Source organism: Haliotis rubra, unplaced genomic scaffold (assembly GCF_003918875.1).
Source record: "Haliotis rubra isolate DU_JTF1 unplaced genomic scaffold, ASM391887v1 Scf8, whole genome shotgun sequence".
In the NCBI taxonomy this organism is placed as follows: Eukaryota; Metazoa; Mollusca; class Gastropoda; order Lepetellida; family Haliotidae; genus Haliotis; species Haliotis rubra.
Window position 1 is genome coordinate 3,671,473 of NW_025767523.1, and position 545,493 is coordinate 4,216,965.

At 38.8% G+C, this 545,493-nt stretch overlaps 4 protein-coding genes, 3 long non-coding RNA genes and 3 other non-coding genes across 15 annotated transcripts; 5 read left to right on the plus strand and 5 right to left on the minus strand.

The window, feature by feature from the left end:
• Nucleotides 1–12,667: 12,667 nt before the first annotated feature.
• Nucleotides 12,668–192,499, plus strand: LOC124261410 (voltage-dependent T-type calcium channel subunit alpha-1I-like). The gene is given in 39 exon segments (XM_046695727.1): nucleotides 12,668–13,766; nucleotides 108,694–108,939; nucleotides 128,167–128,264; nucleotides 130,796–130,964; nucleotides 133,280–133,563; nucleotides 133,867–133,955; nucleotides 134,950–135,745; nucleotides 139,255–139,449; nucleotides 141,987–142,019; nucleotides 145,871–145,992; nucleotides 146,769–146,920; nucleotides 147,802–147,987; nucleotides 148,253–148,367; nucleotides 151,201–151,264; nucleotides 151,267–151,355; nucleotides 152,025–152,187; nucleotides 152,840–153,099; nucleotides 153,361–153,397; nucleotides 153,400–153,604; nucleotides 155,998–156,021; nucleotides 157,932–158,268; nucleotides 159,041–159,129; nucleotides 160,220–160,343; nucleotides 162,995–163,063; nucleotides 164,045–164,229; nucleotides 164,586–164,712; nucleotides 165,288–165,422; nucleotides 166,123–166,212; nucleotides 166,511–166,727; nucleotides 172,913–173,064; nucleotides 174,234–174,343; nucleotides 174,745–174,875; nucleotides 175,671–175,820; nucleotides 177,300–177,421; nucleotides 178,087–178,242; nucleotides 180,246–180,347; nucleotides 182,116–182,253; nucleotides 184,546–184,690; nucleotides 190,840–192,499. Coding segments are annotated over 39 exon segments (7,419 nt in total). The 5' UTR covers nucleotides 12,668–13,506; the 3' UTR covers nucleotides 192,093–192,499.
• Nucleotides 192,500–194,564: 2,065 nt separating this feature from the next.
• LOC124261411 lies at nucleotides 194,565–196,020 on the plus strand. The gene is made up of 4 exons (XR_006894315.1): nucleotides 194,565–194,617; nucleotides 195,214–195,349; nucleotides 195,492–195,547; nucleotides 195,931–196,020. It is a non-coding gene; the product is annotated as an uncharacterized LOC124261411 (long non-coding RNA).
• Nucleotides 196,021–236,483: 40,463 nt separating this feature from the next.
• Nucleotides 236,484–465,551, plus strand: LOC124261467 (caskin-2-like). 5 transcript variants are annotated; one of them, XM_046695780.1, is made up of 20 exons: nucleotides 236,484–236,949; nucleotides 288,347–288,398; nucleotides 318,160–318,257; nucleotides 321,064–321,209; nucleotides 324,157–324,252; nucleotides 329,619–329,749; nucleotides 335,214–335,322; nucleotides 355,174–355,282; nucleotides 380,379–380,473; nucleotides 400,054–400,165; nucleotides 400,445–400,639; nucleotides 409,477–409,541; nucleotides 446,986–447,189; nucleotides 453,393–453,584; nucleotides 454,258–454,368; nucleotides 454,941–455,042; nucleotides 457,939–458,077; nucleotides 460,352–462,541; nucleotides 463,489–463,633; nucleotides 464,220–465,551. In XM_046695780.1, exons 1-20 carry the CDS (start codon nucleotides 236,850–236,852, stop codon nucleotides 464,329–464,331), a joined length of 4,503 nt encoding a protein of 1,500 aa, XP_046551736.1. In that variant the 5' UTR covers nucleotides 236,484–236,849; the 3' UTR covers nucleotides 464,332–465,551. The 5 variants fall into 5 exon arrangements, with proteins under 5 accessions (XP_046551736.1, XP_046551737.1, XP_046551738.1 ...); XM_046695781.1 differs by lacking the exon at nucleotides 236,484–236,949 and adding an exon at nucleotides 253,499–253,735; XM_046695782.1 differs by lacking the exons at nucleotides 236,484–236,949; nucleotides 288,347–288,398 and adding an exon at nucleotides 291,401–291,513.
• A 3,878-nt stretch (nucleotides 465,552–469,429) lies between these two features.
• LOC124261449 (60S ribosomal protein L18-like) lies at nucleotides 469,430–481,169 on the minus strand. Its single transcript, XM_046695764.1, has 7 exons — nucleotides 481,110–481,169; nucleotides 480,894–480,980; nucleotides 480,240–480,347; nucleotides 476,230–476,328; nucleotides 471,137–471,260; nucleotides 469,919–469,988; nucleotides 469,430–469,548 (listed from the first exon to the last, which is right to left on the minus strand). Exons 1-7 carry the CDS (start codon nucleotides 481,110–481,112, stop codon nucleotides 469,473–469,475), a joined length of 567 nt encoding a protein of 188 aa, XP_046551720.1. The 5' UTR covers nucleotides 481,113–481,169; the 3' UTR covers nucleotides 469,430–469,472.
• On the minus strand, nucleotides 470,995–471,060 carry LOC124261510. Its single transcript, XR_006894342.1, has one exon. It is a non-coding gene; the product is annotated as a small nucleolar RNA SNORD2 (small nucleolar RNA).
• Nucleotides 474,403–474,466, minus strand: LOC124261508. Its single transcript, XR_006894340.1, has one exon. It is a non-coding gene; the product is annotated as a small nucleolar RNA SNORD2 (small nucleolar RNA).
• LOC124261509 lies at nucleotides 480,106–480,169 on the minus strand. The gene has a single exon (XR_006894341.1). It is a non-coding gene; the product is annotated as a small nucleolar RNA SNORD2 (small nucleolar RNA).
• Nucleotides 481,170–507,280: 26,111 nt separating the features above from the next.
• On the plus strand, nucleotides 507,281–520,232 carry LOC124261456. Of its 2 annotated transcripts, XM_046695770.1 has the most exons (7): nucleotides 507,281–507,595; nucleotides 508,471–508,562; nucleotides 508,776–508,835; nucleotides 509,740–509,796; nucleotides 509,940–509,999; nucleotides 510,232–510,600; nucleotides 519,785–520,232. In XM_046695770.1, the coding sequence occupies exons 1-6, from the start codon at nucleotides 507,589–507,591 to the stop codon at nucleotides 510,304–510,306; spliced, it is 351 nt and encodes a 116-aa protein (XP_046551726.1). In that variant the 5' UTR covers nucleotides 507,281–507,588; the 3' UTR covers nucleotides 510,307–510,600; nucleotides 519,785–520,232. The 2 variants fall into 2 exon arrangements, with proteins under 2 accessions (XP_046551726.1, XP_046551727.1); XM_046695771.1 differs by lacking the exon at nucleotides 508,776–508,835.
• A 9,348-nt stretch (nucleotides 520,233–529,580) lies between these two features.
• Nucleotides 529,581–531,023, plus strand: LOC124261416. Its single transcript, XR_006894317.1, has 3 exons — nucleotides 529,581–529,644; nucleotides 530,775–530,831; nucleotides 530,975–531,023. It is a non-coding gene; the product is annotated as an uncharacterized LOC124261416 (long non-coding RNA).
• A 5,731-nt stretch (nucleotides 531,024–536,754) lies between these two features.
• On the minus strand, nucleotides 536,755–541,046 carry LOC124261406. The gene is made up of 2 exons (XR_006894313.1): nucleotides 540,715–541,046; nucleotides 536,755–537,998 (listed from the first exon to the last, which is right to left on the minus strand). It is a non-coding gene; the product is annotated as an uncharacterized LOC124261406 (long non-coding RNA).
• Between the last annotated feature and the right edge of the window lie 4,447 nt (nucleotides 541,047–545,493).

Consider the following 545,493-nt stretch of genomic DNA (forward strand, 5'->3'; position numbering starts at 1 on the left):
ATGATGACGACGACGACGATGGTGAAGATGATAAATACAATACGGAGACACAAAGTCATTGTTCATTTCCATAATATTATGTATTGTCATGATGATATATGTATACAGAACCGCTGAAATGTATACGTTGAACAGTAGAACTGGTCTCCAATAGTAACGCTACAGTAAGCTATTCCACCAGCCGTGTCCGTTATGCTCAGGTACACTCGATGCTTCCCTGAATATTCTTTCAGTTCGGATTAATGAAGCAGACCTACTACACGGGCTGGTGACATCATGCATTGCTTATGCTCGTAAATATTTGATCGAGTCATGTTACTGGTTTTATCAGGTACGTTTACGGGTTGCAGAAATTCCTCGGGCGAAAATGATATGTACGCACAGAGAACGCGTCTGTTTACGTTTCCAAGGGTGGGTCTGAACGCGCGCGGTATTTACATTAATAAGCATTGAACTTTCTCGAGAACTGTTTAAGGTGGTGGGTTAGCCTGATGGTATGAATGTTCGCTGAGGTTCCGGGTTCGATTCACTGCAATGAGGGAATGTTACTAAAAACGGCGTAAAACGATACTCACTCAAAGTTGCACTCAATAGTCGACTTGGATCAGTATCAGCGACAACAGTGAATGATGAATTCTTGCTCTGTTTAATTCCAAGACTATGGACACGTTTCTATGGAAACGTTACTATGGAACTGGTAAGTAATATATAGCGAGAAGCAATGTACTCCGCTCGATACTTGTTTATCATGATCATCACATTATTACAGTAATAAAATTGTAAATAATACCCTAACCCAGCTAGTAGCAAACTCAGTGATAACGTATTGTCACTTGTTTGTAATATTTAAAAAAGGTTTTAGACTTTTTCTGACTCCCTGTGGACGCGCTAATATAGTGTGTTGCGTTCACTGTCATTGTTTATGCGTATAGGACGCAGGGAATCGCGTCCTTTAAATCCCTGAACACGCATAACACTAGACTTTCCTTCCATCCCAATCTGAAACCACAATATAAGTGAAATATAGGTAGGGCAGTGTCATACCGAACCACTTTTCAAAACTCGTCGGGACAGAAGGGTGATCTAGTGGTTAAAGTGTTCGCTCGTCATGCCGAGGACCCTGTTTCGATTCAGCACATGGGTACAATGCCAGAACCCCATTTCTGGTGTTCGCCTCAATTATAGTGCTCATTGCTGAAATACTGCTAAAACCAGCGTAAACCCTCCATTATATATAGTGCTCATTGCTGAAATACTGCTACAACCAGCGTAACCCCTCCATTATATATAGTGCTCATTGCTGAAATACTGCTAAAACCAGCGTAAAACCCTCCATTATATATAGTGCTCATTGCTGAAATACTGCTAAAACCAGCGTAAAACCCTCCATTATATATGATTGCTGAAATACTGCTAAAAACCAGCCGTAAAACCTCTCCATTATAACTCATTGCTGAAATACTGCTAAACCAGCGTAAAACCCTCCATTATATATAGTGCTCATTGCTGAAATACTGCTAAAACCAGCGTAAACCCTCCCATTATATATAGTGCTCATTGCTGAAATACTGCTAAAACCAGCGTAAAACCCTCCATTATACATAGTGCTCATTGCTGAAATACTGCTAAAACCAGCGTAAAACCCTCCGTTATATATAGTGCTCATTGCTGAAATACTGCTAAAACCAGCGTAAAACCCTCCATTATATATAGTGCTCATTGCTGAAATACTGCTAAAACCAGCGTAAAACCCTCCGTTATACATAGTGCTCATTGCTGAAATACGTGCCTCCGTTAAAACCAGCTCATTGTAAATACTGCTAAAACCAGCGTAAAACCCTCCATTATATATAGTGCTCATTGCTGAAATACTGCTAAAACCAGCGTAAAACCCTCCGTTATATATAGTGCTCATTGCTGAAATACTGCTAAAACCAGCGTAAAACCCTCCGTTATATATAGTGCTCATTGCTGAAATACTGCTAAAACCAGCGTAAAACCCTCCGTTATATAGTGCTCATTGCTGAAATACTGCTAAAACCAGAGTAAAACCCTCCGTTATATATAGTGCTCATTGCTGAAATACTGCTAAAACCAGCGTAAAACCCTCCGTTATATATATATTGCTGAAATACTGCTAAAACCAGTGCCCTCCGTCATTGCTGAAATACTGCTAAAACCAGCGTAAAACCCTCCGTTATATATAGTGCTCATTGCTGAAATACTGCTAAAACCAGCGTAAAATAGTGCCTCCTGTTATACATAGTGCTCATTGCTGAAATACTGCTAAAACCAGCGTAAAACCCTCCGTTATATATAGTGCTCATTGCTGAAATACTGCTAAAACCAGCGTGAAACCCTCCGTTATATATAGTGCCTCCATTATATATAGTGCTCATTGCTGAAATACTGCTAAAACCAGCGTAAAACCCTCCATTATATATAGTGCTCATTGCTGAAATACTGCTAAAACCAGCGTAAAACCCTCCATTATATATAGTGCTCATTGCTGAAATACTGCTAAAACCAGCGTGCTAAAACCAGCGTAAACCCTCCATTATAGATAGTGCTCATTGCTGAAATACTGCTAAAACCAGCGTAAAACCCTATTCACAGTCCCGTCTTTTGTTACATGTTAGAATCAAGACACACACGGCAAACCTGGAATGGCGATGGCCCAAAAGCTCTTCTACAACACATGTGTCTGCCTGCGTTTCAGTATCAGTGCTACAGTATTCACATGGCAATAAGCTACTAACATGTTAAACAAAGAATAAAAGATTAATGAAGCCATGCACTGTGTCTCTTGAAGTAATGCTTCTCTCGAGGCACTGTATTCCGATAGGCCCAACCTGAAATTAGCAAGAGAGCGGACGGGCGAAAATGAACTTTTAAAATTTGAATTAGTTGTTAATGGTCTTTAAATCAAGTTACGATTTGATAGATTTGCTTTGCTCCAGAAACAAGTTCATACAATCAATTACAATAATTGTGAATAAAGAAAAATAAAACAAACTTTTTTCACGTTTTGCAACGGTAAGTGTATATTTTTCTTCACATCAGGGCATACATTTCTACAACGACGGGGATAATAATTAGAAGGAAACCTGTTGGATAGCAGGATAAGTAACACAGAAAATATCGGGTCAGCATTAGAGAAACAAATCACTCCTCCTAAACAAGTGGAATCCTTTCATTCTGGAACCATGTTGATGACGTCACGCTAATGCCCCTGCTGTTGAACCAAGTATACGATAGCCATTTTGAACGAGCATTTTAACAGGCAAAGCTAATGCAGCTATAGATCATTAAGCGTAATCACAGAGAAATTATATATCAGCCATATAATAGTTTAAGTCGGAGAAATCTCTCGAATCCTATTCTGAAAAAGTATCAACACGCCCATTCGGTGCTCGTTGATTCTTCTTGAATCAATAGATTCTAATGATTCTCCATTACCAAAGACGTTCGAGCTGATTATAATCTTTGGCTAGTCACCACTATAGATTTTTAAGGATTAATTTAGTGGCTAAAGCCTCAATTTAGGTCTTCTCCTGCGCTAAGCCGGCGCATTCTGACTTAACCGAAACATTATTCAATATTGCATTTGTTATTTTGAAGTACCATCATGGATATTGCTGGGTGCGGCGTTAAACAACAAACCAACCAACCAACCAACCATTGTGGAATTCGGGGTGTATCATTGGTCCCCGTTTACAAAGCTACTTAATGGATCGGGTGGTCGAGGCTTTGTCGATCGTATGTCACCGTGACCCAAAATGCGTGGATCGCTGCTCGCATTATCAGTCACTAATTTGTATTTCCAGACTTGAATATTTTCACAGAGTCCGTCATGCAGCTCTGGTATTGATGAGTGGCGTCAAGCAGCAAACAGATCTTTGAAGCATTTTTTGTGATGCTCATGAAGCGCTTTGTTTCCTCCAAAGCACCATATTGATTCTGTTTGAAGAATTTAATGCTTCTCGTTAAATACATACGCTGCTTTCCTCGAACCTGGGCGATGTTTTTCTTGCAGCATTGTTTCCTTTTCTTTGAAGTTGAAACATGATACGGCTTCTTTCTTAGTTCTGAATGCGATTTCTCTCCTTGGAAGGGGAGGTGGAAGTGGCTTCGACGTTAAAGAGTTCCCTCGTCACGCCTACGGTCTGGGTTTGATTCCCTGGATGACTACAACACGTGACGCCCTGTATGGTGACCCATGTAGTAGTATTGCTGGAAGAGTACTGAACGCGGGCGCGGTGGGGTAGCCTAATGGTTAAAGCGTCCTCTCGTCACGCTGAAGACCCGGGTTCAATTCCCCACATGGGTACAATGTGTGAAGCCCATTTCTGGCGTCCCCCACCATGATATTGCTAGAATATTGCTGAAAGCGGCGTAAAACCATACTCATTCAATCACTGACCGCGGTGTAAAACGATGGGCAATCACTATAGTGATAACTAAAACAAAGGAATGCTCCTCTCGACTTTCATTCTTCATCTATGTATAGAGAAATTAGTAAAAACTAATAATTTCCTAAACACATATCTTGTATATATCTTTGGTATATTCAGGGACCCTTAAGGATCAGAGGTGTACTAACGGGATCGGTGTGTCCCAGTCGCGCACCAGGTTGATGAATGCCACGTATCCAAATACGTACATCGATGTTCACGTCCATCACTGGATTTTCTGGTCCAGGCTTGATCTTTTTTTTACGCGACCATCATATAGCTGGAATATTGCTGATTCAGTTAAACAACAAACATAGGCATGTTCAGAGACATGGATAATATGGATTTATAAATGCGATACAAAGCCAATTAATGCATATTTTCACACAAACAGTACTTCATACCTGAACAGGGCGGGGTAGCCTTGTGGTTAAATCGTTGGCTCGTCACACCAAACACCTGGGTTCGATTCCCCAGATGGGTACAATGTGTGAAGCCCATTTCTGGTGTTCCCAGCCGTGATGTTGCTGGAATATTGCTAAAAGCGGCGTAAAAGCACACTCACTCTCTCATACCTGAACATACACTATACGCTGGTCTAGCGACATGAAGACGTGGGTTAGCTACAAGCGTAGAGTAACGCTTGGTCTCTGAATATATATATAATTTGATAGTAACAAATAATCACATTTATATTGAAAAGAAGCCCCAGTGAGATTCAGAACCTGAGGAAATCTAGACTTGCCTCATTTAGCATTCCAGGGTGGGCTAGGCAGTAGGGAAAATGGGACAGTTTCTGGGACAGTGAGACAGACTTCTACAAGCGCCGCGTTGTTGATTCAATACATTATATAGTGAATGAGTGAGTGTGGTTTTACGCCGCTTTTAGCAATATTCCAGCAATATCACGGCGGGCGACACCAGAGAAATTGGCTTCACACATTGTACCCATGTGGGGAATCGAACCCACGTCTTCGGCGTGACGAGCGAACGCTTTAACCACTAGGCTACCCCACCGCCCCTTCAATACACAATAACTGAAACACTCTTATATAGTTGACCACGGTATCTTCCACGTGAGAGGGTCTATTAGGCTTTCATTACATAACACTATCATACCGCAAACCTGATCATGTCTTGGGACGTAAGTAAATGTAGCAGAGCGATGAAAACCTATAAGCAAATGGCGAGTCTCGTAGAGACAACCCATTACCCAGTACTCGGACCGGTCAATTTATTAATTGACCAATGGCGTGGTCATTTCATCAGCTGTCTTATTACATTTCTTGATATCACTGGACAGTAATGCCCAGGTGCAGCGGACAGAGAAGCTCTAAATGACTTGCATGTCAAAGTGTGAGTTAACCGCCTCGATGCGGGTTAAGAGCGAGGTTTGTCTGCCAATGAAACTAAATGATAAAATATTTAGGCTTTCTTCGCCAAGGGATCAATTTTGTATCGTCGGAGTGTGAAAGTTTCGGCTGTATGGACCACAAGCGTATTGCAATTTGTATCACGATTTGTAATTTGATTGGGATCGAAATACTGCTGGCCAATCTTTTGTAATGATACCAGCTTGGGGATCAGAATGTAAGTGCATTGGGGTTAGCCATGTGTTCGTATTTACTTTGTGTACTGAGTGATTTTCAATGTTGGTGTTTAAAATTTGATTTATTTCAAGACTGGCTAATCTCGTATCCCGTGTAGAGACTTTTCATTCAATTTAGCCCTGATCTGTGCACAGTTTTTGTTTCTTACTTTTTCCGTTCTCTCTATCCCAGGCTCCGGTGTCCCAACACAGGGTTTAGCCCTTACCTTTGTCTTACCCTCCATCGTCTTCCCTTCTCTCTTCTTGTCTTCAAGTTCAGACTTTTCATTCAATTTAGCATGATTTGTACATTTCTTCCTCCTTTCTTCCCTTCTCTCTGTCTTGGCACCACTGTCTTCAAGTATGTGAGGTGAGGTGAAATTGGGTTTTTCGTCGTGCTTGAGAATATTTCGCTCATATGACGACGTGCATGCGTGTATATGTGTAGGTGCGGCTGCTTGTACTAGCCCAGACTTAAGCTGGTTTTATAGTGCTAGCCCACTGATATACCATGCCGCAGTGAAGCATGAATACCCCACTCAGACACATTATACTGACTCCGAGTCGACCAGTCCTTGTTGTACCCATTTATGCCGAGCGCCAGGCAGGGACCAACAAGTACCCTATTTTAACGTCTTTTGGTATGACGCGGCCGGGGATCGAACCCGCGACCTTCCGCTCTCCGGGCGCTTCAAGTATGTAGCCCTGATCGATGAATTTGTTTCCTCCTTTCTTCTTCCATTGTTTTTCTCTATATTGTAACCAGTATCCAGTATCATCAGTAACCGCCCCAACACAGCTCTTATCCTTCTCTCTTGCTCTCTTTCTCAACTCATTCCTTTATCTCTGTTCCTGTTTCTCTCAAAATACACTGTTCTCTGCCTCCTCGTGTTTCCTTTCAACCGTTTCTTCTAGTTTAATATTTACTCATCCCTTCTTTCCATCATGTCTCGCTGCAAGTCCATCCATTCTGGGTATCATCTTGATAGTTCTTTTCCTTCAACGTTTTTCACTTCTCCCCTTCTACCTGTTCAAGTCCCCGTCATATTGGAGTTGACCTGAGATGTACACACAAAGCCATCATTTCCTCGGTGGAGAGGAAGTGAAAAAGACGACATTTTCATGAAATTGGGCACGTATATGAAGCAATTGGTTTCCAAGTGCTTTGGGCATTTAGATTTTCGAATTAGAGGGTTGTTTTCTTGGAAACAAGAACAAAAACGTCTTAGAACATTTTCGCTTCGTTTCCGGGATTCAACACATTTAACGATAAAGACATATTCATTAAACTGAGTCCCCATATCAACAAAAACGTCATCTGGTGTTTGTTGGCACAGGCGGTTTGAAATCACTGCTAATCTATGATGTTCTGATGTATTCGTGGGTTCAAAATCAAATACATCTGATAAAGAGACAATTTGTTTTCGAAGAATATTTCATCGATAGCTTCATGAACTTGGCTCACCCAATGAGTATGGTGTGGAGAAGATCCTTTTGCTACTTACAGAGTTTTCTTTCATGTATCTTTGGGGTTTCCATGGAAACAGAACAAATGACAACAACAGGTCAAAAATCGTTCAAGGTATCGATTCAACCGGTGCATGATGTTTGCGCACCAGGATCGCGATCGAGGGGACGTTTGCTTTGAAGAGTAGTGTATCTGGATGCTTCTTCTTTCCTCATGTTCCAACATTTAAAAACATGGCGAGAATATTAGAGCTGTTGCCATCTTGTTTACACGGCTTTATTACTTTCTCACTCTTTATGTTATCGGGATGGTCGGATAGCCAAGTGGTTAAAGCGTTTGCTCATCACGCAAAAGGCCCGGATTCGATTCCCAAAATGGTTATAAAGTGTTAAGCCCATTTGTCGTCCTCTGCTGTGGTGTTGCTAGAATACTGCTATAAAGGCGGCGAATACTGTATTCACTCACATTGTTCTTATTTCCATAGGGGCGATGGGATTGCCTCGTGGTTAAAGCGTTCGCTCGCCACGCCGTAGGCCCAGGTTCGATTCCCCAGTTTGGTACACTGTGTAAAGCCCATTTCTGGTGTCCTCCACCGTGCTATTACTGGAATATGGGTTAAAGCCATGTAAAACCATATATTGTAAAACCATATATTGTAAAACCATATATTGCTTACTTACTCTTTTTCTACACTATCTCGCTACCATTCATTTTTATCTGTTATTTAAAATGTCTCTGCTCCTATCGTTTTAATGTCTTTCCGAGTTTTTGGGGGCTTTGAACATTCCACGCATTCCTACAGACTGGCTCTGAATGTTTGCCACATTGATTACTTGGATCATCTCAATTTTGATGCATCATCTAGGTACCCATACCTTGTTAAATTTCAAGATTTTTCATATGACCCGTTGTGACAGACGGTACTTCGGTAATTACATGACTCTGCTGACTCAGCATTCCTGACGTCCATCTATAACAAATGTTATTCCAATCTCCAGACAACTCAAACAAATATGCAATTGGTGCCATTCGCAACCCACCCAATGAATGTAGACAAGACAACAGATGCGCCAATGAAATGGGGCGTTTCAAATGTTTTTTGGATGCTGAAGAATGTTCTTATCCACCTCCCCCAGATGTGGCAGCGTGTGTCTGCGTGTGGCTGCCGGTGTATGGTGTGTACATAGCTAGGGCGTTTGTTCGCTTCCCTCCCGAGTGTCAGTCATCACGGTGATACCGAACGATGTACAAAAATATGACGAGTAACAACAGTAGATTGTTCATTTCTTGCTATAAGCAAGAAATTCTGGTGATAGAATTACAGGAAGAATGTTCCTTCTCGATTTTTTTCTAAATACGTCTTATTAAAATTAGAAAGGCTGTTCTAAGTAAAGTGCAAAGAACCGCGTGAGACGCATGGGTGGTCCAGTTGTCCAAGAAGTCGACTTGTTGCTCTATGGCTGCTGCAGTGCTGATACGACGTAGAAGTTTAACTCACCCACTCACTCACTCTCACTCAAGGCACCGCCTCGTCGCTTCATGGCGGAAGCAATGCTGATACGATGTTGAAGTTTAACTCGCCCACTCACTCACTCTCGCTCAAGGCACCGCCTCGTCGCTTCATGGCGGAAGCAATGCTGATACGATGTTGAAGTTTAACTCGCCCACTCACTCACTCTCGCTCAAGGCACCGCCTCGTCGCTTCATGGCGGAAGCAATGCTGATACAATGTTGAAGTTTAACTCACCCACTCACCCAAGACACATCCTTGTTGCTACATGGCTGAAGCAGTGCCGTTACGACATTGAAGTTTAACTCACTCACTCATGATCACTTACTCACTCACTCAAAACACCGCCTCCTCGTTTCATGGCGGAAGCAATGCAGATCACGGCGATCACTTTCAATTCACTCACTCACCCAGGACGCCGTTTTTGGGTGTGCCGAGTTTCATCCCTTGGGCATGCTAGAACCTGTGACAGCGGGTTCGAACCTCGGTTTGCCCTTGTTATGTTTCGTGTTGAACGCCATAGCTGTCTTTGTGAGTTTCACTGAGTTTGTGAGGGTCTGAAACCTGCACCACTTCGATCTTTCCTCCGACATTAACTTGGCATGCCTCGATACAGCTGGATTCCTGTGCAAAGCGGCTTTGAACCCCACTCAGTATCACAAAGCTGTAAGAGCGTTAGGGTTTCAAGCCATTGTCAGACTTCAGCGGCACCATACTACATGCTGGTTTCTCCCAAGTGTTTTCCGACATGTAATACGTGGGTCTTCCCTTCCACGTTGTCCCGACACAGAACGTGAGGTAAGAGCGTTACAGACATAGACCTACTGGTTAGTCTGTCTCACAATCCCTGAACCACATTATTTACCCTAATGCCTAGCCCTCCCGGCAATGCTAAAGCACTACATGAAGCAAGTCTAGATTTCCTCATGTTCAGATTCAGGGCCTAGATTTTCGAAGCTCTCTTAGCGCTAAGATAGTCGTAAGTGCCATACATTAACATTAACTTACGACTATCTTAGCGCTAAGAGAGCTTCGAAAATCTTGGCCCTGGATCCTATTCAATTTAAATGGGTTTATTTGCTACTATCAAACTTTATACATGTATATATATTCAGAGACAAAGCGTTAGTCTACCGATAGTTAACGACTTGCCCAGTCGTTTAAAGCACCACTAACGGCTCTGCAAAGTTCTTCACCCAGTTTACCATTACTCGTTTCTACGTTTGTAAGCACCATACCCTGTCTACTCTACCAAATGGGTAGTCTCCTGTCCCATGCATCGATTCGGGCTTTCGCAGCGGAGTTTGATCGATCATGATTTGATCATGATGTTGATCACCGGATTGTCTGCTCCAGTCCAGTCATTTACAGACCGCCGCCATATAGCTGGAGTATTGCTGAGTGCGGCGTGCGTTAAGCAATAAACAAACAGCGGCTTTTAATCACCTCACTGACGTTATATATCTGAAATAGTTGCGTTAAAATCCAAATTAACTAATAGCGCTGACTAGGATGGTAATCGTCATACTAAACAGTTCTAAACAGAAGAGAGATCAATGTTCGAAACGTTCGATTACTGATACATTTTAGTAGGAAACATTGCAACAAAGCTGAGCTCATTTTCGGCAACAAAATTATTTTCTGTAAACTTACTGTTTATGTTTACAGTTATGTCTGTGTAAACCTTTAGGATGGGTGTACCGTACTTTAAACGGGTATTAAAAAGCATTACATGACCTCGGCATCAGTTATACGACCTGTGTATGTGACCTCTCTTTTCAGTTTGGCAGCACGGCTGACCTGTGCCAAGAACCTGTGTCCAGAACCTGTAGCCTGAGTTGTGTCAATTTCCTGCATGGAACCGCGGTATTCTGGTGAATTATAAGCCTTGGTGAGTAGAGAAGTTTATCCATGCTTAAAGGTGGACCATTTGATATCTGGGGATAAAAACAATGATCGTCCCAGAATGTGCTTCAGAAAAAGGATAACGCTTCAGACTGAAGAAAAACGATTGTCTGCCACAAAGAATAATTGTTTCAAAATTTAATTGGTTTTTATAGTTTTTCATGTAGAGTCCTGGTATCACTGAGAAAAAATATCTAGTTTTGTATATAAAAAATATCTTTACTTCGTATAAATCAAAAACACGTACAAACTCTCATTCTTTCAAATAAGAGTCCTTGAGACGTGAACTGCTAAGGCGGTGATTGGCTAGATGAAAGTAGTGACATCACTTCCGGAGAACGCCAAGTCACTGACCCAGCTCAAGGCATGTATCGTGAAGGAATGGAGATATACCACCCTGGATTATCGAAGATGTAAGCGTGCCTTGACCTGCTTCTATGCTGGCTTCCATCTATATTGTTCTCACATATAATGGGATTATGTTGCTAAATCTTATAGGCGGCATGAATCCCCATAAATCCTCACAATTATTTTCATATCCGATATGAGCTGACCTTTCATAATCTGTCTTGCAAGAGTGAGTGAGTGAGTATGGTTTAACGCCGTTTTTAGCTATATTCCAGCAATATCACGGCGGGGACACCACAAATGGGCTTCACACATTGTGCCCATGTGGGGAATCGAACCCGGGTCTTCGGCGTGACGAGCGAACGCTTTAACCACTAGGCTACCCCACCGCCCCTGTCTTGCAAGAAGTAACAGACAATGTAATCATGATGCATGTGCAGTTAATGGTTCTTCAGCAATTCAGACTCTGCCTAAATATATCATCATCACATATATTATCATTTAATTATTGGTTGGTTTGTTGTTTAACGCCGCAGTTATAAGGCGGCGGTCTGTAAATAATCGAGTCTGGACCAGAGAATCCAGTGAACAACAGCATGAGCATCGATTGGGATACGATGACATGTGTCAACCAAGTCAGCGAGCCTGACCACCCGATCCCGTTAGTCGCCTTTAACGACAAGCATAGGTTGCTAAAGACCAATTCTAACCCGGATCTTCACGGGTATATCATTTTAATGTAATATTGTGGTGGTAGTGGTGGTGGTGGTGATGGTGATGATGATGATTATTATTATTAAAACTAGAACAAAACATAAAGGTAAACACTTCATCCACTTACTACAGCTGAACATCGATTATCCGGACTGAGGTTTTCCATAACACACGTCTTCCCGGCACGTGGAATCACCAACAGGTGTTCAACGCAGACACTCACGTGTTTACTATAACAGGGAGTGTTTAGTCTTCGATATCAGATTAACGGATTTTAAGACGCAAATTAAAATTCCACTGCGATTTGTATATTTTGTAAATAAAATCCTTTTACACGGGAACTAATATTAATTTACATACACGTGGATCGCGATGGGGAAAATATTTGTTTGTTCACAGTGTTTCGTTACTACTTAACGATGACGTTTCGAAGATCTTGGTTCTCTCCATGCCAAAAACGCATATATCTGTGTTGAAATAACAGGTCAGGCAACCCGCATACAGGCAGTGGTTCTTGTGAACCAAGCACGTGCACCAACCAGCGTTTGTTACCGTTGTGTTCATTTGCACTTGGTATTAATCGCGTTGCATTCGCAGATCGATATGGTATAGGACAGCTTCTAATTATCATGTTTTCTTGTATTACAGGCTGATACTCGTCCAAGATTCCGGCAGAAACAGTAGCGGAAAAGCAACACATGACAATTAAAACGCCACAAAATCCATATGGGATATTTTCCCAACAGGAGCGAAAATCTGTTTGCACTTCAGCAACGGCAGCATAAGCATTCCACCTTCATATGTCCATCGACATGAGATGAGGGAGCCGGTGACAAGCTGTGCGTCGCCATGTGCAAACGAGATTTGCTTTTGATAAGGTCACATGACCACTACCACGGGATTCTGCGAGTAATGTAAATGAATGGTTAGAGGAGCGAAAATGGAAGTTGTGCCTCGCGAAATCCGTGATTTACAGCACGGGGGAAACTTCAACGCTTAACTAACTGGATAATTTTTCGTTGAAGATATGTTTTTTTTCGCAGGGCTATTGTCGCATGTGTATTCTCCGCCGAATGAGTTCTTCCCGAACAAACCGCACGCGTAGCGGTGGTATCGATTCGCAAGGCTCGAGTTTGTAGGAAATATTCCATTGACAAGCCGTCTCGCTGGGAAGTCAGCTGGCTGCTTACCGTAGACCTCCGCCGTAACTTTACTTCCAGGTAGTCTTCACGGAGCTGCTGCCGAGCCCATTGGTAAAGCCAGATGGTGTACGCCGCACCGCCAGGCAGTTCCTCCACGCTGAGGTACGTGATTTAGGCAGGTACGCCTAAAATGGATCTCAGAAGGCGTGTTCACCTATCATTCATCGCGGATCTTGGCACAGCCACTTCTGAGTTGTCTAATTCACAACTCTGTTGCCGTACCATTATGTGAGAGAGTACGAGATATACCAAATTGCTTTGTTTCACCTGTGCATGGGAATATTGGATAATATGTAAGGTTAGGCTGTGCGGCAAGTATGGCTGAAGAATCTAGTGGTCTCCGACGCCAGCTGAGCGTCAAGGAACGAAAGAAGGAAGAAAATGAGAGGGAGGAAGAAGAAGAAAGTGATGAGAAGAAAAGTAAAGATGTGGAGGCACAAAACAATTCCGATGGTGATGATCGGGAAGAGGAAGAGGAAGAGGAAATACCCTTTCCCGGATTTCCAGCGAAATCATTCTTAATTTTCAAGCAAACTAACAAGCTTCGCTTCGTCTGCCTGAAGACCATCACAAATCCATATCCTTTTATCTATAATATTGTTCGTCATTTTGGGATTATATTTCCAATTTCATTTCGCTCATACATGGATATTGTGCGTTCAATTTCGAGTTTCAGCTGAAGTGGTTCAACGGATGATTTCCTATCAGGTAATGTACGTTATATCATTGTTGGCCATTTTATAGTGAGCATTGATGACTAGGTATCATGATTATCGATTTAAACACCCATATGCGCAGAATGCGAGTGATGTTGAATGCGCCATGATTCATCGATATTGCACGATCCACCGTCTTAAGACACGTCTTGCATAAGAATGTCATGTTTCATCTTGTTTGGTGAAAAACGTCCTTACTGCGTTCTGTCATTATTCAACTAACATTCAAAGAGGGGTTGCTTAGCGTCATGTAACGGAGAATCTTTATCAGCTGTTTATCTGTTTGGGGAAAAAATGCACCAGTCGTGATGGAATAGATGTACATTTCAAACAGAATGATTAATGCTGGCTCACATATCATGGAAATGAATAGGCGGATAGTGTGTCGGGTGTTTTTTACTTCTTATGACGAGGTCGGACGTTGGTGTTTGTATTGTTTTTAGAATCAACATATGTATTGGATTTCTTTCGTCTTTTTCTGGATGACGGTTGTAAATAATTTACAGAAGGATTGATCAGTCTGTTTTCATCGTCCCTAAGCGTATGTAAACGTTTAGTAGTGTACATTGCTCTAGTGTAAACAGACACCTAGCTCTAAGACTGGTATACATGAACGCCAAGGTTTCAGATGATGAACTGAACATCCACATTAGATAACATGTTTTCTGAAATGGGAATTATATTTCCCACACTATGTTTTCAGCTGTGATGTATATTAATCATTAGTCTATTGTTTGTATTGATCACATTTGCCCCCTGAACCATGAACACAATCTAGTCATTGTTAGGTTGTTTTAATTATTAAAAGTGCCAATTCCCATCAGTTGGTTCAGTTGGGTAAACCATTCTGATAGTTGGTTTAGTGCCTAGGTTTTGAGAGAAATTATTGCCACATTTAATTGTAAATCTTGTTTTGAGCAGGTTAAATTGTTAACTGTAATCTGATCTCATCAATTTCAACCTGACTGTCAGAAGAGAAATGCATTTCACTGCAAGATGTAAACAATGACATCATGACCATGAGCAACAGCTGGTAGTTTCATCAGCTGTTAACAAAATTGAAACTGAAGTACAATTAAAATGCTAAGATGTTTATATCTATAAATTTAAAACATTAACTATTAAAGTTGACATTTGAATGTGGGTGTAAACAAACCAAGCAGATATATTTTGCAAGAAATTGTTGTTGAAGGTTGAAGAAGTTGTTGACAACAGCTCCTGCTGTACATGTTAAGAGTTCCCAGTGACCCTGGATGAGGTATTTGGTGATGAGTAGCCTGGGGTTTGGATTTCACTGATGTAGATTTCAGTCATGAAATGGATTACTTGATGTGGATTTCACGACTAATGAGTCCCTGCCAGGAACTTGTATTAAAATGCAATTATTTACATATATGATTGTTGTCGCGCTGTGAGAGCTCTTCTAAATGCTGTGTTTATTTGGCATTTGAGGGTTGTCGGCTTGTAGATTTCAGTCATGATGATGAGCATTGCTGAGGGAAGCATCTTCACAAGAAATGGGTATTGTTTAAAGCTCTGATAAAACGCACCTTCACAATCTGTGTAAAACACATATACAATAGCAACCTCATAAAAAATGCCTGCATTCTCTTTTCAACATGTGAAAGCTGTGGTGTACATTTCAACACAGATGTATCGGTGCTTAGAAAGATCCCTAGAAGATAATGGCATTGTTTTAACAACACATCTATGTATGTTTGGGTGGGATTAGCAATCGCTGTCCTTTTTGCTAATGAAAATAATCTGTTGAAAATATATCAAATCATCTTTAAAAGAGTTTATATATTGGGTGTGTACGTGTTTCATTTTTTTCCTTTGTAGCCTTTAGAGAGGGAAGGGTAAAGGTTCCGTTTTGTGTTCTTTTGGAGATTATGATTACAAGATAGTTGTGGTTGTAAGAAACTAAACTGTTGGCATTTTCCTGAAATGTTATCAGCAAGGAAGGTCTTGGTGTCCCTTCTGATACTGCGAGGCTCTATACAAGGGGTCCTGCTTTCCCAATTTGTTCTTTATCATCTCTGTACTAACATGAGAGATGAAAAGACGCATTCTGAAAACAAGCTTATCATTTTAACTGAAAGTTTGGAGAACTCAAAGTTAAGAATTTCAGCATATTACAAGTACATTGTAGGTCACATGGAAACAAAATTTATTTGGTTTGATATAGAAAATTTTGAATAAATTTGATGAATTTGGATGTGCATATTTTGGCATAGATATTAGAAATTGAATATCAACTATTGTGTGAGATTGAGTCTGATTAATATTAAATGAGCCTGTCAATCCCCCATTCCTGGAGCCCCTCAAAGGCCCAACACAGGCGCAGCACCCATCCCAATACTGCACAGTCCGACATAGTTGAGGTTCCTGGAAGTGCTAGCAGACCAGCTGGGAATAGTCCGGCACTGTAAGAATGGTGGAATTCCTGCACTGGGTGGGAGTAAGGTGGAAATGCATGGAAGTGGGATGGTGGGGACTTGTCAGGGGATGGGTGTGGTTCAGCTGCTGAGACAAGGGGATTGAGGGAGTTAGGATTGGTGGTACTTGGGGAGCAACACAGGGGACATTTCCTGACATGAAACAAAGTGTGTATCACTAGGACTGTAACAATGCATCAAACTATCGATGGATTGCAATTGTTGAGTCTCCAATAGCAATTAATCGCTGGTAGAAACGAAAAACTATCGATGCATCGATAGTATGTGTGACTATCGATCGTTTAGTAATTGACTTCCGTTGATAAGTGCTCAGGGCAAATTAGTTATTTCCAGATTTGTTCACTTTGATTTAGAGTTATCTGCCCCTGTTCCTTGTTAACTGTTAACTTGATCTGAGTTTCAAGTTTCTTGTCAGTTTTTAGAAGAGACTGAAACTACTTCAACTTGTTTTTATTTCATATAAACTATACATTCATTTGGAAAATGACTTCAAATGAGACAATTCAAGGAGAAAAAACTATTGCAATAGTAGTGCAATAGTTGGTCACAATAGACTATCGCTATCACAATAGTATGTTGCAGTAGACTATCGCTATCACAATAGTATGTTGCAGTAGACTATCGCTATCACAATAGTATGTTGCAGTAGACTATCGCTATCACAATAGTATGTTGCAGTAGACTATCGCTATCACAATAGTATGTTGCAGTAGACTATCGCTAACGCTATCACAACAGTTGTACCACAATAACAGTCCCCTCAATAGTCACCCCAAGTTATCACATCCCCCTGTACAGATTCTGGGTTTGAAGAAGTCTCCCGCAACCAATGAGTTCCACCAATGAGATGGCCTGATGGTCGGGTTCAGTGACTTGATGTATTGCATGTCATGATACCCTGACCGTGTGGATTGTTGCTGACAATGTCAGTGTCAGTATTGTCCAGTCCAACTTTGATCATTTCCTGGCTGCTCAAACATAGCTGAAATATTGCTGAGTGATTTTAACAACAAACAAATCATGGTGAGCTATGACTAGAAAAATGTTCTTCCAACCCAATTAAAAAAAATCCAAATGAACCCAGAAAAATTCTTAATTTAAGAGCTGAAGCAACTAGACTTGCCAAATCATTCTCGACTTGAGATGGTTCTGTTTTTTGTCAAAATATGATGGTGTCCTCATAGTCTGTTGGGATCAGTCGGTCTCAGTTATAAGAATACATAAATAAATGACAGAGAAGTAGATAATTATATTTTAGATTAAATATGTATGGTATTTGTGTGAATTCAATGATGATAAAATACCTTAAATTGTGGATCTTCAGGTGAAGTTATGAAACAAAGAGCAAGTACATTGAATTAAACACATTTTATGTTTTGACAGTCAGAAATATTAAAAGAATGATGAAAACAAAAAACAATGTCAGTTGTCAGAGTTTCAAGCATGTTTTGATTTGAACGGACTGTAAGAATTTAACAATCAGGATGTAGATTTTGTCGTTATTTTAAAGGTTAAAGCACAGAATATTACACGTAATATGTACGGTAATCCTCGCAAATGGTGCAGACAGCACCAGGAAGTGCCAGAGTATTACATGTGCATCACACACTGTTAGGCATCACCCAGATGTACAATCGCTCTTCACGGCAGGGAGTCTATAAGGGAAATACCTAGTAGCACCAGTGGTCTATCAGATGGATAGCAGACAGGTTCCACTTACCCTGACCCTCCCCCACCCCTCCCCCTCCTGTGCAGGCTGGGTCAACAGCTTCACCTTTGATGTTGGTTATCTGCTCTACAGTATGGGTCAGTACTGGCAGGGTCAAAGTTCACGGAATTCATTTGGCATGTGCTGTGTCTATGCTGTGGTAATGCTATCCACACAACCGCTTCCCTCCATGAGATCATGTTGAAGATATCTGCCTAATGATTAAATTTATCCAAAGGGCTTGGTTCTGATCAATTAGCAGATGTAGCAAATCGTCCCAAAATTCGATTTTGCCTTGTCTGCTAACATTAGTTTTATGAGGCCCGGAACTGTACTTGATAATGATAACTGTAATACTCAAAGACATTCACTTAATTTCACATTGCAATATTAAGGCTCTACATGGTGATCTGTTTCTCAGTCCCAAACCATCCCTTTTCCTTCTGCCGACGACTTACTGCTAAAGCGTAAATAAAGCAGGTTTTCCTGTGCAGAGTTTCATCTCATTGGTATCTCATGTTTAATTAGCATGTAGTTGTGTGTTACTTTCAAAGTTGTATGTATTTAGAGACTAATTATTAGTACAGACATAGATACCAGCTTCTTCCCTCTTTGAGCTGTCATGGTGTCTTGTTTGCAGTGGGGCGGTGGGGTAGCCTAGTGGTTAAAGCGTTCGCTCGTCACGCCGAAGACCCAAGTTCGATTCCCCACATGGTTACAATGTGTGAAGCCCATTTCTGGTGTCCCCGTGCCATGATAAAGCTGGAATATTGTTAAAAGCGGCGTAAAACTGAACTCACTCACTCACTTGTTTGCAGTGCTGAAACTTTGGATGTTTTAGATTTAGGGTGGTGGGGTAGACAAGTGGGTAAAGCATTCACACATCATGCCAAAAACCTGGGTTCAATTCCCTAGATTAGCACAAGCATATTTTGGGTGTCCCCTGTCCTGATATTGTGGGAATATTGCTAAAAAAACCAGCTTTGAACCATACTCACTAACTTAATATTTGTTGATTTTGAGCCGAAGCATTTAATACATGATTGTGATGTTTCTGTTAGATTGAAATGTTTCACATGCTCATTTCGGAAACGCTATTATCTAGGTCGATCTATGTAACCAGCAAAGCATGTTGATTAAGAAATTGATGTCCAATAGCAACATATGGCCAGCTGATGGTAACTCTCATAGTCACTTATTAAATGAACAATACCCGTCATTGAAAACATGTAGCATGTCAGTCTCACAGTTGATGAGCAATCAGGAAGGAAACACCTTGACTATCTAGCAAGTCTTGCTGGTGTACATTGCATAATGATGCTTGTTCATTTCATGTCCATTTCAGGCTCGCTGTTAATAAGGCCCTGGATATGTGCTAGGTGTGCCCTCATTGCGTAATGGCATCGGTCAGTTGCTAGTCAGTACCGACATTTAATCAGCAGAGGTTATGTCACAGCACCACCTACTGTGCTAATGACTGTATGAATCAGCATTTGTTCAGCAGTTCTGTTAATCAGGTTGCCAATAGCAATATTGACGTCTATGGCAGTTACATAAAATATTAGATATTTTCATAAATGATTAACTTACAATGAAGGAACTTGTCAATGTTACTAACATGTCCAACAGAACCCGGAACCTAGTGTTCTGGCAGTTTTAGAGGTTATAGTGATGAATATCCGGGTTTGATTTCGACATTGATCTGATTTTGTGTGAAGTCATGTCTAAAATTCCTCAATCACTCACTAACCAGGATGGGACTTGGGAATATAAATGCCAGAAAATAACAAGCCTTTACTATCTGATGAAACAGATTCTGTTGGAGGTTAAGGGCAATACAGCAATAAAATATTTGATTGTTTGAACATTTTCAAACCAAAGTCAAACATTGCAAGACAGAGGGTTCTTAAAGTGATATTTTAATAATATATAATTATAAAGTCTTTCAAATGAAAAAAAATATGATTAAAAGTGTGTAATCCAAGAGTGTCCTTTAAAAGGTAATCACCCAATTTGTATGTTCTTCAAAGCCATAGTTTTGCGGTAATTTCCTTCATTACACATAGTAAGTCTTTGCCAGGACGCAGATTTGGCTATTGACAATGTTATTGATGACTCCATGTTTTTATACACAGTCTTCTCTGGTCTTTTAGGCTCTAATTTGTCTCGGTAGCCGCGAATTACCCAATGACGTCAGTCGGACAGTGTTACGGTCTCAAAATAAAGCCCATTGTGGCAGTGACAACTAGTCCCCAGTCATCAGCTTCACCTGATAAGGTAGATATATTGATCTGCAAACAGAGCCGTGCCAGCCTGAAAGACTTGACATTACGGTGAAGAATGCACCACGATATTGCAAGTCACAGGCTCATAATTGGTGATATATTTGAAGAGAGCGAATGATACAGTTTTCAAGGGAATCCAGTTATCAGGTGTTCATGTAAATTATGAAATTCTACAAATGAACATTTGACATTGCAGTGACATATTCATGTCCTATATGATCTTTGTTCTATATGACCTTTGTTGTACAAGTGGAACTTAATGTGAACACCTATCACATAAATATACATTATTCAGACAGTGTTTCAAATTCTCAAAGTTCAAGTCATTATATATTTATATTAACTATGATAATCAGCTAGCATGCTCCGATGTAGATGAACAATGATTCTTCTTTCACATAAGGAAAGAAATTGTAAACATTTACAATCCAAAATGTTCAATACATTGGAATAGTCTGAATCTTATGATGCTGTTTTAATCACTCTCTGCTATATATACATGTATCTAATCATATCACTATAATTTATGTCAGTGTCGGTTTCATGATACTTCTTGTTCTAATAATGGCTCAATTACCATAGCTTGTAGCCCTTGGCAACAAAGATTACGTCAACTTCTGTACCACATCCAGATATAACGCTTCCAATCACAGACTCAACTTCGAACCAGAAGCAGTGCAGGTAGCAAGCAACCTTATCCACATGTGGGTGATAGTGTGTCTTGTCAACTGAACATTTCAAGAAAATTCCAGAACTTCCTACTAAAGACGGACATTTCTTGGTAGAATGTCAGAGAAGATACTTATCACCCGATCAAAATGAGCCTGAAGTAGTTTGTCTCAAAATCACATATAATGAAACTAATGAAAAATGATTTATATAGATTTCATAATAAAGCCTGTTATTGCTCTGTATAAGTCCAAGCTAGACAACCAGATTCCTTTGTTCCTCACTGCGATCTGTGAGTTCCGTGTTATGGGATTGTTGAGCAAATACAGTGGAATTACTCACTTAAAAGACACAGGGAAATAGTATGTCAGTGGAATAGATTAACATTTGTTGAAATTGACACTTCAAGGCGATGTGTCCAAGGTATGTGTGTCTGGCATTAGAATGGGATAGTAGTATGGATAATGGTACTATTGTGATGTCACATTCTTCAGAGGAAGGTGCTAATGTTTGAATTGACCATTCCATAAACCTATTTGCTCTGTCTGTGTAAATAGTGGTGTACATGTTGCAATTTCTTCGTGATTTAACCACCAAATATGTTTAGTATGGTAAAGACCACATAGTCATGTTCTTCATGATGTGGACAATTCTCTTATGATTTCAAGAGCCATCATTCCAACCTTGAGACCATCATCATCATGGTTTTCATCAGATAAAAATGAATAAATGCAGGACAGAAGGTTAGGGTGATCTTGGCATGATTAACTCTGGGCCAAGAGACAGAGCAACACTCTGCTAGGAACCACTACCTTGTTGAACTCACCAAGATCTCTTTGGCAAATGTGAAGACTCCTCAACACTGCAGCCTTCTGCATTACCCAGATTACCCAGATTACCAGAAGGACTGTGTTCACAACAGCAAATTTGGTAATCCTCCCCATGTCAGTCAACAAACTGGGAGGTACCAAACCCTAAGGCACCAAGAGACGTGAGGAGTTGGACAAACTGGTTCTTGGGATGCAAGCATGACATCTTGTAAGACACTGATGAAAGGATAAGAAAGTCTGCAAGCTCCAAAACTGGACATCCACTGACAATATGTTGGATAGTCTCATTAAATGCCTATCATATCTATATGTATGAAGATTCTCCTGCATAAGGGAGGTGGTGTAGCCTAGTGGTTAAGGTGTTCACTCATCATGCCGAGGACCCGGGTTCGATTCCCCACATGGGCACAATGTGTTGAGCCTATTTCTGGTGTCCCCCACCATGATATGGCTGGAATGTTACTAAAATGGCGTAAAACCATACTCGCTCACTCCTGAATAATCACCCTTTCATATATATATTTGGATGCATAATCACACATTGATGGCATTAAGTGGTAAGTAACTTGTACTAAGAACCAAACAGAAAGACTTTCTGTTTCATTTTCACCCAAGGGCTATGGTTGCTGTTCTCTTAAAACACTGTTATGCAGTGATCGTTCAGAGAACCTTCCCTTGAAAACATGGGCCTGTGCCATCATACCCCAATAGTGTTGGAACAGTGGGGTAGACTAGTGGTTAAAGCATTTGCTTGTCAAGCCAAAGACCAGGGTTCGATTCCCCCATGGTACAATATGTGAAACCCATTTCTGATGTCCCCCATCGTAATATTGCTGAAATATTGCAAAATCGGCGTAAAACTTAACTTAATTACTAAATCGATCAATAGTGACAATCATTTTCATGCTTTAAACTCTGAGTAAGACTGGATTATTAATAGGCCACCATGATACTGATGGACTATAAATTTAAACTGTACTCATTTACTCACTCACCTGTCAATACAAAGTGTTAAACATGTGAGACTGCAGAACTCCCCCTATAGTGTGTATTACCCAGCAATCAATTGTAAAGTAAAATTGCGAAACCTGTTTGCAGAAATGTTCAATTAAGTGTGTGTATAAGCTAACAATCACTCAGTTTAAAGAAAAATCGTGAAACATGATTGATGGCAGACATGGCCAACTAGGTGTGTGTAGTACACAAGCTGTGTGAGTGTAACATTATGGATTTTCTTGCATCCATAGGCTATTATACAGGCACTACCATATGTTCAATAAATCAACGTGAAATGCAGGAAATGCATGATGCTTCACTGATGGGAATATCCAGTATGAACTTTGGCAGTGGCACACTCGTGAAGAGACCATGATTTTTATAATAGAATTTATGAAACAGGAAAAATGAATATAGATGCACATATGTTGCTGCTCAAAAAACGTACCCATTTTATTACCTGGGTTTTTTATCCAGTTGTATAAAAATGATAGGACAAGAACATGTTCCTTGTTGTACTCCTGTGACAAACTACCAAATCATTTTAAATAAAGCAAAAGATGATATTGTGGTACAAATGTGATATATGGAAATGTAGTATCCATATTCTCAATAATAACAGATAAATGTGGGATTTATGATAAGTCTGATATTGGTTATATAAGCAATATTTCAAGCAACATAATGGTACTCCAAACATTAATCATAACAATGTCCCTAATTAGGTTCATGTTTGTTATCCAATCTCATTTAGACATTTGGCTCCTACCCCTTATAGGCTATCAATAAAATGGTTCAGCTGTGGGCAGGGTAAGTGACCTTAGCATTGATATCTTGTACATTGCACATAAAATACTCCACCACACATAATGTCCCAAGGAATACAATGCAATTATTTTGCAATGAATGACACACATATCAACATTATTTGACCATAAACGGGCAACTCTGAGAGAATAGGAATGAATTTGAGAGATATATTGTCATTTAGAACACATTCCATCTTAGTTTGTAAGATTTCCATCTTAACAGTTTGAGATATTTACTCCAGGGAGGGTTATTCTTGTTCTGTCTGTGAACTTTATTATTACCAAGCTTCAGTTACTTTCATGATACAGATGAAGGATACTGATAATAACCAAGTGGGCTGAAATTGAAATAAACAAGCACAACATATTGAAAAAGGTTTTAGGTACTGTTTTGTTGATTTCCAATGTACTTTTATCAAATATTTGTGTATATTGGAAATGTTTTTTGGGGGGCAAGATACAGAGTTTTTTTAAATATTGGATGTTTTTTCTGTTGGAATTTATCAGTTTCAAATTGATATGAAAGTAAATTTTCCCTAAAACTACTGACAGTTGTGAAGGCAAAAAATCATTCCAAATGTACAGGAAATTTATTTGTGTTTTTTTATTTAATTATGCCAAGTTTGGTCTTATCCCAAATTCCACCGAAGAAATTTTGTTTAAAGCTTGATGTTAGTTGACTTACAATGTGAAATATGTCAGAGGTGTGTGTTAATCAGATAAATGCAGGTTTTACATTTCCCCCCTCACCCTAACTTGTCTATCTACTTTAATGCAGTATTTCTTCAAGAATATCTTCCCCACAGCTGTTTTAAATCCAGTAAATTTCTTGATGATAAACAAGTAATGTGTAACGGGTAAAAATATGTCAACACCTAAAGTATGTTCATGCACTCCAACAGTGAAGAGGCACAAGGGTGGCCCAATCATCTGAGGTTCTGTATTTTCACTGTTCTCCCTTGGGTATGCCAATCATCTGAGGTTCTGTATTTTCACTGTTCTCCCTTGGGTATGCCAATCATCTGAGGTTCTGTATTTTCACTGTTCTCCCTTGGGTATGCCAATCATCTGAGGTTCTGTATTTTCACTGTTCTCCCTTGGGTATGCCAATCATCTGAGGTTCTGTATTTTCACTGTTCTCCCTTGGGTATGCCAATCATCTGAGGTTCTGTATTTTCACTGTTCTCCCTTGGGTATGCCAATCATCTGAGGTTCTGTATTTTCACTGTTCTCCCTTGGGTATGCCAATCATCTGAGGTTCTGTATTTTCACTGTTCTCCCTTGGGTATGCCAATCATCTGAGGTTCTGTATTTTCACTGTTCTCCCTTGGGTATGCCAATCATCCGTCCAATCATCAGTTTCATCCTAATTTGTCCAGAGTATGTTTCTTGGTATCTCAGTGACATAGCTTTGCTCATGGATTTCACCGAAGTGGTAATGTACCCCATCATTTGAGGCTGATACAGCTGAATTATTGTACAAAGTAGCATTATTCCAAATCCGCTCGCGCTCGCTCGCTCACTCACTCACTCGGGTGATGGGGTAGCCTAGTGGTTAATGTGTTTACTCATCAGGCTGAAGACCCAGGTTCGATTCCCCACATGTGCACAATGTGTGAAATCCATTTCTGGTGTCCCCACAGTGATATTGCTGGAATATTGCTATAAGCAGTGTAAAACTAAACTCACTCACTCACTCAGCTTATGTGCATTAGTAATGTATCTTGATGTCCATTATTTTAAGGACTGGTTATTTTGATTTTTCTCAAAGGAATAGAAGAACCCATAGTCATTAATCCAGTGTACTTTTGCAAATGGATCCATGGAATGGATTTATTATGATCCATTCCTTTCAGCCCATTTCCGACAGTAGGTGAAATAAACAAGACCCATTTCTCTTCTCACAAACATAACAAAGCATTTCTCACTCATGAGCTTGAAATTAACTACCAAAGTGAGCCCTCGAGGTAATAAAATGACTCACAAGACTGTAATAAGTGATTTTTCAACTTGAGGAGACGTTTTCCTAAGAAAGACAGTTAGTGAAGTCTTTATTCTACAATTCTACAAGCTTGTATCGGTTGAGATGATGTCCGGTGAAATCCCTGCTCATTGAAATCATAGATGGAAATCTACTTTTAAATTTGTGGGTTTTTTTTTTCAAACTGGGCTCAAAATAATGCTGAGATGGAGGATGGTTCCAGGGGTTGTAAGATACTCTGGGGAGTCAATAATTTTAGTAAAGTTGGCAAGTCTGTTTTCAGGGTATGAAACTCCCAAACTTTTCAGCCAGATCACAGGGCTGGTTAGATGTAAAACTTGCCAGCCCTTACCAAAACTTACCTGCCCGCAAAATAATTTAGGTGCGACAAGCGACGTAGTTTATCATCCAATTGGAATTCATCATTTATGTTTACGAGTGAATTATTAATGATTTATTATCATGTCTAAATTTTAACCTGACTGCCGGTCAGGTGAATTTGAGAATCTGGCAGTCCATGTTGAAAATAACCCGCCCCGGCAGTCGGTCAGGCAGGTATTTCGAACGCTGCTGTTTTATGTTATCATTAATATGTTAAAATCTTTATGTGATTTTCATCGTGAACACTTTTACATCAGCATAAAGGGAAAGTCTTTTCTATGTTCTATCATCATTAGAAGCGGTTTGTTGGAGAGGTCCAAATCAGGAACAAGAAGGTCCCAGGAAAGCACCACATGGCCTGAATCACATAAGTACCATGAGATGTACAGACTTAAAAGCATTATGCAAGCTCAGAAGCCTTAAGCCTTGCATTGACTTGGATGTCAGAGAAACAAGGAAGAACATGATCCATTCATACCAAACTTCCAGAACATCGAGCCAGACTGGAAATGTCAGATGTGTATAACATGTGTCTGTAATTATGATGACTTTTAATGATTCATACACCCACAGTTTTATCATTCCACAGGACTTGCAATGCAAAATATTTGCAATATTTTCAATGGGTACGCATATAACATGCAACACTACATCGTTGGATATTCTTATCTCATATAGTTTAAATATTATCATCTGTAATGAGAATGAGTAAAGCAACAAGAGTTTTTGTATTATATAGTATGCTATATAGTATGCACTAGGCTAACAACTAGTCTCGGAAATAAACATATTTTACAGAAAAAAAACAACAGTTAATGATTAAAAAAATACAATATAATGAAAAGGAGCCCTGAGACTTTCTTCATTTTCAGAAACTCTGGAAATCTAGACTTGCCACATAATCTAGACTTGAATGGGCTTTCTTGGATATATTTGTTTCAGGGTTTGTATGACAGAGCAGACTAAGTATACACATAAGACACAATATTAAGTTGTTGGATATTTTTTCCTAAGTTTGTTGTTTTTTATATATCATCTTTAATTAGGAAGAGTAAAACAACAAGAGCTTCAATGTTTCAGTAACATTTAGTATGCTATATTGTAGGCACATCTATTTAGTTGTTGGTTATTCTTTTCTAACTGTATTGAATTTGAAATATCCTTAATTAGAGTCAAACAACAAGAGGCTCTAGGTTTATGTAACATTTAGCATGCTGTTGATTAGTTCATGTATTCATCTGAAATCAACAAGGTAACTGAACACATTTCCTGTTTGGAGTTCTCGGGAAAAGCAAAGTCATTATACCTGAACGTTTGCATAATTCATACAAATCAAATTGATCACCGCATTTGTAAAGTTGCCATGTCTAGAAGAGTTCCCAAAGGCATACACAATATTAATGATACATCTTGTCCAATTAAGTCCCAGACCTGTTCGATCACTCAAGGCAGTCATCTGTTTGTTTTGTCACCCACAACAACAAAGTATCACCTGGCTCAACCCTGACAGATCCACCACACTAAATTTTTCAAAAAGCTTCCATTGTTTCTTGTAATGATTCCCCATCATTGGCACTCTTGTATGTGAAGGTGTAGCTCTGATGTAATTGTCCATTGATTCCAACATGTGATAGCAGATGTACATTTCCGTGTGGCAGTATGTTGAAATGAACTCCTTTGTGATGGCTTTTAATATTGATGTGCTTAAAAATTGTAACCATGGATACTACAAGTGAAAAATGTAAAAGCCTACTTTTTTTTATATGGAAACTAAATAATCTTTTTTTATTTACTTCAGTTGAGCACTACACACACAAGCAGAGGCTATTGCTAGCCAGCATCTCCAGTAGTTTGTGCTAAACCAGTAGTTAATGCCTGTTTATATTATGAATTTCTGTATGGGAATGAACACAAAAGTTTTATTAATTTCAATTTTTATTTTTATCAAAACATTCTGGGGCAACACACTGCTCTGAATTTCAATAGCATACAATTCTAAATTTGAATAAATTTAATGACCTGAGGGTTTTTGCCAGCACAAACCAATTTACTTTTTCAGTTTTTAAACAGTTTCTTGTTCAAAATAACCAATGTTACAAGAGGCAGGAGAAATAAGACAAAGAAGTGTGATGAACATTGAGCTAAGCTTCATTTTTAATGTTGTCAAAAATACCTAAGAAAGTATAATAAATACCAACATTTTTTATCTTTATTTTCAAAATGTTGGACTTGCTGGTCTATTAAATGAGTAATCTGGCCCTGACTAACCAAACATGGTTATTTCAAAAATGTTTTGCCTTTTATTTATCAAATTATCAGATAACCAGCAAGGCAGTCCTCCGCTCAACCTCACCTCTTTGAAACAGCTTACTATATTTATCATATTTGTATTCTAATTATAATTATACAACCATCTAAACATTTCAGAATTGTTTCGGTTTCACATCAATAGAATAATTATGGTAATCTATCAACTTATCAGAGCATTAAATATAATGAATAACGAAAGAACATTGCTTTCCACTGAAGTTAACATGACATGCTTTTTAATATAAGCACAGATGTTATATCGGTACTTAGAATTTTAAATATTGAAAGCAACACACATTACATATGGTATATTAACTGTAAATATATTCCACTGAATATTTATCTGCAATATTTCTGTTCCGGATCGCATGTAGAGAAATGTACATATGTTTATATGAAATTGACTCATGTCCTCTTCAGGTTTAACATAGTTACATGAATGCACTCAGCAGTAACTGCTGTAATGTACATGATATAATACATATTGACTCAATTCATATACAATCCCATAGGGGAAGGCATAGGTAACTAACACATGGCCAGGGAAATTGGTGATAGGCAAAATGTACATCCCAACATATGCTCCTAGTTTCCACACAACTGTTTAACAGTCTGGATCATCCCAAGGGCTTCAATTAGCATGTATATAATTTGTATACCATTTTGAAGTGATTGCATAATTAAGTATCGCAGCTCACTAGGTATGTTCTTGTATATTTGGCAAGTGTTGTGAGTTGTCTGTAATATTTTAGCTATTCCCTATTTTTGGTTCGGATGATGAGGGTTATTTGTGTACTTTAGATGGGAAAACGACCCAAATATGTGTCAGAACAGAGAAAGAAAACACTTTACAGTGTTCATTCTATCATAGCAGTTTAATTTCTATTTAAATTTAAATTTGAATTTACAGTCATTATTAAAAAGTATAATTCAGATAACAAATTTCCCTAAGTTTAAGTTTAGACAACATGGAAACATGCTCAATTTCAAGAAATATTTGCCTCTCAATATCAATTGACAATACCAACATTTTCAGACAAATATTTTAGAAATGTATCAGAAAAGCATGACAAGTGTGATTAGGTTTTCATAATTTCTAATCTAGTTATTTCATTCATTCTAATTTTAACCAATACATTTTTCATTAAAATGAAAACCAAGTCATTTCACAGCTACACTTAAGAGTGTTTCCAAAGATGAAAAAAGCCATCAATAGCATTCCTTCCTGTTGTTCAGTAACAGTAACCTAGATTTTCATAAACATAAATTGTTTATATCAGAGGAAACGTCTCTGATCACCTCATGTTGTATGTTGGAATGTTAGGCACCAGATAGCCAGGTGATGGCTGAAGCAAGATGATTTCATTGCCGGAGAACATGAGTTATGTGAAACGGAAGCAGCTCAGGCCAATTAGACCATCATGAGACTCGTACATTGCTTGTACATTGCTTGTACATTGCATTTCCCTCAAACACTTTCTAAGTGTGATATGGTTTATAGACAAGATAGGAAGAGGGAGGCTACAGATACAGTCCTGCTAGACCCATCCTGGCCGGAAGTTTACAGATTCAGCAGTGTTACTTAGTACAGTGACTTGACGCTACTGCTGGGGAGCTGTGCCTGTTTAGATATAAGGAATTCCTCAATCAGTATTCAAGGCATGGATGAATATGCATGATATGGTTGGGCCTGCTTTGTGAAATGGTGGAATCTTTTGTAAAGTTTTGGGGAAAGCTAAATGTATGTGATGTAATTGTTGGTTCACGTAAGAATCTTAAATATTCTACTACTGTTAGTGTTAGTCTTATCTATAAAAACTGTTTGATTTTGAAGCCATGTCTTTTCTAATCAGCCTGATACTGAAACGGTGTCAAGGCTGATCTATTTCAGATTGAAGTGATTTCTGTTCTAATCAATCTGCTATTGTGAAGCCATGTTTATTACAATCAGTTGGTTTGTGAAGCTGTATCTATTCTAATCAGTCTGATACTGAAGCAGTGTCAAGGCTAATCCATTTGAGATTGAAGCCATGTCTGTTCTAATCAGTCTGATATTGTATTCATATCTATTCTAATCATTCAGTGGTGAAGCTGTGTCTATTTCAGTCAGTCTAATGGTGAAGGCTACTCTAATCACACTGATATCGAAGCTGTCAATGCTAATAATATATATGAAAATACATCAATTTACCCAGGTATTGATAACCCCCAATGCCACTCACTCTGGGTACACTTACCCCATGTACAGATTACCCTTTACAAATAAACCAATAAACAAACAAACAAATCCCCAATAAACAAAAATCCCCAAATTGCCAGATGCAGTCAAAAACTGTCATGTTATTTTTCTCAAATCTAACAGCTGCAGTTTACATATTATAGAACTGCATTTCAATTCAAATTTATCATGACAATTTAGAGCTGAAGAATCAAAGTTCCCTGACTTTGTTGACCTATCTCTAAGGGCTGTTGGTGTTGGTCGTGTGATATGCAAATAACGTCCACCTGTGACTGGTGTGACACAGTACTGATACAATCAACTCATCAGTCACTGGCGGCATGTGACACTCAGTACCTTCAACACTAACACACAGTCACTGGCGGCATGTGACACTCAGTACCGTCACTGGCATGTGACCCTTCAACACTAACACACAGTCACTGGCAGCATGTGACACTCAGTACCTTCAAATCACTGGCCACACAGTCACGTTGGCCACATGGGTACAATGTGTGAAGCCCACTCACTCCACTTGCATACTAGTATTGCTAAAAGCTGCATAAAATTAAACTCACTCACTCACTCACTCATATTTGCAGGTAGGGGCCAACTCAAATCCTGTCAATCCATTTTTCAACCAAAATGCATAGTGAGGGAGAAATTTATTGATGACAACTTCTGTAATTAATATATGTGTTCCTCATATAACATTAGTTCACATCCAATATTTTCCCCCTCGATGTGTTTCAACACCAAATTCCACTCAATGTATATATATATATATCTGTGAAACTGTGCTTGATAAGAGAAGAGCTGGAAGTGATGTAGATCTGAAACATTTATGACTTACGCGAAACCCACAAGTTTAACCATTAGGCTACCCCATCGAGCCCGCGTTCAGTACTCTTCCGGCAGTATTACTATTGTACTTTAACCACAGATGACAAATCAAATGTATTCCTTTACAAATGGCAATATAGCCAATATAGTACCGAAAAACATAGATGCCTAAATACAATAGGTTGTAGATATGAGCTGGAAATGGGAAGTTAATTTTTTTATCTGTACATATTGCCCTCTGTTTCAATAAATGGTTAATTTAAGGTCCACATGTATCTTTAAATATCAGCCATAAAGTTTTGAATAATATTCATAACCATCAGCATGCTGATTCATTAGTTGCCACAACTGTTTAAACATTGAAGGCTTGTGCTGCATGAGTGGTTGCAGTGTTGCAACACTGATGTCACGTGCTGCTGTAGTACACTGACAACTTCTGCTGTATTAGTTGACTTAACTGTTGGTACATTCATGGCGTGCTGCATTAGTTGACTTAACTGTTGGTACATTCATGGCGTGCTGCATTAGTTGACTTAACTGTTGGTACATTCATGGCGTGCTGCATTAGTTGACTTAACTGTTGGTACATTCATGGGACCCGTGAAGATCCGGGGTAGAATAGGTCTTCAGCAACCCATGTGCTTGCCATAAAAGGCGACTATCTTGTCGTAACTGGTCAGTTTAAGCTGACTTGGTTGACTTTGTCATCGGTTCCCAATTGTGCAGATCGATGCTCATGCTGTTGATCACTTGTCTGGTCAGACTTCGATTATTTACAGACATGCTAGCTGGAATATTGCTGAGTTAAAACTAAACTCACTCACTCACTCATTCATGGCGATGCGGCATTAGTTGACTTAACTGTTGGTACATTCATGGCGTGCTGCATTAGTTGACTTAACTGTTGGTACATTCATGGCATGCTGCATTAGTTGACTTAACTGTTGGTACATTCATGGCGTGCTGCATTAGTTGACTTAACTGTTGGTACATTCATGGCGTGCTGCATTAGTTGACTTAACTGTTGGTACATTCATGGCGTGCGGCATTAGAGGTCGTAGCTGTCTGTACACTACATTAGTGGTCATAACTGTCACAACATTGATGACTTGTGCTGTAACTTTAGTTACAGTAGTAGATTCAGTACATTGAAGACTTGTGTTGCTTCAATGGTCATCACTTTCAGTATATTGAAGTTACCCTCAGCAATAGTGGTATTACCTGACATTATACATCTGCATTAACTATCACCTGCACGTCCATTTTGGGCAATAGATAATGTCCTTCAACAAAAATCTCAATTTCATGATTCTATCTTTCATTTACAGAATGGATCATGGAACGTTTAAACACACCTAATCATTCGTCATAAACTTTCCCTGCAGCCTTCAGAGGTCAGAATCGGTGTCTGGTCTGTGTTAGAAATCAATTGCATTGCCTTTTCGGTGGGACAACTGTCAATACATTTGCTTTGGCGATTTTATCCATTGACTTCTTTTGCAATGGCCATGGCTGATGGAGAAATCGGTTGCTGAATTTAGGCCACAGCTTGTCCAAAAATCAATTCCACTTGTCCCAATTAAGAAAACGTAGACAGGAAAATGTAGGTAATGATTTGAAATTGATGGAGATATTTGCACACTGACCGATGCTGGCTCCCAGTTTAATTGCTGTTACCAATGAGTAATCTGATATTGATAGTTTCAAGGATGAGAAAAGTGATCCCGTTTGCGAAACTGGGGGAAATAAGATGTCAGTTTAATATCGACACATGGGTACTTTGTGTTTAGAAATATTATTAATATGCAATATTTCTAGTTATTTTTCCTGATCTGTTTGGTTTCTAAGTGGAATAAATGTTATCTGTATAACTTCATTCAGTTCAGGAAATAAATGAGATATCATTTATTAAGAGAACCATGTAAGACGTATGTATATATCCTGAAATGGAGTCACTTTTGCCAATGTATATATTGACACTCTGTATATTGACACTCTGTATATTATCATATTCCGCTTTTTCTTGCATCATAAATTAAATACTACTATATAAAACCGGGTAGTATATTCCCCTTGAAGTAAATGTTTCACAATGGTCCCTTTATTTTTTTACATAAGTATATTATATTCATACAGTGATTCAGTGAGTTAATATTTAGCATCACATTGGTGCTATTTCAGCCACATTCTGTCTATATCATGAGTATGTATTTGTTTCAGCAGTATTATAGCTGTTCAATGTTGTTTGTAAACAATCGAGTCTGGACCACACAATCCAGTGATTTTCACCATGCGATAAAACTTTGAAACAATTTTTTATTAAAAAGGCTCAATCAAATCAATTTGTTCAGCTTTAAAAGTACCTGCCCAAACACTGTTTGTGAACTTTCCAAATCAGTTGGCGTTACATGCGATCCGGAGTTATATATAGAACCATCAATACAAACATCTGATATAGATGCGAAATGTACGAGTTGTTAATAAGATTAATGGTGAGTCCCTGCACTGGTCATCCTGACAAGCTGAAACTAACATGCAATAGATCACCGAATGTCACATCTCAGATTATTACAATGCAATATGACAGGAGGAAATACATATCGTAGACAAGTAGGTCACTCAGTCACTGCCAATCAATCTTTTAAGAATGCTTATATCATCTTCAAACAGGTACCAGGTTTTGTAGTTAATATTAAACCTTTAGTCTACAGTTTGTGACAATTTGCTTTGATCGGGGATATCACGTGAGCAACCATTAGCTAAAGGAAATGTCCCTATCATATATATTGCTTTGGCCAATCTAGTAATGGCACCAAGATCTTCAGTAATGGGCATCCTTTATGGGTTCCAGAGAATGATAAGTGGGAAAAATTAATAGTCACCGCCTTGCCGAGGCCAAATTGTGGCGCACTAGTACTTCCCATTCACAGACCATACCAGTCATCTGTGGTACTTCTGAGTTAATTACACTGATGGCTACTGATAGAATGGCACAAATTCGACAGTTATTGGTGGAAATAATATCTTTTCATTATGGTAAAGTGAAAATAAGTATAGAGGTTTGGCTTGATTAAAATCTTGAATAGAGACCAGACAGACAGAAGGACATTGCAATCCATGTGAAGAGTTAAGTCCCTTACGTGCACCAGAAACCTGCGTTAGGAGGTTCAGACCTGAGATTTTCTCGATTTTTCGGTTTCCTCCCTCTTGACTGACATTAAGTTCCAGAAATGAAGTTATCTTAAGTGATATGTATCTCAAAATATAAAAATAAACCAAAAGGGTCCCAGAACTATTCTTAATTTCAGAAATAATTTACTGGAGTTGAGGCAATCTAGATTTGAGCTGGGCTCGTTTAATTAATTTCTTGAGTCTTTGAGACTGGCTGTCATCCACATCTAGTTGATAAGCCGATATATAACTGATATACTACACTATCTCATTATCTACACCAGCTTGTAAGCCTGATAGTTTGTATACATATGCTATGTATATCAACAACTTTTAATGTTTTAAAGTATCAAAGTTTATTAGGGCCGGTGGATTAGCCTAATGGTTGAAGCGTCCGCTCGTCAGGCTAAATACCAAGGTTTCATTCCCCACATCGGTACAATGTATATAGCCCATTTCTGGTGTTCCCAGCCGTGATATTGCTAAAACATTGCTAATAGCAGCGTAAAACCATGCTCACTCACTCACTAATTTACTCACTCTCTCACTCACTCACACACTCAGTTTTTTGTAGCAATGTTACAACCATTGTTATTTTCAGTTTCAAACATTTGCCTGTATGTTCAGAGCTACAGATAACTTTTTGGGTCATTGAGTTATGTACTCACTTGTGTTTGGGTATCCTAATTTTCCTTTGAGTAACCAAATATATTGTACCCACCTCAATCCAACTGAATTGGGTATTTTAGCATTTTCCATAAATTTGTACCGGTTTACGTGTTTGCTATTCATATTTGATCTGTAATATGAAAAACGATAAGAAAGACTGCAAGTAGCCAAGTTCACATGTTGAAATAAAACCTCTCAATATACCTCAGTTATTTTATCTCACCACCGGTACGCAAGCTAAAATGTGACATTCATGTGTGTATGCATGTAAGATCAAACTTATTGAGTATTTTCAAAAATTCAAGCGTACTTGTACGCAATAGACTTAATAGGAATTGCATTTTCATATAAATATTTGCGTAATTTACGCAGATACGCAGCTTATCTGTACCTCCGATGTTAACAATGTATGTAAAATAAATCTCATAACAGAGGGAATATCATGTTTGCATCACATTTTCTATCCTGTGGAAAATGTATATTCTTTAAGAATTCCATGTTACCAGCAAATGTCAAGACAATCAAATAATCAAATACAATATGGATGTTTTAGGGAATAGATGTGAAATTTCCATCCCATTTGTTTTATTTGGGTTTAATCCACCTTAAACTCAGAGCCATTCCAATCTTCACAAGAGGGGAGTCAGCTGCTTATTGGTTGAGGTAATGTAAAGTCGCACAGATCTCTTGATATTTCAAAAAATCTGCTGAAAATCTATACTCCCTGAGTTGTAAAATAGCATCACAACCAGTAAATAGCTACACCTGAATTACCAAAATTCAGTTTGGCAGCAGGCAAACCTCGGGAGATACAGAACATTTTATTGGTATCAAACGTTTGATGAAGTGTAACTAGTGGCAAGGAAAATATCTCGGAGCCTGATCATGCTGAGCAGTAAAGCTGGAGAAAATCCCAGCAGATGGGACTCTTACTGTTATGTCCCTGTGGGGAAACTGCTTCAAAATTCTTCATTTAATGGTAAATTGGACCAGTTGTGGCGCCAATAGGCATTGCTCTCATGCCATAGGGTTTTGATTTTCTGTTTTCATGAATGAGTTAACTTCCTAAACACACATTCACAAATACTGAAGTAAAGGTGTCGATGAGCGTGGGGTCATTGTATCTCAATATGATTATGAATATGATGGACTGGTTTTGGATTGGAAAACATGCAAAGATATTCAGTCAAAGAGTAAAGCAATGAGCTATATTTAAAACCTCAATTTGCATAATGTCACTTTCTTTCCCCTTATTTGGAAGTAGTATTTTTTGGGGTGTGGTTAAAATGCCAGAAAACTTAAACATTCCCATTCTTAGTGCCAGTGATGTTCTTCTAGGCCCCAATGACATGTTCTAGCAGAAATTCTGAAGAACTAAGCAAGGCGACACGTTGCTCAACAATTAAGACACCCAGAACAAACATGCAAGCCATTTAGCTCAGTTTGTTTGAGTGAGATGTAAACAGAGAATTTTTTCACCCTTTTAAGTGAACTCCTGTATCTTTTAAAGCTAGTAACTTCAGCACTATGACATGCTTTGTTTATATGATAGGAGCTTTGTACAAGTGTAGGTTCTGAGGTGTATATCGATGGCACATCTATACCTTGACTTGGCAAATATGGTGGAAGGCATTGCAAGTCTGTGTGTAGATCATCCTTAAACCATTTTGTATTACAGACTTATTCTGAGTTGAATTGATCGCATATACAAACACGTGAACATGTGCGTGATATCACTGACGCACTCAGAGTGTGGAATGTCGCGGGTTCGATCCCTGGCCCGCGTCATACCAAAAGACGTTAAAATATGGTACTTGTTGGTCCCTGCCTGGCACTCGGCATTAATGGGTAAAACAAGGACTGGTCGGCTCGGAGTCAGTATAATGTGTCTGAGTAGGGGTATTCATGCTTAACTGCTGCATGGTATCTAAGCACTATAAAACCAGCTTGAGTGTGGGCTAGTACAAGCAGCCACACATTCACACGCATGCACATCGTCATATGAGCGAAATATTTTTAAGTACAACAATAAACCCCTTTTCACCTCACCTCACCTCACCTCACCTCACCTCACCTCACCTCACCTCACCTCACTCACCTCACCTCACCTCACTCACTCACTCACTCACTCACTCACTCACTCACTCAGTACAGAGGTTGTAGTCACACTGATATATTATCATCTGATATATGATCAATTCAATATTTCACATATTTATTATTAACGCTAACTGTTGTAGCATACTTTCAAATGTAAAGATATTTTCTGCCTGACCTGTTTCAAAATATCACCAACTGGATATTATTAGGACCTAGTTGAACCTAATATAGACACCATTTCAGAGACAGACTTTGCTGATGCGGACAAAGGTTCTTCGCCTCCCATCAGCTACCAGCATATTACAAGCCATGTGCCGTTCTTTAACTCGGCATGACGTCATTAGTTTGGGTAGAACTGTGGTATGGCAACCACAGATTGCCAAACAGCATGGAAGTAACTAAAAGCAGGAAAGCCTAAAAGCAGGGATAAACATGGATGAATGTGATCTGGTGATGGCCAAGTTGGCCTCCTTAACAATGCATCACCTATGAAATAACTGGGCAGAGCTGTATCTGGTCAGGAGATTTCATCTTGTCCTGTAACTTTTTGTTTATCTCCGTTGATCATCCACATCATGTATTGCCTCATCAGTGAAAGAAGATAACAAACATGGATGCATAAGTAATATCTCATTTTTAATATTTCCAAATTGTAAAATTATAAAACTCAGAATAACATGTTTTGTGTTCTGCACTAAGTGGCCTTATCAATTGTCATTAGCTCTGTTGGTAGATTTCAATTCCTTGTATGATGGCATACATTTCATTATGGAGCTTGTTCATTGCACTCAATCATCCATGCTTGATGTACCTTCTCTAATAGACCGCCTCCGTGGTGTAGTGGTTAGAGGGTCCGCCCGGAGAGCGGAAGGTCGCGGGTTCGATCCCCGACCGCGTCATACCATAAGACGTTAAAATATGGTACTTGTTGGTCCCTGCCTGACGCTTGGCATTAATGGGTACAACAAGGACTGGTCGGCTCGGAGTCAGTATAATGTGTCTGAGTGGGGTATTCATGCTTCACTGTGGCATGGTATCTCAGTGGGCTAGCACTATAAAACCAGCTTCAGTCTGGGCTAGTACAAGCAGCCGCACATACACATACACACGCATGCACGTTTCATATGAGCGAAATATTCTCAAGTACGACGTAAAACCCAATTTCACCTCACCTCACCTCACCTCACCTCACCTCACCTCACCTCACCTCACCTCACCATTGGCCATCAGTGTTCCTCCTGTAATCACTAGCTGTGTCACTGTTGGCGCATTGTCATTTTCATAAACAGACCTGTAAAATCCTGACTACATCCTTCATGGAACATCTAAAAAGCATCTATCGATCTCCTGTAGTAATGAAAGATCTTTGTGAAACTTCAAAGTGCCTCATTGCCATAGTAACGAAGCTAGTTGACTGCCATCTTTTAATTGGTTGCATAGTTACCGGGATGGATTTGGGGAAAATTTGTCCAGTATCGATTCATTAGTATAAATGTTTACATAAGAATATTTCTCTTCTGAGTTCTTCTTGAGCTGGATCAATTTCACCAAGGTTATGGCTTTCTCATTGTAATTACACATTTGCTCGGATTCAGTCTAGTTAGAAGGATTTTAATGGAACTTAATGCATATTTCATTTCAATTTTAATTATTTCCTTCTGGAATCATTTGAATGGGCATATGTGCAGATGTTTATGAAATGTATAAAAACGTCTTTAGTTTAAAAGTTTTATCAAGAGTTTTAGAGAAAATATGAAATCTATCAATGAAAACATGAAATTTATGCTTGTTGGCTGTTTTTTGTTCAGCACTGCAACCAGTAATATTTAAGCTGTGTGATGTGGGGTGTTATATAATAGTCTGAACCAGATGAACTGATGACTGATGTCATGAGCATCAGTCAGTGCTTTCATGTATCAATCACGAGAGTCTGTCCACCTGTCCCCTTTAGTCACAACAAGAATATGCCACCACTTACACTGAAGACCAATTCTCGCATGGAGTTTCGTGGCTCAAAATTTACTAACTTATTGTTGGAGATTTACCACATTGCCTCTACTGAATCCATAGGGCAGTTATTTTATTTGTTTAATCACTTTCCTGTATAAAACAGCTTAAAATATACCTCTTCTGCACATAAAAATGGGAAATATACCTGTATACCTGCACATAATGATGGGAAATATACCTTACACCTACACATAGATGGGAAATATACCTGTATACCTGCACATAATGATGGGAAATATACCTGTACCTGCACATAATGATGGGAAATATACCTGTATACCTGCACATAATGATGGGAAATATACCTGTATACCTGCACATAATGATGGGAAATATACCTTACACCTACACATAGATGGGAAATATACCTGTATACCTGCACATAATGATGGGAAATATACCTGTATACCTGCACATAATGATGGGAAATATACCTGTATAATGATGGGAAATATACCTGTATACCTGCACATAATGATGGGAAATACACCTGTAAACCCTGCAAATATAAATATACCTGTACACCTGCACACATAATGATGGGAAATATACCTGTACACCTGCACATAATGATGGGAAATATACCTGTATACCTGCACATAATGATGGGAAATATACCTGTACACCTGCACATAATGATGGGAAATATACCTGTACACCTGCACATAATGATGGGAAATATACCTGTATACCTGCACATAATGATGGGAAATATACCTGTATACCTGCACATAATGATGGGAAATATACCTGTATACCTGCACATAATGATGGGAAATATACCTGTATACCTGCACATAATGATGGGAAATATACCTGTATACCTGCACATAATGATGGGAAATATACCTGTACACCTACACATAGATGGGAAATATACATACCTGCACATAATGATGGGAAATATACCTGTACACCTGCACATAATGATGGGAAATATACCTGTATACCTGCACATAATGATGGGCACACCTGCACATAATGATGATGGGAAATATACCTTACACCTACACATAGATGGGAAATATACCTGTACACCTGCACATAATTATGAAAAATATACCTGTACTGTGATGAAGTAATTTTTGCCAAATGCATTTTAATGATTGGTTCAAAATGTAATTACTCCTCCTGAAAGCAAAATAATGGTGTATTTGAATCCAAACTTGTTGTTATTGGAAGCATGATGATTGCGCACACGTAGCCTGATGCTGTCTCCATTTTACTGATTCTCATGGTAGACAGCAGCTTGTAATTTTTCATAACTGACGCCAATGTCACAATGTGTTCATGATGTTTAACCATGTGTAAATTCAACAAGAGACATCTGTAACATTATTGATTGTTTTTCCAGTGTTTTCCGATTCACTCAGTAAATTTTCACTTTCAAAAAAAGACATCCTGCACTTCAACAACAAGTGTTTATTCCTGTTTTCTTTATTGTACCATAATATCATGTTAAAGCTGAAGTATGCTAGTTTGCCCACGTCCTATGAAATGTCATACCGACCACAAGTGAAAATACAAATTCTGTCTCATACTGATGGAGTCCATGTATAAATTGGTTCCGGTTAAGAATAGGGATAGGCTAAAATACAAGAGCAACCAAACCAATTGATATGAGTGTTTTAGCAATATTCCAGCAATATGACAACGCTGGACACCAGTAAAGGGGTCACATTGTACCCACATGAAGAATTGAACCCAGGTCTTCAGCATGATTAGCAAGAACGGTTTAACCACTAGGCTACCCCACAACCCTTAACAATCATGCAGTAAGGCCTGGTGACTTAGCTGTCTCCATGTGTAACCTTTTGGTCACAGGATTGTCTGATCCAGACTGGATTCTTTCCAGACTAATGTCATATAATTTCTGATTGTGGTTCAAATCACAAATATACATATGTACAATGAGGAATAGCACAAACACATATTTTAAAATAAAAAATAAGTTATTTACAGCAGTGAAATGATAACACTATGAATTTTGAAAACCCTTCAAGTCTTCTTCATGCAAATGTTTATTTACAAGTCAGGCCAGACCAATTTTATTTCTTGTTTTACGGATCCGCCTGTCATATTTTTTCAAGAATAAGAAAAAAAAAAAGGAAATGAATTTTCCCCACTCAAAAATAAAATCCCATTGTTTTTATTGGCCAAAAATGTAGACATACAAGAAATTTTGTTTTTACATTGTTTTTGCCCCATACACACTTCATAAATTGCCAAAAGTACCATACTTTGAGTATTTAAAAAGAATGTTACTTTGACTGGTGATTTTATGTTTATTTGTTTTTCCTCTTGCCTTCCGTAAAACAAGAAGTAAAATTGGTCTGGCCTGAACATGAATTCCAATGTGTTTGTGCTCCATTTCTTACAAAGAAACTTAAAATTATTTTCAAGTCTATATGTACTACACTTTTGTACATGAGACATGGAAGTGCTTCTGTTTCTCTAGTAAAATATGTACATCAGAATTTTTCTAAAATTATGTAAACTTTTGCATGATAAAAGTTTCTTGCCTCATATTATCAGTGTGCAAGCAGCTGGTATTATCGGTTTATCAGAGTTTCGACACGCATGCACTTTTTCACCCAATTTAAGCCATTGCATGTCGAGAGAGATCAGGTAAAGTGAAGTTTTCTATGGTGCCGAGACGCAAAATCGATAATCAAGGCTGGCACTCCAGTGTTAGCTGTCACTTAAGGATTTCGGATTAGAGTATAATTTGATAGGAACAAATTTCAAGTTTTTTTGGTTTATTTGCTTGAGAGCCTATAGATGTTGAGGATTCTAAGAGCTGAAATCAGGGGTGAGGAGCAGTCACTCAAGGTTGGAAGAAATTCCCGAGTGATTTGTCAAAATAGGCAACATTTGTTTTCATTGACTGAAAATAAATGTTACCAATTTAAAAAAAAATCTGAACAAGAATTGAAATACTTTCAGACATTTATAAGTCAGCTTTGTTCAGACATTGAAGTTAAATATCTGAGTTTTGAAAAATTCTGTTAATGACAATTTCATTTTAATCCTTAACATTGTGATTCTTTTTTTCCCCAAAGATTTGTTTCATAATACAGAATTGTACAAATTCACAGCGTTGGAAGTCAATATTCTTAACCTTACTGTTTTGGGTACAAGTGATTGATCCTACAGACTTACACTGTACACATGGCATACACACACTGTATAAATATATACATAGGTTTAAATATTTCAGAAAGGTTGACTTCAATGGCATCCAAGGATCAAAAAATATATTCAACATTCAGCAATCCATGATAATGTCAATACATTGAACAAGATACTTTGTGATGCAAAATGTTTCATCAAATAACTCAAAACATATTTTCTGAAAAAACAAGAATATTCTTTAAAAATATATCAAACTTTTGATAACATTCTGTACATGCTGCTATAAAAATATAATAAAGCTTAAAATGTCTTGCTCTTTCATAATGGAAAAGGTCAAGGTTGCTGTCATGGTATATGTTTGGATTGTCTCCTATTCCGTGTTAGTGCCCAATAGTCTGGCCTTGCCAGCGTTTGGCCTTATCATGACCTCTGAGTGTTTTTCTTCTCATCACTGCTTATTTCCAAGTATCTGCAACAATAACATTTGAGTGTGTTAAATCCATCAGAAGGGAATTATGTTTGATTGTATATGTAGATGTTAGTGCTCTCATCGGTATAACTTCCTTTCTGAAATGTTCATCAGCAGCTTGACATCATTCGGCCATGATGTTTGGTTTGCAAATTGCCATTATATTTCTGGATATGTTTTTCATGCTTTCAATAATGACAGGACTTTCAAGAAATGTTGCGTTAAATTAGTTTTAGAAAATCTTTGAAAATCTAGAACCATGTGTTATCAAATCATGCCATGTCTAAACTTGCCGAAGATGATTTGTGCTGTGGTTTTTATTTTTGATGTTATATGTGCAGAGTGGTAGCCTAGTTGTCATATTGAAGCTGGTTCAATTCCTGACGCTTGAACAAATAGTCTGTCTCACAGTCCCTGAATCACAATATTTTCCCTACTGCCTAACCGCCCCTACAATACTAAAGCCCTAAATGAAGCAAGTCTAGATTTCCACAGGTTCAGGAATCTCCCAACTCACTGGGGCTCCTTTTCAATTTAAATGGGTTTATTTGTTCCTATCAAAATTATATACGTTCAGGGACTAACCTAGTATTGCTGAAGGGGTCATTGTCGGCACAGGTACTACAGATACGTACCCTAGGTACGTTTCTGTATACAGATATGTACCCTAAACAAAGTCAAAATACAGAAATGTACCCGGTACCCTAAAAGGCGGACGAGTCCATATTCCGCAATCCAAATCCGAAACATATGTAGTTGTTCCCGTTCAGCTGATTCCGGGTGGTATTATGCATCGCGAAATATCCGTTACTGTGTATTCTCATTACTTATACAATGCAGTCAAATGTATCTAATACAACAGTGTGACGGTTTCCGATCAAGAAAACGACACAGTGCGGAATGGAATCGTCCTAGGGTATGTTTCTGTATTCTGATTATGGCCAGGTTACGTTTCTGTGTACAGAAATGTACCTGGGTACACATGTGTAGTACCCGTGCCGACAACGACCCCTTCAGCACCAGTATTGGAAGGATACCTTCAGTAAAGCATGAACCCCTATTCACTTCTATTACCATTTTTCAATGCATAAAATGTTATAATTACCATTATTTGTTCCATTATGAGGATGTTGCCATGGATATTTTTTTATCCACACTAGTGATGTGGGTAGTGATTCTTGAGTATGTGCTGGTTCATAAGTATAAATCAGGGACTCCAGAGAATAATCAGTCTTGATGCCAAAACAGATTCCATAGGGCATAAAAGACAAAATAATTATGTAAATTACCTTACTGGATCACAGAAAATCTGTGATGACACCAGATGCTGATGCAAAGTGAAAACTTGTCCTGCTACACTGGTAACCAAGCCGCTTACACACATTATCTTTCGAAGGTGCAAGGTTATAAATGGCTTTTTAAAGGAATTTTTTTTCATAAAGATCATTCCGATAAAAAGTAATCCTTCAGCTAAGACCACTATCTAATCATGTTCATGAAATGAAACCCATCAAACAGATTAGCTATGTTGGTTGCTTTTCACTCTTCTCTTTCTCACATACCTCATGAAATTGTATTCATCATTCGACTCTCAGGAGATAGGTTCATTCTTATCTCCTGCCAAATATTCCAGAATTCTTCCATATGGGCCAACATCTTCAGCATGGGGAATCTCCCCTAATTCATAATCTCCTGTGATATTAGAACTGGCCTTACGACTGTAACACAATCTGGAACAATGTACATGACTACCTTCTTCTCCAGGGAGTTCCTTCAGCTCTGGTAGCTGTGTTGTGGGCAATATCAACAAGCACTTATTTCTCATCTATTTCACATTAGCACAAAGCGATGTTGAATAACGCCAGCTTTACCTGTGTATTATGTCGTGTGTAGTAAAACGTACATAAGCGCAAAGAAAACAAACAGCTCCACTACTGTTTGTGTTGTCAATAACATCTTCACCAGAATCAGCCCACTGACGTAACATTGTCAGGCTTGTGTCAATTTCGAATGATTATGCATTAATTTCATGGAGGTAAATAAGCATGTGGGTGTTTGTATGTACAGAGGGATGGAGATACACGTTTTTTCTACTACACTAGGTGGTCTGGGAGGCTGATTGATGCTATCAACATGTTCCTTCATCTCCATAGCTTCACCAGTTTACTACCAGCATTGATACCATCATGAACCCTTCACAGTTGTAACAGTCAAGGCTAAAGGTCAAGGGCAGGACCTCACTTTGGATTTTGGCATTTGGCATTCTGGTTAACAGAGGGAAATGTCTTGTTCAGATTATTACATTTTCATTAAACAAATATGATGGGGTGATAAATTCATATTCGCTTTGTGACATTTTTACAAAAATAAACATGCCATTCGTGGCCTTCAAGATGGACTGAAAGGCAGGACCATATATTTTAACAATTGATAGTGTATCCAGGCCCGGGTGAAAACATTGTTGAAAAGTGCTGTTTGAGTTAGCTTGCCTTGCTTTATTTTTTGTGTCCTTTAAATTTTGTCAATCTTTTTCAGATTTGACATTTAGTAGGATTTTATGTTTGGTCTGTATTGACAGTTGTCCACAAAACTAATTTTGTTATTGCAATCCACATTCCACTGACCGAAGGAAAGTAGCTCTGATTCCGATCACATCCTAAATCAAGCTGAAATCCTTGCACAATATGGCTGCCGTTGGCGTCTGCCACTGATGGGCTCAAGGGACACCACATTGAAGGCTGGCCATCATAGAAGCAATCAAAGATTGTCCAGCAAATTGTTAGTTGATTAGTTGAGGTCAAATCGAGGTATCAATCTTTGATTAGTTGGTGAGACAAATGTATGATAGAATTTTCTGTTCAGCTGGCTTTCAGAGGCTGCATCGGTTTGTGGTGAGATGATGGAAGTGGTTTTATGGAAAGTAGTTTCTCTTAATTTCCTTTCTGCATGAAAGTTGACAGTAAAGATACCCTTTAAGTATGATTGCACAGAAATCAAACTGGAAATTTTGTAAAAATGATGTACCATGTTCTTGAGTTTAAAATTGCTTGTGAGATTTAGACAGGTCTGGGAAGTGAATTGTTTTGTTTCAGTTTCAAATTGGATACTTCATATGATAGAAAAGTGCCGGCGTTACTGCAATATTCATTTACGTCTAGTCGTGAATGCTGGGGTGAAATTGCTATGCCATTCACAGATGAGATTTTTGACAAAAGTTCTGAAGTGTTTATGCTCAAAAGTTGGGAAAAGAATTTTGAATATGAATGGACCAGAGTTTTGACTGATTTCTTTTCATACTTGTGAATGTCAGACTCTATAAAACCCAGGAAATAGAACTCCATTAAGATGCAGCGATATTCTACATATTTCTAAGCCTTTTGAATTTTCAAATTTTTGTTTATCGTTTTTAATACTTTTTTTCTGATTTATGCTTATTTTTCATTCCATTTCATTTTTTTTCATTTTTTTAAACACAATTTAAAGCAACTACCTACAGCATATGCACCACAGCGAATATGTCAGAACCAACTGGCCCAATTTACAGGCTTCAAATGGTGCTGTGTCACATTTCAAAAACAATTCCTGTATTTCTCGACTGAATTTTCTTCATAAAAAGAATACTGTTGGATACCAGGAAAGGTGTTTTACATTTTCCAGTACTGAAAACTTGCCAAACTCAAATTATACAGAGGAACAATAATCCTTACATCCTATTAACATAGTCAACATTTACTGTTATATCCCTTCTACAGATGTTATTTGTTTTGAAAGGATATATTGTGTATGGAGTTATGTACATTTCAGATCAACAGATGTCAGTTTCACAAATGTCATGTTGTCCTATTACATCAGATTACTCGGTGATAAATATATAGTTGTCACTGATGCAGGATTTGTTACATTGTAAACAGAAAACAGATTGACTGGAAAATGTCTGTGTCATGGTCCTTTTGGAACATTTAATGTTCCTGGTTGAACATGTCAATTTCTTGGTCGAACGCATCATGTTCCTGGTAGAATGTGTAATGTTGCATTGCACAGGTTCTTAGATTCATGTCTACCTTAGTGTTGTCAATAGCATTATTTAAAATGTCAATCCTTGGTTATGTGGGTTTTATTTTTGTATTTACTGTCAAGGCAATGCTATTTTTCCCATTTCTTAAAAAGAACTCATTACTATATTATGTCATCCCTTATTGTATCTCGGTATAGAGATGTGTGGCAGTTGGTTGATGTCAGTAGCATGTCTATAGCGTGTTCTCAACAGGATCTCTAGGTGTACATTTCAAGACCATTAAACTAGTATTGTACTTATGATGAGATTTTGCCAATTTCATAAGGTGATAATTAAAACTCCCAAGGCTATACATTTATGAATATGCCACTAGTTTTCTCATATAGACTATTACTGATATTCTAACATTGAAATTCAATAACTGTAAAGGTCTGCAGTCATATGAAGATTAAAAGAATCCATTTAGAATAATGTTTAACCCAAGAAATAAAGTACTTCATGATTTTAAATATTTATCTACAATTTTTTTTTAATATATCCAAACAGAGCACATAACAAGCTACAAAATCATTCAAGACTTCGGTTGCAATCATTTTTAATTTCTGGTCTATTTTTCTATTATCCATCCAATCAGGACATATTCTAAACCTCCAATTTTGTGCTAACAAAATGGCCATCTGTTTAGAAACTGAAGTATTTCCAGAAAATGAAGTCCTTCTGAACCTTGACATTAAGTTCAAGCAAATGCAACTCACAAACGACATCTTTGTACTGAAACAAAGGTATGTGAGATCAAAGCAAGACAAAATTAAATGTCTACCATGACAAGTTGAAAGCAAGACTGGTGACACAAGCTGTTGAATTGTTGGTCGGGCTTGTCAACTTGTCAGTGATGGATATGCAGCTATTATGTGATAACGTCATGTACACTTTTTCACTTCCTGAAAAGCAGCCATCATTGCAGATTCAGTGTCCATGCTGCGCGCACAGCTGCTGCCCAGGGTAATACGACCAGCGGAATCGGCAAGTTGTACACATGATGGACTCGCGGTTGTGTCTCATGTAACACATGCCTGAACACTCCATCTCACAGTCAGTGAACTGCATTTTCCCTTCCGCCCTACCGACCCTTTCTGCAGTGTGAAAGGTCTAAATGAAGCAAGTCCAGGTTTCCTCAGGTTCAGGAATCTCTGAGCCCTCTGGGGTTCCTTTACATTTTAAATGCAGTTATTTGTTTGTATCACGATTTTATTGAGAGACTAAGCATTAATCTTATGCTTGAAGAAGATGGAGGATAGAGGTCAGTGTTGCTTTGTGGGTCAGGTAGCAGACTGTTACAGCTGGAAGAGGAAGGGGATCAGGTGGTGGGGAGGGTTACATGGGGGTCAGGGATTTGAAAATACATGGTGTGGATGCATCAAGACACTGATCAGATATTGTAGTAGAAGTAACATGGGTTCTGATGTTGGATGGCGATACATGTCGGGAAGGAAGGTAGACTTATGCTTAGTCTCTGAATACATAATTTTGATGGTAGCAAATAAACCCTTTTAAATTGAAAAGGAGCCCCAGTGAGATGGGAAATTCAGAACCTGAACCTGAGGAAATCTAGACTTACTTCATTTTAGGGCTGCAGGGAGGGCTAGGCAGGAGGGAAAATAATGTGGTTCAGGGACTGTGAGACAGACTAGGAAGGCAGGGTGAAAAGGATTTGGTTGTCTTTGGGTCTGAAAGACTTGTCTGGTTGTGGGCAGGAGATGATATGAAGGTGCATAGTCTTTATGTGTTGGGAAAGAAGGGGAAAAGGTGTTGGTTGACTTTGGGTCTGGAACCATAGTCTGAATGACTTGTCTGAGCACTCTTATTGCATAATTGTTTAAAGTGGTTGCCTTCAGGAGAATGTCCTACTGGATGTTTTGTGCCTTTGGTCCTGATGCGTGATGACATCAGATGTAGTTTGGTTCAGGGAAGGAATCAGTTTGATCTCTCTTGGCCTTGATAAATAGTTCAGAATACTTCATGGCAGCAGAAGATGGATGTCTTTGAATGGACTGTGTAGATTCTGTCTGGTGGCATCAGGAAGTACATATATTGAATACATCAGACCATAGTATGACCTGGATGCATGGTCAAGGATGGTGTGGCATCAGTTCTGTTACAGTCTTGGAGGCAAAGGGATTATTTACATCCTGAGGCCTGGAGGAATGGTTCAGATGGAGGATGAATGCAAGGTTAAGATGGATGACGAGGATAAACCCCACAAATCAGCTGATTAGTAGGCTGTGCAGGGTGACAGGATAAATAGTTAGCAGGAGATAGCTGGAAACAGGATATCTGGCACTGAACTCTGGGAATGGCTAAACTGGCATACACAGTCGGGAGGATCTTATAGCCTGGATGTTCAATGATGGCTCATGTTGCGAGGGGCAGTTCAGGAAGCATGTTGATTTCTGAGGCAGCTGGGTCTGGGTGATTGGCACCATCATTTGTGATGTATATCCACTAAAAAGTCATGTACATGGTAGGAGCTTAAGTGCTATATTATCTTTAAGCTTAATGGCAGCCTGGGGACTTTCCCTTTTTGTAAGGGAATATGTAATCTCTGTTTATCAACCAGCAAAATCAAGCATGATTATACTCCTATAAAGTTACATAATTTTGGTATGCCAGCGCAGGCTTCCATCATGGCTTCTAATTACAACTGATGGCACTTCATGTGATGTTGACAGCCGAACATCACTTTTCCGAAATTGACATTTTCATCCCAGCTATCAACATGATCGGTGACATGTTCCTCTGAAATGCAATATCACACGTCAGCACTAATGTATACAGGTAATCTGAACCGTGCAAGCTATGCCTCGTACTGCCAGTCAGCTCTCCCCATTAGCGCCATAGGAACTACGTCAACGGTTGGTAGCGGTGCCGATGGCTTTGCCAGTGGCTGTGTCGTTGCCCGTTGCCCGGGCACATCCCTCCACAAGTGAAACAGACGTCCACTGCTGTCTCAGACATGTCACCCTAGGCTCAGACCAGACATACTCCTTTCGGATATTGATTGGTGCCAATTCATAATGTCCTTTTGAAACACAGCCAGTGGTGCTGGATTATTTTAACTACATGATGGTATGATTGTATCGCATGAGAACTCCACCTGTTTCATTTTGGCTAGTCTCTGTCAGAGAGAAAACAATTCTCCTAGAATTTACAATTGGTAATCGGTCATTCCATCTTCCGAGGTATTAGTGTCTGAAAACTTGGAACTTGTGCTCAAACAGAAAGAGTTTCCTCAGTCATGTAAACTATGTTTGCTGTGTGAGCTAGCTGCTGTATCGTGTTTGAGGATTAGACATGAAACATCCATTTTCCATTACCATCAATGCACGTTTTGATTTATGAAGCCATTGTGGATGCAGGAACGCCATCACATCTAGTACCGGCACCAGTAATGAGATTCCATACAATAATCCATCTGGTTAAAAACAAACACCTAAGTGGAAGATCACAAAAAACATCACATTGGGGAGCTTGTGATTTTATCCCCCATTTAATATGTTGACATCCTGTTTAAATCCCGAGGGGATTCCGTTTTAGGAATATAGATGGTAAATGAAAAATTCTTAATTGGTATGAATGGAGATAGATGTTGCAAATATTCAAGCACCATTCTTTTATTCATTCATATCTTTCATTTAAGAGCTAAATGTATTCCAATTAACTGCAAAAATTAATCCCAAGAGACTTTCTTGACCGTTGATGAGTGTGTAGTCAGTGATAGTATAAATAATCAGCAGAATGTTGGCTATTGTAATGTATTATTTACAGTAAAGTTTTGTTGAATAAAACATCAATTTTGAGAATTCTTTTAACAACAATTTTTAAAGTCGATTACCAATGTCAAAGAATTCTTGAAATATCAAACTTTAAACTTCAGTTTTCTCGAGACTTCTTTGTGGTTTTGAAGTCTTGATTTGTGTAAAATTGCTGTCAGTTTCTGCCACAGTGGAGATCTGCAATGGTGATTCTTTGCCAATATCTGGTGGCAATATTGGCACCCCAAAATTGGCACCAGATGCAAGCACGCCACCTGCAGTGTCCTGACTGCCCATTGGCTAGTGGTCAGTAGTCCGGTCACTCAAGATATCTGACGCCTTTACACAGTTTGTCAATTTGCTGTCTGAGCTGGGTCCAGCCAATTTGGCCACAATCTAACAGCTGACCCCTTCCATGGACGTCAATTTCCAATCTTGCGAAACATCTATCGGCATTGCTATGATTGCCCCAACTCATGAAAGAATCATAAAAGAGAAATTTGTTCACCTTCAGGTCAGTTTGGTTCTGCTGACATGGAATCCAGACAAGCTATATTTGCAGGAAAAAGTCATGCAAGTGAATCACTTGAAAGTTGAATGTTTTCCATCCTAAATGAGGTTGCGAACATAATTTACTGGAGTATCTCCATCAATCAGTTTAGGTTTAGTCAGTGCAAATAAGGTGCGGAGATAGGTCAATTCACTGTCCTTAATGTTACTGTGAAATTTCTAATCTTTAATAATTGTTTATTGATGAACATGTTTGATTGAACAGAGAATAAGTTATAGTTGTATAATGTTATTAAATATTGCCTTGTATTTCTGTTCTAAATGTTTATAATAGTAAGTTTTGATTTATTCTTTTAATTATTTATCAGTTTGTTGTCAAAATACAGGCACATCCTACCCTTTGATCCTGAAATGCACAGCTCTCTTTAGATGCTAAAGCATCTTACCAAAACGTGCAGCCACAAGAAAATTCCTCTGTCAAAGTTTGTAAGATAAGGTAAACTCAGGGTTTAAGAAGTTTTGATAACTGACATTATGCAATTATATACAAGGGGGCGGTGGGGTAGCCTAGTGGTTAAGGCGTTCGCTCGTCACGCCAAAGAAACAGGTTCAATGGGTACAATGTGTTAAGCCCATTTCTGGTGTCCCCCGCCGTGATATTGCTGGAATATTGCTAAAAGCAGCTTAAAACCAAACTCACTCACTCACTCATCACGCCGAAGACCCAGGTTCAATTCCTCACATGGGTACAATGTGTGAAACCCATTTCTGGTGTCCCTTGCAGTGATATTGCCGTAATATTGCTAAAAGCAGTGTGAAAACAAACTCACTCACTCAATTATATACAAGATAGTTATACCACATGCAACAAGCTCTTGCCCAAAGACCAGCTTCTTGGTATAGTGGATAGTGTCTACCCAGAGAGTGAAAGGTGGATGGTTCAATTCCAGGTCATGTCAAAACAAAAGATTTAAAAATACAACACTACCCTTACCCTGTCTGGTGTTAGTATCTAGCCAATGAGAAGGGCCTGGTCATCTCAGAGGAGCTCACACATGTGCATGTATGTCAATATATAACAATAATACTAAATGTGACATGTGATAAAATGTCTATGGGCTTTCCTCCCTCTCAGAGGGGCAGTGGGGTAGCCTAGTGGTTGAAGTCTTTGCTCCTCACGCCGAAGGCCCGGGTTCGATTCCCCACATGGGTACAATGTGTGAAGCCCATTTTTGGTGTCCCCTGCCGTGATATTGCAGGAATATTGCTAAAAACGGCGTAAAACCATACTCAGTCAGTCAGTCCCTCTCAGAACTAAAACTCAGGACTGAAACACTGTCCAAAACTCCCTCAGCCCAAGCTCCACTCGCTCACTCACTCACTTACTCACTCACTGTATTAGTGAAGAGTCTGTAACAGATCAAAACATTCCTGAAATATTCAGAACTCCTATAAACCGACCGACACACCTGGATTTGTTCAGGTGTTTTACCTGTCTATGTACCTGTCAGTTTATTATTACCTGTGGAGACTGTTAAACAAACACTGATAGGAAGATGTATTTTCTTCATTATACTCAGTACTGACCTAGAGCTTTGTAAGGAAATACCAAGTCCGGTGTCAGTGTTCTACGGTGTACTTCCTCAATGACCCCTACGACCTGCAGATTTTCAGGTGGTTGGTATTTCCCGTAATGATGCAAAGATAAGATTATGTTAACACCTGTTTTGGCTGCCTAGTTGAATCCCAATCATCCTGCCAGAAGTAATTTGGAAATGAGTTAACCCTAAAAGTGCTGGAAATGAATGTACGAGTTGTTTTGGGAAAGCACTATGTTTTCATAGTTTACAGAATGATTTTCGAATCAGATGTTACAGATGTTAGAGGGCATGGTTGGCCCGATTGCACGAAGTACCAGACAAAAATATATGCAGAGTTGCATACATTGGACACAGCAGAAATCTATGTCTGTGGGTTTGGATCCCAGTTCACACTCAATTATGTTTCTTGGTTTGTTGGTGCCGAACCTGATGGTAAACATCTGAGGCCTCCCTCATTTAGGGTTTCTTCCAACTTGGAACAGACAAAACAAAGCACACTAAAACTGTATTATTACTATGTTACAGCATACTCACAATAAGGGGCGGTGGTATAGCCTTGCGTTCGCTCATCACACCAAAGATCTGGGTTCAATTCCCCATGTGGGTACAATGTGTGAATCTCAGTTGCGGTGTCCCCTGCAATCATCTTGCTGGAATATTGCTAAAAGCAGCGTAAATTCATAGTCAGGCCAGACCAATTTTATTTCTTGTTTTACAGATTTTTGTCCTCAGAAAACCTAAAGGCAGGAGGGAAAAAAAATAAAAATAAAATCACCAGTCAAAGTAATATTCCTTCTAAATACTCAAGGGGTGGTGGGGTAGCCTAATGGTTAAAGCGTTGGCTCGTCACGCCGAAGACCCGGGTTCGAATCCCCACATGGGTACAATGTGTGAAGCCCATTTCTGGTGTCTCCCGTCGTGATGTTGCTGGAATATTGCTAAAAGCGGTGTAAAACCAAACTCAGTCAGTCAGTCTAAATACTCAAAGTATTTACTTTTGACAATTTATGAAGTGTATATGGGTCAAAAAACAATCTAAAAACAAATGTCTTGTAAGTTTACATTTTTGGCCAAAAAAAACAGTAGGATTTTATTTTTTGAGCGGGGAAAATTCATTTTTACTTTTTTTTCTTATTCTTGAAAAAATATGATAGGCGGATCCATAAAACAAGAAATAAAATTGGTCTGGCCTCACTCACTCACTCAAAGTCAGAAAAAAAAAATCAATTTCAGAAATCTAATAACAGTAAGAATTGAATTTAGTCAAACAGATTAAAATGTTTTAAGTTGCAAATATTTAGATTTTTTATTTTAATAGGACATGAGCCAACATTATGATGGTTATAAACATATTCATGATCATCAATCAGTCACTTACATCATACGTGTCCATCCCAGCATGGGTGTGCTAGTCTATGCTATGTTTTGAAAGATGATATTTCAGGAAGAGAATCATCAGTGCTATATATTTCACTCTTGTAATTCAATTTTCAAATGTGAATGAGTTAAGCAAAATGTGTTTTCAGGAATCATTCCGTCCCATCAACACATTTGCAATACATTTTCATGAGATCTGAAATTGAATTTTGTGGCAATGTGGAATAATTGCCCGTTAGAGTAATTCTCTTTACAGTCCAACAACACACCATCATTATTACTCAGTAATGAGGACTATCAAGGGCAGTCAAAAACTGCGAGGTATGCATATTCCAGGCACCATCTAAGCTGCCTTGACATCGATATATCTGATTGCAATTCCAGGAATATTCCGAACCACCGGTAAGGTTAAGGGTAAGAAACATTCTCTAAATTCCTCCACATTCTCCAGCTAGCCCTCTAAGAGGCTCCATTCATCATTACATCAACAGACAAGATAATTTTTTGCCTTGGAGAAAAATCACCAAGCATGTCGCTCAAGCTGATGATAATGTAATTTGGGATGCTCTGTGCCCCTTAACAAACCATTAATCAGATGAAATTTGGCATAGATTTAAAGTTTGTTGAAAGACAGGTACGGGCTTAACAGATGTGGTCTTCCAAGATATAATGGAGAGAAGTATTGGATTATAAAGAAAAGGAGAGCCAAAACAAATGCAAGGGCATCTTTTAACAAATAGTTTTAACAGATTCACATGAAAGACAGGGATGAAAATGGTGAAATTAGTTCAGAGCTGTTTTTCTTTTCCTTTAAAAAATATAATTAGTAGAGATGAAATTTAGATTTAAATTCAATTGAATCTTGTTTTCAAGTTCCTTTAGGATAACTGAAGATATTTGATTAGGATTGATACTTTCTTTGAGGAATATGGAGGTCTATTGAAGACATGGGCTGTTATGAAATCAATATTAATTTGCAGTAAGACATTAAGTCCGAAGTGAGTTTTGGATTGTATTGAACTAGGCAGAATTTAAGTTAAAGAGAACAAGGCATGTCCTTGATAATTATAATGGGAACATTTTAAGGTCTGTGGATATCAATTTAGATTCCAGTGTATGAATCCATGCTGTCTAAGCCCCGTGGCACATTGCTCCACACTATTGTTCATCAAAGATATTCTTTAGAATTTCCAAGTAATCGAGCTCTTTTGTGGCACAATGGGCTCTGACATTACTAGGTGTCATCTTCCTGAAGATCTTGTCAGACAGCCAACCAAAGAGATTTCATATTTTCTAATTTTAGGGGTATTGCAGTCTTGAGTAAAACACTTTACTGGAGAATTTGTTGATGGTAGATACAAAAACTTGAATTCCATTTTCGTTTGTGTGTCCTTCCTAAATGGTATGTGAAAGGTTACATCAGTAATGTTGGTCCTTCAGATTCCTGCCCTGTTCCATACCACAAATGGAAGATCCAGGCACACTGCTTCTATTAAGACACTCTTGGTGCCACTAACTGAAGAATTCCATCAGAGTAGGTACTTAGAAGGTTGCTGAAGACATCATGCTCTTTTTTTGCAATTTCCAGGTGGCCCCGAACAGATAAAGTTGTTCCTGCAATTGTTGTTGACAGCAATGATGCTGTTCTTAGAAGACCTTCACCTTATTGAGCTTCCTGGTATTGCCCAGCATACACCATTGGCGCTAAACTTCCTGCATACCAGTTGCCATGTAGGATCACCATGTCAATTCATCAGCAACTCTTCAGGCTGAGAGATAAAGAGACCATATCGTCTCTGGCAACTCTATATTCACTAAGGGATGGGTGATGTATGGGTTCTCAGCCTTCTGCCGGTTGCCTGGGTCTCATCTGTTTTACTTTGAAACCCTCAAGGCAGTTGCCTGCTTATAAGAGGTCATTGTTTCCTGTAGACTTTACAATGATATATCAGGATTTGTCCCAACCTTTCAACTGATATCTGGGAGGCAGCAAGGCAGTGGGAGATTTAGGACTTTTTGAGTATTTTGTGGGGTATATACTCAAGAGTTTTATTACACTTTCAGAGTGTGGGGTCTGGATGGAATCTGTTTCTGGGAAGCTTGTTGGTTGTGACTCATTTCGAATGCATTTCAGTCTTTTCGCAGCAGCGTATATTAAATTGATGTTTTAATTATAACCATTTTGGAGAGTTATGGTACTTTAGATGGGTATTTGTGATTCATGACAATTTTTGATATTTAGATATTTTACTTGGCAATGGCTTTTGGGTGATAGTTTGAAATTGGAATCAGTTCAGTTCTTTGTGTTATTGTGTCAAACTGTTCCCTGGCTGTATGTTATCCACTGGATTTGTCTGATTCACAATCAATGCAGCTGCTCACATCATGCCTTAAGCAACTACTCTATCTTATATATCATTGGTACCAACAGCAATACTTACACCAACACTGGTACCAACAGCAATACTAACACCAACACTGGTACCAACAGCAATACTTACACCAACACTGGTACCAACAGCAATACTAACACCAACACTGGTACCAACAGCAATACTAACACCAACACTGGTACCAACAGCAATACTTACACCAACACTGGTACCAACAGCAATACTAACACCAACACTGGTACCAACAGCAACCCCAACAGCATTAACTAACACCAACATTGGTTCCAACAGCAATATCAACATCAACATTGGTACCAACAGAAATAGCAAAATCACCTTGGGTACCAATAGTAAAAGTCACATTTGTGCCAACAGCAATACAAACAGCATCATTGTTACCAATAGCAATGCTAAGAGAAATATTGTTACCAACAGCAATACTTGGACTACAATATTGGTCCCAATTGCGTAGATTGATATTCATGCTGTTGATCCCTGGATTGTCAGTCCAGACTCGATTATTTACAGACTACCGCCATATAGCTGGAATATTGCTGAGTGCAGCGTCAAACTAAACACACTCACTCACTACAATATTGGTGCCCAGGGAAACACTAACACCTACACTTCCAAAGTTTCAACAGCAACAACAGCAAACTTGACACCAGCTGCAACACAGCTGCAATATTCAACTCAAACAGCTTGAACATGGCTGTTAAGATCTGTTGTTTTTGCCTGAAATTCCCACTGAGACCACAAGAACAAGATTGGTTTTGACAGGTTAGCAGTTTTCTCAGGGAATCTTCCAGAATAATGAGAAGTTGAGAATGAGACTTTCAAACAATTAAAGATATTCTCAGATTTTCATGTAATTGGGAGGTATATTGTGTTAAAATCTCCATAAAGATTTCAGACATGAAAATCTCATTGTAACTTGACCGGAAAAAAACAACCAATTCTTTAAAAAAAAATACTTCATTGAACCATCTTGATTTCTGTTTACTTAATTCAATTCAACAACAACTGCCTTGTAGCATTGTTTGTTTAAGACATGTAAAACAAATAACATTGCGTGAGATCCGGTAGAGTTCTTCATCGACAAAATGTGTTTGAGTAGAATCAATGTCTAGTTGTCTAATGGGTAACATCATGCATTAGATACATCAGACTCTGATCAATCTATAAACACACTCCCAACAGGTTTCGGGAGAGGAAGAAGACTTAAAGAAATGAACAAATTAGGATATTTTAGACTGTTCTAAGAACAAGTTCAGGATAGGAATTATATATCAGATCTCAGTACCTTTTCTGACCTGTAGAAGAGGAGCCAGTATGCTATCAGTCAGTGTGATTTAAATGTACAGAAGAATTACATTCTTGTCAAATTTTGATAAGAATGATTTGATTTGTTCATCGATCAATTCCTTTAAACCTTTTGTTGATAAAAAAGTATTTGTAATATTGAATTTACCTTGTGTCATTTTGTCAAAATTTAGAGGCATTTTCAAAAGAATTTTGTTTCGTACTCGGGTTTTAGTTCTTCCTAACTTACACTTTGCAGTTCGAGATCATGTCGTAGATGTCTTAAAAACAAGTGGATAGAAACAAAAAGATTCTTGCACTGTTATTGCAAGTAATTTGGAGGAACTGATGAGTCCACTGCTTGTGATGTAGTTGTAATGTAAATATTCTTGGAGAGGGTTTTTTTAATTGGTAAGACCTTGTCCCCAGTCAGTTTACACTGAATATGTTTAAACGTTGAGGACACATACCTGCCTCAGTTTTCAGAAACAAGCATTAGTGCATTCAGAAATGCATGCTTGTCACACATGCACTGTTGCACTGGGTAACCTGCATCTAGATGAGCAGATACCTGCGCAGACAGATAGCCCTTACACGCAGACAGATAGCCCTTACACGGCTGAGCAAACAGCCTGGGTTTATCCTAGTATCTGACATGATAGTCAAACTGTTTACAATTTTGTGTCATTATTTATAAATCATGTTAATTTGCCAGGATGAGGTCAGTGACAAGTTGAGTTTCATCCAAGGTGCTGCATCGTGATGAGGGATACAGTTTGTTTTCTCATGGATCATCTGCACCAAAATATACGTATCAATCCAGTCTGTTGAAAGAATGTCAGATGGATTGATAATAGGCCTGATTTAGCAAAATGTGATTGTTTTCATTATGTTCGCAGGAAGAGTATGGATCAAACAGACTTCAACTTAGTTTATTTTGGTAAGGTCATCACAGTTGTTGAGGAAAATGTTGTTGTTTTTATCGATTTAATGGGTGGTAATGATAGTCGAAACAGTACAACCAACTCTAGCTGTTTGCAGAGATGGTAAATCAGCTATGCTTTTAACTGCGATTGTACAATGGATTCTGCTTTTAGCAGAGGTCGTACAATGGATTGTGCTTTTAGCAGAGGTCGTACAATGGATTGTGCTTTTAGCAGAGGTCATACAATGGATTCTGCTTTTAGCAAAGTTTGTGCAACGGATTCTGCTTTTAGCAAAGTTTGTGCAACAGATTCTGCTTTTAGCAAAGTTTGTGCAACAGATTCTGCTTTTAGCAAAGTTTGTGCAACAGATTCTGCTTTTAGCAAAGTTTGTGCAACGGATTCTGCTTTCAGCAGATATTGTACAATCAGCCCTGCTTTTTACTCTTTGTTCCTCCTTTTATTTCACCATAATTTTAAAATCCCAAATGCATAAGTTGGTCTGGAGGAATGATTTTGTTTTCTTGTAAGATCTTTCTGTGATTATAACTCATTGATGGCAGGTGACTGGTTTGGAAAAAAGAATGCACTGACGTTATTGACTGTTGAACTCTTGATTGCATGTCAGTCTCTAATTGACAATGGAAATAACATGCACTGCACATGTCAGTGTAATTGTGTTTTCATCAGTATGAGAGTCATTGCACTTATGTGTGCACTTGGTATCAGGGGATAAAAAGACATCCAACAAATTTTATGTTTGTATTTAACAAGAGGTTCATTTTCTTCAACAGAGAGAATGTTGCAGATTTAAAATTAGGCTCAGGACCAACCTGATTTCATGTTGATACAATGTATCATTTGATGAACACTGAAGCTTTGGTTCATCAACAGATGGGCGGTGGGGTAGCCTAGTGGTTAAAGCGTTGGCTCGTCACGCCGAAGACCCGGGTACGAATCCCCACATGGGTACAATGTGTGAAGCCCATTTCTGGTGTCCCCAGCCGTGATGTTGCTGGAATATTGCTAAAAGCGGCATAAAACCAAACTCAGTCAGTCAGTCAGTCAGTCATCCACAGATACTGAACAAAAATGTTAAGGGTATCAGGCTTAACCTCTTCAGTCATGTTGACAAGTATCCAACCTTGTATCAGAAGGTCCAAGATTTGAATTCCAGTACAGGAAAATGTTATGATCACTACAGCACCATGAATATGTTTCAGGGTACTTTTCTAATGAAACCTCAGAACCCAAAACATTTGTGATGTGTAACAATGGCCTCAATGCAGTACATGTGTCATGAATCCGATGAAGTTGACATTGTTAGTTGTAGCGAGATGATGAATGGACGACGATGTTCAGTAACTGGACTCTATACAGTTTCTGGGGATTTGCTTATGTCTCCTTTGGCTAGTGACCTTGTTCGAAATATGCAACTGTTTACCCAGCAGTGAGTGGGTACCAGGCAGGATGAGATGAAACTCTAACCTTCCAGCATACACCAGCTTGGGTTGACATTCATCTGTGAGGAAATGAACATTCAATAACTGATGTAGTAGTCATAGAAATTGCAGTAGCCGTAGTGGTAGTTGTAGTAGCCATAATGGTAGTTGTAGTAGGCATAGTGGTAGTTGTAGTAGCAATGATTAAAAACTGGACTTTGAAAAAAAATGTGATCTTGCATCAGTTAATGAATATTCGTGTCTTAAATTTCCATGACATTTTTAAAGGGCCTAATTCATGCAGATTTAATAAAAAGAAGAAGAAGAATTTTTTTTTTTTATTTAAGTGTCACACACTTCATAAAAGTGTCTGACTCTAAATACATATAGGACATGTTGTACATAAAAGTAATATATTAAAAGATTAATACTGTAAAATATAATAAAAGGTAAAAGATACATAAAATACAGTACAACCCAGTGAGAAGATAATGTTAAGTCTATAAATATTAAATGAAGTCTGCATCAATTCGGATTTTGGGAATATAATCCCCCATGACTTAATTTGATTTTTTTTTCATTTGCTTTAATTTCAAATTACCCTGCTGTTTTTCAGAAGCATACAATTTGAATAGAACCACCATGGCATGAAATCAGCAATGTTTGCCAGCAGGTCATGTTGATATCATGTCTATTTCAGCTTTTTGTGATTGATATCAAGTCTTGTTATTGGGCGTATGGGTAAAATGTTATGCACTTATGAATCAATTCTATCACCATTTCAAATTACTTTTGGCCGTTCCCTGCCTCTCTAAGGCCACAATTTGGCAATGGGGATCAAAATAGTGAAATATTTCACACTGCCAGTGAGATAGTTAATCTTTTCAGAGAAGGTAATTCATCATTTTATCACTCTGCACAGGGAATTCCATTTTTTAACGTCATTTTCAGAGATTATAAATTCTATATCTTGTCTTTCATCCTCTGAAACATATATATGTAACACACAGGGGTATTTTTTATTCCATTAGTAGCCTCACGGGAACAAACTTATAAATGGTTAAGGAAAACATCAACACTGATTTGTCATAAAAATGTTCTACTCTACTAATTATGATAGATAATTCTTATTTCAAAATAAAATTTCAAAGGGATGGGTACTTTTTATTGAAATGGATTTCCAACATGAGGGATGTAAGAGGTATAAATAACATTCAGTTATCAAAAGGAGTGTGTATATTTTTTGCCATTATGATTTATATACCCAGCATGACACGGTTCATAAGTTAATATTGATCTACAGTGTTCTGCCATCTTGATGATTTCCCACACAAGGGACGGTATATGGAAACTTCGTTTACGTCTTTATTAAATGTACTCATTGCCCATATAAGGCATGAATAATTGAACAAAAGAAATTCTTTTAGTGAATCCCAGGTGATTTTATTTGTATGGGTCTTTCTTTCCATGTAATTAACTACATCGGAGACATAACTTTGACAATAGCAGACCAATACACTTGGCCATTCTGTGAATGTCTTTGACAAGCAGGGTACCATTGGCAAATGGACCTGCTGGGAACACAGGACTGGGGACAACTAGTGTGTGTCATCTTCATCATATAATTGTTTCTTTCCACAGAGAAATCTCACCTGTGACAGACCTAGTAATGCTTCAGACTAATCGCTAATAGAAAATTCTTTAGGCAAGGCTGGAATTCCTTCTTTTGAAAATAAAGGTTCTTTGGGCTTGTCATGCACCTATAATGAAAACACCATTTAAATAAAAGGTTAAAAAATAAGAACAAATAACTTTATTAATAACAAAATAGCTACAATCTTAATATTTACAATAGCTTTACCTAGAACAGAAGTTTCCCCCAAACCACACTGAGTTCAAAGTTCATTAAGTTTACATTCATCTGTTTCTTTGTAATCAGTTGCTAAGGTGACCAAGTTGTCTGTGGTGTGATGATGTACTGGGCAGAGTTGTGTCCCTTAGGCATGTCAGGAACCTATGATTGCTTTGAATCCCAGATTCTTCCAGATTGTGCTTCTAGGTTTACCTGGGGCGGTGGGGTAGCCTAGTGGTTAAAGCGTTGACTCGTCACACCGAAGACCGGGTTCGATTCCCCACATGGGCACAATGTGTGAAGCCCATTTCTGGTGTCCCCACGCCGTGATATTGCTGGAATATTGCTAAAAGCGGCGTAAAACTAAACTCAGTCAGTCAGTCAGTCTAGGTTTACCTGAACTATAACATGCTCTACAGTACATATAGGTGGTAAACATCCAGACTTACATTACTTTGTGTTTTTGACAACATCAAGCTGACCATCTTGGTACAATTGAAATACTGAACAAAGTTTATTCAGTCCTATTCTTTCTAATTAAGCTCAAAATATAAACATTTCCTCTTTGAAAATATATAAAACGTGTTTAAATACGTACATGGCAGAAACTTTCCAGGTCGTTTGGAACTGTTCTTGATGTTGTCTATGTCGACAGCAGGGCTTTCTCTGTCCAAGTAAATCAACACTGGAAAAGATTAGAATTGTCTGAGAGTCTTTCCTTCATTGTGATGTTATGATGTTAAGTACTGTGGGGATCTCCATCTTAACTAGGGATTCCCTTAACCAGGATCACAGTGGCCAGGAAACATGTCATTATCACTGTGATTTATCATTGTTCATTACCTGGTGTCATGTTCATTTAGACAGGCAATAGATTACCCCTCATGTCAATGTCTGCATGGTGTTTTTACATAGGCTGATGAAATAGACCAGTGTAAATAGCAGTCTGCCACACAAGCGGTCTGGCCATGCTTTCGTTATGCTGTCTAGAATGGGGGATATATTTGTGCTTAGTTTGGAAACGATTGAGCTTGTGACTGTTTACATAGAATGGATTGTTTGAAGAATTGAGTACATTTGTTAAATGGATTTCCTTGGATGGTCACAGTTTATGGACAATGGCGATGTTGAAAATTGATGGTTTTATCGATGTGTGGGATTTGTTTTGAAATGTTGAGTATTAGAAGGAAGGGTCTTGAATGTCTGGAGCGAGCAAATTTGGTTTTACGCCGCTTTTAGCAATATTCCAGCGATATCACGGCATGGGACACCAGAAATGGGCTTCACATATTTTGCCCACGTGGGGAATTGAACCCGTGACTTCGACGTGACGAGCGAACGCTTTGACCACTAGGCTAGCCCACCGCCCCTTGAATGTCTGGAAGGGGTGGTGGGGTACACAGCAAAAATAACTTAGTTTCCGTTTTTGCGGAAACCTAACGGATACTGGGTAATGTAGGTTTCCGCTAGGTTTCAGTATCCGGAAACAGACAATGCGAGTTTCCGCATAGTTTACAAAACTGAAACTAACAAATCTAGGTTTCCGTCAAGTTTCTACAACTGAAACTATCATTATGCGTTTCCATTTAGTTTCAGTTCGCTGAAACATTCAAAGAGAAATGACTTTGTTTCCGCTATTGGATAATGGGTAATGTAGGTTTCCGCTAGGTTTCTGTTGGTTTCAGCTTAGATGAAATGGCAAACTTATAATTAGCTTTGTGCTGTTCCATTGGGGGACTATATTTACTTATTGTTACATTTGCAAGATAATTTCTGTTTACAGAATCCAGTTAGGGTCAATGCAGGAAGCAAAAGTACTGTTCGTGCCGTAGTCCCTAGTATGTTGATCAACCTTCAGGTGTTGGCAATCTATAGCTCATTTTTATACTGTACCGGTAAAGTGTTTATGGTTACATGCCAGTTTTAGTGTACATTTGTGATAGATTAGTTATTTTACTGTCCTTCGAAGACAGGTAAGTATATAAGTTTGTTTTTATTTCATGTACACATTTACAAATTTAGAGTTACGACTTTCATAGTCACGATATGTCTACCGATGTGACTATGCAACTCACTCACTACCATTCTGCATAACTTGTGAATGTACAATTTATTACATTGTACCCGAAAAACAACAAACACAGTGACACATGCACTGTTATGATTCATCTGTTTCATTATTGTGAATAGCTCACATTTCAACAGTACTCAACAATGTGTGTGTGTGTGTGTGTGTGTGTGTGTCTGTGTGTCTGTGTGTCTGGTCTGTGTGTCTGTGTGTCTGTATGTATGTATGTATGTATGTATGTATGTATGTATGTATGTATGTATGTATGTATGTATGTATGTATGTATGTATGTATGTATGTATGTATGCATGCATGCATGCGTGCCCATATCAAAAGGGAATTTTCAGCATTGGAGAAAACAAATTCTGTATGAATATGCAAATACAAATATGTCAAAACCCTACAACATTTTATGCATATGATGAAATGAGGTCTACTAGTGCAGGCATAACATATTTGCTGTGGTATTTATAAAACAGATTTCAAATTCAAATTAAAATGTTTATTGTATGAAAGGTCATGGGCCCATATACATATACATGAAGTGTACATTTGAAGCTGTCTCAATGTATCTTAACATATACACACTAACAATCTCACATAGTAAAGACTTGGCAACTTGCTTACAACCATGAAGCTTCTGTTGCACTCACACTGAGCAGCCAACAATCCTCTGATGTGGTACATATGACGCAGAGCCTTGAGTTGAGCCTGAGTTTTGCCACACAGAAAGGGGAAATATAACCAAGTTGATTACAACAAGGCTTGAACCAGTCCACAACCGCAAAACAGATGGTGTATGCTCTACTTAAGATTTGTGGGTGAATATGAAGAGTCCTGGTTGATGTCTGGCACAACATCGTTGCCATCCTTATCATCCCACACAGACTCTTCATCATCCTGCAAATACAATACATACAATGCTTAGTAAAACTGCAAAACAGCCAAAGTAACACATTTATACATATTCATAAACATGCACAGTGGTACATCTGATCACAATGAAATTATATAATTAGAGCGACTAATTTGTATATGTAACCAAAATATTTTTTTCACAATCACAAAGGAAAGATATGTAGTATACATGTATATTGTATCTTCCATTTGACATGTCACTTATTTTATTGATTGGTTGCCAGAAAATGGCAGCCAACCCAGTATTCTGAAGCAAATTGTTGTAATATTTATTACTGTTACTGTACTCATATTCAAGGTAACATCTACTACCAAATCGCCAATTGAAATCAAGCATATGTAAGCGGTACATACATATTTTAAATAGATCACAATTATGTTTAAACACTGAATGTAACACATAATTATATATGTGATCTTATTCAAATTGAAATGACCAACTCAACTGAGAAAAGCATACAAAACCTAACATTTCCCATGAATGAAAAATGCGTGGGTATTTCTTAGTTTTATCAACTCTCTAAGGAAACATTCCCAGCAATATAGTAACATAAAATATTATTTTTATGTGACCTTTAATTTAATTTAAAACTGTAAAATGTGTAACACAACTTATTCACTTTCAGTTACAGTTACATATCTGGTATACAATAATTACACTCTTGCTCGACAACGGTATAAGAATCCATACCGAAACGTCGCATCATATATAATAAAGAAGTTGTTATCCATAAACTCTCTTACTTTCTTATTTGTCACCAACTTCTAAATGCCAATCAAACAAATTACAATAATTAAATATATTCATTATTGATATATGATGGATATAAATGAAACCTATGAAGTGAAGTATTTTGGACTAACCTGATGAGAAACTGACGTCCATTCCAGACGATTCCTTGTTTCCTTGAAACAAACGACTGGCAGTGCGGACAGAAAACTGGGTCTTTTTCTTGGAACTGAAAAACATATCAACATATCTTAACTTATGAAAGTGTAATCCCATATATAACATATGTTAAACTTATGGTTACACTGGAATCCACGCACTGTTACATTTTGAGTGATTATATTTTTCACAAAGATAAAGAAATTTATTCTATGTATCTATTTAGTGTTTACTTGTTTTTGACTAAATGCTGATGAATAAAAATATTGTTTTAAGATTTCCTTTAATGAAATTAGGAGCATGGTATGGTGTAACTATAAATGATTACCAAGCCAAGCCTCTTGTCAATCTCCAACAAGTCAGTGGATCCACAATGCGTATCTGTAAATCAAATAATTGAAACAATGATTCTTTTAGAAATGTTATCATTGACTTGTGTCAATGCATTGTAAGGCTAAGAGGTTCAATAATTGATTACCTAAATTATTACACAAAGCTATGAGTGTAAAGTATATGTTATAATTGTTTTAATGGTAATAAAATGATAAAAAGATGTACTGGTATAATTGGATAAATACCGCCATATAGCTGGAATATTGCCGAGTGCGGCGTAATACTAAACTCGCTCACGTAGATATATTGAGCTGACATCACATATAATTAGATTAGTAAAGTTATAATACAGGAATGTACGTAGATCTACGTGTAGAACTGAAAAGAATGAACATGATATAAGCATGTCTAATACATGTGCATGTTTTGAGCTCAATAGGTAAATTACTTACCTGGTGAAGTTTACGTCCAGCAGAACGTATATTGCCTACTCCTGACAGGGTTTTGAAAAATCACCTATTTGCCACTAACACAATCTCTCATGAGTAGGACTCATGGAGCTCGATGAGGACTTTTAAAGTAACGTGAATATGTTTTCAGATTTATTCACTTCTCTAGGCCTACATGTTGATGCTTGACACTGAGGAGGAGCAATTAGTGCCCATAATGCGATGAGAAGACCCTTAAGCCCATACAAGCCCACTGTTGGGTACTCACATTCAATCTGCTCATTTCCACCTTTCACGGTCCCTTTGATGTCGGCAATGTAAACAAATAAAACAATGGCGACCGGATCACGTCCACGCGAGACTACCTAAATCATTATAAAACACACAGCTGACATTTTATGTGTATAGTGTATGTTTATTTTTGTTGTAAAACGCGGAAAGATATTGTCAAACTGTAATGTTAGATTTAGATTGAAAACAACAACAAAGTGTTTTTCCCGTGAGCCTTTGCGAGTCGCGATTTTCAAAGCCGCCTCAGTTTTCCTCAAAGCACTGAAAGAGAGAATTCGCTACCTGGAAAAGAAAGATGGAAATGGCTGCGAAAAACTCGCAGTACCACGACCCTGTCAGGTAAGACCAATTTGTTTTGTTGTCAAATAACGTTTTATGAATTATTTACTTTACGTACAGATAATCCGGATTGGTAATCAAGCTAATCTATCGAATTACAGCCAGTGGCCATAGGTGTTCGCCACTATGCATTATTCGACTTACATGTTAATTTGGTGCAGCTAGAAATATGTCTTGAATTTATTTGATATCCGTTTGATATTGTTTATATTTTGCACATGGGTTCTGAATCATCTCAGCTTCAAAGACATAATTTCCGTTTTATTTTCAATTCAATGCGTGTCATGGTTATGGCAATTTTTAACATGGCGGTCTATGGGGAAAGAATACGCAATGTTGTATATATGTTGCTCATGTAACTACAATGCGGAAAATTATGTATCTGTGACCAAGATTATTTCCTAACAGCCTGCATAATTTGACAACCAAATATGGAAAACTGAATTAATGAAAATTACATAGCTACACTAAAATAGCATGCAAGTCTATGAGAATTTTGCCGACTGACGTATATTTAAGTCCCTGACTGTATAAACAGTTTTGCACGAACTATTTTCAAAGGATGGTGAAGTAAAATAAGTGTCTATCGAAAAATATACTACAATTTTGAAAAATATAGCAAATAGATTGTATATTAATTGATTTGTTTTATCCATTTAGGCTGTTGAGAGGAAACGTGTCACGACCACTCCTGGAAGAAAAGATCACCCTCTCTAACTGAAGGTATGTGTTTATGGTACTATGAAACATAGACGTAATTTCACTTTGAATATTTTATTATTATGCTTCCCTAGATACATTTTCACAAAATGAACCATACTCAAGTTACATTTGCAAATGGATTTGAATAACCGGTAACTTAATCATGATTTCAAATTGGACCAAATAAACTTCACACCTGTGTGAAATGGCATTAAAACTGACCCCTTGATTTTACAATACCGTAATTACTCCAAGGTTATGTCACATGAGATAACTGAACTTCATTCATCGGGATGTTTATGTCAGGCCGTTCACTTACTCATTGCATAACCTTAAAGTGATAAATCTGTAGTTTGCTTGTTGGTATAAATGTCGTTGCAATTGTTTGGGGGTTTGTTAAACCTCAAATGAATGAATGGAGAAATGCAAAGAAAAGTAACGTGTTATTGTTTATTTTTTTCAGCTGATGATGAGTCTGCAGACTGTATAACGAATGACCAAGGATGGTCAGCTGAAACATGTGTGAAGGTAATTTTGACCTATCTGTAGTGACTTTCATTATAAGTAGTAAATTATTTCCAATTCATAGAGTAGAGACAAGGTTTATGGATGTCAACTCCTTTATTATGTGAAAACATGTTTCAGAGTGAATGCTTACCCTTCGTCAGGTGTAAGCATTCACTCCAAACATTGTGTTTTCACATAATAAAGACCTTGACATCCGGAAACATTCGCATCCTTGTATTATTCACTTCTAAATACACCTCAAAGACGTAATGGTGTAAACATACAGTCACTACTGGGTGAATATACTTGTGCCTTCAACAATACAACTGCCTGACTGAGTTTGGTTTTACGCCGCTTTTAGCAATATTCCAGCAACATCACGGAGGTGGACACCACAACGTTGATGAAAATCTATTACTAGTACCATTATTACTACATAGAAAATGCAATAAATGTTCAGATATTATATATAACATATTACTACCTCTGGTCTGGGAAGCATGTAACTCCAGAGCAAAGTTTGTATAGATTCTGTGTCCTCTTTAGAAAATAAGATATTACATTCGGTCAATGAAGTGTGATGAATTGCATAATTTGAGTTTTGAGAAAACTAGTGCAAAGTGTGATTGTTCAGTTTAGTTCTCTTTTATTCAAACTTACTTGTGGATTACTCATTTTAAATCATCCTTGGCATTGTCAGTTTCTTGTTGATTGATGTTTGTGTAATTCATCAAAATAACCTAGTTATTCGTTATAACCTGCCATTTTCAGAAACTTGCTGCTTGCCCAAACAGACTTGCATCTATTGATTGGCCAGATAGACGATAGAAAAGGTAGCGACAACACTCACCATAGACATGACATCACCAGTCGTTGAGTGACGAAGATGGCGTCAATTACTTGCATTCCGTCCCCTTTGTCTGTGAGTCCAGCAAGCTTATGGCATACACGGCGACACTGGACTTGGAAAGAATCTACACCTCCACTGCTCTCGTCCAAGGCCAACAGGAGGGGGCGAGGATGAGGCATCCAACCAAAGTAACAGAGGGATCTCCGCCCAGGGATGCCCCCTTACAGGGCCCACTGACCAGCTCTTGCAATTTAATTGAATTTATTTTCAATTTCATAATGTAATTTTTATTTTATTTTTGTATTGTAAGCTGTATGTTGTTATTGTATATCATAGTGGATGTTTGGCGATAGTTGTGACATAGAGTGTGTGGCTGAATGCCAAGGCGTGCAAATAAATGTCGATGCAACTATGTTTTATCACTGTGTTAAGTTGTATGTTATTGTTATTTTTCATCATTAGCCTGATTTTAGAAATAAATTTCGTATCTAACATGCTATTTCAAGATAATAAGTGAATGAAAGTTTAACTGATGAAAAATTACAACTTTGTTATAAATGATATATGATTTCTAAAACTGGATTGAGTTATGCCAACATGTTTTGCCCTGTTCTTTAGTGCTATATTACTAGTTATATGTATGATCTTTATATTTGCCTTAAATGCTAATCCATACCATGTTGAGAAAATAAAACAATGAATCTTATTATATATTCTGTTTTTCTTTTAGTAAATGTCATGATAATAACAAATTGCTTATATTGTTTTGAACAAGAGTTTATGATATAAAAAGAAGAATGTTTACATTTAGCTCTTTGAAACGCGATATGAAAACCCGTGAACCTGAAATTGAAACCGTAACTGAAACTATGCGGAAACCTTGTCAGATTGTTGGTAACTGAAACTATCGCGGAAACTATGTCGGATTGCTGGGAACTGAAACTATCGGAAACTATGTCGGATTGTTGGTAACTGAAACTATCGGAAACCTGTTGGAGTCTTAATAACTGAAACCTTACTGGAAACCTGATGGATTCAAAGTTAACTGAAACTCAACGGAAACTTCTTGGAGTGTGGGTAACGGATACCTTGCGGAAACCTGTTGGAGTGTGGGTAACGGAAACCTTGCGGAAACCCTTGGAAAGTGGGTAATTGTAAGTTTCCGTTATTGCGGAAACTCAATGTAAAAGAACGGAAACTCACTGGATTCTAGGTGGAAACTTAAGTTTCAGTCCACTTTCTACCAGGTTTCCGCATTGCGGAAACCGAGTTATTTTTGCTGTGGTAGCCTAGAGGTTAAAGCGTTTGCTCATGACACTGACAATCCGGGTTCAATTCCCCACATGGGTACAACGCGTGAAGTCTATTTTTGGTGTCCCCTGAAGTGATAATATTGCTGGAATATTGCTAAAAGTGGCATAAAAGTAAATTCACTCACTTATTTGGCAGATGACACTCCAATGTCTCTAAGCACTGCTGCATGGGTTATGGGTGGGTGTAGGGTTTAGAGGACAAGGGTTCTGATTCTCTGTTTTGAAGACCATAATCTGTCTGTTATCTGATATGTGTACAGAGCTCCATTATCAAATATGGACCATAGATTTTGAAAAGTCTTACATCTACTTTTTTCAATTAAATCAGCTTTTGATCGTGATACCAAACAAATGAAAGCTTGTTCAACCATTTGCTGAATCATTTTCAAACATTTAGTCACACTTTCACACTTAAATGACTCAAAGTTCAAAGAATATGTCCTGATAAAAGGCTTCAGTTCAGCCATATACAAAGTCCCAGTTACTTTACATGACATGTGGATCAGATATTTAACGCATAATCATATGTGAAAAGGGGCGATGGGGTAGCCTAGTGGTTAAAGCGTTCTCTTGTCATGCTGAAGACTGGGTTCAATTCCCCACATAGGTATAGTGTGTGAAGCCCATTTCTGGTGTCCCCGCTGTGATATTGCTGGAATCTTGCTAAAAGTGGCGTAAAACTAAACTCACTTACTCATATGTGAAACATTACTTAAAAGACTTAATCTGCCACAGCAATATTCCAGGAAATGTTTCATTGGTACAATTGTGTGCAGTGAAAATAACATACAAAAACATTATGGAGGTGAGGAAGCCTAGTGGTTGATGCATTCGCTAGTAATGCTGCAGACACAGGTTTGATTCCCAATGTGAGTACACTGTGTGAAGCCCATTGTGGTCCCCAACATGATATTGCTGTGGGGCAGTGGGGTAGTCTAGTGGTTAAAGCGTTGGCTCGTCAAGCCGAAGACCCGGGTTCGAATCCCCACATGGGTACAATGAGTGAAGCCCATTTCTGGTGTCCCCCGCCGTGATGTTGCTGGAATATTGCTAAAGTGGCATGAAACCAAACTCAGTCAGTCAGTGACTGTAATGTTGTTAAAATGAAACCATACCCTCAAACAAGATTGTGGTGTGAATTTCTGGCACCTCAGCACCAATTATGGGTACTTTGTTTTGATGAGTACTGTAGATGATAACATTCCTGAACTAAATCCATCAGTTTGTTTTTATAAATAGCCGAAGATACAATCTCAAAGTTATCAATCATGTCTATTTCATTTCCGCTCCTCTTGTCATTAAGCTAGGCAATTATCCATGGAAGTTATTAGATTTACAAACTCTTGCACCTAGTAAATCAATACTGGTATGAATTTTGCATCACTTATTTTGTCTACATATGATGAATGATATTTTGGGAATAGCCTTGTCATTTCCTTTCATAACTAGTTTTGCATCAGGTTGAGTTTTAGGTGGATTAGCGACCTGTTCAAAATTTTTTTTAGTTTTCCCAAAATTAAAATCAAGAGTTTATTCACAGAATAAAACATATATGGATTATTAAGATGAACTTCTAAGAAAGAGATTGAAACAACTGTGATCAATGTCATTGTTTCATATTGTACTTGTCAATTTCGTATACAAAACATACATTAAGGTATGTACATGAAAATATAACTCGGATGATGGTCATATCTCCTCACAATCTGACCTTTCAACAAAACTGATGAACCTGTGTAATTCTGAATTCCAGAATTCTGAAAAAGTAATTTATGTGATAACCCTGAGGTATTTCGGTACTTGTCTTGATTTGCTTCATGTTAGATTATCTTGCTATTACTGAGTCCGGATCTTGCTCCAGCTTTCAAAGACGAGGGGGAATATTCAATACATTTTTCCATAACTCATATTCATTATGGACATTGCTGTCAAGATACAAAGCAGTTGTTTGCCAAGTAGTATTTGCAAACAATCCGCATCGTCCCTGACACACATTACTTAAATCTTGGTTGTCTTTTTCTTTGGATGCTTTCATCCATTAAATCACATTTCAGCAGTTGTCAAAATGTTGATGTAAGTATCTTGTAGATTTCAGCGTTAGTTAATTTTTTTATGTTAGTATCTTGTAGATTTCAGCGTTAGTTAAATTTTTGATGTTATTTTATTGTATGTTAAAGTTTTCTGTAAAATTTTGATGTACTTGTCTCATTCATTTCTAATTCATTTCACACCCAAATGTCACGAAGGAATCATGTTTTGTGCTTGTCAATTTCATTCTTGTAAATTTCAATCACACGAAATGTCATGTATAGGCTTGACGTCACAGGCAGCTGAGAAATTAATCCCAATTTACCCGAGATTATTTCTGCATTATCGTTAATGAGTTGATTACTTGTTTTCATTAGCCTTGCTCAGCTAGTAATTGCACAAAATCAATGTAAGCAATGTTTTGGACAGAGCTGAGATACGACGTACGTATCAATGCATATTGACAGGCGGCATTGATGAGTCATGTTTCTGTTCCTCTGTGAGAGCATCTCATCTCTCGGTACATTTCACCGTAATTGGAACCTTCCTCCTTACAATATGTGAGAGATCATTCAAGTAAAAACCTATGTTTTCAAGTGCTTGCTTTCAAGTAATGATTATTTCAAAATCATTATATGATCAGCAGTAATTAATATGTAATGACATGACCCAGTATTAAAAATTATCACAAGTGTCAGAAATGTTTTTTTATGCATATATTTTATGTAAATTAGACATCTATTAATGTCTGTTTCACTTGTGAATATTTATTTTGTCCAAAGGCATGTCTTGCATATATTGTCCTGTATTTAAGAAAATGTCTGTCTTTTCCTGTCTATTACTCTCAAGCTTGAAATGTACATCGTTGATTTCATTCTGACAAATAGCCCCTGTTACACAAAGCTATCTTTTCATTTGAAAAAATATCCTTAACTACATGAGACATGTTAACAACTCTTTAAGGGACTTTTTGAAACTTGATCAATTTCGATTTGCCTGGTGTTTGCATAGGAATCAATTGCAAAAAAGACAATCCCCATAGATTTCAATGGAGATTGTGCCAGTATCCATACTGTGCAAATTATTGAATTGTTGTACCGGTACCTTACTGAAGTTATCAAGATGAATGTATATCAAGATGAACTGCTTGTCAAAACATCATCAGAAATGGATAAATTTTGTGATTTTCAACAAAGTTACCTCAAGTCCATAATTTCCTACAGACAATTAGGAGCTCCAAGAAATTGATGCTTTCGATGGGTTTCCTTTCAGAAGTTTTTTCCTGTTGAAAAGAACGAGGATAGAATTCAGTGGCAAAGGGAGGTATTGACAAGAATACTGAAATGGACATTCATCCTGGAAGATCTATGTCTCATCTCATAATGAAAGATGTCAATATAATGAGAGGTTCGCACAGAACACAACTACCAGTCTTTTCAAGGCTGTAAAATGAGGTGTACACCCTGAGCTTCAATTCAACCAAAGAAAACAAATTCACCAAGATTCATTCACCAAAAGATAGGATGTATACAGATATCTGATGAAAAAGAAAAGATATTTTATAAAATGAAAATCCATGTTGTAACATTGATATAACTTAAAATCTGAACTGCAAAGAATATATACAATTTGAGACATTAGTGACATTTCATCTGTTTAAACGATGTACACATATGGATAATAACTATTTCATAAAATACCAATAAGAATTTAATGTTTTTAAAAAATTATCTGTCGCTTCACTGAAAATGATGATGTTTGTATTAAAAATAGTTATAGCTGTTATAGTTATTGCAGTGAAAACATACCGATGAATTTCACTTTAAACAAAAAAGTAAATCAGATAAAGTGAAATTAAGATTACGAATCCTCAGAATTTTATCCTGCCAATTGAGCATTTAAATCACAGAATTTTGTTCAACGTAGGATAACATTTTTTTAACAAATGATCATAGATTGAAATCAATATTATTGATTTGTATTACAAGGGGGTATGCACATTAAATAAAACACCAAGAACAAGTAGGGTTGATCTAAGTTAACACTCATCACGCAGATTTGCTTCGCTATTCCAACAACTGCACTTACCCCCTTGTAATACAAACCAATAATAGCGATTTGAATCTATGATCATTTGTTAAACAACTTTTATCCTAAGTTGAATAAAATTCTGAGATTTAAATGTTCAATTGGCAAGGTAACATTATGAGGATTCGCAATCTTAATTTCACTATATTTCATTTACTTTTTGTGTTTAAAGGAAATTCATCGATACGTTTTCACTGCAAACAGACTATAATGCTTTAAGGGCCAGTAGCATCCTGTATATATGGTGTAAACTCTGTTAAATATCTTGAACTATTGACCAGGCTGTTTACTGCAAAGTATGTTTAAGAAGTTAAACCCTGGTACTCATCTGTTTCAGCTTGTTAACGTTGTAGACAGAATTAATACAGCATTATTAGGTGGAAAAATTATCCTGCGGTGAGGTTGATTCTTTTGTGTAGGAGAATATTGGCATGTCTGGGGATGTGAGGACACTGCTGGCCACTGGTCAGGGGTGGTAATTAACGACACCACAGCCAACCCCCTACAGAAATAGACGTGAAATAGACGCACGCTTATAGCGCCTTCAGGCAATTTGGTTTGGAAGAACAGTCTTAAGTTGTTGGACAAAGATTTATTTTGAACCATGTGATGAGTTTTGCGTGGGTTTCATGAAGTGAAAATCATTTTCTGTGTTGGAAAATTTGATGGACTGGTTTAGTCATATAGATTGAAAGTGTGTCAGTATGTATTGCATATATTTCTGCAAACATGAATTTGAAACCAACATGATTAATGTCATTTACAATGGAAATGATGTAAATGCATTTTAATGGAAAAGAACAAAATCTATTTTCAGCTATTTAGGTCATGCTTTAACATGTTAAGTGTACAATGATACCTTATGGATATCCTTGGTCAATGAATAGATTTCAAGTATGATTTAATGATTGGCAGACATATACATCACTCAACGTCAAACCCTTCTGAAATGCTCATTCATGATCCGTGAGGCATGAAATGTACATTTAATTGAGCATGAAAACACATTCAGTACAGGTTGTCACATGTGTAATGGTCGTAAGTAATTTTCATCAGAATATATTCATTTAAAAATGAAGCATACATATTGTACCTATGAATTGTTTACCTACATTTACAGCGTTCTCAGAAATGAAAAGCAAAAAACAATTGACTTTTTGGGGTTATATTTAAAAGGATGACTTCACTCCTATGCATGTCAAAAGTAAAATGTCCATGTACATTTATTTATACCGACAAGTAACAGTGTTAAAGTATGAAAGATATTAATGCTTTAATTCATATGTCATTTCCACCAAGCCGTTACCATGGTGATAACATTGATTGACTGCACAGAAGCAAGAACCCTGTGGCTTCCCATTGAGTAGTGTCTACTGGCTGGCACAAATGTATTTTGTTGCTTAAAGTAGAAAAGGTTTCATACAAAAGACAAAACAGCGAAGCTTAAATGCAGGACTCACTAAAATGTGTTTCAGACATCAACAAATCAAATGATTTTCATAGATTTTTAAAAATCCTAAAATTTATTAAAATTGGATAATTGCTATGATAAACCATCAGCTTGCACTTAATGAAAGACAGGTACAGAAACTGGACAGATCCAGACATGACTGGTTATTGGTATGACCATGCTTGTACTGAAAGGTCATTGCCACCAAGTCGAGTCTCTCACCAACTTGTCAACACCTAAGTCCCCATCAAGACTGTGTAATCTGCGGCATGGTTTTTAGTACGACAAATTGCTGAAATAAATTTGCCGAATGTCATTTTGCCAATGTAATACAGTCTAATTACTAGGGTACCGAGGGGGAAATGATTGAGGGACGCCTTCATAAACAGATATTGACGTCAGAGCCACGCAAGACACAAGCCCACTTCTATCTCAGGTGAAATATGTTTCTGTTCCTGGCTCATCGCCACTGATCAATAATTTGATGATTGAAGGGGTTGGTTTTAATACATGATTTAATCCGTCTTTTTCATTCATTTGCTCATACTGGTTTCACAGTAAGGCATTTTCTGGACCGGCATTGCTTTCCTATTGGTTGTAAAAGCCAATCTCTGGATAGTGACAAATTGTTTATTGCCCTAACAAGATGTTCATTTCTCATAAATCATTTATATTTCATGTTACTGCTTGTCAGTTACAAAATTCATTCATTTCTACTTTGCGTGTTGCAAGCCTGCTTATTGCTTATGTCCATTGCGTTTTGTCGATAGGCAATTGTTAACATGATAAATGGGTGGTGATTATGACCCGGGTTGTACATGGACAGAACTGTGTTTATTGTTGTTTATATGGGGGCAATGAAACATATGACACGGGTCAATATGACTGATGGAAAAATTGATTTATTTTGTGAACTGTGAAATGCTGTAGAGAGTAGCTGATTTCTTCATAATGGTTCTGTGTAAAAGGTGCTAAAAGCATATGGATCAAGTCATGACAAATATTTATTGCTTTTAGTTAATACTTGCAAGCCTGACCCATCTATGCATGCATTTACTCAGCATATTGACACGATTTATGAAACAAAACATGCATGATTTAAATCGACAATGCAGCTACAAAATAATTTCATCATTTCAATTTTGAAAATTATTTTCAGGAAAGACTGAAACATGCACAAATGTAGATAGAAGCAACAAAACCCTTTCTACATTCATAAAAAATCTCTTCTAAGGGACCGTTCATAATTTATGGCCAGGGGGGGTGATGATGATTTTTATGGAGAAGCATTTACAATGTGAATGACCCCCTTAAAATTTATGTACGAAGTAAGTGACCCCCCGCATGTCATGTACAAAATCAATGACCCCTCCCCCTTCCAATATTTTTTAAGCATAATTTTAAAATATTTTCATGTACAAAATTGCTGGGACCCCCCTCAAGAATCAGATGTACAAAATGGGTGACCCCCCTTAAAATCGTCATCATTTCCTCTTCTTCTTCTACCCCCCCTAAATTATGAACGGTCCCTATAAGCAGAGTCAATTGTACCAATGTGACTATCAGGAGCATATATTTGTATAACATTTGATTCAAAAGTAACTGAATTCTATAATTACTGAAGTAAATTAAGATGTCATTAATTATCAGTTTTTATATTTAAAACTGTGTATATTGTTGACACATCTTCATCTTCCTGTATGTTCATTTAGGTTGAAATAGCAAACAAAAAACTTGTTTGACATATGGGGGATTATATGAGCGTTGGAAGACACTCTGTCAAAGATGTCAGTTAGTGTGGAGTACATTTCACCGAGCACCATGTTCCTTGTGTGGAAGTAGGTTGAAATGACTCATGCCTACATATGATGGGGGTGTCCATTTCATGTGTTCCTGCTGATTACGGATTCAGTTATACATGCTGTCCTTTCAAAAGAAATCCTGCATCTTAATGTATAGCAAAAATATGATGTAATTTGCATATGTGATATCTGACAGGTTCCACAGAAGTAATCAAATGTCTGGCTCAGAGATACATCCATACACCCACGACAAATCACGTTGGTGCGCAGCCTGTACATACTTTGAACTTTGTGTGTAATTTAGATTGGAGATCTTGTACTGCTACAGAGATCTATTGCTGATAGGTGATAATGTGTAACTATGTTTAGGATTGCTGTAAAAATAGTTCATGGGTGATTTAGTCACTTAAACATTCCTCAGTCCCGCCTTGCCTTGTGGGTTTAGTAGAAGACATTTCTCAAGGTTTGGAATCAAATCGACATGTCTTGGAATTTATTCCACAAACTTATACAAAGCCAAAAAAATTTACACCTATTTTTGTCTATTTTGTTAATGAGTTTCATTTTGTTCAGGACCTTTCCAACCTGGTCTGTTCCTCCTCTATTAGGAATGTCCAGGACAAGGAATGTCTCGCCTCATTTAGGAATAATGTCATTCTGGTTGCTTTTTCTTTGAGGAATATGCCATATTGGGGTTGTCTCCCTTTTTAGGAATGTGTTACACTGGTTATTTCCTTCATTAGAAATATGCCAAACTGGGAGAATGTCTCCACTTGAACATATTTGTCACTGGTTGGTTTTGTCTCTGTCTATGAGTAACATCATAAGTCCATTTCTGGTATCTCCCACCCACCATTCTGCTGATTGAATATTGCTGGGGTGGGGGGACAGTCTGGTGGTTGAAATATTCCCTTATCGAGCCGAGGATCGGGGTTTGATTCCCCATGTGGCAGGGTATGAAACTCCCAAAAATTTCAGCCAGACCACAGGGCTGGTTAGATGCAAAACTTGCCAGCCTGACCAAAACCTACCTGCCCGCAAATAATTTAGGTTTGACAAGCGACGTAGTTTATCATCCAATTGGAATTCATCTTTTATTTTTACAAGTGGAATGATGATGATTTATTACACTGAAATATGATGAATATCTTCATATACATGTCTAAATTTTAACCAGACCGTCAGGCAGGTGAATTTGAAAATCTATCAGTCCGTGTTGAAAATAACCCGTCCTGGGCAGTCGGGCAGGCAGGTATTTCGAACGCTGCATATGGGTACCGGTATATTGTTAGGAGCCCATTTCTTGATGGCCCTGGCCATGATAATGCTGGAATATTGCTTAAAGTGGTATAAGATCTCACTCACTCACTTAAATATTGGTAAAAGTGGCTGCAAACCCAACTCACTCACTCACTTACAATATTCAGTTTATCATTTTAAATAACATGGGTAATTGTGTAAGACAGATGTGTGTTGTTATTTGGTATTGGAAACTTCATAGCTCTGCAGTTGTATAGGATTGCATTGAAACACAGGTGCAGTGTTTGGTGAAATGTACTCCACTTCCAGTATATCGAGCGTACAGCATGCATGTATATTGACAACACTGGGGAGAGTAATGCTCAACAATGGAACCAAATGCATTAGATTCCATGTTCAAACTATAATGATCACAAAGTAAAATATCATCTTGATGAAGATAAGTTAATCATTGTAGCCCAGATGTTATCTTAATGCAATTACTTGCAGGATAATGACTGATCTCAGAGAAGCCTAGAAACACAAGCCCAATGTAATTGAATTCTCATTGGATTTAAGTCTTTTGAGCTGTGGGGTTCAAATATCCTGCAAATATTAATCATATGGAGGTTCAGACAAGTACAAAGTAAACAACATTTAGAACATTGAATGTCAGGCATTTATTACAACATTGTATTGATATATGACAAGTTATCCATGTACACCATGTTCATTTCACGCATGTTGAAATGTACCAAGATGTCAAGGCATACCTCCAGTTTTTTCCAAACTTCTTGAGGGATGAGTGAATGTTTTTTGTGAAACATGTAAGGCAAACATCTGGTTAATCCAGTCGGTACCAGCCTGTATGCTTCCCAGAATGCTTCTGTGACATTGACATAAGCACCATGTGTTCATTGCATGCCACTCCCTGTTTCAACAGCTGGAGAGCGTTGTCCCTTTCGAAATGTACAACTACTGTTAGTTAATGATACAGCTTGGTAGGAAGATCAGCTTGGCAGATGTATATCACATTTAATAGCCTTGCACCCATTTTATTATGTGTTTTATTCAACCTTTTATAGTAGTGGATTCTGTTTTATGAATGTGGCACTCTGCATTTTGTAGATAAAATGTTTGTTTCCGTTTTTCAAATGTGTTTGACTGTACAGAAAACTATAGTTAAACCAAACTGAAGAGGACCAGTAATTTTAGTTCATTATGGCACTTTGGCTAAATATACAAGTAGCATGGTCCAAGCATACCATATAATGGGTCTCTGGTCCAAGGAATCAGTTCGTTATATCCGGCATTTCGTTATTAGTCTGTTTGTTGTAAACACAATTTACTGTACCGGTACATCAGTATCTGAGATAGATGTATTTGGTTAACAAAGATTTTTTGTTTTAGAATTTTTGGTAAATATTTTATTTCAGTATGAGTATAATCTTTCAAGATTGCTGATGCAAAAAAATACCATTCAAGGACAGATGTTTTGTTATTTAATGACTTCAACCTTTTAAAATGTTTTGCAAGACTTTATAAAACAAGTTGAAATTTGAAAGAAATAATTTCGCAGATATTTACTGAAATTGTCTGAATAATGATTTTTGCAAGTCTGAACATTTGAAAAAAAGATGGAACCAAAGTAGGTTGAACAGCAATAATTGATAGCGTTCACATCTCTGCTCCTGAACAAATTACAGTACAGTAGCCTTTAATAGTCTATCAGTGTCGTGTCAATTTCCTGAGAGTGTGAAATTCAATCAGCTTATTACTTTTCACCATCTTTGCCTTAATCAATGTTCCTTCACTACCTGTGGTAACCACCATCCTTCCACCTCTCATATCACCATGGTTACCGTAAATAAAAAAGATGAAAAGAATTTCTAATGTACATTTTTGCCTACATGGTATGATAAATCTGATGTTTTTCTGCAGAATTACACTATTATTCCTATGATTTATGTTCGTGAGTAATTTGATAATGTACCTCATGTCTCATAAAAAACATGTTTATTTCCGCATGAGACAGAACGCATTAGTGTATTTCATATAAAATAAATGAAAATTAGTGATATGTCTCGTGTTGATGCGAAGTGTGCTAACATCATACTGCCCAAACTTCTGCACCATCTAACATTTAAACTAGTTTTTAGAGGTTTTGTTTATGACTGTATTTTTTTCTGTTTCTGGGGCAATAATCTGTACATGAAGGGAAGCCAACTTTTGATGTTATTTAGTTTAAAGGAAAACGTTATCTGCCTTAAATGTTGTCATGTGTACAGTGCTAATTAAGTTTGTCAGTATTTTGTTTAACCTATGGTAGCCTGTTGGTCTTGCATTTTTAGTGCTTTTATATAAAACTAACTTTACATTCTTCAGAATAAGTAAAATGGTGCTTTTTTTCTACTTTTCATTTAATCATCAATTAGTCTACGAACTTTGTAAAAATCTTGTCAAGGGATAATCCTGTTTTATTGCTGAAAGCTGCATGATATTTTAACCATCGTCTGTTCATGAGATACCCAATACACATAGGGCCCCTCACATGGGAAGTGGGAATTGGGTGACAACAATGGCTGCTGAATAATAACTGGGGGAACTTGTTGTGATCCCAGGTTACAACTGGTCCCATCCAGTCGATACTGATCACATGATCACAAGTCAGGTGGCCATACTTTGTGACTTAAAAACTCAAGTTTGACCTGACTGGTTGTGACATCCTTCCATGATTTCAGGGAATCTTGCTCACAGTGTCAACCTCTAGCTTTGTTTCCATGTCAACAGGGAGTTGGGGTAGCCTAGTGGTTAAAGCATACATTTGTCACACCAAAAGCCGAGTTCAATTTCGCTCAAGGGTAGCGGTGGTGGGGTAGCCTAGTGGTTAAAGCATCGCTCATCACACCGAAGACCCAGGTTTGATTCCCCACATGGGTTCAGTGATGACTACCCAGTATTGCTGTAGTCCGAGACAGAAGCCAGTCTATAATGGATGATATGAGTGAATTCCATCAAATTATTGAGGTAGCTTGTTTCCAAAATGGTAATAATGTTTTTAGAGGGATTTACAGTTACCACTGACTCTGACATGGTGAAAGCTTTACATTGTAAGTTTGACTGGTGTTGTAAACTCAACAAATAGCAGGATATTGACAGTTTCATCTTTTGGTGAACTGGAACACAATTACTTCTTGATTTATCACATGATTATACATGTACTTCTTAAGTTCAGCGATCCATGTCTCTCCAGTTTGTGTTGAAACAGACAAGTGCATTTATGACTGAATGTATTATGCAGTCGTAAATAGACTATTTATGTCAGAGCCACCTGTAAAGAAACGAGTCATGCAAACTATTTTTGGATTGCATGATTAATCATCAATAACCATTATAATCTAAAATCAGATAAGTCATGTATTTAAAACAAGTATGGGGTGCTTGGGATCTATCATGTCTGGAATATCAACAATGTAAACTGACATGTGGTAACCAGGGGCAACGTACATATCACAGTGACTGACATATAGGTAACTTGACAAGTGCAGTGGCCAAGACCAATTAACATATCACAATGACTGACCTACATGAGACAATTCATTGCACAGAACATATCAAAATAACTGCTGTCAAATATTCGATTGATATTGCACTTGAAAATAAAACCCTTAAAGATTTAAACATAAAATCCCCACATCAAAGAATAACCAAAAAATATTTTTTCATCTTGTACCCAAACAAAAACAAGTTTATTCTCCCACTGGTGAATATTTGAAATAACTTATTATTGAAGTCTCCATCAGGGTTTGAAACAGAATCAAATTATATGCTTTGTGATTCACTTGACTTTTTTCCTGTTATTACAGTTCCAATAAAAGCATTGCTTCAGAAAGTTCTATAATTTAAAAAAATCATTCATTTCAAAAGTTTGCCCTTTGAAACAAGCATTCTTTGAACATGCTTGCTTAGCTCTGCAGACAAGCAAAAACTTCTCCTGGGAGTGAGGCAAGCATTTCTGGAAGGCACACTCAGACAAAAAATAGGTTCCTATCTATGTCCTAGGGCTGTCTCTCCAATCCTAAAGCATCAAGATCTCTTGTAGATGGTATGAAAAAGGTGGCTGAGAATTAGAAGACAAATATGTACCCAAGTTGTCTACAAGTGAAGAAAACTCTGAAGAGATTTCACGCACAAAGAAACATTTTGGAAGTCTTCGAGAGAAATTTCATTTGGCTCACTTGAAAATATCAACCAGAAATTGTGCAAATTGAACTTAGGGCATAACAGAATTGGCAGGGCAAACAATCATAGCTTTGATTGTGTGAGGGAAGATTGGGAAGAGTGTGTCTGTCGTCTGAAATTTGACAAAAATGAGGAAATTTCTGGTTGACTAGGAAGTACTTGATCATGAATCTGTCTCAGAAATACCAAGAATAACCTCCTTAGTGAGGAGTCACTCTCATCCTCGTTTTTAGCATCTGTGTCATTCCTGTAAGTATTGCTGTCTGCCAGACGATAAACCAAGCTTTTTTACACCCTTGCCATCCGAGGCGAAACATTGCTCATTGAAAGATTGGGAAATTTGGGGGCGGAAGAAAGGGAGAGTTTGCTTTTGAAGTCTGCCTTATCTGGCTGGTTATTTGAGCATTCAAATCTCTGCATTTTTAGCTTTTGTCAGATAGAAATAGACTTTTCAATTAGTTTTCATTCCTGAGCCACTAAACAGATTGATTTTGTCAAGAGGTAAGTATTTTTTGTTCATGTGGAGGTATTCGTCTAAGTGCTTTTCTTAAATGTTTTTCTTAGTGTGACATTTGAATTCAGGATGGGATTTGTGATTTTTGTGTCTGTCTATTTGGCATTGTCTTTGGTCATATTTATCTGATTCCTTCTTCAACTTGAAATCTGAAATGTTGAAAACGTAACCTTCCACTTCCAGAAGAATATAGCTCGAACTTTGGAAATTTCTTGCATACTTTTTCCATCTGTTTATCATATGAACATAAATACTCACACAAGTGGGTGCTATGTCAAACAGTCAATTTCAAAAGTTGCAATCTTTCCAAAAAATTGGCAAGAAACCCATTGGAAACAGATGCGGTACTTCAGAAGCTTTTATTAATGTGTCCAAAGCCCTTGTTAGCTGTCACCCAGCAGGGCTTATCATGTCAAAGATGATCTTGTGACGTCAGTCTTGATAAGAATCTGCAAGAAACCATGGAGAGATCTTCAAGGCAAGTGCTCACTTCATGTCCAGTGTTGGGGCTTGTTAAAGGCAGTTGATGCTCAGCTGATAAAACTGAAAAATGTAAAGCAAAGAGAAGGTTTTTTTGCCTGTAGTCACAGACATGTCTGAGTTGTATGTTAAACTTTATGGGTTGTTTGAGTAACCAGAAGTGTCGTATGTGTTGATTTGGTGATGGATGGGTTACATCTGCCATGATGTATCAGTACATCATGATAATGTTTGTTTCATCAGTGACTTTGCTCTTTCCAACATGTTTTTGTCGTGGATACTTGGCTCAAAGGAGGTACCCCAGGAGATGTGTATAGTTGAATACACATGTTCATTGTAACCAAGAATTTATTTCTTGTGTCTCTGTAATTGAGATATCCAGGAAACATGATCACTAAACTTAAAAATAAAATGAGAAATTTTCTATTCACCAACATTAATACATAAATCAACCACAATCACAAACATTAAGGAGGAAACTTTATTCAATATCAGGTTGAATGTTCATGGGAAAGTAGGATGTTGCACAATCTCACAAAAGGGAAGATAACTTTATTGAATATCTGGTTAATTGCTGATAGGAAAGCAGTGTGTGTCTGAAGATTTGACTTATAGTCACAAACAGTGACAGCTGGGAAGGTCATATAATTTGGAACAGTCATGAATAAATAAATCTCTACCAACTTAGCTGTAATAAATGACCATCCCTTTACCTGGATCCTTCATGCCATGCAACTGTTCACAACCTCTTCACCATCAGTCTCTCCCTTGTGGAAGTCCATTACGATTAAGGTTATGGGGGTCAAGAGGATATTTTGAGAGATTTATACTCTATGGAAGATGGAGAGAAAAAGCTGAAAAGGAAGTCCTTTGGAATCTGATTATTGTTTAGTTAAAAGGAATTACCTTTTTCCTTGAAGGAAGCAGGGCCTGGAGGTGATAAACAATGTCTTATCTCTCACATTCCATCACAACAGCTAACATTCAAACCACCTGAAGAAAAAGTACATGTTGCCTTACCACTATTACTACTTGGTGGAGTACTATTTTCCTACCACCATTTGCATCAGAGAGTATTTGTGTGACACCAACCAGCTACAAAAATGACTGTGAAATTTGCATATTTCCTCACAACCTCCAACCCAAGGGAGAAAGTCAAATGCGCAATCTCAAACAATAAGGAGAATGTACATGTGAATATACATGTTTCTTCCAGAAACCTACAACAAGGATATACATGTTTCCTTAACATCCTACAACACTACATACATGTTTCCTTAAACATCCAACAACACTAGGGAGAATATACATGTTTCCTTAACATCCTACAACACTAGGGAGGATATACATGTTTCCTTAACATCCTACAACACTAGGAGAGATATACATGTTTCCTTAACATCCTACAACACTAGGGAGAATATACATGTTTCCTTAACATCCTACAACATTAGGGAGGATATACATGTTTCCTTAACATCCTACAACACTGGGGAGGATATACATGTTTCCTTAACATCCTACAACACTAGGGAGGATATACATGTTTCCTTAACATCCTACAACACTAGGGAGAATATACATGTTTCCTTAACATCCTACAACACTAGGGAGAATATACATGTTTCCTTAACATTCTACAACACTAGGGAGAATATACATGTTTCCTTAACATCCTACAACACTAGGGAGGATATACATGTTTCCTTAACATCCTACAACACTAGGGAGAATATACATGTTTCCTACATCCTACAACACTAGGGAGAATATACATGTTTCATCCTACAACACTTATACATGTTTCCTTAACATCTACAACTACTAGGGAGAATATACATGTTTCCTTAACATCCTACAACACTGGGGAGAATATACATGTTTCCTTAACATCCTGCAACACAGTGTTTCTAAACCACTTACAACACTAGGATGTGTACATGTTTCCTAAACCACCTCAAACAGAGATAGAAAGTGCATGATTCTCAACCACCTGCCCAGACTTGAACCAGGGCCAGTGGATCCACTTGTCAGACAAGCCATTAATTTGGCTGCCCTGTAATAACATGGTCTGTGGCAGTGTGGGAGACCAATGGGAGGTAGGTGCTACCATCAAATCAGCACAAGCTGGTGCTTAACAGAGCAGTCCCTGCGATTACCCTGTCAGATATAATGGGTAGATTTAAGGTGGCCTACACTTTGTGTGGTGATGTTGCTTTCTCCTTGTCTGTACTATTCAATGATGTATGGAGAATGAGGCCACATAACTATGTCTTACTCCAAAGAGATCATTAGCACAGTATATCAGTTGTAGTGATGGGAATGGACCGTGTACACAAGATGGTTACTACAACAGCTGAACTACCTGTAAAACAAATGTCAAGTCACAGGTCTGAATCAATTACATTACATGGGATTTAAAATATTTTGACTTTAAGTTGGTATGACTGACCATTTTGATTGTATCATCTGTTAAATGATTAAATATGTACAGCATGAAATTTCTAAAAAAAATGTCAAAATACAAACGATGCCACAGACCTTTCAGTTGACTTATGCTAAGTCCCTGAATATATATTATTTTGATTGTAACAAGTAAACCCATTTAATTTGAAAAGGAGCCCCAGTGAGTTGTGAAATTCCTGGGGAAATCTAGACTTGCTTCATTTAGGGCTTTAGCACTGCAGGGGAGCTAGGCTGTAGGGAAAATAATGTGGTTCATGGACTGTCAGATAGACTAGCCTCCCAGTTGTCTGTGGATCAGCAATTTGCTGATCAGAGTTGCATCACTAACAGAAGGCTCGAACATTCTTGAAATGAAGAGGTGACCTATCTCAAGGTGCTACATTTTCACCATGCAAACTTGGACCAGCCAGGAACCAGTGATCATGGGTTTGATTCCCATTCTGTCCTGATTAGGTTTCTAGGTTTGTCCGCACCATTACCTGCATGTGGGTTCACTAAAGTGGTAAATATCTGACATGCCTCATTTCAGCCTTTCCTCACTCCAGCCTTTCTTTCTCTCCAGCCTTTCCTCACTTCAGCCTTTCCTCACTTCAGCCTTTCCTCACTCCAGCCTTTTCTCACTTCAGCCTTTCCTCGCTCCAGCCCTTCCTTGCTTCAGCCTTTCCTCACTTCAGCCTTTCTTTACTTTTCTCACTTCAGCCTTTTCTCACTTCAGCCTTTCTTCACTTTTCTCACTTCAGCCTTTCCTCACTCCAGCCTTTCTTCACTTTTCCCACTTCAGCCTTTTTCTCACTTCAGCCTTTTTCTCACTTCAGCCTTTCCTCACTTCAGCCTTTCCTCACTTCAGCCTTTCCTCACTCCAGCCTTTCCTCACTTCCAGCCTTTCCTCACTTCAGCCTTTCCTCACTCCAGCCTTTCCTCACTCCAGCCTTTCCTCACACAAATTGCCTGACTGTAGAAATGGAATACTGTTCATAGCAGCACCAAACTTACTTACTCAAAATGCTTTTAAGTGTTAATGTGTAGAATGACCAAAGCTGAATGGCTGAGAAAATATACTGAAATATTCAGGATGTATAAGAATGTGCATACCACAAAGGCATTAAATATAGTGGCAACACTGCCTCTCAACACGAACTCTCAGCCCTTAAAAGCTCTCTGTGGCCTGAGATGCTGTGACTGAAAACATAAAAAGTGCTTTAAACCAAGATGCTCTGGTCCTTGGCATTATTGACTTGAGTCGCCCTGGCTTGGCTTGAAGAGGTTGCAGCTGGAATAATGTAATCCTTCTGGACAGAGAGGAAAATGAACACACAGAAAAGGTTTGACCTCACCATCCACCAACATTCCCTGACCATTCACTGACCATGTATATGCCTGACTTGGCCAGAACACAAATCTCATTAGCACCTTCAGATTTATCATGCTTGAACATTAATATGGCTGCCATGATGGCCTATGGTGCCCCCACAGACACCAGGAACGAGTACTGCAAAAGCTCCCAGATGATTATGTGTCATGTATCATTAATTTGATGGCCATTGGGCTTTGGAAAGAATGGGAAACACTGGCCAAGTGTGAAACTGACCACTCATGTCTGCAGGGATGGACATAGGCATCAGCTCCAATAACTTGCAGGGTAACAATAAACAGGTCTACATTGGCTTTGGCGTTTATTGCGGATTTGTCGAAATTGATTTGTAATGGGCAAGACTATATTATCACTTATCATGCAATGCACTATTGTTCAAAGATGTATGTTTCATTTTGAGTTGTAATGGCACTTGAACCCTTTTCATAATTTGTTAGGTTTGTAAATTTAGAAAATATGGTTTTAGTAAAATGGAGTAAAGTCTAAATATGCATGGGCAACATTCCATCAGAGAATTGTGGAATGGATTTTGGTTTTGGTTGTGAATATTACTAATAACAAATCCAGATGGAAAAAAGGTCAATTTCCACTTTCATACCCTCTCTGCTGGAACTTGACAGGCATTGACACGCATGTTACTTTCAAAGCTATCATACAAAATCCAATTTGGCATCTGTTTTCATCTCTGTGCATTCATGATTAACTTGGCCAATGTCTTGAGACATGTGTGCCAGGGTTATAGTAGAGACATAGGGAGATTCAGAGCTCATTTCTTGCCTGTAGCCAAACATCTGTTCATGTCTCCACTCTGTAAATAGAGACGTGTTGATTGTAGCATTCAAGGATTTGAAATTGACAACTTTTGGTGTAAATATCATTGAAATTAACACTTTTCAATAGAAATTCTGCTGCATCATTAATTTAATGAACTCCGGAAGCAAATCTTTGATTGAACATTCCGTTTTTCCATTTTTGGGGTACTTTATGTTGCAACTTTATCTGACAAGTTTGAATGTGAGATGAATTGGAATAGATAGCACTTCTGACATGCAACCTGACAAGTACCCAGACACATGATAGTTCCAAGTGGAGGCACTTCAATGGAGGATAATCCCCCTTCAATGGAGGATAATCCCCTCCAGAGGTATTTAACAGCAGGAAGGTGCATAAGATCTTTGTTATCTTTTGGACCGGAAAATGTTGACAAAAATACTTGAAAGTGAATTAGATCTGACAAAATGACTTCCTTCGGCTGCCTCAACAAGGAGTTCACACCAAGATAGCCATGACACAGACTGCAAACTGGAATGGCGCCCTTTACCTTAGAAGAAGTCTGAGAATGTGTGAGTTTCCAGCCAATGAGACTTCATTCATCTCCACACCTATGTGCCAGGAATGTGCTGTAGTGCATAGATCAAAGATAGCTTGAATCCCAAACATGTATCTATATATTCCATTGCTAGAGTCCTCAGGCTTTAGTTAGTGTCCCTCGCTAGCTTTATCATGATGGCCCATTTTGTGGGCAACTGGGATCAGCTGAACTCGCCAGCTTATAAGTAGCATGTCTACTCTCTGTGCATGCAATTTTCTTTCATTAATTGTAACTTTGGGAAATTTACTTTCGCTCGTCCTGTAATTTTATCCAAGGATGGAATCTCTATCAGGTAGCTTTTGTTAATTCAATCTGCTACCTGCTATGAGGTCTGTTCATCAGATAACCCTGTGTGTTGTGTCTGGGTAATAGTTAATTAAGTAGGGCCTCTGATTAGCTGTGGATGTAAGCCTTTCACACGACATGCAACTCAGTTCCTTTGAAAATTCTTTCAAAGGCTTTTAAATGTTATGGAATGGTTGTGTCAAGGAAACTAATTACAACTTCGTGATTTCCAATTTGTCTTTCCTACAATGTACTAACTTTTTCTGTTATGAGAATCTGAACTGAGAGTTTTTTTAAATATTTATTTCAAATATGTATGAACATAGGTCAAGCTTTGACAATGATTCAGAAATTGATCACAATCGCTGCTTGATTGTATTCTGGTGTGGGTGTTAATGTTCACATTTATATACAGCCTAATGTGGTAAAGATTTCAACTTTGTGGCATGCTTTATGTGAACTCCAGTTTGGGTTTAATTTCCCCCACAGATAAAAACTCTTGTAGCGTGTAGGAAATGTCTGGCCAAGATATATCGCTTCATCATGGTTTACGAAATGGCACTCGTTTTCATTCATGTATTCGAGAAGACCGCGGACAAAGATTTACACAAATCTTCCCTCGCATGCCCACATTTGTTCCAGCCCATATTGATGGTCATCGCTTGCTCTCTTTCACAATTGAGGTTTCTCCAAATTGTGGAACCGAATTTGTGAATGGAAAGAAAATGAGTGCATCATCCAGTCGGCACTCTTCATTCACTGAAATCGCGTTGTCTGGTTTTTCTCGTTCATGCTGAAATTGGTGTCAGGGGTCGCTTCTTGGACAATTCCCATCAAGTTGTCTTTCATTTGCAGTATAAATTGTGTGAAACAGGGCTGAGGGACTTTCACACAGTTGACACAAAGGGTCCATGATTGGATCAAGCCTGTAATGACCTGCTTTCAAGGTCACCCTTGACATACAACCAATAAATTTAGCTGTTACAAGATCCTGGCTTAATTACTATCTCATTATGGTTCCAGTGAAATTAGTTGGTACACCAATACGGTTGAAGTGGGTTTCCTTTGTTGTTGTGTAATGAATTTCTTACGAAAGATTATCATACTGTTATCTGAATAATCAACTTGAAAGAATCTTTGAAGAATGTTTTTTATGTAAGTATTTTTTCCCATTATTTTGCTGTAGACATATGTAAGAAATTATCAATTAGATTGATGCAATATCAATTAAGTGAATTCGCATAGTGTACATTAATTAACCTCATATATGTTAAGTATTTTAGTTGCATTCTGAATACAAGTTTAAGTAAACTTTTATTTCGACACGAATATGTCCTCCTTTTCCATATTACAAAATGTTTCTGCATTCTAAACTTTAACATTTGAAATAGAATTAATCGTACAATGGATGTGCATCTCATGCTATTTGCCCAATGACAGGTTTTCATCACTGCTCTTGGCAGATTCTCTTTCATGATCGTCATGTTTTAATTATATCCAGAGCTGCCTCCTATGTGAAATCAGCATAAAACTTTTTTCACCTTCATCTATAAGGGAGTCTGGTCCAGCTAAATGTCAAAGCAAAATCTTCATTAATCTACGAACAGGGATAAGCGTCTCATGTGGGAACCATCAAGAAGCTAACACAGCCTTTGATATGTTCCCTGGTAACCATTTCCCTGTAATCCTTCCCTTTGTACTCTCTTTACAAATATATACTGTTTTCCTGAAAACTACTCTTACTGATTTTGTAACCCAGCAGACCTGACAAGAATCTGAATTGGGGATGTACTGACCATCATCTTACAAATTGGCGTTATGTGTGTTTATATTCTGTAAACTGTTTCAGATGATAGAAATGATTTTTTAAATGAATACAAAATCAGCTTCTTGTGCTGATTTCTTAAACACAGATATGAATTCATAACTGAGTCCTTTTGGTGAGCAAACATTTTACAGCCATGATAGAATGATTGTTATTGTTATTATAGCTGTCAGTGGATGTAAAAATAATAATGATATGATGTTATGATATGCACGCTTTGATATAGTCTTCTGATAGTTATGCATGACATATTTCAGTGATTCATTTTTTATGTATGGTTACCTCAAAACAAATCTTATGTTTACTCACAATTACTCATATTTCGACATTTCTATCAGTGATCAAGATAATGTTATGAAATGTATGTATGTTTGTCCCAGAATTCAAATTCTAAAGTAAAATTGCAATATGTGATTAACAAATTTTATGTGATCAAAGAACATGTGTAAATGTTCAAGAAATATGTTTATTCATCCAGTTTGTGTGTGTTGAAACTTTAGTTTTTGATAAAGAGAGACAATTAAAAGCCTCAGTGAAGCTTGACGATGATAAAAATTATGTCCAGTGCAATTCCCCATTGTGAGTTGCAGCATTTGTTCCCATGCTTTTGCAGGTGAACAATTTACTAGGCTTTGCATGTGTTTATGATCAGTGCTACTAGTTGCCAAGGATACACACATCTTATAGGGTGATGGGGTAGCCTAGTGGTTAAAGTGTTCGCTCGTCATGATGAAGACATGGGTTCGATTCCCCACATGGGTACAATGTGTGAAGCCCATTTCTGGTGTCCCCCGCCATGATATTGCTGGAATATTGCTAAAAGCGACATAAAACCTTACACACTCACTCACTCACCTTATGTGAACAGGTGTTATCACCACCATTTGATAGTGATTCATAAACACATACTGATAATAGTCACAACATGGAAGATTTCTTATGGATGTGACAGGGGTCTTAATTTTAGCATGTATTTTCAAGCTTACTTTTCAAGATCACAGTTTACAAACTGAATTCCCAGTTCTTTTCCAAAACACTTGACTCCCACAAACATTAACACACAATGACAGATGACACATTGTCAATTTCATTCTGGACATTTCGGCAGTGATTGAATGTATTGTGATACGATGGACAAGAATTTGATGAACCATTTTGGGAAAACATAAGGGGGTTCCAGGATCTGGCCTTCTATTCTATTGCCAATTACCCTTGGGATTTCCTCAATGGTGATCACTCACAGCTGGTAATGGTATCATTTGGCTTTGCAATACACTTGTCAGTATCACTGGGTTTCTCCCTAGTGTTATCAGCAACAGTTTACTGAATAAAACCATCCTGTGTCATATGGTGTAGTTTTGACATTCTTTATGTTAAGCTTCATTTATTTTATGTCCAGCAATGGGGATTTTGGCCAATCTTGAAAATGAACATAGCCCAGTGAGTTGATAAAGGACAGTGGAATGGCATTGATTGGTAGGGATTAATGAAACAGCTGCCTATAATAATGAATACTGATTAATTATCTGTGAAATGTAGTGAGCCCATGAAATTGACATCAAAATTGACATGTGTACATTTACAAGGAATGAAAGATTATAGATAGAAGGTATCAGCTTTTCAGACAAATTTCGTAAGAAATAAATGATATTGACTGAAACACACTATAAGTATGTTCTAATTCATGTCTCATTTTTAAAATAATTATTCCAGATCATTTTAACTTCATCAGGATGATTGTATCAAAATATATGTCAACAAAATGATAGAAATGTTTATCCACAACTATTTAAAGCTGGCAGCTGTATTTACACATCGAATACTACTTTCTTCAGAACACATTGTATGACAGTAATTCTCTGTGTCTGTATTTCATATCAAAATACCGTGGCCATCCCTTCATTTCAGATAACTTGGAAGAATGACAATGTTTGCAGCAACAATGCTAATTGTTCCATGATTACCTTCCATGGGTCCTTGTACATTTCAATTGATGACATATTCTTGATATATTGATTTAGTACGTGGTTTTAGTTAAATGCCTTTCCAGGATATGAGTCTGATGCAATTTCCCCCAAAACTATTTCAGATTGGCTATAAACATTTTTTATATGTTGTATAATGATATAATGATGATGATTATAATCAAATCAGAGGATGTTTTCATTTCTGAAAACACGCTATAAAAATTATATGTTGAGTTTGGTTTGCAGTAATATGACTACTGTTTCAATTTAGGAGGCAGTTTCAATTTTCAAGTAGAAAGGCTCTTTAATAGCAATGATTAGTCCGTGTAATGCTACCTGCTGTTGAGAACTGTTGTTGGGAGGACACTATCCCTGTCCTCAACGCATACACAATGCATTGATTTTCCCCAATAGTCGCATCCATCATGTGCCCAACGAAGTCGCTGTGATTATTAGCAAGACTTTACAGATTGTCCGAGAAGTCTATATATAGATGGTATGACGTAAAGAGTCATGCATTGCTTCTTATTTTCTCTCGTTCCATATTAGGTGCTCCTGAAATTGACAATTTGCTGGGGTTTAACGCACCTGAGTTTGAGCTTGTGGGGTTAGCTGTATTGACAAATGAAGTTTTTTCCGTATTTGTACAAGTTCAAAGTACAGTGACAAGTTGCCTTATGATATGAACAGATGAAAGTTTAAGAAAATAGACAATTTAAAATCTCTAATTTCAGCATTTTATGTTACATTTTAAACATAAATAATCATTTCAATTGTTCCTGTTACACTTTAAAGGTCATCTTTTGCAGAAGATTATAAGATTGATTATAAGATATTAAAGACATGGCTTAATCTGTAAGCAGTACAAATGTTTTTGTTTAATCTTACATGCCACAGATGTCTGTAATGGGAGATAACTCTTTTCTGTGTTGCCTCCCTTGAATGTTGTACACATTTTTGCCATGAGTGAGTAAGTATGGTTTTACTCCGATAATAGCAATATTCCAGCAATATCACGGCGGGGGACACCAGAAATGGGCTTCACACATTGTGTCCATGTGGGGATTCGAACCCGGGTCTTTGGCTTGACGAGCGGGCTCTTTAACCACTAGGCTACCCCACTGCCCCTTTTTGCCATGCTGCAAATGTGTACTTAAAGGTTTATGCCAGTTTTAATCCCAAAGTTCAGATCAACTAATAGATTGTATACAGGGAAGTATCTTTAAATAAATATATGAAAATCATGTCTTCTTGACTGTATTGAGTGGGATTTCAGATGAATATTTTGATAATTATACTTGGATGAATGTCAGAAAGAAATTCAGAATTCTTAGTCTACTTGGCCCATTCCTCTCAGAATCAAATACCAAGAATCAGTTTAGGGCATGAAAACACTATTTCCCCATTCAAACACTACCACAAAACTGTTCTCATGACCAACTGACCAACTCTTACTAACAACAGCAATCAACATTCTCCAAGTGGTACTGGAACCAGCTGGAGCCAACGCTGCCATTTGGCAGCCATCTTGAAGAAATCTGAAACAGATAAAGACTGTAAAATGGTGTGTTACTGTGTTGAGACAGACAACTGAAGCCTTCTCATAGATACACAAGTGGACCAAGGTGCTTACACACAATGGAGATATCAACCAGAAGCTTGTACTCACACACCTGGGGCTGGACTTCTAGCAAAAGGAAAGAGCTTGTATGGAACATGTACACTGAGACCCTAAACTCAGTACAACTACTTGTGACATCACTGTTATTTGAAAGACTTATATGTAGATTTCAAATTCAGTAGAATTGTCAGTTTTACATAACAATCTTATGGACTATTTGAATAGGTTACATTTTTATTTCAAATATTATTTGTCTTTTAAACTGAGCATTCATGTTTGGGAGATGGTTCAAAGGGTTACATTTAGAAGTTACATTCAGTACAACTGTCCTTGTGAACAATCTGAAAGGTATTTAGATTTCAATTTGTGTACTGTTGTTATTACAACTTCATCATAAGATACAACATTAATTAAATATTGGTATATTCCCCCAAAAGGAAAGTATTGCAAATTGTACCATCTCCAATACAATGGATAATTTGAATCAAACCCATGTCAGATATTTTCGACATTGAAGCCAAATTAAAAGTTTAATTGCTCTGAAAAAAATGTTTGGAAAGGTATGAGGTATTGTAAAATCAGATACCAGAAGTCAGAGTTATTCAGTAGTTCGGGGCCTCCAGCCCATAGTGTCAGACTGAACATGAATTATCAAATTGTAGCAAACATGAAAATGGCACCTTAATCTTAGCATTCAATCTCTCATTTCCATCATAGACAGGGCTTAATGTGAGTAAACTGTGACGACGCAATGTCTCAGATGTTTCCACATGATACTGATGGCTGGTTTTTCTTAGGGATAAAAAACAGGATAAAAACATGAGTAGAATCTGACAACACAACCTGAGTGTTTCAGACAGTTTCACATCAAATAGATTTTCATAGCATGGCAAACTTTTTGCACTAGCAGTTATAAAATTGTTGTATTGATTTTTCAAAATCCTTTTACACTCATGAAACTTCTTTGCAAATGATTTTCTTTAGCTGGACAACATGAGTCCTGGAATTTCCTGAGGTTATTAATATAATATCACTGTGGATCTTAAGAAATACATTTTGGAGTTCTTGGAGTTGTGGATAAATTAAATCGAGACTAAGTAACCATGGTAACATATTGTATTGAAAGTTTATTCTAAGGTCTTTGAAAATGAAGATTCAATGATGAAGGGGAACAATTAGTTTGGAATTTTAATCATCTCCATCCATACATTTTAGTCTTTTACTCCAAGAAGTTGAAGGGTTGAGTCAGTTGTCATGGTTTATGAGATTAGCGCCACAAAGTTAACCCCACTCTGTGTGATTCTCTGTTCAGTGATAAGAATCGGTTAAGCAAATCATGAGGCCTTCTATGACCATGGTCAATATTGACATGGTCAAGAAAATGGACATTGCTGTTAGTTACAAACCACTAACCAAACCCGAAAGCACAAATGTATTCCCATGCTTTTATCCTGATGTTTCTTCGATCAGATGGGGTCGGCCATTTTGTACCACGTTTCATTGATTAGGCAGTCTGATGATTAGATGAGACATTTTCCTGTTGTGGTCAGTGGAGCCATCAGGTGCTTGTCGGCAATAGACTTCCCACTGTCCATCAGGTGCCTAACGCCACTGGACCTTGTCCCCAGCAGTGGTCATCAGTAAGTGTACAACGATCACCACCTGTTATGGCTACTTGGAAAGGTATTGGCAGCAATGGTGGTTTTATCGGTACTTTTGCGTATGAAAGATGGTCTCTGAAAGGAGCTTTTAGTGACAGTATTTGACCATTGATTGTTTAGTTATTTAGGGGTGAAAAGGAAATGATTCAGTTGTATTTATGACATGAAATAATTTGTGAGTTTCAACATTTTTGTTTTAGACATGATAATTTTACTGAGATTTGTATCTATATATTCCAATTTGTTCATTTAAAGTGTTGTAATAAATTTGTGTTATGGTTATGAAATTGCACATCAGCGACATGAATTTTACAAATTTAATTGGATTAAAAATGGATAAATATAATGGTTTAAATGTGAAACATCCAACAAGATTTGACAAGACAAATTTGAAATGAGTTTGTGTGACTCTTTCCTCTGTTAAGGCGGTGGGGTAGCCTAGTGGTTAAAGCATTCGCTTGTCATACCAAAGACCTAGAATCGAATCCCCACTTGGGTACAATGTGTGAAGCCCCTTTCTGGTGTCGACCACAGTGATTTGCTTGAATAGGTCTAAAAAGCAGCATAAAACCATAGCAGGTCAGTCACTCACTCACTCACTCTTCCCTATGTTAATAATTATCTGCTTTTGTCTACACTGAAAAAAGACATTTACGTTTTCCTAAATTTTCCGAATACAGAAACAATCAGCTTAAATGAATTTTCTTTACTGCCAATGATTCAACTGCAATTCTGTCAACATTGTTACAGTTTATTTGGCCTATTTAATGCTAAGCAAACCCATTAAGGCACAACAAAATAAAGTTTAAGTCAGAAATTGACAATGGTTCATTTCAGAGTCACAATATGCAGTAAGACAAAAGGCAACAATATGACGTCTATTCTGATAATATTACAGCCCCACGGTGAGTATACCTCATGGGCAATACAAATGTAACATTTGCAAATTTATGGAATAAGTACGTACATTACATGACCGAGAACCAGTGAGGTATTGATCCTGCCCTATGTGGATTCATGGCGTCAATAGCGAAATTGACATGATACGTCATGTATTTCACAGCAGTAATACATGCCCAGAGTCAGGGTTTTTTTGCTGCAAATTTCGCCATATCTGTGCTGATCTCATGGCATCCTTCCGACGTGGTATAAATGCATTTTCTCACCATGTTAAGTCAATAAAACAATCCATGCTATATTGATTCTTCTTATTGCCTCAAGACAGCTGACAGAGTTTGATAGCATAAAACGATATCAATGTCAGACATATTACTGCATAAGATATTACATGCTTTGCTGAGAGGCGATTTGTAAAAGAAATACATACTCAAGATCTTTATGACTGCAAATTGAACTGTAGATTTTTAAAATATTTTTTCAATACATTTGGACAGTGGAATTGTCTACATAGGGTTAATCTATATTCTAACCTGAAAATGTAATATTATTGATTTTTACAACAGTTTGCTAACATTATGAAATGATGACTTTTCACAAAAAGTTACTACAGTTAAAGAGCATCTCTTTGGAGCATAACATCCGTTTCATATCTCCAGATACATTATTACAGGCATGGATGAAACAAACAAACAAACATCTGTTTGTTTGTTGGTGTCACACAATATTCCACATATATGGCAAAGTTCTGCAAATAATTAAGTGTAGTTAATTTGCAATCTAAGTAAACTTAAGCTCAGTATTATTTGTTACACTGCTATACTGAGTCTAACAAAACCTAGTAGAAGGTTCCGTCAGATAACCTTTGAGTGACCCATGACCATCCAATCAAACGCGAAGATGGCCGAACGGATTTAACCAATCAGACAACGACTACCTGTTAGGGTTCGGCGGGACTTACAAAGCGGTTTTGGGATTTTCTCTTCCCTGGTCGCTGACACTGATCTATCAACAAACGAAAATCCGCATAAAACACATTTGACATGCAGTATATACGCTTATGGGTTTCTAATGACATGGTTACTATTTGCTTATATTTTCGCAAGATGACATCCTTGAATATTGACAAAAACGCTATTTTCAGCGACTGTTTACTCATTACGTGTATAAGTCGGAAGCGATCGTGCGGAAAATAGCATTCGGAATCATGCGAGTTTTTGAGGTAAAGGTTCAAAGGGTATGTGCGAATGTTAACTTTCGCGAGTTGGTAAGCTGTGTTCTGATTGGTCAGTCCCAAAGGTTAGCTGACACGACCTTCTACTGGGTTTTGTTAGACTCAGTGTAGAAATGTATCGAATAATACTGAGCCTAAGTTTACTTTAGACTGGTTAATTTGGTGGTTGACATCAAGAGCATTGATTTGCACAGATGGGATAGAAGGACATATTCAGTGAGTCTGACCAACAAATCCCATTAGTCAAAATCTCTGTGTAATCTTTTATATAATCAATTATGGGTAATCATTAGCTTGTAGTTTAGTTTGATAAATACATTTCAAACAAAGTAAGGGATCAGTAATAGTTTGGGGTTTATTTTGTGTCATTTTTCATAATAACAAATTATGCCATAAGGTTTTAATTAGCAGACAAAGTAAGTTTGGATCCACTTGAATAAAACATGCATGGAATACCATCAAGAACATGTCCCTTTAAGAGCTATATAAGTAATGCCTGTCTCTTTTGGCGATTGAATGTAAATGACTGTCAGGCTATATTTACTCATGAAAGTACCGCAAGGAAAAGACCACAATTCATTACAGTATTATTCTCTCTAAATTACTATTAAAGGATTCTATATAGTACATTAGAATTCTTTCTAAAATATTTAATTCCTTGAAATCCTCTACCTCTGTTACATCATAGCAATAAATTCTGTTTCAGTTTTTCTCTCTCTTTAAAAATCTTCTGATTTTCCAACAGATATCCTTTTCACTGCCATGTGACTGTTCTAAAAATTATTTATGCAGCAAACAGTATCAAAATGATCTGATGCATCATATTTGGATTGTTACATTATAAACAGAATATGTAGTAATTAATATTTATGAAAAGCTTGGTGACATTGGTGGTGATGAGTGTCCTTTTAAACACACCTGTCCAGATAAGAGAGGTTATTAAAGTAAGAACCTTAAGGCTGCTTCTCAGGATGCTCAAGCATAAAGCATGGCTGAATCAGGATGCTGATAGTATCTGCATGTATGCAAAGGGCTTGAGACCAACCGCTTTTTGAAAAGGCTTACAAAAATCAATCTATGTAGAGAGATGGAAACTTGACAAGCCTGAAAACCATCAATAAGCAATTACGTCAGAAATTTGAAAGTGTTGAGAAAAATCATTACTAAATCTTAAGCCGACACTAATTATTGCGAAACCCTTCAAAATCAACTTGGTGCAACACTACTCATTTTGAAGGTGATGAAAATCAATGGCAGAAAAAGAGACCCCTAGTGGCAGCGATATTAAGTAGAAATGAGTGTCACAATTTAGTAGCACTCTGAAAGTAGGAGTGGACAAGGCAAGAAATTCAATCAGGAAAAACCTGGCAGATTGTTCTTCAAGGTTGTTCCATTTACTCCTCAATTTCCTTGTCGATTTCTCACATGCTGACCATTTTGTCCCACAAATTGATTGCAATGTCTGTTCATAAGTTCTTGAAGCACCTGTCCAAGATATATATCACCATCTGAAAATGAAAATTGTTATTGGTAATTTGGCAAGGATATAGATATTGCAATTATATTGTTTCTTAAAATTGTTATCAATCATAAAAACTGAGTAAAAATATTTTGGTTCTGTTAAAAGTTTAGCTGAAAGATGAAGTTTGAAAGAGATATAACTGTTTTCTGCTGAAAAAAATCCCATTGCTTTAAGCCTGATTGACACACCATTGCTGCAACTGACAGTGATAAGAAACGCAATGAACATGATCTTCACTGCAAACATAGTATCAGTTACCACACACAGATACAGTTCATGTAGATTTCATATGAAATCAACATTACATATATCAAAGTCAGAAGGTTGGACTCAGTAAATACACCTAGCTGATTGACAGTCCATTTCCTAATAAAAAAAATAGCATAATTTACTTTGTATTCTGAAAAATGACTCCACTGTAAATTGACGGAAATATATTTTATCATCTAAGTGATTTGACAAGGCTTTTAGTGAAATTGGCAATTGTACAACCCATGATTGGCCAAAGGCCCTTGAGTGGGCAATGGTCAGAACGGACTGGGGATTGGTAATGCAGGGATCGGAACTAGCCAAAACATACTATGATCATGTTCGAAGATAAATGTATTTATTAATACATTATTTCAAATCCTTTGATATTTGAGAAACTTAGTAGTTTACAAAAGAACCAACCTGGTAACGTCATGATCATATTACATTGCAATGTACAGATCATTGACAATATTTGAAGGTAAAAGTGTTTCTTTGCAATTTTTGACCCAAAAGAAATGATTATGTTTCCAACCATTATGTGGACTAATGATGATGTGCACTTAAGTGTGTTTTGGATAACTTTGTTCAGATAAAATTTCATTTAAAGTCTTATTATGTCCTAAAGTATCATTTGTACTCAACATCCTAAAATATCATTTTCACTCAATAAAACTTACTTGATGAAAATTGGGTAACTTTTAACAGCAAAGACAAATTGTTTGATTAATAATTAAAGACAACAGATTAAAACAGACGGTTTTTGAGATGTTGGTGTTTAAATATTTATCAAAACTAAATGTTATGAGGTCAAGGACAAGTTCTGGTAAAAGACAATATATGTTTTTGTTAAACCACTGCTAAAGCAATATGAGCTGTCACATCAAAGAATGTTAGTGGTTGTGTTCATTCTGCAATTTGGACCATAGGTTCTCTCTGTGGGGAACATAATAGTCTGTCATACAGACCCTGAAACAAATATATCCTAGAAAACCTATGAAAATGAAAAAAGTCTCAGGGCTCCATTTCATTATGTATATTTTTTTATTATGCATTTTTTTCTGTAAAATATGTTCATTTCAGGGACTAGTTGTTAGTCTAGGAGCATAATGAAATAGACTAACCATAGTTCAACTTATCAATAACTCTTGAAATATGAAAATTACTCTCAATACAGACATTTCCCAAGTGACACAACATTTCCTTTATAATAATGTTGTGGCAAAATGAAATGGCCATATATATAATCTATCCTTTGTATGAATTCATATCCATAATGATTAATCAGATTCCATGTCATGAGAAAACAAATGTTTGGAAGCGTAATCAAATGAATGTATGTGCCCTGTATTCAGGGCTGTTGACAAATTTGAGCAACAGTATTCTCAAAGTGTTATCATGTTTTCAAAACCAATGCACATATTTGCCAAGTGTGGAACGAAGCAAGCTGCCAGAATTTGCCTTTTGGGAGCCTGGAGGCGTAATGAAAGATGATCAAAGACAAAATATGTAGGATATTGGACAGGCCACTGCTCGGAGATGAGGAATGGGATGTAACTGGCAAAACAGATAATGGATACTGAAGGCAATAATAAAACCTTCATAGATCTGGCCGTAAATCGCTGAACAAACACCGGGACTAAGATGGCTCTTGAAGAAGGTTATGCCTGTGTTGAATAACTGTTAACGTAATGTCATACTTTGAGACTTTAACATGCCAGCAAAGCATGCTTATCTTCATCTTGAGACTCTTGGACTGTCAGAAAAACCAAGAGCTGCATCTTGCCATATGGGAGAAAGTAGTTTATGTGAATATCTGATTTTGGAAATGCTACAAGATGAGTCTTTGCAAGACAACATCAGCCGTTGAAATGGTTTTCGGGGTGAAATATTGCCCAGTGAATTATGCGTGATAACGCAGTATCAAAGTGCATGTGGTACATTACTGTTAGGGAGCAGTTGTGTGGTGTGTACACACTTGTCTGTGAATGTATTGCTGTATTAAATTTGACATGTATCTCCAGGGGAGGAATTCTATGTTCATTCCCTGAGGATTTTTTTGCAGTTTTACTGCTTCCAAGAATGGTTCTATTTCTCCATTAAATAGTCTGTTTACCCTCAAGGAACATAATGCTGAATGTCTGTTACTTATCAAAGGGATAGTTTTTGTTGTTTTTTTCTTTTCCTGTGAAATGGTCCTTTAATGGAATGGTCCTTTACTTCTCCTTGCAATGGCCTTCACTTCTCTTTGCAGTGGCCTTTACTTCTGTATGGCATTGTTAGTCCTTCCTAGAATGGTCTGTAGGTTACCCATGGAATGGTCTTTACTTCTCCTTGAAATGGAGAAGGTTCAATGGAATGGTCTTTTGCTTCTAGATGGCATTGTAAGTGCTCACTAAAATGGCCTGTATGTTCCCAAGGAATGGTCCTCACTTCCAAAAGAAATGGTCTTTTCTTTTCAATGGAATGATCTTTCAGTTCTTCATGACATTGTTTGTTAGTTATCCCAAGAATTGTCTATTGGCCCTTCCTGATATGGTCTATCACTTTTCTGTGAAATTGTCTGTGGCTTCTTCATGAATTCATTTTTCATTTTCATCATGATTTCTTTGATGATGATGATGGGTGATGATGGTATTGATAGTATTGATAGTTAATGCAAGGATATGATACCCATCTGCACTATTCACAGAAGGCTGGCAGTCACAATGGGACAAGATAATACTATGGTAAGAAGAAATTATCCAAAGCCTACAAATCAAGATTGCAATATATATCTCCTTCTTGTCAACATCCAAACACACTTGTAAGCAAATGTCTGAATGCTGTTAACTATTGTAAAAAAGATTCATATATCTCTTGCACTTTTTTGAGGGTAAGACGCATAAAAACTGGCTACGATGGCGTTGACAGACAGGTGTGTACATCGTCTGATGTTGCCATGTCGACAATGTTAAACAAATGCTGCTAAACACCCCTGACCATTTTGGTAAGCACTGGAATGTTTACATCCAGGTTTGTGGGCCAAGAAACCTACTTCTCAACATGAGCATGGCATCTGGCAGGACTGAAACGATTTTTGTGAGGGGCAACCTTTACAATTGGCAGATTGGGTTAGCAGTATGGAATTTGAACAGCATGCTTAGGTTGGGTCAAGTTGCTCTGTACTGAAGTGGTTTTTTGGATGGTCTCAGCGCCATGGTCTACCTGGCCAACAGTAGATGGCTTTAGTCACACACTGCGGTCAGTGTGGAATGTGGTCAGGGAGGCAAGGGTCTTCTCAATGGGAGGCTGTGTTTTTCTGAGGGTGGAATTAGTGGAGAGGGGAGGTAAAAGGGGGGTGCTTTAGTGGGATTTTTTTCTTGGGTTGTTTTGAAGCTTGGAGATGGGAACTGGGTGAATTATTGAGGACAGATGAAGGGGTTTGGAGTAGAAGCCTGTATCAAGAAATTGGTGGGGGGTGAGGAGAATGTAACTAAACATAGTTGGAAATTGTAATTACAAATTGTGGGTGGGAGTTTTAATTTGTTTATAAAGGGGATGTGAGGGAATTGTCATCTCGAGGATGTCGAGTGGAAATGAAGGGGTAGGGTGGGTTATAGACAACAGGGGTTGGGGTGGGTGAGAATGTTGTAATCAACGTACAGCAGTGGGGTGGGACTTGTAACTAACAATGATAGGGAAGATGTAACTGATGGGGTTAGTGAGGGACTGTAGCCATCAGGGGTGGGGAGGATATTGTAACTGATGGGGTTAGTGAGGGACTGTAGCCATAAGGGGTGGGGAGGATATTGTAACTTGATGGGGTTAGTGAGGAACTGTAGCCATCAGGGGTGGGGAGGAGATTGTAACTGATGGGGTTAGTGAGGAACTGTAGCCATCAGGGTGGGGAGGATATTGTAACTGATGGGGTTAGTGAGGAACTGTAGCCATCAGGGATGAATGATGAACATGATTTTATGGATATGTAACTTTTTTATTCTGTGGAGGGTGATCGTTTATAGATTCTAATGCCGCTGACAAGCAAGTGATGAACAACATTAGAATCTATGTCGAAACGTCACCTTCCACAGAATAAAATAAGTTGTATATCTATAAACATTGTCATCATTCTTCATCAACTAAAATGCCCATCAAAGAAGTAATAATAGGGAAGATGTAACTGATGGGGTTAGACAGGAACTGGAACCAACATGGGTGGGGAAGGTGCTGTAACTAAAGATGATAGGGAAGATGTAACTGATGGGGTTAGACAGGAACTGTAACCAACATGGGTGGGGAAGGTGCTGTAACTAAAGATGATAGGGAAGATGTAACTGATGGGGTTAGACAGGAACTGTAACCAACATGGGTGGGGAAGGTGCTGTAACTAAAGATGATAGGGAAGATGTAACTGATGGGGTTAGACAGGAACTGTAACCAACATGGGTGGGGAAGGTGCTGTAACTAAAGATGATAGGGAAGATGTAACTGATGGGGTTAGACAGGAACTGTAACCAACATGGGTGGGGAAGGTGCTGTAACTAAAGATGATAGGGAAGATGTAACTGATGGGGTTAGACAGGAACTGTAACCAACATGGGTGGGGAAGGTGCTGTAACTAAAGATGATAGGAAGATGTAACTGATGGGGTTGGTAGGAACTGTAACCAACATGGGTGGGGAAGGTGCTGTAACTAAAGATGATAGGAAGATGTAACTGATGGGGTTAGACAGGAACTGTAACCAACATGGGTGGGGAAGGTGCTGTAACTAAAGATGATAGGGAAGATGTAACTGATGGGGTTAGACAGGAACTGTAACCAACATGGGTGGGGAAGGTGCTGTAACTAAAGATGATAGGGAAGATGTAACTGATGGGGTTGGTAAGGAACTGTAACCAACATGGGTGGGGAAGGTGCTGTAACTAAAGATGATAGGGAAGATGTAACAAATGGGGTTGGTAAGGAACTGTAAGCAAGTGTGGTGGGGAAGGTGTTGTCACAAACAGGAAGAGAGTTATTAATGATGGGGATAGGAAGGATCTTGTTACCAGAAGGGGGGGGAGGATGTTGTAACCAACATGGGTGGGGAGGAAATTGTAACTGACGATGATGGGGAGGACTTTGCAACTGATAGGGGTAGGGAGGGAACTGTACCTGATAATGTACATCAGTTGTATCTAACCAGGAATGCAGTTGTCTCCATCACCAAGTTTACTTCCACACATGCCAGGGTCAATCACTGATTGACTTCCGAGTGAGTGGTCTCCATCAAGGGGTCATTACTCGCATCAGCAACATTACTAATTACCAGTGGGCAAAGATTAGATTGAGGTAGGCAATTATAGATTGTTTTCGCTTTGGGTGACTTCATTACACACATCCATTCCTTAATAGGAATAAATGTGAGACTTTTTCAAGGTTAACATTCTCAACTAACAATTACATCCAATTTATTTCTTGGCAGAGCTGGTCATTGAGGGGCAGGACTGACCAGTAGCAGTAAATAGGTCAAGCCAACATCTGAATATATAGCTCTTTATACTTCGCCATTACTTCAATCCTCTACACTTTCATTCTCATTGAATATTTGGTGCAGCAAACACAGAGATAGCATTCATAACATTACAAAATAAAGGCATGTTCTCGACAAAAGAGCCTGTGGGGTAGTCTCGTGGCTGAAGTGTTTGCTTTATCACACTGAAGATCTGGGTTCAATTTCCCATATAGATACAATGTATGAAGGCAAATATTGGTGTACCCCACTGTGTTAGTGCTGTAATATTGATAATAGCAGCATTAAATCATACTCACTCACTCACTCACTCACTCACTCACTCACTCACTCACTCACTCACTCACCACACTCACTCACTCACTCACTCACTCACTCACTCACTCACTCATGTTAAACAAACCACATATATGTATTCCATCAGAAAAATAATACAGGGTAAAACTTTTTAAATGACCATTTCATATGGTATCGTACAGAAAATTGTGGAGCAGTGAGGGTATCCTATATGGGTAAGGCATTCGCTCGTCCGGGTTCAATTCCCCACATGAGTACAATGTGTGAAGCCCATTTCTGGTGTCCCCCAACATGATATTGCTGGAATATTGCGGTGTAAAACTTAACACACTCACTCACAGAAAATTGTGCTGTTTTTTTCCTAGGTGTTTCTTTGAAAACTTCTTATCGTATTTAGCAAGGGAAGTCTTCTCTCTGTCTATCACTAGAGTGTCTTCATTGTAAACACAGGAGAGGTGCACTTGCGCTGTGCATTACTCACAAGTTTCTTAATGTGCTTCTGATATGGACAACCTGTATCTCATGTACACTGAGGTGCAACAGATTGAATTTCTTTCCAAAGACTTTCCATCGTAATTCCCGCTTGAGGTAAGCTTTTGCCACAAACAGCTGCCAAAATATAACTAAATGTGCCCAACGTCCTTCGAAAGAGAGGTTCTCATTAGAATGTTCCCATCTTGTTCACTTCATTGCGTTAGTTTGTGGAAAAATCGTTTAACGTTAATTTGAAGGTTATATATTTCACATTCGGATACCTGGTCACATAGTTTAACTTGAAAGATGGCCAAATATTTAAAGAAGTATGTGTTATTTTTGGCGCCATGTTGAAACATTGGACTCCATCTGCTCACCGTCTAAGAACAAAAGCTTTCTTGGAGATGGTGCCAGTGGAATATCCAGTTAGGGAATACCGTCTTAGTATGCGTTGGCACATTGTCATATACTTTACCCTGAAATATGCATCATATCTCTTTAGTTGTTCGTCATATCAAAATGAAACTACCGGTATTATAAAATTTTATTTTAACTCATAATGGCTGTACTGAATTTTTTTCAGTTTTGGATTTTTATATTATCAAATTAACTTTCAAACTTTTAGAAATCTAACATGATTCTGGAAATGTTTTTTGTAACTTTAGTTACATAATTAATATTTATTATTAATTCATTGAATTATTTGATTTAAATATCCGCAAGTCACAAACATTTTTCACATGATAACTTCAACATATTACATATTTCACTGCATGGTTTTTGAATATGAAATGTGTTTTTAATAAAATTGATAACATTGGAATGTTTATTACAATAAACCATGTTTTTAAGTTTTCATCATTTAGTTATATTCATCACTGGTAGCATATCATCATACCTTCATGGCTGATGCTTATAATATCAATCACTAGTTTGTATTTACTTACTTACAGGCTGTCATCATATATCTGGAATATTGCTAACTTTGGTGTCAAACAAAAAAAAAGGAAATGAATTATCAAGTTCTTATTATTTCACGAGTCCTCTGTGTCATTTTTTCAGAAGATTACTAGACTGATGCTCATGCTGTTGATCACTGGATTATCTGGTCCAGATTTCATTATTTACAGACCGATGCCATATAGCTGGAATAGTGCTGAGTGTGGTGTTAAACAACAAACAAACAAACATAAGATTACTTCATTGTCATTATTTTTGTCAAAACTATATGCATGCATTTGTCCACAAATAAACATGGTTGTCCTTAACTCTGATCACATGGTTCGAGCGATGCAGCATGATGGTCATTCTACTCAACTGTCTCACCCTTGGAATGTACAAGCCCTGCGAGGACCAAGTGTGCACCACCACCAGGTGCCTTGTTCTGGAGGGATTTGACCATTTCATATTCGCATTTTTTGCTGTGGAGATGGTAATCAAAATGATTGCAATGGGTGTTTGCGGAAAGGATACCTACCTTGCTGATTCCTGGAACAAGTTAGACTGCTTTATAGTTCTAGCCGGGTAAGGTCTTGTTTTCTATTCTCATTTTTTCAGAAACTCATTTCGAAATTCGTTTTACAGGGTTTTTTTAATAGTGTTCATATCATTAATCATTTTAAGTTAGGCAATAGGATCTATCTGTACTTCCCTCTGTCTGCTTGTATGTATTGATGCAAATCATCTGATTTTTAGAAGAGCATTGATAAAAATACTTGTAAAAGCATAAAAATGAGTACTTGATGGCATGTGCTCAATAATATTAAAAATCAGGTGAAAATGCAATTGATATGTTGTGAAGATGTGAAGAGCTTAATGCTAGTTTTATGACATAACCATATCTAAATATTCATCTTCATAGTTAAAAATGATGACTTTGCTAAGTTCTTTCAACATCAGAAATGTATGTGGTTATGCCTGACTGCCTATGATAATTGAATGGATAGACAGCATTAAGAGCTTCACATCACAAAACTCAAGTCAAACTCATTTTGTTGTTTTTAGGAAAACAAATTTAATTAAACCTGTCTTAGAGTTCTTTACAAATTTACAACAGCTTTATATTCAGTGGAAATATGTATATAAAAAAAGAAAATTCATTTGGCACCCATTCAGTGATAATTAACTATATTCAAAATGAAATTGAACATTCTTTATATATATATGAAAAAGAAGAAAAATGTTAATGATTAATTTAATTTGAATGTAGTTGATTATCACCGAATGATATCAGCATTGTTACGTGAGAAATATCAATAACTTTTCTTCATGGCTGTTTAGGTTTCCTGACTTCAAAATGATTTTGAACTTACAACTGTGGAAGTTTTGTGATCATGAATAACATGAGTTGTGAATCCCTGTTATGTATGTGACTTTGATGTTTTTAGTAACTGCCATTAGTTTCAGCTTCTTGCATGTGTGTTCCCATTGCTATTGCATGTCAACCAGGTCATCAGCAGTGGTTGAAATTAATTACTATAATCAGTGTCTCATCAATTGCCAGTCTGTCAGTATCTTGAAATTTAGAATTAGATCTGTTCAATCTTGACTCAGTTTCATATTGTTTTGAGTTTGGTGAATTTGTAAATAGAGTCCATAGTTGTCATCTTAGACCCGTTCCACAACAGCAATCTTAGCGCTAAGACAAGTCATAACTTTAGCATAGTCTTATGGCTGTCATAGTGCTGATATCTCTTCATGGAATGGGTCATTGGTATTGAAATATATGTGAATCATTTGTATTTATCTAGAAATCTTTATCAGATCATTTCAGAGAATATATGGCCTCTTAGTGTATGTATCATTTTCATTCCTGAACAAACTTTCTTTCCTGAAGTTAATTCATTTGACATTTCCACATATTGCTGTTCTAGTGAAACACATCGAGCTTGATAAGACACAGCACCACAGCATTGTGGAATGTAATTGTCATACTTTTCTGTGTCAGTTTTTCCATTCACAAATACATTTGTAAAACACAAAAAGATGAAAACATGTTTTCTTCATCAACAATTTGACTTTCATAAAAGTGCACACTTTCACATAGTTCACAATGAAGCATGCATTATTTTCAAATATCACAATTTCATATAGATGTGAATTCATTCTCGTACACATCACCATTGTTTCCCATTTTAAAAGTCATTCAGGTTCAAATTTGTGTGAATTTTTACCAGTACATTAAACTTTTCATAACATTGATTTAGAGAAATGAGAATTTGAGAAAATGATCTTGAATTGATGTTTGCATGTTTTATGAATATGAAACTACTTCTTGAAGGATTTACTGACATTCTGACAACATTGTTGTACTGTCATAACATTGTCCACTGCATGAGAATCATTGCCACTTCCAACAACTGAAGACCTATACCAGAACGTACCATTGATGTTAGAGTAAGGATGTTTACAATGAAGCACTTGCATGTCCTCCGACAGATGGAGAAGGAACTAGGATGTTCCAGAGCCAGTGTAGGGCCTGCCCACATTTTACGTAGCTATGCATGTCTTCATTTTCAGATGTACATGTCAAGATCGATTTTTCTCCTCCAATGCTTTGCCCCCAAACTGTCTCATCTCTGAGGTGCATGACTTCAGTTTGCTAAGTATTTCACAGTGCTGAAATAAGGAAACTAAATTGTGTTCGAATTTCAGGAATCTTGTCACTAGTAATTACCGGGAAGGATTGGATCTTGTTATTTATTGAATATGATGTTGCTAGAGTTAGACAAATCCCTGCAGTACTTAATTTAATTGTTGGGCTAAAAATATGTCCATGACATGCAGATTACTTGTATTGCTTGAAAAGACAAAGCAGCTTGCCTTCTCATAACTGAATTAAAGATCCTGAGACTTCTAATTCAGTTGAAATCTCTTTATAATTTCCTATGCAAAATAGTTTTAAGTGATGAAATGTATTAACAATCAAGATGCTAGCGAAAATGACCCTAAAATTCGGGTAGTGGTGATGTCTTCATATGCTTGGGTCTTTATATGTTCACAGTCAGCATCTTTTGTGTCCTCATGTTGAAGGTCAAAGACCTCCCTACTATATTCATCCCAAAAGCCCCATGCCTTATGAATCTCCATCCTTTTTCTTTGCATCAGATATATGTTTGACTGCTCTATTTCTCCATGACCAAATTTAGCCTTCTTTTCCCAATATCAGTGACCCAAATCTGATATTCTGATGTCCATTGCGAGTGTTTCTGTCCCTGAGCAATTTTCCATGTCCCTATGTCCATGACATAGGTTTCTTGTCCATTTACCATTTTGATGTTCCTACCTCCATGTCCCAGAGCCAACAATGTCAATACATGCACAATGTTCATGTCCCTATGTCCATGTCCCAGTCTTCATTTGAATTATACCCTTGTCCAAGATTTCATGTCCCACTGTCCATGATCCAACTTTAATGTCTCTATGTCCATGATCCACCTTTAATACCTCTATGTCCATTTACACATTTATGTGTGTCTTCCCCTGCCCCTATGCCAATAATGTCAATAAATGTCCCAATATTCATGTCCCAAACATAATGTCCCAATCTTCATTACCCTTGTCCAAGATTTCATGTCCCACTGTCCATGATCCAACTTTAATGTCTCTATGTCCATGATCCACCTTTAATACCTTTATGTCCATTTACACATTTATGTGTGTCTTCCCCTGCCCCTATGCCAATAATGTCAATAAATGTCCCAATATTCATGTCCCAAACATAATGTCCCAATCTTCATTACCCTTGTCCAAGATTTCATGTCCAACTGTCCATGATCCACCTTTAATACCTCTATGTCCATTTACACATTTATGTGTGTCTTCCCCTGCCCTTGTGACAATGATGTCAATATATGTCCCAATATTCATGTCCTTGTGTCCCTCTCTTCAATCCCATGATGGACTTGTCCAGCTGTTAAGTCCCTGTACACCTGACCAAGTTGTCATGCCACTGCATGTTCAAACTGCTTTGATATTTGTAGTCACCTTTAAGCATGGTCCCTGTTGCAAATGTCTAGTTCATTGATTATGTGATACTTGAGTTTTATGATAAGATCCCAAATTTCAACTCACTTCTTTTTTCTCAAAACGAACTTTGCTTTCATTTTGTCCTCCACAGGTAAGTGATATGGATGGTATCAGTTGGATTATGTGCTAATCAAGAGTTCACTGAAATATATTTATTCATACATAAGTATTTTTTCATGGTTTTGTTGAGGGGAATCTTGTTGTGGGGTTTTCTTTGCCAAGGTTTGTATATTCATACTGTCAGATAAAGAATCTGTATTTCACATTAATGGGAATGTTTGAACACTCAGTTGATCAGAAGAAAATCTTGTGGGGAACTTTGATCTGCAAAATGTTTTTGTGCAACTTTATGGTAAGTTCTATAATGTCCAGTAATGAATGATTGTAACACTGAAATTGACCACAACCTCTAAACACTTTGCCAAAAAGATTAAATATTCTATAAATAAATAAGTCAGGAAAAACTGATTGTTTAAATTTCAGAAATGTACTTCACACACAAAATATATTTTTGTTACGCAATTACAATGATACAAAGGAATAAAAAAAATTGATAACAAAAAGTACAGATTTTTTGTATCGTGTTTTTGCTAATTAGTACACAAAGATCAATAACAGAGGTAGAAAGACAAATGTCAATTATTATGTCAATGTCCTTCAAATAATACTTTAGCTAAAAAGGTGTTGTTGAGAGTCTCATGCTTTGACAGGAAAATGTTGTTATTTCAAAAGGGTAAGATGATTTAAGAGTGAAGACACTTACCATGAGCTTAACAAATCTGATCAGTTGACAAGAAGGTAGTACATTTAAGAGTAGCAGAGTCATAATGAATGGCAAGCTTGGATAATTAACTTGTTCAGAATATCACGACTTGTTCATTTCCTCAAGTATCAGTCCCTATTTCAGAGGAACATTTGAACTAACTATGTTGAAAGGTTTTTATGTGTGAAGGTAATAGCTGCTCTCTACTTCAGCTCATCTAAAAGGGTGGAGGGTTTCAAACTATTCTTGAAGGTGTTAAGTGGTTGAACGTCAAATAGGTTCAATTTTAGATCATGAAACGTTCAAAATACAGAGAAATGAAATGCATTTGGTGAAAATTAACCTAGAACTGCAGGAAAGTGTGTTATTGTTCGAGAGAGACACACTTCTTGAACCTGTTCACCACAGCATCCTGTCAAGACATTTTTACGAGTTTCATACATTGCATTGACTTTGAGTGAATGTAGTGAAAACCATGGCAAAATATCAGTGGAGTGCTTCAAATATATATATTCCTAAATCTGTAACTTTAAACTGGACAAAGAACAAGAACACACGTTTGTAACTTTTCAACAGTGATGAAAAAACTTAATTAGAAAACCTATGAAACTAATTACTAATTTTACATTGATGCCAATATTGTCAAGTAGAATTTCATTTCATTGTCAATTCTACAACAGGAGAACTTAGCTTTAACACAAGAACAATATGACATAGACCTCTCAAAAGAGGAATGTATTATTGAAATATATGTCCGCAGCATCAAATTTGAAAATATGAGTCATAGGCACTTCACGTGAAAAAGAAAAACTTTTCTTTCTTTTTTTAAATATTATAATTAAATCCTCTAAAACTCTCAATACTCCTCAAAAGGTGTACATGAATATAACCTGGGTTTTACTTCCTTTGCCAATCACTTAGAAGAAATGTTCACCATTTGTGTTTCCTCAAGGAAACAAAATAAAATGGAAATTGTGTAACAGGATCTCAAACAAATTCAAACAAAACTACAGGTGTAAATTTTTATTTTAGACATGTTGCAAGAACTGCAAAGTTTATATTCCAGCTGATGTGTTTATTCTCCAAGCCTCTGTACAGAAATATCCTCACAGAGGGCCAAGATGAGCAAATTTGCCACCTAATGATGAAAATGAACAAGAAATGGAAATTGTTTACTTGTTTACGTACTTGCAGCTTCTGCCTCAGACTGTTCTGTCAGTGTTTATTCAACCCCATCCTCCATGTATATAGACTTAGATGTACCTACACCATGTCACTGTCTCCCAGCGTCTTGTGCGAAATGTTGTCGCGATGCAAATTGTCTCTATATATCCCACGCCACTGTTCACACCTAGCTGTGCGCATACTGTGTCGACTACTCAATGCAATGAAATAGACATGTCACTGCTTGTGTTACCATGGCTACACGAACCTCCTGTTGCCATTTTCATCATGTGATGTAATTAACCTTAGTGACAAATATACATCCCAAAATGCATCATTCCTATTCCATCAGCCGATATGACCATTTTGTACTGTTGTAATGTAATCATACTGTGTACATCAGTAAGAGATGTAGAATGCAGTTACCATTGATGTTTTGACTGAGTATTTTCAGTTCTAGTTCAGACCAAACCTGTTTGCTTTCCACCAATTCCACTGGTAAAATTAGTCATCCTTGTTTTACATTTATGTATGACGTTTGTTTAAGTCATCGAATATGCTTATCAAATTTTGTCTTATGTTTTTTACATGTTCCATGACCGAATAGCATTGCAGAATATAGTGTTAACAAGTAAGCCTTTTGCCTATTTCTTGTGTTTAATGAGGGTCTGGATTGGGGTAGGCAGATGGTTCTTTTAATGAATTAACATGTTTTTAACTTGATTTTTATATTTTTTTTACATCAAATTATTTATCATTTCATGTATTGTCAATTGTTGTACTAACAAGACTGACAAGTTCTGTTTTAGAATATTTTATTTTATTTCAAATTAAGATTTATTTTATCATTCATATCATACCCCCTATCCTGACCCTCATATGATTACTCATGTTTACAGTTAATCCACACTTTGTTATTTGCATGTCTTGCATTTGATTGGCTGGAGCTGAATGCCCTTGCATTGGCTGTTTCTGTTTTGCATGTTAACTTACCATGGCAACCCAGGTTATGTTTGGTATACATTTCACAATATGTGTAGAAAGTGCACTTCGCTAATTTACTGAAACACCTACACCAAATTTTAGTTCTTATGGAAAAATGTCTTAAATCAAAATCATAGGTTGAAATATTTCAAATAATGTTCTTTCCAAAAGCAACGTATTTAAACCTTGGAAAAAAGCAATGACCTACATAGGTTAATTTGGAAAAAGACTGTTGAAATTAAGTATATTCAGTTCATAATATTGTTGCTTTGGCTGCCTTATCAAGCGACTCTTTGATATTAATTCCTTTCCAATTCTTGGCATCTTTATTTATCTTCTTTTATGTTTCATCAGCAAAAAGCTTTTTTTGCTATCAGAAACTCTGCTTTTGAGTGTACATGCATGATAGATTGATCACTTGCAGATTCACATCTAATATTTAGTTTTGAACTTTTTCAACTTTGAACTTGTTATTGTTCAAAGATTAGTAATACATTTACTTTAACCTTAAATTGAAATTAACATGTATTCATTACATTACTGGTCTTTTAAGTTGGTTATGCTCTCTAACAGGTAATGGTACATCTTTATTTTTCTACTTATTAATAAATCATTATTAGTTCTTTATTTGCATTTATTGGAACCATTACTTTCTTTTAAATATAATGTTCAGTTATTAATTATTTGATTAATATTAAAGTGTCAACCAATTTAACTAGATGGAATGTGATTGACACATAGGTTGCTGTGGTATATTGCATGAAGGTATTGGGTGTATATTTCATTTATTGCATGTTTGTATATTGCATTATCCTGCATGCTCACTGATGTGACACAAATTGTTCATTTCAGTAGGTGAAATATACAAATTTTTTAACTTTTTCTCAGAAAACAGAGTATGATTCTTTGGTATTGACTTTCTTTGATTATGTTGATAAACATGTTCCATATGCTAGTTTTTCCTAAAGACAACCATTACAACCTAACAGTCCACAAAGAATGAAAATTGTCTTCTCTTGTATTACAAACAAGCTATAACACACTAACTAAAGGAAACTAATTAGCATTGTTTTTATTCCTCATCTTCTCCACTTTGTTGTTAATTTCATCTCAATGTCTTCTTGAAATCTCTGATGTAACACAAATGTAGTGTTAATATCAATAAGTATAAATAATTCTCAATAAATTTCTGTGTGGTTCTGTGAAGCCATTAGTAATCACAAGTGATTCCTTTCGTCTTATAGGCCCATATTTTACCTAAATGGCAAACCAATATGCCTTGAGTCTTCTGTGCTTTGGGATTTTTATATTGCATGTTTACAAGTTGTGAAAAGTAAAAAAAATATACACATGTAGGTTTGATCATAATAGCCTGTACATCCTTGTCTAAAAGCTAATTTTGAAACTACCAACAGCTTTATGCATAATGACAATTTTTATCGTCTCATTAAGCCAGAATAGATCCCCCAGGCTTTGAAGGGGGATATTACCACTTTGCACCCAGTAAACACAGAACATGTGAAGACTACATTGCTCAAGAAAGCAGCTTCATCCACAAATCTGGTGCAAGTGATGATGAAATTATTATCTTAATGGCCTTTAAGAATTTATGGGAATTCTTGCACTGATTTATGTGAACTTTGGCCTTTGACCTGTTTGTTTCATGTTAAATTGGCAAGATCAGTAATTTAGTGTTAAGTAAAACATGCTTTAAGGTGCATTCATGCAGAAAAGTAGCTTGATGTAATTATTGAAGAAAGAAAGAAGTGTTTTTAAGTTGTTGATATTTACCTTTAAGTTTTGCAATGACTGAAATACAGTGAATATGGAAAGTGTATGAAATACTAACGAATCAATGAGGAATCAGTATGAATAAGGTTATTGAATTTCCTACGGAAATCTTTTTTTTAGTTTAGTTTGAGAAAACTCTTGATTTGCATATAGTTGTGGTGCACTCCTTTTATGCTTCCAACATTCAGATTGTTTGGTTATGGGTATTTGTTTTCAAAAATATTTTTCCAGCGTGAGGAATTCATTTTGCATATTTCAGGCAGCATGGAATGATGTGGATTTCTTGCTTTTATTTTCCATTTCTTTGTTTTATTGTTCATATAGGATAGACAAAGGACATTACATTGTCATTAGGGCTAGACATCAAGATACAAATATTTCCCCTCCAAGGCCAGGTTTTCATGAAGGCGAGACATGTAGGTGAGACATCAAGATACAAATATTTCCCCTCGAGGCCAGGTTTTCATCAAGATAGGCGATGAAGGTGTAGGTGAGACATCAAGATCCCAAGCAGGACATTGGTGAGACATCAAGATCCCAAGCAGGGACATTGGATTTTAATGAAGGCTAGACATCAAGATAGGAATATCTCCCCACAATGGACAATAACATTGTCATCGGGGCTAGATATCAAGAATATCAAGATCAAGATATCAAGAATATTTCCCCTCCAAGGACCTTTGCAATGTCATGAAGGCTAGACATTAAGATGGACATATTTCTCCAACTAGGACATTTGTATCATGACGTAGGCTAGATAACATGATAAACATATTACCCACCAAGGACATTAGCACTGTGAGGAGGGCTAGACACCAAGATAGGAATATTTCCCCTCCAAGGACCTTTGCAATGTCATGAAGACTAGTCATGAAGGCTAGATAACATTAAGATGGACATATTTCTCCATGAAGGCTAGGACATTTGTATCAACTAGGACATTTGTATCATGACGTAGGCTAGATAACATGATAAACATTGGAATATGTCCCCACCAAGGACATTTACCGGTACATTGTCATGAAGGCAAGACATTAAGATAGAAATATTTCTCCAACTAGGACATTTGCACTATGACATAAGCTGGATGTCACGATAGGAATATTATCCACCAAGGACATTTACTTTGTCCTAAGTATTTACAAGAAATGCCATTTATTCATATATTTGTGGATTATCCTTCCTTTCTTTGTGCAGGTTTACATTTCCTTGAGGGTGAAACACAAGTTTTTAGTTTCCACACATCGTTTTGCAAATGCAAACAAACTACCTTTGAAGAAAACATGGGAACCATAGATCCCATTTACTTCCTTTTAGTCTCAGTATGTGTAGGTGACATCATACAGAAATATAACATGTTTTTCATTATCCTATGAACATGCTGTTTAAAAGGCAAACAACATACAACAATGGCTCAAATGCAATTTTACCAAATGTTTTCTGTCTTGCTTGTTATGGAAGATTTACCTTACCTCAAGGATGATCCGTCTACATGGGCTGTGTATGTTTTGCCTCAGGTGCACGACAGTGCAATGGCACTGTTTTCATCTAACTGAAATGTTCATTTGAGATAAATGTGAAGCTTCTCATTTCTTTCCACCCATGAAGATCCAGGTTAGAATTGATTTTCAATAACCCATGCTTGTTGTAAGAGGTAACTAATGGGATCGGGTGGTCTGGTTCGCTGACTTGGTTGACACATGTCATCGTATCCCAAGTGTGTAGATCGATGCTCATGATGTTTATCACTGGATTGTCTGGTGCAGACTAAATTATTTACAGACCGCTGCATATAGCTGGAATATTGCTGAGTGCGGCGTAACACTAAACTCACTCACTCACTCAATCACTCTCACTCACTCACTCACTCACTCACTCACTCACTCACTCATTGAGATAAATGTGAGGCTTCTCATTTCTTTCCTATACTGATGATCTGCAACAACCCACTCCATGGTAATTCCAGGTTAGAATAAGTCAACCTGTGCTGGTCTGGAACTGTGACTTGATGGATTGGATGGTCAGACACTGTGACTTGGTTGCTTGTGTGTCTTCATACCGTGACAGCCTGTACTGTTGCTCACAATATCGACCACAGGATTGTCTTGTCCCGAATGTTATATATACAGACGGTGATATACCTGGAATACTGTCAGTGTGGTGTCACACAACCCTGTACTGAGTAGGGTTTTGGAAAAGGGGAATTTTCTGTACAGAGGCTCTGGTTGCAAGAACCTGTAGCGTTTAGTCAGCCAGCTGCTAGATGACACAACCAAGTGCATCTGTTGCATGTTTGTGGAATCTGGTCTGACTGATATCGTTGCATATTAATGAGTAAACATATGCCGTAGTGTCAGGTTGGGTTCATCAGTGCACTTGGTGCATGGATGTTCTGTATCACTCTTTAATGCAATGGGAATTCTAGTTGTTGAAGAACTTGCTTGTCATGCCAAAGGTCTAGGTTCATTTCCTGATTTGCTTGATGTGTGAAGCCCTTTCTGTGGGAAACCAAAATAATAATGATGCTATCGTACAAGGTTACAACCCTCTTTTTGCAGTATAAATTAATCATTTCTTTCAGATGTGTGTCTGTCATTCCATTTCATTAAAAGTAGCTGGCAGGGAAATACAATTTCAGCCTCCCTGTCAAATGGTACACATTAATTGTGTGTGAAATGCATTTAGAGCCAAGTAGTCTGTGTAATATTTTCCATCACTCTCTGCAACCAATCCTGTAGGAAAGTATTAATCAGGTGCCAAGAGTTACATCCCTTGGGCATGCCAGGATGCTATGATCTTGGTTTTGAAACCCAGATTCTTTCATTCAGATCATTGGATTGTATCTTCATGCTTGTGGGTTTCATCAAAGTGGTAAGCATGGATGATGACCTCCATCACTTGGGGCTTTCTCCCACACCAAGTTGTAATGTTGTTCAAAAACAAAATATTGTTCAAAGAAGTGTTAGCCAACTCACTCACTCACATTCTCTTCCCACAGAGGTTACTCAAGTCATATCTTCCCACGTAACCTCTGTTCTAATACGGCCATATTTCCCCTGTCGGCAAAAAATCACAACACGAATTATCTCCCTTCTTTCTATCCAATCAGAACACGTGTTACATCGACTTAGATCCAATATGGCGCCTGCCATGGAGTTTGTTGATCAATATGCGAAGGATAGATTCGGTATTTCATGTTTAACTGAAAACCAGAAACTAGCAATAGAAAGTGGGGCATGAAATATCCTTCCTGTGTCGATGACTTATGTTGATGTGACACACAAAGACATTTAATGGCTAGCTTGTCCGTTGTCAATGAGGGCGATAGAGACACCATTGATCAGCCATTACATGACTGAGTTCTGTCTAGAAGAAACGTTTGCGCATCGCGCAGGGGAAGAGGTGCTATTGTAGTTTTCCCGAAGCATACAGAACTTACAGAGGCCTTGCGAATGATCACTTTTGAAACAACGTCGCTGATTGCACAACTAAATCTCATTGCAACCAATCACGAATCCTGAACACTTGCACCATGAAAGGGCTGTATTAGAACAGAGGTTACTTGGGAAGATATGACTTGAGTAACCTCTGTGGGAAGAGAATGTCACTCACAGGGAAAAAAGAATATTGAATGTCAGAGGGAGACACTAAAACTGGAGTACTCCTTGTCAAAATATTCCTCCATTAACCTTACCATTTTGACCCGTGAAGGTCTGAGTTTGAATTTGTCTTCAAGCAACCCATGTTTGTTGTTAGGCAACTAATGGGATTGATGGTCAAGCTTGTTGACATGGTTGTTGCTTGTCATCATTTCCAATATGTGTTGATAGATGCTCATGCTGTTGATCACTGGATTGGCTGGACCAGGCTTGATAACTTACAGACTGCAATCATATGAGTGTGGCATAAAACTACAAACAAACAAAACTTCATCATTTCCATCATTTTCTAATTGCACTCAGATTGTCTGTAAGTTATCACAATAGAAATAGTCAGGGAAAAAGTTATTCATAATGAATTAAACAGTCTGTTACCTATCCCTCACTGCAAAACCTAAACCGAAACAATTCATCAAACATATGGCAGAAAAGTTACTACAGGACAGGTGTATCTGATGTATGTATGTGGCCATACACCAATTAGCAGCAGCCTTCAAAATCAGTGACTCACTGTGACTGTGACTGTGACTGTGGTTAGGTTGAATTGATGCAGTGAGTGAGTGAGTTGGGCTTGACACTCCTGTCAGCAGTATTTTATTCCATATTTTATATGGATGCTTACCAATTTGGTTAAACCCACTAGCACAGGTATGGCGCAGACAGAACCGTAATCATACTGAAGCTTGGATTTATATTCATGAAATTAAATCATGGGTTTATACTTTGCAACCAGAACTTGAATAACAGAAATGTACTGTACAGATCTTTTTAATTGTCTTGGAAGACTTTGCCATGTTACTTTACAGAATTTTTATTTGAATTTGCAAGAATATGAGGTTTCCAATTAATGCTGAATGATTACAAGTGGGGCCTGGGTCAGAAATATCAACTAGGGCTTCTTTTCCTTCAGAGGTTTTGTTTGGTCTTAATGTTCTGTCTCCCTATGTAACCTTATGGTCTGTGTTGCTCTGAAGAATCATGGTCTGTGTGTACCTCTCCATACTGGGTTCAGCTGGACTAAGGGGCGTGGGGTAGCCTAATGGTTAAAGCGTTGGCTCGTCACGCCGAAGACCCAGGTTCGATTCCCCACATGGGTACAATGTGTGAAGCCCATTTCTGGTGTCCACCGCCGTGATGTTGCTGGAATATTGCTAAAAGCGGCATAAAACCAAACTCAGTCAGTCGGTCAGTCTGTTGGACTAAGACTAAGTCTCTGAAAATAATTTTGATAGAAAGAAATAACTATTTTATTCAAAGAGGAGAACCAGTTAGATGGGAGTTTCTGAAGCTGAAAAAAACAAGACTTGATTCATTTGACTTCTACATTACATACAGGGTTGGGGAAATAATAAGTTTTTGGGAGTGTGAAACAGACATACGTACAGTACCTCTGTGTCTTTTGTATAGTCCAATGTGGATGATCGGGGGAATCTAGTGTGTGACCTGTTTGGTTGAATATGACTTGTATCTCAACACAGGTTCTGTTCATATTATCAACCACATGTTTTTGCTTGGCCCGACCTTGATTATATACAGGTCACATGATACAATAACACATCAGTAGCACAAAACAACCTTCATTAACTTGTTTTCCTCTCTAGTGTCACGTCATGTCAACTTCAGATTTGATGTTATGTCTACCATGGACATAATTTCTTCAGGAATATTACTGTCTGTCTGCAGAAATGTGGATTCCACAAGGCAGATTTGCTCTCAAGTACCTAAGGTACCTCAAGTGCCTAAGGGCTGACCGTATTAAGAGCTACCTAATGAGGAGAGAAGGTTGTAGTGTGACCTCTGTGTGTGTGTGTGTGTGTGTGTGTGTGTGTGTGTACATTGCTCATGACATCAACCACTGGTTGGGTGATACAGCAATCATATTGTTTTCAACAGTTCAAAACAACTTTTATCATTTGTCTTCCTCTCAGAAGTATTGTTCTGATAACTTCTGATGTGTTATCTACCTTGTTCCTTCTACTTCAAGGGTATCGTTTGTCAGTCTTTGATGTGGTTTGCATTGACCTTGATTGTGGTGTCCCCTTCAACCCATACCCGTGAAGGTCCGGGTTAGAATATTGATCTTCAGTAACCCATGCTTGTCATAAGAGGCAACTAACGGGATCGGGTGGTCAGGCTCTCTGATTTGGTTGACACATGTCATCGGTTCCCAATTGCGCAGATTGATGCATATGCTGTTGATCCCTGGATTGTCTGGTCCAGACTCGATTATTTACAGACTGCTGCCATATAGCTGGAATATTGCTGAGTGTGGCGTAAAACTCAACTCACTCACTCTTCAACCCATGATGCTCTCTTTGCCACTGTCATTGACTTAATGTTCTATTAACTTTTGACTTCTTCTTTAAAACCTCAAATTTACTGTCGTAATCACTTTTGACATGACAATCTGTCTACCTCTGATTTACTGTTCTACCCATGTTTGATATAGCATTCTTTCCACCTCTGATTTACTATTCAATCCACGTTTCACATGGCATTCTTTCAACCCTTGATTTACTGTTCTATTCCCTTTTGACATGGCATCCTGTCTACCTCAGACTTACTGTTCTATCCATGTTTGACATGGCATCCTGTCTACCTCAGACTTACTGTTCTATTCCCTTTTGACATGGCATCCTGTCTACCTCTGTTCTACTTACTGATTCCTTACTTTCTATCCATGTTTGACATGGCATCCTGTACACCTCTGACTTACTGTTCTATCCATGTTTGACATGGCATGACTTACTGTTCTATCCATGTTTGACATGGCATCCTGTCTACCTCAGACTTACTGTTCTATCCATGTTTGACATGGCATCCTGTCTACCTCAGACTTACTGTTTGACATGGCATCCTGTCTACCTCTTACTGTTCTATCCATGTTTGACATGGCATCCTGTCTACCTCCTAGATTTACTGTTCTATCCATGTTTGACATGGCATCCTGTCACCTCTGACTTACTGTTCTATCCATGTTTGACATGGCATCCTGTCTACCTCTAGACTTACTGTTCTACCCATGTTTGACATGGCATCCTGTCTACCTCAGACTTACTGTTCTATCCATGTTTGACATGGCATCCTGTCTACCTCAGACTTACTGTTCTATTCCCTTTTGACATGGCATCCTGTCTACCTCAGACTTACTGTTCTATCCATGTTTGACATGGCATCCTGTCTACCTCAGACTTACTGTTCTATCCATGTTTGACATGGCATCCTGTACACCTCTGACTTACTGTTCTATTCCCTTTTGACATGGCATCCTGTCTACCTCTGACTTACTGTTCTATCCATGTTTGACATGGCATCCTGTCTACATCAGATTTAGTTCTGTCTATGTTAGATGCGATGTTCAACCTACCATTGATGTGATGTGATGTTGACCACAGAAATGTTCTTCAGTCTACCTGTACTGTTCCCACCTACGTAAGGTGTTATTTTCCATCTTTGATTTAACATTCCATCTGTCATCCATGTATCTCTTGTTTCTCAAGTCCGACAGACCAAATTATTTAATTACGACACCGACACAATGAATCTTTTAAATTTAATGCTCATTTTTGAATGCCTTTTGTCCATATTTGAAAGCACTTAAATTTAGAACCAATCAGACAACATGCAGGTTTCAGATTTCCAGATAACTTGGCTCTGCATTGAAAACCATGTATAGTTGTATCTGTTCTGTCATGACAAGACTATTTGCTGTTCTTTGAAACTAGCAGATATAAGGATCAGGATGCCAGGATGCCAGGTAGGATGCCAGCTCAGCTGAGGAAGGATGCCATCTCAACTAAGGAAGCATTGAGTAATGTTTTTTAAATTAATAATTACTTATATTTTGTCAGTTTATTATAAGCAAATCCATGAGTTAAATATGAAATGATCCTTTGAAGGTTCTAATCCACACTGATGTTTTAACATCAAAGTATTCTAAAGAATTGTGACTTGATACATTGGACAGCACAGTCAGTCCAAGAACATCACTATCTGATACTGTCTGTCGAACAGGTTTGAGAAAGATCTTCATAATAGATGTGTCCTTCCACAATGATTCTGTTGCATGTGTCAGAGGCATGTGAGATATGAAGCCTCTGCTTAACAGATTCTAGCTTTCCCAAAATCCACATGCGAAGAACAGTTATTTCATTCTGCATGGTAAACAAGGTCAAGGTCAAATCCCAAACCCCCAGTTCCACCTAAATCCATAAAGTTTATAACCTTGTACTACATGGAACCACCTTCTCCTTCTCCTGCCTATTGTCATCCAACGCCCATCAGGGTCATGATGTTCAATATGTTCTGCAGCCCAAAATACAATCAGCCCTCACTCATACAGATTTTCCTGCATCAGTTCCAATTTTCCTTCTATGCATGCATCATGATCAATGTTATAAATGTTTTAATGGCATTTACAAATTGTTGTGTTACACATGTAGTTCTTTCTTTCCTTCATGCAACCTGAAAGTTAATTGCAAACTTATAAATGTAATTAAATAATTCTCGCCACTTAAAATTCCTGAAAATCATAATTTAACTATGGGACCATGCATAATTAAGGCCTATCAAAGACTGGCTCCGTTCATGTTCAATAGACCAACATTGGAATACAAACTTTCCACAGACAGAAATCAATCATACAGAGCATGAACCACATAAGGTATTCTTCGCATACACTCTGAGGATTGCATAAATATGCATTTATTGGCTTTTAATGAAACAGTTATTGGAGACATTTTTCAAACGGGTTATCAGAAATACTATTTCCTGGTATTTTCCTGTTTTTTCTAAGTACAGTCGATATTCAAACAATTGAATCAATATAGGTTAATAAGATGGGCGTTTTAATCAGTCATTGGGAAAGTAGCATTACATGAATGAGGAAATAGGACATGTATTGACTGGCAACCATATTGGTATGGGTGATTCCTGGAAGGGAGGATTGATTCACAGACTGATGCATCATAGAGACAAAATAAATATCTTGTGTTGTGAAAACAATTGTTTCATGCAGGTTCTTGCTGAATATTTTTAAATCATGACACCAAATAAAATTTTGTGTTTTACGATTGTGCGAAACATGTCAGGTCATCATCATGTTAAACAAACTTCTGTGGTTATAGTATGTAAGATTAGTAATGTTGATATTAGAAGAATTAATATTTGATGATGCCATTACAAGAATGGACTTCCATTGAGACCAACACCATATTGCTATTTCATCATTGGTATAAATGCCATCTACTCTGTGCATGCTGTGAATGACTGAATTATATTGATTTTGAATGACCAGTCCCCAGTTCCTTTGACAACGCTTTGCATGCGCTTTGCATGATGCCTGTTGCCCAGTAACGGAAAATTAACAATCACACAACTGAATTTAGTGTGGATTTTCACTGTGTTCCATTATGAGAGCATGCATTCTTCACAGAGGTATAATCGCCTGTTGATCTTCAGCTGATTGAATAGAAAGGTGTTAACGCGTTTGTCATTAAATTCCTGTGGGATCTTGCTGCTGGTTGAATCGAGGAATGCTTGGTGAATTCCAGAAGGTTACAAAGTCCTAACTGTGTTTATTTTCTGAGTAATCGACTGTTTAGAGGGAATTGCCAAACTCATCAAAAGAGACAAAGCCATTTTGTTTTACATTTACAGCTTTGTGTTTTGTGTCTCTCTTATGTCATCAATAAAGTGCATGTCATTATCTTCTACACATTTGCTGGTTATTTTCAGACTAAGTAAAACAGAATGCTTGTTAGAAATCTTGATTTCAGGCCAGATTTGTTCAGTGTGTTTAGAAAAGATTGTAATTCCTTGAAGGTACTGAAAAACAGGGCACTGCAAGTGCCAGATATTATGGTAAATCTAGTGTTTTAGGGTTGTTTTGCAATACTTTAAAATGTTTGCGGTTGATGTGTTCATCATGAGGTCAGGGATTGTGTCACAGAGGGTGTTTACCTCTGGCTAGGTGGTGTCAGGGGTAGGTGTTCACCTAGTCACAGCTTGTGGAAGGAGGTGTTCACCAGGTCACAGCTTGTGGAAGGAGGTGTTCACCACTGATTGACAGCAGATGTTCTGTCACAACCTGTTGGAATGGGTGTTCACCTCTGAGTCACGGCCTGTTGGAGGTGTTCACCAAGTCACAGCCTGTTGGAGGTGTTCACCAAGTCACAGCTTGTGACAGAGGGTGTTTACCACCGAGTCACAGCTTGTGATAGGTGTTCACCAAGCCACAGTTTGTGATAGAAGATGTTCACCACTGAGTCACTGGTTGTGTGAGAGGGTGTTCACCACCAACACAAGACTTTTAAGGAGATGACAGTTATTTACTGAGTTTACAGAGAAGGTGTTCACTAGTTCAAGATTTGTGGAAGGTGTTCAACACTGAGTCAGGGTTTGTAGGAGAAGGTGTTCACTTGGTCAAGGTTTGTTGGAGAGGGTGTTCACAAGGTTAAGGAATTCTAATGCCAGATCACACCTTGGAAGATAAGGGTGTTCATTGCTGGAGGTCTGTAAGTACCGGTATAGAGTGTCCAAGTCAGGAACCCGAGAGGGTACAACAGGGTGTTAAGGATTGACGGAGAAGTCAAATTTAGGTGAGAATGTAAAGCACGTTTAAAATGTTCAGAGAAAGAGCACTGACAGTTTTTTTATCATGTACATGTTATTGGGAAATGGAATCAACCATCATGCTCAAGAGGGATTGACGACAACCATAGGGTTGACAACAAAAGGATCCAACCATTGGATCAGTGGGGATCATGAGTCATGATTCATTTTCCTGACAGTGTTTGTTCTTCGGAATATTTCATGATGTATGCAACTGTTAGAGAAAAGATTTTGAAATATTGTGCAGACAATGGTGTAAGGGAGGTAACTGCTGTGACAGAGGTATATGTGTGAGTTCAGAAAGCAATTAAATGAATCCATAGTTTTTGTGATCCAACCATTTCAGTTGTTATGAATATTTGTATATATTTCAATTCAATTCACTTAAAACTTTCTAAACATGCCATTTTTAAGACAGTGTTTTATTTATGTGTTCCATGTTTTGACTTACTAAATCTGAAACTGGAAAATTTAGAGCTTACTGAATGGTTAATTAGCTTTTGAAAGTACATTCAGGATGTGATTTCAAGTAAACCTTTGTTCCATATGTAAAACTGCTTAGACAAACCTAAACCCAATGTTTATTCATAAGTATAAATGTGACTTAATTCTTCTTTTTCTATTCCATTATGTGGAGAGCACAACGCTGACTTGTTTGTTTCACAGGAATCTGATGACAGTGGTGTTGACAGTAGAGTGTGGATACGATATATATTTCATACAAGTGATGAAACACTTCATCTATTTCAGAGCTGTGGAATATGGCATCGATACAGAAAACCTCAGCATATCTGCAATAAGAACAATCCGTGTGCTTCGTCCATTGAGGGCCATCAACAGAATACCCAGTAAGTAGATGGTGGTGGTGGTGATGACGTTTGTTGTTTGTTGTTTAACGCCGCACTCAGCAATATTCCAGCTATATGGCGGCGGTCTGTAAATAATCGAGTCTGGACCAGACAATCCAGTGATCAGCATCATGAGCATTGATCTACACATTTGGGATACATTGACATATGTCAACCAAGTCAGCGAGCCTGACCACCGATCCCGTTAGTCGCCTCTTACCACAGGCATGGGTTGCTGAAGAACAATTCTAACCAGATCTTCACTAGATATTGTTGGATGTATAGAAATGCATTCCCTTTTGAAACCAGAAGGCCCTCAAACTTTGGCTCTGTGCCACATAGGGGGCTGAGTTTAAACAATGTGATGCTTTAAATAAGATGCATCTGTTTGGCCTGAGTATAAACTATAGAATTCCAAAAGATGAAGCATCATTTAGTGTCAGAAATTAATAATATGATCCCCTTAAGATGAAGTTATGGTATGCGTTTAAGCTACATTGTCTCTCAAGGTAAAGCTTCTTTTATGAGTGGGATTTGTAGTCAAATAGAGTGTCTGCTAGCTGCAGAGATATCTGCAACCTCCTCAGCTGGACTTCAACCGAAGGATCAGGAATATTTTACTGTGTTTCACTCACAAACAAGGATGGAGTACCCAGTGTGAATGTAGTGAACATCATCATCAAAATATTGGATCAGTGCATTGGACAGCACCAACATCGGTTTGTAAAAATGGACATTAAAACAGTGGAGGATAAAAACATCAAATTATGTCACAATGTTCTCAGCAGTTTGTTTTAATTAAAGACAAAAGAAAAGCTGAAGTGCACTCTCCCAGGCACTTGCGTTCAACTGGCATGTTTACATCTGGAATTTCATCCCAGCAATCTGGCAGTGAATCTGAAGCCAGTGCTATGTCTGTCTGCTGAGGTATCTGTCACTTCCCATTGACTAGTGCCAGAATGTTATTATGGATATACTGTACAAAACCGACACTTTGTCTTCGCTGTTCAGCATGGATGCAAGTCACCATTGGACCAGTTTATGAAAAGACAGTCCTGTTTGTTTAAAGATGCAGGATGCTTAGGAACTAGTTTGTGAGGGATTCAAGTCACTATTGAGTCAGTTTTTGAAAAATGCCAGCCAATGTAAAACTGTGCAGTGACTTATGCAATTGCAAGTCACTACTGAACCAGTTTGTGAGAAATGCTATCCAATGTAAATCTGAATCATGCAGGTCAATATTGAACCAGTTTGTGAGACGTTTCAATCATAATTGTCAAGGATACCAGCCATGACTGATTTTTTTTTTCAAGATTCAAGACACTATTTAAATGGTTGACAGTGCCAGCCATTTCTGAAACCATTGCTTAGAAATGCCACAAGCATTTACATTATGTTCAGAGAGGCAACAGCATGAGTGTTCTCAATGTCAACCATTGTTGATGGTCTATGGAACACCAGTAACAGCAATTTATCAGACCAAACTTCAAAAATCTCTTTTACACATATCGCCACCAAAATGATGTTTGGACAAGTAAGGTTTTGAAATGTCATTATGCTGTGAATACTTCAGAATATCCCCCGAAACGGATACATCATGAAAACTGGTCCCCAGCCAGATGTGTTGAGTGTAAAATGTGATGGATTAGGTGATGAAACTTGATGACATGGTTCATAACATGTACTTTGATGTGTAGATTGATGTTCATAATATCGATCACTGGATTCAATATTTCCAAGCTGGAATACTGCGGAGTGTGGTGCTAAAACAACAAACAAACTTCAGAATGCCATGGCAACAGGAATGGATCTGCAGTTAGCTGTGTAGTGTGTCAGATATCAGATGTTCGAATCCTTCTTTGATCTGATTATATTACTTGGTTTGTCCCTTGTTCATGGACTTCGCAATATCTGAGATGTGCATCACTTCAAGACTGGTAGACTGCTCAAAGCAGAGACAAACATGGACCACTCGGTTACAATACATGAACTGCCTGTTTCATTCTTCCCCAATGATGTGGGTCAGTTGTCAACTCTGGTTTATTCTGATGTACTCGATGATGTGGAAGTGGTGTGCCTTGCTGCAAAACACTCAGACACTTACCTGCCAAACATAATCCTCGCATACAATTACCTGCAATGCCTCTCTGATTCATATCCAGGGGCCTTATTCTCGAAACGTTCGTAGCCCTAATAATTCTTAACTTTGATCGTAGTCAGTGTGTTAAGAATGGGCTTAAGAAGTTTGTAGGGCTACGAACTTTTCGAGAATAGCTAGCCAGCTACTTGAGTGTATATTTTGTTTGGGAGCATCTCTGCCCTGCCATATAAGTCACATTTTTCATGAGTTATTTCCATCACTATTGTCTATAGTCTGTTTGTGGGTTTGAATCCATGATTCATTCTCATTATGATCACCAATGAGTTTCAGCTTCATTTGCATATTTATCTGAATTGCCGATATATTTCTGGAATACTGCTTAAAATGGCTTCGAACCCAAATGACTCACTAACTCTTCTTCCTGTTTCAGGCATGCGTATCCTGGTGATGCTCCTCCTCGACACCCTCCCCATGCTGGGGAATGTTCTCTTGTTGTGTTTCTTCGTCTTTTTTATATTCGGGATCATCGGTGTACAGTTATGGGCAGGGGTGCTACGAAACAGATGTTTTTTAGATATTGGGGAAAATATTACATATGTGTAAGTATGTCATTGATTTTTCTTGTCATGTTCTTTGAAAATGTTTTTTTTCATGTTGTGAGTTGGAAATACGCCTTGAAAGCAACTTGAGTTGTATTCTCCCCAGGGAGCTGGGAATGAAACAGAATGATTGGGATGTTTTTCTGTGCACTTTCAGCATGGTAGCAGGGCAGGGGTAGCGTAGTGGTTAAGGTGTTCACTTGTCATGTCAAAGACCCGGGTTCGATTCCCCACATGGCTACAATGTGTGAAGCCCAATTTTAGGTTCCCCGCTGTGATATTGCTGGAATATTGCTAAAATCGGCGTAAAACTAAGCTCACTCACTGAGCATGGTATCCAGCATAGGAAAGCTATTTAATTATCAATATTATATCAGTGTAGGAAAGATGTAGAAAATCTAGCCTGTCCACAGGACTGGCAGGTCAAATTTTTTACCAGTCCTGCCAAAATCCAGCCTGTCCTCCAAATATAAATAAAACACCTTCGGCAGTAAATATTCAAAAAGGTTATAAGCATTACATATATGTCATTGGTTTGCTAAAATTGACCCGACATGAGGACGGACTAGATATTTTTTTAACCCGTCCTCCACAAAATTTACCCGTCTCAGACGTTGGGACGGGCTATCTTTCCTACACTGATTATATACAACTTGTATTTCACTGGTAAGAGAACCAGTAGAGGAGAAATGCTTAGTTATACATTATGACATAAAATGCAAACTTAAAAGAACAATAAAATTATCAATACTTGAAAGAAAATGGTATTTTTACCATTTGCCTGACAAATTTTGGAATTCTCAATAAAAGAATTAAATGTGAATTTGGAAGAAGTATATTGACCAACAGTACAATACATTTAGTAGCAACGTGACTGTGAAGGACAAAACAGGGCCTGTGTGTCTCATGCATGACAATCATGTGTATCTTAACGTGGATCAGGTTAGGGACTGCTGAGTACATGCCTCTCTATTCTGATGGTGATCATAATATGAACCATTAGTTTGTATGATCCTGGCTAATGTACGTGCTTATGTGTGTAGAGTGATTGTGGTGTTAACAAACACAAAACAGCTCCTTTACTCATCCATCCACCCATTCACTCAAACATGTAATATACCACTCATCCAGCAATTCACCCACTCACTCAACCATTCACCAATCAAACCTCTCACTCACACATCCAACCATTCACCCATCCACTTACTCAACCACTTACACACTCATCCACTCACTCACTCATCCACACACCACCCAACAGGCTCACCCACTCACTCACCCACTCACTCACTCACTCACTCATCCACACACCACCCAACAGGCCCACCCATGCATCCACTCATTCAACCACTCACTCACTCATCCACACACCACCCAACAGGCCCACCCACTCATTCACCCACCCACTCATCCACACACCATCCAACAGGCCCACCCACTCATTCACTCTCACTCATCAACACACCATACAATAGGCACACCCACTCATTCACCCACTCACTCACTCATCCATCACACCATCCAACAGGCCCACCCACTCACATTCATCCCACTCACTCACTTCACCCACTCACTCATTCATCCACTTCTCATTCTTCCACACACCACCCAACAGGCCCACCCACTCACTCACTCACTCACTCATCCAAGCACCATCCAAAGGCCCACCCACTCATTCACCCACTCACTCACTCATCCACACACCACCCAACAGGCCCACCCGTTCATTCACCCACTCACTCACTCATCCACACACCATCCAACAGGCCCACCCATGCATCCACTCATTCACCCACTCACTCACTCATCCACACACACACCAACCAACAGGCCCACCCACGCATCCATTATTCACCCACTCACTCATCCACACACCACCCAACAGGCCCACCCATGCATCCACTCATTCACCCACCCACTCACTCACTCACTCATCTACACACCACCCAACGGGCCCACCCATGCATCCACTCATTCAACCACTCACTCACTCATCTACACACACACCCAACACACATCCACTATTCAACCACATCACTCATCAACTGCACACCCACCCACACATCCATTCATTCACTAACACACCCATCCACACACTCCCTCACTCATTCAACCACACATCTATTCATTCACTCACACACCCATCCACACTCTCCCTCACTCATTCAACCGCACACCCACCAACACATCCATTCATTCACTCACTCTCACTTCCCCTCACTCATTCAACCATACACCCACCCAAACATCCATTCACCCACTCCCTTCCAGGTTTGTTAAATCACAAAGCCTCTATATCTTCTCCTCTATTACAGACATAATCTGAACTGGTTTTACCAGCCTAAGAAGGGTGATTACATCTGCAGCAAGGCGGGAATGTCAGGGATGCGGACTTGCGGGGAAATACCGCCATTTGAATTTGAAGGATTTAAGTGCAATGGTACTGCCAAGGAATACAGCAATAACACGCCAACATCCGAGTCCTGCGTCAATTGGAATCAGTATTATTCAACATGTCAACCTGGAGACAAGAATCCATTCCGGGGAGCTATATCATTTGACAATATAGGATTAGCATGGGTAGCTATTTTTCAGGTGAGTCAATAGGAAGAGGATGTGACAGTGATAACATTTTTCTTTTTCATGATTGCATAAAACATATATTTATTTTTTTCATAATCATTGTTCTTTTTAAATTCCTAATTCTATTTTCCTGATTGTGAGTGTTTGAAAACCTTGAAAATATCTTTTTATGCTTTGTAAATAACTAAAGTGATCAGTTGATTATTTATTTACCCAGTTTAGAAAGCTGGGTGAATATCATGTACTATGTTCAAGATGCTCACTGTATGTTTCAGGTGATAAGTTTAGAAAGCTGGGTCAATATCATGTAGGTGATAAGTTTAGAAAGCTGGGTGGGTGAATATTATGTACTATGTTCAAGACGCTCATTCTTTCTGGGACTGGACTTACTTCGTTGCTCTCATTGTGGTAAGTGTGACATTCAGAAGGTTTCAAAATGTCCTTCTGCATTGATGCCAAAAACTGATGCTCAAACACGTCTGGCATTTTATAATGCCAGTTGATTAATCAGGGATGGCACGGGTAGCCTAGTGGTCTCAGAACCATCCTTAGTTATCCATAATCAACAAATCCTGGGTTCAAACTAAGATTTGCTGTGATCATGATTTTGGGTTTGTCAGCTGTTTACTTCACCGTACTGTTTACTCCACCTCGAACGCTACATGATATGTTTGGTAAATATCCATAAATACGGTGAAATATTATGACTTCCAACTGTAGGCAAGGATAGTTGGGATTTTCTTTTGTAGCAATAGCTAGATGGAATTTCCATTTGTAAGCATAGCTAGGTGGGATTTCCAAATGTAGGCAAGGATAGTTGGAATTTCCAATTGTAGGCAGGAGTAGTTAGGATACCCAGTTGTAGGCACGGATAGATGGGATTTTCTTTTGTAGCAATAGCTAGATGGAATTTCCATTTGTAAGCATAGCTAGGTGGGATTTCCAAATGTAGGCAAGGATAGTTGGAATTTCCAATTGTAGGCAGGGCTAGTTGGGATATCCAGTTGTAGGCAGGGATAGTTAGGATATCCAGTTGTAGCCAGGGATAGTTAGGATATCCAGTTGTAGGCAGGGATAGTTGGAATATCCAGTTGTAGGCAGGGATAGTTAGGATATCCAATTGTAGGCAGGGATAGTTAGGATATCCAATTGTAGGCAGGGATAGTTGGGATTTCCAATTGTAGGCATTGCTAGGTGATTTTTCAATTGTACTCAAGGATAGTTGGCATTTCCATTTGTAGGCAAAGATATTTGGCATTCCTCTTGCAGGCTTATTTAATTGCAATTTCTTATTAAAGGCATCGCTTGTTGTGATTTGTAGGCATATATGGTAGTTAACATACAAGATATCATTTAAAATTTATGATTTTCATTTGATTTTCATATTTAATTTTCATTCCAGATTGGCTCATTTTTTATGATCAACCTGTGTTTAGTTGTCATAGCAACTCAATTTTCTGAAACCAAGAAACGAGAGACTGAGCGGATGCTGCAAGAGAGAAAGCGTTACCAGTCTTCAAGCACTATAGCAAGCAACTCCGAACCAGGGGGCTGTTACTCGGAGCTCTTGAAACTTCTTGTGCATTACGGCAGGAGAGCAAAACGGAAACTTATACGATATTATTATAGAAATAGAGGCAAAAGGCAGCGAAAAGTTAACCCAGAAAAAGCTATATCTTTACGCAAGAAGAAAAACAGGAAGAAAGGTATTCAAACAGTGTATTTACATCAACCTCATCATCAACATCATCATCACCACCACTTGAACATCGTGACACCGGATATCTTCCCCTCTCGGGCCGCTTCTTTGGATAGTGCACAAGCTCCACGTGCCAGTCCTGAGGCTTCGGATGTGGATCCTATATCATCACCACGACGACCCAACTTCTTAATGTTACCGAGTAACAACAATAGTCTTAATCCTTCTTCGGAATCCTTAAACACATTGCCGTATGCAGCAGAGGCTTTGACACCGACGTTGTTCAAACCCCTACCCTCGCCCAACCACCTCACTGCCAATTATTCTTTGAGTCGAACATCGTCCTTTAATTGCGGGGCTATGGGTAGTGCCAAAAATATGCCCTCTCTCCCTGAGGTTCTCGATGCGCATGGCGCAAAGAACGCTGCCCTTGCCGCCTCAAATTTACTGCTGAATGTCGACACTGATACCAATAAACTCCAATCGCTTGTAGATAAAGGTGAGTTATCTCCCCTCCTGCTCCAGCCACATCACATGACCACACAAAAAGAAATGGAAGCTTGTGGAAATCCATTCAAAATTTGTGCAAATCAGATTTTAGATACTGCATGGAATTAGCATTTTCCATATTAGATTTGGAACTGTTCTGGAATGTTCAGGTCTTAGAATGTTGACAATAGTAAATTTCCAAGCAGAATATTAGTGTTTGTGCTTTAGAACATCCTCTGAATTCCTGAATGTCTTCCAAAGAAACATGAACATGAGTAGTTTTGAAATAGTTCAGTGATTTGGGTAGCCAGTAGAACAAAACTTGTTCAGAAACAGTTCTGCATTTCCCATTTCTTTTCATGATATTTGGAGCAGACATTGACTTCACATATGTTTCATGTTACAGGAATCATTTCATATTACTTTGACCTAGTTTCTACCATATACAGATACATTGGTTTAAATGATAGCGGGGTGATGTAATATTTTTCTAATTGTGTTAAAGAATATGTTTTCATGGTATTTTAAGGTTAAATGAGCTGAGCATTTGAATCATAAATATATCATTGTTGTGTAATTGTTAACTGCAGTGCTGAGACCAAATTAACCATCATAAAGACAATTCTAAGATAACCTCTGAAGTTAGTGTCTGTTCTGCAGGGCAAAGGTTTTCCAAAGACATAATTAACACTTTTATATTATATTAATACTTAATACTAGTAATATATTATTATTAATATTCATAATGGTAAGGAAATATTTTATGGCTTTCTTCATAGTATCTATTAACAGTAATTTATCTGAGTTCATGTGAAACAATGTATCATCTCTGTTGGTCTTTGGAAAATCATTGTATGTGATTCACACAAGCACTAAGTTGCTGCACATAATTATACATGAGTGATTGACAGGTCACTGTGACACAACAGGTAAATTTCAAAAACGGCAACACTGGGTTCTGGAGCCTATTCACCAGAAAATATAATATATTTTATTATCAACTTAATTCAAATAATTAACATAAAAGTTAAGATGATGATAACGCTAAGTTTTGGAAACAGTCCGTTTCCATGCATTAAAAAGACAGATTTACCTCAACCTCACAGAACGATTACAATTAAGATAAAAAAATATGTTTTGAGACTTGTGGGTGAGGGGGTTGGTGGAGGTGATGTGAAAATCTGATCTCCAAAACCCAGTGTGCTGTTCATAGTACAATTGCCTGGTTAGATTGATTTCTCTATATTTATTGGGATTTGGCATCAACTTGGCTGTCTGTCTGCTGCTTTGTCATATATCCAGTAGAGATTTCTTTTATAATGACACATATATACGCATTTCCTAGATCACAAATATAGTTTTAGGTATTATGACAATTGAATTGAATTTTACCTAATTTTTTTAAACACAGTCTCAGTTCATGTCATTCACATTTTTGTCTTGTATCCTGCTTTTACCACAGATGGAAAACATATAACCCCACTTTTCAGGTTTACCAGAAATCACAGACAACATTTATGTTTCTTTCAAATCATTTTTTCCAAATTGTTTGTTTTTTACCGTTTGTGGATTGGTTGATAGATGTCACTCTCTCCGTTAGTAAACATTAGTTTTAGAAGTAGATTTGATGTAAATACATAGTTTAATCTGTAATTCTCTAGCCATGGTACTGTGCTCCCTTGAAATGTGAATCTGTTTGTCTTTCACATAATTTCAGTCTTATGTTTGAATGAATTTCTTTTATACTGTCTATTACAATTTTGAGACTTCAATTTCAAATTTATCAGCTCAAGTGATTCTTCAGTTTTTCAAATTCATGAAATGGGAGCACTGTATCTTTTCCTACACTGCTTTTCGTTTGTGCACAGCATGCTTTCCTCAGCTTTTTAGCCAATCCAGTGGCTTGATTCACGTCACATGACAAGCAGTGAGGGCAGATAACGTTTACACTACAACTTCTCTTCACCTCCGAAGCCTCACCGTAGACCTCGAACGATGTCGAATTTCCTGTCGTTTATTTCTCGATGCGTGCATTTTTCTATCTGGTTGTCTTCATAAAAGTATTGATCTTGTAAAGTCCTGTATATTTTTTCTAATATTACCAGTTTGGTACCATTTTAATTTCTCCATACTTCTCCCATGCTGATCAGATCTTTTGATGATGATTTCAAAATATGAAGCATAAAATAGTAAATTTATGAATGATATTGTAATTATTTGGATTATTTGTCCAATTTTGAAAGTTCTGGCCAGCAAAAGAACAACTCCTAGTTAGAGCTCTCATATGTGGAAATGTTGCCAAACTTGTTTTGTATGATTAAAAACAAAATATTTTGATCTCTTTATTGAACATTTTCAAAAAAACAATATCGAAAAAAATAATTAAATTTCTATTAAAACTTGAACAAAAACAAGAGAACAACATTTCATTATTGACATTTCTAAATAATTCTTGCTTTTACAAAGATTATGCATCAGCAAACAAGCTTAATTCTGTCGAAAACAAAGAAAAGAATCATATGTTTTGATAAAAACAGAAACACTAGTTGTTAATGACTCAGTGATTAATTCTTGTTTGCTGATATTATATTGTATATGCCATACTTCCTCCCATCATTCGATAGTTAAAAAAAAATATCGCAATTATTTTATAACATGCAAAGTGCCTGTGCTTTTTGTAGAGGTGAGAGAAATTTTGGAGTCGTTTATGCCTGAAATCAGTATGTTTATTTTATTTTCATTTTGTGGAAGAAATATGGCATTTGTATGTAACGTGACTTGGTATGCTATTTGTACTTATTTGCAGAATATTCTCAAAGTTAACTATTGTCTTTTTGTATGAATAGGTAGGGAGCATGCATCTTTTTCAGTTTTGATGTAAAGTTAACGTGTTGATATCTCTCGTGTATTGTATTTAGTTCTGTAAATTTTAACATTTTTCATCACATCAGGTTAAAGAGGGCATCATGTCTTCTTTGTGAAAAAATGAACATTGAATATATTTTTTCCGGAACTTTTATAACTATCAGGTTTTTATTATTTTTTTTGAAAAGGATGCATGTTCTTTACAATTTAAATATAAGTTTTCATAACTGATGTGTATTTTCATCTGTCTTTTATATCCTTCTTTCAAAGTTGTTCTCCTTGATGGACGTAAATGTTTGGTGAGAGTGGAAGTAGACGAAAATAACCAAACGTTTCGAAAAGAATGATTATATACTTGAACATGGAAATAAAACCATGAAAATGGAATCGACATTAACCAACTGATGCTGTGGAAAAAGCAGGATAGAAGAAATAAAATTAATTTCCTATATTTTTGTCTGACTTTTGGAAATAAAATATTTCTTCAGGCTTAATGGACACTAAAGAAACTGAACCTTTTGAAAATTTGACGAAATCGTTTGATTAAGAATAGGGCATACAGACGGGCAGATGGTTTTCAGTGCTTTCCCTTTGGCTTTGGTTTGTGTTTTGTGACACTGAAAATCATATTTGAACTGTGATCTTCATTCACAGGCCTATTTGCAGATCATCTGCTTGTGGATATTGTTGGCGAGAAACGAGTGTCGTGCGTGTCTCAGAGTGAGTGTGATACCACCCATAACAGCCATACACACTCCGAGTATGAGTTGAGTGACAGCGAGAAAAATAACGACAGCGATTCGGATTTTGATTGGAAAGAAGAATCAGAACCAACCAAAAAACAGACAAGTAAGTACTATCATCGTCTTATGTTTCTATTTTCTCTTTGTATCGACTCTCTCCTTCTTCTTTCTTAAACTCTTTGTTTTGGGTCATGTCAGTTAAAATCAGTTTATTGAAATAAAGGTGATATCAATCTTATTACATAGAAATATAAATAATATTTAAACATTGCCAAGTTTAGAAAATGGCTGTGTCTTTGGAGGAGGGTTCATAGAGGATGTTAAAATATGATAGAAATGTAGTGTTTTTTCAGTGAAAGTTTGCTGAATCATTGCAAATTTAATTTTATGATAAGGATGATATTTACAGATGGTTTGATGCTATGTCCTTACTATAAATGTTAGGAATGGATATTCTTTGCTTTGTTGTATGCAGAGAATGTTTAAAGTCTATGTGATGTTATGATGTTTTACTAACATCATTTTATGTAAAACCTTCACCTGCTGATTTGCATATTGTTGCTGTCACAACCTCACACCTCAGTCTAAGATTTCTGAATCTTTTTGTGTAATTCATTGATCAGGTCATCATGTTTGGGTTGGGGTTACTGGTTAGTGTTAGTGTCAGAGTTAGGTTGTAGTAATGTTAGTGCAAGCAGTAGTGTCAAGTTAGTGTTATGTAAATGTTTGGTTATGTTAGTGTTGGGTAGGGCTAGGGTAAATTGTAGTGTTACATTAGTGTTGGGTAGGGCTAGGGTAAATTGTAGTGTTATATTAGTGTTGTTGTGTTAGTGTTACATTAGTGTTATAAGGCAAGTGTTGGAGGTAGTTGGGTAGCCTAGTTGTTAAAGTAGTCACGCCGAAGGCCGGGTTCGATTCTCCACATGGGTACAATATGTGAAGCCCATTTCTGGTGTCCCCCGTTGTGATATTGCTGGAATATTGCTTAAAACGGCATAAAACCATACTCAGTCAGTCAGTCCGACATTAGTGTTGGATAAGACAAGGGTTAGTTGTAGTGTTATATTACTGTTGAGTAGGGCTAGGGTAAATTGTAGTATTACTTTATAGTTGGGTAGGGCTAGAGTTACTTGTAGTGTTGTATTAGTGTTGGGTAGGGCTAGGGTTACTTGTAGCATTATGTTACTGCTAGGTAGGTCTTGGGTTAGTTATAGTGTTACATTAGTGTTGGGTAGGGCAAGGGTTACTTGTAGCATTATGTTACTGCTAGGTAGGTCTTGGGTTAGTTATAGTGTTACATTAGTGTTGGGTAGGGCAAGGGTTACTTGTAGCATTATGTTACTGCTAGGTAGGTCTTGGGTTAGTTATAGTGTTACATTAGTGTTGGGTAGGGCAAGGGTTACTTGTAGCATTATGTTACTGCTAGGTAGGTCTTGGGTTAGTTATAGTGTTACATTAGTGTTGGGTAGGGCAAGGGTTACTTGTAGCATTATGTTACTGCTAGGTAGGTCTTGGGTTAGTTATAGTGTTACATTAGTGTTGGGTAGGGCAAGGGTTACTTGTAGCATTATGTTACTGCTAGGTAGGTCTTGGGTTAGTTATAGTGTTACATTAGTGTTGGGTAGGGCAAGGGTTACTTGTAGCATTATGTTACTGCTAGGTAGGTCTTGGGTTAGTTATAGTGTTACATTAGTGTTGGGTAGGGCTAGGGTTACTTGTAGCATTATGTTACTGCTAGGTAGGTCTTGGGTTAGTGGTAGTGTCAGGCTAGTTATGTAAGTGTTTGCTGTCGTTATTTAGCACAACAAAGCAGAACATTGATTTTACAAATAAGTCACACTTCTCTGTAAAGTTTCAATATTTAAGGTTAGGCATTGATTAGGATCATTTTCACTAGGGCACAATGTGTGGAGCCTATTTCTGGTGTCCCCTGCCGTGATATTGCTGGAATATTGCTAAAAGCGGTGTAAAACTAAACTCACTCACACAATTTTCGCTAGAACATTGATATTTTGATATGACACATAACTTAAGTTCAATGAGGTTTGAGGCTGTGACTACAGGCAGCTGTGTGTATGTCTTCTGTGTGCCTGGTTTTCTAGAAATGAGTTGGTTTTAGTTAGAGCACATCTCTATCCCGCCCACTCTCATCTCCCCTTGTTCAACAAACAGTTGGTTTAAACAGGAATATGCTTAGAGGTTATTGTAGGTGTTTTCATTATATTTAGTGAATGAAAGATCCATCTGCAAAGCCTCTCATTTCTATCATAAAACAAAACTGAAAAATAAAATTATTTAGAAAGGCGACAAAATATCTAAGGCAAAATGTAATTTTATTGATATTTATATTCTATTAGTTACTGAACAAAATTCCTTTAAATCATATCTTGATATTCTCAAGGGAAATTTCTTCAAATGCAGATTTCATGTTTTTAAATATTCTGTACTCTGTCAAATAAATTAGGTAACCATAGCCTAAACATGACTCAAAATATACATTAAAAATATCACCTTCCAAATATGTTCATTTATGAATTTTATGGTTTTTTTCCAAATTGGTTTCACTTATCACCATGGCAACCCCCAGTGATATGACACTTTTTAACCCAATTTCTATGTTCCATTTCAATTTATTTCCTATAGATAAGAGGAAATGCAACATATCTTGCATTGCACGTGAGTTTGTCCATCTCTTTCTCCACTCTCCAGGCCTTTATGCCATAGTTGTCATTGTAACACACAAATGCTTTCTGTAAACAAAAGGTCTCATTTACCACCGAATATTGAAGCTGTAGAAGTCTGACACCTGCAGGACAAATTATTGTCAATATAAAAAAAATTTTTTTGTGGCAACAGACTCCAAGGACCTGTTCAGGAAGATTACAAGAATGCAGCATGATGTTAGAGTACTAAATGACTAGCTCAGATATAAGGGTTTTAATTGCAGTAATTTTGCTTTGGTTGTCTTTAAATGCTATGTATCACCATGTGTGGTTTTGTACAGGCTCATATTAATATGTCCAATAGATGCATGTGTTTTATTGAAAATTAACATTCAAATATTCTGCAGAAACTCACATGCAAGCTTCTTCACAATCCCAGAGCAAAAATATCTACTCATAAAAATTGCTTATGCCTTATTGAAATATGTTTATATGAATTTCATATATATCATAAATGTAACTGAATCTCATATATTTATATATAATGTATTATAAAGTGAAGCCAAACATTGTAAATAAAATAATATCAGTTCATTTTTTAGTCTGATAGCAGTATGGCCGTTTTGATGTTTGTCAGTCTGAACTGTACGTTCGAGCAGCACAGTCACACTTTTCATTCATATTTTTCATTGTGTCCTATTGCTGAAGTGGGCAGACCTTAAAAGGTTCTTGTTGATTTTTAGGAAATTGACCAATTTGAAACATGTAATGTGATGATTTTAGCTTAAAGTTACAATACTTCTTCCACTAAGACTGAAGTAAAGGCCTGGAATCCCCTGTATGTACTGAGAGTATGGTTTATGTATGGTGACATGGTGCTGGTGTAGTTTTCAACTTGGTGATAATCATGATGACTATGATCAATATAATGGCTGTCTCCATTGCCTCCCCATACCCTTCAGACCGATTGCCTGTTGACATTACCAGTGTCCCATAATCATAAGGCCAACATTATGGTCAATGCATCACTCCCTCAAACCTGTTCCACCTCCACAAGAATGCTAGCTTCAGTATGCCCCATCCTAGATCAGCATCTTGTGTTCCACCTCCACAAGTATGTTGGTTTCTCAGTCAGTATGCCCTTCTTCCCCATCCTAGATCAGCATCTTGTGTTCCACCTCCACAAGTATGCTGGTTTCTCAGTCAGTATGCCCTTCTTCCCAATCCTAGATCAGCATCTTGTGTTCCACCTCCACAAGTATGTTGGCTTCTCAGTCAGTATGCCCTTCTTCCCAATCCTAGATCAGCATCTTGTGTTCCACCTCCACAAGTATGCTGGTTTCTCAGTCAGTATGCCCTTCTTCCCAATCCTAGATCAGCATCTTGTGTTCCACCTCCACAAGTATGCTGGTTTCTCAGTCAGTATGCCCTTCTTCCCAATCCTAGATCAGCATCTTGTGTTCCACCTCCACAAGTATGCTGGTTTCTCAGTCAGTATGCCCTTCTTCCCAATCCTAGATCAGCATCTTGTGTTCCACCTCCACAAGTATGCTGGTTTCTCAGTCAGTATGCCCTTCTTCCCAATCCTAGATCAGCATCTTGTGTTCCACCTCCACAAGTATGCTGGTTTCTCAGTCAGTATGCCCTTCTTCCCAATCCTAGATCAGCATCTTGTGTTCCACCTCAACAAGTATGTTGGTTTCTCAGTCAGTATGCCCTTCTTCCCCATCCTAGATCAGCATCTTGTGTTCCACCTCCACAAGTATGCTGGTTTCTCAGTCAGTATGCCCTTCTTCCCAATCCTAGATCAGCATCTTGTGTTCCACCTCCACAAGTATGCTGGTTTCTCAGTCAGTATGCCCTTCTTCCCAATCCTAGATCAGCATCTTGTGTTCCACCTCCACAAGTATGCTGGTTTCTCAGTCAGTATGTCCTTCTTCCCATCCTAGATCAGCATCTTGTGTTCCACCTCCACAAGTATGTTGGTTTCTCAGTCAGTATGCCCTTCTTCCCCAATCCTAGATCAGCATCTTGTGTTCCACCTCCACAAGTATGTTGGTTTCTCAGTCAGTATGCCCTTCTTCCCAATCCTAGATCAGCATCTTGTGTTCCACCTCCACAAGTATGCTGGTTTCTCAGTCAGTATGCCCTTCTTCCCAATCCTAGATCAGCATCTTGTGTTCCACCTCCACAAGTATGCTGGTTTCTCAGTCAGTATGCCCTTCTTCCCAATCCTAGATCAGCATCTTGTGTTCCACCTCCACAAGTATGTTGGCTTCTCAGTCAGTATGCCCTTCTTCCCAATCCTAGATCAGCATCTTGTGTTCCACCTCCACAAGTATGTTGGTTTCTCAGTCAGTATGCCCTTCTTCCCAATCCTAGATCAGCATCTTGTGTTCCACCTCAACAAGTATGCTGGTTTCTCAGTCAGTATGCCCTTCTTCCCAAATCCTAGATCAGCATCTTGTGTTCCACCTCAACAAGTATGCTGGTTTCTCGGTCAGTATGCCCTTCTTCCCAATCCTAGATCAGCATCTTGTGTTCCACCTCCACAAGTATGCTGGTTTCTCAGTCAGTATGCCCTTCTTCCCTAGATCCTAGATCAGTATCTTGTGTTCCACCTCCTACAAGTATGTTGGTTTCTCAGTCAGTATGCCCTTCTTCCCAATCCTAGATCAGCATCTTGTGTTCCACCTCCACAAGTATGCTGGTTTCTCAGTCAGTATGCCCTTCTTCCCAATCCTAGATCAGCATCTTGTGTTCCACCTCCACAAGTATGCTGGTTTCTCAGTCAGTATGCCCTTCTTCCCAATCCTAGATCAGCATCTTGTGTTCCACCTCCACAAGTATGCTGGTTTCTCAGTCAGTATGCCCTTCTTCCCAATCCTAGATCAGCATCTTGTGTTCCACCTCCACAAGTATGCTGGCTTCTCAGTCAGTATGTCCCTTCTTCCCAATCCTAGATCAGCATCTTGTATTCCACAAGTATGCCTCTCGGACAGTATATCCAGATCCAGGATTTGTATCTTATATTAAGCCCCTACCATACCCTGGATCTGGTATCCACTCCTTCAGTTCACAGCTTTAGCCACTCAGTATTCCAAACTCTTCCTTACTGTTTCTATGTAAATGTCCAACCAAAGCCTGTGTAGACAGATCCCTTGTAGTTCCCTCGTTTTGTCCATAGATAGTGTAGGTAGCATAGTGAGATGTACTTGCAAGGTTCATTAATGCGTTACCTTGTGATTCTGATGACAGTCTCATTACATTGAACATGTTTTGTACCAGAAGAGTGATCAACAAACCATAAGCACAACCAATAGGTGGTTGTTGATTTGAAACATGCATGATATGTTGTGCTGTTGCATCGAGTAAATTTGTTCTTAATTCACTTTACAATTCTCTACAAATAACCAGCTTGCAGAATTCATAGCAAGTGTGGCTGGTGTAGTCTGAATATTTTTGTTAAGAGTTTTGCCCAAATCATTGACACATACTGATGGAAATATTTTTCAAATATGTTTAACTTAGTCAACAAAATGGCTACCTCCCTCATTTAAAGGGAGAGAACTCATGGTCACCTTGGTGTCAGTGATCTCCCTTAAGTTATTGTCACATCAAAGTTTAGTCGTTTGTAATGATAATATTATGAAATGGCTGTCTTTATATATTGCCACAGTTTGGAAATCCTTTCTTTTCTGAAATTTCAGATATAGGTGGAAGCATTAATTTTCTCATCTCATTCTGTGAAGTCATACACTCATCCAGTATGTTTTTTCTTGATGAAATATATTGTAAGCATTGTTAAATCTCAAGTTGACGCTCTAACAGAACGATATGTAATTATACTCTGGTTTGTTTCAGATTGGATCAACAAATTCACCAGTTTCATGGTTAAGTTTGTAGAGTGCAAATTTTTCCAGCGTGGCATCCTTGGGGCTATCTTGCTCAACACCCTCAGCATGGGGTTGGAGTACCACAAGCAGGTCAGTTGGTCTGAGCATGTGAACTTGTGTGGGTTAGTACTGTTAGTGAATCATTTAGTGAATGTGTGGAGGAACAGATGAGTGAGTGAGTGAATGAGTTTAGTTTTATGCAACACACAGCAATATTCGAATCTGGACCAGACAATCCAGTGATCAACATCATGAGCATTGACCTACGCAATTGGGATAAGATGACACGTGTCAACCAAGACAGCGAGCCTAACCACCTGATCCCGTTAGTCGCCTCTTACAGCAAACATGGGTTACTGAAGATCAATTCTAACCCTGATCTTCTCGGGTACAGTTAATGTGTGAAGGAACATCAGTGAGTGTGTGGGTGAATAGGTTAATAAGTGTGAACAGATTAACAATTAGACCAGTGAGTGAGTGTGTTTGTGTGTTAAAAGGTGTGTATGTGTGTGACAGAGAGAAAGAGTGATGAAAATATGCCACAGCATCCCAACTACAGAAGGATGGACATATCTGTCTAAGTATAATGCACGTTTGTTAGGATCTTTTATGCTAATAGTAAAGAATCAGGGGGTGTCTAACTTTTTTAACACAGGTGTTATTGATGTCATGTCGCACCGCAGACCCGGGTTCAATTCCCCACATGGGCACTATGTGTGAAGCTCATTTCTGGTGTCCCTGCCATGATATTGCTGATATATTGTTAAAAGTGGTGTAAAACTAAACTCACTCACTCTCTATTGACGTAGTGTGATATGTTCCCATGTTATCAGGCTGTTAATCATGAAAGTATTTTTGTCTTCCAGCCTGACGAGCTGACTCTGATACTCGAGTACAGCAACATCGCATTCAGCGTCCTCTTTGGTGCAGAGATGCTGTCCAAGCTGTTGGCCTATGGCCTGTATGGGTACATCAGCGATGGATTCAACGTCTTCGATGGGTTCATAGTCATACTCAGGTAAGCTATCAAATATGTCTGCAAACAGGTAGATACTCTGAGTTTCATATTCAGACATGTCAATGTTCCTTTTCTAGGGGGCAGTAGTGTTGTGAAGATGTTAAGACATGTATTAGTTAGCCAAATCATTTATGACATGTATAAAGCTCACTCACCAACTTTCACTAATGACAACATAATGTAGGTGTTTTCCCCTCTAAACTTTGACCTCTCTGTCTGTAATTCATGTCTTTCCCATCTCGTGTGGAGATGCTCTTACATATACCATATTGATGATTTGGGCATGGGTGCTTACCTGGTTGGCCTCGCATGGTTGGTAGGGGAGGTAACTCCATGTGGTGGGGGCCGTATAGTAATTAAAAAGGCTTTTTTATTTATTGTACAATATTTTATTAAATCATTGTTACAACTGTCACATGACATTTTCAGTCACAGAAAATGCATATATGTACCCCAAGGAAGATTCTCTTCAAAGAATTGAAAACCTCTACAGGTTTGGCTAAATACAACTGATTCCAAGGCATACAATTGGCAATATTCACTGCATTATAATTTCCATAGGCCAAAAACAATTTCAGCTATTCCCTGACTGCAGTTTTCATATTGCTTGATTAAAGTCTGTGTGGCTAATGTTGCAATTAAAAAAAAAAGTATGTTTGATGTATGATTGATGATTTTTCTTAAATCCTGGTAAAGAAAAGCAGATATTTTCATGATAAATTCTATGACAAAGAAACATGGAAACTAGCAACAATCCATGAAAATCTGTTTTAGTAAATGGGAGGTGTATGATTATGACATTTAACATGAACATTTACCATAAGGAAGTTGAAGTGGAATAGCCATCCAATCAAAGTACCACAATGTCTTGTCTTTTGCAGTATCGTGGAACTTGCCCAGGGTGGCGCCAGTGGACTGTCTGTCCTTCGTACATTCCGTTTGTTACGTATTCTCAAGCTAGTGCGCTTCTTGCCGGCACTCCGGCGCCAACTAGTGGTCATGCTACGTACCATGGACAATGTGGCCACTTTCTTTGCACTTCTTCTTCTGTTTATGTTCATATTCAGGTATTTATTCCACTTGCCATTGTCTTTTTTTACATCTATAAAAACATTTTAAGTAATGTTACAATTACTAATAATGTAAGATTTGTATGCAAAGTATATAACACAATTCTACATATTTTCTCAATTCTGAATTCTTTACTCTGTTAAAGGTTAAATTTGTTAATCTCTTGATCATGTCATTCTTATATCTATGCCTTTTGAACAAAGAGTTTCATAAATTATTTCTTTTTTTATTTTTCTGCTCCTGAAAAATTTACGACTTTAGCATCTTGGGAATGAACTTGTTTGGCTGTAAGTTCTGTACTGAAAAACAAGGCAGGCGACAATGTGATCGCCGGAATTTTGATTCCCTTCTCTGGGCGATTATAACTGTCTTTCAGGTATGGTGAGACACGTCAGCATGCCCAAATTACCTCCCAACTAACCTTTGAACCCTGTTCCGTTTAGCCCGGTTTTATTCCTCGAGTCCTAGAGAGTACCTAGCTATTCTGTTCTGCCATTCTCTTTACTGAAGTGGCAGTAGTGTAGATACTAGTCTTTCAGCTCTTTCATTGCCAAGGTAGTTAGTAGGCTTAACCAGCATGGTGCTGAGCCAATCCTTTTCAATATGGTTTCATTCGAATTTGAGGAATGGTATTTTAAGTTCTAAGTGTCTTAGCTGTGCCTGGTTTTATGTGGCAATTTGTGCAAAATGTTTCACTTTGTGCAAGGAATTTCATCAGTAGTTGAGTCGTATGAAGTAACTTTTGTTTTTTCAATTTCACTTAAGTAATATCCACTGCATGGTCTTACCAGATATTTCAATAGAATGCTTGTATATATAACACGTAAATGTATTTCATTTGTGTTTTACATAATATAACCAATCAAATGCTTGTTTGCCTGTTTTATTTTGTATCTATTTTAACTTATAATATTAATATCCTGTTAATGCCTCACATATAAGAGCATGCATATAAATATAATTTGTGTCGTTAATGTTTGTATGCACAACTGAATGAAAAATGTCACATGTTTGGGAAAAAGAATTGTTGGAAATTTGGTTTTGTACATTTTTGTGATGTGATTGTATATTGGACTTAACTTTGGCATGTATTACTGGTAATAATGGCTTAAATGAACTGGTAAAATGTCATTCCTCAGGCCTGTGAAACCATATATTAGTTTGTGTACATAGGGCTAGATCTAGGACAGTGCATGATTGATTGTAATACATGTGAAATGTACGTCCTTGTCCCGAAACTGACGTTTTGTCCAATTTGCGTCCAAGTATTTGTCAGCGAGTGAGTGAACTATCGCCAAGTCATGTGTTCATCCCTGCTGTTGAAAATGTCACCCTCACAACTCATGTCAAACTACACCATTTCTCGTCTAGTCCCAGGAGTGATCCCAAGATGCTTATTTCGAAATTTGTTTCATTAACAAATCTGAGTCTGTCGTGAGAAATATTTGGAATGTGAAGGAACTGACAGTTATAAGTTTGATATTCTGTCAATACTTGTCTTGTGACAAAAAAATTCAAACATTGAAGTCACTTTGACAATATGACAGAAATTGGTATAACTGTCATTTTCATTTAGACTTCACCAAGCTGTTGTGATTTCGTGATAAAATAATTGCCAAAATTCAAAACTTAATAAATGAAGAAAAAATGAGCCAAGATTTCAGCCCATTCATCTTAATTTCATGTCAATTCCATGTTAATTTCATGACGTCTTGAAATTGACGTCTTATATCTAAGCTAGTCCCTATCAGTGTGGTGTTGTCTATGTGACAATGACAACATGTATAGCCCTGTGAAACCTCTAAATGGTGTGTGTTTAATTCCCGTTTCTCCCCCTTACCGCATGCAGTATCCTAGGAATGAATCTGTTTGGTGGTAAATTTTGTGAGCGTGAGGACGGATCTTCCTGCACATGTGCAGATCTACGCAGCAATAACGTAACTTGCTTTTGTGATCGGGTCAACTTTGACTCGACTCTGTGGTCACTTGTCACTGTGTTTCAGGTAGAGTATGCTTCCAAATTGATAACTATTCATTACATTATTACCTTACATATTGCCATCAAATATAATATAAAAGTAATCTTAACTATCAGTCTTCGGTTGATGGCAAATGATACAAATTAATTTTCTCTGTGTAAAAGTACATGTTTAAAGCAAATTTTCACATAATAAATGTCTTAAGTAATTGATATATTTATTACAAAAATATTATCATCTGTGAAAAGTTTGTATAAGTATGTTTGTATAATATGTTGTATATTTGATTATGTGTAGAAGAAATGATACATGAGTATGAATACATGAGTTATGACAGTTAGGTTACAGATGATGTTAGTGTTATAAGTTTGTACAGTCCTTGGTACTGCATATCTGTAACCACAAACTGCATGGTGTTGAGGTATCTGTAACAAAGTCTACTAAACATGTGTTTGCTGTGTAGTTTGAAACACAACACCCCTGTTGACTCATACAGTGTTTTGTAATGGAATTAACTGTTCATTTATTAATACCTGATTCTGATGATTGTAATTGTATTTTAAAAATTAAAAATATACTACTTCTTTGACATAAAAGGCCAAATAAATAAAACATGAAAATTTTCAAAGGAATTTTGGTGACATATACTTTACATTTGAATAATGGTAAACAGTATATAGTACCATTTTGTTACATTGTATGTAATGGTAAATTCTGTATATTTCCATGTTAGTTACATTGTAAGTAATGGTAAACATTACATATTGCCATGTAAGTTACATTCTAGAATGTATGTAATGGAAGACACTATATTTTCATGTTAGTTTCATTGTAAGTAATGGTAAACAGTAATAGTACCATTTTAGTTACATTACAACATGTTATTTTAGTTACATTGTATGTAATGGAAGACACTAAATATTACCATGTTAGTTACATTGTATGTAATGGTAAACATTACATATTACCATGTTAGTTACATTTTATGTAATGGTAAACAGTACATAGTTCTAATTTAGTTACATTGTATGTAATGGTAAACAGTACATAGTTCTAATTAAGTTACATTGTAAGTAATGGTAAACAGTATATAGTTCTAGTTTAGTTACATTTTATGACATTTTAGCTATATTGTACATAATGATATGTAAGGATAAGATATGTACATAAAGAAACATAATGAAACATTGTTCCCATTGTTATGCTTGTTGACGTTGTTGTACATTTCAGGTATTGACACAGGAGGATTGGAACACTGTGTTATATAACGGCATGGATAAAACATCTCCATGGGCCTCCTGTACTTCATTGCTTTAATGACATTTGGAAACTATGTACTTTTCAATCTTCTTGTTGCCATCTTGGTGGAGGGATTTTCAACAGAGGTGAGAAAACAGAATGAGGGCAAAGTGTTTTTTAATACAGCTCTTACAATGAATGTGACTTTAGGAATCATGCTATAAGATTTTACTGAGAAGATAGCTGTGGGTTGTGAATGGGTCTTGGATTTTGATCATTGTTGTAGTATGGAGATATTGCAGGGTGTGGTCACAACATTGGCACCGAATATAACGGTTAATACGCTCTTATTAAATTTGAGTAAAATAAGTCTCAGTACCCTACTATGCAACCCAGGATGTGCCTTCTGTTGATGGGGAAGTATGTAGCAGGGCGTGGAGTCATCCTACAGATGAAATCCTGTAGGAGGGTTAACCTCTTTGATCATGTGGACAAGGTGTCCAACTTCGGATCAGGAGGTCTGTGGTTTTAATCCCAGCATGGGAGTCGGAATTTTTTTGCCACTTTAGAGATATGCTAATAGGTTAATCCCTCAGATAAACCGATATCACGCTTTTCTAAGTAAAGACAGAAGCTACAATACCTGCATATGCTTTTTCAATAAATCAGTTTCAGTTTGAGAAATAATTCCCTCTGATCATGCGGGTGTTTTAAAATGGGAATGGGAGTTACAATGTCACTTGGGTGATGGTGCTATCAACCACATGTTGGCTTTGTCACACTTCGTGTTTACTGACTACACTTGGGTTGTTCAGGACGACGAGAAGAAGAAGGATAAGGCTAAAGAAATGGTGGAACAAGAACTGGAGGAGAAGGAGAAACAGAGGCTGGCGGAGAATAACAACATTGATGATGCTCAAAAGGATAAAGACAAACTCAACAGTAGTGAGGTTGATGTCAAGAATAACAAAGAAAAAGGTAAGTCATCAGTGGCACCTATCTTGGGGAAAATACATCACTTTTGAATGCTAATGTTTCCATTTTACTGAATGATAGTCAGTATGATATTCCCATTCCAGAATATAAAGTAAATAGGGCTAGACAGATAAGCAGGAATATTATCTTGGAAACTGTCGATGTGCATTTTAATGCTTATTAAAAAAACATAATTATGTATTATGTCATTCTTTCCCCTTGAAGAATATATCTGTGGCCGTTGGCATACACATATTTTATTGCAATGAAATATTGAATTTAGAAGTACACAATTATTTTACATTATGTTACATTACATTGCAAGATGGTGAGGTAGTTTAGTGGTTAGTGTTAGCTCGTCATGCTGAAGACCTGGAATCAATTCCCACAGGAGTTTAAAGTATGAAGCCCATTTCTCGTGTCCCCCGCTGATGTATGCTAGAATGTTGCCAAGTGGCATTGTACCATACTAACTCATATTATATCACATTACGTTATATTATTGTGATCTGTTAAATAGTTGTTTGATCTTCTTCTTCAATTTTATGTGATCTACAAAGTATTTCTCTAAAAAATATACAAATTCACGTTTCCATGGAATTACACAAGATGAATTATTGTATTCTAAATGATGACATAATCCTTGTTTTTTTAGAGAAGAAAATGCTTGCTCTTCCCCCTCCTGTCGCAGTCACCAAGGAGGACAACACAGCACAGGTTGTGATGGCGGCGCCACCACAACCTGATGGCCCTCTAAATCCACCAATCATAACACACACTGCAGCCACGCCCATGGCAACACCTCAGGGATCGCCCAATGAGAGTGCTCTTAAAGACATCAACAACAAGCTAGCTGTATCCATGGGCCGTAGTATCCAACGTAGCACACTTTCAGTAGAATCCGAGCGAACATCGGTAAGTAGCTGGTCGTGTTCGTCATACGATTTTGTACATTACTATATTTGTATTCTGTCCCACTTTGCTCCTCAAAGCCAGTCTGCAAGTAATCATGATTAGAGCTGGTACTTATATGTCCACAATTCTGTAGCTGAATGTGTTTGAGAGAAGATTTGTTCAAATGAATTCTGATATGCAGGTTTATTTATCTATAATAGCTTTTTTTAAAATATCAAATATTATTACATGTAGATGTACTATTATGCCTCTCTTCCACAGACAAGCCTCAGTTTCCGAGGTTCTCCCCGACCCTCCCCAAACTTCGCCGGACCAGTAGCCGTGGAAGTCAGCGCAGCAGCAGCTGGCGCCTGAAACATCGGCGCCGTGACGCTGAGAAGACCAGTCTTGTTGTGGACAGCCAGTCAGACAGCGGAGACGATCTCGATGACGATGTGTTTACACTGAACCAATCTCAGTCCCCAACCTACACACCGGGAACCCCCAGAACCCCCAACAATCATGGGTAAATGTCTTTTTTGAAAATATGTCCTCGAAATTAGACTGCGTCAACTTCTCGGGTTTTCAAACCTTTTTTTCATTTGAAAACATTTTGGGGACAGTATACATGTAAAGATTCAGCTACAATCATAATTCCTTGGTAGGCCAGTTTGGTTTGTGAGAACATAGTAGTACACTATGCTTGATGTTAGAGCTGATCAACTGGGTTAGAACTGATCAACTGGGTTAGAACTGGGTTAGAATCACTTGATTGCCTGGTCCAGACTCAAATGTCCTGATATATCTGGGATATTGCTGAGTTAAGTCACTCATCATAGGTGACTAACGAGGATTGGTTGGTCAGACAGGTTGATTTGTTGAGATATCGGACTCCAGTGGCATGCATTATTGGTCTTGTTTTCAAGCACTGGTTTGTGTGGTCATGACTTGACTATTTTCAAAATGCTGTGATATAGCTGGAATATTGCTGACTGTGGCAGTCATCCCAGATCCAAACAAAATTTAAGAAATACATTAGTCTAACTTGTGGACTATACTGAATATTCATGTTTATGAAGAAGTGTTTCAAATAACTGCCCAGTCTATGATGGTTTACAGTATGATTGTTTGTAGGGTAGATTAGTTCATTCATTCCACTGACCGCCTTCGTGGTGTAGTGGTTAGAGCATCCGCCCGGAGAGCGGAAGGTCGTGGGTTCAATCCCCGACCTCGTCATACCAAAAGACGTTAAAATATGGTACTTGTTGGTCCCTGCCTGGTGCTCGGCATTAATGGGTACAACAAGGACTGGTCGGCTTGGAGTCAGTATAATGTGTCTGAGTGGGGTATTCATGCTTCACTGTGGCATGGTATCTCAGTGGGCTAGCACTATAAAACCAGCTTCAGTCTGGGCCAGTACAAGCAGCCGCACCTACACATACACACGCATGCACGTCGTCATATGAGCGAAATATTCTCAAGTACGACGTTAAGCCCAATTTCACCTCACCTCACCTCATTCATTCCACTAAAGAAATACAGCTTCTTTCAACATGTTGATGATAATCTATTTTACAGTTAGGTTTACAATCATCAGAAAGCATTGTTATCAACATGCAAATGAAAAAGGTTACATCAGAAATCAAACTGTATCAAAAACTACCTTGCTGCATAAGTAGAGAAGAATGAGATTACTTTTGTTTCAGACTCAGATGACATTGCTTCTTTTTGTCCAGTGTCCTGATCCACAAAGCATTCGTAGCATTATGACCTGTCGTAACTCTATAATTTACCTTAGGCTTACGAACATCGCAGCGCTACGAACGCTTTGTGGATCGGGACCCAGGATGTGATATTTATGTGATATTGTCAACGCCTCGTCCGTTCGTAATCATTTTGTTCCAGAGCATAACTAAAAACCATTCAATATTTTTCAACAAAAATTGGTAGATATATCAAACAGAATGTAAAGTGGTGCCTTTTGCTACTTACAGACTTTTGTGATTTATTATTTTCTCGGTTTCCATGGAAACGATCTTAATCTCAAAAGGAAAGGGGGACCTTCGTTTCCGAAGCACAACTCGAAAACCGATCAATTTCTTTCTTCAAGACTTGGTAGATATATCAAACAGAACCTAAAGTGGTGCTTTTTGCTATTTACAGATTTTTGTCATTTGTATTTTTCTTGGTTTCCACGGAAATGGGTTGAACTTAATCTCAAAAGGGAGGGGTGATCTTCGTTTCCGAAGCACAACTCGATAACCAATTTATTTTTTTTCAAGACTTAGTAGATATACCAAACATAACCAAAATGGTGCCTTTTGCTATGTGCAGATTTTGGGCATTTTTATTTTTCGCGGCAGGGGTGGGCTTCATTTCCGGAGCACAACTTGAAAACCGTTTAATAATTTTCAGCAGAACTTGGCAGATATGTGAGGCAGATCCCAAAGTGGTGCCTTTTGCTATTTGCAGGTTTTTGTCATTTTTATTTTTCTTGGTTTCCATGGAAATGATTTGGACTTAATCTCAAATCGGAGGGGTGTGTTTCGTTTCCGGATCACAACTCGAAAATCGTTCAATATCTTTCTACAAGACTTTACAGATATATCAAACAGATCTTGAAGTATTGCCTTTTGCTATTTGCAGATTTTTGGCATTTTAATTTTTTATGATTTCCTTGGAAACGATTCGGACTTAGTCCAAAAAAACAAGTTGGACTAAAAAAATCAAGTAACTGTCGGTTGATTTGTTCTTTCAAATTTATGGGGACCGGGAGGATTTGTCATCTTCTGATGACTCTTGTTTATTCATGTCAATATTCATTCTCATCAGTAGCCACTTCGCTCACCTCATCACAGTAGAGAATGTACATGTCAATCAATGCCTTGTCTATTGCATTCCATCATCTGTTCATTTCAGCTACTCTGTCACATATTTCTTCAGGTATTGAACTGCATGAGTCTGTTGTTGATAGCATGACCCACCTGTAGTGTGTCCCTGTCATTTGTTTATCAGCTGTAGTGTGCTAGGTTTCTGTAGCAGTAGAGCGTTTCAAGCGTCTTGGTGGACTGGACTGGGTAGTTCTTCTTGGGAGAGGTCCCAGTAGCTGTCTGGGCTGAGCGTAGTTTTGGCTAGGGCCCAGGGCCTTGATTTTAGAAGCTCTCTTAGCACTAAGATAGTCGTAAGTTAATGTTAATGTATGTATGCACTTACGAATATCTTAGCATTAAGAGAGCTTCGAAAATCTAGGCCCAGAGCTGGTGATAAGCTAGTCTGTATTACAGTCCCTGAACTGCATTATTTTCCTACTGCCTAGCCCTTTCTGCAATGCTAAAGCCCTAAATGAAGCAAGTCTAGGTTTCCTCAGGTTAATCTACCATCTCACTGGGGCTCTTTTTCAAATTAAATGGAAGTATTTGTTTCAATCAATTTTTGTTTATATTCAGAAAGAAAGCATCAGTCTAGTGATGAGCCTATAACCTGCCTGACTGTGTACGATCATCTAAACCCTATTTGGTTTTTATTCTGTAAATGTAATAATAATTGGTCCATTTCTAAATGATCACATTCTATTCAAGTGAATGCTGATAGCACTGTATTGTTATCATTTTGGGTGAGTTTAAACTATTCTCAGCTCCTTGGGGAGTATATATACTAAGCTGTCGTGAGTCGGTAGAAGGCATACTGTCAGATAGCTGAGCATCAAGCTGGGTGAACAAAGGCATATTAAGACCAAGTCTCCTATCTGTGGGGACCCCATCAGACATGTGGGGACGTGTATTGACAGTAACGTTTGAATGTTTAAAAAAAAAATAATATGTTAGATGTAACATCAGAAAATGGTGATGTGTAGTGTGTGTTAACTTCGTTTTATCCTATTATTTTCTGTCCAATCCTATTGTAGTTCTTGTTTGTGTTGTACAATCATAATTCTATGGTGGATTGTCTTGTGTTCCCCTCCCTCCTCCTTGTTTACAATCCCCCCCAATGGTGTGAATGCTAACAAACAAAGCCTGTTCTGAATAATCAAAGTTACTGATATAACTGTCTGCATCGTGTCTATGCTAATGGATACACAGAAATTATTTCTTCAAAGCATTAAAAAATTAAATTCCCATTTGCATGTAAACATACTAATTATTATCTTTACTAACATTTTTGTTTGGTTTCATGTTGAATCTAATCAATCCCATCTTCATTGAGGTTATCATAGATATCAGATTTTTCACCCATGTGTATTGGATGGACACAATGGGGTTAGGTGTCACTGAATGGCCATTGATCATTGGATATGTGTCCTGCTATCTTCATAAGATGTCGGTTAGAAACAGATTGTAATCAATAGCTTAATATAGCTGTGATATTGCTGAATGTATGAAGCTGAAATATTGCTGAATGTATGAAGCTGAAATAGTGCTGAATATATGAGCTGAAATATTGCTGAATATATGAAGCTGAAATATTGCTGAATATATGAGCTGAAATATTGCTGAATATATGAGCTGAAATATTGCTGAATATATGAGCTGAAATATTGCTGAATATATGAAGCTGGAATATTGCTGAATGTATGAGCTGAAATATTGCTGAATATATGAGCTGAAATATTGCTGAATGTATGAAGCTGGAATATTGATGATTATGAACCTCACATAAATTCACTATTATCGGACAGTATTATGGTGTTTAACGTAGCAGACTGCCAAGATAGACAACCACATAGCTGAAAGCATCTGAAAAGGGAACCGGTAAGCTGGTAAGAAATCTAGTTGGGTTAAGATTATTCTGATTTTTTATGATCTTTCTGAGTGTTGAGTTTTTGTGTAAAGACAATATGACCTCATCATTTTCAGTGATTGCAATGGCCACCCACCCCTCAACAACCAAAGAACACTTAGTCCCCAGAATTCAGTCAAGGGTCACAAGGCTCTCACGCCCAAGAACTCCATCAAGAGCAACCACAGCTGGAGTCGCAACAATTCCGTCAGTAGCAGTCGTAGTATTTGCAACTCCTTTGAACTCAGTAGACAGAACTCGTTCACAAGCCACCGAACTCTCAACTCCATGGGCAGTGGAGCCTCCAAGGAGGAGTACAAGCCTAACAACCTGAGTGATCCCCCTGAGGTCAAGGTCAGCTGTGATAAGGAAGACTTTGAAGGAGAGGAGGATCCAGATGCCATGGATGAGACTGTAAGTTTACTCCCAACACTGCTTCCTTCAACATGAGGGAGGGGGATGGTGGGGTAACCTAGTGGTTAAAGTGTTCCCTCGTCACACTGAAGACACAAGTTTGACACCCCATACAATGTACATGTAAAGCCTATTCCTGGTGTTCATACCATGATATTGCTGGAATACTGCTAAAAGCAGCATAAAACCATACTCACCCACTCCTTCCACTGGAGTGCTGGGGACCCTGTCATCAAAACCAACATAATTAACAGAGTTGCTTCCCTTATCATGCCTAGGATCAAACCTAGCATCAGAGGTTTGAATCCAAGTTGACCCATATTATTCAGTTTCCAGGTGTTCTGTACCATAAAGTGGTAAACATCGAAGACTTGCATCAGTTACTTTCTTCCCACATCAAACTGAGACACCATAATAATCTCTTACATATTCTTCAGAGTAGCATTACACCACACCCACGAATTATTAATAATAATATATTGCAAGATGGCTAGAAGACATTTGTTATTTGAGCTGACTCATCAGTTTGACTCGTCGAGTACTTTCTGTTGACTGTTCATGATGTAAGAGTAACATAAATCAACACTTCACAAATCGAAAAGATCTGTATTGCTGAATGTGCAGTAAACATGTGCCTTTAATGTACATATTTATTAAATTTTAAAACTATTCCTGGTCTCAAAATATGTTCTGTTCATAGCCCATTTGATTTGAAACATTCAGTGTCTTTATGCAAGTGCTTGAAGAGTTGTGGAATCTCTGTATTCTTCAGGACTGGAACTGTTCCTGGTTACCTGAGCCGAAAGGATGTTTCAAAACTCGGAGAGAATACAGCCTCTACCTCATGTCAATGGACAACTTGTAAGTATGCTCAGGTCCATGCTTGGGTCTGTGCCAGTGTGCGAAATAGGCACTGGCCCACTAGCCCGTTGCTAGTAAAAATCCACTCGGGCCAGAGAATCTCCACAGTCTAGTGGGTTCATTTTGTAAATCTATCACTCTCTCCGACTTGTTAAGTTATAATACACTTTTAAATCATGCAAGATTATGGCCTGATACAAATGTCCATCATATTAGCAGCTTAATGATGAAACCTGTGTCATGTCGACAATATCTTATTCTCATCTATTTTTGTAATCTTTTGCTTAGTTTCTACATTCAAATTTCGGGCTAGTGAATTATTTTGTGGGTTAGTAACAATCAGGCATAGCTAGCCCGACTGGCTAGCAAAATTTGGACACTATTTCGCACACTGGTCTGTGCAGTGTATTCTACTAACTACATAAAACCTCAGGCATTTTTATAGTAGTAATACTACACAGACTCACTGTAAACTGTGAAATGACAAATTATGCTTCATATCGTTCCAAAATATAATGGCCTGTTTTGACAAGTTAACATGTGCTTAGCAGAAAATAGAATTGTACACATTCAGTGGCACAATTACACAAATGGAACGAGTACTTTCCATACTAAATGAATACACCTTGTAGGTACTTAAGCATCTAGGCCCCATTCCTCAAAGCGATTGTAACGCTACGACAGTCGTAAGTCTATGTTAAAGTATGGGAGTTAAGATCACCTTAGCCCTACGATCGCTTTGAGGAATGGGGCCCAGGAAGGACCAATATTTTGAAGTTTTGTAATCCAGCTAAAAAATATTATTACATTGTGTTCTTGGAGAATAAACTACAAGACTTGAATATTGGAAATATCTTTTCTGAATGAATTTTGGGAATTGTTGGAAGGAACTTTCAAAAATAATTTGCGAAAAGACAGAAAATCCATAATGCCAACTTTCCAGGTTCTTTGTTGTCGTACTTATAGTCTTGTTTCTGAGAAAATGTTGTCAGTTTGACACAATGAGTATGAAGCACAAATTATGGTGCTCAGTGAGGATTACCGAAAAAAGATTGTCACCTGTGTATAATATTACATTCCTGTCTTTCAGCTTGAGGAAAATATGCCACCATCTGATCTCACGGAAGTGGTTTGACAACTCTGTGTTGTTCTTTATCGCTCTCAACTGCATTACGCTCGCCATGGAGAGGCCGGACATTCCACCAGAGAGTGTGGTAAGTAGCTGTCAGGATACCATCTCATGTCCCAAGTCCTCTTTGCCACACTCTCCACCCTCTGAGGTGGTCCAGTGGACCAGGCTGAGGAGTTGGTTAGTATAGTGGGAAAGGCTGGGATCCATTCCCATATGGGAACACTGTATAAAACCGATGTCTACGCCCCCCTGTCGTGATATTGCTGGAATATTTCTATCAGCAGCAAAAAACTCAATCACTTATGGACCATGATGACCTTCAACTTGCGTTGTGACAATTAATCTGAAATTTGTTACACACTCTGAACCTTGAATGTAAAGCAGTTTCAATGGGATGTCCTCAGATCTGTGTTTAGCCTTAGCAAGAACTAAAAATCATTTTCATGAGTCTGGGATGAATATTCTTGTCATTTGTTGGGGTGGTGAGGTAGATAAGTGTTTTTGGGTACTGGTTAAGGCTTTTGCAAGTCATGATAAAGACCTCAGTTCAATTCCCCACTTAGGTACATTGTGTAAAGTCTAATATGCTTTCAGTGTTTTACACAGGAACTTATCTGAAAATAAATGGTGTTTAACCACTGCGGGATACTGACTCCAAATCCAGACATTTTCCCAATATGCTACATCCAACTCACATCCCTACGTTAAACATTTATATGAAAGTTAAGTCGAGTTTCTCTATTCAGATGGCCATATTAAGTTACTAGCTATAAACATGTACATAAAACTGCTGAAAGAAGGTTCGTGAAGGCCAGATGACCGGCATCAATGGAACTGTTCACAAATGCAGAACAAGGCAGATATAGTTTGGATTTGATATTGTTTAAGTTCTGCAGTTCTATTTCGTAAACAGGTATACCATAAGTCAAATATTCCTCCTTTAGTTTGGTACCTTTTTTATAATAATGTCAATGTAATTCCATGAAATGTCCTGATTCTTGATCAAATATTTGAACACACAAAGAGAAGATAGAAGCAGAATAGCAACAATATAAACCCTGCGATTGGTCGCGAACCATTCCCTTTAACTCATCAGTTTGTTTCCTAATTTTGAGTGTTTCTGTTGCTTAACAGTTTCTTGTTTTTATGTGAATTAAAGATTATTGTATAACCGTTCCTATTAATTTCATTTGAAATCTTTCAACCCCTTGCTTTTTCCATCTGGTACCCTTAATATGACTTCCTTTATTGATTTGAGTGTTTATTAACGTTGCACCCTGTATTAAACTCTTTCAGGTTTCTTATGAGGTAAACACTTGCTAGATGACAGATTTGATGAAATGTTTGAAGATTATTAGTTTTGTAAATTTTGCAAACAGCTTGAAAATCATGCATGCTTGGATTGAATATTCTGTAGCTTGGAAAACCTGATCAGAAAGTTTTGGATTTGAAACCAGAAGATAATTCTCATCAGCATATTTAGTGGTAATGGTTTGTAGGATTAATTGTTATCTTGACACTCAAATTCAAACTCTTCAATTCAAGAGTTCAGCCATATTATTTTCATGAGAGCCAACTGAATCTTGCATTGTATGGTTACCATGGCTGCATTGAATGGAGGAAAACAAACAAACTCTAATCAGGGAGACAGACTGTTTGACATGGCAGATTGTAGCCACATTGATGTGGATTGTATGGTTACAATGGCTGCATTGAACGGAGGAAAACAAACAAACTCTAATCAGGGAGACAGACTGTTTGACATGGCAGATTGTAGCCACATTGATGTGGATTGTATGGTTACAATGGCTGCATTGAACGGAGGAAAACAAACAAACTCTAATCAGGGAGACAGACTGTTGACTTGGCCACATTGATGTGGATTACATCGTTACAATGGCTGCTTTGAATCCAGGCAACCCTAATCATGAAGGTGGGCTGTTTGACTTGGCAAATTGTTTTCATGTTAATGTAGAGAGTTGATCTTGCTTTCAATCACTTTTTTGCTTGGTCCAGGCTTCAACAGGCCACCATTATGTTCCTGGAATATTGCTGACCTAATCATTGCACAAGATTTATTGATCATTTCCTCATTCCACATTCCACATTGACTGTAGTGAAGCATGTGGACAAGTTGACATGAACGACTGGTATACATCTGTATCAGACTTGCCATGGCTTCCGTAGACTAGCTGGGTGACCTCTGGTCACGGACATCAATGTCTGCAGATTTATACACAAGTACATATAAATAGTTCACATGGTTTATTGTGGTTGTTCACAAATAGTTAGTGGTTTAATCCTTGCCTCAATCCCAACCTCAGTCCCAACCTCAATCCCCTATTCATGTTTTGGATGTGCAGCATTGATTCATGGTACCGTTTGGTATTGGTTCTTGCACAAACTATTTCCTTTTCACTGGTACTGTGCAAATGTGTGTTCCCAGGTGTGCCAGTTTTCACAAGTTTAAGACAAAATTTAAAAGAATGTTTTCATGTATTTTATTTTGTCAACATGAAGTCACAGAATTTTTATTTTCTTTTAAATATTTCTAAATCTATTTCAATAATTTGAAAGGAAACTAGTATAAGGTGAACTGGAAATGGACAACATTTGATAAAACTGTCAATAAACATTCCCTTGATACATTTTTCTGATATTACTATTGTTCTAACATACTGTAGGAATAAGTCATTATGTATTAATAATTGCTTTCTTGGTTTTGTTTTTCAGGAGCGTCAGTTTCTCACAATATCCAACTATGTCTTCACTGTCATATTTGCAGTTGAAATGGTGCTCAAGGTATGTTGACTTCATCGTTAATTTCATGGTTAATTTCATCATTAATTACACAGAGGGTTCTCTCTTGTATATACTCCATTATCATATGTATCATGAGCAGTTGATGAAAGGAACATATAACATTGTCAAGGATGTTTTTACGTCTATAAACACCTTTTGATATATCAAGCTTGGAAGCCACAATGGGGAGATTCTGTTTATCATCCAGAAACCTTCTTCCACTTTTCCATTTTATAAGAAGTAATTACTCGTGTCCTGGGTGTATTCAGTACAGCTAACGACCCCGTGAAGATCCGGGGTAGAATAGGTCTTCAGCAACCCATGCTTGCGATAAAAGGCGACCAGTCTTGTTGTAAGAGGCGACTGAAGGGATCGGGTGGTCAGGCTCACTGACTTGGTTGACACATGTCATCGGTTCCCAATTGCGCAGATTGATGCTCATGCTGTTGATCACTGGATTGTCTGGTCCAGACTCGATTATTTACAGACCGCCGCCATATAGCTGGAATATTGCTGAGTGCGGCGTAAAACTAAACTCACTCACTCACTCAGTACAGCTAACCAGCTTCAGTGGCAGAAAGATAAGTGATGTCGTTAGATTGTCGATGTAATGATCTGCAAAGATCTGGGATGCATTTTCAGTGAAGCAATACCCAGATAGCATTCAGACATTGCCAACATTGGCCCAACGTCCGAATGCTATCTGGGTATCTCCAAGGAGAAATCATTTAATCTCAGCCAATAATAAATAGCACAAGCCTAAGATCAGCTCCTGAGCAATGTAATCATACTTTCTTAATACTGCAGTAATGAATCCAGCTATTATAAATCAAAATGAGTACTTTAATGTAAATGCATTGTTATATGTATTTTTATGGTTTTTATATGTTTTTTCTCTGATTATATGTAGATTTAATCAAATTTAAAATGATTTTTATTGTTACAGCAGGCCAACTGAGTTACTAATGTATTACGTTTCAGGTTATAGCTAAGGGTTTCTTTGTGGGTAAGCATGCCTATCTAAAGAGTGGTTGGAACGTGATGGATGGCTTCCTGGTGATTATCTCCCTTGTCGATATCCTCATCTCTCTAGTTGCCAACAGCAGTCCCAGAATCTTTGGCATCCTGCGTGTTTTCAGGCTGCTTCGTACTTTGAGACCACTCAGGTTAGCGTGACAGGACGATACAAGTACAAGATCATTTGAGAAATGCATAAATATAAAAACTAACAATTACATTGTACTTATTTAATTTTACAGTTGAGAAATGAACTGTTTATCCCAAACACTTCAGAAGAACAACAGAAGCATGCTAGAATGTGCTTATGTTCCACCATCATATAGCTGGAATATTGTTGAGTGCAGTGTCAAAAAACATGCAAACTTTGTTCTTGGATTTTCTATTTCCTTTTTGGGTATGCATCTACATCATTCATTTTATTCTCCTGTGCGTCAGGATGTATATGACTTGTTAACAGTTACAAGAAAGCAAATCCCTGTATGTATTCCTTGGTTCATTTCAGAGTCATCAGTCGAGCCCCTGGTCTGAAACTAGTTGTACAGACACTATTATCATCACTTCGTCCCATCGGAAACATTGTTCTCATCTGTTGTACATTCTTCATCATCTTCGGAATTCTTGGAGTGCAAGTAAGGCATTTCATGAATCAAGATTGGTGAATGCAAGTCCATAAAGACTGAGTTTCAAGATTAAGTTCTTGAAAATATAAGCTCCTATTTGAATAATTATTATGCTTTGATAATTCTAAGTATGCTCTATGAGATTATGAACTGAGGATCATCTCAGCACATATATATATATATAAATATGTACACTACATTAGTCATCAGCCTGTATTAAAGGTGTATGGATATCTATTTGAAACACCAATGCCAAAGAGGATGACACCCTGTTAATCCAGACAATATCATTCCAGTGGTATGGATTATTGGGGTTTCACCATATAATGTTGTTCTTATTCATTAGGTAGTTTGTATTATTGAAAGCGAATTTTGAATAAGATTCCAAATGGAAAACTCAACATTGTAGCTCTTTTGTGGGCATTGTCATTTTATTTTCTGTAACCTGTCCTCTGGAAGTGATCAAGATGTCGAACTATAGATATAAAATGATGAAAATAGATGAACTTAGCTACTCAAAAATTGCACTGTGTGAGTTGGAAGGGCAAATGTTTGACAGTAATGGACTGTTGTCTGTGTTTCAGTTGTTCAAGGGCACATTCTACTACTGTAAAGGTCCACCGGGGCTTGTCAAGGACATCAGGAACCGCACACAGTGTGAAAACGACACACGCTTTGTATGGATCAATCGGAAATACAACTTTGACAACCTGGGTCAGGTAAACACAGATGTCATGGCAGTGTACAAGTTTTACTTGTATTCTTTTTCTGACTTCTCTGGATGGATTGCATTTGCTTTGAGAGTAGAAATGTCAACTAAACATGACATTCAATCTACAGTTGCTTCAAACATTCAAAGAGGAATAATTTTGAAACCCATGGGATTCAAAGTGCACATTATTTGGAACCATTCTCAATTTTAATGCATATATAGGTCCAAACCTATAAAGAAAGAGGTAATGCACATGTTCCTTCTCCTTACTCAAAAGGTAGACATTTAATCAAGATTAGTTGTGGCACGGCCCGTGAAGATCCGGGGTAGAATAGGTCTTCAGCAGCCCACGCTTGCTACAAAAGGCGACTATGCTTGTCGTAAGAGGCGACTAACGGGATCGGGTGGTCAGGCTCACTGACTTGGTTGACACATGTCATCGGTTCCCAATTGCGCAGATCGATGCTTATGCTGTTGATCACTGGATTGTCTGGTCCAGACTCATTTATTTACAGACCGCCGCCATATAGCTGGAATATTGCTGAGTGCGGCGAAAAACTAAACTCACTCACTCACTCACTAGTTGTGGCACTCCAGACTAACACTAACACATTTGTCACCCCATGTGGAAAAGTCAAATGCAATACTGGTAGCTGGTGACCATTTTCTTCAGCCCTATATCTATTATTGCATTACCATTATCACAGGCGCTGATGGCTCTGTTTGTTCTGGCATCTAAAGATGGTTGGGTTAGCATCATGCATACCGGACTGGATGCTGTCGGGATAGATGAACAAGTAAGTGAACAAACAGAACAGAGACAATATTTGTTAATTACCTTAACGATGTTCATAGCTGTACAAGACAAGGGCCCATTTCACAAATTATCATTTCTTAGAATACTTGTGAAACAGAATGACTACATTTGTCTTTCAATAAATGGCAGCATGTACATCTTTCTGATGATAGGTAACATGATTATTTGTAACTGCACTCACAGGTACTGACAATAGGGAGCAAACATCCAAATTATCTTACATTGTCTTTTGTTCTTAATGGATGTTGTTCATGAATTTTATTCACTTTGTATTGCAGCCTATAGAAAACTACAACGAGTGGCGATTATTGTACTTCATTTCCTTCCTGCTGCTTGTTGGATTCTTTGTCTTGAACATGTTTGTCGGCGTTGTGGTAGAAAACTTTCACAAGTGCCGAGAATCACAAGAGATGGAAGAAAGAGCTGTACGAGCTGAAAAGCGCCAGCAGAAATTGGAACGTAAACGAAAGAGTGAGGACCCTAAGAATCTCTCTGGTTCGTATTGTCCTACTGAGTCTGGCGACCACATTAACAAGGCTGATTTCACTCAATGTCATCACCATTTCATGATGAAACTGAATGCTGCATGCACACAACAAGTTTTCTCTCATGTATATATTTCATCAATAACACAATTTTGATTCATTACTAATTCTCTACTAATACCTGATACTTTACTAGAGATCCCTCATCTATATCCTTCCTTTTCTTTAAGAAAAAAAAATTCTAATGTTTGTTATAACTTGTCTGTTTATAACCTCAGACAGGTAATAACACTATCATATTTTCCTCTACCATCTCTGTTACTCTTTAAATCCTGACATTAAATTGTAGTTAGACTTACTCCTTGGTCTTCGACAAAGTTGTGTGCTGAGTCCTTATCTTTTACTTGCTGATGCAGACAAAATACCTTACCAAAGCCTTGTTATGTGTTTTAGTTGTATATGAATGCTTGCCTGAAGTAGAGTACTTGTAGTTTAAAGAACATATCTACCAGTGCACAATTTTATCACAAAATAGAACTCTACTCTCTGCACAATATTATTTTATGCAACAAAGATTTTAACTAGACATGTCTACCTTTCTAATTTATATAACTGCTGCTGTCAAATTTGTAGCACTAATTATCAAATCAAGTGTTCATCTTTCCTTTTTTTTAAATTTTATCAAATTGTATTTAAATAAACATTATGTTTTTAATTTTGGCAAGATGACAAAGATGTGTATAGAAAAGAATGACATGTCTGTTGAAGGCCAATCATCAACTCCAGCAAAATGTAGATGTATTTAGCGGAACTGTCAACCTCATTAAAATCAGATCCTTTACTGTGATACAATATCTGTCTCAAGAAAAGATATGACAAGCTATCCAAAGAAACATGTTAGATGAAGTTTCAGCCAAACATCACCAAGTCTTCTTAATTTTCAGTATAAATGAGCAAAACATTCAGTCCAGCATATAAAATAACAGTTGCAAATGTTCCATGAAATAAAATTGTTGTGGATACTTTTTACACTGTCATTTCTGATCACCATGGTGTCTTCACCAGGAAAGGAGTACCATCAAAGGAATATTTTGGGTTTTGAAAGATAATGAAGAAATAGAGCCGAATTGTTTCAGCAGATTGACATCTTATTGATTCAAGAACTGGTCCATCCTCATGTAGGTCAAGGTCAAGGGATGGTGAACTCAGGTTCACCTGCCAGAACCATCCAATTTAGGGCTGAATATCTTCAGAGACTGGTATCATCTCGGAGTACAAAATCTGATTTTACTGAGGTTGAGGTATTGCCATGATCTGTGAAAGTTGACAAGCTCCTACTACTAACACATCACACACCTTCACCCTATCATCATGTTTATTATTTCATGATTTATTTCTGTAAACGAATGAATTTTGTTGTTGCATTTTTATTTGATTAATCCTCTCTCTTTTTTTCTTTAACAAATCACATGAACAGTTTTAACACATGGTACTTATTTTAACACTTTTCTGTTTGGAGCAGGTTTTTTATTTGTTCTATTGTTTGATTGGCACCGACACTCCTTTGTTCTTGTGTTTCACTTCTTTGGTTGTAACATAACATCCTCCACTGACCTTTATACATTACATGGCACTCTATATGGAAAGAACAATGGAAGTCAGATGATAAATGACGTAACTACAACTCTTAGATCTTATCGTACCTGGGGTAGCCTAGTGGTTAAAGCATTCGCTTGTCATGCCCAAGACCCATGGTTCGATTCCCAACATGGGTACAATATGTAAAACCCGTTTCTGTTGTCCCCCACCATGCTATTGCCAGAATATTTCTAAAATGGGCATAAAACCCAACTCACTTATTGTCTAATGTACAATCAGTTAAGTTTACTGGGAGAAAATCATCCTCAAAATGTATACAATCTTTACAAATTTCAAATTTAAATGGGCTTGTTAAAATTGTATCTTAATATTTGAATCAAATATTATTCTTTATGGGCCACAATGCCCAATATGCTCTTTCCTTCATTTATACAAACTTTTAAACTTGGACTGAGCACATTTTTTTATTTTTCAAATTTTCTAAAGTTTGTTTAGAGGTAGGTTAGTTATTACTTATTAAACTTAAAAGCCTAAATATTCTGTATCTGAGAAGTCCATCTTTTAGTTTGATCTTATTGTCTACAAATTGACTTCCAATGTACTCATTCATTTTCATTTTCATCAAAGATGACCACATGATCATCTGTAACATAATTTGATAACCTGTGTGACTGTTCCATGCAGATGTTGTAGTGTCGACACAAGAATCTCAGAGCATGAACATCAGCAGAATATTGTCCTTGAGATTCTCTGACAAAAGGGTATTGAGATTACCTTATATGCATATATACGTTGTGAAAAACTGTTGTAGCTCCAGTTATCCTCTGATGCAATTTCTTGGTGCTTGAATGGTAATTTTCTGGAAAAAAATAATATATTCACATCCTCAAGATTAAATTTTGAAAAGTGTGTAATCAAAACCACAGAGAATAGATCATGTGTATGATCAAGTGTATCATATCTGTTTTATAATGAAGACCTATTTGCCACTTTGAATTTGTGTGACTGACAAAAAGTAATCATCTGATCGATTGTATTTTCCTGATTAAAACAAGTGGTGCTTGACACAGTCAATAGTCTGCCATCTCAAATACAACAGGGAATGCCTTAGGCATATCGGCATCCCTCCCCATGTCTTTATTAAACATTTTCACCGTTTATTTATGACAGTCTTTTGATCTGATTGGGGCAGTGGGGTAGCTTAGTGGTTAAAGTGTTCGCTCGTCACACCGAAGACCTGGGTTCAATTCCCCACATGGGTACAATGTGTGAAGCCCATTTCTGGTGTCCCTGCCATGATGTTTCTGGAATATTACTACAGGCGGTATAAAACTAAACTTACTCGCTCACTTTTGATCTGACTGACTGACTGAGTTTGGTTTTATGCCGCTTTTAGCAATATTCCAGCTACATCACGGCAGGGGAACACCAGAGATGGGCTTCACACATTGTACCCATGTGGGGATTCAAACCCGGGTCTTTGGCATGACGAGCCAACGCTTTAACCACTAGGCTACTCCACCGCCCCCTTTTGATCTGATCAAGGCTGAATGTAGATCTATGCCAAACTCAAGAGTTTTCAGTGGTGCTCTGTTTCCACTCATCTTCAAGTAGAAATCTAAGCACCTACAAATTAGTAAGGGTATATTTTTCAGTTTAGTAAGAAATGGCTTCTGATCCCTTAACGTCTTTGTCCTAATCTTTGATTTATGTTTGTCAGTTGACAAAATCTTTGTCAAGAATTCAGTGTAGGTGGTTAACAATATATATATGGGGTTTTTTATGTCCATCTTTGAAGTGCTATTTATGAAACAAAAACAAACCAACAAACAACTTGGCAAAAGATCAAAAGCTGTTGGATTTTAACTTCTTTTTGCCCTTTAATCTAATTGCAAAACAGTCTTCCAAAACACATGTTGTCAAAAGTATACATTTTCTTGCTAGTTTCAGTCTAGTTGTAACTAATATATATTATGAGACTTAAGTAACTTTGATCATTTGAATTTATTCATCCAAATTCATGAATTTGACTATATAGCTTTGCAGAAGTTTCTATTTTTGTACTCAACAAATAACCCCTCCTAAAGACAGCTGTGTAGGGTCAAATAGAAAGTCATACCTTTACATTAAATGTTCAACTCTAGGAGAAGAATGAAAGTAACATTTAAACTGTGTCAAGAGCATATAAATTACAAGGCAGAATTCAAAATGAGACTTTTAGGATAAAAGAAAAATCAAATAAAAGGAAATATTTATATAGGCAATCAGGGGTCTGTATCCAGGCCATTATGTACCCAGGAACTGTTCCTCCAAACCATAGTGGTAATGCACTTGTCTATGTTAAATTACAGGAGTACAAAATGTTTTATCATAATCGTCTGAAGAAAAGGGAAGATGTATACCTTTCAAAGAGATGTGTATGAAAAATATAGAATTATCACAGTTACTGTTTTGTCTGATTCAAAGCATAATTAATGTACTTTATAGATTCTTGTAATCTGTATCGAAACGTCACACTCACGAATAAAAAGACGTTATCCATAAAGTTTGTTCTATATTGTACTTCCCAACTTCTAAAATGCCACTCAAAGAAATTAATGTACTTGTTACTAAATGCATCACATGAACTGACAAGGGTTTTCCTGTATATAAGATGCTGAAGCTTGCATCCCTAGCCATATATTGATATTTATTATATTACAGTAGTTGCATTTTCTGGAATGCCCCCAAGTGTCTCACCCCCCAATGACATGTATCCTCGTTCATTCCCATCATTATACCCACCCCCAAATCTCAGCATCCAGTGCCCTGCTGTTCATCATTTGTACACAGATCTGCAGCCTCTCTTCCCAAATGTTCCCACACCAATACCAGAATGTTGTCTTGCACTGTTAGTAACATTAGATAGCTTGCATTGATACATCTTTGTGTTCAATAGTTGTAGAATAGAAGAAACCCAGAAAACACCACCACCTATCAGATTGTACTCGAGTTTTATTCTTCCAGAATTTATATTCTAATTTTTTGTTTCTCCTGGTGTCAATCAGTGAAGGAAACATTTTAGGGACAAACTAAGAATTTTGTTTATGTTTTGTGGTTATTTTTGTTAAACATTTTGTGGCTTTCATTATTATTATTTTTAAAAAGGTATGGATTTTTAGGGGTTTTTTAAATTGTATTGGTGATGGTGGAGATGGGTGCTATGCATTTAAGGCAACATTGGTGTTTGTCGTACCCCATCCTTTATATTCAATATTCCTCATCTAGTTGTCTGATGTCAAATATGCAATGGCTCTTTGTACAAATATTCCTGTCAGCCATTATGTATTTCAAGTAGATATCATACACATCAATGGATTGATTTTGAAGAATGAAAGTTTTTAGACAAATATTTTTGGAATTATATGGCTTAAAATTGAAGGAATTTGGACTCTCTTTTGGTTTGGGTTTTGGATATTTTTGCACATTTACAGTCTTGTTTGATGTCTATGAGCCTCCTGCATGTTCAATGAAGGTAGTGAGTAGTGTTTCTTGCATTGTTACAATAACCAGCCAGACTCAGTGTAGTGTTGTTTAGTGTTGTCTAGTTCCAACTGCCAATCCACGGTCGATTGACTGGTCATGTGATCTGGATTGACGAGTCATGTGATCTGGATTGACGAGTCACATGATCCAGAGATGTCATGTGACCATGAAGACGGGGATGTTCTGAAGAAGAAAAGTAGTATGTTGAAATGTGCTATTTCTTGTCCTCTAAAGAAATGTTTACAGAAGGGCTTTAAATCCCATGTTAAAACCCTTTGGGTAAATGCCATTTTTATGAATCAGTGTTGCAAGATTAGTTGTATTGTGTTTTTATGATATATAGATAAATGATTGTACAGATAGTGTTATGGAATTGTATGAATTGTATCTAAGAATCACCATGTAGATAACTAATCAATGTGAATGTAGAGGAATGTTGTTTCATCGCTGATTCATCATTTCCTGTCATAATCATTCTTCCATTCATTACCCTTTACAAACTGATATGCTGAATTTGCTTTTCCTATCGATTAAGTAAAAATATGTTCAAAGATTTGAAAGCTCACTTTTAAGTTCGATATATCTATTTTTCTTAAATATGTTCCTTAAGTTATTTGTTTTTCTAAATTCCTTGTACAATAGTAGTTGTAATGCAAGTGTGCTTCTTACACATGTTGATATATACTGCAGCTTTCGTCTCAGCTTCACTTACTCTTCACCTGTGCTTCAGTGCTGTGGCAAAACATCGCATCACACAGGAGAGTTATCAATGTCGCGTTCAATACTAGTCCCATTTACAAACAGGTCTGTTCATGTGATTTGTTAAGGACAGGATGGTAGTATCAAATATTAATAAAAGTATTGATAGTCTTTTATAAAATAATTTCTTTTCCAAATTCGATATTTTGAACATTTGTCCTTGTTGGGATGTATATTTCTCTGTATGTCACATATGCTGATAGTTCATTGGGGGTTGTATTTTAACTGATTTGATACAAATTTATTTCAGAAATTAAGATTTGATGTAATATGGTTTAGATTTTCATGTTTTTTGAATGACTGTTTCTTCAGAGTTGAGTGAACCTCCTTACTGGGCTCCATACTCTCGGCCACGTCTGCTCATTCATACTGTCATCAACAGCAAATACTTTGACCTTGCAATCGCTGGGGTCATTGGGCTCAATGTCATCACCATGGCAATGGAATATTACATGATGCCTCAGGTAATATTGGATGCATGATTTAAAAGAGGAATCCAGGGAGACATGTGATTTCCAATCTTAGAAGAATGATTCAGTAACTGTTGTAGCAGGGAGTGACTATACATTGTAAACTGCTTGAAAAAAGATTGCCAATCCTGGCAGAAGTCAGGTATTTCTTAAAAATGTCACTCACTCTTGCACTCATACTATTCAATTTATAGCTTCTAAGCCTTAGATTTTACTTCCAAGTTGTAATATAACTGTTAATGTGTCAGTAGGAAATCATTTATGCTGTGTTATTCTGATCTGGTAGGCACCCGTGAAGATCCGGGTTAGAATTGGTTTCAGTAACCCATGCTTGTTCTAAGAGGTGACTAACAGGATCAGGAGGTCAGGCTTGCTGACTGGGTTGATATATGCCCTTGTTCGTAGATCGATGCTCATGCTGTTGATCCCTGGATTGTCTTGTCCAGACTCAATTATTTACAGACTGCTGCCATACAGCTGGAATATTGCTGAATGGCACGTAAAACTCAACTCACCCACTCACTGATCTGGGGCACAGGTGACGAAATTTGTTGTACAGAATTGTGTCCCTTGGGTTGGAGTCCTAATTTGCCCCATTAATGGTTCCAGGGTGCTGTTGGACAAAACAACCTTAGCGCTAAGACTACCTTAAGTCTATGTTAAGGTATGGGAGTTACGGTTACCTTAGCACTAAGATAGCTTTGTACAACGGCACCCTGGTCTGCTGGCACCAAATACATGCTAACAAGGGCCACCAAAGAGGTGAAGGTCTAAGACCTGCATCACTTACCTTACAAACATGGCTGACAGGTCATGATATACCTCCATTACTGTATAAAAAAGCAAGCTCACACCAACTCACTGTTATGTGATGATCACAGATGAGTGAGTGAGGATAGCTTTACTCTGCTTTTAGGGCATCCAGGTTGTACCCGTTTGGGAAATCAAACCCAAGTTTTCAGTATGATGAGCAAATGCTTTAACCACAAGGCTACCCCGCCACACCAGTAATCATGAAAGCTGCTGAATATGTAAAATTTGCAATGATGAACTTTGTGCTCAGCAACCTCAAGTGGCAGAAACAATTTCAGTCACTGTAGTACTTGGTACAAACATTATTTACTGGCAGCAGCTGGCGTTATGTTCCATATCGATTTTTGCAGGAGCTGCAGTTTGCTCTGAAGATCTTCAACTATTTCTTCACCAGTGTCTTCATCCTTGAAGCTATCATGAAAATAGTAGCACTTGGATTCCTCCGATATATGAGAGACAGGTAAGTGCTTGGAAAATAGTAAGGAAATCAGTTGCTTGGAAAATAGTAGCATGTGGATTCCTCCGTTATGTGAGAGACAGGTAAGGAAATCAGTTGCTTGGAAAATAGTAGCACGTGGATTCCTCTAATATATGAGAGACAAGTAAGGAAGACAGTTGCCTGGAAAATAGTAGCTTTGGGATTCTTCAGATATGAGACACAGATAAGGAAATCAGTTGCCAGGAAAATAGTGTCAGTATTTTTTTCTTGATGTGTAAAATTGTCCATATTTGACCCAAGGGTTGGCAATGAATATGATGAAGTCTGGGTTGAATGGATGTGTTCTTGGTCATATTTTCACTCTGCTAAAGTGTATGTGTGTAACTGTGAACACATTTACCAAACTGGGTGTTATGTTGCAGATGGAACCAGCTGGATATGTTGATTGTCATCCTGTCCATATTTGGCATCATCCTGGAAGAGATGGAAACCTACATCATTCCAATCAACCCTACCATCATCCGTGTCATGCGAGTACTTCGCATTGCAAGAGGTAAGAATTCAGTCAGTCACCACAACCACATTGTTCAGTTGTCATTCACTCACTCATTATATGAAAAAGATGCAACAAAACTGTTGCCATAATCCTGATAATTTTCCTTGTATGATTCCAACTTCACAATTAGTGTATGCTAAGTCTTGCAGTGTTAGGCTATGAGGCTTGAATGTTATGGCCAGAAAAGTGTAGCAGGGCATGGATTCATCCCACAGATGACATCTGGGATTAGATTGCTGATGAGATTAACCTCTTTGATCATTTGGACCAAGTATCCAACTTCAGATCAGGTCCATGGTTTGAATCCTAGCACGGGACTCGGATATTTTGTGGCCACTACAAAAGCAACACCACCTCAGATTGAAATGTCCTGCATTGTTAACGATACTGAAGATTTTATGTCCTTTTCTCATTATGTTGTAAACCCTTTCTCCTGCAGTGTTGAAGTTACTGGAGATTTATGATCTTTTCTCATGATGTTACCCTTTCTCCTGCATAATTATAGATACTGAAGATTTTATGATCTTTTTTAAGGATGTTACCCTTTCTCCTGCATAATTATAGATACTGAAGATTTTATGATCTTTTTTAAGGATGTTACCCTTTCTCCTGCATAATTATAGATACTGAAGATTTTATGATCTTTTTTAAGGATGTTACCCTTTCTCCTGCATAATTATAGATACTGAAGATTTTATGATCTTTTTTAAGGATGTTACCCTTTCTCCTGCATAATTATAGATACTGAAGATTTTATGATCTTTTTTAAGGATGTTACCCTTTCTCCTTCAGTGTTGAAGTTACTGAAGATGGCCAAGGGTATCCGTGCCTTGCTAGATACTGTGATACAAGCATTGCCTCAGGTGGGCAACCTCGGGCTGTTATTCTTCCTACTGTTTTTCATATTTGCTGCGCTGGGTGTGGAGCTCTTCGGAAGGCTAGGTAAGTACTATGTGGTTTCAGGCCACAGTTAAGCTACATTTGTTGAAGGGGAATAGTACTATTTTCAGGCTATTCTCTACAGCAAATTCACTTGTTATAAACATTGTCCAGGTTGTGAGCCCTATGTGTAAAACATTTTCTATTCGTGGCCCTTGATGAGGTGTATGATTGCTCATGCTGTCAGATACAAGAATTGTCATGTCCATTCTGTAATTACCAGTAATACACACCACTAATAAACTGTATTATCCATATATTAGAAAATGTTGTCATGCTTGTTGACTGCGTTAACTGTGACAGCATCCTACGACATGGTACACATGAAGATCTGGGTTACAATTGTTCTTCAGTAACCCATACTTGTCGTAACAGGCGACTAACGGCATCCTGTGGTAGGCTCGCTGACTTGGTTGACACATGTCATCGTATCCAAATTGCATAGATCGATGCTCATGCTGTTGATCACTGGATTGGGTGGTCCAGACTTGATTATGTACAGACCACCGCCATATAGCTGAAATAATGCTGACTGTGGCGTTAAACAACAAACCAAACCAAATCCAACAACATGGACCTTGATACTGATCACTGTCTGTTTTGTCAGTGGTATGTAAGGCAGTGTAAGATGCCCGTGTAAGACGCCTGTGTAAGACGCCAATGTAAGACACCTGTGTAAGACGCCCATGTAAGACACCTGTGTAAGATGCCCATGTAAGACACCTGTGTAAGACGCCTGTGTAAGACGCCCATGTAAGACACCTGTGTAAGACGCCCATGTAAGACACCTGTGTAAGACGCCCATGTAAGACACCTGTGTAAGACGCCCATGTAAGACACCTGTGTAAGACGCCAATGTAAGACACCTGTGTAAGATGCCCATGTAAGACACCTGTGTAAGACGCCCATGTAAGACACCTGTGTAAGACGTCAATGTAAGACACCTGTGTAAGACGCCCATGTAAGACACCTGTGTGAGGTCATTCATATTTGTTTCCATGTTTTTCATCTTCAGCTTCAACTAGCTGGGGAGCGATCAGGAGAAAAATATTAGAAATAAAATACATATTGTCACTAATCACTTTGTAATAGTCCTTCAATTAATTTATTATGCAGATTGAGTTGCTTTGATCAGAAACATTTCTTTAAAGAAAAGCAGATGAAGAAAGATCAAGGTGACCTGATTTTAATTAGCGTGTGCATGGAGGAGTATTTTCTTCTATCACACAAGGGTATAATGTTCCACAGTGGCAGGGGAAATTGAGATAAGATATTTTTTTCTCCTCGAATGACATTTCAGGGCAGGATGCAGATGGGAAACACAGGAAATGTACAGCTTGATTGGCATGTCCTTTTTGTAGAGCAGGACGAGCTGACCCTAATTGTCGTCTCTATTTTACATTTTGCTTGATGAAATCTGTTTCAGTAGATAATCAAGGCTAATTGTTCTCTGGCACTGACATTTTGACATTTCTTTGGCAGAGTGCTCCCAGTTCCACCCTTGTGAGGGTCTTGGAGAACATGCTCACTTCCGGAACTTTGGTATGGCATTCCTGACACTCTTCCGTGTGGCTACGGGTGATAACTGGAATGGAATAATGAAGGTTAGACAGCCTCTTTCTGACCTCCCAATATATGAGTTCCCATATACTGTCCTCACATGAAGCAGTGGCGGTAGGGTAGCCTAGTGGTTAAAGATTTGGCTCGTCATGCCGAAGACCCAGTGTAACAGGCCAAACTTTCCCCCTGTCCAAACCTACCTCGGGGAAACCTGATTATGTTTATAGATTTGTCAGCTCCTTTCTTATGTTGTGGGTTTTTCCAAAATGGTTCTAAAATCTGTACTTTACTGAAAAAATGTAATCCAAAATATGTTGCATTTTACCACTTTCTATAAGGAATTGGGTGCGATGGGGGTAACCTAGTAGTTACAGCATTCGCTAATCACGCTGAAGACCCGGAATTTGATTCCCCAGCTCATTTCTGGTGTCACCCGCCATGATATTGCTGGAATATTGCTAAAAGTGGTGTAAAACTAGACTCACTCACTCACTATAGGGAATTGTGTATTCATCACTTACTCATGCATGCTGTTGAAACAGCTGAAATACTGTTCGAACATGTGTTAAAACATTCCCTTAAGATAATTTGACAACTGGTAGGTCAGCTATGGAATTCCCCGATGCTGTGGTTGTTGATTATTGTCAACCGAGAGTATTAGCCTTTCATTATCTCCAGATGTCAAAACTTGTTTGTTTGTTTGCTTCAGGACACATTGAGAGACAACTGCGACTCCACGGACAACTGTCTGCGGAACTGTTGCGTCAGTCCCATCATCGCCCCAGTCTACTTTGTCGTGTTTGTACTTATGGCCCAGTTCGTCCTTGTCAATGTAGTCGTGGCGGTGCTAATGAAACACCTCGAGGTACGTCGACTCCGTGAACATTCAGTCAAAAAAATACCTAAAGCCTGCGACTGTTAAACAAATCAAAATCCATTTATCTTAATTTAAAGTCGACAACATTATTTGAACATACATGCATACATGAATCTAATTGTAATTGTTCTGTATGAGATTGATGTTTTTATTTCGTAAAGAACATTTGCTGCTTATATGTGTTTTATGGAAAATGGTAGAGGTGAAGGACTGATGGATGGCTATGGTTTGTGTTCACAAGTTTCATGCATTTTAATTCACTTGGGTGTGGGATTTGAAATTTGTTGTCATTTTATGAGCATTTGTTGAAATTGAATTTTATTAATTTTGTGGTGGTGGTGTATTAGGATTGTGATCATGCTTGATATGACGATTATATTATTAATATGTTTGGTAGGTATATTCAATAGGAATTGGCTATGAAATAGCGGAACTATTTTGCTGTGCAGCATGATAATGAGTGCTGTGTCTTCACGCTAGCTGAACGAGTGTAGGAGTTGACTGTTTTGCTTCTGTATTGAATATTACATTTGTAGTGATCATTTCACATTGATTGATGACATGGATGCCAACTTCAAACCAGTGCATCAAGTTCTCATTCATGTAACAGAGCATATGTTTATAACTAATTGTGATTTATTTGGTCATTTTGAGTAACCTGATTTGGGCCCCCTTAGAAACATTATACATAGCCCAGTGTTGCAGGTGATATGATTCAGATTTGACTTGAAGGAGAGATGGGGTTTTCAGATGTAGGTGCTCTCAATAGACGCTACTGATACACTTCATAGCAGGATAACGATACTAGCGTCCTGACAAACATAAATGCTTATTAGATATGACAAACATTTATTTGATATTTTTACTAAACAACAGAGAACAGGATTCCCAATATACGCTCCCTCCGACTTGGAAGATGATGAGGATTTTTTTTCTCTGGATGATGACCATGATGATGATGATGTTGATAAAGAACAGGTCGAAAAATGATTGGTTTTTCTTCATCAAATTTCAAATTTTCTGAGTGCTTTTTGCCACATATTTCCTGACTATCTGGAAAAAAAAAGATCTGAAAATTTCAAGAAAAACATCCTTTTACTTTTTACCGCTGTCACCCCAGCTTCACATTTTGACTCAGGAGCACTTCCATGTGTGTATATATATAGGCACCAACTGCTCATTCAGCTGGCTATATCCTTATCTTCACATCTAACACAAGGTCTCTTTTATATCAGTGATTCACTTCTATTTATGACTTATCACAATTTGCAGTTTGAAATATTACACACCACAATTTTCATTTTTTTATTCTTACATTTTAAAACTACAATTACTGTGCCTTCATTTACATAAATTTATCATCTTTACGTGGCCTAGATTTGTGAATGACCTTGACCCAAAATGACCTACATTCATGTGTCACCCCATATGTAAGTGTTATTCAGAAAGCCATGTTTGTGTAACCAGAATGTGATGTAAGGGTCAACATACCCCAGGATTTGTTGTACAACCAGTTTGATTTAACCTTGACACCATTTTGACCCGACCTGACCTTGACCCCATCCCAGTCCAATACAGTGAAGTGCTGGAATATTGTTGCCCCAGTTATGTGCCCTTATTCAGCGTGTTATTTGGCTCTTGTTGTATGCTACAAGCTCTGCTCTCCTATATTGTAATGTCTTCAGGTATTGAATGGGTTTGAGTTTCTGAGAGTGATCATGTAATTTGTATGTAAACTACACCTCTTTTCCAGAGCATTTCATGATGTAAAATGACAGATTTTTCAAATTGAAATTTGAAAATTTGATTTCACATTTCGATATTTCCACTGAGTGTGTGATTTGATATCTCAAAGCAATCATTGCTTTTGAATATTCACTTTGTGAAAATGCACTGTTTGAAGACTCTGTCACTTGATTATTGCCTCTACCTATCCCACTTGCTAATGACGTCTGGCATGCATATCTTTCTCTTGTGCACGGCATGTTTAGGAGACGTACAAGTATAAAGAGTTGGATGACGAGGTTGAGGAGGAATTACGCCTTGAGATGGCAGCACGCAATGAAAAACTGGCAGAAATGATAGAAATGAAGGTGAGATAAGGGAGATAAATCTACTAAGAACTCTCCTGTTTTGTGGAGGTCGGAAACTTCTCCCAGGTGTCTAGTAGCCATTTTGTTTTCCATGTATTGATTTTATTTTTTCATTAATTAGCAATCGGTATGATAGAGGGATTTTATTTTGTACCTTTTACTTTTCTTTCTTTCCACCACATGTTTGAATTCAGTGTTTTCATTCACTTTTCTTCCACTTTGCATGGTCGCACTGACACAAAATGGTTGACTACTTTTTTGTCTAATTTTCACTTTTTGAATAGATTTTCAAAATTAGATTTCCATCTAGTTTCCATTTGACACATATTTATTCTTCACATTGTATATTTTTTCTATGATTTACATTACATGACATTGATATATTGGGGTATTTTCTCCAATATGCAACCTTTGTGGCGGATGCATGGGGGATATTGTATGCATGTTGCCTTAAAGCATGATCAGTTGCACTACCTCCAAGTCATCCATAAAATATTAAATTCTTCAATAAAGCAAATGAAAATTACAAATGTATAAGCTTTCAGTTATTAAAATATAGTGTTGTATCAAGTTCTATCAGTCCTGCAAATTAATGTATTATGATGTGTCAGTGATATTTATTGCAATGTTGATAAGAAAAATATAAGCGTTATGATGAATTTTAATCATGAGATGAAACATTTTTGCATATATTTCAGTATTATTATTTCATCACCCAACAGCTTGATGGAAACATTAGAATGATCAGCATAATTTATGTGCAGTTGTTCAAAGTGGGTAGTCTTTCTGTCAAAAGAGATGTGTTTTAAAATAATCCAGTAGAAATGAACAGACCATAGCTGGGGATGAATATTTTGTACCACGCAGCTTTAATATTAACTCACTTTATTTGAGAGGGCACAGATGGTGCTGAAATTTGCTCTTGGTCTGATTTCTTTTTTATCCCAATTATGGTTTTAGGTTGGCCGGTGCCTTACCCTGCTTGTGGGGTTCACCAAATTTGATAATCACGTGAGCCTGTATCACTTCAAGCTTTACTCAACATAAAGCTGACAAGTTGTGATATAACTTGAATACTATTCAAAGCAGCATTAAACCTGGTCCACTCACTCACTCTCTTTTTTTTAACTATAAAGAAACTAAACGGAATACTTCTATTGGTTGTTGGTTTGTGATCCTTCTCTACATTTCCTACTTTTTCATAGCATTTTCTAATCTGAACTCCCCTGATCATTGACCATTGTTTTATCCAATGTTACATATATGACCTTTGACATTTTGGTCTCTTCTCCAAAAATAAACTGACAGGCTTGTATGGCCAGACGTTATTTGAACTCATTAGATCAGTAGATCTTTGACCTAACTTGATATGATTGTTCTATTGCTGAAAGTAGTTTCAGTAAGCACATGTCAATAATTGGTTTCTAAGATTTAGATTCAGATCAACCAAAAACATTACCCTTGCAATAAGAATTGACAAACGCAAAGAGTAAAATCTATGTCCATCGAGGTTTATGATGTATTACTTATATTTATTAATACTTTTTACAACTCATATACTGCATTATTAATCATATATGCATATTCAAAATATGATCAATATTTATCTAATATTTAATATACTATTACACATACACCTTAGCCCTGTTAGGAGACTTATCTTTAGAGGCAATGATCTGTAGCTACTGTCTTGTCTTGACACCAAAGATTGGATTATTTTCTGGTAGCTGAAAGGAAGGTAATGTAAAATGTGCAAGTTGATTTGCAGGAATCACATCGCAACTTCACGGAGGAAGATGATGATGTTGCTGCCATCACTGATGGTGGAGTGCCAGATCAGAAGCTGGAAGATGAGACCAATGGTGACAAGAAAAGCTCAGAAAAAAGCTCAGAGGAAAATATTGAGGTTTGTGAATCATGACTTCACATAAAAGCATTTATGGAAAAAAAACTATCTTCGCGACATCTATGGTCAATTAATGAAAATAATTTACATAAAAAAAATCTAATTTGTATAGGGAAATATGTCCCCCTAAACCCAAACTTGTTTTGTGCAAATATTATAAAGATGTCACAGCTCAAAGACAGCAGGGCACCAGTCCTTATGAAAAGTTTCCTTGTCTGCACGGATAGAAATAAAATGTAATCAGTTTTTGGAATTGAATGTATAGAGAATGGCACCGTGGTTGTTTGCATGTGTCAAAAGAGTGTCTGTTGAAGTTGATTGTTGATCCAAGTTATTCAGTTGCCTCGCTAGCGGCAATTAGTCAGACAATTATTATCATGGGTTTGAATTCTAGATAAACCCTGATTTCTTGATTTGTCAGCTTTGTACACATTCTTATGGACTTTCCCAAACTTGTATACACCTTAGACCTGTAGCACTTCAGGCTTTTTTCCAGCTGAAGGGGGTAGTGGGGTAGCCTATTGGTTAAAGCGTTGGCTTGTCATGCTGAAGATCAGGGTTCAAATCCCCACATGGGTACAATGTGTGAAGCCCATTTCTGGTGTCCCACCATACTCACTCACTCACTCCTTGCAGCTGAAATGCTGGAAATAACAGAAATATTGTTCTAAGCAGTGTTAAAGCGAACTCGCTCTCTCACTTCTCTGAATTATCCATCAGAATATATCTGCTGCAGAAGAGAACTGGCTCCAGATAGAACCTGACATGCCACTATGATCACTTGTTTGGTCAACCTTTGTCAGAAAATGGAGGCATCCTCAAAATCATATCCCTATCTGACTTGTCACTCAGTTGCTCCTACTATCTCTATGTGATTAAGGGGCAGTGGAGTAGCCTAATGGTTAAAGCGTTCGCCCTTCACACCGAAAATCCAGGCCCTGATTTCTCGAAACAGACTTAAGTTTTTACTCAAATTTCAAACTGAGTTTGACAATTTGAAACAGCTGAATTTTTAACTCAACTGCATTTTTTAACTAAAAAAAAGCCCAAACAACTTAAGTAATCTATCCACCAAACTCAAATTGTCTGCTAAGTTTGAGTTCAATATTGATTTCAGTTTATTCTGGGAAATGCATTTTCCTGCGTTTTCTCAAATTTGAGTAAAAACTCAGACTTAAGTCAAAACTCAGACTTAAGTTTGTTTCGAGAAATCGGGGCCAGGTCCATGTATGAACCCAATTTCATGATATTGGTGGAATCTATGCTAAAAGCGGCATAAAACCATACTCACTCACTCACTCACTCACTCACTCACTCACTCACTCACTCACTCACTCACTCACTCACTCACTCACTCACTCACTCACTCACTCACTCACTCACTCACTCATTCTATCTGATTATCTTTAAATGTATGTGCAATTTATGTCCTCTCCGTCAAAACTTGAAGCAATGGTTTCCAATCAAACCATACCAACTAAGGCAGTCATGGTTGACACAAGAAGATACGTATGTATATTTCACGAGTCAGATATGCAAAGGATTCATGAAGAAGTATCGAGGTATTGATCAAGAACTGTATTAACCATGTTAGACAGAAAAGCACTCTGAGTTGACGTTTGTCCATAGTAGTGTCCATGTCCATAGATGTGTGTACATCAACAGATGTGTTAATGTTCATAGTTGTGTCTATGTCCTTTCTACGTCCTTTAGATGTGTCTATGTCCACAGTTACAGCTCGTTCAGCTTGACCTGATCAAGTGAATACTTATGCATATTACGTGACCATGTCACAACTGGTTGGGTCTATTATTGTGAAGGGGTGCATTGATTGTCAACATGTCCGAAACAGTCGAGACAAGGTCGCCGTTTGACACCTCAGTGTCGAGAAATCATCAGCAATGTCCTAATTTTCTTTAAAAAAGAAGCTTCAGATGGTTTATTGTTTCCGATTCGAGCTTTCGGGCAGCGGGCAGCAAAATTAATAACATTCTTTGCTCCCTTATTTAATGAAGTTAACTCGACCTGCTGTTTGTGCCGTTTGACCTCCCGGGTCATGCATATGTAGAGTAGCTCAGGTCAAGCAGAACAAGCTGTATGTCTACACCAATATATAGTTGTTTCAGAATCATCATGGTCTCTAATGCACCCTGGGTGACAAGTTTCATCAACGACCAATTAAATGCATATTACCCTGACACACTGTGACATAATACAAATTCTGTTTAATGTGGCCTTCAAACCACAAACCTTTAATCACTCACACTGATTGAATCCTGTTTTAATCTTCAGCAGTCACCAGAAGCACAGCCCCAGGATGAAGTTGAAGGTCTGACCGTTAAGATCCCGGACGACAACCCTGCTGTCACAGTGGCCCCGAGTTTCACCTTCAGTGTCCGGCCGTCCAGCGAGGAACAGTCACAGGCAGAAGATGACAGTATGTAGTTTTCACAACTCAGTCTAACTATTAAAAAAGTGATTACAATTCAGAAATCGAGCCAGCTGTCTTATTTATTGGATCCTGCATGGGGGATTATTTTTTGCATTTTGATCCTTTAACATATACTACTCACACTTTGCTAAGGATCACAAAAATTCACAACTTTACTTAAACATAGATTTATAATTTGAAATTGTATCCACTTAAAACTGGATAAATAATAATATGGTAACCCTTCTTTAGGCAAACAGCTTCTTTAATCTAACCTTTTGCTCTTGATACATGAGTAACAATTAAAATGGTTTTCATGGCACCAATCAACCATTATGCAAATCATGGAACGGGTAATTGACAAGTACACAATACCTGTCAATAGCAGGTATGGGATCCACAAGATGAAATGACATACTGAAACCTAGGATCCATGCTTACAAAAGGCTTAGATATTAACCCAAATTAGACCCCACAACATAGTTTTCCGGTGAATCAATGATTTGATCCTTAGCAAAGTGTGAATAGTATATATTGTGATTACTCTGTTATTATTATTTTTTTGTTATTTTTAAATCATCATCAACTCTAATACAATAACAAACGTATCACTCACTTTTACTGGATCAGTCATTCCTAGAGGATTCCATGCATAATTAATCTGGGATTGTGTCCCCGCCCTTTAAACACAGGCTACCTCCCTTAGTCTTCAGCTATGTATTCAGTTAAAACATTTAAGTTAAATATTGTATGGATGATGTCATTTTTAAAACCTTTTTTCTTTCCCCAGCTTCTGCTTTGGCTGAAAGTATCAATGATCCTATGTAGAAGTCATGTCTAATGTTAAATTTAGTTTTGTTTGTTTTGAAAATACAGAATTTTGCAATCAACACCTCATATCAGCAGGATAGCATAGATACTCAATCTGCTGTTGTTCCTTTAGACATTATAAACATTGAAACATTTTGAAAATGGGTGTTTTTAGAATGGGTTGTAAATTCATGAAATTTGATGAGAATATATCGCATAGGGAGGGGTTATTGCAGGCAAATGTTTTGTTCATGTTGTGTGTTATTATGAACAAAATACATCACAATTAATCTCAACAGGAATCCAAAGACTAATGCGAAGACTCCATGGCAACATTCCCAAACATTGGTGTAATAAAGATTTACTTCTAAGTCTGCAGCACATTTTATTTCTCCATTATATACCTGTAGGAGAACGTGTGGTGTTAGTGTGATGATATGCATGGCTGACATTTGCTGATAGATAGTCAGGCTGACAAACCTTCTATCCTGTGTGCTACTCCTACATGTTCCTACTCCATTCCTCTATGTAAACATACTTCCGAAGCCTTTTGTCAAGTATAGTGTACTATAGTACAGTTTTGCCCTGATTTTAGGGCCTGTAAGTTTCATGAGGCGCTACTCCCGATACTAAGCTGGTTCCTGGCTGCCTTTGCGAGCAACAATTTGCGATATGTGAGACGGGGCCCAGCTTACTTCCAGAACCAGATTTCTGGTGACAAGAACCAGTTCTAGTTCCAAATTGTGCGACCGCCAAATATGACTTTACTAGACCGGTCCAAGTGTACGTTGTTTGACGCTGGGAGTACTAAGGTCTCGTGAAGTGCTGTGACCTACTTACGGACCCTGTTACTGTTGAAGCATGAAGACACGTTCATGGAGCGAACTTTCTTTTCTAAAACACCAAATTTAGTACGTACTGACGATTAATCTAGGGCACAGAAACAAATGAAAAAAAAAAAATGATGTTGCTGGTGACCTAAATTTATATCCCTCATTCAGGGCTAACTGACGCACTGTTCTGTTGATGCGTCTGGCCCCTTCGTTACCAAGACAGCAAATGATAAAGTGTTTCAGGATGGTTTACACTCAGGTTAAACATGTTCTCTTTATTTTATCAATTTTTGTAATGATCATAAACAACATGGGACAATATGAAAGTCTCATCTTTACCTCCTGTATCAGTACTTCTAGATCAAACTGACTAGTATTGTGACATTTCACAATTGCATTGTGGGACTGTGGACATAGGCCTGGGTAGTGAAATTGCCATTGTTGCAAGTCGAGCTGAGGCATTTTTTCCATTGAAAAAGTTAAATGTTATGTTTCCACCAGTGATGTTAGCTGACTGAAGCAACTGCAAACCATGAAATGGGGTGCTAACCGAGTTAGTTACACTGTAAGAGACTGTACGAGGCAGTGACAACTGACGTGATTCATACCATAGGTTACCAAGGATACATCCTTTGATTACGAGGAGGCAGACAAGAATGGAGTAGTGACGGCAATACAGTGTGACGTCATGCAAAAAGTGTACTTTATCCCCTTTGATCTTTTAGTGAAGCATCTTAGAATTTGAGGTTCACCACCAATGTAAGGAATAACATTTATGTAAATATTTTGTTGTTCAAGGGACAGCGTATCAAATTTATTGTCTCTATTGAAAGAAAAGATGTCCAAATGGGTGTAGAGCCTGAGTATTTGTCAACTATACCTCTATGTCGGCCATGCAAGTAAAACCTAGATACCTGATTGTATATCCCATGCAGTCGCTTTACTAAACATGACCATATCTATGAGTTTATGATTTACTGTTTGAACAAAATGAGCAGTTGCATAGCACAGATCTTGTAGCTGCCCCTCACCATGAAACGTGTTGACTCCAAGCGTGAATATCTGCTTATAGATTCATGCCTTTTGCACTCAAACGACCTGTCCTTAACATTCTTATAGGTATATTTAGATCAGAACATATTGCACTTTATATGACTGTTTCGTGCAAGGTTCATAAAACAGCTGTATATTATTCTTGCAACAATTGAATATTATATGTCATAAATGTACACATTTAAAGTCTCGTATGTATCTACTGTGTTACATATCATAGATCTTGTATGTGGTCAGTGAAATGTACATGCTGTCGTCAGTATTTCACAGGGTTGTATGAACTATGTTCCACCATCACTTGTCAATGCATACGGCAGTTGCTGTTTTGAACCAACCAATCATAAAACAGCCTATTTTACACAAGAGAGTGAGTGAGTGAGTTTAGTTTTATGCTGCTTTTAGCAATATTCCTGCAATATCATGGCAGGGACACCAGAAATGGGCTTCACACATTGTCCACATGTGGGGAATCAAACCCGGGTCTTCGGCATGACGAGCGAACACTTTAACCACTTGGCTACCCCACCGCCCCTTTATACAAGAGAAAACCATTATGTTCTGATATCAGTGAGCACTCATGTTACCTCAGCAATATTTTTTGTGAAACAATATGGCAAACATCTTCTGCTTCAATATCCAATAACAGTGTTGGTCAGCAAATGTGAAACCCATTTCTGGTGTCCCCTGCCATGATTGCTCGAATATTGCTAAAAGCGGAGTAAAACTCAACTCACTCACTCATTATTCAGTAAAGTAGCACTCATTTCTTTCTGTGAGGGGGCGGTGGGGTAGCCTAATGGTTAAAGCGTTGGCTCATCACGCCGAAGACCCGGTTCGAATCCCCACATGGGCACAATGTGTGAAGCCCATTTCCGGTGTCCCCCGCCGTGATGTTGCTGGAATATTGCTAAAAGCGGCCTAAAACCAAACTCAGTCAGTCAGTCTTTCTGTGAGTAATACACTGCCTAACAAATATCCATCTTAAGGCCAGACCAATTTTATTTCTTGTTTTACGGATCCGTTGGTCATATGTTTTCATGAATAAGAACAAAATAAAAATTAATTTTTCATAAATTGCCAAAAATAAAATACTTTTGACTAGTGATTTTTATTTTTTATTTTTTTCTCTCCTGAGGACAAAAATCTGTAAAACAAGAAATAAAATTGGTCTGGCCTAATTTGTACATTTAAAAAGACGTGTAATCCCAAGTGTCTCATTCATTTGACAAGAATCCATACAAGTTCAAGGTGACACAGTTATGTACAACCTGTGAGGTTTTGAAGACAGGTACACGCATGCTATATATTGAAACTTTGATATTACATAATTGATTTCACCTAGATTATTACCTAATCTCTGAGACTACTAATCCATATAGATATTGCCCCGTGAAGGTCACCAACATAATCTGGTTGTAAGGATCACGCATGGCTTTGACAGTTCCGCTTCTTATTACCGTAATGTCTCCAGTAGTCACCCGTATGATATACAAATGTCAAATGTAACATTTTCTTAAGGCATTGTTTAGTCATACAAATGTTGAAGACTTTTTTGTAAACAAAGTAAAAGAATTATACATTATATGTTCAATAATGCAATGATATAGTTTAAAAAAAATGTTATTTGGATTGGATTTTTGTTGTTGCTTATGTGGTGAATTATGGTAAAAAGCAAAGGTGAACTGTCATATTAGAAACATTGACAGTACACAGACAGTGAAGTATGTTTTCATGGAGATAACTGCATCATTTAACACCCACCCACTGCACCAAGTTGCTAGTGAATTAGAAAGGCTGATTTTGCCCCCCAAAATGGATTTAATGTTTTTAAACATGTTTATAATTCTTTTTAAAGATGCCAGCCTGCTTTTCAAAAATTCTAGCATGAAAACCAGTCACTTGATTTTCATGAAAGATTTGCAAACATGAGTAAGCGGCTTAAAAAATTAATGTCAAAATGGCAAACTGTAACTTATAAGGGCACTAAACTTTGGTTTGTTAATCGAGTACATGTAACACATGTGACTGTAGTGTTCTCGTGATGCTCTGCTCACATGTTGTTACACCTCATACTGTGAATGTAGCGAACTCATTCCATACAAAATTGACATTTATTTATTTATTATTCCATTTCAAGTCTCAGATGAAATACATATGACATAAAAGACAATATATATATATAACATCAATGGTGTTTTGTAAGGTAATAACAAATACATAGATACATAAGATATCATTAAAGTTTCTGTAGAGGGCATATAAAATATAAGATTTGAGGGATATTTTTTATTCTTTTTATTTTTACTTGAAAATGAACTTTTAACAGTCTTCCTAAACTGTACATGTATGTTGCAAGAAACAGGTCAAACTAATAGTGAAAAGTGTTTAATCCACACTGCCATTTTTCTGCTGCATTGTACTGAGCTTACATTCCATAGACATATTTACATAATAAATATTTGATTCCCAGTTCAAACTGTTATGAGAGTGGGCACTGAGTGTTTGGTATCCTGGTTCTCCAGACCGTTGCTAGGCACTGACAGCATATCTCCAAGAAACAAATTCTTAGTCTATAACGGTGTCCATGGTGTAACGATCCTGTTGAAGGATCTCCAAACTTTGTTTTTCTACATGGAACCTATCTTATCAATATTGAGGTCATTCTCCCAGCTCTCATCAATTAATCAATATCTTACACTCAGTATTGCATGCAGGTGTATGTCAGGGAGCTTGTAGCTAGTTATTGGTCTAAACATGTCTACGAGGATGACATAACGTCAGCCGTGTTTACTTCCGAGGGTAATCTCACTGTAGTCCACAAAGCCCAGACACTAAGCAGATTGTGTTCAGTTTAGGTCGAAAAATTACTAGGAATGTCATTTTAACGTAAGTATAGCCTTCATTTGGTTGGAATGTTCTTTTGATATTAATGATTTTGTTGGCGGTATGTAAGATATACCATAAGCCTTGTTGAAGTATGTAGCCTACTTACGTGTTTATTTTTCAGTGTTCATTGTAAATATGTATCTTGCGAGTGACTGATCATATGTTATATAGCACACAGTGTTGAGGTGTTCTGTCGGGAATAGAGATGTGATCATTGTCGGGGTTGGGCTGAGGGAAGTTATACATGGGGAGGAACAGTGGGGCATACTGGTTTTAACTTTAGGTGCAGTGGGGCATACTGATTTTAACTTTAGGTGCTCAAGTAGATATTGTGAAGCTAGATATCATAATTGTTTGACTTGATGATTAAAAATCTACTTTGGAATTTGAAATCAAAATTGTTTTTGAAATATTTGTACTTTCAACTTTCAATTTACCCTTGGCTAAATGCCAATATTAACTCTCAAGGCATAAGATTATTCCCTTGTTCTTGGGGTCATTATATTGAATCTGAACCTAAGGGGAAGGTTGTGGTGATTTGAGATTTATGTTCTTCCTTTTGGTTTTCTTCAGCCCACAATTTGTCCCCTGCCAAAATTGCCATCACAGTGGTGAGCATGGAGCACCAGGTTGGAACAGTCCCGGCACCCATCATCGTACATCCATGTTCCCCGAGTAACCGATCTATCCTGGACAAGTTGGACTCACCGCCGATGATGAGGGCGAAGATCCCAAGTCCTCCTGTGTCGAGGATGGACAAGAGGTTGCTGTCAGATGGGAGGAATCTTGCCACATCTTCCCGGCAAGGCAGACGCCCACTTGTTAAGCAGTACAGTGTGGACATAGGTTCAGGGAATCAGCTTCATGGTAGTGTTCCCTCCGTCTGGCAGACATTCGAGGACGAGGTGAAGAAAGCCCAGCCCAAGGGTTTCTCCCAGTCTCATCCCACCTTGCCTGTGAAGCAGGAATCTCTGCAGCAGTGTCCTGAGCCAGAGTTTGATTCCCCGAAACATCGTTTGTTAAAAAAACACATGCTGAGAAGCAGAAGTAGTGGTGCCAAGTACAGTCGGTTCAGGGACAAGTATCTCCACCGAGCGTTATCGAGCTCAGACACAACAGGAACTGACACTGTGGCGAGTCCCTTAGTACGGACCTCAACAACAAAAACGTCAGACACGAATATCACGCACTCTAAGGATGAAATGAAAACACAACAGAGTAGTGGGGAAACTGGTTCTGACTTGGATGATTCTTTAATCAACGATTGGGCAGAGTTGGAAGCTGCTTGTGACGAGGAGGTGATGAAAATTACAGGAGATGACGACGACGATGATGACGTGAGACCAACATTGACTTCATTGAACTCGTGTTCCTATGCATCTGAATGCCAAGAAGACAGTTATCCATTTGATTCATCGAATTCAAGTTCAAATTTAGTCCAAGACTCTGAAAAAGACTCGCCATTAACTGACAGTGAGCAGATCGGTTGCCATTCCAATTTTAAGACAGAGGAGGACCCGTTGGTGGGTATCACCTCGTTATCAGGGGTCCATATACAGATGCCTGATTTGACTACTTGCCAGCCAGGCATTGATAATTCCAGTTTCGAACTGGGTGAGGGTTCTCTCAGTCCACCCAACGAGCCTTCCGTGTCTCAATGTACTGAAACTTTGTTATGTGTTCCGAGGATCATGCTAGATGGCGCCACTGTTGACACTCCTGACCTGTCCTCGGTTTCACATGACCATGTGGACGACAGGTCACATAGCAATGAACCTGAAATGTGCGAGCAGAGCGGAAGCTATGAACATCATGAATATGTTTGACGAATGTCAACTCCAACTTGTGTTTTTTGTGTGCCAGTTTTAGTGAGTGAATAATGTGTGAATTTGAATTACACATGGCATTATGTTTATGAAGATATATACATTCTTTCAAAACGATGGAGATTAACTCTGAAACAAGGTCGTGGAGAGAGCAGCGTGAAATTTTCATTTGACGGTTATGAAAATGATTGTTTGATTCCGGTTCAAGGTTGTATGATTGTCCTTGTACAAACAGTGTGATTTTTTATTTTTTATTTTTTTTTTTTTAAATGTTTAATTTCTTGGATGTGGATGCTGCATCGGTTCTGATGTGAAATGGACAATCGTATGTGTCATGTATAATCCTGATTGATGCCAGTGAAATTAACAATGTACAAGAAAAATAAATTAAGTGTGGTTACAATCACGACATGTCTTTCAGCTGTTTCCCAATATTCGCACACACATTTGCAATTGATTACTTATGTGATTGATGGCAGACTTGTTAAAAACACTTCTATGGTATTTCACCGTGTCTTTGTAATCCAAGAGTTGCAACACTTGGCTGTGCCTGGATCCACTGGTCGGGTTTGAATCCATAAGTCACCCTGACCAGGTCCATGGTTTTTCAGCTCCATCCAGTGTTTTGGGTTTTACCAAAGCTGTTGCGACCTATGACCTACGGCTTTATGCCTTCATTAGGCTGACTTGCTGTGATATAAGTGAATGTTATTTAAAACGGATGTAAACCCAATTCACTCACTCACTTTGTAAGTGAAATGTTTAAGAAAATAAGTACTGAAGCTCATTTGTTTTATACTAAACATTATGAATCACAGGTTAATAGTTATGTTTATAACAGTGATCATCAGAATGAAATTGACACTTAAATGTCAGCTATTGACAACTGTTTTGAACAAGTCTGTAGTGTCCTCATTAGAAATGCATCTAATAATGGCAACTTGTTATGATGTACATAAATGTGAGCAATTCTGCCAAAACCACAAAATGAGGTTTTTGTAAGATTCATATTTATATGATACTGGATGATTTTTCTGATTTTCACCTGAAATTGAATTATATTTGGGAAAGATATTTTCAATATTTTTTCCAATATTTGGTAAAGATTTATGAGGCATTTCCTCAGAGCAGTTTCACCATAGCGCCTTTACAACAAACTGATATTTTAATCATTATGAGAAAGAAATTCAATCCAAATTTGTCAATATAAAAATATGGTTTCTTTACACCATGTCTTTTTCTTTTTAGGACATAAACATTAATTCAAATTCTTATCTAATAGTGATGTACATTTGGACATTGTGATAAGTCACCTCCCGAAATAGGAGAAAATCGTAAGAAAAATTGACCAGTATGACTTCCTGATATTCATTTCACCTACACTGATGAACAGATTATTTTTACACTTGATGTATAATAAACATAATTGTAACATATGTATATAGACGACATTATGCACGTCAGTTTCATTATCATCGGCCATTGTTACTCCCGGTCATTCTTTCACATTTCATTGACTCTTGATGCACATCAAGTTTTTTGAGCTTTTGTGAATTCTTTAATACTGTTACCAGTTAATTTAATGCCTAAATTGTGCCAGCACAGATGTTTGCACAAATTTCAGATCTTGTAACCACCATAACTTACATTATATTATTGCATTCTTTTATGTGATCAGATTTTCCAGCAAATTGCAGATGTAAATACTATCGTTAAAGTCACAAAGAGAATGATTGGCACCTGATGGCTGTAGTCTCTTGCATTGTGGCTTGTTTATGTGCAAGCTTTTCCAGTTCTGTTTTCTTACACACTGACCCGTGCAATTGTTTTGTTTACAAACCTGCTGGATGAATTCTTTAAAACCTTTTTTTTTATTCAACTGAAAACAGTGATAATAGGTCTGGTTAGTATGTGTTATTGTTTATCTGTGATAGAAAGTAACTACTGATACATCATTATCAGGTGTGTTTACTGTTGAAACAGGGGTATTCAGGGGTAAGACATTTTAAAATTTGATTTAGTGATCTTGAAAAAAAACTAATTTAATGATCTAGGTGGGGTTGAAACTGATTCTGTTCTAGGTCTACTTGGAAAACAGGTTCAGGGTAGGTCTACTTGGAAAACTGGTTCAGGGTAGGTCTACTTGGAAAACTGGTTCAGGGTAGGTCTACTTGGAAAACTGGTTCAACGTAGGGCTACATGGGAAACTGGTTCAGGGTAGGGCTACATGGAAAACTGGTTCAGGGTAGGGCTACTTGGAAAACTGGTTCAGGGTAGGGCTACATGGAAAACTGGTTCAGGGTAGGGCTACTTGGAAAACTGGTTCAGGGTAGGGCTACTTGGAAAACTGGTTCAGGGTAGGGCTACATGGAAAACTGGTTCAGCGTAGGGCTACATGGAAAACTGGTTCAGGGTAGGGCTACATGGAAAACTGGTTCAGGGTAGGGCTACTTGGAAAACTGGTTCAGGGTAGGGCTACATGGAAAACTGGTTCAGGGTAGGGCTACATAGAAAACTGGTTCAGGGTAGGGCAACATGGAAAACTGGTTCAGGGTAGGGCTACATAGAAAACTGGTTCAGCGTAGGGCTACATAGAAAACTGGTTCAGGGTAGGGCAACATGGAAACTGGTTCAGGGTAGGGCAACATGGAAAACTGGTTCAGGGTAGGGCTACATAGAAACTGGTTCAGGGTAGGGCTACCTAGAAAACTGGTTCAGCGTAGCGCTACATAGAAAACTGGTTCAGGGTAGGGCAACATGGAAACTGGTTCAGGGTAGGGCAACATGGAAAACTGGTTCAGGGTAGGGCTACATAGAAACTGGTTCAGGGTAGGGCTACATAGAAACTGGTTCAGGGTAGGGCAACATGGAAAACTGGTTCAGGGTAGGGCAACATGGAAAACTGGTTCAGGGTAGGGCTACATGGAAACTGGTTCAGGTAGGGCAACATGGAAAACTGGTTCAGGTAGGGCAACATGGAAAACTGGTTCAGGGTAGGGCTACATAGAAAACTGGTTCAGCTGTAGGGCTACATGGAGAAAACTGGTTCAGGGTAGGGCTACATGGAAAACTGGTTCAGGGTAGGGCTACTTGGAAAAACTGGAAAAGAAAACTGGTTCAGGTAGGGCTACATGGAAAACTGGTTCAGGGTAGGGCTACATAGAAAACTGGTTCAACGTAGGGCTACATAGAACTGGTTCAACATAGGGCTACATAGAAAACTGGTTCAGGGTAGGCTACATAGAAAACTGGTTCAGGTAGGGCTACATAGAAAACTGGTTCAGGGTAGGGCTACATGGAAAACTGGTTCAGGGTAGGGCTACATAGAAAACTGGTTCAGGGTTCAGGCCTACATAGAAAAACTGGTTCAGGTAGGGCTACATAGAAAAACTGGTTCAGGGTAGGGCTACATAGAAAACTGGTTCAGGGTAGGGCTACATAGAAAACTGGTTCAGGTAGGGCTACATGGAAAACTGGTTCAGGGTAGGGCTACATGGAAAACTGGTTCAGGTAGGGCTACATGGAAAACTGGTTCAGGTAGGGCTACATGGAAAACTGGTTCAGGGTAGGGCTACATAGGAAAACTGGTTCAGGGTAGGGCTACATGGAAAACTGGTTCAGGTAGGAAAACTGGTTCAGGGTAGGGCTACATAGAAAACTGGTTCAGGGTAGGGCTACATAGAAAAACTGGTTCAGGGTAGGGCTACATAGAAAACTGGTTCAGGGTAGGGCTACATGGAAAAACTGGTTCAGGGTAGGGCTACATGGAAAACTGGTTCAGGGTAGGGCTACATGGAAAACTGGTTCAGGGTAGGGCTAACATAGAAAACTGGTTCAGGGTAGGGCTACATAGAAAACTGGTTCAGGGTAGGGCTACATAGAAAACTGGTTCAGGGTAGGGCTACATAGAAAACTGGTTCAGGGTAGGGCTACATGGAAAACTGGTTCAGGGTAGGGCTACATGGAAAACTGGTTCAGGGTAGGGCAACATAGAAAACTGGTTCAGGGTAGGGCTACATGGAAAACTGGTTCAGGGTAGGGCTACATAGAAAACTGGTTCAACGTAGGGCTACATGGAAAACTGGTTCAGGGTAGGGCTACATAGAAAACTGGTTCAACGTAGGGCTACATAGAAAACTGGTTCAGGGTAGGGTTACATGAATAAAATTGGTTCAACGTAGGGCTACCTAGAAAACTGGTTCAGGGTAGGGCTACCTAGAAAACTGGTTCAACGTAGGGCTACCTAGAAAACTGGTTCAACGTAGGGATACATAGAAAACTGGTTCAACGTAGGGCTACTTAGAAAACTGGTTCAGGGGTAGGGCTACATAGAAAACTGGTTCAGGGTAGGGCTACATAGAAAGCTGGTTCAGGGGTAGGACTACATTGAAAACTTGTTCAGGGTAGGGCTACATGGAAAACTGGTTCAACGTAGGGCTACATAGAAAACTGGTTCAGGGTAGGGCTACATAGAAAACTGGTTCAGGGTAGGGCTACATAGAAAACTGGTTCAGGGTAGGGCTACATAGAAAACTGGTTCATCGTAGGGCTACATAGAAAACTGGTTCAACGTAGGGCTACATAGAAAACTGGTTCAGGGTAGGGCTACATAGAAAACTGGTTCAGGGTAGGGCTACATAGAAAACTGGTTGAGGGTAGGGTTACATGGAAAACTGGTTCAACGTAGGGCTACATAGAAAACTGGTTCAGGGTAGGGCTACATAGAAAACTGGTTCAACGTTGGGCTACATAGAAAACTGGTTCAGGGTAGGGCTACATAGAAAACTGGTTCAGGGTAGGGCTACATAGAAAACTGGTTCAGGGTAGGGCTACATAGAAAACTGGCTCAGGGCGAGGACTACTTGAAACTAATGTTATTTATTCAGTTTTAGTACCCAAAAAAAATGCGTTTGGTTGTTGGACCACATGAAGAATTCATTCAGGGGTGGGACAGTTCGAAAGTAATTACTCTGTGGAAGGAATTCTATAGAAATTGATGAAGATTCAGTGATAAGACTATGTGAAGAAAGCAATTCTCTGGTAGTATTACATTTCCAACATGGACTCCAGTAAGATGTTTGATAAAAAATTATTCATTTGCCTGAGTGTACTAAAGGACATTTCAGTTTGTTTTGAAGAATTATCCAGCAGGTATAGATTAAATGTTTTGTTTTTTATCTGATTTATGGTAGTATTTCCTAAATTCAAATGAAAATGAATTTGTTGATAATCTTAATTCTAATGATCCTTGAAACAAATTCTTCAATCTTAAATTAACTATATGCACTGGACTGATCTTATTGTGGTATGAAAATAGCAAATATGCAAGAGATATATATTGTCATGAAATGTAAATTTTGTCAGAAAATTAATAAGGCTTTACTTTTTCATTTTTTCTAAGATTTTGTATTATTTAAATATATGTTACATGTGGTTTTATTTGCTTGAACACTGTCACATTAATCACTCTCAAGCACTGACAGAGAAACCAGGGTGGTATCTTAAAATAAGGTCAAACAAATCACAGTCAGATGTTGTAGACATGCAAAGATTTTATCAATATTTCAAAGAATAATTGATAACCATGTTGTAATGTGTGTTTCAAAAGTGTAAGTAATTTACACCATTTATACTACTCAACAATTGTCAGGAATAATGAGATGTGACAGATATATTCAGATATTCATTTACCGGTACCATATTCTGAGAATGTTTTTTGTATATCATGGAAAAATACAAAATATCTTTATCAACAATTGGGTAATATTTTATGTTATATTACACTTCAGGAAACATTTCAGACAGGAATGAATTTTTCTAAAATTTTCTAATTGATTAATTTTCAAGGTTGTGAGAGAACCTAACTCTTCACAAACAGTTTTGATGACTATTTCACAGTGTGGTAAGAAATATGACAAAAGTATTTCCTCTTGCTCTATGAGACTGTATTTTGGGTATACTCTGGTTCCAAACTGTAAACAATTTCCTATCACCTTTTTGCCTTGCAGAGTTTAATATGCATTTGTAAATTTCTACTTTGTCTACGTTGTTGTCTTGTGTGTACAAATGAGCTTTCTCACCACTCTGTAGACTGATAGTACAGACAGACCTTTTTTACACTTTATAAAATGATAAAAAGCTCAGTTTCACAAAATATTTCCATCTTAAAGATTGTTTTATTTTAAGTATTCAAATGAGAATGTCTTGTCCATTAAATACAAGAATGTGAAATGATGTAATATATATTTCAAGTTGCTTTAAACGTTGGGGACTTGGTACTAATGTTATGGTCAAGAGTATATATAAGTTATGTTTTGGACGGTGGGGTAGCCTAATGGTAAAAGCGTCCACTCTTTACACAAAACACCAGGTTTGATTCCCCACATGGGTACAATGCGGGAAGCCCATTTCTGGTGTCCCCGCCATGATATTGCTGGAATATTGCTAAAAGCGGCATAAAACCATACTCACTAATTCACTATAAGTAATGTTTCAACTTATGTGTAAAATGTCACAGATACAGCTCCTGATGAATTCTGTATTGAGTGTATGGAGGGACAAGGAAGTGTCTGTGGACACATATCTTCTGGGGATTTCAAATTATCTTTTCACATTAATATTTGAAGGTGTTAAATTTGTAGTTTACAGTTTACAGGTCGCTTTTCAGATTTACATTATTTAAAAATTATATGTATATAATATAAAATTTAAGAAATAGTTGTTCTTTGAATTGGAATTCCCAATAAGCAAAATATGTATACTGTTAGATATGATGGTAGATGAAAGATCAAATTTATATATATATTATATATACACGTTATTTATGGTACCAAAGTACAATGTCTGGTTTGGGGATTTTTTCACTGAATAGACATAAATGCCCACTATTTTATCAATTAAGTCAATGTTCCAATGCACTAGGACACCTGTTTATTGTTTGTTCATCTGACCATTATTTACTGTTCACGTATTGACTTTACGAATGGAAGTAAAATGTCCACTGTGTCCCTGTCCAAGTAAGATATCTTTTTACTGTAAATGGTAATGGGTTGATCAAGTGTCATTCAAAATCATTATGTTATGGTAAAGGTTTTTGGTATTTCTGACAAAATGAAAAATATGTATGTTTTTCCCCCGTCGTTGATCTGTCTTGAAGAACACTATTTATGGTTAATGTATAGAAATATGAATAGTGGACCTTTTATTTCAATGTTTTTACTTTTACACCACTTTTTAAGCCTTGAAGACACCATGTGATATGTTTACGAGTGCAATATTGTTTTTAAATTATTGAATGAAAAGTGGGTTGTCTCCCCTTTGATTGCATGAGTCAAGTCTCTCGAAGAACTCAAGTTTTAGATGAACATCAGTTTAGCAGTTAGTGCTTAGTAAATTACAAAGTCCGACATTACATGGCTCTCTTTACATTGTCAAGGGATACAATGGAGTATGGTTATGGAAAAGAGTACCCCTTTTCAGAATGATACAGAATTTCACTGTCATTACAAAAGTAATTTTAGTAATTTTAATTTCTGAAAAAGTACCTCTTCAAAAAATACCTAAAAAGGAAATATCATAATATTAGAGACAGGAGATCTGGTGGTATGTTTTTTCTACAGTTTGCTACAAAGTTTCGTTGCTTTAAATTAAAATGGTTTCTTCCTCAACAATCGCTCAACTCTAGTTACATGTAGTTTTTATAACCTCTGCTTAAATATGAGCGATGAAGAAAACCCATTTATCAAAATCTATTCATGACCGATATTCCACACAATGTAATCAGCTTACATCAGGTAAAAGGTTCTTGAGAACGAATGTAGTCCCTGTGACGGTTCAAGGGGAGACAACTGTTGTGTTACACATAGCTCACTTGTGATAGTTACTTCATTAACAGTAGACATACAACAGAAGACAACACCAAGCTTATATTGATTTGTTTGTTATTTATTTATTACTTATCTATTTACATATACCTCATTTAAGTTAAAAATATCAATTTTGCTTTATTTCATGCCTACATTTGTTCATGAAATGATTAATTTCCTGTTTTCAAATGTTAAATTTATTTATCAGATTATGAACTGCTCAATTCTAATATTACAAGGCAAACAAATTGTCATGTATGAGAAACAAGTGAGTACTACTTACATATTTTCAGTTATCTGTTAACACAATGACTTTGATCATTTCCTTGATTCAATGCATCTACAATGGCTTTAAGGTATTTGTGTATGTAATGGCTCTCAACTCCACTTCTATTTATTTTGTTTCTAATTTATTTAATATTGTGTTCATTTTCACACTTAGGTGTTTAGTGTTCGCTCAACATTTTAGCTTTGGTTTGGGAGAATGACGACAAGCTCACAGAGACCCGGTACCAGAATCCATGTTTGTTAAAGATTTGATAAGCCACAAATTCTTACATTAATTGTTTGGGTTCTTCAAACATTTTAAAATATTTTGGAATACCTTTTACGATAAAAAAATAAATAAGAAATTCTTAATGTTACGAAGAAAATGTCACATTAATTTTCAGCTTATGCCAAACTGGATTCAATTATCTCAATTCCAATTGTTTGATCATAAGAATATCAGTGATCATTAATTGGCTTACCAACACTTACTACTATGAGCTTGCTGTCTGATAATTTTGGCAACATATCAGTGTATTTTCTTATTTTGTGATTCCCATGCAAGCGACACGCCCAATCCTGGACAGCCTCCACGGCGATGGCACTCCTGTGTTGGGGGTGGTGTATGTGTGCGTGTGTGTGTCTGTATGTATGTATTTTGATATAGTTCACTTATTGCTCCAACTGATGAGTCTCCTCTTCAAACTACATCAATCAGGGAGTAACAGTTTTATATGAGAAATTAATAAAAAATGGGATTGAAATAACGTCTTTGTTGTTTGTATATTTGTTTGAAGGGACCTAGTTATGTGATTGTGAACAGTAGTGAGGTAAGTGGTATGTTTGGTTGCCTAGCTATGTGATTATGAACAGTGGTGAGGTAAGTGGTATGTTTGGTTGCCTAGCTGTGTGATTGTGAACAGTTGTGAGGTAAACAGTATGTTTGGTTACCTAGCTGTGTGATTGTGAACAGTTGTGAGGTAAACAGTATATTTGGTTACCTAGCTATGTGATTGTGAACAGTGGTGAGGTAAACTGTATATTTGGTTACCTAGCTATGTGATTGTGAACAGTAGTGTGGTAAGTGGTATGTTTGGTTACCTAGCTATGTGATTGTGAACAGTGGTGAGGTAAGTGGTATGTTTGGTTGCCTAGCTGTGTGATTGTGAACAGTGATGAGGTGAACAGTATGTTTGGTTACCTAGCTATGTGATTGTGAACAGAAGTGAGGTAAGTGGTATGTCTGGTTGCCTAGCTGTGTGATTGTGAACAGTGGTGAGGTGAACAGTATGTTTGGTTACCTAGCTATGTGATTGTGAACAGTAGTGAGGTAAGTGGTATGTTTGGTTACCTAGCTATGTGATTGTGAACAGTAGTGAGGTAAGTGGTATGTTTGGTTACCTAGTGATGTGATTCTGAACAGTAGTGTGTAAGTGGTAGGTACCTAGTGATGTGATTCTGTACAGTAGTGTGGTAAGTGGCGTGTTTGGTTACCTTACTGTGTGATTGTGAACAGTAGTGTGGTAAACAGTATATTTGGGTTATTGTTAACAGTGGTGAGGTAAACAGTATGTTTGGTTACCTAGCTGTGTGTGAACAGTTGTGAGGTAAACATTATATTTGGTTACCTAGCCTTGTGATTGTGAACAGTAGTGAGGTAAGTGGTATGTTTGGTTACCTAGCTATGTGATTGTGAACAGTGGTGTGGTAAGTGGTATGTTTGGTTACCTAGCTATGTGATTGTGAACAGTGGTGGGTAAGTGGTATGTTTGGTTACCTAGCTATGTGATTGTGAACAGTAGTGAGGTAAGTGGTATGTTTGGTTACCTAGCTATGTGATTGATGAACAGTAGTGAGGTAAGTGGTATGGTGATGTTTGTGAGTGGTGGGGTTAGTGGTATGTTTGGTTACCTAGTGATGTGATTGTGAACAGTAGTGTGGTAAGTGGCGTGTTTGGTTACCTAGTGATGTGATTGTGAACAGTAGTGAGGTAAGTGGTATGTTTGGTTACCTAGCTATGTGATTGTGAACAGTAGTGAGGTAAGTGGTATGTTTGGTTACCTAGCTATGTGATTGTGAACAGTGGTGGGGTAAGTGGTATGTTTGATTACCTAGCTATGTGATTGTGAACAGTAGTGAGGTAAGTGGTATGTTTGGTTACCTAGTGATGTGATTCTGAACAGTAGTGTGGTAAGTGGCGTGTTTGGTTACCTAACTGTGTGATTGTGAACAGTAGTGACGTGAACAGTATATTTTGTTACCTAGCTATGTGACTGTGAACATTTGGGTGAGGTAAACAGTATATTTGGTTACCTAGCTATGTGATTGTGAACAGTGGTGAGGTAAACAGTACATTTGGTTTCCTAGCTGTGTGATTGTGAACAGTTGTGAGGTTAACAGTATATTTGGTTACCTAGCTATGTGATTGTGAACAGTAGTGAGGTAAGTGGTGTGTTTGGTTACCTAGCTATGTGATTGTGAACAGTGGTGGGGTAAGTGGTATGTTTGGTTACCTAGCTATGTGATTGTGAACAGTAGTGAGGTAAGTGGTATGTTTGGTTACCTAGTGATGTGATTCTGAACATTAGTGTGGTAAGTGGTATGTTTGGTTACCTAGCTATGTGATTGTGAACAGTGGTGGGATAAGTGGTATGTTTGGTTACCTAGCTATGTGATTGTGAACAGTGGTGGGGTAAGTGGTATGTTTGGTTACCTAGCTATGTGATTGTGAACAGTAGTGTGGTAAGTGGTATGTTTGGTTACCTAGCTATGTGATTGTGAACAGTGTGGGGTAAGTGGTATGTTTGGTTACCTAACTGTGTGATTGTGAACAGTAGTGACGTGAACGGTATATTTGGTTACCTAGCTATGTGATTGTGAACAGTGGTGAGGTAAACAGTACGTTTGGTTACCTAGCTATGTGATTGTTAACAGTGGTGAGGTAAACAGTACATTTGGTTTCCTAGCTGTGTGATTGTGAACAGTTGTGAGGTTAACAGTATATTTGGTTACCTAGCTATGTGATTGTGAACAGTAGAGAGGTAATCAGTATATTTGGTTACCTAGCTATCTGATTGCGAACAGTTGTGAGGTAATCAGTATATTTGGTTACCTAGCTGTGTGATTGTGAACAGTTGTGAGGTAATCAGTATATTTGGTTACCTAGCTATGTGTTTGTGAACGGTTGGTGAGATAACCAGTATATTTGGTTACCTCGCAATATGATAGTGAACAGTTGGGTGAGATAACTAGTCGACCCTCTTGCCCACCAGCGAGATAGCTCCAAATCCGACGTCACCCTACAGCACAACCGTATTGCCTGCAACAGAACCTTCGACCCTCTTGCCCGCTAATGAGATAGCTCTGACGTCGCCCACCACTTCTACAATTGTCGGAGTAAATCGAAGCTCGTGCAGAGCAAACCGTGACGATGTAGGCTCATGCAGAGCAAACAATGACCATGTTGGTCGACATCTTGTCTAGGCTAGACGACAACTACAACAATTCCACTCTCGACGAACTCCACGAGGAAATAGAAAGTGTCGAGGAGGAACGAGAAGAGACCCGTCTGGATATCGAGAAGGTGGGACAGATGCTGGAATCAGCCCAAAAGTGGACCTAACCACGTGTTTCTATGGAAGGTCCTGTGGAAGACCTGGAAGCACAGCACACAAGCCAACACACTGGTCAACACACCAGCTGTCGAGAAGACAGAAACAGCCAAACCCGGAGACCCCTTCTACATGGAGTAGAAAAATATGTATATGTTTTTCGTGGGAACAGCAAGTTGACTTCTCGGTCGTCTTTGCTATTTGAAATGGGCGAGTGGCAGATTCTGCCAAGTCAACCCACCAATCAGAGGCGTTCTATTTTGCCAGCGTTTCAAACGGTTTCTCGTATCTTGTAGCCTTACACAGGAATAGTTTCTCCAGTCGACGAATCGAGTAGCAGCAACAATCTGTTCTTCCCTTTATATTTGCCTATGGCAAACTTTTTGAGTGTATAGATTCCTTCTATATTCCCTGCTTTTCGGTGTTCGTTGCTGCTGCTTCCATATCCTTGGGGCCCGCTGTAGTTGGGCAAGGGGGTATGCCAAATATTACCCAGTCCCGGTGGTGGGTCTGCTTTCGCCGCTAGCTGCCGGAAGATACATGGATCTTTCTCGTGCGGGCAACTGTCAATCAATTTGTCGAGGAGACGTTTGTACTGCAGACATCCGAGGAGGCAGGCGTTGTCGTACAGGTTCTCTATGTTCGAGATTCAGTAGGGTATTGCGGTTTCTTCTGGAACTTCGAGTGCGAGTCGCTCCAGGGGTGTATAGTCTATCTCTTTGTTTTTCCAGAGAACGCATTTCTTGCTGCAAATACAGCGGTCTATGGCACCGCACTTGCAAGTAGAGTTGTCCGGTTCGAATAGGGTGTGTAGTTCCGATATAGCGGCGAGGTAGTCAGTGCATCAGTTGTGTCTGTCCCTTGTTTCTTGGCAGTCGTCGAGAACGATTCAGAGTTTGCCTGCCTGCTCCAGGTCGAAATTGGTGTAGTGGATAGAGGTAGACAAAATCAACTATTTTGCGGTCTTCTACGAACTGGCAAAAGCACAGCAAATAGAGTTCAGAAACTGTCGAGGGATCTGGTATCGTTCGTAGATGGTGTGTCCCGATCGCTCCAGGATTTGTTTCTCTTTGTCAGAAAGCAAGACATGGGCACACTTCTCTAGCAGGGTCTCGAAGAACTCTGGCATGTCGGAAGTCTCCGTTCGTGTCTCGGGGTTGGGGCTGCCCCACGTATATCTGGTTTGCGATATGTGGTACTTCCTCTTCACCTCCCAAAGGGACAAACGACCCAATCGGATCTCGGCATAGCCTTTGCGCGGTTCCTGGCATTGTTTTATACCTATGTACCTGTATATCTCTAATTGGAGTGCACTTCCATCAGTGGCACTACTTTGTGTGTGTTTAGTGGGTTGTGGAAACCGAATTGGAGGCTCCTAGAGGCTGGGTGTACTTTTGGCTACTTTTTGTCTTCTGTGGCCGTGGGCTACATGTTGCCGTATTTTTCTGCATACGAAGAATGGAGGATAATTGGTCCAACCCAGAAAAGTAGTCCACCACGTTATATTTGTAGGCGCTGGGAGCCGAACTGGGTCGTTTGGAGCTCCTAGGCAGGGTGCACCTATGCTGGCACTTCACTACACTACACTACACTACACTACACTACACTACACTACACTACACTACACTACACTACACTACACTACACTACACTACACTACACTACACTACACTACACTACACTACACTACACTACACTACACTACACACTAAAGGAGGATGAGGACTATTTTATGGATATACAACTTCTTTATTCTGTATAGGCGACGTTTCGACATAGATTCTAATGTCGTTGTCAGGCGATCAAAGAAGATCAATGCACATCAAAGAAGTTACCCACTACACGACACTACACGACACGACACGACACGACACGACACGACACGACACGACACTACACACAAAGGACTGAAATGGACGAAATATACTGTAAGCCATTAAAAACGCAATTGGTATTTGTTGTCCTGAAACTCACAAAAGTTCTATTGAAGATTTTTGCCTGCGATACAGAGGATGTAGGGATAAAAGGCTGTTATTCTGGCCCATTTCGAGTTCGAGTCCCGGAGCATTCCTCTCACATGAACTTTGATACTTAAAACTGAACCTTTGACATTTCTCGTAAACACAACCACATTCATGAAACACGTTGTGCACATGCATTACCTGCACCCAGGCCCTGTAAAAGCACAAGGAATTGTGGAACTCAATCACTTTGAGAAAATGCCACACTTGACACAAGACGAAAGGAATCAGGTTATCGGTATGGTCAGCCAAGGTGCTTCAGATGTGATGATTGCCAGGCACTTTAATGTGCATCCATCCACTGTAAGTCGACTCAGACAACGTTTTCGGGCTACCGGAAGTGTTGCTGATCGTCCGCGACCTGGTGCACCACCTGTGATAACAGCTCGACAAAACCGCAATATCCGAGTTTCACACTTGCGAAATCGGTTCCAAACAGCTGATGATGAGGCAAGGAGGACAATTGGGACAAGTCAACGTCATTTCAGCGCCCAAAAAGGTGCAAGGACGCCTTGCTGCCTTCAACATCCGGTGTCGTCACCCGTACCGTGGTCCAACCTTATTGCATCGCCACAGACTTGCCAGACAGCGATGGGCAGCAAATGGGGCCAATCTTGGCAACAGGACATGGCCAGATGTCATTTTGTCAGATGAATCCAGGTTTAACTTATCCTTTGCAGATGGACGTCCACAGATTTATCGACGTAAAGGAGAAAGACTTGCGCCAAACTGTGTCCTTGAACATGATCGTTTTGGAGGGGGTGGTGTCATGATCAGACCACAGACCATCAGAGGCTGCAGACCATCCAACAGCTGTTCCTGAGAAATGTGTGTCTTTCAATGCCCCAAAGACTGCGAGCATGTCTTGCAGCGCACGGTGGACACACACGATATTGACTGCAAGTGACCCCCTCCTTTGTTTGATGTCGTTGTTGCGTCACTGATGTTGTTGTTGACTGGACATTTTCAGATGAAATTATTCACAGATGTTCACTTAAAACATATCTGCCAGTTAGGTTTATATATGTTGAAATTGGTGTGAGTAAAGAAAGTATGAATGTCAAATTGCGTTTTTTTAATGGCTTACAGTATAAAAAATATTACAGTCCCTCGGATATATCTGGAAAACTGTAACTGTAAAACTGTACACATTCATTCATAAAAGTCAAATTTTTAATCTTCATTTGAAATTTGTTCTTGTAATTATTCAGTAATAGCAAATATATGTTTATACTCCATATATAAAATTGGAAAGATAAAACCGTTTCTTCTCTGTAACCTGAACTCGAACAGTTTGATTGCACTGAATTACTTTATTGCAAAAGGTGACTTCATGATATTTAATACAGCTTCGAAGGTATCTCGATTCTGCACCTGTTGGCCAGACATTCAAACATTATATGCAGGAAAGAATAATTCACATAAGAAGTGTGGAATATTTTATAAATAAAGTCATGTTTGATATAGATTCGGCCTGTATCGAGAAAATTCATTTCTGTTTTTAAAAGGTTTGTTTCTTTCCATTCTGACAAATGTTTTTGTATATTTTACTCGAGATTCACAGAGTAATTATCAAACTTAATTGCAGACATTAATTTATTGTTGAATGCGGTGCGTTCTTGGAGCATTATATATTATGATGTCCTGTTCACATCCCACTTCACTAACTGCAACGGAGAATATCCAGTATATTATATGATTTTTAGGTTCTGATAAAGACCTCTGGTATCCTCCCGTTAGTTACCTCTTACGACAAGCATGGTTTTCTGAAGATTAATTTCACAGGTGCCTCACTCATTGAAGTTATTTGATTGGATACATATTTTGTGTTCCACTCGAGTCCGACTCAAAACAAGGGCAATATGTCCAGGGTATTTATATAATTACAACTACGGAATGGAGTCAGACATTGTGTTTGTTATACATTCACATGTGGCAAATTCATGTCAGACAAACATCAAGTCTCTTTAAGAGTAATATATACTTTGATTTCAACGCAAACATAAGCAAGATCAATGTTCATGAAATCGATATTCAATTTGGAAACAAATGCCAACCTGGTTAAAGGCACAGAACGCATGAATCAAAGAATGGAATTTGTATGTAATTTGGCTCAATACTGCACTGTTTGTAGTTGGGAAGCGCTCGTATAATCTCTTAACTGTAACCATAACTCCACGCTTAGTCTCTGCTATATATTTTTGATACTAACAAATAAACCCATTTAGGGACCGTTCATAATTTATGGCTAGGTGGGGTGATGATGATTTTATGGAAAGCATGTACAATGTGAATGGACCCCCTAAAATGAGCCCCCACCAGTATGTCATGTAGAAAATCTATGACCCTCCTCCCTTTCCCATAATTTCTAAGCATAATTTTAAACATATTTTTATGTACAATATTGATGAACACCACCACCACCCCAGATCCCCAGAAAAAAAATGTGACACCCCCACCCCACCCCCACCCCTTTTAAAATCAGCATCATCCCCTAGCCATAAATTATGAACGGTGCCATAAATTGAAACAGTGAGATGGGAGAACCTGAGGAAATCTAGACTTGTTACATTTAAAGCTTTAGTATTGCAGGGAGGGCCAGGCAGTTGGGAAAATAACGTGGTTCATGAACTGTGAGACAGACTACCACGACGCCTCAACTGAGACATGGAGTTGTGGTGAATTCGAAGAGCAGGTAAAATCATTCCATTATTCTGTTGAGTGAATGAGTGAGTTTAGTTTTATCACCGCGCGTATCACCGCGAGGGACATCAAACCCGGGCCTTCGGCGTGACGAGCGAACGGTTTAACCACTACCCCCATATTCTGTTGAACGTGGTTTCGAATTTGGGATTATTATTATTATGTTTTACAGATTAAAGATAATATGCAGCAGAGAGGGTTCGGGTTATCCTGTTTGTGCTGTACACAAGTAGTCTCAGCTCCAGCATCAGACAGTATGGGCTGAACCACCATGCATATGCTGACGACACCCAGCTATATCAAGGTTTCAAAGCAAGCGAAGCAGTCGATGCACTTGCAAGAACTATTGACTGCACTAAATCAATAAAAACATGGATGATGTCAAACAGATTAAAACTGAATGATGGAAAAACATTGACCCAGACTCCAACAGTTGAATATCAGCAGTGGCTGTGGGAGACTCTTTCATCTCGCCGACAAAGCAAAGAACCTGGTTCCCTGAAGCCCAAGTCAGGTGCCATCCTGCTACTTCCATCTAAGAACAAACCGCCATCTTATTACCAGAAGGTAGTCCAAAATAGGGCAGCAACAGTCTGTTGTATGGTAGTTGTGAGAAGGTCGTAGCAGCTCGTAAACCAAAAGATGCCACATAACACCGGTATTGATGTCCCTACACTGGCTACCAATAGAAGCCCGGATCCACTTCAAGATCTTGTGTTTTGCCTACCACTGTTTGAATGGTACAGCACCGAGTTATCTATCAGAACTGATCTCACCATACCAGCCTTCACGACGTCTAAGATCTGAAAACCAATGCCTACTTGCAGTACCAAACTCAAGACTAAAATCCTACGGCAACAGATCGTTTCAAGTAGCAGCACCTCAGTTATGGAACCCACTACCTCAGAACATTAAAGAATCCCCCACCCTTGAGACATTCAAAACCAACCTAAAAACCTTTCTTTTCTCTGCAGAAAGTTCTATCCCCATGAACTATCTCCTCCCGTGAACTTCTCATCTGTGACTATTGTAGCGCCTTGAGCATGCACCTCTGTGGATGGAACCCAGCGCAATATAAATAGACATTATTATTATTATTATAGGGTCGTACCATGGATGGACCTCGAGTCAAAACCACAGGCATGTCGGAGACGGTAGTAAAGCAACGAGCCATGCCATCATGTCGTTTAAGATATGCTGTTTGTGCCAAGGAAGGCATCCACTGACAAGGTGTTGGACAGTATCTGTAAATTCATTGCAAAGTCGACATTTCATGTTAATATTCTCTTTAAGAATCACATTTAGGCGATTGCGAGTGGGAAGTGACTGGTCCTGAGCAGCAAAAAGGAAGCCCTCAGTTTCACATTTAAGACCAGCCGACTTCATCCAGGCGAAGGAGTCGGTGGGATTGCTATTCTGTTCAACACACTGCATGTACACACAATGCAATGGCTTCTCAGAAAGCTTCTCCACAAAAGACCAACTCTGGGCAGACTTGGTAAAGGACTTCACCTGGTTTACTCCCATCGCTGTACCGTCCAGCAGTACATTGCCATCAGCAAAGTCAACCTCAAATTTCAGATTATGTCCAACAACCTTGGCACGCTTAAAATAACTATGGAATTCCTTGCTTTCATCATGAGTCTTCACATGCATCACCAGAGGATCATCTGATAAATAAATATGTGCAAAAGTACACAATAAAATTCTGTCATGAAGAGCCTCCACATTAATCAAACCCCGACCTCCAGAATTGATTGGCATGTATAAACGGTTAAGAGAGGAACGAGGGTGGTGGGCTCTGTTATCAGACATGATCCTTCTGGTCAGGCGGTCAAGACTCTGGATGTCTTGTTTCGTCCAATCAACTACTCCAAAGGAATAGGAGAGGACTGGCACAGCAAAAGTATTGGTGGCTTTGACCTTGTTACGGGCATTTAGCTCTGAGCTCCAGATTTTCTTTAAACGAGATTTATACTGGCCCTTCGAAGTTTTCTTGAATCTGGGCATTCTGGAGCTTGTCTCGAACTTGCATTCCAAGATAGGTGTAGGCCTGATCTTCCACAAGATGCTCAATAACTCCTCCCCCTTGTAACCCGACCGATCCATCATTAGTTACCTTGCCACGTTTCAAATGAAGAGTATTACATTTGTCGAGTCCAAATGTCATGCCAATATCATTCGAAAAGGACTCGACAAGGAGAACCTGCTCTTTCAAATTGGAATCTCCTTTGGCAAGGAGTTCGATGTCATCCATGTAAAGGAGATGAGTAAGAGGTGTTGGGGATCTGTGCTGAGGAGGTCCGGGATGGTAACCCTCCTCTTTATTGAGCAGAAAGCTCAAAGGATTTAGAGAAAGACAAAAAAGCAAAGGACTAAAGGAATCCCCCTGAAATATTCCCCTTCTGATTGGAATAGATTCCGAAGTCTGCACCTGCCCTTGCGAGTACATCTCAAGTTGAGTCGACCAGCAACTCATTAAAGACTTGAGTAAATCAAGTAGTCGCTGAGGGAGGTCAATACAATGAAGAGACTTCAGAATCCATTCGTGAGGGACAGAGTCGTATGCTTTTTTTGTAGTCAATCCAGCACATGGAGAGGTTGCAGTGATAAGTTTTAGCCTCTTCCAAAATCATTTTTTGTACAAGAAGTTGATCCTTGCACCCCCAACATCCCTTTCTTGCTCCCTTCTGCTCTCTGTAAATTATATCATTGGAAGAGCAGTAAGATGACACGAGGTTTGTCAAACACCCTGTGAATATTTTGTATTGTGTATTCAAACATGTGATAGGGCGGAAGTTTTTGGGATCAGTCAAGTCTCCTTTCTTGGGGAGAAGTATTGTGCGACCTTTGCAGAACCATGGAGGAACATCACCTGTGTCCACGAGAGTATTGAAACAGTGTAGTAATGGTGTTTGGACACAGGGGAACAGTTTCCAATACCGGTTTCGAATGCCATCAGGCCCTGGAGCTGTATTAGATTTGGACTTTTTTATAACACTTTTCAGGCAATCTGGTGAGATGTAACAGACAAACGACCTAGTTACCTTCTCATGCATTGCATGGTCATAATCACGGACCCATGGTGCCTCAAGGTTACAGTTGCCGGGTACAGACCACAACTGTTTCCAGAACCTTTCATTGGCATCCATGGGAGGCCGTTTGTCATGTTCACCATCACCTTTTGTTTTCAGTTGCCTGTAGAAGTGTTTTTCATTGGTTCTAAAAAGTTTATTTTGTTTGATGAATTTATTTTTCTTTTCCCATTTTTTCTTTCTTTCAGTCCAAACCTTTATTTTTGCCTTAAGGGAATCGACAATTTGGAGAAGTACCTTTTCTTTTGTTGTCTTGTATTGTATTTTTAATTTTCTCCAAATTGACTTTTGCCGTTTTGACATTGGACTCCCTGATGATCTTAACTTCAGGTACAGTTCTATCCAGGAAATGTATTTTCTCGTTTCCGTTAGTTTTACTTGAAACCGGTTTTTCTTTGGTGTATTGTTCTTAGTGTTAGATGTTTTTTTCTTTGGAAACTGTGTGAATTTCCTCCAAGGTTCGAGCGGCAGCATAGACACAACAATTAACTTCATGTAATGAACAGTCCGATGAAAGTTTCATAGAAATAATATCATTTAATAAATTGATTTCATTTTTGGGAAAAGATTCATTTGTTTGTTTAATTGGCCTCCGATTTTCTAAAGGTATGCCAGATATTTCATCATAAATAGAATGAAACAAAATATACACAGGGTTTTCAGAAAGATCTGCAACTGAAGAAGAGGAAGAGTGAGGGTCTGAAATTTCGGGGCCAATTAGCTCTTTGTCGGAAGAGTTTCCATCAGCAAGAGGAAAGAGGTTGACACGGACGTCCATTAGAAGTTTTGGGTCTGCTGCCACTTGAGCATTCTGTTCATGCAAAGGTTCCTTGACGGGCACCTGTTGTGGGTTGAACTGGCTCACGGGACAAGAGATTTTTAAGCCGCCGGAATTGGTCGTGGAGATTTTGCTCCATCAGGTAAACATACATGGGCATGGCATTGTCCCAATGCAGCTTCAGCGACTTGCCATTGATTCGTGGATTTTCAGGCCATCCTGTCGCTCTCGCACACTCAAGTAGTGTGGTTTTAAGGTGGTTTGACCAAGATATTCTTGGTCGGGTTCTGTGCCTTCCCCTGGGGCAAGTCCCATCTCCAGTGTGGTTGGTGTCACTACCGGAGGAAGGCTGACTGGGCTGCGGAAGTGAATTGAAACTTTCCTTTTGGCTGTCTGTAACCCAGTGAAAAACCAGCTTCGGGGGTCAGCCCTAACTGGGTGATGCACGTTTGGTTCAGGGAATATAATTCCCCTATCTAGGCCCACCACGGAGAGGCGTACATCATCAGGCCCTTATTATTATGTTTTACAGATTAAAGATTGTATGCAGCAGAGAGGGTTCGGGTGATCCTGGCACAGTCAGGCTGGTAAGGCTCATCATCAGCTCAGGGCCCTTGCCCCCTCTACACGCAGCCCAGACAGCGAATGGGACTTCTCCCAGGAAACGCTGCCAAGTCGAACCCACAAAGAACTTTCCGGAGAATATGAAGGCTCCCAACACTGCAGCCTTCTGCATTACCCAGAGTGTCAGAAGGGCTGTACTCCCGGTGGAGAACCCGGGCACTCTCCTGATCTGCGCCAAGAGATCAGGAGGTACCAAACCAAGGGCACCGAGAACAATGGGGAGCCTGACGACAGTGTACTTGGGATGCAAGCGAGACATTTCAAAGGCGAGGTCCGCATATTTATCATGCTTTTCCTTAATCTTGCCAATCACATTGCTGTCAAAAGGGACAGAAAATTCAATGATATAAATAAATTCATTGGCTTTATCAAAAAGGACAAGATCAGGTTTGTTGGCAGGAATTCTTCTGAGGCTGTATATGGGCCTATTCCAGAGAAGTTTGAAAGCATCATTTTCCATGACGCCCTGGACATGTTCAGGGTCGTACCATGGATGGACCTCGGAGTCAAAGCCACAGGCATGTCGGAGACGGTAGTAAAAGCAACGAGCCATGCCATCATGTCGTTTAAGATATGCTGTTTGTGCCAAGGAAGGGCATCCACTGACAAGGTGTTGGACAGTCTCTGTAAATTCATTGCAAAGTCGACATTTCATGTTAATATTCTCTTTAAGAATCACATTTAGGCGATTGCGAGTGGGAAGTGACTGGTCCTGAGCAGCAAAAAGGAAGCCCTCAGTTTCACATTTAAGACCAGCCGACTTCATCCAGGCGAGGAGTCGGTGGGATTGCTATTCTGTTCAACACACTGCATGTACACACGATGCAATGGCTTCTCAGAAAGCTTCTCCACAAAAGACCGACTCTGGGCAGACTTGGTAAAGAACTTCACCTGGTTTACTCCCATCGCTGTACCGTCCAGCAGTACATCGCCATCAACAAAATCTACCTCAAATTTCAGATTCTGTCCAACAACCTTGGCACGCTTAAAATAGCTGTGGAATTCCTTGCTTTCATCATGAGTCTTCACATGCATCACCAGAGGATCATCTGATAAATAAATATGTGCAAAAGTACACAATAAAATTCTGTCATGAAGAGCCTCCACATTAATCAAACCCCGACCTCCAGAATTGATTGGCATGTATAAACGGTTAAGAGAGGAACGAGGGTGGTGGGCTCTGTTATCAGACATGATCCTTCTGGTCAGACGGTCAAGACTCTGGATGTCTTGTTTTGTCCAATCAACTACTCCAAAGGAATAGGAGAGGACTGGCACAGCAAAAGTATTGGTGGCTTTGACCTTGTTACGGGCATTTAGCTCTGAGCTCCAGATTTTCTTTAAACGAGATTTATACTCGGCCCGAAGTTTGCCTTGAATCTGGGCATTCTGGAGCTTGTCTCGAACTTGCATTCCAAGATAGGTGTAGGCCTGATCTTCCACAAGATGCTCAATAACTCCTCCCCCTTGTAACCCGACCGATCCATCATTAGTTACCTTGCCACGTTTCAAATGAAGAGTATTACATTTGTCGAGTCCAAATGTCATGCCAATATCATTCGAAAAGGACTCGACAAGGAGAACCTGCTCTTTCAAATTGGAATCTCCTTTGGCAAGGAGTTCGATGTCATCCATGTAAAGGAGATGAGTAAGAGGTGTTGGGGATCTGTGCTGAGGAGGTCCGGGATGGTAACCCTCCTCTTTATTGAGCAGAAAGCTCAAAGGATTTAGAGACAGACAAAAAAGCAAAGGACTAAAGGAATCCCCCTGAAATATTCCCCTTCTGATTGGAATAGATTCCGAAGTCTGCACCTGCCCTTGTGAGTACATCTCAAGTTGAGTCGACCAGCAACTCATTAAAGACTTGAGTAAATCAAGTAGTCGCTCAGGGAGGTCAATACAATGAAGAGACTTCAGAATCCATTCGTGAGGGACAGAGTCGTATGCTTTTTTGTAGTCAATCCAGCACATGGAGAGGTTGCAGTGATAAGTTTTAGCCTCTTCCAAAATCATTTTTGTACAAGAAGTTGATCCTTGCACCCCCAACATCCCTTTCTTTGCTCCCTTCTGCTCTCTGTAAATTATATCATTGGAAGAGCAGTAAGATGACACGAGGTTTGTCAAACACCCTGTGAATATTTTGTATTGTGTATTCAAACATGTGATAGGGCGGAAGTTTTGGGATCAGTCAAGTCTCCTTTCTTGGGAGAAGTATTGTGCGACCTTTGCAGAACCATGGAGGAACATCACCTGTGTCCACGAGAGTATTGAAACAGTGTAGTAATGGTGTTTGGACACAGGGGAACAGTTTCCAATACCGGTTTCGAATGCCATCAGGCCCTGGAGCTGTATTAGATTTGGACTTTTTTATAACACTTTTCAGGCAATCTGGTGAGATGTAACAGACAAACGACCTAGTTACCTTCTCATGCATTGCATGGTCATAATCACGGACCCATGGTGCCTCAAGGTTACAGTTGCCGGGTACAGACCACAACTGTTTCCAGAACCTTTCATTGGCATCCATGGGAGGCCGTTTGTCATGTTCACCATCACCTTTTGTTTTCAGTTGCCTGTAGAAGTGTTTTTCATTGGTTCTAAAAAGTTTATTTTGTTTGATGAATTTATTTTTCTTTTCCCATTTTTTCTTTCTTTCAGTCCAAACCTTTATTTTTGCCTTAAGGGAATCGACAATTTGGAGAAGTACCTTTTCTTTTGTTGTCTTGTATTGTATTTTTAATTTTCTCCAAATTGACTTTTGCCGTTTTGACATTGGACTCCCTGATGATCTTAACTTCAGGCACAGTTCTATCCAGGAAATGTATTTTCTAGTTTCCGTTAGTTTTACTTGAAACCGGTTTTTCTTTGGTGTATTGTTCTTAGTGTTAGATGTTTTTTCTTTGGAAACTGTGTGAATTTCCTCCAAGGTTCGAGCGGCAGCATAGACACAACAATTAACTTCATGTAATGAACAGTCCGATGAAAGTTTCATAGAAATAATATCATTTAATAAATTGATTTCATTTTGGGGAAAAGATTCATTTGTTTGTTTAATTGGCCTCCGATTTTCTAAAGGTATGCCAGATATTTCATCATAAATAGAATGAAACAAAATATACACAGGGTTTTCGGAAAGATCTGCAACTGAAGAAGAGGAAGAGTGAGGGTCTGAAATTTCGGGGCCAATTAGCTCTTTGTCGGAAGAGTTTCCATCAGCAAGAGGAAAGAGGTTGACACGGACGTCCATTAGAAGTTTTGGGTCTGCTGCCACTTGAGCATTCTGTTCATGCAAAGGTTCCTGACGGGCACCAGTTGTGGGTTGAACTGGCTCACGGGCAAAGAGATTTTAAGCCGCCGGAATTGGTCGCGGAGATTTTGCTCCATCAGGTAAGCATACATGGGCATGGCATTGTCCCAATGCAGCTTCAGCGACTTGCCATTGATTCGTGGATTTTCAGGCCATCCTGTCGCTCTCGCACACTCAAGTAGTGTGGTTTTAAGGTGGTTTGACCAAGATATTCTTGGTCGGGTTCTGTGCCTTCCCCTGGGGCAAGTCCCATCTCCAGTGTGGTTGGTGTCACTACCGGAGGAAGGCTGACTGGGCTGCGGAAGTGAATTGAAACTTTCCTTTTGGCTGTCTGTAACCCAGTGAAAACCAGCTTCGGGGGTCAGCCCTAACTGGGTGATGCACGTTTGGTTCAGGGAATATAATTCCCCTATCTAGGCCCACCACGGAGAGGCGTACATCATCAGGCCCTTATTATTATGTTTTACAGATTAAAGATTGTATGCAGCAGAGAGGGTTCGGGTGATCCTGGCACAGTCAGGCTGGTAAGGCTCATCATCAGCTCAGGGCCCTTGCCCCCTCTACACGCAGCCCAGACAGCTTAATGGGACTTCTCCCAGGAAACGCTGCCTAGTCGAACCCACCAAGAACTTTCCGAGAATATGAAGGCTCCTCAACACTGCAGCCTTCTGCATTACCCAGAGTGTCAGAAGGGCTGTACTCCCGGTGGAGAACCCGGGCACTCTCCTGATCTGCGCCAAGAGATCAGGAGGTACCAAACCAAGGGCACCGAGAACAATGGGGAGCCTGACGACAGTGTACTTAGGATGCAAGCGAGACATTTCAAAGGCGAGGTCCGCATATTTATCATGCTTTTCCTTAATCTTGCCAATCACATTGCTGTCAAAAGGGACAGAAAATTCAATGATATAAATAAATTCATTGGCTTTATCAAAAAGGACAAGATCAGGTTTGTTGGCAGGAATTCTTCTGAGGCTGTATATGGGCCTATTCCAGAGAAGTTTGAAAGCATCATTTTCCATGACGCCCTGGACATGTTCAGGGTCGTACCATGGATGGACCTCGGAGTCAAAGCCACAGGCATGTCGGAGACGGTAGTAAAAGCAACGAGCCATGCCATCATGTCGTTTAAGATATGCTGTTTGTGCCAAGGAAGGGCATCCACTGACAAGGTGTTGGACAGTCTCTGTAAATTCATTGCAAAGTCGACATTTCATGTTAATATTCTCTTTAAGAATCACATTTAGGCGATTGCGAGTGGGAAGTGACTGGTCCTGAGCAGCAAAAGGAAGCCCTCAGTTTCACATTTAAGACCAGCCGACTTCATCCAGGCGAAGGAGTCGGTGGGGATTGCTATTCTGTTCAACACACTGCATGTACACACGATGCAATGGCTTCTCAGAAAGCTTCTCCACAAAAGACCGACTCTGGGCAGACTTGGTAAAGGACTTCACCTGGTTTACTCCCATCGCTGTACCGTCCAGCAGTACATCGCCATCAACAAAATCAACCTCAAATTTCAGATTCTGTCCAACAACCTTGGCACGCTTAAAATAGCTGTGGAATTCCTTGCTTTCATCATGAGTCTTCACATGCATCACCAGAGGATCATCTGATAAATAAATATGTGCAAAAGTACACAATAAAATTCTGTCATGAAGAGCCTCCACATTAATCAAACCCCGACCTCCAGAATTGATTGGCATGTATAAACGGTTAAGAGAGGAACGAGGGTGGTGGGCTCTGTTATCAGACATGATCCTTCTGGTCAGGCGGTCAAGACTCTGGATGTCTTGTTTTGTCCAATCAACTACTCCAAAGGAATAGGAAAGGACTGGCACAGCAAATGTATTGGTGGCTTTGACCTTGTTTCGAGCATTTAGCTCTGAGCTCCAGATTTTCTTTAAGCGAGATTTGTACTCTGCCCGAAGTTTGCCTTGAATCTGGGCATTCTGGAGCTTGTCTCGAACTTGCATTCCAAGATAGGTGTAGGCCTGATCTTCCACAAGATGCTCAATAACTCCTCCCCCTTGTAACTTGACCGATCCATCATTAGTTACCTTGCCACGTTTCAAATGAAGAGTATTACATTTGTCGAGTCCAAATGTCATGCCAATATCATTCGAAAAGGACTCGACAAGGAGAACCTGCTCTTTCAAATTGGAATCTCCTTTGGCAAGGAGCTCGATGTCATCCATGTAAAGGAGATGAGTAAGAGGTGTTGGGGATCTGTGCTGAGGAGGTCCGGGATGGTAACCCTCCTCTTTGTTGAGCAGAAAGCTCAAAGGATTTAGAGACAGACAAAAAAGCAAAGGACTAAAGGAATCCCCCTGAAATATTCCCCTTCTGATTGGAATAGATTCCGAAGTCTGCACCTGCCCTTGCGAGTACATCTCAAGTTGAGTCGACCAGCAACTCATTAAAGACTTGAGTAAATCAAGTAGTCGCTGAGGGAGGTCAATACAATGAAGAGACTTCAGAATCCATTCGTGAGGGACAGAGTCGTATGCTTTCTTGTAGTCAATCCAGCACATGGAGAGGTTGCGGTGATATGCTTTAGCCTCTTCCAAAATCATTTTCTGTACAAGAAGTTGATCCTTGCACCCCCAACATCCCTTTCTCGCCCCCTTCTGCTCTCTGTAAATTATATCATTGGAAGAGCAGTAAGATGACACGAGGTTTGTCAAACACCCTGTGAATATTTTGTATTGTGTATTCAAACATGTGATAGGGCGGAAGTTTTGGGATCAGTCAAGTCTCCTTTCTTGGGAAGAAGTATTGTGCGACCTTTGCAGAACCATGGAGGAACATCACCTGTGTCCACAAGAGAATTGAAACAGTGAAGTAATGGTGTTTGGACACAGGGGAACAGTTTCCAATACCGGTTTCGAATGCCATCAGGCCCTGGAGCTGTATTAGATTTGGACTTTTTGATGACACTTTTCAGGCAATCTGGTGAGATGTAACAGACAAACGACCTATTTACTTTCTCATGCATTGCATGGTCATAATCACGGACCCATGGTGCCTCCAGGTTACAGTCGCCGGGTATAGACCACAACTGTTTCCAGAACCTTTCATTGGCATTCATGGAAGGCCGTTTATCATGTTCACCATCTCCGTTTGTTTTAAGTTGCCTGTAGAAGTGTTTTTCATTGGTTCTAAAAAGTTTATTTTGTTTGATGAATTTATTTTTCTTTTCCCATTTTTTCTTTCTTTCAGTCCAAACCTTTATTTTTGCCTTAAGGGAATCGACAATTTGGAGAAGTACCTTTTCTTTTGTTGTCTTGTATTGTATTTTTAATTTTCTCCAAATTGACTTTTGCCGTTTTGACATTGGACTCCCTGATGATCTTAACTTCAGGCACAGCTCTATCCAGGAAATGTATTTTCTCGTTTCCGTTAGTTTTACTTGAAACCGGTTTTTCTTTGGTGTATTGTTCTTAGTATTAGATGGGTTTTTTCTTTGGAAACTGTGTGAAGTTCCTCCAAGGTTCGAGCAGCAGCATAGACACAACAATTAACTTCATGTAATGAACAGTCCGATGAAAGTTTCATAGAAATAATATCATTTAATAAATTGATTTCATTTTTGGGAAAAAGATTCATTTGTTTGTTTAATTGGCCTCCGATTTTCTAAAGGTATGCCAGATATTTCATCATAAATAGAATGAAACAAAATATACACAGGATTTTCAGAAAGATCTGCAACTGAAGAAGAGGAAGAGTGAGGGTCTGAAATTTCAGGGCCAATTAGCTCTTTGTCGGAAGAGTTTCCATCAGCAAGAGGAAAGAGGTTGACACGGACGTCCATTAGAAGTTTTGGGTCTGCTGCCACTTGAGCATTCTGTTCATGCAAAGGTTCCTTTCACTGATTGAACGGCACCTGTTGTGGGTTGAACTGGCTCACGGGACAAGAGATTTTAAGCCGCCGGAATTGGTCGTGGAGATTTTGCTCCATCAGGTAAACATACATGGGCATGGCATTGTCCCAATGCAGCCAGCAATTCAGCGACTTGCCATTGATTCGTGGATTTTCAGGCCATCCTGTCGCTCTCAAAGACACTCAAGTAGTGTGGTTTTTCAAGGATGGTTTGACCAAGATATTCTTGGTCGGGTTCTGTGCCTTCCCCTGGGGCAAGTCCCATCTCCAGTATGGTTGGTGTCACTACCGGAGGAAGGCTGACTGGGCTATCAAAACCAAGTGAATTGAAACTTTCAATACTTTGGCTGTTTGTAACCCAGTGTAAAACCAGCTTCAGGGTCATGTAGCCCTAACTGGGTGATGCACGTTTGGTTCAGGGAATATAATTCCCCTATCTAGGCCCACCAATTGAGAGGCGTACATCATCAGGCCCCTATTATTATGTTTTACAGATTAACCATTTAATGGTAGCAGAGCGTGGTTGGGCCTGTAACCCAGCGTAGTTGTTGAATGCAAAATAGTTTCAGTGTTAGCATCTGTAATTAGAATAGGATACAGGTAAGTTTGAATATTATTGTGAACTTTAGTTGAATTTAGTCTGTGAGCAAGTTGTTAATCAAGTTATGGCTGAATCAGTGTCAAACATGCCACAAAAAGGAAGTGATAAAATGGAACCTTCAAATGAAGGTACAGTATTAGACCAACATATTCGTAACCTTAAACAGGAAAAAGCCAAAGCTAAATGTGCCTTCACCAAAGGAAAAAATAAATTGAACACTTTAGTTGAACAAGATATGTCAAAACGAAGTGCAATTAGGGAAGGCATTGATCAAGTTAGTTCACTACAGGTGAAAGTCATGGATATTATGGTAAAGCTTACACAAGCTTACACAGATGCTCTTGATACAGGTAATGTGAACAAGGTGGATGCTGAAATATCAAAACTTGAAGCTGAAACTTCTGAAGTGATAGACATTGCACAGAAGTATTTAGATAGTGGTTCAAGCACTTGTTCACTCTCTAGCCATAGATTGTCCAGGTTGTTTAAAAGTGATAACAAACCTAAACCCAGTAAAGATCAAACTGTAGTTGTAGAAAAAAGAAATGACTTCAATAGAAATATGAAGGTAACAAGTGGTATGAACAGAGATAACCGTGATGAACAGAAATATAATCATAAGAAAGGTTATTCTGTGAAACAGTCCCAAGTATGTGGAAATATAGGAAGCATCACAGGTTTGCGTGACACTGAGGATCAGTATGAGTTTCCTTATCGCCATGAAGGTAGGTTTGAAAACAGAGGAAAGCAAAACACTGCTGTTGGTAATGACATGTGGAAACAACTAAAATTTCAATACCAGTGTTTTCTTGGGATGTCAAGACATATGAAAGTTGGAAGGCCGCTTTCATGACATGTATAGATCAGTCTCCTGCAACTTCAGTATATAAGCTTCTCCAGTTGCGACAGTATCTTATCAGGTGAAGCACTGAAGGTAGTAGAAAGTTTAGGCCATAGTGCTGTTGCATATGATGTTGCACTAGACAGGTTAAAGAGAAAATGTGGTAAACGGCGTCAGATAGCGATTCATATAGAAGAGTTGAGCAACTTCAAACCTATTCGTGAAGGTGTTGCCAGAGATGTTGAACGGTTTGCAGACATCGTAGATGTTGCTGATGTCAATCTGAAAGGAAATGATAGACTTGAAGAGTTAGGAAATGCTTTGTTCTACACTAGTCTACTTAAAAAGGTGATGGAATCAATGGTTGCACGTTATCAGAGATGGGTTTATGAAAATGACAGATAAGAGTTTGTGGAAGCTTTGAGAACGTGGGTTATCCAGGAAGCAGAATTCCTCACCATTGCTTCAGAATCAATCCATGGTGTTGTTGAAAAAGGTAAGTCAGAAACGAAAGTTTACCAATCAGATCAAAAGAAAAGGTTGTCATGTACCTTTGTTAGCTCAAAAATAGAATCAGGTAACACATTCCAGAGTAAAGACAGAAGCTGCAGTCTTTGTAAAGAACATCATAAAATATGGAGATGTAGTGTGTTTAGAGCCATGGAGATTTCTGATAGATGAGATGCTGCAAAGAAAGCAAATCTTTGCTTCCGCTGTCTTGGTAGAAACCATAGTAGTAAAACATGTAAACGGATATCACAATGTGGAATTGGTGGATGTAAGAACAACCACAATAGATTGCTTCACAGTGACAAAGGTGGCACATGTGATAGGAATGACAAAATGTGAAACAGGTCTAGGATAGAAAGTGAATGTCCTAAGACTGGAAGTGATACTGAAGAAATTCGAAAGAATCAAAGTGAAAGGTCTCTCGCCACTTTACCTAATGTAGTACAGAAGGCAGTAATGGCACTTCGAACTGTACCAGTGATACTTTCAAATGGCAACAAACATGTCACTGTTAATGCCTTGTTAGATGACGCTAGTACAAGGTCTTACATAAATGCAGATGTAGCAGCAGAATTGGGTCTGCAAGGACAGTTACAGAGAATATCTGTTAATGTATTGAACGGAAACTTTTGAAACTAGGCCTGTAGACGTTAGACTTCAAAGTATGGATGGTTCTGTAGATAGAAATCTTACAGCATTGACAACAACAAAGGTCACAGGGAACATGACAGTCATTGATTGGGAAAAGTATAAGAACAAATGGCGTCATTTGCAGCACATTGAATTCCCAAACAAAGGGAAAAGTCCATCTGTTGATTTGTTGATAGGTATTGACCACTTAGATTTGTATTGCTCTTATGGAGAGGTTCAAGGAAACCCGGGAGAGCCAGTTGCAAGAAGGACTCCTTTAGGATGGACATGTATCGGGGTAATATTGAGACAGGGAAGAATCCTCATACTGGATTTGCAGATGCATACTTCACAAATGAGGTAGAAGTTGAACTGAATACCTTGATGCATAGGTTTTTGGATGTAGAGAACTACAAGTCAGAGCTCATGTTAACACCTGACGACAGGAATGCTATAGCCAAAGTGCAAGAGACACTGTTGTATGAGCATGGACGTTATCAAGTTGGCATTCCATGGTAAGATAATGTTCAAAATTTGCCTCACAATTATGACATGGCTCTTCGAAGGTTGATAAACATAGAAAAGAAACTGTAAAGATCAAAATACAGCCATGGCATATGATGACATTATACAACAATATTTGCAGAAAGGGTACATCCGCAAAGTTCCTTCTGATGAGACAACTGATTGTGGGAAGTGGTACTTACCTCATTTTCCAATCATACGCCCTGATAGACTGACTACTAAAGTCAGATTAGTCTTTGATGCGTCAGCAAAGTATGTAGGCATATCTTTGAATGATGCAATCCACCCTGGTCCAAAATTACAGCATGATCTACTGGATGTCACGTTCGCTTTAGAAAGCATCCAGTTTCACTTGTTTGTGATATTGAGGCCATGTACTTGCAAATCAAAATACCAGAAAGTGATACCATACCATAGGTTCCCATGGCGATCTTTAAAATGAACGAGCCACCTGACATATACGAATTTCGTTGTGTAGTATTTGGGGTCACATCGTCTCCTTTCTTAGCTCAATACGTCACGCAAGAACATGCAAAGAAATATGCTGCAGACTTACCACTAGCAGCAGAGACGGTAACAAAATCAACCTACATGGATGATAGTATGGACTCTGTAGAAACTGAAGACAAAGGGTAGAACTCTACAGACAGTTGTCAGAGTTATGGTCCAAGGCCGGAATGCATGCTCGGAAGTGGTTATCGAATTCGTGTAAGGTTCTCGAGAGAATACCACCAGAAGACAGAGCATCTGAAGTTGATCTGAGCAAAGGTTACTTACCTTCAATGAAAACACTAGGACTATTGTGGATTGCTGAAACGGATGTGTTCATGTTCAAATCTGAACTTCCTGCAACTGATGTAAAAATCACAAAAAGAACCTTCTTGAGCAATATAGCAAAACTCTTTGATCCATTAGGGTTTGTTGCTCCATTTACCATCACAGCAAAAATACTGCTACAGGAGATGTGGACATCTGGTGTTGACTGGGATGATGAAATAACTGGAGATCTGAAAAACAAACTTTCAAAATGGCTAGACGAAGTAAAGAAAATGCATGCTTTAAAAGTACCGAGGTGTTTGTGCTCAGAAAACACGTACCTTATTTCATATCATGTGTTTGTAGATGCGTCTCAAGATGCTTATGGTGCTGTTGTGTATGCAGTTCATCCATTTCTTACAGGCAAATCAAGTCGCTTAGTGGTAGCTAAGAGTCGTGTAGCACCACTGAAAGCAACAGGTATTCCTTGATTAGAATTGATGGCCGCCACAGTTGGTCTGAGGTTAGACTTGACAGTGACAAAAGCACTGAACTTTGAAATTCAACAGGTTAGATTTTGTTCAGACAGTTTAAATGTACTGTGCTGGATAAATAGCAATAGCAGATCTTTCAAAGCATTTGTAGCCAACAGGGTTGAAGAAATACAGTCGGTTACCAATCCATCTCAGTGGGGGCATGTTCCCACTGAAATGAACCCTGCTGACATGTTGTCATGAGGAGTTCCTGCATTACAACTGCTTAACAGGAAGTTATGGTGGTCAGGTCCTGAATTCCTCCCAAAAGAAGAAACAGAATGGCCAGAACAAAAAATGACATAGCAGAAGGACAAAGGAAAAGGTGACAATGAAAAGTTAGCAAAAATATCTGCTTTACTTGCTGTGAGTAATGAACAATCATGGAGACTTGAACCAAGCAGATACTCAAGCTGGCAAAGACTCAGGAGAGTTAATGCATGGGTCTATAGATTTCTGGACAATTGTTCATCACAAAAGCATGAGAGAACAACAGGTGAACTCTCTCCAGAAGAAATTGAAGATGCGGAAATTAGAATACTTATCCAGCTTCAGAAGGATGAATTCAGTGATGAGTACACCAACTTTTCAAGGCGAACAACAATTATCAACCAAATCAAAACTCCTTAGCCTTCAGCCAGTTCTTGATGATCAGGGTCTCATGAGAGTAAATGGTCGGTTAAGTCAAGCTGAATGTCTTTCCTTTGGATCAAGATTCCCAATTATCCTGCCACGAAATAATTGGGTAACCAAGCTAATTGTAAAGCACTACCACGAAGCTGGAAATCATGTTATGGGAACAAACCAAACACTATCAGCACTATTGTCCAAATTCTGGATCCTGTCTGGAAGAGAAGAAATCAGAAAGTGGGAACGTGAATGTGCTAAATGCAAACGGAGCTTACCAATTGATGGCACCATTATCTGCCTTTAGAGTGCAGCCTTCACTTCGAGCATTTACTGATGTAGGTGTGGATTTTGCTGGACCATTCCTGACCACTCAAGGACGGGCAAAGAAGAGACAAAGCGTTACTTATGTCTCTTCACGTGTCTCAAGACGAGAGCTGTCCACCTTGAAATTGCCTTTGGCCTAGATACAGACTCGCTCTTAAATGCTTTCTATCGCATGGTAAGCAGAAGAGGTCTTCCTCAAGTCATGGTTTCTGACAATGGTACGAACTTTGTTGGAGCAGTAAAAGAACTGAAAGAGCTTGTTCAACAAATGGATCAAGACGTCGTTGTGAGATCTCTTGCAAATAGAGGAGTAAAATGGTTCTTTAATCCTCAACACACTCCTCATTTTGGAGGAATATTTGAAACAATGATTAAAGCAGCAAAGCGTGCTATCTACGCCATCCTCAGCAAGAGGGACGTTGGCAGGAGCAGGCAAGACACATAAATTCAAGACTTCTCACATACCAGTCAGCTTACCCTCAAGATGAGACACCACTGACGCCAAACCAATTTCATTCATGGACAAGCTGGAGGTATATTTGCCCCTGAATGTGTGGATTCAACAGACTTCAACCCGAGAAGACGCTGGCAGAGGATTCAAGAACTTGTGCGGCTATTTTTGGAAAAGATGGATGCGGGAATGGTTGCCAAGCCTCAACACGCGCAGGAAAATGGAATAAACAAGTGATGAAAATGATTTCCTTAATTGATAGACTAAAGCCTATCAAGGAGGGGGAAATGGACAGGAGAGCTGTTTGTTTGTACCAATACATTAAGATTGTGTACAGGAGGATCTCTCTGGTGTATTGTGCAACTCATAATGTCCCAAACATCCTTCTCGGGATTTAGATCTGGTCTACTGGGGGCCAAGGTAGAGTTGGGGTTTTTTTCATAATTGATCATTTATATTTCCTGCTTCCCCTGTTACAGAAAAGCCGTAGAGCCAGGGAACTCTTAGGTCAGAAACGTTCATTGATAACAGGAAAAACAGGATTTTTTTCTAACAAAGCACAAACCAACAACACCAGACACCACAACACATTCACTCACCAATCACACTTACAAGCTTCAAATATTTACAGTAAGTTTAAGTTCAGGTTCATTCAGCCTATATTTTCATTACGGAACAAGAAGAAAGAATTCAGAAAATCATTTAAAATTTGCAAAATCATGATATAACATCCACTTTTTATAAAACTTATCTTGTTCACTTTTACTGAAGGATATATTATTTTCAATAAAATGCCTATCTTGTAAATAATGTCTATAATGTTTAAAGCTAAGAGTAGTTTTTAATACCTTACATTTATAAATGAAGAATTTAGCTAACAACAATATTAAATCAAACACAGCATCACTATATACATTTGTTCTCATTCCAAACACAGTAAGTTGCATCACCAACGACACGTGCACGATGTGGTCGAGCATTGACGTCCATGAACGCTAGACGGTCATCGAAATGTGGTACAAAACAACCCTGTCTTGGATGTCAGTGATGTGTCGTTGTCCAGATTTTGTCTGATCGTCATGTGACAGACACCCCAACATCATCAACGAACCCCCGATGAGCTCAACCATCACTGATGAACAGAAAGACTTTCTTCCGACCAGTGGGCTCCCCTCCATGACGTCAAATTCCAGTGACGTCAAGCTTGACACCAACCTTGCCGTGCTGATTTGTGCTCTAGGAATAAGAATGATATGGTAGGTTTTAGACAATTTCGGACCGTTCTGTTGTGACAAACGACGATGTGGAGGCCACTCTGTTTCAACGCGCCACTTGACATGAACGAATGAACTCTTGTGATTCTGTGAAGGGATGTACACACACACACACACGCACGCACGCACAACACACACACACACACACACACACACACACACACATCGGAGTTTGACACTCGTGATCGACCTGAACACAGACGGTCCTCAACGTCATTATAGTATGCTGGTGTTTTCCGACCAATGATGGTCGATGGATCACAACCAACATCTCTTGCAATAGCCCCCAATGACGTGGTAGCATTCCGCATACCAATAACTTGCCATTTTTGGGCAGTCTTAATTTGAGGATAGCAGGCCCCACATTTGCTTATCAACAACGAAATTTAATTGAATTTCCAAGTTATCGAGCTGTTAGAAGAGTTCTTTAAACTTTGCCTTTGATCGTAGCACGTGCACATCTATACTCAGTGTATGATGCACACGAAGGGTCAAAACAATCATACCAACAAACACAATTATCATGACTATACATGGCTCTGTGTGTGTGTGTGTGTGTGTGTGTGTGTGTGTGTGTGTGTGTGTGTGTGTGTGTGTGTGTGTGTGTGTGTGTGTGTGTGTGTGTGTGTGTGTGTGTGTGTGTGTGTGTGTGTGTGTGTGTGTGTGTGTGTGTGTGTGTGTGTGTGTGTGTGTGTGTGTGTGAGAATCATAGGTGTTGCGATACCATTATCCATGGTCATAATATGGTCAGAAAACTGCCTCCTTCGCAATGTTTACACAATTCCGAAATGGATGAGTTACACATATCCTATGCATATATTATCAAAATTCGTGCCATTATTTTCATTAAAGATACATAGTCTCTTATTCGCTTATTCGTGTTGAAAGCTCAATCTGACAAACTTATAATATAATATAATATAATATAATATAATATAATATAAATCTTTTTTGGTAGGCTTGTCAACATTAAGACAGTCACTGTAAATCAGCGAAGCGCCCATAAAATCTAATCAGCGACATTGTTTGGCGAGTTGTGTTTTCTTAATACATGTATAGCCAACTCGAAGATGATATGGTTACCTCGAAGGCTGAATAAACAAAGATGCAAGAAATGATGTGTAGATCTCTGGATATATCTGTAACCTGCATGTGAAGGCACGTTTGTTATTACATAAGTTTGTCTTAAATGACGCCGCAGATTAACACGTCAATGATAAAACAGGTTTCTTATTCAAGTCATGTTGTTGTTTGTCCTGACTCGTTATTTACATATTACCAGACAAGAAAACGTTGCACTTCACCAGCATAACAGGTTTGTGATCGGTTGTTGGTTTGTTGTTTAACGCCTCACTCAGCAATTCCAGCTATATGGCGATGGTATGTAAATAATTGAGTCTGGACCAAGCGATCCAGTCAACAACAGCATGAGCATCGACCTACGCAATTGGGATACGATGACATGGGTCAACCAAGTCAGCGAGCCTGACCACCCGATCCCGATAGTCGCCTCGTACGACAAGCATGGGTTACTGAAGACCAATTCTGAGTTCTAACCCGGATCTTCCCGGGTTACCCACATTATAGAATTATAATACACGGGTATATGTCGTTACACACCAAGGTTTGAATATCTGACACGAGTTTCATCTAATATAATATATAAGTTTTGACATAATAACAGGATCACTAATGACGGCAACAATTATGCATAATGATGTTTGAGCATATCCCTGTGACGTGGAAAGGCGCTATATAAATGGCCTATTATTATTATTATAATGATGTCATAATTATGATGACGTCAGAAGAGGTTTCATTTCGTCAACATTGCCAAGAGTACGTGAAATTATTATTACACGTGTCATATAAGTGGAATATTGCAGAGTATGTCGTTAAAATAACGTGTAATTATCAATATAGTTTTATGTGGTTTAGTTGGGTGTTGAATCCCGATATCAATAAGCTGGAACTTCTGCATATGTCTGTCACGTTTTGTCTCGATTAGGGGGCGGTGGGGTAGCCTAGTGGTTAAAGCGTTGGCTCGTCACGCCGAAGACCCTGGTTCGATTCCCAACATGGGCACAATGTGTTAAGCCCATTTCTGGTGTCCCCCGCCGTGATATTGCTGGAATATTGCTAAAAGCGGCGTAAAACTAAACTCAGTCAGTCAGTCAGTTGTCTCGATTAACTGCAGAGGTGAAGCTCATTACAGCAGGCTATTCGGTTTCATCAAAATCACCGAATTATGGGATTTAGGACTTGCGGGGTTTTATATAGAGTAAATATTTGTCACATTATAATGCTTTAAGGGTTGTGTTACATCAAAGTCAGCTGTGTCTGGGTCGAGAGTGTGCAGGGTAAATGGGTGTCACTGTGTAGTCTTATGACGAGAGACGTTATTTCAACAAACAGTTCTATGCAACCCTCGTCTCATCTCTCGCTTAGTGTGTGTCCATATAAAGAATATGATCTCCAAAACAGTATGTAAAGTTTATTATGAAAACAGAACTTCAAGAAGCAAATTTTGCACAAGGAAGTTAGTTATCTTCACATTTCATTTCTTATCCACATAATAAAGGTGCGAGTACCTGTGAGGTTCATTACACCAGTCAGTAATGTTCCACTTCTAGCGCCACAGACTGTACTACCCGTGAAGGTTCGGGTTAGAATATTGATCTTCAGTAACCCATGCTTGTCGTAAGAGGTGACTAACAGGATCGGGGAGTTAGGCTGGCTGACTTGATTGACACATGTCCTTGTATCCCAATAGCGTAGATCGATGCTCATGCTGTTGATCACTGGATTGTCTGGTCCAGAGTCCATTATTTACAGACCGCCGCCATATAGCTGGAATATTGCTGAGTGCGGCGTTAAACAACAAGCAAAACAAACCCAACAGACTGTACAATAGCATGGTTACACACCGGGGGTTTTTACAGCATTTCGGCAGTCTTCCTCTCTGGGTACGATGATATAATCTCAACCAAGCAAGACATTGTGACCACACAATCCACAATAGATTCAACTACCAAGTCTGTGGTGTGAAGGAGAACGGTATACGTACGAGTGCTTGTATCTATATAACTGAGTAAGTGAATTTAGTTTTACGCCGCTTTTAGCAATATTCCAGCAATATCACGACGGGGGGACACCACAAATGGGCTTCACAAGTGTACCCAAGTGGGGAATCGAACCACTTGGCTACCCCACGGCCCCATCTTTATAACTGACATTGACAATACGTACTATACTGTATGTGTACAATCTTACAGAGACACTGTTGATGTGTGCTCATGCCACTTATTCAGTTGGTAAAGGCGTTCGCTTGTCACGCCGAAGGCCCTGGTTCGATTCCCCACATAGGTACTATATATGAAGCCCATTTCTGGTGTCCCCTGTCGTGATATTGCTGGACTAGTGCAAAAGGCAGAGTAAAACCCAACTTAATCACTACCTTGTACGCACTGTCCGAGCCTAACCAGTCGATCTCTTAAATCCCTTCTTAAGACCAGCATGGGCTGCTCAGCGCCTGTTCTAGCCCGGGCCCCTTGGGGGCCCGCCATTCGTAAAGGGTGAAGTATCCAGAGCCACGAAATCTGTGCATATATATATGTAACAAGTGATCACATACCACTTGATCCAATCAAAGGTATATTATCCGAGATTATCTGAATGAGATTTAACCCAGATCTAAACATACCAGTGCACTGACGTATATAATGGGAAGTTTTCAATGTGCATTGTCTGTGAATAAAGCCATACTTTCCCTTCTGGTGTACTTTTCTTCTTGTGCGTGAGTAGCGTTTTACGCCGCTTGCATCGATCTTCCCGCAACATGACGGCACGGGACATCATAATGTGAGCTTCGCAGACTGCACACACTTGGGGAATCGAACCGAGGAATTCAGCGGTACGAGAGACCGCTTTGACCACAAGACTACTTCGCCACCCGATTTCTTCTTGTACCACGTCTTACTCTCTAAGCATTTCTTCTGCTCGGTTTCTTCATCATAACGGGGGCGGTGGGGTAGCCTAGTGATTAAAGCGCGTTCGGTCGTCACGCCGAGGACCTGGGTTCGATTCCCCGCATGGGTACAATGTGTGAAGCCCATTTCCGGTGTCCCCCGCCGTGATATTGCTAGAATATTGCTAAAAGCGGCGTAAAACTAAACTCACTCACTCACACATCATAACGTTATTATAGATGAGCTGTATCTGCATATATCTTCATCGTTTGACCCGTCATCTCTCCATATACGTTTTACCTAAATTATTTATCTACAACTGGTTTACTTGTATTTATCTGATATCTTCTCTTTATCACCCTTTAAATATATGACCTTGAATATATTTACAGCCCGTCGGTCTCTGTTGATTTGTACATCCCTCTTATAATTCATTCTCACTTGAAGTGGGTCCAAAGAGTACCACGATCACACCCTGGGAACGTGGCGGTTTTGTTCAACGTGGCTCCATTCTCTTGCTCTGTATATGTGTTCAACTATAGCTATCGCGATCAAACTCTTAATCTTTGTTCCCCTTTCTCTTCAACTTATATTCTCCACCCTTCGCGTTCCTCCTCTTGCTGACAATCTTAATAGTGTTCCACTATTATTGTTCTTCTCCTGGTTGTTTCCTCTTTCTGTGGTATATGTTTCAGTTCATCTTCTGACACTCTATCACTCCTACACCTTCCTCCTTCAACTTCTGGCTGGCTTCTTACTCCTGCATGTTCCCCTGGCTGGTGTGTTCCTAGTCTCTCGTACAGACCCTGACGCAAATATATCCAAGAAATCCCACGCAAGTCTAGAAAATGTGGCAAGTCTAGATTTCCACAGCTTCAGGGTTTCTGAAAATGAAGAAAGTCTCAGGGCTCCTTTTCATTATTTTTATTTTTTTACTATGAACTTTTATTTCAGTAAAATGTGTTCATTTCAGAGACTAGTTGTTAGTCTAGCGTGTTCCTAATGCCTCTTCCTCTGCATGGATGGCGTGTTCCTCCTTCTGCCTGGCGTCTTCCTTCTTCCTCTAACTGTTGTGTTCCTCCAGCCAGCCTGGATATGGCGTCCCTCTATTATCGTCCTGTTTATTGAGTTCCTCTTCCTGTCTGTTCCTCTGGCTTCTTCCTCTGGCTGTTATGTTCCTCCAGCCAGCCTGGATATGACGTCCCTCTATTATAGTCCTGTTTATTGTGTTCCTCTTCCTGTCTGTTCCTCTGGCTGGCTAGCTTCTTCCTCTGGCTGTTATGATCCTCCAGCCTGCCTGGATATGGCGTCCCTCTATTATAGTCCTGTTTATTGAGTTCCTCTTCCTGTCTGTTCCTCTGGCTTCTTCCTCTGGCTGTTATGTTCCTCCAGCCAGCCTGGATATGACGTCCCTCTATTATAGTCCTGTTTATTGTGTTCCTCTTCCTGTCTGTTCCTCTGGCTTCTTCCTCTGGCTGTTATGTTCCTCCAGCCAGCCTGGATATGGCGTCCCTCTATTATAGTCCTGTTTATTGTGTTCCTCTTCCTGTCTGTTCCTCTGGCTGACTGGCACCTTCCTTCTTCCTCTGACTCTTATATGTTCCTCCTGCCAGCCTGGATATGGCGTCCCTCTATTATAGTCCTGTTTATTGAGTTCCTCTTCCTGTCTGTTCCTCTGGCTGACTGGCACCTTCCTTCTTCCTCTGACTCTTATATGTTCCTCCAGCCAGCCTGGATATGGCGTCCCTCTATTATCGTCCTGTTTATTGTGTTCCTCTTCCTGTTTGTTCCTCTGGCTTCTTCCTCTGGCTGTTATGTTCCTCCAGCCAGCCTGGATATGACGTCCCTCTATTATAGTCCTGTTTATTGTGTTCCTCTTCCTGTCTGTTCCTCTGGCTGGCTGGCTTCTTCCTCTGGCTGTTATGTTCCTCCAGTCAGCCTGGATATGGCGTCCCTCTATTATAGTCCTGTTTATTGAGTTCCTCTTCCTGTCTGTTCCTCTGGCTGACTGGCACCTTCCTTCTTCCTCTGACTCTTATATGTTCCTCCTGCCAGCCTGGATATGGCGTCCCTCTATTATCGTCCTGTTTATTGAGTTCCTCTTCCTGTCTGTTCCTCTGTCTGACTGGCACCTCCCTTCTTCCTCTGACTCTTATGTTCCTCCTGCCAGCTTGGATATGGTGTTCCTCTATATCGTCACTTTTATTATTTTTCTCCTTTCTTTTCTCCTGTATAGTCGTCACATCGAAGGCCCAGGTCCAATTCCTCACCGACGTGACATAGCAAAAACACGGTGAAAAACATCTTTCGATTATTCATTCCTTTGGCTGTCGTTTATTTTTCTGTTTCGCAAACGTGTTCCCCCTTTTCTTCTCAAACTCCTTTTATCCTTCTTTCCGACATCTCTCCTGCGTTGGTGGTGCTTTCAATGATTCACCCCAACCAGATAGTTATTTCATCTATTCTGTGACTATAAACATCCTTTCTTTGAAGTAGGAAAGTCGAGCGACCCGAATGTTTACGGATTTATCTACCTCCAGTATCCAACTTCAGTCAGGCTCCGGACGAACTGCCAAGAACAATAGATATAGGACTCCCCAATTTATCTGCGTCACAGATACAGCTCCCAGATCAATCATGCCAAATCAGAAACGGTACATCATCACTGCACGAGATTTCTCTTTCACTCTCACCTGCAAGATACGAAGAAATTGGACTCGCAATTCCTTTCCTACTTTTGATAACCGTATTCGGATTTTATCTCCACAGAGTTGTTTCTTCTTGTGTTCCAAAACACATTACTATCGTGTCAAGGGCTGGGTTTCACTTTAGTTGATAGTGTCTGCACGTGAGAGCAGACGACAATTTGTCCCGACCTTCAGGATGAATGGATTTGTCTGAAAAAGAAGATAACTTTATCACTGGATCCCGGGAAAAGTCTTGAGTTCATAGTCCGGTTTTTGGCTGAAGCTACACTGTAAAAATGACTGTTTATACCTAAAACGCTTATTTGTCCTACGTTTTTAAACACCGTTATGTGTTTACTATCTAAACAATGTTTATGTCATAAACAAGTGTTTACCAACTAAACAATGGTTTAGTGTCTAAACGGTACTGCTGTTTACAATTTAACCACTTAATTCTTTTTAACAAATGTCTCACCTTTTTAAACAGCGAAGGGTAGATCTAAACATATGTGTTTATTTAATATAAGACCATTTCATGTTATTGTTTAACTTAATAGGTCATAAATGTTTAAAACGTTAACACGACATGTTAACAATAACACGTTAATAACATGTTAATAATAAAAGGGACCGTTTATAATTTATGGCTTGGGGTGGAGGGTGGGCGTGGGGGGTGATGATTTTTATGGAGAAGCATGTACAATGTGAGTGACCCCCTAAAATTTATGTATAAAGTAAGTGACCCCATAAATAATGAACGGTCCCTAAACACCTATTTTTTTCAGTGTAATTAACATACAAAGACGACAAACAAACATGTTGTTTACATGGAGGCGATTAATGGCTTTGGTGGACTCGATGGTTTGTTGAAATGAGAGAGAGACTGTACTTACATATAGAGATCCGGGTGGATGTTAACGCATAACTGGCTTGTGGCCTAAATCGCTGCTGTATCTATTGAGGATATAAATACCGCACACACGCCTGTAAGCGAGTCGCTGTAAGGCAATCATCACCCGATGTAATGCTATAATTCATGTCACACGTACCTCCCACTGTCAAGGTTATTAAGTGAGTGAGTGAGTTTAGTTTTACGCCGCTTTCAGCAGTATACCAGCAATATCACGACGGGGGACACCAGAAATGGGCTTCCCACATTGTACCCATGCTAGCCCACCGCCCTGGCTATTAAGACCACACATACATTAAATTTGTTATTTTTTGAGTGAGTGAGTTTAGTTTTACGCGGTACTCAGCACTATTCCAGCTATATGGCGGCGGTCTGTAAATAATCGAGTCTGGACCAGACAATCCAGTGATCAAGAGCATGAGCATCGATCTGCGCAATTGGGAACCGATGACATGTGTCAACTAATTAAGTCAGCGAGCCTTGTAATTTCTACTGTGATCATCCTTCCTTCTCATATTGTATGTTTATTGAGATCACACCTTCGTTGCCATATTGTAATGTTTATTGAGATCACACCTTCGTTGCCATATTGTATGTTTATTGAGATCACACCTTCGTTGCCATATTGTAATGTTTATTGATATCACAACGATGTTGCCATATTGTAATGTTTATTGAGATCACTATTCCTTCTCATACTGTAAAGTTTATTCATTTGAGATCACACCGTCTTTGTCACATTGTATGTTTATTAAGATCACACAGTCGTTGTCATAGTGTAATGTTTATTGAGATGACCTCTCAGACATGAAAAATTACTTCATACTGCAGTATCTATTAAGTCATTTGGGAAATGGTATACCACAAATATCTAATCGTTAAAATAAGAATACATGCAGTTTTTATCCTTACACCTACGAAAATACTGCGTAGAAAAATACTACAAGCATATTTTTGGTCCATAAATAGATCTAAACCACTATAAATAGACGCTTTTCGCTTTATCGACTATCTGATTGTGGAAATTGTTGTCATCATGCGCGCTAGTGAGAAGTGTAAATCGCATCTTATGTGTCAGTTGAAATGTTATCAACTCGATCTAACCATCCGGCTTGTATGTGTCTTTCTGATGTGCAGTGCACATGAAAAGTATCGCGTGGCTTTCAGAAAAAAACACGTTTTGATTTATATTAGACAGAAACCAGTGTCCGTTGCGCTTGGGGATTACATATATCATATCTTATTTCAGAATATAAACAAACGTGACATGATCTAAAAATCGTCCCATTTAATTATCGGTGGGCGTTTTCCTTAAGGCGATGCTCTAACTCAAAACCATTGTCGGTAGAAAGCGAATCGCAAAGTGTACACATAAGTGGGCGTGGCACCATGTACACGCTAGTACCGCTCCGTCAGCTGTTATCAAATGAACGATGCCACAGTGTGTGACCTCTGACCATGTAGACGAAGTGAGATAAAGTTACTGTGAGTTATGAAATGGAATCAGTCAATTAACTAAGCGCAGCGGGACGGTCGTGTTCGGGCTAAATAGAGACAGTTGACTGATCCCGTCTGTGTTTTCTTATGAACACGTGATCGTAAGGCGGGCGCGTGCTCCAGGTAACTGAATGTAACGGAAACGCTGATTGGTCCCTTTGCCACGCTTGCGCACAAGTACCCACGGGAATATACAAGGGACATATTCGTACAGGTGCGAAGTGTGAAATAGGTAAACTTAATTTCTTTTCACAAATGAGTGAAAATGAAAACTTTTTACTGTGGTTCTGATTGGATTATGTGAAGTTGATCCGTGGATTTTGTTTTACAAATGATTGTGATATTTCTGGAGGTTTTACCCGAGTTGGCGGTTGTCCGACGACCGACATGTCATGCATGATCACTGTTGAAGCGACGAGACTCCCTCCGATAATCTGAATGAAAAAATAAAGTCAACAAGCTGGAAATGGGGAAGGACCTAGATATTATACAAGCTGTTAAAGAGCAGGATATAAGCTCTCTACAGAAGCTGCTCCAGAAGGCCGGGAAACTCGCTAATAAAAACAGTAAGTCACTTTACTAACAGCGCAACATGTGTTGATCTATTTATAGTGCTCGTCTACACTATTTTGCTGTTCAAGGTTTTGACTACCAGCTTGTCAAAGCTGGTCAGTTGTCATCGCAAGGGTTGTCACAACTTGCATGTATTTTGATATAACCTCTGTAATCACTCTGTCGAACTTGTACACTCTGCGTGAACTTTGTAATTCGCATCTGCTGTCAACCCCAATGAAGTTTTCTAGCAGTGATGCAACTGATATTGATAGCAACACCTTTGCACTATTAATCATCGCAGACGAGTGTTTTTACACGTCGCATATTGATTAGGCTGTTTGTTTAATCAGTTCAGTGAGTCACGTAACTGTTGAGATAAATAGTTAGGTGTAGTGTTTCAAGTAATGCAACATTATTTTAGAGAGGTTTCAAAACATGCCGTTTTCATGTTTTGAAATTTATTAGTGCATATCAAGTAGGGTTTATAGGGAAACCTGTATGTATTTATCCTGATATTAACCCAAAGAACTTCCCCAATGTAACCACTTTACTTTGCACATTATCGCTAAGATAAAGAAATATCTAAGTGCAAAATAAACAGAAAAAGCCCAAGCTCCATCTTTGATTCCTGTATTCCTTGGATACTCTCATCAGCTGTCAAGATGGAAGCCAGGTATGAAACCTTGTCACTGTTGAAATCTGTCAGGAAAGGTTCTTTAATCAAATATATTTATCATGTGTTTGTTTAGGTTGATAGTGTTAATAGGATTATTAGTTTCATTTGACCTGAGGCCTTAATTGTGACCCATTTTATGTACAAGTACTGTACAGAGTTAATAACTTAATAACACAAACACGAAAGAGTAAATAAGTATTTGACAATATAGTTGATGTGTGTAAAAAAATCCCCAGTAAAACAACTGCTGCTCATATTTAGTATGCAATATGTATAATTGTATTCTTGTTACCATTTCACTTATAGGTGAGTGCATTGTTAAACAACAAACAAAGAAATAAAATACCATTTTTTCTTGTCCATAAAGTTAGCCTAAACACCCAAGCATAATGTGCAGCCCCCTCTAACAAAGCATGGTATCTCAGTGAGCTAGCACTATAGAACCAGCTTAAGTCTGGGCTAGTACAAGCAGCCGCACATACACATAGACACGCATGCACGTCACCATATAAGCAAAATATTCTCAAGCACAACGTAAAACCCAATTTCACCTCACCTCTAACAAAGCTGCATTTTGGAGGGGAAGGTGCAGACTGTACAGAAGAAAATATGGTATGCTTTATTAGGCTCCCGTGTATATTTAATTTTTTTATCCAAACGTCTTTATTACAGGACATATGTCATTTGCAGATATGTAATGATGTAGTTCATGTTAATATATTTCCATCTTTTATCTTATTTAGAAAAGAAGTTAATAGCATGTAGAGTTTTGTACAAACCTTGTAGCAGATACTTGTTTCAACAATGAAAGATCAGGCCTGCAGAAGTTATCCATCAGTCTGCTTCTACCTGGGAAATGTTACAATGCACGTAGAACATCCTCAGTTTTTCTTGCACACATAATCTATGCAACATATTTGCTATGACAGAAAACATGTCCAGACTGTCTAGGTACGTCTGGTGATGATAAACACTGCACTGCTACAACTGAATTACAATGTGGTGACTAGCTACTGCATATGAGGGGCAAGAAGTATGTATCACATGCAGAATCTTAAACCAGAGTTCCTTTATGACGAATCTAGGATTGTGATGATATACATAGTAGTGAAAGTGAACTCAGAATTTGTTCTGGCTTCTAAAAACTGTGAAGATATATGGAAGGCCTTATATTACAGGAAAGAAAACATGTTTGCATTTTGCTTCATGTTATTCTAGCCGCTTTTGAATAGCTTCTGTAGATTGTACAAGATAGGAAAGGTATCATGTTTTTTTGCCTCACAGGGAATGTAAATGTCAATGTTGATTTAATGATACTCATTGTGTGTTTGTTTTCTTTGGTAGCTGTGATTATGTATAGACAACAATTCATTGGAAATACAGGAAGATAACTGTAATCAATTGCAGGTGTAACTCAGTTTGCAGTTAATCATAGAGGAATCATTCATCTTCTTGTGGTAAGATTACCTAATGAAACAGAGAAGCCTTCACAAAATATTTCTTTGTAGACAAATAGTGCGATGTACAGAATTAATTGATATTCTTGAGAAGAAGCATGGTATTAAATATGTATGTTCTTGAACACACTAACAAAAGACTAATCAGTAATGACACATCTGTTAGTTTTTAAATACTTCAATAAGTCCCTGGAAGCTTTTCTTGTTTAATAAAGGATATGTATTTCTTATAATCATGATAATCAGTTTGAAAAGCATAACAGCTGACAAGATTTGACAATGTATGGTGACTGAATTCAAGCTTAAGATAATTATTGTAGTGTTTCTACCTGTCAATGCACAAAATCATAAAATCTTGTTCGTGCACAAATTCAGAGAATGTCCAAGATTAGTGTAAATACCAGGAATAAGCTGATTTCTCTTGAAATCTTCTTTTGAAGTTGTAGTCCAAATTGAGCTGTGGATTGGTTGGATTTTACTGATGGTGTCTATCCCAGGACTAAATAGACATATCATGATGTCAGCTCTTAACTGGCAAGTGTCAGGTTATAAGTCAGTATCTAAGTAAACAACTGAGGTACCAACCTGCTGAAGGGCAGTTGGGTAGCCTAGTCGTTAAAGCGTTTGCTTGGCACACTGAAGACTAGGGTTCAATTCCACAATTTAGGAAGCCCATCTGCAGGCCATGATATTGATGGAATACTAAACTCAGGGGTGGAAATAACTTTAAAACTGTTGGTGTACTCCGGTACAGTGGCACATGTAAAATCACTTGCCCTGATAATTTTTCCTCTATACCAGCCGATTTTCTTGTTGACTTTTAGATAAACAACATAATTAACATTGGAAAGTCAACTGGACATTGGTACAGCGTGATATATAAATTTGCTTGCCCAACTGGAAAAAACACTAGACTCGGACGTCGATCAATTGGTTATTTCCACCCCTGTAAACACTAAAACAGCATAAAAACATGCTCACTTATTCTCAGTTACCTAATTGCTGATTGGTGAAGGGTCTGTTTTGGACATTAAATATTTGTATTTCCTTGTTTGTTCTTCATCCAATATTTGTATAAATCATTAAATCTACTGTACATTTTGTGTATAAACCAACACATTGGGATTTTGTGCATAGCCAACACTTTCAGATTTTCTGCATTGACAACTGGGAACAAGGAAAATAGTTAATTTTTGCCTGGATTCAGTTATCAGATATGTCAATCTAATCAGCTGTTATGCCTTTCGGGAAGATTACATGGAATAAAGATCACATTTAAAAAAGATAAAGCCCCTCAAGGACATATTTAAAAATTTATAGTCTTCATTCAAACCTGAGGGTTAACCTTGAAACAAATCACGTTAAATGATTTTTGAAGATTGTTGAAATATGGATCCAGCTGAATACAAAGAAGGATGATGGAGATGGCGGGAAGCTTGACGAAGATGGTTAGGAGCATGATTGACATGAGAAGTGAATACATTACATATATATGTGCATGTTTCGCATACAAGGGACTGTTTTACAGCTGCTTTACATGTACTGTAGCTTTAAGCCTGTAATGCATACTTCGTGGCGGCTTGATCTTTTAGGCAGGGGAATACCCTTTGGCATTTTGTAATCATTTGTGAGTAACATTCCCCCTTTGTGGTGTTTATCACATGACAGTTACATCTGACTGGTGATTGATCATGTATCCTATTGGATCGGATAGTGTAATGTAGGTGTAATGTACATGCAATGGTCATCAGAGATCAGGGTATTGATGATGCTGTGTAAGGCTAATAAAGAGATGGATGCTGTAATTATGTGTGTAGGGAGGCAGTGTTGAAGAAACGGGGCATCAAAGAGAATTTGTGATGACATGAACTGAGTTTAACAAACGTGTTGTGCAGTAATCAGATTTGCATTCACCATCGTAGCATTAGGTATCCCTGGATCGGATTTCAGTGGTGGAGATCTGGATAATGTTGTCATGTATTTTTGATAAGTTTCCTTTTTGGTGATCCTTCATCCAAGCTACACGAGAAGGCTCCCCGCTGTCATTGATGCAATTTGAAATGTCTGCCTGTTTGTTATGAGTTAAATAGTTTCTTCATGATGAATGTATACCTGTCATCACGTGCTTATACTCATTCCAGCTCTGAGAAAAGTATGAGAATCTACATGGAAGTTTTGCAAGTGCATTAAACCAGAAATAAATATTATCAGACTTGTAAATTTTGTTTTATTTCGTTTTTGTTGATCATAAAAAACTAACTTGAGAATGTGAACCCAGTTTATTTTAGTTGTTTTGACCCAGATACACCATCAAATGAGGTCTCCATTCAAATTTCTTTCACAAAAGAATTTTTTTCCATCCCAGTTGTAAAGACAACTAACTGTTTCATGGCACCCTAACTGTTTTATGACCTATATGTAGTAATACAATCTTTCTTCCATGAAAGAACATTATGTCTGTTGTGAAAGTCTTGGTAATCCTAACTGCCTGTGCCAGGGAGTGGGGATCATTTTTTTCACAGAGAAATGATGAGATTCTAGCAGCTGGAATATTTCAGGTGCTAAGGAGGAGGCGATATGCTTCCATGATAGCCAGGCTTTGATACCAGCTAATTTGTTGCAGGGAGAAATAGACAATTGTAAGAAGATTCCTATAAAAGCTGTCTTCTCTTTTTTGAAAGCTTAGCCCTTTTTTCCATAGCGTTTTGATCTGGTAAAAAAATTCAAAGAGGAGCAGCCTGTTTATGTGTAGACATAATCTGTTAATTTTGATTTTTTTTACCCTAATTTCAATATTGTATGTTTATTTTATGAAAAGAAATTTGCGGTCAAATGTCTTGATTATCTTGAGTCAAAGTGTCAAATTTGTCTGTGTGGTGTATATTGACATAATAGATGTTGGGTTTATTGCTAGTTTCACAGAAAATGTGCAAGCCTGTTTTCTGTCTCTTGTCTCAGCAATTTTTTATGAAGTCACTAGTACAAAAACTGCTAATTAGATGTCTGTACATTCACTGCACTGCATGTCTAACATCTTTTATTGAGCAGTAATGTAGCACAGTGCATGGTGTACATGCCATTCATGCTATAACAGTTGATGAAAACAAATATGTTTCTTCAACTCAGCTTTCCGTTTATCAGAAAAGGCGTTGAAGGATCTCCAGCAAGTCATTACCAGATTTGTGGCCAATTACTGATGGCAGGTAGATGACCATATGTTACCATTCCATCATAATTTGTTGCAAGGAAAACATTATCGGGACTGTTTAGTCTCTCGATCATAATTTGTTGTAAGGCAAACAGTGCCAGAAGAGTTTATCATCTGACTTGAGTCTCTCTTTAGCAGTCAGGGTTACATTTGATGAGGAAAAGGTTACGATGCAGACAGAGGGATACATAATTGTTGAGTTTTCAAAGGAGAAAATTGAGATTATACCAGTGTCCCTCAGTCATTTGTATGTAAAACCATTTCTTCAAAAGTTACCTTGTTTGGAAGGCTAATGTTGGTCTTGGTGATTCAATATTTTTGGGGAAAATGATTAAACTGTCTGTTTCAAGTGAGAACTTGAATTAGATAGAAGAAAGGGATAGAATTAACTAAGAAAGTCTACCAGCTGAATAATGATAACATATCGACTTACCCTCCAAGTGTTTGAAATTCTACTTGCTCTTTGGATAATTTTAACATTCACAAAACTGGTCTTTTAGCATTATCAAAACTGGTTGGGCAAGTGTGCTAATTTGTAAGCCTGGTATGAACTGATAAAAAATGCATTTATCACAATGATGAGTCACTTTCATCTTTAATTAGCTTCAAGTGTTTGGTGGTGAATTTAGTGGTTTTGAAAATGTTCATTTTAGTTGTCAATGGTCCCGAGTGTTTCAATTTTTCCTTCATTTTGATATGCTGCTCAAACCATTGTGGTTTTCTATATCTTCTATTTAATGTTCCCTCTGCTATGTGATAATCTTAATTATGATCTATGGCCCACTGCATCACAGCTAATGCATTATCCATGTTATAATGAAGCAGTTTGTCTTCTGACCCCGGACTTGAAATGTCAGGCCAGGGATATCAACAGGCAAAGGTAGGACAGTATCCAGAATGTTAATTTGTTTATTTAGAGTTAATCATGGCAGTCACACACTAAGTAAACATGCCTGTCCTCAGACAGACAATTTGGCAGCTGAACCACTTCCTTTAAAGGAGCTCTCCATGTAAATAGAACATGGAGTATATTCCATATGCTCGTAGATGTACTGTCAGAACATACCTGTTTACAAAATTCGTAATAGCTTCTCTTGCCAATTTGTGGATACATCTGAGCTGAGCCTTCTGTACAGAATGCACGTATCTATTTGCACTTATTTTACTAGTTTTGTTGTTAATTTCCAGGCTATTATGAGTTGAGCTTATTCATGATATTGGATGCAAAGAAATTTTTCACAACTCAAACTTTAAACTAAATAGTATAGTCTCTACAGGGCTTTACACATATTACACTATTTAATTATTTTAGAAAACCTTCAAATTTCATATAAGGACCTTTGAAGTAGGAACTGGGGTCCACTGACAAGGTAAACCATGGTTTAAATATATAGCCACAGACTGAATATGTGTTGTGCCCTGGGTTATCGTGTATGAAAGCAGATGGTCCCCAGACATGCCTTCAACATCCTTGTACCAGACTGTTTTATAAAAACAGGTTCGTGCATGCTGTCTAACCTCTGGCTGTTGTATATTAGCATCTCCACCTGCCTCTCCTCACTCTGCCTATCTTACTGAGAGTAGGACACAAGCTGGAGTGCCAGTGGTATAAATATTCTTAATTCAGATAATATCAGGCTTTGCAAGAAAGACGAATGTGTGGATCATTCCTACCTGCTTGATAAGCAGTAGCATTGGGTTTCAGATATTGGTCATTGCTTTGAAAAAATGAGTGAGAGCTGTTTCGATACAACAGTCACCATTATTCCTGTTATTTCTGACACTCTGTAAAAAACTGAATCTGGAACAGTTGACCCAGTGACTGAAAGCATAAGCAACACTCATACAGCCAAGTCATAGGGTTTGTTTGAGCACTTGGTCCTATTTGGATTGGCTCTTATGAATTTTCAAATACTGAAAAGAAACATCAAATACTGGTTTATAGAAGACAGTTGAAAGATTAAGGAATTCTTCCTGTCAATATTCATATTATACGCAGTTATGAAAGTTCTTACTTGAAATTAATAGTTTACAGAACTCGGCTTCATTCATTCACCTGCCTAGAAATCTTGTTCGCTATCTGACTTTCGATGTTTTATACCAAAGCCCCAGAACTCCTTAAATACACTGGCATAAATTGAAATTGTTGCTAAACCATTTCAGGAGTGATCCATTGTTTCGAAACTGTAACCAATCCATCATTGATGAAATCAATGAAGTAGGAAGATCACTCACTGAAAGTCCACTGTTTTTGGTGGAATGGATTGTTTTCAAAAACAAGAATAGAAAATGGTTGATAAATACTGCATCTATCTGCATTCCAGATCATGCAGATGAAATATGTTGTTTTACGTATTCACAATCAGCATGTATTATTTTAGGTGGTGATACATAAATGAATACATGTATAATGTTGTTGGTGAGACTACATTTGCTTGTTTCATAATCTATGCCTTTAGGGCAGTGGGGTAGCCTAGTGGTTAAAGCGTTGGCTCGTCACGCCAAAGACCCGGGTTCGATTCCCCACATGGGCATAATGTGTGAAGCCCATTTCTTGTGTCCCCAGCCGTGATATTGCTGGAATATTGCTAAGAGCGGCATAAAACTAAACTCAGTCAGTCAGTCATGCCTTTATGGCAGTTAAGTAAGTGCAGTTATTCCAATCAAGAATGGCTATGTGCAAACTCCCGAGTTTGTCCACTGGTCTGAAGCCCCAGTCTAGTAAACTTCTTTTTGGTCCAGTAACATAACATGAACTAAGACAAATATCAACTGAAAATAGTATCTAAAAATTACTTCTGAGGCTAGTAGACTCAAAAGGTTGAAGCACAGACTGAATGTATTCCATCACCTGCAAGTTTGTTTTTCATCTCGTGCATGTCCTAAGCCACTTGTCTTAAGCCTGGGTCTTGTAAAATGTCTTTCTGCAGAATAAGCTGAACCAATAATAGCCCGTATGTCAGGGATTCAGATTGGTTCATTTTCAATGACATGGACCAATTGTCCTGCCAGATATCCCAATCAGTTCTTCCAGAAATGGTAATTATATGAAATATGGTCTTATCAAAGGTTTATCAAATTTGGAAACCATTGTAATGCCATTTGTCTCGAGGAGAGTCACTCTATATTTATTTTATCAAGCTTACTGCCTGGAGATTTGTTTCCAGTTGATGAGTTCAGGTTTGCCGACTCAAATGTTTTTGCCTCAGACTCATTCTGAGCATTGGAAGATGGTTCCACATGGCTGGTTGGAAGATGTAAGGGCTTATATAGTTTTCCCCAAATATTGAACTTGATGTGACAGAAAGAAAACCCTGGTCCAAAATACATTGTGGACTTGTCGGATTAAGTTCATGGTGTGTACCCCTGCTGATGCTAATTCACCTATAAATGTCCAATATCGGTCAGTAATGGCAATATTGTGTTTCAAAATGTTATGGGTTTTCTGCGAGCATGTGCTCATTATGAAAACGAATGATATGGCCAGTATTGAATATCTTTCAGACCATGTGTCAGCTGATGAATGGTCTTGATATCCGAGGAATTTACTCACAATTATTATTTGCCTGACAAGAAGGAATTATCCCCTGCATGTTGTGGAATAAGGTTAAGCCTGACCAAAGCCCACTTAGCACCAGCTGTACACTGCCCTATGGTGTGGCTATGATAATGGATTTTATTAATTGCTCATTATGTGTTTGTTGTTTTACATATTCTGCTTGTTGTGATAGGGTTCCGATTTTTTAAAAACATAATTGTTAATGTTTATTCACCACGGTTAAGCGACTGATGTTTTTCATTTCATAAGCTATGTATCTTAGCATAACCAACTATCTCTGCGGTAGGGTCAGTAGATACATTCTATGAGTACATTCTATTCTATAAGTAGATTTATGAAGTCATGTAATGTTGTATTTCTCTGTTAGAATGGTACTGCAATCTGAAAAGAGATATGATAAATGGATTGGGCATGGTGAATATGGGTTGATTGCATGCCATTGGATCTCAATAGCTTAGATCACTAGATTGTCTAGTTTCATTATTTGCAGATTGTCATCGTATAGGTTGGATTCTGCTAGTGTTAAAATAAAGACATTGGTAAAAAAAAATTATCCATTGTTTAGTTAGACAACCTTTCACGTGTTGTAATGTGTAGCATTGATATTGAGATATGTGTTGTTTTATGACATTAATTATTACAGCTCTTACATGTGCAAATTTATTTTTGTCCTGCAGTTAATGTTGTTTTTTTAATCCCAGTTATTGGAATTGACTATCAGTAGCCTGCAGCACCAGACGATTTGAAATTTGAAATCCGACCTACAAATGCCACTTTGGATATGATAACCCAGTAAATTGTCAGTTCTTCCTAGGTCAGGTTGTAAATTAGTGTAGTCGCCTACAGCAGTCTTCAGTGAATTCCTCTAATATTTGTTGTAATAAAATCTGTCTGGCAGCAGCAACCTCGTCAATGTCAGATCACATTTCAATTTGTGGTAGTCACTCATCAGCGTCACCTAGATCAGTGTGCATGTTGTGTCCGCAAGGGTAAGCACGCCACACACATTCAACACAATGTCAATATCATGGAGGAAATGTACATGCATGATACTGGAACAGATCGGTTACACATGTTTTTGTCAACATGCACTCAGCATAGCAAAATGGGAGATAGCAAAAGCTGAAGCTGTGTCTTCTGAACCAATGAGAGCTAGCTAGAGGCAGTTTGGTCAAAATGTGTCGAATATCTGTGAGTCATATTGACATTAAACACATCAAAGATAAGATGTATACTTAGCTCTGGGAAGGGCTTAACTTGTCTTATCAAAGGTATATGCCTATTTATCTGATCATCATAAAAATAATATTTAAAGTCGATCTACTTTTTATGTCAAACCCTTCAATGTCAGTTTGAAGATTGTTGATTGCATTTATCAAATGAGGTGTTATGTTCATGATATCCCAAGTCAGTTCTCATTGGGTGAACCTTGCAGTGTTTTGAAAAGGGGCAGGAGATATTTATTTAGGATTTCTAAAACAGCTGTTCTGAAATCTGGAATCAGCCTAATGTGTGGGCTTCAAATGCTTTCCCACAAGTGTTTTATGGAAGCTAAAAATATGATGTGTGTCTCTATTTTAAACCCAAAAGGACACCTTTTCAACACAGATCAGGTGAAAAATGATAATAAGCTGACTCAGTAGGTGCACTTACCGCATTCTGAGTCATTCCACCACACCTTTTCACGCTGTTATCAGATAAGTGAGAAGTTGTTCCATTGACTGAATTATTACACGCTTTCATAAATGGGTTTACTGGTGTCATTTGGATTTCCTTATAGTATGTGATTTGTGAATGGTCTATAAATGAAATATACTGATAGCACGTTCAAGGAAGCTTATTGAATTATTTTCTGGGCTTTGTAAATTATCAATTATTGTAATTGTGCTTAAGGAAAGGTTTATGTTCTAATGGTCATTTTGCCATGGTTGTCTTGTGTTTGGATTCTGTTGTATTTTCATTTTGTTATTTATTTTGAAATTTTTCACAAGAACATTTTTAGATTGATTACTTGTTTGGAAACAGCTATAAATGACCCATTCATGACTAATCATGAATCAGATAGGTTATTATTTTGAGCATTTCTTCTTTGTAAATTTATTTTGATAACACACTGTGGTGTTGTTTACAGTATATTCTTCAACACAAATATATGGAAAATAGTACAATAACAATGCCCTTTAGCAGACCTGCTATTCTCAAATTGTTCAGTTTATCAACATGTGTAATATGATTTCATGATTGATTACTTTATTAGAAAGTGAATTCAAGCAGTCATTGGAACAGCAGTGCTATATAAAGGTAGACGTGTGATTCTACTGGGCTTGTCAACCCTGCTGATGTAGCTTTATAAGAATATAGGAGAGCAAGATTCTACCTATAACACTCTGGTGTGTAAGTAACCACGCCTGAAGCAGGCAAGGGTGGTTGGGTAGTCGTGTGGTTAAAGCATAGCTCGTCACGCTGAACTGGTCAAGTTTGATTTCCCATATGGATACAAAGTGTGAAGCCCATTTCTGGTGTCTGCCACGGTGATATTGCTGGAATATTGCTAAAAGTGGCATAAAACTAAACTCACTCACTGAAGCAGGCAAACTATTGGTTGATATAATGAGCAACAAGTTACGTTGTCAGCCAATCACCTGACCACCTCATCTATCTGTGATAGCAATAGTGCTGTGAACCTTTCCTACAAGTCACTTTATAGACCGATAGATCTATGTGAAAGCCACCTCAAAGATTCCAACAAAGGAAACTGTATTAATAGATAATGAGGTACTCCTTTACAAAAAGGTGGAGTTAAATGTATTGAGATACATTTTCAGAGTTATTTCAGATGACAATCAGTGTTATTATGCTCAGGCAGCATCAGTTTGTGACAGATATGATTGTATGTATACCTGGTCATAGATCATAGCTGCCATGACGATGGCCAGAAACTTGGTATTAGGGGGTATAGAAAGTGCTCTACCATTACATGCATGGCTGCACTGGCTAACACTATACCTATGTCTGTTTTATTGCAGTATGTCCAGCACATTGTCATAGTTCTAAATAGTATAGTTATGATTAATAATGGCAGAGTTTAATATCCTGCCACTTGCACAGAGGAGAGAGAATGTCCATACAAAGCTCTCCCATTAGCAGGCAGTCAACTCCTAGTCAGGCACTGTGTCCGAGAGGCCGACTCTATCGATCTATGAAAGCGTCTGTTTTGAGTTGGCGAAGGCCCTCAATATTGACATACATGCTCTGTGCTGCCTTGACGTTATGGCTGTGCAGCTTCTGATTTGTGTGCCTCTATGAGTGGACCAATGACAAAAGTGGCTAGTTTCCCATCACCGAGCAACCTTAAAATCAACATTACTGTTTGGTTCCTTTTAATTTTTTTCTGCTTGCTAAATTTGGTCTTGGATTCACATTTTTAGAATTATTTTCCACCCCCAAGTTTCACTTTTTGATGATTCCTGTCATGATGACCGTGACTGTGCTTGTTTTATTTTCAAATTAAGGTCAAATTGGCATACTCTTCACATTTTCATTTACTTCAGTCATGAACTATGGTTTGGAGTGCTTTTTAAAAGCAAACTAAGAAAAAGCTTTAAAATTTGATGAAAAGGGGGTATTTCTTGAAGGGTCTAAGAAAAAATTAGCCCACTGATCATACTAAACTTGACTCCATGGTGGAAATGACTTGACCTCTCAACTGCACTGTCCTGTTTGGTCAGAGGGGTTTAATTTACCTGAAACAAGTGTTAACGAGAAGAACATGCTAGATATGTGATCAGAAAATTATGCAGGTGTTTTTGATCTGAATTTCCGGTTTATCTTGCATTCCAGTTTTGGTTTCTATAACTGAAAACAAGAATATATGGTTTGGATAACTTGCATTTTATTCTATGATGTGTAGATATTTACAATTCTTAGGATATAAATTTACAATTCTTAAGATATATATTTACAATTCTTAGCTTTTAAATTCTATTACTTAGAGGGTCAGGTAAAATTTCAGTTCAGTTCAATTGACTTTGTTCAAAACTGAGCAAAATTCTATTAATATTTGCTATGAGCCCTGATCAGTGTCACTGTGATATATGAAATTGATTTGAAATGAACAACATCGCCAATGATGTTGGTGATTATGAATGACCATATTTCCTACAGTCTTTATTGCCAGTGGTTATTGATTTGCCGAGCAGACAGTTGTATATACTTGTCGTGTACTGCAGTGTTTATTGAACTTGAGAGTAATGTAGCGAAAATGGTTTACTGTTATGGTAGTTGTGTAGATGTATTGGATAGTTATAAAAATGCAGCATTTTGAATTCATTTGTGCTCAGCAGCTGTTAAAAGTTGAAATGTGGACAATATGTGATTAGAGACAAACACTTTTGTATAATGTAATGTTAACAGATGTCAAGAAAATCTATTAACAATTACATTTGTATTTGTCTTAAAAAATGAGAATATTGAATGTAATCTTGCAATGATTGTAATTTGTATGCTGGTAAATGTGAGTTATGTAGGATTATAACACCATGACTCAGTCAGCAATATTCCATTTCTGTTACATCCATCCATCCATCCATCCATCCATCCATCCATCCATCCATCCATCCATGCATGCATGCATCCATCCATACATCCATCCATCCATCCATCCATACATACCCATACATACATACATCCATACATACATCAATACATCCATCCATACATACATCCATATACAATATAACATCCATCCATCCATCCATCCATCCATCATACATACATACATACATACATATACATCCATACATATAACATCCATCCATACATCCATCCATCCATCCATACATACATACATACATACATACATACATCCACATACATACATACATCCATACATACATACATCCATCCATCCATCCACATCCATCCACATCCATCCACATCCACATACATACATACACATACATCATACATACATACATACATACATATACATATAACACATTGAGTTCTTGACAACACACACACATTCTGTCACACAGATCCTTCAAACTAAAATGTCCCAAAATCTATAATACTAGTATTTAGCAAGTCTCATGACTGCAGAAAATGAAGAAAGTCTTTTGGGTTGTTTTTTGTTTTTTATGTTTCATTAAAATACTTTAAGATGTTTTCTTCTCAAAATATGTCCATTTGAAAGATTAGATGATAGTTTCAGACCAGATGAACCTGTGATCTTACCTAAACGTTTCATCTTACCTAAAGGTTTCAACACTGACTCCCTGATCCATTTTAGTTGTGTCTTAAAAAGCACAGCACAGCTATCTGGGGACTGTTTCTACTTTGGTGTGAATGTGTTTATATGGGATGTATCTTACAATTTCTTTTGAATACAACCTGCTGTTCTTATGGGATGTATCTCACAATTTCTTTTTGAATACAACCTGCTTTTCTTTTTATTAAGGGTGGTAACTATTTGTTGAATTTTACCCTTTTCTCATTCTTGATTAAAGTACCAATAGCTGATCTGTAGAATTGTTGCACTTTCTGCTGAGAATCACTGGAGCCTTTCCCAATACATCTGCTGATTAGATGATGGGTTTAATTAAATTATGGATCAATTTGCAAACACCCATTATTGGTCTTTTGCCATTTGCTTCAAGTCTGTGTAAGGTCTCCTGACAGAGAATAGAATAATTCCCAGCGACATTAATCTGCTTCAAACTTCCATAAAACTTTGATGACATGTTGACAACGGCTGACCGGGCACACTAGCCCCATGGGGTGACTGGTGATGGTTGGGGTGAGATGGCCATGGTCAGCATATCACAACCATAGCCTTGAGTCTCTCTACCAGCTACAGGCTTATCCTTACTGTCCCACCTGTCATTATACCTGGTGAAACTTACGTGGGTTGTCAGTTGCTGTCAGGACGCTGTCTGGCTCTGTGATGTGACAAGCAGCTGCCTGACCCGGCTATGGATTTATCTGAAATCAAGTCTTTGGTCCAGCTTGTTAAAAATTGTTTAAATATTTGTAGAAAGTGAGTTGGGATAGGTGATGTTGAAATTGTTACAATGAACATATATAGCTGTCTGTGACTAAGATGTATGGAATCTGGAATATTTTACTGTAAATATTCATGAGTGGGGGTTCAAATAAGGCCTCCTACTTACTTTTTTTTAGAATAGCCTCTATAAAAAAATGAGTAATATGCTGAAGCTTTACCTAGTTTGTATGTATATTTTAGGCCTAAGAAATTCAGTTATGTGTTGTATATTATCACATTCCTTGTATAACATTTTGACAGGTGACATTTAAGTTTAACTGCTTAGTTTATGCCTGATACTTTCTAAGGTTTATTTTATTGAGTTTATCATTGACTATCATTAGATACCCAGCTTTCCGTTCATTTCTTGCATACTCTTTGCTACAATGGCATGTTGGGTAGTTGTTTCAAATAAAAGATGGATATCAGAATAAAAAATAGAGACGTTGCCTGGTAATAAATGTTTACACACAGGATATCTGTTTCTGAAACTTTCATGAACTATTTTTGACTATTTACCCAAGGTTCAGTTTTACTATAAATGCCTAAACAGATTTTATTAGAAAAACCTGGAAAAACAGTAAAGGTACAGTGAGTTGGTTCAAAATGGTATCTGATATAAGCCTTGGTTTGATTTCCAATGTTGGTGTAATATATGGCAGCCCGTCATATAAGTATTCTTGGCTGTGATAAAGATCTGCTCCTAAAAGTACAACCAGTGTGTTGTGGTATTCCCTCGTTCACTACTCAAGTCAAAAACTGACTGATACAAGTGAGAACGGATTAGTTCAGTTACAGTCAACTTCCAAGTTACCACCAAATACCTTGATTGTAATTACCGTTCCTTTCACAGAACATCAGTGTGATTGACATTATTCAATTGAAATGAATGGGAATCACCCAGTCTTGTTATCCACACCTCCTAATGGCCATAATTACCCAAGATGCTATCAACAATCTCTCTACTTGACCCAAGCAAGCCCAGACTGGACATTGACCAAGGCTGGTACTCTTTGTGGACAGTCTTTGGCCAGCATAGGCGCCTCTTCTTCTCCACTAGACCTTGTTACAAGGCATCTCTGGTTGCGGGATAAGCTTGGCTGATCATCACAAATCTCAAAGGTTTTGAAGGGTAGAAAATTACCCACCTTGTCTGTCCATGAAGGGTCATAAGGTCATGTGTGCAAAAAGGTATTATCTGTTTTCATCCCTCTGCTCCTTTTGGGAAAGGAGGAGTATTTAATTCAGACATGGCCCCAGAGCATCAGCTTTTCCTGCAGCTATTGTTGCTTGGTGCGACACAAAAGAAAATCTTATAAAGGGATTCTAAGGTCAGTCGGAGATGTTAGCATGGCCTAGATTAAATTTCTCTAAATACATTGCCGTTGTCCCTGTCCAGTGTGGCATTCCTCTATAATTTTGATATGTTGATGACAGCGTCCATAACACCCAGTTGTCGGGCTAGCTCGATTCGTTAGCCCGGCTTAACCGATGCTGCTTGAATCACTGATGAAAAATTAAGCAGATATCGGTGAAAGGAGTCTGGAGGAAATATCCTGATGGTGATATTGGATTGTTGGCGGTCTCGGTGGTTAATTTGCTTCTCTTCACCACCTCTCCACTGGTGGTTGCCATACTGAAGACATTGAAGTCCAGAGAACGGGTTTCTTTTTAGAGGTCAGCAAAAGATTGATCGCTTGCTTAACGCAGTTGGAGGGAGAGAGTTGTTCCGGAGAAATGCTCCGTGGAGCTGCTATTGCTTCTGTCAATGGGTGTGGATGATACCTTGAGTGCTGTGACAATCTACCTGTGAAGCCATGACCTACTTTGCTTGCACTGGAACTCTGAGAGAGGGTGAGTACGAGCATGTATGATCCTCCATGTTGTCCTAGCGATATTGTTAATATCCTATGTGTCTGTGCCGGCCTGCCACCACTTACACAGCCTCCATTGGATCCATTGATCCCGGAAGTGTCCGTGTGTGGAAGAATTCCGACATGATGTGATGGATTCAGGCAGATCTGTGCACATTTTGAATGATGAAACTATGGTCTGATCAATAAGAATATCAAGGGTATGCATGGTAATATTGCTGTGCATTTTATTCCAATTTTATCTTTGATTTCTCACAGGAATTCCATAATTGATTGAGTCTGTGAAGGCAGCCAGCCTTGTTGTTGCATGCATCAAGTTAGCACTGTCGAGCTGAAGGTGCACAAAACATGAATGGAAAAGGTTTTATTAGGAGCTGAATCCAGAACTGTTGGTTCACCTGGTGTTTTTTATCGCCTGCAGCAGGAACCATGATCATAACTCTTGTTTCATTTTTTATAAACCAAGAAAAATAGTCATGAATATGAAACACAGGGATAAGGAAATCAAAATTCATGAGTTACATCGTCACTCAGTATTTCTCATCTTAGAGACAGAACCAGTGTTATATTCCCTGTTGGTTTGTTCTTTAGACATGAATAATAAATCAAACTAAAACATGAAAAATAGCCCTTTCTTCCATGGTAACCAGTGTAAATGTGTTGCTATCTGTACAGGATTGGTTAACAACATGGAGAGATTCCAGTCTAGAAGGTATGGGTGTTTCAGACAGTGTAAGATGTGATTCACAGAGGTATTTTATAAAATGCATGATTTCTCAAAAAAGCTAAAAAACCTGTCCATTTATTTGACAGTAGGTAAAAATTATTACAAAATTTAAAATGGCTCATTTATATCACAATACACTAATTACAATAGGATGAAAAGCCAAGAAAATACCATCTACATGATGAAATTAAACATCAAAATATGTATATTGCATTAATATAATAGAACGAAAACACAGTGTTTAGTCAATTTGTAAAGTAACTGAAATAGGTACTTTATAAAATTGTGTGAGGGAAGGTTTTAATCATATTACATAGACAGACTTTACACAGCACAGAAAAGATTGCTGTAATTAACAATTACATTATGTTGGGTGATCTTGGTATCTTGTCAATAGCATGTGATACAGGTATATCACTGTCTGTGATTTGCCTCCAGCACTTTGGCTATATACACAATTTGCAATCTGCGACTGATTATCACCTTCTTCCTTTCAGTAATTGCTTGCACTTAACTGGGCCAATTAGCAATTAACAACTGACAGGTTGATATAGGGACCAATTAACCAGGTTTTGATGTATAATATACTGTTGTGTTCATATGTGAATTAAATAGGATATGGAAGTAAAGCACTACATTCACGTGCCATGTTTGAGGAACTAAATAATTGGCTGAACTGACTTAAGATTGTGCCTTGAGGTTGAGGATTTAAATGAATTATTAGAGAAGGAATGTTGTAACTCACAGCTGGTTGAATGAAATGCCTAACATATCTGCATCTTTGGTACAGTTGCATTAAATGTTACTTTTCATTGCAAGATACATCTGCAGTTAGACCCTGAAAATCCACATTAAATTAATTGAGCGCCAATTGTAGCAGAGAAGGTACACTAACTCTGAATACATATAGTTTTGATAGAAACAAACAAGTCCTTTTAAGTTGAAAAGGTGCCCCAGTGTGAAGGGAGATTCAGAACCTGTGGAAATCTAGACTTGCTTCAGTAGGGCTTTATCATTGCAGATAGGACTGGGGGAAGGGAAAATAATGCGGTTCAGGGACTATGAGACAGACTACAGAGAAGGGAATGTTGAGATATGAGTTATGCGACCTTCTTCCTTTCTGTTTGTTCAACATTTATTATTTGACAATCATAAATGTTGAACTGGTATGATTTTGTGCTGTTGTATGAGGTTTCAATGGTAATGAGAGTTCAGAGATGGTCTTTACTGCCTACTCTAGCTTAAATATCTCTACTTCTCTTATTGAAAGATGTATACAGTGTGTACATGAAAGTTCACATATGGTCTTTTTTATTTTACTCAAAAATATACTGAAAGTTCTCCTTAGACCTCATATTTAATGGACATACTGCACTGAATGTTGAAGAGGTTGCACTAGGTTTTATACACGATGGCAGTTGTAAATATTTTGAACAAGCACTTAATGATATTCATGTTAATGGCTCAAGTTGATGAAGATGAAAGTTTGCTTCCCTCTGACTACCCATGTGTGATGCTGGTGAAGTATTTGCAAAGAAACAACTACAGGAAGAATGCATGTCCAACTCCCTGTAGCCATTACAGATGACATATCTGTACTTTCATACGCAACTCCTGGAAGTGCAACTTAGTTCTGTCTGTGTACTTCTATAATAGAGAATGATGGAGTCTTGTGACACAACGACCATGAATTGGAGATATATCTTGCTGGAGAATGTCTGAAAAGAAAAGAATCCCCACGAGTCAGTCTAGTTTGTTTCAACAGAGGATTAATATTTGGTTCTCTAATAGAGCTGTGTCAAAATGTTTTTGAAATTGCATCTGTGAAAATATACATCACGATGTTAAGCTTATTTTTAAGGATTTTTGGTTATTATTGCAGCAAGGCATGTTCAGGAACATATTTTGTGTGTTTTGCACAGACTTGATTCACTGTCTTTGTGGTGCTAGACTGATTGTTGATGGATTAATGATGATTCCATTCTGTACTGTACCTAACCCGGCTTCTGGTAGAAGTGCATGGTATTCCAGATCACACATTATCATCTGGGGCACAGGAAACATAGACAGTCTAATTTCTTTCTCAGCTCCCTGGGGAGAGTCCAACCCATGCTTCAGTTACAGATCATCCACATTCTCGGCACATCCAGGCCAACAGCTGAGTAGATGGAGACTGTGGACCTAGAGCTCTGTCCCCAGGGTGAAACGAAGCAATCACTGCTCAACTTGAAAGTTATGAAGTAGAAGGCTTTTTTATGCACTTAATTTTGAAATTAGAAATTACGAAGTTGTATTTGAAAAAGAAACTTCTCCCAAATGTTTAATAGAGAGGAAGGTTAAGCCTATGCTGTAGGTATTGTGCATGTTGAAGAGGGTGATAAGGATGTCTTGTGTAGTGACGTGAAATAAAGGATGGGGTTGATTTGACCATGACTGCTGGATTTGTTTTTACCATGTCCAGTTTGGTCACATGCTTTTATACAAACATATGACTTTGGGCAGAAGAGTTCCATGTGTGTCAGAACAATGAGTTAAAGTTGAATTTCCTGAATTTTTATCTGTAATTGAATGTCTGCTTTTAATCAGCATTAATGAACTTGTCTCAAATGATCCATTTTTTTCCTGGCCAGCCAGCCAAATACTGTTTGGCAGAACTACAATTTACAAAGGCTGTATTTCATTAAACGTAATATGTGTTATTCCATAAATTATGATAATCTGAGATTACAGTGTGTGATTGCAGTGGTAGACCAATATCGCAAATCAGACGTAACTGGAGATGGTCTTGGATAGATCCGAATATGTCTGACCAATTGCCTTTGACATTGTGACTGTAATTTTAGTTAATGATCACTATAATAATGATGACAGTTCTATTTATTCATATTAGCTGTAGGATACATAATCATAACAAAACAGACAGGGGATCTTATTGGTCTGTCATCAAGGAACAGGACGTAGTAGATTACCGTGGAATGATTGTCAACATTCATAAATATGACACATTGTCAGAATATTGGACTGGCTGAATTAACACATCTTGATTATTATTATTTTATATACCCTAGGTCTTTTGGCCACCTTTTCTTTTGATTTGTATGATTTGTTAGCACACATCAAATTACTGCCCAGATCAAGAGAAATTCTATGCCCAGTGACAAATATAGGGTTAATGGGTGTTTTGACATCATCTCTCATATAAAGCTATGGTGGTGAATGTGTCCAAGGTATTTATCATAATAGATTTGAGCTATAAGAGATGTACTAGTGAATGGGGGCGGTGGGGTAGCCTAGTGGTTAAAGCGTTCGCTCGTCTTGCCGAAGACACGGGTTCGATTCCCCACATGGGTACAATGTGTGATGCCCATTTCTGGTGTCCTCCCGCTGTGATATTGCTGGAATACTGCTAAAAGTGGTGTTAAACCATACTCACTCACTCACTAGTGAATTGTCTTCTTGATCAGCAAAGAAGCTGCGTCACCCCTACCGCTGCCGGTTACCTGGTTGCCTACCTGCCAGGTGTCCTGACTGCTAATTACCATCAAGGATGTGTTACTGCAGCAAGTGTAATGTACATGCCAGGTCAGCTAAAATTGACCTGTGGAGATGCAGTCAACACTGGCTTCACTCATTCAGATCACACCAGGATGTCGACCGCTGTCACACTAGTAAGGACATATAATCACAAGCAGCTTCATTATTGGGTTCAAAAGTGCTGCATTTAGCAATCATGTGGTAATATATCATATGGTGAATGGATGCTCCAGTGAATGATTTGGCATGTTGCATAGTATGGATAGTAATTTTGCTGTCAGGATAAACGTGCATCTTCTGCATAATTATGATTAATTGCAGTTTTCTAAAGTTTTGTTGAATGTACTTGTACTTCTTTGGCAAAATCTGACCTAAAAAAATCATGATGTGTTTTAATTATTTACAAATCAGCTCTTTCCTTGCTTAGAGGATTGTGAAAAAAGGGATTGATCATAACAATTTGCCCTTTTGATATGTGCTTCATTTTCTTTTTGAAAAAGTGTAAAGGGATTGGCTTAGTTTTTTACTTGAGTTTTTTACTTGAGTCACTTGTCCAAAGACAGAATCTAGTATATTTTGTTCTGTCTCGTAACCTCAGCTCTACATAATCCCTAAATACTTTCTAGAACCTACTGAAAATGATGAGCTAAGTTCTGGCAAGTAGACTCAAAAGATATTGGCACAGACCGTTAGCTGACATTGTAAAATGAGAAAACTGCTCTTTACAGTAACCTCCATTAAGGATTTGCAGCCTGTTGATACCTTAAAATGTGCACACAGTTGATTTGTCTGGGTCAAACTGGACCTGAAGGTTGCCTGGACCAAACTTGACCATTGCTGAAGCATAAAATTGTTACTTTGGGATTTTACCCATATAAAACAGACAGTTTGAATAAATGACATTCTGCCATGTCAGCAAAAAATCAATGATATAGTCCAGGCATACATGTATGTTTAATAATAGCAGTATCAAGTTGTGCTTTATGAGCTTTGAAATCATCTAGGTATCATGACAGTCTTTCTCTTTAACTGAATTCGTGTCCCCGAGAATGTAAATTTTTGTCTGAATATTACGTGGAAGGTGTAATCTTGGAAGCATGGAGTATTGCCAAGCTATCTAGCACTTATTCATGTAGCTCTTTCAGGTTGGTATGTATTGAGAATGATTGACCGAAAGTCTCGGCAGTGTCTTTGCAGGTATTGATTCCTTCCAAAATGGATACAACCATCATTATTGCTTTGCTTTTGTTCAAACTTAATATCACAGACATCAATCAGGGTGTAAGAATTGTAACCTAAGTTTGCAGGGAGATAGTTTATATTTCTTTTTGATTATATGTTGGCGCCATCCAAAATGTGAAAATACCCCATGCTTTAATGGCATGAAATCCAAGATGAGCAGTTATGGGGAACAATTGCTGCGAACATCATTTCCTGGCTGTGGATGGCTGATAGAAGATCTCCAGATGTCGCTTTTATGCAGTTATGGTTGCAGGATTGGAATCTTTATATTAATGTGAAGAAATGGGATTTCTCTTTGATTTAGACGTCGTCCCCAAATAATCCTGCCATTTGCATCATTTCCGAAATGATGATGGATATTGCCCTGGTTTTATCACAACAATTGAACAGGTAGACATGAGATACCTTCTGTCAAAATCGATGAGATTATTCACCAGTTTTCCATCATGGACTTTAACATGAAAATTCCCATTTCTTCTTTACTGGCTATCATAAATGGACTGATTTCTGTTCCATCTGTCGAATATACCACCTCTATTTATTGAATTATTAGTGAAAGCCTGAAGCAATTTCCTCATTAACCTTTACTAGAGTTAGTGAGTTTAGTTTTTAGGGGTAAAACGGTATGCTCTTATCACTTTATGGTACGTATTGCGGTACAAGGCCTTCGGTTCGGAATATGAGATATGATCATAATGCAGAAAATGGAAAACAAGAGCCAATCCTTCCATTGTTTAATAACATAGATAAAAAATAACCATAATGTTTGTTATTTTGAATGAACAAAACTGTCAGTTTATGACTAGATAGAAATGATTGTATGAGAACCGAAAATACCAAATGTTTGATTGCATTACAGTATATAGTACTGAAGGCAAAATACCATGGTTCTACTAACACCGTGGTATACCATTTCACCCCTATTAGTTTTATCCCACTTTTAGCAATATTCCAGCAATATCACGACAGGGGACACCAGAAATTTGGCTTCACACATTGTACCCATGTGGGGAATCGAACCCAGGTCTTCATCGTGATGAGCGAACGTTTTAACCACTAGGCTACCCTTCCGCCCTTACTTGTTACTTGAGACCCACAGGCATTAGGCACTTTGTTCCAGACAGAAAAAAGATGCCCCAACCATCTGACAAAGCCTCCTGAGTCTCATGCTTCCACTGTGTATGTTATAGCTGACATTGTATTCACTAATGTAGGTGTACTGCAAGGTGCTTGGTTGCTATGCTGTGACCGAACATTTAATTCAGGTTTGTGGCATCATTAGCTCTAAGGCGGTAGCTACACAATGGGAACTGTTGGCATTTCAGAGTGAGTGCCATGGCCAATGTAAACATTTGGAGTAGCCAAGCAGCTCGTCCCTGTAGGCATCTGGCTAGACATGGTAGAGACAACATATGCTGCTCTCCTTGTTGCCTTAGACCAACTTTCATGCCACCCAAAGGTTAGCTGAAGATATGATAGTTGTCTCTATGCTGGAATGTTTGAATGATAAATATTAAGTGATTGATGGAATTGTGTTTTTTCTTGTTTGCTAATGATGGTGTAATGTACTGAAAGAGGTATTTAGTATTAATATTTAAGATTGTATGGATTCAGTGTAATTATTCAATTAATGAGTATATTTTATTCAGTGGGAGGGATGATTTAAAACGTGTGTGTCCCAACTGATACTAGTGATTGGATATTTAGCACATGTTTAGTGTTATTGGTAATTGAAGCCTAATACTCTCGAAAAGCAAGCAAAAGGAAATGTCCGTTGTTGCTGTATGTAGAAAACCTCATGGTCAGTTTTATGGTCAAATTATCTTTTAACACCATTTTCATTTGTTTGACTGAGTTACACAGAGTCATGAAAATCAGAAGAATGAATTACTTGAAAGTCAAGGAGTAAGTTTTCATCAGTTTAAGGAAATATATTGCCGAACATTTTTTAAATGTTCAAATATTGATACAAGCATGAAACTTTACACCAATTTTCCAGTTCGTATGTATCCTACTCACACTTTGCTAAGGATCACAAAAATTCACAACTTTACTTAAACATACATTTATAATTTGAAAATGTATCCATTTAAAATTGGGGAAATAATAATATGGTAACTGCTCTTTAGGCAAACAGCCGTTTTAATCTAACCTTATGCACTTGATATATGAGTAACCATAAAAATGGTTTTCATGGCGCGAATCAACCATTATGCATTCAACACATGTGAATAGCAGTTATGGGATCCACAAAATGCAATGATATACTGAAACCAAGGATCCATGCTTACAATAAGCTTAGGTATTTAAACCAAATTTGACCCAACAACAGTTTCTGTTGAATCCATGATTTGATCCTTATCAAAGTGTGAATAGTATATATTGAGAAAAAGAACACAAGAACAATTCAAGATGGCAGCCTGATTTCAAGATGGCCACCAACTGTATTATGGTTTGAACAATCATGCGGTTATCTTCTCCACTAATAGCAGTCTAATGATATTTACTTTTAACATGAGGCATCTTGCTGTTCATATGTTTCTGTTTTGAAAAAAAATGGTATCCTAAATATATAGGTGCCTATAAAATCTGCTACTAAATATTTCCCTTGGTCAACATCAAACTCCTCACACCTATCCATTTCATTAATGTGTGATATCATTCAAAAGGACTCTTCATTCAGATGATGTTATACAATATGATAATAAAGAAGAGAAGTCATTGGCAGCTGAATAAGATGAAAAGACTGATTAGGATGATGGAAAAACAAGAAGTACTACTTTTCTGATGGGAAATATCAACTGATGAGTACCAGCTGCCAAAAGCCCAAATTAGAATCTAAACAGCAAGATGAGCATTTGTACAACACTGTTCCAAAACCATTTCTCATGCGTCACTGGTATACTATACAAATTGCCATAGACTTTTCACACTTGGCAGTTGATTGCTTTACACTGGATCAGAACTTGTGTAATACAATTCCATTGGGATCAAAGAGTGTATTTATGCAAATTGAGTTAAAGAAATGCTTTGATCACCTATTAAATCAAGCCAAATGGGTCATTGTTCTGCAAAAAAGATTTTTCTCCTACAGGAATGAGTAAGGAGACACTAACTTATTTGAACAGAGGTTTATCACGCCAGTAGTGGTTGGAAATCCCCTTTAATGAACTGCATTCTGAAACTGACATTTATGACTGCCAATCAGTCAGACGGAAAGTATTGGCAAATTTATGACAAAATCATGGTGTAATGATCATGTTGATGCGATATTTGTCAAGAATCATCGGGTCGACTTCCATATGTCTGGCTTCATGTATTGAGCATTTCGGATGTTTAGCAGGACCAAAAAAAGGCCATCAAATATTTGATTGCTGTTAATTGTCAATCACTTATGTATTTGATTCTTGAGATGCATGGTAATCGCCATTAGTGATATTGATTGTAAAGCGCTGCAAGAGATTAACAAGGTTTGAATCTGATGGCTGTAGTAGGAATCAAAATGTGCAAGTTGCTGGAGGGAGTGTTTGCGATGAGAATTGACTCTGAAATGAGTGTCACAGCCTCCTCCATGAAAGATAGCTGTCCCATTTACATGGTAACCATTCACATGCAATACCCTCTCCAAGTCCCCATTATCAAACAATTTGTCAGGCAGTTTGTGGAAAATGCTTTTGTAGGGGCTGGATATTGCCTGATACCATTCAGAAACAGAGCCTGGTGCTGTAGGGGTAGAGCTTGTGGCTTTGTCCAAATGCAGCCTTAACACCTTGACTGAACTGTTGTGTCATATCTGGTGCTCGATTGTAGAATATTGACCTGTTTTGCATTGAGAGTCTAATGCACATTCACACTATGGGAAATAATGATCTGGGTTTTGTAATCAATAATTCAGGCTTATATATCAACATGTTTTAACATCAAACTAACATTATTTCATATTCCACTTTGAGACCCAGGCAAGATTCTCATGTTGAAGGCTTAACCTAGTATCCACAAAATGATCACCTTTACCGCATTAAACAGCATCTCTTGTTCACTAAGGCAGTCAAAGACTTTGAAGTGTGTGTCTTGTCCAACGAGTTTCGGTTTGGTACCTTTTCCATATAAAAGTGTATGTCTTCTGCTGAAAGATACGATGATGTCAAGGACATTTACAGCTCAAAATATTCAGGCAAAGACCCAGCTTTGTTTCTAATGTCTTTTTTAATCAGGACATCAGTTTGGAACACACAGTTCAGTTTTGGGCGTTATTTTTACCCTCCCTTCCCAAGTGCCACATAGTTCTGTGATATGTTACTAGGCTAAGAAAATATAGTAGTCTCCAAAATATAGTTAAATATTTGGTTAAAGGTAAACTATTCTATTGGTGAATGCTCGAGTGTTAAAGAACACATTTGAATCTCTTAAATTTCATTCTTCAAGCTGAAAATGGGATGAGTATAAGAGTAGAGAATGAATTGTGGGTGTCTGTTTCATTAAATTATGATATGGAGCCTGTAACAGTATCTAATGCATTAACATGTTCTCAGACTATAATGACCTACGATTTCTGAAATCCTTGTTGGCCATTGCCCACCGACTCTAAGATCCCCTGACATGTCTCTTTGCAAGATGATCCGTGTTGTAGCTGGTGAGCCACTGTAGACAGGTAGACAGACCACTGAGCCTGCAGGTGTGTAGTGAAACCCAGCCCCTTAGATCCCAATATACCTCTGATGAAACAAGAACACAGGGAATACTCTTTAGTGTCAAACAAGGACAAGGGTTGTGGCAGGGCTGGCATCTCTGCCCTTGAGTTTTATAACCATTGTTGAAAAACGAGTTGGACAGCTCAGTTTTTCACATTTCATCTGTAAGGTACTTCAGTTTCTATTTTAATCTTAGGATAGATAGGATTAGGAATGGTTAAGTGATTTTGTTTTGAACCGAAACATATATAGTTTTCTCTTACATATGTCAGTGTCTAACAGTTAGTTGAAACTGATTGATGATTTACCTGGTGATAGTGGTAATTCAGGTTGGTGAACTTTGACTGTCATCTAATCAGATGGAATAAGGTGAGATAAAAGTAATTGTTTTACAATTCATTTAAAATTGTGCAGTTAAAAATGAAACTGTAATACATAAGATAAATATGGCAGTGATAATATGCTAAGTTTGTCCACCAAATCCCCTCTTCATTTGAGTCAAGTGATATATTCCCTATAATAACCCTGATACTTGTCTGTCTTCTAATCCCTACATTCTCCCTATTGTGATGAGTAATGGCTGCCTAGGCTGACCCCTGTCTGCACCCTGCTTCAGTGTGTGGACAACACTGGTGTTTACATACAAACACTTCACCTCTCAAGGCCACGTGGCTAACCAAAACACTCCAAAATCTGCCCCAGAGATGCACATACTTTGAATGCTGTGATTCATGGCAGGAGCGTGTAAGTCTTTTTTAGACACTATACAACAAAGAACCCAAATAGCAAAATGTCTTTACCCCTGCAATAAATATATCTGAATTCTGCCGAATGGGTGGTTGTCAGCATGGGTACTACAGATGTGTACCCCAGGTACGTTTCTGTAAATGTAAACGTACCCGAGCCAAAATCAGAGTACAGAAACGTACCCCAGGATGATTCCATTCCACATTGCATTGTTTTCTTGATCGGAACTGTCATAATGTTGTATTACATGCATTTGATTGCGTTATATAAAAACGACCATACACAGAAACAAATATTTTGCTGTGCACAATACCACTTGTAATCAGTTGAACAGGAACAACTACATATGGTTTCGGTTTTGGGTTGCGGAATATGGACTCATCTGCCATGTTAAGTACCGAGAATGTTTCTGTATGTTGACTTTGTTTAGGGTACATTTTTGTGTACAGAAACGTACCTGGGGTACATACCTATAGTACCTGTGCCGACAATGACCCCTTCAGCCTAACTTCTTGGTCAACTTATTGTGCATATGCACAAATATATTTATGGCCAGTGATAGTGTCTGTGCCAGCCTGTGGAACCAAACTGCCAGAATGTGGCTTATCATTGAAAGAGGTATAACTCAGTTCTTGGTCAAGTTATTGTATATAAACACAAATATGTTTATGACAGTATAGTTTCCACCTGTAGACGTACAATGACCAGAAAAGAATGTATTATTCCTGCAAGGAGGCATAATTCAGTTCATGGAGAAGTTATTGGACATAAACACCACATGGTCTTGGCAAATGACACCATAGGTGCCAGCCTGCCTCTGTAGGTATTCAACAGAGTCTGGCAATGTCATGTTGTTGTCTGGCATCATGGTCAGTTTCTGCTGGGTAATGTATTGGTACAGGTCTCTAATATGAACATCAGTGCTAAAGGCACCCCTCAGTGACCCCTCATTTGACCACAGTGACCGGCTGATGCATGGCCCCGATGCATGCCTACCTTAAATATGAAGAGTTGTGCACGTGGCTGACATATTTGTTTAAGTGCTGATGGACTGTTTGGAGAAGTAATAGCCAACGATGTAAGATGTTTGACAAATCTGGACTGGTTTACAGCCTGGTGCTGTGGTCAGACTTCTACCTGTCAACAGCAGGATATTGGGTTCGGTGTGATAATTTGTCTGGTCATTAGATTCTCGCCTGCTGAAGTTGCAGCAGCCATGGTTTGTGATGGACCAAACATGCTGGCACGTCAGTTGATGAACAGCTTTGGTCATCACTTTGTCTTGTTCTATATAGAAAGGGCAGTGGGGTAGCCTAGTGGTTAAAGCGTTGGCTCGTCACGCCCGAAGACCCAGGTTCGAATCCCCACATGGGTACAATGTATGAAGCCCATTTCTGGTGTCCCCCGCCGTGATGTTGCTGGAATATTGCTAAAAGCGGCGTAAAACCAAAACTCAGTCAGTCAGTCTATATAGAAATGATGGTGAACGGTTCATCTCCTGCATTGGAATGTCATTAGTTGTGAAAATCTGATATGATATGATGCACACAAATTTTTATCTGTTGAAAACCCTTTCCATATTTATAAAAAGAATATTTGGATAATTTGACTTTAATATGATTACTGTAACAGGGCTGTAAAGACCACATGAACTGTAATATATTGTATGTGTATATCCGAGTCACTTCAATAGGTACTTATGAAAGCAATACTTATGTTTACCATAAACTAATGCTAATTGTGGAAAAACAAAATCACGTTGTGGAGTGGGGGTTCCTGGTGTTTAGAATGCAGAATGTTGCCTTTTAAGTCTGAACATCAGGACATATTGATATTTTGAGACTTAAACGTAAGCAGCGAAATTAAGGTATCAGAGCAATGTGACTTTCTTGTGTAGCTGCAGTATTTGAACACACAATTGTCTTTGTGAGTATATGTAGCTTCAGTTTTCAATGTGATAGTTTGTGTTAGCTAGACATGTTATTAGTTTATGTTTTTCTTATTTTTGTTTTTAGTTTATTTTGTTTTTTGACAAGTATTAGAAAGAAGCAATGAGTCAAGCAATGTTAAGCTAAAGTTTAGAATGAGCTAAACCTACAATTGATAGGTAAAATAGTTTATTTGTTTAATATGTACTTTTTGTGGTTATATAGGTTGAAATCTTTCCAAAATCTTCATTTTTGTTGGAGGTTTCATTATTCCAAGACTGGATGATGTACTTTGAATATTAATGTGAGAATAGTTATTCCTATCTTTGCGGATGTGACTCCACCAGTCACTAGTGCCAGTGTGTGAGCGTTACACTGGTTTGTGTTGTACCTCAACTGACAGCTTCACAGACAAGTGTATATAACACAAACTTCAGGATATGAAGCATCTTGGGAAATACCAATCTGTCATCACATATCTGGAGAGGAAGTGATGCTGACAGGGTACATGTCCTGTGTGTTAATTAAGACCTTTAGAGAAGCTGCGGCATCACAGAAATAGTCACTAGAGTGTTAGGTCTGTTTGTATAGCTTCTGGTTCCATATATTTCATGTCAGTTAAATGTTCTGGATGGATGGAATAAATCTTTTTTTATTGATTATATAATTGTTACAATTTCAATGTGTTTTCAGCTTTCTTTTCTTTTGTGATTTTGTTGATAGGAATCAGAATCTATTATTCCAAATCGTGTTCAAAATTCACTGGTTCCTTGGATCCTTGAGATTTTCGCCTTTGCTATTTGAATCTTGGGACTTCTGTATCTTTAACTTTTGACATTAGAATTCAACAACAGACGAGGACCCCATGGCCATTATTCTTGGCTTTAAACACTGCCAAAGACATGAAGAAACATGCCAATATTGAAGCAGTTCATAAACAATCTTTTTATGACTTGGCCCATACAAATAGTTTCTTTGTAGCAATCATATTTTAATGCTAGATAATGCCTGAAATCTTCATTTGAATGCATCTGACTAGTGTTGTAACCATCAACAAAATCATTTGCATATTTCAGTGGTGGCTAAGCTGTATCAAAGCCAGATATCATTTTCATATCCGTAGAAGGCCATGACATGCATGCTCGTAAATCATACATTTAGATTTTCCCAAAATAAGAGAATGCATACTAATATAGGCGGCAGGCTTAATTTGATATTCAGTTGAATACTAGTTTTCAGGCCATACAAGATTTGCATGGAGAACTCAGCTGCGTACAGGCTAAATTGAATATCAGTGACAAAACATGATAATGAGTTAGTCATTTTTAGGCCGTTCCATTTCTGCACGGAGCTGATGTGTCAAGATTCACCAGAAAACATATTTATCATTATGTTATTAGGACACTGTTGAAGCTTTTCTTTTCTTTTCAAATTTTGAGGCATTTGGTGTGAATTTCTGTCAAAAGATCATGAATTCTCAAATCCCTTGAAAATTTGAAATAATGTGTTTGAGTTGTAATGATATGTTTAAATGGGGTTGATAAAGGACAGTTATTTGAGTCATATATGGATATTCTAATAAAAAAGCATGGTTCACTTCAAATGATTTCGAGAAAGAATTTTTAAAATTTTATTCTGTGATTTTGTTACTGAATTTATTTTGTGTGGTTTGAATTGGTTTTCCAACAGTTAAAGCTTCCCCTTGTCACGCTGAAGACCCAGGTTCGATTCCCCACATGGGTAAAATATGTGAAGCCCTGATGTTCCTTGCTGCGATATTGCTGGAATATTGCTAAAAGCGGTGTAAAACCATACTCACTCACTCACACACTCTGAGTTTCCTGTAGACAGAATTTACAATCTATTTTTCACCTTCAAAAGCTTTTCTCTAAGCCTGTATTAATAAGTCAGTGATTGTATAGTGTTCTTTCCTTATAATAAGGAAGTCCGACAGTGATAGGATGTCAGTCTTTTATTGGGATGTTCACTACTTACCTGAAATAATGTCAATGTAAACTTAAATTTTAACTGCCTACAGGGATGACTTGTTCTCATTTTTATGTTCTAGGAATTATCATTTATACTGATAATCATTTCCCTAGACAGTTGTGCAAGATTACACTTTTATATATACCGGTAATACATTGTAGTTCTATTTTGTAGGGGTGAAACGGTATACCGCAGTATTAGTAGAACCGCAGTATTTTGCCTTAGGTTCAGTATACCGTAATGCAATCCAAAAATTCGGTATTTTCGGTTTTCATTCTGTCAAATTATTGACCTTTTTAAACCTTTTCTAAAATGTCTCGAAATCGAATCATTTTGTCAAAATCTATGCATTTCTTTGCTAAATGTCAATTTTATCATGTACCAAACCGAAGGCCTTGTATCACACTATGTACCGTACCGTGGTAAGAGCGTACCGTCTCACCCTTACTATTTTGTAGAACTTGCTGAAATCGTACATTTTCCCTACAGGCTGAGAATTTCCCTTGTGAATGTGTGTGTGTATGTGTGTAAAGTCACTGCCAGGTTAGCCAATGTGTGGAGCCTAGCCTGCCGGCCTGCCTGCCCTGGGTAGTTTGTTAGAGGCTATCACACTTGCCACATAACTCTGTAATCTACACGTAATCGTTGCCTAAGCTTGAGGGATGTATTGTGATTTGTCTTCGGTCCAAACACTTGATCGTTCAACCTGTTTATCAGGAATTTACTCAAGATCTGAGTAATCTATTGTGTATTGCAATCAGCCAGAAAATGGGGCTTAATTACATATAGATTTTTCCTGTGGTGTGTAAGAATGGCTGCTTCTTGAACAAGTTGGTTCAATTCATGTTACATACATGGCTCATGCACAACTGAATTCCATTGAAATATACTCTGTTAGGTGGGAGGTATTTCGTGTTTGTCCGATTAAGTTGTTATCACTGTCATAGATAGCTTGCATATCATCCAAGGTATTGATGAAGATCAGCGCTTGGATCTACAGATTTCAAGGTCTGTCAGTCTTGAAAAAAACAAGACTGGACTGATATGAATATTTTCTCAATGTTAAGATGGCAGTAAATGTGTTAGACATATAAGTCCTCCTCTCTGATGAAATTAGTCTTGACAACAGAATCATTTACTTTTGCCTAACTGTATGGTAGAATCGAGTAAAGATGTTATCAGTAAATTGGTTTGTCATACATGCCTCAAGGCTAGTATGAACTCATGGACAAATCTCTAACACACCTTTCCACACAAGAGACTGACATTCTTCTAGTACCATTATCAACTTAAGTGTATATAGATCTATGTTGAAAATATGCATGAAATAAAAATAGTTCTGTTCATAGGGGTCCCAAGATTGATTTAAAACCCTGTATATGTATATCCGGTTAGGATATTACTTGTGACTATAACTGGACATTGGTATTCCCCTATTTGTTGTTTTAAAGGGGCATTGAGTAGCCTAGTGGTTAAAGCGCTCGCTCATCACAATGAAGAGCTGATTTCAATTCCCACATGGGTACAATGTGTGAAGCCCATTTCTGGTGTCCCCGCTGTGATATTGCTAACAGCGGAATAAAACCATACTCACTCACTCACTCACAATTTCTTGTTTCTCAATAGTCAGAATTGTACAGTGGACAAATTTAACAAATTTTTCTTATGATTATTAAAGGGTTTTGTTGCTAAAAGTTTAAGTAGCCACATTGCTGCCAGAGATTCTCCATGAATATTCCATGTGCGTTCTTTGTTGCTTTGAAATGTTTTGACTCTCCTGGGTTCATTCTTGACAGATGTTTTCCTCAGTATAAAATTCTGAAACCATATGGTAATGTGGAACAGTAACTATCATAGACACGGATTAAGAACTTGTTACCCTGTCATGCATATGATGGATAGATTTCCATATCATGTGAAAAGTTTCTGATTTCTGTTTGGTGAGGGTTTATCTTGTGTTTGGATAACTCTTACTGGCAAGCTGGTGTGTTGTTAAGAAACAAGATTGTCGGGTCTCATGTCCATGGCTGAGGATGGTAGCTCACTCAGACAGATGGTGATGTCATCCTATGGAGCCATGATGTTACGAAACACGAGAAACACCTACAAACATTGCTCCTTTAATGATATGTTTGTTCCGAGATAGATAAGAAGTTAGTGCTCTGTCATTACGGCTGTACATACCTGTCTCTTGTAACCTTAGTTCTGAAATACAATCCCCCATCATAGTCTGTACGTCTAACGCTACATTGCCGCAGTAACCCTGCCTTTGATGTAAGAAGACCCATGAGAAATTTGGCCCCGGAGGTGAACAAATTATAAAAAAGATGTAACATTTTTATGGAACTTTGAACATAATTGCATGAGTAAAATTGCAAGTTTGAAGGGATACAGTCTTAAAGCTGGTGTTATGTTGCGTCTGGCATCCCTTTAGGGTATGACGGGTGGATATGATGTCTGCCATGTTGGGTAGCTCCTACTGAAGGACCAAAGTAAGTTAGGATTAGTCCTGCAACGTGACTGTGGAATATTTGCATTTAATTATAGGCTTTGCAACCAGTCGAGATGATCAGATGTGTTTGTTAAGCTATGTTCAACTGAATTAGAAAGATATGTTTAACAGAAGTTGAATCATTTTGTGAATGATTTCACAGCATATTAATGTTGTCGTGTCATCTCATGCTTTAAGTTAGTGAAAAAAAATGAAACTATCATAGCATTCATGGCACTGAGATTTGTAAGATGCAGTTTTATATGGTAGATGTGCCTTTGATCTTTAGACTGATCTCAGGATCTGAGTCGGATCTTCTTCTGAGGGGGCGGCGGGGTAGCCTAGTGGTTAAAGCGTTGGCTCGTCATGCCGAAGACCAGGGTTCAATTCCCCACATGGGCACAATGTGTGAAGCCCATTTCTGGTGTCCCCGGCCGTGATATTGCTGGAATATTGCTAAAAGCAGCGTAAACTAAACTCAGTCAGTCAGTCTTCTTCTGAGAAGGTTGTCCATGGGACATAGCTACTGTTCACAACTTGTGCTCTGAAGAATGATCTCTCTCTGGTCATTGTATTGGTCACTTGTGCACCTGGCCCACATCATTTAGCTGCAGTATTCCTCGGGTGTTGTACAAGAACCATACAAATATATGTACTGTTCATAATGTTCAGTAAAGTTGTGTTCTTGTAAGTTATAAACACACATTGACATCAGACTTGGTGACAGATAGCTGCTTAATTGCAAAGTGATCTGTCAAAATGATAAGCAAAAGTAATGTGAACAGAAGTTGTAGAACAATAAGATGCTTGTCTTTTATTATGATGTACAAAAATAGGTTTATGTTTTTGTATGCTCCAGCATTTGTGAAGCAAACTAAACTTAGTGCAGGTAGAGGCGGGAAACTGTACCAGTTGGACGTATAGGAGGGTTACATGAGTGTAATGGCCTGTGTTTGCAGGCTTTGTGCTGTGTATAACCCCCTCTGCAATAGTTCCCCTCATTTGATGAAGAATTCTGTGTTTCAGACTGATGCCCATGATAAGGCACACAAGCCTTAGTAGCGTTTCATGGAAACACAATGCTGGTAAACATATTTATTGAATTTGATAGGAAAACAACACAACTCATAAGGTTAAAAAATTGAACAATTTCATATTACTGGAGCTGAAAACTGACATGTTTATCAAATAACTTGATATTAGATGTTTCATGATCCAAGCCAGATGGCCTGCATACTGCATGGTAACTGTTTTTTTGTTTTGCAGCAAAGAAAAACTTAGTGCCTGGTAATCAGTCAGATCTCTGAGTTTCCCTCTGATCATGCGGTGCCGTTAGCATTGTACCTTCCTTGGTAATACTGTCTCAGTCCTGCGGAATCTGGACACAAACATCCCCCAGTTCAATCCATCATTGCCGTGAAGATGCTGCACAGACACTCCTGATTCATGGTGCTCATGGATTATGAATCTCTTATTGAAAGTCTATCTACTCTTAGCAGCCAAATTTAGAACCCTGATTACATGGTGCTTTGACCAGTTTTCATGGGAAGCTGAGTGTTTAAGGATCTTTGGAAGCAGCCATTTCAGAAATTGGAAGTGCAAAACAGAAGACGTTCTTATCATATTGAACAGGCTGATATTTGTTTTGTGAAGACACAAAATAGTTATAGTCTTACCTGTCCTGGATCGTTATGGCTGGTAATGTGGCCCTTGAAGTATGAGGAAAGTCTTGACATCATCTCGAGTTGTTTACCATTATCTGAAGAGGTTTAACTTTATTTCAATTGTTGAATAATATTTCAGTCCACTTGCCAGACTCTCAGTTCATTTACTATTATCTGAAGTTGTTATCTATTATCAAGTTGTTTACTCTTTTCCCAGGTTGTTTACCATTGTGCCAAGTTGTTAACTGTTTTCACATTCCTTCAGTTGTTGAATAATATTTCAGTTCACTTACCAAATTCTCTGTTCATTGGTCAATATCATTTGTGTTTTGCTGTTCTCTCAGTTTGTTTACCTTAAGAATGAGAGTGACCTGTGAAGATTCAGGTTAAAATTGATCTTCAGCAACCCATGCAAGAGGTGACTAACAGGATCGGGTGGTAAGACTCGCTGACTTGGTTGACACATGTCATCGTATCCCAATTGCGTAGATCGATGCTCATGCTGTTTATCATTTGATTGTCTGGTCCAAATGCGATTATTTATAGTCGATGCCATTAGCTGGAATAAACAACAAACAAACAAGAAGGAGAGTAGTATGAATGGTGTAGGTTCAATTTAAATGAGTCAGTTTGGCTTTAAGGACATGAATATGACTGTGACAAATGTATTGCAAACTTTGGTTCAGACAAAGAAATTATTTGTCTCACCTTCTATCCTTGGCATTTCGTGAACCGTAATTGCTTTCTCTGTACAACGCAGTTTAGACAACAACAATCCTTCTGTCAAATTGATTTTGTTCAACTATAAAACAAATGTCGTGAGACCTGGGTTTGAAATATTCCACAGCTGAAAGAATAAATCTTCCACCTATTCAAAACAGTGCTGACAGGACATATAGCTTCATTATTTTAATACCAAATATTTTGTCATTTCCAAGAGATTTAACTTTCATGTAGGTCTTTGATCATTCAAATGTTTACCTTGAGATTGATTGTTCCGTTAATGGTAAAGTTCGTGAAATTTGGTTATTCAAGTCAAGCGTTTTAAATGTCAAATGTTAGCTCTGAGAAGAGGTTTAGATAAGTAAGATGAATGAAAGACGTATCTTATCCTGAAGAGAGCTTTATCTCTGGTGAGTATTTCAGCTGCCAGCTGGTGATATGGAAATGGGCTTCTTTTCCCGTTTACCTCACCCAGAGTTGTGTTTTGGCAAGAGTTATCTTGTGTTTGCCCACTAGGGGGCAGTCAAAGCATTAAAAGATGCTCATTGATTGCGTGTACAACAGATGCAATGAAGGAGGAAATGCTGGATTGATGGAAGCATGCGTGGGGAACTGTTTTAGCTAATGGCCATTTTATACATGGTATCGTCTTGTAATTAGCTGTTGATGATGGAGAAAGTTTGTTGCAAAAAGTTTACGAGATTTCATATCGGGAGTTTGTTGATACCTAAAGATCACCATAAGAAGTTACCAGCTTGCAGGAAGTTATTTTAGTATGTATGAAAGTCGGATAGGTTTTGTTCGTGAATAAGCTGTTATCTTTAAAAGAATGTAAAGGGAATATTTTGAAAATGTCTGGTTTGTCCGAGTTCTTAAAACAGTTGGTTAAGAACAGTCCTGGCAATATGTACCAGACTTTATCTGAGCATACATCATCAGTGAGGAAAAATACTCTTGGATCCCAGCTGATCAGAACATATCAGTCACAAACTTGGCTTATTGATATGGATTTGGAGATTGTAAAATATCCTTCAAACACTACGTGTCAGACTGTGTTTTATAGTGCTTATCCAATGACAGTCCTTGTCTTTGAGATCCATGTTTTGCAAGATTGTAATGTAGAAATTCTTCTTTGTGGAAGTTTATTTCAGCATTTTAGCAGGTCTGTTTTTACTCTCTGTCAATAGAAGGCTCTGTGATGCCTGAGTTAAACAGTTTGAAAAGGAAACTTTCAAAATTCAGTTGGTAGAGAATATTGATCTTGTTTTGAGCTCAAGCCACTTGATGTTTCAAACTTGGGGAGTGGGTAGGATGAATGGTGGGGAAGGGTAGTGGTGTGGGTAGCCTAGTAATCTTAGGCACTGCAATTACTGCATCATGCTTGTTTTTGTAGGTCTCACCACATTGGTAAAAATTTCAAACTAGCATCACTTCAGGCTTAAGTTGACATGTTATATGCCTTTAATACATTTCAAGCAAAATTCCAAATGTTGAGTTGTATGTCTGACTGACTGACTGAGTTTGGTTTTACGCCACTTTTAGCAATATTCCAGCAACATCACAGCAGGGGACACCAGAAATGGGCTTCACACATTGTACCCATGTGGGGATTCGAACCCGGGTCTTCGGCGTGACGAGCCAACGCTTTAACCACTAGGCTACCCCACGGCCCCTGTTGTATGTACAGTGATAAGTAGATTAATGCAGAATCATTTGAATAGACTGATTTGAACTACAAATGAAGCCAAAACATAGCCTCACATTAATCAAAGGAATTAGCTATGTATGAGGATTGTATATGTTTCCTGTGATATTGGTTGTTACTTAGCTGTTATTTGTCATGAGGATTCACACACTTTCTGTGGAATCTGTACCTGTGGTACCTGGTTCCATGACAGCTGTCCTGCATGATTGACATGATGACTGACATGTACTTGTATATAGCCATGGTATTCAGGTGTAGGACATACAAGATGATATAAATGTTGCCGTTAACCTTTGCCTGAACTCGCACTGGTTAGCAGTGTACACGTGTCGACAGGCTTGTGTAGGTCCCGGACATCATAACAATATCGTCAACTCATTTTGTTGATTAATTAATTTGAAGGGACACAAAACTTCATACTGAGCTATAGGTTTATCTTTAATGGGTCTTGTTGATTGAATTCATGATAACTGTAATTAACTCGACTGTAACCTATTTATGTCTGTAATCAAAACAACTGTATTATTTTATGATGGTACAGAGGTCAAGAGGACACAAGGCTTTCATATTGAATCAACATGCGACGAAAACATTACTAGCGAGATCCAGAGATGATATTGAACCTGCATGGATGATGGTGATCATAATAGCTTCCAGTTTGAGGGTTATATAGGGTAATAACAACCTCGTCCTGCTTCTATTGGCGGAAGCAGTGGTGTTGATTAGCGTAACTTTACGATGTTGTTAATCCAGCCCAGAAGGGAAATTATTAATCAGGATAACACATGTGCAGTGGATGACTGTCATAGCTCGCCAGAATCGGGAGAGATCAGTGTATTGGTCAGTGATTGGCTGGTCTGGGCTGGCTATCGGCAGTAGGTGCACTTCCCACGACGGTCACTGTTATCGGGGATGATGGATATATTGATTTCCGTAATACCATGGACAAGTTTTGATTTTCTGAAGCTAGTTATGTGATTTGAAAATTGTTTAGTCCTGGAACTGATACTGGGAATGGACATGAGGGGGTGAAATTGAGGCTTGATGGTGTACCACCTTGTGTGATGTGCTTGATTGATGTGTTTGCACGTTGCGCTTGCAAATGAAATAGAACCAGGGTGATCAAGATGTGGAAGTTTGGATCTTTAGTCCACAGTTAGCGGCCTTGCATACTGGGTAATGAATGACAAGGCTGCTTGATACAGCCTTTAGAATGGGGACCTCTGGGGATGTCTGTTAGAATAGACCTCAGCACATTCATGCTTGTAAAAAGTGAAGAAATCAGTTCGGATAGTCAGAGGTGATGGCGTTGTTGATTACTTGGTGTCATAGAGACGTTGGGTAGCCTAGTGGTTAAAGCATTTGCACATCAAGCCAAAGACCCGTGTTCGATTCCCCTACAATGTGTGAAACCCATTTCTGGTGTCCCCCACCGTGATATTGCTGGACTATTGCTAAAAGTGACATAAGACTAAACTAACTCACTCACTCACTCACTTGCTATCATACCCTTATAATGTTCGACAGTGCTCTTGGTGTCTGCACAGGTTTTCCTGTCCCAGATTATATTTTTTACAGGCTGTCATCAGTATATCTGTAATGTATTGCATACTTCGTTAACATTCACTCATTTCAGAATATGGATTCTTTATCACAATCTAGTATAGTTCTTGTAAATCTATACAGAATGAAGCAGGAATCGTTAACAAATAACATATTTGGAGAGTGTGGGAAGCATCCTTGCTTGTCACAATGAGTTCTGTGGCCAAGGAGGCTGTGGGTTGGTATCTTCTTGGGAAACAAGTTATCTCTGTCTCAAGTGATTGCATTCACTAATTTTAAGAGGGGTATTAATCAGTAACTCACATAGTGTATGAGTGTATTCTTTAAGAAAGCTATTGCAGTAATCTCTTCTTGTTCACTTGAAATATTAAAGTTTAGATTTTCTTGATTTATGGCCATTATTTTGGAATTTAAGAGCTTAAATAAGTTCTTATAGCCAAATATGTTGGCAAACTTTCTTTGAAGACTAAATGATCTGTGGCCAGCCATTACCTCTGTTGATATTCTGATTACATCTGGTTTCATTAAAGCAACTCTCCCTGCAGAGTTTGCTGAGATTGTTTTGGAGGCTGAATTCCCTTCACCAGTGAACTATTATGACTGACACTTTTCTGCCATTGCATATATGGGTGAGGTTTATTCACTTTGAACAAATCGGGACTTCAGTTGCACTGAGCATAGTGTGTTCTGTGTTCATAATCCAGAAATAAAGCGGTGGTTAAAGCGTTTGGTCTTCAATGCCCAAGACCTTGGTTTGATTCCCACATGGGTGTAATGTGTGGAGCCCAATTTTGGTGTCCCCGACATGATAATCCTGGAATATTGCTGAAAGGGCTCAAAACGAGACTCACTCACTCACCCCATCCTGAAAAGTGAAAGTCAGAAAACTTGTGATGATAATAATGATACTGAATCTGTTTTAATCTTCAACACTGGAACCAAACTGGGTTTTTGAAATGATATTGGAAAACATGCTGCTCTTGTTTCTTTGAAATTTAAAGGTCATGTCCAGTATATGCATGACCATACCAAAAAAGAGTGTTTTTTCTCTTTAGCACCCTTTTGAACAAACATTGATGCCACCTCACACATCAAGTAGAACATGCCACACGGCCAGTTTTTTAAATAATTAGGTTCTTTCCTTTCATACTGAAGAGAGAAAAATATCTAACTTGGATGTATCATTGAATGTGAGCTTCAGTACCTTGGTGCTTTGTTTTCTTATGTTTCCTTATGTTTCCTTGATGGATCAGATGTCCTGCATGCATTCAAATGTTAAAAAAATGCATTTGTAAAGATCAACCGTTATCTGTGTCTCCTGGTTGACATTTCGCTATGTTAGACTTACATTGTAACAGAAGTGTGGTGGGTGCCAGCCTCTGTAATGGGAAATGTCGTTTTGTCTGTGTCAGTTTCAGGTCTGGTTGGAATTTTTTTGTGTGCATGTTTTGAACATCGAACGGTTGAAAGAGAAACAGGAGGGAGAATTTAGGAATGGGAAGGAATGTCAAATTTGTTTGTCCTGTTTAGTTAGACATGAAATTCAGCTAGGAATCCTGCATTGTTGGAATGTAATCAAAATTCAAGGGCAGTACTGTTGCATATTTGGTACAAATATGCAGTGGTGGTAATTAGTAATAGTTATTATGTTAGTTACCCATCCTTTTTAGGCGGTGGGGTAGCCTAGTGGTTAAACCGATCGCTCGTCATGCCAAAGAGCCGGGTTTGATTCCCCATATGGGTACAATGTGTGAAGCCCATTTCTGGTGTGTACTTGCTCACTTATACTCATCCTTTTGATTTCAAATGTTGTGCATGTTTTATAACACGGCTCAGTGCAGCATCCTGCGAATACATGTTTTTTGATGGTGATAAACGAGACTGTCAGTGTCTCATGAACTTCTGTGCATCCACATCTCTATCATACATGACACCGGTCCAATCTTCATGATGGTTCTATGAGCAGAAACATACTGAGACTATATGGCTTGATGTATCTCAGAAGAAATTGGCATGTGCACTAAGGAATGCTGCTTTGAACATATCCTAGCTGCAAATCTTATTACTTAATCCCACAAGACATTTGTCAGATCTAATTTGCTACTCGTATTGGAGGTTGCTGGGGAGGCAGTGATAACACAGTAACACATTAGTCTCCAGATTCAGTCCTGGAATGCAAGGGTGCAAGAGGGTTCACTTGGTGTGAGGCTGTAAATTGGGTCTGTGCTGAGGCGAATGTCTGGTGCCTTTGCATTTTACAACTTACTGCAAGATATGCAACTGCCTAATCGAAAGTTTTTCTAGTGTCTACGACCTGTATCACTTTTAGCTTTTTTAGGACATCAAGCTGACATGCTGAGATGTAACTGAAATGCTGTGACTCCCAAATGTCTCACTCACTTACTCACTGACTCCACTGACTCCACTGACTGACTGACTGAGTTTGGTTTTACGCTGCTTTTAGCAATATTCCAGCAACATCACAGCGGGGAACACCAGAATGGGCTTCACACATTGTACCCATGTTGGGATTCGAACCCGGGTCTTCGGCGTGACGAGCCAACGCTTTAACCACTAGGCTACCCCACCGCCCCCACTTACTCCAACTATAACATGTGAATGAGTGAGTGAGTATGGTTTTATACCATTTTAGCAATATTTCAGCAGTATCATGGCAGAGAGTACCAGAAATGGACTTCACACATTGTACCCATGTGGAGAATCGCAGCATGTCTTCGGCTTGGAAAGCGAGCACTTTAACCACTAACTAAGGCTACCCCACAGCCCCCAACTAATGACATGTACTGTTTGTGACTTACAGTCTTACACTGAGAGGGACTGCGACCATGTCGTCAAAGTTGCTGCAATTCAGTATGAGAGTTATGTGTCCAAGGTTGTCAGAGAAACAGGAGCACAGGTTCGAATCTCAGATTCACCAGGATTGCTTTGTGTTCGTGAATTCTCAAATGGACAAATAAATGCAACACTTCTAGTTTTTATCTTACATCATGCTTTGATATAACTGAAATACTGTTCAAGTAGTACTTGTATACTCTTGAGGGATAACTGAACTCACTGGTTGACGATGGTTTGGGAGAGGATTCCATTGGCCATTGGTTATATAGACCAGGTGTAAGGTAAATTGCTGGCAAATTAGTACAATCAGTTATTACTGTCAGAAGCCCTATAGTGATGAAACGGTTTGGCTGTAGTCAGCCGTGAAGCAGGCACTGGTGCAGGTAGAAACCAATTTGAAGGCTTTCGCTTAGACACATGATCTGTTACCTGGCTCTACTTACCGGCACTCCTTGTCCACTCCTGTGCCGCTCCTATACCATTTGTGTGCGTTAAAGGATTCTTGCGATAATTACATGGAGGAGAACTCAGTTTGAAATTTTTGAAGAAATTAATTTTAAAAATTTCAGTTATGGTGAAGAGATTTATAAAAGTACCTCTCAGTAACATGTGGGGTATTATTGGGGATTAGAATGAATATTGATCAATATTGGGACATCAACACCTTGTAATCTGGTTTAAATACATTTGTGAACATTTGGTATTGATTTCCACATGATTCCAAGAAAGATGCATCTCCATCTGTTTATCATATTCCTTTATTCCTGGCCAGATTTCTCAAAGCACCATGATTCCAGATTTATTGAGTAATGTGTGTGAGGGAACGTGGTGCTTCCGTGGCTGGGACTTGTGGTGGGAGGTATGTGTGGAATACTCCCAGCGTGCTGGTGCACTGTCTGTCGCCATCAGGGAAGGCAGTCGGATGGAAGGGAATAGGAAATCAACTTGATCCTCAGGGTTCATTGTAGCAGCGATGTGACATCATGTGTTAAATGGTGTTCAGATTTGGCTCTATTGCATTTGGAAATATGTTAAATAAATAAGTGCTTGGCTTTTTTTTGAAGAAATCAGAAATTATTGAATACCTTGGAATACAGACAGCTTAGACTTGCACAAGTCTCTAAGGTAATAATTAATAGTTTAAGTAAAAATTTCTAAAAATATTTAAATAACAGTCTGGCATCCTTGTACTGTCCGCTTATCTAGACTTGCCTTTGAAGGATAGTATTACTTAGCATTCAGTACAGCCTTGGAGAAAGGCTACATTCAGCTTAGATATAAGTTGTTAATAATTGCATGGTTTTGGATTTCAAAGATTTTGTATTTCAAAGAGATATAAATCTATGATTATTATAATTATTTTGCACAAAGTAAGGATCAAAGCTAGCATAATTTGACATGCAAACAGTGATGTTATGATGTAATGTTTCGCTTAAAACCAAATACAATGCCTTTTGTTAAATTGCATTGACTAAGCAAGATTTTTTTCAGATCGAATCAATTACTGAAATGATTTGCAAGTTGGAAAGGCAACTTTTCTTGAGGTTTAGGCAGCGGATAATCTTAGCTGATTGGCTTTTATTCCTTCTCAAAGGATTGTCTTCAGTCAGTATTCATTTTATTAGATTGGTTCTCCACTCAGTTTTGCATTTGAAAGCCTAGGGTGATTAGGGATGTCTTTTTACTGAAAGCACTGTTAAAGCATTGTTAAAGACATTGGTAATGGCAAGCATTTTCATTGAGAATGTCATTTTTTGCAAGACACTCTTACTGATAAGTTTATATAGCTACTTTAAGAATCATTGGTAGCATAAATGTATTTTCATCTAAAGTGAAAACAGTAATTATATTAATTACTTAAATACATAAATAAAAGTAAATATCAAAGTGAAAATATTGGGTACTCTTTAATGTATTTGATAAAAAAACATTTTTTTTCTTTAGTAAGTTGTGTACTATGAACATGCGCAAATTTGACTTAGCATAAAACAATATTCATTCCCTCACTCTGTATTTAATGAAAGTTTTTATGTTTGAGACCAATTAAGTATCCATTAATCTCAATCAAGTTGGAAACAATTATAGAATAATGCAGTTGTATTTTGAATATTCAACTCCACAGGGAAATAAAAGCAGGAATGCATATACCTGCTATGTTATAGGTGACAGTTCATCGATTATACAGAGAACTCACTGTTTGTAATAAGGCTTCCTCTGTGACCCTTAATTCCAGCCTGACATGTGTTGTTAGAAAATATTGAGCTCTGCCAATGATCAAGTTTTTAATAAGAAGGTAATGTTGCCACATATTTCTGATGCTTGGTGGGTGACGTAATCAGTTGGGATTTTGTCATTGTTTATCAATGGTTATTGCTGGTTATGCAAACACTTGTCGATTGCGTGGTATTTACGTGATGGTATGAGCATCCATATCGACACAAGGGCCAGAGAATTTTAGTTAATTGAACTGTATGGATTTTGGAGGAATGTTAGGCATGTTTGGTAAGTGTGTTATCTAAAACATTCATAACTTGCTTGTGAAATTAATAAGAAATCACGACAGAGGTGAAATTAGAATATGGTGTGTTTACAGGAATATGAGGTTTAATGTATATCTTTTCTCTTGTAAATACTAGTCAGGATAAAAACACTTAAACAGTCCTATTAAACAATTTTTTAATCAGAATTATTAAAAATTATAATTTCTTCCTTTTTAAAACTAATAACCAAAGTTTCAATAAGAATTCTTAAGCCTGGTAACCAGAGGGACAGTTGTTTTTATTTGATCAAAGATCTCTAATGAACCATTATATTCAGATACACAGCTGTTGAATTTGAAAATCGAGTCTTTGATTGGAAGATTGAAATTATTAAATGACTACCATTGACAGCCTGACTGGTGACACTGACATAATGGAAGGGAGATAGTGTGAGAGGTGGATGTGCATGGATGGGGCTGTGTTGACAGCTTGCAGATGGCCATTGAATAGATGGAGATGATGCAAGCTGACTGCCTATCATCTGCTGGGTTGTTGGAGACAGTGGATTGAACCACAATCACATGCACCTGTTACTATTCAAGGGAAAATAGCCTGGAAGTGGCATGATGATGAAACTCGCAAGCCATCGGTTTCAGCCTGAGAAATTTGGGCTTTTTAAGACTAGACAGAGGACTACTGGAAACCTTTTGTCACAAGTCCTGAGATGTTGCTGGTCTCCGTTGTTTACTTCTGTATCATATATACAACCTCAATCAAATGTAGAAGATCGTTACATTGTCCTAAGTCATTATATATTTGTATTAGTATATGAATTGTTACTCTGACTTATTATATATCTCGTCTATGTAGTTTATAGAATATTGTCACTGTTTCTACATGGAATGTTTGCAGAATAAATGTGTTGTATCTTGTATCTATCAGTACTGTTAGGTTCCATTTTGTAGCCAAACTGAAGTATTGAGAACTGTTTCGTAATGCTTAAGTTGTTAGGTCTACAATCATTGGATTTTTATTTGCCCTTGACATAATTTAATAGTCTCAGGCTAGCGAACTGGTTTGAATTTTGAAGGCCAATTATTTAGGGACTAAGTTCAGTTCTAGAGTGATATGAATGCTCATTTTGCTCTTAAAATGTAGTGTAATCTTGAAACTGGTATTTGATTAGCTTTATATGCCATTAAAATCATCTTTGTGACCTCTGAAGAATATGTACCCTTATATTGACAACACACTGCTTGTGTAGAAGTATGATAACTCAAGAGGTTTTCAATGGTTCAAGTGTTGGCTTGTCCCACGAATACCTAGTGTACAATTCCCAACACTGAAATAATTTGAAAGTTTCAGACAGTGGTTTAAAACAATACTCATTTATTTTCTCTAGTGGCTGAAAAAAGACCATTTGCTCTTTTAGTTGCATTGGCATTGAAACCGCCTATGTGTACATTGGCAAGCAGGTAAAGAGACACATTTGGTTGGGTTTAGAAATTGGCAAAATTGGCGCCTTTTACCAATACCTTTTTTAAATAATGTTAATCCCTTCCTTTGTCTTGTGAATTATTCACTTTCATTTGATGTAATTTAGAAAGCTGATATGGCTCCATCTTGTTGTCTTGTTATAGTTAGGATGTGGTCCATATTGTCTTGATTAATTTCAAAACATGCTGGGAACAACAGCTACCTGAGCTCACTGTTATGAGGATGTTGCATTGATTTCATCAGCTGTTGTTCATGCTGTCACTCATTTGACAGTGATTGGTAGCAGTAGGGTGTACATTAGCTAACCTATGCTTGAACAGCTCTGTTGCCAAAAAGCTTCAACACTTCAAAAAAGTTTCTTTTAAAAACAAATTTTACACTCTTTTGACTTGGAAATTCATTGATTTGAAAGTGATGAGAACGTACATTTTCAGTGTTTTAGACGATGCATTGTTGTCAGTGTTGAATCTGAACAGGCATTATCATCTTTGGGGGATTGCGGTATAGTATCGCTGGGCTAGCACGAAAAAACTGGCATTAGTCCTTATCCGGGACTTCAGCAACCCATACTTGTCGTAAGAGGCAACTAACAGGATCGGATGGTCAGGCTTGCTGACTTGGTTGACACATGTCATCGTATCCCAATTGAATAGATCGATGCTCATGATGTTTATCACTTGATCTTCTCTTCCAGACTCGATTATTTACAGACCACTGCCATATAGCTGGAATATTGCTGAGTGCGGTATAAAATGAAACTCATGTACTCACTGCACAAGTACAGGGACATTCTTCAGTGAAGAATTAAACATGTTTTTGAATCTAAGAAACCTTGAAATCTGTATTTGTTTAAGGTCAGGGTACTGGGGTTATTTCAGTCTCCAGTAACATCATTATCATCAGAGGCAACTCAGTATTTCGGTGATGTACCTGATGTGATCTTTCCAAAAGTTTAAAAGTCATATTTTTAAGAAGCACTTAGCATGGAGTTTGAAATGTTGTGTGAATGTATTTGTATGAGAACGAGTTGACCTCATGAATTTTCATTAGCCTTTGGCCTGCAGGATAGTGCGTCACTGCCTTTTCAGCAGTATCCAGGCCAGAGCTCAACAGCAAGTCGTCCAGAATGGGTTTACAAATATAATGGTGGAATAGCTGCATGTACCCAAACTGTTTCTCTCTGCATATCTACATGATAAAATGTCAAGTTTAGATAGGTTGTCAGCGATAGAAATTGAATTTTTAGTCCACTTGTCCTTGCAACATCTAGCAAATCCTGTCAAACTCTCTACATTGCCCAACTTTTAGGCAGTCTGGTAAGTACTTGATGACCAGTGCCAGTTTCTATTGCTGGTAGTAGTATTGCATCAGCTTTAGATTTCATGAAATATAGTTATTTAAAAAACCTGGAGAAAGGCATACAATGTCATAGATGATTTCAGTAACATTTTCAGTGACATTTTCAGTGACATAGGGTCATAGCCTTGTTCCAAGGTTGTACTGAAGGCTAAGCCCATGGATGTATAGTAATGTTATGCTTTAAAGAAGCAAGTCTAGATAAGCAGACAGTATAGTCTGTTAGAGGGTTATTTATAATTATTAGAAATTATCATTTAAACTACTAATTATTAGACCTGTGAAGGTCTGGGTTAGAATGTGCCTTCAGTAACCCATGCTTGTTGTAAGAGGCAACTAATGGGATCGGGTGGTCAGGCTTGCTGACTTGGTTGACACATGTCATCGGTTCCCAATTGCACAGTTCGATGCTCATGCTGTTGATCACTGGATTGTCTGGTCTAGACTCGATTATTTACAGACCGCCGCCATATAGCTGGAATATTGCTGAGTGAGGTGTAAAACTAAACTCACTCACTCAGTCACTCAATTATTATTGCCTTACAGACTTGTGCAAGTCTAGGAGGGTCACAATGGCCTCTGATATGTAGGCATATTAACCCCCATGGTTGCAGCATCACCCCATCTCATACATTTCAAACATGGTTGCCATGATGACAGTTTGTTGTGATGTGTGGACACAATATCACCAATAAAAAACATGGAAAAACTCCACATGCCTCAAATTGGAATGTCAAATGCGAAAAAGCTCTGCGCTTTGCTTGGAATTACATACAAATTCAATTTATTGATGACCTAAACATCATGTCTTCTAAAGGATTTGAGTTTTCAAACTTCAGAACTGCATGAAAAGGAATATGATTTCTTTAAGCAAACAGACACCATTTACAAAAACTAACAGAACAAGAGCCCTCCTAGAGCATAACCCTCTTTGACAGGGATTGAGAATTTGAGAACATGGTTTCCATCTGGGGTCTGGTGAAGGACTATAAACAAACAGTCATCTTGTCCCTGAATTCTTCACAAATACGCCTGCAAACATGGCCTCAGATCTGTCTTCCAGCCTTCCGGCCAGTTGGCAGACTATACTTCAGCCTTGTGGCCTGGGAGGCACTCCTCTGCTATTGTGCAGATAATTTAAGGGTTTGATAATATCGGAAACATTTGTCCCAATTTGATTTGTCTGGTTGTGAGGACCTTGGAGAGAGAGGCGATGTAAATTGAGTAATTGATTTGGAAATTTAACGAATTCAGTTTATGTAAGGAAGCATTTTTTAATGGCTGTTGTATTCCTGATGTGAAGTTAGTGTTGTGTTATTGGTGCAGTTGCTAATGGTAACGATGTTTAGTGTATAAAGGTAGAGGAGAGTGTTGAGAGAGATCATGGTGGGAAGAGGATAGTCCATTACTATGGCTGATGACGAGGAGGCATGCATGATGTATGGGAGGGATTTACTGAGACTGGAGACTGGAGGCTGATAATCGACCACAAGTCTGCAGCAAATGTCAGAATAAATGTCCAAATGGGGAAAAAAATCCAAATAAATCTTAATGTGATTGTAACTCATGTGATGCTTTGGTCAAGTTCTCTTATTTTCATTGATAACAGGCCAATAAGAGGAAGAGGCTCAAGTGCTTCATTTCACATAATTACATTGAATGCAGTGTAGAAATATAATGTACAGATATCTCTGTAACTACGTTTATAACATAACTGTATTTCCCCAATTTGAATGCCAAAGGCACTTAATTTTGAATCTCCTAATACTCTGCCATAATATGATATTTGAAACAAATCAGCATTGGGAAAAGACAGATCTTTGAAGGAAATAGTGAGTGTGTGAGTATTTAGCAATTTTCCAGCAATATCACACCCGGGGGGGGGAATCAGAAATGGGCTTCACACATTGTACCCATGTGGGGAATGAACCTGGGTCTTCGGCGTGAATATGTCCCCCAGAATATTGCTAAATATGGTGTAAATTAAAAACTCACTCACTCACTCACTCTTCAACTTTGACAGATCAGTGTTTGACTTTATGTGGACACTTAAAGTCATTCTTTACATCAGTGGAAGGACCAATCAATCATTGATGAAAGCTGATCATTTGAAGCTTGAACACCAACAGTCATGTTCATTTTTTCCCCAGACAATTCAACTGTTAGTCATAGTTCTGACCAATAATATGTGTATTTAGCAAGGATGGAACGATTGATCATGGAGTAACACTACTGCATCATATTTAGGATTTCTGTCATGGTATCAAGAGTATTATGTCATCCGACTTTAAACACATGATTTGGGTTGCTTTGAACAGTGTTCCAGTTTTATCATTCTGTTTATGATTTGATACGGGTCTTACAATTCAGACGAAACTACAAGCATGGTGTGGTGCTGACAAACCAAAAATATACTGAGGGAAACAAATAAGGGAACACATGAAAGCGCAAGTGTTCCTTTATTCTTTTCCAAGATTCTTGACCGCCTCTGTGGTGTAGTGGTTAGAGCGTCCGCCCGGAGAGCGGAAGGTTGCGGGTTCGATCCCCAACCGCGTCATACCAAAAGACGTTAAAATATGGTACTTGTTGGTCCCTGCCTGGCTCTCGGCATTAATGGGTACAACAAGGACTGGTCGGCTCGGAGTCAGTATAATGTGTCTGAGTGGGGTATTCATGCTTCACTGCGGCATGGTATCTCAGTGGGCTAGCACTATAAAACCAGCTTTAGTCTGGGCTAGTACAAGCAGCCGCACGTGCACATACACACATGCACGTCGTCATATGAGCGAAATATTCTCAAGCACGACGTAAAACCCAATTTCACCTCACCTCACCTCCAGGATTCTTATCAAGCTTTGTTTTGCACTGTGGGTGAAAATCTTAAAAAAAATAAAGGAACCCTGCGATGAAGTGAATATAATTGGGATGAAACACTGGATTCGATCCACAATCTTAGCTTTCCAATGACCCCAATGGATCAGCTATGCATAGCAAATTGCAGTGCCATAGACAGCTGGTCCTATCATTCCCCTTCAGATTTGTGAGTGTGTCATTTATGTCATTGCATTGCTCTTTTGGGAATTGTGGAAGGTATTAAAATGTACAAACATCATTACTGTTTCAGCAACAAAGATTGCACTTCTGAAACAGATGATTAATACTTAAGGTTGACATGTTGAAATGAGTACAGCTTAAGAGGGATTTTCTGGTGATTTTTTTTATGTTTAATTTCACGTTTCAGCAAATGTATGATGTATTGTCATTCATTTTAAGTTTGTTAACAGATTGCGTTCATTGCATATTCTCTTTCTGATGGAGATTGACACTAGTTAATTACATTACTCAGTTTCAAATTGATTAACAATCAATTATTTACGGTTTCCTTCTTCTCTTTTCAGAGCTTATTGGAAATAATAAAAAGTTCAACGTAAACTTCCAAGATGGCGATGGGTGAGTAAACATCATGAATATTCATGAGCTTGCTAAAGAGAAAGCTCTAGGCTTTCTGAACAGACAAATTGTCTCCAGTTAGGGATAAATTGCTAGTATTTGGGGCCATCCAGCAGGGAAAATTGGATGTACATTTCAGGCAAATTGATGTGAATATCAGCCCTCATATTGCTTGATTCACAGCATTCAGCACCCATGAAAGGATGTCTGGAGAAATGTGGACACAGGCTCTTGATGCTTGCCATAAAATATCAAACCTCTCCACAGTATCAAATTAATTTTTTTCTACACAGGATATTCATGAGATCTCGAGTTTCTCTTGATAAACTAATGTAATTGTGTCTTTGAATTTCCTCCCATAATGCTTTGTCATCATGGTCACAATTTGTTTCGTCAGTTGTCGTGGTAAGATACTGTAATTGGGTGACATTGCATTCAGTGTGTAACAAGTTTAGTGCATTTGTTGGTGTATCTCAAGGGACAGGCAGAGGCTTCTCCACCTCATCTCTTCAACCTTAGAGTTTGTTACCAGTACAAAACAAGATCAACAGACAAAAATGATGGCAGTAACTCATTTTTGTCACTCTGGTCTCAATGATTTGTAGCGGAAAGTTTCTTATTTAAGTAATTTTCACAAGTCCTTTGGATACTTTAACCAATTATATTAATAGTTGGCAGGTTCAGAATTTACAAAAGTCTGAAAGTTGAAGATTGGTAGACTTACACAGAGTCTCTGAAAATATATAACTTTGGTAGAAGTGACGCAGCTGCTTTTATAAATTGAATAGGAGCTCAAAATGAAATGGGTGATTCTGAGCCTTAACTCCATGCTTGCTTCATTAAGGACTTTTGCATTACAGAAAGGCTGGTCAAAGAGAAAATGGTTTGGGGACTGTAAGATAGGAACAGGGCTAAACATTCAGTGGGAAGGTCTATTACTATGTCACTGGTGACATTTCCTTGAGCACTACTGCTTTTATCATTAGGTAAATGGCAACTCTGCAGCACATCATTTTTCCACATAAGTGACTTTCAGTGTGATTATATTAGGCGAAATCCACTTTCTATCATAAGAAAGGCTACTGGTCATGTGGCTACTGTCTAAGTTGGATGGTCAGATTGTGACGTGTTCATTGTAACTTGTTCATTGTTAGTCTGAGTAAAGAAGGGGTGTAAAAAGTGTTACTTTGGAGCCAGAGTGGATAAAACTGTCGTAGAGACTGGTTAAGAATGTTCGAAAATTGACCATTCCATTGGTGCAGTCTTGGTCTAGACTGCCCAGTAAGTGGTCCGGTAAACTAGGAAATCTGTCCATCATTAGACAGGCAATCAGCTCCTTCCAGAAGGAGCAAGATGATCAGAGTTGGAGTTTTCAGACAGGGAAAATGTTGTCAGCTGGCCAATGTCAATTATAGCGTACACCATCACACTATTGTTTTTGACCATAGTGTATAAGGCTATGGCAATTTCAGCTTTTGAAACTGACTTGAAGTGGTCCCAGGTTGATGGCGCTGTCTGAGCCTTTAGACTGATGTATTTAAGGAGGTCTCACCACTTGGATGGGTTGAACTTCCACTCATCTGTGTAGCAACTAGCCAGCCAAATAGATTTCACTGTAATGCGTCTTCCCTTCCTAGTAATTAGCTTATACAGGGAGCGTCAGGCTATTTTGTCAGGTCTAGCTTCTACTCTAAAGTGCATTGTTACCCAGAACCCCACAACCACTGATATAGGTATGTAGGATCCATTTATATGAAATACCTCATGTTCATTGATAAAAAGAATGAAAGGAACGTCTCCCATAACATTTTATCTTTGTGTTCCCCAAATATATGTTTCATTCATGGGGTAAGTCTGGTTACAGAAGAGGGGGCATGGCTGTGGCCTGTCACATGAAAGTTGATATCTACATCTGTCTGTAGCAGCTCAGCTGGGAACTAAGGATCCATGGCAGTCATTCATAGAATCAACTGAATCAAAACAAGTTCAAGTCTCCATCTATTTACGGTCCACAGTCCAATTTTCTGCATCTTTAACTTACAAGGGCATGGACAATTGCCACCCTCTGTAAAAATCTGCTGATTCTCTGCATGAGTCCAAGTAGAACAAACTCTCGAAGTTATATCTTCTAGGGTCTTACCATCTGCTTTATCCATATCTCATATTGTCTGCTTGATAGGCGTGATATTGGCAGTATGGATGCTATTAACGATTGTAAATTTCATGCATGTCGGGTTTAAGTGGCTATTATGGCAGATAACTTTGGATGTATATCCCTAGTTAGTGTTGGTTTCAGATGGTTATGTTGGTTTGAGCTGCTTTATGTGTACAAAGATGGATCTGAACGTGAATCAAACACTTTTTGGACAGTTAAGCAATGCTTGTGATTGTGTTAGCGTGTATAAAATATTGAGATTTTGGTTAAAGTTGAGTTACAATGGTTCAAGTTCTCAAGTGTTATTGATATTGGCAGATTTCAACATAGATTTTTCATTGATAATGGATCCCAATAGAAATGTGTATTTGTGTTGTTAAGTCTTGGCATTTTTCAACATATAAGACAAACCAAATAAAAATGTATTGTGAAAAATTGTAAAATCAATTAGTTTCATGAAAAAGATTGTTTTTTTTATTTCTGTTGTAAAATCCTGGTGAATGCATGCATTGTGTTTTAAAAATAGGATATCATGTTCGATATCATCTTGCGATAATAAGATCATTGGGGCCTACTTTCACAAATTGTTGAGCAATTTTAATTGGCTAATGGAGGCTTCCATTTGTAAACATGGCTGGATTCATGCACTGACTAACATAACATAGTAATCTACCTAGGATTAATGGAAAATGGGGAAAAAGGTGAGAACGGAATTTGGTTGAGGTTCATGGACGTTGAAGGGTTTTTCCAGGTGCAAACGTTTGCACTTCATTTATTAATCATGTTTCTTTGGAAACAAGGTTTTTCCTCCAGGTTATTGCCTGTTTCGATTACATTGGAGATTGGAGTGGTTGAATTTATTTGAAACTTTTCGATTTGGTTGACTATTGTTACAATGAGGAGAAATAAAGCCCTTTCATTGAGGAACCGAGGTGGACCCAACCAAGTGAACATTTCCAGGTAGGTGTTTCCGAGAAATATGTGATTGTTTTTGCTGGGAAGGTTGTACAAGGTCAGATTCGCCTCAGTGGATGTCTTGTCTCAGCTGTTATTTACAATTTACATCGTTTTATGGCTCTGTTTTTTCAGAATGATTTCTTCTAGTTGAGTGAATACAAAGCCTGTTTTGTTCTTCAAAAAGTGTATCATACCATTTTAAGTTGTGGAATTTGTTTGCTGTTGAGCTTGGTAATTGTATAACTGTGTTATGTTCCTGCGAATGTACATTTCATGTAAATTCCATACTCCTATGGATTTCTAAGTCAAAGATGATATTGAAGCCTCTTTGTGTCACAAAGGAGGATTGTGTTATTGGTTGTGTGAAAACTGATACTATACAATCATACTCTAAGATATATCCTCTGTAATCCTCTTTACACATTTAGCAGTATCTGCCAAGGTCAGAGAGATCCGTTCATTCACAGAACTCAGGAGCACCAACGTTCTATCCCACTTGATCATGACCGACCTGTGTTGGCTAAGTATTTCCACGGTATTGTGTCCGGGATTATGTCAAGCCTGTGACAGCTCTACTGAAATGTGTGTCATTGTCTTCCTCATGTCAGAGGACACTGTTATCGTAAAGGTGCAACTCCTTTCGCAACTAATAGCCGGTCTTCACACCTATTTCATGTCAGTTGCGATACCTGTCTCGCTGTTTACACACGCCAGTCATCGTCCCATTGTTGATGATGCTAGTGGATGAATACAACTTTTCCTTCTAGGATAGTAATGAATCACTAGGTGGCTGACTCATGGCTGTCAACATGTGTGGGACAGATACTTCCAATCTTCCAGAGGGGCTATATGTTTTGATTTCTCCTCACCTGTCATTCCCCATGCTGATGATGATTAAAACCATTAAGATGTCAGACAGGTTGGCTGACACACAAGAGCAGACATGGATAATGTTCTGGAAGAGAGGACATGGTCGTAGATATATAATTCTACAAAAGCTGATACTGACTTAAGCTATGGATCTGTCATTTCTCATTACTTTGTACCTGTACTGATAGAAAATAAGTTAAAGCTATGTGTCATGGCATGACAGATTAACCATACTAGCAGGAAAGAATTGAATGGTCCTTCTCTTGTGTATGATATGTGTGTTATTTCACTGTTTGGGGGTGGTGGGGGAGTCTTGTGGTTAAAGCGTTTGCTCATCATGCCAAAGACCTAGGTTCGATTCCCCACATGGTACATGAGACCCATTTCTGGTGTTCCCTGCTGTGATATTGCTGCAATATTGCTAAAAGCAGCTTAAAACTAAACTCACTCCCTCACTCACTGTTGATTGGGTTAAGTTCTCCAGTAGTATTTGAAATGTTTTTATTGGAGTTTTGTCTTTGTGGAAAAAATATTACATTATGACATAATAACAATTATAGACTCTTGTAGAGGTCGATATCGGTTTTTATTGACCTGAGTAAAACAATATCAACCGAGCTTGCGAGGTCGATATTGTTTTTCTCAGGTCAATAAAAACCGATATCGACCTCTACAAGAGTCTATAATTGTTTTATTATATAATGAAAGAGAAACGGGTTTTAACATAAACTTTTAATGCACACACTGTGCCATCTATCCGAGTGATCTGATTGGCTGAAAAGCGGGGGAAGCCCCTTTCTTACGGGATTCCTTGTCTATTTTTAGTAACCCAAGTCAATATCGTAATTTATCAGAAAACTCAAGTCAATATCGTGTTTTGTAGTCAATCATGTGACGGTATTTTGACCAATCGTGGTACAGGAAAAATACTACCTATATAATAATTATCATTCAAACATGCTTCAACATAGGATATCGCTTCTGTGAGATCAAGTGATATCTGACAGGAGATGTGGCTGTAATCAAATTACATCACAATGCTCCCCACACCATTGTGAAGTCATCATGACATAATGACATCACAATCAAATCACACTCCCTTTGTCAAAGAAACAGGTGAACTTTACTCCCAAGTTTTAAAACTTTAAAAGATGGAAGAATCATGGATGATAACTAGAATATTACACTTATCAATCAATTAAATCAACACTTGTAAAAAATGATTGAAATTGCTCACCAACCCTGAGAGCTTTAAACTTTTTATTGACTTTTTATATCAAAAGACAAGAGGGTTAGATTTTTTATATCTCACATTGAGGATGTCAGCATGATTTATTATCAGTCAGTTAAATAAATATAGATATTTAAACTATCACACTTTCAAAGAATGTTAGATTCTTCTAACATGGTGCATTTGTCCCAGAATCACTAATTTGCTGTTGCAGCTAATCTAGCTTAACTCATTCTCTCATTAGTTCTTGTAATGTGAGTATTTAATGTTAAAATCAAGGACTAATTTTGATAGAGATTTATATGATGAAAAACTTTTTCCTGAAACCCATCTGAAACATGAGATGTGGGTCAAACATTGTGTGGTTGTTTGTTTGGGTTTTTGTACAAGGAAAGACCAAGGAAGTGCACTGGTGTTTACTCTTAGCATGTGAACCACATATTTGAGAACAAACGCGGCTTGCATCGTTGACATTGATTTGCATACAGTTCGCTCATGGTACGACTTGGGCCAACTTGTTCCACAAATGTGTCTCGTAAATCACCTTATTTTCAAATCACACATTTCAGGATTCTTTGCATCTGAATAAACTTTGTTCGGTGCACACACATGCTAGACAATGGAGGATTTCTTCCGGGCATAAGGAATGGACATTTTTGGTCCTGGCACCCCCATGAACCATATTGCATGCTGGAGGGAGAATCACTGTCAAAACATGGTGTCTGTTATGGGTTTGTAGAGTTGGTTGGTTGCTAAAGGGATGGGGCACCTTTCCTAAGCCACGTGAGGAGGACATGTATAAACTACTTCACGTTCTACCGGAATATCTTGCTGTTCAGTTAAATAATTTGTTGTACAAAAATACCCACTTGGGACACGGTTCAAAAATAGAATATTTATACAGTGTGGTTAAAAACACATGGCAAAGATACAGAAAGTAAATGCCTGAATACATAATGAAACTGAAAATACAGACCAAAACAATTAACACACATAAACTATAAATTTGTATATTTGTAAGATTTGTATGTTATTTGTATTATACATCAGTTTATATTTAAATTGATTCTCAGCTGATGTAAATGGTATTTTTTATATAGAATTAGTGGCTTTGATGATTTGGGTTTGTTTCTCAACATGTCCCCTGCCCGAAATACAATGTAATGTTTCTAAACGTGGTGTGAAAATAGATGTGATGCTTTTACATGCTGCACTTAAGTCTGTGCTCCTCACACTTCTGTGCTAGTGACTGCTTCCCTCAGTGGTTTGTGCAGGGGTGGAAATAACTCTAAAATTGCTAATGTACTCCGGTAAAGTGGCACATGGAAAATCACCTGCCCTGATAATTTTTCCACTATACTGGCCGATTTTCTTGTTGATTTTTTAAATAAACAACATAATTAACATTGGAAAGTCAACTGGACAACTGCATTTTGATAATAAACATAACATTGAATGAATAGACAATGTTATTGTATGACAACACCCACTAGAAAGATGCGCAAAAATAGAATACAGTGAAACAAACATCTTGAATGGTTGTACGTTATCCGTCCTTGACAATGGTACAAAATCTGTATCGAAACGTTGCAATCTCAAAATGAAGTTGTTACCCATGAAGCTTGTCTATAATGTCTATATTGCATGAAAACACTGTGGAAATAACATGACAAAACACTTACCTTTCATAAGATTATACAAGTATGAAGTTACTTGCAATGTACTTTCATTGTATGTTTGCAAGAATGTGGTATTGGTTATATATATTACGGGGCTCCAGTTAAGGGCTGTATCGGCGTATGTACGGATATAGAATATGCACGATACGGAAGGAAAAAATTAAGAAAACGTAGCAGATACGCACCACAGCAATGGCGTGAGGGCCTTAGAATCATTATCAGATGTAAATTCATCTGAAAAGGTATTGTTTTATTGTTTATTGACCTGTTTACACAAGAGTAACAATGTTGTGGTGCATATATGAAACGAAACACAAGATTACTGATACACCATTAAATACAGGTTTTTCCAGTACTCCTATATTGAAAAAATAAGGAGTACGTACTCTTGATGTTGAAAAGTTATCTGGAGCCCTGATATTACATGGATATGAATATCAGACACAGAATTTATGGTTATTGCTTAGGTGTCCACTGAAATATGTGATAAATTGTTCTGGCAACAAAAGTTAGGGATTATTTCTAACAGTCAGTAATGCACTCACACACATACTGTCTTTCTGTGTATTCATATTATGCCACAGACCAATGTCACATGGAACGACAAATATCTGTATAATTTCCCTGTGTTTAATTAGATATACAGACCGAATGATCCCACAATCCAAATAGGAGCTCAGATTGCATGAATTATATTGATTATACAGCATATACAAGCAGATGATTTACAGAGAACTGGGACAGAAGTGTTAGTTCATGGAACTGGGACCCTTGTCACTTGCTGTAAGTCGTGATCAGTGGCTGATGACCAATGACGTAGATATGTGGGACATGTGAGAAACAGGTGTTTGAGATTCTAGGTGTAATCTACATGCAACAAGTGACCTCCCACCCACCCACCCACACCCACTCATGTGAGGGAGTTGGATTGTTTTGTTGAGGCCGGTAATCTCTGTACAAACAGGTATACAATGGCCAGTAGGCCAGTTCGGCTGGGCCAGTCAGCTGTCTCCTGTTTGGTCCTTCAACCTACACACTACCTAGACCAGGGGGAGTAGAGGGGAACACCTTCAACAGAGAAACATTTGTTGGAGGATGGAGATTTTTATTGACCTGATTAAATTTTAAGGGTTACTTTTTTATTAAAAGAAATATTTGCTTGTTACTTTATTATTTTGTCTATGTCTTGATTGTCACTGTTTATTTCCTGTCAGCCATTTCTTGGTTTATTTGAGAAATTTGTTTTTGTAAAATATGAGGAGAATGTGACTTGGGTAAATGTGATTGCTGAAATCTGGAGTTTGACTAGACTAATACACAATCTCTGAAACGAAATTATGTATAAAATTATACCAAATGTTTTTCTGATGGATCCATCAAAACTTTCAGTTTAATAGGTGGGAAGGAAATGACTGAAGATTTAGAGCTGGGAAGGGGATAAGAATAAAATGGAGGTGAATGGGTTGTTTTAAAATGTGCTTTTGGGTTTGGCAAAGTGAGGGCCTATTGACAAAGCTGTTGTAATGCATAGAGTGACATTAAGGGGTCACACAAAAAATAGCTAAGTCTATTCCCGGAGTTGTCTTAGCGTTAAGTTCTCGTAAATTAATAACAAAATTATGTGAGGAGCTTATGACAGTAAAATGGTAGCCCAAACATGCTTGTAAATAAAAAGTTTTTGATAGTATGGGTCCGCTGTATAATTTCTGTGCACAAAACATAGTTATATTTACACATGCATGCACATATGTAACATATATGAAATATCAATGCATACATGAATTTCAATCCAGGGAATTCCTTGAAAATTGATGATGACATTGGTAAAAGCCCCAGATTCTTACCCTCCATCATAAAAGAGCTAACTGTCTTAGCTCAGATTACAGTCTTAGCCAAGATTTGTGTCGTAAGTAAGATAACGCTGCGATGGGTTTAAGACAGCTTCAAAAATAGATCATGTGGCAGTCCTGATATTTGTCATCAGATGGTGAGATGAGACTTGGATAAGACAGCATCAAGATTAGGCTGCCTGGAGAGTCCCTGTTTGAACGTTGTGAATGTGATGGTCAAGAAAATGAGATAGAGTCGCTACATTGTCCCCCCACATAAATCATGCCAGAGAGGTTGCACTTGGAAGTAGAGTAAATAATCAGATAATGCTTAACAAGTTTACATGTATTTAGATTATATGCTATAAACAGCCATGTCTGTGTATCTTGAGTTTCACCGGGAGTCAAGTAGTTACTACATGTCCTCTTCTGTGTGGGCCGCCCACTCCAGTATATACTGGATGTGTGCTGTGCGTGTGTGTGCTGTGCGTGTGTGTGCGTGCACATGGGTGCATGCATTCGCGTGTTGGTGTGTGTGTGTCCTGGGATAGGTCACAAACACACATTTCATGTACACATACAGCATCAAACACAGCCATGTTGAATGTGCATCCAGTGTGTTCTTGCAGTGTGTGTGTGTGTGCGTGTGTGTGTGCTTGGATATGTGTGTGTGTCTGCATCCTTCCTGTGTGCTAAGTGGGTGTATGTGTCTGTGTATGAGGTTTCTGTATGTGTATTATATTGTGTGTATGTAAGTGCATGCAGTGTGTGAATGCTGTGTCTTCATGCTTTCAACCTTGCTTTCTTGTGTTTGATGTGTATGTGGATGATTGACAGGCATCGTATCCCAATTGCGTAGATTGATGTTCTTGCTGTTGATCACTGGATTGTCTGGTCCAGACTCGATTACTTACAGACCGTGCCATATAGCTGGAATATTGCTGAGTACGGCGTTAACCAACAGTACAACCAACCAACCAACATATGCCTACTGTGTGTGCATGCGTGGCATATGTGCTAAGTATCCATGTATGCTGTGTGTTCGTATGTGTACATACTACCTACACGTTTGTTTTCTCGTTAGAGGACACACTTATTGCACTGTAAGCACTAGTGGAACATTAGGATATTTCTTTAAATAATGATCATGTTTATTGATGACTGCATGCATTTAATGTCCTGTGTGTTTGACATCTTATGTTCATTTATTGATTTAGTGCCTTGTATGCCTCCATACTCCTGCTGTTAGCTCAAGCCCCTTTGTTGTGCAACATTGTACTGTAAGTGCAGCCAAAAGCCTACAAGAAGTGCAATAAGAATGATGTATATGTGTATCTAATTTCAATGGTTTTGTGCTCTTTTGTTAAAGGATTAGAAAGTTCTAAAGTTAGAATTACAAAAACTAGCCACACCATACATACCATGTTTATAGATAATACATGGTATGTATGATGTGGGTAGTGGCCACTGGAGACATCTTATTCTGAAACAAACAATTTACAGTCTGCAGTCTGTATTTGTTCCTGCACAGGTTAATGATGAATTTTCCTCACTAAACTGATATATGTTTGTGGTGTTTGGCAAATAGATAAAAAGTATTCAAATGCACAAAGATATTGTTGTTTCTTTTCCAAATTTGTCAGTAAAAGAATCTGTAAACCAAATGAGCAAAAAAAGAATTGTTCTTTTTTTAAACTTTTTGACTGATTTATCACAATTGAAAATACAGATACTAAATGTTTTAAAACAAATCTAACTAACGCAATGCTTCTTACCTCACATTAATCAGTCATATGTGATGCTGTGTATAGAATATACAGAGTTTTGTCATTTCTCCTTAATAAACAGTGTTTTGACCTGATTCAGAACTTATTTCAAACATGGTTGTCACAGCAGCCATGTTTCAAATGTCACCTGCTCCTTGCTCAGTCATTTCTGGGTGTATCATTGAGGGAGTGAGTGAGTTTAGTTTTACGCCACATTCAGCAATATTGCAGATTTATGGCGGCTGTCTGTAAATAATCGAATCTGGACCAGACAATCCAGTGATCAACAACATGAGCATTGTATCATTATGAAGTGTCCAAAGCAGTATGTATGTGATATTCAGTATTTGACCCATTAATGTGTGGCTGTTGCTGCCAAAGCATGATGAAAAGGTCATTATGTCTTTGCCTTGCTGGATAAGCATGCATATATAAATGTCTAATAAATGAACATTCCACCAGGACGTCTCTTCGTCACAAACCTTGTTTATTTCATGTTCTTATTCTTCCTTCCTCAGTTATTATAATTTTTTAACTAAAAAATATTCCGACCCCTGAAGGTGCGGGTTAGAATATTGATCTTAAGTAACCCATGCTTTATCGTAAGAGGCAACTAACAGGATCGGGTGGTCAGGCTCGCTGACTTGGTTGACACATGTCATCGATTTCCAATTGCACAGATCAATGCTCATGATCACTGGTTTGTCTGGTCCAGACTCGATTATTTACAGACTTCTGCCATGTAGCTGGATTATTGCTAAGTGCGGCGTAAAACTAAACTCACTCACTCACTCTAAAAAATATTCCAGACAGCTCAAGTGAGCTACAGGGCCTTAGGATCTATTGTGTGTGTTTTTTCCCCATACCACAACATCTACTTTGTTGAAAAATAAAAATGTCTTCATGGTAATAAAAGAAGTAACTGCCTTTGAGGCTCACCTATGTGTGAATGTTCCACCTGTACTTGTCTAGTGTAGTTGGCTACCACATGCAGGTCAGCATGTTCTCTGGCTGTGGAATAACCATCTGTCACCTGGCTATATATGCTTCAGTGCTTCACGTTTTAGCAGCGCAGTAGGCATTAATATCACAGCCCTGTTATCATAACATGGTAGATATATGCTGATATTGAAAATGCAGGCTTGATAGAGGTTGACCTGGTTCTTTGCATGTTGTAATGGAGTGTCATGAAATGATAATATCAGAGTAAAGTTCCAGTTTCAGTTGTTAGTTGCAAGGAGATATCTTACCAAACATTGATGTAGTCAGCTTGTAGAGTGTAGTTATTAACTGGATGTGACATACAAGATTCACTATCATTGAATACTGTGTGAGTTACGTGTGAATTACGTGTGAATTGTGGGAGCATTGCCATGTGTGTAGTGCTGAGAATGCAGTATAGTGGCCAGGGGTAGTTTATTGGTTGGTTACATGTGATTTAGTGCGGGATTAATATATTTGAAATCCTTGCCTGTGCAAAATACGAGGAAATATGATATTAGAAACATACATCATATTTATGGCTTGGAATAAGATTAGACGGGGCTGTCATTTTGGTATTTTCTGTTTGTTCAGTTTCCAGTGGTGGCGGGGTAGCCTGATGGTTAAAGCGTCTGCTATAAAATCGGTGTAATACCATACTCACTTCTTCAGTTTCCCTAAAGATTTAAGTCAGTGCTTTGGTTATCAAGATACAAAATCTGTGGCTACATATTGATGTATAATTTAAAATGGATTTAAGAATTATAATATTATTTACTCTGAAGTTGGAAATGTTTGTTATAGTGACGGCCTGAGTACTGTGAGTTTCCATGTTTACGTCAGTTGGACCAGCAATGGTGATTAGTCCTGTGAAGCAGGGAGCTGTTCCAGGTGTTCCCTCACTGTTGAGGATGGTGATAAAACTGTTCCATGTCCAGCCACCGTTACACTGCTACACTTGCTGTGTCTAGGAGAGGGGCGGCTTTACTACCTGGAGGAAGTAATATAGGTCACATTGATACCTACATACTTCCTCACAGTGGCTCACACTGATATGGTAATTGTGCTGTCCTCTCATGGGCTGTAGCTTGAATACTTGCACTTTGAAATATTGATTTTTAGAAGAGACTTTCTAAGTTTTCAATTGTCTTTTTTGTGTGTGTGGAATTGAACTTTTAGAAATGTGGAATAAGAGAATGAATTTACTGTTAGGAATGGACTTACAGAGATGCTGTTCATGTCTGACTCCTTACCTCAACAGTCTGGTGAGGTCAGCCTGACAGAAACAAAGATGTAATATGGATATATACTGTGTGAAACAAATAAAGGAACACAGGAAAATTCAAACGTTCCTTTGATATTTTCCAGTTTTCATCATCAGCTTTGAATAGAGCTGTGGGAAGAAATCTGATAAATAAATAAATGAACACTGCCATGAAGTTGTGTTCCCTTACTTGCTTCCCTCAGTATATTACAGAATGTATTCTCAAAAGGACCTGTGGGGTAGCCTAGTGGTTAAAGCGTTGGCTCGTCACGCCGAAGACCTGGGTTCGATTCCCCACATGGGCACAATGTGTGAAGCCCATTTCTGGTGTCCCCGCCGCGTGATATTGCTGGAATATTTCTAAAAGCGGTCGTAAAACTAAACTCAGTCAGTCAGTCAGTCAAAAGGACATGTATACCCTTAAGAATATTGTTCTCAAGAGGACATGTATACACTAAAGGATGTTTTTTCAAAATATAATGTACACTAAACATTTGTTTTCAAAAGTGTTGCCTCATTGGGACCTGTGTACATGTATTACTTAGATGATCTAGAAAATGGCAGTAAATAACTCATATTACTCATTTTGTCAGAGTGAGTGAGTATTGTTTTACGCTGCTTTTAGCAATATTCCAGCAATATCACGGCGAGGGACACCAGAAATGGGCTTCACATATTGTACCCATGTGGGGAATCGAACCCGGGTCTTCGGCGTGACAAGCTTACGCTTTAACCACTAGGCTACCCCACCGCCCCCATTCTGTCAGAAGTGTTAAAAGGGTGATGGGTTAGCCTCGTGGTTAAAGCACATTCCTCGTGCTGAAGATGTGGGTTTAATTCTCTACATATGTACAATGTGTGAAACCTTTATGGTTGAAAACATATTAAACATTATATGATTACAACAGCAGCTTGGCTGATCTATCAACTGCGTCATATACATTATAGGAATCAGTCATGGAAGACTTGCCATACATGAACAGGGAGGACTATATTCTTTTAGATGAAAGGAAAAATATGTTTCTACATGTTAGGAATAATTGATATGAAAGTTTATATAGCCAGGTAATTAAAGCGTTGTTATGTCAAAATGACCAGTTATGCTTGGTGAGTTTAGTCAGAGTAATAGGAAAATAGATAACAGTGCAGTGTCTACCACATGTAATACATTAACCAATAAGGCTGGAGGCTGACAAAAATAACATATTGTTAGAGAAATGCACAACAGCCTTAAGATTTCTCTATCTCTGTTCTCTCTTAAACAGGTGTCATTCATACCCATGATAGGCTACATATAGACATCATTGTAATCAGAACTCCATTATTTTTGGTGGATGAAGAGTAATTCAGCTTGGCTTGGATAGTCACCTTTTAGCATTAGTGACCTGACCAGGCAAATGAGTGTTTGATGTATAGAGATAGAGGGACTATGGATTATGTTTGCTGTCTACAGTAGGTCTTGGCGAAGCAAAGAGCTGGTATCAGTATCAATCAATACTAGCAGAAGGGTAATATGCTGACTGGACACTATCACATGAAGTCTTGTCAGTATAGGATGAGGTTGATGGCTTGTATCACTGACGGGGATGTTCTTGTGGCATTTCGTTTGGCCTATTCATTATGTGTCTAAGTAGAACTAGCCACAGATTTGGTTACTGTCAAGGAGGAGATGGCGGAGATATTTTGGGATGCCTCACTGTAAATACTGTTTCCAAATGCCATGATGGCTTGTAATCTCTCATATATTCAGCTTATGAGGTTTCAACACCAACTTATATTGTGAGACATGGTATGGGAATATATGGTGTATGTCATAAGTCACAGCCTTTGTCTTTTTCAGGAGTTCATACATCTGATATGGAACACGACACTTATTGTTGGTGTGACTTTATACTTTTGGTATAGACCAGAGGAAATATTGTTGACTTGACTTCTACTCTTGCATAGATTGGAATGCTGATTGTTGTAGGGTCTTTTTACATCTGGTATATAGTCTCTCAGTCTTTGAACCATATTATCTTCCCCTCTGCCCAACCTTGACTCTAATGATATAGCCCTTTTGAATATGATTATGAAGTAAGTCTAGAGTTGCCACAGGTTCAGATTTTCAGTCTACCACCACAAAGGGACTCTTCAATAAATGGAAATACATACATCTTGCTATTAGTTAGTCTAACATCTTGCTTAGACCAACATTAATTGTTGATGGAACTACATACTTTGCAGAGAGGCACAGGTGTCTCAATTCTCTAGTCATATTTCATCCCTTTATGCTGGTGTCATGATGTCCAGTTCACTATTTTCCTTCAAGGTATAGACAAGTTCCTGTGCTGTTCACCATTCACAGGGCATCGATAGATACATCATGATAAATATATCAATGCTACAACCTACATACTGACAAAATGAGTTTTCAGTACACTAACTGAAAATGGATGGAATTAGCCTTTGACTTATATGTCCTGGTGGTATCCCCTAGTGTTGACTAAGGCAATCAACTCTCCCCTCTCCGACCCCAGTGTCAGCCTCCGAGCTCCAAGCTAATGACAGAGAGAGAGGAGAGGGGAGACAATTAGAAAATGCTATAAGTCTGTCACTCTTTCATAGATTTTCTGCTGTGAACCAGATCGATAATGAAACACCTAAGAAACTGCTCCAGAGGGACTTAAAAGATGTATGAGTTCCAAACAAAGACAGAAAGTTTTTAACAAGTTCAAAGCTTTCATTTGATTTTTACACTGAAATGCAGTCATATTCTTGTGTTGAGAAGGTTTGTTTCGAGGGGGTTTCATTACATTAGGGTGAAGAAGACCAAGGCACCATTATATAACAGTATGTTTGTTGTTGTGTCCTCTTGTGTTGAATGTCCCTCTTAACTTGGGTAATTTTAGTTCTGGCCTCTCCTGGCATTGGAGGACTTGAGCTGTGTCAGAGTTTTTATGTTAGCGAATACGGAAGAGTCAGGATTTAAGTGGAAATCATTGTCACGACTGTGTGCGTCGGTATCTCCAATTACATTATGACAGGACTCCTCCAATGTGTAATGCATCTATCTTACAGAACATGCAGAGAAGACAGCCAAAGAAAACATAGGAAACAGAATTTTTTGTTGAAAATGTTTGAAACGTTTCCTGAAACCGAGACTCTTGTTGGTATAGAATTTGTGATTAGAAGCCCAATCAGTAGACCGTGTCAGAATCGGACATTGATGGTTACGTTGCAACAGACAAACACCATTCACGAATGAGTTTTATCCCCATTTTCCTTGTAGAGATGTCCCATGGGGATTGATGGTAAGAATATAGGTCCCCTGCAACCTTTAACTTGTTGAAGGTCACCAAATGAAGCGGGTGAAGAGACTCTGTGACCTGGTCGATTGCTTGTCAAGGTATCCCTATAGTAGTGATTGATACCCTTGATGACAATTATTGGATTGTCTGACCCAGACTGGATTATGTACTGACTGCTGTCATATAGCTGCGATATTGCGGTGTGCAGCGTGAAACAACCAACAAACTAAACCAATCCTTGTAGAGATGTAAATCACACCATCTCCAGTATTGGCTGAAAAAAAGGAGATCATTTTGACATTCTACGAACATTGGTGACATCCGTCAAGAGCAAGGTCATAAATATTAACTTTATCACCTTCCTTTTTGCAGAGTCTTCTTTTATCTCATTTACCAAAAGGGTTTTCAGATGCAAATGCCTACCAGGTTATCTTAACCTGGCAATAAAATTCCTTGGCTGAACTCTCCAAGTGATTGTCATTTGAGTGTCTTGTTTTACTCAGCTTCCCTTCAAATTGTATCTGAGCACAGCCAGTCCAAAGCTGTTGGTATTGTTCAGAAAAACAATATATTACCTACCAACTAGAAATTAAGCAGTTGTCAAAACTGGGGTCTTATGACTGCCATAAATAAAGATGTACAATCATCAAACACTATCATGACAAATTCTATCTGCCTAAGATCTTGTGCCTTGGGGATGTTGGCAAACAATTCTAATAAACCGTGATTCTTAGGTGTGTGTGGATCTCCAGGCTTCATAAAGAGGCTATCATGCTGGCTCCAGTTGGGCACGATAGCTGTAATACGTTCTTGTGCATTTTGGCGAAACAGAAAAGCAATAATTTGAGAGAGGATATTCTCTGCCAACAATGTCTGATGGCTGGACAATTGTGTCTTTGTTGCACGGCTAATCACACATATTTTCCCACAATAAGTTAAGCCAGTGATCCATTCAGTGAATTTTCCACCCTGTTCTACTCGGGTGTACTTAGAGTGACGTCGGGTGTCGACATCCAGGGCATGGAGAATGGCCGTATTGTGTTCAGGGGCATATAGAAGGAGCTCCAAATTGCCCCATGAAAAGGCAAAATTCCTGCTAGGAAAGGAAGCAAACTAGAAGGTGTTACCTTTCCAACCAAATTGTGAATGGACTTGGTCATCTTGCTGTGCTTATGAATGTTAGAGTTCATGGGTTTTTTACTTGCTTGGATGATTCAGTTAGATTGACTTTTTTATATTTTATTTAATACTCACCGTTTGACATTTTGAAATAGCCAGAAGCAGTAAAAGATTCATCAATCTATATGAGGTATTATCTGGAGAACATTAAATTGACCAAGTGCATACAGTTGTGAAATTGACAAGCTGATGTTTGTTTCAAGTCAATGTGCGATGTATGGAAGAACGTATTCCGTAATGGGAGACGGATTATTTTTTCTAGCATGTGTGATATGTACATCTGAAATTTTGACTGATGTATTCATAAACATGGAATCTAGTTTCCTTTCAACTGAATCTGCCCACCTGACACTTGGCAGAGTGAAAGTTGTGACAAGGATGTAACACTAGGGTTTTGTGTCTGGATCATGCTGTAACATAAATGACACCTACATAGGACTTCCTGAAATGTGGTACTCAAACCCATATGTTTCCTTTCATGAAGTTGAATCTGTTGTTGGATATGCTCTAGTGATATATGAATTACTTCTGTATCCTTGTACTCATATCACTTGATTGATTTTTTAACTTGCTTCTGCAATGGCAAGAGTACTGCTGTTAGGCTTCAGGCAACAAACATAGTTTTTGTGCAGAATGCCTGAGTAGTCGCCTCTTACGACAAGCATGGGTTGCTTAAGACCAGGTCTAACCTGGATCTTCCGAAGGACAAGACATGCATACCCTTTACCCATTACCGTTACCTTCACAAAACAAATGAATTCACTACCTATTAGTCTGGCCAGGATCCGAGAGCGGAAGGTCGCGGGTTCGATCCCGACCGCATCATACCAAAAGACGTTAAAATATGGTACTTGTTGGTCCCTGCCTGGCTCTCGGCATTAATGGGTACAACAAGGACTGGTCGGCTCGGAGTCAGTATAATGTGTCTGAGTGGGGTATTCATGCTTCACTGCGGCATGGTATCTCAGTGGGCTAGCACTATAAAACCAGCTTCAGTCTGGGCTAGTACAAGCAGACGCACATACACATACACACGCATGCACATCGTCATGAGCGAAATATTCTCAAGCACGACGATAAACCCAATTTCACCTCACCTCACCTGGACAGGATCCTGTTTTACTAAGTTCTGTGTAGTTCTGTACCTTGCATGTCCTTCAAATTGGGGATGGCATCTTTTCTCAATTTGAACAAATTACAAATTCTAGTTATTTTAAGAGTTGGGCAATTATTAGATTTTTTATAAAAAGATATTTGGTTTTGATTTTGATATTTCAGATAAGTTTATGAGCTGTGCAAAATATCAAGCAGCACTAATATCCAGTCATGGAGTGCAAGGTATTAAGTTTAAATTCATTATGTTTGTGAATTGTTGAAGTCAAAGGGCATATGGTTTCCTCTTTCTGCCCATCCCTAAATAGGCTTGGTAGGTTATGTTTTCTGTTTTCTCAGCATTTTTTTGCTGTTGGTATCGTCCTTGTCTTCTTTGAAGATCAGTAATCTCCATTATGCCTGTGAAAGCCTGCTTTCAAATGAATATAATGACTAGTGAGGTGCTGCAAATGTCCCCCTCTTGGTAAAAATGTGGACGATACTGGACTCTTTTTGGACGCTTTTGCAATGGTGGGAGGTGAAATAATTAAGAATAAAGGTTTTGTGTTGGAGTGAGTGAGTGAGTTGGGGTTTATGCTGCTTTTAGCAATATTCCAGCAATATCACGGCAAGGGAACACCAGAAATAGGCTTCACACATTGTACCCATGGGGGGAATCGAACCCGGGTCTTCGGTGTGACGAGCGAACACTTTAACCACTAGGCTACCCCACCGCCCCCTTTTGTGTTGGAGGCTGCAGATAATGGTCAGTTGGAAAACCAGAAAGTGCATACGTTTTTAGCCTCATGCTATCAATTAGTTGTGACTTTATGTAATGGAAGTCCTTACAATAGTTTTGTGTTTTGAGATTTCACATACCTCCATGTCAGTGATTGGAGAAGACGTAAAGAGAAATAGGAGAATAGCTAAAATGATGTTGATCAAATTTAATCTCTCTCTGTTTGTGTTTATATGGCTGGAGTATTTCTTGACTGCTGTCATGTTTAAGGACGTGGACTTCATGAGAGGCCATTCAAGTCTCAGTCTTTCAAGCCCATTGTTTAGAAAGAAAATCAAAGGGGTTTGACCTTGCGGATGTCGTAATGCCCCAAGGAGTTATTCAATTGAAATGTGGCAGACAAATTTAATAATTCATTGCAAATTTGACAACTAACATGACGGTTTGAAAAGGCAATGGTAGTGGGTTACATGCATATTTCAGTGAACGTACGTCACTGGCTGATTTAGGACATTATCAGGGCACCTGATCACCTATTTCATGTGTTAGTCCTGGTCATAATTATTTTGAAGTTATTTCTTAAAGGTTATCGTTAATCCTGTAAAGAGCATGTGGGTTTAGTCGAACAAAAGGTTATGTCAAAGTTGATATACAGGTTTGTTCTTTGATAATGCTAGAGTTATCTGTCCTTGGATTAGCTAATCTGAAGTCCGTGATTGCTCTCCAATGTCACGATTATGAGATTAATTCTGTCCCTGATCAAGAGTTAACTCAACATTACGGAGATTGTCTAGACCCCTTGTCTAAATTCACTTTGATCATTTTACTGGTGGAATTTTCTTCAGGATCTTTTTTAACACCAGGAATGCAGTATTGATTTCCTCGAATTGATTAACGGTATCATGTATGGTAGTTGAAAGTATGAACGGTTTGCTAGAACATGGAGGAATCTCTTACAGTTAGATACGTGTGTTGTCTATTTCATGCAGCGTGTTGTTGGTTTCATGTTTATGGAAGCTTTTCATGTTGACATGTTAAGATGGCAAAGTTAAGTAAGCTTGTAAACAGTCTTATATTTCATGATAAGGCCTGTGGAATTTTGGTAAGAGACTGATCATGATTCGAAGATCTTGATCTCGAGTCTTTTTCATCACGGTTACATGTTGAATTAAAGTTTGAATAAAATTTACGTAAATGTCAGAGCCAATTTTGGCTGTAGATTTATAAACAAAACATGCTTTTGAAAAAACACACTTTTGGTTCAGTTCATAGATTAGTGTTATATTTTTAGCGAATGTTTATAAAATCGGTTCTTTTCAGACATGAAAAATGTATTCAATAGATTTTTTCATCAGTTAAGTGCACAGCATCCTCCTTTGTTTGATGAAGATGTTTCTACAGAAGGAATGAAACTGAAGTTGTGATTTAGGATAGGATAGTGAACGGCTGACCTTTTGAGGAGGGATAACTATTGCTCAAGGGACATGCCTACATTTATGTAACAGTTAGCTGGACCTGATGCAACTCTATCCTAATCTATTGTACAATTCCCCGGTTTGTTATTGAAGCCCCTATTCTTGCAGGGGAAGGAGTGATCTTATCCCTACTGTAAGTGCTCCTTACTCCTCGGTAATAGCTTCCTAACCACTAATCTCTTCCTTCGCTCAAGGAGCTGAGAATTGCTGTTTAACTTTTTAAATCAGGCTGTTCCACATTGTTAAGTTGTCTGTTACTCCGCTGAGGAGAGACTTCCCATGGTTCAATTATTGACATTGAGGAACAGCTTTGGATATGTAAAATGACATGATTTGGGGGGATTATGATGTATTTGCTGTAGTATTTAGGGTGTTGAATGGAGATGGGGTATGGTTACTGATCTTGAAATTATGTTGCACGCCTTGTGGCATGGTTTGTGCATTTGCATTTTGAGTTGGTCTTATCTGAAAAGGTGAAATACATGTGAAGGAGTGGTTTTGAAAATAGTACTTGGGATCAAAACGAGCAGGTGGAATATTAGTTGATTTGAATTTTGTGTGTCAGATACGGAGCTCTATATTGTCAATATTGACATGGAGCAGCTTGACAGATGTGGGATATCCCAGTGGATATTTGCCTGTCAAACAGAATTCAGGTCTACTCCAATATTCAAGAATAAACTATGAAATGATTCTTAATTCAATTCTGATGGTCCTGAATCATTGCTAACTCTAATAAATAGGTATGTTAGAAATTATTTTTCTGTAGTAATGTGTGATGGCATTATGTAACATAAGATCGGTAGACACCTTGGTCAATAAATGGAACATAAAATTGTAGAATTGAATACTTTTATAGAGTATTTGGAAGTATGTTTGGAAACATTTTGGCAATTTCATTGAGATTGTACTTATAAATCTGTTTGAAAGCAAGATCCTGTGTTATTTCATGGCCTTGAAAAGGACATGAACTTTGGCTCAAATTTTGTATAAACCATGACTCCTTAACATTACATATGTATTAAACAAGATTCATTGCAACACAATTCAATTTGTAAATGTGTGTAAAGGCACAGTTTATTGTTGTTTCAAGCCACTAATTCTGACTGATTCCTAAACCATGGCTCTGTGGACAATGTCAGTGTCAAGTGTTTGATTTCAAAACACAGCACATTTCATACATAACTATGTAAAAGAGTGACTTTTGAAGTAGGCCCTTTTAGGAGAATTACCTCCACTAATACTCTGCAATCTTGCAAGCCTGTTGATCCTCAAATCCAACATCAAAGGGATTTGCCTACAAATTACATAGTCGCGTTTACACGGGGTTGTTGTGTGGCCGGTGGTCATGTTTGTCCACACATATGGTGGTCAAGCTTGTCTTGTTAGCCACTGTTACTCAATTCACCAGTTAGTGGCCATGAAAGGGTCAAATGTTTGGTCAGGCTACCATCATGGTAGACTTGCACAAGTCTCTAAGGTAATAATTAACAATTTGAATAAAAATTTCTAAAAAAATATAAAGGATAGGATTACTATACATATATGGGCTTAGCTTTCAGTATAGCCTTGGAGCAAGGCTAGTTACCATTGTGTGTTAAGTCTTCTTGAAGGACTAACTTCTAGACTTACGCTTAGTCTCTGAAAATATGTAATTTTGTTAGAAACAAAGTATTTGATTTGATTTGAAATGGAGCCCTGTGAGATTGGAGGACCTGAACCTTCAGCAAATGTTGACTTCATGTACGGCTTTTGCATAACAGAAAGGGCTGGGCTGAAGGGAAACTAATATGGTTCAGGGACTGTGAGAAAGGCTAGGTTGACTACAAGAACTGGGCTAAACATTCGGTGGGAAGGTTTATTACTGAAATACCAGAATAGCTGCTCCTGTTGTTATTGGTTGTTTATTAGACTAGAGAGACATGTTTCTCACATAAATGTTGGCCATATTCTCTTTGACAGGCCTTGACAGTAACAGATAGTTAAGTAACTTATGGATGACTCACAGCTATACATACATTGATCCACCTTCTTGAAACTGTTCAGTTGAAAGAAGAAGGTTAATGGATTACTGGAACAACCTGCCAAATATGATAGCATTGCAATACGTTTGATTAAATGGATGGTGTATTATATATTTTAGAGTATTGTTTTTAGGTTCAGACTTATTTTCTTCATTTGTTATGAAATGTTCTTTTAACTACCATAGTGACTGATTATTTTATTTAAGAAGAAATATCCCCAGTTCCTTGGGTAATTTGTCTAATTTACCCAAGATTGTGTTTAACATGCTTCCAATGCTGGATTATTTTTTTCTGAAAATGCATGCTGTTCCTGTTAATTTTAAGTTTATTTCAACAGTTCGTGACCATATCATTCTGTGTGACATGTTACATGTCAGTGCTCACTAATAGCTTTTTTGGCTGTTGCTTCCCGGACGAGTTAACCTCGGAAGAGTTAGTGTGTTAGTAGGGTTGGTGGTGAAGGTGAAATGATCGTGCATACATCCTGCACATAATTGATGGGAAGCTGACACAATCTGTGAAAGGTCATTTAGATCCGCGATCAAGTGGTACAGCCTTGCTGACATTGGATCATATACCAGGATGATTTCCGTTTGAGATGAATGTGTGATATATTAAACTTTGTACCGGTTGTGTTTGCTGTATCTGTATATCTGACCAATGTCGGATTCATATTATCAGACCGACATCCAGTGTTTCATTTCACAACCCACCTCTTCTGCATCTCAAACCAGTGTCCAGTTTTGCTTTTGTCATGTTTTGCATGCCAGACCATTTGAACTTCAATTCATGTTATCTGACATGATCGGTTCAGTTCATGTTATCTGACATGATCGGTTCAGTTCATGTTATCTGACATGATCAGTTCATGTTATCTGACATGATTGGTTCATGATTGACATGATTGGTTCAGTTCATGTTATCTGACATGATCGGTTCAGTTCATGTTATCTGACATGATCGGTTCAGTTCATGTTATCTGACATGATCGGTTCAGTTCATGTTATCTGACATGATCGGTTCAGTTCATGTTATCTGACATGATTGGTTCAGTTCATGTTATCTGACATGATCGGTTCAGTTCATGTTATCTGACATGATTGGTTCAGTTCATGTTATCTGACATGATTGGTTCAGTTCATGTTATCTGACATGATTGGTTCAGTTCATGTTATCTGACATGATTGGTTCAGTTAATCAGATCTGATGTCCAGTTCAGTCAATAGATCTGATGTCTGTTCAGATCATCTGTCCATCATGATCTATCATGTCCAGTTCAGATCATCAGATCTATGTCCATCAGATCTCAGTCCTTCTGATCAGTGTCTGTTCAGATCATCAGATCTATGTCCAGTTCAGATAATCAGATCTATGTCCAGTTCAGTCAATCAGATCTATGTTTGTTCAGATCATACGATGTATGTCCAGTTCAGATCATCAGATCTATGTCCAGCTCAGTCCATCTGATCAATGTCTAGTTCAGATCATCAGATCTATGTCCAGTTCAGATCATCAGATCTATGTCCAGTTCAGTCCATCACATCTATGTCCAGCTCAGTCATCTGAGCAATGTCAGTTCAGTTAATCAGATCAATGTCAGTCTAGTTCATCAGATCTATGTCAGTTCATCAGATCTATGTCCAGTTCAGTCCATCTGATCAATGTCAGTTCAGATAATCAGATCTATATCCAGTTCAGTCCATCTGATTAATATTCAGTTCAGTCCATCTGATCTATGTCCAGTTCAGTCCATCTGATCAATTTCAATCAGATCATCAGTTCAATGTCAGTTCAGATCATCAGATCAATGTCAGTTCAGATCATCAGATCTATATCCAGTTCAGATCATCAGTTCAATGTCAGTTCAGATCATCAGATCAATGTCAGTTCAGATCATCAGATCTATATCCAGTTCAGATCATCAGATCTATATCCAGTTCATCAGTTCAATGTCAGTTCAGATCATCAGATCTATATCCAGTTCAGATCATCATTACAGTGTCAGTTCAGATCATCAGATCTATATCCAGTTCAGATCATCATTACAGTGTCAGTTCAGATCATCAGATCTATATCCAGTTCAGATCATCAGATCTATATCAGTTCAGATCATCAGATCAATGTCCAGTTTAGGTCGTTTCATCAGATTAACGTCCAGTTCATTGTCAAGAGTGTTTCAGTTCATTTTCTGACCAGGTTTGAAAGATACACCAAAATCCGTAGTCATAATATGTGAAAGGGTTCAAAGTCTTGTTTCTTGTTAAGATTCTGATAAAACATGTCCAAAAGGTGCTGTTGGTTTTCAATTATGGTAACAATATAGGAGAATGTCTTATCAAAAGTTAACACTAGCCCAAGCAAAATCACCACATTGTGGCATCCATGATCTTTTACAGTTCACTGGATTACTGTACATATTACATTCAAACATTTATCATGATGATACAGATTTCACAAGGGACATGCCTGCAACCTCCATCCCCTCATTTCGTGTACATTATAACATTCATGTTGCCTTTGATAAAAGGATTCTTAGTTGCCAAGGAGATTTCCTTGTCGCATGTTTGACAATACAGACAACTTAACTGCTAATTTCATCTTAAATTAATTCTTACAGAGACCTCCTTGACCTGTATTAGTTGCCTTTGAACATGAAAAAGCTTTTACGATGTCAGTATCAGGAGGCACTGTCTTCTGTGGGATGTTGATTTCACACATGGCTGCTCTTTGAGGAGTGCTTTATGGACCTTTGACAGACATCTGAGTGACACACTGACACTCATTTCACAATATGGAACAAGTATACAAGGAAAACACACAGAGTCAATACAACAGAATTATCCGAACTAGTCCACTGGGACTGAGCATACAGGAAAAACTGTGCTGGTCAATACAACTGACCAATCAGTGCAAGGGCTGACATTACCTGCGAGGACAGGTCAGCAGCGTGAGAAGGGCCAGGTTGACTCATGGGGGATAGTTGACCCTCACAAAGGAGAGATATACAGGGAGATTTGGAGGGTCAGTGGTAAACAGATCCATTGCTGGCCCGGAATTCTTCTCGTCCTTGTTCTGACAATAGAAAGACAACAATACCAAACAGTCAAAAATCGTGGTTTTATTTCCAGCCAATAAGTTTAAACAAAGCTAGGTGCTGCATAGCTTGAGGAGCTTGCTCTTGTGGACCAGGGTGTGGAATCTTCGCAGACATCAAACAATGAGCTGTGTGCTGGTGTGAAAAGAATTAGAATTGCTTCATTTGGTTTAAGCACTTTGTGCCATGTGGATTGTTTTGGGATCTGTAGCTACTTATCTGTAAGCTCTCACCTGAAAATAGTCTCAGTAAATACATTATGGCCATGGGTGTAATTCTGTAGGCAATTACACTGTTGTGGGTGGTTGTACAAGAAATCCCTGTCTTGAACAGTGGAAGTTTTTTTGGTTCATGACGTAAGTTGGTATCATACTTTGATAGTGTTCAGAATTAAGGGGTCATTGGGTCTGTCAGGTTTCCTTCTATAGTATTTTAACAAGAAAACCTGTGATTCTTATATTTCACCTCAGGCTTCCTACATCCCTGACTTGTTTCCAACATGGCTGGAGACTGATCATATTCTCTCCTCCTTAATTGATGTGGTTGAAATGAGTCTTAAACTGTATGTTTATTGTTACACTTCTTCAAGAAACAATTAGAGAGGTGTTGGTGATGGTATAGACCCTTGCCCCACACAGCAGTCGCAGAGTCATGTGTTCCGTGTACATGTCCATAGAAGATTGTTCCACAGTCAAGAGGGTAATTAACCTGCTAGAAAGAGCCTACTTTGAACATATGACCTTTTTCAGTCAGCAGGCTTGCAACTCAATTTTCTAATCATTTGCCTGATCAGCTGTTATAACAGGAGAATATTAGATGTACAGACTTGCGTAAGCAATCTGCCTATTTTGAGGTATGCTTGAGGCAAGTGAGAAGTTCTTATAGTTCCATTTTGTTATTTACATGTTTTCATTGGGTGAGGCGATTAAAATCTATTTTGCTTACATTTATTGTTGCTAAAGAACACGGGGGCGGTGGGGTAGCCTAGTGGTTAAAGCGTTGGCTCATCACGCCGAAGACCCGGGTTCGAATCCCCACATGGGTCCACCGCCGTGATGTTGCTGGAATATTGCTAAAAGCGGCGTAAAACCAAACTCAGGCAATCAGTCAGTGCTAAAGAACACCCAACTTAAGCATTTTGAGGAAAACTTTTAAGGTCTCTGTCATCTTTTCCTGTCTAATGTGGTAGATAATTTCCAAGAAGTTTTCACAATGAGTCTACAGTAACTGAAGCCATGATACACCTCTCACATGATGACAGAACCATTGCAGCTGACTGACTGAACTTAATATAGGCTTCAGGTAATACTCTAGTAATGGATATATTGTCAGATTGGCTGGAAAATCTGTCATCAGTAGTCTGGCTCCTATAATTTTATCACAGGACTGAAATACTGAAGGTCTATAGGCCAACAGTTAATGTGGTTAGCAGTAAGGAAACTATTGTATTGCTTTCGTGGCTCCCAAGCCTGTAGTTCTGACAGATGTGTGAAGAGAACATTTTAGGCTTTTGGTAATATAGCTGACTGTAGGCTTACCCTGCCCCTTGACTTATTGCATATCGTGCAACAGTACCCTGACATTGGTAGTAGATCCTCTGCAGAATGAGCTCCCTGTCGCACTGTAGCACCTGTAGAAAGATAAAACAGTATTTACGATGTTTGCGGACTGCGCTACTTATAGAACTGTTGACATATGTTGTTACGTGTGGGGGAAACAAATATCATGTTTCACTCATGATTTGCACTATACATGAAGTAGCTACGGACTTGACTTAAGAGGTGTGCAGAGTCAAGACATTGACTTCAAGTTGTCTTCTTTTTTTTTGCTTAATATATTTATTTCATCGGGGGTGAAAATTTTATAATTCTTTAATGGAGAATTCATGAGAATCTGTTAATTCTAATTTCCATACTTAAACTAAGTTGTGGCTGATATACATACAATTTCTCAGATTTCTCAATTACTAAACTCTATTACATTGAGTTTTGTCAGCTCTACCAGTTTCAAAATACATGTCTAGAATGACAAGTGATTTTCTGGCTCAAAATCAACTTCTACAGCAATTTTCATGAAAGTTTGAATATGCCAGTTCTCATTTTATGCATTGGGTAAATTAAGTCTTGTGACTGAGTAAATATGGGGTATGGATGTCAAATTGTTTAGAGAAGTTTAAACTGGAATATCTGTTACATGTGGATGGAAGCCAGTGTTACAGAGGTCTCGTACAGGTATCATCACTGATCACTGGTATTAGAGTATTAGCTTCTGGCCGATGTTTGTGTTTGATGTGTAGAAATTGGGTGAAGATTGCCAGTATTTGATCTTATTATTCCCAGCACATCTAAGCAGAGATTCGGCGCAGGCTTTTAATCTCCACTGACATTAATCCGTAGATGAGCATTCAGTAAATATTAGTTTTAGATGCATACGCTGTTGTAATGGAAGAAGGTAAATATCAAGATTCCTGCATCCATTTTTATCACCAGACCTCCAGTACTAGTTGGCTCCCTGGGACGTTTGCGTGGGAATACATCTGATGCATAAATTGGACGTTGTTGGTGGGAGAGGGAGGGAAATGAAGGAGAAAAACAGTTTTTTCAGAAAGGGAAACAACTCTTGATGGACTACTTGTCAATCATGTCCTGAGGATCAATGGCTGTGTGGTAGAGCACATGTCTTTGTTCAATGTTTATAGTGGGAGTACATTGACGGTTGAAGGATTGCATGTTTGTGATGTTGCAACATTTCTTCAACGGATGTTATTGGATTGTTTCAGTTGTGACCATCCTTGATTATCCAGTAAAATACAGGGATGAGGATTTTCAGAGGATTTGATCGCCCTAGGGTCATTCTTTTGAATCGTCTGAATCCAAGGAGAAAGACCCCCTAGCTCATTTTCCTCTTCTTTTTTTAACTCATTACCATTCTCATCCCTTATAATATATCATATTCAGTTAAGAGAAAAACCCAGACCTATTCACCACCATTGTCTTGTCCAGTTTATCATGTTAACCATAACCTACCAATCAAATTACGATTGGCGATGGGGTAGCCTAGTGGTTAAAGCGTTCGCTCGTCACGCCGAAGACCGGGTTCGAATTCCCACATGGGTACATTGTGTGAAGCTCATTTCTGGTGTCCCCCCACCGTGGTATTGCTGGAATATTGCTAAAAGCAGCGTAAAACCAAACTCACTCACTCACGATGGGTGTTTAATGACAAGTGCTTGTCTTGCTGCCAGCAGCTGGGCTGGCCTAGAAACATTCAACCATGCCTGTCCATATTTTGAGGATTTGTAAAACATTATTCCCTTGGTGATGCCTCATTAATTACATGTTTTAAAATCAAGAATATCAAAGGCATGCAGTAATGAATGTTGATATATACCAATTTTCATTCAGAATCATTTTGATTGGTTAATGGTAAATAGGTGATGGAGTAAGAGGTCTCAGATAGATCCAGGGTATTTGTGAATGGAGATATAATACACTAGAGGATTTCTGTTTCGTGACTTATGTATCAGAGAGCATTGAGAATAGTTGTCACTTCATCTGAATGTTGAATTTACATCGTGCAAATATATTGAGTGGATTGAGCTGGATTCTCTTTGTTTACCCTTGATGCATCACCGTGCAGTATTCACACATGTTCTGAGATGTCAAAGAGCTTCAGTATTGTTGTCAATCTTAACTGTCACTTTCATCCAATGGAGAGTGTTCTGATAGTGGAGAGTATTCTGATAGTGCCCCTGAAAGCAGATGTTGATGGTTCGAGCCCAGGCCTTGTCAAATCTAAAGATGTATAATAATGGTACTTCTTGCCCTTCCTGTCATAGGGTAACAAGGACCAGATCAGAGTCACTACACTGAGGCTGTGTGGGGCTTCCATTTTAAACTGTCTCATGGCATCCACATACTCACCAGCATGCATTTTCTATGAAAGCGTCTTTGTGCAATAAGTGCAGTCATCATGGAGGTGACTCAAAACCCCATTTTCCCTCACCTCTGATAGTGGAAATCAATAGGACTGCTTATGAAAGTTTGTGATGAAACATATGAATGTTTGCTATTCATCAAGAAATATGCAGTCAAAATTGTGGCAACACAATAAGTATTTTTTTTCTCTCTTTGCAGCATGTCCGCACTCCACCAAGCGGCACTTATGGGCAACACTGATGTCATACAGTTACTGGTGGATAGCGGGGCCTCCACTGAACTCCGGGACAACAAAGGTAACACTACTGAACTCAAACATCACTATTACTTTACTCCAAGACATGAAAGGTAACACTATCTAAACTCAAACATCATCATCACTAAGATCTTACTCTGTGACAATAAAAGTGACACTTACTGAACTCAAACATGACCATCACTAAGATCTTACTCTGTGACAATAAAGGTAACACTAACTGAACTCAAACATCACCATCACTAAGATCTTACTCTGTGACAATAAAGGTAATACTAACTGAACTCAAACATCACCATCACTAAGATCTTACTCTGTGACAATAAAGGTAGCACTAACTGAACTCAAACATCACCATCACTAAGATCTTACTCTGACAATAAAGGTAGCACTAACTGAACTCAAACATCACCATCACTAAGATCTTACTCTGTGACAATAAAGGTAGCACTAACTGAACTCAAACATCACCATCACTAAGATCTTACTCTGTGACAATAAAGGTAGCACTAACTGAACTCAAACATCACCATCACTAAGATCTTACTCTGACAATAAAGGTAGCACTAACTGAACTCAAACATCACCATCACTAAGATCTTACTCTGTGACAATAAAGGTAGCACTAACTGAACTCAAACATCACCATCACTAAGATCTTACTCTGTGACAATAATCAGTAGCTGAGCTAAAAAATTAATGGTTCCAATTATGTTACAAATTGATTTCATCATAATTGAACAAAAAAACTTTGATGAAGGTAAATCATTACCTCACTGTCCTATTTGTTTGGATTGCTTGTGCCACCAAGTCTCAAATCTTTATGTTGTTACTGTCTCCATATGCTAGTGCTGACACATGTCTCACTCCAGAGGTATGAAGAATTTCCCCTCTGGCCAGTGAGTATTATCTTGTCTCATGATCTGACCTCATTAAAAGAGGTTGGATAAATTAGTATCTGTCCCTGAGGAACAGTGATTTTTCAGAGTGATTATTGTTGCACAAGAAAACATGGGACATGGGACATGCCACTGTATCTGAAAGTGTCCGAGGATTTTATGGTTTATGGTTAGACCATATCAGCAAGAATTGCCTCCCTTTGATTAAAGGCACCTGTAGTCATGTAATCTGAAGAATATAGTCTTGCTACCATCGTAGTACACACACACCCAGTCTAAACATGCCTCATTTTACAGGATGTCAGTAATTTAAAAACTTATGCTTCATTAGATCAGAACCAATCAGTATTAGACAATATTATAGCCTTTGGCATATAATCGGGATTATTTGCCTTCCAAGTTGTTATGAATATATCATTTAAATATGAGTGGTGGAAGTACCTTGATCGGTAATAGTGCGAGCAGTGACTCACATGTGGGGGCGAGGGAAGGTTTGATGTCATATCTGTGTCCAGATAGGCACTTCCTGTACCACAGATTAATGGGAGGTTACTGAAGTTTGTGCATGAGGAGGAGAAAAAAAATCTCATTCAGTAGATATAATTCCTCATATTTCTGACAGGCAACTCCAAATCTTTCTTGCAATTTCCTTTTTAGGTTTACATGATTGTGCGATATTGTAGGGCAAGGTTTATCATTGTGGAAGTTGGGATATAAATTGAAATAATTTTGTATATGTGGCAAAATGGTTAATTAAGTCTTGATGTTCAATTTGTTTGTATGATATGATGTGATAAAGCTGCTGTCATCAGACATTTGAGATGGCCTCCTGCTATGGTTGTAGATTAAGATAATATCAATTAAGCTAAAATAAATAGATTTTCTGGAAAAAGATTTCTTGCTAAGTACACATGGTGCTTCATTCAGTCCATTTTTACAATAAAAATAGATCTGAAACACAAACTGGCATGTGGAGTTTCACAATCTGTTTGAAATCCTAAACAATTTGTTGATCAGAGCTATTCTGTTGACACCACTGTGTTTTGTCAGTATCGAGTTGTAATACTTACCATGTGAAAACATACATCATTTGGTTGTTTGAGGTAGTTGTCACAGCAGCAGTATGTATTAAAGTAGAGTCAGCCATGTTCTTTTGGTTAAACGAGGTTATTAATTTTTGGTCCTGAAATCAGAAAAAATAGAACTGCCACTTTCAACAAAATAGAAGTACTGTAGTCGATGAAAGGGCACTAGACGCTTCTTTTAGCTGAAATTTCTCATGATTGTGGATGTGTTTCTGTTGCTCTTATTCAGTTAGATAAATCAGTAGGGTGACCAGGGTGCCGTTGTACAAACAATTTTAGCACCAAATCGATTGTAAGTCCCATACCTTACGTCTTACGACATAACATAGACCTACGACAGTCTTATCGCTAAGGTTGTTTTGAACAATGGCACCCAGATGGACCTCTATGAATGTGTTAGGGTGTTTATGTCAGATAACTGAACATTGAAATTATAGCTCTTAATAATATGTGGGGCGGTGGGGTAGCCTAGTGGTTAAAGCGTTCGCTCGTCACGCTGAAGACCCGGGTTCGAATCCCCACGTGGGTACATCGTGTGAAGCTCATTTCTGGTGTCCCCTGCCGTGATATTGCTGGAATATTGCTAAAAGCGGCGTAAAACCAAACTCACTCACTCACTCACTCTTAATAATATGTTTAGGTTGGGGGTTTATTTGAGACTGATGAATGTTACAGGTTTGTTCAAGCAACTCATTATTGGGAAATGAAGACCGAGGTTGGATAAGAATTGTTTTGGAAGTCACAGGATCTGCTTAATGTAAAGAAGCACTAGGCTTGGCTAATTGTCTTAGCAAATTTGATTCACATAACTTGAATAAGAGTTTTCTGTCTGATAGTTAGGTGCTGTTGATTGTGTTGACAGGCATGATTCCCCTTCACTATGCAACATGGCAAGGGAAGTCTCAGCCAGTCCACATCCTGCTACAGAAAGGGTCTCCAGTCAACCTGCAGGCAGAGAACGGGGAGTCCCCTCTCAGTCTGGCTTGTCAGCATGGCCATGTCGATGTGGTGAGTACTTATAGTGATGATTTACATAGAACAGGATCCTAGTACCTGTAATTAGAAGACTGCACTGAGCTGGATGGTAGGACAGTGACTGGGATGATAACATCACCACAACAACCAGGAATAATATCAACCACCAGTTTAATAGGCCCAGGTATACTGGTCTTCCACAGTATTACTGTAGCAAACAGGTTTCACTCACTAACTCATAGGACTAGACATCCTCTGCAACCATTGTGAACATCGGGTCCCATGTATGAAGGACATGACGATCTCTATGAAGATGATTGGTTGGTGTTCAGGTGAATGAGCATTGAAGGATATGGATTGTGGGGACTATGATGATAGCATCCCATTGGGTCCCTATGAATGATGGACACAGTATCTCTACAAAGATGATTGGTTTACATGTGAAGGTGCATGAGGAGTGATGGATATGGATCAAGGGAATTCTGGAGAAGAATGTGTCCCACGTGTTCCAAACTTGCCCTAACAGCTGACTCTTGATGACAGTGTTGAACAATCATTGTTCCACAAATCTTTGTGCAGTGTGTAAATTTAAGAAGTTGGTCACTGGCATGCAGATTTTTCCATCATGATTGCAAAGTCACTGTAGCAAAATATAAGTCTGTTGTTAGTACCTAAAGTTACATGGAGCTCACCTGGATTTAAAGGGAGACTGGGCTTAAGCTATTTAGCTGTCTCAGCAAACTGTTGAGCACAATCCCCATTTAAGCCCTACTCAGTGAAATATAAGTCCTGGAAAGTGTACCCCAGAGTGAGGTAACCTATCAGATGATATGTCACATCTGGATCATCTCTGGAGTGATGCACATACTTCCTACAATCCAAGTTCTCCCCCTTGCATAAAGTAACTCTTTGCCGATTGAGGTGTAAACAGCAAGATCAAACCCCAAACCAGAGTGCCATGTCCTTTAGAGGGATTACTGCTATATGGACTTGAAGTGGTTCAGGATACTCCACTGATCATGGTAATCCTGCTGAGGGGACAGGGCAGGTTGGAGAGAGCTTCAGGTTAACCTCCAGTTGATGAGTGCTGGCTTGTGTTTAGATAGCTGGTCTTGACAGCTTGCTTCAATATTTGGGTTTCCAGTGTATAAAAACATGGGGATATACCATAGAAGAAAGGGGTTAGTGGATTACAACTGTTATATGATTTATAGCAGGGATAGCTTAAGGTCAAGAAATAAAAGGTCATCATGACTCACTGCCTGCGTAATTCTACTGCTTGAAGGAAGAATTGGCCATTTTGTGAAATGATTTCCAAAAGATATTATAGTAATAGTAATAGTCCGCTTATATGGCACTCATATCCAGGCACATTGCCTGCTCACGGCACTACGTACATTACGATATATGGCAGAATAAGTCCCCATTTATCAGTTTTAATGCCAACTTATGAATTTGATGATTACAGTGTGTGACCTTGGATGCTTGTGTGGCCCCATGGCAATAGATATTTGCTCATGTAATCAACCACTTGTTGCCAAGTCAAACAATTCATTTATTGAAAATCACTGTGATAAAGCTTGGGCACAAGAACACATTCACTCACATAGGTTTCTCAAGTATTAACTATTGTGCCTATCATGAGTGAGTATATTGCCATGTCCCTTTTAGCAATATTGGAGCATTATCACAGCAATGAATAAAAAATGGACCTCACACCTGTACCCAGTAGGGAATCAAACCCAGGTCTTCAATGTGCAGAGCCAACTCCTTGACCACTAGGCTATTATGAACATGTCTTTTACGAACACTGGTAAACAAGTCATGATCGTGTGGCCTCTGTGAGGTGGTACCCTTTAGAACAAGGAATGCCAGCCCAGGTGTCCAGAGAGTAACATGGGCATTCACAGTCTGAAGACAGACACCTACAGTGTCATGCCTTGACAACCTTTAGTCAGGTCAGTCTGAAGTACCATCAGGTCATCTGTACAGACGTCAGGTCAGCAGGAGTGCCTGTTTCACTAACTACTGTCTGGTGCTGGCATAATGTTTGTTTGTACCAAGACGTACTCCATATGGCCTTGACTGTTTGGGACTATCTTTGGCCTTGATGGTGTAATCCTGTTTTAAAGTCATTGGCCTATCTTATTGTGGATTGAATATTCAAATATCTTGTAAATCCCATGCTTAACATTTTTCAGTAACTCAAATTGTCAAAGAAAGGTTCCTTTATGAAAAAGTTTTGCAGGACATTATTTTGACATTGTAATCCCTTATCCACAAGTAGATGCCCTATTTCTTCATTTGGTCGGTTGCAATTGTAAAATAAGGCATACATCAACCCAGTGTGCGAAATAGTTTCCAAATTTTGCTGGCCAGTCGGACTAGCTATGCCTGAAAGTTACCAGCTTACAAAATAATTCACTAGCCCGAAATTTGAATGTAGAAAATTAGCAAAAGATTACAAAATAGATGAGAATAAGATATTGTCGGCATGACACAGGTTTCATCATTAAGCTGCTAATATGATGGACATTTTTATCAGGCCATAATCTTGCATGATATAAAAGTGAAATATAACTTAACAAGTTGGAGAGCGTGACATATTTACAAAATGACCTCATGAAAATTCACTAGCCAGTCGGGCCAGTGACTGTGGAGATTTACTGGCCCGTCTGGATTTTTCCTGGCCACAGGTTAGCAGGCCAGTGCCTGTTTTGCACACTGCATCAACCAGATTTTTGGGTGGGGAGTATGAACATTTTAGTTTTTTGGTGATCTGGTATTTATATGTAACTGTTGTACACATCACAACTATCTATTATTTGTATCTATCAAATTCTTATTGATTTGAAGATTATTTGTTTGCCTTTAACACTTGTATATTATTTATGATGAGAATACACCCTTCCCTTTCCAGACAATTGTATCCTTGCTTAAAGTTGAAGCAGTGCTTAGAAATGTGTTTCTTACCTTGCAGACCAATCTGTTGTTGCTGCACCATGCAGACCCCGTCATGGCCACCAAGGAACACAAAACTCCACTGGATCTCGCTTGCGAGTTCGGCAGATACAGGGTAGGTGTTGTTAGACTGGCACTTATAAATTTCTAAGGACATTATTATTTGGTACAAAGACTAACAAAGGGTTCATAAAAGATGGAATTGAACCTGGTGGCAAAGTGTCCATTGGAAGAGGTCATCGATCCAGCTAATCTAGATCTGGGGAAAGGGTTTGTGGAAGATGGAGTGGATCATGGTGGTAAGGTGTCTTGTAGGTGACACCATTGCTCATATGCAGCTAATCTAGATCTGGGGAAAGGGTTTGTGGAAGATGGAGTGGATCATGGTGGTAAGGTGTCTTGTAGGTGACACCATTGATCATATCCAACTTGTCCTGAATTGGGAAAGGGTTCATGAAAGTGGAATGGAACATGGTGGAAAGGTATCCAATGGTATGTAAGACATCAATGGTACCATTAGTCATATTCAACTAGTAAATAGCTCTTTTTTAATTGGAGCAGTGGGGTAGCCTAGTGGTTAAAGCGTTTGCTTGTCAAACCAAGACCTGGGTTCGATACCCCACATGGGTACAATGTGTAAAGCCCATTTCTGGTGTACCCTGCCTTGCAGTTGCTAGAATATTGCTAAAAGCGGCGTAAAACCTCACTCACTCACTCACTCCCTCACTCACTCACTCACTCACTCACTCACTCACTCACTCACTCACTCACTCACTCACTCACTCACTCACTCACTCTCACTCACTCACTCACTCACTCACTCACTCACTCACTCACTCACTCACTCACTCACTCACTCACTCACTCACTCACTCTCACTCACTCACTCTCACTCACTCACTCACTCACTCACTCACTCACTCACTCACTCACTCACTCACTCACTCACCTGGTCTGGGTCTAACCACGTGTGTGTACAACCATAGTTAATTCATCACATTATACACATGTTACATACTGCAGGCAGATGCAACATACACAGGTTGTCCAAGACAACAGTGTTCTAAAATCACGCTAATGGTAATAACTGAATGAAGCAAAGAAAATTTGTATAGAAAATAGTGTTTCCCTGAAGGGTGAGTATCTTTCAGTTACACTGACTGCCCTGTACTACATAGGCTGATGGAGATGGTGTGGTTCCCAGATACCGCTAGCTGTAGACCCACATAGATGCTTGGTACTCCAACATTGTAGGTCAAGTGTACCGTGGGGACAGACGTCCGATCAGTATATAACATTATGGTCCTCAGAGATTTATCAACACCGTCACTTATGATGTGATCATGATAATGCATTCTCTGGTGCTGATATATGTACATGTTTACCTGGCTGAAGATACGTCCTTTATCCTCTGATGTAGTAAACTTACGCTAACATCTAGTTTCAGAAATGAACATATTTTACAGAAAAAAACAGTTACTAAATTTTATAATCATTAAATAGAAAGAAAAGGAGACCTGAGACTTTACTTTTTTTCAGAAACTGTGGTAATCTATATTTGCCACATATTCTGGACTTGCATGGGCTTTCATGGATATATTTGTTTCAGGGTCTGTTTGACAGACTACAGAAAACTATGAATAAGTAAGTAAGTTGGGTTTTACGCCGCTTTTAGCAATATTAGAGAATATCACAGAGACACCAGAAATGAGCTTCACACATTCTACCCTTGTGGGGAATCGAACCAGGCCTTCTGTGTGATGGGCGAACGTTTTAGCCACTAGGCTACCCCACCACCCCTCAATAAACTATGGGGCGGTGGGGTAGCCTAATGGTTAAAGCGTTGGCTCGTCACGCCGAAGACCCGGGTTCGAATCCCCACATGGGCACAATGTGTGAAGCCCATTTCTGGTGTCCCCCGTCCGTGATGTTGCTGGAATATTGCTAAAAGCGGCGTAAAACCAAACTCAGTCAGTCAGTCAATAAACTATGAACATACATTTATGAACTGATGCATTTGACGAACTGTTGTTGGTGCCTGACGCCTGCTTTATATTTTAGTTGAAATGCAAGTAATGAACTACAGGTATAAAAAGACAAAATAAGGGTTCCCTTTGAGTTTGTTGTAACTGAACTTTACTGATAATTGAACTGAGATAGTTTGATATTGGGGAACTTAAACTGAAATCAATATTGTTAATAATGATCATTGTGAATGTTGAAGGTTCCAGAGTAATTACTGGAGGTCTGAAATACTGTTCAAAGCATTGTTAAACCCAACTCAACTATTGGCTTGCCAATACAGTAATTTATGTTAGATGTGGGGGAAAAAAAACAAACCCTGAAAGGGAAACACTGCCTAATTAACCTAAACAAGGGAGATAACCTTGTTGGACTAGTCATCTCCCCTTTACCTCAACTCAACCCCACCACACACACTCCCTTTCCAGGCAAATGATCAACTCTTGCCACCGCTTCACCTTGACTTAGCACCAGAGTTGTGTATCCTGATGCGGAGATAAAACACGTAAACAAACTAATCATTTTCCCTGGGGTCAACCTGTCAGTGATGGACATGAGTATGTGGAGGGAGCACCTGTCTGTGTCCATCCCCCCCATCTTCACACGTCTACCTGCAGTGTTGCCCCTCCGATGTAAGCTGTCATGCTCACTGCAGGTCAATGCTACTAACAGAACCTATTTAGATTTCATATCTGGCAAAACGGCTACATTGGCAAGAACAGTGATATCCGTCTTTCATCATGCAGTCCACCTGTAATGGTGGCCCAGCAATGTTAGCTGTCAAGCTCCTTGCAGGTCAATGACACGAACAGAAGCTATTTAGATATCTTCCCTAACAAGATTGGTAAATTGGCAAACAATATTTCATCAGAGCCGACACTTGCTGATTGAAGATGGACTTCCTACAGGTCACATTTCAGTGTTATCTCGGAGGAATTGGGGAAAATATATGGATGTCAGCTTCTGTATCAAGATAACACATAACATAGAGGTTGAAATCCATAAATTTTCCGCTTTAATGTGTATCACTTCTAAATGTCATTCATAGATTTCAATCTCAGAGGGGTTCTTAACTCACATACTCACTTTATTGGAGCAATGTGTGAAATATTTGCTGGCATTGTGTGGAAGGCTAGCCTTAAAAGTGACTAACCAGATTCAAATTTCATCAGCTTAGAACTGTCACAGTTTATTTGGTAACAGAACTTCTGATTGGTTAAACGACAAATTTCATCCAATCAAAACATGTTTGTTATACAAAGTGTTACAGTGACAACAGTAACTCTGACAAGATGAAAAGGTATGACTCTAATGTCACAGCACCAGTTTGATGAATAGAATCTGATTAAGACACTGGGAGTATATCAGTAGGTATTTAGAAGTTGAAGTGATATATCTACATGATCACGTGATTACTTCCAAATTTGATATGGCTGTGCAGGGGGTGATCTTTCTTGTTTTGGGGCTGAACATGTTGTCCTGTCGACGTTCAGTTATTTATGGTTGCCATGATGTCGCTTGAATATTGCTGCCTATAGGGTTTAACAGCAAACAAACAAACAAAATTATAAAGAAAAAGATTCATCTGAAACATTTTGAAAAAATCTGTAAGTAATTACTCCCAGCTCTGGCAAATAGAAATTCATCATGTCTGTCTGTCTGAGGTGAAGCATTTCTTCTCCAACGTCATGTTTTTAAAGACATTTTTAGATGTAATTGATACCTAATAACCGTATCCACCTCATGTCTTAATGTAAGTTTAATAGGATAGTGATAAAGTCGAACAATCCGGAAATGTCATTTATGAAACCAAAACAACTTTAATCTTATCCACGAATCTGTTGGAAGAAAAGAAAGTTGAGTCTTACATGGTGATGCTCAACAAGAGTGAGAAGTAGGGCTATGGAAAGTAAACAAAACCTTGAGTATTGTTTACGGACATCACTCCGTTGAAGGGCTTAACACTGCAGGGGCCCATTCATCTGTCACCTAGGAATGCTGGGACATTTTGCAGCAATAAATCTTCTTTTCAAATATGTTGTTGTAGATTACACTGTATATTTAAGGAGGAGAGGTGAAAGTGAGTTTAACGTCGTGCTTGAGAATATTTCGCTCATATGACGACGTGCATGCGTGTGTATGTGTATGTGCAGCTGCTTGTACTAGCCCAGACTTAAGCTGGTTTTATAGTGCTAGCCCACTGAGATACCATGCCGCAGTGAAGCATGAATACCCCACTCAGACACATTATACTGATTCCGAGCCGACCAGTCCTTGTTGTACACAGTAATGCCGAGCGCCAGGCAGGGACCAACAAGTACCATATTTTAACGTCTTTTGGTATGACGCGGTTGGGGATCGAACCCGCGACCTTCCGCTCTCCGGGATGGATGCTCTAACCACTACACCACGGAGGCGGTCGTATATTTAAGGAAGGGGAATGAACTGAGTTTATGGTGTTTGTGCCTATGTCCATTTAGCCTATGATATTGAGATGTTCTCTTCAGTAGCTTCTTACAAAGGTGTTGGAAACCAGTTTTCTGTGATATGATGATGCTATGACTGTATAGAATTATCTTTTGGAACATATGGTTTGAAGGGCTGATGATAAACATTTGTGTTTTGGCTTGGTACGTTAGAAAATCGAAATTTAGATTTAAACTATTAAGTTCTAAATAAGAATTGACCAAATACATGAGGGTTGTCTCTTGTATCTGTTAACTTAGGAAGAGAACCAAACTGGTTTAGAATTACATTCAAGCATATGTTACTGAGAAAATGCTGGACACCCTGTACTGTTTCAACAGCACAGTGTAAGTGTACATTCAGTGGCGTGGACATTTTGTCTTGAGTCTTGATGGAGCGGTGTGGCAGCCTAGTGGTTAAAGCATTCGCTTGTCACACCGAAGACCCGAGTTCGATTCCCCACATGCTTACAATGTGTGAAGCCCATTTCTGGTGTCACCTGCTGTAATATTGCTGTAATATTGCTAAAAGGCAAAAAGCGGCGTAAAACCATACTCACTCACTCACTCACTCGTCTTGATATCCACTTCTGTATTTGTTAACATATGTTTTGGAGTTACTTCTTACTCCTTTTTCATTCACCTGAATAAGGAGGACAATGTAATTAGATTACATGAATAATTACTTGAAATAGACCCAGCAACACACACAACCAGTTTGCGACTTATTTTGTTGATGGCAGCGTTGCCCTTTACATTGGATACACTGGATAATATTTTATGTTGGTTAGTTCTTCAATGTAGTCACGTGATTTTATGTTGATGAACTACGCTTTCAAATCGGGCAGATGCCTAGTCAGGTTGACAGCCAACATGACATGGTCAACTACGCCTTGCAAATCAGTGTTTTGATGGTATAATATTGCACAGTTGCACATTGATGCAAGCATTGTGTCTGTGATTAGTCTGTGACTGATGTGTGTTGTTGTTGCAGGTGGTGGAGATGTTGTTGCGGAACAACCTGTGTCTGAAGCTGCTGGAGGTGAATGAGAAGGACCTGGGAGACAACAACCAGACGACATGCATGCACCTCGCTGCCAGGAACGGCCATGTTGACATCATCACGTAAGTAGTAGATACTCAGGTACTTGGTGCAGCAGTCTTTCAGTTTCAGGTTGATTCTTTCCTGAAACTAGCCTCTTGACATTTACATAGGATACCAAACCAAGTGCCTTTGGCAAGCAGTTTGAAGAAGTTGGTGTTGTTTTAAATTGGATGTTTTAAAAGTTCATTTGTCGTGAATACAACTCACCTTGGCCAAGCTGACTGATTACTTGTAATCATATGAGCTTCCTTGTGGAAATGTGTAATTCCCATTGGGCAGTTATTACTGACATTTGCTGCAGACTTGCTGGGGCTGGGCATCAACCACTGCCTACGTGTATATAATCCCTGCTACCCTCTGAGGATTCTATATAGCTGAGGAAATAACAAATTATGTCTTTGGGGTTTTTCCAATCAATCTTCCAAAGGTCTGGATGTAATAACTTTCTTAAATGAATTAATTTTCATTTTGATACTTTGGTAGATACTACCTCATAAAATGTCAGTGAATACATGGTTTAGTTATATTAGATTTTGTTCTCTCCCTCCCTTTCCTCTTTCTCCTTAACATTCACCCTCCATCTATGCCATGGATAGTTGCTCATTATCAACCTCCTGGTAATGGTGTGTTTTGCCAAGCCTCAAATCCAAGGGCCACCTTAGCAGTAGCAGCAATGCTGCCCAAATTGACTAAGAAAAGCTTTCACTGACTCACTGAACTCTTGTGGAACCTGATTTAGTTTGACCTCACTCAGTTTGCGTCTGCTAGTGGTTTTCTGGACTCATTCTTGATGATGATGGCAGAGGCCAGTCTTTCATCTTAAGTTGCAAACACTTTGTCGCTAATTACATGGCTCAGTATGGCAGCCATTTCCAGATTAGAAATCATGTCAAGTCTTTTAGTAATCTGTCTTATTATTGCTGCATATTTGGAGGCAGTTATCACATTCGTTGCTTTATCGTGTAGTAGTAGTAGCGAAGTAGAGGAAACACCCAAGGACATCTGTTGGTCTTCAAGATATCTGGTAATGGTCAGCTTGTAAGTGTTTCATATCATCTTGTCACCTCACCTCCATTGGTGCCCGATAGGCTCAAAGGCCAGGAAGCATATCGGTCATAAAGCTATCTGCAGTTCCAGTTCCCTGGACTCCATTCCTGTCTGGCCTCTGAACTTACTATCAGGTGTGGATCCTATAAGAGTGTGCTAATGTGTTAGACATACCGTTATGCTGAGGCCCAGCTTGGGTGGCACCGGTTCTGCTGTGTGTTAGGTGAACTAGTGTATGTATGTATCTGTGAAGTATGTCAGTCAATGGAGGATAAGTATAACAGGTAGTGGGATGAAACGTGATGAAGTATCAGATATGTGGTTATTAAGCAGTGGGGGTCCTTCAACTGGTGAAAGACATGGCTATACAAGATAAGTGAAGTTAGCTTATTCTTGTAGGTGTACATATTTGGTTACGAGGTACAGATATCCCAGTCATTCACACCCTTGAAGATGTGGGTTAGAATTGGTCTACAGCAAGCCATGCCTGCTGTAAGAGGCATCTAACGTCATTGCAGCCCAATTGTGTAGATCGATGCTTATGCTGTTAATCACTGGTCCAAACTCGATTATTTACAGACTGCCGCCATATAGCTGGAATATTGCTGAGTGCAGCGTTAACCCCTTGGGTGCCACAGGGACATATATGTCCTTCCCCTTCAACCCTCAATTTGAAGTCCAATAAAAATCAAAATATCCCACGCACACAAATACACTTCACAATTTCGAATTCTGTGGGAAATTTCCTGTTTCTTGATACCATCCACTATTATTTTAGACAAAGCTCAAGTGCTGAAAATGACCTTTCAAAATAGGCTTCATCGAAAATGTTGCCGCGATTCACAGCGCGATTTGCTAGATGTTTTGAAATGTGAAAATCAGATAATTACTGGGAGCATTGAATTTCAAAAAATAACATATTCATGATCACTGATATCAGTTTTACATGAAATCGCTAATGATAATGCTGAAACGTTGCAGATGAATCTAGAATCGGTTGGGATGTTTTCGAAAATACACTACAACACAAACGCCAGTGAGCGCTTTCCGCCAAATTGGATAGTGTTTACAAAATCATGTTTCGCTAAGGCCGTATTGAGACGCCTATTACATCATGTATATTTCATATTCAGCTCCGAAAAATGCATCACTGAACTCCCCATACATTTTAGAATCAAATTGCAACTGGTCTTTGTCACCAATACCAACTGTCTAGATAAAATGAGATGAAATATACTGGGTGTGAAAACGAACGCTGTGCTCGAAAGACTGCCCTTGTTTGAAATGTAAACAGAGACAAATTCGATTTTACACTGCGTAGCATTTTCTGAAATTTTCCAACATTCATCCGTCTATTCATTGCTTGCAATGGCTCAATACCTTTGTAATATGCATGGGAAGAGTATCGTAGCAAGAAATTGGAAATTATAAATAGATACAATGCAATCATTTGATAATTCATAAGAAATTGTCAAAGTTTGCGTGCAGTGTGACGCCATGACTGAACGACAACGGTAATTATCTGCATTTCTAGCTTCTTCTCTTATTTATAATGAAAACGATAAAAACATATAACAATACACAGATAGTCAGAATCATTCTGATTACTTACATCTCATATTTATGTACAAACAATCCCTGAATCAATGGAAGGGTCCTCGCAAAATCCTGTGTACCCTTGTCAGCAAAGCCGCCATTTTGTAAGCAATCGGTCAACGGTAGTGATGTCATCGTCCACATTGTTGTACATATTAGGCAATTTCTCTGAGGTGAAGGTCGGTTGAACAAGAGTAAACACAATCGCCCAATCCTTCCGATTACACTGTCAGTATTATGATGTATATTTTGCGTATAGTTCAGATACTTTTTCATGAAACTGACTTCAGTATCTACATTTAGCCTTGTTCAATATCATATCATACGTGCATATAGGGTTTACGGTGTTTTATTCTTTGAAAGTTTTTGATTGTTTGAATAATTTTTACATTTTGACACATTTAGTGCAGTACACCATATTCTAAACCATTACACAAGTGTTAGAAGATCAAACATAGCCATAACTGCAACTACTTTCCTATGATGTACTTTAGTTCCTATGATGTAGAATATTCAATGCATTAATATTGGGACTAACTATTGCAGTTTCATATGAACAGGTTCATGAACAGCGATTTAATTCAACCTTATAAGTAAAACCCTTCCAGTGCTTTTATTGGTGCGCGATAAAATGCGGAGAAATTTACTGTTTTTTAATGCATAACAAAAATTTGGACAACATTTAGCAAGGTCTATTTCTCAAACCGTCGAGGTAGTTGCACTCATATTTATACCAACGGATAGGAAATTTAATATTCTACATTTCTGTGTAATTTTATAGCCTTACGTAGATCCAGGACCACGCGAGCTCAAATCTCGCACAACGTTCACATTTCAAACGGTATGAAAATGTACGCCTGAAAAAAAACTCGGCATCCAGGGGGATAAGTAACAAACCAACCATCCAACCAAACCCAGTCATTCAACATGGGTCAATTCCTTCTGGTAGATTTGATTCTGCACTTGGTTACTATGTCTGAAATACATTTTTTGACATCCTTGGATATTGCTAAAAGCAGTGTAAAACCCAAGTCTGACCTTGTACGTAACTCACAATCAACCCACCCTTAGGATTAAAAGAGTTACTTCTGAGAAACTACACATGAAGATTTGGTTAGAATTGGTCTTCAACAACCCATGCTTGTCCCAACATGATGTTGATCACTGTATTGTCTGGTCTAGACTTGATTATTTACAGACCACCACCACATAGCTGGAATATTGCTGAGCGTGGCGTTAAACAACAAACAAACTTCTGAGAGACAAAACAAGAAAGTATTTTTGAAGTACATATTTGAATAAAAGTGAGTGAGTCAGTTGGGTTTTACTCTGCTTTTAGCAACATTCCAGCAATATGGGACACCAGAAATGGGCTGCAATATTCCAGCAATATGGGACACCAGAAATGGGCTGCAATATTCCAGCAATATGGGACACCAGAAATGGGCTGCAATATTCCAGCAATATGGGACACCAGAAATGGGCTGCAATATTCCAGCAATATGGGACACCAGAAATGGGCTGCAATATTCCAGCAATATGGGACACCAGAAATGGGCTGCAATATTCCAGCAATATGGGCTGCAATATTCCAGCAATATGGGACACCAGAAATGGGCTGCAATATTCCAGCAATATGGGACACCAGAAATGGGCTGCAATATTCCAGCAATATGGGACACCAGAAATGGGCTTCACACGGTGTGTCCATGTGGGGAATCGAACCCGGATCTTCAGTGTGAAGATCGAACGTCTTAACCACTTGGCTACCCCACCACCCCTTTCAATAAAAGCTTTCCTTTGGTATATATCAGTATACTTATATGTATCTGAGGTACATTCTATCAGTACCTGTCAAGACCCTAACCCTGTCAGATTCACTGTCGCTGCAAGTACACATGCTCCTTACATGGCTTATGTCATCTCCACAAGCCATATCGTGGCCAGCACTATAGATAGGATATCACAAACTCCACACAGCCTTCCTCAGCAGCCTGGTTTGAGTGGAGCATCCTTTTTCCTGCCTGAGATAGCTATGTTTATTATTTCCTTTCGATAAAAAGGTCAGGCTGAAAGAAGTTCACCCAGGAGAATTTTTTTTGGCAAATGTTCCTCTATTGAATATTGACATTCAGGCATTACAGTAAGTGGAGCAAAGGGAGGATGTTTTGATTGGCTGGTAATGGATGTCATAACCTGATGTTTGTGGAGGAAGGCTGTACACACCTGTCTTGCACTGCTGGGAAGGCACATGCAATTTTCTCTTTGAAATTTTTGTGTGGACTTCCTGAAAAATGGTTTATTGCTGATAGGATGGGGTAAATGGCATAGAATCTGAAGTGTTTCAGACTACGGTAGTTAGGATATCTTTGGTTTCTTCTATAACAGAAAGCAGCTGGAGTAAATAGAGAAATTTTGTTGATAAATGAATTAATGGAAGTTAAATTGAACAGCTGTTTCTTATCCTTCCTATATTTCTGATCATATGTCCCTTTTTTTATTAAAACAAAAAAAGTCAGTTTGTTTTACAACTCAAAGGAGGGATGGGGCATAACCTAGTGGTGAAATGGTAGAAGTAGTGGAAAACCCAACCGCACTCACTCACTCACTCACTCACACATCGGTTCCCAATTGCGCAGATCGATGCTCATGCTGTTCATCACTGGATTGTCTGGTCCAGACACGATTATTTACAGACCACCACCATATAGCTGGAATATTGCTGAGTACGGCGTAAAACTAAACTCACTCACTCACTCACTCAGGCATAATTCCACAAACACAGCGCAAAAGTACTACATATTCTGAAAATGTTTGACTAAATTATTGAATCTGTTTCAGGTTATTGCTACAGACTGGAATGGATATCAACAGGTCCACGCTGAACGGCACGTGTCTACACGAAGCAGCTCTGTATGGCAAGATCGAGGTGGTCAAGTTGCTGCTTGATGTGAGTATGACCAGCTGTATATTTTGTCCTGTTATTGCAGGAATCATTTTGGTCCATGAACGTGTGCCATATGCACATTTAAATATGAAATGACAACATCAGGGGCCCTTATGGCGAATATTAATCCAAAATGGAGAAAAAGATTTAGCACTCAGACCCAATTAAAAAAAATCTTACAACAATGTAGAACATTCGGAATATATCAAATTATCACATATGGAATTGTCTAATAACAGTAAAGGTTTTCTGATTGCACTGCACACAACTCAAAACTGGGACACAGTGCCCACAGTGCCCAATCAGACAGACCCATGGCTAAGGTCTAGGGCCCCATTCGCAGAAAGTCTAAAGTGATCCCTCTTAATGCAGTCAGCGATATTTCCAGCTTGAATCAGACACAGATATTTAATGCCTGAATCAGACAGACCCATGGCTAATCAGACAGACCCATATCTAGGTCTAGGGCCCCATTCGCAGAAAGCCTAAAGTGATCCCTGTAAATGCAGTCAGCGATATTTCCAGCTTGAATCAGACACAGATATTTAATGCCTGAATCAGACAGACCCATGGCTAACCAGACAGACCCATATCTAGGTCTAGGGCCCATTCTAAGAGAAAGCATAAAGTGATCCCTGTTAATGCAGTCAGCAATATTTCCAGCTTGAATCAGACACAGATATTTAATGCCTGAATCAGACAGACCCATGGCTCACCAGACAGACCCATATCTAGGTCTAGGGCCCCATTCGCAGAAAGCCTAAAGTGATCCCTGTTAATGCAGTCAGCGATATTTCCAGCTTGAATCAGACACAGATATTTAATGCCTGAATCAGACAGACCCATATCTAGGTCTAGGGCCCCATTTGCAGAAAGCCTAAAGTGATCCCTGTTAATGCAGTCAGCGATATTTCCAGCTTGAATCAGACACAGATATTTAATGCCTGAATCAGACAGACCCATGGCTAATCAGACAGACCCATATCTAGGTCTAGGGCCCCATTCGCAAAAATTACTAAAGTGATCCCTGTAAATGCAGTCAGCGATATTTCCAGCTTGAATCAGACACAGATATTTAATGCCTGAATCAGACAGACCCATATCTAGGTCTAGGGCCCCATTCGCAGAAAGCCTAAAGTGATCCCTGTTAATGCAGTCAGCGATATTTCCAGCTTGAATCAGACACAGATATTTAATGCCTGAATCAGACAGACCCATGGCTAACCAGACAGACCCATATCTAGGTCTAGGGCCCCATTCGCAGAAAGCCTAAAGTGATCCCTGTTAATGCAGTCAGCGATATTTCCAGCTTGAATCAGACACAGATATTTAATGCCTGAATCAGACAGACCCATGGCTCACCAGACAGACCCATATCTAGGTCTAGGGCCCCATTTGAAAGCCTAAAGTGATCCCTGTTAATGCAGTCAGCTATTTCCAGCTTGAATCAGACACAGATGCCTGAATCAGACAGACCCATATCTAGGTCTAGGGCCCCATTTGCAGAAAGCCTAAAGTGATCCCTGTTAATGCAGTCAGCGATATTTCCAGCTTGAATCAGACACAGATATTTAATGCCTGAATCAGACAGACCCATGGCTAACCAGACAGACCCATATCTAGGTCTAGGGCCCCCATTCGCAGAAAGCCTAAAGTGATCCCTGTTAATGCAGTCAGCGATATTTCCAGCTTGAATCAGACACAGATATTTAATGCCTGAATCAGACAGACCCATGGCTAACCAGACAGACCCATATCTAGGTCTAGGGCCCCATTCGCAGAAAGCCTAAAGTGATCCCTGTTAATGCAGTCAGCGATATTTCCAGCTTGAATCAGACACAGATATTTAATGCCTGAATCAGACAGACCCATGGCTAATCAGACAGACCCATATCTAGGTGTAGGGACCCCATTCGCAGAAAGCCTAAAGTGATCCCTGTTAATGCAGTCAGCGATATTTCCAGCTTTATCCTGTTGTTAAGTCTGGACCAGACCAGGAAGTGGTTGATATTATGAACAACATACCACGCCACCAGGATAAGATGACTTTCAGTCAAGTAGCATGACCATTAGTTCACTTCTCCTCATAGAACAAACATTGTTTACTAGGTACCAACTCCATGTGGCAGTCCAGTGATATGTTAAAATAGCCTTTATCGCCCATCCCAGCTATATTCATTACAGTCTCAGGAGGCTGTGGAGTGTGTTTGGGCCTGAATCAGACAGACCCATGGCTAATAGGAAGGACTTCTATCCAGGGTCGAACAGCAGTTGTTCAATTCATCATCTATAAGTGCCATACAGTATTTAGATGAAGATCATCATTACACAGGCTGATTTGTAAGACTTAGCAGCTCATTTAATGGAGTTGTATGCTGGTTGTTGGTTTGAATTGCAGCCTCTCTACATCATCCCTTCTTTTTCCAGCAGCTTTGCTGTGTTTTGGGACTTAACTTCTTCCCACTTTGACAGAAGTGATGTAACTGACATATTGTTGAAGCCTCAGTACATGTACTTCTAATGCAGACTTTGTTGAAGACAAGTTGCAGTTTTCATCCATTTAAGTGGCATGTTTAGAAGTTGGAGAATCAGATAAGGACAAAACTTTATGGATGAACAACTTCTTTACTTGGATGATGTGACATTTCGATACAGATTCTTGTATCGTTTGTCAAGCAAGTATCGTTGTCATACTTGCTTGACAACAATACAAGAATCTGTATTGAAATGTCACATCATTCGAGTAAAGAAGTTGTTCATCCATAAAGTTTTGTCCCTATCTGATTCTCCAACTTCTAAACATGCCACTCAAAGAAATTCTAACACTTGTATTCAGAAAGGATATATCTGTTGTCAGTATTAAGGCAGTTGGTTAAGCTCAAGTCTAGTCTGACTGGAAGATGAGGCACTAGACAGTATTCCACTCAATTTACAGAGCATGTTATGAACATTTGTTGCCTTGTCATCTCAAGAGATGCAATTTGCTATGCAGAGTTAATTCTCTTGGGTTGAGAGAAACCTGTGATCAAGGATCATATGATTCAAACTGATTATGTCTCTTGGTTTGTTTCTTGGGGTTCACCAAAGTTAAAAATGTCCAGGACTTTCATTAGTTCAGGCTTACATACCACAGCAAACTGACACCTATTGGTAATACCAGTCTCACTCTCTCACTCACTCACTCACATACTCATTCACTTTTATGTAGAATTAACAAATATTGTGATTACAGTAACTTCCAGAACTGTCAATGGGCTTGAGTATTTAAAGAGAATGGCCTTTTTACATTGTCCAGCATGACAAAAAGTTCAACTAAACAATATGGATTTGATTTAGTAAAATCTGGCTATGGTTACGACTAAATTGCTCTCCACAGTCTCATAACACCCCCACATTTCCTGGACTTCCTACCTGCATGGCCACCACCATGCTTCAAAGCCACATCAGCCTAGTTTTTAGGGAGAATTCACAAGTTTGAAAAATATCCTGTTTACAGGGCGAAACTAATGGTGAAATCATGTCAATCTCCTGTAAACGTGTGTTACAATATGAAAAGGTTGCAACCTCCACAGGTGGTTGATATTACTGGGGATCCGTCTACTCTCGACTGACAAAACAATAGACGTGAACCCTCCATTCAACCACCTCGGTAAGGCTTATGTTCTTCGACATGGCTGCCATTGCTTTCCCCCCTGAGGCCAGTGATGAGCAGATGCCTTTTGTTAGGACCAGAGAGCTGTCGGGAGCCTTGTTCATTTAGACAGTAGTAATAGATAGGAAGTATTTCACACTGTCCAAACATGTGATACACAGTATATTGATGTGATACCGTACATGGGTTTGCTTGTGATATGTTTTTGTAGTGCTTTAATGGATGGGTTTATCATTACTGATAAGGTGATGGTGTCTTCTAGAGTCGTCCTGCAACAGGTGTCGAATAAACACTGAAATCCTCTCAATATGTCTTCAGCTGTTATCATGTAAAAATGGCCTTCAAATTAACTCTGGTTTGCAGGCCATGGTGTCTTTTATTTGAGTTTGTTTTAAATCGTATTATTGAAGTGTTAGTTATAGAATGGAATGTGTGATCTGGTGATATTTGGTTTAAAAACGTCTTTTACTGGAATATTGCATCCTATTGTAAAAAGAAAATGAGTACAGTTCATCCTATTCGATGCACAATGATATCTATTTCAGTAATCAACACTTTTGAAACAAGCTCAGTCGTTGAAAGCATATTGGCTTCTTTGTAGTCAGTTAGAATCATCGTAGTCAGACTTAAGTTGAGGTTAACAACAGTCCTTCAGCAGTTTTGGGGGCGGTGGGGTAGCCTGGTGGTTAAGGTGTTTGCTCATCATGCCAAAGACCTGGGTTTGATTCCCCACATGTGCACAATGTGTGAAGCCCATTTCTGGTGTCCCCCACCTTGATATTGCTTGAATATCACTAAAAGCAGTGTAACACTACACTCAGTCACTCACTCAGTTTTTAGATGGTAGCTGATGGATTTTTTTGCACAATGAGTTCAGTATTAAATGTAGTCATCATTTTCATGATGGGTTGCATAAACTGTTATGTTATCCTTATGAGCACTAAACTGTAAATAACGGCCCCCAAATGTTGAAATTTTTTCAACATAAAGTAAACCTACAACTTAGTTCATTCTTTATGGAACCATCACATGTTGATAAACTTCATACATCAATAAACAAGATCTGATCACATGTATACTGCCATTGCTTGCCTCTCAAGATCAATGCAAAGAGAAAACTAATTGACTTTTTAGTTTCCCAACTGTTTTTATTTTTTTTAAATGTTTTGACAAGACCCCCTATATCAATTCCATGTATCCATGTGGAAGTGTACTGAATCATCTGAATATAATCCTTGTGGAAACACAGTTCTAAAGCTGGAACAGGCCTAGAGTTTAGATGTAAGATAGGGAAGATGAGAGGAGGTATGATCGGGGTTGTTGCGGAGTCAGATGAACGCTAGCCATTCCTGCACGTGCCAAGAAACACATGCTGTGTGAAGAGAGGGTCACAGACACAATGAAGGAAGGCGTATCACTGAACCGGCACTATTGATGTGTCACGGCCTGACATTTGTACCCCCCAACCTTCCTTTCCTACCCCATGACTGTATGTTACAAGCTGAGGATGGTGCATTACAATCCATACAAAGTAAGACAGAAAACACAAGCACCAGGTTGGCATTATGTCCACCACCCCAGTACTGCAGCGTTTCTCTGCCATTTTGTAAAAAACACAAATAAACAGTCCTGGTCGTGTCATTCCTCCTCCTCTTTTGACCATTTGGTTGGAGTGAAGTGTCTGGTTGGCATGTGATGGAGATGTCAGTGGTGTATTGACATCTCATCACTGCTATTGACACAAGTCTTCAAGGTGAGTGCGTCTGCTGCTGCCTCCAGCATGGCTTCAAATGGGAGGGGAATGGTGATGGCTTCAACACAGCCACAAGATATTGGGGCTCGTTTACATGAGTAATTTACTCTGCCTTAAGCGTTGGTTAATGGTCTGTGGTGGATCTTATGCTTAACAGGTGTAGTTTTGGACTATTTCATCCTGACTTTTTTCGATTTTGGAAGATATGTTTAGGTAGAGGTGATTCAGTAGTTATGGCGTGTCTTGATTTCTTTGGTGAATTCATTGCTCATTTAGCATCTTTGGTTCCTCTTTGTAAGTAGGGAGATAGCAATATTATGTCAAATCTTGTGTAGCTGATTAGAGTTGGCTGTTAATTCTACATTTCATTTTAATTTTTATGTTTTTATGTTAAATTTTTCCTGTTTTGCGTGGTGAAAGCCATGAAATTACATCCGTGATTTATCAAACAACTTCGCACACTTTTGTCATATTTTTTGCATCTTTAATATCATTGCTCTCATTGCACTCACTCAAAATGATAGTAAATTATTGCATCCCTTTTAAGTTCTCAAAAGGGGCAGTGGGGTAGCCTAATGGTTAAAGCGTTCACTCGTCACACCAAAGACCCGGGTTCGAATCCCCACATGGGTAAAATGTGTGAAGCCCATTTCTGGTGATCCTTTTCTCGTAAAACTAAACTCACTCACTCACTTTAAGTTCTCAAATCCCTGGTAAAATGTCCAGTAGTACCCTACAGGTTCTCCACAGACCTGAAGTGCACAAACAAACAGTGGCCATGAGATGATGTAGGGTTGTATATTTCCCTGCATACGAGCACCCTCTGCCCTATCCCTGACTCCGTGCACTGCAGGCAGATCAAGACAACGCGTGATAACACACATACTTGTCAGTAGCACAATGGGGAAGGATGCTATTAAGCTTTTATAAGAATGGTTCAAACTTCAAGGGTGGTTTAGGGAGGAAGAGAATCATGTCTGTGTTGTCAAGATACATCGTCTTATTCTTATTCCATATCTCTGGTTCCTGATAACACAAATCTGTCTTCCATTTGCAACAAAAACAACTTGTTTGTTTCTTGATCTCTATCATATTCTTTTTTAAGTTACTTTTTAAAATGTTGAGGATTGCTTACAATGTTTTTAAACGGTTTCATGCTTTCATAATTTTGAAATTCACATAAATTTAGTTTTCAAAGTCCACTTTCAAAAAGCTTTAATTTTTCTCTACTTCAAAATTCACATAAATTCAGTTATCATAATTCACTTTCAAACAGCTTTATTTTTTCTTCACGTCAAAATTCACAAAAATTTAGTCATCATAATTCACTTTAAACTTTGAGTGTGTAAATGTTTTTGTTGTAATCCTTTGCTTTTCTCAGCAGTGTAACATATGATCTGCTCTGTAACCAACAGATACGTCCCAAACAGAAAGAGACATATATAATTCCACAAACATATGGTCTGCAAAGCAAAGCAACACATGTACACATCATCAAGCAGCATGTCTTATTTGCAGGCTACAATGGGTAAATAGACAAGGTGTTAGCTGCTGACATAAGTACTGAAACAGGCTGCAGCTTTTCTTTCATCTTGCCCAGATATATTTCACTAATATCACTGCCTCTTCCATATCATCTAATAACAGTTATCCCACCCCTCCCCTTTGCTCATCTTTCATTTAGACGACCTTTCAGGTGCCTAGATATAACCACCGTTTTTTTTATCTCCACTCTGGGGCCAGTCGCATAGATATCAACACTCACCTACTAGTATAAGCAGACCCAAGCCGTTTTGTTTTTTGAGATGGTCGTAGTTATTCAGCAGTGTAGGGTTGAGGTGACTATCTTTCTCTGAAGCCAAAGGTGGCTTGGCCGTTAGTGGGTTCTCCGGAATTCCTGGCCAAATGTGTCTACGGATCTTCTAATAGGACAACTGGGAATCTGTGGTGTTCAACTTTTGGAAAATCTTTATTTGATGTGTGAGCTTCTGGCAAGCTGTGCTCAGCTGTGACTGAGCTGCACATTTTGAGGAGCGATGTTTTATCAATGAAGAAATAAGGAGCTGTTGAATTTTTATTTGTGTTTTCGGATAATTGTTTTGGTCTCGTCTTCAAGTGGATGTGTTGGTGCCTTATGTGCTTTGTGCTGCAGCCTGTCTTTGAGTTGGAGGAACTTGTGGCAATGTTGTGCTGGACTGGATCAGACAGCTTGGTGCATGGTTAACTGATCTGAAAGATATCCTGTCATCTTTTCGGTCATGGTTTTTAACTTACTTGAAGCGGATATTTTTAATACTGTTTACTCTGATTTGTTTTCTGAAAAAGCATTTCAAGTAATTGATCAACCTTTTCAAATTTGAAGATACCTGTGTGTTGTTTCAGAGGTAATTGATTACAGACATAGCTCTTTTGAGTGTACTGTAATGACACAGGTAAAAATCATTAGACTTTGTTTGCTGCAAATGAATAACCTCCCTTGAGGATGAAGCTTACCTGAAGCGCAACATCAAATATGCACAAAGAAAATAATATCAGATCAAGGAAAAACCTTAACTGAAAAATCAAAGTCACCATGCTGTCTTTCATCAATATATATTGGAAAAAAACAGCAGGAACAAGTGGAAATTGGATTAATACTGTTAACCTAATGGAGAACCGTGTTTAACCAGTGTTAGGGCAGGAGAATGGTAAGCCACACCAGCCAAGGATATGTACGACAGTAGACTGCTAGTGGGGATCTGATGGCATCCAGCTTCTGACAGGACACCTAGCTTATCAAAATGGCTTTCAAGGACCATCATCACTCGTTTCTCAAGAAGTGTATGGCACCGAGACCAAAGTACCTTCGAATTAAGATGGGCACGGTAAGGTTTTACCTGCATGGGTTAGTACAGTTGCTTGTGTGAAAAAAACATGAAGTACTTCATCGTATAGTTCCATCAGTTTCCAGATGCTGGTAAATATGTGTCATATACATATAACCTAGTATATGTGTATATACACCTTGAGGAGTTATACAGTCATTGGTCATTATTAATACTGGAAGGACTATAATTTTTTGCATTATTGATTGTCAAGACTTCAAGCATTACCTGGTGTCTTTTGCTCAATTGCCAAGAAGTGAAAGACGTCTTTTAATGACCTTGACTCTCTGTTTGTCAAGATTTTCTCGATCCTTAGCGTGGGATCTTTGGAAAAATCACATGATGAAACTTGCATGTAGCATCTCATTATTATATCTTTAATTTACTGAAATGATTTGATTTTATTGCCTGTTTGCCCATTTGGCATACAGAATGTAAAAATGTTTTGAGTTCTCAGTTTTATGCTAATTAGATTATTATCACACCTTGAAAACTAAGTAACATAGGTAATTTCAAAACAATGCTTCTCCCCTCTACTGTACATTTGTAAGGTGACAGTTCTACACTGGTTTAGTTATTTAGAATTATTTTGCATATGAAATTGGGTTGTGAACCTGCAACATTTTATCTTCAGATTAACTGATTATATCAGTGTTGTAATTTTTTGCCTTATAGTTCCATCTTAATTCATATTTAGCCTACTTTCCCTGCAGATGTTCTCTGTCAATATTTGTTTTTCTGTTAACATGGCTAGTAAGTAAACGTATGAAGATTATTACCTGATGTCATGGCAGATCAGACAACTTTCTAATGTTATTGAATAGTATTACCTGTATATCCTCAAGTCAGCCCATCACAAAGACCCCATGCTATGCAACCTTGTTTATTGCCTCTCCAGATATCACACGCTAGGAGTGGATAAAAGAAACTGTTTTCTCTGTATTGCTTAATTTCTTGTAGGAGAAGAGACTTATTCTAAGCGATAGTGATGAAGCTGAACCGTCTACCCAATACCTGGTGTGTAGGGAGCAAGGCATGACGTGTGATGAAGATATTAATATTCTCTCAGCACTTGTCAGTATCCGGACCAGAAATAGAGTTGTTTTCCTAACCTTGTGAGCCAGCAACACTCAGCCCTGTTAAAGCCAACGCAATATTGTGTCACTTCCTTCTCACAAACACTGTTTACAAGACCCATATTTATGTAATATCAGAAATTGCTTTCAATGAAATTCATCAATATTGAAATCTTAAGCTGTGAAACATGTCCCAGGGTTAAAATCAACATGAACAGCTGGGAGTGAGTCGTGAGACCAGGCTTCATAGCTTCAAGTCAACATACCCTTGGCTGATGTAATCCCAGCTGAAATATCAGCTTCCTGTACCCAGAATTCAATAGGTTGTCCCAATTGGACAAGATTGCTGAGTAGAAACTGACAGATTTTGTTGTAGCCCTAATTTTAGGAAGTATTTATTAATTGGATCCCTTGATGATATGTGAAAAAAAATAATTAGGGCGGGCGGGTAACACAGTGGTTAAAGCGTTTGCATGTCACGCTGAAGATCCAGGTTCGATTCTCTGAATGGGTACAATGTGTGAAGCCTAATTCTGCTGTCCTCCTCTATAGTATTAGTGGAATATTGCTTAGAGAGGTGTAAAACCTCACTCAAAAACATTTGGACCCCAGGACCTCTTAATTGTGACAATGGTTCCTGATTATGTTTTTAGATTTGTTGACCATACTCATCATTTTGGGTTACACCAGATCTATAAATGTTCAAAACCTTCGTAACATTCCCACTGAATCAAGCTGTTCAAAGCAAGTTCAATTTCTCAATCACTGACTGTTAAACCTTGTGTTTTATACCAGAAACGGGGAAAAAGTAATGAAGGTTGCTTGTGTGGTGTATACATCATGTAATATAATACACAAGTCATAGAAGTAATTATTCTGGGCTTTTGAACAAGTGATTAAAGCAGTAATTATTTTCTCGTTTAACTGTTTCCCATGGATTAATATGTGGCTGTTTTGTGCTGGTGTCGACAAGTGTGACATTACTTGAAATGTGCAGAAAACAACACATTCACAAACTTGTGCACTGTTTGGTTTGTCTGACATGGAGGTTCTGAGTTAATGTTTTTTAAGCCAAACATAGCAACTTTTCATCTATATTACGGCAGCCACTAAATATTTAAACCTGGCTTGGTCTCATGTGCTATGTAACATGAGTATGGCAAAACTTTAAAATCTAAACTGAAGGCATACCTTTTTAAGAAAACATACAGTCTAACTTTTCATTCTCGAGTTGTTCGGAGAACGCTACTGAGCAGTACTTTTGTACTGGAACTGGCACTATATAAATCATTTTATGATGATGATGATGATGATGATGATGATGATGATGATGATGATGACGACGACGATAGAACTAAATTCACTCACTCTCTCCATAATGTTCACTCATAAACTCTTACAGATAGATCTTTCAGGTGAGCGGGTTGCTTCACTCAAATTTACTTCATGGAGTTGATTTTTTTAAATGATAGAATTTAATTCATTTCACTTAACACATTTAATACTTAGATTAACTACGTTCTGTACTTAGTAGTTGATTATATCATTGAAAGTACACAATATTTGCCATGATAGTGTCTGTAGAATTCATTAGAGTTATAACTAATATACTGAGTAACATATTTTTATCTAGATGTAAAGGATTACAGCTAGTAAATTGGATTTTGACAAGTTTAATGGCCACAGGTAGATAGGTTATCGGTAAGCAAGTGTTTATTAATGTAACACACATTTTGCTGAGAAAAAAACATCAGATATATTCTTTGTAGGATGTATAAAAATTGCATAAGTGTTTCCGGTAGAAGGGGGGAAAACAGGAAATAATCTACAACCATATTTCACCAAGGTTGAAGTATTTCTGTCCAGCGGCATGACAAGATAAATGTTTGATGAAGGGCAGAAATCCTGGACTTTCCTACGATGCTAGATCACATGACACTTTTGATAGCATTTCATTGGCCCAGATTAGATACGGCTCTCCTGAAGGTACACACTGTGTTTGTTTCAGAAATCAGTAACTTTAGTGAACTATCAATCCTGACATTAAGGAAATGTTTTCTGATAGTCTTTAGTTGTATATCAGGGTCCAAAGCAGGATAGATGTCTGTTTTCTCCAGTAATATTCAGTGGATTAAAGTCCAAATGTTCTGTATTTCTTTTGAAAAAGGCTCATACAAGTAAAGTTAAAATGAGAGTCTGAATATGGTTTTACACTCCTTCTAGCAATGTTCAAGCAGTGTCATGGTTGGTTACACCAGAAATACACATTCCACATATTATACCAATTTTTTTTAATCTACCCCATGATCAAACACTTTATAACCACCTAACTACCATTTTGTCTGTATCATTAGGAAATTGAAGCCAGTAGAGTAAAGATTGTCTTTCTGGCACAAGAATAGTTCTCTGGTTGAGATTATTAAACATTGGAGCTACTCTTGCTGGTTCCAGAATAAGCCAATATATCATGCAGGTAACCAGAGCCAGTATGTTTTGACTGTTGTTTGCTGTGATGTCTACCTGTAGTGTATCTCCTGGTAAACACAGAGTGATTATCACAGCAGCTTCAATGCCTGACAGACACTTCAAACTGTGTTTAGTAGCAAGATGTTGACTTTCCAAGCTGAGGAGAAGTTGATATGGAGACCTCATCTTGTGCAGACGCTCCAAACTTGGTAGTAATAGCAGTGTTAACCTTACCGTAGACACTCCAAACTTGGTAGTAATAGCAGTGTTGACCTTACCGTAGACACTCCAAACTTGGTAGTAATAGCAGTGTTGACCTTACTGTAGACACTCCAAACTTGGTAGTAATAGCAATGTTGACCTTACCGTAGACACTCCAAACTTGGTAGTAATAGCAATGTTGACCTTACCATAGACACTCCAAACTTGGTAGTAATAGCAATGTTGACCTTACCATAGACACTCCAAACTTGGCAATGTTGACCTAATAGCAACCTTAATGTTGACCTTCCAAACACTCCAAACTTGTAATAGCAATGTTGACCTTACCGTAGACACTCCAAACTTGGTAGTAATAGCAATGTTGACCTTACCATAGACACTCCAAACTTGGTAGTAATAGCAATGTTGACCTTACCATAGACCCTCCAAACTTGGTAGTAATAGCAATGTTGACCTTACCATAGATTCTCCAAACTTGGTAGTAATAGCAGTGTTGACCTTACCGTAGATGCTCCAAACTTGGGAGTAATAGCAATGTTGACCTTTCCGTAGACACTCCAAACTTGGTAGTAATAGCAATGTTGACCTTACCATAGACACTCCAAACTTGGTAGTAATAGCAATAGCAATTTGACCTTACCTCCAAACTGAGAGTAATAGCAGCTCCAAACTTGGTAGTAATAGCAGTGTTGACCTTACCATAGACACTCCAAACTTGGTAGTAATAGCAATGTTGACCTTACCGTGAGACACTCCAAACTTGGTAGTAATAGCAATGTTGACCTTACCATAGACACTCCAAACTTGGGAGTAATAGCAATGTTGACCTTACCGTAGATAGTAATAGCAATCCAAACTTGGTAGTAATAGCAATGTTGACCTTACCATAGACACTCCAAACTTGGTAGTAATAGCAGTGTTGACCTTACCATAGACACTCCAAACTTGGTAGTAATAGCAATGTTGACCTTACCATAGATTCTCCAAACTTGGTAGTAATAGCAGTGTTGACCTTAGTAATAAACAATGTTGACCTTACCGTGGAGACACTCCAAACTTGGTAGTAATAGCAATGTTGACCTTACCGTAGACACTCCAAACTTGGTAGTAATAGCAATGTTGACCTTACCATAGACACTCCAAACTTGGTAGTAATAGCAATGTTGACCTTACCATAGACACTCCAAACTTGGTAGTAATAGCAGTGTTGACCTTACCGTAGACACTCCAAACTTGGTAGTAATAGCAATGTTGACCTTACCATAGACACTCCAAACTTGGGAGTAATAGCAGTGTTGACCTTACCGTAGACACTCCAAACTTGGTAGTAATAGCAATGTTGACCTTACCGTAGACACTCCAAACTTGGTAGTAATAGCAATGTTGACCTTACCGTAGACACTCCAATCTTGGGAGTAATAGCAATGTTGACCTTACCGTAGACGCTCCAAACTTGGTAGTAATAGCAATGTTGACCTTTCATGCCAGGGACTTGTAGTAGGGCTGACCCCCTCACAAACCTTCTATGCCAGGGAGTTGTATTAAGGCTGACCCCCTCACAGAACTTCCATGCCAGGGAGTTGTAGTAGGCCTGACCCCCTCACCCCCTCACAGACCTTCCATGCCAGGGAGTTGTAGTAGGGCTGACCTCCTTACCTCATGTGACCTTCAAGTTGGTCTAGTGGTATTCCGAATGGCAGTTGCATTTCTTTTTTTTTTTTTTTTTTCTATTATTTTTAGGTTAAAAAGATTTGTTAAAATATGTTTCTCTGAAGTAAGGGTAAAGATGTACAGGAACATCTGTCAAATAGGTTTTGGAATTGTAACATTCTGATGCTGTTATTGAAACTTCAATCTGTTAAACCCTGCGTTAAAGCTTATGGAATAGACCTGTTTGGTTTGTCATGCTTAGGTCCTGGGTTCTATTCCAACATGGGTATAAAGGTTCATCTCAGTGCTCCAACATGTGAATGAAATAGATTGTGTGGTTCTGCACCACATGGTAGCTATTCCCACCATTTATCATGCACATGCAATGACAGTTCAACACCCAGTTTGATGTAAAGGGTCCTTCATTAACAAAGTGCAATTGCTAAAAATGTCTCTGGCATGGAAATATTCCACTCGGTCAGAGATTTTGATGCTCTAATGAGTTGTAGCTCTGTGATTTTAATCCACGTGTGCATATGGTGAGATATGTATTTTTCCAAGGAGGAAGCACCTGTGAGCTTGCACGGAGCCACAGGCCATCTTGACAGCCTTATCTTGTAGTTCCAGTGATAGCCAGCCCTGCACTCTTGCCCCTGTCAGACACCACCCCATAGATCTCCTGCTACCACACCCTGATTATGAGCAGGATTTCCTTATACATGTCTATCTGTGTTCAGTATGAAAAATCTTGTGACCTCATCCTGATTAAAACCAGGTCCATATTACATTTTCTATCTGTATATAGTGTGATGAAGTTTCATTCACTATCCTGTTGCTCTCTCCATGTACCCAGCCTGAATACAACCAGGACTTACTGGAATATAGTAAAAACAGTCTTCAGAGTGAGATGTGTGAAGCCCATTTCTGGTGTCCCCCGCCGTGATATTGCTGGAATATTGATAAAAGCGGCTTAAAACCCAACTCACTCACTCACCCTAAGTGAGTTAGTGAGTGAGTTGGGTTTTACGCCACTTTTAGTAATATTCCAGCAATATCAGAGTGGGGGACACCAGAAATAGGCTGCACACTTTGCACCCATGTGGGAAATCTAACCTGGGCCTTCATCGTGTCGAGCGAGTGCTTTAACCACTAAGGTACCTCATCATCCAGATACCACCCTAAAGTTAGGGTGGAGCAGAACTTACTGAACTATAGATGAAAGGGCTTCGCACACTATCTTATAGATCTCTCTATGCCAAATCCATTTTCCCATATCATGATTAACTTCTGAAAACTTTTCATTTCTGAAGATATGATTAACAATAACTAGCTGTGAAAGTGTAGACCAATTGTTTTAGTGGTTCCTCAACAGTTTGTTGTCAATAAGGTAACTTACGAGTATTTTATGTGTTTTTATATTCAGCCTTTAATTGTCTGCCATTAGCCTGTTCTTCTAACTCTCCCTCCCTCCAAAGAGTGTAATCAGTTTCAATTTTTCAACTGAAGAATCTCCACCACCAGCTCCCTTATACCCTCAACTACCGACCAGGATTATGATAATTACCGCTATCTGTGATCCAGGGATGTTGACAGAGAAATCTTCCTGTTCTCTGGAGGAAGTGCCATATATATAGTGCAGTCACATCTGTTTCCATAGAAGCTCTGTACCGGGAATAACAGATCATTATCAACTGCATCATATTGCATGCAGCTGGATAACAGGGCCAGCATCTTGTCCGTATCATGTCAATTGTGCTATATCTTGATATATACCCTCATATGTGATGTGTCAGGAATCTCATGTCAGAAGTAAGGCGCCTATGGCATGTATGTAATAAATGCTTCCTGATGGTAGTCTTGGAGCCATATACTGTATTCTGAGTCGTATTCATGTGAAAGGAAAATAGGTATGTTAGAAGATTATGCCATGGACTGATGCTTAGTCACTGAAAGTATATAGTTTTGATAAAAACAAGCTACTGCATGTAAATTGTAAAGAAGCCGGAGTGAGATAGGGAAACTAGACTGTCTCAACTAAGGATGTAGCATTGCAGTAAGGAATGATGGAAGGGAAAATAGTATGGTTCATGGAGATAATAGACAGACTAATGCCTTATCCCGGCTAGCAGAAATTTGGTACAGACTTGCAGCTTTCAGATCAGGCATTGTCTTGGACATTGATTGTTATCCAAAATTTCCTAAATATGGTCTCGGTTTTGGTGATGGTATAGAAGAATGTCCTATCAAAATTGCTAAAGTCATGACTATGTCCAGATGACACTTGCCTTTGCAAATCACTGGTCCTGGTTGTGAATTTCTTGATGCTGAACATTTAACATCAGATGATATTTCCCCCAAAACTATACATTCACACTCACCACGATATTTTGTACCAGGGCATAAAAGAATGAATGATACCTGCTTACATCAAGACATTTCATGTTTCACTAAATTGCAGTGCTGAAAACTGTACAAGGAAAGAATCTCTCTGGGATATTCATACCATCTTGAAATACATTTTATTAACTTTTTTATGAAATTGTTGTCTTTATTGGGCTACAATGGCGTGATCAGGTATTCAGAAAAGCGACAATTAACTTACATAACAGTCAGACATATGGAAATGTATTGAAACTACAACTGTTTCTGCTTATTTTCCTGACAGGCTTTTGGTAATGATTGATCACTGATTCAGTCAAATGCAAATCTGTAAAACTAATGCACTTCCGAGAAAGTATCTGGTACAGCAGCAAGTTGGAGAGATTGATGGGAGTGGATGGTATCTTATGATATCAGTAACAGTATTTACATTTCTCCATTACAACCAGAATTTCACACTCATCTTGATAAATGGTAAACTCAATCTGCGTTACATCAGAGAAACTGAATGAATTATTAAAAGGTTATCATCTGTATCAAAATATTTCCTTTTCTTGTATGTATATTGAGCTCGGGATGGATTTATCAAAATAATCTATAGATGCTTGTTTATATACACTGGACATTTAACCTCAGTTTGAGAAACTATATATTTATACATGTATGATTCCAGCATAAATATTTGTGTCATGTGTTTAGATAAGTGGATATTTCGCCTGAACAATTCAAACCAGAAGAGTTACCTCCCTTTGCCCAGTTTATGTTGAAGTCAGCAGGGGCTAATGCCTGTCTGTGGGAAGTAAGGAGATGTTTTTATGTGCTGTTGTAGCTACCAGTTAATGTTGTACAGTAGACTGCTTGTAAGATATTGTTCCATAGAACATGCTGAAACTTCCATGATTTTTGTAATGAGGGAATTCCTGTTTAGGATAAAGCCTTAGCAACCTTATGTGATGGTTGCAGGAAGCATTGCGATTGGATGGTCAGCCACGGTGACTAGGGTGATGGATCTTTCATCATATCATCAATCAATGTCTGCTAATGACCTTATTATTTACAGGCCATTGTTATATAACTTGAATGTTGCTTAGTGACTGGCTTCAACCAAACAGCCAAGAAACACATGAACAGATTATATTATTTGCAGATGCATATGTATAGACACATGCTATATACAGCTTATCACATACTGTTGTGAAGGTCACATGCTATGGTGTAGAAAGTCACCTGTTGTGCTACATGTTATGGTGTAGACAGTCACATGTTGTGCTAAATGCCATGGTGTAGATGGTCACATGTTGTGCTGAATGCCATGGTGTAGACAGTCACATGTTGTGCTGAATTCCATGGTGTAGACAGTCACATGTGCTGAATGCCATGGTGTAGACAGTCACATGTTGTGCTGAATTCCATGGTGTAGACAGTCACATGTTGTGCTGAATGCCATGGTGTAGACAGTCACATGTTGTGCTGAATGCCATGGTGTAGACAGTCACATGTTGTGCTGGATGCCATGGTGTAGACAGTCACATGTTGTGCTGAATGCCATGGTGTAGACAGTCACATGGTGTGCTGGATGCCATGGTGTAGACAGTCACATGTTGTGCTGAATGCCATGGTGTAGACAGTCACATGTTGTGCTGGATGCCATGGTGTAGACAGTCACATGTTGTGCTGGATGCCATGGTGTAGACAGTCACATGTTGTGCTGGATGCCATGGTGTAGACAGTCACATGGTGTGCTGGATGCCATGGTGTAGACAGTCACATGTTGTGCTGGATGCCATGGTGTAGACAGTCACATGTTGTGCTGAATGCCATGGTGTAGACAGTCACATGTTGTGCTGAATGCCATGGTGTAGACAGTCACATGTTGTGCTGAATGCCATGGTGTAGACAGTCACATGTTGTGCTGAATGCCATGGTGTAGACAGTCACATGTTGTGCTGAATGCCATGGTGTAGACAGTCACATGTTGTGCTGGATGCCATGGTGTAGACAGTCACATGTTGTGCTGGAATGCCATGGTGCTGGAGACAGTCACATGTTGTGCTGAATGCCATGGTGTAGACAGTCACATGTTGTGCTGGATGCCATGGTGTAGACAGTCACATGGTGTGCTGGATGCCATGGTGTAGACAGTCACATGTTGTGCTGGATGCCATGGTGTAGACAGTCACATGTTGTGCTGGATGCTATGGTGTAGACAGTCACATGTTGTGCTGGATGCTATGGTGTAGACAATCACATGTTGTGCTGAATGCTAATATGACAACAGTCACGTTGTGCTGGATGCTAATATGACGACAGTCACGTTGTGCTGATGCTATGGTGTAGACAGTCATATGTTGTGCTGAATGCTAATATGACGACAGTCACATGTTGTGCTGAATGCCATGGTGTAGACAGTCACCTGTTGTGCTAGATGCTATTGTGTAGACAGTCACATGTTGTGCTAAATGCTATAGTGTAGACAGTCACATGTTGTGGTTCACATGCTGTGCTGGCATACAATGACTGTGTACATTGGCTTTCTGTAGTGCACCACTTGATGACACTTGTGTGTGTTTACCCAGCGGTGTGTACATTCCTATTGTTGACGTCATGACCCAGCTGGCAACTAGCGGTAAACGCAGCATGTCAGGGTGCCATACCTGCATGTCCTCAGCTATACATGCATACAGATCCTTACAAGTCAAGTGTATCAAGTATGCAGTGCTACTATTGTTGATAGGTATGCTGTATTTAAAGTGACTTTGTTTTAGATATACCGCTATTCACCCAGCAGCTTATGGGTACCTGGTAGAATGAGATGATAATGGTTCATATGAATGCCAAAACTTTTAGCTGAAAGGTATATACTATGCTAGTGAGTGAATGAGTGAATATGGCTTTACACCACTGATAGCAATATTCCAGCAATATTACGGCAGGGTACACCAGAAATGGGCTTCACACATTGTACCCATGTGAGGAATCAAACCCAGGTCTTCGATGTGATGAGTCAACACTTTAACCATTAGGCTAACTCACAGATTTACTATTGTAATATATAAGAATCTGTTGTTCTTTGACTTCTTTCACTATTACTTGTCATTTATTTTACAAGTCACAGTTAATATGTTCTCTTACGTTTAATGTATCAATACATCCCTTCATGATACACATTTTGACACAGAGTATCATTATGCACTGGACTTTAAGTAAATTATTACATTTCGAGGTATTAAGTTCTGACAATATTAAACATGGGACTCTCCATTTTGGCCATATTCTGGAACAGATTGAATCTCAAGTATCCTATCCTGCGTAGTTGCACAGTGTGACCTAAATGATCATAAACCATGTGCCCATGGATTGATGATCATGCTATCAGTCATTGGTGTGACTGCTCCAGACTTACGGTTATGAACTTGCATGGTAATCCTGAAGTATTGATGACCCTAACATAAAACAACTTACATTCGGAACTGTATTATTTAATTAGAGAACCATTGTATTTTTTAATGTGTTTTATATCATAACATTCATTTTGAAGCTTATGCTTAGAAATTCATCCCTCTGATATTAATCACATTTGAAAAGTGCCAGGTGGCTTTTTGACCCACTCTTCAAAGTACCCATTGAGAAAATAATATATTCTGTTTGACAAGCTGCTTGTGATGTTATCGTAGAAAACATGACAGAATCCACAAAGCTCAAGAATCTGGTATTTTTAGGTCAAGATGACCTTCTATCTCTCTTACTTCATCAGTTCAGCATTTGATGAAATTACCAACTTGTTATTTCCAGTGTGGCATTGATGTCAACAAGCCCAACTCTTACGACCAGACAGCACTAGACATTGTCAACAAGTTTACAACAACCAGAGCTGCCAAGGAACTCAAACACATACTCAAAGGTAAGAATATACCGTATTTGTATGTATGTATGTATATATATAGACATTTACGACTCCTTACCGTGCCAGCCCAATTTATAGTGAGATATTTCTGTAGCTGCCTGTCCTTAAATAGAACTAAATTGATGCTGTGTAATGACATACTTGCTCCCCTGCTGGAGAGTGGTATTCTGGTTAATGGTTTCGGAGCTGCTGGACTTTGAATTCTGTACAAGAAGTTTGGTGTGTGATGTACTTTTTGTGATTCATTTAGCTATGGAAGTTAATTTTCTATTACCCTGGTGACATGGAGCTGTAGTTTGTTCTTGGTAATTGCAGATTTTTTAGGCTTGTATGAAAGTTACCTGGTAATAGTGTCTTCTATCAGTTTTCCAAGCCAACAGTACAAAAAGTAGTTTAAATGTTAGTAAATATTGCAAATGTAAAATGAAAAGTGACCTGCAGACAATTTTGTTTTCTTTCAAAATTTTCTTGTTGAGAGCCTCAGATCATAAGCTGTTTTGGTTTTTTAACTTTTCAAACTCATAGCAGGTGTGAGGTCGACCTCGAGAAGGTCATTTCAGAAGGCTGTGACTATTTGACATTTTGTGGAGGCGTGAATGCTTTCCATGGTTGACTTTTGACGTTGTGTCGTGATGTAATAAAACTTGGAAACAAAACAATATCCATGAGCTGTGTGCTGCCTATTGTTCCTGTGAGTGAGGAGAAGCATATGGCAGACATTGAGAGGCAATGGTTTATGGTGCTTGTTTGTCCTGGTGTTTTCTAGGTTTACTGAAATCGTGTGTTCAAGTTCTGACATTACACGAGGTTCACTTCTTCTTTTATTTTTCTGAACATTTAAGGCTTCCAGTGATTAATTCACAATGGAGAGCTGCCAAGAATGGTTTTTGTTTGACTATAAATCACTGCTTCAGCCTTATCATGATCGGTCAGGATTAGAATGGTTGTTTAATAGGTCAAGATGATCTCAGTTTCAGAATTGCTCTTGAAATGAATTCATTAAGGGCTGCAACGTTTTTCATTAAAGTAACTCGCCAATTACTAGTATTCAACAGAAGCTGTGAATTCAAAAGTTTCATTGTGAATCGTCAGTCTTTGACTGAAATTACATAGATACACACTTGCTTCCCAGTATGGTAGGATTAATGGTTTTTGAAATTGGGGATTCCATGATCACAATATATAGCTGTTTGGTTTGGTCAACTAGAAGGACATTCAGCTCTCAGTGGATGTTATTTTACTGTGGCAGACTTGGTTGTTGCTTCCAAAAGGGACCTTCTCACATGGTTCATTTTGTCTGAGCCTGTCAATGTGAACCAACCACAAAGTACTTCCACTACTGTGTATTATGTGGCCATGAATTATCAGTCGCTTTCTCTATTTCCCTCTTTTCTGCAGTATGCCTACATTGCATGGTTACAGTAAATCAGTGGAGACGTTGACATGTTTGATTTTATCAAATTTATCGACTGTAGTAGACACTTTTTTGTTTATTCGTCTTTAGCCTCATTAGGGGAACTTTACGAGGGAACACTCTGACTTGGAGCAATGACTGATGTACAAACCTTTATGTCAAGTTTGTGTACTCAGTGTCATATTTGTTAAAAAAAAAAATGAATTGTTTTACATTTCAACAAGTTGATTAATCTGGCACACCCAGAACTGCCCTGAAACATGACTCCAGACTTTTTCTATTTGAGTGTCACATAATGCGTGTATATTACTGTAGACACATGTACAAAACGTTAGACTTACTCAAGCGTGACACGAGTTGCCTAACAAAACACATTCCCTTTTATACCTGTGTAACATAGATCTGTCACTGTGCTTCCCACAGCATACAGCGGTTATTGTCCCATGTGTCCTATTTCTTCACTACAAGTTTGTGTACGTCCTTGCTGCATGTGTTCGCTATTCTTGGATTAACATGTTACTTTCGCAACATTTCTCTGTCGTTGATAAGCAGGCCCTTTCCTCTATGTTCAAATATCCTTCAGAAGGAAAAATATGAAATTCTACAAGGTCAGAAGCCGAGGTCTCAGGTTATAGGTCAGGTTATTAAGTCAGGTATGAGTTTGGATCCAAGGTGACAAATTTCATTTGTTAGGTGTAGTTTTGTGACAGTTACCTGTGAACACCTGAGAAAATTGCTTTTGCAGTGAGATGTCAAAAGTTGTTCCTATATTAATGTGATATTGAGAGACAGGTTGTGTGTAGTGGCCAGTGATACAGTCTGTACAGCAGTCCAAATGGTGATGAAGGTATGTGATGTATTTACATATGAATGCCTCAAGGGTATGCAGGGAGGTTCCTACCTCTCCAGGCTTCACATGTAATCTAGGCCATTTGACAGTGAGTGAGGGAAACTCTCAGTCCACATTGGCATTGTCTGGCCATGTAGCAAAGAAAATGTGTTATGGAATTCATAATTATGTTAGTCATCAGATTTTATAACTCTGTTGAAAAACTCTATCACAATGACAAAATGTGTGTATAACTGAAAGAAGCATGTCATTCCAACTTTCTGCTTTGCTATCATACTCTGGCAGGAATGAGTGAGTGAATTAAGGTATTACGTTGCTTTTAGCAATATTCCAGCAATATCACGGCGGGGACACCAGAAATGGGCTTTAACCACTAGGCTACCCCACTGGATCTACCCTGGCAGGGATCAGTGGGGACAGTAGAGGAGACAAGTGTTTGGGTGGGATAGGTTTCTGTTCATTGCACATTGAAGTAATAATGCTGAATAATGCTGAAACTCCAGTACTCACGAACAAACGAACGATGATTGACAGTTCTGAACAAGGTGGCTGAGGAAGTACAGCTGCCTGATGTTCCTTTAATTAATTTTGTATGTCAGACAGATATTTGTCATCCAGTAATGGATGGGAACTCATGTGAGCTAGAAATAGATGCCTTATTCATAACATGTTGTGGCAACACATGAACAGGTATATTTTCAGTTAAGAATTTTCTGTTGCATCAAGATAAGTTATTTTATTTGAAGTTACAGGGAACACTGATTACCTATTTCCAACAGTCTGACAAACTGAAATATGACGGCAGCCTTGGAGACAGTACTGACAGTAAAGTATATACCAACAACTAGACTTGTGTAATAATGCTCAATAAACAAACACAATGTGCATTGCCCATGAGAACACTTCCAACATGTTGGATGGCTATTGAACCTGAATGTGGACTTCAGCAAGTGGAATCATTTCTAGATGTACTACTTCAGAACAAATTGTATTATATGATATTAATATTATGATATTCACAACTGACTTTTTTAGTTTGTGTACTCTTAGTGTATCCAAGGTTAGAAATTAATTTATATTTTCTCAAGTGCTCAAAAATTATCTGCATCGGAGTTGCCATTAAGTTACCTTAAGTTAAAGATGGTGTTCTTCAAGAAAATGTCACTAGTCTTTTATGAATTTATAGTAGTCTTAGATCAGCAGACTTATGTTGAATTCTTACAATGTCTGTTTTGCTATACTAAATTTCTTTCTTGCTTGTTTTCAATCTTTCATGATCTTGGTGATTTTCAAGTTTTGATGTCATCTTCTTCATTGCCACATCAGAAATGGGTTAGGTGAGCTACATGACCTCATGACTGTATTTTAACTTTGGTTTTGTATGTTTCTTTTCACCAGAAACAATCTTTGGTTAAATGCCTCACACATGATATGCCTCTAAAGGACAATGTTTCTAATAGTAGACAAAGGTATCAATTTATGATATTCTGCCTTTACAATCTGTTACAGGAGGGTGATATATAGGTGATTTAAGGTTGGAGGGAGGTGTTGTGGTAGAAGGCTGAGGGTGATTTAAACTTAGAGGGAGGTGTCGTTATAGAATGGTTTGAGTAATTCTCTGTTCTGGAGAACTTCATGGCTCAGCTTGTTTGCAATGGTTCACAGTGGGTAGACTACTTGAAGATTCATGTAACGTGACTCCATATTGCCAGGGCGCTGCTCACTCTTCTATGGAGATGCACAATCAAATAATGAATGATTACTCACTGTAAACAGATAATAAGTTACCAAAAATAGGGGATGCTACTTCTGCTAAAGGTGAATGCTTCCATTGAAGTCCAGGCTATTTGGGTTATGGGTTGTCACAGTGTGACATGTCATATTAAAAGCTGGAAACAGTTTAATATGTTCTATCTAAGGATTTTCCAAAGAGGCACCTTTGCATGAAAGTTTTTAGGTCTAAAGTAGGGATTGTTCATCAAGTTTGATTTTATGTTGACTTATCATGGTGTAGGAAATACTGGGTTACTGCTTTAAATAGGTCATTACTACAAATGTTTAATGTACAAGGCTGACTGAATGAATCAGATTTATTTATCACTGGTTTCTCTTGTCAAGGTTTGATTATTTACAGTGAGTGAGTGAGTTTAGCTTTACGCCGCACTCAGCAATATTCCAGCTATATGGCGGCAGTCTGTAAATAATCGAGTCTGGACCAGACAATCCAGTGATCAACAGCATGAGCATCGATCTGTGCAATTGGGAACCGATGACATGTGTCAACCAAGTCAGCAAGCCTGACCACCCAATCCCGTTAGTCGCCTCTTACGACAAGCGTAGTCGCCTTTTGTGGCAAGCATGGGTTGCTGAAGACCTATTCTATCCCGGATCGTCATATGAGTAGAACATTGTTCCGTGTGATATTAATAGAAGTACAAATCAACATGTTTATCAATGATTAACAGACAAAACACTGAACATTGTGCATACTGAAATCAACTTGGTTGTGAGTGGCTGTCCAGTATCTCAGGGAGCATCAGGCAGGGGGATATGTAATGGAAGGGGGTCACCAGGTCTCCCCAGTCCATCAGTGTGACTGAAACAACATGTGCCATCCGAAGGTTGATGATGCAGGGAATGGGAGTGGGTCACCATGTGTTTCAAATCCCTCCCCCTCCACAGCCCTCTGTTGATGCAGAGTTTACAATTCTGAAATGTGTGTGTATTAATGCTATCACCTAATTATTTTCATAAAATGTCTATTTGAAGACTTTGAATGGCATTTACAAGTCATACATATCAAGAAGGAAATAAGTGGATGTCAACTTCTGTGATATGTTTCACATATTACAGAAGTTCACCTCCATACATTGCTCCCTTAATATCTATTTAGACTTTACACATAAATAAATACACCCAGAAAGAATATTTCTTCACTAGTTCATTCAAAAAACCCTTGGAATTTCCTAACATCTTGGAAACAAGATTTATGAAGGGAACACCTGAGACTAACCCTAGTTTGGGTTTTGAGATGCCCCCCAAGGTGTTACGACCCTGAGAAAATGTGTACTGGAGGGAAAGGTCCCAAGACAGAAGGCCTGCCTGAGAGAGCTAGGTGCTAGCTCTGTGTTGGTGTGTAACACATACACGTGGATCAGGGAGCTCGGTAATCCCCAGGGGGAGACAGTTGGCAGCATTTTCAGGTGCCCTTCCTGAAAGTTTGGATTTTTACTGTCCTCCTGTTTCCGTGAGTTTCACCTTTCGAGTGAGTATTTTGTCCTTGTCTCCCTCTTTCTTTGTATCTGCTTTGGTTTATTCAGTGATAAAGCATTTATCAGTCAGGGGATTGGAATGAAGGATTGTCAATGTTTGTATGGATATTTGGAAGGGCAGCTTGGTCAGGTTGGCTAAAGTGATTGACGGTTCAGGTATTGTGTTTTCTTTGGACAATTGACAACAATATCATCGCTACTTCTATTCAAGACAGACATGGGGGCTATTTCAAAACTAATTTGAACATGATAATTGGTCTTTAATATTAAGAATTGTGTTGTATGTTATTCCTAATGCATGACAAGAATCTGAAATGTGTTAAGACGAGTATTTTAGAAGTAAAACAATCGATTTCTGTGGTTTTAGTAATTTGTCTAGCTGTATGGAGGTCTAACAGTTACATTTTGAAATCGGTCTTTGTCATTTCACGTTCGCATTGTGTATTATTTTGTGCCCTAATACAGCTAGCAAACATCTGCAGAGGGGGAACTTTTCAGCTTTGAATTTCATGGTATCGAGGCATTAGTATTGGCACTGTTATACCTACAAGATGGCTGTTCACACTACAGAAGTCATAATGTATGTCAAGGTAGATGCTGATGATAGTTTTTTAATATATTTCAGCAGTCATTTTTTTTATAATGCCATAAACTTCAGAACATTTACTTGACTGTATGTACATTTTTAGTAGATTTTAATCTGAATATGGACTGAAATAGTTTACCTGACCTGGGCTTCAGTCAACTGTCTAGGGTCACCGACTGTGTATAGCTGGCTGTGTTGGGAAGGACTTATGTAGTTAACTGAAATGGTTACCTGTTTCAGTGTTCATATTGTCACATTGGTGTCATGTTACAGTGTGGACACACTGTATGGTTATGGTGTATGTGGTGTTCGTTTCGCCTTACCAATCACATATTTTAGGCTCTTACGTCAGTCTACAGGTCCCACGATTTTTGTCATATACAGATGAAACTTAGGATTTAAGAATTATTGGTATTAAAGATTTTGCTCCAGTTTCCTGTAGTTTCATATGAAGCAGTGATTGAGGATTAACAGGATCAAACTATCTGAGTATCCCAGAAGGATATTTTATCACTGCTTACTGTGTCCTCTCAACACATCCAGCACAGGGTGGTATAACTTTATATATTCACTTACTGCATGAGTGGCCAGCTCGGTGGGGAATGGGGTGATACGACGACATGTGTCACTTTGTGTCATCAGGATCCTAGTGTACTGTCAGCCAATGTAGACACACCCATTGTTGGCCAACTATACAATCACAGACCCTGTAGGGTGCAGTCCAGAATATTCCTGATGGTGTCTTGTAATATGGTCTGAAGTGCTGTCACCTCAGTTCAACATAAAGCATCTGTTGAAATTAGTTCGAACTTTATAAAATTTATGTGTTTGGCAATAAAACTTTTGTTTTGAAGTTATATATCAGCTCCATGACCATAGATATTTTTGTGTGCAGTAAATTGTCCCACGAGTGTAATTTTGGAAAGTGATGGAATTCATAAAACACTATAGCTGCACACATGCATCAGATAACTGCTGAAAGGCTGACTTAATTTTCGTTGTACAAAATAACTTGAAAACTTTAATTGTTCCCTAGAGAGTTGTCCCAGGGAGCCAAGTGTTTTCTATAGTATGTATTGAGTTGTGTGGGGCTTGACATGGAAGTCATGTATGTAGAGACTTCTCTGTAAGTTCTTTCTGGTTCACGTGGGAAACACAAGTGATCGGACACATATACAGATCACTAAGGTAAGACATTTGTCCTGTACACAGTTGGCATCTGGGAACCAACACAGCTACAAAGAGACAGCCAGATGATGTCCTCTGACCCGTTCCACAAAGCGATCATAGCGCCCGACTCTCATAGACATGTGTTAAAGTATGGGCGGAACGATTGACTGTGATCACTTTGTGGAACATTGCCCTCTTATTATCTTCAGCTAGTTTCCTGTACTTGGGCTAGAACATATAATACAGTGATGCAAATTACTTGTAGAGTGAAGATATATAGTTTTTACTGAGGTTACAAATAGGGTTGATTGATACGTGAGTTTAGTTTGACGCTACGCTCAGCAATATTCCACCTATATTGCAGCAGTCTGTAAATAATCGAGTCTGGACCAGACAATCCAGTGATCAACATCATGAGCATCAATCTACTCAATTTGGATATGGTGACATGTGTCAGCGAGCCTGACCACCCGATCCCATTAGTCGTCTCTTACAACAAGTAAGGGTTACCGGGTTGATTGACACAATAGCTGCTTCATAGATGTTGCCTGTATGGATGACCTCCAGGGTAATATTTAAAATGTGATCGTAAAGTTCTAAGGTACCCCAATTCACTGAACAGAGTTGTATCCCTTATGTGTCCCAGAAATGAGTGATGATTTGAAATCCCAGATTGTGTTTCCTTATTTGTCAGCACTATGCTCATTCTTGTTATTCTTCCCCCCCGAAGTGGAAGAAAAAGACCAGCATCCCTTAGGCCTTCCACCCATGTCAGGCTGATATAACTGAAGTACTGTTTTAAAACCGAATTTAACCTACTTATTGACGACAATATTGACATGGTGTCTGGCCTCAAGTCTTGAGTGGCATGGTTTTGTTCACAATCACTGTGGTACCTGCAAGACCAGTATGTCCTCAACTGCTGTTCAAAAGTCGATTTAACATAAAAATTAGAATGATGGTTGTGAAATGTTCAAGTAAAAACTTTCAATTCTGATACTAACAGGTCTTGCCTCCTTCTAGTCTGTCTCACATTCCCTGAACCATATTCATTTCCCTTCTGCCAAGAACTACTGTATTTTAAGAGCTCTAGATGAAGTAAGTCTAGATTTTCCGAAGGTTCTGAATCCCCCAGCTTACTGGAGCTCCTTTTCAATTTAAATAGTCATCTGTTTCCTTCAAAAGTATATATTTTCAGAAACTAAGCATTAGCCTACCACCTAGTCTGTCTCACAGTCCCTGAACCACATTAATTTCCCTACTGCCAAGCCCTCTCTGCAGGCTAAAGCCCTAAATAAAGCAAGTTTAGATTTCCTCAGGTTCAGAATCTCTGGTCTCCCTAGGGCTCCTTTTCAATATAAATGGGCTTGTTTGTTACTATCAAAAGTATATATTTTCAGAAACTAAGCATTAGCCTACCACCCTGAACCTCTGAATTTGTGTGTGGTGCTTGTTGGGAGGTTATGTTGCCAGCTGTCTGGACAGGGGAAGCTGCTTAAAATCAGTCTGGTGTAGAGCTCCCAAGACATTGTTTGTATACCATGCGCTGCTCCAAGACATTGACTCTACATTCTTCAATACAGGGTCTTATTTATTTGTTCCAAATAGACCAATTTGTCTGTGTTTAATGCCCTACTATATTGTGCCTTTAACACACAACAAACTCATTTTCTCCCCATTACGTTCCAAACAGAAGGTCCATTAATCCTGAGTTAGGTATTCGATGGTGGTGGTAGTGAAATGCAGCTGAAATTAACGAGGTGATGTCTCAATCATTATCAGTCAGTGGAGGGTTTTATGTGGGTCTGGTGTGGGACGAGCTTTTCAAGATGGCTCCAAAATTAAATATAGTTCACGGGGTTACACATAAGGTGGGCTCCTACTGGCTTATCATTAGGAAGCCTCAATAGTTACTTAATTGATTTGAAATGCCTATTACTCCAAGTGTGCAATGGCCCACTAATGTCGACTGATGCGTGAAATGAACGAGATTCTTAAGATTTGATGAGCAACTTTTAGCATTTCCCATATTATTTTCCATATTGGTTTGTCAATGATTCTGTGTTGAACTCTATTAACTCTTTTCCTTCCTGTCTTAAGAAAATTGCGTTTCATCTTTTGGTATTTTTAAAAAAAACACAAATGAACCATTGATGTCAAATATTGACAGTCTCATGTTCACTAGCATTAGGAAGGGAAACTGTTAAAATTGTTTGTAACATGTCTTTTAGGAAATGAAGGAGTGATTGTAAAAGTATACCGCTACGTATACAAGTTATCATGTTAGTGTCGTTTTGACAGTATATATCCTGTGTTAGGAATATACATTGTAATTTGTAAAATCATTGGTGATTAAAAAGAAGAAAGTATATTTGAAATGAGATCTTCATGTTACATGTTATAGATATGCAAATTATGGAATTACAAAATTGTTATTCAGGATTTATGTTTTGTAAATTTCCAGTAAAAATCTAAAGACAATCATCAGTGAGACAGACTTAAGTGAAAACAATAGTATATTTATTGTGAGGAGGAATAACAGGCCAACTAGAACAAATCGTCTCATGCGCAACACGCCTGCACAACACTGCTATCTTTTATAAAACAAAATTGGGATGTGCATCCTGCATGAACTTTTAAACCTTGATAAGATCTGAGATGGTTGATGTCTGGACCCAAGGGGGTAAGGGTGGGGGTCCTCTCATAAAGACTGCTAGACCTCTGAGAGCCCCCCACACACTGGGCCCTGTGTCACCCCTGCAGTGAGAGGCACTGATCATCAAGCTTGATTTACTGGATTAAAAACATCAATGGCTGACAGCTAATTGCCCAGGTCCGCTTGATCCAGGAAGGTTGTAGGCCTGATAGTGGTTTAGTAGGTAAGGAAACCAACTTGATTGTCTTAATTACGGACATCTGGTTGAAAGTTGTCTTGGGAATATAGCATATGCCTTGTTCCAACACTGACAAATGATGCAAGATGTTGGATTTGTCAACCACAGAAGGCTTGACCTTAATTTTTGTGAGAATTAATAATGCATATGTTTGTCTGCTTGAGTTCATTTGTATGCATGAAACACATGTCTGTAAGCAGGTTAATGACATACATTGCTGATGAAGGAAACATTTATTGTTTTTCAGTTTAGGCATTAATGTAGTTCTAGTTACAAAGAGATATAGTATAATATAATATTTACATTTCAATGTATAAAACTGTTATTAATCATAAATAAACAGTTTCATATAATGAACATATATCATGTAAATTTTTTGCAAATATTATGCGAAATTGTCATTATTCATAATACCTGTCATACACATTGTGTTTCTAAGTGATGTGGGGTTTCACCAAGGTGGTAAATGTCTAAAGACCTGCATCACTTCGTTCTTTACTACCACATTAAATTAACACATAATCATAATAATATAGATGGAATATTGTTAAAAGTAAAGTTGCTTGCTGTTCATACACTCACAAAACCTGTGGCGATTCTGGTTACCATTATAGGTCCCTTCTGTCGAAAGGTTAGGGAAATCAGTCACTGTGCCTTTTTGCATATCATCATATAGAGTTGACCAATGCTCATGATGTCAGTTATTACTTATATATAGCTCACTGTCATATAGCTGAAATATTGCTGAGTCAGCATTAAACACTAAACAAACATGACCACGTTTTGCCAACCGAGATGGTTGTTAATGCAGTTGGTTTCAGTGTGAGTGTATTAACCAGATTATGAAGGTATTACAGAATTTCATCATACAAGTTTCTGCCTCAGCCAGTTGCATCTGTGTACCTGAGGTCACAATGACCCAACGAGGTCAGTGTGTGTCCAGGTAGACCTTAATGTAAACAAGGTGACAGCAGGTCATGCCTGGCTCGTCAGCCACCAGGTAAAGGGGACTACATCAGTGATCCAGCACCCACATGACTCACCCAGGGCAAGTGGAGATAGTGTGTACGTGAGAACTGAACTGCCATACTACGGGGCAGATGTAGAAGGGCCATTCAAGGGGGATCATTTTCTGTTTTGATCTTTGATAAACACATGCTTCTACTTGCTGGTCCAAAATGTTCTTCTGGCTCGGTGTATGCATTATGCACTGACACAATGCCGTCTACAGGACAACAAGGTTAAATACACATTAAAAACTCTCATATTGTCTTGGACTTTGACGTACAGCCAGGAGTGCACATTTTGTTGTGGTCTGTTCTATGTTGAACATACAAGTTGGATAGGGAATATATACTTAGTTATATCATGTTGAGGTAGGTCCTGTATGTTACATCTCCAATTAATATCAGGGTTTACAGCTCAAATGACTTTAAATCTTTAGATGAGACAGAAGCAGTTGGGGGTGAAACTTTGCACCTACTGACATGCCATGTTTCATTTCTCAATATCGATTTATCATTTGTATATTGGAATTGTAAATTTAGTTTGTGTGTATCTTTCATAAAGGGATTGATGTTGTTTTGTGATTGTATTCTATTGTTAGAAAGTCCTGATTTAATGGGCTAAAGTTTATAAGGACTCCATTTGGTAGTTTATGTTATGTTTGGATGGTTTTGTTTTTGTTGATTTATGTACTTGTTTATAGTTGTTTTCTTGGTGAAAGTCATTTCATGTCATATTAATGTACTTGACGTGCATTGATCATGTCTTACTGTTAGTTCAACTTCAGTGTAAAGTTAGTCAATATCTCAGGGTGGTAGGCTTACAAAGGAAAATAAGCAAAGCAAAGTACATCTGAAACATGGCAATGTCAAGGCGACTTTTCCGATTTCGTATTGAAATATGTTATCTTTATATCAGTATGGTTGACGTCATTATGTTGTCTCGGTAATGTGTAGTCAATAAATAGTTTTTATGTCAAGACAGAGATAGACTTACAAGCATATGTTTACATACCGTATCTTAATAATCTAGTCGAATGACTCACAATACTATCGACATATAATTTCATACACGTTGGTCTTGCCTGTTTGTATGTAATTCTCATCCAGATCACGTCCCAGCTGGTTCAAAACATGTTACGACATTAATCTGCCTTCATTACATTGACTGTCTTATGATGTGGCATGTCAGCCTCTCTTCCAAGACACATTCGGACGTGCATGGGATTACTAAATTGTTATGTTTGTGTGACAAAAAATTCAAATCACGACCTGTGATGGACAAAATGGTATTTATTATAGGGTAATCAAGTGATGTCTCAGTTTAACAAGATAAACAAGAGACGAAGATTTGTGAATGTTTATTTAATCGTAAGTGTGAACAAGCATTCTCATGGTTATATTGGTGAGGACTATTGTGTCTATAGATTACGTGACGGCCTTTAGTTCTGGGTTATCATAATGCAATCTCTACCGGAGTAATGACCTGGCATGCTGTTGATAATTGTAGTTAGCGTTGCACCTGTGTGTTGTACATGCCGTCTCGATTCCTGAAATGCATTGCCGAGAGTGAAAAGTACATGATTTATGACCAGAGAATTGGACCATAAAGGGGAAATGTCTTCAAGTTGAGCCCCTTACTGGAGAGGTTGTGCCTGGAACAGCGTGTTATGAACAAGTCACTGACAGCTCGCCATATTGCTTGGACACAGGTGTTTGTTGAAATAGATGACTTTTATAGTGAAATTAACATGATAGGTTAAATGGTAAGCACCTGTAAATAGTATGTGGCTTCTGTGTTGGCATAATGTTGCTGAAAGTTTAAGCTCATTGCTTCTTTAAATGAGACAAAACTAAACCCAGTTTGACCTCATCAGTTACTTCTTTAGTGTTCTCAGTTTGATCATTTATTTTCTCTGAACCAACAGTTTATTTATTTATCAAGTTTGTGCATATCATTTTGTTCAAAGAGGTAATGTTAAGTACCAATTTTTTTATTTGACATCCAGGTGTTTAGGTCTTGTTTGTGAGTGTTATTTCAATAAAGCATCGCCTTCGGGGGGGAGAATATGATGTACACTTCATGAGTTTATGATTAAGCCGCCATGTGCCTTTCAAGAAAATATATGATGCTTACCTTTAGTGGATAGTCTTAATGAGTTAAAGCAGTGTTCCAGTTGAGTTAAACGATCTTACCATACAGCTCTGTTGTGTTCATGGCATCTCCATAACCCATCTTATATGTTAATACTTAATTAATGTTGATCATTTTGAGATGCTCCCTTGATGAGATTTGACCCTTAACCTTCTATCAGGATGATCACATGCATCTATTGTTTATCTACTTAGGAACCTGAGAGTTACCTCCCTTGAGCCATGTGTCTCCCTTTTGGCAACAAGTGCAAACGATAAGGCACATATCATAGATCATTGCTGTGAAATATGATGAGAGTCTTTACAGCTAACATTAGCACATGTTTTAAGTGGATGTAGGCACAGAAACTCAACTTTGTACTGTCTATCAGGATGTGTTGATCAATTAAAAATTGATAAATTTGATGGCTGTAGCTATCAAGTTGATCATCATCTTGCAGTTACCCTATCTCAATTTAATGTTCATCGTTGATAAACATTGCTTTGAAAAAAAATTCACCAACTTTTTAACTTTTTTTTATCTCTACGATATATAAACAGTAAATATCTTTTTGAAAGTGTGAAAGTAAAGAGATCATTAAAGATGGAAAAACAGATATTTTTAGGTTGGTAAATCATCACTGCTGTCTACATATCTCATTGTTTGAACAAACTTTCGAAGATGAATTCTCGACAGGTTCTTTTTATGAGACTGTAGCTTACGTCTGATAGTAAAGGTGTACTAACAAACCTCGGCGGAACTAATAAGATTCCGATGGAAAGACGCTCTCATTGCGTCATGAGTAAAGAATCTGTATGTCCATGAATTTAGCAGGCAATTAGTCAAGGGATGCCGTCTTTGAATGCCAAAACAAAGATGTTTAGGCGGTAAACATTTTGGTGTAATTAGAGTATTTTGGGAGAAGATTGTAATGAGGAATTTAGGAAGAAATGTGCTTTACACCTGTGAGGAGAGCTTCAAGATTCTCCAGATATCTGTAAACAGGCGAATGAAGGATTTGTCTAGCATGTTTCACACATTTTGTTCAATTGAAGGGGTCTCGTGTGGCAGATCTGGTGTCGGTTCCATACCAAGATGCATAGCTCTGTTGGCTTGAAAGAGACAAAATGTTGAAGTCTTCTTCCAACTATTCCAGATTGTAATGTTTTTATGATCAAATATGATTCATCAGTTACCTTGTACAAGTGCTATGATCCCTTACAAATGTCTGTAATCAGTTTTGCCAAAAAATGTGGTATTTGTGTGCAAGATTTTGAGTTATTCCTGTCACTGTCTGTAAACAATTGTACATATTTTTCATTATTATGGAACCAAGCATTTTTGTTGGACATGGAGTTTTGAATAATAGAGGTTCTTTGACATGCTATTCAATGAAAGTACAGGAAGAAAATGACCAAATTTTGCTAATGATGGGTTGGAAGAACTGATTATGGCCAATGATGGAAGCCATGTTTCTGTTCCAAGCAGTGTCATCAACCTTGCCTATATGTGTGGTTGCTCATAATTATCATCAGGCTGAATAGGAGCCCGTGGTGTAGCTTGTGGTTGAAGTTTTCACTCACCATCGCCAAGGCCTGGGCATCTATCTAATTAGATTGAAACATTTGTATATTCATTCAGTTTCTGTAGAAGAAGTGAGTTAGCAGTGGTATAACAGAGTGGAACGGGCAGACAGTTAGTGGTGGTGATACAGGGTGGACCTGACAGTTAGTGATGGTGATACAGGGTGGACCAAACAGTCAGTGATGGTGATACAGGGTGGACCAAACAGTCAGTGATGGTGATACAGGGTGGACCTGACAGTTAGTGATGGTGATACAGAGTGGAACTGACAATTAGTGATGATGATACAGGGTGAACAAGACAGTCAGTGATGGTGATACAGGGTGGACCAGACAATTAGTGATGGTGATACAGGGTGGACCAGACAGTTAGTGATGGTGATACAGGGTGGACCTGACAGTTAGTGATGGTGATACAGGGTGGACCTGACAGTTAGTGATGGTGATACAGGGTGTGGACCTGACAGTTAGTGATGGTGATACAGGGTAGACCTGACAGTTAGTGATGGTGATACAGGGTGGACCTGACAGTCAGTGATGGTGATACAGGGTGGACCAGACAGTTAGTGATGGTGATACAGGGTGGACCTGACAGTTAGTGATGGTGATACAGGGTGGACCAGTGATGGTGACAGTCAGTGATGGTGATACAGGGTGGACCAGACAGTCAGTGATGGTGATACAGGGTGGAACTGACGGTGATACAGGGTGGAACTGACAGTTAGTGATGGTCAGGGTAGTGATGGTGATGGTGATACAGGTGGACCTGACGGTCAGTTAGTGATGGTGATACAGGGTGGACCTGACAGTCAGTGATGGTGATACAGGGTGGACCTGACAGTTAGTGATGGTGATACAGGGTGGACCTGACAGTTAGTGATGGTGATACAGGGTGGAACTGACAGTTAGTGGTGGTGATACAGGGTGGACCTGACAGTTAGTGATGGTGATACAGGGTGAAACTGACAGTTAGTGATTTTGATACAGGGTGGAACTGACGGTCAGTTGGCATGGTACACAAGCTAAGAAGTCCTGCTCTTGTTGAAGCAGTAATTCCTTCATCTACCTATTGAATATATAGTCCCTGTTTAATTCTTTGTGAGCTGAATTGTTTTAGGTCTGTTGTTGTTCACACCTGAAATTAAAAATCAGCCCTTAAAAGGAAAAGTCTCTTTCCCTTGTGGCCTTGAGAAAACCTGCAAACCACATTTATTTTCCTCCCTGATACAAACTCCTGTAAAAGCAATCACCTCATTAAAATCTAGTTTTCCCCCCGGAAATAAACACTGGAGTAAACTTGAAATATTTCAGATCTGTAAGCTCAAAATCAGATAAATAGGAATAAACGCCAAACCACAAGTTTTCCCATGAAGTGCAGAGTGCATCTCTAAGCATCCAAGACGATATGCGAGGAGACGATATGCTGAGGAACACTGTGGTGGTTTATTTTTACCCTGCTTCTATTCCTGACCTCCAAACTCTCAGAGAGGGGGCCAACTGGCCTTGTGAAATTGGCAGGCGTAGGTATCACAGTGGCCGCAACTTACAACAACACTGTGTAGATGTTGAGGCAGCCTGGATTTACCCCCAGCATGAGATAATATCCCATATCTGATACGAGATGAAGTTTTGCCTGCCACAGTGCCTGGTCGGCAAAAACTGTGTGAACTGCGCAGGACCCAATCAAACCTCACAAGGTAAGGTGGTTGTTTTATCAAAGGGGCGCAGGGAGAGGGAGAAATCCCTTATCTCGTAAAAAAAACTTGATGCCCTGTACAGGATGTGGTACTTTTAGCCAAGTTTGATAAGGTGGACTCATTATGAGATTCCTGATGGTGTTTTGTCCCAGTAAGTCAGTGATGGTTTCCTTGACAACTCTGTTTGTTCCGTGTCATGGTTGTCAATGACAGACAGAGTGACACGATGGGATGTATGTTTCCATGACGTATGTTATTGATGACTTTGTCACGTAACTGAATATGATAGCTCATTGCGGTTTGACATTGCAAATCAATATTTGTTTGACATATCCCATCAATTGTTTCAATGAAGCTAGTTTTGCTTGTCATCAGAACACCCCAAAAAACATCAACGTTAAGATAAATGTTATCATTTCATTTGACAATTTTATCTTCAGAAACTCCTTATTAAAAGAATAAATCCATACCCAGGAAAAGAAATAGGACTTGGCATGCTGAAGAATGTTTAGACATCTGATATGTTATGACAGTAGGTTTAAAGAAATTGGCATCCTGTAATAAATGACCATCTTGTCATGTGGGTGAAATGTCAGATATACGATATAGATTGTGGATTGTATTGGTGTGTCATCCTGACCAGACAACATGTGCTACCTACCAACAACACTGGCAATGTGTTTCTGATCATAGAATGATGTAAACAGTCACCAGGTCAAACAGAAGATGTCATCACTAGCACTAGGGGGTGGCTAGGGGCAGGATATATACAGCCATAATTACCAGGGGTGATGCTTGTGTTACATCAGTAATAATATGTGTAATGATATTGTGCTTGCGTCCATACCCGTGGTGCATGGTCCAAGCACTAACATAATTACCCTGGGGCCACATCATCATCTCACCCTACCAGGTACCCATATTCTGTTTGATGTAACAGCATAATCACAAGACAAGTAATGTGTTTGCATTTATAGATGATAAGAAGCTTGTGTCAGTGTCATAAATACATTCCTTGTAGTTTTTTTTGATAGTTTGTAGGAAGATATTAGCATTGTTTAAAGATAACCGCTAGAATGTGTATTGGCTTAATGGAGATTAACAAGTGATTGATATTACGATTAACCATATCCACACAAGAGAGAGCTGGAATTAGCCTTGTTTTGTTTTGTACTTGTCAGCAGTATGAAATTACATAATGGTGGCCTATAATATTTACAATCAAGTGTGTATGTTTATTGCACTCAGTAGCAGCCAAGCACTTTGACATCCACCTGTCAATAGTCAAGTCTGCAAAAGCAAGTGATTGATATTGTAAATATTGATCTACACAGTTGGGGTATTATGACATCCATCAACCAAGTCAGTGAGTCTGACCTCCCAGTAAGGGTTGCTTTTGAAGATCAGGGCGGTGAAGTAGCCTAGTGGTTTGTCTTCCCAAAGACCTGGGTTCAATTCCGCACATGGGTATAATGTGTGGAGCCCATTTCTGGTGTACCTCGCTGTGACATTGCTGGAATTTTGCTAAAAGCAGCATGAAACTGAACTCATTCACTCCCTCTGGAGATTAATTTTAACCTGGGTCTTCAAGGATAAGATAACCATGTCTGAACCAGACACTCCGGTGATTCACGAAACACACAATCCAATAAGTCACTTCTTCTGACAATCACAATTTGCCTTCGAGGCTCTTCTAACCTTAAATCCCCATTGAGTTAAAACGTAAGCAGTAATTTTTGGGGATCCTTATCATTGACCTAAAACTGAAATTCCAAGTGGTCCATTCCTATAGGAGCAAATGTCCAGAGTTTCTTCGATCATGTGATTGATTGTTGGTTGTTTAACGCCGCACTCAGCAATATTCCAGCTATATGAGGGAGTTCTGTACGTAATTCAGTCTGGACCAGACAATCCAGTGATTAACATCATGAGCACCAATCTTTGCAATTGCGATACGATGACATGTGTCAACCAAGTCAGCGAGCATGACCACCCGATCTGTTAGTTGCCTCTTACGACAAGCATGGGTTACTGAAGACCAATTCTAACCCAGATCTTCACAGATCACAATGTGAACACTTTTCTTCGTGTGACTGTTATGTGTTAAGATTGTGTTTGCTATCTTCCCTGGTTTGTTTTATAGGGAGGGGAAATGTTCAGGGATCCACATTGTATAGAGTGTTGAAGGACATGTTATATACATCACCTTAGCCCTGGGAGAGGGGTACTGGGAAAGTGAACCACATGTCCTGACTGTTAACTTCTAATTACATCTGGGGTGCCACACGAGCTGGTATGGATGGAATGTGTTGTTCTGCTAGTAGTATAACATCCTCATGCTACTTGTCTGCAACATATCCACAGGAAAACAGAATGGGATTACTGTTTGAATTCTTCCAGTAATTAGATAAGCAGTTTCTTATTCAGCTTCCAAAATGTCAGCATGACTACGAAGAGATAGATTTGTTTCTTATTTCTGTCTTAACAGTGGATTTAAACCAGGTGTACATATTCTTCTTTAGGTACAACAACTTTTTAGACATATGAGATGCAAACGTTCATGAGGTTTGCTTCATTTCGTTTAGGGGGAGGTGGGGTAGCCTAGTGGTTAAAGTGTTCGCTCGTCACGCCGAGGACCTGGGTTAGATTCCCCACCCTTGATATTGCTAGAATATTGCTAAAGGCAGGGTGGGTGGTGGGGTAGCTTAGTGGTTACAGCGTTTGCTCGTCAAGCCGAAGACCGGGTTCGATTCCCCTCATGGGTACAATTTGTGAAGCCCATTTCTGGTGTCCCCCTCCATGATATTGCTGGAATATTGCTAAAAGCGGCGTAAAACTAAATTCAGCCAGCCAGCTAAAAGCAGCATAAAATCATACTCACTCACCCACTCTCTCATTTCATGTAGAATAATTTATTTACCTGTTTATTGTGAATATTATCCTGCTTTATGAATATGAATGATAATATGTATATTTGATCATTTACTACTCAAGCAGTAAATCACGGCTTTAAAGTTTACTGAGTGTGTTGGTATATGATCATCTAGCTTTGCTCAAAGGCTGTACTGAATGCTAAGCCCAATGATGTATGGTAATTCTATCTTTAAAAGAGGCAAGTCTAGATTAGCGGTCAGTAAGGACGCCAGTCTGGTAAAGCAACAATTTGTTCTTTTTATTTATATTTTTTAGAAATTGTCATTTAAACTATTAATTATTAACTTGTGCAAGTCTAGTATATCAACCTGTGAAGAGGGAAGCTAAGTCGAGTCCACCCTGGATTCAAACCCACAGTCACTGGCATTAGGCAAACAAAGCCAATGCAATGTTCTTGATTGAACTAGCATGAATTTGAGCTGTCGATCTGTCTCAAAACCCCTTTGAGCATGCATTGTGGAAAGTCACTCTCAGTGGAGAACTCGGACCCCAGAGAGTACGCCGGTACAAAGTTGTAATTGCAGGAGTGTCACTTCTGACAAGTTGATCAAGTGTAGAGCAGTGGCTACCCAAGTGTGTCAGTACACCACTGTTAGGTAATAAGCGTACACGTGTGGACCAGGTCACCTCTCACAACACAATGATAATTGGTTATGCTCAACTGTGCATTGTCACTTGCCATCATCTTAATTGTTGCAGTGCAAGCTCTCCTCGCATATGTTAACAGGTTGGGTGGAGTTGGTCTATTTCATTGTGTGTATTGGGATATGTTTGTGAGCTGGGTGCTCCGTAATTGATTTTTGACAGCGTCATCTTTGAGACAAGTTTGTGACAGTTGTTGAACAGCTCATGAGTGTATCCTTTTCAAGCTTGACCGTATCAGGATTGGGATGGAATCTGACTGACCACTCACATGCCTTTTGTTTTGTTTTTTTGTATTTATATTTCTTGATGGCTGACATAGATATTATTTAGGAAAACCAAGTTCTATGGATAGTCAACTTAACTTTATTGCAATGAGTGCAACGTTTCAGTGTAGGTACTAACACTGTTATCTAGCAAGTGATGTGAAGTTTTTATATTCTGGTGTCTTAGGTTCAGCTAACACTCTTTCAGACCTATGAAAAAAAGTAGACAATTTGTGCAGGAGTCACTAATGTGTGTTGCTGGTATGGTTATTTGTTCTCGGGACCTGTATATTTGTAACATAGAGCAATGACAGGGACAGGATGCTTGGACTGTCATGCTAATGCAAACCCTTGTTTATGTATCCAGAAATTCTTTTCTCCATCAACTGGAGTATGATAAGATGTACATCTGCTATAAGAGTTTCCGGGTTGTAGTATTCCACTGGGACTATCCCAGAGTTTCAGGACTGTAGTATTCCACTGGGACTATCCCAGATTTTCAGGACTGTAGTATTCCACTGGGACTATCCCAGATTTTCAGGGGTCAAGACTCGTATCGGGTATCAGGCATAAATACAATATCTCACACATCATGTAGACATTACATGTGCCTCACACATTATGTACACCGAGGTACATCTTGGTAGGCAGGCATCTGTTTACTGATACTTACAGGGTAAACTATTGGCTTAATACACTAGTACTTTAATGGAGGGGATAAGACAACTGTTGATACCTTTAAAACTATTCATTAAGGCTCGGGAGACACTTCTGTTACAATTAGAGGAGAAACTTTGTTCAACGTAGGGGAGACAACTTTGTTAAATGCAGGGGAGACAACTCTAAGATAAGGAGAAGCTACTCTGTAAAGACAGAAGTACACACTCACAGGACTAGATCTTTCTGTTGGTTCCTTTCTTCAGCCTTTGCTGGTTTGATAAGATCAGAACACTCATTTTTTAATAATGATAATAAGGATATTTATATAGCTCTTGTTCCACATCACTGCGAGACATGCTCAATGCACATAAGAGAGATGTTTTGAGATATGTGTATAGCTTTTCCCCATTTACTGGATATATATAGAGGAAGACATTCGTTGGATGTATATTTTACAGAGTTGAAATGACGACTGTTATCAACAAATTTGAAGGCTTGATTCATGAAATTAACGAGCAATGTCAAACTTTTTATCCCCTGTGATTATTCGATATATTCTACTCTTAAAAGTTGAGGACTACCTGATCATACCATGACAGATTGATATAGTGATATGAAAGAATAAGGTGTTAACTATTTTGGGTAGTCAATTACTTGACACCTGCAAGAAGATTTACCAACACTGAGGTGAAAATGAATATGGCTAGAATTCAGCCTGCGTATAAGTAAACTCCTGATAAACACACATTTAGAGATGATTATCATATCCTCTTCAAACTCAGTTTTATGCATAGGTTGGGGAAAAAGCACACTGAATTCTCCAAAACTGGTCTCCAAAGTATGCTGTTTGTGAAATAGGAGATGGATAACGCCAGGCAGTAAATTCTAGCTTAAGCCTGGAGTCTCAAATTTCTATTTATATTTTAAATGCTGTCACTTTTTTGGTATCCTCATCCTTTCAGTCAAAGTTTTTAGGGTCAGGGTCACTAGCATGTGGATTTCCTTCATGGAAATGGTGAAAAGGAAACCTTGACAAAACAACACCAATTTCCCGAATATGATATTAGAATTATTAGGGGCTATTTTCAGAGTTCATCTCAGTGTGAACACATTCCCGGCGGAGTTCTTAAGCATAATAGATCATCTTTGAGAAACATTATTGGCGAATATATTGCTTGCACTGACATCAGTATTCTGTTAAAAATCTTATTGCATTTGTTGTATGATTTCTGTCAGTGCAGAATCGCCCTGATGCACACACTGCAGATCAGATGTGCAGTACTCTGTAACCCGTAACTGTCATCACCTCAGTGGGGATTCTGGGTAAAATAGGTCCCAAGCAATGTAGGCCGGTCGTAAGGGGCGACTTAAAGCTTTGTCTCTGAATATATATAATTTTGATAGTAATCGAATAGTATACCCATTTAAATTGAAAAGAAGCCCGAGTGAGATGGGAGATTCAGAGACTAAAACATTGCATTGGGGCTACACGTGCTGATCCTGAGGAAATCTAACTTTCTTCATTTAGGGCTTTAGCATTGCAGGGAGGGCTAGGAAGAAGGGGAAATAATGTGGTTCAGGGACTGTAAGACAGACTAGGGACGACTTTTCTATCAAGTGGTTGGTAGTGTTGTAAGCCTGTCCCTGTTCATAATATCAGTCAGTGGATTATAGGGGTTCAGACTTCATTATTTATGGACTATGTCATGTAGCTTGAGTATTCCTGATTGCAGGGTTAAATAACAAATGAATGGTTTCGTTTTGAGGATTTATATCAACTTTGATTTCGGCACTGATGGTAGGATGTTTACTTATTACACCAAGGTGAAATGAAAAGCAACTTCTTGTGCAAACTTGAAACAGAAAATTGAAAAACCAACTTCTGTTGTAATGACGCAAAGTGAAAACAGATGGATATACACTGGTAATTTTTTACAAATTTTGGAGGAGCAATTTGGGAGTGTTTATTTCATTTTCTATCACCAGCACAGGGATCTATTTCCTTAAGTACCCAGCACTTGACTGAGGCTGAGGTTTCTAAACCTTGCCATGAGCAACATGTTTAAAACTTCAACTGTTCATTTGAGTAAAGACATGGGAATGTGGAGAAGGGGTTGTTTTTGCAGTGCTAGCTAACAACACCCATATAGTGTGGCGGGAGCTGCATGCGATACTCCTGCCACACGTCACATGCAGCAGCGATAAGATCAGTGACATCACACTCTTGACAGGAGGCACAGAGTTGCATGTCATCCCTGTAATAACTGCACATTTTTATGTCAGCCTCGCTGATGTAGAGCACAGCTTTTCTTGTTGTGGTGGTTGACGTCAGGTTATATCATTAGACGTGTTGTTTGTTGTTCTGATATTAGTTTATGTTTATCCATGTAGATTATGTCTGGCTTGTTGACATTAATGGTGTATGTTTTACAAGGATGAATTATTTGAATGTATTTGTTGAAATTAAACCTGAAAAAAGCATATTTTGGAAACTGCTAATCAGTTTGACATTAGTGAAAGCTTAAATAATTATAACATTATAAAACACTACACAAAGAGGCACATGCCCAACATAAAGATGTTCACTCAGATGAGAATGCATTTGGATTATGTGATATAAAATAAAACAATACCAAATTTGTATATATATTGAAACAGATCCATGCCCTTGGTATATTAATCGTTCAACATAATAAATTTCCTGTCCAGTGGATATAATCAGTGTGCACTCAATTTCATTCCTCAATACCCTGATGCGTATACACCCCAAACATCCTTTCCAGGGCTAAAAAGGTTTCACGAAATTTTTCATCCCGCTGGGTACCCATTTGCTACTGGGTGAACACAGTCATATATTGAACATAATCACCATACATTTGATGACTTGTTATTCAGGAAGGGGGTCACCATGCATTTGATGAAGGGTCATTCAGGAAGGGGTCACCATACATTTGATGACTTGTCATTCAGGAAGGGGTCACCATACATTTGATGTCTTGTCATTCAGGAAGGGGTCGCCATACATTTGATGACATGTCATTCAGGTTGTCACTGAAGTCTTGGGATACATTTGATGCTCATACATTTGATGATTTTTCCTTCAGAAACCATACATTTGATCTTGTCATTCAGGAAGCCACCCATTTGATGCCTTGTCATTCAGGAAGGGGTTGCCATACATTTGATGTCTTGTCATTCAGGAAGGGTTGCCATACAGCTTCAGAAGGGGGTCAGCATTTGATGACATGTGATTCAGGTTGTCCTGAAGTCTTGGGAATGCTCATGAATCATTGAAACTTTGTTCTACCAAACCTGATCAGTCACTCACCTATTGAAGTTCTAGAAACTATCAGGAATCAGGCTTGCCAAACTCAGTCACCCACCACCTACCTACTCTAGGCTCCCCTTATCTTTATCTTGCTTGTGGCTTGTGTGCTATGTACATCGTCAATCACCACAACCTGAAGAATGAATACATAAAATGCGGTACACTTACAGAATACCGGATACCTACCAGCCATATTGTTTAGTGTCACGTCACCCTAATCCTAAACCTTACCCTAACCCTAACCCAACCCTAAACCTTACCCTAACACTTACCCTAACCCTAACCCTAAACCTTACCCTAACCCTAACCCTAACCAATAGTAAACTCGCGTGCTTTCAAAGATGGCTGAAGGTATCCGGTATTCTGTAATCTTACCTAAAATGCATTATTTTCTACAACGCTTATTTGTATGTTGACAGTGCTGTACATTGATTCCAAAATTCCAGTTTCCAGACTAGGATCTTGGTTCGATTCACTTATAAGGACCGGGTTTGAATTTCCATTTACAAGGGAAATCACTTTTCAGAGTTTTGTGCTAAACAATGGTTTGAAGATGGTAACTGGTGCTTCAATATTCCAAGAGACCATACAAAGCATCAATCAAAAAACATTCCTTGGTCAGAGAAACAGATCCATTTTCTTATCAATTATATTTTCAGAAGCAAGCTGTGCATGTCATGCAAGGGCAATAAAGGATTTCCACAGCATTTATGACCCTGAGAGTCTGGCCTTCAAAGAAGGGGACATAATCACAGTGAGTATTACTGTCCAGTAGATGATGCCAGCAATAGTGGGGCAGTCTGGTGATGAAGACAGATCAGCCTGACAAATCTCCAGACTGCAATTACCAGCAACTTACTCACCTTATAGTTGCAGAACATTTTCCAGAGAGATTTTTTTTTAATGGTTAGTTTGAAATGTCAGAGCAAACTATCTCTCCAGATTGATGTTGGTGGAGTTTTAGAAGCCAGTAATTACACTAAGGTAATGTTCTTGCACGCAGATGTAAGCAGCGTACCTGTGGAAAGTGTTTATCAGTCATTATGATGTGGTATCTTTCTTTTGGTTAAGATTTTGTAGAAAATGGCACCAGAGAATAATCATTTTTCTTAGCTGATGTTCCAGTGCGTCAGGATTAAGACAGTAAGCAGATACAGATGAGCATGTGTTTGATTGGAGTTTCCACACTTACCTGTCAGGTTTTTCCTGATAACAGTTTTCTCAGGTGTATGTGTTGTTGGCATATCCTATGGGCATCTCTTCACAGCTGCCATTAGGTTAATGTTGATACCAGCATTATGAGAGGTTATGGCAGCCAATCGACATGCCTCATTTACAAAGTTTGCAATGCATTGTTACCACATGACCGATGTACAGCAGACCACCCATCCTCCTTGGCACCACAAGTTTGGTTCGATATCGTGTAGTAAGTGAGTGAGTTTAGTTTTACGCCGCATTTTAGGAATATTCCAGCAATATCACGGCAGGGGACACCAGAAATGGGTTTCACATATTGCACCCATGTGGGTAATCAACCCAGGCCTTTAGCGTGACAAGCAAACGCTTTAACCACTAGGCTACCCCACCACCCCTATCTTGTAGTAATGCTAAATGTATTACTCAAAAGAAGGTAAAATATAACTAGCCATGTCATGCCATAACAGATGAACTATAGTCATATCAAAAATATCAGGTGCTCTTTAACATCATGTTGAGTAGTTTATAACAGGTTTATATTGAAAGTGTTATTGAACTGTTTCTATATTTTGTCAATTTCACAACATTTTACTGCTGAAGATTTGCAAAAGGCTGTGTATGCATCATTTATTTATTCATGATGTTTTTCTGTAGGAAGCAGAGACTTGTCACACTGCATGGAACTGAGGCAGTTAACATGTGTTTATGTCTAACAGATGGTGTACTCACTGTTACGTACTGGCATTAATTCATAACCGCCACCTCAATGAAAATGTATAAACATTAGGGAGAAATGAGTTGCAATTTTTCTGATGAGACAGCACGTTTTGGATTCCCATGTTCCTATTCTTAGCCAACGTTTGTCTTCTATTGTCTGATTTCCAGGGGTCATAATTAAAGAACACACCCAATTTGGTACAAAGGTTTAATAGGATCCTGCACACTATGTGGTGTTAGAAAGTCACTGATACACCAACCGAGGACACTTTTGGCTGGGACAGTAATGTGCTTGAAATTGAAACAAGACATGTCACAACTTTCGTGAGGTTATTTGCTGTAAATTACAGGCATGGCTTTGTGTGCTATATACGCCCTGTAATTTAAACTTTTCAACTAGGTCAGTGAATTGGGAAAGTAACTAGCTGCAAACGAAATGGCATCTCTGATTCATGGCAAGTTCACATCATTTTCCATTTCATGAAGTTAACTTTATTACGTGGTAAGTAATTTGTTTATAAAGCCCAGCTGCTTGCACCAGAAACTGAAGTTCATAGTTTTCCTTGACTCCTTGTGAGAAATAAAGAGTGTTGAACATAATTTGCAGTTAACATTTTAGCATTGATTCTGTTGATTATGAATCTGAAAGGACAACTCTCTGATGACCCAGTGGTAAACAATTCTGCAATTATCTGTGTCCTTATTCCATGTACGAAATAAGCATTATGTCGGAAAGCTGTTATTAAATCTCCAAATCATCATCATCATCTGTGTCCCTTATCCATGTAGGGTTCTTGGTTGACACATGACATGTTGTCATGCTGTTGATCACTGGATTGTCTGATCCAAATTTGATTATTTACAGACATGAGCCATATAGCTGGAATATTGCTGAGTGTGGTATAAAACTAAACTCACTCACACTCACACTCACCCACCAAATTATGGTGGCTGGAATGACGGCACCAAAATGAATTTCTTGGTTTTCATTAAGTAGTAAATATCTTCAACATGCAACAGTTTTGGAAACCCCAAACTAATTCACTTCTTGTTTCCCAAGTTATATTATCTGTTAACATTAGCTAGATTAGTTTGGGCCATAGATGGAAAATGTTTACAAACATGGGACTGGCCACGTGTTACAGTAATAGAGAAGGGGAAAGGTTACACCCCTGTCTCACACCTCGGTGGCAAGTCCAAGCAGAGTTGTAATGTCTGTGTCCACAAATCACAGGCTTCAACACCTGATGATCAAAGTAAAAACTATCACCTTACAACCTTTCCACAGGAATTCTTTTATCTTTTATATTTTAGATCTTGTGATCAAATGTACAAGGTGGTGAGAAAGATGTTAAAATGTATAGTGTGCACCTCGCCCCAAGAGGATTTTGAAGGTGGATCTTCTGTGGCGTTAAGAAAGTTTTGTTTTTTTTCTTGTGTGTCAAGGTGAGACTGAGACGACATCCGGTGAATGCTGTGTGTGAATTACCACCCACAATGTTTGTAACACCATGTGAAAAAAGTCAGTTGTCGATAATCAGCTGACAAGGGAAAACAAACAAGGAAGATTGTCCACTAGAGATTTTTTCGTGTGCACTGGCAGTCCATGGGTAAATGTTTAACTGTAGCTGGTCAAACACAAGGAGATGGAGGCACGAGGCATTGCTGCATCCTATCGTCTTAAGTTCAAATACCATTTTGTTGAGTTTCCACTGGCAATCTCAGGACAAATCAAACAACCTTGTTTGCCCTTCTATAAATTCTTACCCCCTCATAGACTAAGGATTACACATGGCTAGTTGGCAAGTCTGTTACAAAGAGCTGCAGGACACCTTAGAGAATGCTCCCAGTTGGCAAGGAAGATGATTGGCTTGCAAAGTTCAGACTCATATGATTTGATGTGACAGACACTTGTTTTCTTGAGTAATAGATTCTTGTCAATTTCAAATGTTGGATGCTTGTTGATCTTGTGTGTCTACACTGACCTCAATGTAGGCACATTTATTAATAATTAATTAATTAATTATAATGACATGATGAGAACTTGTTGATTTCGGTTTTAGACAACACATGGTGATTGCAATGTGAATGACCCATTTCTACTCGTGATGATATCAACATTTGATTTTGCTATGATTTGTGAAATTTGAGAATGTGCAGGTAACGAGTTTTGTTAATGTAATTAGCCAACCTTGTTTGTAAATATATGAGGTTACCTCTCAGGACAATCACTGAAGAATGTTATTGATTTCCTGGGTACTATGGACTTGACATTGGATTTGTCTACATCTGCACTGTGAATAATGTAGCACCTGTATACGCAACAGAGAACACAACATACACCTACGAAATGGCTTGTGGATATGTTTATAAGACTGGAATGGTTCATTTCTAATCTCATTAAGATGAGAATGATATATGAAACAGCGGATGAAATTGGAAGTTTCACCTGATTCTGGAATCAATGAGTGTCATCTTTGTGTCTAGCAAGAGTAAAAGTGCTAGCGACTGATGTTGACTGCTCGCTCCTTCGGATTTGCACTTCGTTGACGTGTGTGAGGACATTTCTTGAGAGCTGCATGACGGACATAACTTGGCGTCTGGGTCTTGGTACAGTCGGCCAGCAGTGTCGTCCCTTGGCGTCCTGTCTGACAAGCTCCCATATTTCAACTGTCAAATGTTATTGACTGTATATTATTTACCAATGGATTGATTCTGGGTTTGATTGACGGGTAATCATTTGATTCAGGAATGTTTTTGTGACAGAATATAGCTGTGAAATGAACGTCTGTTAGATAAGTGCTTCAGCGTGTCATGATTACATATTACATTTTACGTATTTTCAACATTTACAAGTGAAGAGTAGTCTGTCATTGTGTGTTGAAGAATATCTTGATGGATCCTCAGACGTACCATTTGGTCACCAGACATGTATGTGATGAGATTGATTCCAGGACACGGTTGAGACTTCATCGTATGACCACAGAGAAGCCACTTGTTACTGTCTAAAGTTTTGAACATATTTCATCAATACAGACTGGAGCGACAGACTGGAGTGACAGACTGGAGCGAAGTCCATCGAAATTCAAGAATGGACTGTCATGTGCAGAAACGCCATTGCTGGAATTAACAGTGTCCACATACACTGAAATGTTTGAGGATTGTTCTGCTACAGGTTTGGATATCTGACAGACACACATGAAATCAGGTGGTGTTCATTTCTCCTTGAAATGTTGATTTGATGGACAAGATGAAGTCGGAGATATATTTACAAACTAGCTTCCGGCTATACTGCTGACACCTGAAACAAATGCTGATGTAAAAAACACACTCAATTGATCTGTGGATTTCAATAGAATTTGTTGTGCTGTGTCAGCGGAACTGGAAAAATCAACAAATGTGTACTGATTATGTCATGGTTGATTAACTAAGCCAGTGTGAACAAAATACACATTACGACGTAATCATTGTAAATTTCCAGCAAGCAATACGGTAATGTTTGCGGAAATTGTTTCATTGTGGCGTTATTGTTCTGTTTGTAATTAACAGACGTTATTAAGCAGGAAGAGAACCAGGATCTTAAAATTAGCGGTATGGTTTTTGTGGTATTGATGGTTCATTTCACATGGAACACTTTTGCTGACGACAAGTAAGTGAAGACTGTGAAATTGGCTACAAAGAGGCCTTGTGTCCCTGATCTACTTACCTGGGCGGCTAAATTGAAAATAGAAATAGATTGAAATTGGTGTTGTGATGTCCGAGATGAAGAAGATTGCCTCTCGTGATTCCCTGCAGTAAGGTTTTAGATTCTGGGGAGGGTATGCAACAAATTACTTGTCTCAGCACGGGATTACCTCTGTCCTGGAATTGTGAAATGGAACTGAGTTAGGATATTGTGAAATCTGTATCATTAACATTCCGGAACATTCACCTATGAGCCTGCTTCATTGTAGGTGGTGATTTAGTGTCAGCTGTTGTGGTGAAACATTTATCCGCTGTTCAGGTGAAATCTGTGTGTCGACGATTGTGGTGAAACTTCTGTCTAACTTTCTGCTGAAATCCAAAGTAGCTTTGTGTTGAAACATTTTATCGGCTGGTAGGTGAAATCTGTATCTATCATTTTGGTGAAACCTGTGGGAACCCTTGTGGTGAAATCCATATCTACCATAGTGGTGAAAACTCCAGCAACCCTTGTGGTGAAATCTATATCTAACACAGTGGTGAAAACTCCAGCAACCCGTGTGGCGAAATCTATATCTACCACAGTGGTGAAAACTCCAGCAACCCTTTGTGGTGAAATCTATATCTAGGATTGTGGTGAAAACTCCAGCAACCCTTTGTGGTGAAATCTATATCTAGGATTGTGGTGAAAACTCCAGCAACCCTTTGTGGTGAAATCTATATCTAGGATTGTGGTGAAAACTCCAGCAACCCGTGTGGCGAAATCGATATCTACCATAGTGGTGAAAATTCCAGCAACCCGTTTGGCGAAATCTATATCTAGGATTGTGGTGAAACAAGCATCTACCATTGTTCTGAAACCAACTTCAACCATTGTCATGAAATTAGATCCCAGGTAGCAACCCAACTTCTGTCTTAGACATTTGGTACTTTAAAGTATTCTGTTGTACTTCAACTCAAGTGTGATGAACTGAATGGAAAACCTTGAGGTTTGTTGGGTAATATATGTATGTGTTGTACATGTGGTTGACCTCAGTTAGCCATTGCCATTATCTCCCACGATGAACTTTGTCTGATATCCTGTGAAAAACTTAGATGCGGCTGTCATGTTGCTAAAAGCAGCATAAAACCCAACTCTGTAACTATTTAGTCCTCCTCCATGTAAGTACAGTTGTACTCGCTTGTGACAGATTACATAATCTCATCTCCCAAGTGTTGAGTGTACTAAACAGTACTCCAAATCCATTTGAGCCCACGTTCGCAGGACCGTTCATTTGAAGCCTGGCAAGTAACTAGCTGTCATCATCCAGACTCTAAATGAATCCTGGGTTTGACTTGACAAGACACATCGCATGGCACTGTTGCTCTTTTCTGCAACATTGAAATTGACAAGTTGATCCCTGGACAAATATACAGAGGAGAATTCCAAACACAATTCTATTACAAAGTGACATTTTGCAATAGACGCCTGAGGAAGGTAATTGTGGCGAAGCCAAGGTGAAAGACCAGCTCTGATCAATGTCCATCCTGTGAATTACATGGTGGAGTGAGTGATACAGACATACGCCACTATACAGCTACAATGGATCCGTTTGGCTGCGGATGCTGGTTTCCAAAGATGAAGGTAAACAAGGGTGACAGTGTTTGAAATGGCTGCGTCCCAGGCTGTATTTGTGGGACACAGGGTTTGTTTTACGGGGCTCGTTACTTGAGGAGATGTACAGGCCATATAATGCTTGTACATTAACACACTCACATGCTTACAGAGACACCATGGGCTTCTCGACAGGTGACTGTCACTCTTTTATCATCTGTCTGGAGATTCAGTTTCATAAATATTCTGTTGGATGTGTTATGGTGTAAAAGTCTGTTCTAGATGATGCCTCCAACATATGTTTGAATTTGTAGCCTGATGACTGTTCAATGCAGACTTAATTGGAGCTCAATGTGTCGTGGAAATATATTAGTCCATTTTGTAATGATAGGGATTTTGTAATGATAGGGATCAGATTGAGCCACCACCTCTAATTTTTATGCCCCCGCCATATATGGCTGGGGGCATATAGGGTTACCCTCCGTGTCCGTCCGTCCGTCCGTCCGTCCGTCCGAAACAGGGAATGTACTCTATCCACTTCTCCACAAAAAATGCTCTGTGGAATTCAATGAACTTATACATGGGCTTTCTTGGGACTCTAAAGGCGTGCATCTCATATTTTGGTTTGTATTTTATTTATTTTTCCAATTTCAATGCCGTTTGAACTTACATAAATTTTGTTGAATTTCTCTCTGAATATAGTGTTATAGGGGATGAAGTCTATCCACTTCTCCACAAAAGCTGCTCAACAGAATTGATTGAGCTTCTACGTGTGTTTCATTGGGACTCTAAAGGTGTGCATCTCATACCTTGTTCATCCAATTTCTTAATTTTGTCACTTCTACAGATGTTTGAACTTAGTTGAATTTGGTTCTATTCATCCTGTTCGTCCCATACAACAGGGGGTGTCCTTTATCCACTTTTCCACAAAAACCACTGCACAAAACCCATTTAGCTTACATATGTCTTTTATAGAGACTCTAAAGGTGTGCATCTCATATTTTGTTTTTGTATTTTATAGTTTTTTGTATGTTTAGAGACATTTGAACTTAGATAAATTTTGTTGAATTTCTCTCTGATGATAGTGAAATAGGGGATTAAGTCTATCCACTTCTCCACAAAAACTGCTCAACAGAATTGATTAAGCTTATACATGTGTTTTATTGGGACTCGAAAGGTGTGCATCTCATAGTTGCATAGATGTTTATTGAACTTGTGGGGCGGTGGGGTAGCCTAATGGATAAAGCGTTGGCTCGTCAACGCCGAGGTTCGAATCCCGGGTTCGAATCCCCACATGGGTACAATGTGTGTCCCCCGCCGTGATGTTGCTGGAATATTGCTCAAAGCGGCGTAAAACCAAACTCAGTCAGTCAGTATTGAACTTGTTTGTGAATTTTGTTCAATTATCATATAAAGATAAATAACTGAACAAAATTCACGAACAAGTTCAATAAACATCTATGCAATTTTTTCTTGTTTAGCATACTCTTGACATGAACCTAATTAATATTTGTTTTCCGAGTTTAAATAGTAAAAATTATGGGATTTTGCTATTATGAGCGCTGCAGTAATTTAAAGATGTCCCTTTCAAGAATGGCCTATGTTTGTTGATAGTGATTTGGTCAGTCTGTTGTTTTTGTGGCCATTTTATATTATCCAGAACATATGTTCAAGGATTGCCAGATTTATTTCTAAAATTATATTCTGCAATTTTCAACCGTAGAAAAAGTTACATCTTGTTAGACGAGGTAGATTTCATTATAGCTAATAAAATTCTGAGCTTTATTAGTTCTGTGCCCCTGGGTGCACAATGGGAAGAATCTGATTTCAAACCGTACAACTTTGTTGCATATATCATATATTGTGTCTCGTGAGAGTGACATATATTTCCTCACGGAAAACAAATGATCACTTGTTTCCGCTTGTGCTGCATGCTGTATTACCACTGTGTTGGATGCAAGCCACCATTGCAAGAAGTTGTAGCTTTGTGTGTTTGTTATGCAGCCTAGAATAGGCTCTGAGATTGGAGAAACATTCCAGGAAGTTGTTGTCCCTAACAACTAATTTACTGGGTAACCTCAAATACAACAATGAGGCGTGGAAAGCTATTTAAAAGTATATGTGAAGAATGGCTCACATATGTAGCGCCTTCATAAAAGGTAAATTCTCGACTGTCAGAAGAAAAATAACAAGCATCTGCTTTTGGAAAACTGGTTTAAATATACATGCTGCTGACTTTGTGAAAATGAATTCTCTTCTGTCAAATGTGGTGAGAAAGGGGGTTAGATGGGTCTTTTTAAGAAAGTTCTGCTGATGGATGAGTTGTATTTGGAAGTTGTTTATCGTGGTTGGGGTCATGTTGTGCAGGTATGGGTTAAATCCAAATGTCATGGCAACATTTAAAATCATGGAAAAGCCTTGAAGCATGTGCTGTGGTATCTGTTGTGTTGACTGACACCTTTTACTGACTGAAATCAGGAGGCATTTCGTACTGAGGGTTGGTTCTGTTTTGACCTCTTAATGGTTCTGACTAGCCTGGATGGTGTTTGTTGTTGATTAAAAAAGGCCAGTGAAATGATTTAAGTGTCATTGTGTTTATTTAACAAACTTTTATCAAACTCAAACATACACAACATTAAAGTCTTATTTAAATTTCAAAGGGGTGAATCAGGTGTGTTCTATGTTAAACTGTGAAAAAGTGTTGAAATGTTGCAAATTTGGGGGCATTCAGGATAAGGATGTAAAGGGTTAGCTTCCGTTTCTGCATATATTCACCAAACGTGTTACATTGTCAGTTTAGGAGTACATTGTGCCGGAATGGATGTGGATAAAGGAACCGATTTTTGTAAATTGTGTATAGGATGCTGCATTAGCTGTTATTGAGAATCGTGAAGCATACATTATATAATGTCTTTAAGGGTTTTCAGAATGCCTTTTGTCATCAAAGAGCCAACTATGATTTGCGATGTATTTACAATACAATGTGTAACCTGGCTTTTGTTCAGTGACTGAATCATTGAAGCAAGACAGAGTATATAGCATCTCCACTCAGTAAATTTTTGTTAAATTAAACTGATCATCAAAATGTTAAGGCTGATGAATAAATTTGGGAATTTATCAATGGAGACAAAGTATGCTGTTTCATAAAAATATCATGAATCTTTACTTGTTTATTTGGTTATTTTAAAATATTTTTTAAATTTGCTAAATTCTGGCATTTGTCACAAAACTCACAAATTCTTACTATCATTTAATTGTTGACATTTTAGTTTTCTTAACATGAACAGTTGGAAATCCTGGGTCTGCTGTAAGAGGAAGAATTTTGACATACATGAAACACAAATGTGATAGAAGTCCTCGTAGCTTGCTCTGACAGGCACTAACACTCAGAGGTGTGCCTTCATTGTGTTGCTAATCTCATGCTAGACAGTTTAATGCTATACACAAGGTCAGGCCTTAATAGGGGAGAGATTTCCTGTGGAGTGATGGGTATACTGGCATCATGCAAGCCATTGTGTAGCTTGTCGTTTGTGATGGCGATAAAGTTATACAAGCTCTGATTGGCTTTACCATTTGCCTGTAATGTCGCCAACTAACCCAATATTGCTTTTGTGGATTCCTTCTGTCAATCTCCATGCTTTGAATGTGTGTCCTACCTGGCTACAGCACAAAGGGGAGACTCGGGGATGTAACACCTGCTCTTCTTGTTGTGCAGTTTGGGGAAGCTGTCTTCCTCCTCTGCCTTATCTCCTTGCAATATTATGGTGGTGTATGGCTTCTATGTTGTATAACCCTCTATGTTCATCACAGCTAGATTGGGATCGGGTGTCAACAATGGTGCTGGTCAATGGCTGATCCAGTGTATGTGACCCGTGAAGATCGGGGTAGAATAGGTCTTCAGCAACCCAGGCTTGCCACAAAAGGCGACTATGCTTGTTGTAAGAGGCGACTATAACGGGATCGGGTGGTCAGGCTCGCTGAGTTGGTTGACACATGTCATCGGTTCCCAATTGCGCAGATCGATGCTCATGCTGTTGATCACTGGATTGTCTGGTCCAGACTCGATTATTTACAGACCGCTGCCATATAGCTGGAATATTGCTGAGTGCGTCGAAAAACTCAACTCACTCACTCCAGTGTATGTGTGGGACACAGTGGTTTGGGGTCATTGAATCCCCGTTTCCTAATCTTTTTATTTTGTTTTCATGTTTATATTTTTTACATTTTTGATTGAAATGCTCAAATATAGAGGGGAAAGTCCTTTACTTGCAGCATACAACTTCTGTTTGTATGTTTAATACCACACAGCAGTATACCAACTACATGATGGTGACCTGTAAATAATCAAGTCTGGACCAAGCAATGCCCCATTCCACTTCAGTACAGCAATATGCTGTAAACCTAACCCATTGAGCTCACGACAAGTATAGTTAGCTGGGGACCAGTTCTAAACCAAAGTCCTGTAAACTGTTACAACTAAGGTGCTTGGGGGCCATGATGCTCTGGAAACTCCATCTGGCCAAGGAATCAGTTGGGCACACATCTAGCGTCTATTCACAGCGTCTATTCACAACATCGCAGGGATGTGTTTAGCCTTGCTCCAAGCCTGTACTGTGAGTGCTATGCCCATGGATGTATAATAATTCTATCCTTAAAAGAGGCAAGTCTAAACAAGCGCCTGTCTGTTAGAGGGTCATTATGTTCTTTATATTAATATTCTTTAAAAATTATCTTTTAAAATGTTAATTATTACCTTAGCAGTGCAAGTCTAGGATGTGTCTAACCTGAAGGTCCTCATGTGAGTGAGTGAGTGTGACTTTGGTACATCTTTATTTTGGTAGTGATGCGATGTTTTGATACAGATTCTTGTACTAGCATCACACTCCACGAATAAAGGAAACTTTATGGAATAAAGTTTGTCTTTATTTTGGTTTGTCTGTTTTAGTCTGTTATACATAAAGATGTTTTGATACAGATTCTTGTACTGTTGTCAAGCATACATAACTGTTATACATAAGGTTTGTCTGTTAACATAAAGGAGTCTGTTATACATAAAGTTTGTCTGTTATACATAAGGTTTGTCTGTTATACATAAAGTTTGTCTGTTATACATAAGGTTTGTCTGTATTGTTCTTCCCAGCTTCCAAAATGCCACTCAAGGAAGTTATGTGGCACCCAGGTTTTCACGAGACTGTCCCTCACCTGTGTGGGGAAGTTTGTTACCTGGAGACAAACACCATTCAATTACCTGGGATACCATCTAGCCCACATGTGATATTTGGGTGTGGCTACCTTTTATCCACCTTCTTCCTTCCCCTCCACAACCTTGTCACAGGTGGACAGGCAAGGGCTTGTGACATGTGGACCTGTTGATGCTATTCCTGTGTTGCAGAAAAAGGCAACTGTTTCAACCTAGCATGTATATCTAGACATGCTGTTCCCTGCTGCTACCCCACCCTTTCCACACTCAAATACTCAGAGGAACACATGTGTATCCTCCACCTCCTCCGCCTCCAACACTTCCTGTATTCCCAATTCCATGGAGGTGAAGGTGTATCCTGTAGTAGTGGAACTTAATGTCAGGGCAGTCTTCAGGTGATACACAGTTACGTAACTCCTGCAGCTTCAGTAACAAAGTGACTGTTGATAGCTCCGTTAAACATTATGAGTAACACAGCTTTGATACAAGGATGTTGTGCATATAATTGTATATACAAAGTTTGTGTGTTAGGCTTGAAAAAGTCATGGCGGTCTGGGTTTCTTCAGATTTGTTTGTATGTGTTTGATTTTTATGGATATATTGTGCGTAACATTTGAGTTGACTTACACTCTGCCAATGCTGTTTTGCGTATATATATGTTTAATGACTACAAGATTACATTTTTAGTGATGGTGATATATTTTGGTTCTAATACAAACTCATTAAAGTACCAAATATGTTTCGGCACTGGGTCAAATGTAGAGTACAGGTCAGGTTGGGCAACATTCATCACAAAGACCAGTGGAAGGAGAGACAATGTTAGGCAGCATGACTCACATGACCCACACTATTTCCTTAAGACTGTTCGATGTATTCTTCAGTCGACTGGAGCGATGGGGTAGCCTAGTGGTTAAAGTGTTCACTTGTCTTCAGTCCACCGGAGCGATGGGGTAGCCTAGTGGTTAAAGTGTTCACTTGTCATGCCGAAGATCCAGGTTTGATTCCCCACATGAAACCCATTTCTGGTGTCCCCTGTCGTGATATTGCTGGAATATTACTAAAAGCGGAGTAAAACCATACTCACTCACTCACTCACTCACTACCTCACTCACTCACTCACTACCTCACTTAACCCAGCAATGAATGGGTACCTGGTAGGATGAGATGGTAATGACTGTCAACCATCTAGCACCTTAAAGGCAGCTTAGATGTATACAAACCAGTGAAAGTGAGCATTCCCTGAACCATGGTCTGGCGTAATAATGTAGTGCTTTCAGTTTGCTGGTGCTTTGTTTGTGCAGTAAAGTCATGCACATTATTGTCACCCTATGTTAACAATGGCGCAGTCACTGGCACCATGTTGTCTGTACACACAAATAGGGAAGGACATGATATTGATGTGTTGAGGTAGGGTCATGCCACCTTTCTGCTGGAACCCTCTCATCTTGATAGGTACTAATGATTCTCAAGGAGGAACCATTTCAACATGTAGAGATGGATCTTTGATGCTAGACACAGGATCCGGTGGTCAAAGACAGCCTGGAAACATGAAGGACCCCCTGTGGTCATCAGAAGCATCAGCCACTCTGGTACAGTACAGCCGGAAGGAGCATCTCCGATCTGCTGTCGATACATCTCGGATCTATCTTGTCTATGCTAGACATTAGTGATATAAATGTGACTAGCGACACTGGCTCTTAGGCTTGGTTGGGACATGACAGAACGGAAACAGGCACAGCAGTAATGCTGGGTTCTTGCTTTAATGAGATACTTGAAACTTAATACCAACTTGTTCAGGTGTGCGTTGTCTTGAGTCTGCTAAAGAAATGGATGCAGGGATTAATATCTTGGTTTTTTTTATTTTATATATCTGATATATATGTTTACAATTTTTTAATATACTTTTGCCGATTGAGCAACCCTGTATTATAAATAAGCATATGTTATAAGAAAAGAAATTGCCTCGAAAACGCAATGTTAACTTTTGAAAACAATTTTTTTTTAAACTAATTATGGGAATTAAAAGGAAAAAGCTTGAGTAAACTTGGATATTTTTAAAAAGGTTTCAGAGTCTCAATGGTATTCTCTGCCAGGGACTATTTAATGTAATGTGAAGTAGTGGTTAATATATGCCGATAGTCAGTGCTCATGCTATCACCCACTGGTTGTCTATTGGAGATTCCACCACCTACAGGCGGCCATTATTTCAGCTGGAATATTTCATACTGTGGTGTAAATCAACATTTTCTCTCTCACTGGAGAGCATGGCATCTGATGCGGAATTCACAAGTATGTTGCAATGGGCGAGGTATTTGTCCTCTAACCTCTGTCTGCAGGTAGCCCACACTCTGCAGTGTACATGGTAATGACACGTACTCCATGAAGACCGTATTAGCATTCCATGTCACTTTTTATGAAGCGATTTATCTGTGTTGGGGAGGCCCGTTCACGGACCTGATCCTGTGCGTGTGAGTTTTTACTGTCTGTTGTCACTCTGCATGTAATGGATGCAGGCTCTCAAGAAAAACATGTCTGCAGCTGTGACAAGAACTGCGCACAACTTCAATATTGTACACATACTGTCCATTGATTTGGCTTTGATTTATGTAATGCATATGCTTTACGAAGGCAAAATTGATGTAAGCATTGTTTGATTTAATTGTCATGTGAATATAATCACGTTTTTGCTGTGTCAGGCTGGGCTCAATGTAAACAGTTTTATCTTAAATCACTAGTTGTTAGGCTACATTCTGGATCATAGAATGTTGACAATAAGATCTTACTTGGATTCAGTTTGTACATCATTGATTTACTTCTAAAACACTGCTGGTTTGGTGCTTCTTGCAGTGTGTTGAAAGTAATGATTTTTGTGGCTTGCCTTGATAGTGCTGTTGTCAGTGTTATATCTGTGTGTCAGATTATTTGTGTTTCTGCTGATGTAAGCAAAGTCCTTGTTTTGTCATCTTGCTAATCGGGTTTAGTTTGGTTATTCTTAGAGTTATTATACAATAATTTTGATAATTTGCTTTGGAATAGTCATGTAAATGAGGAATTTATATTTGGCTAGCTATTCTCGAAACGTTCATAGTCCTACGAACTTCTTACCCCAATTTTTAACACATTGGCTACGATCAAAGTTAAGAATTCTTTGGACTTCAAACATTTCGAGAATAATGGCCCTGGTCTGTTGCCTTCATAGCCCCATGTGGAGCGGTGGGGTAGCCTAGTGGTTAAAGTGTTTGCTCGTCACGCCGAAGGCCCGGGTTCGATTTCCCACATGGGTACAACTTGTGAAGCCTATTTCTGGTGTCCCCCGCTCTGATATTGCTGGAATATTGCTAAAAACGGCGTAAAACCATACTCAGCCAGTCAGCCAGCCAGCCCTGTATCAAGCAGTAATTGGGCTGTGGTTGTAAGCATGTGTTAATGTGTAAGAGTACAAGTTGTCTGAAGCCCCAGGGTTCACTGTGTTGAGGCATGTTAGGAAAGTTTGATTATGGGTTTGAATCCCAGATCTGGCCAGATTATGTTTCTAGGTTTGTCAGTCACCAACAAGGTGGGGAATACCTGCATCATTTCGTGTTTCCTCCCTTCATCCATCCTTCTTAAGGCTGACATGCTGGGATGTACCAGAAAATCTCTTCAAAGCTTCATTAAACTCAGTTCATTCACTAAAGTACTGGAATTAAGTTATTTTAGATTGGTCAGTTGTTAGTGATCATCTGTGGCAATATGATAGTACTTCAACTGTGTTGGGTATATATCCAACAAATTCATTTTACATAACTTATTATTATTCCTGTAGACCACAACCACTTTCTGAGTTTAAGAGATTGAAAAAGGTTGCCAGCCTTACAGTGATTCTTCTTTTATAATTTTGTAGTTGTATCGGTAGCATCTAGATTGTCCCAAATGGATTTCAAGTATTACACTCAGAATCCTTCCTAACGCAGAGTAGTCTGCAGTTTCTCATGGTAGGGTTGGTTGTGTAGTCAAGTGGTTAGGGTGTTAGCTCTTCTCACCATAGAACCGAGTTTAATTCTTAACTTACACCTGTGATGTGAAACCAATTCCTTTTGTCTCTTGTGTCTGACTGTGGTGTAAAACAGCATTCACTCACTCACATCTGCCGATATTTGATCCATATTTGTGTATCAGTGATTCCTACATCTGGAAGCTGTCTTACTTCACACACTTGTGTCCAGGCATCTGTAGATGGATAGATAGGGAGGGTGGTTCAGATCCACCAGATAGCTGACAGATGAAACCAGGGGAGATAGATAGCATCACACTGTAGGTCCGTCATAACCACAGTCTACAGCAAGTTATTGATTGAGCAGGATCTCAATGCTAAGGTAGGAGAACACAGGATATACACTGTTCCTGGCTTTGTTTCTGTGTGTAACAACTAGCAGCACGCGATAACACATGCTAGCAGGTCATGACGTCATTCCCTTCGCCAACATCAGGCATATAGTATATATATATATTTGGTACCTTACTTCATGTTTGCCTAAGATTGGTTAGATGATTGTGGATCACAGTGTGACTGAGAGGTGTCGTGTGTCTTTGTATGCCTATTTCAGAGATTATGTTTTTATTAAGAATGTCATTATGTCATAATAGACAATATTGTGTACAGCTGGGTTGAACCTATGTTTTTGTTATGCAGTGTTGGAAATAGTGTTGGGAATTGGTTGAAATATCACAATTGATGATTGGTTCATTACCAATGGGCAATCATCGGAAAAAATTGGTTAGCGATCATTTTTCAGATTTTCCTATTCAGGTTGTTATTGCAGATAAGTATAACGTGGTTCTTTGTTGTTTTTAGTTTTATTTAGAAACTGCCCAACTGCATTAGCAAATTTCACATCCAATTTAAAATGATGGTACTCACTACTTTAAAGTAATGACTAATATATCATGAACATAAACCTCCTGAAGTCTTCAAGATATATTCAGTCATGACATTTCAGTAAGCGAAGTGAGTTTTCTAAGAATTAAACACGCTTTCAGGCCCTGACAGCTTCTAAGATATGTTTCATCGTGAAGTGTTTCAAACACTAAAACAGTAGTTCCAAAATTGTTTGTGTTCGATTATGAGAAAAGGCGATTGATTGCTTGGTCGTTTGGTCACTGCGACCAATCTTCGATATTTCAATGAATTGGAACACCACTAGTTGGAAATAAACGAGCACCTTTGAGGTCTTGGTGGTACTGAAGGTAGGAACCTCCTTAATCCTACCACTGAACATCAGGGTTATATGTGACAAGGATCACTTGACTTTCATGCTTAGTTATGAACACTGTAATGAATGTGTAAGAATGTCATCACTGACTCGATTGTGTTCAGCCTCAGTACATAGAATTTACATTTTACACCTGCTACCATAAATACCTCTAGCCCTTGAACATCTAAGGAAGGCTATAGGATGCTGAAACTGCATTTGATGTGTTTTCATGATAAAGTTTAGTAGTATGATTATATTTCATTAGATCCGTGTCTTTGATCCCAGCGTGCCCACAAGTACAAGCCATGCTCTCTGCCTCAGGTGTTTGTCAAGCTACTCACAGCAACTGGCAAGGCTGGCAACCTGATTTCATTTCCCCTCCTGTTTGATGATTGTTTGTACTTTGGACAAATTTCAAAAGATGAATCCTTTTATTCCAGGACTTTGATATGATCATCTCCTTAGGGTGATTCCTACACCTGTGTTCATCAGGTGGGGATGGAATGTATGAGATGGGAGGGATATACACGGGTTGATGTGAAATGTACAGATGTCCAAGAGAGGGGTCAGGTATCAGATCATGTGGTAAATGTTTGGAGCACACCTTAGCTCAAGCATGAAATGCAGGATACTTATTTATTTGGTTTAGACAACACAATAACTTGGAAAGATCAAGAATATGGATGAAACCTGTCCAAAACTGTTAGCCTATCTGTCCCTTTGGTTTATGGGCTTATATTTTTTATAGGTGCATGTTTGTTATTTATACATTTTTGTGACTTAATGATGTAAATGGCTTTGTAAACAAGGTATCAACTTGAATAGTTTTTAATTCAAAACAAGTGAGTGAGTTTAGTTTTACGCTGCACTCAGCAATATTTGAGCTATATGGCGGCAAACTCTAAATAATTGAGTCTGGACCAGTGATCCAGTGGTCAACAGCATGAGCATCGATCTATGCAATTGGGATATGATAACATGTGTCAACCAAGTCAGCGAACCTGACCACCCCATGAGTCGCCTCTTACGACAAGCATAGGTTACTGAAGATCAATTCTAACTTGGGTCTTCACAGATTAATGCAAAACAAAGAAACCTGTGTTAGAATGTGTGTTTGATATTTAGATGCTTTATGCTATGATCAAACTGTTATTTCAATTGTCACATCAGAAATACTGTGACATGAAAGGCTTTGTAGCAGCCCAATTAATTGCCCCGGATGATGCAGAGCATAGACAACTACAATCAGCTTGATGTTCTTGGCACCTTCGCATGTTATGACAATTTTTTCTCAGACTTCATTCATGGTAAATTGAAAGACGGGATACTCTTTGATTGGCTTTACTCCAGCATGCTGTTTCTGCTCTTTCCTCGTGGACCCTTGTGGACCCATCTCGGACATAAGGGGACATTGTGATCACTGCACAGCTGTGAAGATGCTGTAATTACCAGCCTTATATATCCAACAGTTCACCTAGGAAATTGTCCGTGTCCTGGCTTTCTCTTGCTCCAGGCTCTCGTCAGATCTGATAGTCATATGTTTCTTTGAAATGTACAAGGTTGTGTAGATGATAGACGGATGTGTCATCACTTGCATGTTTTGAGATCAACGATTTGCTTCTTAGCTCAACATGCAAGCAGAATATTTTTTAAGGGTTGCTGCACTCGTTTTTGATGTGGCGTTATCTTTCTATGGGGTTAGGGTAATCTGAAGGTTGTGGCAGTGGTTGTGTTTATAAGGGTAAATGTTCTGTGATGCTTATGGCTTTTTATATCATCTGCATGGAGTGACGGCTCTGAAGATGTTACATATTGTTCAACCTTGCTGAATGATTTGTACATTTTAGAAAAGGATTCTAGAAGTATTCATGCACTAGCTATTAATGATGTGATTAAATGGAGAGTGCCGCATGAGACTTATGTTATCCTCACTTTCTCATTGAACAATGTGTGGACTGTTTATGTATAATTTGTGTCAGTGTTTTCAGATTGTATATGGGAACTGGCATGATCATCATGAAGCCTGCTGACTTTTCTGTCATTGGCCTGGCTTTCTTAGTGTAATATCATACCCTAACAATGTCGGTCAGTGCACAGTGTTGCAGCCTGTGGGGCGGTGGGGTAGCCTAGTGGTTAAAGCGTTCACTCGTCACAACAAAGACTCTGGTTTGATTCCCCACATGGGTACAATGTTTGAAGCCCGTTTCTGGTGTCCCCAGCCATGATATTGCTGGAATATTGCTAAAAGCGGCATAAAATTAAATTCACTCACTCGCTCACTGCAACCTGTAATGAATGTCCCTTAAGGGGGTTTGAGAAAATGTATTTGTATATGTATATGTCAGAGGTGACTGACTGGATTGTGTGGCCAGGCTTGCTGATTTGGTTAACTGCACGGACAAATAATGTCAGCCTTGGTTTGTCTGGTCCATAATTGATAATTTACAGATGCCTGCCATCTAGCTGGACTTTTTAGTACAGACAAGCAAACAAGATATGATTCATGTTTGTGAATTTGTCTTTACTCTGTAAATATCTCTTAGAGGGTTACAAATTGATTTTAAATGCAGACCAATTCAGTTGGAATGTTGTGTGCTGTGCTAATTTCAATGTTCTACAGCTGATGGTATCTCCTGAGTAGCTAGCTACAAGGCCTGTGGTATAGTGTAGTCCATATTAAGGCAGTAAGAGTTATCTCCCCTGTGTTGCAGGTTTTGGAACAAAAGCCGGATGGTATCTGGAAGGGTTACGTAGTGCAGAGTGGAAGAATGGCAAAAACAGGCTTCTTCCCTGCCAACCATGTGGTTCTTGTTGACAGCCAAGGTGAGAAAATAAAAATATTTTCCAAATATTAAAATATCATGTTTAGAATCTACATGCTTCACATACTTTAATTGTAAACCTAAATAAATATGTGATCCTAAATTAACAAGACCAATAATCTAAATGCCAATTATATTGTTTATTTGAATTTTAATATAATAAATTACAGCTAGTTAAGTGATATTTTATATCACATAAATATTTTTATATCTTATTTATATCTGTGATATTTCTGATTATGGTAATTATTTCATGTAAATCGTTTTTTCGACTTGACAGTGGTTGCCAAACAGCAACAACAGATAAGCCAGCAGTCCAAACGTATCAACATGCCGCCAGTCCCTGATCTCCTGAACCGAAGCCCCGGATACATGGGCAGCAGTCAGCACGGTGGTCACTTCAGTGGCCTGGGGGTCGACGACAACTTCCCACCCCCTCCCTCACCCCTCACACTTGCCAGATCGCCACACAGAGGTAGGAATGAATTTATCTCAAGCATTATGTACCTATGCAAGACTTGTAATCTGAATGTTAAAACACTTGAAATTCTAACTGTAACACAATTGAAACCCCTGTCTGTGCTGTTTAATTAGCTTCAGTTGTCTAGTGTTCAGTAGGTCTTAAGTCAGCAATATCACTGTTCACTTATTTACAGCAAAACCCAGTTAATACGGACAGCATATACCATTTGTATGGATAAGCAACATAATTGTGAGGTGAACGAGGGTGTGCATTCAAGATTATAATAATAATAATAATGATAATGGATTTGTATAGCGCCTAGATTCCACATATGGTACTCAACAGTGCTGATTATTATTACCTTGATAACCCAAGCTGGTGGCACTCTGGATTAACAAATCATAGTTATAGGAAAATATTCCTGGTATATATCTAGATGTTCCTGACAGTTAATGTCCAAAAGGTAAGGTGTCTAGACTATCAGGGGCCAGACGTGTGATAAATTTTAAATGTGAAGTTCTGTTTGAGCTTGGTTGAGACAGGTTTGAATTATCCACTGGTCCTACAGGCTAGGACTAGATCGACTACTTCAGTCCAATTTAACTGGTTTTACAGTTAAAATCAAGAGTTTACTCTCACCTTTATACCCAAAAGAGACACTTTGTGAAAAGGAAAATGACCTCTACAACCTACTGTAGATATTTGAAAAGGCAGACATTTGTGGCAGGTAAATATGTTGAATTGTCATACATTTGAAATGTAGATTTGGGTGAAAGGTTTTGGTTTTAATGACATTGAAAGGAATGTAAAACAGGCATGTTGTACACTGAACTGGGATATCACAAAGAGAGTTGTCCTTGTGTTGTTGCATTGGTACATGTCGCGAGAATGTTTGTTTACAAATTGTATGGAAGAAGATGAGATAGAATCACTGACGACTGCGTTGTAGTCACCAGACACTGACAAAGAGGTGCTGTATGAGATGTAGACTACCTGTGGCCGCTGTGATGCAGAATAAAGGAGACGTCTGCCAGCGGAGAAATCAACAGGCTAAACACGCTTCACACATCTGACCCGTTAAATATTAAATACTATGTATTTGTATAGATGTGTGGGGACACAAATGTATTAGGGAAGAATGAAAGGGGTAGTTTGTGTCGGGATGTCAGGACAGTTCTGTAGCACTGCCTTGTGACTGGCATGGAATTAAGGGGATTGAATTGAAATGTACAATTTGATGGTTGTCGACCACGTACTTCCAGCAGACTGGGTCTGAATGATGCATTCGTCAAGGTAGGACTGGTACACTGGATTGATAGTACCCTCACTACCACTTCTCCTTTCAATGTGTCTGCTATGTGGAGGAATGTTTTCACTAAGCGTTCACTGTCAATGGCCTAAGCTCTACTATGGCTGACATTCTTGCCTTGGCAATTTAGTAGTAACTATATGTTAGGATTGATTTTGACCTCTTCATTCTTACACATCTATAGAAATGTTGTATTACTGTTGGCATGAAATATTATCTGCATGATTTATTTGGCATTCATCATATATTAGGGACTCATTTGAAAGGGTTAAACCTTTACTGTGTCGAATCAGTGCTGCTTGATGTGCTTAGTCTAGTGGATAGAGTGTCTGCCCAGAGAACAGAGGGTCATTGGTTCCAGCCTCTGCTGAATTATGCTTTAAACAGATGATACACTTAAAAGATGGTACTTGTTCACCCAATTTCACTATCACCTTTTCTTATAGTTTGACATATGTAAGTTGAACAACAAACATATTGAGATAAGCATTTGCATCTTTCCAGGTGTACAGAATTTTTGGGAAAACTAGACATTTATTTAATTTTTCTGATAAAATGTAGCAACATTTAACAAGTTTATCAGAGATTTTAGACTCCAATGTTCACATTTAAACACTGAGACTATATTTTGGGACATTGGCTTATAAATGGAATACAAACACCATGAGATGAACCCACATGCAAAGATAATATAATTTTCTGAACGGTGAACCCTATCAACACAGCCAAATGTGATATTTGTTTGTTTACAAGGATGTCAACAATCCTGATTATACTAAGGTTCACTGAGCAGCTGTCCTGATAGCTGCATATATATTGTAACATTACAATGGACACTACTTGCAGGCCTTATCAGAGCTTGTTAACATTTATCTCTCACTTCAAAGATGGCATCTTTGTATATGTTAATCTGGAGGCTTTAACAGAATATGAGGTGATTAGTTCAATTGGCTGCAGTATGCAGGGACTGAAGTACGTGCTGGCAAAAAATTTCCAAAATTCCATTTGGCTTCCTTATTTCACCAGTGAATAAATGGAATAGCTTTTTTTGTAATTCCTGTGTTTGCATTTTATTACCATGGAAAACAAAAATGTTACCTGAAGAAGTCTTTTGCACATTTTGCCAGTTTAAGTTCATTTTTAGTCCTGGGATAGTGTTTTTGGTGAAGACATTATTTCTTCCAATGTGTTTTGAAGATATAAAATTTGTTTAGTAATTTTTCTGATGAGTGTTGCTAACACGTACAGGTGTATACGTAATTGAATCTGTAAACTATATATGTAATCACAAACTTTATATACCATTCAAAAAAAGTAGGGGATATTGGATTTACAAGATTGATAAAATGCAAATGATGAAGCCAAGGATGAAACAGATGATGAAGAGAAATTAATGGAAAATGTGACAATTTATTCCATTCCTTTGGAAATGTTTCATCTGTATGGATATGTATTACTTTTTCTCATATGCATTGGCAGTGGCTAGTGGTATGCTCTCAAAAATGGAATATCCCCTACTTTATTTTAATGGTATATTATGCACCCATGAAGATCCAGGTTAGAATTAGTCTTCAGCAACCCATGCTTGTTGTAAGGGGCAACTAACGGGATTGGGTGGTCAGGCTCTGGTTGACACATGTCATCGGTTCCCAATTACGCAGACCGATGCTCATGCTGTTGATCACTGGATTGTCTGGTCCAGACACGATTATTTACAGACCGACGCCATATAGCTGGAATATTGCTGAGTGCAGCGTAAAACTCAACTCAACTCACTCACTCACTACAACTTTAAGTAGTATTTAAGTTGTATCGGGATATATCGTCTCTCGTGGCGAGACATCGATGTACCATGGAACCTCGCGATATAAATATCCTGATATATTGCCTAAAATTGTGTTTTGTATTGATGCACTTGTATCTCGTAGTTGACGATGCAAACATCGATACCATCGATGAGTTGTTACACCACTGCGCACATGTATAGCTGGAATATTGCTGAGGCTGTTTTAAACAACAAACAATTATACATTAAACACAAAAGTCTGCACTGACAAGTCTATTTTCCCTTATAACAAAAGCCTCTACTGACCACAATATTTAACTTTACCTGAGTTGCTTTAACCCAGACAGTCGTATATGTGTCCATACTGACTGTACTTCAGTCAACTGTTTTTCTCCTGATCATGAAGCTGCAGTAAGGGAGTTAGGAAGTACGTTCATTTGTTTGATCTTTAAGTAAATAGAATTATTAGCAGGCAGTTGACAGGAGATGATAGATTGCTCAATACAGTAAATCCCATCTGTCCATTACTTGCAAGCCTTCACAATAAATATTACATCCTGCCTATGTTGGAATCAATTTCCAGCAGAGTGATATGGCTAGTGCATATGTGCAGGGGAGAGCACTTTAATAGTTTAGATGTTGGCGAAAAAACATTTGTAGTACCCTACCGTACCCTACCCTACGCTACGCTACACTACACTACACTACACTACACTACACTACACTACACTACACTACACTACACTACACTACACTACACTACACTACACTACACTACACTACACTACACTACACGTACACTCCTACCCATCCCTACCTACCTACTACATGTCCCTATCCTACCCATCCCTATCCTACACTACACTACACTACACTACCCTACACTACCCTACCCTACCCTACCCTACCCTACCCTACACTACACTACACTACACTACCCTACCTACACTACCCGTCCCTAACCTAACCTAACCTAACCTAACCTAACCTAACCTAACCTAACCTAACCTAACCTAACCTAACCTAACCTAACCTAACCTAACCTAACCTAACCTAACCTAACCTAACCTAACCTAACCTAACCTAACCTAACCTAACCTAACCTAACCTAACCTAACCTTATGATATTAGTTTCTTCTTGCAGCCAAGAGAAACCATCCTTTAGGAGGATTTCTTTTGAAACTATCCAAGAAGAAACAGATGAATGTTGTACTATCATTTGACAAGTTGGGGTAAACTTCATTTTCAGTCACCTAGCATACTGGGCTAGGAGAAAGAACCTCGCTAGAAATATTTGCTTCAGATAGATAACTTGTTTTTGTTGCCAGAAATAGACAGAATGAAAACAATCACTTCAAGTGCGTACCTCAGCATAAATAAATTGAGCTGTATGGAAACGAGCTCATTTTTTGGCATGTGTTTGAAATACGTTCGCCTCAAATTGCTTTGAAATTGACGAGATACCTAGCCGAAATTGACAAAGGCTAATGAATTATCAGTGTTTACATGTGCTTCTCAAAGTGCGTTTGCATGTTGGAGCAAAATGGAACGTGTGCATTGCAACAGAAGCTCTGCTTAGATATGAAGATAAACAGTTTTGAAGGAACAGATTGACATATGTCATCACTATAGTCTATTTTTTGCAGATTGGTTTCAATATTTGTAAAAACATCAGGCAAAGGAGCCTAATTTAATGTAATTGTGTTCATTGAGTACATATCAAGACTGTTTATTACAAGGTTTTGAATGAGTACCTGTATCATGAAACAGGGTTATATTGTAGCAGTACATGCAGTGTCAGGGGTGATGGGGTAGCCTAGTGGTTAAAGCATTCGCTTGTCACGCCGAAGACCCGGGTTCAATTCCCCACATTGGTACAATGCGTGAAGCCCATTTCTGGTGTCCCCTGCTGTGATAATGCTGGAATATTGCAAATAGGGGTGTACAACCAAACTCACTCACTCACTCACTTACTCATGCGGTGTCAGCAGGACAACAACAGGAAATGCACACACTATGTTTTCATCTATGACTAATCTGTCATTTAATTTAGATAGTGATTATGATGTGGAATATTTGTTTATGAATAATTTTGATCTATGACTAATCCATCATTTAATTTAGATAGCGATTATGAAGGGGAATATTGGTTTGAGAATAATTTTCTCCTCAGTTGATACAAAATCAACTGAAGCTATCATCCATTAACAGATGGACTTGATGCAAAGCTTCTTTGGAAAGGAAATTTAAAGAGATAATTATGCCATTTGTGGCACAGATGAAACAGAAAAAGAAGGGAAATGATGTCACGCAAGCAATTTTTAATTCCTCTCTAAGCCTTGATCTAAAAATACAGACTGGTCTATTTTGTCAACGGAACTCATTTATTTACAGGTAGTGATATGTTCATAGAGTATCTACCCAAAGGCTTTAAAGTTAAGTGTCCTTGGATTGTAACAAAGAACCATTAAGGAAGGATGCTGGCAATTCCGTATGATGAATTGCAGAACAAATGATTAGCTGCAATAAACGCCTCACCAGTGAAATTGACGTTAATGGTATATCATTTTCTGCTTTGCCACGTTCAGTCTGGAGATTGGAGAGCCCTTCACTCTAATTGGATGTATTCTGCTCCTCTCTAGAGCAAACTCATGTCTTGTAGCTCTGCTTTGTCCACTCAAGAGACTATTTACCCTATGACTGAACTCAATCCCAGTCAGCCGCATTTCTATATTAATGTTTGGGTGTATATTTTGACTGGAGCATCTCACACAAACAAGACAACTGCTTCGGCTGAAAGAACGAACCTGTCATTAAATCATTCAAGAAAGTTTTGATATCAAATTATCCATTACAGCAGGGAATAAAACAACAATCCATTACCCACAGGAAATTGCTTAGATTTTTTACAGAAAATGTTTACGATCGATGAATTAACATGGGAGGTTTACGTCATGCTTTGTTTCAAAGTTGGATCATAACAATGGCCACCAAAGATGTCTTTCAAGATGTCCTGCAATTTCAGAATTATGTGTGACAGTCCTTGAAATTGATGAAACTCCCAACAGTTGACCATTATTTCTGTCATGACATAACCCTATTCATATCATGTAGGCTGACTTGAATTATAATTGTGTAAGAATATTGCTGAGTGCGGCATAAAACTAAACTCACTCACTCACTATAATTATGTCAATGCATCATCATACCTTGAGAGCCTTTGCTGTTTCCCAATGCAGTCAACCACTGGTTTGTCTGGTCCAAAGTTATAGACTTTCAGACTGCCTTGCCAATGTTTTTGACTTCATCATTCACACTATTCACCCACAGATAACAGTTGGTTGCTTGTTCTTATCTACCAGGGTGCCGTTGTATAAAGCGGTCTTAGCGCTAAGGTGACCGTAACTCCCATACCTTAACATAGGCTTAAGGTAGTCTTAGCGCTAAGGTTGTTTTGTACAGCAGCACCCTGGGCACAAATAGTACAAAATTGAGCTATATAAGCAGTGTACTTGCAATCAAGCTAGGCAATTCAGATTAGGCACCATTTGTATCAACATCGATTGTCATTTCAAGGCTGCTTGAAGTGATTAGAGTGTCACCTATCTACCTTTGGTGGTTGATACAGATGATTGGTTGGTAGATACAGCTCACTTGGTGGTACATACTGCTCATGATTGGTAGATACAGATGGTTGGTAGATGGTATTGATCATGTGGTAGATGTTGCTAATTAGGTGCTAGATATTTGTCATCGGTGGGTAGATACTTCTTATTGGATGGTAAATGCTAGTGATTAGGTGCTAGATATTTGTCATCGGTGGGTAGATACTTCTTATTGGATGGTAAATGCTAGTGATTAGGTGCTAGATATTTGTCATCGGTGGGTAGATACTTCTTATTGGATGGTAAATGCTAGTGATTAGGTGCTAGATATTTGTCATCGGTGGGTAGATACTTCTTATTGGATGGTAAATGCTAGTGATTAGGTGCTAGATATTTGTCATCGGTGGGTAGATACTGCTGTCTGGATGGTAGATACAACTGGTTGGTTGGTAGATAGTACTGATTATGTGGTACATATTGCTGACTGGTTGGTAGATACTGCTCACTGGTTGGTAGCTTCTGTGATTGGTTGGTAGGTTCTGCAGATAGGATGATAGATACAGCTGATTAGATGGTAGATACTGATCATGGTTGGTAGATACAACTGGTTGGTTGGTAGATAGTACTGATTATGTGGTACATATTGCTGACTGGTTAGTAGATACTGCTCACTGGTTGGTAGCTTCTGTGATTGGTTGGTAGGTTCTGCAGATAGGATGATAGATACAGCTGATTAGATGGTAGATACTGATCATGGTTGGTAGATACAACTAGTTGGTTGGTAGATAGTACTGATTATGTGGTACATATTGCTGACTGGTTAGTAGATACTGCTCACTGGTTGGTAGCTTCTGTGATTGGTTGGTAGGTTCTGCAGATAGGATGATAGATACAGCTGATTAGATGGTAGATACTGATCATGGTTGGTAGATACAACTAGTTGGTTGGTAGATAGTACTGATTATGTGGTACATATTGCTGACTGGTTAGTAAATACCACTGACACTGGTTGGTTAATAGGTTCTAGGATTATAGATACAGTTATATAGGTGGTAGATACTGGTAGATACTGATCATAGGTGGGTAGATACTGCTAACTTTGTTCAACTTGTTGATGTAGGAGCAAAAACAATTTCTTTGGGTTCATGCTAAAAAATATCACACCTCTAAGGGAAGTATTCCAGCTTGTTTGTGTGTCGGGGTGAGATTTGGATAATGATGTATATATATGGCTGAAGAGTCTCATCTAAAGATTACATGGCAACAGCCTTCCATTGTTAATGAGCGACTTGTAAACATCATTTGGAGACGCATAACCACTTGCAGCGAGTGTATGTGTGTGACAGAAATAATGTTGAACATGTTTACATTTTTGACCTCCAGTGTTGAAGTACATGATCTTTCACTATTATATCAAAATTCTCCCCACACCTCTATTTAATCTTCTCTTATGAAGTTTTACGTTCAAGGTTTAAGTGTGTAGTTTATCGTCTTAATGTAGTGATGTTAGTGTTTGAATTTACATCAAGTTTCACCTAAGGATAATGTAGTACGGGGCTATGCTTTTGCCAAGAACAATTTAAGATCATCCATTTCCTGTTAGAATCCGAGCCCCTCCAGGTTTTGATAGGCTAATATTTGTGCTGTGGACTGAGTAGCATCTCATGGCATAGTGGTGGATTTAGTTTCAGTGTCCTCCTGTGACAATTTGAAATGTTTGGCTATTCTAATCTATGTTTGTGTTCTATAAGTAGTAACTGTGGAGATAAGTACAAGCAATATATCTCTCTAATAGAGATCAATATCTGGTATTTCTGATACAGACTATAGCAGTAGACCCCTCTTGTGAGGTTCATATTATTGGCTGTGTACCAAGTGCTAGCTCCATGCTTCTATAGTGAGGGAAAGGAGAGAGAGAGCCTTCGGCTTGTACAAGCTATGCACAGCACAGAATAGAATATTTCAGAATGGTGTAGGGGCCTTGCAAAGAGTGCATGCAGGGATATGTACCAGCCACAAACAATTTGGATTTAATGAATTTGGCCTGAATCTCGAAAACAGTCGAGGAGTTTTTGAGGTGGTGTGCTCAATGGGCCAGTGCTAGTGACAGGTGGAAATAGTCTGTGTCATTTTTTCTGTTTCATTTCAGACGCAATCACGGAGGCAAACCAACATGGGCAACCTCCGCCACCCTACCCTGGGGCCAATCACCAGGTGAGTTGCAAAGCTCGTATACAAGATGATGATTATCATTCTTCATCAGATTATATGTTGTTGTTTTGTGTCTTTTGTGTGATTAATGTACATGAATTCATTAAATCATCAGTTAAGTGTTTGTGTTATTGAAATGATGTAATGTGTTGTGATCACCATGTGGATGTTATGATGGACACTGTATCTGCAGCTGGAGAGAAAGGAACCTTCTCTGATGATATCATCATATGATGCTGGTAGTTATATGATGATATCTTCATATGATGCTGGTAGTTATATGATGATATCATCATATGATGCTGGTAGTTATATGATGATATCATCATATGATGCTAGTAGTTATATGATGATATCATCATATGATGCTGGTAGTTATATGATGATATCATCATATGATGCTAGTAGTTATCTGATGATATCATCATATGATGCTAGTAGTTATATGATGATATCATATGATGCTGGTAGTTATATGATGATATCATATGATGCTAGTAGTTATATGATATCATCATATGATGCTGGTAGTTATATGATGGCTTGGCAATGGTAATGACAGTGATCATGTTATCTGTGTTGAATCTGTATCACATTTTGTGAGGAAAGTGTTGTGGGTTTTGTGTTGCTACTGCTGACATTAGAGGATGACGTGGTGTGATATGACATCAGAAGATGACGTGATTTGATATGACATCAGAAGATGACGTGATTTGATTTGACATCAGAGGATGATGTGATGTGATATGACATCAGAAGATGATGTGATGTGACATCAGAAGATGATGTGATGTGATATGACATCAGAAGATGACGTGATGTGATATGACATCAGAAGATGACGTGATGTGATATGACATCAGAAGATGACATGATGTGATATGACATCAGAAGATGACATGATTTGATATGACATCAGAAGATGACGTGATGTGATATGACATCAGAGGATGATGTGATGTGATATGACATCAGAAGATGATGTGATGTGACATCAGAAGATGACGTGATGTAATGTGACATCAGAAGATGACGTGATGTGATATGACATCAGAAGATGACATGATGTGATATGACATCAGAAGATGACGTGATGTGATATGACATCAGAAGATGAGAGTGAATGAGTTTGACGAGAGGAAAGGAGTATGATGATAGTTATTGTGTGAAGACATTTGACATGCTGTCATGACATCTGATGGGGATGTTATTACGACACATGCTCATATCGTTAGTGATGTGATATCATCTGATGATATGATGTCTTATGATGCGATAACATCTGAGGATGTTACTAGGATATCTGATGTGATATCATCTGATAATATGATGGTGGCTTATGATGTCTGATGTTGAGATCATTTGGTGATGTGATATCATCTGATGATGTCTGATATTGAGATCATTTGGTGATGTGATATCATCTGATGATGTCTGATGTTGAGATCATTTGGTGATGTGATATCATCTGATGTCTGATGTTGAGATCATTTGATGATGTCTGATGTTGAGATCATTTGGTGATGTGATATCATCTGATGATGTCTGATGTTGAGATCATTTGGTGATGTGATATCATCTGATGATGTCTGATGTTGAGATCATTTGGTGATGTGATATCATCTGATGATGATGTCATTTGATGTTGATGATGTCTGATGTTGAGATCATTTGGTGATGTGATATCATCTGATGTCTGATGTTGAGATCATTTGGTGATGTGATATCATCTGATGATGTCTGATGTTGAGATCATTTGGTGATGTGATATCATCTGATAATAAGATGATGTCTGATGTGATGATGTTTCTGTGACACCCGGTGATATCATCTGGTGATGTTATGACATCTGATGTTACTACGATATCTGATGATGATGTTAGTATGACATCTGGTGATGTTACTATGACATCTGGTAATGACATCTGATAATGTTGTGATGTCTATCATCTGATAATATAGCAATTACATGATGTAATGCCCTCTGATGATATGACATATATTTACATCTGATGTTATGATGACATCTATTAATATGACATCTGAGATGATGTGATGACATCAGGTGATAGCTGAATGACATCTGATGTCGAACCTTTGATGTTACAGTGGCGTCGGATGCTGATGCTATAATGATATCTTGTAATAATATAGTATCTTCAACAAGGAAGATCACCTCCAGGTCAGAATATGACTACCACTTACTACAACTACAAAGTAACCACATTCTAGCCTATCACCTTCACTTGAGGCGCTCTTGTCCAAAGCGCCTTCCTGAAAGACCAGCATAGTTTAACTTACCATCATAAGACAAAATCTACTTGAGGATTGAAAAAATCAATGTACGGCCCCAAGCCACAGCTCAAGTTACTACTCCCGAATGTCATGTAAAATTATTTCACATTTTTACCAGCCTGCCCTACAGTGGTTTGTAAACCCTCTGCTTACAAATTTGATCACAGTGTTCGTGTGTGTAGTTTATACACATGCATCCCACTGGGCAGATGTATTGTCTACCTGTCGACAGGTATGGGGAGTGTTCATGCATCTCGTACATTGCACTCAAGGTGTTGTATTTCACTTTGTCACACAGGTAACCCTTCTAGGGAGGAAACAAGGATGTCTTTATGTGTTATTTTGTGGTGCTGATTATCTTTTTAATTTTTTTAAAATTCTGCTTATAATCAGTGGAAAAGTACCTTGGTCTGAGTGCAACATGAAAAGACCCTTTGTGTGGAAACTCACACAATTATAACTGCTTAGAGTAATAAATGTTTTATGGCAATACCCAAAGGATCATGCCTGTCAGAGAAGTATGAATAAATGTCGTAAAAGGAACAAAATATTTGACACACAGATAACTCAACATAGATATAATGTAATCTATATATACTAGCACTGACTGTTTAAGTTTTGATTGTAAGTGATATGTGTTTTGTACGCAAGGAACAAAAATCTAGTGATGTGAGCGAGACCAGAGTATACTTACCCTGAAGGGGCGGTGGGGTAGCCTATTGGTTAAAGCAGTCGCTTGTCACGCCAAAGACCTGGGTTCGATTCCCCTCATAGTTACTATGTGTGAAACCTATTTCTGGTGTCCACTGCCGTGATATGGCTGGAATGTTGCCAAAAGCGTAAAACTAAACTCACTCACTCACTTATCCTGAAATGTACGTTGGTTTGTTCATTTAAGGAGGCAGCATCTTATGTGACGTTTCATTACACAAATTTATGTGAATGTATATCCGATCGTCGAAGCTGATTTTCCTACCAACATTGGTGTCTATTTGCATATGTTAAAAAATAGGTCATAAGTTGAGCTGAGCTTGCCAGGTACAACGGTACAAGGGAATGTATTACACTGTGTGACTTAAGGGAAAGTATTTAGTGCGGACATTTCATCAATGATGAGATATATCTCAGAAGATATGTTCAGCATACCTGATAAGCCTCTGCCCCAAGTCAGCCATTGGGGTCGTAAATCTGCTGTCTGTATCTATAGAGGTGGGAAGGTACATGCAAAGTGTGTGTTGGAGCGATGCTTCTTTAGCCCGCTCTTCGATGTGAGGATGAAATGAGCAAGGCCAACAGGTTTTGATTGACAGGTCAGATGGTCGCTACCCTGTTAGGAGTGGTAGTTAAATGTGTATCATATCTCGGTTAAAAAATGTAACATATGTTGTGAATATTTGGAAACACTGATGCACTTGAATGTTATTTTTTTCATTTGCAATTGAGCTAATGTGTTTATTGATATGACTTTTGAAGTTTACATATCACTGGTTACAGTCGGTTTTCTAGTCTGTCTTGCAGTCCCTGAATATTATTTCTTTCCCACAACCTGCCAATACTTTAATGCTGGAACCTGAATGTAGCAAGTCTAGATTTCTACAGGTTGAACTTCCCTGTCTCACTGGGGCTCCTTTTAAATATTATTGCATTTACTTCTTTCAGTCAAAGATATGAAGTTTCACATGCTAAGCATTCGTCTTTGGTTTTCACAAAGGATGTTGGGATGACAAGGTCCAGTGAAAACTAGTCTATCAACAAAATATGTCTGCACCTTTTAATGGACTTTACAAAAGCAAAGTAAATACCCCGGTATGAGTTTTATAGTGCTTTGTCAATATTCCTTCAATATCCTGCAAGGAACTTTAGTATTACACGTTGTTCCTGTGTTGGAAATCAAACCTAAGCCTGTTGGGACCATGAAGTAAAAAAGAAACATATTCTTTTCTGATGTGATGAACTAATCTGGTAATTTCATCTGTTCCGTTTTGTTAGTTCCAAGATGAATTCTACCAATAAAGGCTAATCCTGTAATGACAACAGGCTTATCTTCATCCACACAACTCCCTAGCTATAATAATGTGGGCATCAATGGCCATGGAAATGCCTTATCTCTGTTCGTTGAGGGCATGCAATGATGGAGTGGTCAGCCAGGATTATTCATGTGTCCACGACCGATGGTCAGTTGGCTCCATGCGGACCCCTCGGACCTGGGTTACTGTCAGTAATTGCTCACAGAATATGATACATCTTGTCATAACAGGGTTAGGGAATTGCTTGTCTATATTGGCACTCTGGCCACTTCAGAATATCGGCAATAGGCCTGTTTGCGTTTCCCAAACAGGGTCAGGTCGGGTTGAAATTGAATAATGTTCCTTGGAAGTGCCAACACTTGAACATAATGTCCTCTATAACGGGGATTTAGGCTGTATGCTTTTGAAACTAGTGGTGAAATTCGTCTGGACTGTAACCTCGAAGATGATCTGATTGGAACAGTGAGTATGTGACTATATTTCAGCAATATTTCAGCATTATTCCAGCCATATGCCTATTAGGACAAATAATGCGTCCATTTAGACCAAGCTGAAACTTTGGAATTATGACAAGTGGGTATGTAAGTAGAATAATTTCTGTGTGGAAATTATTTCAATATTTGTACTTTTATAATCGACTGTTCCATACAGAATAGGACCTTTACACTACATCCTTGTCTTAGTAGATAACTGATGAGGATTCAGTGGCTAGCTTGTGTAAACTTACTGATGGTGTCACTTGTCTAGATGGAGTGGATCATTACTCATTCTATGTAATTGCTTGTACGAAGGCCCAGACCCTGTCCTAAGACCAATCTAATGTTAACTCCTACACTTTACATAGACTTACAACAGTTGTAGCTTAGATCCCTTCGGGAAACGGGCCTAGACTTGACCACTTACATGTGCAATGATGAAGGTGGAGTAATGCTGACTGTTACTTAAAACAATAACTCGTATGAACATGTTATGGCTAGAAAATACTTGGATACCAGTAAATGTCTGGCATATGCAAGATTATCAAATTGGTTGATAGTCCCAGTTTACGTTTAGATCCGGATCTCCAGAAACAGGAAGCACCAGCTGATGAGAAACTACAGAGGCCAATAACACCATTGTTCTTCTTGAGTCATTTGTTCTAGCAGGGAGAGTAATTGTCTGGAAAAGAGAAGTTTACGCCAGCGTGGCCTACTAGTTATTGCTACAGCATCCCAGCTAGGTAGTAGCCACATGCTTTATGTGGATGACAGCAGCCAAGCAGACACTATTGTTTGTGAACGAGAAGACGTTAACGTCCCACATGTCAGAAGAACACTATTATTCAGCTGTAAAATGCGTGTGTTTTGTCCGTGGTATGTGTGTAGTGGTCATTAGGAGGAATAGAATGTATGTGTTTAATTGTCAAGGAGAGGAATATTGTCCAGTGGCGGGCGTTGTAATGTGGTGGTTGCTGTTTGTAGTTATAGTGCTGACAGAAACCTGGCGAAATGTACATATAGATTAGGACAGACAGGAATTAGAAGTCCATGGTCGATTGTTTATCATGATGTCAATCACTGGATTGTCTGGTCTGGACTGTTTGCAGAATATCATGTGAAGAGCAATTAGCGACTCTTAGAACAGGTAATTTGTAGTGTACCACAGTTTTATGACCCCAGTGATTCTGCAAAAGTAGGTAGGGCTTTTTTTCTTATCAGCTGGATACCCATTTTCATGGGTTTGACCAAAGTGTAATCATGTAAAACTTGCATCACTTCAGGCGAAGACTCGGGTTCGATTCTCCACATGGGTACAATGTGTGAAGCCAATTTCTGGTGTCCCTCGCCGTGATATTTCTGGAATATTGCTAAAAGCAGCGTATAACCTTACTCACTCACTCACTCACTCACTTGTCTACTCTCTCTCTCTCTCTCTCTTTCTGATTGAAGAGCAACGACATGAAATTTGTTACTGAATGTTTGAAATTATTTTGTGATGAATGATATTGTACATGGAAGAGTTTTCAGATGTTTTCATCAGAATATGTACAAGTGGTTCTGTTTATTTTTTACCTGAAGACCGTTTAAGACTCATTCTATTTTAGTTACATAATGACTTATTGAAACTCAGTGTCAGAACATGAATTCTTCTGAAAAACAAATGAGATGTCTCTGCCAGTTGGCAGCATCTTGGTATTTTGAAGTCGTGGATATTTTAGAAAACAAGAAAAGTGTTCAGTTTCTGAAACATTCCAGTTGTTCAATGATGACCTTGGTTAAAAGGGTATAGCTCTTAGAGGGATACTTCATCATGCTTCAAATCATTATAAAGAGCCCCAGATACTTCATCGGCAATTAAAACATTTCATTTGCAAGCTAACCTTTAACATAACTGTAAGACTGCATTCCCAGCTGGACTGACCTTAAAGTCATCACATTACCATCCCCACAAGATCAAAGAGTGCACTTAGTATTACCAAGGTACTTATGCAATATCCAAGTATGTTTGCCCTGGCCATTAATCCCAATTCAGGTCACTCCTGTGGACCAGCAGTGAGGCTGAGTAGTTAGTCCTGTCTACTGAGTAGCCAGTGTGGCCACCGGTCAGCTTGAAAGGCCAGTGTGGCTCCAACAGTGGCTCCAACCCTCTTGTCCGAAGCACCACATGTTGGGGGTTCCTAGCTTTTGTTATGTCCATCAGCGCCAATACTGGCAGCAGCCCCAGAGGCATGGACTTGTGGGCTGTCAATCTGCAGGGGATTGGGAGGAATGCTGGAACCTGAGGGTGGGGTGAGGGTGGGGGGCACATGTTCTGGGGAACTGTAGGCCAATATTGATATATTGATGTATTTCTGTATGTGGGGACCTGGGGGTCCTCCAAATGTTCCCAATTTCTTTATCAGTAAAACATTGCAATCTGATGTCTGTTATTGATGCCCATGCAGAGTTATGGATATAGGAAGGTAGAGGGTGCAGACAATGGGCAACTGAATGGTATTATGGATGATATCTTAGTGAATACTTGACAGTGTTTGTCTTTGTGTCCAGGATAGGCTACTATTATGTTTGGGCTTTTGGATGTTTATGTTCAACGTCTTTACAGTGTAAACTCAAGCATAAGGATGCTTATGATGGATAAAAGAAACCAAAGGAAATAATGATTTTTTAAGGACCAGGGAAAAGCAATGAGAGGGGAAAACAAAAAGTTTGGGAGGTCATATTGTTTAAGCACAGTCGTGGATAAACAATCTAACGCCCACCTACCCCAGTGTCCAGTCTCCATTCACAGCAGCTGAGAGAAGAATGGGCTGAACATGCTGTATCCATATGTGGTAACCTGGGGATTGTTCTGTAGGTGAAACATGCTGACCTTTAGTCATAATACAGTAGAGTATACATGCAGTACAGACCATATCAGCATCTATTCATTATAGACATGCAGTACAGGACCATAACAGTCTCTATTCATTATAAACATGCAGTACAGGACCATAACAGCATCTATTCATTATAGACATGCAGTACAGGACCATAACAGCATCTATTCATTATAGACATGCAGTACAGGACCATATCAGCATCTATTCATTATAGACATGCAGTACAGGACCAGAATCTATTCATTATAGACATGCAGTACAGGACCAAATCAGCATCTATTCATTATAGACATGCAGTACAGGACCATATCAGCATCTATTCATTATAGACATGCAGTACAGGACCATATCAGCATCTATTCATTATAGACATGCAGTACAGGACCATATCAGCATCTATTCATTATAGACATGCAGTACAGGACCATATCAGCATCTATTCATTATAGACATGCAGTACAGGACCATAACAGCCTCTATTCATTATAGACATTCTGGACTTCACAGAGGATATTTTAAGAATGAATTGAATTCGGATTGTTTAATGATGCTGATATTCCTAAAAATAACACTACTTCTAAGATCTGTTTAACACAAAAGTAACATGCCTGAAAGATCCCTTTGATGTTGATGCATAGCAATTCAATCTACACTAAATATTTCTTTACATTTTAGATTTGATTAAAAAAGACATTTTCCTTGATCATGAGCAGTTTCATAGGCTTACAGGACAAGCTGCAGCTTAATGCAGTGTTCCAGCTGTGGCAATACCCTGAAAAGTGCCGTATTTACTATGCACTTACATCGCTAATTTCATCATGGTTACTCGCCACATTAAAACTTTTGTCAATATTTGACAGCCTTTTCTAAGCCTGGGAAGTGATTGCAACAGTTTAGCGTCTTGAACGATTTAATCAAGTGAGTCTGGCAGGTGATAAACACGACGGAATAGACAAGGATTTGCTAAAGAGAAAAGGAACCAAATGTATGACAACAGAGCGATGAAATAGAGTGGTGATAAAGAACCTGATGAAGGGACAACATGTGAGCTGCGTTTGAATATTCCTTCCGTCCCATGTTAGGTTAATCAAGCAACTCCAGATGGACTCGCTGTCCAATCTATGATCAGAAAATGGCAGGTTATTGCTGTGGGTGATCCACAATGGTAAAATCAATGAGGAAAGACTTTCAGAGAGTTCTTTTTTACAGGAATTGCAAAGAACTTAAAGCCTTGATGGTAGGAATGTTATGGACACATCCTAGTGTATCAGGATCACTTTGGTGAAATGAGTCCCATAAGTTGCTGGATTGAAATCTGAATACGTGTCTGGCATCACATTTATGTCTGCATGGGCTGATTCTGAGTTTTCAAATTGACCAATTTCAAATTCAGGGAATCCTGTCATGAACTGTCTTAGAAGTGGGTTGAGCAGTGTGCTTCAGATTTTCTGTGTTTATCTTATAAGAATCTAAGACCGCTCATCACCAAACTTTTTAGCAAAAGATACCCCACCTTCGGTAATGCAGTGTATGTCTCCTTTTGTTATGATGCATTTAGATACTCAGGACCTCTATGTTCCCAGGAAGTGATATCCCCATATCCACCTGTCTGGTCACACAGAAGGTCTCCTGACCAGGGGTATGAGTTTAATGGGTATGTGTCTCCTGTTTTGACCCTCACACTACAGGAAGCTATTGTGTTGAGTGGCTCCAGGGTGTTAATCAGTCTCTGGTTTCATCATCTTTGTGTCCATGGTTATGTTTTAGGGCTTGCCTACTGCTATGAATTCTTTTATGGAAAGGGGTAGTCTGTAATACAGACCCTGAAACAAATATAGCCAGGAATGTCCATGCAAGTCTAGAATATGTGGCAAGTCTACTCTGTCATACTGGCCCTGAAACAAATATAGCCAAGAATGTCCATGCAAGTCTAGAATATGTGGCAAGTCTACTCTGTCATACTGGCCCTGAAACAAATATAGCCAAGAATGTCCATGCAAGTCTAGAATATGTGGCAAGTCTACTCTGTCATACTGGCCCTGAAACAAATATAGCCAAGAAAGTCCATGCAAGTCTAGAATATGAGGCAAGTCTAGATTTCCACAGTTTCAGAAAGTCTCAGGGCTCCTTTTCATTATGTGTTGTATTTTATCATGAACTGTTGTTTTTTCTGTAAAATATGTTCATTTCAGAGATTAGTTGTTAGTCTAGGAAAGGGGCAAAGATGGGTTCAAAACTGGGACTTAATTTCTGATAATATGGTCACAGATTATATACTTTAAGAGCATATGGATTAGTGATCAGATTATTATCTGGGAGTGAGTGAAATTAGTGTAATGGTGAACTGTGGACAAAGTTCACCTTGATGAAACCCATGACTGGGGCTATGATGCTGACAAACCTACCGGTAGTAACATCATCAGGGATTAGAACCCACAATCAAAGGTTTCAAGCATGTGTAAGGGAGGCGATGCTGAACAATGAATAGCGACAACTGGGCCACCTATGCTCCTTCACAGAAGGTTTCCAGTATGACGTAACACTGGATCACTAGATGTCCGTCCATGACTATATTCTGCATTACCTTTATAAACATATGAAGCATACTTCCCCTCCTATGTTAATATCCCAGCAACACACATAGCTCTAAGCATTTCCATAACAATCACACCAACTGAAAAACAAGATTTTTTGTTTGTGATTAAGTTTAATATTGTAAGCAGCAAATGAATTAGTGAGAGTTACAGAGCAAGTGTTACAGGCTTGTTCCAGCACCCATACAAAGACAGTCATGAATATTTCAAGCCCCATTTCATGGTTTAGCCTGTGATCCAGTATCCTTGCAACACCGCTCAGCGGCCTGTAACATGTCTTAAATGTCCATTTACAGGAAACATAAATCAATATGCTGATGAGAAATGGATGACCGACCCCAGTCCATAATCAACTTTATGCTGTCATTCAGTTAAATCTTTTCCATGAGAGACATATAAATTCTATGATTAGCTCTGTCGTACTTTACATGTTTGGGACACATTTCAGTGTGCTTGTACTCGTTGCAACTGTAGTACCCTTGAAGGGACCCTTGAAATTTGGTGTCAATTTCATTACTCGTCATGACTATTTCACAAGCAGGTCTTATTTTCGGCATCAGTGTTAGGTAAAACTGTGATCTGTTTGAGTATTTATGACGGTAATAAAGAGAATTTAGTGTTCGCCACGATGTTGGAACAGTTTGTGGGCTGGAGAGCTTGCACTTAGCTGCAGTGGATTGAATGAGGTAGAAGATTATGAATGTGAAGGAAGATAGGCATAAAATGTTGAGGGGAGCAAACTCAGATAATGTAGTCACTTGCGATTGATCTTCATCTTGAGCTGTCAACACTTATATTTCCCTATCGACCCTGAAATTTTCACAACTATCTCTTCACAGAAGCATACAGACGTAATTCATTCTGTTTCTATTATTAGAACCTGTAAAATTTTCAGTCACAAAGTTTGATCTCCATGCCAAGGAACCATGATATTAGATAACTCGGGTTGCCAAACATAGGTGCTTTGGTGAGTTACCATCGTGAGTAGGGTACATTATAGAGTAACGCTTTGTGTCTTAAAATATTTATATTTATAGAAACAATCAACTCCATTTAAATTGAAGGGGAGCACCATGGTAAGGGATGCCTGAATCTGTAGAAAATCTAGAGTCAGGGCTGTAGTATTAGAGTTAGGTAAGGCTGGAAAATATATATTATTCCAGAACTTTGAAACACAGTAGTAAGTTATGGACAGGATACTGTGTATATATAGAAGGGGCACTGGGTGATGATCACAGCTGAACCAGTGATGTATTGCTAGTTGTTGTATATTTCACCCGACATGAACAGTTCTGGCAAGAGAAAGAAACTGGGTGTGAGAGTGAAGTGTTTTGGTACCTGGGCCAATCTACTGTGTCGCATTGTGTTAAGCCAGAACCTGAGAAAGAGAAATCAAAGAAAATTACAGGAAGCTTTCATCCTGATTTTTAATAACATCTCGCCAAAGGAGACCCGTCACCGGTGTTTTTCTGAGTGACTTGGTGTGAGGAGTTGTCTGTTTTGCCCACCAGGTTGTTGATATCTGTGATGTGGTTATTATTATTTCATGAAATGTTTTTGTGTGCCAGCTCTGATTTGCTTTAAATACAGTGATATACCTATCATAATGATGAACGGTCACAAAAACCAATTCCCCAACTCATTTTAGCTTCCACTTCAATAACCAATGTGTTTTATGATGAGTCAGCAAAATTGATAAAGTTCAAAGGGAGTATTGGGACTTTGTTATTAGTTTTTAATTGGTATGTGGTGTAGAAACTTTTAGTCACTATGTTATTACTTCCTTGAGTGACATGTTGTATAGATCTTGGAGTGAAACATACGCTCAAGACGCTATTGACATTCACCAACCAATTAATTTTGTAGATAGCTCATTTCACTAAACCTACAGTTTATGTACTTACGCTTTCATAAAATGATTATCTTTTCAGTAAACTGAAATCCTGCCTTTTTAACCATCAAGTTAAAATCTTCATCTGAAATATCCCCAATTCTGGAACGTCTATAAAGACATAGTTTATTATCCTGGTAATTCGCCCATTTACTTATCGTAATTTCCCTGAAGTATTGGAGTGGCTGGGGTTATTGACGTCGTGAAGAATGCGCATATTCCGCTGTCTATAAAAAAACACTCGGAATCTTTTAGTGCCAGGATGCCATGAAAGTTTGATGCCAGAGAAGCAAGAATTGGACCACATTTTACAAAAGGAACTACCAGTGAGACTGGCTGCTATGGCATGCACCTCTCCAGTGGTACATGGGTCAGCTGCTTGGAGGGATCCTGCAGTACAGAAGCTGGTCCCTAAAGTCTCCTTCTCCAGGACTCCTTGACTTCATTAAAAATGGCTTAGGGTGGTATACATTCTTTAAGGGAGACTAACTGCTGTTGGATTGAGAAACACATGGGTGCCGTTTAAATTTGAGCAACAGTCCTGATATTTATGGAATGTAATTTGTAATCTGGTTCAGGTGTATTAATGAGATCTCTTTATGGTTTATTGCTTCTGTTTTTTACAGTATCATTTTCATAGAGATGAAAGATTTGAATTTCTTTGGTATTTGGGATTTTTTTCCCTAGATATAGAATGGCAGGTGGGAGTCTAATGGTTAGTGTGTTTACTCTCCATGGATGAGTCCTGGGTTTGAATCCCTATATATGTACACTGTCTTTACAATCCGGGATTCTCCCTCATCCTTAACATTTCAATGGGAATGTCATGTTTCTGTGGCAGTGGTGATTCATTGGTTGCACTCTTGGAGAGAGTTCAGGGGCCGATAAAATCTCACGTACCCCTTGTGGTACCTCAGCATGTGAGAATCTGGTGCTTGAAGTGTGTGATCTGACCTCACTTGATCATCCTACTGACCAAACCAACAGCTCATCCACTAGGTCTTATACCCACTCATCCATCCTTTTGTCCATCAACATATCGACCCACTCACTTGTCCTTTGTGTCATGGGGCGGTGGGGTAGTCTAGTGGTTAAAGCGTTGGCTCGTCACGCCGCGAAGACCCGGGTTCGATTCCCCACATGGGCACAATGTGTTAAGCCCATTTCTGGTGTCCCCTTGCCGGTGATATTGCTGGAATATTGCTAAAAGCGTCACAAAACTAAACTCAGTCAGTCAGTCAGTCCTTTGTGTCATATACTTGTTTGTCCATCCACTCACTCACCCTTCCATCCAACCACTCACTCACCTTCCACTGATCTACCCACTCACTCACCTTCCACTGATCTACCCACTCACTCACCTTCCACTGATCTACCCACTCACTCACCTTCCACTGATCTACTCACCACCTTGCTCAACCACTCTTCTCACCTGCTTTCTCAACCACTCTTCAAACCACACTTTCTGGGCGGTGGGGTAGCCTCGTGGTTAAAGCATTCACTCATCATGCCAAAGACCTGGGTTCGTTTCTCCATATGGGTACAATGTGTGAACTCCATTTTTGGTGTCCTCGCCAAGATATTGCTGGAATATTGCTAAAAGCATACTCACTCACTCACTCACTCACTCACTCACTCACTGATTCCACTGATTTCTTCTGTCCACTCAAACAGCAACACTTCCACCTCTTCTTCCAACTGCTATTCCATGGAAGTCTATTATATTTAATCTTCTTCAATATTTCAGCAAAGCCTGTGTTCAGGAACAGAGAAGAGTTTGAACTCAGCTTTGGATATATGTTCCATTATCAAGGGATGAGATCCAGACACAACGGGTCGACTAGCTTTTTAGTGCTGTAACATTTGATCTCCAAAGGGTTTTACCTTGCACAGCTCACAAATATATTTCGCTTGGAATTAGTTGGAAACGAAATTGCTATACCTCACTGAGTTGTTGATGTCATGATACAGAATGCTGAATAGCTGTATGCTACTGAAACTACATGTGACTGTGAAAAGATATGCAGTAATTGACACTTGGATTATTCCTAGTGGGACAGGGTTGTCTGGTCGTTTTTCTGATTTTCATATATTGCTAAAATCAGAAGAAAGAACTAGCTTCAGTTGGAATTTATTCTACAGCAAATGATTAATGTGCCTGGATGTACGTGTCTAGGAACGTAAATCATGTAAGTTTATGTGTTGGAAAGTGTGGAAATGTATTGGTTTGTCAACCTGTCTTCTCCTTCATTGCCTTCCTGATTGCATATGTATGCAGTAACGCTGGAATGTTATTAACGACTGAGGCAATGAAATATACAACTATTTTTTTCAAACTGTCAAGTGTCAATAGGTTATCTGGAAATGAGTAAAACAGCGTCAGCGACCGTCATGTGGCACCTTTTTCTCTGTAGTAGGTATGTAAGGTAATGCTACTTTCCCTATAGCTTATTGTAAATCTTCGACAATAAGACACAGGTCATACCTTGGTGAAAACATGCCATGCAGATTGTGTGATGAAGTGGCAAGGAGGTAGTTATTTCTGATTTATGAGGATGAAATTGTGACTGAACATGGAACAGGACATGATTTAGATCACCTTCAGATATGTTGGAGTACATGATGCAGAGTTATCTCCCTTTGCTGTCCAAGGATATAGTGATGTTCTCCAATTGTGATCCTTGGTTTGACTGCACCTTATACATGTGATCATAGTTTGTATGAAAGTGGTAAACATCTATGACCTATTTCATATTTGGGTCCCATAGTTCACTATGCAGAGTTCAGTCCCTTTGCTGTCCAAGGATCTGCTGATGTTCTCCACCTTATGCATAGAATCATGGTTTGTATAAAACTGGTAAACATCTATGACCCATGTCACGTTGACCTGTTTGCCTCGTTAAACTGACATGCTGTGAAGTAATTGAAATTATGTGCTGTTAAGCTCAACTAACACTCTCTCAGTGTGAATATTAATTCATTACCACCAAAATGAATCATCCTTTCCAGGTTATGATTTTTCTCCCTTGATACCCCAGAAAGCAGCACAGGCAGTTTCCTATGCACTGTGATATGCTGTAGGATTATGAGTGAAACCATGCCGGAGAATCTATGTTGTGTCAATACAGGTTTACTAGAGCGTCAATATTTTCCCCACACTGCATGCCTGGTGATAGGCTGGCGTGGAATAACATTTGGTGCAGTGTTATATTTGTAGTGGAAGAATTAAGAAGGTTCGTGGAGTAGTATCATATGAAGTATTTGAATATGAGGATTGCTATATCACTCCACTTTCATCTAATTTTAAGAGCTGGTCATGGTTTTGTGTCATTTGCAATGGCAAATGTAAATTTTAAATAAAATTAAAATATATAATAGGGTTTTATCAATATCATGGTGTGGGATACTGGACAGGGGTGGAAATAACCCATTGCCCAACGTCCCAGTCCAGTGCTTTTTTCTGTCGGGCAAGCAAATTTGTATATCACACTGTACCGGTGTCCAGTTGACTTTCCAATGTTAATTATGTTGTTTATTTAAAAAATCAGCAAGAAAACGGTCGGTATAGTGGGAAAATTATCAGGACAAGTGACTTTACATGTGCCACTGTACCTGGGTACACTATCAATTTTAAAGTTATTTCCACCACTGCTGGAAATGGGCATCACATATAATTGTGTGAGAATTGAATGCAGGCTTCCGTGTGACAGGTGAAGACTTTAACCAGCAATAATAATAACAAGGAGAATATTTATAACACGCCATTACCAGGCAAGATATCCTGCTCAAAGTACACAATCTGATAATTATTACCCTGGATTACAACACCTAACATCGACAAATGTCTTGGCTCCTCCTGTTTACCGCCAGTATTGAATCAGCGTGGCCACCAAGACCTTTCTGTGTAATTGTGTTGGACTGAGTTTGGTTTTACGCCGCTTTTAGCAATATTTCACCAACATCACGGCGGGGGACACCAGAAATGGGCTTCACACATTGTGCCCATGTGGGGATTCGAACCCGGGTCTTCGGCGTGAACGGCCAACGCTTTAACCATTGGGCTACCCCACCACCCCAATTGTGTTGGAAATGAAAGCTAACTGAAATGCTTATCTTTTCGACCATTGCATTCATCCTCTCTGGTTAAAATACATACCCCAAAAATAGCTGATGGTCCTTACATGAAGTGTTGCTGGAATGTTGTAATGTTAGGCTTGTGCTACACTGACTTACAGACATGGTTTCTCTACTAAACCAGACAGTCACGTCTGTATGTGTGTTGTTATTCCACTTGGAAAGGGTGCATGAATTCCTCTGGCTTTGAAAGTTAACATCAGTGGGGTCTAGTCCAGCTGGTTATATACTGGGTGGACAGGTGATTGCTTGCGGTGCTATTTTTGAGCTCCTCACCAAACGTGAGTCTTCCTGATTTATGACCTCATTGAGCTGCCATACATCAGAAAAATCACTTTTCTTGATGCAACTTTGTCATCACCTCCCAGAATAAAGGAGGACAAAATGGTGGAGTGCCTTGAAAAAAATCCATACGTGTATGATAAATTCAGAAATAGAATTTGTGTTTTTGTTACGCTTCCTTTTCTGAATTATGGTCAATCCGATAACTGTATTTTTTGTAGCCAAGGGAGAAGAACTTGTTGGGTGTTTTGTATGGTTTTTACAGATGTGATAATGTTTTTGTAGGTTCTTCAGGTCTTGTCCCAGTGGTGTTTCAGAGGAACCTGAATAGCATCTATTATAAAATCTGACTTACTTGGATCTGAATGGTTTCTGGTTAGTAGGTACCGGTATGTTTTTTCAGATCTATTCTGGAAGTGTCCTTATCTCAGAGATTAAGCTGTAGATGTTGAAGTATATTGCATGTCATCTGTCATTCAAGAGGGATGCTCTTGGTAAGTCCAGCCAGGTGTTGCTATTTGTATTTCCAGAATGTTGTTCAGTATTTTGTGTTAGTGAGTGAGTTTAGTTTTACGCCGCTTTTAGCAATATTCCAGCAATATCACAGCAAGGGGCATCAGAAATGGGCTTCGCACATTGTATCCATGTGGGGAACTGAAACCAGGTGACAAGCAAATGCTTTAACCACTAGGGTACCCCTCTACCCCACTTTGTGTGAACTCTTGGTATAAGCACTCTCCTGTGTAGTCTGGCCTATCAGTAAGTCGAGCCTGTGGAAGTGAGTATCTGTTGGCAATAATGGCTGCTGGCATGTATGATAACTATACTGGAGTCTGAAGAGCCCTTCCACGTGCTCCAGACTGACTGACTGAGTTTGGCTTTTCACGCCGCTTTTAGCAATATTCCAGCAACATCCGCGGCGGGGACACCAGAAATGGGCTTCACACGTGTACCCATGTGGGGATTCAACCCGGGTCTCCGGGCGTGACGAGCCAACGCTTTAACCACTAGACTACCCACAATCGCCCCCATGTGCTCCAGAAAGTATGATCTATAAGGAACTAGAAATGCTAATGTTGTATGCAACTACTGAATGTAATCAGAAAAGTACACACAATACATGTACACTATAAATTGCTAAAACCCCATGAGTAATAAAGTACATGTGACATGTTTTCCTGTTTCTGGAAATGAAATATGGCATTTTGCTGTCAATGCTATGTGTTCATGGTTCAGAGTTCAAGTCAGAACAGGCCCTGTTGTTAAAGTATTTGATAGTCGGGATTTCACACATGGGTACAAAGTTTGAAGCACTCTGTTGTCACCTCTGTGGCATTGCTGGAATATTGCTAAAAGCAGAATTGACTGAGGATTAGTCCAGCATATAACCAGGCGACTTAGCACTATACCAGGGTGTTCCCGGTGAATCCAAATTCTTTGTCGCACTTCGCTAGGCAGTCTGGGGCACAACGGATTTAGGCAAAAACGATGACGGAAACTCAACTTATTGACCAAAGCATGTTCATGGATTGCTAAAACAAACATTCATCTTCAAAATGAAACACTTACGTCCTCTCGACTAACGGGATTGGGTGGTCAGGCTCACTGACTTTGTTGACACATGTCATTGTATCCCAGTTGCACAGATCGATGCTCATGCTGTTGATCGCTGGATTGTCTGGTCCGGACTCCATTATTTACAGACCGCCGCCATATCAGGGTTTTACGGGACGCGTGATTCCTGTGTATTGGATGCAGAAATTTGATGAAGTACCGCCAAACTAAAATCCTGTGCAATATAAAAAATTCTGGGAAGGAACTTTCTGTAATGATATCCCATGTCAAAATATATACATTCTGCTTACAATCATTATTCTAATGATATTGGAAGTAACACATATTATAACATAATCATTATCCAATGGGAAGCATCCATGATCATTGATTTCATGTAAATTGATGGACTCCCAATTTTGGAAATGGACTCCCACAAAAACTATGCCTCGATTCCCCAGGACTCACAATTTGAAGAGCTATGTAAAACCATGCATATAGCTGGAATATTGCTGAGTGCGGCGTAAAACTAAACTCACTCACTCACTCACCTCCTCTAAAAACGACTAATTTTATTACTAAAAAGCCCTGAAACCTTGCGCCCCCAATCATCCAATACTTGTCGGCCATACTGTTACGGTAATTAGCGGTTGAATAAAAAAGTGGAAACTCATTACAAACAAATAGAAACTGCTAAAAGTTTGTTCTCCTTCCCCTGACTTCAGAGCATCATTTAGTCATGGTCCATCTTATGGGATTCTGTTTTTTTATACATCTGCTAATTACCATAACCAGAATGACCGTCAAATGGTGGAAAGTAGGTGCGGTCTGTATATTTCAGGTCATTTAAGTAATAAAGTGTGTCGAGTTTAGTGGAAGTAAGTGTCCCGTTTTGAAGACGAATGTTTGTTTTAGCAATACGTGCACATGCATCAGTCGATAGGTTGAGTTTTCATTCTTGTTTTTCCCTAAAGCCGTTTCGCTCCCATTTCTTGCATAAAGGTGCATCAAAGGAAATGCACTCGCCATGTAAATTTGATGTAGGCCTTGGCTGGAATACGAGCTTATTTATATGAACTAATTTAGGATGTGAACACAAATCTTCCTGAAGATAATATTATTATACTGTATGTAATTCTAAGTATCTACAGTTTGAAGGCAGCCGCTGCCTCCACATCTCAAAACTAGTGTTAGAATTGCTGTAGAGTTCCAGAATTGTACCGTGTTGTAATTGGCAGGTGATATGTGTGTTTCACTGTTTGATGGAGGATTCATGTAAGTAATAATTTCACTCATCACATTTCTTGTATTTCATTTCCTGTAAGTTTCTACTGAAGCATGAGTATGTATGCGTGTAAGACATGACTACCTGCTTGCTTTCATCTGATAAAACAAGTGGAAACATATGTCCTATGGCGCCAGACAAATATCGATAATTACTTACACACATTTTTTTAAGTCAAGGTGGCGGGAGTTATCATACTTTTAATATTTGTTAGTTTTTTGTCAATGGTTTTGACTATTACAACAATCTGTGGTGTTGCTTTTGATTAAAATCAACAAGGGGAAGCCCTACTGTGATTTATTTCATGTTTGTTGCATTGAAAGAAAATTCATGCTGCTACTATGTGCTTATAGTGAAATTGACAACACATGTACATAGCATGTGTGTTTCTGTGCTAAGTAGCCATGAAGACAGGTAGGGAGCACATGATTTAATACAGGAGCGTGGTACATGTGTGTTAACACACGCAAGGGGTGGCACAGATAATTTGCCAATTTCTCAAGTGTAATAGATGGGAACTTAATGAACTGCTTTGGAAATGGGATTGGCCTGTCTTGCAGTGTCATGATGAAGGATTGGAATTGTTTGCACTAAAAAAGTGTAATGAGCTTGCACTTGTAGCTCTTGAGATTGGATGATGAGAAGGGAAGTATTGAAAAAGACACTATTCCTGAAGGCCTTGATCGACAGAAGGTTCTGAGGTGGCCCAGAGTGTAATGTGTTCATTCATTAGTCACAAGTTATGGGTTTGATTCCTTGTATTGACTGAAACATTGCATTGGTAATGACAGCATATCTGATTTGTTCATTTGCAAGTAAATGGCTGAGTGAGAATGGTTTTACGCCATTTTTAAGCAGTATTCTAGAAATATCCCAGTTGAAATATCCCCCATGAGTCCCAGGGTTGTTTTACAATAACTACAAGCCTCCCCACCACGTAAGCTATGTTCCACTTTCCACTTTTTCATGCAGCCTATGATTAACAAAGGCCAGACAGACCAGTGGCTGATAAATCAACACCCTTCAGGTACAATGGGCTAAGAACTCCGGTTTTGCATTATGACCATCTACACCTTACAGACGCAGGGGCAGTGGGGTAGCCTAGTGGTTAAAGCGTTTGCTCATCATGCCGAAAACATGGGTACAATGTGTGAAGCCTATTTCTGTTGTCCCTTGCTGTAATATTGCTAAAAGCGGCATAAAACCATACTCACTCAATTACCCATCCACTCACTCACTTACTCACTCACAGTAAGCAGCATCACTGATATGAGTGAGTGAGTTTAGTTTTACGCCGCACTCAGCAATATTCCAGCTATATGGCGGCAGTCTGTAAATAATCGAGTCTGGACCAGACAATCCAGTGATCAACAGTATGAGCATCGATCTGCGCAATTGGGAACCGATGACATGTGTCAACCAAGTCAGCGAGCCTGACCACCCGTTCCCGTTAGTCGCCTTTTATGACAAACATAGTCGCCTTTTATGGCAAGAATGGGTTGCTGAAGACCTATTCTACCCCGGATCTTCAAGGGTCTCACTGATATGAATGAGTGCTATAAACCTATTCTGACCTAGAGTCGTAGCAGCTGCCACCTGCAGGAACATGGTGACCAGTAAACAGTCTTTGCAGTGGTTCATTTGAAAATCATGAAAGCGTGCATATCATTAATTAATCTTGGGTGCAATTTCAACCATGAGTCAGCTTCAATTTAACTGGTCTCCGCAGATAAGGCTGTGTGTCCATGTGTCTGGGTGCAAATCCTCAATTTCAGACGAGATGCTGAACATCGGCCATGTAAGTCAATGTAAGACCCTACTCCAGCAGGTCCGCTATATTGCTGTAATGGAAATCTATTCCATATACAGGGGGTTTAGACATGGGTCAGGGTAATCATTGATTTGAAGCCAGGCTGATGAGGGATTTTTAGGAGCCGATGGAGCCAGGGTATCGGCAGAGTCTGAAGTTAACAGTATACACTCCACTCGATTGCTTACTGAACATGTTGGTCTCGGGTCGGCAGAAAGGAATCGGTTTTCAACCATAATGGGGTGGCATATGGGAACACAGCTGCCATGTTTGGTAGACTATGGACTTGGGTCATCTTTGCAGAATTTGTCAATTGGGGCAATAAAATTGCATTGGGCAGTAATTTGGAACGATTTGATAATAATTGAGGAAGAAATTGTCTGAGCTGGCATAATAGGGAATATATTGGCTTTACTGATCTGCTATTGGCAATGATGGATTGAAGAGGTACATGTCTGTGCCCTGGTGTTTTCTGCCCTATCTTGTGCTGGGAAAAGAACAGATTTTTGTGTGGAGACATGTGGCTTTGTCAAGTGTGTTTACCATTACCTTCTTTGAATTTATACCAGTGGCTTTCTGACAGTAAGGCAGGCCCCTGATCAATGCCACCAAAGAAATTGTGTCTAGAATTGGTGACAGTGTTTTACACATGGAATCAAACCGGGATTTCTTGCAATTAGTTGAAAGTGATCACACAACCCACTGGACTATATCCCTCAGTTAGAAAGACTAACATCTTCAAATTTTGCATACAAAACAGTTCCTAAATTTTCTTCATCAAATATAATCAAATGAAGCCCAGAGATGTCCATTCTTATTTTGGAACTGCGGTAGTCTACAGATTCTAGTTTTGTATGGGCTATATTGGGTATACTTGTTTCAGGGTCTGAAAGACAGGCAAGGTTGTTAGATTATATTCAGTTTATTGTAGACAGGGCTGATAAAAGCATAGCCCCTTAAAGATAGTCATAAGTGTGGCGTTTCATGAGCAGTCGAACTGGTCACTGGAGCATGGCTGTATCTCGCAAATAGCTTGTTGTCAAGTGATTGGCAGAAACATGTAACCCTGAAATTGTTTTATGAGTCTGGGATATCTTTATTATACAGCTACTCATATCCTTTCCTTCTCCAACTATAGCCACAGTGTGAATAGTGTACCTCTCAAGCTGATCTTGTCAAGGGCTACTTGCTGGTTTGGTATAGAAAACATTCATTGCAGATCTCATGAATATTTATAGGAATCAGTGAGTATGGTGTGTCCAATGTGATCAGTTGCCTTTGTATTCAGTGTCAACAAACCTCTTGATAATCCAAATTAGTGTTTAAAAATCCTGCTTTCTCCCTTTGGGCTCTTTTTCGCCATTTTTCATTTCATTTATGTCCTTCCACACTTCTTGTAATATTGATTCCATGTAATGGACGTCCGGCAAATGTCATATTGTCATACTACAAGTTGTCCACTATTGAAATTGACACACACATGCTATAAACTGTAATATATTGATCTTCAACTACACACATGGCTTTTACAACTTCACTTGCCTCCCTTTGAGGTTTTGTTCTTTATTAGCTTTAATTATCATTACCAGCACTATAATCTTATTAAATTAATCAAATTCTGGAATCTGGAAGGAATTAGGTATATTTCAATTTGTATGTGCACCTAAAATTAGAATAATTTAAGTAGTAAAAAACAATTTTAAGGAATACATTCTGTATTAAATTACATGAAAATAATTTATATTCTACATGTGGTATGTGTCAAGAATGCATGTTACAAATATTTTGCAAAGTGAGTACACTAAACAATCTTTGATGTTCGTTAAGATTGTTGCTTCTTGTTTGGGTCCATTTTGTAGACGAGTACTTTGCTGTGTGTGGTAAAAATCTTCTATGTCTAATTCCAGATGTTTTTCTGAACAATTTATCTCAATTTAAAGTGTGCAAGTAGTTTAAAGTTTAAGGAATTCCAGTTGGAGGTGATCAAACATTTGAAGGATTGCTGTGGAAATGCACATCATCACAGCTCGGTCGATAAGTTCAGATCCATTTCATCAACACTGTGCAGCCTGCATGACTTGTTACAAAGGCGGGTGGAAAAACCTGGCTCGGTGTTCGAGAGAAAGTATCGGGCCACTGTCAGCTTTGTTTGTCTGAGAGGAGCTTGTTAGGGACGGATGAGGCCAATTGAAGTGAAATTGAATCACGGAGTTTGGATAAAGACATTAGCGCATTTCAACTAAGGCCTGATCAGAGGAGTCGCGAAATGTTAAAGGGCAAGGTCAACAGGGCTCCTTTTCTGGCCCAAATTATCAATTAGTTGTTACACTTAATTAGATTTTAACTTTTGTACCAACTCTTGTGTTATCTCGCTGTTTGACAGTGCTTTGGGGCATGAGATGAATAACGGAATTGATCTTCATAATATTGTGATCTAGGTAATCTTTTGCAAAGGCCAAATCTAAAAGTAGCAGTTTTATGGTAGAAGTTGGGCCATTACTGCCACAACCCATCTACTGCTGCCATCACTGTGTTGACCATTATTCATTCCGTCAAATTACACAGGTTTTATGGTCAGACACAAAGACTGGGATATTCATTATGAACGAGAATTAATTTCCAATACATGCAGCCTTAACACTGGGCACTATGTCGTGCAGTATGATTACTTCCGTATAATATAGTAACTTATAATGAGTTGAATCACGATGGCTTAGTCAAACCTCTACAGCACTGATAGGAATGTGTTTGCTCTACCAGTTCTCTCACTGTGCATTGATTAAGTGTGTGTTTCTTTATGTGACCTGACTATATGCATTTCATGCATCTGTCCTGGATTCTTAGATTGGACATTATGTTTAACCAATTGGTGATGGCATTGGCTTCCAGAGCATAGGCGGATCCAGAGGGGAGGTGCAGGTGTGCGCACCCCCCTTTTTGTGCTAAACGTTTGTTAAATGACCATTTAAACTCGGGTGGAAATGAAATGTGCACCCCTCCTTTTCTCAATAGTGTGCACCCCCCCTTTCTCAAAAAGCTGGATCCGCCCCTGCAGAGGGTGTTTATTAAGAATTTTAATGTTGTGAGAAATGTGTAAATAAATGTGGTGGGGCTGGGTGGATATGTTGTTGTTGCCTGAAAGCGTAGCTCACTGCTCATCATGACAGTCACTAGATTGTCTGGTCCAGGCATTATTTGCTGACTGCTGTCATACCTTTCAATCTTGAAGATTCAACTATTTCAGAAACCCCTATGTTGATGACTGATGCTAGTCTGATGACATTATTCAGACACATGAAAACTGATATTTATATTTGGACATGCAGTGACCAATGTCGACAGTTAGCTGACACAGTGAAACGTAGTCTGTCTCACAGAACACAGAACATATGTATACCTCACATAACATTTGTTCCCATTTCATTCTTGTCCCTTTGTCAGCTGTAAGAGACCTGATGGTTCCTTGATACTCAAGAGTATTTCTCTATGGAATTATTTTTATTTGACTTCTGAACTTTATTTCAGGGTTACTAACAGACATATCATATTTCCAAGGGCTATCAATGTCACGAGACAAGAGTCCAAAGTAGCTAGCATAGTCAGTGATCTGAAACCTGTGACTGAGCTAGTCACTGGTGTAGGCAGTATTGTTATTTGATAATGCTGGACACATTAGCTTGAAGCCCGGAACTGACAATATTTGCCTGGAGGGACATTGCTGAGGTCAGATGGTAAAACAATGACCCCATCAACTTAACTGTATTCGTCCTATTGGATAGCTGTCACATCACTCAAACGTATAATCAATGTATTGGAGGTTCCATAGGGGTCTCCATCCACCATAGAGAACAATAGTGGACTTTGATCAAACAGGAAATCAATGTATTAGAGGTTCTATAAGGGTGGTTCCATGCGTCATAGAGAATAAAAGAGGACTTTGATCAAACAGGAAATCAATGTATTGGAGGTTCCATAGGGGTCTCCATCCACCATAGAGAACAATAGTGGACTTTGATCAAACAGGAAATCAATGTATTGGAGGTTCCATAGGGGGCTCCATCCACCATAGAGAACAATAGTGGACATGGATCAAACAGGAAATCAATGTATTGAAGGTTCCATTAGGGTGGTTCCATGCACCATAGAGAACAATAGTGGACATGGATCAAACAGGAAATCAATGTATTGAAGGTTCCATAAGGGTGCATAAGGGTGGTTCCATGCACCATACAGAACATTAGTAGACATGGATCAAACAGGAAATCAATGTATTGAAGGTTCCATTAGGGTGGTTCCATGCACCATAGAGAACAATAGTGGACATGGATCAAACAGGAAATCAATGTATTGAAGGTTCCATAAGGGTGGTTCCATGCACCATACAGAACAATAGTGGACATGGATCAAACAGGAAATCAATGTATTGAAGGTTCCATAAGGGTGGTTCCATGCACCATAGAGAACAATAGTGGACATGGATCAAACAGGAAATCAATGTATTGAAGGTTCCATAAGGGTGGTTCCATGCACCATACAGAACATTAGTAGACATGGATCAAACAGGAAATCAATGTATTGGAGGTTCCATAAGGGTGGTTCCATGCACCATACAGTACATTAGTAGACATGGATCAAACAGGAAATCAATGTATTGGAGGTTCCATTAGGGTGGTTCCATCCACCATACAGAACATTAGTAGACATGGATCAAACAGGAAATCAGTGTATTGGAGCTTCCATAAGGGTGGTTCCATCCACCATAGAGAACAATAGTGGACATGGATCAAACAGGAAATCAATGTATTGGAGCTTCCATAAGGGTGGTTCCATGCACCATAGAGAACAATAGTGGACATGGATCAAACAGGAAATCAATGTATTGGAGGTTCCATAAGGGTGGTTCCATGCACCATACAGAACATTAGTAGACATGGATCAAACAGGAAATCAGTGTATTGGAGCTTCCATAGGGTGGTTCCATCCACCATAGAGAACAATAGTGGACTTTGATCAAACAAGAAATCACTGTATTAGAGGTTCTATAAGGGGGTCCATCCACCATAGAGAAAAATAGAGGACTTTGATCAAACAGGAAATCAATGTATTGGAGGTTCCAATAGGGTGGTTCCATCCACCATAGAGAGCAAAGGTGGACTTTGATCAAACATAGAATCAGTGTGTTGGAGGCCCTTTTGGGGTCGCTCCATGCACCATGGAGAACACTCAGGTAGCCTTGGTCAAACATGGAATCAATGTATTGGAGGTTCCTGAAGGCACAGTGGAGACCAATGGATAAATCTGAAGCCAATCTTGTTGTATTTGATGAAGTCGGATATAGAGGTTTACAGCACCCTTACTTGTCTAGCTACAGTGAATGTTCCAGATGGAGGTTTTTGTCATGCATATTGGTCGCTAACAGAATGCCTACCTCATCAATTCCAGCCAGTGTTACTGGTAAAAAACCCGTTATCATCCATAGTGGTTGCTGTGTTACAGCTACAAAAAGGAAATTGGACTTTACATGTACAGTCTACAACCTTAGGCACTAGTCTGAAGTCTGAGTCCAGTGGAAGTCTGTTTGGTCAGTTTAGTAAGCACCTCGTTTGATATGACATCGTTTGGAAATAAAGTCAAGTGCCAGCATTGTGGAAGTTGACTTAAATATTTTTGACACAGACTGTAATATTTTATATTTGTGTATATGGTGAAAAGATACTTGTCACTCATGTAAGGAGATGGTAAAAGCCTGCTTTGTAATATTCTCCTACAGAGGGGAGAAAATTGCATAATGATGGTTCTGCAAGATCTCAATAACCCGTTAAAAATATACAACACACAGAGTTTTAACCACTGCTCTTTGCCAGCATGTAGGTGGCATATGTTGTCATTTACCTCCAATTCAGCAAGTATTCCTGCAAGGGAACTTTGGTTATTCCACTGTCATGCATAGAGTCCAGGCAATGAGAGTGATAGCTGCCAGGGTCGTCATCATCTACAAGTCTGATGAGGACAGCGTGGCAGTTTTGAGAATGCTTACTGTCTCAATGGTAATGGCTGGTTAACAAGATGAGGTCTTTGAACAAGCTAACACAACGTGGATTACAGAAAGAAATGTTTAGATGGTGAGGGTGTGAAGAGGTGCCTGTTGCAGCTTTGTGAAGGAAAAACATTGTACAGTTTCCTTGTATGTTGTTAGGATTCATCTGTCTGTGTCTGCTGGAGTGACACTCGAAGATGAATCGGCATCTCCAGAAAACTAAGTGTTTAGTCTGTCAGAACATCTTGGTGTCCATGGCGTATAAATTCATCACATTGAAAAATGACATGTGGCTGTAGTTGTCCATAGTTCCCATGTTGTTTACTTTATCAGAACATCTTTAGGGCTATGTGTATGGTTGGTGGATATGTTTGTCAGATGTCAAGATTTGGGATGACAGTAGTTATTCACACCAAGTAGATGATAAGGGTCAAACTGACATAGGAAGTTACAGGAATTGTTCTGTAGTATTTGCACTGGAGCAAGCATCAAGTGATGTTTATGTGTAAGTTACTGGTTTAGGGGTTCATTTCTTTTGGAGCTGAAATTGGAAATATGCTAATATTTTATACGGGGCTATCTGATGTAACTACAAAGGGAAATCTGACAAGACAATTTTCGTAGTGCTTAAAAGTAATTTATCAGGTTTCTGCTTGGCTTGTTATTAGAAATGAACATATCTGTCAACAATGGAATTGAAAGTTTATATATGGCAAAATTTGAATTTTATGTTCTTTACTGAAGAATAAGTGCAGGGAGTACAAACAACCTTTACTCTGACAGAATTTTATATTGTGTGCTTCTGAATTGCCCCCAGTAACATTTGTTCAATTTCTTCAAAAGCCTGTTGGATTTCCTGTGGTGACTGGTTTATGTCACTGACACAGTAGGCTGGTATGGGGAATGTGGGATCTATTCCTTGTCAGGACAATGTTAATTTCCCCATTTAGATAGTTGTTCCACTGCAGAAATTTAGAGACTGTCATTTGTTTTTGTGAACATCATGTAAGTATTCATGTTAAAAGTAATCTATATTCCGAGTTCACTTCTAAAACTACAGGGAGGCTTTAGGAATATGTATTTGAATCTGTAAAACAAATTCATAGTATTCTTGCTAGCTTAGAGCACTGATGGAGATTTTATACTGAATTGCATCTTTTTAATGGTTATTAATGAGTTGTTTTCATTATGAAGTAGTTTGAAAGCAGATAGCATATCTCTACTAGAGTAATTTAATTTTCTGTAACTGTTTTGCATCTGTGGTGTTCCCAAGGGCTTAAGCTGACTCTTGTTAATATTTGCACTGAAGATAAACTGCCAATGCAGACAGTGTACTTGAATAACTCGGCTGAAGCAGTTTTCTTAGCAGTTTTCAATATCTTATGTTGGGATGTTACACCTTGCCTTAATAATCTGAATATTTTGATGGCATTTAAAACTCTTGACTAAATAGCTAGGAAACTCACATATCAGTCACCACTGGATACACTATGTGTACTGGAGTGTCTGTGTGAGGTTGGTGTGTACTGAACAACCTGGTGTCACGTAATACCACTCACAAGTTTCAAGGCAATAAACTTGAGGACTTTTGTAATACAACTCCAGAATTAAAGATGTAATATTGTTTTAAAATGCAGTTGGTACTCACAAATAATCCTTAAAGTTCATAATTATTCAGGTCATTATAAGCATTCAGTGTGTTAAAGTGGGGGCTAAATTTGGGATGTCAACTCTTGGATTATGAGGAATGCAACCTTTCAAAGCATATTCTTACTCCTTCACTAGATGAATAAAAGGTAGGAAGCAGAGATCATGCTCGTAAGTTATTATTCACAGTTAATATGTTTAATTACAATATTGCTTAAACTCACTTCAAAATATACGGGGCGGTGGGGTAGCCTAGTGGTGAAAGCGTTGGCACGTCACGCCGAAGACCCGGGTTCGAATCCCCACTTGGGTACAATGTGTGAAGCCCATTTCTGGTGTCCACCGCCGTGATGTTGGTGGAATATTGCTAAAAGCGGCGTAAAACCAAACTCAGTCAGTCAATCAAAATATACTGACTCATAACCGAATGATTTCAATGTGAAGTTCTTGAAAGGCATTTAGAAGTTGGGCAAACATGAATACATGACACTTTTTATGGATAACAACTTCTTTTTATTCTTTATACAACATTTCAGAATAAATTCTTGCTCCTTCATCAAGTGAATGATAAAAGAAGTTGTTATCCATAATGCGTGTCATGTATTCGTTTTGAATGTGGAAGGCCATTTTGACATCTGTATCACATCTACCTGTCAATGCTTGAGCTTGGATCAGACAAACCAATGGTTGATAGTATGTGCATCCTTCATTAGGTTAATGAATGCTGGAAAGCAGAGCATGTGAGGACAGCAATAGTGACAGGATAAGGTGGACAGATTTAACAAGGAAACCAGTAGCATTAGTGTCTACCTTATCCCCTTTGTGGTTCTCACATGTACATAAACTCTCTGTGTGGTTCTCACATGTACATAAACTCTCTGTGTGGTTCTCACATGTACATAAACAACTCTGTGTGGTTCTCACATGTACATATATAATGTGTCTGTTTCCTGGCTTTCATGAATCCCTGCTGTACATGTGGGCTAGCACAATGTGTGGGCCCATTACAAGCTGGTGTCCCCATGTACACACGCATGCATTGCTGGAATATTGCTCAAGCGTACATAAAGTTCTGTTCGGTTTCACCTCAGTCAGTACATATATTGGCTTTACTTCACCTGTGTTCTCACATGTACATATATAAACTCTCTGTGTGGTTCTCACATGTAACAATATATTCTCTGTTTCCTGGCTTTCCTTCACATCCTGTATTCAGAAACATCCTGTTACTCATTATGCCAAAAGTTCACATATATAAATTTTCTCCCCATTCTGTGTAACACTTCTAAATACCATTCAAAGATGTTAAATATGTTGAATGCCAGGGTGATATATGAGTTTGAATATAGATTGTTGCATTGATACATGGATCCAACTTGGAACTACCATGGATCAGAATTAGTTTATCTGATGCTATTAAATTGTATTGTAAGGATAGAAGAATGGCAGACTTTTTAGGGATGTCAATATAAGCTATCACCACTCTGCCTCGTTATGTTTTGCATTAAGCAGCATCCCAGTTGGAGGTTTCAATTATTTAAGTTACACTTATGCCAGATGTTTTGTCAGATTTGTGTCACCCTATCCAGTGTTTACAGAGCATAACTATTACAATCAACACCCAAGGCCTACTTCCACAAAACAATCTTAGCACTTCCAGGATCATAAATCCTGTAATCTAATATAGTCCTTAGAGAGTCATAGCTGTTAAATCACTTTGTGCAAGTGGGCCCCGGTACGCTCAACAGGTACCAAACCTGGAAGGTGATCTTTGGTTTTCGAGGTTGAGTTTTGGCACACATCGATAATATCTTGTTAATATCTCTACAAATTAATCACAGCAAATATGATCCGTTGGTAATCTGCCAGGTGCGAAGTTCCCTTGAAGTATTCTCCCGTGGATACTTCAGAAATAAGCAAATACACACTTTCTTATCTCGGACCAAATGGCAATCTGTTCATTGCCTCTTAGCACCATGTTTCCATGGATACAGATGTGTAAACCTTCCTCTGCCCACATGATGATATCTCAGGTAGGATTTTCAAATCTAGAACAGTAATCTAACCTTTGCATACCGAGTACAAACAGACACGACAAGGTCAGTACAGAAATTGGTTTTCCTAATAGAACTAGTTTGTGGTTAGATGTGAATCTCTGGTAATTCATCCTATCAGGCTATTTGTTGAAGAGTAATTCCTCATTCTATACATGCTGGAAGACACTGGTTCTGTGCAGGCATGGAGGTGGTATTGAGCTTTGGCTCAAGTGACAGATGACTCAATTTCCTGTTTTTTTGCCTCATTATTTGAGCAGACTTGCTGATTAACATTCCCATGGTGTTCCCATGGGACCACAGGTGTTTATGCTTGATCTCATGATGAGCCATTTTACCTCAGTGGTGAGGTTTGTGCTCATACTTCTACCACATGTCAGCCTGGCCAAAGATATCATTCACAGGCTAACATTTATCAAAATAGCGCTAAATGTCACTTAAAACTATGTTCACTCACTCACTCACTCACTCACTCACTCACTCACTCACTCACTCACTCACTCACTCACTCACTCACTCACTCAACTCCTCCTCACTGAATTAGGGTCAGTGGGGTAGCTCAGTGGTTAATGCATTCGCTCATCATGCCAAACACCCGGGTTCTATTCCCCACATGGGTACAATGTGTGAAGCCCATTTCTGGTAAAGCCGTGATATTGCTGGAATATTGCTAAAAGCGGTGTATAACCCAACTCACTCACTCGTTCAAACTGATTTGAGTGAGTAAATCTTGTTTTCACTGTTTTGACAACTGTATCATGTCAGACTGTCAGGACTTGAGCTTTGATCAGACAAACCAATGGTTGATAGTATGAGCCCCATTCCATGACTTAATGACTTTCATCAAGCAGGAATCCTGCAAGATACACTTCACATATGGGAATACCTGAGCCAAACTATGATGTGTAACATGATTAGTACTAAATATCGCTTATTTTGTATGTTCTTCTGTATGGTTTTTGACCAACTAACATGAGGTTGTTGCTTTCAACCATTTTAAGTATGTACTGAACTAAGGAATAATTTAGGCATTATGAGGTGAGGTGAGGTGAAATTGGGTTTTACGTCGAGCTTGAGAATATTTCACTCATATGACGACATGCATGCGTGTGTATGTGTATGTGCGGCTGCTTGTACTAGCCCAGACTGAAGCTGGTTTATAGTGCTAGCCCACTGAGATATCATGCCGCAGTGAAGCATGAATACCCCACTCAGACACATTATACTGAATCCGAGCCGACCAGTCCTTGTTGTACCCATTAATGCCGAGAGCGCCAGGCAGGGACTAACAAGTACCCTATTTTAACGTCTTTTGGTATGACGCGGTCGGGGATCGAACCCGCGACCTTCCACTCCCCGGCGGACGCTCTAACCACTACACCACGGAGGCAGTCTTAGGCATTATGAATAGTAAATGGATGATGTAAAACAGATTTAGAACTTTCTTTTGCGACAGGCTAGAGGCTAAAGCTACCTCAAGAACATGTAAGACAATGCAATTGCAGAACTTCTTTAATAATACTTTTTAACAATTCTAAAGATTTAAAACATGAATCTAGTCATAGATGGGTGCAACTTGTTTCATATCATCAGATTTGTGTTGTATCATAACATCAGTGGAATGTAATAGACCTGGTGCTGAGGTTGTAGCCTGCATTTGTTTTGAATATTGCAACAGTTGCGGTATGAAATTATTAATACTGTATATTAATATCCTCTTGCAGTGCTGGTTTCTTTGAAGTGGTACAGCTTGTGGTGCTCTTCCAAATTATAGACCAAGTCATAAAATGTGTATGACAGTCTATTTTGGGTGTACTCCTCAGGAAGCACTGCTTTCAGGATGTCATGTTTCATTGGATGTTTTTTTCTGAAATGAAATTTTGTTTGCAGATGACATGTTCAAAGAATTCCCTGAATTGTTATGTAAAACATATCCAGTGGGACCTTTAGAGCTAGGAAAATGTTCAATCAGTGGAATGCTTGAAGTGTCTCAAACTCAGAAGTTCTTTCTAACAACATGTTTTCTTGCTACAATTCCTGATGTGAATGTAAATATCACATTCTAAATAAATCCTTCCATCAGTCCTGATTGTTGAAGTCTTTTGGGTCCTTTTGTGAAATCTTTATTAGATTTAAAAATCACTTTGAGACTAATGCAATTCTGTTGAATTGTCATATTTCAAGATGGTGGAAGGTTGGAGCAGAAAGACTAACTTCAGGCGACAGGTTTTGCTTTCTGTTTGTTCATTGTATCAATGAACAACGTCTGAATTAGAACATCAGTGCCTGCAACAATACAGCTGAACCAAGACCAGCAAATATTGCAGTGAGCTATGGGGTCCATTGTTTGTCAGCGGAATATGCAGTAGGTGATTGGTATGGATTCCTCTCAGTAAATCACACCCGATTGGACAGACTGATGAGTGATGACATGTGAAGAGCAATGAAATTGTTCCGTCCCTTTTCCCAGCAGATAAATCGGTCACATTGGCTCCAACATCTACTAATATACACTAGTCATTGACCTTAATCAAGCTTCTGTTATTCTCGTAGTCCTCCTCTGCTCCAATGCTGAATATGGACTACCAATTCTACTGGCATAGACTATCAGTTCTACTGGCCGTAAAGATGCCTCAAACTTGCTGACTTTAACATTGGATACTTTCTGAAGGAAGCACTTGACAACTGGGAGAGCTCCTGTTTCTATGTGGCATCAGCTTGAGATGGCATACTCTCCTGTTGGGTCAATGTTTGTTGAAAAGCAAGGAATTACCAAGTCTGTAGTGGCCACTAGTGCTGGAAGATGGAGTGATGAGTGGAGTTTTTGACAAGCAGCGTTGTGTCAGCGAAGACATTTAAATTATTTCTCCAGCTCCTGTGTCACTCGATTCAACATCTGTCATTGCTAGAAAACAAACTTTGTTGCCATTGTTATTTGGTTAATTCATATTGCAAACATTCTCAGCTTCTTTGTGTCACTAATTGTCTGCATGTGAAGATGACAATAACTTGACAAATTTGCCCTAACTGTTAAGTTAGACTTGAGTCAATGACGTTTTATTGATTTTCACTAATGATTTTACCAAAGGCAAACAAAACCATCATTCCAGTAAGTCATGTCCAAGAGAGGTGGGATTACTTGGGCTTTTGGTGAATTATATGAGAACTTTTCTATTTTTTCCCCCCAAAACTACTTGCGTTACTTTGCATATGTCTAAGGATTCTGTATTGACTAATCTGGCATTGAATAATGGTCAGTATGGATGACTGCAGCCAATAGCAAGAGCTATGTAGATGTTATATGCTGTGTTCAATATGTAAATGTGGCTTTACACCACTTCTATCAATTGGGATGCTAGAGATGTGGATGTTAGAGTTGCAGATACAACTGGGATGCAAGAGCTAGAAGGGGTAGGATTGGGATGTTGGAGCTGGTAAGGGCTTTAGTGATTGGTGCTAGAGTTGTACAGGAGGCGAGAATATGATGCTGGAGGTGTGAAGTCGTGAGAATAGCATGAGGCTGGTTGTTGCTTAAGACTCAAGGGTCTGTAATTGACTACCAGACCCATTTCAGTTGCTACTACCTAGCACATTCCGACTTCAACAGGGCGGCAGGTAGCCTAGTGGTTAAAGCATTCGCTCATCACGCTGAAGGCCTAAGTTTGATTCCCTACATGAGTACAATGTGTGAAGCCATTTTCTGGTGTCACCCACAGTGATATTGCTGGAATATTGCGAAAAGCGGCATAAAACTAATCTTGCTAAATTACTCCGACTTCAACAAGGCTAAAAAAGATGTTGCAAAAACCAGTTCCAAGAACATTTCATACAAGATAAATAAACCTTCTTTTTTCTAAGAGTTACTTGACCTTTCACCAAAGTGTTGCTGTCATTTCTCTTTTCATAACTTGTGCATGTTAAGGTGTATATTATGTACATAAAACAATCTTTGTGTCAGTATTATGACATTTCGCTTGCTATTATCCCAAGACCTGGAACATTTACATATTCCATCTGTCTTCATGGATGTAATGGATATTAAATCGTGGGTGGTTGTCACTTTTATCTTGTTTGAGTAGTCACAGAATATTGCGTTGCAGAAATTTGCAATCTAGATGTGGATGTCTCTGTTCTGCAAGCTGCACCGAAATAGCAGTATGAGAGGTGCCAAGATAGAAATTGGTGATAGAGCCAGATAGCCCAGTGGCAAGTGTTAGACCCCAGTCAGGATGGTATTATTAACAGGTTTCTCAAAAAACTGATACGGAGATGGTGGAAATAACATGTTACTTGAATATCTGTTTGTTTGTGATTTTTCAGTATGGATCTTCGTCTTGGGTTCCATAATTCTGGGTCTGGCCAGTCTCCCTGTCAGGTTTATTGAATAGCCCTCAGATATGAACTGTTCACAATAGGTTGTTTTCAGGGAAATAGTCCGCTTATATGGCCCTCATATCTGGGCACATTGCCTGCTCACGCTCTACGTGCATTACTATCCCCATCATAGGACACTATCATACATTCCAATACTTTCTCAACTCCTTGGGGAACATACAGGGTCCCTAATCCTGGTCCCTACTGCTGATATGATTTATAGCATACATTGTTGAACATATTAATTTCATTTTGTTGGAATATGCAATGTGTGCTGGCAATTACTAGTGAGAGTGGTGAAATTAGACTCATGAGAACCTCCTTTAAAACTAGGATGTGACATTTGATTGGGGTATGTGATAGCATCTGGGAGTTTTTTGAGCAGATACTCTTATGATATGAATAATATTTAACATGTCTACAGTTTTACAGCAGTTCCTGTAGTTTAACTCTAGCAACAGCAGTAAAGTATTTGGTATTGCTTTTCAGAAGCGTCTGAAAACTTTTTCAAGGTTTAATGAAAATCAGAATTTCGTATGTGTTTGAGTTGAACGTTTTCTGTTGCTGTATAGAAAGGAGATTTTTCTTGAGAAGTGTTGTGAATGAACAACCCACATTTGTGAATGTCATGTGTTGATTAAAGGAACAGGGTCGTGAATAATGGATAAGGCACTCTACCCTGAGGACGACCCATTGGGGCATAACTGATGGTGTTCCTAGTGAAGGAACCCTTCTCTTAGACTGCCAGTAATGGACTTTGGTATGCAGTGAATATATTTCTGTATATATATGGCTGTTAGGGTCGATCCATAGCAGGGAGATTAAGGAACACATCTTGGATTGGTATTATCAGATTGTGTTAACTGATATGACTTAAGCGTTATTGTTGGCCGATAAAGGCTGTTATGAATAAGTGAATATAGTGGAATGTGGTTGTTGTGTGGTGGTAAATGAAACAATGCAGTATTGCAACAGATTATTAGAAACTATCAGCAGCAGCAGCTTAGATGATAATGAAAATTGCTTAGCCTAGTGGGTAATGTGTTTGCTCATAAATAAATAACTGAGTTTGAATCCCTGTATGGGTATAATATTTACCTTGCATTTCATTTTGCCCATTTATTGATTAAAAATACAGAATGAAAACCAATTTTGAGATTGTTGAACTAAAGCCCAGCCATGAGTATCATGGTTGCCCCAGCCATCACCATGCTGTGTTTGACCTTACGGGGAGTCATGGGGCTATTGAGGCCTTTTCCTTTCATATTTCAATCAGGTCATTAGGGTCATGACCATGATGTTCAGTTTACTTTTGTAAACTGTCATGAGCTACATAACTATACATTCTAATATGATATATTCATCATGGTTGACACATGTCATCTTATCCCATGTCATCGTATCCCAATTGTGTAGATCGATGCTTATGATTTTGATCACTGGATTGTATGGTCCAGACTCGATTATTTACAGACTGACGCCATATAGCTGGAATATTGCTGAGTGTGGCCTTAAACAACAAACCGACCAACAACAACCTTATGACGAGAATTTGTATCAGTTTAGTACTAGGATGATCCTAACGCTCATACTTTAACATAGGCTGACGATCATCATATCGCTAAGATCGCTTTGTTGAATGGGGCCCTGTGGACAATAAAGCTGTGACGATATATCGTAGTATCAATAATCATGATACCTTTTCTGACAATAAATATATCGATACTTTTTTTTCGTGATATGTATCGTTGACCTAAAAATTGTGATATGTATCGTTGACCTAAAAATTGTGACTAGATATTTTCACTAGAAATTGACAGTTATGTCAAAATTTACAGTTACTAATTATCAAAATACACTTTTTTAAAGAAAATAACTAAATATAGCATATCGTGATATGCATCGTATCGAATCGTATCGTTCCAAGATATTGCGATACGTATCGTATCGTGAAATTTCTGTATCGTCACACCTCTAGTGGACACTCCGCTTGGACACATCTTATGACCAAGATATGTTTCTGGGAACCTGTGGTGACATAGAATCCCCTGATTTGGTGCAGTATTCTGCTATTTGTGTCTGACTGTGTGTTTCTCTTCTTGCAGTACCTTGGGGGCAAGGTGTTGGTGAGCCACAGTGAGCATGCTGCCGACTGGCCACCATCATATATATCCTTACAGGCCGGCCAGGGGGACATGAGGGCCTCCAGCCCTGCCAAGGACACCAACAGCCCTGCCAACAGCAACCGCAACAGCGCAGCCAGCAGTGACAGTGGCAGGGGAGTCAGCACTGGACATCTTGAACCCAAGGTTGGAGCATGTGTTGACATTAGCTTTTCTTCCTTCGTCAGATGATGTAATCGCTGGCTCGGGCGTCATGGAGCTCCTGCTGCACTTGCATCTAATCTGATCCTCATTAGTGAATCTTAAAAAGTTGACTAACTGAAGAATGTGTGGATTCATCCGAATGTAAGGTGAAGAAAGAACACTCCGTCTTTGTTGAGGGAGAACTAGAGGGTTGTCTCAACATTTCAACCTGCCATGTTCCCACCAAAAGCCCTGATCCCTGTGTGAACCAAACCTCCCAGGCCAAGGTGCATATTATCTCACCCCACCCTTCTTGCTGGAGCCCAACCCACACCCAAGACTCCACATCATGTTCTCTTTTCCCACCTCCCACCTCCCCTTCCCCATCTCCCCGACAATACCACTGAACAGGATAAATATCTCGACCTCTGCCAATGAATTAAGAGCAGCATGAAAATTATGAAATATCTAAAATATAAGTAAACATTCAAAGCACCTGAACAAGCATGTGCTTGCAGTTGACTTCCATGTGCATTTGTAAACCAGGAACACTACAGACAGCCTTGGCTAGCAGGCAGATGTAGCTAGATGCACACTGCAGCTATTTAATATAACAGATCTATTCCCAATCTGCACTGATCTAGTCAGTTCTGCAATAACAGACCCACTGACCTATATGCTTGTCAGTATTTACAACGCCAGTCTCATGGTGCAAAGTCACATCAGCTTCTTTCATCTTCATCGGGGATAATTTCTGGGGAAATTAACAGCGGATGCTGTGTGCGTGTATGTTTTGGTAATGCCACTTTTTTAACAGACTGAGCAGATTTCTAGGGAGTTTGTATTTAATGAAGTCAGAATCGTAATCTCAATCAGACATCAGGTAATGAAATTGAAGACATTTTCAAATTTGATAAGCCAAGTAAATAAATTTGGTTGAAGATTTAACTGATTTTGCACACAGACATCCTTCTGGATTTAAGACTTTAGACAGTTTAAATTGATGGTAAACTGAACACCACTGTCGGGTTGTCCTATTTATGTATTCAATTAAGATGCACCTTGGTATATGTAGTGGTAGAATGTCTGTCTATTTCTGAAGAGCATAACTCTGAAAATCTTCGTAAGACAAACATGATTGTCTCTTCATTTTGTTTTAAGTCAACTTAATTGGTGTGTCACAGTTCCTTAACTGTGCCATGATATGTGTATTGTAAGAACAGCTACAGCAGGTGGTTGGATAGCCTTGCTCCAAGGCTGTACCGACACATTAGTCCATGGATTAGACTAATGCTTAGTCTCTGAATGTATATATAATTTTGTACAAAATACACCCGATTAAATTGAAAAGGAGCCCCAGGGAGACCAGAACCTGAGGAAATCTAGACTCGCTTCATTTAGGGCTTTAGCATTGCAGGGAGAGCTAGGCAGTAGGGAAAATAATGTGGTTCAGGGCCTGTGAGATAGACTATACATGGATATGTGGTAATTCCTCAGTACATCTTAGTATGGCAGACTTTTCTATAGTCAGCTTGTTCTCATGAATTATGGAATCTAGAAAGTATGATGCAAATTGCTAATAATCCCTGGGAGACTTGTGCTAATCTAGTAGGTTGGAGGACGTGTTTGCTCCACTCCTGTTAGGATAGAATACAGGTTATAATTAATAAGGAGATTTCTCGTTAATATTCTCTTGTTAAAAATTAATGATTTAGTTTCTCCTTAGATTAAAATACCAGTGCCAGAGACCTTAATTTCTAAATTCGATAACATTTTTGTGGCTTTGGTTCTTATTGGTTTTGTATTGTGATTTGTGGTGCAGTTGGGATATTTCAAATGTCTTCAGGTCCTTAGATTGTTGTAGGATGCCCTTAGATCTAATGTCAGATATGTGGCAATGTCTTGAGAGTCACCTGAGAGTTATCATTAGACAAATCATCACAGACATATATCTGCTACATGACATTTGTAGGTGATATCTGAAGATCTATCTTGTGATCAGTACATCATTAGAAATTGAGCTTTTCTCTTGTGTCGGTGCTCCACAGACATGACTGTGTTCATCAGAGATAATTGTTGCTGATACTGTTAGCTGGCTATTTTCGTTCATCAAAGTTTGAAGTAAAAGGCAACCTTTACAGTGTTTTCAACCTCCCAGATGAAGTTTCCCTAAACTCATGCTTTTAAAAGAACAGACAAAAATGTGTATTGGGTGGTTTGTGGATCGTTCTATTCCAATGGCATGGATCCAAACTCAGACATTGATCAATCAGATGGGTGAAAAACATTTGATCAACTCACTAACTCACTCACTCATGCTAGTTTGTGCTATTTATTTGGTTTTTAGCGATGCATGAAATATTATTTCAGTAAATAACTTAGTCTGGACCAATCCAGTGATTGACATGGTGAGCATTGATCCATGCTGTAAGAGTACAATGACACGTTATTTACCAAGTCACCAGGTATGACCACCCAATCCAATTGTCGACCACCTCCGTGGTGGGTTAGAGCCGTCCACCGAGAGCGGAAGGTCGCGGGTTCGATCCCCAACTGCGTCATACCAAAAGACGTTAAAATATGGTACTTGTTGGTCCCTGCCTGGCGCTCGGCATTACTGGGTACAACAAGGACTGGTCGGCTCGGTGTCTGAGTGGGGTATTCATGCTTCACTGCGGCATGGTATCTCAGTGGGCTGGCACTATAAAACCAGCTTAAGTCTGGGCTAGTACAAGCAACCGCACATACACATACACACGCATGCACGTCGTCATATGAGCGAAACATTCTCAAGCACGACGTTAAACCCAATTTCACCTCACCTCACCAATCCAATTGTCGGTTTACAACCAGTATTATGTTGATGCAGATCAGTCTTATCCCAGAATCCCCATGAATCTAAACAAAGGGATAAAACTGTTTGGTTTCTAATAAGATTAAGAACAGCTAGTCCTGAACTCCAGTTAGCCTTGACATGTGCATGTGTATATTTTGTTGATCTCTCAATTCGTAGAGCCAAATTCGGCAGTGAGAAAAAAAGGTCTGCTGTAACTATAAAGATGTGTTGTGTAAAGAGCAATATATTCTTCTCTGCACAAACAAATATACACATACGGTAAATCTATTCTAGTGCACAGATGCATGCAGGTACACATACACACCTTGAAAAGCCTGCATGCTTGTATGTAGCTAGTGTGTGTTGAGTCATCGGTCTTTCTTATACCAATAGGCTTGCAGACCCTTTGCACAAATAATGCACATCTCAGCTTCCGAAACAAGATCACTTCATCAAATGGTGAATCTTCAAACTGTGCTTTATGTTGTAATCTTTCCTGGGGAGGTTGAAGAGAAACATGGCTTGTCTGTGATGGACATTATTTATGAAGTTAAACCTTTATAACAAACATACTTAAATTGATAAGAGGAATTACGAAATGAAACAATTCAGGTTTTGTTTTTTACTGTAGATCACAGGAAAGGCATTTTCAATTAGTAATGTGCTATGGTAATGGCAAGTGTTGAATTTGTGGTAATGTTGGGTTGGAAATGCAGAATTAGATATTAATGTTTGATGGTGGTGTGTGGGTCGTAAAACTTTGTAGTTGTGTTGACCGGAACAAGCTTACAGTTCTGTTCTCCTGGTGCTTGTTCCAGGAGGTGATATTACTGCCAAGACTGTCATAACTCACATACTTAAGGCTTAAGACTGTCGTAGCACTGGAACCCTGGTCTTTCCCTGCGATATCTGATCAGTGTCTTACAGTTCCAAAGTTATGTATGATTTACACCTCATTCTGTGAAGAGGAGTAGTTGTCAGAAGGGAACAGAAACTCACTTTACTAAATTCTAATTTTCTTAAATCAAGTCAAAGCCAGGCAGTGTTCATGAAGGCTAGCAAATGTTTCTGACTTCCAACCCACTTCTAGTCTAACAGAGCTTGTCTAACTCTAATGGATTGATTGCTTTATGGTCAGGCAGACATCAGACAGACAGATCACAACAAGAGTATCAGGTTTTTTAATCAGATATTGACAGGGGCCTTGTGGTCCATTGCATCAGAGAAGAAGACTGTCAGGTGTTGAGGTAGAAGCATTGTGTCCTAATCACATTAGTCTTCTCACAGTGGACATCAAATGCTGGCAGTCTATTATCTTGTACACTGTCTGTGTCAGAATGTGGGTTGTTCCATGCTCTGTGGGCAGGTCTATCTGTATCTTGCCTTGTGGAATCGTATCCCTCCATTGCTGGATGTGCTGGTTAGGGGGTTTGAAGCCCAGATTAGCCCAATTGTGATCCATGTGATCCATGGCCATGTTCATGTTTTTAACCATGATAACAAGCATCAAAGATGTCCATCTCTTTTTTCCTGCCAGATTAGAACTGACCACCATGAAATAACTGTTGTTTCGAACTGTAACACCATGGTGTTTTCTTACAATGATTTTGGAGAGCTTGGCGTTGTGTAAAAGTCCAAGTCACTGTCATTTTACAGTTATTCAATGTTATAGGGAAGACTAAGACAATGTTATTATACAGGGTTATAGGGAAGACTAAGATAACATTATTATACAGGGTTATAGGGAAGACTAAGATAATGTTATTATACAGGGTTATAGGGAAGACTAAGATAATGTTATTATACAGGGTTATAGGGAAGACTAAGATAATGTTATTATACAGGGTTATAGGGTTAGACTAAGATAATGTTATTATTATACAGGGTTATAGGGAAGACTAAGACTAATGTTATTATATACAGGGTTATAGGGAAGACTAAGATAATGTTATTATACAGGGTTATAGGGAAGACTAAGATAATGTTATTATACAGGGTTATAGGGAAGACTAAGATAATGTTATTATACAGGGTTATAGGGAAGACTAAGACAATGTTATTATACAGGGTTATAGGGAAGACTAAGATAATGTTATTATACAGGGTTATAGGGAAGACTAAGATAATGTTATTATACAGGGTTATAGGGAAGACTAAGACAATGTTATTATACAGGGTTATAGGAAGACTAAGATAATGTTATTATACAGGGTTATAGACTAAGACTATGATAATGCTATTATACAGGTTGTTATTATAGGGTTATAGGAAGACTAAGATAATGTTATTATACAGGGTTATAAGGAAGACTAAGACAATGTTACAGGGTTATAGGGAAGACTTAGATAATGTTAGGTTATAGCGAAGACTAAGACAATGTTACTATACAGAAGACTAAGTTTATAGGTTATAGGAAGACTAAGATAATGTTCCTATGCAGTGTTATAGCACAGCCTAAGAATGTTACTATACAGTGTTATAGCAAAAACTAAGACAATGTTACTATACAGTGTTATAGCGAAGACTAAGATAATGTTACTATACAGTGTTATAGCAAAGACTAAGACAATGTTACTATACAGTGTTATAAGGAAGACTAAGACAATGTTACTATACAGTGTTATAGCGAAGACTAAGATAATGTTACTATACAGTGTTATAGCAAGGACTAAGAATGTTACTATACAGTGTTATAGCAAAGACTAAGAATGTTACTATACAGTGTTATAGCGAAGACTAAGATAATGTTACTATACAGTGTTATAGCAAAGACTAAGACAATGTTACTATACAGTGTTATAGCGAAGACTAAGACAATGTTACTATACAGTGTTATAGCGAAGACTAAGATAATGTTACTATACAGTGTTATAGCAAAGACTAAGAATGTTACTATACAGTGTTATAGCAAAGACTAAGACTGTTACAATACAGTGTTATAGCAAAGACTAAGATAATGTTATTATACAGTGTTATAGCGAAGACTAAGATCAATGTTATTATACAGGGTTATAGGGAAGACTAAGACAATGTTATTATACAGGGTTATAGGGAAGACTAAGACAATGTTACTATACAATGTTATAGCAAAGACTAAGATAATATTATTATACAGTGTTATAGCGACAAGACTAAGACAATGTTACTATACAGTGTTATAGGGAAGAATAAGAATGTCATTATACAGTGTTATAGGGAAGACTGAGACAGTGTTATAAGGAAGACTGAGACAGTGTTATAAGGAAGACTGAGACAGTGTTATTATACAGTGTTGCTGGAAGTCTCTATGGTTTTACTGTGTTTTTTTAAGTCGATGACTGTGTTTTACAGTGGTGTATGTTGTGTCTAAGATCGGGTTGTTATGCTGCAGGTACACAACCTGGTGAATGTGCAGGTTTCCAGCCAGCACCGCCTGTCAGGCCAGAGTTATGAGTCGGGTGTGTCGTCCAGACAGAGCTACCATTCTACGTCCAGTTCCAGTCTGGGCAGTCTTGATCGTCTAGAGGAGTCTGGCTACGCCAGCACCATCAACGTGTCGGAACTCTTCCATGCAGGGATGCAGGTCAGTCAGTTGCTTCCCTTTCTAGAGTGTTTCTTTGTTTGTTGTTTAACGCCGCACCCAGCAATATTCCAGCTATATGGCGAAGGTCTGTAAATAATGTGGACCAGACAATCCAGTGATCAACTTCATGTACATAGATCTATGCAATTGGGATACGATGACATGTGTCAACCAAGTCAGTGAGCCTGACCACCTGATCCTGTTAGTCAACTCTTATGACAAGCATGGGTTGCTGAAGACCAATTCTAACCAAGATCGTCATGGGTCCCTTTCTAGAGCAACACTTGCATGGCAGGACACTTGTATCTTTTCTATTGGAAACTTCTGATATTTTATTTTACATCAATCATCATTTTCTATCTTATGCATAAAAAGAAATAATGAAGAATTTTAATAGCTTGACAGTCAGTTCTGTTTAATCCCTCAAGTTCAATTTTGTTGAGAAAAGTGTAGTTTATATATTCGTTTGTTTTTGTCTTTACAAACTTTTCAACAGAAATGTTGCTTTATGCTTCTTACTAATAAAAAAATAAATGTCATATGTTTGAATAACAAAACTGATACCTGTACAGAGAGGCAATATGACTTTCATATGTTCTTACCAGATCTGGCCAATCAGATGATAGTTTCTTCAGTGAGGAATGGAAAATAATTATATGTTTTGTACCTCCAGGACCATGAGGTGCTCCATGCCTGGCTGTGTGACCTCAAGTTTGACGAATACTATGATAAGTTCAGCCAAGCTGGATATGACATGCCCACCATCTCACGCATGACTCCCGAGGTAAGATGACGTTGACACAGATGGATGTGCTGTACAATATTAAGCTACCCTATAAGAATTTATTTTTATATTTATTCTGCAATTATGCAATTAAGGGCAGGGGTCCTCAAGGTTGTTTTGTATCGAGGGCCACTGCAGAATTATCAACTTTCTCCGTCATGATAACGAGGTCCAACCGATACAACAATGCTTTGGCAGCATACCTGTAATCTTGAAAGGGTAGCACAAGCACATCCACGGTCTTCATGCAGTGTGAATAGAACAAAGACAAATGATTTAGGGTGACACGTGAGTTATCTGAAAGTGTGGGGTTTTTTCAACTTTCTTGGGAAGCAGGACTGAAGAGGAGGAGGTACAGCTCTCCCTGCTTAGAGCTCTTTACTCATCACTTGAAAAACATGAGTTCACATCAGTACAAATGTGACATGCTGGTCCTTAGTGTCTCCAGCGGTGATGTGTGGGGATATGTTTGTGCTGAACGATTACAATTCAGATAACTGAAATATGCAATAAAACCCATTTTGAAGATCTTGAACTGTAGATAGTTTACGTATGGCATGTTGTCATTGCAGGATTTGACAGCCATTGGGATTACCAAGCCAGCACATCGGAAGAGGTTAAAAGCTGAGATAGCACGCATGAATATTCATGATGGAATACCAGATTTCAAACCGGTATGTAAACCTGCAGAACATGCTATGTAAAGATATAAGTGGAGTTTGTCAGAGTTTGCATCTCAAGGCCTTGATGATATGTCAGTTTGACCCTGTCGTGTAGGCCCTGTAAGTCCAGCCCCTTCAACCCCATTACCCTGTCAATCTAACCTTCAGGGCTGTTAGGAGTCTGTCTCACACTCCCTCAACCACATCGTTGTCCCTTCCATCCAGCCTTTTCTGCAATACTGAACGTCTTAATGAAGCAAGTCTAGATTTCCTCAGGTTTATCTCCCATCTCACTAGGGCTCCTTTTCAGTTTGAAATAAATTATTTGTTTTTATTAAAATTATATACATTCAGAGCTATTAGTGTTAGCATGTTGTGTACTTAAAGGGGATTAGTTTTCAGCAAAATCGCAGTCAAAGCTAAATAGATTCTAGTAGTTAATACAGTGGAAGCCCTGTAAACTGGCAGCCCACCAATCTGGCGCCCTCTATACCAGCGTTTTTTGCCGGTCCCAACGAATGCCGGTTTAAAGGGCTTCCACTGTATATCTCCTGCCTCAAATTTGATTCCTTTCGGTTAAAGGTAATCCTAACAACTCCGAGACACTGGCTCACACCTGTCACTGATTTCACAGTCTTGAACTATCCTGTCTGGACTCAATATTAGGAAGCACAGTGCTCCTTTAAGACACTTTACTACAAACCTATGATTCATTAATTTGGAAATTGTTGATCTGAATCCAATTGCTGTCCAATCAACTGGATTTCATCTTACTTTCAAAGTAAACATAATGTGGCTGAAAAACACTGATGTGATGTTAATCTGAATTTCATTCGAAATATAAATATCCTTGCTTGGGAAGATCATTATGACAGAAATTTGGAAATGGTATTTTCTCCACATAAGTTTTAGCAATGGAGGTTTGCATTAAGTCTTAGTAGATATACAGAGATTGATTAGAAACATCCTCAAAGATGCACTTGTAGTGTGTAAAATATGGTTAAAGGATGGAGAAATGTTTACAGCATACTGCCTAATCAGCTGCTACAATCCAGTGCTGGTGTATGTGATAGTGTATATAGGGTCTGAATGGATGTACCCTGGGGAAGTCTGTGTTACAAGGTCCCCCAGCATCTGCTAGTCACAGGAGGTGACTATATAGATGGATTTGTCAGGATTATTGACATGGCCACATCATGCCCCTACTGAGTGGATTGGTGGTCACTATTTTTGTCCCCCGCCGGAACGGGGGACTATGTATTCAGCGGCGTCCATATGTACGTATGTCCCGATTCTTGTTAACGCGATATCTCATGAACTGTTGTACCCAATGTCTTCAAATTTGGTGACAGCCTACATTGGGAGATTACCCAGACACCAGTTGATTTGGGTGATCTTGACCTTATTTTCAAGGTCACCACGACACTTTGACCACTTTTCAAACTCTTGTTAACGCGATATCTCATGAACTGTTGTACCCAATGTCTTCAAATTTGGTGACAGCCTACATTGGGGGATTTCGCAGACACCAGTTTATTTGGGTGACCTTGACCTTATCTTCAAGGTCACCACGACACTTTGACCGCTTCTTAAAGGTGATATCTCATAAAACATTGCACCCAATGTTTTCAAGTATGTTGACAGTCTACATTGGGTGATTATGCAGACACCAGTCATTTCAGGCATCTTGAATGTGACCCAAAAATAAAAAGTAGTAAATATAGATATTCCATTCTTTAGCGACAGGGGACATTGCCATATCAGTGGCAAACACTTGTTATCATTTAGCCTAGTGGTTAAAGTGTAAACCCGGGTTCGATTCCCCACATAGGTACAATGTGTGAAGCCCATTTCTGGTGTCCCCTGCTGCTAAAAGCGGTGTAAATCCATACTCAGTCAGTATTTATCATAGGATTGTCTGATCCAGACTTACCGGGTAATTGCTAACAGGTTGAGTCATATAGCTGATATATTGCTGCGTGTAGCATTAAAACCCAAAAGCAGTACGAAATTCTGTCTGTAAGAGACTTTGTATTCCGGAAATATGTAATAAAACTGTTGCCATGGTTTCTGACCTCAGTGAAGTAGCCTGTATTCATCCATGTGTGGATAAGAGATGTCATCTACAGCTAGTGGTTTTAACAGATAGAACACAGGTGTTCACTTGCCATCATGTATAATAATATTAGCATAGCTTAGTGTATAGAACAGAATACCATGTTAGGCTGTACCACATCAGGCTGAGCTGGCTGGCCCATGTACAGGGCCACAGACTTGTGTCTTGGTTATTTCACTTTGGTGGACTTTGTGATGTGTTGATGGTGCTGTTTGATGTAGAGTTTCCAGTTGAGGAGAATCACTTTTAATTCCAGCGTCACCTCAGAGATGCAACTTTGGATTTTGGAATGTAATGCTTGCTGATTCCCCTGCTTGTCTAACTCAGAAAGAATCATTGCATGGCAATTCAACTTTGATATTTGGAACGTAATGCTTTCCTGATTTTCCTGTTTGTTTGACTTGTGAAATAGAAGCAGGATTTCAAAATTGTTCTGAAGCATGAAAGTTTTTCACTTTCAAAGCAGGTTCAGTCTCATCTGTTTTGTTGTTTTGCAAAAGTAAACCAGCTTTCCCTGTGAAGACTGTTTAGTGAAGAACATGATCTCTCATTAGTTTGACAGTGTTAAACTGGTTGGCTGTGAAGCTGCCTTGCTGGTTCTGTATATAGACATGTTGGTCCAGACCCCCTGGATGTAGGCCTGTGGAACAAGACTGGCATCCTGCTGCTGTACATGGGAGTGGTCATGCTGCCAAGGCGAACACCCGACCTACAGGGCCAACACACCTCCTGACGTGACATATCTCCCGAGTTTGACAAACACATTTGACATTCAGTGCACATACATTGCAGAATGACATGCTGGAGTGGCTTCACTTACTCGGCCTCGGACAGTACTACCAGACACTGACCGGACAGGGCTACGACAACATCGACTTCGTCACCGACATCACTTGGGAGGACCTAGAGGAAATCGGCATTCAAAAACTAGGTCAGTAAATATTTACGTAAGCATCTTGATTTTAATTCATAGTTCCAAAACAGGTTTGAAGTATGTTAAACCTGTATAAGTGCAATGATTGTGTTAAAATAGATAGCTGATATTGCGTAGTGTCTGCTCAGAATGGAGGTAAGTTGAAGATGATTTCTCGTCATTGTATATATGTATAGGCTGCTGTAATTGCTCTTGCTAAATTTCTAAAGTGTCATGCTTGGAATGGATGAAGGTATTGCTATCTCCCCAGGGAAAGATAAAGAGAACTTATGTCTGTCTGCTAGAACACTGTGGAAAGAATTAACAGACATGAATTTAGTTGGTGCTGTTGCAGCTGCTGTGGTTATCGCTGTTAGATTGTAGCTATGATCATTCTTTGCCCTTGTACAAATTTATCTATCTCTAACACAGCTGTTGGTAAAGGTTATATGTTCGCATTCACACCTGGGTTCCTGTTGAGATAATAGTAAACCTTTAAGGCCCTTTCAGCAAAGCTGGCACTAAATCTGTATCGAAACAAATTAGCAATGTAAATATTTTAGATAAGAATTCTTGTTTGTTTTATTTTGGGACTAATTCTTTTTAGTTTTTATCTAGTTTCATGCATGAGTGATGATGATTAACTTGTTGTTTATTCCGTGTGTTAAGACTGGGGGGTAAAAAGTCTGTCTAAACTGTTTGTATGAGTAAAGAATCCTGCATCAAATATCAGTAGCCGCCTTCCTCGTGCACAAGGCAGCCTGAACATGCACCGGCTCTACCACCCAGCAGTAGTTGTCTGTGGGGTATGATTCAGGTGTTATCCTTGGCCCCCCAGCTGTGGATGTGGATGTTTTAATACATAATGGGCCCAGCTATTGTAATCAGGGATGTAGTGATACCATCACGAACTCACCCAGACCAAGTAGAGAATGACAGGCTTTATGCTTGCACAGTGCTGAAAATAACACTCCTCATCTTCAGCATGGAGCTTGGCATGGTTTTAGGTTTGTTTAAGCATCACTGGGAGACATGTGTTAAAACAATTGCATTTTTCCAAAAATAAGTCAACATGTTCACAGTAGATCTGTCTTCCTGAAAAGATTGTGGTTTTCATGTTTTGGATGAGGTATTTTTACAAATGTTCTAGGTTGTCAGTGATTGACAAAAAAATCAGAAGGAATGTTACCTGCTTATGATCACCTGAGGGAGTTGTGCTGGGGTGATTACAGAGTTATCTCCCTTCAGCACTGATCAATTATGATAGACAGCTGTCCAGGGGATCTGTGTATGATATAAATTACATGGTTTTCCATCATGAACTAGTATATAATTATTTCAGATGTATTTTTTACCATCTTAAACAGCTTTGTAGATAAACTGAAGTACCAATTTTTTTGTTTTTGGTTTAAAAAATTAATTGTTTTGAGTGAAGTGATGTGTGAAGAAGAATTCTCATATACAAACAGCAGCATTGTGATGAAACATTTGAAATTGTTTTGGCATTGCTCCAGCCCTTAAGGGCATAATGTTATGTGTAGTGAGCAGGCACCCTTGATCTAGTGACAAGGTAGATGATGGCTATATATATCCGCCCCCTCCTGGGTAATGTAGGAAGTGATAAGGCTGAAGCTACCTTGCAGGGCCAGATAAGATGACCGCAATACCAGGATGGGGGATGTAATCTGAAGCCATGTTATCGGGCTGTAGCACCCGGCTGGTGTGGTGGGAGGGTGCAGTGACGACTGTACTGACTGCAGTTACAGAGCAGTAAACTGGAGATGTATCAGATATTGTCCTTTACTTTGAGATATAAAAAAACCCTGACTGTTTGATATTTTTCAGAGTTTGTGGGTTTTTTAAAATCTATTTGGCCTCCTAACATTTGATATGTGGAATTATGATTTTGTTTTTATGATGTATGCGGAAGGATTGTGTGTTTAGAAGGAGAAATGGGTATTAACAGATAGGAATGTAATTTAGTAATTCATTTTTCTCAGCGATTGAAACCTTTGAACTGAATCTCTGGTGGTGGGATAGCATTGTGGTCAAAGCATTTGCTTCCGGTTCATTGGGTTTGATTCCCCACGTGGGTACAGTATGTGAAGCCTATTTCTGCTTAATGGTCCCCTGCCAGGATACTCTTGGAATACTGCTATAACTTGCATCCAACCATACTCACTAAACCGTTGCTGTGTATGAGATGTGATGTGAAGAGTTTCAGATTTCAAAGTCGATGCTAGGATTGCTAAAAAGGTTTGATTATATACATATTCTGTTTTGGCATTCCAGGTCACCAGAAAAAGATCATGTTAGCCATCGACAGACTCAAGAGAATTATGTCTGGCAGCAAGAGGTTGTCATCCGTGGAGAAACGACGTGGCTCACAAGAGTTACTGGAGCCACCGTCTCAGATGAACAACTTGAGGTGGTCAGGCGACATGGCACCCCAGTACGTACAGGAGCTTGGTGTAGGTGCCAAGCCAAAGAAGTCACCGTCAGGAGACAGCATTGCCACCGTGAGCAGCGGCAGCAGTGGCGCCAGTGGGACCAGCAGCAGCGGTGGCAGCTTGAGCAGCGGCGAGATGAGGATCATGCACATCCGGGATGGGGACAGTGTGTTCACGCGGCAGAACTCGACCGGGTCTGGTGGACCCGATGTTGTAGCCATCCAGGTGAAGAGGTCATCAAGCAGGACACCCAGCACAACGGAGTCAATACCGGAAGGCAAGGACATGGCAGGCCAGCCAATCACATATCAGTCTTTTCAAACCCCAGGAGGTGACCGGCGGTCAGGGAATTCATTGGATAAGGACATTGCTGGTGGCGTTGTCATGACTGAGCAGCCTCGGGATGAGGACCGTGTGTTAGTGGCTCCAGTTGCACCTAAAGTGCAAGTCAAAGCTAAACCTGTTGCTAAAATCATTGCTAAGACAAAAAGATCAAGTAGGGAGTATTCACCTGATAATATTGAAATCGAGAAACATGAGTCAGAGTGTAATTCTGACGGGAATAAGAACCCAGTTCTGGCGGGTGGAATGGTGTTTTCAGGGACTTTGAAGAAGAATCAACCGAAATCTGGGTCCCAGCAAGAACATATCTATGATACACCCCATGTTGCACCTCCACCAAAAGCTCCAAAACCCAAACCAAACCTTGCAATCCCTAAAATGCCTGTTAGTGAATCCACAAGCCCAGGACCCTCAAGTCCATTGTTTGTCAACACACAGAACCAAGACTCGGGTCCGTCCACCCCTTCCCCAACAGGAAGGGGCAAGCGAGCACCACCACCTCCTCCAAAACGAACACACTCAATTCGAAATGAGGGACCAACTCCTCGAGATGATGTCCAGGAATTGCCCAATCAAAGACCAAGCATGCACCAGAGTGCACACTTTGGGGGAGAAGCTCGGGAACAGAAGAGGATGACGACGTCTGCTGGGCCACCATCTGTCAGTGTCAAGCCCCAGCAGCTTGTACAGGCTCAGCCTCAGGCATCTCCCCAGCATCATGCTGCTCCCCAGAGTCAAGCCTCGCCCCAACATCATGCTGCTCCCCAGAGTCAAGCCTCGCCCCAACATCATGCTGCTCCCCAGAGTCAAGCCGCTACCCAGCATCATGCTGCTCCCCAGAGTCAAGCCTCTACCCAGCATCAAGCCTCCCCCCAGCATCAGGCATCACCCCAGCAACACCAACAAGAGATCCCACCCAAGCAGCAAGCATTTGCAAGCTGTGTGCAAAGTCTTTCTCAACGATTTGGGTCGAAGCGGGAGGAGAATGGTGCTCAAGAAAATACATCTTCGGATGGGGAAGAGTTCCCGCCTCCTCCTCCTCCAATCGCCATGGATATCATCACACCCAAAATTCACAATTACGGAATTCCTAGTAAATCAGACAAGGCAGCTGCAGGGGAGTTTGGAGGACTACAGAGTAAGCTAAGGAGGGATCTCGGTCACAATCCTCATAGTCCTCATGAAAAGAGGGCATACGGGGGACAGAAAAGCGAAGGTAGAACATTCGGGGTGAATCTGCGTCAACACATGTCTCCCCCAAAGGAAATACCTCGGGGTAATGTGAATGAAAATGTGAAACCCTCTGAGGTTGACAACTTGAAGACAGGTTTAGGTGACAAACGCAGTGACTCTACAACTAGTTTCGAATCGACGTCATCAACTTCCAGTGTGGATTCAAATACTTTGCCTTTTGCCAATGAAAATGTTGGCACAATTAAGCAAAGAACTCCTGCTGCTAAGCCCTCTATAGTTGAAATTTCTGATGGAATGAATGGACAGAGAAGTGTAGATTTAAATTCTAGTATGTTTGAGGAGAATTCAGGGACATTAAAACGGACTCCGATGGGCTTCGGCCATAGCCCTGTTAGTAAGAACTCAATGATCTCACATTCACAGCCTAATCCAACGATGTCGGCAGGCCCAAGACCAGTAGTGACAGTGTCTGGCATGTCCAACCCTACACAGAAAGGTAATTCCAAGAACTGATGCCCCTATGTCACAATACATTATTAGTTCCAACAACCTAATCTTCAATTGTCCTCTTGAGCGAGTGTTGATATATACAGCATAAAGAGACACAAGATTCTATTCATTGTCCAAAATCCTGCTTCCAATTTCTTCAGTTTGTAAATACTGTCTTGAGTTCTCAAATTTACAGACAACCAGTCAGTTGCAGAGTGATTAGAACCGTTGTTTGATTATTATTATTATTATTATAATGTCATGCAGAAAGTTAATAAAATTACTATATTTATAGCTCACAGTGACAGAGGTGAAATATTGCTGAATGTTTAAGCCAATATACAGACTGCAGTAGAAGATTGTTCATTTATTCAACATTTAATCAATTAGTTCAGTGGAGACATGTTGCATTAAGTGTCTTGTTTCATTTCCCTTGAAACCTTTGCATATTCTAACGTACATTGTTGGTAATTTTTTAAATGTTCCACAGTTGTAACAAAGTAAAAACAAATCTTATCAGATAAAAAAACAATCATATTAACCATTCCGAGTGAGACCATACTTTTATCTGCTTTAGTGTGCTCTGTAGCTGCTTGAATGTACTTCTTGAACAATGGCTGAATGCCTCAACTACGACTTGTTCGTGGATTGCCATCAAATTTATATAAGTCCCAATTGAACCCTGACTTTTGTTTCATACTCTGCTATGTGCAGGTGTCTCACCACAGACTTTTTCATGAAAATGAGGGAGGTGGGGTAGCCTTGTGGTTAAAGCGTTCGCTGATCACTCCAAAGACCTTGGTTTGATTCCCCACATGGGCACAATATGTGAAGCTTGCTGGAATATTGCTAATAGTGGTGTAAAAACATGAAAACAATTCATGCCTCAGATTCTTTGACAACGCAAATCCCAGTGTGTTATTCCTGTATATATATCAAGCCTTGATCTTCCAGGAATTATGCGTCCACCTGTACCTGCCCAGAAACCGAGACCAGCAGCACAACTGCATCAGCAGCAACAACATCAAAAACAACAACAGCAACATCAAAAACAACAACAGCAACACCAGCATGTAGGCAACCATGACAAAGCTCCAGTGTAAGTCTGTCATTTGTGCTAAGGAACCAACTTAAATATTCTGCTGCTTCAAAACATTAAATAAGGTTTACCTGTATTTTCTTTGACATAGGCTATATAATTATTTAGTTTTAACAATCCTTTCTGTTGTTCATCTACCATTTCCAACGATAAATCTGTTTTTGTAATGTGGTAATGGTTCTTAATGGTGTGCATGGAACAATATTATCTGGAACAATGTATTGTTTGGGACAAAATCCCAGAACCCACCAGAGAATATCAAATCCACCAGATGTAGAAGTATGCATCAGTTTGCATAATTATGCACAGATTATAGGGTTCTTTAGATACCATTTTTATGTTTACTTTTGCACTGCGATCAACAAATAGAAACAGTCCATGTTGATGGACTGTATTCTGTTGCCCATTTCTAATTTATGTAAAATTTGTCAATAGGTGAAAGCTCATGCCAGATAACACACCAAAGATTACTTCTGAATGTTGCATCTATATACAACATGTTGTTATTGTTTGGAAATTCAGTACATGTTTCATCTAATAATGTCAAAGGTATTTGAGAGAATCATGATACATCTGTGTGTTGCAGTTCGACGAAGCCCGGCGGAGACACGGGCGATGTGCTGTTTGACATAGACAATATGTTGCAAGGACTGACAGAGGAGCTGGACGCGATGCTGGAGGAGGAGGTTACCACATAGGTTACCATGGCGATGGCCTCATACATCGCACGTCACTTTCATGTACATAGACATCGCTCAATGCTTGGAACCTTGTGGTGATGGTGATACAGCCCTTACCAAAAGGCTGGATGGATACTTGGTGCAAATTGCTAGTGCTTAGCAATCTATTTCACCTGAATTTGACATTGACATATGCAAGTCTTTCAGTGAGGACTGACATGCCAGAAACTGAAATGGACATATTTGGAGTGAATTAAGGCCTTTGGTGATGTTTATAGCAGTGTTGTGAACTTTTTCTGTTGGATTTGGGCCTGTGAAAGGATTGATATTTCAACTTGCCTTGTGCCAAAAGTTTGACAGTTAAACAACTGGAGTGCTGTGTACATAGTCTAAGGGAGAGAACTCTCTTCCCACTTGGAGTACTATGGAGAATGCTTTTGGATTCAGATTTGCTTGCCGGACTGTGGCACATTTCTTCCTCATGATTATGCATCAGGGATAACCCAAGTGAGCAGCTTCCAATCAAGTAATTCTGATGGATTTAGCAGTCAGTGTTGCTTAGTTGTAGGAAACGAAATCTAAAATCAACGAGGAACTTCTAATCCAGACAAATCCACTCGCCATCAAACCGTGACTTGATTTGTTTACGTTTAACAGAGCCTGTGGTGTGTTATGAATGTTTTAAATGTGCTAAACTGCTGATTGATTGAAGACACCATGTCTGTGTGCAGTCGTTGCTTTTTTAACTGTAACGCCATGAATGACCTGGGTTGAATCCTGCATTAACCCAATGCTGTCTATGCACGTGCTTTGTACTGCAATGAGAGTCCCTTGTATCCAAGACGCTAGATATTGCAGGAGTTAGTCTCGTTCAGTGTAGTCAAGGAAACTTAACTTACATCAGTGTATGTTTTCAGGTGCGTGAAGAATATCAACAGAAACAGCACACTGATTGAACAGCAATAACTTTAACAATGTCAGCATTTTGTGATGTTTAACTACTTGTGACGACAGGGCAGGATGTTGTCAAACCGAATTCTTTCGTCTGGACTGTATTCCTCTTACAGTTTCTATATGTGTCTTTCTCAAGTCAAGGTACAACCGAGTCTGTGTGTCCAGCGTACTCTGGAATCATGAGGACTTCCCCCTTTGCCAGTTGACAGTTTATTGAGCTTCAGAGATTATGGATGTGGATGTTGGAAATAGTATGGACAACTCCATGTTGGATCATTAGTGAGAAGACACTCCTCTCGTTTTGTTGTCACTCCAGCAGACAGTAAGGCCAGACTTGGAGCAGCAGTCTTAACAAACTCCCCTCCTAGTGTTAAGAGATTAAGCACGATCATCTGGCGTCCATGTCAGTTAATGGGGTCCCTGGATTCAAATACTAGTACTGTAGCACCAAACTTCTCACACTGGAACCTCAGTTATTTTCAAACAGTCTCTGTGATTACTCAGATCCATGTGTTTTGCTTAATGTACATCTTACAGTAAATGTCTTTGACCAGCTATTGATCTTTGAATTTAGTGACAAGTAGTTGATCATTTGTAAAGGTCACACTCAGAATGTAATATCAAGACTTGGCTTCCTTCTGTGTAGAATGTTTTCAGTGTCATCTGGAAAGCCCTTACTTTTGCCCTATCTGTATGCTGCTCCTCTGCAGGGTCAGACCGCCTGACTCTTTTGGAGCCACTTCAATTTGGTAATGATGGTAGCTGTATCTGTAATGAGAAACCCTGGCTTTGGTCGTGATATAGTTGCTTAGACAGTACATGTCACATACTTCATAATCAAAGTGGGGCCAGTCTTCTAAGGCACAACAATTGCTGTGCAGAGTGGTGTCCAGAAACCCATGTTATAAGGTTTGTCAGCACAAGACACATGGTTGTGGGTAGCCAAGTGGTAACCATGTAAGACCTGTATAGGTTCTGGCTTTCCTTCACTTCATGCTGACCCACATTGAACAACAGTGGAATACAAGCAACATCAAACCCAATGCCCTCACTCACTCATCTAAAACTTCCAGCAAACATTCATCAATACTAGGTTTGAAAAAGATATAATCATTTTCTTTTTCAATAAAAGACTTGTTGGGGGCAAGAGGAGAAGAGCAATTTTCGTATGTAAAATCTAAATTTGGATGTTTCTTATACCATGTCAATAGACAGATCAATCAGTGCCATTCAGGGTTTCTCATGGACAGATTTGTTTTCGAATGTTTCGTAATGTTTACCCAAGTTGATTTCATATAAGGGATTAGAATGGCCAAGGGGGATTGTTTCCTTCTAACTTATATAGTGATTAGGTACAAACCAATGTTATGGTGTTATTATTTGATAAAAATCTTTACATCACTGGTTGTGTCCGTTCTAAAAATGGCTCATTTGAACTATCAGGTACCCTGATTGTATGAAACTGTTGAATATTTGTGAAATACTTTTTATATTGTACATGATTCTACAGATGTATTCTCCATCACAAGTTGCTTGTTAAAAAATAACCTGTCGCTCATCTGTGTTATTATGCTAAAAAAAGTCAAATGTCTAATTGTTCAAATCAATGTTGGAGTCACCCATGCTGTCATATTCACCTGTGTAAATCGAACATGTTTTAAGTGGGACATTTAATTAATTGAACATTTTTAATTACAAAACAGATGACTACGTGGCACTGGTCTTCTGTTTGTTTCGTTTTCAATATGAAATGACAGTTATTTCTTCCAGATACAACAATTAATCTTTCTTTCCATGTTTTGACTATTCTATTGACAAGCCTGATCTGTTGTCCATTTCGCAATGTTTGACAAGCACCTGTCAGCCAAATGTCTCTTGACCCCATTGCACTGAGAAATACACCGTTGATCTCTCGGGTAGTATGCAATAGCTGCTGTTAACAACATTAGCAGGAGTGAAATGTAAATACAGAATATTACCGAGTCCATGTCAGTAGCAACACGAAGCTACCACGGCACCACTCCTTCTCCGAGGCAAGAGAAGTCTTGTTTATTCTCAGAAGAAAGAGATTATGATGAACTTGAAAATGAAGAATCTGTCAAAATTGTGAGTCAGAAATAATGAGAAGATGGTTACGATTAATTTTAGTCTTTAGAAGAGAGTACACAAATAGACATATTCAGGGAAGTTCACGAGTAAGTGGACATTGCATATTAAACTAAACATTGCTTGTGCATGTTGCCTTTATGGGGCGGGTCATGACAAAGATATAGGCATGAGAGGTGGATAATAGTCATTGCATTACTGGTTTAAGTCATATAATGTTTGTAAATCTTCAATTCAATCCATTATGATCAGTCTGTTCTTTACAAGATCTCGTCACTGGATCGCATGAAGTTATTCCATGGACAATCTTGTTATTTATTTGACTTTTTAAATGATTTTCAGGAAAAGGAAGATTTATGTTAATCATCATAATTGCAATGGCTTGTGAAGTGTTGTTGCTGACGTGGACACTGGTCGAGTTGTACAGATAGTGCTGTTGTACAGAGAAGTTTAAGATGGGGTGTATTCTCGAGGACAAAAATCTCAGAATGTGTACACACTTTTAGCATAGCAAATTGCACAAATGATAATGTTGCTTATGAACCTTCCCAGCTGTGACATATTTATTAAGTAGTTTTACTATTTATGCATACATGATATTGTTTATTTTAATTAGTACACACAAATGATTCAGAACAGTGCATATTCATTCCTCATTCAATGAACTATCGTGGAGTATATGCAAGGTTTCGTACAAATGTTCTAACAAGTCATATAGGCAAGTCTGTTAGACCACATAGTGGCGATACAATATGTACAGATAATTATGCTTTTTATGTAATATTCTCCCCTAAATCTTACCTCAAGTTATGTGCAGTGCTTTAATGTTCAGTTGTTATTGTTGGAACTACTTAGGATCAGTTCATGCTTTCAGATTTTAAAGTTACAAGTGCCTACTGGACAGATTTGTCTGCTGTTTTAAACCTATGACATTTTATGAGACTAGTTACAGAAGCTGCAAAAGGACAAATCTAGAGAAGTATGACAGTAAGGTTTTGGAATGTTTTGTAAGATAACTTGTTTTCTTGTCCCAATTCAGTGAAATTGAACTGAAAAATAAATTTCAAAGCAGTTAGAAGTTTCCGTGTAAATTTCTGCCTGCCAACTCCAGTAGAGTCCCTCTAGATAAGCACATCACGTTGTTATGTATCATATGCATGTTATTACAATGCATTGTTGTTGTCATTGAGTACCAGTTATTTAATAAAAGGAGGTATTTAAACCCTACAAGGTGTGCATGTAGATGTATCACTTCCGACTTGTAATATATTGGTCAGAATAAACAGTTGACAGTGGCAGTTCAGTGTTTTGTTTTGAGCTGGTGTGATGATAACGAGTGAAAACAGAGGAACATGACCCAGGGATCCCTGGGAGCCACAGATCCCTATGGCAGACCCAGCGCGATCAAATCCGGATCTGCATATTCTCATCCCTGAAGTAAGAGTTCACCCAGCATCTGTCCTTAAGAAATGGGTAACATCTATAAAGGAGGAGCCTGACTTCACCAGCTTCCCCTGATCTGCCTACCTCACATATAAACCCCCATTCTGTGGATGCCACGTCTCGTGTTAGGTTGGTTTAATGCAGCACTCAGCAATGTTGCAGCTATAGGGCTGCTGTCTGTAAATAATCGAGTCTGGACCAACAAGTGCAGCTCCATAACTGTCTGGCTATTACACAAACAATATCCTAGGGATATTAGGAGTCCCGCAAACAGGACACATCAGTCTGATTACCCAACCCTTATTCCAGCAACATTAAAATTACAAAACACCATCTTCAGGTAGTAGGCCATTCAAGATTCCCTAACAAAAGGGATAAGGCCGAAACTGATATTTTGTCAAAAACAATTGGGAATCTGAAACGATACAGATTCATTCAAATATGTTGTCAGTCATTAAAATTTGGTTACTACGTTCAATAATGGAAAAAATGGCATCCTCTGTATAAGAGGATTGTTTCATCAAACATAAAATCAAAGTATATCATATAAATATACAAATTTTTGTTAGGCCTGTGATCGATACAACACTAATCAATGGAAAAAAGACAGAACTTTTCCCAGACAGCTTTTATTTGGGTGAAGTTTGTACACTGATCTAGTTCTTGTAGCCTCTGCTTGCTCTGCGACCACGAGCCCGCTCGAATTTCCTTCCCTTGGAGCGTACATATGGACTGAAAAGAAACACTGAACATGAAATACAAGCCTGATACACTTTAGATAACAAATAATCTGTTCAAATAAAGTTGCAACAAATAGATGATATAAACAGTAAAGTCACAAGAGGAAAAGAGTTGTCTCCCTTTCATTACCTCACAATGTTGAATCGAACTCTTCAATCCAGAATATCATTTGATTAAATTCATTTATGATATTGCTCATATTCAAGAAATACAGTGTGCCTAAATAGAAACATTGATTACCTTTAGATAAATCAGAACTGTTAAAGCGCAACTGCATATAAAAAACGTACTTAATTCTGTACCCATCAAACAGTCTGTACCCATCCCACCTGGGATATAACTAATAATGTGCTGTACGTACGCAGTATTACTGTGTGGCACACCAGGGGCGGTGCCGAAGTGTCTGTATGCTTCACGGGCCTTTCTGCGACCTACAAGAATACAAGTTCATTTTAAACAATAAATCTATTCGCTTAATCAAAAGGTACCAATATGTTTAACACAAGAAGGTTGTTGTCAGCAATATTCCTTCCTGTACACAATCAAGCCTAGTTCTGTGGTTAACATTCACAAATATCCATGCTGCCAAACCTTCTAATTCACATGGCCTTGGAGGAATGTACTAAATATACTTAGCAACAGAAAGCGTTACAGGATCGGCAAATAAATAACCACTTATTTTAATGCCTCTCCCTTAACATTTTTTTTGTATGCAATGTGACATTCAGGGAAATGATTACAACATATAACATATGTTATATTTGGGATTACACTTTCTCAGTAAAGTACAGATTCTAGTACTTTTTGGGGTTGAGTCCCATCCGGGATTCGAAGCTAAACCCTCAGAGTCAGGCACCTAATCGCCAGCACACAAAGTCAGACGCGTAGACCGCTCAGCCACCGCGGCTTCCACAAAAATGGAAGTCGGACAACTGGTAGTCTAGACTGCGGACTTTGTGTACCCGTCTGATAAGTGTTAATTGGCACGGCTCCCACGGCCCTTAAGGTGCCTGACTCTGAGGGTGTGGGTTCGAATCCTGGATGGGACTCAACCCAACAAAAATACTAGAATCTGTACTTTACTAAGAAAGTAATCCCAAATATAACATGTTACATTTGACCAATTTCTGAAATGGCATTGTGTATTTCGATGACAACATAAACAATCTTACAGATAATTAATAATTGAATTAATAGTTCAGAAAGAATTTTCATATAGCAAGGGAAATGATGATGATGCTTCTAAGGCTGTATTTAACATAATTCTGGGAATTCGAGATAAATTCTTGAAGCAATCAACTCTGGATGGTGGGACATTGAAGTTCCAAGTCTAACCTGGAAAGTTGGGAAGCTCAAAAGACAAGCATTGGGGAATACGGCCTAGTCTGCCCTGGAATTCAATTGCAAGTAAATATCCATTTAAAAGTGTTTGATGGCAATTGTTCAGCTAAGGTTTTGTCCTCAATAGGATCAGTCCCGAAAGATGAAAACATCATTACAATGCCATCCTAGCTTTATACAACCTGAAAAAGCTATTTGTTCATCCAAGCTAGGTTTTTCTAAGCTCAATCTTTCTAACCTTGCACCAGCACAGTGTTCTGTCCCTTTGGAGATCTCAGTGCCAGTTGGTCAAAAGTGATGATCTCGCCTCCATTGCTGAGGATACGGCCACGTGCCCGCTCAGTGACACGCAGGGCGCATATCTACAAAGAAACATGTTTGCAATATAGCTCTAAAGCATCAGACTATCAATTCAACCTCATCATGCCCAAGACCATACAAAATTCACCAAACCAACTTCACCCCAGCTATCCTTTCAAGTATTGCTTAACAAATGATTGGTAGATTTTTCAATGTGTAACGCTATTTGGCAGCAGTCTGTAAATAATTGTTTCTGGACCAGACAATTCAGTGATACACCACATGAGCATCAATCTACGTAATTGGAATGCAACAACACAAACTTATGCCAACCAAATCAGCAAGCCTGACCACCTGATCCCGTTTCCGCCTCTCACAAAGACTAATTCTAAACTGGATCATCACGGGTCCATTACCAAATGAAAAAATATAAGATTCTCCAATCGACAATCTACCAGTCATCGCCTTGGACTAAACAGACATGATCACACATCTTTAGATAAACAGATTACATTATTAGTATCTCTAGTACCACATTTCAACTTCACTATAATAAAACCATTAATAGTTTCATCTATTAATTTGTCATCTGCCATCAGACACAAACCAATATTTCATAAACCTGATCTACCCATGTTCATCCATAAGACAATGTACTGTGGATTGGCAATATAATTCAGGCTAGACATTTGGTAAAATATAGCTAAATCAGGTTTTAAAATCCCATTTTTCAGAGGTGAAATTGGGTTTAACGGCATGCTTGAGAATATTTCGCTCATATGACGATGTGCATGCATGTGTATGTGCGCTGCTTGTAAAAGCCCAGACTTAAGCTGGTTTTATAGTGCTAGCCCACTGAGATACCATGCCGCAGTGAAGCAGGAATCCCCTCTCAGACACATTATACTGACTCCGAGACGACCAGTCCTTGTACCATTAATGTTGATTGCAGGGACCAAGTAGTACCATATTTTAACATCTTTTGGTATGACGCGCTCGGGGATCGAACCCGTGACCTTCCGCTCTCCGGACGGACGCTCTAACCACTACAAGGAGGTGGATCCATTTTTCAGAAGAAATGTCAAAATGCGACAAGGACAGAACTGCTCATAATGTTGATGTTTGTTTCACAAGAACTGGCCATGTTACACAATCCTTGTACCTTTTCCCAAGATAAGATGGTGTTCAATACATTCTAATATGAGCTTTGTTCATTTGAAAAAACAAAACAAAATCTCTTTCAATTAAAACAGTCAAATACTAGAAGACATGGTCATCAACATCCCTCAATCAGTGTTCTGCTCCTATTTGGTTCCTGTTTTTAACTCCACCATGACATTCATGTCCTGAAAACACATACCACATTTGGTTTCCCTATCTATACTGAGAAAATCTGTTCCTATTGGAGATACCGTGCCATAAGTCAAGAAATGCATGACAAGGGTCATAACTCTGTAAAGAATCGTAACACGGTTTCCATTTTCAAACTCCATAAAAGCATTTGTGTCCTGAAAAAAACATACCACATTTGGTTTCCCCATCAATAACATTTGTTGAGAAAATCTGTCCCCATTGGTGATACCGTGCATTAAGTCAAGAAACGCATTACTGTATCAAATTGTAACACGGTTTCCCTTTTCGAACTCCACCACAACATTCATGTCCTGAACACACATACCACATTTGGTTTCCCTATCTATAACGGTTACTGAGAAAATCTGTTCCCATTGGGGACACTGAGCCCAAAGTCAAGAAATGCATGACAAGGGCCATAACTCTGTATCAAATTATAACACGGTTTCCGTTTTCGAACTCCATCAAAGCATTTGTGTCTTGAAAATACATACCACATTTGGTTACCCTCTATAAAGGTTTTGAGAAAATCTGTACCCATTGGGGCAATTTGTCAGTCAATGTAAAATATAGGGTGCAGGTAAAACATCTGCTCATCTAGGTCCCTTAGGCCAAAAAAAATAAATGGGGTTCCGATTATACCTCTTTAAAATTTAGGTAGGTGGGAATTCTTTTCTTTTTTTTATATTTTCTTTAAAAGTAATATATGATATTATGAACTAACAACACATTTATCAATGTGCAATTGTTTATTCAATTAAGCTTGTGGCCATCATGTCGACTTTCTTTATCAGAATGACCGATGTCCGTTGGTGCCAGGAAAACACAATGGTATCCGAAAGCTTATTTTATTCATACCTCTAAAAAAAAAACTAGAGTTGGCACCAGAATTCAAGGGTCGGTCAGGTAATCGGAACAAAAATAAATTTTTGTAGGCCTTACTGTATTTTTTGCATTTTCTTTAATGCTGCATGAATCAGTGATTTAAAGATTGTGTACGTATTAAGTTTTTAAAAAGTATATCATTTTTACTGTATTGCATAAAGAAAATCCTGCTTGCACCATATGATAAAAGCATGACAGGTGGTTCTCAAACAATTTGCCACACTGAGAACCAGTGAGAATGCTATGCTACGAGTAGAAAGTCAGGGTTTATCATGACTACAAAACTAGGGATCTTAGTGAGTATGGTTTTACGGCACTTTTATCAATATTCCAGCAATATCATGGCAGGGGACACCAGAAATGAGCTTCACATATTGTACCTATGTGGGGAATAGAACCTCGGTCTTTTGGCATGACGAGCAAACGCCTTAACCACTTGGCTTACCCCAGAATTACAAATTTCAAGTCTTACATTATTTCCATTCAGTTATACTTTCAGAGCTACAGATAACTTTTTGGGTCATTGAGTTATTATGTACTCGCTTGTGTTCACCTCAACTTGGTATTCTAATTTCCTTTGAGTAACCTAATAAATTGTACCCACCTCACTCAAACTCAATTGGGTATTTTTCCATTTTCCATTAATTGTAAAAATATAATAGTTTAAATGTTGGTTTACGTGTTTGTTATTTGTATTTGATCTGTAATATGAGAACAATAAGATTGCAAGTTCAAGTGTGGAAATAGAATCTCTCAATATACCTCCTTTATCTGATCTGTCCTCGGTAATCTCTAAAACATTTTTGTTTGTATGCATGTAAGATCAAATTTATTGAATATTTCAAAACTTCAAGCATGCTTGTATGCAATAGACTTAATAGGAATTTAGTTTTCACATAAATATTTGCGTAATTTACTTAGATATGCAGCTTATATGTATCTCTGTACTTTGAATTTTAAAGAGCATGGTGTTCAGCAAAGATCTGACTTCATTAGAATCAGTCCCGAAAGATGAACCATCATTACACCATATGCTGAAGATCCTCCCCATGTTCCCATATTATTACTACTACAGCTGCAGGGATGCCAACACCAAAGTGTTGCAAGTAGTAGTTCCAAGGATCAAAATGTATTGGTAGTTTGATCATAAAATTAGTAGTGAAAATAAATACTTCATATCATGATGGATTCTGAGAAAGATAACACACTAATCAAGAGTGAAGCTTTAATTCCACATACAGTCATCCCTCGCAATAACGCTCTTCGCGATACCGCGGATTCGGTTAAACCACGGGGTAATCCGTGGCTCCCATAAAAAGAAGTTGCCCAGTGATCACACATATTCACGTCATCGAAAATAGCACATCAACAAATCCGCTGTTGAGCTCTGGTTAATCACGTAGTAAACTAGTGAAATTCAGTGCGGATTGCAATTAACAGTGTTTATCGTATATATCCATGTTTTTTCAGATGCTTGAAACATGCAGGGTCTTTTTCAATAATAATTGATGAACAGCGAAACATCGTAATAACTTTATCATAAAGACATGTCGATTATCAGCCGAGTACTTACGTTTGCTATGATGCAACACACCGCACAGAATTTGCGCTGGTATACACCGCCATCCGAGAATGTATGATGTCAGAAAACACATTTTATGTGATTAAATTCAATCCCATTTTCATTCATTAAAACTGTTTACAATAACAACGGAGAAACCGTGGAGTGAAATGGCATTACCTCATTCCATACAACACCCGCTTACCACATTCGTGAGGGTCCGCTTTTCGCGCTACCGCGATAGCACCAATTTCACATTTTTCTCAGCAATCACGAACAGATTACAGCCTTGTCATCCACTGACCCCAAGACCCGCGTTATTGACTCGTTGAAGTCATATTTGACAATTAATTGCCAACATTTTGTTTTTACAATCAAAGTGGCTCGTACCGTGGGAAGTCAGCGGTGACTTGTCAAACTGTTTCCTACGTAAAATGTATCCAGCCAGGTAACCCAAAGTGCTTAGCAATGCTTATTATTATGTTAAATATGTTCGTAGAAAACATGCATTATACTTATACGATAGCAATATATAAGATCTCTGTTAGAATAACTGCTTGACATATCAATTATTCTGATAATGGAATAGAAATTCTTGGATGTTATATTTTCGGATCGTTTTTAACTGAATCACCGGTACATTGGACCAAAACATCGATGTGTGCCCAGCTGATTGCTATTTCCGGCTTAGTTGAATAACAGGTAGCGTGACAGGAACAACAATTGAATTATCATGTCTTGTGATGTTTGATTGCAAGTTTCATGTACATACATCTATTATTTACAAAGTTTTGGGTTTTTCACCTCCAACAATACGATATAGTTTTGACTGGGCACAATACACGAAATAGCAGTTTTGTTATGTCCATGGAAAATACGAATTTACTTGGCCTTTGTTCCGTGTTATGTAATCGTTACTTATAACGCGGGTGTCTAATAACGCGAGGGGTCATCCATGGACCCCAAGACCCGCGTTATGGCGAGGGATGCCTGTACCTCCAAATTATCAGTATTACATTCCTTCTTCTCTTTTTGGCAAAAATGTATTTGATCAACTAAAATATATGATTTTGTCTATATATCCAAATTTTAATGAATTTTCATAAAAGTTTCTAGTGCAATCATATTGGCATAGTTAGAAGCTAAAATTTGTAGTGACTATGATAAAATCGTAGACGATGGCATTTCTGCAGTTGACATGTGTCACCATCAAGGACTAAAGTGATCATTACCTTCAGCTTGGGCACCTTGAGAAGACGGATGTCATCTGTGACATTTCCAACAATAACAGCAACCTTCCCATCACGGCCAGGCTTCTTCATCAGACGCACCTGGACAGAAAAACGTTATCGTTATCACACTCATCTTGTAACAATTCAGTTTTAAAATGTTTTCAAAAGAAACTGTTCAAGTTTTTGAAGGAGGCCAGAGCTCCAGATAAGATTTAGCTCATGTGGGGATTGTACCCACTGTATTTTTTTGTAGCGGATATTATGAATGTTGAGTGGGTGTTATATTTTCCGTTACCCTCTGGTTTCAAATACGTGCGTATTTCAGTCATTTTACTCACCTAAGTATTATGTCATTGAGTAAGTTTACTAAGCAGGTATGTCCTGCCTTATGTTATACCTAATCAAAACCAACTTAAATATTAGAGGTGTGACGATACGATATGTATCGCAATATCTTGGAACGATACGATTCGATGCATATCACGATATGCTATCTTTAGTTATTTTCTTTCAAAATGTACATTTTGATAGCAAATAACAGTGTAAGTTTTGACATAACCGTCAATATCTGGTGAAAATTAACAATTTTAAGGTCAACGATACTTATCACGATACGAAAAAGAGTATCGATATATTTATCGTCAGATAAAGTATCACGAATATCGATACTACGATATATCGTCACAGCTCTATTAAATATAATGGATGATTTCATAAAAAAATCACTCATCCTATACTGACAGTACAACACAGTCCTATACTAACAGTACAACTTGAGAGCAATCGATGTCTTTTTCATTACGCAAGCGATTTTTATAAATATATTTCGTATGCATTTAGTTTTGAACTTTTTGCGTATCTAACATTTTAAATGCGTAATTGGTACGCGTACGCAATAATTCTTTTTCAATGCGTAATTGAAAATTTTCTATGTGTATTTTACCCGGATACGCAGCTTATCTGGGCCTCTGGAGCCATACATGGTTATACATGGACTACACAATTTTGAACCAACGTACTGAATTGTATTTCATGAGTTGTAGGATATTTCCATGGCAGGGATAGAGTAGCTTTATAGTTCAGCAAATACTTGTCATGCTTTAGGCTCTGGTCTTTTCAACATAAAAGCAAGATCTGCTTACAAATAGATTCCTTGTGACATTCCAACAGTATTTTAGTGTCAGGATGGTCCCATGATTAACTACATAACCCAGGGGTGTTCAATTGGTATGCCCCTCTTACCCATAAAATCATTTAGCCTGGCCAATGGGAACAGTGTTTTACATGACGTATGATTCCCACGTATTTGACGCAACAATTGTGTAAAAGACTCTTAAAATATTATCATACGAGTCAAGCTAGACACAAGTTTTGAGTGACCCTCAGAATTCAGTTCAATAAAATCGATTTGATAAACAAACAATGATAGTTTTTGTGAAATCTTCATTGATGTAAATATTTCTTTCAATTCATGTTAATAACTGTATGTTACAGTGAATAAATCACAAGCCCGATTATTTGTTCAGTATACTGGAGTTTGTTATGACTGAACTGTGAAAAATATACAATTTATTAACTAACATAAATGACAATACAACACAAAACAATAAAATCTTTGCAAAACTCTTGTTTTTAATATACACAAAAATTCAAAAACCTTGAAGCTAAATTGTGTGATTTGAAACCTTTTTGTAATTACCTCCCTTTACACAATCTTCTTGCTGCATTAGACTGGTTCCCTTCCGTAATTCTTTACTTTATCTAGCTGGCATATGTAGCAAACATATGCAAATGAGGCAGGGGAACAGTCTACTCTCTGGATAAATATCCCAAATTGATTCCATTGGTTAATTCCAAAAGTAACTCAAACATCATCAAGTAAAAATGTCAGTGTAAACGTTTCCAGGTTCCAAACTGTCTTGTCGCAATGCCTAAGCCATCTCTATATCTGCCCTGTACATATATCCTCTTTTCTCTGATTTAGCAGGGCATGTCCAAAATAACACTGGACAAGGAGAATTTTACAATTAACCTGCCCCTTGGGAAATTTTGGCACTTGAACCCTAACGACATTCAAGCCAATACACCAGTCTAAAAGTGGTTTTTCTGTTAGGCCACAAAGCGGCATACTCCTGAAATTAAATCTTGAAAGATTTGTAATAGTTTAATTTTTAATCCATAAATGGAAAGACCAGACTGCTACCGACAAAGGTGGCTATATAGTATTTACTCTTGTATAGTGTGTACTCAAGTACAACTTACAGTCCTATTTATGAGATGTTTAGGAAAAAATTGAACTTCAACTGCGTACAGTGAAAACCAGGACCTCATGTTGTTTCAGGTGATAAACAAATATGCAGTGTCTGCCATGACTCAGAAAACCTGCGTATTTAACACGCAGTGAATTTAGAAGCATTCGTCATTGTTGACGCAATGCTACTGACTGACTGACTTTAGTTTTACGCCGCTTTTAGCAATATTCCAGCAACACCACGGCGAGGGACACCAGAAACGGGCTTCACACATTGTACCCATGTGGGGATTCGAACCCGGGTCTTTGGCGTGACGAGCCAACGCGTTAACCACTAGGCCACCCCACCGCCTGCAATGCTACTGGGCCGTTAGTTAAGATGATGAAAGTTCCCAACTGAAGTTGACTCCCAAAAACATGTCCATGACTCCCTCTCATGACACCAGAGTCATGACGACTCCTAATTTTTTATGCCTCAGGCACTCACTAAATATGCTCTAATGAAAAGGTGCTAATGAAAAGGTGAAACTTGCAAAAGCATCACAAGAGAGGATTTGAAAATCTCAAATGTACTCCCTGTTGCGTAAAGCATTGCTTACATTTAGAGATTATCTGTGATTGTATCCTAAAATAAGCTGGAAAAACATTCTCACTTCATTCTCACATTTTCTTACAGGTCTTGGATGATGACAGTTAGTACCAATAATATAACTAAAAAGAATTTTCATGCAATGACTGAAAACATTGTCTACCTATCCCCCAAACATTTCAAGACATAATTGTCAAAGACAATGACATTTTACAAGGTGAAGTGAGGCACTTATATGACTATCCATTGTTTGACAAAGGAAGTTCTTTGCAAGGTATCTAAAGTGAGTGAGTTTAGTTTTATGCTGCACTCAGCAATATTCCAGCTACATGGCGGCAGTCTGTAAATAATCAAGTCTGGACCAGACAATCCTGTGATCAACAGCATGAGCATCTATCTGCGCAATTGGGAACCGATGACATGTGTCAACCGAGTCAGCGAGCCTGACCACCTGATCCCGTTAGTCGCCTCTTACGACAAGCATGAATTACTGAAGATCAATTCTAACCCGGACCTTCCTGGGTCAAGGTATCTAAAGCTCTAATATGATCAAGATTAGAGTACATATGTATGAGCTGCCAATCAGATTACACGAATTTGCTTAATTTACATACACCATTTTGAGTAACCTACTGAATGACATAACAGTTCACATATGATGACAACTTCTTATAATCAGACAATCTAATAACAAGAACAACGTAAGCATTTCAGTATGGATTTGGTGACATGCTATTTGTGGTGCTACATGCTCTCTTATTTATGCACAAAGAAAGTAAGTGAACATCCCACCTTGTCATGTTCAAAATCAATTACACCCCCTTTTTCCTATAATTTTTAAGCATATTTTTATAATAATTTTAGGTACAAAATTGCTCACCACCCCCTCTCCCTAGTACTTATAAACAAACCTGATGACCCGACTACCTCCCAGAACAATATTTGTGCCCCTACCCATTTAAAAATCATCATCACCCCCCACTAGCCATACATTATGAGTGGCATCATATTCCGCAGCATAACAGGTTTAGCTACATGGTGTTCAGCAAAAATCTGACTTCATTAGAATCAGTCCCGAAAGATGAAACATCACAACACCAGTCTTCCTTACAAGCATCAAACTAAGACTTTCATATATTACTTCTGTCTATGGCTAGAGGTACTACTTACTATTTTAGCCAGTGACATGGGAGGTTTGTTGGTGTTGCTCATGAACAGCCTCTTGAGGATCACCTTGTTAAACTTGGCATTGGTTCTCCTTGCCAAGAAGCGGTACAGCTGAAAACAGGAAAAGGAATACTTGTGCTGAACAGGAAAAAAATTAACATTGAAACATTGAACTGTTAACTTGTCAAAATGTAAACAGACATTTGTTGTTGATGGGTTACAACTTACATATATTCATAATTATAACGGTGCTTCTCTTATGTTAATACATTTTACAAGTATTGAGGAAATGCCATTTCAAATGGGTCAGAGAAAAAAACACCAAATATCTAGCAGACAAGAATATATACTTGATCAGAATAGTCTATTTCTCAACAGGGAACTGAAAAAGGCATTGCCAATTAGATAGTAGTTTAGGTATCCCCGTACACATGAATATGAACAAATCACATGTACGGTGGTTAAAACTTACATGAACACGATGAAGTGACAATTACAACATGGCATTCCAAGGCGATGATCATGAAACAGATCGAACTTAAAAGTCGTGCACGTATGTCCATCGTGCAGTGCCGTGGGCGAGTTATACAGTTACGTTTAATTGTAAGTGTAACGTTCAAAGCAATAGCATGCGAGAGCAAATGACACAAAACTTACTTTCACCAAAAGCCTCAGGTAGATATCCTGGCTCCTGGGCTCGGTCCTTCTGACCTTTCGGTCATACTTATGTGTAATGTCTATACCCTAAAAAGGAAGGAAAACGTTAGTTTAATCATTGTACTTTCAGAAAATATTTGTTAATTGATGTTATGCCGTCTGATTGGCACGATATAAGGACGATGATTAGACATGTATTGAGGTGTACATGCTCACCATCTTTGGGGTCTTGTTGAAAGGAAGTTGCAATGGATTTTGGGAAATAACCAAGGGAGGCTACTCTCAAATATGTGTTTGTTTTGAGACGCAGTTTTACCATTTATTCCCAATTTTAACATGACATCGATATGTAAATATCAGTAAATTTATTTGTGAAAATATAACTGAATTAACTTTTGGTATTTTCAGGTTATTTAGTATGCAGAAAAGTATGTGATGGTTGTGTAGATATATACAATGCCGCGCACCTAAGCGTAAAACATGAAAGCTTATTGTCGACTTTGTTCTTTCAAGTTATCGTTCTCCACAGTCACTGACCAGACTGGCTAGTGAATTTTCATGGGGTCATTTTGCACATATATGACTCTCCTACTTGTTAAGTTATAATACACTTTTAGATCATGCAAGATTATGGCCTGATAAAAATGTTCATCATATTAGCAACCTAATGAAGTCATGTCGACAATATCTTATTCTCATTTATTTTTTGCAATCTTGAGCTTAGTTTCTACATTCAATTGCAAATTTCGGGCTAGTGAATTATTTTGTGATCTAGTAACTTTCAGGCATATAGCTAGCCCGACTGCCTAGCAAAATTTGGAAACTATTTCGCACACTGATTCTAACCGATTTGTCGAAAGCTCCCCGCATTACAGGATTATTGTGAAAGCGGCAAACACAGTATTCACCCACTCATAGAGATATAAAGTTTACTGTAAGCCGTGAGATCCTATTTTATGTGTTTCATCCCTAAAGGATTTTTGTTGCTTTGGGTTGTGTTTTTATGCATTTTTTAATCCAGAAAAGAAGCCCTTTGAGAAATAAATTCGCCTGAAGTTAAAACATTTGAATGCGTAATACAAACGTCCTTTACATGTAATGCCGATCAAAACCAAATGTGTTGTAGTTTGAATGATCATCTGACTTCTTCCAAAGAAGGAAATATGTCTTGAAGTCGTAACAGACAGCTATGCTGTGTCTCAAACAAAAAAACATCCACGCGAATATACTAGAAAAAACACGATCTGACTATCCTCTTTACATCCAACAATATAAACTGTCAATGTTATTTCTGGTTCTGATATTGATTCAAATTACCCAAAATCGCACTTTTCGATCTTGAAAATAGACCAAAGCTTAGTCTCTGAATATAATATAATTTTGATTGTAACAAATAAACCGGATTACATTGATAGGAGCCCCAGGGAGACGAGAACCTGGGGAAATCTAGACTCGCTTCATTTAGGGCTTTAGCATTGCAGGGAGGGATAGTAGTGGTGAATATAGTAATGTGGTTCAGGGACTGTGAGACAGATAATTTCAAACAGTGATATAAAATAGTCAAGCTATGTGGAACCTGCCTCAAGTTCAGCATTCATGAAAAAACTTCTTCATATAAGCTTGAATATGTTGGAAACTACACAATGAGTGTAGTCCTTGGATGGGTGACCGTGTTTGGCAGCTTGACTACCGAGAGTTTCTAGGACTTCAGTCCTGTCCCACAACGAAGCACATGTGACACATGTGGTCTCACCTAAGGCAAGTGAGTTTGTTAAAAAATTGCCTCTGTTCATCATGCAGAAAATTTGCAACTTTGCAACTTTTCCCGAGCAGCGTATGTTGATCGTAAGAGGCAGGTTATATGTCAATGGGTATCAATGGATATCTGAGTGTCAGGGTTGATAGCCTATCATAGTACCCTGTGGTTCTTTGCTCATCATATCAATCGCTGGTTTGTGTGGTCCAGCCTAGGTTATTTACATAACGTTGTCATATAGGTCGAGTAGTGTGGTGTGTTTCGTTAGACAACATGTACACGCAGAGAAAAAAAAAGTAGATTCTTCGTGTCCTCATTGGTTACAGTAGAGGGCACGGTTTGAGTTTAATGCAATCCTCTGCCCTATGCGTTCAATGGTCATAGGAGGATTCTCTGATGAAACCCAAAATTGACCCGAAATCGATCCTTGAGCTGTCAGCACTACAATGACCTCATGAACATGTACGTCATGCATTGTTGGGATCTTCTTATTTGAACTCGCACACCGTGCGATACGTGTTATACTATTCAAAGCGGCCATAAACAGACTCGCTAATATGGGACCAATACGTTTTATTACCCGTGAAGATCCGGGCAAGAATTGGTCTTCAGCAACCCATATGAATGTCGTAAGATCGGGTGGTTGACTAGGTTGACTTGGTTGACACATGCCATCGTATCCCAGTTGCGTAGATCGATGCTCTTGATGTTGATCACTGGATTGTCTGGTCCAGACTCGATTATTTACAGACCGCCGCCACATAGCTGTAATATTGCTGGGTGCGGTGTAAAACTAAACTCACTCACTCACGAAGCCCATTCGTAACTACTCGTGTAATTCCGGGATTTCTTGTAGGTCACGGAAAGAGGCGAGTAGTTACGAATGTCACGAAGCCTTCGTGTTGCACGCGGAACGTCAGCGATGCCTTCTCTGTGGAGCCTCAAAGGAAATCTCCGAACAGCGTTCTCTGTTGTCATGCTGTATTCCTCACAACTCTAATTGGACAGTCAACAACTCCATACAACCCTCTGTTGACAAATAGCCAGAGGTCATCTTTATGCCACTGAGCGCAAGCCGCTTCCTTATTAGAAGTTTTCCTTGGGTCTTGCTGTAACACAAAATCTGTCAATCATGCAGTAATTGCGTTGAAGCGGCATGCGCTTTCTTCTTCTAAATGCACGACAGATAACACAACCTTAGATCGAATTATCGTATCGTTTCTACACACTTTATGTCTACACTACGATGTTCCACTGTTTCTGTGTTGGCCCGGAGGGCCCAGTCGCCTAATTCGCTGCAATATGTATGGTCTCATCTCACCCCTCTTTTTCTCTGCCCTCTTTTTCCTGCCTCCATCCCTGTCGTTGGCGTTCTTCAACCACAGTCTCACGGCACTTTCCAGATCGCATTCAGTACTCTTGCTGCTTTTACCTGATTCTGTGTGGAAGAAAAATCAGACTGAGGATTTGCTCTGACTATCTAAATTGCCGTTACATTTCCTTATCTACTTTTGAGATTTGAATCAAATTGAAATGATTTTTGAAAGACAATTTCATTGAAAATACTGTCATTGAATTCATATTAGATTTATTTGTGTGAAACAAAGTAAAAAAGTGACAATACCCTTAATAGCAGCTGTAATCTTCATGCCTTACATCCCATTTGGGCGTCTTCCCCAACCAGTTGAACTGGCGGGCCATTGAGGTGGTAAACACAAGTGACATCATCCTGTCCACCACCTCTTTGGTTGTGACACACACACACACACACACACACACACACACACACACACACACACACACACACACACACACACACACACACACACACACCAAATCACAGTTATAGATGACGTACCTGTTAAAATTTAAAGTAAAACATTTCGGTTAAACAAAACATAAACATTCAGATTTATATATTCAAATATTCAAATCATACCATTCTGCCATATTAATTCAAATCACATACTAGTTTTCAGGAATGTTTTGATATTAGAGATTATCAGTGTTACAACTTTCTGATTATCCAGGTACGTATCATTAACTTAAGGTTTTGTGTTCTTTGAAAATGTGCTTTTTCCTCACCAGAAGTTTTTGTTTTGTCCTCTAAAATGTTCTCAACCCGTCGGACCTGATCAATGGTTTGAAAGGGGAAGCCAAAGTCGTCCAGGGATTCTCCAGAATTAACATCAGAAAAGCAAAAGGACCTGACAACCTTGACGGCATTGTGTTGAAGGAGTGCAGACTTCAACTGTGTACAATTTTCACTAGATTGTGTCAATTCTCAGTGAATACACACGTTATTCCTTCGGTCTGGAAGGTGTCCTCCCATTACGCAGACAGCCAGTTCGCAGACACCTTAAAACAACAACATTTACGGTTCAATGAACAGATGAGCAACTACCTGTTACCTACACATTATAATGGAATAGTCCAAATAAAAACACACAAAAAATCTAATATTTATTTGATAACAAGAATATAATATTTTTCAAATAACAATGCATAATAGTAGCACAGTAGCTTCAAGTAGATATATCTTTGACATAGCAATATTTTTCTGTATTTATAGATCTAAGTAAAGCTTAGTTATAGCAAGTCCAGTAAAGTTCATGTCTTGTTAGCCAAGTTTTATGAGGTTGGCCACCGCATCTAGGAACTGAAGAGGAGTTTCTCGCCGCGACTCAGTGTGTCTTTGAGCCTCAGGATCCTGTTGTCGATCTCTCTGTAGACTCGCTTGCGACTTGGAGGAGCAGCCCCAAAGTCGAATTGTCTCAGCTTGGCTCTGTCAGCCATCTCGATCCTCCGAATTACTTCCACAAAGCGAAATATGTTGGGGTGGCGGTGTGGAAGAGATCTGTTCATCCGACTGTGGAAACCTTCCAAGTTGTTGTTGGTCCTTGGTCCTACAGTGTTGTGATGGTTCCAAAGTGACAGTGGGAATCGGGCATCATAGTCCACCCATGTGACGACCATGTAATCCTTGAAGTCCTCAATGCGGTCAGAGGCTGGGGAGGAGTCCATGGCATCAATCCAGGTGTCTGTGCTCTGTCTGTGTTCGAATGAAGTCTCCGACAGTTGAACACCTCCCCGTGCAGGTCTTGACGATGCATCTCCAGTGGGTGCAGGTCTGTCTGACCTTATTTCTGGTGTAAACATAACCATCCAGAACAATTTGAGGGCCCCCTCTCTGTGACATTAGATACCCCACTCTCCGCACTCCAGCCATATTTATATAGAACATATATACTTTTCACCATTTTATATATTTGTTGAGTCAAATTTAAAATTAGTCTATTGATAAAATTAATTAATTAATCCTTGTTTTTAAAAACAGATGTAAAACTCTCTTAAGATCTTTCCTCATTCAAAGATCAATTGATACTAAAAACAAAGTGAGGAGAGAAGACAGATTATCATTAATCGGCGACCATGTTCTGTGTAAACACAGTGACAAACCTCTATTCGATAGTAATTGATAGTAAAAACAACTTCGAGAAGAAAAAACAGATTATCATTTACTCACAACAAAGTTTTATTTACACTCAACCAAACCAAGCTTCTCAATAACGAACCTCAGCCTCCTCCACCCACTAGACTGTGGACTGTTCCATTACACCCGTAGGTGTTACCCTAATTAACCTTCTTGCTCAGTGTCTGCCAACTGGGTGTCTGCCAAATGGGTGTCTGTCAAATGGGAGATAACCGTCTGGAAAACATCAGAAATTGTACCAGTTCCTAAAAAGACACAACCTAAAGAACTCAACGACTACAGGCCAGTTGCTCTCACATCTATAGCAATGAAGTCGCTGGAACGCATCTTGTTGAGACATCTCCGACAGGAAGTTGCCGACATACTGGACCCGCTTCAGTTCGCCTACAGGTCAAGGAGAGGAGTTGTTGATGCCACACTGTCACTCCTTAATAATGTCTATAAACATCTAGAGACACCCAAGTCATACATTAGGATCCTCTTCGTTGACTTTTCAACTGCGTTCAACACCATCCAGCCCCATATCATGATACAGAAACTGTTAGACATGGGCGTTAACTCATACCTCATCAAGTGGATCGAAAACTTTCTTGCGGACAGACAGCAGTACGTGAAAGTTAACGGGGCTGTATCGAGTAAACGGACCACCAACACTGGTGCACCACAAGGCTGTGTAGTATCTCCTATTCTTTTCATCCTCTACACTAATGATTGTGTAAGCTCGAATTCAACCTGTTCAACTGTAGGGCTGCGCAATATAACCGGTTTACCGGTATTTACCGATTCAGACATGAAAACGATACGTATTGCGATACACTGATCGAAAACCGGTATTTTGACATGCATTCGGAAAGCTTCGTACGGAAATCTTCGGATATTTCCGTTTTTCAGACCGGAAGTTTGGCGACCCCTAACAACGAACAATTTATTGTGGTGCCAAAATACAAGGACAAAAGCTTCATTTGGGGTTGAAAAACTTCACGGTAACTGGAACTATTGATAAGACTAACGCGGTATGTAAAATATGCAATGGTAAAGTGAAATGCTCAAGCGGGACGATTAAAAGTTATTAAATTCAGCTTAATCAAGCATAATGATTTTGTTCTGTTTTTTGCTATATAAATCAAACATTACCTCGATTATGAGTATTTTTTGGGTTAAAAAAACCTTCTTGCAATATATTGCAATACATATCGCAATATATGCTTTCGCATCGCAATATATCGCAATAAGAAAATTCTCGGCAATACCCACCCCTATTCAACTGTAAAGTTCGCAGATGATGCAGCAATTGTCGGCAAACTGAACGACACTGATACTGAAGAACTGTATAAAGAGGACATTATTCATTTTACGACTTGGTGTGCAGAAAACCACTTACTCTTAAATGTCACAAAAACAAAGGAACTGATAATTGACTTTCGGAGTAAGCCCACAGAAATGCTTCCAGTGATAATCAACGGTGAATGTATTGAGACAGTGTCGGAGTATAAGTATCTGGGAACCTTCATTGACTCTAAGCTGAACTGGAACTCTAACACTGAAGCCCTATACAAAAAGTGTCAACAACGTCTTCATCTCATGCGTAAACTGAGATCTTTTAATTTTAACCCATCTGTGATGTCATCTTTTTACGCAGCATCTTTTCAGAGTATTTTAACATTTTCCTTCCATTGTTGGTACGGGCCTCTCTCAGTTCATCTCAAGTCTAAAATAGACAAAATTGTTAACACTGCAAGTCAGCTGGAGTCAGATTTGAATGTTTATCATCAATATATGAGCGGCAAATCGTGAATCAAGCTGTCAAAATTATATCTGACCCAACTCACTACTTAAATTCGGAATACAACCTCCTCCCTTCAGGCCACCGCTACAAAGTTCCAATTGTGAAAACTAAGAGAGCCCGTACATCCTTTATTCCAAGTACCATATCTTTCTTAAACAAATGTGAAGATACCTAAATCAATGAATTTATGTAAATATGTTTTGTATCTCTCTAATGTGTCAGTAGCGCTGATGATGTAACACAAATTCCTGAAAAGGCATTAAAGTATTATTCTGTTCTATTCTTTACTATTCCTCCACCTTCACTTGACTTCGGTTCTTGTCGGCCTGCTCCGACAGTCTTTGGATGGCAATGCTGCTATTTCTAACCATGGCCTTGATTATTAACAAGGTCGAGAAAAGTATGCGATCTCTGCAAATATATAATTCACACATCAAAAACAAGTACAAACAACATGTTTTATATACTCTTAAGGAAATGTCTGTTTGAGGAAATTATTATATTTGATCTATGACTATTTCACTCTTACCTTTCAAGGGGGTCAATTGGAAGTGTTACATTTCCAGCATCCCTCATCATACTTGGGCTAGGTCTGTAATTGAAAGTGTTCATAACTAAGACACAACAGCCACACTCTGTGTTACAATACTAATTTATACTTAAGATCCGTTTTAAATTTCCTTCACAACTTCATGTAGGTATTGCAAAGAAAAGTAATTGCAGTCCATTTGTGTAAACAATTTTATCCAGTGCGGGGTACAACTCAACACTAGTCTGCTAGTCCGGGGCCAGTAAAAATTACAACAGGCAAGTACAAATTTATCATTTCCCCTTTGTATTAAAATTACAATGACATTTCCTCTTTAACCATGCAAGTGAAGCTATTTTAGTTTAGTTATATACATTCATGCAGGAAGAGGTATAACATACAAGAAAAAGTCTTACCGAATTGTCGTTTTGTTCTGCACACTTTGATTAGTGTAACTGAAACATTTTAAGTAGAAAGGTATATCATTTTGGATGCCTGATTGGTATTTTAAGATTTTGATAAGATTTTACCTAATCTTATGTCGATTTTTATCTATAGGTTAGCTACCAAAGACAAATATATATAGTGAATGCTAACATATCTCTCCAGAATTGTTTATCGGATCACACCAATATTTTTGAAATGGAAACCTATATGCAGAGTTGCGTCCCTTTGGCACGTCAGAAACGTATATAGGCCTTAGTACGTCCGGTGACACACAACGTTCCATACCTTTTCGAATGGTGTCATGGTTGTCGGTTGACAGTAAGGAACCGACAATCCTTGCAGGAATAACAAATTTCCTATCAAACCATTCCCAAAATTTGCCAACTATTACAACTGTCAACAGCTGTCAGAGCCAAGCATGGCTGTACACTTGGTCCGGTCTAGCAGGGAGACTCTATAAGGGGGAGTGGTCACTCCTCGGAAAGCTCCTAAGCTATGCCTCGGCTCGTCACGTGACCAGTGCAGCCAATATGGCGGCAGCGTAGTTTTAAGATTGAGCCCGGTTTATTTTCAACAGCTGATTACATACGCTGAGTGTTGTGACAACTGAAAACCTACATGTAGAAGATAAGTTACCTATTCTGTCACTTCATTTTAAGTCAAATACTTGTTATTAGTGTCAGTATAAGTACAGTAGCTTTGTAGTAAAGTTTCAAGTGGGCATGTTGTAGCTCACTGGCTTCAATTCTCAGTACACAGCGAAGAAAGACTAACTTATATCGCTAAAACTTCTTTCACATATTCGTTTAATTTTTAGAAGGGAAATATACCTTTTGTTAAAAGGTGTTTGCAAGTAATAGTGATATTTTTATAACTAAAACAATTTGTTAGGGTGTATTTGAGGTGTGTGAAAATATGACATATCGCCGATCTGCCATTGAAATACTACAGGGCGTTGTTTGAGTGTTTCTAGTTAGTGTTCAAAACATCTTTCACATACACCTTCAATTTTTATGAGGGAATATACCATCAGGTGAAAAGTGTTTGCAAGTAATAGTGATAGTTTTATAATTTAAAAAAATTGTTAGTGTGTATTTGAGGTGTGTAAAAATATGACATATCGCCGATCTGCCATTGAAATACTACAGGGCGTTGTTTGAGTGTTTCTAGTTAGTGTTCAAAAACATCTTTCACATACACCTTCAATTTTTATGAGGGGAATATACCATCAGGTGAAAGGTGTTTGCAAGTAATAGTGATAGTTTTATAATTTAAAAAAATTGTTAGTGTGTATTTGAGGTGTGTGAAAAATATGACATATCGCCGATCTGCCATTGAAATACTACAGGGCGTTGTTTGAGTGTTTCTAGTTAGTGTTCAAAACATCTTTCACATACACCTTCAATTTTTATGAGGGAATATACCATCAGGTGAAAGGTGTTTGCAAGTAATAGTAATAGTTTTATAATTTTAAAAAAAATGTTAGTGTGTATTTGAGGTGTGTGAAAAATATGACATATCGCCGATCTGCCATTGAAATACTACAGGGCGTTGTTTGAGTGTTTCTAGTTATTGTTCTAAAACATCTTTCACATACACCTTTAATTTTTATGAGGGGAATATACCATCAGGTGAAAGTTTTTTGCAAGTAATAGTGATAGTTTTTTTTTTTTTTTTTTGTTAGTGTGTATTTGAGGTGTGTGAAAAATATGACATATCGCCGATCTGTTCTGATACGCCATTGGTGCTTGTGATGCTTGAGTGTTATAGTTCTAAAACTTCTTTCTTTCTTGTTGATCTTAGTATTTGACAAAACTGGAAAGGTGTTTGCAAGGCTTTGTGATAGTTCTAAACTTTCTGTTCTTGAGGGGTCTGTGACAGTGTCAGTTAACATTCTGTCAATGCCCATGTCATTCCACACATGCAATAAGATATCTGAATTAGTTACTAATGTAAAAAAATGTCTCAAAGTAGATTTTTTATAAAACGGACAGCTGATGTTAACATGTGTTCTACCGATAGTTTTGCGTTCTTTAACATGTTTGGGGAGGGATGGCCGTGGTGTATCATTTATTCTTTCATTCATTCACATATGTTCTTTTTCTTTTGTTCTTTTTCTTAATTTCTTTCATTCATTCACATAAAATTCTTGCTCTTAATTAATTCATTCATTCATTGTAAAATTCCGACCTATACAATACACTGGCTGAAGTACTGTTAAACGCAGCCGAAGTTGCGCTGGGACCGAACCAAGTCACTGTGTGCGTTGGAGCATGACGAGGCACACGTTAATTAGTACAAATGGTAAAGAAAGCAAGCGAGTGACCTATCCCTGTTGTAGAGTATCCCTGAGTAGGTGCGCGCGCAAAGGAGTCGGGAAAGTACCGGAAGTAGAACCTCGCTGAGACTTATACTGGCCCTATGGTCGTGGATCACTCTCCTACCCAGAATTCCATGCGGCCAGCCAGCAAAGCACCTCTGCCACAGGCCAGAAAGATGTGACGATTCGTCACATCTTGCACCGTCCATTCAATATAATGTACATATTTCCTAACTCTTTTATGTTTGACGAGTCTACACATCTACTAAACATCTTTGATAGAATGGTTTAGTTTCACTGAGAAAATATCCTAAAACATGTAATACTATTTCGATTTGAGAAGCGATCCTTTGTTTACATAGGTTGTACGGCTCCACGTGCTGTCATCGAAGCCGACGGAGAGCAAACTATGCAGCCAATTTGATTATCTAAATATGTACTGTCATAAACCTTACTGTCGTAGATGTGAAAGAATATATATGTAACAATGTAAAATATTGTGAAGAGCGCGCCGAAAAGCTTGCGTATTATGAATATGCGCGTTTGTATACAAACAAGAGAAAAGTCCGGTCACGTGATACGCAAATTAGCTTGTGGCAGTGATGTTATGCTAAGTCATCACTGCTCCGGAGTGTGGTCGTGGATTTGAATCCCGGTTCGCCCCGATTATGCTGCGTATCTTGTCAGCGCCAGACACGTGTTAACCGATGGTGGAGACCCACCTCGGTCCTTCCTTCAATATGAGATGACATGCCCTGATATGACTGGAATAGTCTGTTAAGGGCAGCGGTGGGGTAGCACGTCACGCTGAAGACCCAGGTTCGATTTCCCAGTCCCCATGTGGGTACAATGAAGTGTGAAGGCCATTACTTCCCCGCGCATATGGTTCGTAAACCATTACTTTTGTTGTGGTGAAAAGGATCATGTATTCAGTTCTGTTTTATGGCAGTAGATGTGTTGCAAGTACTTTTTATTGACAGCTATTGGCAACAGATTTAGACGATTGAAATCCAGAGTGGTCTCCGTTAGTTGTTTACAGTTTTATATGAGAGCGAGACTTGGGCTATTCTAAATTAGATTCTAGATTACACCTACATGTATTTGAAGCCAACATTTAATCTCGAGTCATCTGGGGCGGTGGGGTAGCCTAGTTGTTAAAGCGTTAGCTCATCACGCCGAAGACCCGGGTTCGATCCCCCACATGGGTACAATGTGTAAAGCCCATTTCTGGTGCCCCCCGCCGTGATATTGCTGGAATATTGCTAAAAGCGGCCTAAAACCATACTCACTCACTCACTCACTTGAGTCATCTAGGTCAGGGTATCAGTCACGGCAGAAGTTAGGAGACCACGACGCATGGCCTGGGTCGTCGATACAGAGTAGCCAGACGATTGAGGTCCTATGGAATCCGGGCTTACAAACCTTTCCGAGGACAGCAGTTGACAGCCAAACATCGTCGACGGAGACTTATGTAAAGGCTGGATATTTTGTCCTAGTCTTTTGCACAAGTAACCCAATATCCTGCCCTTTACCAGTTATCTGATAGGGTTCTGGGGCTCAAGGCACTGGTGCTATGGGTTCCATAGCAACAGTTTTTTTAGCCAATCCCCAGGGGCTATGTTGTCACATGACAGGGGCAAGAGGGAGCGTGGGACCCCCAAGCCTGAAATCTTCCTCTTTCTGCCTGCACTGTCGAGGTGACAACAAGCCAGCTTGTTTTTTAGGTAAGAACCCCAGTTTGCTTCCATATCGCAACTGGGTCTTCTGTATTAAATTCCTATGCATAGTTATGTTGTTAGCAGGATAAGTAATTATCTGTGGCTTTTAAATTAATGCATTATTTAATTTGATAAATCACACTTAAAACAATTGTTGGGTCACTGTCATCAATTATTCTTGCTGTGCCAATCTGGCGAAAGGTCACTCATCTGTGACTGTCCAAACGTGCACTCGATGGCAAGAATAAAATGACATGTACTCATTGTAATATATTTTCATCCTTTTAGTAGCACTTTGTGTGTTTAGCATTAATTTGCTTATTTGACCTGCCAGTCAAAATTGTCTCTAGCTCATTGCTAAATTCAAAATTTCATTTATTTACAACTTGTTGCTGCTAACAACAGAACTCTTTTTGCCATTTTATTCTCAATTTAAAAAGTGGCTGTATCACTGTCCCGGTTCCCAAACCATGTGCTCAGTTAGAGTATCATGGTATCAGCTGGAACCAATTAGTGGCGGTCATGCTCACTGACCAGTGCTGACCTCTCCACTGAGCAGCACACAGCCTGGGCTGTCTTCGGCTCTCCTCGGCATTCTCCGGCTCCCGTCCGGCTCCATTACAAAATGGCTGCACCGGATGTAAACAAAACTAGGGTCCGTCATCCAGTCTGCTTCATGGTTATATTAACATAGCATTGACTACCGGTACCATGCAACTATATCAATCATATTTTAGTATGTTTCCCCACTTGATGTGAAAGTGAAGTCACAGTTTATTCAATAATAATACAATGTATTCTATTATATGGCCAATAATACACCTACAAATTGTAGTAATATAAATCATGTAATATCCGTTTATTACATATTATCAATTTACTTACTATAATTTGGTGTTCATTCTGGGTAGCCCCAAGTGGTGTACCTACTGGGTGTATTGACATTCTGTTGGAGCTAGCCTCATATTGACTAGTATGATCATCCAACAGGCAGTCATACCCCATTTCCCTTAGCCACGTGTCGTACAGGCCAGGTGTCCTGTCGTGGCTATTGTGTATATCAATCAACCGGTTTTCTGTATCATATATTCCAAATGTGTTGGGTATAAATATTGCCCCACTTTGTGTAAATATATGTATTTTTATACTTCCCATTGGCCCTTAAAGTTAATGTGACTTTCACCTCACCTCAGGTGGGGCCCTATGTAAATCCTCTGATAGGAGGGGTGTGACGATTCTTTTGGGTTATATAATTAAAGTTATTTATGTAAATACTCTTTGGGGTTGTGTGCTCATATATGCACATATACTTTTGTTCCAATATTGTGTTTATATATTCTCTAATAATATTGTTTCCTAATAAGTATTGTCGTCACATCCTATATATCAGTCGGATTATTATTTATTTTCATTATTGTATCTGTAATAATGGTTCTTTCTGCCTGCACTGTCGAGGTGACAACAAGCCAGCTTGTTTTAGGTTTCACCTGGACTGTGCAGTCGGAACTTGCAACTCTGTTACCAAGACTTTTATTTCAATATATATTATTACTGTCTTTTTGTGTTGTGTCATCTTTGACTGAGCACTTCTACAATAGACACACTTGCCCATCCCTTTTCCCGTGAGACGTAATTGTTACGCAATAACAGCAATTACCCAAGTCTTACATTGGCGCCCAACGTGGGCAAAAGTGTCGCAAGCGTTCATAGTACTCCTCAACGGTCAAAGATATACACTCATTGGCACATAAGGCATAATTTTGTATCTATACTCCTACCCTTAGTTGCCTTAGTCAACTAAGATTTCTCAGTACCTCATCTCCGATTTGTTGTCAACATGTCCTCGCTCACTAACTCTGAGCTCTTGGACACTATGTTGTCAATGAAATTTGACCCCAAGCGATCAATTGGAATAATTGGGCTCCCCAGAGGAAACAAAACGGAGTCGGTTGAGGAGGAGTTGTCCCCTGCTATGGGAAGGTACGGGTTCTCCAGGTGCTTGATTCTATTCATCAGCTGCACCTCGGAGTTCCTGAGCCCTCAAGTCCCCTCTGAAGCTTAGGGACACTGTACTCATCAGAGAGGAGGAGTATCAAGTTATGAAAGTGAACTTGGTTCGGGAAGGATCCTCTCTAGAAGATGTCGTGGCTAGGGCAGTAGATCAGGCCCTGGACAGGAAGACAGCCCTGATGATGGAGGCGATGAAGTCGCAGATGCTGGAACAGTTCCAACTGCTACTACGACAGCTTCCATCAGCAACCCACTCAGCCGGATCCATAAAACCAAATCCAACAACTCCCACACCTGTTCTGGCGGCTAACGAGGTTGCTGCTGCCCACTAGAATCCCCAGCCGCTAGCGACTCTAATGTTGCAAGCTCGAGTGCTGGGTTGTGGGTAGCGGTAGCACTGTACTGCCCAGACCCACAACAGGTGCTGGTGAATTGGGATCGTCCCTCATCCAGCTACTTCAGACTGAAGACCTTCTCTGGTGCAAGACCCATCAAAGCCGGAGAGGTAGCCTTGAAGAATGGGCCAAACAAGCGAAGATTGTAATGGAAGATCAGGCCCTCTCAGAGACCGGGAAGCGACAGAGACTCCTCGGCAGCCTCCAGTCTCCAGCCTTCGAGCATGGCTTTAGGAATCGGAGAGGACAAGACAGCAGTGGACCTCGTCACCTACTTGGGGAAGCTGTATCTAGGATACAATGACGGAATGAGTACACTGAAGGAGTTCTTTGCCATGACACCCAGGCCTGCAGAAAGACCATCAGAGTACTTAATCCGCCTGGAGCTTGAGCTACAGAAGGTTTTGGCCCATGGGGTGTTAGACGGGAAGATGCCAACAGCACGCATGCTTCATCAGTTCCGGTCTACCAACAGGAACCAAAGTGTTTATGGGCTCCTTAATCTAAAGTTCCCAAAAGGATCATCCCTAGACCTCCCTGATCTCATTGATGCTGTCAAAGAAGTCGAGATGGATGATGCTATGTTCACGGGCGCAGTAAGGTTCGAGTCATGTCCAGAATGCATCGCCTGCTCTGGGCTCCTCAGAATATGAAAGCCTCAAAGTTGAACTGAAGGCATTGCAATCCATGATGTCTAAGTCCCACATAACATCTGGCACGAAGATTCTTTAGATGCTCCAACCTCAAATCCCAAGGACACACGTTCCAAGGGCGGTAGGAGAAATAGAGTCTGGCGCTTTTGTCACAATTGTGGAGACTATAATCATCAGAGACAGGGATGCCAAAGTCCAGCTTAATCCAGCTTTGGTCTGGGAACGAATGAAGGCAAGAGACGAAGAGAGAAATAATCGCTCATCTAAAAAGAGTGATTTAAACTCCACCGGCCTCTGAAACAGTAAAGGGACCAGAGGCCCAGACGATACCAACTCGTCCCAAGACAAACAATGACCACACGATATCTATTGGACCTGTATGTCTGCGCCAGAATTGTAAGATCGAGTTGCCACCTGAGAGGACCATGGAGCTCAGGGCAAGAATATTTCCCCATACCTGGAGGAAGTTGAGCTTCGAAACCTGAGCCCCATCAAGTACCTCCCAAACTTAACATCATTTCAACAGGAGTGGACAATTCTGGCTGCATCATTGTCAAAATACAAAATTGTGGAAACAAAACTTTGACTATTGGATCAGACCAAGTGCTGGCTAGGTGTTACACCCAGGTCAAATCAGATCTTCAAAGTGAAACACCTGATGACCTCATAGGCTCACCGCTGGCCCCGCTTGTGAATCAAGACTTAGGGTCGAACGAAAACCTTTGTACAGGACTTCTGACAGCGGTTCTCAAGTGACTACCATTTGCCGGTCTTTTACAAAAACATCTGTCCCATTTGCCAGTCGAGAGTTTAAAGAACATCCCATTGAAAGTAGATGGTGCCGGAGGTCAACCTGTTCCATATGATGGCTTTGTCCGGCTTACTATGTCACTGCCAAAGGAAGTTGCTGGTACAAATGAGGAGGTACATACCATCGCCTTGGTGTGCCCAGATACCCCCTTCTCCTCGAAATCCCTGTTGTAGTCGGCACCAACACGTTCGAGGATAGCAGAAAAATGCCAGAAGCGAAGAAATCAGCCCTATTTATGCACCCTGCCAATAAAGAGTGAAGTGGCCCACATCTTCAGCAGCATTGTTTCTGACCCTTCCGGACGCCTAGGAACAGTACGATTAACCGGGAGGAAAAGGATAATTGTACCAGCAGGACAAACTATGGAGATCCGCGGCACGGCAAGAAAGGTCAATATTCCATCTACTGCACAAACAGTTCTGATCCAGGAAAGCATTAACCATCAGCAGTTGTATGGAGACAGACTTCAAGTCATGAATGCTGTTGTGTCTGTCACAGGAAGTGTCCCAAGAATAAGAGTATTTGTCCACAATGTATCATCTCGTGACATAACCATCTCTCCTCGGAAAGCACTGGCTGACTTGTACCTCCCCCAGGACGTCACCCCCATTGACTGGGTGTATAACCGTCTGAAGAAGGAAGAAGCAGCCAAGCCACCTGTTCACTGCAATGCTGCCCAGATGTCCAAAGGGGAGTTATCACCAGAACTGAACTTTGACTTTGGTGACTCACCCTTGCCAAAAGAAGACAGGCAAAGGATCATCGGGAAGCTTCACGCTATGAGAGATGTGTTTTCTACTCATGATTATGACATTGGGAAGACAGAGCAGGCCACTCATGCCATTAAACTGACAGACAACTCGCCGTTCAGGAGAGAGCACGCCCAATAATGACCTCAGGACTTTGAAGATTGTTCTCTGGTACATACAACAGTCAATAGATGCCGATATCATTCAGCCTTCATCAAGTCCCTTTATATGAGTCCAATAGTCCTCATTCGCAGAAGAAGTCAGGAAAGCTAAGACTATGTGTGGACTACCGGAAGTTAAATTCTAGGACACCTGGGATTCATATCCCATTCCAAAGGTTGAAGATCTCTTCGCAGCACTACATGGATCTGCATGGTTCACAGCTATCGCTAAATCGGCTTTCTATGCTGTCCCAATGGATGAGGAATCAGCAAAGTACACTGCCTTTGTGTGCCCATTTGGACTGTTTGAATATAAGAGAATGAGCATGGGTCTTGTGAACAGCCCTCTGACGTTTCAACGCCTGATGGACCGGTGTGTAGGGGACATGAATCTTAAGGAGCTGGTCGTCTACATGGATGACCTCATTGTCTTCGCTGAAGATATCCCCACACATGAAGATCGCCTGTTCCAGACTCTTGCTCGACTTCACAAGTTTGGCCTCAAGCTAGACCCTGAGAAATGCCAAACAGCCTTTGAGAAGGTCAAGGAAAAACTAACCACTCCTCCTGTGTTAGGCTATGCTGACCTATCTGCCCCTTTTGAACTTCACACTGACGCCAGTGGCACTGGACTCGGAGCTGTCCTTTACCAACAACAATGCGGTAGCCTGAAAGTCATCGCCTATGCAAGCCGAGGTCTTTCTAAAAGTGAGGCAAATTATCCAGCACACAAGCGCGAATTTCTAGCATTGAAGTGGGCTGTTACTGACAAGTTCCATGACTACCTGTATGGTTCGGAATTCACAGTCGTAACAGACAACAATCCCTTTACATATGTCCTGAAGTCAGCTTAAAGTTGATGCCATGGGATACCGATGGTTAGCAGCCCTAGCAGCCTACAACTTTAACATCAAGTATCGACCAGGAGTGCAGATGACTGATGCAGATGCTTTAAGCCGCTTGCCACAGGAAGCTCAAGAAGAAGATCTAGAGTTTAAACAGGACACTGAAAGAATAGACTGGTTGATTGCTCGGAGCACACCCTCGATGCTCCAGAATCTGGAGTGGTGGAGTGTTCCTCATGCTCAATCCGGGCTATTCTTCAATGTCATGGCATTCACAGCAGTTCAGAGGGTAGGCAGCAAGAGAATCTCAAAGAAATAAGCAGGCAAGAAAAGAAGTGCATGGCATACTCTCAAAACGCTGTCATGTCCAGCACAGAAGAACCTGTTCTGGTGGAAGCTCTTTCCTGTTCCAAGAAAGCAGTTCCTGACAGTTTGGTCACGCCACCTACGGTCCATGATCGAGGGATGTCGTCAGTGGATTGGAAAACAGCGCAAGGCCTGGATTCAGAAATCTGTCAAATTATGTCAGTACTCCAATCAAAGGAGGGATCATGCAAAGCAAAGACATCCAAACTCCATCCCGACATGCATGTCTACCTGCGAGAACTGGAGAAGCTTGTTATTAAAGATGAAATCCTCTACAGAGTGGTCACTGATGCCAAGGGTATAGAACGACAACAGCTGGTCATCCCCAAACAATATCGCAAGGGAGGCAATTCATGGAGTTCATGATCAAGTTGGACATCCCTGCAGCAACAGCACTTTATCCCTTGCCCGCCAGAGATTCTTCTGGCCATTCATGGCTACCTCCATCCAAACTTATTGTTCAAACTGTGAAAGATGCATCAGGAGGAAAGCCAGGAAAGAAACTGCACCACTGGAGGCCATCTTACCATCTGTCCCACTTGAACTAGTCTGCATTGACTACCTGTCCATCGAACCAGACAAAGGTGGCTTTGAAAACGTACTGGTGATCACGGATCACTTCACAAAGTACGCAATGACAGTTCCAACAAAGGATCAGAAAGCTACCACTGTAGCCAAAGCTTTATGGGAAAACCTCATCTGTCACTATGGTTACCCTCAGCACCTACTGTCAGATCAAGGACGGACTTTGAATCAAAAGTTATCAAGAAGTTGTGCGATATGGCTGGCATCAAGAAAATAAGAACGCCACCATACAATCCAAGGTGCAATGGTGTAACCGAAAGGATGAATCGCATCCCTCTGGATATGCTCGCACTCTCAACCACAGCCAAAAAGAAAGACTGGAGAAAATATGTTGGACCTCTAGCCCATGCATACAACTGCATTGTACATGACACCACAGGCTACTCTCCATACTACCTCATGTTCGGCCGTCATGCACGCCTACCAATAGACATGGTGTTTGGAACAGATCCTGACAGCAGGACTTCAAAAGGACCTCAACAGTATGTCAAAGATCTGGTGGAACCGACTCCAGTTTGCATTCCAAGTGGCCAGGAGAATGCCCAAAGTCAGCGATTCGCAAACAAGGGCTACTATGACCGAAAGGCTCATGCAGCAGCATTGGAACCAGGTGACCGGTTCTTGTCCGTAACATTGGGGTCAAGGGAAAACATAAGATCGCTGACAGATGGAAGTCGGAGTCTTCATTGTCGAACGTCACCAAGGTGAACTGCCTGTCTATGTCGCTTCGACCAGAAAATGGAGACGGGCCCTCAAGACTTACCATCGCAACCTCTTACTTCCTGTTGGTTCATTGCACCTAGATATGGATGAACCAGAAAGAAACCAATGTCAGAGGCGGCCTGTTACCAGATCCAGAACCCGAAATCAACAACCGAGGACATCTTGAATCCTCTGAAGACGAACTACACACTGTCAATGTATGGTACCCACAGCCTGAACCTATTAGAGCTGTACCCACTAGCAGCTTGAACCCTGAGGCTCAACCCTTTGAACCACAAGAGCAGGTGCTGCCATACTCACAACCTACTGTAGAGGAAGTCCCCAAGAATCCAAGTGGTTCCCGGTATGCAGAATGAGGCAACCACTGCAGGACCCCTCACCTGGGAAACGGTTGCAGTGGAAGCTGAAGCTGCTCCATCAGAACCCATGGAGAGTGGGGACTCAGGAGAACTACATCAAAAGAAGATAGGCTGCCTGAAGATCCGGACAATGAGGATACATCGCTCATCGCCCCTGTGATCTGGTAGAATCATCTGGTGGTGAGCCAGACCTATCTGAGAACTCTGTGGACTCTGCTATAAGTGATCCAGTTGCTGCGGAGGGAACCACTTCAGTCTCTCCCCTGTGAGGAGACTGTTATCATGACCTTGCCGGAAACTCCTCCTCAGATCCCAGCGCCAGCGACGAAGCACTAGGTTCTTTTCCTGGGATCCATTTACGGCGAAGAAGTATTGTCAGGTCATACATGTGTGACACAAGAGGGTTACGAATGATTGTTCACCCGAAGCATTGTTTAATCATGTATTTGTATTTACCAATTTCAATCCGGGTTACAAAATTTCCTTAAAGTTGGGAGAGTGTAAAGGCTGGATATTTTGTCCTAGTCTTTTGCACAAGTAACCCAATATCCTGCCCTTTACCAGTTATCTGATAGGGTTCTGGGGCTCAAGGCACTGGTGCTATGGGTTCCATAGCAACAGTTTTTTTAGCCAATCCCCAGGGGCTATGTTGTCACATGACAGGGGCAAGAGGGAGCGTGGGACCCCCAAGCCTGAAATCTTCCTCTTTCTGCCTGCACTGTCGAGGTGACAACAAGCCAGCTTGTTTTTTAGGTAAGAACCCCAGTTTGCTTCCATATGGCAACTGGGTCTTCTGTATTAAATTCCTATGCATAGTTATGTTGTTAGCAGGATAAGTAATTATCTGTGGCTTTTAAATTAATGCATTATTTAATTTGATAAATCACACTTAAAACAATTGTTGGGTCACTGTCATCAATTATTCTTGCTGTGCCAATCTGGCGAAAGGTCACTCATCTGTGACTGTCCAAACGTGCACTCGATGGCAAGAATAAATGACATGTACTCATTGTAATATATTTTCATCCTTTTAGTAAAGTACTTTGTGTGTTTAGCATTAATTTGCTTATTTGACCTGCCAGTCAAAATTGTCTCTAGCTCATTGCTAAATTCAAAATTTCATTTATTTACAACTTGTTGCTGCTAACAACAGAACTCTTTTTGCCATTTTATTCTCAATTTAAAAAGTGGCTGTATCACTGTCCCGGTTCCCAAACCATGTGCTCAGTTAGAGTATCATGGTATCAGCTGGAACCAATTAGTGGCGGTCATGCTCACTGACCAGTGCTGACCTCTCCACTGAGCAGCACACAGCCTGGGCTGTCTTCGGCTCTCCTCGGCATTCTCCGGCTCCCGTCCGGCTCCATTACAAAATGGCTGCACCGGATGTAAACAAACCTAGGGTCCGTCGTCTGCTTCATGGTTATATTAACATAGCATTGACTACCGGTACCATGCAACTATATCAATCATATTTTAGTATGTTTCCCCACTTGATGTGAAAGTGAAGTCACAGTTTATTCAATAATAATACAATGTATTCTATTATATGGCCAATAATACACCTACAAATTGTAGTAATATAAATCATGTACTATCCGTTTATTACATATTATCAATTTACTTACTATAATTTGGTGTTCATTCTGGGTAGCCCCAAGTGGTGTACCTACTGGGTGTATTGACATTCTGTTGGAGCTAGCCTCATATTGACTAGTATGATCATCCAACAGGCAGTCATACCCCATTTCCCTTAGCCACGTGTCGTACAGGCCAGGTGTCCTGTCGTGGCTATTGTGTATATCAATCAACCGGTTTTCTGTATCATATATTCCAAATGTGTTGGGTATAAATATTGCCCCACTTTGTGTAAATATATGTATTTTTATACTTCCCATTGGCCCTTAAAGTTAATGTGACTTTCACCTCACCTCAGGTGGGGCCCTATGTAAATCCTCTGATAGGAGGGGTGTGACGATTCTTTTGGGTTATATAATTAAAGTTATTTATGTAAATACTCTTTGGGGTTGTGTGCTCATATATGTACATATACTTTTGTTCCAATATTGTGTTTATATATTCTCTAATAATATTGTTTCCCCTAATAAGTATTGTCGTCACATCCTATATATTACCAAGATAGGCCCTTTGGACGGTTCGACGTTAGTAGTGGCTTCTGAGAGGAGGTACTATTCTCGGATGAAAGCCGCTTCTCTCTGTTCGTTTTGTTTCATGGATCTATCTTTTGTGGTTATTTCACAATAGGGTTTTTTAATCTATGGTAGCGTTTCTTTAGCCCGTCAGTTTACATGGTCGACGGCTCCGAAACTCGGGATCTAATCTTATATCTTGGGCGTGTATTTGTTTAACAACCGTGGACCTAGGTACAATCAGTGGCAAGATAAGTCCTTTACATTGTGAACCAACGAGTCGATGGTGATGGGTGGATTGTATTGTTCTCAGCAATTATGTTCAGTCACGAAAACTGGGGATACAGATAACCATTCATTCATTTAACTTATTACCAGGCATTTCGCTGCGAAGCTTAGCAAAATATACGTCCCTACCCAGACAATTCAGGCGCGGACTAAAGGTCAAATCGCTGAATATCTTGCCTTGAGACTGATAATGCTTCTGGTTCAATAATTGCAGAATCGCAGTTCCATATCCGCTTTGGAATGGCAACGGATTTATCTCGTACTATGACTGTAGGTATCCTCTTGTAAGTTAATCAAACCAATCTGGATTTTATTCATCTGTATGGTGAAATCAACATTTTGAAATAGTGTTGAAAACGAAAATAGACTTGTAATAAAATGGTAGACTAACAACTAGTCTCTGAAAAGGACATATTTTACGGAAAAAACAGTTCATAATGAAAAAAAATCAAATCAAATGAAAAGGAGCCCTGAGACTGTGGAAATCTAGACTAGCCACATATTCTAGAATTGCATGGGCTTTCTTGGACATATGTGTTTCAGGGTCTGTATGACAGACCAAAAAATGGGTGAGTTGACATTTAAAAAATAGTATCCAACGTGTACGTACAACTAAGGGATCTTTAACTTTCTCGGGTAATTGTTTCATGGGCAGAAGCAGATTTTAGTATGCAACCAAGGTTCACAAAGATAAAATATTATATATCCTTCTGTCTTTGCAAAGAATAATGACAAATCAACCTTTCCTCATTTCCGTCCAGAATCATAATCTGATTAGGTTTACAATCGCCTCGGGTATTTCATTCCCATAACGAGAATTAATTACCTTCGTCAAACTGTATCACGGATTAAGTCGCATTCATATGTATTCATTTTAGTATTATGTTTGTTATGGCCAGTTTCTCCAAGCTGAAGTCATTATGAAGTTGAGTTAAACTCAATATAGAGCTGGAATAGGGTCTAATTTCTGTTGCTGTTGGTTTAAGACATTGTGAGGGCAAGAATATATTCTGATTTGACTGACGTCGATTACTTATTGAGGAGATTCTGATGTACATAAGACGTCAATCTGAATCAATGGGTCCTTAATTTGAAACAGGCATGATGGTTGTCGGTGCTCGGCATTCTTTAGAACCACGCAGCTGTAATTGTGTGGTCACGATGAGGTAAGGTGAGGTGATTTGAGGTAGGGTGAGGTGAGGTGCGGTGAAATGGTGTTTCAAGATGATTGCACTTCTGCAAACCTACCACTGAATCGCATACTAAGATCACGTCGTCAGCAAAAATTAACATTAAAATCTCCAAAATATCAGGATATAGTTGTACACCATGTTTGCCTTCATGAATAATTTCATTTTCTAATTTACAAATCAAGGAGGAAAAAAGAATAGGACTAACAAACATCCTTGCTGAAACCACCTAATGGGAATTCAAAATAGTTAGTGAATCTCCCATCACTACGTACACACGCCTTTACGCTAGCACGAATACCTTGTAACATAAACAACATTTTCCCCATCCAATCCCGCCCGTCTTAAACATAACCATAATGTTTGCTTTCTTAAAGTCAATAAATGCTACATATAATTTACGTTTTCTTCTTATTAAGTACTTCTGCATAATTTCATACCTGCTTGTGTTTCAGGAATTTTATCTCTAATATTTGCCCACATGATTAATTTTATGTTGAGGATAGAAGTAAACAATTTACCAATACTACTCGTCTGCGTCTATGATTATCAGGGTTACCCCTTCTTATGTAAAGGTACTATAATAGACTGCGACTAGGTTTTGACAAAATTCCAGCATTAAAAACAGTTAAAACATTTATGCAAAAAAGTTAATATAAGATCTTTGGAAGCTTTTATCATCTCTACTACAATCGCGTCCGGATCAGGTGATTATCCGCTTTTGGGATTTCCAGTGGCATCAAGAATTTCGGTTTCTGTTATTATTGAATACAAGATTTCAACATCAATTTCTGTATAACCACTGGTCTCCAAACTAGCCTTAATTTCCAGCAACTTAAGGGGCGGTGGGGTAGCCCAGTGGTTAAAGCGTTCGCTTGTCGTTCTGAAGGTCCGATTCCCACATGGGTGTCACCCGCCGTGATATTGCTGGAATATTGCTAAAAGCGGCGTAAAACTAAACTCACTCACTCCAGCAACTTAGTTGTATCAGTACAATCAGAATCGTCATCAGTCATGCAACCCGACATCAACAAGACGTCTCCACTACAACCAGAATAACACTGACAGGACGACGCCATACCTCTCGCAATACGCCAGAACGGATTCCACAGCCATAGGGGCGTGTCCAAGGCTCGGGTAATATTAACCAGGAAACGTTTAACAGTGACACCGGGGAAAACGATAATACTGATGACTTTAGTTTTTGTAATGGCAACAACACAAGACTCAAACTTTACTAACTAAATAAGATCATTCGACAATGTGTGGTTTTAACATATTTTTATTCTCAAAGAATCTGGTTTGGTAAACAAGCAAGACTTGCTTTCATTAATACCTCACCAGTACATATATCATATAAACAAAATACACAAGAACTGGAAACACAAAAACGACAAATCATACATGTGCATTGTATTTGCTTATGAACCTAGAGCCTGCAGTTACATTTCATTAATTGTTAACACCGCTCCCATACAACATATATATAAATGCAAAATTAAATGAAGGATGTCACGTTCATAATGGTATCCAGGTTACAACTGGTATTACGTCTTATCTGAGTATAGTTACCGCAAGCAAATAAATAATGTCATATGTCGTCAATTGGCATTATTAACAACTTTTATTCGTCCATGGTTTGTCAAAATTATAACATCAATTTTGTAGCATAACATCTCGGTTTGCCACGACGGCAAATGACACATGCCACTGTTCGCCTGAAACTTGCCACGTGAGCGGTTTGATAAACGCGAAAATAACCAGTTTTGTGCAAGGCCATGTCTGTTAACCTTGCCTCCATTGATCGCTGTTTATAGTGCAGGCAAATTCGATTTGGATTTATGTTTTGTTTCAATTCTGCGCCAGTTTGTTGGGATACATTTCGTACTTCGATTTGAGTGGACAGCATTTGGGATATCTAGTAAATGGGCTTGTTCAAAAGAAAGTTGCGTCAGTGATATTTTAGTCATACTTGGCTGGTTGATGCCAGCGTTTCAAAACAAGGCAGCTTAAAGACCCTATTTCAAACCACACTTCTCTAAAAACAAATGACCCGTGAAGGTCCGGGTTAGAATATTGATCTTCAGTAACCCATGCTTGTTGTAAGGAGGCGACTAACGGGATCAGGTGGTCAGGCTCGCTGAATTGGTTGACAGATGTTATCGTATCCCAGTTGTGTAGATCGATGTTGATCACTTGACTTGAATATTTACAGATGGCCGCCATATAGCTTGAATATTGCAGAGCGCGGCATTAAACAACAAACAAACAAAAATCAATTCCTGGAAACTTCCCCTAAACACGAATACACAATGCCATTTCCACCTGAACAGTATTTTTTCATATTGAAGTGTCGTAAAATCGGTCAAATCGACCCGAAAATAATGCACTTTTCACCTCCGCAGATTTGCTGAACTTGATACTGTCACCATCATCTGAATACAGTCAAACTTCAACTATACATATCACCAATCGAGAGGGTCCGGTGAAGGTTTGTCCGGTGAATACAGTACATTTGTGTGTCGAGTCGATGTGTCGAGCTGGCCAATACACAAAGAGCATAGGCTCTACTTTTGAAGATCCGAGTTAGAATTGATGTTCAGCAACCCGTGCTTGTCGTCAGACGCAACTAACAGGATCGCTGACTTGGTCGACGCATGTCATCGTATCTCACTTACGTAGTCACTGGATTGTCTGGTCTAGACTCAGGTATCCACAGACCACTGTCATAAAGCTGGAACATATATCTGAGTGTGGAGCATGGAAAGCACGAGCGCCGCGTCACACGACGTCGTACTCTCCTGTCAACAGAAATGGTTTCTCATCCTATTGTCTCAAAATTCATTTTTCATGCTGATGTTTCAGATTATTTCTTAAGTTTGATAAGCAGTATATTAATATCAATTTCCATGTATTATATTGTTTAAAACTATTTAATAGACATTTCTTCCATGTAGACTCCAAACATGAAATGTTTTCTCTTTGATGTATTTTAAGTAAAATAACTCATCAATAGTAATATTGTTATTGTAGTTTGCTTTCATTGGGCGGTTTTTAAACGTGTTTATGCTCAAATGTCACATGCAAAAAAGAGAGATTCAATTAGTTGAAATACATCAAGTATAGATCCACATAAACAGTTTACAGCCCACCGAGACCCTGTTACGGGTTTGAACAATCGCGCGTTGTAACTTCGCAGAGTAGCGTCCCTTTGAATAGACAGCGTCACTCTGGTGACGCCTTCACTCGTCATCGACGTTCGCTGAATGAGCTCGCGCAAAGGACATCGTCCCTGCTTTTGCTGCTGATATTTCATCTTATACATCGCACGGACTTCTGAAACTCTTCAAAATAGAAGATTATGTCAGGTAGATGGTAATTTGAAACTTAAATTAAATTATAATCAGTAAGAGTGAGTGAGTGAGTTGAGTTTTACACCGCACTCAGCAAAATTTCAGTTATATGGCCGCGGTCTGTAAATAATCGAGTCTGGACCAGACAATCCAGTGATCAACAGCATGAGCATCGATCTGCGAAATTGGGAACCGATGACATGTGTCAACCAAGTCAGTGAGCCTGACCACCCGATCCCGTTAGTCGCCTCTTACGACAAGCATAGTCGCCTTTTGTGGCAAGTATGGGTTGCTGAAGACCTATTCTACCCCGGATCTTCACGGGTCTATAATCAGTAAGAAAATATTGGTACTGTTTCTATATTTCCTCACTCTCGCAGTTGTTATGGGTACGTTTACGTTCCGTTTCACACAATATGTCACAGACAGCAACCTATTGACAATTCTTCTAAAGTGGTTTATTCCTTGTTTGTCCTTAAAGTTGTCAAACTGAATCATGCCTGGTGGATATCAATGTGAAAGTTGTACAAAATGTACAAAATTAAATGTCTTCTACATTATTACGCTGCTATATATGCGAAGTGTATGAAAAAGTTTCAGGAAACATTTTCTCTTATATTAGTGAATGTTGAGGATGCTTTTACGGCTTCTATTCTTAGTAAGGTGAGTGAGTTAGGTTTAAAGCCGGCTTTTAGCAATATTCCAGCAATAATACCGCTATGGACACCAGAAATTATCTTCACGCGTACCCATGAGGTGTTCGAATCCATACCTTCAGCGTGGAATCATGTACTTCTGTGGAAAATAGGCAACCAAGTAGATATTGCACTTAATTATTTACAATTTCTATATGCCACGTCGTTTAAGTATTTCTTTTACACCGCTGGCAGGTCTTAAACTTGGTCTTGTCGCCTACCTGTCGACATCAGCCAGTGGGGTACGGAAACTCCCGTCTACCATCGCCGGACATGCCGCCCAAAAGGTAACTGTTTTCATGTCTGTTGTTATTTACAAAAGTCAGAAGACTGAACACATGAAAAACGAAGGGAAACAAACTTTTTAAGGACATTAAAAACAGAGATTATATAACTCGAATTAACATTATTGAATATTAAGGCAGTAACAAAACAAACACATGTAGTTAAATATTTCCTATGTGCTCTTGCTTGTCGCGTGTGTGTCTTTCTTATAACAGATGTTTGATACAATGGATACGCTGCCAGCTTTTGGACTGGGACAGCCCAGCATCTTCGGGGTAAGATATACTAATATCTATGACTATATATATTACTTACAGCAAGATTTCATTTTAATCACATACTTTGGGAGTTATAATTCAATGTCCACCGAGAAATTGAACTAAATATCTACCGCCCAGTAGAAACGGAGTCAGTTTCGTTTCGTACATTATTTCTTATAACTTGTGAGGTCTAGTGTAGTGTAGTTTACTGCATAGAGCGACGTTTCTGTGTAGATTCTTACACCGTTTTCAAGCTAAAAGTTACAACGGATTGTTTATTGCATAGGGCGACGTTTCGGTGAAGAGTCTCACACCGTTTTCAAACTTGACGTGTAACTTTTAAAGTTCTATCTAAAGTGTAACATTTACCTTGCAAATGTCAATCTGTCTAGGATGAAATAATAGACATGGGATAAATATGAATTTGTCTTTTTCTAATATTTCAATGATCTCTTCAGGAAGTTTTTGCTGTGGTTGTATTTGTTGTTTTAACGCGGTAACATCAACATTCCAACTATATGACTCATTAATCGAGTCTGGATTAGATAAACTAGAGTGCAATGATCCACATCATCAAAGCATCGTATGGTACTAACGATAAAACGTAGTCCTTGCCTATCCGCCCGATCTGGATGTGATCTGCAATGACAATGGGTTGCAGGGGCCAACTGGGATATAACACAGGTATAGATGGGGACGTTTTCTTAGTAAGAATTTTGAGGTACGGTTTCCCTTATTTCCAAAAGAACATGAGGCGGTTTTATAGCAATATCCAGATCCTATCTGTTGAAAGCACAAATGTGTCTTGAGATTGCATGTGTTACATGCATGAACAAATTATGTACGTTGGGTACATTACTTCTGTCCCTTGTAATATTATAAGATCGACGCACGTGAGATACATGGATTCTAACTTCAGGAAGACGCAATGGACACACAGCCCGCCACAGGACACAGTCAGTTCAGTATATTCTCGGTAGGTAACGTAAGTTGTTTTCATTGTCATTTTCCAATTACATAATCTGACAGTAGGAACATGAACATTTATATCATCACTGAATAAACATGACCTGGGTCACATGGATCGTATTACAGTGTTTACTTGTTTGTTTACTTCAGGACAATGACATGGACACTCTTCCTGCAACAGGACCTGCACAGTTTAGCATCTTTGCCAAGGTAGGAATGTATTGTAATGTTTCTGGCTTTAACAAATCAGCTTAAAGACACTCTCCACTAACTGAATTGTTGTGTTGACTCTTCATTTTACTTGACATGCTTCTATCTCTAGGCTGTTGCTTCTTTCCAATACTATACACACCTAAACCAAATACTATACACAACTAACCAAATACTATATTGAACTTGGGGACATGTTCAATTACTTACCAGATGGTGTTTCCCACTTCAGCCTCCAAGCTGGAGGAACGTGACCGGTACTTTTGGTACCATGAATCTAAGCCACATCCTGAAGACAGGGCACTGAAGCTCACCTTCATAACTCAAGATCAAGGTGGATCTGGAGGGATGGACCTTGCCACAGATCCTTGGTCCACGGACTGGCGTATAGGACCGATACTTTGGCCGATAGATGATCTTTGTGGGTATACGACTGTACACCTCTTTATCGATTTTGAAAGATGTGCTACTCATTTTCAACGAGTGAATGGAATTGTGTGCTCGTTTGGGGTAATTGTAGTGTCTGGCCATGTCACGGGGGATAACGTAGGAGGGAATGTTGTGCAGGGATGAGGCGATTCGAGAAGTGTTGATGGGTCAGGTCAGGACGGGGAAGTACAGCATGTTGGGACGTGGAAGCAAAGAGTGTTTGGATAACTTGGGATAACAAGAGGGGAGAAAATGTGACTGGAAGTGTGCAGCGTGTGTAACAGTGTTGGTATGAAAGGAAGGTGATATCTATGTAGGAGGGGGGTCTCTGACTGCCTTTGGATAATGAGTGATTCCGTAAAAAAATTAACAAAGCTGAACATTCGGCGGAAGTAATTAAATAAAGTAATTAAAAAAGTGATCCTTTGGAGTATTGCTGTTCCATTATATGTCGTCAATATCATATCCTTTATATAAATATATTGTAACTGGGTATACGCGATATAGACATAGCTGTATGCATAGATTTCCTATGAACTGTAAATTTGTATTTATAGCAGTACAAGTATTTGCTCTTGAGTATACCAGTTTTATTACATGACCAATGCTGTATATTAAAAACAAAAATGGTCTATACACATGCATTTAGACCAAATTTCATTATGTGATCTATATTTACTATTGTTACACATTATTGCTATTCATTTATTGATATAGTTATATGTATTTATATCTTTCTATAAACGCTTCCTGTATAACATGTAATTGTATTTTGTATATGTTAATGCAGATTTACCTCATAATTTATACTAGAATCCTATGTACATAACTTCTAAAAAATATTGTGCTTGTTTTCTACAAATGGTACTGTTGTTAAACATGTTTATCATTGCTGAACATTTATTGATTAATATACATGTATTCATATCTTTGAAAAAACAACTTCTAACACAATCTGAATATATATGTGCATAATGATATTTAGCAGTTCTACCTCAAAACACTTGTGTGTACAATTTCTGTAACATAGTATTATTGTTACACGTTGTTATTATTGCTATACATTTGTTGATTTATGTACTTTTATTTTTCAATAAAGATTTTACATTGTTGATGATTTTCTGACTGTGGTATATACTGGTAGATTAGACTGAAGCCTATAATTTTATATTCTACTGTCATCTTATGACTCAGAGATGGATCAAAATCATAAAACAAATCGCGAACAATTACTTATCAAACAAGAGACAACAATAGTTACCTCAACTTAGAAGTGAGTGTGCGTTCGGGTTGAGCAAATTCCCCAATAGTGATCCAAAGTCAGGATTTGTCACGGTAGGTAGGTTGGTTGTTGATTAACTGGACCAGACAATCCAGTGATCAACAGCATGAGCATCGATCTGCGCAATTGGGATACATTAGCGTGTGTCAACCAAGTCAGCGCCACCCGATCCCGTTAGTCGCCTCCTACGACAGGTGCGGGCTGCTGAAGACCAATTCTAACCCGGATCTTCACGGATGATTTGTCACGGACCAGACGATGCTGGCCGCAAGAGGAGGCATAATGGATGGTATTGTCAGGTTGGATGACTGTTTGAATGTGTGTCCTCGTACATCAAGGGGGTGTATCATCGCTCCTGCTATCAATCTCTACTTTGGTCCAGATCCGACTGTTTACAGGTGACCGCAGTCTAAGTAGACTAAAGCCTTGTTTACATGCACCACTTTTACCCCCATGGGTATTTTGCCCCTGGGCGTAAATTTACCCGCAGGGGCAAATGGCAAAATTGTGCCTGCGTTTACATTGTGGGAGGTATTGATATTTCTTGTCACTTCTCCATAACCATGGATAAATATAGACGTTTGTCCAAATCTAGAAAACGGAAGAGATTCGTCCAAACTTTGTGCGTGGGTTCATCACTAGAGAACGCCTTGTTTTGGAAAAGGAAAGGAGTAGATATTTGTCGGAAGTAACTGTACCACGTTCTGATGAAACTCAGTGTAAAGAAAACGTCAGAATGTCAAGGGACATGTTCCAGCGCCTCTGTGAATAGTTCCATCTTCACATTCAAAACGATTCGAGTAGCAGTGGCAATATACTACTTGGCCACAACAGTAGAATATCGCTTTGTTGGTAATCTGTTTGGGATTCACAGGTCAACAGTTTGTTGTGTAGTACATGAAGTGTGTTATGCCATTTGTACACACGTGTTTCCAGATGTTGTGAAGTTTCCTATATGCGAGGAAAGCTTCAAAGCTTCAGCAGATGGTGTCCCATCTTACCACAGTCCCCAGACTGGAAGAAAAGAGTGGGTACTGCTAACAATGATGGTGACATGCCTGTCGTCACCATTGCAGATCCGGCCTATCATATGTCTCACTAGCTCTTAACACCTTACGGCAACGGAGGAACCCAACCAGATGAGAAGTCATACTTCAACTTCCACTTCAGCAGTGCCCGGATGGTCATTGAAAATACATTTGGACGCTTCAAAGGAAGATGTAGGCGCATAACATGTGTGAATCAGACCACATGTTCAACCCTGACTGGCTGGATGAGGTTGAGATACATGATGGCGACCAAGGACCACAAGGTCAAGTTGATACCACTGGACAAGAATGTTGGACATTGGATGGATGATGGATTGGCATATGGTTGAGGAGTGTTCATGATGAACTGTAGCATACGCAATTGGTGTTCTCCGTCAGAAGCTTTCTGTCTTTCTCCTTTATCCAGTTTGCAAACTCTCTATTTTCTTTCTCTCGTCATTTTTCTCATTTCCAGCTCAATTTGTTTCTTTTCCAACTCGATCTGCCTTGCTTCAATATCTTCATTAGGTTTAGCAAACTAGTCCATGACAGTTTTCAAAGTTGTTTGCAGTTTGGGTTTTCTTTGTTTTCCGTTTTGTTTCTTTTCATATGACCATTTTGTTGGCCATTTTTAACATATTCATAATCTCCTGGCTCAGCAAGTTCGACATCATCAGCAATGTTGTCGGTAAAATGATCATCAGTAACTTCAAGATCAGATATGTCTGTATCTGATGCAACTGACTGCTGGAGACTTTGAATGCCCTTTCCAGGTGAAGTCGCAAAATTTCATTTAGCTGTTCATAAAATGTGCAGAGTTTTCGGGTATGTCCACTCCTCTTAAGTGAATCCCTACACTGTCCATATGATTTTTAAGTGTTTTCGTTCGTTCTGTGCATTGTATGGCCGTTTTCTCAAAGCCCAGTTCATGCATTACTTTGTTCACCTTTGAATAAACAGCTGTATCAGCTTTTGAGGGGCTGCCCAGAAGGGATTGGATGGGCATGTCTCCGCAGATACAGAGCAGACCCTTTGTCTCATCATCTGTCCAGGCTTAACCACGTTGTAACGTTATAGGAGGCATGTTGTTTCCAGTGTAGAGCTACAGATTAATGACAGGGTGGGTAGTGCATACCAACAACATACATACCAACAAAATGCATGTCTAGATTTCCTGGAAAACCATTCCATTATAAGCAGGGATGGATGGTTCTACAAATGTACCCCTGGTTGTATTTAGCTTGATAGACCGTTTACATGACACTTTTACCCCAGGGGTAAATGAATTTGCTCCACCTCTTGACCAGGGGCAGAATACCCCCCTTGGGGTATAATTTACCCCCCCTGTTAGACCCGTTTATACGACAAAATTTGCCTCTCAGGGGTATTTTACCCCCAGGGGCAAAGGGGTGCATGTAAACAAGGCTTTAGACTCAGTATTATTCGTTACACTGCTATACTGAGTCTAACAAAACCTAGTTGAAAGTCGCGTCAGATAACCTTTGGTCAATCAGACAACGACTACTTGTTAGGGTTCGGCGGGACTTACAAAACGGTTTGGGGATGTTCTCTTCCCTGGTCGCAGACACTGATCTATCAACAAACGAAAATCCGCATAAAACACATATATTTGACCAGCAGTATATACGCTTATGGGTTTCTAATGATATGGTTATTATTTGCTTATATTTTCGCAAGATGCCATCCTTGAATATTGACAAAAACGCTATTTTCTGCGACTGTTTACTCATTGCGTGTATCACTCGGAAGCGATCGTGCGGAAAATAGCATTCGGAATCGTTCGAGTTTTTGAGGTAAAGGTTCACACGGTTTGTGCGAATGTTAACTTTCGCGATTTGGTAAGCTGTGATCTGATTGGTCAGTCCAAAAGGTTAGCTGACAGGACCTTCTACAAGGTTTTGTTAGACTCAGTATAGCAGTTTACTTAGACTGCATGCAGGTGACCGTCACATAGCTGAGTGCTATACACAGCATGTAAGCAAACAAACTTTTATGATTTTCTCAGACACATCAGAACACGTAAACACGGAAGACCCTTATCAAAATATCATTGATGACTCCGACTCTTAACAGAGGGCTTCATTATGTGAAGTTCCAGGTTAGAATTGGTCTTCAGCACCCATGCTTGTCGTAAGAGGCGACTAACGGGATCGGGTGGTCAGGCTCGCTGACGTGTCATCGGTTCCTAATTGTGTAGGTCGATGCTCATGATGTTGATCATTGGAGTGTGTCGTCCAGACTCAATTATTTACAGACCAGTGGCGTTAAACAACAAACAAACAAAAATAATTGTATTTTAGTGTCTGCACGACCATGGAAACCGTCTTCAACTATAAACATCACAAGTGAGAAACAATCCGTTGTTTCATGATAATTTCTGATTATTTGCTCTGAATAGGGAGGTTTCCTCTCTGATTATTTGCTCTGAATAGGGGAAGAGGGAAAGGTTTGCGTGGTACAGCTTTGTAAGGAGTCGGTGTGAAGCACTGATACACATAAATGAGGGACCTTACATGTGAATATACCGGTTAGAAATGATCCTCAGCAACACCTTTGTCGAGAAAGGCGACTAACGGGATCGGGTCGCTGACCACCAGACTCAGTTATACAGATGGAAAATATCTGAGCGCGATGGACTCCACTTTGCCGTAGTACCTTGTTTAACAGAAAAGGGTTCTTACCCTACAATCCCAAAACGCATCTCACGCCAATGTTTCTCAAGCAGAATATGAATAAGAAAATATCCACATACCGAGTAAACCATTTGTCAAGGCAATATATACATGTATTTTAAACTCATTTTATACATACATTTAATTTAGAATCAAATAGAATGAAATGCTTGCCATAGATTTGTTTTAAGCGATGAGTGCTTAACCAAAGAAAATAATCAACAAATGGCGACCAATAAAAGTTGTGTTTTTCCGATAACTTTCATTATTTATACATGTGTGTATGTAATAATACCAGATGCAAAGACACCTAAACAACTGAAATACCACGACTTGAAATACATTATGGGGAAATCAAGGCAAAACCCCAACAACTTTCAAACCACTGAGAATTATATAACGGGTTTGAAAAATCGCGCTTCGTAACTTGCAGAGTAACGTCCCTTTGAACAGACAACGTCACTATGGCGACGTTTTCATTCCTCATCGACGATCGGCGAATGTGCACGTGCAAACGACATTGTCTCTGCTTTTGTTTCTAATATATCATCTTATACATTATCGGTACTTCTTAAACTCTTCCCAAACTGTGGATAATGTCTGGTAGGTAGTAATTTGAATTTAGCATGAACTTGTTATCCTTAAAAACGTGTTGATACGGTATTATATAAATTAAATTCTCATACTTTCTCATGTTGTAGTTCAGTTGACTTTTCCTTTCAGAAATTTGGTACACAGAGAGTTAAACTTTGTCAGGTATTCTAAAGTTATATTTTTCATTTTTGTAATTGTATTCAAAGGTACCAACGGGATCATGTCTTGTGGGTAGTATTTTTAGAGTTACAAGTAAATGTATATAAATTTGTCTTATATAAACTGTAACGCTGTTATCAAGCTGTGAAATGGTTTTAGATGATATTTTTTCCTCATGATCTAGAATGATTTGTATTAGGATGTGTTTTGCTTTAGTGAGTTGAGTTGTAACGGCTTAAGCAATATCCGTGCAATATCACCGCCGGCGACACCAGAAATGGGCTTCACACGTGTTGTTAATGAGGAGAATCGAACCCAGACCACAGCTGTCTTCCGATGTATAAAGTTACGGCAGTTGGAATAGATCTACTTGGAAATTCTTCATGTATTTTCATGAAGAATATTTTTACAATATCAAATAAATGTTGCAATTTATTGTTTATCACGTCTTTACGTCACTTAATAATTTTTCCACACCACTGGCAGGTTTTAAACTTGGTCTTGTCCCCTACCTGTCGACATCAGCCAGTCATATTGGAGTATTGGAATCGTGGATTCCAGTGAAGAAAATATTTGAAATATCAGTCAGATCTAATTTATCATTTCCGTACGACCAATCGTTGATAAATATTATTATGTAAAATAGTAAGTAGATATTGCAATTTATTAGTTTATTTATAGTTTAGGTATAATTTATGTATTAGTTATCATTTCTTTGTGACACGCCACTCAATAATATTTCCACAGGTCTTAAACTTGGTCTTGTCGCCTACCTCTCGACATCAGCCAGTGGCTTACGGAAACTCCCACCTACCATCGCCGGACATGCCGCCCAACAGGTAACTGTTTTTCATATCTGTTCTTCTTTACAAAAGTCTGTAAATTTAGTATATGAAACAAGCAAAGTTTTGTTCAGATACGGAAGAGGTAAATGTAGCAGAGAATTGGCAGAGATTAATATTCAACTGGTAAAAAGGCAGTAATGAAACAAGCCCGTGGGGTTAGATATTTGGTATATTTCTCATAAAATAGAGGCGTAGATAATAACTGATTCAAACAAACAGGAGTGAGTTTAGTTTACGCCGCACTCAGCAATATTCCAGTTATATGGCGGCGGTCTGTAAATAATCGAGTCTGGACCAGACAATTCAGTGATCAACAACATGAGCATCGATCTGCGCAATTGGGAACCGATGACATGTGTCAATCAAGCCAGCGAGCCTGACCACCCGATCCCGTTAGTCGCCTCTGACGACAAGCATGGGTTGCTGAAGGTACATTCTAACTTGGACCTTCACGGGTCAAACAAACAGGAAGGAAGACATTAATTATTTCTTATATATTTCAACTTGCTCCTAGAACGTCTTTCGGTTGTTGTTTGTTCATAACAGATGTTTGAAGCAATGGATACGCTGCCAGCCTTTGGTCTGGGCCAGGGCAGCATCTTCAGGGTAAGATTTCTTTCTGTTCAACACTGTTTTAAGTAGTGCATAAAACATAATTTAAGAAATGCTAATACAACTATGATTAAATGTAATGTCGTGTTTACACTTCTAAATGACTGTAAAACTTAGTGGTTACGATTTTTAAAGCATGAACCACTGTCTTTGTGAGTTACGTTTGGGGTTACAAAAATATCCATCGAGAAAGAAGATTATATACTATGTTAATAATACAATTTTCAAGTGTTTTATGATCCCATTTGGGTTGGATTAAATATACATGTTGTTTTTAAGCGTGGCCTCGGCAACATGACGTCAGGCTCTATTAGAGGGACCGTTCATAAATTATGGCTCTTTGTGTGTGTGTGTGTGTGTGTGTGTGTGTGTGTGTGTGCGAGTGAGTGAGTGATATGATGATTTTAAGGGGGGGTCACCCATTTTGTTCTGGGGAGGTAGGGGGGTCATCAATTTTGTACACGTTTCTAAGGGGTCAGCAATTTTGCACATAAAAATATTTTAAAAATATGCTTAAAAATATGGAAAGGGGAGGGGGGTCATTGACTTTGTACATGACATGCACCGGGGGGGTCCACTTACTTTGTACATACATTTTAGGGGGGGTCATTCACATAAAAATCATCATCTACCCCCCTAGCCATAAATTATGAAAGATCCCTAATACTTGAGTCTGGATTAGCCAAACTTGATAAACAATCCACATCATCGAGGCACCATGACACTGACGATAAACCGATCAAGGAACAACCGTCAATGAAACTAGCTATATGATCCGCCTCATTCGACATGAATGGATTGTCATGGTATAAGCATGGAGAAATGGCATGGTATCAAGAAGGGGGAGGAGTTCTGATATTTCAATCAGAACTCTGGATTCCTGTAGTAATACCCATACAGACGAGCAGGCAGGATGTTGTTCAGGACTACGTGTTACCACACTTACCGTGGATATGCGGTACCGTATTGTCTTCCCTATGCCTTGTATAGTCTCGACCAGCGTGATCGATCTACGCAACCTGGATACGATGACGTGTGTCAACTATGTAAGCAAGAAGTTATTAGGCTTCTATGTTGTTCATGACTATGTGTTTCAGCACACACTGAGCATGGATATGTTAGGTACCTTATTGACATGCCTTGTATTAAGATGGCGGAGAGGTTACTCTTGTTACACATGGATTCTAACTTCAGGAAAACACAATGGACACACAGCCCGCCACAGGACACAGTCAGTTCAGTATATTCTCGGTAGGTAACGTAAGTTGTTTTCATTGTCATTTTCCAATTACATAATCTGACAGTAGGAACATGAATATTTATATCATCACTGAATAAACATGACACGGGTCACATGGATCGTATTACAGTGTTTACTTGTTTGTTTACTTCAGGACAATGACATGGACACTCTTCCTGCAACAGGACCTGCACAGTTTAGCATCTTTGCCAAGGTAGGAATGTATTGTAATGTTTCTGGCTTTAACAAATCAGCTTAAAGACACCCTCCACTAACTGAATTGTTGTGTTGACTCTTCATTTTACTTGACATGCTTCTATCTCAAGGTTGTTGCTTCTTTCGAATACTATACACACTTAACCAAATACTATACACACCTAAACCAAATACTATACACAGCTAAACCAAATACTATACACAACTAAACCAAATACTATACACACCTAAACCAAATACTAAACACACCTAAACCAAATACTATATTGAACTTGCGGACATGTTCAATTACTTACCAGATGGTGTTTCCCACTTCAGCCTCCAAGCTGGAGGAACGTGACCGGTACTTTTGGTACCATGAATCTAAGCCACATCCTGAAGACAGGGCACTGAAGCTCACCTTCATAACTCAAAATCAAGGTGGATCTGCAGGGATGGACCTTGCCACAGATCCTTGGTCCACGGACTGGCGTATAGGACCGATACTTTGGCCGATAGATGATCTTTGTGGGTATACGACTGTACACCTCTTTATCGATGTTGAAAGATGTGCTACTCATTTTCAACGAGTGAATGGAATTGTGTGCTCGTTTGGGGTAATTGTAGTGTCTGGCCATATCACGGGGGATAACGTAGGAGGGAATGTTGTGCAGGGATGAGGCGATTCGAGAAGTGTTGATGGGTCAGGTTATACAGGAAGGGTACACGAGGTCAGGACGGGGAAGTACAGCATGTTGGGACGTGGAAGCAAAGAGTGTTTGGATAACTTGGGATAACAAGAGGGGAGAAAATGTGACTGGAAGTGTGCAGCGTGTGTAACAGTGTTGGTATGAAAGGAAGGTGATATCTATGTAGGAGGGGGGTCTCTGACTGCCTTTGGATAATGAGTGATTCCGTAAAAAAATTAACAAAGCTGAACATTCGGCGGAAGTAATTAAATAAAGTAATTAAAAAAGTGATCCTTTGGAGTATTGCTGTTCCATTATATGTCGTCAATATCATATCCTTTATATAAATATATTGTAACTGGGTATACGCGATATAGACATAGCTGTATGCATAGATTTCCTATGAACTGTAAATTTGTATTTATAGCAGTACAAGTATTTGCTCTTGAGTATACCAGTTTTATTACATGACCAATGCTGTATATTAAAAACAAAAATGGTCTATACACATGCATTTAGACCAAATTTCATTATGTGATCTATATTTACTATTGTTACACATTATTGCTTTTCATTTATTGATATAGTTATATGTATTTATATCTTTCTATAAACGCTTCCTGTATAACATGTTATTGTATTTTGTATATGTTAATGCAGATTTACCACATAATTTATACTAGAATCCTATGTACATAACTTCTAAAAAATATTGTGCTTGTTTTCTACAAATGGTACTGTTGTTAAACATGTTTATCATTGCTGAACATTTATTGATTAATATACATGTATTCATATCTTTGAAAAAACAACTTCTAACACAATCTGAATATATATGTGCATAATGATATTTAGCAGTTCTACCTCAAAACACTTGTGTGTACAATTTCTGTAACATAGTATTATTGTTACACATTGTTATTATTGCTATACATTTGTTGATTTATGTACTTTTATTTTTCAATAAAGATTTTACATTGTTGATGTTTTTCTGACTGTGGTATATACTGGTAGATTAGACTGAAGCCTATAATTTTATATTCTACTGTCATCTTATGACTCAGGTGAGGTGAGGTGAATTGGGTTTAACGTCGTACTTGAGAATATTTCGCTCATATGACGACGTGCATGCGCGTGTATGTGTATGTCCGGCTGCTTGTACTAGCCCAGACTGAAGCTGGTTTTATAGTGCTAGCCCACTGAGATACCATGCCGCAGTGAAGCATGAATACCCCACTCAGACACATTATACTGACTCCGAGGCGACCAGTCCTTGTTGTACCCATTAATGCCGAGCGCCAGGCAGGAACCAACAAGTACCGTATTTTAACGTCTTTTGGTATGACGCGGTCGGGGATCGAACCCGCGACCTTCCGCACTCCGGGCGGACGCTCTAACCACTACACCACGGAGGCGGTCCTTATGACTCAGAGATGGATCAAAATCATAAAACAAATCGCGAACAATTACTTATCAAACAAGGGACAACAATAGTTACCTCAAGTTAGAAGTGAGTGTGCGTTTGGCTTGAGCAAATTCCCCAATAGTGATCCAAAGTCAGGATTTGTCACGGTAGGTCGGTTGGTTGTTGATTAACTGGACCAGACAATCCAGTGATCAACAGCATGAGCATCGATCTGCGCAATTGGGATACATTGACGTGTGTCAACCAAGTCAGCGCCACCCGATCCCGTTAGTCGCCTCCTACGACAGGTGCGGGTTGCTGAAGACCAATTCTAACCCAGATCTTCACGGATGATTTGTCACGGACCAGACGATGCTGGCCGCAAGAGGAGGCATAATGGATGGTATTGTCAGGTTGGATGACTGTTTGAATGTGTGTCCTCGTACATCAAGGGGGTGTATCATCGCTCCTGCTATCAATCTCTACTTTGGTCCAGATCCGACTGTTTACAGGTGACCGCAGTCTAAGCCGCGTTTACATGCACCGTTTACCCCCGGGGGTAAAATACCCCCAGGGGCAAATGTGCCTCCAGGGGGCAAATTTGGTCATGTAAACGGTACATGCAGGGGTAAATATTTACCCCATGGGGGGTATTGAGGCAAAATTTGCCCCAGGTCAAAAGGTAGGGCAAATCTGTTTACCTCCGGGGGTAAATATACCCCCGGCAAACGTGTCATTTAAACGCTTTTTATATTTTTTCACGGGGGGCAAATGACAAATATCTAACACCCCTGTACAGAAAATGGACTCTTTTTTGCTTGGAAATCTATATTTAGCACTTATGCAATAGGTTGCTTCATTACCAACACTCTTGTGCACTTTGAGGAAGTGAAAATGCCCCCACAGAAGAAGTGCTCGCGGGGTAATTCGTGGTGCGATGATAGCACAAAGTGCCTTCTAAGTATTTGGAGTGATTTGAAAGCACAATCCCAACTGGATAGTCCCTCGAAAGCAGACAATGCTGTATACAGCAAAATCAGCAATGCTTTACATGACATGGGTTATGAGAGAACGAGGTTTCAGTGTAAGGAGAGGATGAAAACTCTCAAAAAGTCGTACAAACAATGCCGTAATGCACTGAAGAAAAGTGGACAATCACACAGAACGTGTAAATTCTACAAGGAAATGAATGAAATACTGGAGGTAAGGCCAGCCACCTCTCCTGGAAAGGTGATCCAGAGTCTTAAACCACCAGTATCAGATGCAGAAGACTCTGATGCTGCTGCTGATGGTGGTGATCCTGCTTCTGAGGAGATGGAGGATGTCATACCTCTGCTCGAGGGTGAGGATTTGGACATAGATGTCTCAGGAATCGAAAACAAGGATGATAAATCATATGCTGAACCACAAACAAAAGAAGAGGCAATAATCGAAACTAAAACAACAAAGCAGAGGGGAAAACAAAGAAAAAGCCGCTTTCAAGCATCTATAGAGACTGTAATGGACAGATTCACTAAGTCAAATGAAAGTATTGAAGCAAGTCAAGTTGAATTAGAAAAGAAAAGGATTGAACTTGAAATGAAGAAAATACATGACGAGGCCCACAGGAGAGAGTTTGAACTGAAGAAACTTGATAGAGAGGAGAAACAGCGAACAGCAGACAGAGACCACCAACTGCGAATGCTCCAACTGATCATGAGTAGCAGACCACAGTTTCCTCTGCAGGCAGCTATGCTTCCAGGTCAAGCTTCAGTCCACCCAGTGCCATCTTACAGCCAGGGTTCGGATGACTACAAGCAGCCAGTGCCCAGCACAAGCACTGCAACTCCACCAGGCGACAGCATATCAGATTACTCAGAGGTAGACATAACCCCCATCCAAGGTCCCAGGAGAAGCCGTGGTAGTGTTACCCACAACACTGATGGCAGCAGTCTTTATAACCTGTGACTGACTTGCTCACTGAGTGTGAATTTTTAGAAAACTGCTAAGAATGCAGTGTGTTTATGCAAGTTAGATTTTATTTCTGTTTGTCCCTAATGCAACTTAACTCTTGTTTTCAAATGAAGGCTGAAGTAATGTTTGGATCACAACTTAATTTAGCTATAGATTGAATTCTGGTAAACAAGGAATTCTTATGTTTCAAGCTGCGAAAGTCGTCTTTACCTATCCATTGTTTGACTGAATTGGGAAAATACTGTGCTGTCTGCGGTAATATCTCACCACTATCTGCCAAAGCCCTCAGCTTAGAGTTTGAGAACACCCGCGCATCGTGAACTCGACCTGGCCAGCCTATGCAGACATCAGTGAACCTGTACTTATCATCGCAAACAGCTTGCATGATAATTAAATATAACCCTTTTATATTCACATAATCAGAGTGGAATTGCTGCAGGGCCACAATTGGAATGTGTGTTGAATCTATAGCACCTCCACAATTTGGAAAGTTCCATTTCTGTTGGAACCCTGAAATAACTCTTTTAAGTTCTTCATCTTGAGGGAACGTGACCACAGCTGGGAATATGTGTGTGTAAATGTGGATGTCACACATAACACCATAACTTGCAAAAATCTGTTTCTTCTCCTTTTCTTTGACAGCCGCCTGTACCTGTCCATGGTCAGATTGAAATGAGAATGATGAATACCCACCCCCTGTCTTAAAACCCATGTAAACGCAAAGCTTTAAGCTGCGTTTACATGACACTAATTTGCCCCCGGGGTATTTTACCCCCCGTGGGCTAATTTACCCCCAGGGGCAAAGGGCAAAAGAATTTACTAAAGCCTTGTTTACATGCACCACTTTTACCCCCCATGGGTATTTTGCCCCTGGGCGTAAATTTACCCGCAGGGGCAAATGGCAAAATTGTGCCTGCGTTTACATGGTGGGAGGTATTGATATTTCTTGTCACTTCTCCATAACCATGGATAAATATAGACGTTTGTCCAAATCTAGAAAACGGAAGAGATTCGTCCAAACTTTGTGCGTGGGTTCATCACTAGAGAACGCCTTGTTTTGGAAAAGGAAAGGAGTAGATATTGGTCGGAAGTAACTCAGTGTAAAGAAAACGTCAGAATGTCAAGGGACATGTTCCAGCGCCTCTGTGAATAGTTCCATCTTCACATTCAAAACGATTCGAGTAGCAGTGGCAATATACTACTTGGCCACAACAGTAGAATATCGCTTTGTTGGTAATCTGTTTGGGATTCACAGGTCAACAGTTTGTTGTGTGGTACATGAAGTGTGTTATGCCACTTGTACACACGTGTTTCCAGATGTTGTGAAGTTTCCTATATGCGAGGAAAGCTTCAGCAGATGGTGTCCCATCTTACCACAGTCCCCAGACTGGAAGAAAAGAGTGGGTACTGCTAACAATGATGGTGACATGCCTGTCGTCACCATTGCAGATCCGGCCTATCATATGTCTCACTAGCTCTTAACACCTTACGGCAACGGAGGAACCCAACCAGATGAGAAGTCATACTTCAACTTCCACTTCAGCAGTGCCCGGATGGTCATTGAAAATACATTTGGACGCTTCAAAGGAAGATGTAGGCGCATAGCATGTGTGAATCAGACCACATGTTCAACCCTGACTGGCTGGATGAGGTTGAGATACATGATGGCGACCAAGGACCACAAGGTCAAGTTGATACCACTGGACAAGAATGTTGGACATTGGATGGATGATGGATTGGCATATGGTTGAGGAGTGTTCATGATGAACTGTAGCATACGTAATTGGTGTTCTCCGTCAGAAGCTTTCTGTCTTTCTCCTTTATCCAGTTTCCCAAGTGCAAACTCTCTATTTTCTTTCTCTCGTCATTTTTCTCATTTCAAGCTCAATTTGTTTCTTTTCCAACTCGATCTGCCTTGCTTCAATATCTTCATTAGGTTTAGCAAACTAGTCCATGACAGTTTTCAAAGTTGTTTGCAGTTTGGGTTTTCTTTGTTTTCCGTTTTGTTTCTTTTCATATGACCATTTTGTTGGCCATTTTTAACATATTCATAATCTCCTGGCTCAGCAAGTTCGACATCATCAGCAATGTTGTCGGTAAAATGATCATCAGTAACTTCAAGATCAGATATGTCTGTATCTGATGCAACTGACTGCTGGAGACTTTGAATGCCCTTTCCAGGTGAAGTCGCAAAATTTCATTTAGCTGTTCATAAAATGTGCAGAGTTTTCGGGTATGTCCACTCCTCTTAAGTGAATCCCTACACTGTCCATATGATTTTTTTAAGTGTTTTCGTTCGTTCTGTGCATTGTATGGCCGTTTTCTCAAAGCCCAGTTCATGCATTACTTTGTTCACCTTTGAATAAACAGCTGTATCAGCTTTTGAGGGGCTGCCCAGAAGGGATTGGATGGGCATGTCTCCGCAGATACAGAGCAGACCCTTTGTCTCATCATCTGTCCAGGCTTAACCACGTTGTAACGTTATAGGAGGCATGTTGTTTCCAGTGTAGAGCTACAGATTAATGACAGGGTGGGTAGTGCATACCAACAACATACATACCAACAAAATGCATGTCTAGATTTCCTGGAAAACCATTCCATTATAAGCAGGGATGGATGGTTCTACAAATGTACCCCTGGTTGTATTTAGCTTGATAGACCGTTTACATGACACTTTTACCCCAAGGGGGTAAATGAATTTGCTCCACCTCTTGACCAGGGGCAGAATACCCCCCTTGGGGTATAATTTTACACACACACACACACACACACACACACACACACACACACCCGTAAGACCCGTTTATACGACAAAATTTGCCTCTCAGGGGTATTTTACCCCCGGGGGCAAAGGGGTGCATGTAAACAAGGCTTTAGACTCAGTATTATTCGTTACACTGCTATACTGAGTCTAACAAAACCTAGTTGAAAGTCGCGTCAGATAACATTTGGCCAATCAGACAACGACTACTTGTTAGGGTTCGGCGGGACTTACAAAACGGTTTGGGGATGTTCTCTTCCCTGGTCGCAGACACTGATCTATCAACAAACGAAAATCCGCATAAAACACATATATTTGACCAGCAGTATATACGCTTATGGGTTTCTAATGATATGGTTATTATTTGCTAATATTTTAGCAAGATGCCATCCTTGAATATTGACAAAAACGCTATTTTCTGCGACTGTTTACTCATTGCGTGTATCACTCGGAAGCGATCGTGCGGAAAATAGCATTCGGAATCGTTCGAGTTTTTGAGGTAAAGGTTCACACGGTTTGTGCGAATGTTAACTTTCGCGATTTGGTAAGCTGTGATCTGATTGGTCAGTCCAAAAGGTTAGCTGACAGGACCTTCTACAAGGTTTTGTTAGACTCAGTATAGCAGTTTACTTAGACTGCATGCAGGTGACCGTCACATAGCTGAGTGCTATACACAGCATGTAAGCAAACAAACTTTTATGATTTTCTCAGACACATCAGAACACGTAAACACGGAAGACCCTTATCAAAATATCATTGATGACTCTGACTCTTAACAGAGGGCTTCATTATGTGAAGTTCCAGGTTAGAATTGGTCTTCAGCACCCATGCTTGTCGTAAGAGGCGACTAACGGGATCGGGTGGTCAGGCTCGCTGACGTGTCATCGGTTCCTAATTGTGTAGGTCGATGCTCATGATGTTGATCATTGGTCGTCCAGACTCGATTATTTACAGACCAGTGGCGTTAAACAACAAACAAACAAAAATAATTGTATTTTAGTGTCTGCACGACCATGGAAACCGTCTTCAACTATAAACATCGCAAGTGAGAAACAATCCGTTGTTTCATGATAAAGAAAGACTTACTTTACGCAGGAACTTCAAATGTCACTCGAAATAATCAGGTTTCCTCTCTGATTATTTGCTCTGAATAGGGGAAGAGGGAAAGGTTTGCGTGGTACAGCTTTGTAAGGAGTCGGTGTGAAGCACTGATACACATAAATGAGGGACCTTACATGTGAATATACCGGTTAGAAATGATCCCCAGCAACACCTTTGTCGAGAAAGGCGACTAACGGGATCGGGTCGCTGACCACCAGACTCAGTTATACAGATGGAAAATATCTGAGCGCGATGGACTCCACTTTGCCGTAGTACCTTGTTTAACAGAAAAGGGTTCTTACCCTACAATCCCAAAACGCATCTCACGCCAATGTTTCTCAAGCAGAATATGAATAAGAAAATATCCACATACCGAGTAAACCATTTGTCAAGGCAATATATACATGTATTTTAAACTCATTTTATACATACATTTAATTTAGAATCAAATAGAATGAAATGCTTGCCATAGATTTGTTTTAAAGCGATGAGTGCTTAACCAAAGAAAATAATCAACAAATGGCGACCAATAAAAGTTGTGTTTTTCCGATAACTTTCATTATTTATACATGTGTGTATGTAATAATACCAGATGCAAAGACACCTAAACAACTGAAATACCACGACTTGAAATACATTATGGGGAAATCAAGGCAAAACCCCAACAACTTTCAAACCACTGAGAATTATATAACGGGTTTGAAAAATCGCGCTTCGTAACTTGCAGAGTAACGTCCCTTTGAACAGACAACGTCACTATGGCGACGTTTTCATTCCTCATCGACGATCGGCGAATGTGCACGTGCAAACGACATTGTCTCTGCTTTTGTTTCTAATATATCATCTTATACATTATCGGTACTTCTTAAACTCTTCCCAAACTGTGGATAATGTCTGGTAGGTAGTAATTTGAATTTAGCATGAACTTGTTATCCTTAAAAACGTGTTGATACGGTATTATATAAATTAAATTCTCATACTTTCTCATGTTGTAGTTCAGTTGACTTTTCCTTTCAGAAATTTGGTACACAGAGAGTTAAACTTTGTCAGGTATTCTAAAGTTATATTTTTCATTTTTGTAATTGTATTCAAAGGTACCAACGGGATCATGTCTTGTGGGTAGTATTTTTAGAGTTACAAGTAAATGTATATAAATTTGTCTTATATAAACTGTAACGCTGTTATCAAGCTGTGAAATGGTTTTAGATGATATTTTTTCCTCATGATCTAGAATGATTTGTATTAGGATGTGTTTTGCTTTAGTGAGTTGAGTTGTAACGCCTTAAGCAATATCCGTGCAATATCACCGCCGGCGACACCAGAAATGGGCTTCACACGTGTTGTTAATGAGGAGAATCGAACCCAGACCACCGCTGTCTTCCGATGTATAAATTACGGCAGTTGGAATAGATCTACTTGGAAATTCTTCATGTATTTTCGTGAAGAATTTTTTTACAATATCAAATAAATGTTGCAATTTATTGTTTATCACGTCTTTACGTCACTTAATAATTTTTCCACACCACTGGCAGGCGTTAAACTTGGTCTTGTCCCCTACCTGTCGACATCAGCCAGTCATATTGGAGTAGACGTAATTGGGATTGGAATCGTGGATTCCAGTGAAGAAAATATTTGAAATATCAGTCAGATCTAATTTATCATTTCCGTACGACCAATCGTTTATACTATAAGTTATCACATCGTGTCGATTTTTATGTAAAATTACTCGGGAGTAAAAACCCGTAGATATTGCAATTTTTACTATTAGTTTGTTTTTATTTATGTGAGTTGTTGACAACAGCTGATCGATTGACCTCAGTGCAGCGCACCTTATGTGCACGCTTTTCTCACTTCGCGTGGTCAGTTAATATCTTTGTATTTCGCGGATCGTGACGTGTGACATGGTATTGTATCAGCCACTCAATACATTCTTATGAGGCTGGATAAATTTATGTAAAATAGTAAGTAGATATTGCAATTTATTAGTTTATTAAATAATTGTATTAGTCTTTCTTTGTCGCCTCACCACAGGTCTTAAACGACATCAGACCAGCCAGTGGCTTACGAAACTCCCATCTACCATCGCCGGACACGCCGCCCAACAGGTAACTGTTTTACATATCTGTTCTTCTTTACAAAAGTCTGTAAATTTAGTATATGAAACACGCAAAGTTTTGTTCAGATACGGAAGAAGTAAATGTAGCAGAAAATTAGGCAGAGATTAACATTAATATTCAACTGGTAAAAAGGCAGTAATGAAACAAGCCCGTGGGGTTAGATATTTGGTATATTTCTCATAAAATATAGGCGTAGATAATAACTGATTCAAACAAACAGGAGTGAGTGAGTTTAGATTTACGCCGCACTCAGCAATATTCCAGTTATATGGCGGCGGTCTGTAAATAATCGAGTCTGGACCAGACAATCCAGTGATCAACAGCATGAGCATCGATCTGCTCAATTGGGAACCGATGACATGTGTCAACCAAGCCAGCGAGCCTGACCACCCGATCCCGTTAGTCGCTTCTGACTAAAATTATTTCTTATATATTTCAACTTGCTCCTCGAACGTCTTTCGGTTGTTGTTTTTTCATAACAGATGTATGAAGCAATGGATACGCTGCCAGCCTTTGGGCTGGGCCAGGGCAGCATCTTCGGGGTAAGATTTCTTTCTGTTCAACACTGTTTTAAGTAGTGCATAAAACATAATTTAAGAAATGTAATGTCGTGTTTACACTTCTAAATGACTGTAAAACTTAGTGGTTACGATTTTTAAAGCATGAACCACTGTCTTTGTGAGTTACGTTTGGGGTTACAAAAATATCCATCGAGAAAGAAGATTATATACTATGTTAATAATACAATTTTCAAGTGTTTTATGATCCCATTTGGGTTGGATTAGATGATACATGTTGTTTTTTAACGTCGGCCTCGGCAACATGACGTCAGGCTCTATTAGAGGGACAGTTCATAATTTATGGCTGTGTGTGTGTGTGTGTGTGATGATGATGATGATGCTTTTAAGGGGGGGTCACCCATTTAGTTTCTGGGGAGGTAGGGGCGTCATCAATTTTGTACACGTTTCTAGGGGGGTCAGCAATTTTGCACATAAAGATATTTTTAAAATATGCTTAAAAATATGGAAAGGGGAGGGGGTATTGACTTTGTACATGACATGCAGGGGGCACTTACTTTGTACAAAAAAATTATTTATTTATTGGGGGCACACATTAACATTGTACATGCTTCTCCATAAAAATCATCCTCTACCCCCCTAGCCATAAATTATGAAAGGTCCCTAATACTTGAGTCTGGATTAGCCAAACTTGACACTGACGATAAACCGATCAAGGATCAACCGTCATATGATCCGCCTCATTCGACATGAATGGATTGTCATGGTATAAGCATGGAGAAATGGCATGGTATCAAGAAGGGGGAGGAGTTCTGATATTTCAATCAGAACTCTGGATTCCTGTAGTAATACCCATACAGACGAGCAGGCAGGATGTTGTTCAGGACTACGTGTTACCACACTTACCGTGGATATGCGGTACCGTATTGTCTTCCCTATGCCTTGTATAGTCTCGACCAGCGTGATCGATCTACGCAACCGGGATACGATGACGTGTGTCAACTATGTAAGCAAGAAGTTATTAGGCTTCTATGTTGTTCATGACTATGTGTTTTAGCACACACTGACCATGGATATGTTGGGTACCTTATTGACATGCCTTGTATTAAGTTGGGGGAGAGGTTACTCTTGTTACACATGGATTCTAACTTCAGGAAAACACAATGGACACACAACCCGCCACAGGACACAGTCAGTTCAGTATATTCTCGGTAGGTAACATAAGTTGTTTTCATTGTCATTTTCCAATTACATAATCTGACAGTAGGAACATGAACATTTATATCAGCACTGAATAAACATGACACGGGTCACATGGATCGTATTACAGTGTTTACTTGTTTGTTTACTTCAGGACAATGACATGGACACTCTTCCTGCAGCAGGACCTGCACAGTTTAGCATCTTTGCCAAGGTAAGAAACTGTAAATCTAAACTGGGCCGTAATGCTTCTGGCTTTAACAAATGTACATACTCAGCTAAAAGACACCCTCCACCTACTGAATTGTTGTGTTGACATATCAACTCTTCAATTTACTTGACATTAAGGTTGTTATTTATTTCCAATATAAAACATGACTAAACCAAATACCATCTTGAACTAGAGGACATGTTCAATCACCTGTTGGTATTTCAGCTCTTCAGATCCAGAGTTGGAAGAACGTGACGGGTACTTTTCGTACCATGAATCTAAACCACATCCTATAGACAGGGCACTGAAGCTCACCTTCATAACTTCAGAGCAGGATGCATCTGCAGGGATGGACCTTGACACAGATCTTTGGTGTCTGGGTATGGAGTTATGCGTTGGAACCATTACCCAGGGTATCGTCTTAGGTATAGGTGTATGCCTGTAAACCGGCGTGGTGTATAGATGATCTACTTAGGTGGAACATTGTATCCTTTTCCTTCATCTCTGAATGATACAGTTGTGTGTTGTTATTGGGAATTGCAGTGTCTGCTCATTTTATGTAGGAATGATGTTGGAGTGAATGGTTCTGAAAGGATCAGCGTGATGTGAAGGAAGATAAAGGTGGATGGGTTAGGAGTGAACAGGAATGATGGACTAAGTTCTTACAACTAAATTTGTTAGGTTTGGCTAGGATAAGAGATCGGCCGAAATGACACCTGGTGTGTCTGATCGAGTAGTGAGTGATCAGAGGAAAATATAATTGACATCCGGAATATTTCGGCTCTGTCGCAACTAGGCTATATTGTTACATATTATATACACATACCTATGCATCAAAATATATATTGGGCTTTGGACTAGACTAATGGTGAAAGCGTATGCTCGTCATGCAGGTTCGATTTGCCACATGGGCACAGTCTGCGAAAAAGGTGTTCTCGTGTCTAGTGATATTGCAGGAATATTCCTAAAAGTGGCCTAAAACCATACTCACTCACTATAATTGAGTATCCCTGATACAGACAGCACTTTCCATGAATACATTTCTCACAAATCATAAAGATATAATTTTATATTAATGTAGTATTTAACATATACTTTTACATATATGTATATGTATTGGCTGTTGAGCGGAACAGTGTTGCCACATAACCACAGCCATTTACAAAAAGAACATAGAGTTTTCTTTCAATAGAATAAGGTGTCTGTGATCTTGCTAATGTTACATTGTTGATACAAATTTGTCTATATGTGTCTTTCAATTAATGCTTCCTATATAACATGTGAATGTATATTAGTATCTGTATATAAGCAGATTATCATAAACGTTTTACTTCATAAAATACCCCAGGAATTTCATTAAAACGTGCAGATATTCTTTAAAATATCATGCATCTGACTTTTAAATAGTGCAATTGTTATACGTGTTTATAATGACTATTCATATATTTCTTTAACTCATACAAAATGTGTGCAATTTCTTTAATATTGAATGTAGTGTGATATAAAATACAGTGCTGTTGTTTCTCATTGCTATTATTATACATCTGTTGATTTTTGCATTGTTTTTTAATAAAGATTTTTGCATCCTTGGTGTTTTTGTCTGACTGTTTCCATTGTGGAGAGGTTTTGGTGCACTTACAAGCAATCAGCTGCAACCTGGAAGTAACCTGTACACACTCTAACAATTATTATAAGCATTACGAACCTAGATACCTGCAAACCGTCAATCTGGAGTTAGTCTTTCTGGGGCACTTGCAGTCAGGGATTCCTGTAATTTGTTGCAGGGACATTACTATATATACAGTAGACCAAAGACATTTAATCCCGATTCTTTCATGGGGAACTGGGCTGCCAGGATTTACAGGGTTTCAGTGTTCCCATCAGTCATATTTAAGGAACTGCCATGTAAATGTGTGCGGTTAGTATTCAGTGTTTCATGCTTGGCAGCACCTATTACTGCAATGTTACGCACCTCGGATGATTCATATGCAGCAGCTGTCTGGGATCTAATCAGCACCTCTTGGACAAACAAGCCACAGTGCTTGAGTATGGGTTTACGCTTATGTTAGCAATATTCCAGCAATATCACGGCGGGGGAAACCAGAAATGAGCTACACATGTTGTACCCTGAACCCGTGTGGCGAATCGAACCGGGTTTTTCGACGTGACTAGCGAACGCTACAACTACTAGGCTACCCCGTGGGCCCAATCATAGTCAGGCGGAAGAACGTTTCCAATCCAATGGTATCTTAAACAAATTGGAAACGAGCAAATGTTGGTAATATGGGCTTCATTCATGTGTTTATCTGTTGTAAGTATAAATGGAGATTATTACGGGTGGGTTTTAGATGACATTCTGTATCAGCAATAGACACAGGCGGAGAAATCTGTTTATGGTATACAGTCATTCTTAAATTCTCGAAATAATATTTTGTCATCTCTAACCAGGGATACTCTACAACATATATATAGTCTCCCTGCTCTAACAAACGGTAGAATCTACTCAAACACCTCAAGTTTTGGCTTACCTTTAGAATACACCTCCCAATGTTAGTGAATACATATAGATATATCGTTTCCATATCAGTGCTTGCAGACCTCTGCCGCTTGGGTATTTTCACCGGTTTTAAAAAGACAGATTTGTCCAAATCATTATCTTTCTTAATTTGTCGCTGTGTGCAGATGTGCTCTTCCGTCTTCGTAACGTTATGACAGAAACCAAACGCAACTCTACAGAAACGTACGACGGTCAGAGTCACTCTCCTACCCACAGTTCCATGCGGAACATTATGCTAAGTCATCACTTCGCCGAATTCATTCGAAACTACTCGAATCTTTCCGTGACCTTCTTGGAGTTTACGGAAAGGGGCGAGTGGTGACGAATGCCGAATGGTGGGTTAGAGTAACTTCCCTTTGATGAAGGGCAGTTACTCTAGCACGCGGACGGATGGACTGTCGCGAAAAACAAGAAGAAACGTTCATGACACGGAAAATTCAATACGGTTACGGATTTCCATGAATTTACTCATGAATCATTCAAAAAAAATATTTGCATGTTACCTGCTTTACTGTGGTCACATTTCAGGTGTGATTGCTGCAACTGTGTCCCAGTGCCTATTTGTTCTAAGTATTGCTGCTTCATTCATTTTGAATAATGAACATGGTGATAAATTCAATTTCTGTTAATATCAATATTTATGATCAAATAGCTATAACTATCTTTTAAATCTTGGTAAGTTGGAATGTGCATTAGCTGGTCGCCTACATGCAATATTGAATGACAGAAGTTCATAAACCATTTCAGAACCGGATTATTAAAAGGGGGCCTTCTACCTTCTCTGTAATTGAAGACATAGTCTTTATATAATGTTCACATTCAAACTTTATATTTGTTCATGACCCATGCTCCATCCCATAGTTGTTGCATTGCTGTTCCAATCAGCTTTACAGACTTTTATAAGTTTTATGGAAACCCCTAAACTGGAGTCGTGAAGTACATACGATTTCATGAAATCATACTTTCGACCAACCCCAGCATGGCATACAAATTCAATGTAGATGTTGTGTTCAAACCCCACACCATGGTAAATGTACACCTAAGTGATTGAGATATTTAAATGATTAGTTCCCTTACTTTTTTTATAGGTAATGCATATGGTGCCTACATAGCTGGCTCGTTTTCCTAAACACTAATACAGTTACATTATCCAAGAGTTCAAAACCTTGTCTACCATAAACCTACTTAACATGTGAATGTATATCTATGGATGTATATGCAGTCTGTTGGAACAGGTGTAAATAAGTAATGCCAGAAACCTGTATGTTAAAATCTAGTTTGTTATGCATATATTAAAGTCATGCAGTAATACGAATAGTACTTGTTATACATTTGTTATTAAATTTATTGATAAACATATTGATATTTTTCAACATGGACTTAATATATATCCTAGTAATGTGTATATGAAAATGCTGTTTAGCAGAATAGCTCTACCTCATAAATAAACAAACATGTGAACTGTCTGTACAATATGATGCATGTTATATATACTATAGAAGTATTTTTACTTGTTGTCATTACTATACATCTGTTGATTTTTGTACTGTTATTTTTCAATAAAGTTTTTTGCCTTGTTGATGTTCCATTCTGACTGTTGTTTCCATTGCGGTCAAGTAGTGCAGTTACAAGCAATCAGCGTCAACTACTGGGAGATAGTAAAGATATAGGGAACTATGAATATGGACAGAGAAAACTTCTCAAACCATCCTTCATTAACCAACATTTTGGACAATTACTTCTGTGAATGCCTGTATATAGTGACAGGGACATAACTAAAAAATGTCCATACACTCATTAATCCCAGCCTACCCCAGCGACCTTCTATATACAATCTAATCAGATGTTATGGACCCTTGCCAACTGTGGGTTGTTGCAAGTCACAGGCACCTCAGGGAGTCTGGAGGTAATGCTACCACATGATGTTAAACCAAGCGAAATGGTTTCCAAATTTGCTAGCCAGTCCGGCTAGCTATGCCTAAAAGTTACTTGTTCACAAAATAATTCACTAGCCAAAATTTGAATGTAGAAACTAAGTAAAAGATTATAAAATAGATGAGAATAAGATATTGTCGACATGACACAGGTTTCATCATTAAGCTGCTAATATGATGAACATTTTTATCGGGCCATAATCTTGCATGATTTAAAAGTGTGTTCTAACTTATAAAGTCGGAGAGAGTGATATATTTACAAAATGACCCCATGAAAATTCACTGGCCAGTTGGGCCAGTGACTGTGGAGATTTACTGGCCTGAATGGATTTTTACTAACCACGGGCTACCAGGCCAGTGGCTATTTTGCACACTGGTGATGCCACACAGTGTCTATATATATCCATTATGTACATATCCTAGTAACCGGAATGTCATCCCTGATGTTTCTTTGGCTTCATCCCTATGGATTGAATATTGCTCAGCATCCAAAACTACACATCAGCCAGTTGTTTGGAGAAACATGGTGGAACTGCTTGTAGAGAATGTCCTGGAGCCAGAGTTTGAGAAACTGTAAGATTGTGGGCGGGAAACCCATCTTTTATGATTTTAAACGTTTGAAGATCCAGGACAGAATTGGTCTTCAGCATCCAATGCCTGTCGTAAAATGTGACTAACAGAATCGGGTGGTCAGACTCTTGGTTGGTGCTTGTTATTGTGGATTGTTGCTGATGATATTAACCACTGGATTGTCTGGGTTTTTTCTTTCGATTCCATCCTGTCATCAAACTAGTTTTGCTGGATGTGTTTCATTGTAACTACAGTGGATGTGATTTTCATTGCAATAAGTGCAGGCTTCCCTACATAATGACCTCTTATTTCCTATGTGCTATGTCACCATCAAGAACTGGTGATGTTACTTGTGACTTAAGCTAGCCCTTGTTGTCACTGGCGAATGGCAAATAAAAATTGATTGTGGTCAAAATGTATCACTTGCTTGATAAAGGTGTTAGAACGTTGTTCCCACTGTAATAAAGAAGTTGTTCATCAACATACAGCTGAATCTGATGCTCACTGATTGAATGCTGGGTTGCAATCATAGCACTATGACTCTCCTATTTCCCTTACTTTAACAGAGAATTATGACCATCCCAGTGCTAAGATCGCATTGTGAAACAGGACCCTGGTCTGCAACATGTCCATGGAACAAAAAATATGAAAAAACCCCAGGGTATATTACATAGATTATTTATTCAATATATAAAATATAATCCATAATACTTGGTTAACAATGCATGAGTTTGGTGATATGAGTGAAGTCTAATAAACAATGATATTAATGTGAGGCATTAGTCTCTGGTTGCTCTTATAGCAAACTGTTAGTATGATTTTAAGTCCAGTATCTCTCTCAATAAAGAACAAAGGTTTTTCAGTCTCATCAAGCTGACTTGCTTTTTGTCAATTCAGATCCATGATCAGAAATACACTGTACAACAAAATTAATTTCCACAAAATTTTACTTAACATTAAGTTCAACCATGGGTTTGTAGTTTCTAAATGTTAGTAATACATTTGAGAAGGTCCATGATATTGCAGCTAGAATATCACCTTAGCTAGGCAATTCTACATTGTACAGTTTATACAGTGAGCTTTTATATCACACTAATATTATTTCTGACATTTTATGTGCATGGTATAATCTCTTCTGTTTAGAGTATTCACAATATATACAAATCTTACACCAAAAAGTAATATCACAAACCTGTGGCATCAACCATCACCTCTGAATTCAATGGGGTCTTTGATTCATGGAAATGGGCAACATGATATTTCATTTTAATAGATTCCTCTTTTGTAATAGAAAAGTACAAACCAAGACAATTCATTTGTATAAAAAATTAAATATAAAACATTTGTTGGTTCATCCAAAGTTGATGTAAGTGATATTTGCAAGGCTCCTTAAGTAGTGAGTATTTTAAATTAAATTTGATGAACACAGATCATATAAAAGAAATTCATTTGACTGTAGCAAAGCTATGTACATATCATGCACGTCTGGCATGCTGTGTACAGAGAATGTGATGCCACAAAGTTCTGAGAGCATAACATACGCTATTAGTACATTCATTCAGATTCATAACATCAGCATGGATTTCTAAATTACAATACTAGGTGTAAACAAGGTGAAAAAAATGGGTTTACAATAGAAATATATAACATTGTTTCTCAAAATGACAGACAAATTAATCAATTAATCTCTCTCAACATGCGGCATGAGGAACTAATTATAAACATTTCTAAAGAATTTAGTTGCATCAAATCTTGAAAAGTGTCTTTTTGAAGAAAAAAAGAGATTGTATATAACTACAGACAAATGCTGTGTAAAGGTGAACAAAATAGTGTGATGAAAGGTGACTGTGACCTTGCAAGTCTTGTCTCAGTTATTGCTAAGCTTTGTACACAGCAGGGTCGTCATCTGAAAGAAAAACACAAAATATATAGTACAAAATTCATTTATGAGAAATTTAAGTGGCAGGTAAAGGTTTATGCCCAAATAATTACATCAACAACAAAATGTATATATATTCTGAACAAGTCTATAGGTAGTAACATTAATTATGAACAGAATATGTGTGTCCTGATTACTGAGTCCACTTCATTCTACAGTGTACTTATTTTAGAGAATATAAAATAATCAGAAACATGATACACAAAAGTAATCTATTAAAATGAAAATAATCATTTCTAATTGCAATATTTCTGTTTAGTATGCCACAAATTTGAGGTGAATAAGCTTAAAAAAAGTGATTTCAACACATATGTAGGTAAATACCGCTTACTTTAGTATTTGTTTAAAGAACTTTCAGTATTTGTCAAGAATGATGCAGTTCCTTTACAAACTATGCTAAACGTATTGATGTTTAAAAAAAGTCCTTTATTAACATTTGAAAACAACATAAGAAGAAATCCTAGGAATAGTCATCATATTTATTCTTAATTTTTGTGGATAGTTTATAAATACAAAGATGGAAAGTGACACACAGGTAAGTATATTATGAGAAAGAGACAGGTATGAAAGCTTCAGTAGATTTAACTCCAGGCATTTTGTGATGTGTTAGTTACTTCATCCTCACCAGTAACAACAACATGTGTATCAGTGTACAGTGTGATGTACTGACAGTTAGTGAATGAGTGACTGAGTAAGGCTTTATGACGCTTTTAGCAATATTCCAGCAATATAACAGCAGGGACACCGGATATGGGCTTCATACATTGAACCCATGTGGGGAATCAAACCCGGGCCTTTGGCGTGACAAGTGAGCGCTTTAACCACTAGGTTACCCTACCGCCCCTGTTAAACTCACAGATTCATAAGGATAATGACACACGGCATGGAACAATGTTTTCTTGAAACCAACTTCAAATATTTTGTATTAAACAAGACAAAATATGTCATTACTGGAGTTAATCCACACACCTCTGCTCACTTAAATCATCACAACTGTGCTTACATATGTCATAAATATTTAAATTCACACATATGGTAAAGAATACAATATGTGGTAAATTAATACAACTGTGATAATTCATGTCTATTTATAGTAAATTCACACACTTGTGCTGAATTAGGTCATTCTGAAGTAAATTCACTCACTTGTGCTGAATTAGGTCATTCTGAAGTAAATTCACGCACTTGTGCTGAATTAGGTCATTCTGAAGTAAATTCACTCACTTGTGCTGAATTAGGTCATTCTGAAGTAAATTCATGCACTTGTGCTGAATTAGGTCATTCTAAAGTAAATTCACTCACTTGTGCTGAATTAGGTCAATTCTGAAGAAAATTCACTCACTTGTGCTGAATTAGGTCATTCTAAAGTAAATTCACACACTTGTGCTGAATTAGGTCATTCTAAAGTAAATTCAATCACTTGTGCTGAATTAGGTTATTCTGAAGTAAATTCAATCACTTGTGCTGAATTAGGTCATTCTGAAGAAAATTCACACACTTGTGCTGAATTAGGTCATTCTGAAGAAAATTCACACACTTGTGCTGAATTAGGTCATTCTGAAGTATATTCAAGCACTTGTGCTGAATTAGGTCAATTCAGAAGAAAATTCACACACTTGTGCTGAATTAGGTCATTCTGAAGTAAATTCACACACTTGTGCTGAATTAGGTCATCTTAAAGGAAATTTAGACTCCCTGTAGACCACTACAGAGTATGCCATGTGCTGGAATATGTCATTTTGTGGTATATACATTCAAACACCCGTGCTTGATACAGGTTACCACTGCAATACATAGACTGACAACTGCATTTGAATATGTCATTTTGTTACAAATTCACACACCTGTGCTAAATAATGTCATTTTGTTGTAAAGTCTCTCCAGTCATTTTTTCATATGTTAACTCTGTGCATAAATATAGGCCACAGGTGTGTGGATTTGATATCTAGAATTTCGACATACACATTTGCCAGGACTGAAAAAGTGGTGAGGAATAAGATTATTATTAGATATCTTAAAACTTAGGCATATGATTTTATCATTGAATACCTTCAGAGTTGATAGACCGTTTGATCACCTGCCTGCATAAAATAGTCAAAATTTCATTCAAAAGATGAACATTCTATATAAGTTTAAATAGTTAAACACACACACCACCCAAGTATCTATTTAAAAAATATAGCAGAAAAATATATACAGTGTTATTACAATTTGAGAATAGATGGGAAAGATGACAGATACTATAACTAGACTAGCAAAGCTGTATACTTCATCTGGTATGTTATTTTACATCATGCAGTAATTCATAGTTTCCACTGATTATGTAATAATTCTTGTTAGTCAAGAGTCTATCATAAATCATATTTACAGGGGGTAACATTCCATGGTAGCAGACATTCACAAAAAAGGTTTGCAGACAAGTATTACATGAGTAAATATAAACTGTTAGAAGCAGGAACAGCAGATATAAGCTAGTCAAATTTACCATACTCCAGCAATTCAATGCAACATAGGCTTGAATGACTCATACTACCCTACATAGACTTGTGTTCAGTTCCTGTTTTCGGGTATTATATGAAAAATGTTTAAGCAATGACTTAAAAGACTAGGCAGCTAGAAGAGGTATTGAGTTAGTATGGGACACGGGAAACAAACAATGACGTGACTGAAATCACGTGGTTACCTTCCCATCAAGGTCATATGATACTTGTATAATCAACTTCGTGTCGGGTAACCTTGGACCTCACAGATTGGTTGATACTAGCTTGGGCTTCAAAAGGTCAGGAAATATATGTTTAGCATCTTTTCATTTTTGTAATATTAAAGTGGAAAAAACGTAGTAACCTTTGTTAACATGGCACCTGTTTGAACAGTATTTCACAGAGCCTGGGGTAACGAAAGTTGTAGGCTTTTACCACTTTGATAGAACCTACAATCATGGGTATCAGGCCTACCAAAGAAAACTTTCCCACTGTGCAGAAAAACGCAGAAAAGCCCACATTAATCGTGGAAATAGCAACTAAAACATAATACCTTGCTACTGAAACAGTAAAAACGGCAACTTTAAATCGCTAACACTGCATCATAAAACGAGGAGCCCGCAACTTCGATTTTGCGCATGCGCACATGGAAGAGGAAGTCTCGACCACATGTTGACATTTTCCAGCTTGGACAAAAGTTACATTCCTTTTTAAGTATTTCTGTTGTGTTATTTGGCATTTATCATCATGATACTTGAGTGCACACTTGTTTAGTTTACTTTCCATTCGATGAAACGATCGACAGCAATTATTTCGACATATCTAATACTTTTTCTACGCGAGGCGATTCACGGTTGCTCGGAAATTGGAAAGAAGCCCAGATCGTAATGCACATGAGCAGTAGAGGTCAAAGTTCGCTGATATAAAAATGTTACAGTTTCATAGTTTTTCGTTGCCGTTTTTACTGTTTCAGTAGCGAGGTAATGTGTATATGTTGCTATTTCCACGATTATTGTGGGCTTTTCTCCGTTTTTCTGCACAGTGGGAATGTTTTCTTTGGTAGGCCTGGGTATGGTGGTGACAAACCAAGGATTATTGGGGTATTCAAACCCATGATAGGTGGATACATTTAAACATGGTGTATCTTTCAGTTATATTGAGTACAGAAATCTTCAGTGACAGATTAATTTTTATAGAACTACAAGCAAGAAAGCAAAGATTTATGTTATTCATCTTTTAGATATATCATTTAACTTAAGTACATTTGCGCCTATTTATTTTTATATTCTACATGTGTTAATGCATCATAAGATTAATTTCTTTGATTAGTTGTGCAACTTGCATAGCCCAGAGTGTTAGCATTGTCAATGGATAACGTAAACTGTCGCAACATTTACAATCACTTCTGAAAGGAACAATACATTGTACATGTCTATTTAAAGAGAAGGAACTATTTGTTCAAACTTACCTGAAATAATAAACTGTGGATTATCAAAACTCTTTTCCACATTTTGTGGCAGCATATATCTGGGTCCGCTGATAACTGATGCTGCTTTAGATGGGACATAGGCCAGAGGGTAGTCATAGGGTCCTCTTGGGGATGCAAGGCTGGCTCTGTCGTCATAATCACTAGCAGCCTGTCTTGGAGGCGTTGGTCTGCGATAATGAGAACAATAACTATTACAATAACATACACAAATTTGGTCATATTTGTGAGAGAGTTTATTTTACAAATAATGCAAACTCAAGGATCTTAAAAACGTGGACAACTTGTATCATTCTGAACAGTGAGTGAGTGAGAGTTTAGTTTTATGTCACTTTTAGTATATTCTAGCAATATCATGGCATGGGACACAGGAAATGGGCTTCACACATTGTACCCATGTCTTTGGCATGATGAGCGAACGCTTTAACCACTAGGCTACCCCACCCACCCCCATTCTAAATAGGTTTGTCCCAGAAAAATAATAGTAAAATGATCTTACCTTCGTCGGCGATACAGACAAGCTGCGATTAGGATGAGCAGCAATATAAAGCCTAAGATGCCGATGACAAGACCCACGATTGTTAATGTCTCCTGGTTTGATACCAGTTCAGCCGCTGAAATGAAACAGAAAATATGTCTGATTGATTTATCATAAGAGATTTAAGGCAACAAATACACTATTTTGTTACAATTATGGCCGTCAAAATAACAAAAATTTCATCAATTGTTGGAGACAGACCCTTCTTCCATTGCTGAGCCATCAGTATGAGCTATTCTGAGGCAGCACTTTTCAGATTTTATGGGTTTTTTAACAGATTCAAACAACAGGACTCAAAGCAATGATCAACCTATTTTCATTTAGACTAAATCCCCATCTTTGATAGATCATCAGAAATCATTACAAGACATAGAATATTATATGGGTAAAATAACAGACAGTCATCCAGGTTTCTTGCTAGAAATGACATCTTTATACAAAGGCAGAAAGAACATTCAGGCCTGTGTCTTAAGGTCACCTGTATGATCAATGGGAATCCTTGAAGACACTGAACATATATCTGGTTAAATAACCAACACTCATTCATATTTCACAGTTAAACAAGGTGCCCTTATTCACTGTGACCATCAGATATCAGACATGCACTCGGGTACAACAAAGTCATCCAGGTCAGAGCTACCAGGACTCCAGCCATGGTGGCTCTGCAATTCACATTATAGCAGCATGTGACACACCAGCAGACCATTCTGCCCAGTGGTCAACTCACCTCGTCTGATATCACACTGGTCACCAATGTAGAACTCTGAACACAGGCACTGTGCTGGCGGGCCACGGCTACAGGTGCTCCCATGCTGACAGTAGTCAGTGTCACACAAATCTGTAACCACAAATAAAAGTTGCATGGAGAAAGTTGACCAGGAATAGATATTCAGTTTTTTCAAATTGTGCCAGTAGGCACAGACAAATAGTTTAGGTGTGACTTTGTGTAAATAAGTGTGTCCATATCTTTTGATAATCCATCTAAACTTAAAACCTAACAACAATTATGTCTTTTCAATTTCAGTAACTCTACAAATTACACATTGAAAATGGTCACACCCACGTTAAGCTTTGAGATTGAAAGTGCCACTGATAAACAGTTTGATGGGATGCAAAATAGCTTTTGATTTGTCCACATGGTGAGTATTATTTTGATAATTTCAATATTTAAACACATCTGCAAATTAAACACTATTTCAATCCCATTTAACTATAAATTGTTTGTTAATACATGGTAAAAAAACATACTTAGTTTTTTAACCCAACACATAAAAAACCCATTATGCATTATTCCTTATTAGGCCGTGGGCCAAAGCCCCAAATTGTGTCAAAGTGCTTCAACATATCTGGTGAATACAAAGTTAGTGTTTTATAATTAAGGCTGTTATTTTTAAAGCCTATTAAAAAGCCTTTCTTGTTAAATCACTTGCACATTAGTTATTTAGAAGCCTTTAAATGAAAAATTCTAAAGCATTGAATCACCATGGTTGCAAGGTATTTTGTCTCATTACTGACAATAAAATCGGTGATTTACATCCAAATACGGATATAGCATGAGCAAAAGTGAGTGAATCTGTTGCAATATGGAAATAACTAGATGGCATTGAAAAATCTGTCTCTGAGAAAGTAAATACAGCTTCTTAAAGCACAGCTAAGTTCCATCTGAAGTGTTACCAAACATTTACTGATAAGACTAGCATTGAGAGAGCTTTGACACGAAAAGACAAGGGTTGTTTGCAGAAAGGATGGGCAGATTCTCTTCCTTAAAGAACTGGCAGACTTATGTTGCACTTTTGGCCTTAAATGTTAGATTAGGTAATGATTTATGTGGCCAATGCAATGTTGTTGACTACATGTTAGCTTCTTCATTATTTCCTTTCACCATACAGTTTAATGTAGGCACACTAGAGAACTCATGTCACTTTCCCCTGTCATGCACATTCAAGCTCATTCAAACACATTTACCTCTAACAGTAATACACAGGAGGGTAAACAGGAAAAAATTGACAAAATACTTGTCTATGAAAACAGTGCATTCATTACAAACTTTACACTTGGTAACACTTTTTCAGAAGGCAGCTGATCACACACAAAAAACACATATGATGCTAATTTGCTTCAACTAACGAGAACACAACCATCTACCAGCCAAAAGTTTCTACCGAAATCTTGTAACAAAGAAACAGGCCTACTTTTTCTGAAAACCTCCATCCGGACATCACTCTGGATAAAGATATTGCTGCTGTCTGAATAGTGATTCACATTCACTTTTCAAGCATTTTAGAGCCACAGTCAGTGCCTGGATACCCCAGAATTATTTGTTGTCAGGAAATTATCTGTGTGTGCATGTGTATACTTACGGGTGCAGGTCAAACCGTTGCCTCGGTAGTCAGAATTACATTCACACTTGTACTTGGTAATGCGATCTTCCACACATTTGGCATTAGCTGAACAGTTGTTACTTGTGTCGCAGAAACCTACAAAGAAACATTTCATCTCTGAATAAGCCCATATTGAGTTTAATGCCTGATCGAATGACACTGAATGAGCCTATATTTTGTTTAATACCAACACATTGTACCCATGTGGGGAATTGAACCTGGCTCTTCAGCATGACGAGCAGATGATTTAACCATTAGGCTACCCCACCACCCCCACAAAACCAGGAATCGTATTAACTCTGAGATTCAAACCAATGATCAGCGATCCAAGTGTAGCGGCCACAACTTTTGTGAATCTGATGATGGAATTGGAATTATGGTCCCTCTGGTCTATGGTCAGACGTGTTGTTCACGTGACCAAAGAGGTCTTTCTGCTTGATTATAGTTAACTTGACAAATGTCAACAAGATTTTTCTTCAAAATGAATCTTGTTGAAGGCCATTTAGTTTTGACAAAGTTATCACCTTGCAACCCATTAAAAGGAATGGTGGCCAGGCCCATTTCTAACTCTCACATG

Coding starts and splice junctions, on each gene's coding strand:
- LOC124261467 (XM_046695780.1), top strand. CDS start 236,850: ATGGGGAAGGACCTAGATATTATACAAGCTGTTAAAGAGCAGGATATA. Junction 288,399..318,159: donor AACTTCCAAGATGGCGATGG/GTGAGTAAACAT, acceptor CTCTCTTTGCAG/CATGTCCGCACTCCACCAAG. Junction 321,210..324,156: donor AGCATGGCCATGTCGATGTG/GTGAGTACTTAT, acceptor CTTACCTTGCAG/ACCAATCTGTTGTTGCTGCA.
- LOC124261449 (XM_046695764.1), bottom strand. Junction 480,348..480,893: donor ACCTGAGGCTTTTGGTGAAA/GTAAGTTTTGTG, acceptor TCCTGTTTTCAG/CTGTACCGCTTCTTGGCAAG. Junction 471,261..476,229: donor TCAAGGTGCCCAAGCTGAAG/GTAATGATCACT, acceptor GTTTCTTTGTAG/ATATGCGCCCTGCGTGTCAC.
- LOC124261456 (XM_046695770.1), top strand. Junction 508,563..508,775: donor CCGGACATGCCGCCCAAAAG/GTAACTGTTTTC, acceptor TTCTTATAACAG/ATGTTTGATACAATGGATAC. Junction 509,797..509,939: donor GTCAGTTCAGTATATTCTCG/GTAGGTAACGTA, acceptor TGTTTACTTCAG/GACAATGACATGGACACTCT.